Raw genomic sequence first — 487587 nt, 5'->3', positions numbered from 1 at the left:
ATGCGGGCTCAGTAGTTGTGGCTTGTGGGCTCTAGAGTGCAGGCTCAGTAGTTGTGGCGCACGGGCTTAGTTGCTCCGCGGCATGTGGGATCTTCTTGGACCAGGCTTGAACCCATGTTCCCTGCATTGGCAGGCGGATTCTTAACCACTGTGCCACCAGGAAGTCCAAATTCTTATTATTAGAGAGTACGTGCAAAGAATGCCTGAAAAAGATTCTATAAATACAATTTCATGGTGCATTATTAATTTTCCTTTGTATAAATCAATGACTCTTGCCACTAATTTATCATGATAATGATTCTTATTCATACTCTGGATAATAAGAGAAATCACAATCACACGTTCTGGTGGAATGACTCTTTTAGTTAAGTAAATCTACAGATGCTTGAAGAAGAGTTTTCTTTCTGGCTCTCAGAGATTGATGGCTGAAGTTGTCTCATTGTCACTGTGGAAAAAGTTCCTTGGCTGGTTTAGCCTCTGGGGGTGCACTCTCAACTCAAGCAAAAGCACGAAGTGGTTTCACGCTGCTGTGTGAGAAGCTCAACTCAAGTAAACTGACATTTATTGAAAGCTTCCTTTCACAGGGATTGTGCTGATGAAGGACTGTGAGGGTGATTAGAGATGAATGTGACCTTCACCCTGCCAGTTATAGGTTTGCTCTGGTGGAAGGAACATACACACACACACACACACACACACACACACACACAACTCAAGATGATCAGTGATGAATTCTAAAATGTTAGCAAAGTTTTATGCAGTGGGAAACTCAAGCAAGAAAAATAATTCTGAACTGGGGGTATCTGGGACATACATGTGGGGAAGGCACAGTTTAAACCGTCTTGAACATTTACTAGAACTTTGGCAGAGTGGAAGGGGGAGGGCCCCGCCTGTGCAAAGGCCCGGGGGAAGGAGGGATCATTGAGCGACTGGGGAAAAGCAGAGTCTAGAGTGTGGTAGAAGAGAGTTTTGGAGAAGCAGTCTAGAATATTGGACAAGTGTGGAGGACCCTTGATGCCTAGCTGAGGCTTGCTTTTATTCCACAGGCAACGGTGTCTGTGGAGGTGTTGGAGTAGATCCCATCACAGTGAGAAAAGTGAATCAGCCAGAAGCAAATGTAGAAGCGGTGCTTTTCTTTCCTGATCCACAGTGGGGTGGTTTTGGAGGAGGCAAGGCTGAGCAAAGTCTTCTGGAAGGGATCTGGTGGCCCCTCCCAGAAACCATGCCTGACCTTCTTCTGTAAATACTAAATTACCTGTTCATTTCCCCAGTTACCGAATCAGTGAAATCAAATCAATCACTGTTAATTCTAACTTTAGTAAACATTCTTCAGTTTACATATAGGATGCTCTTCCTCAAACCATTAATAACTGCATGATGCGTGTGAACTTTGCCAAGGAGGTTTAGGTGGGGGAAAAATAGCATTCAATTAACAAGCTTGTCAGAAGCTGAGTCATTATAAATGACAGGAAAGCACATTTGCAATATTAAAAAAACTAATTAGAATATACATTTTCTAGAAAGCCATTTTATATTAATGAAAGGGGAAAAGCCTATGCATCAAATCTCAGGACAAAGTAGAAAGCGCCCTTGTGGGTTACCATCCATGATCATGGGAAGCACTAGAGCATGGTGGGTAAGCGCAATGCTTGAGTGTCAGACTACCTGCGTTAAACCCTGATTGTGCTCCTGAGAGCTACTTGGCCTCAAGTATGTGCTTAATCTCACTGAGCTCACCCATCTATCACATGAGGATGGAAACAGTTGTGAAGATTGAGTCAATACAAGTAAGGCTCCTAGAACAGCGCCTGCTATATCACAAATGCTATATAGACATTACCTTCTACTGTCATTGTTGCTATTACTTTTTTTCTCTGGTCCTGTGAGGAAGGAAGGAAACCCACATGTCTGCGGACTTATTATGTGACAGACACTTCCACAGTTACTATCTCATTTAATTTAATATTGATAACTCTTTTCATTAGTTATTATTATTAACCACATTCTATTGATAAGGACAATGTGAGAAGTTACGTGTCCCTGTTGGAGTGACCCAGCCAGAACTGGCTCTGAGACTGGAACCCAGGACGATCTGGCTCCAAGTTCCCATCCATCCGAATGAAGTCCCTTTATTTGAGAATGTTCTAGGCAAGGTTGGTTAATCTAGCGTCCTCTGATCAGCTTGGCTGTGCTTCGTTATGGATTATATTAATGGTGGGAATCATTCTGCTTTCTTTTCCTGTCTAATTTGCTCTGACATCAGCCACGCAAGCAGTTCTCACAGACTGGAGATGCTGAGTAGCCTCGTGCTCCGTAGACATGTCAGTTCCACCGGAGACAGAGACAGAGAGAAAGCAGCCGGAGAAGGCAGGTGACGGCCACTTACCACATTGCGTGACCCTCAGGGGAAATGGAACAGCAGTTGAGGAGGAAGAAAACTCACCCGACAGGTTTAGTCAGTGCATGATTATGATCTCTGAAGTGTGGAGAGCATAAAGGCACAAAGCCCTTTCCCATGTGCACATACAGTATTATCTATTCTTCAGAAGGGCCTGAGAACCCTCAGCAGGGAAACCAAAAGGCCTGCCAGTGGCAGAGCGGCTTTTAACCTCGGGCCTTTTCCAAATCCAAATTTGCTGCCTCCCACAGTAAGAAGAAGAATACCAACATCAAAGACAAGAGAAATAATTTTGAAATTAAGACGAAAATAATGGGCATCCCTTAGAGAGGTGGAGAAGGGTGCCGTGGTCCTGCCCTAGGGCAGTAGTGTTCTTGCTCCCGTAGAAAGGCTCAAGCTAAACACTGTGGGGCCTTAAAAAGAGCAAATGACTTGTGCTGATTGTCAGCTGCTAGGCAGGATCCCCCTTCACTTCCAGAGGTAGTCAAGCTCTCCAGGGGATCGGAGTGTGGGCCAGGGTTCAAAGTCACTCACATCTGATGGCAGACCCCCTTCTCTTCCGGCGCTTCTTTGATTCAAGTAGGAAGTAATTCTAGGAACTTCTGACCCTGTGTCCTCGTCAGTAGTAATTTCGAAGCTTCCTTCTTGGTAGATCTGTGAGGGGCAACTTCTGCTGCAGCAGATCTCCTGGAGGAAGCAGCTGGGGGAGTTCTCATCCTGCCTTTGTTTTTCTCTTTCAAGGAAAAACTCCTTGAGAGCTGAGGGTGTCTGCCTCGGTTTGGCCTCCCCCTCCCTGTGCCTGACCCTGGACAACTGGTGAGAAACAATGTTCTCTCTGTCCATTGTCATGACCAACTAACCCTGTGGTGCCCCTCAACTTGGGCAATTCCTTCATAGCCATCTGGCACTTGGCTGCGTTTCCTTATTATTTATGTTTGGAAAAACTTAGGGGTGTAATCTTTCTGTCAGTCAAAGCTAAAGTTTCTGCTAGGGAGAGAATGTTTTTTAGCTATGTGGGGATTTTGTTTGTGTTCTTTTTCTCCCCAGTCCATTTTTTCTTTGGCTCAACATGGAGAGGGGGAATTTAGCTCTGGCTGCTTGTGTTGCTGGAAAATTGGGGTGCAAGAGGATGGTCATGTCCCAGGTCTCGGGTGAGCCCCTGGCACGGGCCACCAAGTGAGGGTCCTTGGCTTCCCGCAGGTAAGAATTCAAGAGCGATCCACTGTAATGTGAAAGCAGCTGTATTTAGAGAGATACACACTCTATCGGCAGAGTGTGGGCCATCTCAGAATGCAAGAGGTGGCCCTGAAATAAGGGGAGGTTAGTTTTTATGGGCTGGGTAATTTCATAGGCTAACGAGTGGGAGGAATAGTCTATCTTGGAGAAGGGTGGGGATTTCCAGGAATTGGGGCACCACCCACTTTTTGGCCTTTTATGGTCAGCCTTGGAACTGTCATGGCGCCTGCGGGTGTGTATTTAGCATGCTAATTATTACAATGAGCGTAGAATGAGGCTCAAGGTTTACCGGAAGTTGAATCTTCTGCCATCTTGGACCTGGTAGGTTCTAACCAGTTTATGTCGTATCCCACTCTTAATGGTTGTGTCATTCTTTAAATGGTTGTGCCCTGCCCCCTTCCTTCCTGTCTCACTAGGAGTGCGGGCTTGGACAGCCCAGGCTACATGCGCTGGTTGGAAGAACCCAGCAGAAGGAGAGACAGTCAAAAAGGTTTTCAAGTTAGAGAGGTGATTTTCCAGGATCCAAGAGCAGTGCTTCCATTTGTGCCAACGACTGAATAACAAGCAGGGTGTGCCTCCGCTGTTTCCAGCAAAGGCGCAGAAAGAGGGTTCTAGCATCCTGGAGGATTGGGGTCGCTGTCTGAGGCTCAGGCTGGGCTGCCGTGCAGGGAAAATGGAGGTACCCACTCTGGGCCGGTGCCGCCTAAGTCCACATCTTAGTCCTGATCTCCTCGTGTCTGGGGGTGGTTCCCATTAAAGGCTCTTCAGCACCTCCAACGCTGGCTGTGCCTATCAAACTCTTTTACTTCATTCCCAATCTCGTCCTCCTTTTGCTGCTTTGCAATCACTGCTCACAGTTCCATTCCCGTCAGCCAGTCTCCCAGGCAGAAACTTGAGGGTTCTTGCTGGGTTCTCCTTCTCCCGTCTCCTCACATGTTGATTCCTTTCAATCATTCTGCAGCCTTGTCTTTGATCTTTTCATTCCTACTAGGGCTGCCCTGGTCAGACCCCCATCCCTTTTCCCACGGATTACTTTAGCAGCCTTCTAATTATCTTTTTCTCTCCAGTTTCTCTTTCCACCAATCAATCCTTCAGAAAGCTTCTTGAGCCACTTTTTTAAAATAATTAATTAATTAATTAATTAATTAATTTTTTGCTGTGTTGGGTCTTCGTTTCTGTGCGAGGGCTTTCTCTAGTTGCAGCAAGCGGGGGCCACTCTTCATCGCGGTGCGCGGGCCTCTCACTATCGCGGCCTCTCTTGTTGTGGAGCACAGGCTCCTGACGCGCAGGCTCAGTAGTTGTAGCTCACGGGCCTAGTTGCTCCGCGGCATGTGGGATCTTCCCAGACCAGGGCTCGAACCCGTGTCCCCTGCATTGACAGGCAGATTCTCAACCACTGCACCACCAAGGAAGCCCCGGGCCACTTTTTTAAGTTCCAGCTCTGGTACTTTTATTTCTCTACCTCAAAAATCACTGATGGTTCCCCCTGCCATTCCTTAGTGTGTCATTTGTGGGGAAGATAGGTCTGCTCCTGGGGACAATTTCAGTCACTCTTATTATCTGCATTTTTCCCTTTCTTTGCTTCTGGTCAGGCTACTGTATCCTCCTGGAATTCTCTTCTCCTAAATCTCTCTTTGTCAGAATCTTTTTCAAGGTCCTGCTCAAATCTGGAAGTGATGTTATGACAATGAATAGGACTAAGCAGAGAGTATCAACAGGGAAATGGGTGTGTGAGGACACTGCAGCAGGAAGGAAAGAGCCTTGTCAGCCCCTAAGGTCGGAATTGACTACTCCTTCTCCTCTGTGTTCACAGAGCCCTTGGCACCTTGGTGATCACACTATTGACACCCACTCTGTATTAGAGAGAACTGCCCAGTTTTATGTCATCCACTAGACCGAGGATTCTGTTTGGGTAAGGACTGTGTGTTACTCATTTCATTCAACAATTCACTGGTCAGACGAGTATTTCTGCACACCTGGTATATAGGTACCAGAGGCAGAGGTAGGCACCAGACACACAGTGGTGAGTGAGGTATCCCAGTGCTTCTTACAGAGATCCAGTCGCTGTATCTCCAGGACTTGGCAGAGTACTGATCACACAGTACAGACTCAGGAAAAATGTGGAACTGAGTGTCCAGGAATATGTGCTTGTGTGATAACAAGATGAGTTTGACTTCCCATTGAAGCTACTTATTACAAACGCCCCTGAACAGTCTTTGCTCCTCAGGGTCATTGTGGAGACCAAGGCACCTCTCACGGAACATCCTGCAGAGAGGGCACAGGCATGCACCCAGCCCTCCATTCCAGTCTCCTGGATGCTTGGGCACAAACATCCCCCTTCGATAGCAGACCTGCTGCCAGTTTCAAGTCGTTTGACCGTGTTCTAGTTTGAGCTAATTTTGCAAGTCAAATTGCTTAAGAGTGAATATGAAATCTTTGACTGAAGCCCAAATATATAAATACCCATCACATTTCCTTCCTCCCCAATTTTGCAATCATCCCCAAAAGCTGTTCATGTTGTCCAGTGTAATTAGTTATTTATACACCCTCATGTGGTTCATTGTTCTGAATTAAATTGTCTGGTATACAGAATTTCTCTTGCAAGGCTTGTTTTTGCCATTTTACTGCTTTCTGGAAGCTGTTTGTAAATATGTCCTTGTGGAACCCTTCGGGATACTTGTGAGCATGCCTACGACTGTGGAGGGGAATAAGCCAGGGCATGAAAGCAAACACGCCCTCTGAGGTCTCACACTGTGCCCTGCTTTCGAACACAAAAGTCACCAAGAATTATTTTTCCTTTCTTTGAAGACCCAGGGGTATTAGAATGAACACAAAAATAGTCACAGAGAGGTAGAAGTGGAAATCAACTTGGAGACCTAGCCACTAGATTCTAGTGACTCCATTTTGCCCAAGAGGAAGCCAGTTCCCAGAAAGGAGAAGTGAAAGGGACCGGCCCACAGCCTCTTGTGGGTTAGTGGTAGAGCCAAGCCCACTCTCTTCAGCTGACTCACATATGCTCTTTCTACTAAACCACTGAGTGTATTAGTACAGGAGTGCCTTGGGCACCTCTGGGCCTGTTATGCTTTGGCCCTGAACTAGATGGCCCTCGACTGCTAAGCTCTGGGCCCTTGTGTCTGTATTTTATAGCTCTTTTGTCTCCTCCCAAATGGCTTGGCAGCCAGCTATTACTGATGAGCGTTGCCCATCGGGAAGCAATTCTGTTTTTCTCTTCTGTCATGCTGTGATCAGAGACTCCAGATGGTCCATCAATTTTATGTAAAATGAGACTCATTTCTGAGTGAGGGTCTGAAGGTCCCTGTTTCATGGGAGACATCCAGAAGGTTTACGACCCAGGATATAGTCCATCTTGGTGAATGTTTCATGTGCACTTGAAAAGGATGTGTATTCTGCTCTTGTTGGGCAGATTGTTCTGTAAATGTCAGTCAGATGCAGTGGTTGATGGGGGTGCTCTGTTCTTCATATCCTTGCTGGGTTTCCATCCATGAGTTCTAGTTTGTGAAGTTTGTAACATTAGCTTTGATGGTCCAGGAGTCTCTTTAGATTTTCTTTCCATATCAGAGTATAACATCTTGGTTCTTACCTTAAAATGGGACTTTCTGGCCAGCCAGATTAGGGATCAACAGCTGGGCACTTCTGGAATAGTTGGCCAGATAGTATGATTTGAAGAATCCTGAAGTCTTCCTCCTAACACACATATATGGACTGTCAGTGTGCAAACCTACCACGAACTTCTTCTATGAATCTCATTGGATTAAGACCTATTGTCTTACCTGAGAAACATCACATAAGCTAACCAACATCATAACTTTTAAAACTCATTATCTTCCTATGTTATTATTCATGAAATCCCCAGATTTTCTACAGTGATTACATATTAATACAATTTATTAGATTTTAAATACTTTTATGCTTTATATTTTGATTTTAAATTATTAACTATGTAACCGTACGGAAAAGATATAACAGATGTCGTGTACTCACCATCAGAATTAACAGATGCTAACATTTTGCCATATTTGCTTCAGATCTCTTTTTTTGTAAAAGAAATTAAATGTAACACACATAGTTAAAGCCCCCACCTGCCATTTCCTCTTCCTCCCTCCTTCTTTCCCTCCTACCCTCTACCAAGGAAAACACTATTTGAATTTGGTAGGTATCATTCCCATGAATGTTTTCGTACTTTCACTCCAAACGATGTATCCACAAATAATATCATGGTTATTTATATAACCAAGACAATTTCATGGTTATTTATTAGATTTTATAATCAGAGGGGGAATAAAAGACTCATCTGTCGTGTTCAGAAGCCCTAGGTCCATTTTATTTTTTAATTTTTAAAAATGAATTAATTTATTTTTGGCTGCGTTGGGTCTTTGTTGCTACGCGTGGGCTTTCTTTCATTGAGGTGAGCGGGCTTATTGCGGTGGCTTCTCTTGTTGCGGAGCACGGACTCCAGGCGGGAGGGCTTCAGTACTTGTGGCTCGCGGGCTCTAGAGTGCAGGCTCAGTAGTTGTGGCGCACGGGCTTAGTTGCTCCGCGGCATGTGGGATCTTCCCGGACCAGGGCTTGAACCCATGTCCCCTGCATTGGCAGGCGGATTCTTAACCACTGCGCCACCAGGGAAGCCCCCCAGGTTCATTTTAATCTCTATTGCTTCCAACTGGTTTTTGCTTTAGTCCTGGTTTTTATGTTCTTTTTCTGGTGATCTTCCTACCCAGGTTTATTTCCTCCTAGCTAACATCTTGTCTGGCTTTTGCCAGAAATGGTAACTTGGACCTTGCTCCCATGATTTGGTCTTTGAAGCCGTGGTCTGTCTGCCTTTGGCTTTGCCCATCTCAAATCCCTGTACTCTGTCCCCCAGAGTATCTGTACTTGGATACTCGGTTGCCTGGTCTGTGAATGGCTGTAGCTCTGTTGCCAGACCTGAGTTGTCTGCTCAGCATTCCAGCACCAGTAGGCGGGTTCAGGTCCCACACTGCCTTAACTGTTCTGCTTAGATCTTCCATGTTTGGAACCCAACCCCTTGAGAGAACACATCAGGGGAAAGCTGAGACCGGGAGGGGGGAGGCTAATGAGTATGGTGATGATGACTGATAGTAGCTAACATTCTTGAGTAATATACTGTAATCAAAATGGTAAGACCTCAGGTGTAACATGTATTCAAGATGTGTTGTTCAAAATAATGATAGCTGCTGTTTATAGAGCACCTACTGTATACATCAAGTACTGTTCTAGGCACTTTTAATCTCATTTATTCTTAAAAATATCCCATATTTTACAGATTAGAAATCTGAAGCATAGAGAAGCAGTGTAGTACAATGCTGCTTCTTTCAAAGCTATCTTTTTTTTTTTTCAGGGAAATACGAATGTGATATATGTTATCATATGAATGTTACTTCATTAAAGGGGGTTTCATGGAGTATGGAAAGAGCACTCAACTTGAAATTTGAAGTCTTGGGTCCTGTTCTCCATCACAGATGAGCTGGATGATCTTGGAGAATTCATTGCCTCTCTCGTTTTCTTTGGTTTTCTCATTTATAACATAAAGGAGTTGAACCAAATAACCTCTAGGTTCTGTTTGTTCCACCTCCGGCCTTCTGTGCCTCTGATCAAGAATCATAGCACCAAATTGCCATCCCAAGAGAGAGGAAGAAAGGCAATGACACTGATATTTTAAAGAAGGCTGAAATAAGAGAGTAGGCAAAGTTTCTATCAGCCAGATGCTTGTCCCAAATCCTTAACAACTGAAACCAGTTGGATTTCTTTTCTGCTTCCCAACTTGAGCTGGGAAGGGATCCAGGTCATAGAGGGGTAGAGAAGACAACAAAACCAGTTGCTCACACTCATAGCTTTCTTGGGTAGTTTCTTTTCTTCTCTCTTCCTTTTCTCCCTTCCTCTTCTTTTTTACTTTTTTAGAAAGCAAGGACTAAAAATAGAAGATGCTAATTAAGGTAACTAGGTAAGAGATGGAGAGTTACAGGAGGAATTTTATATCTGCTCCAGGTTTCTTCTTTTCCCTTTTTTCCCAGTTCTTTCTGATCTTATTTTCTAAAAATAGACCTATCTGAAGGATTGTGAAATAAGTCCGGCTCTCCTGTTTAGTGAATTTTTAACCCTGGGGACACCTGTTTGCTGAAGCAAAAGGTAGGGAAAACCTTGGAGAATCCTTTGACTGCTTTTGGACCACGTGGGTGGTGCTTTTGGCCTTGGAATCAAGGGAGCATACATTTGCTCAGTGAGTCTTTATTGAGCTCCTACTGTGTGTCAGTCACCATGGCAGACACTGGGGATAAATAAGAAAAGAAAGACTCTTACTCTCATCACTCAGGGAGCTTACACGTCAAAATAAAGAACGAAACACAAAAGTAAATATACAATTATGAAATCTGAGAGGTGCTATGAAGGAGCTATGAAACCACCCCAGTTCCTGCCGTTTCAGCTCTGGCCCTGCAAAAGCATTCCTCCATTCTGTCTGCACTTCTGCTACATGGGGTTCTTCAGTCTGACCATGAATCATCATCCCTAGACTGTCCACAGCACATTGTTCCTCCATGTCATCAGTGAGGATAGGGCCCTCTTGGGCTCCCTGGGACTCTGCTGCCTGGCCTCCTAGCTTACCTCCCCGGCCCTTCTCTGTCAGGCTCTGTTCTCTGAACACGGATGTGCTTGCAGTTCTCCAATTACCCGCTTTCTATTCCTGCTTTGGGCCTTTTCTCTTTCTGATCCCTTTACTAGGAATGTCTTTCTCTCACCTCTGTCCTCACTTGTGCAAATCCTGCTCATTCATCCAGGTTCTGTTTATGCACCTATATCCTTGCTGCAGCCATTCCTGAACTCCTCTTTCTGCCTCAGTGTATCTGCTTGCCTTCCTTCCCTGATGCCTCATGGCATTCGCTTTATTGTGCTAGTCAGAGCGCTCATCACCCTCTGCCTGGTGTGAGATAGTTATATATAGTTATACCCATCCTAGGCCTTACCTGCTTATCTGCACCTTGAACACATGGATATTATTTATCTCTGAATCTCAAATAAGAGGTGCAGGTAACACACAATATGTGTTGAATCAGTGCGCCAATAATACAGTTAATAATGAAGCATGTGAACAGTCCTATATAGTTTTACAAAGAGAGTTCATATATATTGATATTATCTAAGTTAATCCTCAGAACAATCCTGTGTGAGAGGAGCTATTACAATCTCATTTTATAGATGAGGAAATAATAATAGTTATTATGATTACTAGGTGCTGACACTCTGCAAGGCAATATGCTAGGGACTTTCCATATATTAGATACATATATTAGATCTAATTCCAATAAAAAGGACAGCCATGTGTACTGAGCACTTACTCTGTGCCAAGCACTATTTCCAGCCCTCTACATCTATCAGCTCATTTAATTCATGCAAGAGGTACTTTTATCATCCTCATCTTATACATGAGGACATTAAGGCATGTGGAGGTTAAAAAACTTACCCATAGCTGAATGTGGGTTCCAAACTAGGTAGTGATTGTAGAGACAACCATTCACATAGGATCAGCACTGCCAGTACTGCTTGGTTAGACCTCTATGAAGTATAATCATGCCCATTTTACAGATGAGAAAACTGAGAACTAGAGAGATTAAACTGAGAACTAGAGAAAACTGAGAACTAGAGCGATTAAACTGAGAACTAGAGAAGTATAATCATGCCCATTTTACAGATGAGAAAACTGAGAACTAGAGAGATTAAACTGAGAACTAGAGAAAACTGAGAACTAGAGCGATTAAACTGAGAACTAGAGAAGTATAATCATGCCCATTTTACAGATGAGAAAACTGAGAACTAGAGATTAGAGTTGTACGATATTCTCAATATCGTACAACTGATCAGGGCAGAGCCTGGTCTTGTACATGCAAAGCTCATGTTCTTGAACCACTCATCTGTGTTGTCAGAGACACATGACAATGGCCAGCCTAGGTATATACAAATTTCCTCAGCCATGTGAAAGTTTTATGATTCTTTAACATCTGTGGGTCTGCTCTGCTCAGTGCGTTGGGCTGGACCCTGTGTATGTTGGGCAGGGTGGGGACTTACAAAGACTAGGATACAGTACCTTGCTTCCAAGAGGCAAATACAAAACAATTAAAATATCCTGCACACCTATTCCCTCTCTCTTTTTTTTCAGCGTGGTACTTGTTGCTGCACCTTTATCCATCCATCTGGTGGACATCTTGAGGGCACCGGGGAGACACAGGCAAAGAGTTATGTCCAGAGTGGTCAGCAAAGGTAAGGGGCTAGGATAAGTCCCAGAGTGAGTGAGCCTGGCCTTTTTTTTGGAGTCAGGAGCAGTGAGTAGGCTTGGAGACTTCTGGCCCTAGGGAAAGCAGCAGCTGTTTGTGCCCAGTTTCATGCCATGGCCTAGGATGGAGGCAAGAATATTGGGGCAGTGACCCAAGACTATGGGGAGGGGAGGCCAGCGGTCACGCTGGAGATGCCCAGGTCACTTTGAGCGACCCCTCCCTATGACTAGGTGGATCCTTGCTCCCCCTTGCAGACCACAGCACGAGTACTGGACACACCCCAGGACAGGGGTGGGAGACCGGGGTTTGGCTCCCAACTTGTCCACTCTTCAGCAGATGACTGTGAGCAGGTCACTTCCCCCTCCGACACGTCATTTCTACAGGGACTCTGTGAAATGGACATACGACTTTCTACTGTGCTTGTGTGGCCTGGGTTAGGTCATGATGTTCGTGAGAGTGCTCGGCCCACTGTGGGTGCTAGGGGCACATGAGACACTGAGGAAGACACGTCTAGGTTTTGCCGCCTCTGGAATTCGTCGCGACGTGGTTATGCCGCGGTTATGCTGACAGAGGGCACATCAGGTTGACTCCCACAAATCTGACAGGAAGATGGGCATGGTTTCCACGTTACCCAGTTTCCAGGCCTGGAAGTATTAAACCTACCAGTGAGAATCAGCTGGCACTAGCAAGTTTTCTGTGTGGGAGCGGGTGGAGGTGCGGGGTAGGATGGGGGAGGAGCTGAACCGGGAAAGGAGGGGGAAGGATGGATGTACGTAGGAAGGATCCATGCCTGGAAATGAATGTCACTGAAGTGAACTCTGCTCAGGTTCCAACCTGGTAAGGGAAAGGGAGAGGCCGTCAGGCGACCAGGCTCTCTCGGCTCTGCACTGACTCATCCTGTGCCCTGGGTACATCCCAGCTTCTCTCCCAGCCTCAGTTTCTCCATCCGTGAAACAAGATGCTAATTTCCCACAGCTTGAAAAGGCCTAAGGTTCTTGTTATTCACGGGGAGTTTTCGAAGGAAGGGTGAAAGAGACAGGAAAAGCCCCCCCCCCCCCCCAGTCTCTGTCCTAGACCCCGGGGCCCAGGCCTCTTAAAACCAATTCTGGAAGCACTTCCTGGAGGTGGTGGGGGAGAGCCAGAGGATTTGTGCACGTCGGTGAGCGTGCGTGCGTGACAGAGGGCTTTTAAATGAATCACTGTATCTAGCGGGGCAGCACCTGCTCCTCAGCCTCCAAAGGCAGCGCGAGCAACACGATCATTCAAAAGCTGCTGCTTTCCATTCACGTCTATAATTAGCGCGCGGGCTGCGGCCACAGCTGGCGCTGCAGGGGGAAGGGCTTCGGGGCGGGGCCTATCCCCTTAGGCCCTCCCCTTATCATTCCGCTCCCCGCCCTCCCCGCCCTCCGCGCCCGGAGTCCCTGGCGGCCCCCACCCCGCCGCCGTCCCGGGTCGGGGGCTTGGCTCTCGGCCGCAGGATTCCTTCACTTATTGCCTGGATCCCGGGGCCCTCCGCACCCTCACCTTGGGGCTGCGTGTCCAGGAGAGCTATATTTAGGCTGGCATCCCCCTTACCCCCCCCCGCCTCTCCGGCGTCCCGCCCTCCCCTCTCCCGCCCGCTCCCCCGCCCTCCCCGCCGCCCCTCCCAGCCACCTCTCCCTCTTTGTCGCATTACATAGTAATCTGAGATGGATTGGATGAGCTCCAGGGAACAGAATGTACTTGGCAGAGACGCGGGGCTTGATGTCTGCAAAATGTCGGAAACGCAGCCAAGAGCTGCTAACTGGGTCATTAACCTCCAAAAGCAAAGCGAGGTCTGTAGGCCCGCTTTGCCTCCCTTCATCTCGCCAATAAAAGTGCCTCAGTGTGAGGGGAAGAAAAAGCCCAAGGTTGGCTGCTTTGATTTCTAGGCACCAAAGGCAGGCCTGGCCCCTCCTCCTGGCCCGGGCTCTCCGGCCGCCCCTGCGCCGCGTCCCAGTGTACAAGTGGCCTTTGAAAGGCCGGGCCACCCCGCGGGGCCAAGCTCGCGCCTCTGGGAAGACGTTACCCGGCAGCCCTTCCCTACCGCACGGCCTCGGGCCCATTTTATTGGGTCCAGGAAGAAAAATGGGACTGGGGTGGGAAAGGATTAAAGGAGAAGCTTTTAGGTCCATCCCATACCCCACAACTAGAGGGAAGGGTTTGCCATCCATCTTCTGCGACGCTCCCTCTTCCTCCTTCCCTCCTCCCACTCGGCCTCCTCTTCCTCTTTCCCCTCCTCTCTCGTCTCCTTTCTGAGAGCAGGCTGTGGGGTGGCCGCCTGCATACATGACCTGGCTCCAGGAGACTTGAGCTCTGTCACTTGCTGCGTGACCTTGGATGAGTCACCCATTTCTCTGCTCCTTCATTCCCTTATATGTCAATTGTTGGCCACAATAACACCTTCCTGACCTATCTCGCAAAACTGTGAGGCTCAAATGTGAATGTCACTTACAAACTGCAACGCTCTGCTTAAGTGTCACAGGTACACAGATGTTCTCTCTGTCTCTCTTGACTCTTCTGAAAGCCCCAAGGTCCAAACTTCTTCTGGACTTGTGTGTACTCCTGAAAAATAGGAATATAAGTAGTCTCACCAAGAAGCTTCAAAGGTTTGAATACTCACAAGGGGAAAGCCCTTAAAATCCACTCCCCTCAAGCTGTCTAGCCCTGTTGGATTGCCAAACAGACACTTCCCCCTAACGTCCAAACCCACTTCTCCAGCGGCTGGATGGCGAGAGAAAGTGCTTGGTACTGAAACCAGAAGAGGTCGAGCAGTTCCTCAAATGATGAGACACCCTTACGTAGTGGAGGGAAGACAGTTGGCCTGGTGACAACGGCAGCAGCCTATGCCCTGTGAGTCTGGACATCTGGGTGAGTCTCACCTCAAGTCCAAGACCGGGAAAGCTGATTTATGCAACCCCACTTAGGACAGGAGGAGAGCTCACCCCTGGTGGTGTTCACAAAATTAAAACCAAGTCCAACCGGGCATCAGCATTCTTCCTGTCCCATCCCTCACTGGGTTCACTCCGCCCTCCACTGCAGCCACAGCAGATCCACTCTGCCTCCTCACCATGTCCCACGGAGGCCCACGCTCCCCTGTCACTGGAGCTTGGCCAAAGCTTCTTTTTTACAGTCACCTGGAAGACTGTTTGACCTCTCATTACCACACACGCAGATCCTTTGCATCCCTCAAAACTCAGCTCAAATGACAACTCCTCTTTAGAAAGAGTCTAGAGATGTGATGTCTTTCTCTTTCAACTCTTCTTGGGACTTTTTAATGCTGTCTCAGTATAACCAGCCATCTTTGTGCTTATTATATCCTTCTTATGGAGTAGACATTTCTCTATGAATAGGGACCCTTTATTGTTGATCTCAACTCTGAAGGTTAAGGTGACCAAATATCCTGGTTTGCCTTCCTACTTTATGCCCGTTGCCCTAGTATAATTAATGGCTCCCTCTTTCACTCTGGAGTGCTCTGGTTTGGACGATAAATTCTGTGGTCACCTTACTTCGGGTCTCTATCCAAGTACCTGGCACATGAGTAGACTTAATAAATGTGTGAACTGTTGTGAAGAATATATAAGAGCTGTTTCTTACCCGATTCCCTGGGGGCTCTCAGCCCTACCTTTTTCTCCAGCCTGGAGGCATTTGGTTCTCTTCTTCTTCCCTCGGGAAGAACTACAGAAGGACTTAGTGCCACTTTCTTTTTGACAAGCCTTTCCAAGATTACAAATGTTCTGACCCAACTAGAAGTGGCTTACTCCAATTCTTCCCATGCTTCTCAGCCCCTCAATAGTCGGACAGCTGCCGGGTGTTGGAAATATGTATCAAACGCTAGAGAAGGGCACTCGGTCTGTGGGATGAAGCCCTCATTTCCAGCCTCAGCTGGATTTGTGGTCTTGCCCAATTTCTTTAACAGTCCCACTCTTCAGAACTACTTTCATTTATGTAGTAGCCTTAGGAGGTCACAACTTGGAAAGCTCAGAGCTGCTTTATTACAAAATATGTAGTTAACATTCTAGGTATGGCTCAGAGGGTAGGAAAGATATGGTCTCTTGCCCTTTTGCATCATAAGTTTTCTCAAAAGTCAGCCTGTTGGGCTGTTTGTTGACTTATTTTTAAAGACACCAAGCCTTTGGAAATAACAGCAGGCAAGATGCCTGGCTTTGAGAATGGAGCACCAGCGTCAGGAAGGCTGGGTCTTCTTTCTCCTTCTCCTCTGACTCACTGCTTTCTGGAGCATGAATCATATGCCCTTTCTCGGCATTGGGTCTCACTTCCTTCATCTCCCCTATAAAATGGGTGTATTTGCCACTCCTACCACACAGGAGGGGGCTGAGGCTTTAAGAGGCCTTGGTAATTATACAAAAAAGTATGATTAAAAGTAAAAATGTCCTGTCAGTGTATTTTGGACTCTCTGGAGGGGCACACATGGAGGGTATGTGAAGCCATTTTAGGATGCTGCTTTAGTTTCTGGAACACCTCAGTTCACTGAGAACGACCTCTCTGAAACTGGAAGTGGGTGGGAGAATCAGTCTCAAGATGGAGGTGGGAATGAGTCTGGGCTGTTTGAGTGGGAGTGAGAGTCATGGGAGCAATCAAGAAGGGGAACAGGGAGCTGGCAATAAAAAGCAAACAGGACTATTGTATGGAGGGCTTTAATGCTGGGTGGGGACATTTGCACTCTCTCCTGAGGGCCACGGGGGATCAGTGGAGGGGACTGAGTCGGGGCACGGCGCGATCTGCAGTGTGTTTTAGTGAGACACATCTGTCAGATGGAGGGGCAGACTCTGGAGCTGGCATCTGTCACATCCCAGTTTGGCCTTAAGCGAATGGCGGCTCCCCTCCATCTGAGCTTCTGTTTCCATCTCTGTAAAATAAATGGGTAAAATGGCCCTGAATAACTGGAACATGCTGTGATGCTACAGTAAAGACCATCAGGAAATTGTGTGTGTGTGTGTGTGTGTGTGTGTGTGTGTGTGTGTGTGTGTGTGAGGGGGGAGGTGGTAACTGCTGTGTTAGACACAAAGCTATGTCTGGCAGCCTTGGTCTTCAGGTAGGAAGCCTGAGCAGTCTTAAGAGCTTAAGCAGGTCTGGAGGACTCCCTGTGTGTCCAGAACCTGGAGATCTTTCTTCAGGTCCCAACACAGCACATCTGGATTTAAGGCCTGGTCAGCAACCTCTGTCTAGACTTGTGTGCTGCCTACTTCCTAGTCGGGCTGAGACAGCTGCTGTTTGAGAAGGCTGAACTGAGGTTCATGCTAACCGGCTGCCCCTCAAAATGCTTCGGATCTTGCCCGCTCCTGTGTTAGGTTTCCAGGAAGGCTTATACCATCCAGGACTACATCGTTCGGGGCCTCAGAACTCTGCCTTCAAAGTACGACTTGACAATATGCCTTGACATTTACCCAGGTCCATTATAAGACTGGCACCTAGAAGATTCTTTATTATGAAGGTGCTATTGGGATATCGTCTGTTAAGTTATTTAATGGTCCTTATGTAAAGACCCACATAGAAAACCCTCGGTGAACTCATATAGTAAAGAAGAATATATTAAAAGTGGGGTTCTCTGGGGTCATTTTGGGGTTTGCAATAGTTCCTTTAGGTTCAGGGATAATTGAATGTATGCTCCTGTCTTATAGATGGATTTAAAAATACGTATGCTTTTTACTGTAAGCTTCCTCAAATTGTTTTCCACATAGGTTTATGTAAATAAGTGAATAAATAAATGAGGGTTCAGCTGGATCTGAGTCATTGTGTGAAGTGGAGAAATAAGTCCACTTATGACTAGTGAACTGACTGAAGCCCTCCTAACTTTAGTTGAAGCAAAATATCCAAAATATCAGAGCATCCCTAGTGAAAACATCTTCCACTCAAACTATTTTCTTAGTGCTCCTTTGTTTGAGTTGCAGTTTTGTGTGAGAAGTTTTGAAGGGATTGTGATTTTCTGTAAGCAGTGCAAGGACCCAGTAATAATTGGAAGAAGAAAATCTAAATAATCCAGTGAGTTTATGGGATTAGCAGGTATATGGTTATATGGTGAAAGTGACATTTCACCCATAAGGACTAAATAATCCAGGTTGATTCTATCAATTACTATGTTGTCTTGAGATCTGTGTCTGAGCGTTTATCAAATGATGGGGGAGAGCAGTTAAACTTTGAGGTCCCTTTTAGTACTCATGTTCTATTTGCCTACAAGTCTCTACATGAGTTGACTGATGGAGCTCCACAATCCACCTCAGAATCTATAAACCAGCTAAGAAACTGATGTTTTCTCCCTTACCTGTAGCCCCACACCACACCCCTACTGCTGGTGAATGAAGGGCATATCTGGAGGGGAGTGGCGATGTGGCTGAAAGTTTGACACAAGTTCTTCTGTCCTGTGAAGGACATGTGTGTTCACTGAATAATGAGTGATTGAATGAATGGTCAGCTACCCTTTACCTGCCATACATGGATTCCCCCCAAATATTTTAAACTGTAATTCTAAGATGCTAGAAACCCATACTCTGAATATAAAATGTGAAACGAATCTGACAGATTGTGTGATTCAACTCCTTCAGTTGATAGACGAAGAAAATGAGGCTTAAAGAGACTTACCCCAGGGACTTGGCCCAAGACACAGAGCCAAGAAGCCTCAGAGCCAGGGCTGGACCCCAGATCTGCACTATTCCTTGGTGCTTATTTTTTGCTACTAGCTGGGTTGCAATGGATAAATCTTCTGCTAGGCGACCCAGTTGCTAAGCTTTGATTGCATCATCCTTGGGCTCAAAAACCTTTGTGGATTTCTGCTACCCATTCCTAATTTAAGGTTCATTTTGTGTCATTATTTGGGCTCTGTCCATGATATCTGGCACCACTTAAAAAAATGTAGGTATTCCCTTGTGGATGGTGAGGTAGGGAGAGGCAGACAGGTGATTTTGCTTAAGCTGCTTTGACTGTCTCTGACACATACCAAACCTGGTTAACCTTTTCCTGATTTCTCAGCTCTCAGCAGCTTTTCTGTGCAGTCACCTGGATGCCACATTTCTTAACTCATTTCCTATCTCTTAAGGATCAGTTAAGTCATTTTTTTTTCTTGGTAGTGGGACGAGAGGTAGAACTGGAAAATGGGGTCTTCAGCAGTTTAACTGGGCTATGAGCAGAATTCTATATGACAAGGCAAGAAGGACCAACGATCTGTCTTTCAGGTCAGCGCAGAAGGCTCAGATAACACCAGCCAGCCCTGTGTTGAAGGAGGTCGAGATTGTCCTCCCAGAGTTTCCCACCACTGTCCTTAATTCTGTTCCAAGAGTGCCCTCTGCTGGACCGGTGCAGGCCCCAGCAGTCTCAACCATCTTGGAAATGGGGCCAACAGGGACTCTGGAAGGATGAAAAAGGATTGGGATTTCCTTGAGAGATGGGTTCCCCTTCAGGGAAGCTCCGAACTCCCCCTATTTAAATACAAGCTCAAAATAAGATGGATCCATTTCACGAGGTTCTCTTGCCTCTCTCTTGTTTCTCATTCCCTCTATTTCAATTTCTTTCTTTTGTCTCATCTTGCTGATTAGTATTTGGGGAAAGAATCCACCGTGGTAATTCAGCCTAAAAGATCATCTTGGGGTGGAAAAATAGGATTTAAAGAGGGGAAACTGGGTCTAGTGAAATGGGCATAAAATTATGGATTCTACTTTCTTGAGGCCTAATGGCTGGGTTTCAAAGAGCAATTTCTTAAAATAACTCAATTTCTAATCTCAGATTGTATTACTCCTTAGGTTAAAAACTTTCATCAGCCATTCATTGCTCACTAAATTGAGTCAACAGTCTTTACCTTACATTCAAGGTATATTTATAAATTCATAATGCATTATTTTGTTTGCATTTCATTTATCAAGGCTAATAGCATGCTTATTTTAAACAAGAACTTTACCTTGATCTAGTTTTTAGGAAATGAAAATGTATTGAAATTTTTAAAAGTATATTTGAATGTCAAAGTCATACATTTCACATTAAAAATCAGGCTCAGCAAATACTTAATCTGCTTATAATTTTGAACAAGGCAAAAGACCTTGCTTAAATAATTAGCTTTTTAAACAGAAGCAATAATTGGTAGATTGAATCGTATCTTTAGCATTGGGTTTAGTTCTAACATGTTCTTTGGAGGGAAACAAGGTGAAAGTTACCGAACATTAAAAAGTTTTTGGGGTTGATACTCTTTGAAGTACCATGCAGACAATGGAAAGGCAGTGGCTAGGAATATACTTACTGAATAAATAGAGGCAGTAATATGGTAAACACTGAAATTATGCTGAAAAATGGAATATTGAAGCTGGATGAAACCTTAGAGAGGATTTCACCCTCTTATAACCCAGATGGTACAATGAGACCTAGAAAGAAAAAATCTCCCAAAAGTTCAAGGGCAGTTATTGGAGGAGCCCGGATTGGAATCTGGGTCATCCAATTCTCAATCCAGAGGTCTCACCACTCCCCAACACTGCCTCCCTACAAAGGCGTGAAAAAAGACCCATATGTAAGAGATCCTAACGTGCATTTGGAAACTGCTGCCTAAATCCCAATGAAATTAAAAAACATTTCCTAACTCAGGCTCTGTCCCATTTCACTATATCCGTAAGAGGCTGTGAGAAATGAGGAGTTCAGATCCTGACACTGACCCTTCATTCTGTTTACACATGGGCTGGCCAGATGGGAGAGAAATAAAACAAACATTTGCAGCTGTTATGGGGGGAAGGGGGAGGGTGGAACCCATGAGGTTTCCAAGTTTTGATCCAACACATCAGAACACATTTAATTTTTACTGCTGGCTTAGAGTTTACTGCCTTTAACTTCCTCTACAAAGCCTGAAGGTTGTCACTTCATGTCGAAGCCTGCACTGATTGATGATGAGGGTTTCTGGAGCTCACTTTAGCCATCACCACAGCGGTCCAAGTGACCAAGGCAGCTACTGTGCCATTACAACTGTGGGGACCCCTTTCTCTGCATCCTCTGCATTCCTTGATGCCAGGTCTGTGGTTCTCCCTGGCAGGCAGAGGCCAGGAGGGGCATTGTGTGAGAGACAGTGTATTCTGGTGAGCCGAACATGGGCTTTGGGGTTATGTAAGACTCAATTTTAATCCTGGCCCAGCCATTCACTGGTCATGTGATTTTGAATTAGTTGCCTTAAGTCCAAGCCTTATTATCGTGTTTTTCCTTAAAATAGGAAAACTAATATTTTTCAAAGTGAAAGGATTTAGCAACATAATGTATTTGAAGTTTATAGCAGGAGTGTCCAATATATCATAGCTATTACTATTATTTCCTGAGAGTTTTTTCTTCTTCCTGGAGCCTATATGAATGATGTAGCTACTAATTTGTGATGATCTAGAGGACAGCATTGGGCCTCTCGCCTTTATGCTATTTCTTAAGGGCTCAAAAATGTGATGACTTATTGTTATTATCAATAATAATAATCAATTATCAATAATAGTCTATTCTATTTGTATGTTTAAAAAATTTTTAAGGCACTCTTTTTTTCCATTTTATTGTGAAAAAATTTAAACCTATAGCAAAGATGAAAAAATTTCATAACACACGTATATCCACTTCTTAGATTCTACCATTAACATTTTACCAAACTTGCTTTATCATTTATCTGTTTATCCATTCCTTTATCCATCAATCCACACTTTATGTATTTCAAAGTAATTTGCAGATAACAGTACACTTCTTAAATTCTTCAGCATGAATATCATTAGCTAGAGATCAATGTTTGTTGACTTTTTTCTTTTAATATACATTTATATACAATGAAATGAACAGTCTGAATTATACATTCATTGAATTTTGACAAATAGTACATCTGTGTATCCCAAACCGCTACTAGGATATATAGCATATTAACATCACCCTGTAAGGTTCTCACATGTCCCGTCCCAGTCAATCCCTGTCTTCCCCAACTAGGGAGAAACTCTATTCTGATTTTTTTCACCATAGATTAGTTTGACCTGTTCTGGAACTTCATATAAATGGAATAATATAGTATGTACATGTCTGTATAAGTCTAATTTCATTCAATATAATGTTTTCAATTACTCATTCTTGTTACTGTATGTATTGGCAGTTTGTTCATTCCCACTAAAAAGCTATCTTTAGTAAGTGGTGCGCATACCTCCTTGAGAATTCTGAATTGGTAAAAACAAAAAGCTTGCGTGTGTGTGTACAAAAAGAAAAAATATGGAAGTAAAGTCACCAAAATGTTTATAGTCTTTACCTATGAGACATGCAATTGGAGCAAGAGGAAGAAATGGGAAATTTTATTCTTGAACGTAGACACTTTTTTATTGGTTGAAATTTTTACACATATATAGAGACTTTATAATATAGAACAAGTATTTTAAAAACAAGACAACAACTAAACTAAGCTCCTTGTGGGATGGGAAGAGGCTGAGGGTCTTGTGCTGTGTCCAGCTGAGGAGCATGTGTCTGGGCTCTCCTTCTGCCAGGGCACCCTCTGTGCTCCTGGGTGAACAGAGCCTGGAAAATGGGTGCAGATGGTAAACTCTGGGTGAGACGATTACTTAGAGAAAAGGTGCATCTGAGACATAAAATATGGACACGTTTTGAGGGGAAACAAGGCATAAAGCATCATTAAGATGGTTGAAAGAAAGAATTCTGAAAGAAGGCTACTAGGATTAGAATAGCCCAGCAAGGAGAACCATAGAATCCTACAGCCATAGACATGAAAGAGGCTGAAGGGACATTTACTGTGACTCCTCTATTTTGAAAACTGTAAAATGAGGCCCTACCTAAGAAAATGACACGTAATCTCATTTCATCACTGAACTTTAGAGCCAACACCAGAGATGTTGGAGCAAAACTCTTTGAGGGCTGGTCCATGTCTGTGTACCCTGTGAACAGTGTCACATGGTTAGGTGCTATTTATTGAAAGAGTGAGACATAAACTGATGCTTGCTCAGAAGAACATGCATCTTACCCAGAGGATAACAGCCAGGAATTACCAGTGTCCACTGAAGCACCGCAATAAGAGATTCAAATTATATTTGAGAGACCTACGTTAACTGTAAGGAGGACTTTCTTGGAAGACAAGGTTGTGGAAACCTCTGTTTCTTAGAAGCCTTAAGAATATAATAGAGTCTCCCATGTTGAAAGAGTTTAAATGTGGTGCTACTTGCCAGGCTAGAGATCTCTCATTTCCTCCCAATTAAAAAAAAAAAAAAAATCCAAGACTTGGGTTCTTTCTTGCAAGTCTGACCCCTAGTGGTCATCATCTCTGGGTTGTGCGAAAGGGAAAAAAGGCCAAGAAAAGGAGGAAAACCCAGACTTCTTTTTGGGAATTGGTAATGAATCTTAGAAATTTCCTAGTCAAACTGTCTAATGGGACTAATTAAACATGAATAGAAATGACTTCCAGCATCAGTGACTTTGTAGTAAAGCTTGAAGTGGAGCCCAGGACCTTTAGCTGGTGCTCTAGTTTCAGGATCCAATTCTTACACCTTCCAGAATCTCTCACCTCCAGTGAATCTGGAAGATGGACTCTGGCCAGACATTTAGGCTTCAAATACACCTACGGCCCTGTTCACTAGCCATTAGAGAGAAGTTATTTTCTTAAGCTAGTAGAGTACAGAAAAATAATTTATTCTGTTCTGAGCACTGTTTCGTGGACAGACGACTTCAGACAAACTGCTGCCCTTTCTGAGCCCCAATTTATTAAGACGAGGGAAACTACGTGATCTCTAAGGGCTGGTCCAGAGCTAATGTTTAAGATTTTCAAGTGTACATCGTATTTTGGCACAGAGTTCCTCCCAAATGGTGGCACTGTTACCATTACAAAAGCACTCCTCCCTTTTAGAATAGTAATCCCTATTTTGGGATCTTCAGAATCCTATAGGATCAGGCTGCACCAAGAGATCTATGAGCTTTCTGAAGTTGCATGTAGTTGTTAACGCTTCTGTGAATTTTCTTGGAGAGAGAGAAAAAAACCTCCTTAGATTTCACCAGAAGGGTCTAAGATCACCCCAAAATTCATACAAATCACCAAGTTAACCTTAGAATTAGGTTTCCAAGAAAGTGAAGGACGTAAGCTCTAACTCTTTTCATAGAGTTACACTTAGTGTCTCTTTAGCCCCTTGTTGACATGGAGACAGCAGATATACACTGCTTCTGCATTCAGGGTCCAGGAATTCAGTTCTCATTCTCTCCTTCTCTTCCATGTTGAGGAACACTCATTAGTCAGTAGATGTAACTCCCACTGAGCTGACAGAAGCCCTCCATTCCCTTTGTAAAGCATTCTGACAGATGCCCACAGCACACTAAATACTCATGGCTGTGAGACTTCTCTCTGGGGTCCTGTGCCCATCTCCTCCCATCAGTTGAACTGTATGCTTGCTTACCAAGGGTCAGCTGATTTTTTTCCCCCCAAACTTATTTATGCCAATTGTATTAGTTCATGTAATTATATAACTTAAATATTATGCAAACAAATGAAGTATGAGTGTGAAAATAAAGAGATCGTTTCAATGATAATTAATTGCTTTGGAAAGGCTTAAGGGGGATGAGTTGCCAAAAAAATACTCTACAGTTAATTTGTGGGTGAAACAACTGTAAAGGATGACAAAAATTAAAATCTAGACGAATTCTGCAAGTTTTTAAAGATTTCCTCCATTAAGACAAATAAAACAAAAGCAGACAAAATAAAAACAAAAACACTTGAAACTGGAAATAATGGAGTATATGTTATGGGAGTGGTTTAGTCAAGAAAAATGAGAAGGAACTCTGGAATTGGAAAGGGTATGCTTAAAGAAAGGACTTGGCCCACTGACTGGCAAATGAATGTCTTAAGTTAAAATATATCAGATGATTCCCAGCTTTAACCACATTTTCTGATTAGCTGTCACTGATGGCAGTGTGTTTCTTTAGTATTAAGATAAAAATATCAAAGTGAGGTCCAAGAGAACTGGTTTGCTTATGTCTCCTGAGTACTAATCACTTGAAGGTTTGGCTTTTTTAAACTTCCCATAAAATCTCATTTTACTCCTGTAAGTCTGTTTCTTGTAAGCACTTCTTACAGACCTTTTCCCCCTTGAAGCCAAACACCAAGAATTCAGCATTCAAAACCTCTATTAAATTAATGTTTGCTCACCTTAGCAAACCAGTAATACTTACTCAAAATCTGGAAACAGATTCACTGTTCATTGTCTTAAGATTTCATCAATGCAGGGCCATTTGTGGTCACTATCAACATTACACTCTGTCTTTACAGAGTGTATGAGCCACAAACATAGGTACGCCTTTTGCTTAGCCTTGCCTTCTGGGGAATGTATGCTATAGAAACAACATATCTGAGGAGAAAAATGAACTGCACAAAGAGGTTCATTGCAGCATTATATATTTAGAAAATATGCCAAAAACTGCTTAAATAATTTTGCAAAGGGCTAATCATTTTATTATGATATTTTGGTCAAATATCATCTGGTAGTTATTGCTGATTGTTGTATAGTCATGAAAATGATAATTATGAAGAATTTTAGTCATAATTATTGGAAAAATGTTTGTGATAGTAAATTAAGTGAAGAAAGAAAAATGCAAAATGGAATGAACTTCATGATTACAAATGTAATAAATGTATACATGAAATTGGTAAGCTGGGGAAGAGTTGGGTTTTTTTATTTTCTGACTATTTTTCACTTAAGTTTCATTCTTTCAATGATTAGAAAAATCCCACATTATGCAACAATTCACCAGTTTTTCAACCTTGGTGTCCTGGGAGACCTTGCGATGTCTGAGGTTTGACGTAGCATTGCTCAGAACCACAGAATTACCCCCCAGGGGAGTGAGGATTAGGCAAGAACTCCCTGAATTATGGTTGGACTAGGTGGGAAAGTACCTTTGAGGTCATAGTGGTCTAATGCCCTCATTCTACAAATAAGATTTATTATGGCACTTACTAGCAATTTGACCTGAACAGGTTACTTATTTACTCTATACCTTGGTTTCCTCACCTGAAAAATAGAATAATAAAAGTCTCTATGCCCACAGTTTGCTGTGAGGTTTAAAAGATATGAATATAGTGCATGGCACAGAGTAAGCCCTCAGTCAATGTTAATTATCAGTATGACAAAAGTTAGTGGTTGAGTCAAGGCCAGAGTTCAGGTTTCCTGACTCCTTCAGTGGAGCTATTTCTATCACACCGCATCACAGACCTTTCACCTTAGTCCAGGCTGCAATCCTTTGCTTTGCTGAGTACTGGGTAAGAAAAAGGCTATTCCAATAACACTGAGGATGCTATGACTTTACTTAACTCTTGCCTGTCAGGCAACTGACAGCATACACTGCAGTCAGGACTACATATGAAAACTATCAGGGATATCATACTGAACTGAACTGAAAATGTGCCTTAAATAAGACAGAACTGGGCTCAAGTTCATGATTATTTATGTCCTGCTTGACTTCTTGATCTGCACTTGCTTTTATGAGCCTTGGTTTTCTTATTCGCAAGATGGGGATCAATAGGGATAATCCTTCCAATGCATCTGTGATGTGAGTTGCCGTTTGTGAAAGGGCTGTGTAAAATGTAAAGTGGAATACAATTCAAAGTGATGATTTTTTAAAAGTTATTTTTATTTTAAAAACATTTATATAGTGCATTCTATGTGCCAGGCATTATTCCAAGGACTTAATTGAATAGATCTTCATAGCAGTCCTATAAAGTAGGTACAACGATTGTCCTAGCTTTACTCAGGGAGGTACAAGGAGATTAAGGAATTTACCCTACCTCACAGAGCTGATAAGTGGTGGCACTGATCACCACTTAGGAACTTAGAACTTTTAACTTAGGACTCTGTAGTCTGACGACAGAGTCCCTGCATAGTTCTCATGCTGCTTTATTATCAATGAAAGTGCCTTGGCCTAAAAGTAAAGAAACATAGGTTCTAGAGTCTGTTCTCCTTCCTTACAAGGTTCAATTCCATTAGTCCAGTCCAATGGATTGCAATCCAATGCAGGCCCATCCAATCCAATCCAATCCAATCCAATCCAATCAATCCAATTCAATCCAATCCAATCCAGTCCAATCCTATTCAGTTCAATTCATTTCAATTCAAGAAATACTCTCTTGAGTGTTTAGTTTGTGCCAGTGTTTAGTTTGTGGGTTTTGATGATAGTAAGATATAGGGTGAATAAGTCAGTCTCCAGAAAGAATGTCAAATCTGGAACCGTGAGGGTCAGAATAAAGGTGCTTTATAAAGTCTCACCTTTCCTCTGCTCATTAAATAAAAAGCGGCCCAGCCATGGGGAAATAGGTGTCTCCTGGGACCACAGAATCCAGGTTGGAAAAATAGGTACTTGGGATTCCTGAAAAGTAAATGATCTTTGGCTGGGTTTATGTCTTCAACACTGGGACCATTGCTCTGTGTCTGGTTCCAGACCTTGTGGCCAGCAGCCTTCTTTTGAGCTAAGATGAAGTCATCTCAGTGGCCTGGTACATGTAATTTCTTATTCCTCCTCCTCCACTAAGCGTTCCGAGGGAAACCTGCCTATTGATGGGATTTTCTACCTTTTGACCATAAAAGCGATAGTCCATATAAAGCATCTTGCATGGTGTCTGGCCCATAGCTGGTGCTCATAAGGTGGCAAATGTTACCACTATTATCCTAAACTTTTGTCATGTGACCACTTTTCCATCGGTCCTTTTGAGAGAGAGAGTTTGAATGGCCCCAGAGGCCGGACTGCATATGACGATCATCGTTTCTTAGGGAGTTCTGTCTTTCTGTTCCAAGATGAAAAGTGGGACAAGCCAGACTGGACATCACAGATCATGCTCCTGCTGTCCAGTGGCCACACTGCACAGAACAGGAATATTCCCCATGGGTAAACTGTTCCCTTACACAACATTTTTGACGTTACACAATTAAAAAGGCTTGCACATTAAAATGTGAGGCATGTGTAAGTACCTCATAATTAACTGCTGTCTATTTAACCAGACAGCTCCAGCAAGTTAATTTGATGTCTGTTACAAGACTTAATAATTGTCAGTGATTTTTTAAAACAATTTACTGGTATAATCATTGACTACCCCTAGATTATCTTGTCAAATTGATAATTAAATGCCTCAAAATTCATTACAGAGTCTGTGTATTAAGAGGAATGTAATTAAGTAATGTTTGCTTATGTAATCTAGAGTTTATTAGTTGTACACTTATTTATCTTTTCTACACTTATCAAATCTTCCTAAGGACCTCTTCAGAATCAATAGAAAACCAAGAATCAATAAATGTCTTAGTAGATCCAAATGAGCAATTTAATTGAGAGAATGTGAAATAAATATGGATTCTTCATATCTGCAAAGAGGGAAGAGAGATTATTCCTATTTCACAGTAGGATTATCAGTTGGGAAAACAGAGTTCCTTTCATTCCTTCTTCTGTTTCCTTCTCCCTCCTTCATTCTCCTTTCTTTCCCTCCTTTCCACCTCTCCATTCCTTTCCTTCCTCCCTGATTTCTTCCCTCTCTTTCTTCCTTTTTTCTCTTTTCTTTCTTTCATCGAACATTTAAGTGCCTGCTATGTGTCAGCCATTGTGTATGACACTGAGGATATATATATATATATATATATATATATATATATATATATATATATATATAATATGTGGTATGATATTAGTCTAATGTAGCCAAGGAGAGAGACCTATAAAAAATTACAGTGCAACAGTTTCTTCTAGCCTGGAGGTATTCACAAAGTGCTAAGGGGGCACAGAGGCAGGAAAAACTAACTGTACTGGTAGTTAGGGAAGAGTTCTCAGAGGGGGTGACATTTGAGCTTGCTGGAGATCAGGATGTAGGAGTTTTCCAGGGAGAAAAAATCTGAGAGGGGCATTCCAGGTGGAGGGAATCACATCTGCGACAAACAACATGGACCACTCTGGAGTTAGATGGAAAGGGACGAATTTTGAACTGCTGAGTACCATGATCAGAGCTAAGCTTTTTTCAAAGGATAGCTTTGGAGGATAGAGTAGCGATTTCGGTAGTCCTCAGTTACACAGTTACAATGTCTAGTGGCTTGCCCTAGTAGCCTTGAGTCCTCCAGATACGCATTCAAATTGCGGTCTGGCTGGCCCTTCCCTTCCACACCCTCTCCTCCTGGCAGTCATCATATGCCCAGGGTTTTACAGGTTGCATTGGCTTTCTGCTCTGTTGTCACTGTAAAGATAGTTATACATTTCAGATCACATATTCAAATTTTGAGTTTGATGAATAACAAAATATTTCAACCTGAGTCTCCTAAGAAAAGGATCTGTGGTTCAGCTTGGTTATCCCAGAAACTCTCCCACATGCCCAGGACCAACAGAAATCAAACTCAAGGATGTTTGGTTATATGAACAATCCTGGATAAGATTTAGAAGAGAAAGAGCCTTAAATTTACATTAATAGCTTTCAGACCTCTATATAGAACCCCCTCATTCATCACCTTCTTATCCTTCATAACTACTAAGACACATAGGAGTCAGTGGTAATAATTTTTGTCCTTACCAAGTGTTAATCACTATAAAAGTGGCAGCCTGCATGGAGTTTCCCCGGGCAAGATGGCTGTGGGTGCCTTTTGGGGAAGAAGGGAAAGAGGGAGAGAGAAACGGTGGAAATAAATAACATATTCTGGTATTTAAAACTATATTGACTATATTCAGCAATTAGAAAATGTGTTCAAAGTCTCTGAAGCCTTTTTCATGATACTTGGAAATCGATTTCATATCCTAATGCTATTCTTAAGCTCAGGCCCATGGAAAAATCTGCTTGGAGGGCTCTCCTTGCCCCAGAGGATAAGTACAGTGCATTTCGGATACTGATGTGCTCTGTGTGTGCCAGCCATCCCTAAGTGATATGTACTGTGATCAGCAATGTTTTAAAATTACTAAGATGATCACATTAGATGATCACATTAGACAAGGTCAGGGGAGATCAAAGTTAATGGCTAAGGAATCCTGGGGGTACAGAATTCTCTGAACTCTGAGGCTGAAAGTGTTTAGAAGTAACAAAAGACACTCTATAACTACAAAGTAGCTTTACCTAAAGAATTATAGGTTTATGGAAAGCAGAACTTCAAAACCCTACTCTGAGGTCTATTGTAACACATCTGCAGGTTTGACAAGAGAGGTAATTCAGTTTGTCACATCTTCTGGACCAAGATGCTAGATGGTATTAGGTGGAGCCTGGACTTGAGTCTGATGATTTAGTTTGAAGTCCCGGTCTGCTGCTTGGAATGACTCGGGACCCTTCTCTCTCAGGGCCTCCGTTTTCTTAGCTGTAAAATGGAGCTAATTGTCCCAGCCCTGGCCGTCTTACATCACTGTGGGATCAAATGAGATCATGAGTGTAAAACACCTTGTAAACAGAGGTCAGAAACATGAAGCCCTACAGAAATGTGAGGGGGTAGTATTATGATTAGATCTAAAAGGTTGTAACCATTTCAGGGGAAAATATTCTGTACTGAAAGTATCCGGTTAGAGTTAGGTGCTGCCTTCTGTCTCAGATCCTGGCCGGCAGGCATAGTGCAGCAGGCCTGCATGTTCCCCTGTCTGAGAGGGGTTGCTCTCCCCAGGTGCTCCCCATGGGGGCAATTACTGTCATTGCCCGACGACCTGTCTGCACCCTCGGTTAGTCTGCAAGTGCTGTGAGAGGAAGGGTCCTGTCTGTCCACTGCGGCACTCTAGCACGGTGGTGACCGTACAGGCTTTAGGGACAGGCAGCCTGTGGCAGTCCTAGTTCTAGCCCTGGCTTTGCCACTTACTGTGTGACTTTGGGCAAATTACTGAATGTCTTCAAATCTTAGTTTTCTCATCCATGATATGAAGTTAATAAATATGCCCAACTCCTATTGCGTTAAAAAGATTAAATGTGCGGGTACATGTCAGTTGCTTAATACAGAGCCTGGAACATAGACAATGCTCAAGGAATACTGGGTATTTGTTGTTGTTGTTATTATTATTTTTACTATTGTTATTCTTCCCTTCATATGTCCAGTGCTTAGAACACTGTTTAGCATATAATAGGTATTCAGTAAATAGGTAATGAAAGAATAAAAATGTAAGTTTTTATCTCAGCAGATACTTATACTGAGATTAATGAATCCTAAAGGTCAAAAGATAAATGGAAAAAAGATTGAGTTGTGTGGGCTTGGACTTCACACTTTGGGGCCCTTTCCACCGTTTACCTCTACTGGTAAAGAAAGCAGTTCTACCAGGCTGGAAATTTGCAGTATTGGGATAACACTTTAGAGTTTAGAAATAATTTTTAAGGCCAGTATCTTGCTGGATTCCCACACCAGCCCTGTGGGACAGCTATTATTGCACTACCCACTTCACAGGTCGAAACATCGAGGTTCAGAGCAGGGAAATGTCTTGTGTAACCACTATACCTACGGTCAGAAGAAACACTGAAATTAGGTCTTCTGGTTTACTCTTCTTTCCTCCCCCTGGGAAGAGACCCAAGGCTAATCCACCCCCAGACTGGGTCTCTGATAGTGGCCAGGGAGAGTATTCTGGAGAAGGACCTGGGTTATCTCTCTCACTGCAACAACTAAAACGAGGGGAGTCGCTCCTGTATTTCTAGATTTTTTTTTTAGTAATCCATTAAGAATTTCTCACCTATGAGTTTAACTAAACCCTGGTGAAGCTTATTATCAGTTTGGCTTGTACTTTGGTTTTGAACCCTGATATCCTTGGCATACGAAATGTGCTTCGCTATCGTTTGTGCTGGGTTTTCCCCCAAGAGAGCTAAGCTGCTACAACCCGTCTCTCTGCTCTGAAGATGGAAACAAACCGGAAGCCCCAAAGGTCTTTCACCCTAGGTCATTTAGGCAAACCAGACAGAAGTGTAATTACACCATCGCTCAACTTTATAAATCCTCCGGATTGCCTCCAGAAAAAAGCTTTTCTCTCAATAAATCTAAAAGACCTGATAATTTGTTCCAAAGAATTACCAGCAGGATGCAAAACCAGCATGGTTATCCACTGTCTGACCTTCTCTCCAGTCGGTTTTCTTGGATCTCTCGGCAGCATTGCATACTTTTGACATTCTTTCCCTCAGTGTTTCCTGAGACCAAACGTTACTCTGGTTCTACTCAAACATCTCCATCCTGACCGTCTTCAGTTCTTTCACAGCCTCCTAACTTTGGGCACGTCCCTAAACTTAAGGCTGTGTCCTCTGTTTTTTCTTCTCTCATTCTCTCACTCCTCTCATCAGCTCCGGTGCCAGCTTTTAAGCCAGGTACTGGGTATGCAAAGATAAATAAAATAGAGTATCTAACCTCAAGGAACCCACAGTCTGGTAGAGGGGAGATGGATGGGTGAATGAAGACCTCTAAGTCTAATGAAGTGTTGTGCTTTGACAGGGTTCGTTGGCGCTTGAGTGGAGGGTAGAAAAGTCTCTGTGGAAGGTGTCTTCAGGGACATCTTGGAAGATAAGAAGGTGCTCCTCATTTGGATAGAAAAGGAAGGGCATCTGTGGTAAAAGCACAGCTTGTACAAAAGAACCAAGGAAAAAACTTTTGGGTTTTGCTTTTCAAATCTGGAAAATGGGGATAATAGTACTTAACTTGCAATGTTGATAATGTACATAAATAGAGCCTGGAAGTCAGTAGATAGTCAGTGAATGACCAATAATACAATAATAATAAGACAAACCCCTTTCTCTTACCAATCCTACTATTTCCTTATTTATTTTATTATTATTTATTTATTTATTTTTTGTAAAAAGATGGGATTGGACTAGAAGATTTTTTTAGAGGCCTTTCTGAATGTGATATCCCAAGATGCCTTAAAATCCTCCAGGAAAATTTACCAGCAGTACAATCCCTTCCCCTCCATACATTCTCCTAATGCTGGCCAGTCCTCAGCGCTCTCTCCCCTATGAGGACACAGATCATTTACTCTAAGAACCATCAATGTTACTGCCAAACAAATGCTGCCTTATCTGGTATATTTTACCATCGCACGGACTGCCATGTTTTGTGTTGTTTAACGTTATACATGGGCTCACCTTGCCTCCTTTCGATTGTAACAAGGGTGGGTGACACTGGATTTAGAGCAGGAACACAAGATTTCAGTCCTGGCTCTGGTACATACTGGCTACTGGAACTTAGGTAATTTCGTTAATCTCCATTTTCTCATTTATTAAATAGGGAACATGATAATAGCCACCTTTGGGAATTTTTATGATATTTAAATGAGATAATGTATATGATGGTACTTTACAAACTATAAACATTATAAAGATAAGAATTTTATATTACATGTGTCTCTGCACCTGTACTAATCAGGACACTTTTGGTTGCAATAAACAGAAACCCAACTCAAAGTCGACTAAGTGAAAAATCATGCTTTGGCCACCTAACGAAATAATTGCAACAGATAGTCAGTGAGAAAATCAGAAAGATGTTTCTCTTTTTCCATCAGCTATGGTTTTCTCTGTGTTGGCTTCTTTATCAAGCATCTCTTTTTCTTGGTGTTTCTCAGCAGCTGCAGGTTTATATCCTATCAGTTCAAAAACAGTAACGGAAAGTTGTTTTATTTTCCCCAAGTAATTTTGGCAAAAATTCCACAATTAACTCTCCATGGAGTGAATGACACGGGCATGTGCCCATCTCTAAGTCGGTCACTGTGGCCAGCAAGTTTAGATATGCTGATTGGCCAAGCCTGGGTCTCCTCCGCAAATAGAGCCTAGAGGAGTGAGGTCAGTTCTCCATAAACCACGTGGATTGAGAGCCGGAGGGGTGGTTCTCTAAAGGAAAAGTGAAGTGCTGTTGTCAGAATAGGAGAAAGTAGGTACTGGAAAGGTCAAAACAACAGAGAGACTTTGCAGCATCCAAGCCACGAGAGCTTAAAAGGCGAACGCTATGTGGCAACACCATGCTTCGCACATTGTGGAGATACCGTGGTGAATCAGAATATCAATTCACTCAACAACAAATCTGGAAGAAGACAGGTTGTGGAAGTTCCAAAGCGGGGATATTCATAGGGCATATATTGGGAGTCCAACCAAATGTTTAACAGCTTTCATTTTGTTGATTTCAAACTGGCCTAGTTTTCTTACTCTGGCATTGGTGAGCATGAGAGCGAGAGGAACAGAGAAAGTTCTGAGACCATGTTTTTAAACAAAGTCTTTTAAAATAAAACATTCGCTCTTTTGAATATCTGTGAGAAAGCGGGAGGGCCTCTGGTGAGCTCACCCCAGGATGAGGTCAGCGCTATGGAGCCAGGAAAAGGCAGAGCCTGCAGTGACCGGACTGTATAGCCTCCTGCCAGCTGGGGCAGCCCTCTCCTCCGGCGAGCCTCCTGGCAGCGGGCGTGTGTGTGTGTGTGTGTGTGTGTGTGTGTGTGTGCCTCCTGGCCTTTGATGTCCTTTCAGGCAGGCCTGCGGGGGGGCTCACCTGGGTGCCCATGTTCAGTCCTCTGTCCTAGCTCTGGGGGCAACTGTCTACATTTGTTGGCAGCCACTGGACAGAATCTAGCAAGAGACTCAGGAAATGCCAGAAATGGCCCCACTTGGTGCTGCTGGTACTTGGTTTGGGAAAATGAACTAAGGGAATGAGCTAAGGGAATAAAGGGTCTTCCACCTCTTATTTCTCTTCTTCCCTTCCCCATCTCCTCCCTATCTTCCTTCCCCACCAACCTTTCCCCTTTTTTCCTCCTCCCTTTTGCCTCTTCTACTAGGATGAAATCCCCTTAAAGACAACACGTATGTCTTCATTATGGACAAAGCCCTGGTTGGGGGAAGATATTAAAGACAAGTCAAATGCAAATCATGTCTTTACACTTCCGTTGTAGTAGAGGGAGCAGCCTCACTGACGATAACCCAGAGGTAGGCAGTGTGCCCCCCGCCCCGCCCCAGAGGCACATCTGGTGGTTTGGGAGTTTAGAGGCAGAGGTGATTTCTGCTGGGGACTCATGGGATGTCTTCTGAAGGAGGTTTTACTTGACTTAGATCTTGAAGGCCACTCATTGAAGAACACAAGTAAACCCGGCAAATAAGAGCAAAGGACGTGGGCACAGCCACAAGAAGGGCTCACGCTTAATGCACAAATGTTTACGGTTTGCTTATGGGCTGTAGTCCTTCATTCAGAGCTTGATTACTTTTAGTTTATACAAACTGCTAATAAATTTGGTCACCTATAAATACATACGAGACCAAAACCAGCAAATTAAAAGTGAGAGAAGGAGCTACTACAGGTAGGCTCTTGAAAATGGAGAGAAATACAAGGGGGATGGCTTGATAAAAGAGGAGACAGAAGATCAAAACAAAACCCTACCACAAATCCTCAAGAATGGAAAAATCACAGCAATCTGGGTCGAGTGTGGGAGTCAAGCAGTCCTCAAAATTGGGAGAGTCCTCTAGAATGTCATCTGACGTTAGAGTTCAGTGAAGAAAATGACAGCCTCTAGTCCTTTCAGAAACGGCTAATTTATATTCTTTATGCTTTGTTTTAGAATACAGACAAATGCATAATCGATTTTAGAAAGAGTTCCTTCCCAATTGAGTTACAATAAAATTTGTATTAAAGCCAGAAAGCTTCAGCATTTGGAATGCTACCTTCTAGACAAGGAATAACGTGCTTTGACTTTTAATAAATCCAGAAGTGCTGTGAGTCATGGTATGTCACAACCCCATCTTCCAGCCTCCTTCTCATCATCTCTATGCCTCCTGCATTCTTAAAGTTTCTTTTCCTTCTTCCCTGACTGTGGCTTTCAGCAGCAGGCACCATGAGCTGTTGTTCCCTCGTCTACAACATTTCCAACTGGCGGGGAGGGGCAAGGGAGGGGCTCTGAGGCGGGGCCTCGGGACCTGGGCTGGGCTTAGCTTCCTACCTAAGAGCCAGAGATTTTAGAAAAATCACTTTCCTACTTTGTTTTATTTATTTATTTATTTATTTATTTATTTATTTATTTATTTATTTATGGCTTTGTTGGGTCTTCGTTTCTGTGCGAGGGCTTTCTCTAGTTGGGGCAAGTGGGGGCCACTCTTCATCGCGATGCGCGGGCCTCTCACTATCGCGGCCTCTCTTGTTGCGGAGCACAGGCTCCAGACGAGCAGGCTCAGCAATTGTGGCTCACGGGCCTAGTCGCTCCGTGGCATGTGGGATCTTCCCAGACCAGGGCTCGAACCTGTGTCCCCCGCATCGGCAGGCAGACTCTCAACCACTGCGCCACCAGGGAAGCCCTCCTACTTTGTTTTTTTATTGTTATTTTTTTTTTACAAGGAAGCATTGAATCTTTTTATTTATTTATTTATTTTTGGCTGTGTTGGGTCTTCGTTGCTGCGTGCGGGCTTTCTCTAGTTGTGGCAGATGGGGGCTACTCTTCATTGCGGTGTGTGGGCTTCTCATTGCAGTGGCTTCTCATTGCAGAGCACGGGCTCTAGGCACGTGGGCTTCAGTAGTTGTGGTACATGGGCTCAGTAGTTGTGGCTCGTGGGCTGTAGAGCGCAGGCTCAGTAGTTGTGGTGCATGGGCTTAGTTGCTCCGTGGCACATGGGATCTTCCCGGACCGGGGCTCGAACCCGTGTCCCCTGCATGGGCAGGCGGATTCTTAACCACTGCACCACCAGGGCAGTCCCTCACTTTCCTACTTTGAAACTCTGTTTTCCTCTTTGGAAATAAAGGGGATAATACCTCTTATTCATGGAGTTGTTGTGACAACCAAAGGCATTAATTGATGTGAGATTAGTAAACTGGACAGTGGTTTCATTCTCAGCCTATACATTGCGCTTATAACTACCCCCACCTCTAAGCATCATTTGCATCCACATCTGTTTCCCTCATTTGATTGTTAACTTATTTGAGGTTGTGTTTTTCTTGATTTTTTGTTTTTTTTGTATCTCCTTGAAGACAGACTTTCCTGAATGGCACTGCAGGTCATGTGCACTGCCCAACACTATTCATATGACCATGCAGTGAATGGGGTCCTCTATGGTTGTGTGATGCAGGAGGTCCGACTAAAGTGCCTAGCAGGCTGCTGTCTCTGTGAATAGTAAACATGAGGGATTCTGTTTTCTATTCCTGATACTTAAGCCCTGTCCTAGGGCATAAAAAATTAGTGAATACTGGACTCTGGGCCCTGAATCAAAAATTTTGCACTCTATTATTCAGTGTCAGGCTCAGCCTTCAGCCTCCCATTGCATCTTTGATTGGACTGTAGTGGTCATACTCTTAGCAGAACCCATCAGCCACAGAAGTCTTCTGGTGAAGAGGAGCTTGGGGCCATCAGGATTTCAAAGTAAAAGTTAGGAAAAAACTTGGCAAACCTGGTGTTTTGACTTTGGTGTTTTCATCTCAAAATCTTTGTAAATGATGATATCTCAGCAGCCAGTCTATTTCTTTTTTTTTGTCTTCTGGATACATTTTATTTTTTTAAATTAAATTTTTTTGGAGTATAGTCGCTTTACAATGTTGTGCTAGCTTCTACTGCACAGCATAATGAATCAGCCGTATATATACATATATCCCCTCCCTTTTGGATTTCCCTCCCATTTAGGACACCACAGTGCGTTGAGTTCCCTGTGCTGTACAGTATGTTCCCATCAGTTGTCTATTTTATACATAGAATCAATGGTGTATATGTGTCAATCCCAATTTCCCAATTCCTTCCACCCCACTCCTTTCCCCCTTGGTATCCATATGCTTGTTCTCTACGTCTGTGTCTCTATTTCTGCTTAGGAAATAAGGTCATCTACACCATTTTTCTAGATTTCACATATATGCATTAATACACAATATTTGTTTTTCTCTTTCTGACTGACTTTACTCTGTATGACACTCTCTAGGTCCATTCACGTCTCTACAAATGACCCAATTTCGTTCCTTTTTATGGCTGAGTAATATTCCCTTGTATATATGTACCACATCTTCTTTATCCATTCCTCTGTTGATGGACATTTAGGTTGCCCATGTCCTGGCTATTATAAATAGTGTCAGCAGCCAGTCTTGAAAGCAGGGTTAAAAATCACACATGGCTCTTCTACGCTCCCTTCCCCCATTCCAATTATTAGGGAGATTTTATAGCATCTGTGAAATGTTGTCATCTGACCTCTACTTGTTTCTTGATGGGCTTCAGTTTGCTCATCTGCATAATGGAACTAATCATATCCTCTTCCCCAGCTTACTAAAGAGATGTCCTGTGAATGCTTTGAGACACAGACCCCTATTATGTGCTCAAAAATGGTGGGTGAATCTGAGACAACAGTGGCAAGAAACCCACCTCTCCCACTCTCTGGTGATGCCTTTGTTGTTGGATAGCTTTGACATAGAACTGTCTACCTCACAGTGAGAGAGAGAGAAAAAAATCTATTTCTGTGTAACTTCCACCTCTGAGACCTCTGGGCAAGGCTGAAGTGTCTTCCCAGTTTCCTGGCCTCCCCCCTAGTGAGGACAGGCTGCAGAGGGCCTCTGTGGTCAGAGGGCGGAGGAGCCAGACAAGCCTTTGTGGTTACGCACTTATTTATTTCCTTATTTATTAAATTTGCAGCTAACATTTTTACCATCATGTTATTCTGTGGTTTGTTTGCAAAATGGATTGTGAGCCAAGCTCGCTTCAAATGTTCCCTGAGTTGGAAGAGGGTTGCATTGGGAACCCAGGGAGAGGTGAGGGGAGGGCAGGAAAGCAGTTACAACAACATTAGATAATTGATATATTTGTTAATGATCCTTTCTTTGTAATCAAGCTACCCAAGGCAGATGGAGAAATGAAAAATGAGAAAGCATCGTAGGCTCACAACCCAGGAGGAAGCCCCACTCCTGCTCATGGACCCCCAGGCACCAAGATGGCATCTTTTGAAAGACTTCGGGAGAGGGTAGAAGTTGGTTCCAGAGGAGTGACGAATAATGAATTAATTCATACATGTTATTATTAGGGAGCCTACTATAATTGGTTTTTGAAGATTTTAATAAAAACAAAAACCCAGTTTTCAGAGATTAGCTGAAATGGGGCTCAAGAGGTGCTCCCCCAGAGCTGGTTTTCTTTTTAACTCTATATTTTTCTTTGCTCTCCCCCCAGCCAATAGTAGATCCCTGAGAGGATGCCCTGTTGTTGCTGAATCCCATTTTGACTGTATTCAAGTTTGTTCTTGTATTATTCCATCTGGTTGCTCCCCAAACCACTTTCCTTTTTTACCCTCCTTGTAAATATTTACATAAGAAGGTTTTTGCAGGATCCTATATTGGTGGATTGGCGCAAAGCAGAGTCTTGATGTGTTTTATTCCTTTTTCGAAAAATTTGGTCAAATAGATTTCCTTCCAGCTCATTAAAAAAAAAATCCTTTCATTTTAATAACATTGTCAGACACTAAATAGCATCAGAGGGAAAAATAAGTTTGCAAGGTACAGGCTCGAGTGGCAATCTTTGAGCTGCTCTGTGGCTGTTAATTGTTAATGCAGGAACTGTTGATTGTAGTGAAGGTCTGGAATGCCGCATGCATTTAAAGACCTCCTCTCCCTAGGCAGGACAAGGACCTATGCTGTTTTCTGGGTTGGTTGGGTAGCTGAGAGATCAGATAACTGAATCAGGATATCAAGACACAGTTCCCAAGCTTCAGACACCCGCTCATCTTGCCACCCTCCCTAAGGCTCTGTCTTTGCTTTTCCTTCTCTGTCCGCCCTCTTGGACAAGTTCATCCTTGCCCACAGCTTTAACGAACAACCTCTCCACAGGTAAAATCAGACCTCTCTCTTTAGCTTTGACCTCTTTTCTGAGCCCCAGTTCTGTATTTTTAGCTCTTTTAGACATTTCAGCAAAAGCTATCACTACTCTAACTCAACAGGACCGAAGCCAACCTCCTCTCCATCTGGACCTGGTCCTACTCTGGGTCCTGAGAATGTAGCCTCCTATCATCTCCACCCAAACCTGTGGCATTTACTCAGACACAGTTCCTAAACTGTCACCTTTGACTTCTCCCTCTTTGTTCCTCAAATCAAATCAATCACCAAGTGCTATGGATTTTAACACCTCATAGAGACTTGCCTGGGTTTATCTCTGTTTCTATCGTGGCTGTCATTGCTCTGGGTTTCTTTATGCTTTATATATTCATGTATCCATATACTCATGTGTTTAACACAGACATTGATTGGATATTTCCTATGTGCTAGATATCTAGCTGGTGTTAGGGATACCGACATGGTGAAGACAAAAAAGAATCGTACCTGGGAGAAGACATACATTAAAAATTTTAAATTATAAAACTGCACATAGTGTGACCACAGGAGTAAAACAGGGGAGGTCACAGGTTTCTCTGTCTTATGACTCTCCCAAGATCCTGCAACACATTCTAGCTATATTTATTTATCTGTCTGTGTTGCTTTCCTTCTCAAATGCCATCAATGCCCTTTGCCATTACTTACTCATTTTGTGCCATTCATTCATTCATTCATAATTTATATATTCTTGTGCTTCTCCCTCATACCATGCTGTTTATTGTCTCCATACTCTTGCTGTTGTGGTTCTTTCTTCTTTTGTTACTTTTTTTCACCTCACGACACCCAGCAATTCTTCACTTGGTTAATTAAAGACACCTTCATTAATGCAGGTATCAATACTTCTAGGAAGACCTCTCCACTCCTCACAACTATAACATATTCACCACCTTCTCCCCCACCCCCGCCCCCCATTAAGTACCTGTCCTCTCTTTAGGAGAGCATGGTACCATTTGATACTGATTAATTTGGCTGTGAACTCTTGGCTCTGTGATGCTAGCCTTGACCTAAACTTGGTATTTGTAGAATGTCTTCCTTGAGTTAAAACCCCTGCTTTGAAATACGCTACCATGTGTAAAATAGATAGCTAGTGGGAACCTACGGTATAGCACAGGGAGCTCAGCTCGGTGCTGTGTGATGACCTAGGTGGGTGGGATGGGGGCAGCGGTGGGAGGGAGGTCCAAGAGGGAGGGGAAGTATGTACACATACAGCTGATTCACTTCGTTGTACAGCGGAAACTAACAGAACATTGTAAAACAGTTACACTCAAAAGAAACCAAAAAACCAAACCAAACCAAAACAAAAAAACTCCTGCTTTCCCTAACACACAGTCTGATTTGTCTGATCCCTCCCAGCCTTGGTCATTTTTGCCTGGGGTAGAGCCTGACCTCCTATAAGATGCAGTCCACAGAAGCTACTATTAACCCGGGCTCCTTGGTCAGTACTGGACTGTGCCAGATCTAGAACAGGCAGAAGAGATGATTTCCATATGACTATTTTATTATGTGACTGGGCAACAGCATCTCATAAGAAATATTACTGCTTTGTGTTCCTTTTTTCTCTTTGTCCAATTTGCAGATGGGGAAGGACAAAATTTAAAGAGCAATATCTTGTATGTTTTATAATTAATTAGAAAAGATGATAGAGATGTTAGAAATTGGTTTTACAAACTCAGATTTTGACATTTGATCTCCTGGATGTGTGGCTGCAATAAAAACTGGTTAGATGATGTGATGTTTTGTCGGTCCAGTTAGCCTACTTTGTTTTGATTCCCTTCTATTTAGTGTCTCCTCACCCTACCCCTTTTCAAAAAAAAAAAAAAAAAAAAAAAAGAGCAGGATTCCTGAGAATACAGAGCATCTGCTGTGGAGACACTGTGAAGGCAGCAGAGAAGCCCAAGGCTGTTGGGTAACACCTGCCTGCAGCTGGACCAAAGACGGGACGGGGTTCTGAGAAAGACTGCACACAGTCCGGGTTGGAAAGACGACATCATTTCGGGAAATATTCAATAAAAACTTTTTGAGAAACAGAGTCCCATTCATGATGGGAGGGATCGAAGGGAACTGTTTTCCCTCTTAAGGCTTGGCTCAGTCTGGAAAGATGGTATTTCATGTAACCCAGACTGATTATTTTGTTGATCATGTTTCAAAACCCGTGCCCTTTAAATGCGTTCCCAGAGTAAATTGAGTGCAATTGTGGGAAGTTTAACTTAAAATAAAATTCTTATTATTTTTTTGAGATTGGAGGGAGAGCTCGACAGGAGAGGGTGAATGGAAACCCACCCAAGGACCAAAAACTAAAAGGGGCTGGGGGTGCAGATGAATAGAGCAAAGAGAGATGAGGATTCTGGGTTGGAAAGTCTCGTTAAATGAGTCATCCCGCAGGATAAATAAAATCTCACTCATCACCCTGTCTTCCTTCTCTGTAGCGAGAGAAGCAAATAGTGGGGCCCTGGAAAAACATCAGCAACTTCTTGTAGCATCTGTAGGTGGGGAAGCCTTCCAAGCCACAGAGAGGGCTGTGAACACGCTTACTGGGGCTCCAGTTTTTCTCAGCCAAATAGGAAGAACCTCCAAATTGACCTTGGAAAAACATACTCACTGAAGGAAAAAAATATTCTAAACTCCCCCTCTGTATTTGTATTAAGAGATTTTTTTTTTTAAAGAAACAAATAGATTGCTTTCCAGTTTTCCATGAAAAGAGTTTGAATGCTCTCAGATTCGCAGTGGTAGAATCCTTGAAGTGGGTTTTGAAAGGCTGCAGAGAGGACTTAAGCCTTGTCCCTTGTTAATGAATACAAGGTCATCCACATAGTAAACCGTATTCATATTAAAAAGCTGAAGGGGTAAGCATTCAAGCCACTCCTTTCTGCAAAGATTGCAATTAGCATTTTTATGAAGAACATAAACTCTCTGTGTATCAAAGATGCACTTTTATTACTCTGAAACTGGCTCGAATAAGCATTCCGCAAACGTTTGGCTCTTTCCCTTCCAGGAGGAGGCCAATTAAAACAGTCTGTCTCACTGCCAGCCTCTACCCACCCCTTAATGGGGTAACAACAATACAGAGCTGGTAGCGTTGGCGCCCTCAAAAGTGGCTGTTCAGTTATTGGACACCTGGAAAGAAAATAATGATTCCTTGGCTGTCATCACACACATACATACAAAAACAAAAACCCAAGGCTTATTTTACTTTTCCCTCTTCACTCCAGCTATGAATTGCTTGGTTCAGAAGGATGAGTTAACTTGCCACTAATTTTGTCAGCTGTTTTCTCACCTCTGGAGCAGCAAGACTCAAGGGAGAATGGCGCTTGACCGTGTCTTGGTGGCGCCAGCATGCTTTTACAAATGGTATTGTTCTCTGGAAAGCAGCGTGTGCCATTGGGATGCTCCCTGGAGCAGAGACTCACAGCTGCACCGTCCCTCTGTGGCCACCAACTGACTGTATTTTCTGATAGGACCAGTGTGGATGCTCTATCATGGTGTGGGGAAGAAAGTGGAAGGAACAGTGTCTGGCTGCTTTTGGAGCCAAAGTCACCAGGCCAGGTTTTGCCTCACTCAGTTGGTTCTATTTGTCAGCCAAATGGGTCTTGCTGAAATATTTAGTCTCCATATACACAGTAAACAATCTTGAACCAGAGTCAGGAAAAAGTATAAATAAGCCCAATATCTCTTTCAATGGAAATGGCACAAACATAGTATAAGTAGACGATGCTCAGGAAATGTTTCTGGAATGAAGGAATTAATATGCCAAGACTAGGGAGGGAATACCTTCTACCAAAAGGCTTTAGATACAATTTAATGGTATTTTTTTTAGTGTACTTCTATCCATTTCCCTCCACTTTCTGAAATGTGTTGAAATTCATTCTGGTGATTGCTATACTAATATTACCTCTGAAAATGAGTCTTTCAGATTTCAGACAAAGAATGGGACTGACTTCACATGAAAACAGTTGTAGCAATGCTTACAGGTGTAACAGTTTGATGCTTTTGGCTGCAAATAGTGAGTACCTCTCAAAACCAATCCAAACAGTTCAGATTTATTAATAAAACTTACAAAATAAGACGTCCAGAGATTAGCAGTTCTCGGGTTGGATCAGCAATTCATCAGTGTCAAAAGGTTAAGACCAATGTTCCTGGAATTTTCTTTGTATTTCTTTCATGCTTTCAAGATGGCTATTACAGTTCCAAGCATCATATCTTCATAGAATAATGTCTAAAGCACAACATAAGAGTTTTTGGAAAGCTCTTAAAGACCTCCTGTTATACCTAATTTTTCATAACCAGGCCATATGCAAAATATAAATACATTTCCATGATTGACTTGGAGCCATTGTATTAGTTTCTCAAGGCTGCCATAACAGAGTGCCAGCCATAACAAAGACAGGGTGGCTCAGACAACAGAAATGAATTTTCTCATGATTCTGGAGGCTAGAAGTCCAAGGTCAAAGTGTCCACAGGGTTGTTTATTATTTATTTATTTATTTATTTATTTTTTGAGTCGTCTCTTCTTGGGTTGTATATAACTGTCTTCTACCTGTGCTTCATATGGTCATCCTTCTATGTGTGTCTGTGTCTTAATCTCCTCTTCTTATAAGGACACCAGTCATAATGGACTAAGGCCCACTCTAATGCACTAATGACTTCATTTCAACTTGATTACCTCTTTAAAGACCCTATCTCCAAATATAGTCACATTCTGAGGTAATGGGGATTCAATATAGTCTGAGTTATGGGGAGATACAATCCAGCTCATAATATCCAACATGACTGATCCTTTGGGATTTGGCATATTACTGCTCAGGCAACATTGGGGTTTGTTAACAAGAAAGAAGGAAGAATGACTGTGACAGATATCCTCACTTATTAGCATTATTATTTTTTCATGTAATGATTGTTGAAATCCTTCATTTCCCCAAACTTAACCAGTTTGGAACAGGCCAATATTAGAAATGATTCAGAGAAACCAAAGATCAGGGTATTTGATCACCTCTGTCTCTAGATAATGTCCCTGGACACATGGCTAGTCAGAATCCACTGAGAGCATACACTTTTGTACTGTGGTAAGTGAAATAAATGGGTTTCGTTAACAAATGGTACAGGAATTTCTCTTAAGGAAGAATATGTCTTGGTTTAGAAAAATCCTTGACAAGATGCTTATTGGAAAAGTGATACTCAGAGGTCATGGACTACCAGGAGTTAGAACAACAAAGGAGAAGGATAACCTTCTTTGACTAAATGATGAATAGGAATTTGGGAATGTGGGACGAAAAGTGAACGAATAAGAGGGAAAAGACAAGATGTTAGAAGGTAGCATAAGGCTGAAGACCTCAGGAGGAAGTTGGACAGTGACGATATCCAGTTGTGGGAGAATCAAAGGCTTTCTAGAGCAAAGAAGTCTGATGTTCAGTTTGAATATATTTTTGTTGGTATGATGTAGTTCTCTCTTCAGTTACCTTCCTTTGATCATTAGTAAAACATATTAAGCACACACCTATCTCAAGAGAGTAGAGTGTTAGGAAAGGGGTGGGACTGCAACAACTTGGATATGTCATGCACAGAATTGGTAGATGATCCACAAACGGAACTGATTCAACCGAAGCAGGACTTTAGAAACACAGGCATCTGTGAGCTCTAATCACTTCCTGCTCCTACCTCCAGGCAAGAATAGAAATCTGGGGAGACTGTTTCAATTTTTATAGAACACTGAAAGGGACATGGAAGTAAGGATGTACTTGACTCAATCTTATCTACCCTTTAAGGGGCAGGGTGATCCCAGATGTATGTACTGTAACCTCATTACTTTTCAGAAATAACAGTCCAACCTTATGTGTATTATGAGTGATTTAAAAATGTTTCCCCATGTATTATCCGTTATTTTCTAAGTCTTCAGCTTTGGTCATATATGATTATTGCAATCTGAGAAAAATAGCACAAACTTAAAACTAACATTTAATTTATGTATTTATGTATGTATTTAAAAATTTATTTTGAGATAACTTAAAATTGACATGCAGTTATAAAAAACAATACAGAGAGATCCCATGTACACTTTACCCTGTTTCTACCTATGGTAAGACCTTCCAAACTATAGCACAATATTATGACCAGGATTTTTGACTTTCATAGAGTCAAGATACAGAACATTCCATTCCCACAAGGATCCCACTTATTCCCCTTTTAGCCATACCCATTTCTGGCTTGCCCTCTTACCTCCTTAACCCCTGGCAGCCATTAATCTGTTCTCTATTTTTACAATTTTATAATTTTGAGAATGTTACAGAAGTGGAATCATACAGTATGTAATCTTTTGGGGTTGGCTTTTTTCACTTAGAATAATTTTCTGGGGAGTCATCCAGGTTCTTGTGTGTATCAATAGATCCCCCTCCCCCTTTTCATTGCTGAGTAATACTCCATGGTATGGACATACCACAGTTTGTTTAAATATTTGCCTATTAAAAGACATCGGGATTGTTTCCAGTAATGGAATATTACAAATAAAGGTGTTTGTTATAAATTGAATTGCATCTCCCCAGAATTCGTATGTTGATGTCTTAGCCCCAAGTACCTCAGAATATAACTGTATTTGAAAACAGCATCTATACAGAAGTAATCAAGTAAAAATGAGGTCATTAGCATGGGCCCTGATCCAGTTTGACTTTTCTTATAAAAAAGGTAAATTTGGACACAGGCATGCACACAGAGAGAGCACCATGTGAACATGAAGTCAGAGATTGGGGTTATGCTTCAACAAGTCAAGAAGCACTAAGAAAGGCCAGCAAACTGCCAGAAGCTAGGTAAGAGGCATGGAACAGAGTCTCTCTTACAACCCTCCCAAGGAAGCAACTCTGCTGACACCTTGATCTTGGATTTCTGCCTCCCAAACTGTGAGATAATAAATTTTTGTTGTTAAAGCCACCCAGTTTGTGCAACTTTGTTATGGCAGCACTAGAAACTAACACAGTGCCATAAACATTTGTGTGTAAGGTTTTGAATGAATACAAGTCTTCATTTCTTTGGGATAAATGCCCAGGAGTACAATTGCTGGTTTGTATGGTAATTACATGTTTAGTTTTGAAAGAAATAGCCAAGCTGTTTCCAAAGTAACTGTACCATTTTACATTCCCACCAGCAATGTATGAGTGATCCAGTTTCTCTGCAGCTTCACCAGCATTTGGTGTGGTCACTACTTTTTATTTAAGCAATTCTGATAGGTGTGTAGTGATAGCTCATTATGGTATTGATTTAAATTTCTTAGCAAATGATGATGGACATCTTTTATATGCTTGGTTGGTTGTTTTTACTATTGAGTTGTGAGAGTTTTTATATATCCTAGATAATAGTCCTTTGTTGTATATGAGGTTTGTGAATATTTGTTCCCAGTCTGTATCTTGTTCTACCATAGCCTAAGTCTTTCCTGGAGTAAGAGTTTAATTTTGATGAAGTCCACTTTATCATTTGTTTCCCCTTAAGGATCATGTTTTTAGTGTCAATTATAAGAATTCTTGCCTAGCCCGAGATACTGAAGACTTTTTCCTATTTTTTAAAATAAAAGTTTGTAGTTTTCTATTTTACATTTAAGTCCATAATCCATTTGAGTTAATTTCTATATAAGATGATGTGAGGATTATATTGAAGTTCTTTTTATTTATTTATTTTTGCTTGTAGATGTCCAATTACTCCAGCATCATACATTGAAAAGGGTGTCTTTCCTCCATTGAATTGTTTTTGTACCTTTGTCAAAAGTCAGCTGGGCATATTTTTGTGAATCTAATTCTTGGTTCTCTATCTTGTTCCATAGATCTATGTGTCTATTCCTCTATGAATACCAAACTGAATTGATTAATGAAAGTATATACTAAGCCTTAATATCAAGTAGCATGATTTATATCACTTTTTTCTTCTTTTCTTGTCTGTCAATCTCTGCCTTTTATTAATGTATTTAGCCTGTTTACATTTACTATAATTATTGATATCTTAGGGTTAAGATTGCCATTTTTTTTTGTTGTCTTTTTATTCCATTTTTTGTTTTTCCTAATGTCCTCTGGGTTACTTGAAAGTTTTTTAGAATTCCATTTTGATTTTTCTATAGCTTTTTTGAATGTTATCTCTTTTTTTGTTTGTTTGTTTTCAGTGCTCTAAAGACCTCTATTTCCAAACCATAAAAATATGAAATGCTAGACATCTGTTTTGCAGACTGTGTCCCTGATTTTCATCCTTCCCTGGTTTCCTTCCCCCAACCCCCTCTCCATTTTCTGGGGGTGAATATCCTGCCCTCTCATTTTTTTTTCACACACACACACACTGTATTTTATTTTTACAAGAGATAAATAGACTGACACCAAGCATTGTAAATGGATGACCACAACAAAAGCAACAATGATTGCAATTACCAAACACAAAACACACTCATACTATGTCATAATATTGACATTCAGTCCAGTAATCCTCCACTGTAACAGCTCCTTTGCAGTGAAAATTGATTTGTATATTTTTTGCCTCTGAGTCCTTGTGGGATTTTTTTAAAAATTCAAACAGAAAGTCACAAAAATTATAATCATCCTCATCAGTTCACTCAGTCCCATGTAATTAATTTTTTTTCATCTTGATCTTTTGTTAGCACTTTTATGAGTTCATCAGTTTTCCATTAGAGTTCTGAAAATGCTTATTCATTCAGTTCAGCAGTACAGTCAGTTACCAGAAACCTGTACTTGTCAGAGTCTTTTCCATGAATTCCTTGAAGATGAAACCCTTTTATAGGAACATATTTGCAAAAGCATCAGAGTACACCCAGAACTGTCTGTAAATGACAAAAGACTTAAAAATGACCACGGTTAAAGATTTGATGGAAGTTCATAATAATGCAATTGACAAGGAAATTTAGTTATTACTGAGATATACATTTTAAAGTAATAACTAGAACTATGACTTATAACTGAATGTTATCTCTTTTTATAGCTGTTTCGGTGGTTGCTCTAGGTTTTACATTATATACACATAATTTATCACTGTTTATTGGTGTCATTTTACCAGTTCAAGTGACATATGAAACCTTACCTCCCTTTATATTTCTCTGCCTTCCCCCACTTAAAATATAACTTTCTTAAACATTTTCTCTACATACCTTTAGATACTCATCACATAGTGTTATGATTTTTTGTTTCAATTGTCAAAAATAATTTAGAAAACAAGAATAATTTAGAAAAGAGGAGAGGGATAGTCTATTTTTATTTATCCATATTTTTTCTTACATGTACTTTCTCCCTTCCTGGTATTCCTTCTTTTATGATTTCTTTTCTGTTTAGAGAACTTCCATAGCCATTCTGTTATGGTAGGTCTTCTGATGACAAATTCTTTTAATTTTCCTGTTTCTGAGAATGTCTTGATTTCCCTTTCACTTCTGAAAAATATTTTCACTGAACATTGGATTCTGGATTGACAGTTCTTTTATTTATGCTGGAAAATGTTGTGCAACTTGCTCTGGCTTCCACTTGCTCTTGCTGAGAAATCCACTGTAATTTGAATGGTGTTTTTCATAGAGGTTTGCTTTTGGTTCTCTTTTGTTGCTTTCAAATATTTTTTTCTTTGTATTCAATTTTCATAACTTTGACTATGATACATCTTGTTGGGGATTTCTTTGTTTTTTTCCTTCTTTGGGTTTGCTCAGCTTCTTGAATCTGGAAATTTATGTGTTGTTTTTGTGGGGTTTTTTTTCATTTTCTTTGACAAATTTGGGAAGTTTTCAGGCTTAATTCTTCAAGTATTTTTTCAGTCCCACCCTTTTTCTCTTTCCTTCTAGAACTCCAGTTACACAAATGTTAGATCTTTTGTTATATTCCCACAGGTACTTGAGACTTTGCTCATTTTCTCTCAGTCTATTTTTCTCTTTTGTTTAGATTGGGTAATTTCTACTGTTCTTAAAGTTCACTAATTAATATATTCCCTCCATTTTGCTGTTAAACCCATCCATTGAGTTTTAAAATATCAGTTATTGTATTTTTAAGTTCTAAAATTTTAATTTTGGGGAAGGGAGGTATTTTCTGTTTCTTGCTGAGACCTATTTTTTTGCTGGCACTTCCTATTTTGTCATGTGCTTCAACTGTGTTTATAATTGTTCATTGAAGCATTTTTATGATGGCGCTTTACAATATTTGTCAGATAATTCTAACATCACTGTCATCTCAGTGTTGGGATTTATTGATTGTCTTCTTTCATTCAATTTGAGATCTTCCTTGTAGTTGGCATGAGTGGGTTTTTTTTTTTTTTAATTGAAACTTGGACATTTTGGAACTATGTTATGAGAAACTGGATCTTACTAAAACCTTCTGTTTTAGCTTTCTTTTACTGAGTCCACTTAGGCACGGGGAGGGGAGGACGCTGCATTGCTACTGCCATGTAGGGCTGGAAGCTAGGTTCCCAACTTGGTCTCCATTGACACACAATTGGTGAGCTCCTTGTTACTGCTGGGTAGAACTGGGAGTTCCAGTTTTCTTTTCTTTTCCTTTTTTTCTCTCTCTCTTTCCACCCAATTTCTTTGAACCATTTGAGAATAAGTTGCAAAACCTAACGACTTCTGTATGTATACCCTGAAAACAAAAATATTCTTTTACATAACTGTGGTACATTATCAAAATCAGGAAATTAACATTGATACAATATTATCTAATCTTACAGTTACCAGTTGTCCTACTTACATTCTTTGTAGCACAAGAAAAAAAACTTGGACATTTTATAGGTAAGTATATTCTTTCTGTCATGTTGGATCTTGAGATTTGCTGTATCATTTTACTGGGTGATCAATCCCCCGATTCTCTCTATCTTTCATTCTTTTTCTTCACCAAACTCACTCTGATTCTTGTACTTTATAGTGAACCAGCCTAGAATCTCTTTACTTGCATCTAACTGGATCTTCACCTGTACCAAACTGGATCTTCACCTGTACCAGTCTTGTTAGGACAGGAAAACAGAGTCAGTCTAAGCAATGCAGGAATACGTTTTATATTGAATATAAGTGTATATAATATTGAATTATATAAAGAATAGAGTTTTTGAATTCTATATAGAATAATATTTTAATATAGGAATTAGAGATTTTTCTGGGAAAGGGAAGATTAGGAAGGGTGCAGTTAAAATATCAGAGAAACAGCCTGAAACCCTGTAATGAGTAGTTTCAAAAATTTCACCAGGAAACTGCTGCAATTCTTGAGTCTCAGGGAAAGCTCCCAATCGAGTATTTTGGTTGGCTATGTTACTTTCCTCTGGCCCTCTGTGTGGCCACCTTGACCTCCTAAATCACTTCTGCCTTCCAAAATCTCATGTGAGTTTTACTTATTGACAAACTCTATCTAGAACTATACAACAAAGAGGATTCTGAGAAATGTAGTTAAATGGCTTCTGGTTCATCTAAATCTCCCTGATGAGTGGATAGTGCCCCATAATGGGAGAGGTAATGGATGGGAAAACATCCAGCTGGCCCAGATAATCTGTCTTTCTGGAAAATTACTCAAACAACTAGAAATACATTGCTAAATTCTGCCACTGAACCCATTATAGAGATAATTTGATCTTCCGTTCCCATCAGAATGTTGAATTTGTATTTGTTACTTTCACATTACCCAAATGATTCACCTTAAATTACTATCTAAACTGGACATCTATAGTATTTTCTAATCTATATTTTTCATTTCTTTTTTTCTTCTTCCATTCCAACTGATTGGTTTTAATTGGGGCTACCATGATTTTCTATGACCCCGATCCCATTTTTGGCCAGTTTATTGGTCCATGGATGGTATATTACTCAAATTGGGGCAGTCAGGGTGTATTCTTTTTTTCTTTTTTTTTGGCTGCGTTGGGGCTTCATTGCTGTGTGCGGGTTTTCTCTAGTTGCGGCGAGTGGGGGCTACTCTTCGCTGTGGTGCACGAGCTTCTCATTGCGGTGGCTTCTCATTGCGGTGGCTTCTCATTGCGGAGCATGGGCTCTAGGTGCGTGGGCTTCAGTAGTTGCAGCACACGGGCTCAGTAGTTGTGGCATGAGGGCCCTAGAGCACGGGGGCTTCAGTAGTTGTGGCACGTGGACTCAGTAGTTGTGGCTCACGGGCTCTAGAGTGCAGGCTCAGTAGTTGTGGTGCACAGGCTTAGTTGCTCCGTGGCATGTGGGATCTTCCCAGACCAGGGATTGAACCCATGTCCCCTGCATTGGCAGGCAATTCTTAACCACTGAGCCACCAGGGAAGTCCCAGGGTGTTTTCTTTCATTTGGAAATGATTTATTGGTCTAAGTGTGGGTCCTTGATCAGACTAGGCCATCAGAATTATTTCTAGAATTTCTTGAAATGTAATTGAGAAAGAGAGTAAGTCTTTATCTTCTAGTGGAAAATTCAAGAAATCTTTGCAGCTCTGTTTCTTGTTATCTGGAACAAGCAAGTTTGCAGTGAGAGGAAAGGAAAGTGACAAATAGAGAGGAAAAGAGCAAAAAAAAGAACAAGACATGAAAAAAGAGAGGGGTGTGGTCATGTTCAAGTCCCTGATTCTAGTTGTTTCAAAGTCCAGCTTCATCTCTCCTCTTCTGGTGGTTTGCTTACTCAAATCTTGTTTTGTTTATGTGAACCAATTACCACTCTCTTCCCACTCACCCCCCCCTTCTCTTTTTTACTAAATTAGTTTAAACCAGATTTCTGTCACTTGGAAACACATATTATCATAACATTGGAACAAGTGCAATGTAACTCACATTTGTGAAGCTTCTCAAACGACTTAGTTTGAAAGTGGTCATTTGTGATACAAACATTACCTCCACATTTTCTGAAGGGGTCTTTCAACAATCAAAGTTAACGCTTCAGGTTTGAATGCTATTGGTCTATGATATGGATACTATATATGCACTTTTATATCTCTTATTTAATTTAAATTTCCTAACAGACAGAGATGTGAAGATTTTTGTTCATATGTTAAAGATGAGAAAAAAATGAAAACTTTAGAGAATTAATTGATGTCTCATAGGACATCTAAAAGGTAAGTGAGATCGGCTTTCACATAAAGCACTTTTGTGTAAATTGGAGAAAGGTGCCCGCTCTTGGACAGAGCACTGAACCATGATGAGAAAAGCATGGATTAGATTTCAGATGTCACTTGTCCATACCAGATGGTTGTCCTTGTGCATTGTAAAACCTTGCCAACCATTATTTGGTACCGGCAGAGTTCATGTCGTAGAGTGGATTTGAACTTTTGACTTTAAGTTCAGTTATTTCCTTTTGCTTTCAGCCATGCTGCATCTATTTTTTTTCCCACAAATGGCTTAATTTTATGATACATCTAGAGCAAATGAAAACTACATCAGTCAGTATAGACTATACACTCTGTGATAACAAACAACTCCAAAATCATAGTAATTTATCATAACAAAATTTTGTCTAGTGCTCATTCAAATTCTACTAAAAGTCCAAGTGTTTCTCCAGAGCTACTGTCTCCCATGTGCTAACTCAGTATCTTAGGCTATTTAGATCTCATGGTATCGCCATATGGTTACATGCTTCTGTACTTCTCATGGCAAGGGAAGAGCTAAGCTATAGATTAAAGCATCTGCAAATAAATGTTTCCACATGAAAACCATGCTTGTCACTTCCACTCACATTTCATGGTCAAATCAAATCACATGGCCATGCCCAACTTCAAGAGGCAGATCAGTGCAATCCTCCATGGACTCAGAAGTAGAGGATACCTAGATAATAGTGAACAATAGTAGTAGTTACCATATGAACTTATGACTATTCAGCTGGAGTTAATGATTAAGGCAGCTAAGTATGACGCCCCTATAGTCTTGGATGAGAACACTATGAGTCAGTACTAAGGAAAATACTCTCTCTTCTTTTGCCATTACTTTGATCACTAAGCTTGGGAATAATACTATTGCTTTATATTTTGCCCAGCATTGTAATTGTAGATAACCTGTTTGTCTTCTATATGATGCTTCTTCAGAGTTAGAAAATCTAGTGTTCAAGCTACTGATAGAGTACTATTTATTCAGTCTACCACAAAAAGTTGTTGTAAACTTCAAATTAAATAATAATTACAAAAGGGCTGAGTAGACTTTAATATTTTAAGGTGTTATTGTTTTCCCTTTGGACTTCCATCAGGAGCATGTCTGATGACTTCTCAGTTGAAAGTTGGTTGGATGATTCTTCAGAGGGCATAAACTCACATTTCCAGATAACCTAAAGGCCTCTTGGCAACAGACCCCCATAAACATTTATTTATTCAGTGAAAGACCTAGTTAAGTGTGGCTGAGTGGAATAGGCCTGGGGTAGAATGTAAGGATGATCAGGAGAAGTTGGTGTTAAGGATGTGGCTCAGATGGAAAAATAAAGCATACTATAGTATAAATGTGAGCCCGCTGAGATCTGCTCTGTGATTCTCTTTAATAATGAAGTCGAGAGGTGTTAATGAGCATGACACAGGGCACACAGCCATCAAGTGAATTAGTCATAACTTGATCCTTTTATGTGCCTTGTCTAATGGCAAACATTACCCAGCAATCACAGCAGCAGCACTCTCAAATGGAGTGGAAGGTGTGGAAGGGAGTAATGAGGCTGCTTTAAACTGTTTCACAGAGCCCTGCAACAATTCACAACAGATAATAGAACTCAAAGCCAGACACATAATAGGAGCGACAGCCATTTATTGCTAAGAGACTGTCTGAATATTTGCGCGTCAAACAGCCCACTCCAAGTTCTTTAATCACATTTCCCGAGAAAAAGTGGCAAAAAAGGAAAGCCACGTGGCAGGCTACTTCCATCAGTGTATTCTAAGTGAGTATAAAGAAGAGGAATGAGTAGATACGAAGAAAAAGAATACTGACAGAGACTGCAGATCAGAAACAGAGCCTGGCTGTTTGAATCCAGCAAATTGGAACATGGTCTCTTGTGGGTAGGGCAGGGTGTTGGAAAAAGATCTCATCCTGGACTTCTTTGATATTCAACATTGTTAAAAGAATCCTAGTTTACAATTCTCCTTTGATTCCTGAAAGAGAGGATGGCTTACTCAGACCCCGTTCTCTTTCACTTCATGCCTAGATTTTGGCACTTTTTTAGCATTGTGGATAGTGAAAAGGGACAGATGTCTTTGGTAAAAGTCTGGGGGATGAAATGCATGGTTTTCCATAAGTTTTTGTAAAGACAAACAGTCCTATCTTTTGCCAAAAGATCTCCAAAAAGACCCCAAAAGGAAACATATTACAAGGTACCTTCTAAATATAATGTGAAATTCAGAAACTTTGTATTTCATATTTTTTCCCACTCCATCTGGCAATCATGTGTTCTGTTCTAGTGCCGTATTTTAAGAGGGACATTAACTGGATGAAGTGCATCCAAAAGAAGATGTCCAAAATGTCACTGGAATGTGAAACCATATCAAATGATTGGGCCTGGGGAAGAGTTTGACATGGGGAAGATTATGAGTGAGTAGCTTGACAATAATATTCAAATAGCTGATTGCTTTCTTGTGAAAGAGGAATTGAACATATACTATAAAACTTTATGGCACAGAAAAGTGTGACTAGAGTGAAGTAGAACTGGTTGACCTTAACCTAATTATAAGAAATGATTTGGCAGTGATTAGAGCTGTCCAGGAATTGAATAGACTGTCTGGAGGAAGAGTGAGCTCCCTGTCAGTGGATATGTTCAAGCAGAAGGCAAGTAACCATTTATCAGGGACTCTGTAGAGAAAAGTTAAGCTGGAGAGTGTCCTAACTGATGTGAAGTCCACTTGAATCCATAGGGTCTGTGATATTCCTCTTGTTACTAGTCTCCTCACAGAGGTCCTTGATTCACTGTAACCTGGAACCCAGGAGATGAGCAAGGATGGAAAAATGGGAACTTTAAAGGCTGTTTGAAATGGTTTTTCTTTTCTCCTGAAGTCAGAAAGACTTCAGTATTTACATTATCATGATTATAGAAGCAAGGTTTATTGTTGAGATAAATAGTAAATCATGATTGCTTGAGTTTTTGTATACAGTTCTTTGGTGTTCCTGGAGTTAATGATTGCCTTATTAATTTTCTTCATTTTTAAGTACATATAACTAATTAATCCCCGTGTGCTCTAACAGCTTTAGAAAATACTCTGCATTATTATTTTATATGTAGTCAAATGCACTAGGTCATCTACCAAGTCCACAGGTAACAATTTAGCACCCAAAACTGTTAGTAGTGCATCCAAAATTTATTCTCCCTTTCTCTTTTATTAATGGAAGCCTAATATTTGTTTAGGACAGCAATACATATAACTTAAAAAATTATTTTCTAGCCTCTCTTGCAGCAAATATTGCTCATGAGATACTCATAAGAAGATCCATAAGATACTTCTCCTTCCCTTTATTCTCTTTATCCTCTCTTTTCTCCCTTCCTCCCTGAATAAGCTGATTTTATGTAAGGGGTCAGACAGCCTTTATATGACTTGAAGCAACCATGAAAATAAAGTTTACAAGGAAGGGAATAATAGAAAGAGACTAGGATATTAATGACATTACAAACCCCCCTACGAGACTTTTTAATTTTCAGCTTTCTGGTTAAATATGGGGAAAAACATCTACTTGATTTAATCACTTTGATCAGGTTTCTAAGATATTCAGCTAAATGTAACCCTTCAGATCAGTGAATTTCTCAATAAATTATGTTAGGACATGTACCTAGTCATCTGGGAAAAAACAAAGTGGAACCTTTACTTCACTTTTTACACCAGAATTAGTCTCAGATGGAATAACAATGTAAATGTTAAAAAATAAATGTTTTAGAAAAAAATGTAACATTTTATGAAATACAATCTTGGATTATGGAAGGCTTGCCTCAATATTACCCAAACTTCTGAATAAAATGACAACTAAATTTAACCACATAAAATTTAAAATTTTCTATACAGATACTCAAATAAGACAAATGATTATTCAGTAGGAAAATGGTTGCCTACAATATCTTTAATATATAAAGAGTTCTTTAATAGCAACAAGAGAAATTTCTCAGACTAACAGAAAACTTGGCAAAGGAAACAGACAATTCCAAGGAAAAACAGAAACATCTGAGAAAAGTCTCTCACAAAACAGAATAAATAAATAAATAGGTAAATAAATAAATAACAAATAAAAAGGAATTTGAAACAAGCAGACTTAATAGAAAAAGCCAACTAAAATATTATAAATAGTTTCCTCAGAGAGGTAAGAGAAAATAAAACATCCTGAAAATAAGACAAAGATGTTTAATATTAATATATTTAAAGATAAAACAAACAAAAACAACCAGAGAATAAGACAGAGCTTCTGAGAAATTAAAAATATGACAATAAAAATGTCTGAAAAATAGTTGAAATATAAAATTAAGGAAATAAGCCAGTTATTAGAGTAAAAGCACAGAGACCGGGCTTCCCTGGTGGTGCAGTGGTTGAGAATCTGCCTGCCAATGCAGGGAACACGGGTTCGAGCCCTGGGCTGGGAAGATCCCACGTGCCGCGGAGCAACTGGGCCCGTGAGCCACAATTACTGAGCCTGCGCGTCTGGAGCCTGTGCTCCGCAACAAGAGAGGCCGCGATAGTGAGAGGCCCGCGCACCGCGATGAAGAGTGGCCCCCGCTTGCCACAACTAGAGAAAGCCCTCGCACAGAAACGAAGACCCAACACAGTCATAAATAAATAAATTAAAAAAAAAACAAAAAATAAAACACAGAGACCGTCAATACATGAGAAAACAAAAGAAAATTAGAAGATCAAACCATAAGCTCTAACACCCAACAACTAGGCACTCCAGAAAGACCAGAGTAAACAGTGGAGAAGAAATTATTCAAGTATCAATTTTATAAAATCTCCCCAATCTAAAACACATGACACTTGAGGTTGGAAGTGTACTTGTGGTGCCTATCATAATGAATGAAAAAGATCCAGAACAACATGGACAAACAGAAGTTTCTGAAAGCTGCTAGATGATAGAAAATGTCACATACAAAGGATCAGAAATCAAAATGGTATATCCATCTCTTCTTATTTCCGATTTTATTATAAAATTTAACCTGGAACGGATGACTGGAAGGGAAGGATTATAATGGGACACGAGGAAACTTTTAAAGGTTATAGACATGTTATCTTGACTGTGAAGATAGTTTGACAGGTATATACATGTCAAAACTTATCAAAATGTTATGTTGTGCAGTTTACTATGTGTCAATATATCTCAATAAGGCTGTTAAAAAAAAATGTCAGTATAGTGGACACTTGTGTGAGAGTGAGGGCAGTGAAGTGGGAGGAACAAGAGAGATTTCTGAAATGGTGTTAATATTCTGTTGCTTGACCTGTTTACTAGTTGTATGGGTGTGTTTACTTTGAAAACTCATGGATTTGTACACTTAGGATCTGCACACTTTTCTGTATGCATGTTATACCTTAATTTTTTAAAAGCTTATTAAAAAAATGAGATACCATCTACTCAAAAAAAAAAATTTAACCTGGAAAGAATGTTGGAATTTATCAAATACATTTTCTACTGAAATTGAATCTTAAACTCTGAGAAGGTGGTCTTGCTGGCCTCTCTTAGCTATGAGCAACTTGACCACAAGAGGGACTTGGTGTGAGAGGGCAGATTAACTGGCATAAATTTCATCTTTATTGCTGGTAAAACAACTCAAAGGAATTGAGGTTCATCAGTGCCAGATTAATATGCTTTTTATTTCCAATCATTTATGTTTTTCTCCCTCGCTCCCTCTCTCCATTCATTTTTTTCTTGGCAAAATGTCTTCAAGATTTGGCATAGGTAGGAGAATCGCTAGGCCAAGAAGCACCAATTCTGTTTCCTTATATGTCATTTTTCCCCTGGGGTTCACTCACTATAATCACACTGACACCATCAGGTGGTCCCCTTTAAACACTCTTAATTTCTGTATAGTGCAGAAAGTTGTTCCTGGGATTTTTAAATATATCAAAGTCTGAGGAAAGCTATAGGGAACTCAAGTCAAAGATAGAAAAATATAAAGTTTTGCTTACGAACGTGCAAAGTTCTGATCTTTTAGGGTGACCAATTATCCTAGTTTGCCAGGGGCTGAGGAGGTTTCTGGGACATGGGAATTTCAGTTTTAAAACTGGGACAGTTTCAGGTAAACTAGGATGTGTTGGTCACCCTATATTTTGCCCAATTAGCTCACTGTCTGAGATACTTACCCTCCAGCCTCAAAGAACTAGCACAAGCTTTCAGGTTCCTGAAAAGAGTTCTTATTTTTCTAGCTCCTGGTAATATATCCAGGGAAGGAACATCTGAATGACTACAGTTCAGGAGTGATCTGTTGCCTATTACCAACTCAAAAGAGGGAGACTTTCCCCTCTGCAGTTCATCTGCAATCTTCCTTGCCTCCTCCTGCCATCCCCAGATGCCGTCCCCTTCCTCCCCCAGTGTCTTGTTTGAGATGTATGAGTCTTCTTCTCCCTCAGTTTGGCTTTATCTTAGAGATATACCCTTTTTCTACACACCAGGATTTAACTTTACTCTTAGAGACTGTGATATAATATAAAAATATATTTGGTCTTTGTCTCAGTTCCTGAGACACACAGAGCTCCTAAAACCCATGGAATTTCCTGAATGGTAGAAATGTCTTTTGTATATTCATAACACCTGAGTTTATGCTAATGAAGAGATTTAGGATAGGGCTCCTAAACAGCTTAAGGATGGGGCTGGTCACAAGAAAGACCAAGAGAATAGAGGGTTGGAACTTTCAGCCTCACCCATGAACCTCCAGGAAGGGGTGGGGTGCCGTTGGAGATTAAGCTCTATAAACATTTTTGAACAGAGAGATTTAGAAAGCTTCCAGGTTGGTGAACACAACAGGGTGCTGTGAGGGTGGTGTTCCTGGAGAAAGCATGGAAGCTCTGTGCCTCCACATCACCCTGCAGTAGCTTGTCCTACACATCTCTTCCGCTTGGCTGTTCCTGAGTTGTAGACTTTATAACAAACTGATAATAGTAAGTAAAGCATTTTCTTGTGTTCTGTATGTTGTTCTAGCAAATATTGAAACTTGCAGGGGGGATGGGGTTTGGGGGCTGGTTATGGGAACCCTTAAACTTGTAGCCAAGTTAGACAGAAGCATGGGTAACTTGAGGATCCAATACTTAGGGCTGGCATCTGAAGTGGGGACAGTCTTGTGGAACTGAGCCCTGAAAGCTAACTTGGGGTAGTTAGTGTCAGAATTGAAATGTAAGACATCCAGTTGGTGTCAGAATTGGTTAGCATGAGGAAAAAAACACGCATTCGGTGTTGGAAGTGTTGTGAGTGAAAACAATACAGGGACAAATAAAAAAATTCATATTCATTCACATTCATTTATTCACTCATTTGTTCAACTAAAAATGTATGGAATTTTTACTATGTCCCAGACACTATTTTAGGTTCTGGGGGTTTGATGGTTTAAAGTATGTGAAACTTACGTTCTTGTGGGAGTAGACAGCCAACACACAAATGTGTGAAATACAAGAGTAACGTAATTTAGATGTAAATAAAAATAAAACTGTGGGGTGGATAAAGAGTAATGAGGTGTATTTTAAATTGGGTTTTAAGGAAAGACCTTTGTGAGGAGGTAGAATGTGAGCTGTAGCTGGAAATATGAGGAGGAGGCAGTCTTGAAAAGATTGAGAGAAAGGAAGAGTGTGTACATGAAGATTCCTAAATGCAAATGAGCTTGACTTGTATGAAAAACATCTAGAAGGTCAATATGGGTGGAACACAGGAAGCGAATATGTTATTTTATGATATTAGAAAGATAGGAGGGAACCAGAGCATGCTAGGGCTTTGAAGGCTATGGTAAAGAATTTGGGTGAAGACACTATGTGATTTTGAGTCAGAGAGTGATGTGTTCTGAATCACATTAAAAATAGATATCTTTTGATGACATGATACTATACATAGAGAATCCTAAAGATGCTACCAGAAAACTACTAGAGCTAATCAATGAATTTGGTAAAGTTGCAGGATACAAAATTAATGCACAGAAATCTCTTGCATTCTCATACAGTAATGATGAAAAATCTGAAAGAGAAATTAAGGAAACACTCCCATTTACCATTGCAACAAAAAGAATCAAATACCTAGGAATAAACCTACCTAAGCAGACAAAAGACCTGTATGCAGAAAACTATAAGACATTGATGGAAGAAATTAAAAATGATACAAACAGATGAAGAGATATACCATGTTGTTGGATTGGAAGAATCAGCATTGTGAAAATGACTATACTACCCAAAGCAATCTACAGATTCAATGCAATCCCTATCAAACTACCACTGTCATTTTTCACAGAACTAGAATAAAAAATTTCACAATTTGTTTGGAAACACCAAAGACCCCAAATAGCCAAAGCAATCTTGAGAAAGAAAAACGGAGCTAGAGGAATCAGGCTCCGGACCTCAGACTACACTACAAAGCTACAGTAGTCAAGACAGTATGGTGCTGGCACAAAAACAGAAATATAGATCAATGGAACAGGATAGAAAACCCAGAGATAAACCCACACACATATGGTCACCTTATTTTTGATAAAGGAGGCAAGAATATACAATGGAGAAAAGACAGCCTCTTCAATAAGTGGTGCTGGGAAAACTGGACAGCTACAGGTAAAAGAATGAACTTAGAACACTCCCTAACACCATACACAAAAATAAACTCCAAATGGATTAAAGACCTAAATGTAAGGCCAGACACTATCAAACTCTTAGAGGAAAACATAGGCAGAACACTCTATGACATAAATCACAGCAAGATCCTTTTTGACCCACCACCTAAGGAAATGGAAATTAAAAAATAAATAAACAAATGGGACCTAATGAAACTTCAAAGCTTTTGCACAGCAAAGGAAACCATAAACAAGACAAAAAGACAACCCTCAGAATGGGAGAAAATATTTGCAAACGAAGCAACTGACAAAGGATTAATCTCCAAAATTTACAAGCAGCTCATGCAGCTCAATATCAAAAAAACAAACAACCCAATCCAAAAATGGGCAGAAGACCTAAATAGACAGTTCTCCAAGGAAGATATACAGATTGCCAACAAACACATGAAAGGATGCTCAACATCACTAATCATTAGAGAAATTCAAATCGAAACTACAATGAGATATCATCTCACACCAGTCAGAATGGCCATCATCAAAAAATCTACAAACAATAAATGCTGGAGAGGGTGTGGAGAAAAAGGAACCCTCTTGCACTGTTGGTGGGAATGTAAATTGATACAGCCACTATGGAGAACAGTATGGAGGTTCCTTAAAAAACTAAAAATAGAACTACCATACGACCCAGCAATCCCACTACTGGGCATATACCCTGAGAAAACCACAAGTCAAAAAGAGTCATGTACCACAATGTTCGTTGCAGCTCTATTTACAATACCCAGGACATGGAAGCAACCTAGGTGTCCACTGACAGATGAATGGATAAAGAAGATGTGGCACATATATACAATGGAATATTAGCCATAAAAAGAAATGAAATTGAGTTATTTGTAGTGAGGTGGATGCACCTAGAGTCTGTCATACAGAGTGAAGTAAGTCAGAAAGAGAAAAATAAATACCATATGCTAACACATATTTATGGAATCTTAAAAAAAAAAAAAAAAGGTTCTGAAGAACCTAGGGGCAGGACAGGAATAAAGACGCAGACATAGAGAATGGACTTGAAGACATGGGGAGTGGGAAGGGTAAGCTGGGACGAAGTGAGAGAGTGGCATGGACTTATATATACTACCAAATGTAAAATAGATAGCTAGTGGGAAAACGCTGCATAGCACAGGGAGATCAGCTCGGTGCTTTGTGACCACCTAGAGGGGTGGGATAGGGAGGGTGGGAGGGAGACACAAGAGGGAGGAGATATGGGGATATATGTATATGTATAGCTGATTCACTTTGTTATAAAGCAGAAACTAACACACCATTGTAAAGCAATTATACTCCAATAAAGATGTTAAAAAAAAAAAAAAAAGACATCTTTTGGGACTTCCCTGGTGGCGCAGTGGATAAGACTCCAAGGTCCCAATGCAGGGGGCCTGGGTTCGATCCCTGGTCAGGGAACTAGATCCCACATGTATGCTGCAACTAAGAGTTCGCATGGCACAACTAAGGAGCCCACCTGCCGCAACTAAGACCTGGAGCAACCAAATAAATAAATAAATATTTTAAAAAAAGATATCTTTTTGACTGTTGTGTGGGAAAGATCATAGGAATTAAGAGTAGAGGCAGTGAGACCAAATTAGGGAGGTATTGAGATCTTTCAAATGAATGTAAAAACTGTCTTGTTGTTGGGTGGGAGCAGTGGAGGAAGGAAGTGGTCATATCTGGGACATACTTTGGAGGTATGGATAATAGGACTTGCTGTTGGACTAGATGGCATAGGGATGGGAGATTAGGAAGAATTAAGGATGCCTCCTGGATTCTTGACGTGAGCAAAAAAGTGGCTTTTGGTGTCTGAACACTCTTCATTGATCATAGCACTCATGGCATGCCTATAATAAGAGCTACTGAAAAGAGATACTATTCTGAAGGGAGCAAAGCATTTCTGCAGAGTATTAAATATTCCTTCACCACAATATGGGATTGTGCATGGTGGTTAGGAGTTGTAGCTCTTGAGCTACACTGCTCAACTTTGTACTCCATCCTGCCACTTCCTAACTGTGGATGTAAGTCAAACTAACTTCTTTGCCCGTTTCCTCACGAAGGATAATAAGTAGTATATATCTCATAGGATTTCGTAAGGATTAAATGAGTTAACACATGTAAAGCACTTAGAAAAATGTCTGGCAAGAAATGAAAGTTATTGCATTTATTAAATGATTTTAATGGCTGTATGATATCCATTATATGAATACATTATAGATTATATAATTGATCTTCCCCTTTGTCAAACATTGATTATTTCCAATAATCTCTATTAGCTATAGTTCTGTAATAAACAATTTTCACATGCATACCTATTTTTCCATATGATTATTTATTTAAGATAAATTCCTACAGTTGGATTTGCTGGCTCAAATACTCTGGAAGATGCAAGATGTAAGGCTTTTGCTACATATTGCCAAAGATTATACCAGTTTATACTTCCACTAGTTGTGTATTTCCTCACACTGTAGCCAAATTTGGACATTATCATAAAAAGAAAAACAAATTTACCAATTTGATAGAAAAAAATAACATGTCCCCACTGATTAAACTGATATTTAAAAAGTATTGAGTAGACTGAAAGTTATATATAAAAATTAGCCATTGGCCATTATTCTATTGGAGTATTTGAATTTTTTTTTTCAATTTGTAACAACTGTTTACTGCTACATATGCTTCAATCTAATTTATTTGACCAATGGATTGTTGTTGGATTCAATGTGTACATCTTTTACTATATTACAGCTGCCTTCCTTATACTGATATCATATAAATATCACTCATATTTTTAAAGGGTTAATTAAACTAAAATTTAGTTTAGTCTATGGTATAAGTTTAATATCTAAGGTTTTATTTTTCAAAATAGTTAAATTGATTAATACACTTTAACTATTGAATCTTTTATTTCTTCTCTAATTTAAAATGCTTGCCCTCTCAAATTATTGAGATATACCTACAGAAATTCCTATATAAGTATACAGATGACTGGATTTTAAAAATGCAATGCATCTACCTCGTTTTTAATGTAAATACATAATTATTATACGTGTTTGGCTCTGTTTTTTTAGCTTTCTCCTCCATTCTATTTACCCATCTCTGTGTTCCTGCTCCACTATTCAAAGAATTATAGCTCTTTAATCCCATTTTATTTCTGGGTGTGTAAGTCTTCCAAAGAACTCTCGTTTCAAAAAGACCTTCAAATTTTGACTGGAATAATAAGAAATGTAAAAATAAATTTTGGAGAATGTTAACAACATAATATATCAAATCTTCCCAACCAGGGATGTGTATTCATTCATTTAGGTGTTCCTCAGGTTCAACAAATTTGAGTTGAGATATTTAAGCTAGAAAGACAAACAGCCAAACCAAAACCAAAAATAAAACAGAGAAACCAAAAGAAGGGGAAGGAGAAGAATGTTTTCCCTTGAAGAAAATTTCTTTTCCAATGGCAAAATATCCATCACATAAAATTTACCATCTTAACCACTTTTAAGTATACAGTTTAGGGATATTAAATACATTGATGATGTTGTGCAACCATCACCACCATCCATCTCCTTAACCATTTTTCTTCTTGTAAAACCAAAAACTCTGTACCCATGAAACAACTCCTCATTCTCCCCTCTCCCCAGCCCCTAGCAACCACCAGTCTACTGTCTGTCTCTATAATTTTGACTACTCTAAGTACCTCGTATAAGTGTAATCATACAGTATTTGTCTTTCTGTCACTGGCTTATTTCTCTTAGCATAATGTTCAAGTTTCATCCCTGTTATAACATATTGAAGAATTTCCTTCCTTTTTAAGGTTGAATACCATTCCATTGTATGTATATACAACATTTTGTTTAACCATTCATCTGTTGATGGACACTTGGGTCACATCTATGTTTTGCTATTGTGAATAATGCTGCTATGAACATGGGTGTACACATATTTCTTTGAGATCCTGTTTTCAATTCTTTTGGTTATATACACAGAAGCTGAATTGCCAGATCATCCATATGTTAATTGTATTTTTAATTTTCTTGAGGAACTGCTATACTGTTTTCACAGCAGCTATACCATTATAATCACCCACGAACAGTGCACAAGGGTTCCAATTTTGCCACACCCTCACCAACACTTGTTGTTTTTGTTTTTTGATAGTAGCCATTGTAATGGGTGTGAGGTGGTATCTTATTGCAGTTTTGATTTGCATTTTTCTAATGATTAGTGATATTGAGCATCTTTTCATGTGCTTATTGGTTATCTGTATATCTTCTTTGTAGAAATGTCTACTCAAGTCCTTTGCCCATTTTTGAATTGAGTTGTCTTTTTATTGCTGAGTTTTAGGAATTCTTCATATACTCTGGAAATTAATTTCTTACCAGATATATGACTTGCAGATATTTTTTCCCTTTCTGTGGGTTGACTTTTTACTCTGTTGATATTGTCTTTTGATATACAAATTTTTAAAATATTGATGAAGTTCAATTTATCAATTTTTTTTTGTTGCCTGTGCCTATGGTGTCATATCCAATAAATCATTGTCAAATCCAATGTCATGAAGATTTTGCCCTACTTTATCTTCTAAGAGTTTTATAGTTTTAGGTCTTACATTTAGGTCTTTGATAAATTTTGAGTTAATTTTTGTATATGGTGTTAGGTAAGAATCCAACTTCATTCTTTTGCATGTGGATGTCCAGCACTATTTGTTGAATAGTTCTTTCCCCATTGAATGGTCTTGGCACCCTTGTCAAAAATTATTTGATCATATATGCAAGAGTTTATTCTTGGACTCTTTATTCTATTCCATTGGTTTATATGTCCATTTTTATTCTAATACCACATGGTTTGATTACTGTAGCTTTGTAGTAAGTTCTGAAATCAGGAGTCTTGCACCTTTGTTCTTTTTCAAGATTGTTTTGGTTATTTGGGGTCCCTTGATATTCCATATGTATTTTAGGGTGGATTTTTTATTTCTGCAAGAAAATTATTAGGAGTTTTGATAAGGATGACATTCAATCTGTAGATTGCTTTGGGTACTATTGACATTTTTTTTTTTTAATAAATTTTAATTAATTAATTAATTAATTAAAAAAATTTTTTGGCTGTGTTGGGTCTTCGTTTCTGTGTGAGGACTTTCTCTAGTTGTGGCAAGCGGTGGCCACTCTTCATCGTGATGCGCGGGCCTCTCACTATCGCGGCCTCTCTTGTTGCGGAGCACAGGCTCCAGACGCGCAGGCTCAGTAGTTGTGGCTAACGGGCCTAGTTGCTCCGCGGCATGTGGGATCTTCCCAGACCAGGGCTCGAACCCATGTCCCCTGCATTAGCAGGCAGATTCTCAACCACTGCGCCACCAGGGAAGCCCTGACATCTTAACAATATTTAATATTCCAATTCATAAACATGGGATGTGTTTCCATTTATTTATGTCTTCAATTTCTTTCACCACTATTGTGTAGTTTTTATTGTACAAATCTTTCACCTACTTGGTTAATTCCTAAGTATTTTATTCTATTGTAAATGAACTTGTCTTTGTATTTACTTTAAGATTTTTCATTGCTAGTATATAGAAATGCAATTGATTTTTGCTTGTTGACCTTGAATCCTGCTACTTTGCTGAATTCATTTATTAGTTTCAACAGGTTTTATTTTTTTTTTTTTGGTGTGTGTGTATGTGTTGAATTTCTGGAGTTTTCTACATATAAGATTATATCAGCTGAGAACAGAGATAATTTTACTTCTTCCTTTCCAATTTTATTGCATTTTGATTTTACTTTATTTAGAAATGTTTAAATTTGACATCCTGGCATTATTCCTGATCTTAGAGGAAAAACTTTTAGTGTTTCATCCTTGAGTATGATGTTCACTGTGGGTTTTCCATATATGACTTCTGTTATGTTGAGATAGTTTCCTTCCATTTCTAGTTTGTTGAGCGTTTTTATCATGACAGGGTGTTGAATTTTGTCAAATGTTTTTCTGCATCAATTGAGATAATCATATGTTTTTTTCCTTCATTCTGTTAATGAGGTGTATTTTATTGATCAATTTTCATCTCTTGAACCATCCTTGCATTCCAAGAATAAATTCCACTTGGTCATGGTGTGTAATCTTTTTAATATGCTGCTGAATTTGGTTTGCTAGTATTTTGTTGAAGATTTTTGCATCAGTGTTCATAAGGGATATTAATCTGTTTTTTTTTTTTTTTTCTTGTTGTGACTTTATCTGGGTTTGGAATCATGGTAACACTGGCCTTATAGAATGAGTTAGAAGCTATTCCCTCCTCTTTAGTATTTTGGAAAATTTTGAGAAGGATTGGTATTAGTTATTTGTTTGTTAGAATTCAACAGTAAAGCTCTCAGGACCAGGGGTTTTCTTCGCTGGGAGATTTTTGATACTGATTCTCATTACTAGTTATAGATTCAATTCAGATTTTCTATTTCTTCATGATTTAGTCTTGGTAGATTTTGTATTTCTAAAATTTGTTCATTTTTTCTAGATTAACAAATCTGTTTGCATACAATTGTTCATAGTACCCTTTTATAATTTCTATAGAGTAGATAGTAATGTCTCCACTTTCATATCTGATTTCAGTGATTAGATTCTTCTCTCTTATCTTTCAGTACAGGTGAAGGAGATTAGTTACCAGTATATTTACTAGGGAGCATCCTTGGGATCAGTGCCTGTGGGAGGGAGGGGGCCAATGCAGGAGTAGGCAGAGGGAGAAGTGGAGCTGCCATAAGGGAACACAGTTGCCTGATAGTTTCAGCTAATACCACAAGGAGTTCTGGAGCTAAAATGGTCCATCAGAGTTGTCCCACCTTGACTGCAATGGCCAGGCCTTTACAGCCCAGCCTCCATTCTTGGATATGTGCCACAACAGGAAGGGTGTCACCTTGGGTAAGGCAGCTCTTCATGGGAGGCAATCCCTGAGGGTTGACTGCTGAAGGTGACCTGTGACAGCAATCCCAGCAACTGGGGTGAAAAGACCTTCCTTGCAGGGGGATCAAAGACATGTCTTTTCACATCCATCACAAGAGCCTTGCTGCATGGGAGGATTAGAGATTGTGTCCAAGTGTTATCAACACTTGTAGCAAAATTTGGATTTGAAAGCAGGATTCTCTGGCTTCTAGTCCCTGTCTTTACCATTCTCCTTTGCTGTTAGACTACAAACTCTTTTTTAGGAGTTTGTGATTTGGAGTTATTTGTAATTCTTAGATACGAGTTGTTGAACTGTGGAGTGTTTTGCCAGTCAGGTTGGCTCAATCTATTTATCTTCATGCTCAACAACCACAACACAAACATTTAAGTCTATCCTTGAAGGTTTAGCAGCTCCAGCTATAGAACAGAATACTTCGCACCAAGCTCTCCAAATGTCTCTCCAAACTCAAGAACTTAAAAACAAACAAACAAAAGGCAAACAAAAAACCAAAAAACAAAACAAAACTCTGCTTACTCCATTCTCCCTGTAGCTACACACTGATAAATGATAACCCTAAGGAGTTTTCTGAATCTACATTTTTCATGTCTGTAGATGTCACCCTTCATCTGATGAATACTGAGCCAGAATTCTCCAGTACGAAAAAGGATTAGAGGACATTATTGGGACCTTGCTCTGAACCAACACAGGCTTCACCCAGGACCTGAATTCAGTCATTATATTCTACCTGCCCACTATATTGAATGTCAGTTTCCTTTTTTTATTTTTTAAGCACTTGCTCAAAGGCCACTTCCTCCGAGGATTAAATGACTTAAAATATAAAAAACACTTAACCACACCTAGCATATATGTTTAAGAGTTTAATAATATTAGCTGTTATTATTATTATCTTTTTAATGGCTTTTGAATCTTCCAAATAAAGTTCTGTAATGTGTTCCCCACAGCTTATCCCCTTAGTTGTGTTAAAGGTGAAACAAACACTTTTTTTTTCATATGCCATTGTCACCTGCAGCTGTGGTTTCAGAAACAGTGATTGTGTTTGTGTACTACTTACTACTTGGTCCACACCACGTCCCAGGCATAGTGTTCAAGCAGTGGCACAGAGAGGCAGAGAATGAGAGAGAGTTACAGTGCCAAAGTCACCCGCAAGGTGTTGAGTCCCCAGGCTTCAGGGTTGGCGTGGACTGAGAGACCACCTGGCCCCAGGGGCTCCTGCAACTCCTCCGGTTAGTGCAGCCCCAGGCCTCCGTGGCACTCCTTCCTCAAAATGCAAAGCAGTCCATTCCATATCTGGACAACTGTTTTTAAACTTTCTTAATTGGGGACACTTTGGAACTTTCATCTAGGCTTATACTTCTGTTGTCTGGGACCATATAGACCAAGTTTCTGCCCTCTTCTTTAAGACCGCCCTTCAAAATTTATGGAGACTTATTGTAGCTAATCACTGTGGAATGCTGTTGCAGAGCTGCGCCTAGTATATTGACTGACTTCAGAGTCATTTTGTGTTGCCTAGTCCCCTGATTCATTATTTTTTTTTTTAGCATTTGCATATTTATTTCTTTTGAAAAAAATTAAAAAAGACAATTATTGTTTGTTAACCGTTCACTATGAAGTATTAGGTACATATATCCATAATATTATAGGAACTATATAATACAGTGTGGATGAAGTAGTACACAGTGGCATGGATCTTAGCATTCTCTGAAAGACACAGAAAAGCAAATAACAGTTGCCATAGAGGGAGATGAGTGACATATTGGAGCAGCAGAGATACCCTGTGATTGGGACTAGTTATGGAATGGAGTGTGACAAGGCAGAGAAAATAATGTGGAAACAGAGATCTACAGATTGAAGAGTATTTTAATAAAGGGTTGGGGATGGAGTGCAAATGTTTGAGTCGTGCATGTGCGTGTGTGTGTGTGTGTGCGTGTGTTTTCAGACAGAAAGAGCAAGATGAGTGGCTGACAAGACAGAGAAAATGGACCTAGTTATGAAAGTCTTATAAGCTATAGTAAGATATGAAAATTTTATCTAAGAGCAGGACTGGCTCCATAATGTGTGGGGGACAGTGCAAAATGAGACAGCTTTATGTTCAAAAATTATTAAGAATTTCAAGGGCTTCCCTGGTGGCGCAGTGGTTGAGAATCTGCCTGCCAATGTAGAGGACACGGGTTCGAGCCCTGGTCTGGGAAGATCCCACATGCCGCGGAGCAACTAGGCCCGTGAGCCACAATTACTGAGCCTGCGCGTCTGGAGCCTGTGCCCCGCAACAAGAGAGGCCGCGATAGTGAGAGGCCCGCGCACCGCGATGAAGAGTGGCCCCCGCTTGCCACAACTAGAGAAAGCCCTCGCACAGAAACGAAGACCCAACAAAGCCATAAATAAATAAACAAACAAACAAAAAGAGAATAGAGTGAAATATTTAAAAAAAAAAGAATTTCAAGACGGTAGAGTGAGTACTAAACCAAGATTGTGCCCTTCTAAGAGCAGGACCCTGTGTAATCCCTGCTTCGTTTTTGGTGTCTGGGTATGGATTAGAGATTTCATTTGAGCCTTGGATGGGTTGGTTTCACAGTTTCCTCTTGTCTTGCAGGCTAGTCTGAGAAGTCCTTTCTCCTTTCCTCTACTTACCCAAATGTGACTCTTTTTTTTGGCCACACCGAATGGCTTGTGGGATCTTAGTTCTTGACCAGGGATTGAGCCTGGGTCCTGGCAGTGAAAGCGCCAAGTCCTAACCACTGGACTGTCAGGGAATTCCCCAATTGTGACTTTTTAAAAAGACCCTTCATGTATGCCAGAGAATGCCATGGCTTATTTTTTTCCTCAGAGTTGTCCTTGTTGTAATTTTTTAGGTGTACCTGTAGCTATATGTTTAGTTCTTGCCATCACTCCTCTGGGGAGCTGGAGAGAGGCTGAGGAGTAGGCTGAGGGTTTAGGAGTGAATCTTACCACCTGGTTCTTGCCCCTGATTCAATGTGCTCACATTTCTATCTGAGCAAAATTTAGGGAAAATAAACAATATCAGTGAAGCCCACAAAGAGAACTGATGCTTCCGAAGAGCTGAAGGAAGACAGGCTATTGGGAGGTATGTGAGCACCAGGTTTTCTTTATGTACATTTTAAAAGTTGCTATTTTTTGGAAATAGTAATGCATTTTTGCATAATGGTAATATTACAGTTATGTGTTTCAAAAATCCAAACAGTGTTAACAGATATAAACTGAGAATCTGGTTCCCACCCTGTCTCTATTCACTTTGTGTTCCCTTGCTCATTGTACTTATCATTCTACTGTTTATTTTTAAAATAACAAGTAAATATAAATGCATATTCTTATCTCCCCCCTTTCTTACACACTGGGTAGTTATAGCAGAAACCAGTAATGCTCACCAACATTCACCTCTCCTCTATCTAGGAAAGACTTTGTGTGTGTGTATTTGCATGAGGAACTGACAAGAAGCAAATAGATTATAAACCTATCAAATTTTCTAGTGCATTGTAATGTCAGAGAAACTATGATCCAGGATTGAAAATGCTGCTCTATTTTCTTCAGGTTCTCGTATTTATACCAGCAGGAAATTGGCTGTGAAATTTGGACTGCTCCAAAAGAGCACAAACATTCACTTCAGATATGGCCATAGGGTAGTGGACAGGGAAGAACTTCCCAGAGAGGGAGCCAGCTGTCATAGAAACAAATAGACAGGAGAGCTCTTCCCAAGGGCAGCTTCAACATCTAGTCAACTAATCTTCCCCACCCGCATAGTAGGAGGCCTTCAAAATGCCTTCCTAGAGAGATTTAGGAATTAATATGGATGCGTCACTTTTGCATGTCTCCCATTCTTCTTTTTTGTTGAATGAGTATTTCTATTTTGGTAATCCTTCTTTATTCACTATTATATATTCCATGTAGCTTGTAGGTCACTAGACCATAAGGAGATATATCCAGATTGGACAGAGAGGATAGATTCAGACATCCTGGACTTTGAGTTTGGTGCAGTGACCGGATGGGACTTTGTATTGTGTTTTCTGGGGAGGATGTAAGTGTGTTCGATATGTTGAAAAAAAGTAAACTGGAAGTTTGATGGCCAGAACAGCACACTATGGTGCAAGCTGTTACTAGCCTTTAATAGTGATTTATTCTCCTCTTCCTGAGCATGCAGACAAATTTTTCTCATCTTCCTTGTGGTTCAGGGTGACCACAGGACTGAGTTATGACCAATGGAATAAGAATAGATGTGATGTGTCCACTTCCAGGCTTGGCCCTTAAGAACCTTTCTCATTGATCCTGTCTCTCCTAGGACTCACCATCTGGCTGAATGGTGAGGAACCCAGGGAGGCAGGGGAGGGGAGAGTCACAAGATAGCATGGACCCCTCAATGATTGCATGGGGCAGAACTCTTCAGGAACCTGCTCTTCAGATGTCCTTTTGAGCCAGCTAGTAAAGCTTCTTCCTCTTCCTCTAGCCATTATCTCCTCAAATGCCTGCCCAGAGGCCTGTACTCAGTGCAAATACATGTACCACTAGAAGTCTGGAGCTGGGAATTTGCCCTTGGAAGCTTTCTCCGCCTATCCTGGCCCACCTTGCTCTGTCTGTCTGTCTGTCTCTCTGGAATTTGAAGCCAACACCCCATAGAATACTTTACAGTCCATTTCAGAATTGTACATCTGTTCTTACTCATCAGATCATAAACTGCTTGAACTCATAGATCTTTCATCACCTTGCTGTCCGGTAAAGTGTCTGATGCATAGTGGGGGATCATAGTCTTAATTAAGCAATTACTGATTTCCCAGTGGAGCAGGTGAGAGGTGACTGGGGAGCTGGAGTGAGGTATCTCCAAATCAAGCTCTGAGGCAGAACTTATGACCCTCTCCAGAGCTCTCCAGGGGTATTTTGAGGTGTGTTCCAAGAAAAATTCTAAATGAAGAGGAAATTATCATTTTTACTGATGATTCAGCCAAAGTTGAGCATCTACTCATCCAGAAAAATCCTGCTGACAGCTTTGCTTTTGTGACCTTTTAAGCATTAATGATTCTATAAGGAAGAGAAATCAGCTGGGAGTTATGGTCCCTTATTTTAAGTAGTTAACAAAAGTGTTTCTGGACGTGTGCACTTGGCTAAGGAGATTCTACTTTGAGTTGGGAAGGAAATTCCCTTTATGTGTTGTCTTTTTATAAAAAAGTCATCTAATTCTCTTCTACCCTTGGGGATATTTTTATTACTTTTAAAAGGCTTAAGAGTAGAAGGAAATTTTAAATATAGGCCTATATAAACAAATCATCAGTAAACTAATTCAATTCATTCAGCATTAACTGGGCATCTATTAAATTAAAGTCACTGTACCAAATGCAATGACACATGCAACAGCCATTGGTTAAATAAACAACTCGTTATGTTAAGTACATACATGCACATATGCGAATAGGGAGATGGGGCAGAGAGGGGAAGCTGGGGTGAAAAATGTAAGTCCATCTACTATTTCGTTCACAATCTATGGGACCTGGATGGTTGGCCATTAGTCACTAGGAGAGGCAGTACATTGTGATCAGTGGTTTGCAAGCTTGGCTGCATATCAGATTCACCTGGGGATCTTTTACAGGTCTTGATACACAGACCATACTCCACACCAATTAAATCAGAATCTCTTGGGGTGTGTCTGGACATTGATAATTATTAAAGCTTTATAGGTAATTCCAATGTGCAGCCAAGGTTGAGAATCATAAATGTGGTGACAATAACCCTGGCCTGGGTTTCTGAAATATAGCTCTAACCCAAGATCTGGCACTATTTTATTTTAACTAAATAGTGGAATGTCTCAATGAGAAATTAACTGGTATCCTATGCCTTCTTTCAAAGCAAGAATTTTTACTGTCTTCCTTGGGCTGGGAGGATGCCTGGGAGGCTCTAAAGTAATGACATTCTTATTTTGGGTTTGCTCTTTGCTGTCAGAGATTGTTCTTGCTCCACGCATGATGCATGGCAGGGTTTATGGACTCTGGAAGGCATCAAATGGGTATGGTAAAGGCAACAGTCATGGGGCGAGTCCATTTGGAATTTAAGATGTGCTAAGTAAAACAAAACAAAACAAAACAAAATCTGTTTGTTTGAATAGAGTCCTTAAGCATTATGCTATATTGTCTCCCAGCAGGGTAAGGCATAGACATCTCAATACTTTCTTTTGTCTCTCTAAGGCCTCTTGACTTTTCCAGATTGAGAGTGAGTGGATCAGCAAAGGTGGTTACGAGAAAGGTTAAGGGAATTAATTAGGGCCTTGCAATTTGGCCTGGTGCTGCAGCTGTCTGTTTGATACCACAGGACTAATGATTTACTCCGGCACAGAGAAGAGCTACTGAATAAGTGACCACATTCTGGTTAGTGATTAAAAGGCTGGTCTAGACCCACCCATACTTTCATGGACCACTGGCTAGCACTAAGGCTAGAAAGTCCAAATTTGGGGGGGTGTTTTTTGAAGGCATGATCAAAATTCAAATGTATTAATCAGGGTTGTAGAGCACTGCACCCTACTAATTCATTAGTTCCCATTAATATGGTCAATTATTTGACTCACCTGAGGGAAAGGACATTGACCTGGTGAATGTAAATGATGCTTAAGGGTGGATGCTAGACTAAGGAGCAGGGCAAGAAACGTGCTAATTAGGGAAGGAAGACCCATTGACATCCTATAAGGAAGGACGCGGGAGACTAGAGAGCTAGGAATTCTATTCAGTAAAAATTTCTTCCCTCCCCTACCCCCATGATTCTAAAAGTAATCCTTGATCACCAGAGAAAATTTGGAAATGCAGAGAGACATTAAAAAAAGAAAACTACACTAAAATCACCCCGTAATCTTTCCTTCTACTTACCAACGCTTTCTGATCCTTTGTTTCTATTCATTTATTAATGCAAAGTCCTTTGCCAAGAGAAATAAATCTAATATTTATGCCTATATTTACCTATAGTGTTATCCTGTGACTCTCAGATGGTCATTGCCCAAATGCAGTAATTCTTAACTGGTTTGCTAATGTGCTTTTCAGGAGTGCTGATGAAATGTGAACAGTGTTAAACTAAATTGTGGTCTTAGTGATTACACACACTCCAGTGATTGACATCTCACCTGAAATAAGGGTAAGAGCAGGGAGAAACTTACTGACAGTGAGAAGGAAGAGACTTGGCATAATCAAGCCTGTGCTTGCTTTCTGGAATGCTCTCTAGAATATGTAAGAATGTTGTCTTTCAAATATTTAAGAAAGTACTATCAGATCAGTCAACGTGTCTAAAATAAAAACAAATACAGTTCAGTATAATGACCCAGAAAAAGTGCAAAAAACGTGATATTTAAACATTCAAAGACACTGTTCTTTCTCAGAAGTGATCGTGTTGATTTTAATAGTGATTTTTTGAGTTGTTTTTTTTTTTTTTTTAATTTTTAGTCTGCTATTAGGGCATTACCAAAATTTAAAGGACTCAAAAACAGTCACTGAACACAAGATTGAGAATCCCTACCTTAAGGAGTAAGGGAGAGTGCATTAGTCTATTTGGGATGCCATAACAAAACACCACAGACTGGGTGGCTTAAACAATGTAAATGTATTTTTTTATACTTGAGGAGGCTGGAAGTCCGAGATCAAGGTGCCAGAGAGGTCTGGGAAGGCCTTTCTTCCTGGCTTGCAAATGACCGCTTCCTTGCTGTGTCCTCACATGGCCTTTCCTTTGCGTGTGCATCCCAGGTGTCTCTTCCTCTTCTTATAAAGACACGAGACATATTGGATTTAGACACAGCCTTATGACCTCATTTAACCTTACCTACCTTCTTAGAGGTCCTATCTCCAAATATAGTCACATTGGGGGTTAGGGCTTCAACATATGAACTTTAGGGGGATTTAATTCAGACCATGACAGAGAGCATGTGATTTTTGCACATTAGAAGGCAGGTGAGGTTTATATTAGCTTTGGTATTGGGGAGGGTTTTCCATACCCTATGGACGAGATCATGGACATAGAAAAATCAAAACTGTGTTTTGGGAATGGCAAGTAGGGTTTAAGTTTAGCTGGAACAGAATACTTGTGGAGGTAATGATACAGGAAATAGGTTGAAAAAGGAGGTTGGGACAAAGTTACAGAGCCTTGGAGTAGGAGGGTGAGGATGTATCACTTGACTTGGGAAGATGGCTGAGAGCCACTGAAGAACTTTGAGCTGGGGAACGACATGGGTCAAAGCTGCATTATAATCAGATTATGCTGGTGAAGGATGGGTTGGAAGGTGTGGGTATTAGGTGGGAAGTATGGAGGCCGGTTAGGAAGCCACTGAAATAATCAAGAATGGATAGTCCAGACACAGCTTGGTACGTACAGTATGGTTGGTAAGAGCATCGACTCTCAACCAGGCTGTCTGGTTTCAGACCTGATTTATACCACTTATATAACTGAATAACTTTAGGCAAATGGCATTACTTTTTGGGGCTTTTGTTTCTTTGTAAGAAAGGCAGGGCTGATCAAAGTGTTATGAGTTTTAGATGAGTCAGTTTATGTAAGGTGCTTAGAAAAGTACCTGGCATGTTCTATAAATGTTTGCTTATATAGTGAAGGTGGGAAAGCACTAGACAAAAATCCCAAATCAAGACTTTCTTTTTTCCCTGACCAACCAGAAAATAAAAGTTTTTCACTTAATGACGCCTGTGGTTCCACTACATTTATCTCTCAGGTCTACTTTTGTAAACAACTAGATTTCAACCTGTTCCACTCTGCCTCCACTGACCCTGCCAAGAGAAACTCAAAATATACCCCACCAGAAACCCAAAATGCCTGTAAGCAACCAGTAAATCCTTTGCATCTAAGGGATGCGGCTGTTCTAAAAGTTTACATCTGGACTAAGTAAGGTAAGTAAATAGAAAGCCAGAACTATGCTTAAAAATCTCATTTTTCTGGATTCACTTGAACAACCAGTCTGTAATGAACCAAAACACTATAAACCCTGTATAGGAATGTAAACACATGCAGGGTGTATGCAGGACAAGCTCACAGAGGCAACATTATTGTGATTAAAAATATTGTCAGGTTGCAGTTTTCACTAGGTTTTCAAAGGCATACAGAATCATTTTTTTTACATCCAATGCAATGTTCCCTGCTGCTGGTGGATGGTACTTGGACTCAGTTTGAGTTAGTCTATGTTTAGGATGAATTATGTAAAATCACCAAATCATCTGTTTTGTAAACATAAGAAAAGAAGTGATTCCAGTGAGTGGGAAAAGTTGTTTCAGATTGGAAAAATGGAAAACCAGGGCCAGATGGAAGTGTGTTGAAAGGCTTAAAAACACCAGCATTGCAAACAGTGAGCGCGCATCCTCTCTCATGCACTGAAGTGAAGGGAAACCTTATTTGTGTTTCCTAGGAACTGGAGTAAGAGCCATATTTTTGTTATTCACTCATGTACTCATTACTTTATCCAAGTATTTATTATTGAGAACTTACTGTGTACCAGTTGCTGGGTTTCTCAGGAAGCTCATATTCCCGTGGATTATAGGAAGATACAGCTATTATCTATATTATGATTATACAGTTTGATCTCATGATTTTACAGATGCAGAAACTCTGGTAAATTATAGTGTCAGGACGAGGCTTCCAGCTCCCTGATCCCCATTCCAGTGCCCTACTTGCCACGTAACCCTGGCGCTTGAGGTAGATCCTTGGGCATTCTTCATATTGCCCACTGTATAAAGGTGGGGAAAACAATGAAAGGCCAGATAATCAAGCCTTGGAAGATGACCAGTCGTGTCACTTAATGATCTCTTCTCCAGGGCCATAGCATCACTTTCTATGCATTTGCTTTTGCACTCCTTGGTACTAAGTGAAGGATGGAGAAGGATCACAGTCATGGTCTCACATCTGAGGTCTTCACCCATTATAACTAACGATTAAGCAAACAAAGAACCTCTGGTGCAAAGAGATCTAGATTTAAATTCCTGCTCTAGCATTTTCTAGTTGTTTTGAATTACCCCTCAAGCCTCAGTTTTGTTTTGTTTTTTTTAACCTGTAAGGGAGGTGTGCTAATATTTCTTACTACTCTGTATTGTTGTGATATACTTTGGATAAGATGCTGGGCACATTGCCTGAAGTGTGGTAAGCTCAATAAACGGCAGTTAGCATGGTCATTTGTCTCTGTAAACAGAGAAGTGATAAACAAATACAATAATTTATTTTTGCTGTGTGGGTTAGGGTTCAACATAGCCCATGCCCTCAGGGAGCTCCCATTCCAGCAGACAAGGCAGACACATGCATAAGTAGTTTGCCTACAGAGCAGATTATGACAAGCGTTTTAGAGAAAACAGCAAGAATCTTAGAATAGAGGAGTAAGGGAGACTAATTTAACTTTCTGCATGTCCCCAGTCATGGTCTACTTCTTATTGAAGATGGAATCGAATAAGTGTTTTCGATGGAAAAAACAAAGTGATTTAGTGGGTTGGATGTGAGAATTTATTTTAGGTGGGTTGAACAGGATTGAACAGTTGTGGAAGAAGTTCAATGAAAATTAAACCTTTTTTTTTTCTATCCTAAAGTTGTTAATATGATAATGTCCGCTAGCCTGTGCTAAGGGAGCCAGAGAAAATAATACCTCTTTATCGAAATTTAAATTTGTTCAAGGAGAAAAACAGAGAATCAGTTTATGTGCGAGGTGTGATTTCACAGTCAAAAACAGGCTCGTGGAAATGTGGTTCACTTAGAGGTGCAGTGTTTTATGATGCTGCTGCTTCTGATAAAAAGAGCAGGGAATAAACAGTACAAAATATTGATGTTATAAAACATTTCACGTGAGCTAACATCAATAGAGATGGATAGGGCTTTAACGTAATTAATGCCAAACTGCCTCTGTCTGTTGTTTATTGTAGAACAGACAAAAGCAATTCAATAAGCTTTTCCAGAGCAGGCCTACAAGATCTTAATTAATGGGTTAATGATTTTAGGAACAACAATAAGGTAGTATAGGGCTTCACAAATGACTGGGAAGCTGAATCCCAAATTTAAGATATTTTTAGATCAGAGGTAGAAACCAGAGATGTTTCTCCCCCCTCTACTTGCTTTTTAACCTCAATACTCCTGACATTTTTTGTGCTTCACTTAAGAAAAGACATAATAAGACCTGTGTTTGACTCTTGGACCCCATTTGCTAGATGGAAGAGACTTTATTTCATCATCAATGTCACAGTTTCCCCATCATAAAATGAGGGAATTGAGTAAGATGATTATTGGAGTTTCTGAACAGAGTTGTCAGATTTAGCAAAAGACGAAAACAAAAGCAAAACAAAACCAACACATAGTTAAATTTAAATTCGAATTTAACTGAGCATCCTGTATTTTATCTGGCAACACTATCTCTGAGGTGTCAATCATACCCTTTTCTCAAATGAGTTTTGAATAGTCACTGGACTCAGGAGTCAAAATACACTGGGCTCAGCTTTTTATTTTCCCTAATAAATCTGGACTGGATAATTTGGCTTTGAGTTACAACCAGTTTCCCATTCTTGCAACGATTATTCCCAATTAAAATTACTAAAAATTAAATGCAGGCAATCCCCCTGCAGGGGAAGAAGCAAAGAGAGGAGCTGGAAGGGTTACTCCAAACGTGCTCCCATGCCCCACCCCACTCTCGTCCACCCTAGGGAGTGGAGTGGACCACTCCTCTTAGAGGCATAAAGAAAGGTTAACGGGCAGATTACCGTCTATGACAATCTTTCATGGGATGGGATGGATTCCATTTCGCTGCTGCTCGTGCAAACTTCACAATAAAGTATAAGGGAAAAGCGATTTAATTTACTCATTTAAAATTGATTGAAGGCTTCATAAATGCCATTTAAAAAAATAATAGCTAGCACTTACAGAGCTTACTACTTGCAACTAGTTAAATGCTTTATGTTTATTAACTCATTTAAACCCTTCATAAATCCTATCAATTAGCTTCTATTATCACCATCATCCCACTTGACAGATGAGGAAACTAAGGCACACAAATGTTGAGTAATTTGTCTAAGGTCACATAGCTAGTAAAAGACAAACTTAGCACCTGAACCCAGACTATCTGGCTCCAGTGTCTGTGCCCTTGACCACAATATTAGAGGTCTCTTGTCATCAATGTTGACACTCCATCACCAATTGCTGGAGAAAATATTCAATACAAAATTCAAAAAAAGGCACTGATAACTATGTAAAGTTGAAAAGTGGGCAAGACAACTCCTATCTACAGGATATATGGTACACGTGTACTTGATATGTGCGTGAGTGATGTTATATATATATCTATACATTTATATCAAGCCTTTTTATATAGATGTGCATATCTCTGGAAGTCAAGGCATGCAAAATTGAGAGGTAAATGAATATTTTTTCTAGTGTCTCTCCTGCAGTATCTCTTATGTTGTTGGCTTTTCTCTTTTTGCTGTGGATGTCACATGAAAACAAATTCAGTGCTTCATGTAGCAAAATTTTACTGAGTAAGTACTGTGTTCTAGGCACTGTTTTGGGCTCTTGAAATATAAATATGCACAGACTGGGTTCTTTATTAATACTGTTGATGATTGACTTTGTGGAGGGATGGTCAAGACCAAGAGAGGAAATTTCAGGCAGCTCTTATTTAGGAAGTGGGGAGACAGAGACTGTACATGACATGTCAAAGAGAGTTTTCCAAACAACAATCTTCTGTGCAAGCACTCTTGGAAGAAGCATCTTAACAAGAAAAGAAGCAACAAAAGTAATAAAAACAAGGGATAATAAGAAGAATCTAATAGAGTTTGGGAAACAAGGGAATATTAGAATTTAGGTCTAGCTATGTGTAAAACTGATCCAAAGTTAACAGTTATTTAAATAAGGTATTATAGGTATTTTAACGGTGCCTGAAAAGATGTCCACATCCTAATCCCTGTAACATATGACTATTGTTACTACGTGGCAAAGGAGACTTTGCAGATGGGGTTATGTTGCAGATTTTAAAATAAAGAGATTACCACAGATTATGTGGATGGGCCCAGTGTAATATAAGGAGGGAGGAGGCTCAGAGTCAGAACAGGAGATCTGATGCCCGAAGGAGACATTGGAGTGATACAAAGAAGGGGCCATGACCCAAGTAATGCAAGTAACTTCTAGATGTTGAAAAAGGCAAGGAAACAGATTCTTCCTGAGGGCCACCAGAAAGGATATAGCCCTGTCTACACCATGACTTTATGACTTCTGATCTTCAAAACTGTATGATAATAAATTTATTTAAGTCACTAAGATTGTGACAGTTGGTTATGGGAGCAATAGAAAACTAATACACAAGGGATGAGTTATTTTTCTCCAAAGAAGAATCAAATGGTAGGTGGTACAGGACTCGTGGGATGGTTTTGCTCCACAGGATTGTCAAGAATCCTGGCTGCTTATAGCTTGTTAATCTTTCCTCTTAAAAATGTTGGTTACATTGATGATCAAAAATGTCTCAAAACTAAAATATGTTTCAAGCAGCTGGATGAAAGGAAAGGAAAAGAAAGGTCATGTCCCTTCTCTCTCTTTTTTTGAAGTATAGTTGACATAAAATATTATACGTTATAGGTGTACAACATAGTGATTCACAATTTGTAAAGGTTATACTCCATTTATATTTATTATAAAATATTGGCAATATTCCCTGTGTTGTACAATATATTTGTGTGGCTTACTTATTTTATACATAACACTTTGTACCTCTATCTTTGTACCGCTATCTCTATCTTGCCCCTCCCCTCTTCCCTCTCTCCACTGGTAACCACTAGTTTGTTCTCTATATCTGTGAGTCTGTTTTGTTATATTCACTAGTTTCTTTTATTTTTTATATTTGTATATCACATATAAGTGATATCATACAGTATTTGTATTTCTCTGACTTATTTCACTTAGCATAATGCCCTCCAAGTCCATCCAGAATGAAATGGCAAAATTTCATTCTCTTTTATGGCTGAGTAGTATTCCATTGTATATATATATACCGCATCTTCTTTATCCATTCATCTGTTGATGGACACTTAAGTTGCTACCATAGTTTAGCAATTGTAAATAATGCTGCTATGAACATTGGGGTGTATGTATCTTTTCAAATTAGTGTTTTTGGTTTTTTTTGGATATATACTCAGGAGTGGAATTGCTGGGTCATATGGTAGTTCTATTTTTAGTTTTTTGAGAAACCTCCATACTGTTTTCCACAGTGGCTGCAACAATTTACATTCCCACCTACAGTGTAGGATTGTTCCCTTTTCTCCTCAGCCTCACCAACATTTGTTATTTGTGTTCTTTCTGATGATAGCCATTCTGACAGGTGTGAGGTGATATCTTATTGTGGGTTTGTTTTGCATTTCCCTGATGATTAGCGATGTTGAGCATCTTTTCATGTGCCTGTTGGTCATCTGCATTTCCTCTTTGGAAAATGTCTATTCAGTTCTTCTGCCCATTTTTAAATTAGGTTGTTTTTTTTTTTGATGTTGAATTGTATGAGCTATTTATATATTTTGGATATTGACCCCTTATTGGTCATATCATTTGCAAATATTTTCTCCCACTCAGTAGGTTGTCTTTTTGTCTTGTCAGTGGTTTCCTTTGCTGTGCAAAAGCTTTTAAGTTTAATTAGGTCCCATTTGTTCATTTTTGCTTTTATTTCCTTTGCTTTAGGAGACAGATTCTTCCCTCCCCAACCCCCCAATTTCTACGATTTATGTCAAAGAGTGTTCTGCCTATGTTTTCCTCTAGGAGTTTTATGGTTTCCAGTCTTACATTTAGGTCTTTAATCCATTTTGAGTTTATATTTATATATGGTGTTAGAAAAAGTTCTAATTTCATTGTCTTAGATGTAGATGTCCAGCTTTCCCAGCACCACTTATTTAATCATGCTCCTTCTCTTGAAGTAAATGTTCCAGAAATTGCACACATAATTTCTCACATATCTTTGGCCAGAACTTTATCACATAGTCATGCTGCAAATGAGGCTAGGAAATGTAGTCTTTATTTTGAGTAGCTGTGTGCTCAATTAAAAGCCAGGGCTCTCTCACTATAGGAAAGAGGGAGAATAGATATTGGAGACAACTAAGCAAGTAACAGTAAAATTGCTATCCCTCTTAATAAAAGAAAAAAGGTGTAGAATATTCTATGTATAGATTATCAATGATACCCACAAGGTTTGGGGAGATGAAGGGGGAGACAAAATGTTCATCAGAGCACATTAAAGCATTTGTCTGGTTGAGGAAAATATACAGATATTTATTAGCTTTTAAATTGTTGGTGATTTAAATATAGGTATGTGTCCTGAACATTTAAGAATTACTTCAGGATATTAAAAATAGAATGGATAATTTCCAAACAACCAGAAGAAATTTTGACATATCCAATGACAGGTATATTGGGAGGGAAAATAGGAAACAAATAAAATTTTTATAAATAAAAAACACAAAACAATTTGGTAGAAGTAAGTTCTAACAAAGTAGTAGTTACAATAAATATAAATGATTATACTCACCCACCAAAAACAGACCTTTTCAGTTTGGATTAAAAACACCATTATGTTATCTATATAAGCTACATTTGAAGAAGAGTGTACAGGAAGATTAAAAATAAGGGATAAAAAACACTAGACAAATACAATCTGATAGTAAGTCAGAATAGCAATTTCAAACTTGAACAAATTAGAAATGGAGAAAAATTATCATCAGAAAAAAAGATAGATGTAACATACTGGTAACCCGAACAACAGATGAAGATATATAACAATCATAAACATATTTGCTAAAAAAAGATAGATGTAACATACTGGTAACCCGAACAACAGATGAAGATATATAACAATCATAAACATATTTGCTTCCAACATAACAATGTATGTTCAAATGTATAAAGCAACAACTGACAGAACTATGGTGGAATAAAGGTAAATTAATATCTGGAGTTGGGCAGTCCTTGAAAACTCTTAATTAAAACAGATGAAAGGAAGAAAAGAAATAAAAGATTGGAACAACAGCATTTAGAAGGAAATTTGGTGCTTTAAAAACATCTATAAAAATAAAAACTTATTTTCCACTGAAGAAGAAAAATAGCAACAACATAATATTATCCCATATAAGTGAGGAAGAAAGAAATAATAAAAAGAAGAAAATAAAATTAATGAAATAAGAAACAATAAAAATATATAAATGAGCATAAATAAACAAATTTTAATTCTTTGATAAGATAAATAATATATATAGGTACTTGGTAATATTGATAAAAAAAGAAGATAAAAGTTAGAAAAATACAAAATGGAAAGATATAACTATAGATGTAATGAGCAGATGTATGATTATAATTATAGGTGTAATATATAATTATACGTGTAAAGGAGATTACAAAAACAGTAAATACATGAAAGACCTATAAACTGATAAACCTAGATGGAATAATTAAATTTTTGTAAAAAATTCCACAATCAGCCAAAAAAGAAATAGAAAATTTGAAATTAAAATAATTTCAAATTCAAACATCATAGGGACTTCCCTGGTGGCACAGTGGTTAAGAATCCGCCTGCCAATGCAGGGGACACAGGTTCGAGCCCTGGTCCGGGAAGATCCCACATGCCGCAGAGCAACTAAGCCCTTGAGCCACAACTACTGAGCCTGCGCTCTAGAGCCTGCAAACCACAACTACTGAGCCTGCATGCCACAACTAGTGAAGCCCACGCGCCTAGAGCCCGTGCTCTGCAACAAGAGAAGCCACTGCAATGAGAAGCCCGCGCACCACAATGAAGAGTGGCCCCCGCTCACCGCAACTAGAGAAAGCCCGCGTGCAGCAAAGAAGAGCCAACACAGCTAAAAATAAATAAATAAATAAAACATTCAAACATCATAAAAGAAACTGAAATGGTTCTTGGAAAAGTCCCCATCCCAACCTCTATCCTCTACTAAACGGTTTGTAAGTGATTTCTTAAAATAAAAATTAAGAAACAAATAATCCTCTTTATACAGGTGTCCTAGATAATGAAAAAATAAAAAAGGCTGAAGTGTTTAAATTATCTTCTGAGGCTAGTGTAGCATTGTTTTTTTTTTTTTTTAGCATTGATTTTTGACTGTATAAAAATGTTATATGTTAAAAAAAGGCCAGTTTTATTTATAAACATAGATGTAAAAATTCCAAAGTAATCATTAGATCACAAATTACATTAATTAAAAAAAAAACACATTATGATCTTATATGGTTTAACTCAACAATGCAAGGACTTTTTCACATCAAAAAATTATCAATGTAAATAGCATATTAGTTTACTAAGTAAATAAATCATATGCTTAATTCAATAGAGGTAGAGAATTACTGAATAAAATTCAAATTTTACACACTATACAATTTTTTCTCAAAGATAGGCATAGGAAAGTACATCACTAACTAGCTAAAAGCTATATATGAAATATTTCCAGCAAACATCTTATTTAAAGAAGGAACTTTAGACATATTTCATATAAGACAAGAAAGCTTTATTTACACTACTAGTTAACTTAATGCTACAGAATATAACTGGTATAATAAAGCAAGAAACACAGTGAGATATCAATATTGGAAAGAGAAAGAGTTTCAGATGACATAACTGTTTATGGAAACTAATACAATCCTTTACGCTATTTGGTGTAGAATCATAATTTGGATAAATGATGGATACAACAACCAACAGCATTCTTCACACCAGGAATAAATAAGTAAAATGTGTTTGTTATTCACAGTATACCAATACAACTTTAAAATATGTGTATTAACCTAATAAAAATTGTATAAGATGATTCTGGAGAAATTAATGTCTCTATCTAAAGGCATACAAGAAGATCTAAATAAGTGTAGAGATAAACCATGTTCATGGATGGGATAACTTAACATTTTAAAGATGTCAAATTTTCCCAACTTAAATAAACTGCACTTGGAATTGTAAGCAAGACTTCTGCAGAGACATCTGAAATACTGGGTCTAAAATATATTTTGAAAAATAAAAGTCCACAAGTAAATGACAATTTTGGAAAAGAAAAGCAAAATGGCATATTTGTTGTACTCTGTATTACTACATAACCATAAAAGAAACAATGTGGCCTGTAACATTAACAGATAAATAGAATAATGGAAAAGATTAAAGAGCCATAAACAGTTCCATATGATATATGGTATAAAATTAAGGTGACTATTTCAATTTGACTGGCAAAGTCCTAACTTTGTGCCTGTTGGCCTACTAAAATTACAAATAATATCCCCCTTTACTCTCAAATCTCTCTCAGTTTGGATTATAAATGATTAGATGTCCTTATATGTACTAGATTGATACAATAAATCAGTGAAGGAAAGATGGATATTTTTAGCATATAGTATTGCCAAAAGTGGCTCAATAAATAGAGAAAAATAAGAATTGATAAAATTTCTAATGCATTGAACTCCTAAATATATAGATAAATTATAAGCTAGTGAGAAAATGTTGGAAGACAGCCTGGTGACTTTGGGGTGGGAAATGTTTCTTGAACAGTACCCAAAAAGTCCAAACCATAATGAGAAAAATGGATCTGACTACATTAAAAATTAAGAATTTCTGTTCAGCCAAGGACACTGTAGATAAAGGTAGCAGATGGGAGACAGACTGGGAGAAGATAATTACAGCATTTAAAACTGACAAGGGATTAATATCTAGAATAATTAAGCAATTCCTGCAAATCAACAATAAAAAGAGAGGAATTGGCAAAGACTATGAATAGGCAATTCACAGAAGGGGAAACCCAAATTACCTACATGTTCATGAAGAGATCCCCAACAACACAAGCAATGAGAGAGATATAAATTAAAACCACAATGAGACTCATTTTACACCCACCAGATTGGTAAAAATTAGAAAGTCAGATGGTACCCTTGTTGGCACAGATGTGGGGAAATGAGAATCCCCATGCACTGCTGGTGGGAGTGTAAACTGGTGAGCCATTCTGGAGAGCAATCTGTCAGGAAATTGAATATGTGTGAATCTCATGGCCAGAAATTCCTCTTCTGGATCTATACCCTAGAGAAACTTACACAGAGCCATAGATGGCATATACAAGGATAGTCAGAGCATTATAGTTTGGGTCGGGAGATGTTGCTTGGTGGAAACAACAGCGAGAAACAAAGCATAATAAAGCTAGAGCAGGCTCTCCTGAGTCTGCAGGCTTGTATTCCTTGCTAAATCTATTCGTTAAGTAGGAGTGTAATTGCCCCATTCTACCTTAGTCCTAGGACACTGTCAAGGCCCATATACTGCCCCTTCCCCGGCACTCTCCAAACTTTTCAGTGCTCTGTTGTGGAAACTATCTAGGATGTTAAATACATCAAAAGTATTAGTAATATAGTGGAGCATTTAAAAAAGTGTTGTTAGCACAGGATGAAAGCAGTTCTTAACCCAGGGGAATGGTGATGGTGGTGATAGAATATAGGTTTCAGGGACAGCCAAATAAGAGAAATCCATGACATCTCTGAGTGCAGACAGGAGGTTTAGAAGTTTGGAGACCCCCTTCTGCTCTTCCCCTTCGCATAGTGAAAGGGAAGCAACTCCATAAGTGAATATGGCTGTGAAAACATGTACCAAGAGCCACAAAGTTTTTTCAGTTTTAGCACAACTCTAGTTTTTTTTTTTTTTTTTTTTTAAGTAATGGCCTGTGATCTTTTTTTTTAATTTAATGAATGAATTTATTTTTGGCTGCGTCGGGTCTTTATTGCTGTGCGGGCTTTCTCTAGTTGCGGCGAGCGAGGGTTACTCTTCATTACAGTGCACGGGCTCTTCATTGCCATGGCTTCTCTTGTGGAGCACGGGCTCTAGGCACACGGGCTTCAGTAGTTGTGGCACACAGACTCAGTAGTTGTGGCTTGCAGGCTTAGTTGCTCTGTGGCATGTGAGGTCTTCCCAGGCCAGGGCTCGAACCCATGTCCCCTGCACTGGCAAGCAGATTCTTAATCACACTGCACCACCAGGGAAGCCCACAAATCTAGTTTTGAACACCAAGTTATTAAAAGAAAATTTTTCCTTGTTTTCCTGTCATTTCAGGAAAACCAAGAAAATAAGTGAAGTTTGTCTCAGTTCAGAGGGGACCTCAGAAAGGAGATCATTCTCAGATATCTCCCTCTCATTCCAGATTTATTTATTTTTTTAATTTTTCAAAGAACCACAGAACATTAGAGCTGGAAGTGGCTTCCATAAAGTTAACTAACACAGCTCTAGCCTGCTATGGAATTCTCTCCACAAATATCAATTCCCTAATAAGTTAATCTCAAGAATCTACTGGAATCAGGCCATTGATCCATTCCTTTAAGAGACGTTGTCCCATCCTTAAGAGAGTTTCCCTGGGACCCGGTTGTAACTCTTGGATCTCACCTCCCTCTGTGAAGTGAGATCACATTTCTTATAAATCTTATCTTCCACATGATGTGCTCATTGTGGTGAGGAATAAAATGAACCTTAATGAAGATGAATTAATATTAATGAAGACTAAATAGACTTTTCTCTCTCCCTGGAAATTCAAGAAAAGAGTGAGATATTGGATCTCTACTTCCTAACCATCCACCAATTATTTTTAAGCATCCCCAGAGGTACACCTATGGCTGCAAAAATAAGCCTCCACAGTGATGGTTGCCAAAGTGCCCGTTTCCCTGGTAGTTTCGTCACTGTCTCTGCTGCTGGTATGCCCTGTGGATGGTGCCAAGAGAGTTATGCCAAGGGTTCTCTTGGGCTTTTCTCTTGCCCTCTAAATCCCACCTCAGGCAAACTGCTTTGCTTCCTGCTGTGGCTAAGGTCCTTGGCATCCACTGATGGAATCAAAATGCCATTCTGTCCACTATTAAGAGCATTTCTGTGCCTGCCTTCTAAAGCTGGTACCACTGCTGATACTGGTGCTACTCCTGCTGATGTCTATGAGATGGAGAAAATCCCTTCCCCCTCTTTGTGCCATTGTCTCTTACACTGTTCCCATGGTGGTGTATCCCCTTACACCCAAAACTTTATGGTGACAATGGGTAAAAATGTCCTATTAAAGGTTTACTTGCAAGTCTTCTTTCCCCAGGATTTGGGCACAAGTCCCTGGGGACTGAGCTGAGGGAAGAGGCTAAGGGAAAACATTGGGTGGTCTTCAATATTATTCCTCTCTCCAGTTCAGATGCAGTTTCAGGCATCTCTGCCTGGGTTTTAGCAACATTCCTTAGACTGACTTATTTCCCAGGAGACTCCTCAGGTCTGTTCAGTCCTGAGCACCCCCTCTATATAGGTCTGGGCTTTTCCAGACTTGTCTCAATTTTAGGCTGAAAGTAGCTGCAGCTTGAACTGGGACCCCTTTGCCCTTTATCTGCATAACATCACAGCTCTAGATATGATGGACGAAAACAGAATGGGGGAGGGGTTATTGAAGTGCAGACCAGCCACAGCTATTTTAGGACAGCACCAGTCTCCCTTCCTCCCTTTTCTGCTTTCTCTCACTTGGTTAAAGAGGAGCTCACCTTCCTCTAGAAACTGGATCATTTCACAAGCTGAAGTTTCACTTAGCATGGTCATTACGTTTTCTGAACTCACTGTCGGGTCCAAGATGATGAACTAAAAACTGCTTGAGTTATCCAGGTAACAGGGAAAACACAGCATTATGGCTAAGAATTTGAACTTTGAAATCAGACAGCCTCGGTTCAAATCCTGAATCTGTCCCTTTCTAGCTGTGTGATTTGGGCAAATTATTTAACCACGCTCAGTCTCAATTTCCTTATCTGTCAAAGGACACTAGCAATACTACTTAATTCACAGGACTACTGTGAGGATTAACTAAGTAACATATGTCATGGAGCATCCAATATGTGGGAGGTACTTCCGTTATTAATTAGGGAGCAAACCAAAATCACACACAGGTCACGGGTGAGGTGCTCATGGCATCAATTGCCACCTTCAAGTGGGGAGGTGGAACTTCCTAGTCTGAGTCATTCACACAGATGTTGGCAATTTTCTGCCCTATTACCTGGTGATGGGGCTCTCTGGTGGCAGAGAGGAGTATAATTTCTTTTGGACCACCTGAGCTTACTCTCTGCTAGGCTTTCAAATGGGGGAGGAACCCAGCAGATTCTGCAACTGTCTTGCACAGAGCCCTCACCTTTACACACGGAGCCATCTTATCCTTGTTGCTTCAGGTCTGTTTATTTCCTTAGAATGCTGAATGTCAGATACAAATCCAGACATAAATCTCAAGCCTAATAATTTGGATTCTGATATAAAAATCAACACCCCTTCCCCTAAGCTTGGGATCCTTCTGAGTCATTAATGTCAACTTTAGAGGCCTGTTTCTGACGTAGTGGGGTGTTCCATAAACAACGGTTGAAGCAAATTGAGTTACCTGATGGGTATCAGGGCTGGTTATGTCCTTAAGAGGTCCCAAACATTGAAAAACTAAAATATTCTCATCTTTAGGAATTGGAAAATATCCTAGGTCATAAAATAAGTATCAGAAAGCCAAAAGAAGATGAAGTTTGGTGACATGATTGCAAATTTAATGAATTTTTAAGCTATCGAGAATAAATGTTTTTGCCAATTTCATGCTTTTTGGTTACATTTATTTTTCTACCATCTTAGCATGTATTTTATCTCCCTCTGAGTCATCCAAGTCTGCTAGACACATAAAAAGTTTTAAATTAGAGGTGAATAAAAATATTGGTAACATTTTCCATCTATAAGGTGTTTCACAATTTATAGATCATTTAGCTAGCTACATCTCAAAAACCTCACGCCAACCCTGGTCCACTGTAGATTTTCAAGAAATGGGTTTTGAATGAAGAGCAAGGAAGAAGGTGTCTGTCATCTTATGTCTGAAGATAAGCAGACAGCGTCCCAGTGAGGTTACATAATAACTGGGCTAGTAAGTGTCAGAGTTGGCTCTCATGTCCAGGGCTTCTGACTGCTCCTTTATATCTCAGCTGCTTAGGGCACACTTGATGTGCCTGGTGAAATGAACACCAGGTGTTCATCCCTGGTGAAAATGAACTCAGTCTTGCCCAAAGAAAAGTATGCCAAAAAAATAGAAAATGCAATAGTTTCTTTTGACATTTAGATAAAGCATTATATCACAACATATAATCTGCTAAGGCTGGGAGGAACCTTATTTTACAGAGGAGGAAACTGATGCCCAGAGAGGGGGAGAGTTACTTGCATGAGATGCACGGTGGCTCACCAGCAGGATGGGCACTAGAACCCTGGTCTTGGCCCAAAGACCTACATAAAGGGGACAATGGCAACTAGCCATAGTAGGCCTGGTTCCCATCACCACTTGTGACTGGTGACACTGATCACACTGACCATCCACTGTTTATTCTCCTTTGTCAGGCCACAGAGAATACTATTGCACCTACTAATTACAAGGCCTTTCTAGTTTCACCTCGCTTCTAAGGTCACAAATAAATGGGTCCTGCTCAGAAAACAGAGGCAAGAATATACAAAAACTAAATCCAAAGTAAGAGATAAGGTAAATCTGAAGCATCAAATACTGGCTTGAATATAATAGGGCCTAATGAAGTCTGAGTTTTTACAAAAATAAGATTCTTTCTTTGAGGAAAAAATATGGAGAGGGTGCAAATCAAAAGGGACACAAAAGGAGCACTGTAACGACCCCAAGACTGGGAATCAGGGGGGGTCAGGCTGTGGAGAGGCTCCCAACACTTCCCCTGGCTTTCTCTGTGACCCAGAGCCAGCCATTTCTTTCTGAGGCTCAGTTTTTCCATCCACCAACATGGCAAGTTAGAACCACATATCACGCGGGCCTTTTATGGGATTTGACCTTCTGTGACATTAAGTATTCTCTTTATTTTTCATACTTTCCCCAGGTGAAAGAACAATTTGTTGATTTACTAAGAAGCAGTCTGTCACCAAAGTCAATCCTGTGCTTAGCTTGTTGAAATTTTTTGGGCGACAACTTCCTGCAGGGTCTGGCTTGTGTATATTGAGAGCATGCCATTCACCACCTCAATTTTGGTGCTGGAATGGCCCTGGAATTCTATGACGCCCACTCTTGAATTGGAGAAGGGCACGGTGACATTGGCATTTCTGCTTGGGGCTAGCGGTTGAATTGCCCTTTAAAACTAGTAGCTGGGTTGTGATCCAAAGATGGCTACTGACTGGAGCCAAAAGTTTCCGCAAGAATGCCATTACAAGAAGTGACTTTCATTACCAGAGGAGAAAGCCGGCTCTCTTGAAATAATGAGGTCTCTGAATGATGAGTGCCATCTACAGCATTTGAGCTATACCCAGGAGAGGGAACTAACACACGGAACTGAACTTTTTTCATGTCTCATTTTCCTATTTCATGATCCAATATCAGTGTTTCACTGGTGTCTGTTTTCTATAAATAGTAGGCACAAAGCTGATATCTAGGAAATGTTGGATAAATAAATGAATCTTGATGTCTAAAATCCGTACATCTCCTCAAAGAATTAACAGGAAAGAGACAGAGGAGACATGGACATAAATTAATAAATACAAGGTAGCCTGTGACCTGTACTGTAAGAAAGAGATAAGTATCCCAGGGACTTCAGAGCTGGAGAGATTAAATGGGACATCATGAAAAAGAAGGAATTTGAGTTGAGCCTTGAAAGACAGGTATGTTTTTCATACGTAAAAAATGGTAAAGAGTAGGAGAGGAGACCCAGGTTAAGAAAGGCATAGCAAAGGCAGGAAGGAACCATTTTGGGCAGAAAAGAGCTGTGGTCTAGGATACATGAGGTGGGGAAGAAATCAAGTCAGTTGGTGGTGGTCTTGAGAAGAAACTAGAATGACAGAAGCTTTGGACTTCTGTTGAAAGTGGAGAGCCACTGGACATTTTTGAGAAGGGGCAGGCTATGATCAGAACAAAGGATTAGAGTTCATTCATTTAAACCTAAGCTAGTATACCGTAAAAGGGCCACAGTATTACATTTTAGGTCAAAGTGTGATTGATCTTTGAAAGTGTAATGCTCATCCTGGGTGAAGAAAATGAACTCTTTCAGGCAATCAGAGTATTCATTAGTATTCCTGGAAAATGACCAGATAAAACTCTGCTACCCTGGAAGATCTAATTTATCTAGCATAAGCAGAATATACCCTTAGAGAGCTTATTTAACCATGCCCTTCATTGGCTAAGGTCTATTTTTAACCAATGCTCATATATATATATTTAAAGCACTACAGTAAAGATAAATATCGTGAATGGCAAACATGATATTTCAGTTCTAAGAATACTAAAGGACTTCCCAAACAAATATGATTTTATTTTCAGCGCTAATACAATCTAATTGCCAACTGCACAGCATTCTATTGCAAGAATTACAGTAGATTCATTGATGTCTAGGTCCAGTTTTTCGTTTCATCTTCATGGGCAAATGGTTTGTATAACTGCTATTTGTCACTAGGAGAAAGAAGGGCAATAAGTCTCAAAATGTTCTAAATAATAAGATCAGAATTTATACATTTTGTGGTATAAGTGGAAAAAAGAACAGATATTGGAATTAGATGTTTAGATTCAATTTTGACTCTGTCAGTTATAACAGTAATACTGGAACAGATTTCTTGATTTCTCTAAACCTCAGTTCTTAATCTGTAAAATGGGAAAATATTTGTACAGTGCATGGAATAAGAGCCGGAAGAGAGTAATTCTCTGCTAAATGGTAGAATTTTAATCATTATCATTGTCATTAATATTAAATTCTTTTTCTTTAAAAATAATTTTTTTTTGTGGGATCTTAGTTCCCTGACTAGGGATCAAACCCATGCCCCCTGCAGTGGAAGCTTGGAGTCCTAACCACTGGACCACCAGGGAATTCCTAAAAATTATTTTTATTGAAGTATAGTTGATTTACAATGTTGTGTGAGTTTCTGGTGTACAGCATAGTGATTCAGGGTCTCAGCTAGGACACCGCTCCCAGAATGGAACTGGCTGGAGGTCAGCAGACTCCTGGGGCCTTGCAAAGAGGCAGGGTGCAGGGACCAGCAAGTTGGGGAAACTGAGGCAAAAGCCCAGTTGAGTCTTGGTTGGGGATCAGTGGTTCCTCGTGTGCACACTGAATTTCTAGGTTAGTGACAGTAAGATTTAATTTCAGGGTCCACTGATTGGCAGACAGAGATGGCTGGTAAACTCTGTTCCTCTTGGGCACTGAGTTACACACAGCCCATGTGGACTCAGAGAACATGATGTAGTCCTGTAAGAGGGATGATCAAGTCTGCTTCTCAGGGCTCTTGCAAAGATCCAATGATTAAATATGTGAGACAGAGCTAGCTGTTTCTCTTGGAAATATCTAGGAAAAATTTCCTGGCCTGAGATGTAGGGAGTAGTTATGCAGGGAATTCTTTAAGTCAAAAACCCAGCAGGGAAATACAGTGATAAGGGAATGATTCATCTCACAAACCAGGGAAAATCCAAAGATTGTATAACAGAAACATTACAACAGAGTTTTTAAAGCTTCTTGAAAAGATTTACTGGTTTCTCTAAAAAGTTTGAAGATTAAAGACATTTTCCATTCTTCTTTCCCTGTGGTGGAAGCTGTCCAGGGAAGGCAATTTTTGTTTTATGGCTATTAGTCAACACTTTCAACTGCATCCCTTAACACCACCTCAGACTACCACCAAGAAAAACTGATGCAAAAACACCTGAGTCTTCATTGAACCCAGAGGGGAAGAAAAAAAGTATTGGAACAAGTACAACCCCTGTTTAAGGCAGAGAAAGATCTTGGAATCCAGGCAGCTTTGTTTTATTTTATTCTGAAAATATAAGTATGGCTCTTTCTGTCAAGGCCAACTAGATGGAGAAGGATGCTATAAAAATTGATATCAATGTAAGAGATTTAACATGTATATTACTGAGACATGTGTATATGTGTGGTCTTTTATAAATATCCACTTGCCCTAAATTATCTTTTCCAATGAAATCTTACCTGGTATTTAGTTATGTATTCCTCTGGACCAAATTAAAAGTTCTATGTATGAACACTTAGGCCAGAAGTAGGAGGTGCTTTTCCAAGGTTACCAATTGGCTATGGGAAAGCATCTCCCAGTTCCCAGTCTAAAGTCATCAATGCCACAGCCTTTAGTGTCATCTCCTTTTCCATCTTCTTTCTAAGTAATGTTCCCTACTTGGGTTGTGGTTCCAGAAGCAGACCAAGTGGCAAAAATGCAGTTTTAAAGGAGCCAGTTTAAAGGAAGTGCTTCCAGAAGCAACCAGAAGGACATAGAGAAGTGGGACCCAGGAGGAGAGGAGGACATGCAGGGCACTTCATGCCTACTCCCATTGTTGTAATACTAGACGTATGGCTGTTTATTCTCTCTCCCTCACTTGTGTGCAACTCCATCTGGAATGGTTGAACCATTCTCTCAACGCTGACAGATGGACAGATTGAATACATAGTCCTGGACCAGGGCGGGATTTTTAGTTTTTATTCTGGTTCGTGCCGACTCCTTTGGGGACTGCACTGTCTGGGGCTACTAATCAAAATGATGGCAGAACCTCTGGGAAGTACCAACGTCATATGAATATCGAAGAAGGTATGTAATCTCAACTGCCTGAGCTTTTTACTCCCGCTAACTCTTTCTTCTTCCAACGGCACCTTGAGATTCCCCCTTCCCTCCCCACCCAGAGGGATAATTTCTGAAGTGTAAGAATTAATCACTCTCTCTTCCTCCTTGGAGCATTGCTAAATTAACAGCTTGACATCACGTCTATCATGCTTTCTGTAAGCTCTCTAAGGCCCACTAGGATTGGGGAGTTGCTGGGAGCATAGTAAATGCTGAGCAAGAAAATATTCCTCGGAAATCAGTGAGTGAATCCAAAAATGTTCTATACACAGTGGCATTAGAAGCCCTGGGCTTATTACTGTTTGTGTTGCCAGCATATGATGTATGCTTCAGCCATGAGGTGCCTGCTTGTGTGCCATATCTCTTTGGGTCTAAATCATTGAAGTGGAAAATATCCCCTCTGGGCTATACCTTGAAAATGAAGATTGTTGGACTGGAAATTATTTCATAAACCTCCAGCAGTTTTATTTTGTCTAGACACGAGGCAAGAAAAAGAGAAAATCATCAGAGATGATAATAAGACGGCATGTGCGAGAAGATGCACTTCCTACAGAGACATGATTGCTCTTTACACATTTTATGGTCTCATTTCTACAATCCTATCACCTTCTGCTGAATTCTTTAACCACCCTCCTGTGTGGCCCAAGGGAGAAAGTGTTAATAGCTATGGGCAAACCTTTCACTGAAACAAAATAAATAAATAAATAAAACACCAGAAGAAATGGACCCACTGATAGAAGACAAGAGAGAGCTATTCTCCAGACTTGTGGTTGCCAAGGGGGGAGGGAGAGTGGGGGAGGGAAGGATTGGGAGTTTGGGATTAGCAGATGCAAACTATTATATATAGGATGGATAAACAGCAAGGTCCTACTGTATAGCACAGGGAACTATATTCAATATCCTGTGATAAACCATAATGGAAAAGAATATGAAAAAGAATGTATGTATATGTGTAACTGAATCACTTTGCTGTACAGCAGAAATTAATACAACATTATAAATCAACTATATGTCAATAAAATAAATTAAAAAAACCCCAAAACAACAACAACAACTGTGCTTCTCATTTCTGAAGCACAGTTCATATCTCTATATGTGTATTAACATAAGAATATATGTATGTCAGGAACTTCTTCTGGACCTCCAAAGTGTTAATTGAAACTCATTTGGTTTGGGCTACTCTTTACCTGGATGGTGAGTTCTGCACCCACAGATTTTTGGCCAGAAAGGGGCCTTAGAGATTACCTAATACACCTTCACCTACACAACTCATACAAGAAGAATGAGGCCTTAGAGATGACAAGTAATTTAAATATTTGCTAGAGCCAAGGTTTTAACCTAGCAGCCTGGGATCTTTCTACCACCCTGTGTTTTGTTCTCCTTGAAGCCAACTCTGACCAGTTTAACAATGGACTCCTTCTGTGTGATCAAAGCATGTAATCTTGGGACATAAAAAGTCTCCACAAAGTGGTCTGGCCTCAGTTGACAGTGTAATAGGTAGAAAATGAAGAATTTAGCTGGTTATCATAACATAGTACCAAACATCCAACCTAAGTGATTAAGTTATTCTGTATGCATACATATCTGTGTATGGACCACTTTGTGGGGCTCATAAAGCATCCCACTGGATCAATGAATTTAGAAGGGTCAAGGTACTGTTAGGATTAACACAGTCTCCACAAATAAGGATCCTCAACAAAGAGGCATGCATCATGAAACTGTTTTAAGAAAAATAATCTTTAATGCTGGTTTTTTAAAGCCAATGCTTTCTTGGGAAAGCAGTAGGTTGTCTGTAAAGGTGATTTACCCAGGATGTGGCTAACTTACAACAGCTGTATTTAACACACACATTCGGTCTTTACTCCTGAGGCTGGGGAAGAGATGGATGATTTATGCTTTTGCTGCTCAGGCTGCATTGGTGAAATAGACCTCAAAATATACTAAGTAGAGGACACACTCAGAGGCTTTGAAAAAGGCCCATATGTGCAGAGACCAGTTCACGAGCAAGATGTAGCAAACACAGACTGAGGAAAGTCTTATGTAGACAATCCTCCTTCTATGAACATATCTAGTTTTGCCCCTCTGCACACTAGCACCAAGACTCCAAGATCATTAGGATGTCCCAGGGCAGATTTGTACCAGTTTTGGCTCCATCACTTGCTAGCTCTGTGATCTTGGGCAAGTTATTTAATCACTTCAAGCCTCAGTTTCTTAATATCTAAAATGTGGATAATGATATTATCTAATTCACAGGTCTGTTGTGAGGATTATATGACATAGTCCCAAGTGTTTAGCACATAAGGAGGTCTTAACAATAACAATAATATTTACAGAGCTCTTTCTATGTACTAGGCACGGTTCTAAGAACTTCACATGTATAAACTCAATTAAATCCTTACAGCAACTCTGTGAGAGAGACAATATTATTGTTTCAATTTGACAAATGAGGAAATTGAGGCATAGAGAGGTTATATAATTTCTCTAAGGTCATACAGTCCATAGCTGTGTATCTGCAATTCAAACCTTGACAGTCTGGCTCCAGAGGCTCTTACATGTTACCTGTATTGTTATTGTATTCTTAGAACAATACATAAGGACAAATTAGGACATTATGTAAATTGCATGCAGAGTAACTAATAATTTAACAAACCTGCATTGAGGAAGGGAGATTTATTTTTTCTAGCACAGGAAGGAGAGGATCAGAGGAGTTAGTAGGTGAAGACAGGTTGGGTGAGCAAAGTGTTAGTAGGTGAAGACGGGTTGGGTGAGTAGGTGTAGCATCTTTGTGGAATATGGAGAGTTTCAGTTGCCAGTATCTGAAGTCAGAGTCACAAAATACAGGCGATAAGGCTAGCAAAGTAGCAGGTCATGAAGACCTTGTGATAAGAAATCGTGGTAAGGAGCCAAGCTTATCCTACATTTGAAGAAGAGTCAAGGAGAGGTAAGAGGTGGAGAGAAAGAGAGGTAAGAGGTGGAGAGAAGGAGAGGCTGGATCCTAGTCACTTCATTTGAACTACTAGAGCCAGTTTTGTCTGCTGTTTTCCTGTAAACTTCCTAGTTATCTAAATTAATACATTTTCTTTGTATACATGTGCTAGGTTGAGTTGGATTTCTATCACTTGGAATGTAAAGAATCTTGACAAGATCAATTAGTTCAAAGACTATATTATTTTAGGGAAGAAAATGTGAAGGCAGGATTTAGGTATAGACCAAGAGAAGATTACAAATAAGAGAACTAGTTAGTGAGTGTAAGGGGCTGATGGAGCCCTGCAAAATTCTTTTAGGGAATTATCTCTCCTCCATCATGCATTGTCTTAGAAAGGCTGTTAACCAAAGAGCTCTGCTGTCTTTTGACCAAGGAATAGGTCTGTGACAAATGTAGGCAAAGGGACCCCTTTTTTCTGGTAATTTGAGTCTTAATAGTATAGCCCCAAAATAGAAGAAATGTTTCCTCTTCATTTATTTCAGTGGCGAGACTGATGAAGTTCTCAGGATGTTTGTCCTACTGAGACTTTTGGGATTACCTGTTTATGACCTATCAAGCCTGATTCTTCCACATGCTCCCCTCTTTTTTCAATTCTGCAAGTGATCCTTCTTCTTACAATAAAATCCTTTAAAAATTTTAGTTAGTCAATTTGTTTTGCTTATGCCATGGTCCTAAGGGATATAGAAATTAATCCAAGAAGTGAGATGTTACAAGTGACTGACCAAAAAAAAAACAAAAAAATGTAGAACTGGCTGAGTTGGATGAAAGGCAGAGAGAGTTCCTTTATTCTTCTGGGGACTATGCAGTACTTTTCATGATGTTAGAGTCTACTGGCTAACATGTGGCCACCAGAAAAGCTCTATAAGAAAGAGGTCAGCTAAGATTAAAGCTGGCTTATTGATGAAAAGAGAATGACATCTGGACAAGATGGCATAGATTGTGTTCCTCCTCACTAAGCACAAGTATAAACCCTCTTACATTATTTAATAAAAGGCAACCAAAAGGAGAGCTCTAAAAGGTGGTAAGAAAAAGGCAAACTCATTTAGAACCCCAGGACTGGAGGAAAAACACAGTGGCAAGTTTTCTTATACAGTCCCCCCTCCACCAAAACAGAAAAAGGAATCCCAGAATTTCCTGACCTCCAACCTAGCAATGGAAGGCAGCCCAGGTAGACTCCGTCTTTCCTAGATTAAATAGGAGTCTCTATGACAACATCAGGTGTGCCAAACATCACCAGCAAGGGTGATTGATCTGGAGCAGCTGAGGGAAGTGGGCTTCCTAACTGGACTTGAGAATTTCCTCCCCTGCCCAGAGACATCAGTGTGGGTGGGTGGAAGCAGGAAGAAAAACTTAGCCAAAAGAAGAGGCCTAGCCGGGGAATCCTCTTAGAATAAGAACCTGAGATTCCATTTCTTGCCCAGAGACACTGAGGACCTGAGGAGCATAGGTAGGGGGTCCTACCACAACAAGTGCCTGGACAGGAGACCCTTTTGGTGTCCATAGGCCTGAAACTCCCCTCTCCCACCAGGAACACACAGTGGCCCAGTCCAGAAAAATCCTTCCACCACCTCAGGCAGCACCAGCAGGGACCAGCCCCAATAACCTCACATAAACCAGACAAAAGTAACATTGAAAGTGCTGTGCAAATTACGCTATCATTAGAACCACAGCACAAAAATGTAGGCCAGGACCTACCTGCATGCTTAATCTAAACAAAGTGATAATGTAAAAAGATTTAAATAGGACCTAGATTCCCCTAACATAATAGAAACAATGTCCAGAATACAATAGAAAATTACTCATCATACTTAGAATTAAGAAAATCAAAACTTGTATGAGGAAGACAATCAACTGACACCAACCTGGAGATGAATATCATGTTGGAATTATCTGACAAAGATTTGAAAGCAGCCACACAAAAGTGATTCAACATCAGTTACAAATTCCCTTGAAACAAATGAAAAAAGAGAAAACTTCAGCAAAGAAATGGAATTTACAAAAAAGAACCAAATGGAATTTAAAGAACTGAAGAATAAAATGTCAGACATTAAAAAAAAAAAAAACTTATTGGATGGGCTGAATAGAAGCAGGGAAGTGATGGAGAACAGAATCAGTGAACTTGACGACAGATCAATAGAATTCACCCAATCTGAACAACAGAAAGAAAATAGACAGACTGAAAAAAAGAAAACAAAACAGAGCCTCAGAGACTTGTATGACAATAACAAAAATACCACCAGTCAAACATCAGAGTTCCAGAGCTGAGCAAAAGAGAATGGGGCTGAAAGAGTATTCAAAGATGTTACAACTTAAAGCAAAAACAGAAACTTACAGATTCAAGAAGCTGAGCAAATCACAAGCAGGATAAATTCCCCCAAATCCACACAAAGACACTTCATAATTAAACATCTGAAAACTAAAGACAAAATCTCTAGTTTTCAAAATGGCTTCAAAATCTTGAAAGCAGCCAGAGAGAAATGAGGCATTACTTACAGATTTCTCACATGAAGCCGTAGAGGTCGGAAGAATGAGGCACAACATTTTTTAAGTGTTAAAAGGAAGCACTGTCAACTGAATATTTTTTATCAGGTGAAACTGTCCTTTAAAAATAAATAGGAAATTAAGACATTCACTGATGAAGAAAAACTAGGAGAATTTGTTGCTAGCAGACCTACCCTTAAAGATCAGCTAATGGAATTTCTTCAATCAGAAAGGAAACAATAAAGAAAGAAAAATCTTGGAGTATTAGAGAGGAAAAAGAAATAGCAAAAAGAGCAAAAATATGAGTACATACAATAGACTACCCTTCTCCTCATGAGTTTTCTAAATCATAAATGATGATTGAACAAAAATTCTAACATCATCTAATACTCAAGACAATGATATTTAAAAGTGAGGAAGGTAAAGGAACCTAAATGGAAGAAAGGTTGTCACACCTCACTTGAAGTAGTAAAATATTGATGCCAATAGAATGTGATGTGCCATATATGATCTTTGTAATACCCAAAGAAATCCTACAAAAACCATAAAAAGGAATACTCTCAAAAACACTGTAAATAAATCAAGATGGAATCATAAAAAAGTTAATGTGACCCATAGGAAGGCAAGAAAAGAAAAACAGAGAAAGAAGAACCACAGAAAGCAAACAGAAAACAAATAATAAAATGGCAGGCTTAAGTACTAGCACATCAATAATTATCTTAAATGTAAATGGTCTAAATACACCAATCAAAGGCAAAGACTGGCAGAGCTGATTAGAAAAATAAGTACATAAGAACTCTACACTGTTTATAAGAAATACACTTCAAACTCAATGACATAGCTATATCAAAAATAAAAGTATGGGGCTTCCCTGGTGGCGCAGTGGTTGAGAATCTGCCTGCCAATGCAGGGGACATGGGTTCGAGCCCTGGTTTGGGAAGATCCCACATGCCGCGGAGCAACTAGGCCCATGAGCCACAACTACTGAGCCTGCGCGTCTGGAGCCTGTGCTCTGCAACAAAAGAGACCACAATAGTGAGAGGCCCGTGCACCACGATGAAGAGTGGCCCCTGCTTGCCGCAACTAGAGAAAGCCCTCGCACAGAAACGGAGACCCAACACAGCCAAAAAAAAAAAAAAAAAAGAAAAAGTATGGAAAAAGACATGCTATGAGAACATTAAGCAAAGCAAAGCAAAACAAAACAAAAAAGCAGGTGTGGGTATATTAATACCTGATAAAGTGGAAAAAAAGTTAAATTACATATGAAAGGATCAATCCACCAGGAAGACATAATGATTCTTACAGTGTACAGACTAAACAAAAGAACCTCAGAATACATGAAGCAAAAACTGATGGAGCTGAAAGGAGAAATAGTTAAATCTGTAATTCAGGACTTCAACACCTCCTCTCAGCAAATAATGGAATTCCTAGACAGAAAATCAGAAAGTATATAAGATACATGAATAATGCAATCAACCAACAGTATCTAATTGACATATTAAAAAAAAAAATCCTCCATTCAACAGCAGCAGGATACACATTTTTTTTTCAAGTGCCTGTGAACCATTCACCAAAACAGACCATATCTTGGACCATAAAATAGATTTCAATAAATTGACAAAGATTGACATCTAACAACATGTGTTCTTTGACCATAATGGAAATAAATATCTCTAAATATGTAGTTAAATAACATACTTCTAAATAATTCATCGGTAAAAAAGAAAATGTCAAAGGAAATTTAAAAATATATAGAACCAAATTATATTGAAAAATACAATACATCAAAATATGTAAGAGGCATCTAAAACAGTCCTGAGAGGAAAATTTATAGCACCAAAATGCTTACATTAGAAACAGGTTTGGTGATTCATTGGAAGGACTCATAGGACTCAAGTTTTTATATTCCTGGTTCCAGTTTATTACAGTGAAGGGATAAAAAGCAGAATCAGCAAAGGGAATGGTGTATGGGGCAAAGTCTGAAGGAAACCAGGCACAAGTTTCTAAGAGTCTTCTCCTAGTGGAGTCACACAGGTTGCACTTAATTCCTCCAGCAATGAACTGTGACTGCATACGTAAAACATCTGTCAAGGAAACTTGCCTGAGCCTAAAAGTTCAAAGTTTTCATTGGGTATTGCAACTCAAAAATCATTCCAAAGAAAATAAAACACTTATGTGTCTACACTTAACAAAACAGGTGTTTTTTCCCCAGTTTTATTGAGAAATAAGTGACCTATAATATTGTATAAGTTTAAGGTGTAAAACACAATGATTTGATGTATGTATATATTGTAAAATGATTACCACAATAAGTTTAGTTAACATCCATGACCTCATATAGTTACAATTTTTTTAAGAATATGAAAATTACAAAATGTTGGTGAAGGAAATCAGATAAGACCTAAATAAATGGAGAGGCATACTGTGTTCATGGATTGGATGACTCAACATCTTAAAGGTGTTAATTCTCCTAAAATGGTATTTCTTTCAATATCCCAGAACTGTCTTTTGTAGACATAGACAAGCTTATTGCAAAATTTGTATGGAAATCCAAAGACTCTAGAATAAGCAAAGGAATTTGTAAAGAAGAATAAAGTGAGAGGAATCATTCTATTAAGGCATATAGCTATAGTAATCAAGACTGTGTGGTTTTGATGGAAAGATAGACACATAGATCAATGGAACAGAATTGAGAACCTGGAAATAGACCCACACAAATACGCTGAACTAATTTTTTTAATAGACTTTATTTTTAGTGCAGGTTTAGATTCACAGCAAAACTGAGTAGAAAGTAGAGAGAAAATCCACATACTTCCTCCTCCCCCTCTCCCGCAAAAGTCTCCCCCAATATCAACATCCCATACCAGAGTGGTACATTTGTTATTGTACCAATAACAATATAATCAATGAACCTACATTGACACATTGTTATCACTCAAAGTCCATAGTTTACATTAGGGTTCACTCTTGGAGTTGTATAGTCTATGGGTTTTGACAAATATATAATGATATGTTCTCACCATTATAGTATCATACAGAATAGTTTCTCTGTCCTAAAAATCCTCTGTGCTATGCCTATTCATCCCTCTCTCCCCACAACTCCTGGCAAATTCTGATTGCTTTAAGTCTCCATAGTTTAAGCTTTTCCAAAATGTCATATAGTTGGTATCATAAAATATGTAGCCTTTCAAATTGGTTTCTTTCACTTCCTAATATGCACTTAAGTTTTCTCTATGTCTTTTCATGGCTTGATAGCTCATTTCTTTTTAGTGCTGAATAATATTCCACTGTATGGATGTACCACCATTTATTTCCCCATTTACCTATTGAAAGACAACTTGCTTGCTTCCAAGCTTTGGCAATTATGAACAAAATGCTATAAACATACGTGCTCAGGCTTTTTGTGGATATAGATTTCAACTCATTAGGGTAAATGTCAGGGATTATAATTGCTGGGTTACATGGTAAGAATGTGTTTAGTTTTGTAGGAAACTGCCAAACTGTTTTCCAAAGTGGCTATGCCATCTTGCTTTCCCACCAGTAATGAATGAGAGCCCCCATTACTTCACATTCTCACCAGCATTTGTGTTGTCAGTGTTTGGAATTTTGGTCATTCTAATAGGTGTATAGTGTTATCTCCATGTTATTTTAATTTGCAACTCCTTAATGATGTAATGTTGAGCATCTTTTCTTACACACACACACACAAAGACCACACACCACAAAAATAATCACAAGTAAAACTGGAGGAATTGGAATAAGATTGGTTTGATTATATCAAAGTCCACACACCCTGATTGTAATGTACTATAATTTTGCAAAGTGTTACCAATGGGGAAAATGGGAAAAGTGTCTGGAGGATATCTCTGTGTTTTGTCTTATAACCACATGTAAATCAACAATAATCTCAATAATAATTTAAATTATATAAACATATAGTAAAAAAAAAAAAAGAGAGAGAGAAAGAGAGAATGACAATACAGTTTTGCTCTGAAAACCCTTTCTACCTATAACTTGAAATTTAAGATATCTGAGTACCCAGGAATCCCAGAGTCTTAGTGTTGAAAAAACAGATTTCCCTCATCTTCAGTTAGTATGAGTAAATGCAGTGGCCCAAGAAATATGGCAGGAAATTAAATTAGGGCTTGAAGAAGTTTGATTCCCTGGGTGACCACTGTTTCAAACTGGCCTTTGACTGATCAAGACAGACCACAAAGCTGAGGGTGAAGGGGATGAAGAGAGGCTTGTTGCTAGGAAACAGAAATTCCCTGACCAATTTCTGGGTTCAAATATGGTGATTTGATAAGACTTCTGGATTTTTTATTTGCCCCAGGAATTCCCCAGAAGCAAAGAGACTAAAACTCAAAAAATGGAAAGTGCCTTGGGGAGAGCTCAGTGGAGGCTCCCAGATCAGCTGACCAAAAGCAAGAACTCCTGGTCAGGGAATCCTGGGCATTCCTGCTCAGCAGCACTGTGCTGAGAATTAGTCACCACTAGGTGCGATTCCCTACTTCTCCGTTTCCCAAATGGGGATTTAAAGCTAACCTTGGACAATTCAGTTAAATGTGTCAGTAAATTTCCTTTTTGCTTAAACAATTTTCAGTTTGATTTAATGTCATTTGCAATTGTGAGATCCTGAATAGTTATATTGTTTATCGACCTTATACTCAGCAGTGTGTAAGTTTTCATGTACACACAGAAATACATCAGTGCAGGGGTGTCCACATGCCTGTGCAGAGGCATGAACCTACACCCACAAACACCAGTGTGCATCTGTAAACACACACCTCCTTGTGCACACACCGCTGAAAGAGGCCATCACACAGGTATAAAAAATTTCATTCACAGTGGCATATGTGTATACATACAGAGAACTCCCTACAAGAAAAACTATTATGAATCTTTTTTTTTAAACATCTTTATTGGAGTATAATTGCTTTACAGTGGTGTGTTAGTTTCTGCTGTATAACAAAGTGAATCAGCTCTATGTATACATATATCTCCATATCTCCTCCCTCTTGCATCTCCCTCCCACCCTCCCTATCCCACCCCTCTAGGTGGTCACAAAGCACCAAGCTGATGTCCCTGTGCTATGCAGCTGCTTCCCACTAGCTATCTATTTTACATTTGGAATCTTTCTTTGCAGCATACTTTGGCATACCATTAGCCTCAGAGTATTCAAAGGCAGAGATGATGCACTTATTGCAATAAAGTAATGAACAGAGCTACATTTTTTTTTTTTTAGCTTCAAAAGATGATGTGGGATTTTTAGCATAATGAAGGTTTCTAGGGTTCAAAATCTGTTAATTAGGTTGTGTGCTCAATTCAATCCAGCTTCGGTTCCCACAAATACAATCAGGACCTGGATCTCCATGAAAGTCTCCACGGAGCTGGGTTCAGGCAGGCTGCAAACTCTAAAGCCCGGTATCATCTCTCTTCTCCTTGGCATGTGCATGAAGAATACAGCTAAGCCTCAATTAGTTGAGGAGTAGTGATCAGGGAATGTGAAATGTTGGTCCTATTGGGCTTCATCAGGCAGACTGGACAGTGATGAAGGGGGAAAATGAATATTTAATATTCTTACTAAACTTGGATTCTAAAATATATGGAGGAAGAGGCATAACAGATGGGCTTATTACTCAAGGATTTCCCTTCTTGCATCAATATGTTGAGGAAATTTAACATTGATACAATACTTTTATCTACAAATCATATTCTAGAATTGTCAACTGCCTTAATAATGTCCTTTATAACTGTTATTTTTCCCCCAGTTCAGGATCCAATCTAGAGTCATACATTGCATTTAGATGCCATGGCTCTTTATTTTCTTTTAATTGGGAATAAATCTACAGTTATTCTTTGTTTTTCATGTCATTGATAATTTTGAAAAATACTGGTCCACTGTTTCAAAGATTGTTCCCCAATGTGAATTTTTCAGATGTTCCCTCATGATAATATTCCTTTTGGTTCTATAAATGATATTGTGTCTTTCTCGGGGGCCTCACATCCGGACACACATGATGTCTTGTTTCCCATTCATTGGTAAGGTTAATTTTGATCACTTGGTTAAAGTGTTTGGTTTCTCCAGCTTTTTCCTTTCTTAATTTATAAGTAACTTGTAGTGATATACTTCTAGATTTGTAAATGTCCTGTTACTCACAAAACTACCTTCCTCTAGCCAAAATTCATTATTGCTTTTTGCCTAAATTTAATTTTTACTATAATGGTTTCAAACTGTTATTTTCTAATTTCATCATTTCTTCTATATTTACCAGTTGGCATTCATCTGTAAGGAAGCATTTCTCCTATCTAACTGTCTACCCTTCCACCCATCCATCCAACTATATCTATCTATCCACCTACCTATTTATTATTAGTATGGATTGATGGATTCTTATATTCAACTGGTTATAATCCACAACAATCCTTATTAATTTTTACACTCAAATTGTCCTAGATTTTTAAATGGTAGCGCTTTCAAGTAGACTTTTGTGTATTTGTATATGCCTCCATTTTTTAGATACTTTTTAACTTTCTGGCACAAGATGTTTCATACTTATTTTGTACTTCCCCTGTTCTAGTTCTCGAATCAGCCATCTTCCCAAGGAGTACTGGTTTCTTTAATGAGAATGATATTTAGAATCCAAGATCTGGGCGCTAGTTGTGTTCATTGCTATGGGAGTGTCATTGTTTCAAGATCTTTCAGTGGACAGGTCCAGGAAATAGACATCCATATGAAATCATGAATTTAAACTGGTTCCTCCAATTCCATTTCACCCCCACAGAGTTAATCCTCCCCTTCCCCCATTCCATATATGTATTCTCTTCCTTCCAAGTAAGAACGCTAGCTCCCCAAAATTTCAATATATTTACTCTTTTGTTCAATCCCATAACACACAAAAAATTATTTAAATATTGTTATAACACTATGAAAACAAACCAATTTAAAAAAATTCAAGATTTGCTTCCAGTTCTTTTTTTTTCTTTAGATGAAAGATATATAGACAAAGGACAGTGTCAAAAGTTACCTGAATAGCTCTTTTTCTTTCCCATTTAGTGTGATTATGTTAGTCATTTGATATACTTATGTTCATGGATTTCTGTTTGTACTAGGTTATATTGTTCCCTTTCCCATCTTTGCTGATTTAATTTTATGTTTTGAATTTGTAGGTAATTAACATGATCTCATATGTTAAACATTACAAAAAAAGGATACTCATAGAAGTGTCATTCTCCCTTGTCCCTTGTGTCCCTGGTAGGTAAGCAATTTGATTATTTTCTGGTTTATCCTTTCCATGTTTCTTTTAGGAAATGTAAGCACAAATATGTGTAATTTTTTCATTTATGCCATTAGTATAATTGTTATTTGTAGAATTTGGCCTTTCTCTTAGTCCCTGAAATTCTGCAGCTTCATGTGTTGTAGTGTAGATTCGTCGTTATTAATTCACATTGGTATTTGGAGTGTTTTTTATTTTAAGAACTTATTTTATTCTTTAAGTTGGGAAACTTCTCTGATATTTCTCTTATTTTTCTTCTCTTCTCTTCTTCTGTAACTCCTATTAGATATATGTTGGAGCATCTCAGTTTATTCTCCATGGTTCTTAACTGTTCTTTAATATTTCTATTTCTATATCTCTGTTATCTCTGTTCTCTTCTTTTTCAATTAAGTTCATATTGTCATATCTACTTATTCTTGTATTATATATCATTTGTTCATATCTTTGGTTCATTTTAATTATGTTATGCCTTCCTTTATCTCTGGCTAGGCTAACATTCTTATTTTAGTCTTTTTCACACTATCCCTTAAAATTAATTTTACAAAGAGTTAATTCATGTTCTAATCATTGATTTCATTGGTTGTCTTTCTTAGCTACAGATCTCATCATTTCATTTCAAATTTGGGCTAATGGGCCCATTTTGTGTCAGAGGGATTATTTTTGTCTCTTTTTCTTCATAGTCAGTAATTTTGTATTTTCACAGGCATTTGAAACTACCTCTCCTATAAACCCAGTCCCAAGCCTGATATTATAATGGCATTTTAAGGTTTCAGCTCTATGGGATTTTAGAGGTATTGAGATCCAATCATTTTTAATTAATTAATTAATTAATTAATTAATTAATTTTTTGGCTGCACTGGGTCTTAGTTGCTGCACTCAGGCTTTCTCTAGTTGTGGCGAGCAGGGGCTACTCTTTGTTGCGGTGCGCAGGTTTCTCATTGCAGTGGCTTCTCTTGTTGCAGAACACGGGCTCTAGGTACACGGGATTCAGTAGTTGTGGTGCGCGGTCTCAGTAGTTGTGGCACATGGGCTTAGTTGCCCTGTGGCATGTGGGATATTCCCAGACCAGGGCTCTAACCTGTGTCCCCTGCATTGGCAGGCAGATTCTTAACCACTGGACTACCAGGGGAGTCTGAGATCCAATCTTTGAGTCAGTGGGTTTCTAGCTCAGTCCCACATCAGGCTGTGTTTTTGTAGTCCTACTTCCTTGGCTCCACAGCTTTCTACAAACTATAAAACATAGCTTCAGGGATAAAATTGTCAACCTTTTTTTCCCCCTGTCCCCTTTATGCATGTGGACACCCCCTACAGCAAATCCCTAGCCTCAAGCAGTGAGCCTAGTTTTTGTCACCCATCTTACATAAAACACTTTTATCCCATTATTCTTTGCCACTCCTGACTTCTGGCTCTGGAGGCCAGCAGGTCTTCTGTTTCAACATCCCCTTCCCAATTTACACTTCTGCTCTGTTTCTCAATATAACAACATATTTATTGTCATCAACCTCAAATTTCAGTTGAGGATATTAAAGTGCAGTTAATGAGTGAAAGTGCTAGGATTCAAATCCGGGCTTCCTGGCTTCAGATTCCACATTTTTTTCAGTGACTCCAAGTAGCCTTTCTGTTGGTTTTTATTTCTCCATTTAGTATTTTTCTAAACTTCTACTGAGTTTAGACATTCTTTAATACTTTGGACTGTAAATGAGATGAGAGTACTTTTCTTCTTTAACGGCATCTTAATACGGTGAAAGGGCATTGGGCTATAAGTAAAATTACCTGGGTTCTGTTCTTGGCTGGGAAATTATTTAAGTCTCTGGGCCTCAGTCTTTTCTAGAACATTGTAGTTTGGCTGAGATGAGCTTTAAGTTCCCTTTCAGCTGTAATGGTCTTTGAATCACCTTAGTTTGCTCCTTTCTCAACAAGCCATAGGTTGTCAAATATCACTTATTTTTAAGATATGTGTATTATGTGTCACTAAGACTGTTCTTTACAAAAAACCTTCTGTAATAAAACAGAATGGGCTCATCACCAAAAGCAGATGGTTAGTAAGTGATTTAATGATTCCACATGGAAGTTTCTGTTAACCCCTGGGCTTAATGATCTCTCCTTCCCTGCTTTTAAATGCATATATATTATTACTGGAAGAGGTAAAGTAATGTAACTAAGCAAAACATGCCCAATAATTTCCAAGGATACACTAATGGGCCACCTAGGCAAATCTATCACTGTTTATTCTGGAATTGATATATGAATACCTGAACTATCAAATTAAATATTATGACGTTGAATCAGACTAGATAAGAAGTTAAAATTTTTAAATGTAGACAAATGGGCAAACACTTCACAAAAGAATATATATTAATGGCTAATAATCACATGAGAAAGTGCTTACTGCAAATTAAAACCACAGTGAGATAAGCTATAAATGGCAAAAATCAAGAAGACTAACAACAGTAAATTGTCAGTGATGATGTGGAGCAACTGGAACTCTCATACATTGCTAATGGGAGTGTAAAATGGTACATGGCTATGGAGACATGTTCTGCAATTTCTTCTAAAGTTAAATGTGTATGTACCCCATGACTGGACAATTCCATCTGTAGGTATTTACTCAAAATGTATGAAGCATAAGTCCACAAAAACTTAAACAACAATGTTTCTAGCAAACCTATTAATAAAGCTAAAATCTGGGAACAATGCAAATGTCCCTGTCAGGATAATAAGAAAACAAACTGTGGTATATTAATTCAATGGAATGCTACTTAGCAATTAAGAATAATGAATTATTCTGACACATAACAACATGGGTGGACATAAAAAAATATATTAACTGAAAAGAGCTACATGCAAAAGAAAAATACATACTATCTGATTCTATGCAAAGTCCAAGAACAGGTGAAACTAATCTATGGGGCTAGAAGTCAGAAAGTTGTTGCCTCTATGGAAAGAATTGACTGGAAAAGGATACAAGGAACTTTCTGGGATGGTGAAAATATTCAATATTTTATTTGAAGGAGTGACTAGACAGGTGTATAAAATTGTCAAAACTCATTGGACTGAACATTTAAGGTTTGTTCATTTTATTGTATGTTAATTATAGCTCAATTAAAAAGTGACTATAGAGAAACATAAATTCCAGTCGAGCTGGCCTATTGCTATTCACAACTTACACTTTTCAAGAACTCAGTATGGGTTAGTTGAAATACAAATATCTCTTACTACATGTTTTCTTGAACTTTATTTTAGTTGGAGAACTGAGAAATTGCACTGTCAGCTTTGTACCTGAACAGAACCAAACATAGTGGTTCAAATTTAATGCAATGTTCCTCAAGCAAAGCTAACAAAGTTGGTTTCTTCCCAACAAAGTTGGTCACAGAAACTTTCTCCAGCTAATCTACTCTGAAGAACACTGTCTCATTACATTTTTCCTGAAACCTTTTTCCTTAAAAATGTGTTTCTATAATTAGAATGTCCTACAAATGCATTCTTAATTTCCTACATACCTCCTACTGAATAAGGGAAGAAGAGGAAACATGAGATTAGCAATGAAAGCTCTTTCCCTTAGCTAGGTTGTAGTCTAAACTCCTTTGTAAGCTAAGTTCTATAAGCTCTTTATTGCTGTATAAATTCACGGTTGTATGAAGGAAAATGATCTGGTGGTGACAGATACCGTATGCGGCACTGTGTAATTAGTGACTCATGACTCTGAGTTTAGTCATACTTGGGTTTAAATATTTTGGCTCCAGCACACACTAGCTGTGTCCTTTAAACAAAGTTTCAATTTCTGAGTCTATGTTTTTATTTATTTATTTATTCTTGTACAATAATAATATGATATGTGCTAATAATATCTGAAAAAATGTTTGTTTTTATAATTTAAGTAAAGTAATAGTGTAATGTTTGGTACATAGCAGGTAGCCATAATCATCATTATCAGGCTATACATTATTGTTTGTTTACTTGTTTGTGTCCCATACTAGATTGTAAGCTTCTCAAGGGCAGAGACCATGACTTACATTTTTTCACCAGCACTCAGTATAGTTCAAAAATAAATGAATAAATAATTTGTTTCATTTTAAGGATCTCTTTTCATTATTAATTCAATAACAATGCAACCTAATAATAATTTTTGAAAGGATTAACTGGTGTTTGATTCTTGGCCTTAAAAATCTTTTTGAGGGACTTCCCTGGTGGTCCAGTGGCTAAGACTCCACACTCCCAATACAGGGGACCTGGGTTCGATCCCTGGTCAGGGAACTAGATCCCACATGCATGCTGCAACTAAGAGTTCGCATGCCGCAACTAAAGATCCCACGTGCTGCAACTAAGACCTGGAGCAGCCAAATAAATAAATAAATAAATAAATAAATAAATAAATAAATAAATCTTTGATTTTCTTGGTTTTGGTTGACATTCTATACTTCCCATAACCCAGTAATACCATATGCAATTTCTACAGTGAAAAAATAAACCAGTTGATATTTAATGACCTTCTGGACATAAACTTCATCCTCTAAGCACATATTTAAAACCTCATCTCTTAGGGCAAAAAGGTTAAATATGGATAGCGATCATTTTCTGTCGCATTCACCCTACCTTTATCCAAGCACTGCTATGTTGGTGCTTGACTTGTGTGTGGATACCTCTCCCTACCACCAAGATTATAAATGCTTTGTACCCAATAGTTTTTTGTGCCTGCCCTTCAATCTCCAAGACCTGATATGGTTGAATGTACATTATATATATTAATAGACATCTGCTGAATGAATGAATAAATGAGAAAAATTATTGCACAATTCCAACCCCTATATAACAAAGGGCTACATTATGTGGTAATGGACAAAGACTGTTAGAGCAAGGAAGGATGTTTAAAGTTATCTGTTCAACTTTGCTTGAGTCTGGACAGGGAAACAGAAATGCTAAATATTTAAATAGAGGGAATTTCAATGTAGGGAATTGGCCATACCTGTGATAGAAGAGCTGAGAAACCAAACAGGGGCTGTTTAGGTAACACGGAAAACAAAAACCACCCTTAACCTGGTAGGACCAAAGAAAGACATTGTTGTTTCCAGACTTAAGAAGCTGGGACTGTCCATATTAGCCAGAGCCATGGAGGAGACATAGCCATTATTGGAGACATCACAGAAAGCATAGAAGAAAGAAAAGAAAAGTGCTGCTAGTTTTCCTCTTCCCCTTTACTCTTTTTCTATGGGTTCTGGGGGCCAAAGCTACCTAGAAGCTTGAGGGCAAAGGAGCCTAGTTCCCTAGTAATGATACAGGGAGCACAAGGGAAGGGAGAGGATGGACCTGGGAGCAAACTGGCAGCTGACCAACAGAGGTTCCTAAAGAAAGAGGAGCATGGGTTAGGTCTTGAAGGATAAGTTGAATTTCAAGACTTGAAGGGTCAAGAATGAGCCACTTGTGGAAAATGGGACCTACGTGAGCAAATACAAAGTGGTGTGAGGCATATTTATGACAGAATAGGAAAGTCACTCTGGGTAGATGAGGAAGTGCATGTAGAGTAGTACTGGGATTCAGCTAGTCAACAGGATTATACCATGACATGGTATGCTTTGAAAACCTGACAAGGAGCTTCAGAATTATTTATAAAAAAAATCATTACAGATATTTGAGTAGAGGAATGACATGATGAAAATGGTGTTGAAGGAATAATTTCTCGAAGGGGTATGCAGAGTGGGTTGGAGTGAGAAGAGACCAGAGACAGGGAAGCCACAAATCTAGCCACTGCAATAATTCACATGTGGACCAGCAAGTCTTCACAAGGTAATGGCAGCAGGTATAGAGAGGAATAAATAGACTTCAGTGTTTGACAAACTTTTCTAATTATAAGAGGTGAAAATGAAGAATAAGTTAAAAATGATGCCAATTTTTCAGCCTGACTAACTGGAAGAATAACTGTAATTGAGATGAGCTGGTGAGAGAAGATGATGTGTACCCTTTGGATGAGTTGGATTTGAGATAATGGCAAAATATAAACAGAAAAATCTAGGAAAACAGACATACTACTGGCACGTAGTTGAAAGAACAGAAGTGGCAGTGTGGTTTTGGAGGTCATCAGCTGGCTAGGAGAATGAATAAAAAGGAGTTGAAAAGAGAATGCATGGGAGAGGGATTATTGTGAGAGCAAAGGACTAGTCTTGGCTAATGTCCTAAGAAACAGGAGACAAAAAGGAGTTAGTATTTGTTTTTCTCTTTCTGACATAAAGGTAACAGAGTGCAATTAAAAAGGTAGGAAGACATGTAGAATTTAAGAAGGAAAGTGAAAAGACAAGTCAGGGCATGTTGGGGAGTCAGTGTTGTACAGGGGCAGGAAATATGGTTCAACTGGTAAGGTATCCTCACACAATGAGCAAGGCAAAATTCGTGTTTGAATGAAAGAATAGAAGAAAAGAACAAAGTATGGTCATAAAGTGTTGAATGATACAGAGAATTTGATGGAAATACAGACCAAGAAGACCTCTTGCTGGATTTACTCTGTATCCTTTAGTAACAAAGATTACCTCTCTATTCTCAAGTTTTGTTAAAATGTAGTGATGTATTTCTTTCCATTAAAAAAATCCACCACACACACATACACACACTCAATATAACTATCTTCTCTTCCAGTTTCTTTCCTTGTGAAAACTGTATGCCAAAATTTACAGTGTCCTACAACATTAATGGTGTTACATGTTTTAGGTTTCCTTGGTTGTAACTCCATATAGGTGAAACTTTCTTTTTGTAGTACTATTTATCTGCCTGTAGAGGTTGAAATTTGCCTGGGAGTCATCTAGGTTCAATTAGTTTCTGTTTTGAGATCAAAAAGAGACTTAGGAGGGGGTTAAACTCATTTGTAAAGAGTTGGAGGCCATTTGATAATAAGCTATCAATATCTACTGGCCTCAGCTCAGTGGGAAGAGTAGACTGTATAACTGTCTCTCCAGGGAGGAGTCCCTTAGTGGTGAGTGACAAGACGGGGACACCCAAGGGGGAAAATAGGAGAGGGCATGTCTCATATGTGGAAAGATGGTCTGCAGGTAAGTATGTGCACAGGAAAGCCATGCTATTTCACATGAGAAGACCTGGGTCCTTGCCTGGCTCTGCCATCCCTGGGTGCATGTTTTCGGACAGATCATTAATTAACCTCTCTGGACCTTATATAGCTTTTGAGAGGATCTACCAAGGGAAGATGAATATGTGGAACTCTTTTTTTTTTTTTTAAATATACTTCATCCAGTAAGACGAAAACCTAGAAACCTGTTAGGCTTCTTGTCAGAAGGCCACACAACAGTTGGTGAATTCTCTGCCTAACTCCTCAAGGTTGCAGGAAGTCTTCTGGGCTTTACCTGTACACACCCGCATTAATGGAGTCCCTACAACTGATTCCAAGTCCAGTTCAAGACTTGCGACATCTTATAGTACTTGAGCAACAGAGACAAATACGCTCAGGTGCCCTGCCGCTCACTGCCATTTGCTCGGACTGATTCTGTGTCAAGCTTTACAATTTACTTTGAATTTCTTGAGCTCAGAGAGAGAAATTCCAGTGGTCAGAACTTTAATAAAGGCAGCTGTAGTAGCCATTAACGGTGTGACTGACACGTAAAGAGGCCAGCAAATTAGTACCAAGCATAACAGAATATTTGACTGCTTACAACATCACTGCTGCATTTATACACATTCACACACATACACACGGAGGAAATATTTATGGGTATTTGTGTCTTATCACATACATAACTGGGGGGAGAGAGAGATGAAGTTTGGGTGGGGACAGAGTCTGGGAAGAGAAAGACAAGAAAAAGAGAGAAGACAGCATGGTTCATTCTTTCAGTTTTCCATTGACTGGCTTTGAGTGCCTATAATTAGTGTGGACTGGGGTGGGCAGGGTGGGGGAAGCTGGCAGGTCTTATTTGAAAACTATTTTGTGAGATTCTTGGCACAAGCAGAACCACTGGGGCCCAGGTGACCAAGGGTGGCACTGAGCTGTGGAAGGGGCACTTCTCACGGACGCTGCCTGGAAGCCAGCACAGCCCTGGAGACAGAAGCCTGGAAACTCTGACCACTCTGGCTGGAATGTTGGGTCTGTCCAGGGCTAGAGCAGCAATGGTGAGGCTTCTTCTAGAAGGTTCGTGGGCAACAGAGGAGAACCAGCAGAACCCAGAGAAGGAGAGGGAAGGCCAAGGTGGGCACCTCATGGTCACTGTAGCTGAATGACTAGTTCATGGGCCAGGCACGTGGTCTTGTCCAAGGATCTAGGGAACAGTTGGAGCAGGGATCACGAGACTTAACTTTTCATATCAGCTTTGTCACTGACTTGCTTTGTTCCTTAGATAGGTCATCCTTCCTTTCTAAGTTTTGTGGTCTGGGAAATGAGGATTTTGGATTTTATCTGAAATATCCTCCTAGGTCTAACATTATTCATCTCCTGAATTTATTGTTCTCTTGTCAATTAATTAAACAACTATTTTCCAAGTGCCCTATGTCAAGTTACTTTTGACAAATTCTAAATGTGGAATCATAAGAATGTCGTTACCTGTGACCCTTGGCAGATCCAGCTTCAGGTCCTATTTTTGTCATTCACTGCCTCTGTGACTTTGAACAAGTTTCTTTATCTCTATCACCCTCAGCTTCTTCATCTGTATAATGAGGATAGTGACACCTCCTGTCAGGGTCATTAAAAACAAATATACAACACATCAGGGACATAGTCGGTGCCCAGAAAGTGGTATCCACTGTTAGTGTATTTTTTTTTTTTTAACATCTTTATTGGAGTATAATTGCTTTACAATGGTGTGTTAGTTTCTGCTGTATAACAAAGTGAATCAGCTCTATGTATACATATATCTTCATATCTCCACCCTCTTGCGTCTCCCTGCCACCCCTCTAGGTGGTCACAGGGCACCAAGCTGATCTCCCTGTGCTATGCGGCTGCTTCCCACTAGCTATCTATTTTACGTTTGGTAGTGTATATATGTCCATGCCACTCTCTCACTTTGTCACAGCTTACCCTTCCCCCTCCCAATATCCTCAAGTCCATTCTCTAGTAGGTCTGTGTCTTTATTCACGTCTTGCCTCTAGGTTCTTCATGACTTTTTTTTTTTTCCCCTTAGATTCCATATATATGTGTTAGCATACTGTATTTGTTTTTCTCTTTCTGACTTACTTCACTCTGTATGACAGATTCTGGGTCCATCCACCTCACTACAAATAACTCAATTTCATTTCTTTTTATGGCTGAGTAATATTCCATTGTATATATGTGCCACATCTTCTTTATCCATTCATCTGTTGATGGACACTTAGGTTGCTTCCATGTCCTGGCTATTGTAAATAGAGCTGCAATGAGCATTTTGGTATATGACTCCTTTTGAATTATGGTTTTCTCAGGGTATATGCCCAGTAGTGGGATTGCTGGGTTGTACGGTAGTTCTATTTTTAGTGTTTTAAGGAACCTCCATACTGTTCTCCATAGTGGCTGTATCAATTTACATTCCCACCAACAGTGCAAGAGGGTTCCCTTTTCTCTACACCCTCTTCAGCATTTATGGTTTGTAGATTCTTTGATGATGGCCATTCTGACGGGTGTGAGATGATATCTCATTGTAGTTTTGATTTGCATTTCTCTAATGATTAATGATGTTGAGCATTCTTTCATGTGTTTGTTGGCAACCTGTATATCTTCTTTGCAGAAATGTCTTTTTAAGTCTTCTGCCCATTTTTGGATTGGGTTGTTTGTTTTTTTGATATTGAGCTGCATGAGCTGCTTATAAATTTTGGAGATTAATCCTTTGTCAGTTGCTTCATTTGCAAATATTTTCTCCCATTCTGAGGGTTGTCTTTACGTCTTGTTTGTGGTTTCCTTTGCTGTGCAAAAGCTTTTAAGTTTCATTAGGTCCCATTTGTTTATTTTTGTTTTTACTTCCATTTCACTAGGAGGTGGGTCAAAAAGGACCTTGCTGTGATTTATGTCATAGAGTGTTCTGCCTATGTTTTCCTCTAAGAGTTTGATAGTGTCTGGCCTTACATTTAGGTCTTTAATCCATTTTGAGTTTATTTTTGTGTATGGTGTTAAGGAGTGTTCTAATTTCATACTTTTACATGTAGCTGTCCAGTTTTCCCAGCACCACTTATTGAAGAGGCTGTCTTTTCTCCACTGTATATTCTTGCCTCTTTATCAAAGATAAGGTGACCATATGTGCGTGGGTTTATCTCTGAGCTCTCTATCCTGTTCCATTGATCTATATTTTTGTTTTTGTGCCAGTACCATATTGTCTTGATTACTGTAGCTTTGTAGTATAGTCTGAAGTCAGGGAGCCTGATTCCTCCAGCTACGTTTTTCTTTCTCAAGATTGCTTTGGTTATTCGGGGTCTTTTGCGTTTCCATACAAATTGTGAAATTTTTTGTTCTAGTTCTGTGAAAAATGCCAGTGGTAGTTTGATAGGGATTGCATTGAATCTGTAGATTGCTTTGGGTAGTAGAGTCATTTTCACAATGTTGAGTCTTCCAATCCAACAACATGGTATATCTCTCCACCTATTTGTATCATCTTTAATTTCTTTCATCAGTGTCTTGTAATTTTCTGCATACAGGTCTTTTGTCTCCTTAGGTAGGTTTATTCCTAGATATTATATTCTTTTTGTTGCAATGGTAAATGGGAGTGTTTTCTTAATTTCACTTTCAGATTTTTCATCATTAGTGTATAGGAATGCTAGAGATTTCTGTGCATTAATTTTGTATCCTGCTACTTTACCAAATTCATTGATTAGCTCTAGTACTTTTCTGGTGGCATCTTTAGGATTCTCCATGTATAGTATCATGTCATCTGCAAACATGACAGCTTTACTTCTTCTTTTCCGATTTGGATTCCTTTTATTTCTTTTTCTTCTCTGATTGCTGCATCTAAAACTTCCAAAACTATGTTGAATAATGGTGGTGAGAGTGGGCAACCTTGTCTTGTTCCTGATCTTTGTGGAAATGGTTTCAATTTTTCACCTTTGAGGATGATGTTGGCTGTGGGTTTGTCATATATGGCCTTTATTATGTTGAGAAAAGTTCCCTCTATGCCTACTTTCTGGAGGGTTTTAATCATAAATGGTTGTTGAATTTTGTCAAAAGCTTTCTCTGAATCGATTGAGATGATCATATGGGTTTTCTCCTTCAATTTGTTAATATGGTGTATCACATTGATTGCATATATTGCGTATATTGAAGAATCCTTGCATTCCTGGGATAAACCCCACTTGATCATGGTGTATGATCCTTTTAATGTGCTGTTGGATTCTGTTTGCTAGTATTTTGTTGAGGATTTTTGCATCTATGTTCATCCGTGATATTGGCCTGTAGTTTTCTTTCTTTGTGACATCTTTGCCTGGTTTTGGTATCAGGGTGATGGTGGACTCGTAGAATGAGTTTGGGAGTGTTCCTCCCTCTGCTATATTTTGGAAGAGTTTGAGAAGGATAGGTGTTAACTCTTCTCTAAATGTTTGATAGAATTCGCCTGTGAAGCCATCTGGTCCTGGGCTTTTGTTTGTTGGAAGATTTTTAATCACAGTTTCAATTTCAGTGCTTGTGATTGGTCTGTTCATATTTTCTGTTTCTTCCTGGTTCTGTCTCGGAAGGTTGTGCACTTCTAAGAATTTTTCCATTCCTTCCAGGTTGCCCATTTTATTGTCATATAGTTGCTTGTAGTAATCTCTCATGATCCTTTGTATTTCTGCAGTGTCAGTTGTTACTTCTCCTTTTTCATTTCTAATTTTATTGATTTGAGTCTTCTCCCTTTTTTTCTTGATGAGTCTGGCTAATGTTTTATCAATTTTGTTTATCTTCTCAAAGAACCAGCTTTTAGTTTTATTGATCTTTGCTATTGTTTCCTTCATTTCTTTTTCATTTATTTCTGATCTGATCTTTATGATTTCTTTCCTTCTGCTAAATTTGAGTTTTTTTTGTTCTTCTTTCTCTAATTGCTTTAGATGTAAGGTTAGGTTGTTTATTTGAGATGTTTCTTGTTTCTTAAGGTAGGATTGTATTGCTATAAACTTCCCTCTTAGAACTGCTTTTGCTGCATCCCATAGGTTTTGGGTCATCGTGTTTTCATTGTCATTTGTTTCTAGGTATTTTTTGATTTCCTCTTTGATTTCTTCAGTGATCTCTTGGTTATTAAGTAGTGTATTGTTTAGCTCCATGTGTTTGTATTTTTTACAGATTTTTTCCTGTAATTGATATCTAGTCTCATAGTGTTGTGGTTGGAAAAGATACTTGATACAATTCCAATTTTCTTAAATTTACCAAGGCTTGATTTGTGACCCAAGACTTGATCTATCCTGGAGAATGTTCCATGTGCACTTGAGAAGAATGTGTATTTGTTGTTTTTGGATGGAATGTCCTATAAATATCAATTAAGTCTATCTTGTTTAATGTGTCATTTAAAGCTTGTGTTTCCTTATTTATTTTCATTTTGGATGATCTGTCCATTGGTGAAAGTGGGGTGTTAAAGTCCCCTACTATGATTGTGTTACTGTCAATTTCCCCTTTCATGGCTGTTAGCATTTGCCTTATGTATTGAGGTGCTCCTATGTTGGGTGCATAAATATTTACAATTGTTATATCTTCTTCTTGGATCGATCCCTTGATCATTATGTAGTGTCCTTCTTTGTCTCTTGTCTTTATTTTAAAGTCTATTTTGTCTGATATGAGAGTTGCCACTCCAGCTTTGTTTTGATTTCCATTTGCATGGAATATCTTTTTCCATTCCCTCACTTTCAGTCTGTATGTGTCCCTAGGTCTGAAGTGGGTCTCTTGTAGACAGCATATATATGGGTCTTGTTTTGGTATCCATTCAGCCAGTCTATGTCTTTTGGTTGGAACATTTAGTCCATTTACATTTAAGGTAATTATCGATATGTATGTTCCTATTCCCATTTTCTTAATTGTTTTGGGTTTGTTGTTATAGGTCTTTTCCTTCTCTTGTGTTTCCTGCCTAGAGAAGTTCCTTTAGCTTCTGTTGTAAAGCTGGTTTGGTGGTGCTGAATTCTCTTAGCTTTTGCTTGTCTGTAAAGGTTTTAATTTCTCCATCAAATCTGAGTGAGATCCTTGCTGGGTCGAGTAATCCTGGTTGTAGGTTTTTCTCCTTCATCACTTTAAATATGTCCTGCCACTCCCTTCTGGCTTGCAGAGTTTCTGCTGAAAGATCAGCTGTTAACCTTATGGGGATTCCCCTGTATGTTATTTGTTGTTTTTCCCTTGCTGCTTTTAATATTTTTTCTTTGTATTTAATTTTTGATAGTTTGATTAATATGTGTCTTGGCGTGTTTCTCCTTGGATTTATCCTGTGTGGGACTCTCTGTGCTTCCTGGACGTGACTAACTATTTCCTTTCCCATATTAGGGAAGTTTTCATCTATAATCTCTGCAAATATTTTCTCAGTCCCTTTCTTTTTCTCTTCTTTTTCTGGGACCCCTATAATCCGAATTTTGGTGCATTTAATGTTGTCCCAGAGGTCTCTGAGACTGTCTTCAGTTCTTTTCATTCTTTTTTCTTTATTCTGCTCTGCAGTAGTTATTTCCACTATTTTATCTTCCAGGTCACTTATCCGTTTTTCTGCCTCGGTTATTCTGCTATTGATCCCTTCTAGAGAATTTTTAGTTTCATTTATTGTGTTGTTCATCATTGTTTCTTTGCGCTTTAGTTCTTCTACGTCCTTGTTAAACATTTCTTGTATTTTCTCCATTCTACTTCCATGATTTTTGATCATCTTTACTATCATTACTCTGAATTCTTTTTCAGGTAGACTGCCTATTTCCTCTTCATTTGCTTGGTCTGGTGGGTTTTTGCCTTGCTCCTTCATCTGCTGTGTACTTCTCTGTCTTCTCATTTTGCTTAACTTACTGTGTTTGGGGTCTCCTTTTCGCAGGCTGCATGTTCGTAGTTCCCGTTGTTTCTGGTGTCTGTCCCCAGTGGCTACGGCTGGTTCAGTGGGTTTTGTAGGTTCCTGGTGGAGGGGACTAGTGCCTGTGTTCTGGAGGATGAGGCTGGATCTTGTCTTTCTGGTGGGCAGGTCCACGTCTGGTGGTGTGTTTTGGGGTGTCTGTGGCCTTATTATGATTTTAGGCAGCCTCTCTGCTAATGGGTGGGGTTGTGTTCCTGTCTTGCTCGTTGTTTGGCATAGGGTGTCCTGCACTGTAGCTTGCTGGTCGTTGAGTGAAGCTGGGTCTTGGTGTTGAGATGGAGATCTCTGGGAGATTTTAGCCATTTGATATTACGTGGAGCTGGGAGGTCTCTTGTGGACCAGTGTCCTGAACTTGGCTCTCCCACCTCATAGGCACAGCCCTGACGCCTGGCTGGAGCACTAAAAGCCTTTCATCCACACGGCTCAGAATAAAAGGGAGAAAAAATAGAAAGAAAGAAAGAAGAAGATAATATAAAATAAAGTAAAGTAAAATAAAATAAAATAGACTTATTAAAATTAAAAATAAAAAATAATTGTGAAGAAAAAAATTTTTTAAAGTAAAAATACAAAAAAAAAAAACAAAAAAAAAACCCGGATGGACAGAACCCTAGGACAAATGGTGAAAGCAAAGCTATACAGACAAACTCTCACACAAAAACGTACACATACACACTCACAAAAAGAGGAAAAGGGGAAAAAATAGTACATCCTGCTCCCAAAGTCCATCTCCTCAATTTGGGATCATTCATTGTGTATTCAGGTATTCCATAGATGCAGGTACATCAAGATGATTGTGGAGATTTAATCCGCTGCTCCTGAGGCTGCTGGGAGAAATTTCCCTTTCTCTTCTTTGTTCGCACAGCTCCCGGGGTTCAGCTTTGGATTTGGACCCACCTGTATGTGTAGGTCACCTGAGGGCATCTGTTCTTCGCTCAGACAGGACGGGGTTAAAGGAGCAGCTGCTTCGGGGGCTCTGGCTCACTCAGGCCACGGGGAGGGAAGGGTACGGATGCGGGGTGAGCCTGCAGCGGCAGAGGCCTGCGTGCCGTTGCACCAGCCTGAGGCGCCGTGCGTTCTCCCGGGGAAGTTGTCCCTGGATCACAGGACCCTGGCAGTGGCGGGCTGCACAGGCTCTTGGGAGGGCAGGTGTGGATGGTGACCTGTGCTTGCACACAGGCTTTTTGGTGGCTGCAGCAGCCTTAGCGTCCCATGCCCGTCTCTGGGGTCCGCGCTGATAGCCGCGGCTCGCGCCCGTCTCTGGAGCTCGTTTTGGCGGCGCTCTGAATCCCCTCTCCTCGCGCACCAGGAAACAAAGAGGCAAGAAAACGTCTCTTGCCTCTTCGGCAGCTCCAGACCTTTTCCCGGGCTCCCTCCCGGCTAGCTGTGGCGCACTAACCCCTTCAGGCTGTGTTCACGCCGCCAACCCCAGTCCTCTCCCTGCGATCCGACCGAAGCCCGAGCCTCAGCTCCCAGCCCCCGCCCGCCCCGGCGGCTGAGCAGACAAGCCTCTCGGGCTGGTGAGTGCTGGTCAGCACCGCTCCTCTGTGCGGGAATCTCTCCGCTTTGCTCTCCACACCCCTGTTGCTGCGCTCTCCTCCGTGGCTCCGAAGCTTCCCCCCTCCGCCACCCGCAGTCTCCGCCCGCGAAGGGGCTTCCTAGTGCATGGAAGCCTTTCCTCCTTCACAGCTCCCTCCCACTGGTGCAGGTCCTGTCCCTATTCTTTTGTCTCTGTTGTTTCTTTTTTCTTTTGCCCTACCCAGGTACGTGGGGATTTTCTTGCCTTTTGGGAGGTCTGACGTCTTCTGCCAGCGTTCAGTAGGTGTTCTATAGGAGCAGTTCCACGTGCAGGTGTATTTCTGATGTATTTGTGGGGAGGAAGGTGATCTCCGTGTCTTACTCTTCCGCCATCTTGAAGCTCCTGTTAGTGTATTTTTAATTAGATATTCTAATAACAAACCCTATCAATCCATTACTAAAAATGTAAATTTATAAAGTGTACAAATAGAGATGACCCACAAACTTGAGCTTGTCAAGAAGACTTGCTAAATCAAAAAATTTTCTCCTGAAGATACATTCTATCATAAAAATAAGGAGACATCCTTGTAAAACGCACTTAGCTCTTTATCATTATTTAAGTTTGCCTCAGAATTCCTCTCAGGTTGTCATTCCTCATAACTCTCTCAGCAAGATCTCCTCCATTTCTCTGACAAGAATCTGAACAAAGTCCAAGGGTCTTCCCCACCTTTGCAACTTATATTTTCCTCAACTTAATTAAAGTAGCATTTGCTTAATTAGGTTAACTTGTTTCATTTCTAATCAGTCTCTGGGGGAAACTTCTAAGCCAAAGGCTTCTGTCTCTTCGTGTGCGGTTCTCAGAATGGCCATCTCGCCTCACTTTTCTAGGGCCTCTCACCCCTCCCACCCTCCAGAGAGAACACTGCAGTGTTTTCTAAACAAAGGTGAGTTTTATAAAACTGTTGTTTCTCTGTGTTATTGTGATAACCTTACGCGATGCCAAGAAGACAGGGTACTTAGTAAATCTACACAGTTGCTACAAACATGATGATCTTACCCAAATGTTTCAGGAGAGACTACATCCTTAGAGGAAGGCAACCACATTTTTGTCATTTCTATCACCTCATAAATAGTAGCTGCTTAATAAAAATGTTACATTGCAGTAAGAGATAGTACAGGCCCACAAACGTTACCAAGCATGGCTGCAAGCACTTTCCTCATAGCAATTCTGTAAGGACAGTGTTATTACGCTGTTTAACAAGTGAGGACACATAGATTGAATGATTTTGTCCACAATCACATAAACCGTAAAGTAGTACAGCCTAGACTCAAAAAAACAAAAATAAAACAAAAATCCAGGAACAGGCTCTGTCAGCAAGTGGGGCATGTATAAATTATGGCCCCTGCAGGTGGAGAAGGCTAGAGGCTACGCAATGCCTGAAGGTGGGTAAGTCAGTCAGGGAGCTGCTCCAGAGTGAGCTCTTCTCACCATGCAAAGGTGTGTAAGTCCTGTCCCCATCATATCTGGGAACAAAAGGGAAAGACGGCTGCTAGTGATGGGCATGGTTTGCACGAGTGTTTTGCATATTCTCTGTGTGTGTGTGTGTGTGTGTGTGTATTTACTATGGAGTTCCAGCAACTGGATGTTGCAGCTTAGCCCAGACTAATGTTTGCTTCACTTGCAGGAGCTGGTTGTTGATTCTCTGGCTCTGGGTCATCCGCTTCCCGTCAAGTCCCAATATACAGTCCCCTCCCAATAAAGGCTAGGAACTCATTTCCTCAGCTTCTTCAAGAGCCATCTGGAAAGTGGGTTTAAATATTGACCAACAAAAGTAAACATTTATACTGAGATCACAACTTTTTATGAATTTTTTTGCTTGATTAATGACATTTTTGCAATTGTTTCTTTCACTTTACTTTATGGTTTCTCTTTACTATGAAAAAAAGTAAAGCAGAATGTTATGTGACCTGGCTTGGAAACCTAGCTCTTTCATACTAGATGTTTGACATTAGTTAAGTTCTATAAAGTCTCTGTGCCTCAGAGTCTTCAACAATAAAATGGAAATAACTATAATCATGCTAAACTTGTTGCCTTGTTATAGGCATTAGGAAATTATTATACGTAAAGTATCTAAAACTTTGCCTGTGGAAGAGTAAGTACCAAACAAATGTTAGCTATTTTTATCATTATGCATATTTATCAGATACTCCCCAGTTGTATCTGTTGAGTTAATCAAACTGCCCCCTACCCTCTTTCTTCTTCCAGTATTTTGGAAGTGATACATCTAATTTTTACTCTTCAAACAGTTACTTTGTATATGTGACACATGCATTTTTAAAAATCAACTTTATTGAAGTATCATTTACATACAATATAACATACCCATTTTAAGTGTATAGTACTTTGGTGAATTTTGACAAATTTATATACGCATTTAGTCATCACCACAATTGAGACATAGAACATTTTCATCACCCCAAAATACCTTGTACCACTTTCCATACAGTACATCTCCCACTCCATCAAACCCTCTCCAGCCCCAGGTAGCCATTGATATGCTTTCTGCCACTATGGATTAGATTTGGTTTTTTAAGAGTTAAATATAAATGAAATCATATAGCTTGCAGTCTTTCATGACATATACATTTAAACATATTTTTTTATTACTACCTAGTTACTCAATACCTTTATTCACCCCTAAATGGAACCAGAACCTAAGTAGTTTTTTCTTCTTTCCAGTCTCTTTTCCCTCTGCCCCCTTCTATTTTGAGATTATTTGGGATTTTAGTTATAAATATTTTAAAATCATGCATCAGGAGTTATTTAAACCTAATCTAGGTTTCTACTTCATTTACTCACCACTCTGTCTTGTATCTTATATATTATTTAATCTTTGATTTATTTTCTTTGTGCTTCACTCAGCTCTTTCCTTGTGCCCCCTGCCTCCCTACCCCGCCCCCAGAGTAACTTTTCTGAATCTTTGCAATCCTAAATACGTCTTGATTTTGCTCCCTTATTTCACTGGTAATTTACATACTAAGTATAAGATTCTAAGAAAAATTATCTCTTCCTTTAGTTTATCTTAATGTCTAGCTTTGCCAATGAGAGCTCAGATGCAGTACTGAAAGAAACCACCTCCACTGGAGCTTTTAACTCACTAATTTTTTTTTTTTTTAATTTTTATTTATTTATTTATTTTTGGCTGTGTTGGGTCTTTGGTTCTGTGCGAGGGCTTTCTCTAGTTGTAGCAAGCGGGGGCCACTCTTCATCGCGGTGCGCGGGCCTCTCACTATCGCGGCCTCTCTTGTTGAGGAGCACAGGCTCCAGACGTGCAGGCTCAGTAGTTGCGGCTCACGGGCCTAGTTGCTCCGCGGCATGTGGGACCTTCCCAGACCAGTGCTCGAACCCATGTCCCCTGCATTGGCAGGCGGATTCTCAACCACTGCGCCACCAGGGAAGCCCCTAACTCACTAAATTTTAATTCGGCTAAATCCGTTTCTTCTTTTCTGCCTGCCAATCATTTTCTTCCAATGATCAAACTTTCAAATGCCAAGCCCTCTATCACAGTGCTCCACGAACGGCAGTGGACATACAAATGACCTGGCAGTGGGCATACGAATCTTGTAAAAATACAGGCTTTGTTTTAGTCATTCTGGGAAGAGGCCTGAGATTTCTGTTTCTAACACGCTCTCAGGTCATAGTGATGTGGACCACACTTTGATAAGCAAGGCTCTAGCTGCTCCTTTTTCATGGCTGTGATGTCCGCTTTAATCTTTCTGAAGATCTGAATCATTAATCTTAAATGTCTGCCTCTGTATCCTCTATTTACTCTGTTTCTTGAGTGTTAATACTTGTGTTTGTGGAGTTTGTGGCTTCTCTCTTCTGGTGTTGGTTTTTCTCAAATCTTATCTTTTATTCCCCTCCCCTCCCCTTCCCTTCTCTTCCTTTCCTTTTCCTTTCCTTTCCTTTTTTTCTTCTTTTCTCCTTATTTTTAAGTTGGTTGTCAGTTACCTGTTGCTTAACTTCTGCTCAGGGGAGTGCATGGGAGCGTGTGGGGCTCTAGATCCAGCCCCCTCCCAACTTCAGAGTGGCCTTTCACTGCTTTAGCATATGAGCAAACCACTGCTACCAACTGTTTAGCACAAGCTGGGGATAGGGCTGACCAGCACAGCTAATAATTAAGATGATAGAAACAATAAATTAACATTTTTGAGTGTCTGTGGCATGAAAGGCACTAAGTGTTACATGTCTTAACTCACTTAATGGATGGAACTTGTCAAACCTTGAAAATCTAAACCACATCAATCTTCCTCTCTGTATGTTTCATCCCTCTAACTTACTTAGATTGAGGAACACAATTTGTCTTTATTCTCATCCTATACTCTTTTCTTTCTTTACTCCTCGTTGTAAATGGAAGGATGCTGAAGACATAGTTATTTGGATGAAATAGACCAAATATTCCAGGGTAATTGGATAATAACCCAAAAGCCAAACCCTGTATAATGGGAAGGGAACAGAGTAAAGCAAATAAGAAAGACAGAGAGAAAGGAAGAGAAGAGAAGAAAGAAGAAATAAAAAGGAGAAGTTGGGGAGAAAGTGTCAACAAAGGAAAGACAATGAAAGGGGAAAGAAGAACAGAGTGAAGGTGAAATTTGCACAAGAGTGGGGAATTCAGCTGCATTTGCTTGATGTTAGTTTTTGACCTTCCTTAAATGCTTTCAAATCTCTGCAAACAAGAAGATTAATTGAGTAGCCCTTGACATTCAGAGAGAGCTCTGGCTATAGTGACCTTAGAGATGTAACCCGGGAGAACGGGGGGAATAGTAATTTCGGCTTACAAAAAGGCAGATTTTCATAAGTTTATTGGAGAGACATCTTGTCCTGTGTTGTATGGATTGTTTCTGTGAGCTAAATAAAATGGTCTTTTATTTTGTGGGCTTGCAGGGATTTCATTGGTAATATTTACCTAGATGCCAAAGAGGAAGCCATTTAAATCTTGGAACCTGACTGATTTGAATCTGCAGCTTAATGTGATCTTTTATCGTAGGATTTTTTCCTATAATTTTCAGGATGTGGATGGACAATGGAAAGACAGTTGAAACCATCTGTATTTTGGGCTCAGGCCACTAATTTCCAGTATGTTGGGTTCTGGGAATTTCAAAGCTCACACACTTAAAAATGTCTCCCCTATTTTTAAAGGTATTTGTTTTACAAAGGAAACACAATCCCAATTCTCTATATTTATCAAAATCTATTTCTTTAGAGTTTGAAATTTACTGTGCCTCCAAGAGCTGTTCTAACTGTTTTTAATTAAGATCAAACAGTATTATTCTTGGTAAAGAAAGCAGCTTAACAGAAAGACATGGTCAGAGCAGCCCTTGGGACATTGGCTTTGTTTAGGTTTATCTCCACTTCTAATCAATTGTTCATTTTTCAGTTTTTCACTTGAGTCTCACTCAAAATACAGCCTCTAAATATACCGGGCTCCTACTATGGGCCCAGCCCTAGGTTCCAGCCCGGGGACACAAAGATAATGGCACCAAGTCCCTGAGTTCAGGGGCCATCAGAGTCCTATAGGGAGACAGACTTGGAAATAGAGTACTATGACACATTATGTGTGTTGTAAGAAGGTGATGCAAAGGGTGTCACATGAGATGAGCTGAGAGGAGGCCTCACTCCACCTGAGTAAGTGGGGGTCCAGGACAGGTAACCTTCTACCTGGATTCATAAGATGAATAGATATTCTTCAGTAAAATTAGTTCTTTCTTATACATCCTCAAGCACTCCATGACTGCCCCCGCTTCTCCTACTCACTCCACCATGCCTCTGAATCCCCCACTTTTAAAGCTTTGTTGATAAATAAAAAATACCTGTTGAAAGTGCTCTGAGATTCCCCTTTAAATGGTGCTTAGGAAGTCTTGGGTTGACCAGACTTCTTCAGGTCCTTGGGTTTGGAATTGGCTTGCTATTTATCCTGTTGAAAGCTCTCCGCCTCCTCACTGACTCCTGCTTACATCTTAAGTTTGTGTCATTTGTTCTGATGAACACAGCTCTGTGAGTTACGGCACCAGAGTTCACCCAGGTGTAATTAATTATCTCATGGTGTCACTTGTATTGTCAGCCAATCCCCCAAAGGGGAAGTGTTTTAAATGTGGACATTTTTGGAGATGATGGGTAGGGCTGAATCTCTACACATGTCAGTGCTGATGGGGCAGTGAGAGAAGTACACAATATCCCTTCTTTAGCGGTGCTAATCCTCTTGCTGTCTCCATCACTGAAGCCTTCCTCCTTGCTCTGGTCAAGCTGGGGAGCAGCCCATCCATCCTGGAGGAGCACAGTGCATGACCTCAGGAGATGATTGGCATCAGTTTTGCAGGTTGCTTCCCCAGTTCCAAGGCATCATATCAGTCTTGTGTCATGTGTATTGATTGTAGCATTTCTTGCGGAGATTCTGGCTCACGTCTAGGGTACAAATGCAGTTCTTGTGGTCCCTGCCTGATGAGAGAGGGAGATGAGAAAGACTGTGTGAAGGTGACACAGACTCGATCTGCAATGGCTACTGTCTCATTTGTCGTGGCTGCCTACGAAGCTCTGTCTGCAGTGAAATCAGACACCTTCTACCTTTTGAATGCCAGTCCAGGAGAGGCTGCCTGCAGTGGCAGATTTGGGTCCCAATGACTGGCAAGATTTCTAATGGTGGAGAAGGGGAGAGTGCGGAGTCAGACCAGAGCATAGATAATGTGTGGCATATTTGAAACTGAGTCTTAGGAATGGCCAAGGAGTACATGAAAGATGCTCAACATCATTAATCATTAGGGAAATGCAAATCAAAATCACAATGAGGTATCACTTCATACCTGTTAGAATGATTATTATCGAAAAGAGACAACAAGTATTGGTGAGCCTGTGGAGAAAAGGGAACCCTTGTGCACTGTTGGTGGGAATGTAAATTGGTGCAATCGTATGGAGTCTCCTCAAAAAATTAAAAATGGAATTATCATATGACCAACAATTCCACTTCTGGGTATATATCCAAAGGAAATGAAATCACTCTCTCGAAGAGGTATCTGCACCCCCATGTTCATTGCAACATTATTCATGAGAGCCAACACATGGCAACAACCTAAGTGTCCATCAAGATATGAATGCATAAACAAAATGTGGTATATATTTACAATGGAATATTATTCAGCCATAAAAAGAAGGAAATTCTGCCACTTGTAACAACATGGATGGACCTTGAGGACATTATGCTAACTGAAATAAGTCAGACAGAGGAAAACAAATACTCTATGTTCTTCATTATATGTGGAATCTAAAAAAAATCAAATTCAAAGAAATAGACACTAGAATTGTGGTTGCCAGGGGCTGGGGGGTAGGGGAAATGGGGAAATGTTGGTCAAAGGGCGCAAACTTGTAGTTATCAGAGGAGTAAGTCCTGGGCATCTAATGTATGGCACAGTAACTATAATTAACAATAATGTATTACATACTTGAAAGTTGCTAAGAGAGTAGATCTTAAAAGTTATCACTACACACACAAAAATGGTAATTATCAGAGGCAATGGAGGTGTTAACTAACCTTATCATGGTAATCATTTTGCAATATATATGTGTATCAAATCGTGTTGTACATCTTAAACTTACACATATTATACATCAAAAATATCTTCATAAAGGTGGAAAAAAATTGGGTCTCAGTAGCATATCTCTTCCTCACCCTTGCCTTCAGAGTAGCTCATCAAACATTTATGGAATGTCTCTGTTGTGATAGGCCCTATGCTGAGTGTTAGGGATCCAGAGACAAAGAAGACAGACTCACAGCCCTGCAGGGCTGTGAATGAGTGCTCTGTATCTATGTATCTAATCAGCCTTTATCCTTTAAAAGTCTCTTGAATCGCTCCCATCTTCTCCATCCCTCTTGAAAGCTTCATCATCCTTTAGACAGAGGTCTTCTCTGTGCTCTGTACTTATTCTCTCTCAGTCATGGTCAGATGGGTCTTGCTCCCCCGAATGTCTTGTTCCAGAGACTATGAGGACAAGAGCAGTGTGTTTTCATTTCTGAGTACTCACTGCTCCTATCAGGGTGTGGGTATTCTGAGGAAGTGCTTCAAATGATAAATCTCCAAGTTTTTGTCTGGCTCACCCTTATTCATTCGGAATCACTTCCAAGTTGGGCAGAGAAATTCCAGCCAGGACTTGACTTCAGAAGAAATTGACTGGTGAAGGAGACTTTGAAGACAGGATAAGGAAGTTTGATCAGGGCCCAACTCTGCCTCTGATTTTGTATGAATGATCTCACTTCTCTTGGCCTCTAGCAGCTTTATCCATAAAATTTTCTCCCTTACACTGTGGGAAGTGGGCTTGATAAGATACAGATAAGCCCATCCATGGCTTAGTCAATCATTGTTTTTATATATAGATTCATCTGACACACATTTCTGGAGCGCTAACTGTACAAGGGGCTTCTCCCATGAGGCTTTGCTTACTGCACCTCAGTTGGTCCTAATGGAATATTTACTCTCCACCCAATAAACCGTCTGCTCTTCCGTTCCCGGGTTCTTCCCCTTGCTTGGTAGGCACAAGCCCTCCCCATCCCCTCTGCCTCTTTTTGGTTTTGTTTTCTAAATGCTCAGTTTCTATTTGGGCTTCTCGACTGTTATCTCCTCTGTGAAGACTTTTCTAGACCTCTTCCCTATACCCCACGTGACGCTCTGGTGGCTCTTCATTTCTTCTCTCCAGTGGCACTCCTGTGCTCTTAGTGTAGTTATTGACCTTAATGTCTTGTCTTCTCACTGGACCGTGAGGTCTGTAAGAGCTCGATCCCCCATAGTACTTAGCACTGAGCCTTGCCCATTCTAGATGCTCACCAAATGAGTGCTGCACTGATTTATCCCTCTTTCCTCCTAGGACAGTCTATAGCAGGGGTGCTCAAACATTTTAGCCTCAGGACTCCTTTGTGTTCCTTCAAGTTATTGAGGAGTCTAGAGAGTTTTTCTTGTGTGGGTTATACCTATTCATATTTACTGTATTAGAAATTAAAACTGAGAAATTAAAAAAATTCACCAATTCACATATTTTCCAAAAGAAAGAGTGGTATTGTTTTACATTTTTGTAAATCTCTTTAAAGCCTGACTTGAAACTGGTAGATTTTTTTTATTTTCTGTTATATTCAACCTGCAATAATACGGTGTTTAGTTAAAGTAGATGAAGGAAATTCTGCCTTGTACATACATGCAGTTGGGAAAGGGTGGAATATTTTAATAACATTTTCAGAGAATTGTAGACATTTTTCTTTGCTACTACGTCAAAAATTCAATATGTGGTAGTTTCTTAAAATTTAGTTGCATTGTGGAGTCTGAAACCATATTAATGAACATTTGGTACTCAGATATAGTGAAATCTATTAATCTATCTTACATTTCAAGTGGATATTTTTCCAATGCAGGCATTGGTCATTTGGAAAACATTACTTTACTGACTTACACTGATCTTTCAAATGTTGACACATTTGATTCCAAAATTCAAGTAATCACATTTGTTACCATCTCCACTGATCTAATCAGAAAAGTTTTAAGTATTGTGAAGCCGTGAAGTTTATGATGGTGGTTACACATTTTCCAACATTCTAATTTTTGACCAAAAGCTTGAAAGTACGATTGGTAAAAAGTATTGTCAATCTGCCCTTGAAGTGACATCCTCACCCTCACTTTGTTCATTATTAAGAAAACATCTGCTAAATACACAGGTGTAAATAACCACAGTTTGTCAGTCATTCTTCCAGATAAAACTGGAAAAGGTGATCGGTATAGCTTACATCTCAGTTGCATAACTACTTTTCCTTGAGACAAATATTATGCTTCAGGAGGCAGTAGGAGTGCTTTACACCTGTTTCTCATTTTATCATGGAACAGAAAAAGATATGTACTCAAGGTTCTAAATTTAATAAAATAAATAATTTGAACCACTTCTTTAAGGGCATTCTTAAATAAAATTTACTTTTTAAAAAAAACTCTTTTCCACAGCAGTGAGGAGTACAGTGACCATGAATCCAATTTGGTTTCAATGCCTTGACACATGCTAAGGCCCCAGAAATTTTTAACCACTATGGTTTCTGTATCATCAATTCAAATGTTAACACAGTGAAAATGGCAAAGAATATCTTAGTGTTATGGTGAAAACAATTCTGACCTTGTAGACCCCCTCAAAGAGTCTCCAAGATCCCTAGGGGTCCCTGGATGATACTCTGAGAACCACTGATCTATAGGATTGATTTTGTATTTCTCCCTCTTTATGTATGCATCTTTTCTTTACTAAGGGTGAAAAGACCCATTTGTGCTAGATCTATCCTGAAGATTTGGGGAGAGAGATTTTCATCTTGATTTGACTACTTTCTGCAATTTCATTCTTTCCTAGGTTTACACATTATGTCTTTGGATTCACCAGGAACTGGTGACCTATTCAGAGGACCTCAGAGTTAAGACTGATCAATTGATTGAGTGCCTGAGGCACAGGGCAGAAAGAAAGAAAACAGAGTGGGGTCAGAGAAAGCACAGAGGAAACAAGGTTTAAAGAGGAAGAATATGAGAATGAAAGAGGGAAGAACTAAGGAGAGAAGGCAGAAAGGGGAAAAAATGAAGAAAAAGAAAGACAATAAGAGTAAAGAAAATAAGACAAAGGGAAGAGGGGCTCCAGGGGTGAGAGGGCAACATGCGATCTGTTAGAAAGATGTCAATAGGAGGTCTGGGTTCAGTAGGACCACTTATAGCCTCTATTCTTGCAAGAGTTTACATCCTCTCTGGGCCTCACATTTCCCCTTCTGCAAAATGAGAGGGCTAAGTGGGAAAGGAATGGAACTGGAGGTAGACAAGACCTTCCACAGGTGGGCTCCAGGAGTCCCTGCACTCCCCAAATTGTGAGCAAATCTTGCGTGTCCATGGGTTATTTTAGGGCAGGGAGTGAGTTGTTTTCATCAGTTACCAAAAGGTCTCTTTACCAAACTGGATGAAGAACGACCGACTTGGTTGGTTTACGATCTTTTCTTGCCCTAAAACTTTATGGTTCTTGCATGCAAGGGGCCTCTGTGAACCAATCCTAAAATTGTTTCCTGGCCTTAGAGGTTCACCTTCACTCTCTTTAAACATGAAGTCTCTGGGCTCTATAACAATTTGTTTTTTCTTATGTAGGAAAAAAAACCCAATCCCTGGGAATCCTGAACACTGTCACACTGCAGTGCCCAGCAGGTAGGACAGGTGGGGAATCAGCATCTCTGGGGGCCACGGAGCACAGCTGCTGCCCACGGTGTGCATGCAAACAGAAATGGCTTCACTCTGCATACCAGGGCTGCAGCTCCTCTGGTCTCAGCTTGCTGACTTGGTCCCAGGGAAGGAACAAAGCTATCCAAGTCCAATGAATGGCCGGCAGTGGAAAACCAGTGCTGCTGTCTGCTGGCAGCCGGGACGACAGACACCACACGTGGTCTGCTCCCCACCAAGCGGCGCTCTCCTTCCCCCGCTATGGCTGGCTTTGTCAGGGGCTGCCAGGCCCGAGAATGCAGGAAGTCTTGGGTCACGGTGACCTCTAGTTGCTGATGCCAGATGAAATATGCCCTGGAGGTTCTCCAGGGTCACATGGTGTGTGGAGCAAGAGAAGGCAGGGCTGTTCTTGCACTGAAAAAGTGGATTTTGGCTCCAAAATGGCACCCTGGGGAGTAGGAGGGCTTGTGGGTGGGAAGGGGAAGGCGGGCGGGGCAGTGGCGTGACAGTGGGTAATAGGGAGAACCAGTCTTGCTTTCTTTTACCCCCTTGAGCCTTCCAGGAAGCCACTTGCTCCTGGAGGCGGAGACACAACACAAAATCTGTGGCACAAAAATTTAGAGAAAGGTTTCTGTGTGTCTTTGTTGTTTATGTGACAGCATGGGTGAGCTCCTGGCTCTGTACATGCTGGGCCTCAGAGCTGGAAAAAACTGTATAATACGTGGGGCTGGACTGAGTGCCCCTTGGTAGCTCAGCTGCTCAAAATGGAAGGAAAGTGGACAATGGCCGTTCAGGGATCTACTCCCTCTGGCCTTGGATTGTCCTTTAGCCATTTTTTTGAAAAACAAAGTCTTTGCGGTTCCTCCCTGTTGAGTCTCTCTTCATTTTGTTCTTACACGGTAGGTTATCTAGTCCTGTTCTTCCGAGCCCCAGACTCTTAGAGAAGGCACAGCTGTACCCAAATGAGACCTCTACCAGAAGGCCAATGATGGACACCTTGGTCCCACCTAGGTCCATTGTGCCCAAATACAAACCCTTTGCCATGACCTGGGCAGAGGGAAGAAGCTTGGCTACTTTGCTTTCAAGAATCAGTAAGAGAGGCCTAAAATGGAAACAGCTGAGAAGAAAGACGCCAAGTGGAAAACAAGATCCAGCTGGAGGAGGTCAGGCCCGATAAGCAGGCTGACCACAGGCTTGAAAAAGAGGTCAGGCCACAGGAGCTGCGCTGGAGCAGCAAGAAGTGTTTTTGCCAAGGGAAGATGATGGCCTGTGAGGTAGGTGGGCCCTGCTCTCCCATCCCACACCCGGCTCCAGTGAGCAAAGGGAGGTCTTGCTGGGTTTCCCCCCTTCCCTACTGAAGGTCAGAATTCCTCAGCTTGGTTGAAATGGAGTTAGGCAAGGTATGGCTGGGAATTTAGAGGAGAGGGATCTTTGGGAAAAAGGAAACACATCATTCGAAGGCCAGCTCCAATCTCACCTCCTCCAGAAACCCTTGCCAAGTCACTCCCCATGGGTCTTGGCCTTACCTCTCTACCCCACTCTATTGCACTTCATATTTTGTTTATAGTATATACCTCAAACTGTCACACCATAAATTATTTGGTAATAGTAGTGACTAATATTTGTACGGTGTATCTCTGCTAGCAAAATTCATTGCTTTTGCAAATGTTAACTTATTTGTTCTTTCTCTATAGTGACCCTGAGAAACAGCTAGAATAGTTATTGGTAGTCTGCTTTAAATAGAGGTAAACTAATACAAAAAGCACAGAGCTTGATTCCATTAGGTAAGGGTTTGAATATAAGCTTTATTGTTGGGTGACTAGGTGAGCTGAGACACTTGGCTTGATCAGTCCAGGTAGCTGTTGGTGCCACCAAGAGAGATCTGCGCCCTCTTATTTGGTAGTGGAATCACTACAGTTTCCACCACAAGCTATGTTTTTGGTAAAAGAAAATCCTGCCCTGCACACACAGAAAAAGATTATTTTGGAGGCATTGTATTTTCACCAACATGCTTTTTGGAACTCTGAGCAAATGCTATGGTTTTCTAGCATCAGAACAGGTTTATTCCAAAGTTTCTTTTGGAAATTTGTAGGCAGTGAGCTCTGCCAGTCTTCACATCACAGCTCTCCTTGGTAACCATGCCCTTGGGTCATTATTGCTCGTCTGGGCACATCCCTGCATCCCTGCCCTGCTTTGCTTCCTCTCCCTTTCCCATTTGCACATTACCCCTCCCAGCCATTTGCGTTGCTCCGTTGAGGTTTGCCTGTCCATGCCGACAAACTCGTATTTTTAGTCTCTTTACTGAGTTCTTTCTTTATCTTCTGCATTTACTGAAAGCTGGTCTCCCCAGGGTGTACCACTTGTCTGGAAGTTCTCTTACCTGAATTTCCAACACATTTTTCTTAAGTCTTACCCTGACGTTAGAACAATGGGACTTTTTCCTATGCCCCACATTGCTGCTTCCAAATCATTATCCTTCCTCCTAGTCCCTGTTGCTCTCAGATAGCATAGTCTTTGGCTACACCACCCACAGCCTCCACATTCCACCCCCACCGCCAATCATGGCCCTCTTAATCTCTCTCCACGTTCATTGGAGACTTAGGCACACAACTGGCTGTTCTCCCTCCTTCCCTAGGTCCTACCACTGTACTGGGTGGTCACTATCTAGAGGGCTATCCAATTCCTTGATTTTCAAAAGCTTCAGCATTTCATCCTTTGACCACAAACCTCTATCTTTCCACCTCTCACCCTCTTCATCTATTCCCTGAGGTTTTGACACTCCTTGTGCTGTCCATGCTTGCCTTCCTTCACCTACCAGTTTTCTGTTTTCCTGTCCATCTGTTCATTCTGTCCAGCCTAGAGAGCCATTCTTGTTGGTATCATGCATCCCTTTTCTTGGCCACTGCACATTCTGATCAACTCCACTCTGTTTCCTATGCTCCTGCACTTAGACCGCTGAGCCAACTGGGGAAAATCATAAATTGGAGCCACTACAAATTCATGGTTTCAACCTCAGTCTGGTCATCAACGACACCTGTAAAGTCTTTTATGCATCCAGAGTTTGTCCTCCTTTTATTTCCTACAACACACATTGTAGAATTTTCTAGAGACTCAATTGCTCTATCCTATGGCTCTATCACTGTCAGCAATGTGCCATATCTGCTACTTCACAGTGATGTTGATGTTATCAGATGAGAACTGTATCTGGGATCATTCCTTATCTTGTCCACACCTGCCTCTGTCGAATAGGTATCTCTTTACCTTTCAGGTCAATTGCCCTCTGAGCTCTGGATTTCATTATGTACCTCTTCCTCCTCAAGCCCTCTGTTCTAACCGTTCTTTCCTATTCCTTGAATCTTCAACCTCTTCTTCACTACTTGCTTTTTCCCTTCAGCATAGAAAATTGCCCATCTCTCCTCCCTAAGCAACCCAGACTGATTAAGAACTACATCCCACCGGTACCTCCTTTAGGCAACAGTCCCTGCTTCCTTCACCTACAAACCATTTGAGAGTATACTTGGCTATTGTTGATTCTACCTTTTCACTACCCACTCTTTCCTCAACCAGCCAGTCTGGCTGCTGCCTCCACAACTCCACACATGACCTTGAAGCAGGTAAACCAAACAGGTCTGTTTGAGACCTGTTTTTCTTGACCTCTCTATAGTATATGATGCTTTGTGTATTTCCTGTCTCTTGAGGTTTCTCTTTCCTTAGCTTCTGGGACTGTAGCTATTCCTACTTTTCCTATTTTACCAGTCATTTCTTTTTTCTTCTTCCTTTTCAAGTTAGTAATAACCATAATAGCAACTATTTCTTGAGTATTCACTATTGCCATGCTACCTGGACAGATTTTCACATACGTCCTTTCATTTGATGCATACAACCTAGGAGTTAGGTGCTATTATTATTCTCACTTTGCAGATGAGGAAACAGGGCTGGAGGTGTCTAAATGGCTTGTTCAAATCACACAGCTGCTAATAAGCAACTGAACTGGGATTTGAGCTCAGACATTTTGGATTTAGTGTATAACCACAGTCACTACTGTCCCCATCTCCTGTAAGTTTTTGTTCCTGGGATTTTAGCCTCAGTCTTCCTCTCTTCTCATCCTACATACTCTTTCTAAATGAACTTGTCACTTGCTCCTATATTCAGTTAAGTAGTAATTCTGTAATCCAGCTGGAATGATTGTAAAAACCACTTCCCCTTGCCTCTCTTTTACCTCAGTTTCTTCATTTGCAAAATGGAAATAAGAACAGCACCTACCTCATAGGGTCATATGTAGTAAGGAGATGTATGTAAAAGCTGATCTACCTTCATAGCCCTTTGATGACTCTCCTTTTGCATCTCACCTTGAATCTCATTGGTATCTCATACTCAACATGTCCCAAACTGAACTCACCATGCCCCAAATGTTTCAATATTGATGACTATCCCCTTTTGTCTACCCAATTGCCCTATGGGTAATCTTTTTTCTCCTTCTCTTGATCTTCTATACAAGTTGTATCCTATTGATTCTAATGCTTCAACTGACTTCATTGCCTACATTCAGGCCCTTATCACATCATATCCGAACAATTGCAATGTTTTCCTATGTAAAATTCCTGCTTCTACTTTTTATAGTCCTGAAAGATTGTTAAAGAAAAAAAAAGGAATTGGGTGATGTCTGATTAATGATTTTTGGCAGATGATTTCTGCCTAAAGTTCTTCCATGGCGCCCCCAAACTTTCAGGATAAAGTTTGAATTTCCTAGCATATTAAGTCGTTTAAAAAATATTCTCTTTTCTTCTCTCCTTTTTCTTATTTTTGCTATTCTCCTAACTTTTTACTTTTTGCCCCACTAGTAGGGAACTATTGGCAGTCCCTCAAGTGCCAGGGTCTTTCAAAGCTCATTGCATTTGTAAATGCTTCTTTTCCTACCATCCTTTCTTGCTCTGGCTAACTCCACCTTGTGTTTCTTTAAAGACTCAGTTCAGATGTCATCTCTTGCAGAAATGTGTTTTCCTGATGCTCATGGCATAGTTTGTTGCTTCCTCTGAGTTTCTACAGCACTTGGTACATACGTCTGCCAATCGATTAACACTGTACATCATGGCTCTGAACTTCACTTTGCCCCAAACACCTAGAGTTAGGATTGGTAAACTATGGCCCATGGGCCCAAATCCAGCCTCTCACTTGTTTTTGTAAATAAAGTTTTATTGGAACACAGGCATGATCATTCACGTGAATATTCTCCATGGCTGCTTTTGCACTATAAGAGCAGAATTGAATAGTTGTGACAGAGTCTATATAGTCCACAAAGCCAAAATATTTATTATCTGGTCCTTTACAGAAAACGTTTGCAGGCCCCTGACCTTGCATCAATTACTGTGCATCACTATAGACAGATTCTTAGTCAGAGATGCCCATGCCTGGAAGGAGGAAGCGGATCAAGATCTTGCAGAGGATGAGTGGCTAGGAAAGGGGTAGTTGACTGATTCAGATACACAACGTAGAGGATTATGTCCCCACCCCATCCCACTGATAATGTTGTAATGGTCTATGTCCACACATGTGTCCTTATGAAACACCTCTTAAGAATGCTGTAAGGCAGGGACTGTGTGTTTTTCATCTTTGTGTCTTCCATAACGAGCTATTAGAAGTAAAAAAAAAAAAAAAAAAAAAAGACGGGATTATGTAGAAAGAATTTTTGAAGGATCCTGGGATATACTCATGGAATCTCAGGAAGAGGTGAACACCTAGAGAAATGGATCGGATAAATGACTGCCATCAGGATCTGGTCTCTGTCTCATGTCTCTGCTATTTGTTGCTATGGCAGCTTCATTTTCCCCTTTCACTATGGACTTCCTCTAGCTGGCAAAATCACGGCCCATCTCAGCTCCTCAATATTTCACCTTATAGCTTTCAGCTATTGACCAGACCTTGTTTTGATTTTCTCTTAGTCCCATATCCCAAAAGTTAATTGACCATCGCTTGTGGTCAGGGAATAGGGGTAGATGAGAAAATGGAAGTTTTAGTGATACATATAGACTGGAGAAAGAAGAAGATCCAAAAACAGAAGTGGTACTATTCAGAAGAAGAGGTGTTGAACAGATAAATCAATAGGTGTCTCCTATAGTAGCTCCTGGCAGGTTACCCCTGTAATAGCACCTGATAGATGCCCCCACCCATAGTAGCATATAAGAGGTACTTAACTAATATAAGTTGACTCAATAAATGAATGACTAAATGAAATGACTAAAGGAGCTAACCTCTTCTTCTGCTGTAAAATGAGAATAGCATTTATTTTACAGGCTTGAGTTGAGAATAAAGCACTTATACAATACTTGGTAGGTAATAGACACTCAGTAAATGCTATCTAACTTTCTAATCCCTCATTTGGGGTGGATTTGGGAGGAGAATTTAGGGACAATTTATCATAGCAGGTCACGTTTTTAAAATTTCATCAGCATGATGACCTGATAAAATCTCTATCAGTCTCTATGTCCCATCTTGTCTCATAATCATACTTAAGTCAACATAAATAAAGCCAGGACTCGCCCTTGGCTCATCCTGAGTTGCCAGATTCCTTAAGAAAAATCTCGGGCACCACAGAACAAAGCCCTCGTTTGTACCAATAAGTGATTATACTCATATGTTCAGAAGGCTAACAGAAACTCAAGGTTAAGAATCCCTGACCTACTGGGTCAACTTTTATTTATTCATGAGCAAAGCTCTAGCTTACCTGTTCACCAAACTAGCTCACACAACGTACACCCAAACTATTGATTCTTGTACTTGCCTGAACATACCTTCTCCCTCGGGTCACACTTGCTCTTTATCTCATATTGAAATGCATTCTTCTGCCCCATTACCTTCATTTGCATAGCTCTTCAACCTTCAGTATCTGTTCTGGCTCTATAACTTTCCTGACCCATCCCCATCTACCTCCAGAAATTAGAAAACAACTTTTCCCCAGACCTGGGGATTTTTGCTCAAGCCAGGTACCTGGGTCTTCCACCTCCTACCCCAATTTCCACTACCAAACTGTTTCTTCTAAACCCATACTGGGTAATGCTAAAGAAGGTCTCTGATGAATAAAAATTTCTCTCCACTGGTAAATACTTTGTTGAAACCGTTTATGGTTTACAAAGCTCTCAACAACTCTCAGATGGCCATGGTATCAAGGCCATCCCACTCCTGATCATGGTGCCACTCTTTTTTTTTTTTTTAAACGTCTTTATTGGAGTATAATTGCTTTACAATGGTGTGTTAGTTTCTGCTTTATAACAAAGTGAATCAGTTATACATATACATATATCCCCATATCTCCTCCCTCTTGCATCTCCCTCCCACCCTCCCTATCCCACCCCTCTAGGTGGTCACAAAGCACTGAGCTGATCTCCCTGTGCTATGTGGCTGCTTCCCACTAGCTATCTATTTTACATTTGGTAGTGTATAAATGTCCATGCCACTCTCTCACTTTGTCCCAGCTTACCCTTCCCACTCCCTGTGTCCTCAAGTCCATTCTCTGCATCTGCATCTTTATTCCTGTCCTGCCCCTAGGTTCTTCAAAACCTTTTGTTTTTTTTTAAGATTCCATATAGATGTGTTAGCATATGGTATTTATTTTTCTCTTTCTGACTTACTTCACTCTGTACGACAGACTCTAGGTCCATCCACCTCACTACAAATAACTCAATTTCGTTTCTTTTTAAGGCTAATATTCCATTGTATATATGTGCCACATCTTCCTTATCCATTCATCTGTTGATGGATACTTAGGTTGCTTCCATGTCCTGGCTATTGTAAATAGAGCTGCAATGAGCATTGTGGTACATGTCTCTTTTTGAATTATGGTTTTCTCAGGGTATATGCCCAGTAGTGGGATTGCTGGGTCATATGGGTCACACTATTTTTAGTGTTTTAAGGAACCTCCATACTGTTCTCCGTAGTGGCTGTATCAATTTACATTCCCACCAACAGTGCAAGAGGGTTCCTTTTTCTCCACACCCTCTCCAGCATTTATTGTTTGTAGATTTTTTGATGATGGCCATTCTGACTGGTGTGAGGTGATACCTCATTGTAGTTTTGATTTGCATTTCTCTAATGATTAGTGATGTTGAGCATCCTTTCATGTGTTTGTTGGCAATCTGTATATCTTCTTTGGAGAAATGTCTATTTAGGTCTTCTGCCCATTTTTGGATTGGGTTGTTTGTTTTTTTGATATTGAGCTGCATGAGCTGCTTGTAAATTTTGGAGATTAATCCTTTGTCAGTTGCTTCATTTGCAAATCTTTTCTCCCATTCTGAGGGTTGTCTTTTCATCTTTTTTGTGGTTTCCTTTGCTGTGCAAAAGCTTTTAAGTTTCATTAGGTCCTATTTGTTTATTTTTGTTTTTATTTCCATTTCTCTAGGAGGTGGGTCGAAAAGGATCTTGCTGTGATTTATGTCATAGAGTGTTCTGCCTATGTTTTCCTCTTAGAGTTTTATAGTGTCTGGCCTTACATTTAGGTCTTTAATCCATTTTGAGTTTATTTTTGTGTGTGGTGTTAGAGAGTGTTCTAATTTCATTCTTTTACATCACAGTCCCAGTCTTTTAAATGATTAAGGGTTTTGGGAGATGAAACTTCTCTTTTACTGAGAATAGTTTCTTAAATCTTTCTGTTAAGGTGACATTTTTCAATGGCATCTCTCAGTGCCGGAAGACACTTTAGAGGTTGTTTACTACATTGGTCTCTAAAGATACCTGAATCTTCTCTAAGTGTCCCCAAGGAGCGATGTAATCTGTACTTATATTTATGATTTATTTGTGACTTCTACAGGAATACCTATTTCTTCCCTCTGCAAAATTAGGCATCTCCCACTCTTATCCAGTTCTTTCTTATGCACTGAGGAACATTTTGCCCTCCTGCAGGCTTTAACTGTGGAATCCTCTGGTGTCCACTAAAGACAGTCAGCATCGCCTCTTCTCTACATGACAGCTTGAGGAGGTACGTGGGATCAAGACTGTTATCTCCTTTGTTTTCTCTTTTTCAGCACCACCAGCCTTAGGACCTTCAACTGTTGCTCATGTGTTATAGTTTCGGGTGCACTTAGCTCTTCTCAGGATAGATTCTGGTCTTTCAATTTTCTTTTTAAAATTTTTAATTTTAACGGGTTGACTTTCTCTTTGAAGCCTACAGAATAGAGGATATTTCAAATGTCCTTTAGCCATAATAAACACTAAAACCGTAGAGATTAGGATTTGCTTTGGATATAGAGACATCTAAATAGGAAACATTGGTTGAGGAAAGTTTAGCCTAAGTAAAAATTAGTGTGTCAATATTCATAGTTATTCCAGTCTATTCTCAAAAGTAGTATGAAATCATTATCATGGTAGCAGGAACACAAAAACCATCAGTAGCAACCCTGGCCTTCTGCTAGTGCCTTGAATGTGTCAAGCTTTTTTTACCTCAAGGCATTTGTACGTGCTTTTTGCTTTGCCTGGAATACTCCCTGCAACCTCTTCTCATCAAAAATTTGCCTGCCAACTCCTCATGCTTCCAGCCTCTGAGAAACTTTTCTTTGATTCCTTTACCCCTTATTCCCAGTCCCCATGCAAATCATGTCACCCATCATGATATATTTTCCAACTTGCCTTTACCTTTTCCTCATGGCAAACATCACAATTTTAAATATGTTTACTTGTATGATTATATAGCACCTGCCTTCTCCCCTACACTGTAAACTCCAAAAAGTTTGCAATTCTGTCTGCCTCATTTATTGTGAAAATCCCAGCACTTGGCAGAGAGCCTGGTTTATGTTGGGAATTCACATATTTGTTGTACGAATGAATGAATGATTCCTAAAGCATACTGTTTTCTTTCTTCCTTGCTTACATTTCTATGCGGCCTTGTTGTTTTCAAAGGGTTTTCAGGTTCCTGTCATTTTAGGTAGGGAAGGGTGGTCATTACTGTCCCAATTTTTGTCTAATGAAACTGAGGTCCAGAAAAAGGAACTAACACACACTCACTTAGCTGGTGACATGTGGAGCTGTTGACTCAGTTTCGTGCTTTTGTTTTAATTAAAATAATTTTTTTGATTTGAAAAAATTGTTTTGTTCTTTTATTTTTTATTTATTTTTCTAGTGCTCTTTCCATTGCTAATTTTTAAAAGTAGTTTCTTTTAGAAATGATTTAATGCCCACAATTTAATTTTTTTTTAACCTGGAAAAAAATAGTAACCACTTCCTAGAAAGATCTAGGTAAAATATAATCTCCTTAATTTTTTTTTTCCAGCGTACTTATTTTTTTAGAGCAGTTTTAGGTGCATGGCAAAATTGAGCAAAAGGTACAGAGAATTTTCCTTTGTCCCCTGCAACCCCATGACTTTTAAAACTTGATTTCTTCATGTGACGTATGCTAGAGAAAACTGTGAGGGGAGGATTTCACTGACTTGATCCCATTTCTTTGGGATTCACAGAACTTCACACAGGCCGTATGTAATATATACTGATTAAAGGCAGGAAACAATTTCTCCATCTGAATACATTTAATGTATTTTTTTATGAGAGCAATTGGTCAAAATGAAAATATTAGTTTTTATCAAGCCAGTGGCTTAAAAAATTAAAAATACTCTCAAACATATCTTTTGCTTCATAATATGTCCATTACAAATTATGCTTTTTTCCCTATTTTTTACTTCACTTTATTTGTCATTGCCTTTGCAATAATATGGAGACTTGAAAGCAATGCAAGAAATTCCTCTATAGAAATTCCATACATTAGCCTTTTTTTCCCCACTGAGTCATACTACTCTTCCATTGTTTCAAATTAGTAAGGTCTATTGTTTATTCTCCTACATTCAGAAAACCATAGAAACCTAGAACAGTCATAGAACACAAACTTAGTTCAAATGAAGAGTTATGTATATCACTACAAGTATTTCACTGAATTGATGTATATTAAAGAAATATTCTTTAATTTGTATACTATCTCTGATTTATATCTCAGGTGATATAATTCCTGAATATGGTATCATTTATTTTCATTTCTGTATGGAATCAGCCAGGCTTTGATTCATTAAGGAAGAGAAGTTTCTTATCACGTAGTATTTTTTTCTCACTTCTTTGAAAAAAGGGAAGTTCATAGAATCATAAGGTCTTACAGTGGCAGGAGATTTTGTAGGTCATTTAGATCAACTGCCTTTGAATCTCCTCTGCACTGTGTCCTCCAGAGTCATCTCTTGCCTGCTTGAGTACTTTGTGTGATGGGGAAGTCACTGCCTCACTTCTACCATATACACCCAGGGGTAAACCAGGTTGGTTGCCTACCCAACTAAATGTGGTCCCTCTAACCCTCCAGCGAGTTGCTGCCTTGTGCAGTATGGGGCTTCATTATGTCTGGACAGTAGCTTCCCTGAATCGTGGACACCTGAGGAGTGCTCTCTGCTCTCAGAGCCAGTGTGTGATTGTTTGGACTGTCTGGTAGCAAGGCAGGCTGACTTCATGTGGGGCTAGAAGCACGGGTAAGCTGACAGCACCTTTCAGAATATGGAGATTCCGGGCTGGCTGCTTGCTAGAAAAAGACTGTTTTAAGTGAGCCTAGGGTTCCAGATGTCCCCCTCTAAAGTACATGACTGCCATTGGGGAGGATTAAAAAAAGGAGAATATGTAATATGTGAATTAATTAGTCTTTTTCACTGATTAATTTTTACTTACCGTTGGGCAGCACAGTTTTAATAAATTGTAGTTTTTAGAATCTCTTTCTCTTTCTTTCTTTTTTTTTTTCTTCAGAACAACTGTCCAGAATGCTGATAGGACCACAACTTCTCTAAGTAAGATTTTATGCACATTCTTTGTCACTTGTTGGTTTACACATTATTCCTTACATTCGTTTCTGCATTCTGTAGAATAACATAATTTATAACATAATAACATAATTTTAACCATGTCAAATCAAAACCCAACATTTATGGTACCTTGTGAAATGATGTGGTTTGCTCAGATATTTCCATCTTCCTGTAGAGGAAACTGCAATAAAGGTAGCACCTTTAGATTGTTTTATCCAAGTGAGATGGAGTAATATTTTAAGATATCAGTCTGTTTTTTTTTTCCTACCAGTGTTTCTCCCTTCCCTCTCTCTGCACCTCTGTAGTTAACTCAGTACTTGATGGCTTCAGGGGAGGCAGGGAAAGGACTGAGCTCAGAAATAGCCTGCTTGTCCTTCTGACATTTGTCACGGAAAAGCTAAGCCCTCAGGGGAACTTTGAGAGTTTTGTAGAGAAGGTGAAAGGTTGGTATTTAAGGATATAGACAAAGTATTTTGGCCAGAAGCAGGCAGAGGAGAGAGCAGAGTATTCCTCTGGGCACTTTGTAAGCCTGTGAGAGTGTGTGGGTTGGGAGAGGATGGGGGAGGGAGAGAGAGGGAAAGAAAGAGAGGAAAAGGGAGAGGGGGAGAGAGAAAGGATGACTCAGAGAGCTCTGTGGTCCAGAGGGAAGAAGGACCCCTCCCCCCTACTTCCCAGCAGCACTGATGGAGCAGTAAGGAGATCCTAAAGAGGAAATGTCAGCCTCCTGCGTGGAATACAATGTGAAAATTGATATGCAGCAGCCTTGTAAGAAAAATTTCTTTTCCCCAAGAGTGACAGGGAAACAATGGAGAGTTATCAGATATAATGAGCCATGCACCATGGGACAATGGATACAGCAACTCATGTGGACTTATGACTGCAACTCTATTGTAATTGCCCTCTCACCTTGCTACTGCATATGGAGTCCTAACTATGGCATAAGCTTGGGAGAGACAAGGATAGGGGGATAAGTCTCAGGAAGCATTGGCAATAAGTTTGTCCACCAACCCAGCAGAATAGAAACTCAAGATAGAAATATTACATTGAATTATAGAAAATGAATGCTTATTGTACACCTAGGTGAGAGGACTGAGAGGCATACTTCCTGTACAATCGAGAACTGTTTTTCTCACTTAAAAAAATTAAGGTAAAATTTACAAATAGTACAATTCATTCTTTTAGTACACAGTGCTGAAAATTTTGGCAAACATTTAGTCTTTAATCATCACCCCAATCATGATATAGGACAGTTCTCTCACTCCCCCGAATTCCCCAGTGTTTCTTTGTAGTCAGTCCTTCTCCCCTGGCAACCATTGATCTATTTTTTCTCCCTGTGATTTTGGCTTTTCAAGAATGTCATTTAAATGGGATCAAAACTATTGAAGCCTTTTGAGTCTAGCTTCTTTCACATAGAATAACGCATCTGAGATTCACCTGCATTATTGCATGTATCAATAGTTTGTTCCTTTTTATTACTGAGTAGTATTTGATTGTACATATGTACCATGGTTGCTTCCAGGTTTTGGTGACTGCAAATAAAGCTGCTATAAATGTTTACACACAGGTTTTTGTGTGGACATGGGTTTTCATTTTACTTGGGTAAATACCTTGAAATAGGTTTGCTGCATTGTGTGATTTTTGCCTAACTTTATAAGATACTGCCAGATCAATTTCCAAAGTGGCTCTAACAATTCACATTCTCATCAACAATGTGTGAGAAGTTCTACCTGCTCCACTTTGTATTGTCAGTTTTTTTTTTTAATTTGTTAGTCTAATGAGTACGTAATGGTACTACATTGTGATTTTAATCTGCATGACTTACTTGCCATTTTTATATCTTTGGTAAATTATCTGTTCAAATGTTTTACCCACTTTTAAATTGTTTTTTAGTTTAGTAGCTGAATTTTGAGGGTTTTTAATATATTCTGGCTATAAATTCATAATCAGACATATGATTTGGAAATACTTTCTCCCAATCTATGCCTCGTATTATGCTCTTACCAAGTGTCATTAAAAAGCAGAAGTTCTTACATTTGATAAAGTCCTATATATCAAATTTTCTTTTATGGCTTATGCTTTATCTAATAACTCTTTGCTTATTCCAAAGATATAAAGGTTTTTTCCCCCTTTTTCTTCTAGAAGTTTTATAGTTTTTACATTTAGGTCTATGACCCATTTTAAGTTTTGTATAAGGTACAAGGATCTATGTTCTTCTAGTTTTGTTTTGTTTTGTTTTGTTTGCTTGTTTGTTTCTTTGCAAGTGGACATCCAATTGTTCCAGGACTTTTTGTTGAAAAGATGACTGTTGAAATTGCCTTTACACCTTTATTGAAACTCAGTTGACCATGTGTGGGTCTGTTTTGGAGTCTCTGCTGCATTTCATCAATCTATATGTCTAACCTTTCTCTATGTACCAAACTGGTTTGATTATTATAGTAATTGACTATATATAGTATCCTAGTTAGTCTGGAAATTAGGTAGTATAAATCTTCCAACTTTGTTTCTTCTTTTAACATTGTTGCCTTCCTTGCCTTTCTTTGTAAATTTTAGAATCAGCTTGTCAATTTCTAAAAAAAAAAAAAAAAAAAAATCCTACGGGGTTTTGACTGGAATTGTTTTAAATCTGTAGATCAATTTAGGGAAAAATTAACATCTTAATAATGTTGAGTAATCTGATCCATAAACATAGTATATACATCCATTTATGTAGGTCTTCTTTGATTTCTTTCATCAGTATTGTATAGTTTTCAGCAAATGTCTTTTAGATAATTGGAAAGATTTATACATAAGTATTTCATGCTTTTTGCTGCTATTGTAAATAAGACTTTTACATTTTAAATTTCTAATTATCTGTTGTTAGCATGCAGAAATATGATTGACCATATATCCTGCACTCTTGCTAAACTCATATATTAGTTCTGGTTGCTTTTTTGGATATATTTTGAGATTCTGTCTTTAGGCAATCATCTTACTTGTGAATAGAGACTCTTTTATTTCTTCCTTTCCATCCTATATGCCTTTTTTCCCCCTTGCCTTGTTGCACTGGCTTGTACCTGAATAGAAGTGGTGAGGACAGACATTCTTTTCTTGATCCTGGTCTTAGGGAAAAAGCATTAGGGGGAAAGTCTTTTATCATTAAGTATGATGTTAGCTTAGCTCTTTGTGAGTACTCTTTAGTAGATTATGGAAACTCACTTTTATGCCCAGTTTACTGAGAGGTTTTCCTCTTTTTAATCAGGATGGATGTCAGATTTTGCCAAAAAATTTCTCAGTAGTTATTAAGGTGATCTATTTTTTCCTTGTTTATTCTGTTGATATGATGAATTACACTGACTGATATTTAAATGTTGAACCAACCTTGCATTCTTGTGATAACTCTACTTGGTCATGATGAATACAAAAAGGATCAATTGAATCCTTTTTATATGCTATTGGATTCTATTTGATAGTACTTTGTGGAAATTTTGCATCTATATTCATAAGAGATATTGCTATATAATTATATTCTCTCCTTCCATATTTCCTTCCTCCCTTCCTTCCTTCCTTCCTTCCAATGGCACCAGCTCTAGGGCAAGCTTTGCTGCTTTTGGAGAGAAGGAAACCAATTTGTTGGGCACAGAGATTGTGCCAGACATCTAGATGCTGTGTATTCAGGTTATCTTTTTGCCTTCAAAAAAATTTCATAGGTAGAGAAACAGTACGTCATAAAATCTGGTAATTTTCTTCTTATATGAACTTGTCCAAATGATAACACTGCACTCTTTTTTTAAAAAATGCTCTAGTGTTCTTTTCTGATTTTAAAGACAATGCATGATTGTTATAGAAAATTTAAATTAGAAATAAAAATAATACATAAACTTTATCAGCTAGAGACTTCTACTATTATTTCTATATGCAGCAAAATAGTTTTTGGAGATATTAAAGTGGGAAATGTTTTTATCTCCCTTATGCTTTCCAGAGCCTTTCCCAACCATTCAGGTACTGGAGATAATTTTTCTTAATAGACAAAGATAATATTTTGAGAAAGTAAAGTACATAAAGTAGGAATTTCTGTTTTTGCAGAAGTAAAGGGAAGACAACACTTATTTTTGCTCCACGTCACCTACTGTTGGAGAGACTTGATCCCAGGACATATACACACTCTGCTTGGTGGGAGCTTGTGGTTATATTGCCCAGCTCTGCTTAAGGCAGGATGTATGTGTTCAATTCAGGAGTGGAGCATGAAACTGAGGAGGAAGAATACTACATACTTTCTATGTAGTAAAACTGATATTTTGATCTTTGATGATTCCTGAGTCATTTCTTAAATGGATCAGATCTTGAGAGGAGAAAGGAGTGTTACGTACTGTCTCCCAATGCAAACTTCAACAGATTGGTACATGGGCTGGGAACCTTGAGAAATAATCCCAAGGGCTGGTGTTTGGAAGCTGACCTCCAGGAGAAATTGAGCCTTGCACAATAGCTAGGGCAATAGGTGTAGGCTTTGATACTTTGGTAAGCCAAATTCTTGTGTGTATCTGACTTAGGTGATTGGCACTGGCTTATGTTTTATCCATGTAGTTGGACTTCCACTAGTACACACATCTACAGCTTACTTTGGACAAAAGAAGGCATAGATTTGTACAATGCAGTTGGTGTTTCATTATACAAACCTTTAAAGTATTAATAGTTGACCAGTGGTTCCCTGCTGTGTATTTTTCCAGGATTGCAGGCTGGGTTTTAAAATTATAAAAGCTAAAACTAAGTTCCACAAAGTAACAGTAGGTGAGACATGGTGTCTAAATTGTATTAGGTGTTAGCCTTTAGCATTAGATCAACGTGCCTTAATTCCCGTACTCTCTATCTTATTTGAAATTGCATTTGGTTCTGGAGCAAAGGAGAGAACAATAGAGTTCTAGCTCTCATCATCATCCCTCTCTTTCCCTGTGAGACTTTCCTTGGGCTCATTACCTGTTTGAATCTACTAACAACTGAAAAATCTCTTTTAAAAATCCCTCTCAAAGAAATGCAAATCAAAACTACACTGAGATTCCACCTCACACACATTAGGATGGCAACTATAAAATAGATAAATACAGATATAGCAAGTTTAGGCAAGGATGTGGAGAAGTTGGAACACTTGTGTACTGTTGGGAGGAATGTAAAATGGGGCAGGTACTGTGGGAAATGGTATGACAGTTCCTCAGAAAATTAAAAATAGAATTAACTTATGATCCCGCAATTCTACTTCTGGGTATATACCCAAGAGAAGTGAAAGCATGGTTTCAAAAAGATATTTGTACACCCATGTTCATAGAAACATTATTCAGAATAGCCAAAGTGTGGAAGCACACCAAGTGTCCATTGACAAGTAAATGAATAAATAATATGGCATATACATACAATGGAATATTATTCAGCCTTAAAAAGAAGAAGATTCTGAAACATGCTACAGCATGCATGAATCTTGAGGACATTTGCTAAGTGATATAAGCCAGTCACAAAAAGACAAGTACTGTATGTTTCCATTTATATGAGCTATCTAGAGTAGTCAGATTCATAGAGACAGAAAGTAGAATAGTGGTTGCCAGAGGCTGGGGGAAGGGAGGAATGGAGACCTGTTTAATGAGTGTAGCGTTTCAGTTTTACAAGATGAAAAGAGCTCTGGAGATTGGTTGCAAAACAATGTGAATGTACTTAACACTACTGAACTGTACATTTAAAAATGGTCAAGATGATAAATTTTATGTTTTACATATTTTAACACAATTTAAAATAAAATAATAAAAAAAGGCACTAAAAATATTCTTCTCAAAGAGAAGTTAGACTTGGCTGTATCCCCCTTTCCTTTCATATCAACTTGCCTGTCCTCCAAGATCTCAAACTTTCTCTTAAACAACTCTCTCTTTCTCCAGTTCAAACAGTCTTTCTTCCTTCACCTGGAGCAAAGTTTAATACAAATACTTCACTGGGAGGTACAATCTCAGGCAGAGAGAGTGAGGGAAAAGAGGGTAAAGAGGAAAAGAGGGTAAGGAAATACAAGGTGGGAGCTACTGAGCTGTCCACATCTTCATAAGCAATCAGTGGTTGTTCAATCATGTGGGTCATCTCTGGAAGGAGGAGGGAGAAGAATTAACCTGCCAGCTCCTTACAACCACCTGTTACTCAAACTTCTCATTACAGAGAGACTCCCTTGTACTTAGTCCTTGGGGAAGCCGGGTTCCATACCCTATGGGTTTGCACTGCATCCAAGTCCAGAAGTGGTAGAAGGAAGCAGCACCTTTGTGACCTGGCTGCTGGAGCTACTCTGGTTGCAGCCAGAGCAGGCACAGTGGAGGCCATGTTAGCAGATGAGGAGGTGTTGGAGATGGCAGAGCCATCCCGAGCTCTCCATGGGGAAGAGCCGAATATCCGGGAAACAAGTAAGAGAGTGTGAGACCTCAAAGGGCATTTTAACTGTGCCAAACACAGAGACATACTAAAGGAATACTAAGTCAATAGAGATGGTGTCCAGGCTTGATATAAATATTAATCTGATGGAACAACATGTTCAAAATGTGACCATGTAATGCTGGGAGATGTGGACAGACCAGATCCTGTTGAAAATAAACACAATTGGAAAACTCAGAACTCATGACTTCATCACTTTCTCTGTGGAGGAGTCCCTGTGTTAGTAAGGGTAAGTGATACCAGCTGCTGTAACAGAACCCCAAATATCAGTGTTTGGGTTCTAAGCATCTTTGCTGCAAGCATTTTTGCTGTATAACTAACTTGCTGTAGAAGAGAAAATCATGAAAAATAAAAGAGGAAATTAAAAAGAATGTAATGAAACATGAGATATGAATAACAAAATTAAAAAGACTCCGTTGTGAAATACAAAATATTTGAATACATTTAAAATGTGTGTAGGTTCATGGCAATACTGTGCAAATAAATGACTTTGTTTTGTGGGTTGTACCTAAGCATTTATCTTTCAAGTCTTTGGTTCATAGTGTTTATACATTTTTGTGTGTGTGTGTGTGTGTTGATTCGCCTCCTGGTTTGGCATCACACTTTTTCTTTTTCGCTAAAATTTCTTCCTTCATTAAGAGAGGTATCAGTTCCAAATAGTAGGATGAATGTTTGTAACTGAGCTTTGTATTGTGTTGTTTGCTCTTAGCATCTTGTCACATGTTTGTTGACAGACATTCTGGAGTTCTATGGGAAGTATGGGTTCAACTCTGCACCTATGAGGCCCTGGGCCTCTCTCCTCCGATGTAGTGTGTTTCAAAATAAGAAACCAACTCTTGGGCTAAATCATCATCATCTGTAAGCTCAAAAAAGCCATCAGTAATATCACTAACTGGAAGAAATACTAACACATTTCAACCAGTTAAAACCAAACTGTCAAACCAAAAACTGTCAACAAGTTATCTTATCTTTCACAGCAAAACTGCCTTAAGGTCAATTAGTTATGCAGTGAAAAGTTTGTGACAAAAATGTCTATAGCAAAGGTGCTTACTGTAAAAACACCAGACATGCAGTATTTGTCAGAGGCAGTGGCAATAGCCACTATGCTTACAATGCCTGCTTAAAATAGAGTGTGGAGGCTATATTAGCTCTCAATCCAGCGCTGATGTATCAGGAGCACAGGTTCAAGGTAGAGTTGGCTATTTTTAGAGGTTTAGTATGTTGGATTGAAGAAAACAAACAAACAAACTCAACAATGACTGATGCCTGGGGCTGCGACCACTGAAAATTTCTAAACTTGGAAAAAAAGCAAGAAAGTCAGTCTCTGAAGAAAAGTTGAGAGTATGCACAGGTGAATTCTCCCCACATGCAGTTAGGGTAAATATCCTTATTCTTAATTTAGTGATTTTTGTTCTTACCAAGTATAAGTTCCAAGTTTTGTTCAAAGTAGACTCTGGACAAAGAGATTGGTAAGGCTGAAAGGTGTGGATATTATTTTTTTCTCTTTACTCTCCTCTACTCAGATATCCTGGTTATCTGCTTGTGCCCTGGCAACAGCTACATGTCTTAATGTTCTATACTTGAGATCTAGGGCATCATTTTGACTGGTATCTTTGTTCTAGGGGCTGGGAATTTGCTTGTGGTTTTTATATTTTGATGGTGTGGAGCAGGCATTGTGATAACATTTGTGTCTATTAACTTTCTGGTGTTTTAAACTCGGGAGCCACGAGAAAGCCTTGATTAGATTAATTTAATTTGGAAGGCATTTAAGGAACTACCCTATTCTATTAACAGAGTTCAGGCTGAGGATGATACGGGAACGCAGACTCTGTCCAGGGTTCTGAGCCAATCGACCTTCTGGTTGAAATGAAAAAGAAATAGGGAAGATTTTGTCTCTTGGCACAAAACATACAATAAGAAAGGACATTAATCTTTGGATCTCAATTTCTCCATGAGACTTTGATAATAGGTTGAAATTCTTATTGTTCAAATCTGAAACATTTTTATATTGAATTTAAAAAAAAATAATCTTTACTTTGACATTTGATCTCATTGTCTCTCTATATATTGAATGATGCTAAAGGGAATAATTTAGAATGACAAGAGAATGTTTGGTCTACAGTATAATATGAATTCCTCTTCTTACCCATTTGAGTATTTTTTTTTTTTAAGTATTCGTTTATTTATTTATTTATGGCTGTGTTGGGTCTTCGTTTCTGTGCGAGGGCTTTCTCTAGTTGTGGCAAGCGGGGACCACTCTTCATCGCGGTGCGCGGGCCTCTCACTATCGCGCCCTATCTTGTTGCGGAGCATAGGCTCCAGATGCGCAGGCTCAGTAATTGTGGCTCACGGGCCCAGCTGCTCCGTGGCACGTGGGATCTTCCCAGACCAGGGCTCGAACCCGTGTCCCCTGCATTGGCAGGCAAACTCTCAATCACTGCGCCACCAGGGAAGCCCCCATTTGAGTATTTTATAAGCAAAAGCTAAACTGCCCACCTTGGTCCCAGAAGATATACAAAGGAACAACTTGGTAGATTAAGAGTAACTCTCATAAAGGTGGGAGCTATATTACCCCAAGAGTGTGCTGGTCTCTTCCCTCAAAGTGAACAGCTAGTCTGCCTTCAGGTGGCCCGTAATGTAAAATGGTTAAAAGACTTTCCCACACTATAAGTGTGATAATAAACAGTATCCAATTTGAGCTATATACCACCTTGTGATTTATCTAGGACAAGGTTTGCTATCCTCTACTTCCAAAGGAGAATAATAAAACACAGGGTGTAAGAATTTGCCAGAAGTCATGCAGCTACTTTATGGTCTATAAACTATTAGTCATTGATATTCCTAAACAATTATATGAAATGGGAGAGAGACTGGAAACAGAGTCTTTAAGATAAGATTTGAAACAACATAAACACACAAGAACAGATTTAAAGATGTAAAAATTTATTGTGTGTTCAGATATAAAATTCTACTGTATGTTGTATCTACACTCAATTCAACATGCATTTATAGGGTATAATATCTACAGTGTATATTTAGGAATCCTACTACACATAGGGCAGTGAACTAAGTATTGAGAAATACACTAAAACACAGTATATTCCTTGTCTCAAGAGTTCACCATCTAGTTAGAACCATAAGAAAAAGACACTATGAGACAAAATCACATATATGCAGTGCTATAAGAAAGGTCCTGTGATTATGGAGTATGACCACTTCTAAGTTGAGGTGACCAGAGCAAGTTTTGTGAAAGAAGAGATGTTCAAGTGTGCCTTGAAAGTCATCGCTCTTTTCCAGAGGTAATCCTTCTGAAACTTTCTTATTCCCATCTACATGGACTTCAGTGGTGATCACCAATTGCCAACACTGTTTGGCCTCCCTTAAATTACTCCAAAATTTATTTAGCTGCTACTTTTCCTTATTCATGCATGCATTCATTCATTCATTTATTCATTCAACAAACATGGTTTTGAGGATCTATGTGGCTTTAGGAGATGGAGACACAATGACCACCACTGCCACCACCATCACTGCCACCAGAACTCATCTTTATGTCAAAGAGCTTACAGTTTAGTGAGGAATACTGACCACCTCCCCATCGGGGGGAAAAAAAATTGATGCTTTGAACACAGAGCATGGCAAATGCTATGAGAAAAGTAAGAACAGTGTACTTCGAGTTCACATAAAAGGGACACCCAAACAGACTTTGGAGGCCAGGAAAGCCTCCCAGAGAAAAGTGATATCTAGGTTTAGACCTGAAAGATGAATGAGGGTTGGTTGGCTAAATGGGGCTGGAGAGGCAAAAATGTTAAGAGGACTCTGGAAATTTTGTCTAAATTATAGCTGAAAGGCACACCTGGTCAACCTTGATGGTGTGGATCAACTGACTTCAGGGTTTTGAAATCTAAACTTCTCCTCATTGTCAGACACCTCTGCCTGAGCCCAGGTTATGTTGAGATCTCTGCAGTTTCAAAAGAATGTGGGAAAATGGGAAAATTTAGTTGACTAGTAAAGCATTTTATTGTGTAATGGAGAAAGGATTACACTTGTGGGAAAGCTAAAGGTAAATTATTAAATTGTGCAGAGCTGTATGTGCAGAAGTCTTTTATCTCAGAATGAGATAAGTGACAATAAAGACACAGATCTGTATATTTTAATTTTCTTAGGGGATAAAACCACAAGAATTGTAGGAACAGTTTAAATAGGAGTGGATTTTGTCAGTTAGGTAGAGAACCCTGTGTGTTTGTGAATCTTAGTGCCTGATAAATTTCTTTTAATAGGATAAGATAATCTAATTTAAGTATCAGTCCTTGTGGCTCTGAGTTCACTGCACGACTTCCTTTTCCTGGATACATTAGAAGGCTACATCTCTCAGCATCCTCCATGAAGTTAGATTAGGACTGAGTGACTGATTAAGATTAAGGATTAGATTAGGATTGTGTGACTGAGTTTTAACCAATGGAATGTGAACAGAAGAGATGTAAACCACTTCTAAGCTTGGCCTGTGAAAATATCTCATATTTTGTCTCCCTTTCTACAATATACTTTTTGTAGCTAAAAAGCAGAAGCAACTGAATCCTTGAATCATGGCCTAGGGGAACCACTGAGTAGAGATAACCTACGTCAAACTGTATCATGAGCAAGAAGTAAATGTTTGCTGTGTTAAGCCACTGGTATTCCGGGGATTATTTGTTACTGATGCATAGCCTGGCGTACTCTGACAAATACACTCCTCCACTTAGAGGTATTCCCGTGCCCTTCTTTGGATTTTGTGAGGATCATTTATAAAAATAAGGCTTGATAAATCATTGGGCATAGAAGGTGAGGGAGCAGAAATCAAGAAAAACTTTTGTGTTTTTTGGTTTGCGTAGGTGAAATGGTGAATTGAAATGAGTAGGTCTGAGAATTAAAAGTATGAAATTAATTTTGGACATGTTATGTTAGAAGAATATTTAGCTTTATATCATGAATGATCTTATAAATATCACTGAGGGTATTTTGTGTATATACTTGTGGTCTTATAGGTTTAATTTCCTGTAGAATCTATGGATATAACACCTACATTTGTTGATGGGTTGGTTCCTTCACGGCTCAACTGAATTCTGGAGGAATTTTTCTGACTCCTTGGTTCAATGAATTCCCCAGAGAGCTGTGAAGATGCTTATTCTTTCTGTGCTGGAATGGCCTTGAGTTGTCCACCCACTCAAAGGAAGTAGATTGTTTAAATCATAATAGCATATTTGTGCTGCTTTCTCCTTGGCTCCCCCTCCCCCCAAATCTACATTTTCCTGAACATTTTTATGCAGCATACTCTTGCTCTTTTTAAAGATAGTTCTCCTTAGGTAGATGTTAAAAGCCAACACAAATCCAAGTTTGTTGCACAAGCAGTTTGGAAGGTCAGAATGATCTCCACAAGATATGTACCAGCAGCTAACTAAATTTTTGATTTCCCCAAATGACTTTTTTCTTGTGAAATCTGCTTTTCACATCTTCCCATGTTCTTCACTTAATGGCTGCTTTTATATTTCAAAAAGTAACCAGGAAGAAGTATTTTAGAAAAGTTATTGTTTTTGTTTTTCTTTGAAATCTCTTCCATGATTCCTTGGTGTTTTTTTCCTAGAAGAGTATTTTGCATAAAGTGGGGACTAACTAAGTATTTGCTGACTGGTTTAAAGATCTTGGTTTGGGCTGGAAAGAAATTTAGGGATCATCAGGTCCAAGCCTGTCTGTTTATAGATGAGGAAACGAAAGCCTAGAGAATGGGAATGTTTAGGCCAAGGTCACAGGAGCTGATTAGGTACAGACCCTCTGTTATTACTAATGCTGCTGATCCTTTAATTATGTGCATAACTCAACAGCTTCACAAAGCCATTATTTATCTCTTCAGATCCTTACAATAACTATGTAAGCTGGAAAACACAGACATTATCAATCCTTTTGGTTTTTCACAAACAAGGAAATTGAGGCCCAGAAAAAGCAAGTCAAATTGTTGAATTATCTTATTCATTTATTCCACAAATATTGATGAGCCCCTTTTGTGGTCCAGGCACTGTTCTTGTTTTGTTATAATTACAAATGAAACAGGCAAAGTCTCTGCCCTCCTTTTATGGAGGAGAAAGAGAGAGAAAGCACTAAAATAAATAATAGCTGAAATGAGCCAGCTTGCCTCCTGACACTAATCCAGTGGTGTTTTTCTCAATGTTTTTGTTAATTAACTAAAACAAATGAAATATCTGATTGATTGATTAGTTCTCTTTTAATAAGGAGAAATAACCCCTTCAAAAATTATTCTGTAAAGAATGCAAAGCCTTTTAGATGCAGCAATAAAAAGAGGGCTTCAGAGAGTTATATAATTTTATGTGCTCAAGAGAATACGGGGCAACATCAGTACATGTTCCCTTTCTCTCCAGCTTTTTATGATTGGTCTGTAACAATAATAATAACAACCAAATATTTGTGCAAGAAATGTATTTGATTCAGTGGGTAACGTTTGACAGCCTTAACTCATGAAATATTGAAAAGTTCTTGCAGGAAGCTCCAGCAGAATACGTAATACACAAGAAGGTATTCAGAGAACAGAAAAATAAAATCAAAGGAACCTGCTACCCAGTCTGTTTCATTAAATATGAAAATTAAAATGCCTTAACAAAATGCTTTCTCTTCCTCTCTCCTCCCAACAAACAAAAGCTTTGGTAGGCAGCCTGAAATTACTCATCAAGGAAAAAGACCAGGCTCAGATTCTAAATGGCTTCTTTTGAATTAAGCAGTTAATGCTAAAAGGAACATGTTGTCTCCTCAGCATTTGTAAGGTAAAACATTCATTGTATTTCCTGGCACGCCATCAAGGCTTTCCTTGGCCTAAGCCAGCAGAGAAATGGTTTGCTGCCTGTGCTCTTGACCTCTGGTAATCAGGAGGATTTGGCTGATTAACTTGACAGCAGCCATTCTCCTTAAGGACTAAGAATGTGCCTGAGAACTATTCTCCTGGGGTCCTCTCGCCCAGACCCTGACTTGCTGGTCTTGGCAGGTCCATCGAGGCTGGCGTCGCCTCCATTTACAAAATAGGGATGTTACCCTATGATCAGTTAGGTTTCAAAACGCGTTAGAGTGATGCCACAGAATATTGTCTTTCCCTAATTGTATTTGTTCTGATCAGATCTTTCAAGAATCTTGCCTTCCTCCTTAAAGATACTTATTGTTCATTCGCTCACTCACTAATTCAGGCTTTTATTCAGAACGCATTAATTAACGGATTCCAGAGTGTGGGAGACGGTACGGGGAAGGCTCTGGAGTGGGGACGTGAAATAAGACATGGGGCCTGTCCTCAAGGGGTGCTCAGTCTGGTGGGGTGGGGGGGAGGTCAGGCAGGAAAACTCCTTATGACGGTAAAACGCGGTGGCTTAGAAGAGAGGCAGTTGCAACGTGCACTGGGGGCTCAGAGGGGCCTGAGGGCTCTCTTGTACAGGGAATAAAGCAGCGGTTCCCTAATGGGGCTCTGGCAGGAGAAGGCTGGAGACAGGCTGACCAGGAGGGCTTGGATTACTCTTGTGCCATCCCAGCCACCTCCTCCCCTCAATTGAAGACTTCCTCTTTTTCTTGCTTTGTATGGACATATTTCTCATGAGTTTTTTAGACCAAAGGACTTTATACAAAAAATACGGACAAACAATATAAGTTGTCTTCATTAACTCCTGGAAGCACGAGTCAATGTCCTCCACATTTCACACATGAGGAAAATATTTATCTTAAATAAATATTTGTTATTTTGTAGTCATTGCTAAAAATAGTGATCCTTAGTTCTTCCTCCATGAAACCTACCTACTGAAGTATTTTTGCATTCAATTTGGGAAGGTTAGCAACTGGCTGGGAGCAAGATAAATATTTGTTGAATGGGTGAACCATTGCAGTGAATAGACCTATCTTTGTATAGAAGACCCACATTAAAGAAATCATGACATTTAGTTTGTTATCTTGAAAGTGAAATAAACTTCCTACCAAAGCAACAATAGATCTTGCAATGAGATCCTAAGTGATTCACTCTGACTCGGTTTAATAGGTGATCTTTTAGGTACCTGCCTGCACTAAGTGCTCGCTTATACTTTCTGTTTTCTAATCTTGGATGATAAAGGTAGATTTTATTCACTTAATTAATTTCTATGCAGCTACATGAAGAAGTGTGCTTATACTCAAACCATAAGTGTTATTGTTTTCAGCATTTACTTTATGATAATCATGTTGCATAGTGGGGGGAAACCTGTATTCTAGAGTCAGAGAAAGTGGTCCAAATTCTTGTTCTGTTACAAACTGGCTGTGTAACCTTGGCCAAATTTCGTTCCTTCTCTGGGTTTCAGTTTTCTCCCATATGAAATGGGGATTCTAATCCCAGCTGACTTCCCTTATTGTTTTTGAGGATCAAAAGAAATAATCTAACTGGAAGTGTACCGTGAACTATCAAGTGTTATATAAATGAAGGTGCTTATTATTTGTTGAGCCCTGGGCCTGCCAGACCATATCATATTTTCCAGGGTTGTTTGTTTATAGTTGATTAATTCCTCCCTGCTTCTCCTACTTTTTGAGGTCCACAGACGTAGGGGATTGGCAAAGAAATGAAAAGCCACGGCTTCGTGTAAACAACTTCTCTCCCACTTAATGCTTCTTTGGTCTCCCTATTCATGTGTCTTCTTAGTCACAGGCACAAAGGAAGCAGTACCTTCCAGCCCCACGTTAGGATCCTGGCAGCTCCAGGACCTCAGACCTCTGAGCAGACCATCCTCTTCTTTTGCAAGATTCTTCATGGCAGATTTTACGTTTTTTTTCAGTGAGAGATTTCATTATCTGCTCAGAAAATGGAGCTTCTGTTTTTTAGTTGTTGTTGTTATATTTTGTTTTATTTTTAAAATGTCTTTCACAATCGGCAAAGTGCCTCTGCGGGAACATCGCCCTCGTGGCTTTCCATCTTTATTGTCTCATATCAGATTAACTTTCCTGACAAAGTGCGAGGTGGATTTCTCCCTGCCAGCACAATGAGCACTGCTGATGCCTGGAACAGAGGTCGGCTCTTTCCGTTAGTTCAGAGCATCATTATAGATAATAACAATTCTGGAAGCAGGACTTTGCTGGCAGTTTAGGTTTGGGGGATGATACATGAGACAGAAAAGCCCATTTCGAGGTATGAGGTGCTGACATCGGGAAAATTCCTTGCTCCAGATGAAATAAGTCAATTTGACTCAGAAGACACATGGAGGGGAGAGCCATGCTCTTGTTAGGTGGCATGACCTTCTTCTAGTATTAAAAATATGTACCATTCTACTTTCAGACAGAGCTTGAAGGTTATGCCGTTCTCTTTTTCTTTTTCTTTTTTTTGCAATACCTTTTATTCTTTTTTTACATAAAAATTATTTATTAAAGTATAGTTGATCTACAATGTTGTGTTAGTTTCTGCTGTACAGCAAAATGATTCAGTTATGCACAGATGCAAACTATCACATATAGAATGGATAAACAACAGGGTCCTACTGTATAGCACAGGGAACTATATACCTCTTTCTTTAGTTGAGGGAATCTGGTCACGGAACCAGGCAATGAGTTTGGCTCCTAGTTTTACAACTTACTAGCTGGACAAAAATAGGTCCGATCTATGTTTATTTATAAAGTGGGGATAAAAATATCTGTGTTACCATCCCCTGGTGTGTTGTGAGGATTAAGTGACAATTCCTTCATGTGCGTGATGCCTTCTGATTTTAAAGCATTTTCACGTAAGAAGTGGGGAGCATGAGGTTAAGAGCATGGGTTTGTGGGGCAGCAATGCATCTGTATCCCATTCCAATTATTTCCTAGCTTTGTGACCTTGCACAATTTGCTTAAACTTACTGAGCATGGATTTCCTCATTGTTCAAATAAGAATTGTGGTACCAAAGTTACAAGGGCATTAGAAGGATTAAATGATACATGTGAAGTGCCCAGTACCTGGCTTGTGATGTGCACTTTCTAAGTGGTTGCTAGTTATACCTTATTTGATTTCTACCTAATACTGTGAGGAAAGAAGAGCATCTCTTTTTCACATGGTTTCCATTGTGGAACAATTGGTAACCTAAGGCCCGGAAAGATGAAATGTAATTTAAGTTACTCTACTTAAATCTAGCAGGAATATTCTGTAAAGCAACATATAAACTTAGAGCCTGTGACCACTGCTGGTTAGAATTAAACTGCATCTTCCCTTTGAGGCAGCAAACATCGTTCCTGAAGATGACCTGGGGGAAAAGACAGCGGAGATTTAATGCTGTTGATTCACGGAAAGGCTACTGCTGGCTCAATGGCATGCCTGGAGCCTGGGGCATCCCCTGCAGAAGATCCTTGCTTTTAATATTTCTGATACACCTCCAAGGTGGCGAGAAGGAATGTGGGAGTCTCAACCAAAAGGGAAGATTGTGATACGGGAAGTTGTTTTCAGTAGCCAGGCAGCGCAAGACCATTACTCAGATGCCTGCTCCATCAGACATCAGGGTCCCGGAGTGCAGGATGTCAGACCTGGAAGGATCTTAGAAACCATCTAGGAAATTATATATGTGAATAAACAGACACTATTTACCAATGTTGAAATTGTACCTGTAACAGTATGTACTGTTACCAATGGGCCAATTTCGTGGTTAATCTGAACCAGGACTTGGCCTCTCGATCCCCAATTTAGAAAGTCTCACCTTTGCTTGGAGGCACTGTAGGAAATCTTGACATGAACATAACACAGTCTTTGCCCTCAAAGCCAAAAAACAAGATCAAATGTGGACATGTGTGACTACAATCCCAGGTAAAGGTCTTAGTTCTTTTCAAAGTAATGTGGAAAGTCAGAAAAAAAACAAACCATACCTGTTTTGGAGAATCGGGTGAAAACTCACAAAAAGAGGTGGCCCTTGAGCAGAACCTTGATGACCAGATGCTATGGAAGAGTAAGAAATGTACGCAATGAAAGACCTAAAGCAAAAAGATGGTCATGTCCTTATGAGTTTAAGAGAGTCTGAGCTCTTCGTCTTCCCTCAGCCTCAGTTACTCAGGCAAGAGAGAACAGGCTTACTTTCCCATGTGATTAGGTGATGTATGTGAAAGTGTTGTGCTCAATGCTCCCTCTTTTTCTCATTCCCTCCCCAAAACCAGACCACAGGTCTCAAGAGGTGGTCTATCATCTGGGCTGTTGGTTGTTCCGATTTTTCCTTGTGGCTTAAAAACGTGCATAAGGCTATCATTGGGCTGTTGTGAGCAGTGGATCATAAAAATACCCTAACAATTTAAAAATAAGTTGTGTACAATCACAAGTCAGAGAGAAGAGATTCCTCTAAGTCACACATTCCCTGTGAACTCACTTTGCCAGAGTCTCATCCTGTTATTGCCTAACCTTTGTGGGTTATTCCTGGAGCATGGACTGCCATAGTGCATAGGTGGAATCCTTGCACTAGAGGATGCTCAGAGCCAAGAGCATCAGCATTGTATAGAGAGACTGAATGAAGGAAGGAAGGGCTGTCTTAAAGAAAGGGACAGAGTATTGGAAGTTGGGTGGAGGTACCATTGCCACATTTGGTAAATGAAAATACAGGACACCCAGTTAAATTTGAATTCCAGATAAACAAACATATGGTTTTTAAGTGTATCTCAATTATCACGTGGGATATACTTATACTAAAATCTATTATTTATCTGAAATTCAAATTTAAGTGGGCATCCTGTATTTTATCTGGCAACCCTAGGTGGATGAGACAGAAAAGTCTAAGGGGGGGTAAATGATAATAAAAATACCTTTTTAAAGAAAGAGTTTATAATTTAAAAAGTGCCCTTAGTTCCCTTATCTCATTTTGACCTCACATTAACAAATATGAAGACAGGTCTCCTAACTTTAGAGATGGTGAAAGGTGAGGGTCCCAGAGGTTAGGCGACTTACCCAAGGACATGACACGGATGGTGGCAGTGTTAGCACTCAAGTTCACTTATTTTTTTAAACTTTTATTTTGAGATGATTTCAGGCTTACCAAAAAGTTGCAGAAATAGTACAGAGCATTTATGTTTACCCTTCACCCAACTCCCGCTAACATTAATGCCTTGTATAACCATAGAACAATAATCAAAACTAAGACGTTAACCTTGGTACAGTATTATTCACTGAAGTACAGACTTTATTCAGATTTCACCAATTTTTCCACTAATATCCTTTTTCTTTCCCAGGATCCAATTCTGATTTCCACACTACTATCATTGCCACATCTCTGTCATCTGCTGCCATCTGGAACCGTGCCTCACAGTTTTTCCTTGTCTTTCATGGTCTTAACACTTTTGAAGAGTACTGATGAGTTAGTTTGTAGAATAACCTTCAATTCTGGCTTACCATGTTTTTCTGTGATTATACTGAAGGTATTGGGAAGGATAATGCAGAGGGGATGTATTTTTCTCAAGGCATATCAGATTACGTTGATAGGTACTACTGGAAACATTAACCTTGATCACTTGGTAAAAAAACGCATCTGCTGGGTTTCTCCACTGTAAATTTACTATTTTTTTTTCCTTTGTGATTACTAAATATTTTGAGAGGACATGCCTTGAGGAGATACAAATACCATGTTTCTATTTAAACTTTCACCAACTAATTTTAGCATCTATTGGTGGATCTTGCTTACTGCACGATTATTGTGGTATTCTGGCCATTTTCTATTTTTCTTGTTCCTTCTACATTTATTAATTGAAATTCTTCTGTAGGAAAGAGTTGTAGCTTCACTCTCATTTAAACTCAGTTATTGTAATTCCGAGTTTATTGCTCCTGTCACTAAAGCACAGGTGAAAGAGAAAGTAAAAGAGTTTGGGTTACTGTAAAGGTATGGTTGTTTCAAGTGTGCCTTGGAAAGGGGATGGGAATTATTTTGTTCACTTCACAAGTATTGATCAAACACTTATTTCTATACAAGGCATTGGGTGAAGCACTGTGAAGAAAAGAAAAATGTACACATATCTCAAGGAGGCTGATAAAGGTGAATACTTAAGGCACTCTATTAAAGTGATAATGAAGCTTTTCAGTTGAATACTGAACTGATAAATGACTGCTTTGGTGGTTATGGCAAGGACAGGTGTATCCATAATGCAGTTATCAAGCTCTCACTGCAAGGTCCGCTCTGTGTAGTGTACAGCAACCCCAGCCAGATGACGATATATGTGCAGATCTTGGATGCCTTCGTTCATAGAGTTATAAGCACCATAGTCTCTCTTAATTCAGAGAGAAGAACCCCAACTAAAAGATAACCATTTGACTGCCTTTGAGACCCACAATTCCTTTTCTGCCTGAGAGAAACTATGAGGCTTCAGAGAATTCAAGCATTGTTCCTCATTAGGAAATTGGAAATTCCTTGGAAAAGTTAAACTTCTGTTCTTGGTGCTTTCTTTCTTAACAGGGGACTGAAACAGACCATATAGGTATAATCCCAGTGACCCAAATATCATCAGAGGATAAAGGACTGGCATGGTCAAACGATTTCTAAACTGTAGCCTATTATTTTAACCAGCAGTCAATAAAGCTAAAGGACAGCTTTAAAGAGAACACTAATTGTCCTTTTATGTGCAGTGTAATGAGATCCATCTAGGGGCAAATGTAGCTTCTCCGTGTGTGGGTCAGTGGTTTACTATCCTATCTCCTTTTGGAGGAATCATTTGCATATTCAGGCAGAATGTGAATTGTTTAGAACACCCCATGAAGAATGCTGATGTGAGGAGAACCCAGCTCCATTGCACTAATACCGTTAAAAAAAAGAAAAAATCTTCCCAACTGTTGAGCTTATTCCAGCTACAACAGGCCTTCATTTACATTCTTACTCAAATGCAGGTAAGTTTGAGATTCAGGTAGTAGCCTGTATTTTAAAATGAAGAAACTGAAGTCCAGTGCTATTCTGTTATTTTTGCTAACAATGGTGGATCCCAATCTTGGACCCAAATGCTCTGATTCTAGAGTGTGTATTTTTTACCTTATGCAATGTTGCCTGGGGACAGTGATATTTCTAAAATTCTTTATGACTGTACGTAGAGTAGCCATATGTCCCACTTTGCCCAAAACAGTTCAGATTTATGCTTTTTGTCACAGCATAATTATCAATAGTTTGACTTGCTACTCTAAAAAAATGCCCTGTTTTGGACCAGAGAACATAGGGTCACCCTATTTATAGGACGGCTCAGAGAAATTCCAACTTGGGTTGCATGCGGTCTTTAAACTTATGTTAAGGAAATCACTAATAAACTGCTTAAATATTAAAAAATGATTGCCATTTAAATATATTATGATGCATTCTGATGGAATAGTATGCAGATATATATTATATACATATATTTAATGACCTTGGAAAAAAGTTCACAAAAAGGGCAAAATTATAATAATTTAGTCCTAGTGTAAGCATGTGGTTATAGCTGGGTAATGAGATGGTTGATTTTCTTTTTTAAAAATATGTTTCTGGATTTCCAGGTAGTCTACAACGAGCATGTGAAACATTTGTAGCAAAAAATAATCTTTAAAATCTCTCATATAGAATTAAGGGGTCTCCTTTGATAGGAGACTATGAAATCACCAAGTTGAAGAAAATAAGACCCTATAAGTAGAAGTCTAACAACATAATAAAATCCTTTCCATGAGTAGAACAGAGCTTTATATTGCCAAGAACTTTCTGACCATGTTTTCTCATTTAAACTTTATAAGAAAGCTCACAGTCAGTAAACGAATTCCCTCCCCATTTTTCAGGTGAAGCTAAAATGCAGATGTAGAGTGAATGAGGCGGCTCTGGGACCTCAGAGGTTGTCCTAGTTAAGACTCAACACCACTGACTCTTATGCTAATCCTATATTGGCTTTTTTTTTTTTTTTAACATCTTTATTGGAGTATAATTGCTTTACAATGGTGTGTTAGTTTCTGCTTTATAACAAAGTGAATCAGTTATACATATACATATGTTCCCATATCTCTTCCCTCTTGCATCTCCCTCCCACCCTCCCTATCCTACCCCTCTAGGTGATCACAAAGCACAGAGCTGATCTCCCTGTGCTATGCGGCTGCTTCCCACTAGCTATCGATTTTACGTTTGGTAGTGTATATATGTCCATGCCACTCTCTCACTTTGTCACAGCTTACCCTTCCCCCTCCCCATATCCTCAAGTCCATTCTCTAGTAGGTCTGTGTCTTTATTCCCATCTTACCACTAGGTTCTCATGACTTTTTTTTTTTCCCTTAGATTCCATATATATGTGTTAGCATACTGTATTTGTTTTTCTCTTTCTGACTTACTTCACTCTGTATGACAGACTCTAACTCCATCCACCTCACTACAAATAACTCAATTTCGTTTCTTTTTATAGCTGAGTAATATTCCATGGCTTTTAAAGGTAAAGGTGTGACACTGAGTTTATAGTTAGAGGCTAATTCCTTTGCTCGTGCTGCTAGTCTCTCACTGTCAGCACAGCTAAAGGAGAACGTAATGCTGCCACGGTATCACACAGGGGAAATTAAGAGAAGCTTTTCCTTTCTGTAAGCCACCATTTAGCCAGCTGTTAATTTCTATCTCGACCCACTCAAAAGTACACTGACTACAACGTGGAGACTTAGGCCCCAAGCCTGAGTCTGTTGTGACTTTGCCTGCCCGGTGATGAGTTATGACGACTTGCTTTTTCTCTCTGGTCCTGGGTTTCTCCATCCACAGAATGAAAACGGGTAACCGGATCATCTCTGTGGTTCTCTCTGGCTCTGAGAGGGTGTGATTCCAAGCTTCTGAGCTTCTGGGGAAAAGAGGGGATTCCAAAGCTGTATTCCAGAAGCACCCTGTCTAATTGGGGCTCTACTTTTCTTTGCATTTGGCGTGAGCCCAAAGAAAAGGTCATTTTTGCATACATCTTGAGGTTGTGCTCCAATGTCCTCATTAAATAACAGGAGCCCAGACTGGCAGGCCCAGGGGAATATTCAGTCAAGGAGAAAAAGGCCAAGCCATTACCAGAACACTATCATCAGAGCTGTAAACACAAGCATTCATTCCTTCCTGGGTTTTAGCTGAAAGCCTGTTCCATTCTGCTCACTCTCTCCTCATACAGGTTGCGTTTGTCAAATGTGTGTGACCAGTCCGATAAGTCACCATAGGCGGGAAGGGAGAAAGAGAAAGAAAGAAAATTACAACCGTAAATAGACTCTGAACATAGAAAGATCAAAATAGACAGCTCTGGCTTTACTGGATGAGTCACTGCAGCAGCTCAGACCTCAAAAACTAGCACGGCTTCTCTCCTTAGCAGTCTTCCTAACTGGAAAGGAAATGCCGCTCTGATTGGAGGTATTGGCCATTTTACAGACTTCAAAGCAACTTAGGCAACTGAACAGACAAGAGGGGGAACAGGTAAAACAGTTTTTCCAAGTGCTTGTCTGGAGAACCAACTACTCAGCTCTGATTTGAAGCTGCATGGAACTGCTTTCGTCTTTAGCCAATGATGTTTTGTTTTTGTTTTTGCTTTTGTTTTTGAGTATGGTGGTCTTCAGTTCTGGTGCAGTGTGTGTATCTTTTTTTCTCTCAAATAGTGTGTTATTTTCTGGCTAAGACTTGGTTTTCAGTCACTGAGCTGAGTGCAGTGGGGGATGGACATGAGGACCATCTAATGAGGAAGTGGGACAAGTACACACATCACGATATTATGAAAGAAAATGTGTGCTGAAAACAGGAAAAACATGAGACTATGAAGGTGCAAAGGAAACAGAGGTGGACCTTGACGAATGGCCTACCAGAGTGTGAGATTAGTGTGAAGGAAGGCCTGTGTGTATTCAGGATTCAGTGAAGAGTCCGGGTTTAGTTTGGCATGTGGGGTACAAGTAAGGGAGTAGAAGAAATGAGTCTTGAAAGACAGATTGCGACCAGATCCAAAAGGCCTTTGAATGCCAAGATGAAGTTTTGGGTCTTGCCCTGTATTCTGTGGAGTTGGGGAGGGGGAGAAGTGTGACACTATGGGAAGATAACAATGCCAACTGTGGGGAGAAAAGATGAAAGAGAAGTCAGATCCAGGAGGGTCAGTTAGGAGACACTGCCTAAATATAGTGTGACCACTGTGGCATAATAAAAAATATACACTACTCAGTTTTTGTCCCTGGTTCTTGGCATACAGGTCCTCAAACCCTCGTAATTTCTTGAGTGATAGAAGTAATAAGAGCATCTTTTGATCTTCTGACACAGAGCTCCTAAATCCCTTGGAATTTCCTGGGTGATAGGAATGTCTTTTTTTTTTTTTTTTTCAATGAGATGACTGGTGTTTGGGGGTCCCTAGATAGCTTCAGATTGGTGCTGGTTGCCAGAAAGAGAACAAGATATGATTAGAGGTTGGTACTTTCAGCCTTATCTCCCAGCCTCTGGAATGGGAAGAGGTGCTGGAGCTTGAATTAAACACCAATGGCCAAGGATTTAATCAATCACGCCAATGTAAGGAAACCTCCATAAAAGCACGTAAACAATGGGGTTTGGTGAGCTTCCACGTTGGTGAACACATTGAGGTACTGGCAGGGTAGCACACTCAGGGCAGAAAAGCTCCATGCTCCTTCCCCCATGTGTTGCCCTATGCGTGTCTTCCATTTGGCTATTCCTGACCTGTATCCTTTATAATAAATCTGTGATAGTAAATAGTGTTTTCTTGAGTCCTGTGAGTTACTGTGGCAAATTATCAAACGTGAGGAGAGGCTTGTGGGAACCCCCTGAATTGATAACTCTTTGGTCAGAAGTATACATGGTAAAACTGGCATCTGAAGTGGGGACAGTCTTGCGGAAATGAGCTCTTAACCCGTGGGGTCCACCTTAATCCTGAGTCATTAGCGTTAGATAGCTGGACAATTGGTTGGTGTAGGAAACCATCCCACACACATTTGGTGTCAGAGGACAGCTCGTTGCTCCCCACCTAGAACATTCCCTCTGGGGTTAGAGAGGAGAAGATCTACAAGAGAGGGTGAAGTTCATATGTCTAAACTTCTCATCTAGTCAGTGAAGATATCAATATAAAAATGCTCATCATCATAGAATGTGTTAGTGTATGTTGAAGTCATTGAGCTGAGGGCTCAGGGAGACTCAGCTGTGGCCAACTCAGCTTGACACAAACAAAGAAAGATTGCTCAGTTTGTAGAAATATGGGGTAAATAGTTTTTAGCTGGCCTACTCACACTGAAGGCTTGATTTGCTGGTTGGGGTTCTGAATACTGTCGGTTGGCTACTCAACCACATTTTTTTCCAGCCTGTGGTTTCTTTCCAGCCATGGTCCCAGTTCTTGGTCTTTGGAAGGCAGTGGTGCTTGGAAGGAAGAACACATACCTATATGCTGGGTTTGCTCTGCTGCCTGTCTGATTTTGGGTAAATCACCTGCCCTCCCTGGGACTTGATTTCCCATCTGCAAAATGAGCCTGTTCTGTGATTCAGTGTCCAGGGCCCCGTGAGGCTCCACTAGTTTAAGATGTATATTTAGAACAGGCGGTCTCCACTGTTAATGTTATCTTTCACAATACAAACCCATCTCTTTGAACCCTCCTGACAACCTTAGGAATAAGCAGTGAGGGTAACATTATTTTAACATATTTTACAGATGTGTAAATCGAAGCATAGAGACACATAGAAGGTAGGTAATTTTCCGAAGGATGTAAAGTGGTTTAATGATATAGTCAGGACCTCGGCTACCTGACTTTCAGCCCAGTGCTGTCTCCACTCTCCCAGGCTGCATGGATACCTAGGAAGGGTCAATGAAATACACTGAAAGGAACACACTCAATTTCCATGATGGTTCTTGCATATCCTGTATTTCCATTGTTTCTCCCCAGTGAGGCCAGGCCATAAGAAATGGAACCATTTTACAGGGTCATTACAAAGTTTTACTAGTAAAAGACATTTCTTTTAAAACCACTTCCATTCATTGGGATGTGTGCAGATGTCAAACTCCTCTGCAGTCATTACTTCCATGACCAGCTGCAAGAGGTTATGCACTTGGATGTGATCAGCAGGCAGAGGCTGGACCATCTACACTCCTCAGTGTGGGCCCCTCTGGCCATAAAATCATACTAGTTCTGGGCCAGAAGGGACCTTGGAGCTTATCCAATCCAATGCCCTGTCCAGCGCTTGATCTTTTCCATAATGGTTATAATGGTTGTCCAGCATCTTCTTGAACTACAGCAGCACTTCTGGAACCTAGGCCTGTATTGTCAGCTCTCTGTTAACATCTTCACATGGTTGCCCCGTTGTCAGCTCACATTCAACAGGACTGAAGCAAAACCTGTGCTATCTTCCTCAAATACTTCTCTTCTCAAATTGCACAATCCACCCATTCAGTCCAACAAGCTAAAACTTGGTCCTTTTAAATCCCTTCCTCTTCTGCATTTGGTAAGTCTTGATTATGCATCCTCTGAAATCTCTCTCACATACATGCCCTTTTGTCCTCACTTCCACTGCCCCTCTTCAGGCCCTGTGCCATATTTCCCTGGACTAGCTATGTAGTGTCCTAACTTATTTCTCAGAGCCTTTGATAGGCAAATAGGCATTTTAAATTTCTAAATGGGAATACAGGATGCATTTCCCATACTTACCGGCCATAGAACATTTTTCTTCCAGAGCATCTCCTGGAAAATACTAGTTTAGCCATTCCAGATGAATTGTAGCCCCCCATCATTGGCACATGTGTCCACCCCTCTTTGTCACTGCACTTGTTATTTCCTCTGCTTAGAATGCCTTTCTACCTGACTCTGGCCATCTGGGGAAGTCCTACGCATATTTCACGGCCCAGTTCAAATGTCTCCTACTCTCTGAAGCCTTCTTTGATCCCACGTCCCAGAATGATGTCTGAGCTCTCAGAGGACTCTGTACTTGTGTCTCTTATGATGTTTAAGTTATATTCTGGTTGTGTGTGTTTGTTTGTATCTCCCAACAAATTCTAAGCTCCTTAAGTGCTGGGGACTATATTTTATTCATTTCTTTGTCAAGTCTGGAATGGTGATTCTGTTCTCTTTCACTTCCTTTGACATTCATTGAGTAACTTATGGTGGATGCTTGATGAACTTCATGTAATACACAAGCTTACAGTTCTAGGACAGTGGTCTCCAGCCTCTTCACCTCCCCCACTACTACCTGGTCTAGATGGCAACCTGTGGGGGTTATGTTGGGACAGGGGAGCATTGAGAAAGGGACATGGGATGAGTCTATTGGCAATTACAGTACAAGATCTGTATGGGAGGGGACTTTGGGGAAAGGAAAGCCACTCCTGGAGAGAGGATATTGGGGAAGATTCCTGAAGCTTCAGTATCAGGTCTTATATTTACTGAGCACCTTCTCTGTGCAAGGTGTTGTGCCAGAGCTGTGGGAACATATGAACCCTCAAGGAGCACCTTGCAAGTAGTTGGGTTGGTAAAGACTCCTGGTTCCCATGAACAGAAACCCAACTCTGCTAGCCAGGTTACAAAGAGAAATTTATTTTAAGAATGTGAGGGTGGCAGAACCCAGGGGCAAGGAAGTAACTAGGTCTTGAACGGAGCTGGAACCAAGGGATGGAGAGCCATAGGGAACCCAAAAAGCGGCTCTACTTTTGCCCTTGTTCTTTCTGTGTGCCTTTTCTGTGTTTTAATCTTCCTTCTTGCTATAGGCCAATATCAGTGTTTACAGCTATTTGTGATTCAGAAAGCTGTGTTCGGAATGTGGCTAGCACTGAATATCACACCTAGCTGAGTTACCTTGGACACATCATTTTCTTAATTCTCCTCCCATCAAGGAGATGAGAGATTCGACCAGCTCAAGTGTCAGCTGGGATGGTCTATTTTGACAAGTAAGTCATTTTTCAGACTCAGTGGGATTATAAATAAATATAAAACACATTAAGAAATAATGACTCCTTGGGAAAATCCTTATCTGACTCTAGATTCCAGTGACCTTGGCCAGCCAATAAAACCTGTTCTGCTAGAACAAGTGAGTATAAGATTCCCCTCTGACATGTAACTCTTTTGCTTAGGAACATTCCAGGCCTCTCTAACACATGCTGCTTTCTCCTCTCTTCATCTTTGTTAAGACAGCGATTACCTCTCAGCCCTGTCTCCCATTTGAATTGCATCCCTGGGCCACTCCAAGGATATTATGCATATTTGAAACATATTTGCCAAAGTATCTTTCAATATCTTAAAATAGCTAAGTAACTCTCAATTTGAGGCCAGTGCATGCATTCCCCATCTGTGCAATAATAACGCTTTCCTGTGTATACCACTACAGGATTTACAAAGTTTTTTTTATGTCTATTACCTTATTTGGTCTCTACAATAGACAGTCAGTCACTGAACAATCCTTACTGAGGGCCTACAACATACCAAGCACTGGGTATGTTCAGTTTTGAACAAAATGGACATGACCCCTGCCCTGATGGAGCTTACAGTCTAGAGGGACCGAGTTCATATTTTTATTCCTAGAGACAAGGAGACGAAGGTGAAATGATTTGTCCCTGGTAGGTGATAGAGCTGGAACTCAGCTGGACTGCCCATTCCCAATCCAGGACCCTAATTTAGCCATCCTTGTGTCTCACCACTGTTGGAAAATCCCTGAACATTCCCTAGGTGTTATCTGAAAAAAATAGTTAATGCCAATGCAGATGGATGTGAGAGCAGCAAATAGAAAAGCTCAAAGTAACAAATAGAAGAAAGTAAGAAAATAAAGCAGCTCTTGAAAACCCCAAAGTGGGGGAAGGGGAATAGATCACAAATCAAAACAAGGAACAAGAGCAATAGCCACTGGAAAACAAAAAGAAGAATGGTTTGTTCCCTTAGAGCTGGAACCCAGCAGGGTGTCCTTAAGTTGTACAAAGCGGTGTTTGATGCGAGCATCTCATCCTGCTGTGGACAGAACTCTACATTTGTATCTTCCAAACATCCCTGATTGACAGGCTGAGCTGGACTCTGATGTGAAAAGGCTATAGATTTACCTCTTGCCTTTTGAAGGATGATCAATAGGGGTCCCAGTGGGGTGACAATGGGGCACGGGGTGAGCAGGGAGAGGGAGGAGGCCTCCATTCATAGGGGCATGCTTCATGCCCATGACACATTGTGTAGGCTTTTCTCAGGCCAGTACCCTCCCCCTCCTCACATCTCTGTAGGTATCAAGTGCAGGCCTCGGTTGGTGGATGCATAGAAAGAGAGACATGATCTTTCTTTCCCTCTGCTGTAGGAAGAGAGCTTGTAAAGTTAAGTGGGCATTTACATTTGCCTCTGCGCTCTTCCATCTTTAAGCTGAAGATATAGCCCCAGGGCCCCCAATCCCACAGCTAGTGGACGAAAGAAAACAGAAGCAAAATAAGAAAGATGCTTTCTCACACAGTCACTAAGGGTTTGAATGAGACAGTTTCTCTGCCTTAAGAGGAGGGAGATGTATGTCAACCATAATTCCACTATAATCCAGTAAGGGGCATGTACAAGTTCTGTGAAAACCCAGAAAAGAAAGCCATTAACTCCACCTGAGTGGGTTCTTCAGAGCTGAACCCTGGAAGTAGGAGTTTGCTCAGTAGAAAAGTATATAGTTGGGGTTGAGGGGCATGATGGAGGCAGAGGAAACGTGTGAATGTGCATGCTGTGTTGGGGGTGCGTTTGATGAGATACTCGTTGTGTTTCTGGTAACAGCACATTTTATATGGTGAGATAAAATAGATGATTGCTTGGGTTTTATGGTAGGCTACCAACTTTAACAACCAACCAATGAACCTCAGTGGATGAAGAGAGTAGACTTTCATTTCTCACTCACTTCAGAGCCTAGAGCAGGTTGGCAGGGAATTATGTTCCAGACAGTCATTCAGGGGCCCAATTTCCTTCTATCTGTGGCTCTGTCCTCCCGTAGATCCTTGAGTCTTTGCCCCTCAGCTGGTGGATGGCAACAGAGGATGAGGCAAGAAGTTTAAAGGTAAGGCCAGGAAGTTGTAGACTTTACCTCTGCTCATATTCCTGTGGCCAGAACCTAGCTACGTGGCCACACTTAGCTGCAATGGGGTTCTGGGAACTAGCGGTTAAGGGGAGAACATGTATTGCTGAGTAGAACAGTTGCTACCACAGCTTGGAGTCTGGAGTACAGGAGGGTGGAGAGAGTAAAGCATTCTGCTTCCTTGATGAGATCTGATGAAAGCCTTCTAGCTTCCCTATGGGAAAAGCACGTGATAAAGGAGTCAAGTCAGGCTCTGGGTGAGAGGTGCCCGGTAGCCAGACTCCTCAAAGAAAGAAGATGGGTGATCCTAACTGAAAAGTGCTTGTACCCAGACAAAAAAATTCTGCTCCAGCCATGAGACAATGGACAAGAAATCATTTCAGCTCAGCTCTTAAAATGGGAACAAAAAGAAACTCAGCCAAGTAGGCAAATTATAGCCCCAACATTTAGAGCACCATGTGTTTACTGTATGTTCACACACCAGCTCTCAGCTGATCTTCAAAATATTCTTGGAAAGAGGACCTGGTTGAATATTATCATCCGCATTTCAGAAATGGAGAAACCTATGCCCAGAGTGGTTAGATGACTTACCCGGGGTTGCACAGCAAGTAAAGATAGACCTGCAACTCAAACCCATATTGTGCTCTTTCTATAATTCCACAGATCCGCCTCTGCTTGGGGGAGATACTGACCATACTTTAGGAAGCTGACCCAGATCCAGTCCTGGATATGAAGCCAGGAGCCTGGGGAAATTCTCCTCCATTACCCGCCCTTCTGTCTGCTTAACTTTTGGAATTAGTGAACCAACTCCAAATTCAGAGAGCACGTACATGTTAGCTGTCAAACAGCACATGAAGCATCTGATAGCCCTAATATCACTGTTTGTATTATCAGACAATTACCAGCCGAGCTCGTATTCATAATTTGACTAACAACTCGCGACAATGATTATTTTTCCTTTCCTGGCAAAACAAATATAGCAGCATTTTCTTTTCAGCATCAGCGCTGATGCTCCTTGGCATTCTATCAGCTGAAGGATTTTTTTTTTTTCAAAAAAAAAATGTTAGTCGTACTCCCCCACATCTCACTAACTTTACAGTCCCCCATGGCATCTGTGTGCAGTGAACTGAGCTGTTGAGACTAAATGTAATTTGCAATCAAGCTTCTGTTAACATGGAAATGTACCGGCTGGTCTGCTGCAATATGGGTTCTCATTCTGTCTAGCATATGGTTGCATTAAATCCAGTCTCCAGAATGTCTCTTGTTACCACATTGTCAATCCGTGCAGAGCAGAGAACCCTAAAAAACCACTAAAGGAACATATTTTTGGAATTGGCTCTTCTATTGGATCTTGACAAGAGCTGTCCAAAGACATACTTGGTTACTTGAAATGAACTAGCCCTGTCAGATCTATACACACAGAGACACACGGGAAACTTGAAACCTGGTTAGATGCTCTGTACTCACAAGCATAGGCATTACACTGGAGGACAAAGGAAGGGAGAAGGCAGAGGACTCACTCAGCTCCATGAGTTACATTTGAGACTGGTTTATTGATTTTTTTCCTTGATATCTCTATGTTCAAAATGTCGCGGAATATTAGGTTTGCAAGGGACTTTAGCAGTCTTCGGAGCACTGGCTCTGAAGTAGGGTGAACCTGGGCATGAATCCTGATGCCATCCCTGGCTTGGTGCCATAGGGCACTTTCTGAAGCTTTGTGTAACTCAGTTTCTTCATCTGGGAAATGGAGGGTGATAAGAGTACCTTCACAACTTAGGATGTTGTGAGGATTAAATGCCTAAGCACACACCTGACTCAATCAATTATGCCCGTTAGTATTCACTACCTCTTCCCTACCATCCCCATTCCCAAATCAGATGCTTCACGTCTCTTACAGATTCACCCTTCATTGTTCTCTTGTTCTGGTCTTGCATCCCTTTGGTGTCCAGGATGTCAGTCCCTTCTAAGGCAGCCCATTCTCTTCTGTATGACTCTGTGAATCGGTTTTTCCTTATATTAATCACAAGTCTCACCCCTACCTTGAGCCCTTCTTCTGGGACACACAACAAAAGTCGAATTGGGTGGTAGCCCTTTGGTATTTGGAGAGGCTATCAGGCACCCTGCAAACATTCTGTACTCTCATTCAGCACCTCTTATACCTTCAGCTTCCTATTCTGGTGCAGCTTTTTTTTTTTTTTAATTTTTAAATTTTATTTTATTTATTTTTTTATACAGCAGGTTCTTATTAGTCATCCATTTTATACACATCAGTGTATACATGTCAATCCCAATCGCCCAATTCTTGCCCCCCACCGCCGCGGCTTTCCCCCCTTGGTGTCCATATGTTTGTTCTCTACATCTGTGTCGCAGTTTCTGCCCTGCAAACCGGTTCATCTGTTCTGGTGCAGCATTGAGCCCCCCTACTAGCCTGGCAGCTCTTCTCGGACTTGCTTGGGGTGTGTCCATGCCACATCGAGCACAGTATTTGGAGGGGGCATGTTATCGGCTGGGTCCTATCTGGTGATGAGTGATGTTTTGCCAGACTACATCAAGCTTTACAGAATAGACGTCTCCTTGGGAAATTCAAAGATAGCAATTTTCAATAAATCACATGATGCTTTAAATTCAGTGGGGGAGGGAAGCTTCATGCCTCCAGGTCTTTGCATCATTTTGTGGAGAAAAATCATTATTTCAAGGTAGTTGATGCCCTCGTTGTGCAACTATTCTGTAAATAAGAAGTTTTATAAATTTTACTGGATGGGCTCCAAGCAGGAATCACAGGCACAGAAGGTGTATGAAACACCAGAGTCCTGGGACATAATATTCTTTCAACGTTTCAAGAGTACTTTGGAAGATCAGGACAACATGGGGGAAGAAATTCTACTCATTCACTCATTGATTCATTTAGTCTCTTAAAAATTATTTGTGTGCCAGACACAGTGCTAGGCACTAGGGATGTAGTGGTAAACAATCCATTCCTGCCACAAGGAAGCTGGCAGACAGATTAAGCCACAATTTATTATTTATTACTCACTTCAAAGCTTCCATACGTGTAATGAAGGAAGAAAACAGTCTTCTAGCAGACAGTAAGATAGGGCCCTGATTTAGATGCGGTGGGGCATCAAGGAATGCTTCTCTATGCTGTATTTAAGTGGACACCTGAGAGCTGAGTAGGAACAAGAATGGGAGAGACAGGAAAGTACATGCGCAAAGTCCCACAGGCGAATGAGCACGGAGGGTTTGAGGAACTGGGAGAAACAGAGTGACCAGAAGGAGTGATGGGGAAGGGCTTCGACCATGTGGCCCCACTAAGGATGGTTCTCCAAGGCCAGAGGGAAAAACAGTGCATTTCAGGCAAAAGGGGCAGCACACACACACACAGAGGGGTCTGAAAGGGCACTCCAGGTCTGAGAGAAGCTCCATCCACGCCCCTTGTGTGTGTTGGCGAGAAATTCAGGGCGTGGCCAGAAATGGAGAGGGAGGCGGGGCCATGTCATAACTGGCTTCACAACCTATGCTGAGGGATTGCTTATATCTGGAGACACCATGGAAGCACTGAGGATGCTCTAAATTGTCTTTTAATTTTTAAAAATCATATCTATTTCCTCAACTTGTTCGAAAGCTTGTAGGAGGAGGGCAGGGGTATGCCTTTTATATCTCTGTATCCTACTCCCCATCTCCAGGCTCAATGAATGTCATTTAAATTAAATTCCATCTCCTCTTTGCCACTTTGTTCCCAGCTCTGATCCGTGATCTAGGGTAGCTTTCACTTTGTGATTCTCTGTACCTCGTCGTGACATGATGCTAAGGCCCCTTGTCATGAGGAGTCTGCAGCTTCTGAAGACCCCAGAGGATCTGACTTCAGCCCTGCATGGTGCTTGCGACTTGCTCCTGCCTTCTGATGCAAAGGTTTCACCCAAAGGTGTGAAGGATGAGTCACCCCATGACGCAGGTTATTTTCAGCTGCCAGTTGGCCATTTCTTATTGAGATCACAGAAATCTGAGGCTTGTTAGACTGTTTAGCCCAGCACTGAGGCTCAGTGGAGAAACTCATTAGCTCCATTTAATTAGGGAAACCAAACACTTCCAAACTTACTTTACTCTCAGCCTGCTTCCCACTACCTCATTAATATATTTAAAAAAAAATTTGCACTTTTAATGTAGTGATGATTTCCTTAATTCTTTCAGCATCAGAACTCTGTAGATTCAAGCTATTTAGCTAGACAACAAGTAGGACAATTAGACAAGTGGTAGTATGAATTGTTTGGGACAATATCTTTTGGTATTACTAAATAGCAGTTTTTTGGACTCAGTTTTCTGTGTACAAGCTAGACAAAGGCAGTCTTCCAGGTTTAGTCTTACACTATTGCAAATATTAAGAACATCTTTTTTTTTTTCAGAGCATTTTACAGTTTTCAAAAAGCTTTTACATTAATCACTGATTCTCATAAAAGGCTGAAATCAAGTGGGGCAGGTGGAGTCGTCTCCATTCAACAGATGAGAATAATGGGGCTCGGAGCAGAGAAAAGATGTCTCAGGATGACAGTTATCTGCATCAGTTCTCTCCATCCCTACCACTGCCATCCCCCCCCCCCCCCCGCCCTTAGGCTGGTAGAGGGTTGACAATGAAGACACAGATTTCAGGCTCAAGTGGCTTGAGATACAGTTCTATCAGTAACAGAAATAGGGATGACTGATTCTCTGTGAAAGATTCTAAATTCAGTTTAGGATGTACTGAGTTTCAGTCGACTAGAGGACCCAGAGCTGGATGGGTATGTGTATGGCTTTGTCTCTCAGCTGCTCCAATACCGCATAAGCACTGTCTTCTCAACCCGATGGGGATCAACGTTTTTCCTAAGTCAGAAACATTTCAAGTTTGCCTGAAAGCTCACAGTTAGACGGCAGTCTCTTCATCCATCCTAACTATATTCTTGTGATCCACTGCTCTTCTACTCAGGCTGACCCCAACACAGATTTGGGTGTAGGTGACACTGATTTGATACAGTGCTTTCATATTCTTTATCTCATTAGATGCTCACAGCGCTTCTGTGAGATGTGACTTCTTATTTCTGTCACATCACTTAGGATTGAGGCTCTGTTAAGGTGTGAGGTTTATTCAAGGGCAAACAGCCAACAGTGGACACTGGAGGCTTAAACCCTGGACCTCTGTCTCCAACGTTATAGCTTATTCTATGGTTTCCAGTGCAGCTCCCCAGCCCTTCTACTTTTCCCTTCCCTTTCCTCTCTCCGCAGCTTTCCCATCCTCCTTTAGGAATCTTCTGGAACTCTTCCTGCAGTCTTCCAACAAGGCCTGGTTTCTAGAAGGTCTCTCATATCAGTCACACATATTTTAGTAAGAGTTTGAAACTTTGAGTTCCCTCTACTAAAGGTATACGTACTTTGGTATTTTTATTTTTTGGTCTGCAGCTGTTGTATCTTCTCCCCACTTGCTGTAAAGAATACTTCCTGAGCACTTACTATGCTCCTGGCACTGGGGATACAATGATGAACAATCTGACCTCACCCACATCCTCCTGGATTTAACACACTTGGGGCAAGAAAGCTGTTTCCTGTTAAGTGGACTTCTGAGATCCGCATACCTCATAGGCAGCCATTTATTCCTACAATTTTAAAGAGCTTTTAGCCTTTAATTTGGGGGTTATGGAAATTTAGACAAACAAACACTCTGCCAGGTGGCAAATAGGCAATGAAAGAAAAAGGGACATGAAATACAGATGTGACATCATGCACCAAAATGAAGAAGCAGGAGGTTCTGCTGTCAAACTGAGCATTCAACGTAACTGGTGATGCTTCTCAATAGCCCTGGGAACAGATAACATTTTGACAAGTTCATAAGGGTTTCCCCTTTGAATAAAGGGGTTTACTTGGCATCCTAATACAGGACTAAACACTGAAGCCAGGAAATAATGAGTTTTATCTAGGTTCCTGCTGATATTTTGAAACAGATCATTCCACAACTGATCTGTGGGCTTTTTGAAGAAAAGGCACTGATCACTAGAAGTTCATGCAAGTGTACCACTAACGGGTCATGCTAGACACACCACATTTTCTTTTCTTATTGTGCCACTAAATTGGTGAATCAGCAGGATGAGGAAGTTTTAGCAACGGACTTCACACGGCTTCCTGTGATGTGATTTTGCATAAGATGGTGACATATGAGCAGGATCGTGTCATGTATTCACTGGTTTCACAGTTAGGTAACAAAAATGTCTCTTAAGGGTTGCTAACAGCTCCATGTTGGCTAGAAAGAGATCTCTGGTGAGGACCAAAGGCTTTTTTCAATATTTTTTATTCATGACTTGAAAGGTTCTCTAGAAGGAGAAATGTCCAAATTTGCAGATGACACCAAACTAAGATGAAAAGCAAATGCCACAGACTGGCACAAAGAGATGGCCTTGTACATACAGTGGAAGGAGGCCTGGCCTTGGAGGAAGGCTGGGTTGACCTTGTCTCTTGTCTCTGACCCTTATCAGCAAGGTAACATTGAACAGGGGTTAATCTCTGATGGTTCAGTCTCATTACCTATAAAGAAGCAATATAGTTGCTTGCCCTTTCAGTTCAATATGAGTATCTAAAAAGAAGCCTAATATGATGCTTGGCATATATTTTTAATAAATTAATGCAATATTAGTAACAATAATGAAGCTTTAGTATCTAAAATGATCTAGAACCTCTAGAACATGAGACTGAAACCAACGTGATGAAATAAATCAAAACTTAGGTATGTGTATGCTGGTGGTGTTGGAGGTATCAGGACTAAATTTACGACACTCAAAGCTTCTAAGAGCCCACAAGGACTCAGAGGCAAAAAATATACAAGTCAATTTTCACTGCAAAGTAAAGGAGCTGTTGCAGTGGAGGATTACTGGACTGAACGTCAATATTATGACATAGTATGAGTGTGTTTCGTGTTTGGTAATTGCAATCATTGTTGCTTTTGTTGTGGTCATCCATTTACAATGCTTGGTGTCAGTCTATTTATCTCTTGTAAAAATAAAATACAGTGTGTGTGTGTGAAAAAAAAATTCCAGTGGACACTCTCTGGAGATGTAATAACCGATTAATTTATTTTTCTTTGGGGAGAAGGGAGCCTCCCATTCCATTTCCTCATCTCCCCTCCAGAGGTAACCACTATCGTAAATTTGTCTACCATTCACCATTTTCTTGCTTAAGAAGAAATTGGACCAAACATGAATATATCTCTATGAAAAAAAAAAAAAAGCTTCTAAGAAGAGCTCAGCGTATGTTAGGCACTTAAATAACGTGTGTTAATGATGGCTTAATTAGCTGTGTGTGTTTGAAGAGGAAAAGCACACAGGAGGATTTTATATTGATATTGTATTTGTCTGATGTCTTCCTACATTTGAAGGGCTGCTGTGTTGAAGAGAATAGGAACGTATTTATTCTGCATTGTTCTAAAGAGAAAAACCAAGCCCAAACTGGTGGGCGTTAAAAGGAAAGAAACTTCAGATGACATTAGAAAACTTTCTGTGGCAATAGAGCGTTCCTATAATGGATCCGGGTGATTTGACGGACTGTGGACCTTCTATCCTATGAGCTGGTTTTCCCTGGACTGGCTGAAATAAGGCCAGTGCTAGTTGCAAGGGGCGGGACAGGGTGGGGAGCGTGGAAGCAGGTTTCATTTGTGCATCACCATTGCTGAATGCCAGTTGTGCACTGGCCACTGAGTCAAGTGCTGAGGGCCAAAGTAAAAGTGTGTGGGTCCCACTTTCAATGAGGTCACAGCTACTTGGGGAGAAGAAGCCCCTAAGTGTCCTTGGGGGGACTGAGGAAGACTTCTCACAGGATGCCACCTTTAGGCAGAAACTTGGAGGATTGGTAGGCGTTTTCCAAGCAGGCGGGCATTCCATTAAGAGAGCATAGTCAGTGCCAAGTTTAGATGTCTGAGATATCATAATGTATCATCAGGAAGACAGTTATTTCTGGGAGCAGACGCTGACAGGAAGGCAAGGGTTAGAGCATGAAGGATGGCAATGCCTTGCAAGGCGTGTCAGGTCTCAGGCTCCTTCCCTCTGCATCTGCTGTATCATGTGCATACTCAGGTTAGAGCACGGATCCCACTACACTGTAATTGCTTATGGGTGGGCTTCTCCATGAGCTGTGAGCTCCCTGAGGACAGAGACCATGTCTGATACAAACGGGTATCTTCATGGCCTCCCCCGAGCTTGCCCCAGCTTATAGACTCAGTTAGATCTTATTGAATGAAAGACTAAATAAATAAAAGCAAAACGGCTCTCATTTAAGGGATGGGTCCTGACATGATTTATGAAGAGCTTTTGGATTCTTTAGATGTTTCTGAAGCCGTGCTGAGTGTAACACCAAGAATTACTCCTAGGGAGCTGTGTCTTCTGCAGGGTATTTCTCTTAATGCTTGTAGTGATTGCTAGCATTTATTTAGTGCACCTTGAACTGGTACTGTGCTAAACACTTTATTTTTAAAAATTAATTAATTAATTTATTTATTTTTGGCTGTGTTGCGTCTTCGTTTCTGTGTGAGGGCTTTCTCTAGTTGTGGCAAGCGGGGACCACTCTTCATCGCGGTGCGTGGGCCTCTCGCTATCGCGGCCTCTCTTGTTGCAGAGCATAGGCTCCAGACGCGCAGGCTCAGTAGTTGTGGCTCACGGGCCTAGTTGCTCCGCGGCATGTGGGATCTTCCCAGACCAGGGCTCGAACCCGTGTCCCCTGCATTGGCAGGCAGATTCTCAACCACTGCACCACCAGGGAAATCCTGTGCTAAACACTTTACATGTCATTTAACTAGCACAACATCCCTCTGAGGTATGTAGATACTCTCCCCATTCTATAGATGAGGAAGCAAGGATTTGGAGAGGCTAAGCAATTCACCCCTGGTCACACAGTTAGGACGTGGCATAGCCAGCACTGACCCAGGTCTGCTGACTCCAAAGCTTGAGTGTTAACCACCCTGCTATCCACTGAATGAGGCATGTCGCCCAGGGCGGGGCAGAGTTAGCCAGTGAGTCCCATCTCCAGGGAAACCCCCTTAGAAGTGAGAGCCTTGCTTGGTTAAAAGGAGCTGAACTCTCCAGAATCTTCTTGACTCACATCCCATTATAAATTCTGCTCTAGCAGTGAAGAAAGGAGAAGTCTGTGAGAATAGGACGAGTTTAGAGGAGCTAGAGCATCTTAGATGATGGCAGAAACAACATAGACGCTTTCAAAGTAGCGAGAAGGGAAGGCTCCTGCCTTCCTGGACTGTAGTGAGGAGAGAGGCTCACAGAAACAGAAGGACGTGAAAAGGTGAGGCTCCTTTTGCCCCTGGGCGTTTTTAGTCTGGGACCTTCTTTGGAGATGTTTCTCATTGCTTTTCATTTGGACAGGGGATGTCTTCCATTTGGGAGCCCTTTGCTTCTGAGAAGCTCCAGAGCAGAGCACAGGGTCCCCAGGTAAAGAGGGGAGGTGCTCTATGCTCAGAGCACCTCAGGTCTCCTGAGCTGACCATCCCAGTGCTCTCAAGTGGGGAAGGCAGGAACCCCAGGAAGACACTGTCTTCAGAAGTCAGCCTGCAAGTTTGGCTGACTTTGGCTTGCTGCCTGGGTCTGGCAGACGGGGGTGGGCAGGAGGTTAAAGAACCTCAACAGATGGCAGCGATCAGTGGGTGTTGGTAGCCATTTTTCCTAAGTGCTGAAAAGATGGTCACCTTGTGCCTGTGACGATCAAACTCAACTCCAAGTTCCTCCGTCCTTCCTAGAACACAGAGGAGCATAATCCTTTCTCAGCCTCCAGGAGGAATGTTTTCAGAGAGAGGCAGTATCGAGGGAATGCAACGGCCGCCTGAGGTTCTGATTCAGCGATGTGAATTCTCCTGCCCAGTCACAAGCCCTGATGTCTGCAGAGATTTGCTTGTCGGTCTGCAAGGGCAGAGATGAAAGGCAACTTGCCCTAAACCCTTCCCCTCCCTTCTGATTGGTATCTACACACTGCCATCTGGTGGGAACTGCTGGTCACTGCAATTTGAATGAGAACGTTTACTCAACAAACGCTTAGAAGGGGCCAGGCTGTTCTCCCGTTTGTTACGAAGCAGTAATGAACAAAACATGGTTCCTGCCTTTGAAGAGTTGCCAGTCTAATGGAAGCACTTGACATGTTAGCAAGTAATTTTAACTTAAAAAGCACCATTTTAGGAGTGTAAAGTGTAAGTTGTTAGGTAGTCTGGTTGGTAAGTAAGGAACGTGGGAAAGAAGCTATAGACAAAAAGCTGGAAGAAGTTTGAGGCCAGACCACGAAGGACCTTGAATGTCTGAGCAAGGCAATGAGTCCACTCAAGTGAGTTAGCAGGAAAAGATGGGATCAGATTTCGGTGGTAAAGTAATATAGACAACAAGTGTCTGTACGTATGATTTTAAGCATCTGGACCCTCTTGTTATTTGAAATCGTCTATGGAAATCCATTACGTGAACCAGGTGAAGCCATAGATATTCAGGTTGAAGCAGAAGTGACAGTCCAGAGCCTGAAGAATTGTCTCCCATCTCCATCTCCCATCCTTGGTATATATGGATGCTCTGGGGCAATATTAAGGCCCAGCAAAACATGGTTTGATACCTACCACTGTGGAGGGTCTCTTAGCTAACACGATCATCTCTGCCTGGTTTTGGAGGTAACTACACCCTTCCCTCCTATGACATGGGTCTTCATATACTAGGTTGTAGATCTTTTCCCATCTTTTAAATTAATCAAAAAAATGTGTTACTTATTCTTGATTTTTAAAAATACTTTTTTTTTTTTTTTAGAGCAGTTTTAGCAAAATTAAGAGGAAGGTGCAGACATTTCCCATATACTCCCTGCCTCAACACATGTATAACCTCCCCCATTATCAACATCCCTCACCAGAGGGGTACGTTTGTTACAACTGATGAACCTCCACTGACACATCATAATCAACCAATGTGCACAGTTTGCATTAGTGTTTCACTGCCCTAAAAATACTCTATGCTCTGCCTATTCATCCCTTTCCCCACTCCCTGGTAACCACTGACCTTTTTACTGTCTCCGAAGTTTTGCCTTTCCAGAAAGTCATATAGCTGAAATCATGCAATGTGTACCCTTTTCAGATTGACTTCTTTCCTATGCCTTTTACTAGAGTTGCTTACAGTTCTGAAAACCCCATTTTATGGTAACCCCCATTTTATGAGTAAATTAACTTTCTTAAACACTAAACCTATATCACCCGGTCCCTGGCTCCCATTATAAGAGGGCATCTGTAGGAAGGTGACTAGAGACCAGTCATCTCTGCAGTGCCTATTAAGCATCATTTGTCTACTGCCCAATATATTAACTCACATTCAGTAGCTACAGCATATGTTCCATCCTCAGCCCACAGACCATCTATGAAGGAGTTTTGAGAAGGAATCTTTTGGCTCTCACTAATGTCATGCAACTTGTTGCTTTCATTCTAAGAACTGCACTCTGGGAAAGTATTCAAGAGCCTTTTGATGAGTGGCTGAATTATGGAGAGCTGCAGGTCTTTCTGTTCTGTAAAGATGCGTAGCCTCTGGATGTCATTTGCCACAAGGAGAGGGATTTCAGTCTAATTGATCAATAGTGACTGTTCCCTTGACGGCCAAAAGCTGCTTTGTTCCCCTGATGTGGTTATCCTTCTACCCTTTCAGATCTACACTTTCAGATTCAAAACACAAATGCCACCCACCCTACAGCACTTCCTCTCATTCCTTCTCTTGCTCCTTGTCTTTCCTCACGCCTTGCCCACTCTTTCTGCATGATGGGGTCAGTTTGCTCTCACCTTCCCACACTAGCTTCTCTGTTTCAGGCTTGTGTCCGGAACTGCCTCCTTCTTGCCATCTGGCAGCTGATATCTGCCACATCTTTCCAACTCAGGCCCCCACCTTTTCTTGGAAGCTTTCACAAAAAGATGTTAACTTCCACTCAGACTTTTCCCAGGACTTGATTATGTACACAGAATTTTCCACATGGTTGAACAGGTACTTTAGCATAGACTCTTGCCTGCATTACTTAAGTTAATTGTTATTTTCCGAGGGCACAATGGCCAGTGTCCTTTTATGCACCCAGTGCCAAGTTCAGTAAACATTAACTGACTGAATATCACACTTTGCAGTGAGTGGGTTAGGGCCGTTCTATGCTTTATTAGAGAAAGTGGAAACGTAACTTAGCCTATAGCCCTTGATGAAGAGCAGCCAGGCGAGGCCAGAGGGCCTTTGTGCACTGTGTAGATTTTGTATGAATATCCACTGCTCACTTACCTCACTCAGTTGTAACTGTTGGTTTTGATGCTTGTCTCCCTTTGCTAAACTCTGAACTCCTCGAAGGAAGGAGCCTTCAGTGCTTGGATTGGGACCTGGCTCACAGTACATGATCAATAACTACTTTTTCAATGGATTTTCAATATAAGAACCCATATGGATACAGAAGACATGTGGGCCCTCAGCAGAGTTTCCTTAAGACCAGATGTCACTTTTTTTTTTTCTGGAATAATTTCAAATGAAAATCAATAAGTAAACACAATGCAGTGCTACTCATGTGTTGGGGTTGTTCAGCTTCCTTTGTAGCTCCCTGAGGGCAGGGAGGAGTGGATGTTGATGGAGAGCGGTGGGGCTGGAGGTTCTGATGTCTGTATTAGAGCCCTGGCTCTCCCAGCTCCTGCGTACGTGACCCTGGGTAAGTCACTCACCATAGGGCCTCAGTTTTCCCACCTGTGAAATAAGGACATTGACTCTCCAGGACCTTCCATCTCTGACAGTGCCTTGGATTTCGTTGGTTTTGTCTCAGGTACCAGAAAAACCCCAATGTTTTGATGGAAACTGCTGCGTAATCTTCAATTAGTAAAAGTCCAGTGTTGGCTCCCATTCACTTCTCAAGATGCCTGGGCAAAGATCAGCGCAGATAATTCAAACGGCAAGCATGCCTCCAAAATGACTTAGTGCTGCTTGTCCTTGGGGTTCAGTAAGTCCAAGCATTCAGAAGAGCAGGTGGGTTCTGCGGTTCCTGTACTATTAGGCACCCACCCATGCTGAAGAAACCGATGTGAGCTGAGGGAGAGCTGATATCCAGTAGCAGTCTTCTCACTTTGTAACGCAGGTACGTTGGAGATGTTCTGTGGAGTCAAAACTGACCCGAAATATAGCGAAAACCACTGCATTGCAAAGGGCTTTAGAATAGGGTACTACTTCGTACTTAGTAACTGAGGGTGTTAAGTTCCCTTGGCTGTGACAAAGGGAAAGTCACTCCAGTTAGATCAAGCGATAGAGGATTAATTTTAAGGGTGCGTACATGTGAAAACAGGCCTCTGCGTTTACTGGAAGCCAGGTAAATCTTAACCATCAGGCCTCACCCAGCGCCTGGAACGAGAAGGCGATCTGGATCCAACAGACTGACTTAGACCTGCTCTAAGGACTGTGGGAAGTAAGTAAGGCACACCTGCCTTGATCCTGTGCTTCGTCTTCAGTGCAACTCGGCTGCTGTCAGCGTCTGCTTCTCTCAGAATCTATCCTTTTCTCTTCATGCTACCAAGCTTCGTCATTTAGTCCATGTTATAAAATCTGGTGAGACATGATCTGATTACTGTGGTTAATTCCCATAACCCCTGGCTGGGTAGATTGTTTTCTTCAAGTCATTCCATAGTTGCTGATTAGCTTATATTTTGGCAACCCTTAGGTCATGGGCACTTCCTGGTCTAAACAGCTTTGGCCAGAAGCAGGTTCTAGCCTATGAACATAACTACTCTAAACCCAGAGGGAGATCCCATCACTCAGTGAAGACAGTACGAGGGCAGTTTCCTTTACAAAGGACTGTGTGATGGTGGGGCAGTTGTGTCTGCTTGACTGGGAACGTTCGTTTGGTGAAGAGAACACCTTAGAAGGACTAGGATTGCTACACTGTTATTTACACAACTATCTTATGAAAGTGGTATCAGGCGTGGCTCGGATCACACTAGAGGAGAGAAATAGGACAAAGGAACAGGACATATATAGGGAAACATCTTTTAACTTAAGGAAAATATTTCTTCTGACAGTCAAAGCACAATATAGATGGAGTTGGAGGTTATATCAGATAATGAGTTTACCACTGCCAGACTTTGACAGGTATCATCATTAGCACTGATTGGGCATTTACGTGCCAGGCACTGGCTAAGGTTGTTCCAAGTAAATATTTTAGTTCTCTTCATCTGGTTATCAGTCAAGATCTGTCTTAACTCAGGTTCCTTAGAATCAGAAACTGAGAAAGGATTTGGGTGCACATGGTGAATTGAGGGTATGCTCTGCAGAAAAAAGTCGCCAAGGGAATGAAGAAAGGGAAGGATAGGGAAGGGAAGAAACAAGCAACAATGTGATCTCAGGTGACATCAAGACTTGTTCTGATTCAGGGCAGGTCTGGAGTATAATTCACACAGGAGAGTGGTTCCAACCTGAAGCAAGAGGTCTGGACTTCTTGACTCCTGGATCAGTCAGTCATTGAATATAAGGGGTGAGGGATGGGATAACCTCCCAAGTGTCTCTGGAGAGTCAGCTTCATTAGCCCAGGACAGTTCTTTGAACATCATGTGTGTAAGCTGCTAGCTGCGCTACCTTCAGGGACTGCAAGATGGGTGCACCAGTTGGCAAGTGGGATCTGGATGGGGCACCAGTAGCACCTATTCCAGATCTCCCCCCTGAGTCTACTACAGGGGCTTGGCTGCAGGCAACAAAATCTCTGACTAGCGTAGGCAAAAGAAGAACTGATTGGAAGCTGTAGAGGGCTGACTGATTTGAGGAGAAGGAGGAGGACTAGATGTGGACCATTGGCAGAAGCCAACGCAGTCTTAGAGGGCCAAGAGGATCACGTCTTAGAAGACCCTCAGTGCAGTGAGGATCTTTCAGCCATAACTGACTAGCTAAGACAGCACCATGTCTAGATGCCACTGGACTGGACCAGAGCCTCTGTGAGTAAATCCCATCATGCCTCCAAAGCCGGTCCTCTGGTTAGAAGCACCTGTTGGCCAAATCTAGATCATATGTCCATTTACCAAATGCCTGGAATTAAAGAGAGGGAAACTCTTTTGTTTTTCTTGGATGGGAAGAAGGCACTTCATCTTATCCATAACTCACATCATGGGATATGCTTCAGAAATAGGAAGAAAGGTTGGAAGCTGGACAGAAAATGGAAGGCATGTGCAAAACACCTCCTGAGAAACTTGCAAAATGGATATTGTTACTCCCATTTAATAGGTATGAAAACTGAGGCTCAGAGGAGTAACTTCATTCGCTGATTTAGAGAGGTTCAGCACCTTCAATCATTTATTCATCAAATATTTGTGGAGTGCCTACTGTGTGTTAGGTACTCTTCTAGGTGCTGGGGTTTCAGCTGTGAGCAAAATCGTCAAGAATCCCTGCCCTCATGTAGTGTACATGTCTGTGTGTGTTGGGGGTGATAGAGGCAGAAAATAATAGATAAGTAAATCCTGCAGTATATCAGATCAAGAAAAATACTAGAAAGAAATATAACTCAGGGAAGGAGAGGAGGGAAGTGGCCTTATTATGATTTTGCCATTTTAAGTTGGGCAGTCAAGGTAGGTCTCGCTAAGACAGTGACATTTCATCAAAGACCTGAAAGAGATAAGGGGGTGGGCATGTGAGGGTCTGGAGAGGAGTGTTCCCAGGCAAAGTGAACAGCAAGTGCAAACCGCTGTGAGGCATGGGTGCACCTGGCAAGCTCAAGGACCTGCATGGACGCCAGTGTGTTTGGGGCAGAGCAAGCAAGGAAGAGAGTGGCCAGAGGAGGTAACTGGGCTGGATCACAGGGGCTTTGGAGATCAGAAAATGTATGGAGCAGAGAATTGACGTGATCTGACTTACATTTCAAATAAATCACTCTGACTGCTGTTGCTAGAAGAACTCCTGTATGTAGGGCTGGGGGGTGGGGGAGGGCAGTGTTGGCAGAGGGATGGCAAAAGCAGGGAAACTGGTTAGGATGTTACTGCAATAGACCAGGTGAGTGATAATGGAGGCTAAGATTGCTGAGAAAATAATCAGAGTTGGGCTCTGCGGGAGGCTGAATAATGGTCCCCAAACATGTCCATGTCCTAATCCCTAGAGCCTTATGGCAAACAGGATGTTACAGGTATGTTTAAAGATCTTGAGGTGGGGAGATTATTCTGGGTTATTGGATGAGCCCAGTGTAATCATGAGGGTCTTTATAAGAGGGATGCAGCTGAGTAAGAAAGAGAAAAAACAATGTGAGGATAGGAGAAGCAGAGAGAGAAGATGTTACACTGCTGGCTTGGATGATGGAGGAAGGGGCCATGAGACAAGGAATAGAGCTGGCTTCCAGAAGCTTCTCTGAAAAGTCAAAGAAAAGGTTTCCCCCTAACGCTTCTAAAAAGAATGCAGCCTTGCAGACTTCTGGCGTCCAAAGCTATAAGACAAAAGAAATTGTGTTGTTTTTTTAAGCCACTACATTTGTGGTGATTTGTTATAGCAGCAACAGGGAAGAAATATAAGCTATATTATAGAGTTAGAACCAACAGTGTTTACTGATGGAATGGATGCAAAATGGGAGAAAAAGAAAGTCGGGGATAACTTTAAGAGTCTGTGATGGAGTCACTGGAAGGTTGTCCTTTATTGTGATGGGGAAGACCTGCTCTGTGACAGTGAGACCAGGTCCATCTGGCCGTGCCCTTTCTACTCTTACTATGCGAAAGAGCCGAGCCAGGATGACATTCATGGGAGATGCACCCAGCTCAGTTGGTCAGATGGGTTTCTCCACTGCCATCACCCTTCCGCTAATTTCCCGGCAGAGTTTCACACTCTGTTGCAGCTTCTCTCTATCAGCACTTCCTTGCTGTTCTCTGATGCCAGCAGGTAGCACAGAGCTGGATGAGATTAGACACATATATTTTATTTTAAGGCACAGCTGAGAAAACACTCAGGAAATAAAAGTCGTTTTGACGTACACTGTGTTATCTGGAGGCCTGTTGATGGTCTGCTGGTGGGGTTCTCAGGCTGTGGGATAGATTCCTTACACAGAGCATCACTGAAACAGCCGCTTACAACACTGCCCTTGTCTGGCTGTCCTCAGCCAGTGACGAGAGTCCTATTAGAGTAGTGAGAGGAGCGACAGGCTCCTTGACTCTGACTCTGGCTCTGCTACTCACCTGCTGTCCCTCTCTCATCTTCAGCTTCAGTTTCCTCATCTGTAAATTGAGAGTGCTGGAGCCAGTGTTTTCCCCGAGCCTCCTTGAACCTGGTTCTCTGGTTCTCACCAATATCAGCGGTGTGTCTTAGAAGCTTGAATGAGCCTTCAGCCAGCCATGGTTCTGTCGAGCAGGCACTGACCTGCTTCTCTCATCTTCTCTTCCCTGCCATCCTACTGGGCTTTATTCTGCCCCTGGAGTGATCATTTCTTAGGCTGCATTAGAGGGCTTGTTTCTGTTCCAAGTGGTCCATGATTCACATGTCCACAGGACTGAGCTGTGAGGCTCTATCTATTCAGTAGAGTCCAAGGCAGATGGCCACACTTCCTTTCCAGACTGGACATCAAATGCCAGGAACTCGGTGAGGGGCACCTTCCTTCTGGCTCGGAGCTCTCTGAGGCAGACACACAGGGCAGATTCCGGCCACCTTCTGTTCTGGTTTGCCTAATGATGCTTTTGGTGAAAGACAAGGAAGAAAAGAAAAAGCAAAGAAGGAAGAGATTCGACTGTTTAGAGAGTGTGGCAGAAATCCTTTACCTTTAGGGAGGACGTTTCCATGAAGATAAAACACAAAACAAAACACCCTCCTGCTGCATCCCAGGAGGACGGGCAGATCTGCTTCGTGAACATGCCCCCCATCTTCTTCCCTGGGCCAGGTTGATGAGTTGGAGCCTGCTGGGTCTACGTGACAGGAGTTCTCATAAATTCCACCATCCTCTCTCCTTTCTAACTGTGGGGAACCTGATCTGTCTAACAGCACCAAAGACTGAATTACTAGTGCTATGTATTGTGCAATGTGTATTATAGAGACTAATAAAAGCTTGAAGAAATAAGCAAATGGATTATAAGGGATATTGTCTATTTACTGCGGGACTTTATTAATGTTACATCACTCTTTTTGTTCTCAGGGACTACATTTATAAAACAAAGACTCTGCCCAAACCTTTTGTGATGGAAAAGATATTGAATGATGACATCATAGTCATTCACCATCACCATGGGAGGGTCCCTCAAACCATCTCATGTAAGAAATAGTAACCATCATTATTTCCTGGTTTTCAAACTGTTCTTAATAATTTGTAACACTCAGTCCATCAAACAGCCCTTGTGAACTAGGTTTCATTATTATTCTCTTTGGACAGCTGGGGAAACTGAGGCTCCCAGAAATCAAGTGGACCTAAAGCCTTTTAATACCATCAAATGGGAAGAGCAGACATCACCTTTCTTAAACCATCATTCCCACCAAAGTGGAATTACACTGGCCTCCATTTATTTAGTTCAGTTTGCTCCCATCTTGTTGGGTTCTCTCTATTTTCCTTCTTTTCACAGCTCTGTTGTCTTCTTTTCTCATTCCCTCTTCTGAGGAATAAAACCAAATTACTCTCATTTTCACTGCAGATGTTTGCCCACTTCTCTGAAGCTGTCCGCAAAAACACATTTTCTATCTCAAGAGCTTATCAAGGTATTTTTTTTTTCTTTTTGCCCTAGACAAAGGCAAATTTCTTCTTAAGAAGAATTATTGTGAAAGCTGTGAAGACAATATAGTTTATTGTCTCCAAAATTTTCTTCAGAGTAGCTGGCAGTTATAATGATAAAAATGTACTCCACTCACACCACATTTACACCCTGCTGCCCTGGGTCTGTGCCATTCTGTGCTCACAACTTTTTGCTTCGATGTTAAATCAAAGTATACTCTTTAAAAACTATTTAAAATGGTAATTAATCTGAGCAATGCACTTAAAAAAAGATAATAAAGTTTCTTTCCAGCTTTTCAGATAAAGAGATAAGCAAGGGAAGAACCAACTGTGAGAATTACAAAAGTTACCCAAGGAATAGGTCTCCGAAGGTGGCATATTTCATCAGATAAAGGAAGAGATGGAGGTGGTATTTCAGGTAGAGGAAATAGGATGGACAAAATTAGAGAAGCATACGCAAGCATGGTGTGTCAAGATCATAGAAAGGGAGAGACCAGGGGAAAGTGAGAGATGATTCTGGAGGAGGAGGCTGGGGAGATGGAAGGACAGAGTTATATCCCCAGTGCTGGTGATTTCTTAGAACTGACGAGAAGCCCAACAGAGATGAGCGATGGGAAGCTTTCATAGACTATGGAGCGCTGCACTAATATAAGGCAGCAGCGTTTGTTCATACCGATATTGTTATTTACGTGTTCTTGTCATTGTTATTACAGATGACTTGACGTCAACCATGAGTCCCACACAGGAATGATTTGATTCAGTGGCTGGTGTTTTTAAATTATCTTCTATGTTGTTCTTGGTCTTAGGAATGCAATGTGGGACGGGCAATGAGAAACAGGACTTCTGTTTTTCTCAGGTTCTGCAGGTTCATACCCGTAACCTTGGGGTAAAGTCTGTTGTGGTAAGTGATGCTTTGTTGGAAAGTTTTTTTTGTGCAGTTTGAGCTGCAAAGATTCACTGTCATCAGTCTTGTAAGCATTGCAGAAGAGTGTAGGAGGTGACCTTCTCAGACATTGCCACTCTCTGCTTCATGTCATAATAAATTCTAAAATTCAAATTCCAAAGGAACACCTCTCTGATGGTTGGGTGGGCAGATGGGTGGAGGGGTCGACATTGCTGAGAAGGAAGTGGGTGGAGTTGTCAGCCTGAACTGAGATGGGCTACAGACCTCACTGGGACTTATGGATGTCCGGGATGTCAGTTAGCACCTCTTGACAAATGATCTATGAGTTGAATTTTCTGAAAGAAAAATAAAATTGAGTGGAAGGACCCTAGGCAGTCTGTAAGTTGACTCTGGGGATTTGATTGGGCGATTTCTTCTTCACGGTGGGAAGATAATCCCACATAGGCATCAAGAGGGTGGGGACCCCATGCAAGGTGCTGGTATATTATTTACGATAATCTTTGGTTGGCTGAATACAATAGACTTTGGTGCTCAATAAACCCCTTCTTTAATTAGAAGTCTTAGGATCAGTCATCTATTTTGTACAGGTATTTTCTTTGTTTACTTTTAGGTTTTTCTCAGTGTTTGGTAAATTTTCATCTTGAATATGTCAGCCTGTCTCAGTTATGCTAAGAAAAACAAGGAGAAAGATTATGTTTACCTTGAGTGAAGAAGAAAAGAGGGAAAGTATTTCTCTCTCATCCTCCTTGCCTCCCCAGCCCTGGGAGATGGGGACTTAGCTTGGTGATGGCAACAGGAATCAAAATAAAAGAACTCCAGGGAAAGGTAAAACTCAGAGGAAGTGTTGGGATGCTGGCATTGCCCCACCCTCTTCACCTGCCAGAACTGTTTCCATGTATATTCTTCTCTGGAGGATAAAAATGTAGATCACCAAATGGAAAATTCTTGTGTCCTTCATATTCAAAACAATGATTCCTTCTAGGGTTTTTTTTTTTTTTTTTTTTTTTTTTTTTAATCCCTTATGACTAGAATCTATGGAGTTGAGGAAATGAGCTTTAACTGAAAGGGCACCTCATAGAGATCCAGGTTGGATCTTTGGCTTTGCACTGTGGCATGACCATGGACACATCACTGAACTTCAGTTTCCTTCCCTGTAATGATATTTATAATATCTACCTCATGGGATGATCAGGAAGTTTTAGGACAATGTGTGTGAAGTACCTATTCACTGAGTACATGGTAGACATGTAGGAGGTATTAGCTTTTATCATTAATTTTTTATTACATATAACTACTGACATAATCTAGTAGAAGATCAGCATGGAGGGCAAGATTAGAGGGAATAGGCACGGTCTTTCTCCCCTTTCTTTTTTTATGAGAAACCACATGCTTCGGGAAACAGCACAGGCGTTAGAATCAGACCGCCTGTGTGGCCTTGAGCAACTAATTTGTTCACTCTTTTTTTTTTTTTTAACATCTTTATTGGAGTATAATTGCTTTACAATGGTGTGTTAGTTGCTGCTGCATAACAAAGTGAATCAGCTATACGTATACATATATCCCCATATCTCCTCCCTCTTGCGTCTCCCTCGCAACCTCCCTATCCCACCCCTCTAGGTGGTCACAAAGCACCGAGCTGACCTCCTTGTGCTATGCAGCTGCTTCCCACTAGCCATCCATTTTACATTTGGTAGTGTATATATGGTAAGCTGGGACGACGTGAGAGAGTGGCATGGACATATGCATTCACTCTTGCTTCTCCTCGCTTTCTTCAGCCATTGAATGCAGGGATCTTGTGAGAGCCAAATGATACAAATATGCCAACTGCCCAACAGAGTGCTTGGCTCCTTAGCTTAATAAATAGTAAGTTCTTCCTTTTGTCCTTCTTATCCACATCTGCCTGCCTCCCCTCACCAACTACTTTTTTTTCAGGTGCCACGACTGTACAAAGTATTTCATTCTCTAGGATCAAAAGCCTGGCACTAGGTCTAAATGATTGTGCCTAGGTCTTTATCTGTTTTTTTCACCTTTTATTTGTTCCATTTTATACCATTCCTTTCCATGAAATAAATGTTAATTGAGCACCTATTACATGCCAGGGATGACAGGACTTAATGTGATTAAAGTGACAGTTCTTCTCTCAAAGAGCTCCCAGATTAGTCAGGGAATGGCAGAGTCCAGAAATAATTATATAATGAGACAGAGACTGTATGTGCTGGAAAAGAGGTGAAAGAATGTGGAGGGTAAAAGTCGAGGCAGGCGGCACCTGAGCGGTGGCAGTTTGGTGACAATTGGAGAAGCTCGGTGGAGAAGGTCAGTTGAGAAAGTCTCAGGCTGTGAAGACTTCCTCTAGGTGGAGGTGATGGGGAGGGGCTCCAGGCAGAGGGAACATCCTGAGAAAAGGCTTGGGTGTAGAAGTGCATGAGACACATTTGGGGAATGGTGACAGTTTGGTTTGGATGGAAGACATGATATGTAAAGGGACATAATGGAGAATAAAGGTGAAGTGTTACTGTTGAGTCTTTAATGACAGGATACTAATTTTGTACTCATTTTGATTTGCAATGAGGAAACACTAAGAGCTATTTTGAGAGGACGAGAAAGGTACAGTAAGTTGTATCAGAAGTGATGTTTACATCTGGCTCTAGCAATGGCCAGGTAATGGTAGTTATCTGGGTCTTTGATGGCTAGTACGGCAGCATTCCAAGTTCTAAGTCAAGCAGACAGTAAGGACACAGAGGTGGGAAAACCTTGGGAATCCTTTGAAAACAGATTAATCCAGGCTGCTGTGAATATAAGATACAAGTAGGGGAACTGCCCAGATGAATTTAAAATAAACACAATGGGATTCTGATGGTTCATATCAGTGATGCTGGTTTCTATTTTAAAAGAGATCAGAGTACGTGTAAGTCTATCAAATAAAGAACCTAAATAACTTAACTTTGACTACTGCTTCTTTGAAGTCAGTTTTCTTGGAAGGTTCGTGTGCTATTAAAGTTTTTTTTTTTAATTGCTGTAAAATTCACATAACATAAAATTACCATTTAACTATCAAATGCATTTACATGTTGTTGCAACCATCATCTATTTGCTTTCAGAACTTTTCCATCACCCCAAAAGGAAATCCATAACTATTAAGCTGCCACTCCCTACTCTCCCCTTCCCCCAGCCTCTGACAAACACAGATGGATGAATGGATAAACAAAATCTGGCATAGCCATACAGTGGAATATTATTTAGCCCTAAAAAGAAACGAAGGACTGATACATGCTACACCACGGCTGATGACCTTTGAAAGCATTATGCTGTAGAAGCTTTTATATTTTGTATTATTTCGATGTTAATGAAAATGACAAGCTGTATCAATTTTTATGCTGTGCAGTGATAATTTGCAGTTAAAAATATTTGCGTAGGTCACAGCAATTACATTTTAACATAGTGATTTTTGAATAGGGCTCTGGCGACTCAGAGATTTTTGATGTATTTCAGAGGTTCACGCCACTATTGTTTTTTTTTTTTTCCTTGTAAAACGTGTCCATACATTTCTCAAGTTTGAAAAACTCTGAGGGTCTGCCAAGGATCACTTGCCATGGGAAGCCTCCCGGAGTATCCTGCCCAGCAGCTCAAGCTTAAGTGCTTCACGGAGCCAGGCTAGAAACATAACGGCACGAAGCCAGCTGGGTGTCCGACGATGGGAAACCACGGCATCCTGGAAAGGACACGCCTCCTCTAAAGAGGGAAGCCTCTACCAACTCTGGATTTTTCATGGAAATTTCTCAATTAGTAGATTTTAGCATCTCATTCAAAAAAAACTGTAAAAACACTCTGGGCAAAACAAACAAATCTGCAGGAGTCAGTTAAAGAACTCTACTAGAACACACATCATGTCATGAGATAAATCTGCTTTTGAATTCCAACTCTACCTTTTAGGTTCCCATAATTTTTGGCCTATTTCATAACCTTTCTATGCCTCTTCCCTCAGCTGCAAAATGGGTCTAATGATGCTGTCTCCCTAATAGACTTGTCATGCATATAAGTATATTAACGCAGTGCTGGCAGACTACAAGGCCTTAATATTAGATGATATTATCAGCTGAATGTTAATAATGAAATTAATGGCACAAGTTCTAATTGGTTCTGCTTTTTGGAGGTCTTGGAGTAACTTCGGAGGAGGTTGGTGAAATAATCCTGATGGTGATATAGTACCCCTTGTGTTGAATGTGACCCAGGAGAGTGTCTCTGAGACTCGTTACTCTGAACAGCTGTGTGATCATGGTAACTAAGGGTTACTTAGTCTCTGTGAGCAGCTCTCCCACCTGTAAAATGTCAATGATATATAGTACCTTCCTCACAGCGTTTTTGTGGGGATGAAATGATTAATATTCTAAGTCGCTTACAGCAGTTTCTGGCACATAGCAAGCACTACATAGGTATTTGTTAAATAATTAGAAATAAATGAATATAGGACACACGTTGATCCAACATAAGGTTCTTATTAATACATCTTCCTCTGAGTGACTTCTTCTCACTGAGGCATTGATTCAACTTGACGGCGCCTTACTTTAGTTGCTATTTTGAATAACATTTTAGAAGGTGCTAGCTCAAGTTATCTGTGTTGTGATTCAAGACGGAGCTGTGATCAACACTGACATTATCCAGGTCATCTGGAGACCTTTGAGAATGTCAGGCTTGTTCAACAAGAAAACGTTTTGCAATTTACCTTCAGTTGATGATTATTTCTGAGCTGGGTGTTCTGGTTATTTTAATGATTGACTAGTTTCAGGCTTAAGCCCTCACTTTTCTAGGAGACAAAGAAGCTTCTTTAATCAAATTCTGTGGGGCGATAAGTTACAGTGTAAAAGGAAATACTGGACTGAAGCTAAAATATAATATATGACTTTGGGGAAGTCACTTCTCTGTGTTAGTTTCCCAAAATGTAAAATTAAGAAATTAGGCTTCTGTGTACTACTGAGACCTCCGCCCAACTTCTTAAAAATTAAATCCTATAAGTACCTCTAATATATACCCTTGGGGGAGTAGCGTCGTGCTGGGTGACTTGGGATGGTCACCCCCCAGCTCTACCCTTTTGGGCTCAGCCTATGTCTCATGGTGGCCCCCAAGGCATCTTGGTTGACCCAGGGCCCCCTGAATCTCATTCTGAAAACAACTGGGTAAGATGATGCTTTTAGCTACCAGACTCTGCTTCTAAAATATATACATTTATTTTCAAATAAGGTGAACTTCTTTTTGCGTGATAATTAACTAAATGATAAATATATACAGACATGAATAAGTTTACTTGTATTTTACCCAGAACTGGGGATTTTGCTATGTAAATGGACCCCATGCTAAAATGAAAATTCTTTTGTAGTACGAACTACTCCTGGATGTCTCTGTTTTCTAGATTCTGTGCTTTCCTCTTCTTCTTAAAGTGGGATGCTGTGGGCTTGGTACACATTTGTGAAAACTTAGGATACTAGATTTTTTGGTTCAGTTTCTAGTTTTTGAGTCACTGGCACTTGTCCTTCTTTTTACCTCTCTTCAAAATTGGGATCATCTGAAAGAAAAAAAAAGGTTCCATTTAAAAAAAAGGTATCTGAAATTTCACAAAGTATGCTGGCATCACAGCATCCCATGAATATTTAATCATCATCATCAAGACAGGAGGTTGGAGAAAAAAATCAGGTTGTGATATTTGGGAACAGCAGGTGTGGGAAGGAGGGTGTTGACACCCTCTGAAAACGGATATGGCATGTTGTGTGGCAGGTTCCCTCTGCAGTCCCACGTCACCTGGGTGCTTTACGAAAACTCTAGGGAGTGGGAGCTTGTCCTCACTGACCCCACACCCTGAACGTGGCAGAGAGCCTCTCTAGAAGCACGGATGGCCAAACTCCTTCCCTTCACAAGAGCCTTCAGGCTTTCTCTTTTGTGAACCTTCACATCATGTGGGTGGCTCTGGCCCCTGTCCCTTGTCTTTTTTTCTTGTTATCGTTGCTAAGCAAGCACCTCTCTTGTGTATAATAAGGCAGTGAGAGAACAGGAATCCAGCTATGAATTTGGGATGGAGAGTGTTGAAACTCGAAGTTCACCTAAGACCTCTAGCATCCTGCAGTCAGGAGCAAGACAGAAATAAAAGGGCTGTGGGTCATCTATGTACAAATTATTTGTCTTCTAACTTTATCACACACTCCACTCTGCCCACCGCCCAGCTGCGTGGGTTTCACCACTACCTCCTTGCAGGCGGATGGATTCAGCCTCCAAGCTCCTGCCCCTGGGTTTTTCACAGGCTGTTCCATTTTAGAATTTTCTGGTAGTAGATGGAGAAAGTCTAACACTCTACTTCTCAAGCTTTTGTGTGCAGAACAGCTCTCTGGCAGAACTTCTTAACATGGAGATTCCTGGGCCCACCCCGGAGGTTCTCACCTAGCAAATCAAGAATGGGACCCGAGAATATACATTTTTAGTGAAAAGTTCTCAAGCCAGTGGTGCAGACTGCCCACACATCAAATACCTTCAGGGTTGTCTTTCCTGGACCCAGCACTAAAGGATGCCCCGAGCTGAAGGTATGGCCTGAGACTGGGGTCCTGAAGCCCACACTGCAGTTCTGGCTTTGGTTCAGATGTCACAGAATGTTTCCAACGTGCCAGATCCCTCATGTTGCAGGAGTGTGGCTGGGTCAGGGACGAAGTCAGACAAAAGGGACACTCCCTCCCCTTCCCCATGGGATTGGGGAGGCTATCTGAGACTGTCACATCTCACAGGAACTCATCAACTGTCAAGACAATCAGGGAACATGGTCCCCAAAACATAACAAAGATGAAAATTAAGAACAAATTTCTTGGCCTAGTGTTGAAGTCCCTCAGTAACATGGCCTTGGCCTTAGAGACCACTGTTCCCTTCATCTTCACATGTCCCAACAGAACAGAATGACTGTGCAAGTGACTGTGCTTGGGCTGGGGGTGTCAGTCTAAACTGAGTCAGTTGGGAATGGGGCCTTGTTGCCCAAGGCTTGATCTGGGGGCCCAACCCACCCCGATATGCTTTTGTCACTCAGAGTTGTATTCTCTTTGGCATCAGAAGAATTCTCTAGCAGTTTCTTCTCTGGGTCACTTCCTATAGTCAGAGCTCAACTTTGTGAACTGAATTCTTTTGCTGTCTTCATTATTTTGCCACACCAACCTAGGTTCTAGAATGTAATCTTACTCTGCAGATCAGTCTTTTGGTCATGACACTGACATGGAGGTGATAACAATTGATACTTAGAACCATAGAATGCCAGCCCTCGAAGGGACTTCACTTTGAGTGTGTCTGATCTTCTTCATGTGGTTGACCAGGAAGCCAAAGGCCAGAGAGAGAAACTTTCTCAAAGATGTATTTGCCCAGGAACACCCGGAGAGAGTTAGTGAACTAGGACCCAGAAGTAACCTACACAGATGTACAATACCTTTTATGCTAACTAGTGCCCTTCCTATTTTCCTTGGAGTCTCAATGTTTCAAAAGCGTGTCTTATTTGCATTGTAGTTTACATTATGCTTTATTTACATGTTTAAGTTTTGTCAAGCTTCCCCTCCTCCTTTGATTTCTTTCCCGCTGAGACATGTGAAATGACTCAGGCTCTCAGAAGAACTTGGGATAGGAGAAGAGACCCAATGGTAATCATTTCATCTTGCTGCAGTTTTAAGTTTTCAGGATCATCTTTGATTTAATTTGACCAATATAAACTGAGGATCGGAATCTGCTGGTCTCTGCACTGGGTGTGGGACTATGTTATCTGTGTGACCGAAGAATAGTTTTTTTTTCCCCCCCTGTGGATCCCAACTACATAGAAAGGCGAAGGGATCTAAAAGAGAATTAATGACAAGAGCAGCCTGGGAAACTGACTCACAGTGTGAACTTGGGTCAGTCCATTCTCTGATCTGCTGCGGTTTGTTTCACTGATAAAGGAAGTTGTGTTGTGATGCCTGTCTGGGTTCTTCTCTGAGATCCTGCCCAGCTCTGCCATGTCAGGTGGTATCTGGATGGTTTCCACATCCACTCAAGAGCAACCCACGTTTCCACCTGAGCCCTAAGAGCAGGGAGGAGCCCAGTGCTTAGCAGGAATGGTGAGACACACCCCGGCATGAGTCAGGCCCCCAAGCCCCCCAAGAGGGAGAAGGTTGATAGAGATGAAGCTTATGGCAAGTTCCACGTCCTTGTCCTTTTTCTGGTTTTATATGCATAAGGATGGGAGGTCCATGGCAAGGCTCTGCATTGGGATGATCCCTTCAGGGTCGTTCCGGCCTGGCAAAGCTGCATCATTGTTGCCCTCTTCCTAATGATTCTTAGTTTTCTTGCTTTGGGGGGCTGGGGGCGGAAGAGGAGGGGCAGGACTGGCTACATAGTTTGTGACCCCAGTGCAAGATGAAAATGCAGGCCCCTTGTTCAAAAATTATAAAGGCTCTCAAAATGGTGACAGCAGAGCAGAACAAAACATGGGGCCCTTCCGTAAGCTGGGCTGTATACAATGTTCAGACTGCAGGCCCGTGAAGCTGCCCTGCGGCAGGGTGGCTCAGGGAGTGGGGTGGGAATCTGGGGTGGAGAGGGAGGGGCTTGACTCGGCCAGTAGACCCCAGACCATTGCCTCGAACCAAAGCCAGAAGTGATGAGAAGACTTCCCCAGCTGCACTGAATGTGGAACATGGCACAAGAGTGACTGCAGCTTGGTGCCCCGAGAGTTTCAAGCAATTGCCCTTAGATCCTGTGGCAGTCAAGAGCAGACTTCATTTTGCAAAGGAGAAGCAGGCCAAGATAGGAAAGGTGATTCGTGGAAGGTCACACTGCTGGTTAGTGACAAATGGGGACTAAATCTCAGACCTTCTAGTTTCCATGCCCTTTCTCAGCCTGAAGCTGAGCAACAACAAAATTGTGCTGTCTCATTGTGGGTTAAATTGGAACTTGAGAGTAAGAGCGAGATGCAGGAAGGGAAATGAGATAAATGATAATTGAACGGAGAAAACAAAACAGTTTAGAAAGCCAAAGCAGTTTGTCTGAATCCTATCTGATGCACAACACACAGCAAAGCAGACAAATGTCTGTGCAGCAAAACAAAACTGGAAGAAGATGATATTTTCAAATAAAATACGCATATTTCCAACCAGCCTTGAGCTCATCTGATAAGGGACAGATTGTCCAGAGTAAATAGAGAGAGGAAAAAAGATGCTTTGGGCTGAATTTAGTTCCATGTCAAAATCATGGGGGAACTTATTGCTTCTTTCTCCTGCTTGTCATCTCTCAGGCATCAAGACCTCATGGAGCCAGGAAGGGGAACAGAGTAGATCACATATTCGTGCACTTATTCATTCTTCCATCTATCAGGCATCTCGAGCACCTCTGTTTCCTTAGTGGATGGTACCTCTAGCTCCTGTACCATGCTAGATCCTGAAAAGAATGTTTAAGGTATCGCCCCTACCTTTACAGAAAGTAGACAGCTATGTATCAGGGGAGAAAACTATCCACAATAAAGAGTAATACCAGCGATGCCTGCTGTGTGCTGTTGGAACTCAGGAGAAGGAGAAAGTCATACCACTTACATTTCTCAGTTGATAATCGGCCTGCTGGTTCCTGTTTGCTTCAACAACTGCTGCCTGGATCAATTTATCATCACTGTGCTCCTTTTTCCTAAAAGACTCCTGGGGAGGGCGCATAGCTGGGGAGTAGGGATGTGGGATTCTTATAGACAGAACCTATTTATCCTCAGTGATGCATGGCTATGTACCAATCCTTCTCTGCACTGAGGGGGAAAGCTAGGGTGGAAAAGCTGGTTCTGGTTCAGATGTGGTGAGGATCCGTGCCTACTCATGCTTTCTCCTGCCCATCTGCTGCCCCCGGGACGTATGTAAGAGAATAGCCCTGCGGAGGCCAGGATGAGAGCTAGCTGAGCGCGCGTCAGGGTGTTACTCCAGCCCCATCTGAAAAATGGCAGGAGAGGAGGAGGTCTAATAAACCAGTGTTTCCTAACCCAAATACGGAACAACTTACATCCTCTCCCAGGGAGCACAGGATGGAAATAGCGGAGGAAGGGGAATCAATTGTAAAGGCTGTTGCAAAAGAGAGAGAAGGAGCAACCCTCCAAGAGAAATGATCTCTAAGTGCCTATCTAGTAAAAGCTTTCTGTGATTCTGTGCTCCTCAGCTGTTGATTATGTTCTCGTCCACCAGGAGATCTGTACATAGCTCCTGATACAACTGGAAACAGTAGACGTGAGGCAAATCCCACGTGTCATCTTATGTGCCATCATAATAGCACTGCCCATTCATGCCTAAATATTAGCATTTACAAAGCTGGCATTACCTCCAGAATCTCGCCCAGGGAGGTGGGTGGGGTCTGTATTATAATTCTTATTGCACAGAAGAGGAAACTGAGGCTTGGCGAAGACTAAGCTACTTGCTGCCGATCCCCTTGAGTGGCGGATGAGGGACCAGAGCCCATGTTTTCTGTGTGACGTTCTTTCTTCTGCCTGTTGTCCTTCCTGGATGTATATTGTTTCCTGCTCCAGTTACCACAGGCTGCAATGTGACAGGAGTGCAGCAGGAGCTGGGAGGAGGGTTCAGCAGCCCCTGGAAACCTAGTGATAATTAGATAGCTGCCACGTGGACACATGGTGTCTTTTCACAGAGCATCTTGCCCTTTAAACTAACTCAATGCAGCGATAACTTCAACAGCAATGCATTGGTTGGTCCCCCTCTTAAATGACCAAGCTGAGATCCAGCATCTCTCTGCTCCTCCCCGCCTTTTGCCCCCATCCTGAGCCATCATAAAGACACTTGGAGCTCAGCGGGAACAGTATTTGTCTCGCAATTACTTCTAATTGCCCTGTAGTTTTGTGGTGTGTAAGTGGTGTGACCTACATACCAGTTATGTGAACCTCTTTTCATCCTGGAGTCTATATTAAGGAGGACAAAAATCAGTGAGATCAGGGAACAGTGGCTCAGTCCATCTCACAGTTAACATTTATATCCAACTCCATTGTCGGCACTTGTTGACATGCCAGCTCTTCTTAACAGCCCAGAGTGAAGGCTGCCTCTTCCTCTGTGAAGCCTCCCTGGATTGCTCTTTCCTGTGACTTACCACAGTGCTTGTTCTGATCCTATCTGAGGTGTTCATCATTTTCTACATATTTCATCTTCCTGACTCCTTATGCCAGAGGCTGTGTCTAGTTCATTCTCCGATCCTTGTCTGCTCTGAGAACTGAGAATGGCCAAGGTCCTCGCTCAGTTAACTACTTGCTGAATGAAAGCATAAACTGATTACAACATAGATATTGCGGAGACTTGTAAAAAGACACGTGGACCTGTGATTCTCTTCACAGTTCATATTTTACTTTATAATGACTCTCTAAGTAGGAAACTCTTATTTGGGTTTCAAAATCTAAGATTCAATTACATTTTCTAGCCATTGTTGCCATGTCAAGTCTTATCCTACATTCATTTTCATAGGCTGCCTTTCAAATTCCATCCACATCCCTGAAGGAGGAATGATATCCTCAATTTACAGAAATTTCAGCTCAGGATGGTAAAAATATGACTTGCCATAAGTTGCAAAGCCATTAAATGGCAGATCAGGATTCACTGACTAGATACTAATTGATCACCGTTCATTCAATATGCATTTATTTGCTGCTTGCCACATACTGGGCATTGTGGGGAATCTATGGGAGAATAAGATGTGGTCCTTGTCTTCAAGGAGCTCATAGTCTAGTGAGAGGGACATCCACTTAAATGGAAAAGAGTGTCATGTGGCAAATACTCGAATAGGAATACTGACCGGAGAGTTTGTGTTTGTTCTTAGAGACATACTGCTCTGCAGGCCTCTACTCTCCTGATCTGAAAGTAATGATGCCGCTCAGAATCACAAATAGCCAAAAAACCCAACTCATCATTAATACTAATAAAAGGAGTATAGTCTTCAGGCTTAAGCTTTCTTACTGCGAATGGGAAGCATACAGATGCCAGGGAGGAATGGACAGCAGGCTGCTCCTGCCCACGCCATCATAAGAGGTCAATCAAAGAGGGAGTGGGCAGAAAAATCCAGGACTTCTTGAAGGAGTGGACAAGAGGGAGAGGTGTGTCATTGTAGAACAAGAAAGGCTCCACCCACAAACCCAGTTCCCTATCTCTGACAGGTGGAGTTCCTCCCTGTAAATATCTCCAGTCCTTTCATTTGACCCTTTGTTGGAGATTGAGCACGTCACTCTCAGCCCTCTGGGTGAGGCAAGATTCAGACCGAGTGGGGTGACAGCACGAAAACACCCTCTTGTTTGGCTTCCTCTGAGCCAACCACATCTCCACCGGCCACTGTCTGTGGTCTGGCCCCCTTTGTCCAAGAAGAGAGGAAGATCCTTGAGGACTGGCCAGAGTCTACTCAGATAAGGCCAGGTGGCTTGTCACTGGTTCTACAAAGAGATGGGGCTCCTCTCTACGAGATGATTCCTCTTGTCCCCAGCTTGTGTCTCGAGTCCCCTCCACTACTGCCTTGTAGTTGAATCTAGACTCATATTCTCCATGACCCAATGAAAAGTGCTCTATTCCTTACAGCTCAGCGTTGATGAGATTTGTAGAGCAGCATTTTTCAGCCTATAAAATCCCTTCACATACTTATCTCTCTATTGATTTTGATCTTAACTGCCCTGTAAGAACCGTGGGATAGGTATAATTTTCTCTATTCAGTGGCTTAGGAACTGAGGCTCAGTGAATAGAAGTGATTTGTTCAAGTTTGATCTGCAGACTAAGGCCAAGATTAGATCTGATGCCTCTTTTTCTCTCCCTCTCTGCTGCACCCACTGCACCCCGCGCCCCCCACCCCCAAGCAGGTCACACCTTTTCTCTAAAAGCCAAGAGAAGCGAAAGGGCTTCCTGAACTGTCAAATGGCAAACAAAAGGTGTTCTTTTCTTTCAGGCAGATTGGGAGGGATATTTTGAATTCATCTGAGAGGGATTTTCTAGTGATATCTAGGCTTCATCAAATGGACTATTTTTAGAGAACGGATGAGAATATGTACGTAAAGCGGCCTTGTTAACTGAACACTGTTATGCAAATTGGAGAAGATCACTACGAGGAGCCTGACACATGCTTTGGCTTTCATTTAGGGCTGAATGACAATTTCTTAATGTCAACAGCAGTGTTATGAGGCACCGATCACAACGGCCCTGGGGAAATATTTTAGCTTTTCTGTCTTACTGTGGTATGTGGAAAAACAAATCTCAATGGGGGGGGAAAACATCCCCAAATCCTTTCACATTGACTCCTACAATTTCCTCTCTTATGACAGCTATCATTATATCTCATTGTTCTACGGTTTTACGAAAATCTCATCTTCAGTGATTATGTAGTTTATTTTTTAAGATGCTAATTTTAGCTATCATTTTTTTTCTTCATGCGCTAAAGGTTGTATCTTTCTTAGTTGTGGAAGGAAATGTTTCCTTTGTGTGTGTGTGTGTGTGTGTGTCTGTTTGAGTTTGTTATGACAGTACTAATATTCATCCCCTTGGGCCCACCACAATGCAGTGGGTTGCAATGTTATATAATTTTTAGCAGGCTTCTATATATTCTTAAGTGTCTTTCTGGCTGTAAGGGTCTTGAAGAAATCACTTAACCAATTACCTTATTCAAAATAGAGAAACTGAGGCTCAGAAAGATGGCACGGTGTGCACAAGGCCAGGCAGCCAGTAGTCTCTGGGGCTGTAACTCTTTCACTGCCCACTACAGGTAGTGAATGGTGCTAGGCACCCCTAAGAAGAAGCATTAGCTCTGTCATTTTGGGGACTATACCTAGATGCCCTTTAAGACTCCTTTCAGTTGCAAGTTTTAGGTTCTTTGACCTCTCCTTAGCATCCAGATGATTGCTGTGGAAGCTTGGACAAGCGGGTAGTGGTGGAGGTGGTGAGAAGTGTTTCGACCTGTGTTTGATTGATTTAATGGGGAGGAATGAGACGGGAAGGAGACAAGGATGACTCCAAGACTTTTTTGAGCAACTGGTAGGAAGGAGTGGCCTTCGTTTGGGTTGGAGAAGACCATGAGAGGACTAGGGTGGAAGGAACATCAGGAGCTTACTTTTGGAAGATGATGGAAACGTACTTTATTTGTAGAGATTGTAACTTGATTGATCCACACAGATAGAGTATTTTATTTGATCTCTCCTACCCCTGTAAGTAGTCCTGGTAAGGGTTATTTCTTACTTTTTTTTTTTTTTTCAGGGAAGGAAAATAATGCTCAGGGGGTTGAAGTCACCTGCTCTAAATCACAGAGCAAATTAATACCAGATGGGATTCACACCTGGGTTCAAAAAGTCGAATTCCCCTTTCTCTTCACTGCCACTGCCTCATACTAAACAGATAATTTTGGAGGTCACTTATAGCTTTAGAACTCTCTATGAAGCTCTAGAGAACTTTCACTTTGTTATTATTTAAGGACCTTTCCTAAATCCCAGGAATTCACACTTCTCAGGTATGTCTCCTGAGCTGCATGTGCTGTTATACCAGACGCAGGATGTTTGGGACCCTAGGAGGGAACTAGAACTCAGCATCTGCATTAATGGAAACTTGCAATATTAGGAAAGAACCTTTCAAATATGGTCAACACAGGGCTTCAGGTTGAACCATCTGCCTGCTGGGGTTGGGGGGGGTGGTGAGAATGCACTTTCTTGTGCAGGTAATCTTGGACTGATTCTCACATCAGTTTCTTCCTCTAGTAGTGAATTTCTATCTGCTCACTGACATTCATGATACATTCTTAGTGCTGTCTGCTTTCTGTCCACTTGAGGTTGATACACTGGTAAATTTCTTTCTGTTTACATGGAGCTCCAACCACGTATTTCAGGGAAAGGATATTGCTAGTCCCTAAACAGGGATACAGTGAAACACATATTATTTGATCCAGCCCTGGACAATGCAGGTTGTTAACCAAAATTTCAGAAACGGAGACCTGCTTGAAATAAAGAGGCATTTACTTTGGGTTTGTTAGGACTGCTGGACGGCAAAATAGAGGAAGCTTATAAAGGCAAAAGCTGCAAGGCTATTGAGTTACACAAGTTGTTTGTCAAGAAGTAGAATCGCAGCTGGCAAGAAGTGAGAATGCTTATTAAGCAAGGATTGGTTGGGAGCTGAAATGGTTGATAGTTACAAAGCAGGACCTTGACACCATAAAGTTGCAGCTGTTGGCTGTTGTTCTGAATATGCTGGTGGTGTCCTTGGGTAAAGAAAATTCAAGTTCTCAGTGGTGCAGGGACGTGTCTGAGACCAGATCCTCAATGGCCACTCCATTCCATTTGTGTATACCTGAACTATGATTATGCCATTATAATTTCAATTTGTCATCAATGTCTAGAATAAAAAACTTGGCGTACCATTTGTCGCCTCTCCCCCTCAGCCCCCCACCCTCCTGCCTGCTGGCAGGTGTTCTCTCCCATCACTGATGGCACCAAAAGGAAACATAAAATATAGCTGTTATCTTTCAGCAGCAGGTCATACTGGGTCTTTGGTGGCTGTTTTGCTTTGTGCAAGAGCTCTTCGATCCAAATGTATCTAGACAGCTTAGTGTGATTCTTTGATGCCCCTAGAATGCTCCTACTGCACTTTGTACAGATTACTATCTAAGCTTTATCCAGCCATCTTGTAATTATCTATTTGCAGATCTAATTCTTTCACCGACAGTGTGCTCCTTAAAAAGAGAAAGAAATTATATTTGCAGGTTTTCTTCTACTTTCCACCTCTCTCTCTCTTCCCTAGCACAGTGATTGGCACAGAGAAAGTCCCCCCAAAATGTGTTTGAAATATTAAATTAAATGAAACAATTCGTACCATGTAGAGCTTCACGATGGAGGTTAACCTAAGTCATATAAGAAAAAAGTAGAGTATCCAAGTTAAGATATCCTTATAAACAGAATTAATGAATGAGGCAAATCAAATCTCTAATTTGGAAGCTAGCTGGTGTGGTTCATTTTGCTCTATAGTTAGGGATACATAAACCTGTATAATTGATGTGTCTGTTGTGAAATTTTCACATCATCATTACTCTGCCTATAACCCTCAGGAGTGCCAGTACAGTCATTAACAGCTGTTGATGTCATACACATTCGTTTGATTGTTAATGTATTTAATAAATGAAGAATTCTTGTGGATCAATAAGACAAAGGAGATGAAACTAATAAAAATGTTCAAACATACACTCCCTTAACCTTTCAATCTCACAATTAAAAAACAAAAAAAGCATTGCAAATTTAAACAAATATTGGACTATTTAAAACTATTTATTGCCAAATATATATTTTTAAATTATGAAACCCTCTCCTGACCTGCAGAAAAATGGGCTTCATATTCTTTTAAAAAATTTTTGTAATTTTTAAAATATTGAGGTAAAATTGACATCTAACATATTAGTTTCTGGTGCACAATATACTGATTTAATATTTGTATATATTGGGAATTGATCACCACAATAAGTCCAGTTACCATTCATTACCACACATAGTTACAAATATTTTTCTTGTGATGGGAACTTTTAAGATCTACTCTCTTAATAACTTTCAAATATGCAATAGAGTATTATTAACTATAGTCACCATGCTGTACATTACATCCCCAAGACTTATTCATTTTATAACTGGAAGTTTATATCTTTTGATCCCTTTTACCCATTTAGCCCACCCCTCACCCTCTACCCCCAGCAGTCACCAATCTGTTGCCTGTATCTATGAACTTTTTTTTTTTTTTTAAATGATTCCACATATAAATAGGCTTCATAGTCTGCCAAGACTTAAGCTGCTACAACACTGCTGGGAGGGGCAATTTGGCCATATATACCAAGAACCTTAAATCTACAAACTCTTTGACCCAGCATTTCCATTTCTAAGAATTTATACAGAGGAAAAAATGAAGGATTATGAAAAACTGTACCTACAAGGATCTTCAGTGCATGGTCATTATAAAAGCAAAGGGGGAAAAAAAGCAACATGAGCAAGTAACAATAAGGGATGAGTTAAATAAATATGGATGATTATATAGTGGAACCCTACACAGTCATAAATGTGCTGTTGTAGAAAATTATTCATGAACTGAGTAGTGTAGCACAGTGGTGGAAAATAGGGGCTTGAAATCTGAGAGATATTTGATCAACTTAAAGCTCTTATCACTGACTGTGCAACCCTGAGCAAATTCCTCAACCTTTCAGAGTTTCAGTAGACTAATCTGGAGAATGAGGATCATTGTAACTAATCTGGAAAATGAGGATCATTGTAATACCTGGAGCACAGGGCTATGGTGAGTGTGAAATGAGCCAATGCAATTAAAGCCCAGTGTTCGGTACAGAGTAAGTGCTTAATAAACATTGCTACCATTGTCAGTGTCAGCATCCTCGTCAATACGTTAAGTGTAAAGGACAGCTTTTGAAACGATGTTTCCAGCATAACTCAGTTTTTGAAGTAGAAAAAATAACATTATCTATCATAAATGTAGAAGTCTTGAAGGATATACATGAAAATGATTTACTTTCATTTTCTCTGCATGGTCGATTTAAGGAGAGATTTCTTTTCCTTCTTTTGCTTTTATGTATGGCCAATAATGCAATAAGAAAAGTTAAATGGGTCCAATGAATCATTAACATCCATCCCTATAAATAAATGAACATTTATCAATGCAGTAGTTCTTTGCCTGTGTTATCACCGTTTCCTCATTGTCAAGTCACCAAAATCTCTCCATACTATTGTCATGAAGGCTATATATCCAATGGTTGGTAGTGCTTGGTTGATTACCTCCAGGTCTCCCTTGCTCCTCTATCCTTGTCCTTCTGCCATACCCCATGTGGTGTACACCGTAAACATCTGTTAAGCATCTGTTCTGTTCAGAACACTCAGTGTTGACAGTGGGGTGGGATATAAAGCAGCACAGAGGGTGGTTTCTGACCTAGAGGAGTTTAGAGTGCCCTAGAGGGAAAGGACATTTACCTTAATGGTGCATGTTTCATCTTCATCTTGTTGAGATGCTTCATCCTGTTGAGAAGGTCCATCTGTCGCAAATGAGTTTTGGTAGCTAGGGAAAGCTTCTTTAAGGAGGTAGGGATGAACGATTATTAGATGGACTTTAAAAACAACTATGTTTCCAAAGCCCACAGGTATAGTCATCTTTGACTACGATGGAGTCCTTCCAAGCTCCTTGTGTCACATTACCTTTGATGAGATTTCTTGTATGACTGCTTCTTTACCCACCACTTTTTGGGGTCTTTGATTTTTATTCTATTTCAATTAATTTCTTTTGTAGCCATAGCCCTATGACTCTGACTTATATTCACTTGGTATACTTTCTTGAATATATTTTCCCTCAATCATAAGTATTATGTGTGTTCAGTGCCAAAAAAAAAAAAAAATTGGAAAATTTAGAAAGATGTAAAAAAAAAATGTAAAAATCATCCATAAGCTAGTCATGCAGAAATAATCATTTATAACATTTTGGTGCATGTGCTTCCAATGCATGTGTGGGTGATTTCTAATATTATTTTATAAGTTGCATTTCTGCTTCATAATAATATATCTTTTCATGCCAATTAATATTTGTCTACAGAATTATTCTATGAGATCTTTTACAACCTCCCTCTCCTAAAGATAAACTCCTTTTAACACTTCAATATGTTAATTTCTAGTATCTTTATTTGCCTATTTGTATATACTTGTGGTTTTGAAAATAAAACCATAGGGTATGTGTAGCTTAGGACCCTACTTTTCACTTAGCATTATTCTGTGAATTCTTTTCTGTCATTTAATTGTCTTAAAAAATACGATCTCTGAGGGTTGCATAATATTCCACTATGAGTGTGTACATATAGTGTGATACAATAAGTACCTCTAATTTTGGATTGATGCTTAAATCATGATCTCCTCTTCTAAGTTCTGAACTCCATGCAGGAAGATCTAGTTTTGATTCTTCTTTGTAGTCTTGTAGTCAATTGACAAAGATAAAATCCTTTGTTCTAAATGAGATGAACTCTAAGTGGAAGCCTTTATCATGTGCAGGGATCCAGGAAACTGTGACTGGGTTATTTCAGAGACTGGTGAAGAGGCTGTACTCACAATGTTGTAATTGGTTGGGTGGGAGCGAGAATTTTACTCTGGGTGGACCAGGTCTAGCTGGATGATGCCCCAGCCTAGGAAGGTCAGTCCTCTCTGAAGTGCCGCTCTCATAGGTTGGAAGAATCAGCTAACGAAACCAAACGAGACATTCCTACCATTCAGTGTTCCTTGCCTGTTAAATTCAAAAACAAAAACAAGCTAGTAACTTGGTCTCTTGTTCTTATTGATTTCTTTTCCAGGATGCTCTTAAAGATGCAATTTTCTTTAAACATACAGCCAAGGACTAGAAAGTTTTGATTTGTAGTGGGATAAAGGTGATACAATTAAATATATTCCAGCCTTATTATTTTTGGTATTTGACCTGCTTTGCAGATGACCTCTTAGCTCTCCACCTTGATTTAGAATGGAGATTCCCCATCAGGTCTGTGTGGAGTCCTAGACTACCAGAGCTAGAAGGAAATGTGGGAGCCAAGTGGTTCAATACCCTCTTAGTACAGGTGAAAAAATGATGCCCAGAGAGAAGAAATGACCTACATCTGAACCCAGATTTCCTGACTCCTATCACTTTAAGGCATTTTCCACCATCACTAGTTATCGTAGCATCTTCTCCCAGTTGTACAAGTTGCTCTCACATAGATTCAGTTGATTATTAGACTCCTTCTATCCATCCTTTTCCTCAAACCTTTAAAACTATGTTTTGAAACCCCACTATATTTTAAGTACTTTGCTAGGACTTTAGATCCATTAGCTCCATTCTTACACTGTCCTACAAGGTAAATATTGGATCCATTTCACGTTTGAGGAAACTGAAGCTCAAGATTTTTAAATTGCTACCCAACCTCAGGCAGCTGGTAAGTTGTGGAGTCTGGATTGAAGCCCAGGTCTGTCTGACTCCAAAGCTTTCTCTACTATGCCAGCCTACTTCCTGATACAGGAATTGATTACATGAAATGAATCAATTTATGCCTTTACTGTTCCTTTTCCATTATCTTGTGGAAAGGTTGGCTTAACTAATTCTCCAAACATTATTGTGTCTTTGAGTTGTAGGTGAGTGATCTTGACACATCGCCAACAAAGTTGTGTTTAAATAAAAAGTAAAGACATCTTTCAGGTTCCAGTGGAGGAAGCTAAACTGTGTGGCTTAGCCCCTCCTACTGATTGGCTGAGCTCCCAATGGAGCTCAGCTGAGGGTTTGTTTGGATTGGTTCAAGATGGCGGAGTAGAAGGATGTGCGTTCACTTCCTCTTACGAGAGCACCGGAATCACAACTAACTGCTGAACAATCATCGACAGGAAGACACTAGAACTCACCAAAAAAGATACCCCACATCCAACGACAAAGGAGAAGCTGCAATGACACGGTAGGAGGGGCGCAATCACAATAAAATCAAATCTCATAACAGCTGGGTGGGTGACTCACAAACTGGAGAACAATTGTACCACAGAAGTCCACCCACTGGAGTGAAGGTTCTGAGCCCCACGTCAGGCTTCCCAACCTGGGGGTCCGGCAACAGGAGGAGGAATTCCTAGAGAATCAGACTTAGAAGGCTAGCGGGATTTGATTGCAGGACTCTGACAGGACTGGGGGAAACAGAGACTCCACTCTTAGAGGGCACACACAAAGTAGTGTGCGCATCAGGACCCAGGGGGAGGGAGCAGTGACCCCATAGGAGACTGAACCAGACCTACCTGCTAGTGTTGGAGGGTCTCTTGCCGAGGCGGGGCGTGGCTGTGACTCACCGCGGGGACGAGGACAGTGGCAGCAGAAATTCTGGGAAGTAATTCTTGGCGTGAGCCCTCCCAGAGTCCGCCATTAGCCCCACCAAAGAGCCCGGCTAGGCTCCAGTGCTTGGTCGCCTCAGGCCAATGGCGCTCAGCTAAGCTTCAATTAGGATTGAAGCTTAACAATGGAAAACAAACAATAATTAAAGTTTTGCAAAAGTTGAAGAAAATAGAAGCATGAAAGGGAAAGAAAGAAAAAAAACCTTGTTCAATTTAACTAATGTCATCTCCACTAAGAGAGAGAATGTATTCAAGGAGAAGCACTGATGTCAGAAGAGTCATGGAAGAGTTAGCAGCCTTGAAAGAAATTTAGGGCTATGTTTTGGGATATGGATTCCCTTGGACAGGCATTTTTTCTTGACCTTTTTTCAAAGAAAGATGGGCTATACCATGACTTCTAATTCTTTTGATGTAACACAGGAGGAAAAAGGAAAATTATTTTCCTCTAGTTTGTTTCAGACCAATGTTTCTGAAGCTGGCCTAGGTCAAGGTTAGGGTGGTATGGAATGGCTCCCCTCCACAGCCCCCCAACTATCCCTCCCCCAGGTTACTCTTTAAAACAGGGTCACTGCCACCCCCTTCCTCTCCAACTCCACATCACTTGCTATGACTTTTTGCTGGGAAAACTAGAACTTCTGCCAAATTATTCTGTCCAGTCCCTCTGTAACTAAGGGCTTTGTTCTCAGAGGATCTGTTCACTGGAGGTGCATTGGACTTATCTCTCTAAGACAATATTTCTCCCACCTTTTTCCATTACATAATTTACATAAAGAGTTTGTAACTTCGCGGCCCACATAGCAGTTTCATAAATTCTTGTGATAAAACTTGCCCAAGAGACACTATCTTTCACCATCTCTCAAAACTTCTTTGATTTTATTTCCTGAATGCAGCTTTTGCATATTAGTGGGCAGATAAAAGTCATTGCCCAAAAATACAGTTATGTGTATAGGAAAGTCTTTATTTGGGTATGAATTTTAGTCTTCTTTTGACTTTAATGTTTGGAAAATTTCTGAGGGCTAAATTTTGGTGTATTTACTGTATGAAACTATTTTTTCCCCTTGTACTGGAGAATAGGTAATTTGTGATGAAAATGTGAATGCTTAAAAAACCTTTACGTTTTCAAATGTCCTGACTAGTGTCAAAACTTTTTTCTTATTTTATCTTCTTTATAATATTTTCATTGTAGAAAATTAGAAAATATAATTAAGTAAAAAAAAATCTATAATCTAAATTACCCAGAGAAAACCTGTGTTAACATTTTTGTGGATATTCTTGTAATGCATATATATTAGTTACGCATAATGATATTTTATTTTGATAAAAACTAAGATCATTCTATGTCCTATTTTATAACTTTCAAAAATATACTGTGGATGTTTTTCTATTGTATTTGTACAATGTTAATTATAACAGCTACATAATATTTTATCTAAACTACATTTAGGTGGTTTAGCTATTAAAAATAAATTATAAAATAGTATCGCTATTTTCAAAAGGGCATTGGCGTAAGGAATGCACTTAGATTTGCCACTGGAAGATTATGAGTTAAAAAGATAGCTAGATATATCACTTATTTTAAATGATCTCTCTACTTCATATGTTAAAATATACCAGCACAGTTTCTAATGATGTACTGATTAATCCCACTTCCTTTGTCATGAGACCTAAATCTATAGATAGGTAACATTATTAGAAAACCAAAGTGACCAGCTTAGAGATGCCTACTGGATATGATGTTGAACTATCTAAGGTCCCTCCTAAATTCAAGATTCTACATTCAGTCACTCCCAACAGGAGAGCTGGTTTTAGCTCTCTCTGTAGCATTTTTTAATAAGTTTATCCACTGGCTGGGCTTTGGTGGGAGAATTACAGAGTTTCACAGTCAAACATTGATGGTATTTGGAACCTGACATTACCTATTTTCGGTGGGTTGCAAGAGAAGAAGTAATGAATAACATTAACTAGGAATAGTACTGGATATTGTAGAATGGTCCCAACTCATTAAGAAAGGAAGATGGAACTTCCCTTACAGATAACAGGGAATGTATTTTGGAGATGTGTCAAACATTTCCTTGATCTCTTTAAATACCATGCAGTGTCACAGTTGAAGTTCTTAGATGCAGAGATACTGCCAAACAGTTATACTCTGAACTAACCTACTTTGGTGACACTTATCTCAAAAGAGAATCTTTAAGGAGTGGTCACACTTATCCATTCAGTTGAATTTCTCCATCACAAATAGGACATACATAAGCCACAGATGTTTTTTCACTGCTTTTATATTCTGAAAGGATACTCTAGAGCAGGAATTGACACAGAAAGTATGTGTACAAGTAACTTGGGCAGCATCAAATTCTGGCCCTGTGGACTTTGGTTTCCATTTGGTCCCCAGGGCTGGGTGGGAAGATGGCCTCCTGGGAAGGTTTGGCACACCGCTTGTCTAAATACATTGCCTCTCCTCACCATCACCCCTACATCTTGCCAGTAGTTTCAACTTTGTCAATATAGAATTGACCTTCCCTAAAATCTTTGGGCAGTGCCACTTTCCCTTTGGTATCTTTCAGAGACTGCCAATAGCACTGCTCAAATATTATTTTATTGCCTTCTTCTTCTATGATAATATACTAATGGCTCTTCAAAAGATGCAAGATCAAGACACTCCATCATTTACAAAGTACTTTCACAACTTTTTAATTTGATCTTTACAAAAAAATCTCAGAAAGTACGCAGGGCAGGTGTCCCCATGCACATTTTTGCAGATAAAGAAGTTTAGAGGTATTACTAGGACATATGCATACACTTAGTATATGAAGATGACATTACTGATGACACTTAATAATGGTTGTTTTCCCTGGTCCATATGCTACCCCTATCTTGATCACTCTGAGTAAATTCATACATTTACAGAAAAGCTGATCAAAACCAAACATCATCTCTCCCGAGTTAGCCAGCCTTGAGATACACATTCACAGAACCAAGGAAATCTGAATATCAAGGTAGCATTTTAATTTTCTCAGTGCATTTACTATTTATTCTGGCTAATGTTGCTCGTTGCTTTAATAGTAGTTGTAGCAGGTCACACATAAATATACATTTATCCTTACTTTCTAAAATTATGCACTTATATGTGTATATAATTCTAGTTTCTTAGACACATATTTTTGTTTTGTTTCTTGCTGAAATACAGAAACAAGAAAAGGCCTTTTTTGACGGATGTTACTGTTCTTCACCTGTGTCTCTTATCTAACTACCTTCAGCAAGCTAATATATATATACTATATATATACTCTCTATATATACTATATATGCATACTCTTTCTATATACTATATATATATATATTTAGTTTTTATTCTTTAGCATTCTGAACTGTGCACTTTTCTTAAATCATCTTATAATGAATCTGAATGTCACTCTTGAAACTGAACTGCTTTCGTTTCTCTATACTTGTATCCTCGTCTTCATTATTTTCATGAGAGCTACCCCTTTGCTCTAGTTCTCTTGCCTTTTCTCTCTCTCTGGTGGAACTCTCTAGACCTATTTAGATCTTCTTGCGCCTTGTAAAACAGACTGAATTTCAGGTGTTTACATTCTCGCCTAGTAGGAGTGAAAAAGGGTCAAAGTTGCCTTAGAATATTACTCTAACACTTTCTTATATTACTTATTTTGTCCAATTAGGTGTCTTGTTTAGCATTCAGCATTTTAGGAACTCAGTGTATACTTCATTATTAAACCACAGACTGTCCTTCAGTGATGGTGACCCACAAGATGAGAAGGTAGCGGTATTGTTTATGTGACCCTAGATGCTCTGCTTTCTGGTCTTTTCCCACCCCTTTCAAATGCCTGCTCCCCAACAAATATTGCCCTTTGGTTTTCAGATAAGCTCTCCTCTATTCCTTCCATCCAGCTCTTAGGAGAGGCTCTCATATTTGTCATTTACCCCGCAGGGTAGTTTCAGGCAGAAGAGAGTTTTTCCTTGTTCTGTGTCTCTTGTGGTATAGATATCTTCTGTGACATCCTCTGTGACTGAGCTCACTGTGCCAAACACAGGGTCTGGCATCCTGTGAGCATCCAAGAGGACAAATGAGGGCATGGTTCCTTTCCTCACGGAGCTCACGATCTGCTCATGGAGACCAATTACAGGCAATGACTAAAGAACTGGTTGATAAAAGATCATGGTGCCTGTGGAGAGCACAGGTCAAATTGCATTTCTAAATTGCCATTTATGCTAAACTTGAAGGAACTGGTGAGCTTGGAGCTTGGTCTAGAAGAAAGGGTTTCAAATCATCACTTGTCAGGTCTCGTTCCATCACATCTGAGGAGAGACACTCTCTAAGATGAATCTCCTTTGCATTTTCTGCCATGGGCGCTCCATGGAGTATGGATGTTTATTATTGATCCATTTGTTCAGTTGATACATAATGAATGCTTTCTATGTGCTCCACTCGGTGCTAAGGATACTGTAGTGAAAAATAAAAACAACAAAAACCCTGTCCCTATCATCAGGGATCTTACGTACTAGTAAGGAGGCTGTGAAAGTTAAGGCAAGTTGACAGGTACTGTATGATAAGTTCTGTTATAATGATAAATACGGTCTACAAGGCGAAACAGTGGAGAGGCATGTAAGTCATGAGATGAGATTGGCCAAGGAAGCCTATAGCTGCTTTCTAAGCTGAGACAAAAAAGGGAAATGGGAGTTAATCAGGTAAAGGAAATGAGCAGGAGGTTGGTGAATTTATGAGTCTACAGGTAGAGTAGTACAGCTGAAGCATAGGATATAAGTGCGTGGTGGAGTGAGGAAGATGGGAGAAGAAGAGGGAGAAGAAAAAGGAAGGAAAAGACTTGGTGAGACATGAACCTCTACAGGTTAGTAGGAGTTCAGATCATGAAGGTCTTGCCTACCATGCTCAGGAGTCAGATTTTATTTAGAGGGCAGTGGGGATTCATCGAAGGGTAAGTGGCTAGTGACACGATACAGTTTGTATTTTAGGAAGATGAGTCTTCCCTCTGTGTGCTGCATACATTTGAGAGAGTAATATTGGAGAGAAATCAGTTAGAAGACCTTTATGATGATCCTCAGGAGATGAACTAAGGCTGTGGCAAGGAGTGGAGCAAAGTAGAGAATTCGGTAGCTACTAAGGAATTAAAAACTGTAGGACTAAGCGGCTGATTGGTCAGTACTGGGCAAGAAGAGGGAACCAGGCAGCTCTCTGGCCTGGGCAACTGTATAGCTGTGATCTCCTTCACTGAGCTTGGAACAAAAAGGGGGAGCATGTTTATGGGGGAGGTAAGAAGATGATAAGTTCATCTTTGGACAGGAAGAATTACCTGTGGGCCAGCAAAGAGGACAGATCTAGTAGACAGTTGTGTAGATGGATTTGGGGCTTGGGAGAGAGATCTGACTGTAGATGTAGATATGGGAGTCATAGATCTACAAATTGTGTTTAAACAATGAGAACAAAGGAGATGGTTTAGTGAGAGCATCCAGAGTGATTTCTGGCAAACATCAGCATGAGAGGCATGGGGGTATAGTTTCCATGAAGGAAACTATAAGCCATGAGCAAGGAAGTAGGAAAAAAAAACTGGGAATCTGCCATGCCAAGGAACAGAAGGAAACAAGAATTTCAAGAAGCATGAGTCAGAAATCAACAGTGCAAAAGAGATCAAGGGAGATAAAGAGTGGAAAGTATTGGCTTAAGTCATGAGAGCTTTGTTGAGAATATTTCAAAGATATGCTAAAATCTGTGGATTAAGGGGTGGATGAGATAAAATGAGAGACAGCAAGAATGGACCATGTTTTTGAGAAACTTGGTCATGAAAAACAAGAGGTCCATTCATCCTTCTTGGACTTTCTAAGGTCAAATGAAATAAATGTGCTCTTTTCCTCCTGGTCAGCTTTTAGGTATCCGAAGAGAGTGATCAGAGTCCTCCACATTTCCTCTCTTCTCAACTCAGTTTCTCCAGTTCCCTCTGTTGTTCTTCCTGTGACGCAGTTAGTGGTCACTCACCATCCATGTGATAACTTCTTTAGAAAAGAGGAAGGTCATCTCACAGGCCGTGGGTCCAAATGACCAGTCTGGTAATGGAAAAAGAAGAGGGAGGATTTGAAGAGCATCTGTTGATAACAGGAAGTGTCTCTTCATTAATTCACTTAACAGTTTACCATGTGTTGGATGTATACCAGGCACTCTGACAGAGGAAAGCGATGGTTTGTGTAAGTTTCAGAGCAGTGTCTTCAGGACAGGTCATCAGAGCCTTCATGGCTTCATGGGGACAGGAGAGGGCTGACCTCAGGCTCCTGGAGAAAGGAGTCACCAAGCAAGTTACTCTTGCTTCACAGGCTAGCTAAGGCTTCCTAGGAATTGAAGGCAATGAAAACAGGAAAGAGGGCCCTGAAACCCTGGTACTTCCTCTAACTTGCTTTGTGACCTGAGGTAGTCACTCCACTGATCCCATGGGAGCATCTGGTTTCTTATTTGTAAACTGAGGGTGTTGAGTTAGATGTCAACTGTCTGGCAGTGATTCCATTAAACCAACTGAATATTCACTTTGAGAAAAATAATCCTGTCAGGGTGCCAGTAATGTGGTGTTTCTTGACCTATGTGATGGGTCCATGTGTGTGTTTATTTTTATGATACTTCATTGATCTGCACACTTATGATTTTTGGAATGCATGTCCTACTTCAATAAAAATGTTTATAATGAAAACGTCATTAATATAATAAAGGCTATAGTTTTTATTTGGGGGAGAAAAAGACTGTTGTCAGCATTTGGATGAATGTCTTTCCCTGAATTTCATGAAATCTGTATGTGAGAAGTCGCAGTTGGCCTAGCAGGAAACACAGGCTCTGGGACGACTTCCTGAAACAGAGCTCCCAGACAGGAACACCTGGTTGAGGAATGTGGGCTAGTGCCCCTCTCCCTGGCACCAGGATTAATGCTGGGTAGGTAGCAATCCCTGGTAGCATAATCCACACACTCCTCTGGGACGTCCCAATAACTGGGAAAGAGGCTGGCTCTAATTTCTAGGCATTGTCACCATCTAGTTTCTGATCAGCAGATTCAAAATCAGGGATCTTATTACTTTAGAGAGAGAAAAAATGGAGCTGCTGCAAGCTGAATTGTTGGCCTTGGTTGATTCTTTTCATTTCTTTGCTCCCTTCTTTTTCACTTGTACAGGAAAAAAATATTTGAGTGCTTACAAGACCCCCAAAGTACATTGTTGGGACCAATATCTTTAACCTGGTCAGTTCCTCACATGCTTCTTTTTTCTTTCTTTGGAGCATGTAGGGAGGCTGTCGATTTAGCCTTAATTATTCTCTTCCACAGGAGGAGAATGCCACCACTTTCCTGTCCCCTCTCTGCCCTAGGCCAGCTGCAAAGTAGATGCTTCTGCTACTGCCTGAGATAAGTCGTTACCCTTGATGTCTGGCTTATAGGTTGGATGCCTTCTACTTTTCAGACACATCTCCCTGACTCACAAATCCTTGTACAGGTTTATATTAATAACTACCTCCAGAATTCATCTTGGTGGGGGAATTCCATTTATTCTGGGATGTTGAGGGGAGAACCTGAGAGATCAGGTTATGTGGATAAAATAGATAAGTGTTTCAAATAATGAAAACACACGCAAAGCAGAAATTGTTATCTTGGACAGAGAAGAAACAAATGAATGGGGCAAATTTGGACCATACACAATGTGACTCACCTCTCCACAACTGCTCTAAATCTTTAAGGAAGTTGTTAACCTCATGAAGTTCTTGAAGCAAGTGGAATCTTACAGTGCTGAGCCCAGACACTGCATCTGGGTTGACTGTGGGGGACCTATACTAGCAGGGATGGAGGTGTGACAGCAGGGAGAAGCGAATACAGAGGACGTGTGAGGAGGATTCCAGAGTTTCATCCTGTCAGAGAGCCAAAGTTTTAACCAACTGTTACCAGCTCTTCAAGGGGTAGGGGCTGGATGCGGGCAGCTGACATCTGAGTTGCACGCACCATATTACCCACCGTCCTTTGAACACACCCTTCTCCTCACACCTCACACCTTTGCACCTTTGCCAGGAATGTCCTCACCCATCCTCTAACATGCAGTCAGCTCTGAGGCACCTTTCTCCATAGCTCTAACTTTCCACCCTCTCCAACCTCTCTCTCTCCACTCACCCCTGTTACTCCTATCTTCTGTTTCCATTGTATTTGTGCACAATCTCGTATTCCGGCTCTATCATATCGGTCTGCAGTTATCCACTTATGTTTCCATCACCTCCACTAGACTACGAGCTTCTATAGATGAAAGACTGTGGCATGTGTTTCGATGTGTGTCTGAGTGTAAGTGTATGTGTACAGAGCTATTTCCATTCCTGCCCCACAAAGGGCTTCATTACTCAGTGCACGAGCATTTACTGAGCGCTCATGGATGACGCATGAGGTAATGTGCAAACAACAACGGGTCAGACATAAGACTTGCCCTCAGATCTCAGACCTAACAGAGAAACAAGCAAGGCATCCATTCATGCATTTGAGAACTTGTTCTAAGTGCCTGTTCTGGATCATCCCATGCCAAGTGCTGTCTCTAGAGATGAGGGTAGCACAGTCCCTGCTCCAGAGTTGCTCACAGCCCAGGAGTAAAGCCAGGAGAGCAAAGTAAATGGTGACTACAGAATAGTGTGACAAACACTACAGGAGTCAGGGACTCCAGCGTCATTGTAACCTGGACTCGGTGAGTGGTGGAAATGTTCATGGAAACAGGCAAAGTTAATTTCAAGGGATCTGTAATCTCACCGAGTTCTCTAGCCAATATCCTTATCTTAATCAATTCTTTTCTGTATATTTTTGAGGAAACCCCTCTAAAAATTAATGTTTTGTGTGAGAAGCTCAGCAAACCTCTAAATTTTTCCCTTCTTAAATGCAAGAATAGTTATTGAGGATCTAGCATGTCTCTGGCCATGGTGTTGGTGGGGTGTCCAATGTTCCACTGTGGGTGTCCCTAGCATCTCTGGTCGTTGGGGATATCCACCTGCATTAGAGGTAAGTCAGAGGCCAAACACCCCAGAATTTCCATGGTGGGTGCCTGAATTCACGACTGCCATCACAATCCTCCTCCTTTGACCTCACAGCATTTGCATCACAAGGAACTAACCTGCTCAGCTGGAGAGGGGATGGGGAAACCATATTGAATGGCCTCTGTAGGCTTAGATCTGGAATCTTCTGGGCACTGGAGAAAAATTAAATCTTGTGGAGTGATTGAGCTGGAAGGAATAATTTAGTCCAACAACTTCAGACTTCAATACATTTCCCCCCGCAAATGAAAGCTTCAGAGGAAGTCCAGAAACAGACAAGTGGATCTGTTTTGATTGAAATGGGTGAGTCATTTTCAGGAGTACACATTTGCCAACCATAAAGTCTGGCTCCTCGTTTTGTAGATGAAGAACTGCTTTGCAAAAGGGGGGAAGCAATTGCCCAGGGTTACCCAGTGAGGGAGGGAGGGAGTGGGGACCCACACTTCTTTATCCCGGGCCTGTATTCTCCTCTCATCCTCCCACCCCCGTCCACTGAGTGAAAGCTCAGGTAGCAGAGCAGAGGGCCCTGCCTGGCAGAGGAGAAGCTGGGAAGGAAGAGACCCTCCATAAATTCCACTTTCCTTCAGGACACAGAGCAGCCCTGCTGGCATGTTATCACTAAAGTACAAATGTGAAATTGTGAAGAATTGTTTGCCAATTTTCTTATCTCAACTGGCACAGAGTTTCGAGGTGTTAGAGTACTGTTGTGTATCCACTGCACATCCCTCAGCTGTTCTCACAGAGAGACCCAGGAAAGGCTGCACACATAAATTCACATAAATTACCTTTACGAAATGTCAAAACTAAAAGCAGATTTTTATTTGGGGGCTGTGCCTCGAGAATGTTAACCCCTTCATGTGGGTAGAGGTGTCACCAACAGAAAAACACAGTTGACATCTTTGAATGCAACCCAAGCCACAGGAACTAAGACTCACACTTCCTCCCCAGCCCAGCACTACCTCACCTGCAAGAGGGGAGCATTTCTTGGTAACAAATCATAGACTTTTCTAAGCTCCTGGTCGGCCCACAGATATTCCTCTGGATACTATATTTTTAATCCTATGGTGGCCGTAACTTCATTCTTTATTGCCTTTAACTTTTAAAAAATTAACTAAACTGAGAGTTCAGGGAATGCATGACCCATCCAGGCCTCAGTTTCCTCATTTACAAAATGTGGAGGTTAGAATAGATGGGTGTTTTCTAACGAGGCATTCTATCTTTCCAAGGATCCAGGGAGGTGTTAATGGGGAGACTCAAGTAGCTATTAATATTGCAAAAACTTTGTGGAAATCACAGATATCTGCATTCGAGTTGCAAGGGTTAAAAAATAAATCCCAGGGAGACTTAATGGAGCTCTTAGGAGACAGACATGGAAAGTAAAGAAAGCAAGGTTGAGACCGGCTGCGCAGGCTCTCCGGAGTGGCAGAGAGAGCAGGGAGCCAGGAAGGACTTCTTAAAACTAGATGGACAAAGAGGAAAAATTGTGCTGTGGAAATGGAGGGTACATTGCCCTAAGAAGGGGTTCACCAGGAAACAGCCCCGAGTTTTACCAGTATCTCTATGTAATGTCAGTCCTGTTTTCTTGATCAGAAATATGATGCTTTTTGTTATGTCCAAACTGTTCTATATTAAACTCTTGAGAGAGGGAAAAAAAATCCCCAGACTCCACCTTTCTTTGCCTCTGGCTGGGGTTGTGGCCACTCAAGCTGATTAGTAGAAGTTCTCAGGACAGTTATTCATCTACTTCTCCGGGAAACACATATTCATTGGAGGTTGACTATGCTGGATCTCCCTTTGATTTTAAGAAAGCAAAAATTGTTATCTCAAGATTGTACAGTTTGTCTACAAGGACAGAAATCTTTCAGTGCATAGTAGAACAGAGTTTTCCAGGGTAAGTGTTACCGAACCACGTCCATATTGACAGAAGCACAGCAAGTCAAAATGCTGATGTGCCGAGTTTTGCAGCAAAGAGAAGGCTTATTCATAAGGCAGCAAAGCCAGTCTCACATCTGCCTCCCTGAAGGCAAAGGGCTCTGAGTATTTATGCGATAAAGAACAAAGAAGCAGGGTGGTCTGAGGTGTGGAGAGCGTGGGGAGTGTGGGGAAAAATGATTGGAAAAAGGTGCAGTAATTGACAGACATCCTGCTCAGATGTAACTAGCCTACAGGCCTTTCATGTTCACAAATGGAGGTGCTTAGCATGATCTGAGAGTGGAGTCCTGGCTCTCTGGCATCAAAATGTCACCAAGCAGATGGACACTTACACATGCCCAGTTGGAGGGTCAGTGGTCCTCTCCAGTCCTAAATAACTCAGCTCGAACTAACCACAACTGACTCCAAGTTCCTGGAAAACACCTCCGGCAAACATCTTCTTACTTAGGTTACATGCTGCTCAGAGGACATGCAAATCTTAAACAACCTTGATTAGTGAAGGCAGGGGAAATGGATTTGACTAATGATTACCCATGGTTTTATAAGGAGATTGGAAAGTGCTAGAATGTGGGGATGTTTCTAGCTCTGATGGTCTAGTATGGAGCCCCAGAATGGAATATTAAGCAGGGAATGTGAGTAGGATACAGATTCAAGTCAGGTCCACATTATGACTTCTATGGGCCTAAACCTCTTTTGCCTTTGTGAATGTCTCTACCAAAATAATATCACTATTAAAATTTATGTTTCTATAACTGTACATAGTTCAGTTTCTTATTAATTACTTAATTAATCTATTTTGGTTTTTAGGCAAAATGTAATAGATTTTGGGTGGCCTACAAATTTCATTTTTTCTCTGATATGAGAAAAAAATAAAAACATTTTTTTGACCATAAAATTTCATTTTTCTCTTCTGATTTTAAAATACATTAAAACATTTCCCGAGCCCCTAAAAGTTTTGTGGACCCAGACACTGTGCTTCCTGTGCCTAAGGATAAGTCAACCTGATGCCAGGTGAAGGAGGAAACTTCACCTGCAGTGCTGGATGGGGGAAAAGCTGGGGAGAAGCCCTGCTTCACGGGAGCTGTATCTTCCATCCCAAAGCAAAGCAAGGCTGACAGACTGCAGACATTTGGCAAAAGTGTCTTCAGTTTACCAGTGTGTAAGCCTGATAACTGCTTGTCTGCTTTTCTTCTAAATGCTACAACTTGAAACAGTGAACTAGAGTCCCAGAGTCTGATTCTGTGTTTTGATTCTATTTAGCTGTGTGACCCTGGTCAAGTCTTTTACATCAATGTTCCAAAATTTGCAGAATGAAGGAGTTGGACTAGACAATAGTTCTCTAGCTATCATTTATGCCCTATATGCTTCTGAAATATTCTTAGAAAAAGTCCCAGAGAGATAGATGAAAGCAGGTACAAAGGGAGGCAGGTATACTTAGACGAGGATCCAGAAATAAGTTATTTACTGCAATACAGTATTAAATTTAGCTCTGAATTTGCTGGAAGCTGAGAAATATAGAATTCTTATTATCTGACCAAAGAAAGGGTAGCACTTCTTTATGTATTTATTTGGCATTGTTGGAGGAGATCATCCAAAGGACATGGTTGCTAGCTGACCAGCAAGTGGACTGAGCAATGGGCGGCTCCTCACCCCCTGCCCTGTCCTTGCAATGTACGTGTACATTTCACCCACCATTCCCACGGCGGCAGCTCTTTTTGAGGACACAGCCTTGAGAGAGCAGTGTGGTATTGAGACCATCTGGACTGAATACATGACCGGACCCAGTTAAGGCCTCTCTATAAGCTTTTAAGATTCTGGTGGGCAGGTGTGGAGATCCACTCACCTTGAGGCCACCCAAGACAAGCCTGGTATGTAAGTTCCCTTGCTTATGAACCCTGCCACCTACCAATCTGGAATGGTCTGCTGCTTTCTTCGGTCTCTTTTGGCCTTTCTGTGCAGGGCTCAGTTTCAGATTTCACCCGGGAAGCTCCTGAGTTTGTGAATCAACACATTTATTCATATATTTTATTTTTTATTACTAAAGCAGAACTAACATGATATAAAGTTAAAAAAACCCCAAATATTCATTTATGATCAATCTATCAATAAATCCAAGTATTTCCCTTCTAATCTTTACCAATGTAAAGATTATTCAGTCATCCCAGAGAAAAATCTCTGTTTTTTGCTTTTCTTGACCCAAGAAGGTGCATCCTTTACTCCAGCTGCTGCAACACATATTTTAAATGTCTGCTCAATATCAATCGGGTAGCTTAGCAATTCCTTGGCCATTGGGTGTTTAGCTGGTTCCCAGTTTTTCATTACTGCCTAGAATATGCAATTAGTGCAGTATTGTAGGCTTTCCTTTTTTTAGGATAACTTTCACTACATGAATTCCCTCAAATGAGAAAATGAGGTCAAAAAGTATGGACATAATTCTTTTCTAAGCCTTGACCCTTTGCTTCCTTTAGAAATTATACTGCCTTTACTTTCTTGAGCACCACATGCTAAGATAAATTTACTGGGCAATCTTAGGGAACGATGATCCTTTTCAAATCTAAATGGCTCTAGATGGGTCTGCGGCAAGGCATAATTTATCCAGGTACAAGCTTTTAGTATTTCAATGTATATAGTCTGCTTAAGCAGAGATAGGAGGATGTGTTTTATTGAATTGGGAGTAAACATTGTCTGGGCAGGTGGCGCTGAGGACCGTTGGGGGCTGCTTCGACGCATGGCACTCCTCTCATATCCGGGAGGTTGTTGAAGAAGTTACGTTCATTGTCCTTGCAAAGATGTCCCCATGACTGCAACAGAGCTGGAATCATTCTGCATTGAGGTGGCTGGGCTCAGTTTTTCTACTCTTCACGGCTGTCAGAATTTAACTGGAGCTGAGAGTTTCCTTCTTCCTGGACCTCAAAATCTCAGTCTCCAAGTGCTTCACTTCCCTTCTCCAAGTGTTTCCAGAGAAGACAGCCTGAGGGAGAGGAAGTGGTGCTAATTAAATCCTCCCTCTGTTTTCCAAGCACTGGAGCCTTTCACAGATGTCTGTTGTTAGGCTCCAGTTCACAGAATTCTGCAAATACAGAAGCAGGATTTCCTTCCCCAAAGGCACAAACCTTCCTTCACAGGTTACAGGGAACTCTAGAAACACACGTCCTTCCAACAGCCACTGTAATAGAGGCGGCAGACCTACAAAAATAGAGCATGCAGTTGCCAGGGAGGCCGCAGTGCCTCAATGACCTCTCTCTCTCACACACACGCAGTAAATTTCTCCTGCTTTTCCATGCGTGCCCTTGTATTTCTCACAGGCTAATAACTTTAAAAAATTATCTGAAAACTCAGTGAAGCCCTTTCTGTTGTAAGACAGTGTGCATCATGGTGGGCTTGTTGGACTCAAATCGTGGTTGGGAGTCCTGAGTGGGAGGCTGTGTGCTGTCACTACTATCCAAGTGTACCCTGGGGCAGGGGGGTCCCACCAACTCTGGGATCCCCAGAGAGATGGAGATGAAACCATCCTTCTAGGGTTGCTGGTAGAATCAGAAGAAATAACCTGTAATATGACCTACAGAGGGTTTTTCACTCGTGAGTCCCTAACCAGCTGTGTTTTCCCTCCACTGAAGCCCCTCGGGGTGACTGTGTATGTTTACATTTTCCTGAGACAATGCTGGTTTACTCCTATCATCCTGGCATGATTGTTAATAACACTTTTTCATGCTCAAAAGTGTCCAGGGTTAGGCAATAAATTATATGCTCATACTATTTTTATCTCTCTTGAATACTTGAATTATTCCCAGTTTCAATAATGTAAACTTGCCATGGGTAGGGGCCATTTCTCACTTTCTGGTGTTTCACAAGAGCAAAGGAATGGAATTTGTCTGATTAAGAACGCTGAGGAAACCTTGACACTAAGATGGCATTTCCAGTCCCACTGTGATGCTGTGTGTGAGACCCTCCTACCTTGTAGCATTGGTGGTGTGCGTGCTGTAGCCATAATTACGTGGCCTCTGCTTGAGAATGGCCACTTGACTGAGGGCACTTTTTGCTAAGCTAGCATGTACCTTCTATTTTGTTTTGCTTTGTGTTACTTCTTTACATTTACAAAATATACATAAATCTATTGTGTTTCTATTTATTTTAAGTCAGATATAATCATTGTAAGCATCCAGAGACTTAAGAAAACAGAAAATAAAAATCACCTGTAACCCTATCACCCAGAGATAATCATTTTTTTTAATTGAGGTAGAGTTGGTGTACAATATTATATGTTTCAGGTGTACAACATAGTGATTCATAATTTTTAAAGATTATAATCCATTTATAGTTATTATAAAATATTGACCACATTCCCTGTGCTGAACAATATACCCTCATAACTTATTTATTTTATACATAGTAGCTGGTACCTCTTAATCCCCTACCCCTATCTTGCCCCTCCTTTTTTCCCTCTCCTCATTGGTAACCACTAGTTTGTCAGAGATAATCATTATTAATACTTTATTTTATTTCCTTTTAGATTGTTTCTAACCTCTGTCCTACCACACAAGTATATACATATGCAAGTCCAGGTATTATTCCTTCCTTCCCTCCCTCCCTTTCTCCCTTCCTACCTTCCTTCTTTCTTTCTGAATTATTGTAACAAATTTGAGTAACATTATTCATAATATTTTATAACATTTTTTCCATTAACAATTTTTTTTTTGGATGTCATTCCATGGTAAAAATATATCCTCACATTTGTAATGACTACATTGTATTCATTGTGCAGTATAACATGTCTTATTTAGCCAATTCTCTGCTGATGGATACTTAGTTTCACTATAGTTTTTTGGTATTAGATGCAGTGTTGTGTGAGTGTGTAATGTTGCTATCATACACGATGTTTTGCTATTAGACATAAAATTATGTACTTTTCTACTATTAGACACAGTGTTGTAATGCACAACCTTCTATATTTACGTGTTTGCATTTGTCTAAATTATTTCCTTAGCATACACTTTTATTTATTTATTTATTATTAAAATTTTTTACTGAAGTATAGTTGATGTACAATATTATATAAGTTACAGGTGTACAATGTAATGATTCACAATTTTTAAAGGTTACATTCCATTTACAGTTATAAATTATTGGCTATATTCCTCGTGTATCCTTGAAGATACATTTTTAGAATTGCCATCTTGCGGTTAAAAATATGCTCAGTTCTAAGTGCTTTCGTGCCCTATTACTACCCAAAAAGTACACAAGACGGTGCGATATCATTGCTTTTAACTCTTAAATAAGCTTGCAGGCTAGTAGGTTTTCAAGCAAAAATGCTATGAAGACTTGAAGAGAAATTGTCTGATAATGATTTTTTTTTTTTAGATTTATTTATTTTTTATCGATTGATTGATTGATTGATTGCTATGTTGGGTCTTCGTTTCTGTGCGAGGGCTTTCTCTAGTTGCGGCAAGCGGGGGCCGCTCTTCATCGCGGTGCGCGGGCCTCTCACTATCGTGACCTCTCTTGTTGCGGAGCACAGGCTCCAGACGCGCAGGCTCAGTAATTGTGGCTCACGGGCCCAGTTGCTCCGCGGCATGTGGGATCCTCCCAGACCAGGGCACAAACCCGTGTCCCCTACATTGGCAGGCAGATTCTCAACCACTGCACCACCAGGGAAGCCCTGATAATGATTTCATACTGCTGTTCCCTTGTTCAGCTTCCTGTCCCTGGGAATAAAGATGGGGAAAATGGAAACACTTGCAGCTTCCTTTTCTCTGTCCAGAGGGTCTCTGCTTCTTTCCCCTGGTAAATGTCCACAGAGGATTGTAGAGTCTGTGTTATTGAACTGCATACATCAGTGCCTCTGCTTAGTTAACGTGTGGTGGGTTTGTCAGTTTCAGGAGCATCATTTGCTCACCATATACTGTTTTGCCATAGCTAGGACACAGGCGACTTTTTTTTTTTTTTTTTTCTGAGAAGATTGTTTCTTCCTTGTTTTAAGCTGAAGAAATGTCAACAATTGGGAGTTTTGAAGGATTCCAGCCTGTGTCTCTGAAGCAAGAGGGAGATGACCAAACCTCTGAGACTGATCAGCTGTCCACGGAGGAGGGTGACCCAGGCACCGTCTCAGGGCCAAGGCAGACTTCAAGGCCTCCAAGCGTGACTGAATCAGCACTCTACCCCAGTCGCTATCACCAGCCTTATATCTCACGGAAGTACTTCGTTACACGGGTAAAATAATAAAATCATGAATTTAAATACTACATAAGACTTCTCCTTAAAAATATCCTAATATCCTTCCATATACCACGTTTTACCAACTGTTTTCATGTTCGTTATCTTGTGTAATAGTCACAATAACTGTGAAGTAGTCATCCTTATCTCCATTTTATAGGTGAAGGATCTGAATTTCGGAGAAGTTAAGGGTCTATTTTTGACCACCAGATAGTATCAAGGAGAAGCAGGTCCTCCAGCCTCCATGGGTCTTTGGTTCCTCAGTCCTGTATTCATGCTAGACCTGACCTCAATAAATTAATGCTCTATGGAGAGAGAACCAGACTGGCTAGAATATAAAGCTGGGAGCCAGAGGGAGTATTTGTTGTAAGTCTGGAAAAGACATGGGTGATGGAGTGGAAAGGGTTGCTGAGCATGGGCTAAACCTCAAGGGTCTACATGGGCATGCTGGTATAACAATGCAGGGACAAAACTTTATTCCAAACCTGTAGCTGCAGTTTGGAGCTGAGCTTCTTCCCTGTGCATCAAAGCAGTGAGCTTGTAGGCTACCATCAACTGGGGGCAACATTGCAGATTGTGCACTGTGGCAACAGAGAGATTCTTCAAGTGTACATGGAACATCTCTTTGTTGAAAAAAATTTTTTTTCAACTCAAGTCCTAAATAAGTGGTGGCCAAGAGTTTGAGACTATTTATAATGCTTTAACTAACAAACCCTGACTTGTTAGCCTTTAAAATATATCTTTGGTTAAGATAAAGTTGTAGCTAAAGAGACTCAATGTGTGTGTGTGTGTGTGTGTGTGTTTGAAGATATATACCTATATTACCTATATTCAGTGACTCTTAACCTATATTCAGTGACTCATATGTGCAGAGAGCTTGGCATGTCCTATACTATATGTGTGTTTGTGCGTTTTTGCATAGGTAAAGCAAATGGTTTATTTTCCAAAGTATGAGAACTTTATTGAATATGCAAAGTTAAGCTTAAGATATAGCTGGGAAAGAAATCAAAGCATCCCTTAAAGTGTCCTTTTCTTTGATAGTGATGATGAGAGAAGAACAGGATTTGATGAGGGAAGAACAGTGATGAATGATATAGAATAAAGACTTTATCATTGGAAGCTGGTTCAATTAAGAGAGCTGCCTGAGAAGTCTATGCAAAGCTGTTGTCTTTGCATCTGATCATGGGTCTGAAGTTGCTATAGATCAACCAATTGGCTGTTGTGAAGTAGGAATAGGAAATAGAGAAAAACCTGAACCTGAATGGACAAACTGGAATTCCTTTTGACCAAGCGGCTCCCACCATGGAAAAATGGAACCTGTGTTTGTCTCCCACCAAGTTTGAACTTGAAGATGTGAGTCACTTTCAGGAGAAGCCAGTGCTCTTCTCCACCGAGCGAGCTGCACACTTACCCAGTTCAGGGAAGGAGGATCTGAGGGAGGAGGTCTGACTGTAACAAAAGGAGCTGTAGGTCCAAGGGCTTCCCCACCCCCTCCCATGCCATCAAGTAAACAGGAGGTTGGCAGCTGTGAACGTGAGCTGCACTTGGGCCTGATTGTCCTGCCCTGATCTTCAATAAGGGATCATGACTGATGTTTCACTTCTGCCTTTCAAATCTGACACAAACGTCTCTTGTGGCCAGCACTAATTTAGAAGCAGACAGAAAAGGAAATTCTAGAAAATGTAGTTCTAGCTTAGCTAAATTGACACAGTCTAAAGCTACAACAGAGCTTTTGTTTGTTTATTTATGTATTTACATGATGCTTTTATTTGTGTGGCTCTATGTAGCTTATAAAATACAGTTCCCTGGAGAAACACTGTGAGGTAGGCAGGAAAGGGCTTATCACTCTTGTTTTAGTGGTAAACGTATTGAAGTTTCAGAGGAGTGAAGTGACCTAAGTCATGTAATATTAGTGTAAGAGCTGTAGCTAGACTCTGTATCTTCTGTCTCTAAGTCCGGTGTTCTTTCTACCATAATGTACAATTGAACATATGGCCCCCTAGTAAAGGTTTTCAGTGATTGACTACGATTCATGTGAAGAACATCTTCTCCAACAGGTGTATAGAAAATAACTTTAAGTTCTCAAGAGCTTGGGAAAGGAAAACCTTCTTCTAATCTTATCAGTGAGTCTGAAGTAGACCTGAGGACTCTTTAGGAGGTATCTGTAAAGGCTACATTCCCAAGCAGTCAGCATTAACTTTCCTTCCGACCAAGAGACAAAATATGAAGAGGTTTTTTCTTTTTTAGCATGTGAGTATAATGAATGTGCTTTAATGCATATGAGGATAATGAAAATACGATTGTTGGTTCGACTGAAACAATGATAAATATTATTTTGAATAAATAATGATGCAGTTTTACTACCTTGTAAACCACAAATCTGCTGATGTGGTGGTAGCTGAGGAAATGGGAGGAGACATATGTATGTATGTATGTATATGTGTGTGTGTATATATATATACATATATATAAATTTTCTCATCTTCAAAGTATGGATAAAATATCAGTTTTTTTTTTTTTTGAATCTATTATTTATTTTTGCTGTGTTGGGTCTTTGTTTCTGTGCGAGGGCTTTCTCCAGCTGCGGCAAGCGGGGGCCACTCTTCATCGCGGTGCGCGGGCCTCTCACTATCGCGGCCTTTCTTGTTGCGGAGCACAGGCTCCAGACGCGCAGGCTCAGTAGTTGTGGCTCACGGGCCTAGTTGCTCCACGGCATGTGGGATCTTCCCAGACCAGGGCTTGAACCCATGTCCCCTGCATTGGCAGGCAGATTCTCAACCACTGCGCCACCAGGGAAGCTGAAAATATCAGTTTTACATGGGAGTTTAAATAAGCTAATTTTTAAAGAGTTCTTAGTACAGTGTAAGACGCATCTATTAACATTTCATAAACAACATCTCTTGCTATTTTAAATGCTTTCTTTCTCTTTTTTGCTGACTTGGCGTTCACATTTCTGTTATTGGTAATAAGGAATGATATTAAGATGCCCATGACCTCACCATGACCCCTAAGGTGAGATATAAATGTAGACGTATAGGGTCTGTAGCAGGAAAGAGGTTCAAATGAAGGAAGCTAACTGATTTTCTCAAGGGATAATTAAATCAGACCAGGGCTCTGAATGACTCAGATCTATGAAACATACATCATAATGTTTTGCTTCTTAGAGCTAAGGATGATCTGGTCCAGGGCTTCTCAGTCTTTATCGTGCAAACGGATCACCTGGAGAGCTTGTTAAAATACTGGTTTGATTCAGTGGGTCTGGGATGAGGCCTTAGATTCTGCATTTATATAAACTCTCTGGCAATGCTCATGCTTTCTGTCCACAGACCACACTTTGAACACCAAGTTGCTAGTCAATTCTCTCATTTTTAGAGGCAGCTGAAGTCCAGAGAGGGGCAGTGGCTCACCCAAGGTCCTAACAGTTAGTGAGCACTGACTTGCCCAAGAGGTTAGTAAGTAGCAAAGCTAACGTTAGAACAAATGTTCCCCAATTCCCATTCATAGTTCTGTGATCCCACGCAGTGATTTAAAATAAATCAGTTTATTACAGTGTAAGAATTTTAAGAATATATCTTGCAAATTCAGAAAAGCAGTAAGTGACTGAGTGGAGAAATTCCTTGGCCATGCATTTTATTTTATTACAGGGTTTTAAAATAATTTCACAGGAGGTGATTTATTGAAAAAAATTGGAAAATGTGGACAAGCAAGATAAAAGTCACCATAATTCCACAGTTCAAAGTTAACCAAAATATATGAATGTGCTTTTATACATTTTGGTGAATAACCTTACTTTTTTCTTACATGTACATTTTATTGTGCAAAAAAATAGAATTACATGCCAAATATTTATTATGTCAATAACTGTAGTTTCATAACACCATTTTTAACACTCTATAATATCTCGCTATGGGGATGTAGTACAATTTATTTAAGTTTTGCTGGATATTTAAGTTGGTTCTTGCTCATATCTGGAAAGGAAAGTTATTCCTTGGCTTGCTGAGGCAGGATGGCACTCAGTTACTCAGCTGCCAGGAGTGGACACCCAATGCTATAATAAGGAGGATCAGTATATGAGTTTCAAGCTGGATATGCAAAGATGTGACTGATATGAAAGTATAGATCAATTTAGGACAAACAAGACATTTTAAGCATCATAATATCGTGCATTAGATCACGTCTCTGAATACCTGGTCGTAAAACAAGCCAATCTGGTCCCTTAAACCTCTTGTGTTCTTTTATAGGTCACTCTGGGTTGTTGCTTTCTTCCCTCAGGCTTCCAGCCAATTATTTATTTACTGCAAATTTGCCCTTCTGATACAGCTTAGCAACATTCTTTCTCAGAGCCAGGAGGGGCCTCAGATAATATCCAACCCCACCCCTGAGACACACAGAGAAGATGTGGCTTGTCCAAAGGCAACCAGCAACTTAGGGGTCATAGCAGGCCAGGAACCCAAGACTCCTGGAACTTTCTACCACCCATCCACTGCCTCTGGCCTTGGACAATGAATGAGGAGTCACAGTAATGAAGGTCTGAACCACTTGCTATCAGTCTGCTTGGATAACCTTTTCCTCCTATTTTTGTTCATCTGCTATTATTGCTTAGACATATCTAAAAATGGCCTACTGTCTTCTCTCAACAAAAGTACCCCTCAAGGCTGATAACTTGAGGTATATTATGATAATCACTTTAGTTGTGGAGAGTGATATTCAAAAGCAACTTCTTATGAAAGGAGCAATACTTGATCCACATGGGGAAAGATATATTTAAACTCCCTGTAGGATTCTATATTTGCAGATACCTTATCAGAAAGTTGAAAGCGATTAGAGATGGGGAATTATCTCTAAATTTATACTTGAGAATGTAAATTACATACAAACTAATGGGACTAAAACTCTTTGATCTTTTAATATTTAATTAATGGTTCCCCATGGCCTTTTTATAGCCTGTGTTCTATTGTGAGTAACAAGATTTTAATAAGCAGGTTTGGGACTTCCCATTGTGTGGCAAGATGCTGTTGCCTTCATGACACTAATTTGACTTTCATACTCTCTCCTTTTCCCTCTTCTCTTACTACACGCTTCCCCATGTCTTGCTCTTGTACTGGGAACAACTAAATATATTGTATTGTTGTATTGTAATTGTCTGTGTGAGCTTCTTTGTGATTTAGAAATTATATATCTCACTGGGCAAAATGTTTCTTGACTCCCCTCCTTACACTGAAATCCTTTGAAGATGGTAGTAAAGTTGGTGTTTCTATCTGAGGGCAGACACTTAACAATCATGAAATAAGAAGCATTTCCTTCATTTTCAGGGAGAGACAAATTTGCCTGGGCTTTACAAATCACATCCAATTCACAGCTGGTTTTCTTACCTTATGAATATACCACAAAGCAAACTCTTTCTTGGTATGACGACACCCTCAAGGGGGAGCTGATTGTGTCTAAGTCCCTAGGAGCATTCCTTTCTATCTTGTCCCCTCCTCTCACTGTCTAGCTAAGGGGTCCAGTACATGGGAAAATATTAGCAGCAGACATGAATATTGTTTGTGTGACTACTGGCCCTGGGCTATTCCAGCTCAAGGAAACACAAGGAGACAAATACATATGTCTTTGAACTTTCCTCAGTATGTTTGTTTTGATTGAAAATATTTAGTGCTAGACTATTAGAGAAAATATTGACCATTAAGCTATGTAGTGACTTATCAGTAAGGATCCCCCTAATGATTTTTTCTTAAAATTTAGAATTAGAAATGTATGTGTACTCTCTTGCCAGGCTTTCTCTGGTCGAGTGATGAGTACGTATCATTCCATTATACTTTCTTATTAGTCTTAGATTGCAAGGAGTCTCAGAGCTAATTGTTCCATTGCAGTAACCATTTGATCCCCCAAACCCAGTACAATGATTTCCCTTCTATTTAATGTTAACAAGAAGAATGATAATAAAGTCTTCTATTCTTCAGTGTTACCTAATGTTTTCACCATTTCCTAACAGCTCTGTTACAGTTAATGATATCTTATCCATCTAACAAATGCTTACACTGATGCATGGAATGACAAGGTGACTTAACATGGGTCTCACAGCCAGCAGAAAGACTGAGATTTAAAACCTTGTCCTGGACACAAGTCAAAGTGTTCACACACTTTATTTCATTTTTGACACTAAAAGGCTGAAGTTAATTTATCATAGTAACCAATAATAACAAATGGAGGAGAGTAAAATACTCTATCAGGATACAATGCATAACTGTTCCATAGAGGCATAACTGATATTTCTACTGAAGGTAAGAATTCAGGCAGTGAGGACATGGACAGAACTCCAGAGACTTCCAAACTGTTCTATAAGGAATACACTTTATTTTTAATGTTTAACTTTTGAAAATGTGTACAGCCAAACAACACCCATCCACTGGGTCCATCCACCAAGTTCCTTCCCTACCCTTAGGGAACCGCTGTTAACATTTTCTATGTATCCTTCTAGAGTGACTTTAGGCCTGTACAAACACAAATACTTATTCTTATCCATTCTCCTCCTTTTCACACAAAAAGGTGGCATATTTACCCTTTCTTCTGAACATTTTTTTCCTTTCACTTAATAACGTATTTTGAAATCAAAGATTAGTACATGTTTCTTCATTTTTTACATATTTATCATATTTCATTGCATGGATATGTCCCATGATATACCTAAAAAGTCTACTATTGATAGATATTTGCATGGTTTCCAAGTTTTTGCTATCCACAAACTAGGCTGCAAAGGACACTTTATACATATGTCATTTTGTACATATGCAAGAGTATCTATAGTATAACTTCACAGAAATGGAATGTGTGGATCGAAGATTAGATCATTTTGATAGCTTTTGCCAATTGCCTTCCATAGGGAAGACAAGTAAGGTTTTGAAAAATTCTACATTCTTTTATTCATCTTTACATGTTTTTGGCAAAGTGTCTGGCATAAAAGCATCCAACAAAATGCTTATTTTAGGATTATTTCATTATTCTCCAATTCCACTTATAATTTTTTTCTTCTGAAAAGTATTAGTTTCACTATCAAGTTATATTAGCTTGAGGCAGAAATTATGTGAATACAGGAAAAGAGACAGGAAAAATAGCCATGATGAGTCATCAAAGAAAGCATCATTTTTTAGAGAACTTTGACCAGTGGGCCTAGTAGAGTCAGGCTGTATCATGGGGAGCCGAAGATGACGGGTGATGGGAGAATTGTCACAGAATCAGGAAGTTTCCCTGCGGGGTAGTCCAGTCCTACCAGCTGGATTACTGGAAACCAGTGATGTTGACACAGTCTCCTGTGTCAGTGGGAGCTCAAGGCATATTTGACTAGTGTCCCAGAACTGACTGATTTTATGACACACAGGTTTCAGCAAGCACGGGGTACCATACTAGCTTTCTGACAATCCTTTAACCAGCACCAGAGGATGACAAAAGAGTTGGAAATCATTCAGTCCCCTGGCTGACTGTCCAATCCAACAGGAAACTTGTTAAAATTGAAAATTAGAATCTCTCAGTGTAAAAGGCTATGATCATATTTTCTTAAAGATTTCCAGGAGGTTTTGATCATCAGCTTGGCTCAGAAAGCTTTGGTTCAGTCTACTCAGTTGTCTTATAGATAAAGAAGTGGAAGCCAAGGAAAGTTAAATAATTATCTGTAGGTCACAGAATTTATTCATGACATATCTGGACTATGAACCCAGATCACTCAATTCTCTGTAGTTGTCCTATCCATTTGCTGGATGACTTGTGCTGTGTGGAATGAGTGGAAGGGAGGGGGACAGCTAAGTACGTAAAGTTCTGTACCATTTACTACCATTTCATCTGAAGCAGCTCCATTCTTTTCCTGTATTTTACATGTGGACTCATATAAGATTTTTCTTAACTGATGGACTCTGTGGCCAACGTCTTTCAAAGACTTTTATCATAGTCTGAGAAAACAAGCAAACCAAAATCCTACAATCACCTCACCTCTGGGAGAAGATATTTGAATGGGTCCTAGCCAGGCTAGTATCCCCATTTCCTTTTGGGAGAGAAAGATCTCAAGCTAAGAGGATTAAGAATGTTAATGTTTATGGAAGATTAGGTGTCTAGCATAAAGCCCTATTATACAGAGAATATATGAGAACTTGTAACATACTTGTCCCAGGGTTGGGCATGAGACCAGCACTGTGTTGTAGGCCTGGAAGTGGAATGTCTGGGTTTCCTGTCTTGTCTCTGTCACTTCTTAGCTGAGTGAACTTGACAAGTTATATACTTCCCTACACAGACCCCTGTTTTCACACTTATAAAATGGAATGACTTATAATAGATAAGCCCTTGGCTATAGTGGTTCTCAACTTTGGCTATACATTGGAGTTATCTGGGATGCTTTTACAACTCCTGATGTACTGTTATGTGAATCCCGTCCACTGAGTATCTGATATAATTGGCCTGGTGCACAGCCCTGGCATTAGGATTTTCAAAAGCTCCACCGGTGATTCTGATGGGTAACCAAGGCTGAGAGTAACTGCCTAGAGAACAATGGTGCTTATAGTAGAGTCCCACACCAATAGCATCACCCAGGAACTTGTTAGAAATGCAAATTCTCAGGCCCACCCCAGAACTACTGAATCAGAAACTCTGGGGACAGTGCCCAGAAATCTGTTTTAAGACACACTTCAGGTGATTCTGATATGTGCTGAAGTTTAAGAATCACTGAGCTAGAGGGTCTATGAATTTATTATTAAGACAGGGCTAATCCATTTTTAAGCTAGAGGCAGGCTCATAGTAGGAATTCCTTTTGGATAAAGGTAAAAAAAAGAGAGGTAAGGACACAAAAAATTCATTTCCCAGAGCCAGATAAAATTATAGTCAGAATATTGGAAGAAGCTTTCCTCCTTTGTGTTTTATGGCCATGTACTCTTTGAAGAGAGAAAGGTTAGATTTTAAAAATATATGTATTGCTAAATGCATTGAACTTCCTGATACACATTTGTTTATTAGAAAAACTGGTGCTCTGAAAATGACTATCTTCATTTCTATGAGAAAATGTGAGTTAGATTATAAAAATCTCACAGGGCTTGGATCACTTTTGTCCCACCCAAGGAGAGCAACTTAGTAATTACCAGAGTTTAAGACTAAGCTCTCCAGCAGGCAGTGCCTACAACAAACAGGCAACTCCAAGAATTATCTTTCCTGGTCAACTTTTTGGAGGAATTGCTGGGATATAGTAATTAATCATAAGCATGAAGAGGACTCAGTCTTCTCTAAACTAGGTATTCTCTTTTTCCTACTCAACCAGGGGCCATTGAGACTGCCACGGAAGTCTTGAAAGGCCACATTGCCAAGACTTCTGGAGAGAAAATTCAAGGCTTCTGGCTCTTGACAAAGTGAGTAGTTATGACTAAGTGAAGAGCAGTGGAAATCTAGCCTTTTCCTTGACAACACCATAATAGAATAGGAGATGGCCCAGTGGAAGAATTTCTCCTGGTTACAGTGAGATAATTGATTGACATATCCAGCTGGAGAGTAAAGTTTCATGGTGCCCCATGGCTGATGGTATGACCAGGTTTGACTTCTACCACTGTTTTCCAGGCTAGTTGCTTCACTCAACCATCACTGTGACTACCTTAGGTCAGGCCCTCATCAGGGCTCTCAGGGACCATTGTATTAGCTGCCTAACTGATCTCTCTGGTTCCAATCTCTGTTTCTTGTAAGCACTCTCCCTCCAACCACATCAGGCTACTAACCACCCCACTCTGGGTACAGTGGAAAGGAAGGTTGGGAAAGAGGATGAATGAGATCAACATATACAGTGTGAATTTTATCATTAGGTAAATTGGGTACAATAACATGAGCAACAAAACTAGGGAAATCATGCAGGATAAAGACAGGCCACCTTGCAGGTGGGGAGGGATAGATTGGGAGTTTGGGATTGACATGTACACACTGCTATATTTAAAATTGATAACCAACAAGGACCTACTGTATAGCACAGGGAACTCTGCTCAATATTCTGTAATAACCTAAATGGGAAAAGAATTTGAAAAAGAATAGATACATGTACATGTATAACTGAATCCCTTTGCTCTACACTTGAAACTAACACAACATTGTTAATCAACTGTACTCCAATATAAAATAAAAATTTAAAAAAACAAAACAAGCAAATAAAAAGCCCTCAAAAGAAAGGCCACCTGTCCAGAGTTAAGATAAAAAAACAAATCACACTTAAGTGCTTTTCACTTTAATGACTGCTCCATTCACCCTCAAGGCTTATCTTAGCTACAGGGGTTTTCATTGCCAAAGACACAATGAAGATGGTTAACTTTCTGTCCTACCCTGAAACTCTAGTGTCTGTGTGACCTTTTTTTCACCCACCAGGTGAACATTAGGAATGCCATGGTCCTTATAATAATACGTAAAATATGCACATAATAAGGGTAAGAGGCATCTCTTTTCTTCTGCAGAATCCATGATATTAAATGGAGAATGCAATTAGAACTCCATTTGAGATACTTAATTGGTTCAGTAAGTTTTCTTGGTAATACAATCACCAAAGGTTCCAGCTGAAAAGCTCAGTCATTTCTACACCTGAGTGAAGAATCATTTTATCTTTCACTTCTGGGAGGGACATCTTCTTTGAATAAATTTTAGGAGGACAACACTGGAATGTTTAACCTTCCAGTCGAGCAGAACAAATCCCTCAATCAAAGGAATGCAGAACCAAATAACATGTGAATCCATCTTTCTGACCACCATATCATATTTTTGTTTCAAATGGGTTCCAAAAATTGAATTAAAATGAATTTTTGAAAACCAAGTTGATAAGTTCTGAGCATTTGTGTCTTCATCTATGAATTGTAGATAATGATATATACCTGACAAGTTGTTATGAAAACCTAACAAGGTAACATTGTAAAATTCTTAGCAAAGTCCCTAGCACATAGTGGATTTTCAATGGACATCAGTGTCCTTCCTCTGTTCTCAAGTACTAACTATTGGTAAAAGGCAATAGTTTTTGACGTTGTTATTGGTAGCCTCTACCTTTATTTCTATCTTGTCCATCTCTATCTCTATCATCTTTGGGTTACCTTTAATGGAAAGTCTTTTAATTTATTCACTTTCACCAACTTACATTTCATTCTCTTCTCTCCACCTCCCATCTGCAGAATAAAATATGATTTGTGCAAATGAAAAGGCTGTCTTGATTAAGCGAGATGTCTACGTAAATTCTGAAGGTCACATCAGAAGTAAACACTTACCTATTTTGTTTCTACAATGTATCTCACTTTTTTTCTACAATATATCTCATTTCATTTCTACAATGTATCTCGTTTATAAGAAAGAATGCACAAATGTGGTCTTTCAAATCCAGTGGTGGCTATTTTTGAATTCTCAAATAATAGAATCAGTAATTTCTTTAATGGTGCATATTTTGTTTGGTTTTATTTGTATAGAAGTTTGACTTGTTTTTTTGTTTGTTTGAATGTTTCTGTTCAGTGATTACAATGGCCTGTAGATATCAGTTTTCGAAAGATAAATCTGATTGTGTGATCTGCATTGAGGTTTAACACTATAATTGTGTGCTTGATTTAACATCAACTAGGATGATTGCTAACACCAGCAGTTTTCAGGTAAATATGAACAGCTTTGCCCCAAAGACGCAAGTCTTGTACCTACCTCTGAACCTAATAGGAAGCTCAGAAAGTTGGTAAGAACTCTCTGGCAACTAGTTTTCTATTTCTCTTTTGTCTTGTGGTACCCATTTATATTAAGGACAACAATGAGGCATGTATCCTGTGCATGTAGAATTTCAAGCAATCATATTTGCTTATTTGCTATCAGACTTTCTTCCTTTGCACATTGGAACCCATTTCTCCTTTTTAAATGGTAGTGATTTTGTGCTCTTTTTTGGTCATTCTTCTCTCTCAAAATTCTTTCACTTGTCCCACAACCCTCCATCAAAATCTGCTTTCAAGAAAAGATCTGATTCCAGTCGTTTTTACCAGAGTAAGACATTGCCAGTTTCTTTTCTTTGCCTGTTACTCTTTGTAGCTGGTTCAGACTGCCTTCATGTAATGGAAGGAGGTTCCAGTTGTAAAGAAAATGTTCAGGCATCTGGACTAAATGAATGGGCTCCCATTCACTGTGACTGTTCAAGCAGAAGATAGGAAGCTGTTTGTCAAAGGAGGGGCATGCATAGGTTTTGAATGACCTTTCAGACTTAAGTCCTCTGTTTATTTGTAGTGCAGCAACAAACAGCAACAGCAAAACCAATCAAACAAAAAACAAAACCTCCAAAATAACAACAGCAAGACTGAACAAAACAAATGTATAAACACACAGGCCCAGAAAGGTGAGAGCCTGGGCTGCTCTTGTCCCCTTTCCTCCTTTTTCTAATGGAATAAGACCCATCCATTCCTGCGAGTTACAGGGGCTGTAACATAGACCAATTTCCCCAGCCTCACCAACCACACAAGACTCTTTTCAAGCATAACACTTTTTTTGTATGTGACAGAAAAGATTGGGCTTCATGTACATCAACTTTCAGTTCCTTCTGGGTAGATGAGAAATCCCTGGCTACTCATCAGTGGTTTAAAGAATATCTGCTTTCAAACCAGTATTCCAGTTTCAGAATGATGAATAGTAAAAACCCTTTTAATGTAGTATATAGCACATGCAAAAGTATCTTCATGTCCATGAACTTGCTTTACCTTCCCTATGTCCTTGTTAGTTGTATGATTCCCATTTTATAGATGAGAGGTGGAGACCAGGGAAAATGAAGTGGCCAGATGAAGATCCCATAAGTGATAGAGCAAGAAAGATGGACCACCACACCCCTGCATTAGCTGGGTTATGATTCTTTCCCCAAGGATATACAGTATAGATGTGGGGTGACTAATAAGCCCAGCTCCATCTTTAGTCATGGTTGGTCAGACTCCTAGAAGTAGTTTGATATAGGAGGGCAAGGTGGGAGCTGTTGAGAGGAAACTTGAAAAGGGCTTATGAGCCTTGTGTATCATGTTTAAGAACTTCGATTCTATCCCTCAGGTGATAGGGAGGCTCTGATGGGTGAGAACATGTGACTGTATTTATATTTTATGAAGATCACTAAAAGTCCACAATCCCTTATCCAAAACCCTTGAATCAGCTGAGAATTTTTCATATTTTGGAAATGTAAAACAATGCATATGTTGTTTATTTTATGCCCCAAGTGGAGGTCTGGGACAACCCCCCATAATCAAACATATTAATATCTTTGCAGGGAAACGTGATATTAAAAATAGAATAAATGGTCATGCTGGTTCAGATCTGGTTTTACTGCAAAGTGAGTTTGCACCACGGCTGCAATTTTCAGAGCTTTGTTGAATTTGAAATTGTGGATCAGGGTTTGTGGCCCATACATGTTTGAAATGTGGAGGATCAATGAATGGGTGGGAGGCTAGGTGACATATTAGATACTTATGCAATATCCATGAGGGTCTGATCCAGTGGCATGCTGGAGCTGGTTCACATGTGCTCATAAGAGGTGAATGGTAGGATTTCAGGAATTTTGAGTCAGTTGTTAATTCTTAAATTTAAATTATATACTTTTACAAGTTATTATTATATGTAAAATTAAATTAAATTAGTTTCACCCCCAAATAAATTTTTTTTGAATTTTATTTTATTTATTATTATTATTTTTAACATTTTATTGGAGTATAAGTGCTTTACAATGGTGTGTTAGTTTCTGCTCTATAACAAAGTGAATCAGCTATATGTATACATATATCCCCATATCCCCTCTCTCTTGTGTCTCCCTCCCAACCTCCCTATCCCACCCCTCTAGGTGGACACAAAGCACCGAGCTGATCTCCCTGTGCCATGCGGCTTCTTCCCACTAGCTATCTATTTTACATTTGGTAGTGTACATATGTCCATGCCACTCTCTCGCTTCGTCCCAGCTTACCCTTCCTCCTCCCTGTGTCCTCAAGTCCATTCTCTACATCTGTATCTTTATTCCTGTCCTGCCCCTAGCTTCTTCAGAACCTTTTTTTTTCTTTTTTCTTTTCTTTTAGATTCCATATATATGTGTTAGCGTATGGTATTTGTTTTTCTCTTTATGACTTACTTCACTCTGTATGACAGACTCTAGGTCCATCCACCTCACTACAAAATAACTCAATTTCATTTCTTTTTATGGCTGAGTAATATTCCATTGTATATATGTGCCACATCTTCTTTATCTATTCATCTGTCGATGGACACTTAGGTTACTTCCATGTCCTGGATATTGTAAATAGAGCTGCAATGAACATTGTGGTACATGACTCTTTTTGAATTATGGTTTTCTCAGGGTATATGCCCAGTAGTGGGATTGCTGGGTCGTATGGTAGTTCTATTTTTAGTTTTTTAAGGAACCTCCATACTATTCTCCATAGTGGCTGTATCAATTTACGTTCACACCAACAGTGCAAGAGGGTTCCCTTTTCTCCACACCCTCTCCAGCATTTTTTGTTTGTAGATTTTTTGATGATGGCCATTCTGACTGGTGTGACGTGATACCTCACTGTAGTTTTGATTTGCATTTCTCTAATGATTAGTGATGTTGAGCATCCTTTCATGTGTTTGTTGGCAATCTGTATATCTTCTTTGGAGAAACATCTATTTAGGTCTTCTACCCATTTTTGAATTGGGTTTTTTGTGTTTTTGATATTGAGCTGCATGAGTTGCTTGTAAATTTTGGAGATTAATCCTTTGTCAGTTGCTTCATTTGCAAAAATTTTCTCCCATTCTGAGGGTTGTCTTTTTGTCTTGTTTGTGGTTTCCTTTGCTGTGCAAAAGCTTTTAAGTTTCATTAGGTCCCATTTATTTTTGTTTTTATTTCCGTTTCTTTAGGAGGTGGGTCAAAAAGGATCTTGCTGTGATTTATGTCATTGAGCATTCTGCCTAAGTTTTCCTCTAAGAGTTTTATAGTGTCTGGCCTTACATTTAGGTCTTTAATCCATTTGGAGTTTATTTTTGTGTATGGTGTTAGGGAGTGTTCTAATTTCATTCTTTTACATGTAGCTGTCCAGTTTTCCCAGCACCACTTATTGAAGAGGCCGTCTTTTCTCCATTGTATAGTCTTGCCTCCTTTATCAAAGATAATGTGACCGTATGTGTGTGGGTTTATCTCTGGGATTTCTATCCTGTTCCATTGATCTATATTTCTGTTTTTGTGCCAGTACCATACTGTCTTGATTACTGTAACTTTGTAGTATAATCTGAAGTCCAGGAGCCTGATTCCTCCAGCCTCGTTTTTCTTCCTCAAGTTTGCTTTGTGGTCTTTTTTGTTTTCATACAAATTGTGAAATTTTTTCTTCTAGTTCTGTGAAAAATGCCATTGGTAGTTTGAAAAGGATTGCATTGAATCTGTAGATTGCTTTGGGTAGTATAGTCATTTTCACAATGTTGATTTTTCCAATCCACAAACATGCTATATCTCTCCATCTGTTTGTATCATCTTTAATTTCTTTCATCAGTGTCTTATAGTTTTCTGCATACAGGTCTTTTGTCTCCTTAGGTAGGTTTATTCCTAGGTATTTTATTCTTTTTGTTGCAATGGTAAATGGAAGTGTTTCCTTACTTTCTCTATCAGATTTTTCATCATCAGTGTATAGGAATGCAAGAGATTTCTGTGCATTAATTTTGTACCCTGCTACTTTACCAAATTCATTGATCAGCTCTACTAGTTTTCTGGTAGCATCTTTATGATTCTCCATGTATAGTATCATGTCATCTGCAAACAGTGACAGTTTTACTTCCTCTTTTCCAGTTTGGATTCCTTTTATTTCTTTTTCTTCTCTGATTGCTGTGGCTAAAACTTCCAAAACTATGTTGAATAATAGTGGCGAGACTGGGCAACCTTGTCTTGTTCCTGATCTTAGTGGAAATGCTTTCAGTTTTTCACCATTGAGAATGATGTTGGCTGTGGGTTTTGCCATATATAGCCTTTATTATGTTGAGGTAAGTTCCCTCTATGCCTACTTTCTGGAGGGTTTTTGTCATAAATGGGTGTTGAATTTTCTTGAAAGCTTTTTCTGCATCTATTGAGACGATCATATGGTTTTTCTCCTTCAATTTGTTAATATGGTTTATCACATTGATTGATTTGTGTATATTGAAGAATCCTTGCATTCCAGGAATAAACCCCACTTGATCATGGTGTATGATCCTTTTAATGTGCTGTTGGATTCTGTTTGCTAGTATTTTGTTTAGGATTTTTGCATTTATGTTCATCAGTGATATTGGCCTGTAGCTTTCTTTTTTTGTGACATCTTTGTCTGGTTTTGGTATCAGGGTGATTGTGGCCTCGTAGAATGAGTTTGGGATTGTTCCTCCCTCTGCTATATTTTGGAAGAGTTTGAGAAGGATATGTGTTAGCTCTTCTCTGAATGTTTGATAGAATTTGCCTGTGAAGCCATCTGGTCCTTGGGTTTTGTTTGTTGGAAGATTTTTTTTTTTAATTATTTATTTATTTATTTGTTTTGTTTTTGTTTATGGCTGTGTTGGGTCTTCGTTTCTGTGCGAGGGCTTTCTCTAGTTGTGGCAAGTGGGGGCCACTCTTCATCGTGGTGCGCAGGCCTCTCATTATCATGGCCTCTCTTGTTGCGGAGCACAGGCTCCAGATGCACAGGCTCAGTAATTGTGACTCACAGGCCTAGTTGCTCCGTGGCATGTGGGATCTTCCCAGACCAGGGCTCGAACCCATGTCCCCTGCATTCACAGGCAGATTCTCAACCACTGTGCCACCAGGGAAGCCCTGTTGGAAGATTTTTAATCACAGTTTCAATTTCAGTGTTTGTGACTAGCCTGTTTATATTTTCTATTTCTTCCTGGTTCAGTCTTGGAAGGTTGTGCTTTTCTAAGAATTTGTCCATTTCTTTCAGGTTGTCCATTTTATTGGCATATAGTTGCTTGTAGTAATCTCTCATGATACTTTGTGTTTCTGCAGTGTCAGTTGATAGTTCTCCTTTTTCATTTCTAATTTTATTGATTTGGGTCTTCTCCCTTTATTTCTTGATTCATCTGGCTAATGGTTTATCAATTTTGTTTATCTTCTCAAAGAACTAGCTTTTAGATTTATTGATCTTTGCTATTGTTTCCTTCATTTCTTTTTCATTTATTTCTGATCTGATCTTTATGATTTCTTTCCTTCTGCTAACTTTGGGTTTTTTTTGTTCTTCCTTCTCTAATCGCTTTAGGTGTAAGGTTAGGTTGTTTATTTGAGATTTTTCTTGTTTCTTGAGGTAGGATTGTATTGCTATAAACTTCCCTCTTAGAACTGCTTTTGCTGCGTCCCATAGGTTTTGGGTCATCGTGTTTTCATTGTCATTTGTTTCTAGGTATTTTTTGATTTCCTCTTTGATTTCTTCAGTGATCTCTTGGTTATTTAGTAGTGCATTGTTTAGCCTCCATGTATTTGTATTTTTTACAGATTTTTTCCTGTAATTGATATCTAGTCTCATAGCGTTGTGTTCAGAAAAGATACTTGATAGGATTTCAATTTTCTTAAATTTACCAAGGCTTGATGTGTGACCCAAGATATGATTTATCCTGGAGAATGTTCCATGAGCACTTGAGAAGAAAGTGTATTCTGTTGTTTTTGGATGGAATGTCCTATAAATGTCAATTAAGTCCATCTTGTTTAATGTATCATTTAAAGCTTGTATTTCCTTATTTATTTTCATTTTGGATGATCTGTCCATGGTGAAAGTGGGGTGTTAAAGTCCCCTACTATTATTGTGTTACTGTCGATTCCTCCTTTTATGGCTGTTAGCATTTGCCTTATGTATTGAGGTGCTCCTATGTTGGGTGCATAAATATTTACAATTGTTATATCTTCTTCTTGGATTGAACCCTTGATTATTACGTATTGTCCTTCTTTGTCTCTTGTAATAGTCTTCATTTTAAAGTCCATTTTGTCTGATATGAGAATTGCTACTCCAGCTTTCTTTTGATTTCCATTTGTGTGGAATATCTTTTTCCATCCCCTCACTTTCAGTCTGTATGTGTCCCTAGGTCTGAAGTGGGTCTCTTGTAGACAGCATATATACAGGTCTTGTTTTTGTATCCATTCAGCCAGTCTGTGTCTTTTGGTTGGAGCATTTAATCCATTTTCATTTAAGGTAGTTGTCGATATGTATGTTCCTATTTCCATTTTCTTAATTGTTTTGGGTTTGTTGTTATAGGTCTTTTCCTTGTCTTGTGTTTCCTGCTTAGAGAAGTCCCTTTAGCATTTGTTGTAAAGCTGGTTTGGTGGTGGTGAATTCTCTTAGCTTTTTCTTGTCTGTAAAGGTTTTAATTTCTCTGTCGAATCTGAATGAGATCCTTGCTGGGTAGAGTAATCTTGGTTGTAGATTTTTCCCTTTCATCACTTTAAATATGTCCTGCCACTCCCTTCCTGCTTGCAGAGTTTCTGCTGAAAATCAGCTGTTAACCTTATGGGGATTCCCTTTTATGTTATTTGTTGTTTTTCCCTTTCTGTTTTTAATATTTTTTCTTTGTATTTAATTTTTGATAGTTTGATTAATATGTGTCTTGGCATGTTTCTCCTTGGATTTATCCTGGATGGGACTCTCTGCACTTCCTTGACTTGATTGACTCTTTCCTTTCCCATATTAGGGAAGTTTTCAACTATAATCTCTTCAAATATATTCTCAGTCCCCTTTTTTTTTCTCTTCTTCTTCTGGGACCCCTATAATTTGAATGTTGGTGCGTTTAATGTTGTCCCAGAGGTCTCTGAGACTGTCCCCAATTTTTTTCATTCTTTTTTCTTTATTCTGCTCTGCGGTAGTTATTTTCACTATTTTTGTCTTCCAGGTCATTTATCCGTTCTTCTGCCTCAGTTATTCTGCTATCGATTCCTTCTAGAGAATTTTTAATTTCATTTATTGTGTTGTTCATCATTGTTTGTTTGCTCTTCAGTTCTTCTAGGTCCTTGTTAAACATTTCTTGAATTTTCTCCATTCTATTTCCAAGATTTTGGATCACCTTTACTATCATTACCCTGAATTCTTTTTCAGGTAGACTGCCTATTTCTTCTTCATTTGTTTGGTCTGGTGGGTTTTTACCTTTCACCCCAAATAAATTTAAAACAAAGGTAATATACTCAAAATGCCTCATCCTCTGATGATTTTACTTCACTTTGCTGTTATGTATGCTCTGGGGGTTATTTTTGCCTATTTTATTTGTGTGGTGGAAATAATACACGACAGTGTGTTCCTGCCCATCTCTACCAACTGGATGTTCAGTGATATCAGGTTGGTAGCTTGGAATTGGCCCCGGTGGCAGCGATTATCCCATGGAAATAAGCAAACTAGAGATCAGAGTTTGATCTATTGTTTTGTTTATTGTCTAAACTTAAGAAAGTAATAGAGGATATATTAACAATGCAGATTAAGTTTAAAAGTGAGTCGTGTCTGTGGCTATAATATTGTCATAGCACAAAAAAGTTGAGGAAATATACTTCCAGAATTCAAAAACTATTATCCAATTCAGCAAAAAGTCACCTTTTTCATTGGTGAATGGATGAAGTCTGGACAGGTGGCTGAGGAAAGATGAATGCCAAGCAGAGGTTGCAAGGTTGCAGAGGGTCTGTGTTCTGCCTGGGGCAGAGGACATTGGCTGTTCACGCATCAACCTGCTGACTCCCAGCCTAAGCTGGAAATTCCAAAAGGCCTCTTCTTCCTCTGTATCCCTTTAGTGCTCTCTACTGCAAAATCATAACATGGGGCACACTTGAAAGCAGAAGTGCTTAAGGGAATCTGATGTTTATCATAGAGCATATACTGAAGTGTGCATTAGGAACTGAGAAGCAATAAGCTGATAACTGACATAGCTGGGCTTTGTGGATCTTTGTGTTTAATCATCTAGGAGGAAGGAGTTCCGGGTAATGCTTGGGCTTTGGCCTGGCAAACTGATGGGCTGTCTGTGCCACAATTCTAAGTTAAGAAGGACATGGTAACTCTACCTTATTGAGAAACCACCATATGCCAAACATTGGAGGAGAAACTGTGCACACAGTCTCACTTAATCCTCCCAACAGTCTTGTCATTCACTTTTTACAGAACTTGTTGTATAAAGTTGTGGCGAAAAAAATGTGTCTGAGGCGTCCATAGAGCCTCCTCATAGTGGTATTGAATAGATGGTTCTACATATGTGTACAGATGCCATCTCCATTAGTTTTCAAAAGGGACAGTAATCCTGACATATTTATATAGGACTGCCTTCTATAGGTGCTAAGGGCATGAAATAACATTAAGTCAGTCAAAGCATTTTCCAAGGGATATCACCCAAACTAGTGCAGATTAACTCCTTTGAGATGTTCTAAATTTAGACAGATATATCATTCAGCAGATTAGAAAAATGAGTTTGAAGGCACTTGGGTAGCGAATACAAGGAGGATGGACAGAGAGACCAAAAGGAGAACTAGAGAGATGCTATCAGCTCCAGCGAGATCCCAGTTAGCTGAAACCATTAAGAATACCCTAAGGTATTCTTAAAGTGTACCATATATACTAATATGTATAAAATAGATAACTAATAAGAACCTGCTATATAAAAAATAAATAAGTAAAATAAAATTTAAAAATTCAAAAGAAAAAAAAAAGAATACCGTAAGGAGACTTCAAGTGACTCTCAGGCTTCCAGCCCAGCCCAGCCCATTTAGGAATTTTATAACTTTACAGCTGTAAAGACAGGATGATGTTTATCTCCTCCTCGTACTGTCTTTCTTGGCCCTCTGGGAAAGGACTTTTACAATAAATAGTGCATATGCTTTTAGAAGTGATCCATTAAGCCAGTACCAAGGAGAACATCTTGACACTCTATTGAGTCTCAGAAAAGTGCGATACGATGGCAATGACGTGGCTCTTCAGCCAAATGTACTCAAGATGTCTTTGTCTGCGGTGGTTAAGGAGGCGGGAGGAGATGGGATCTTCCCTCCACACACATTAGTGTGAAGTGGTGGTGAGGGTTTTTGTTCTCATCCCTCTTATTCCTGAATGAGAGGACTTGCCTCTAGTGGCTGGGATCAAGTAACTCTTGTTCTTCATCTTCATGGCAAATACTTTCAGCATGTTTCATTGCCTACCTTTCCCGAAACCCACCTAGGTTTTTATCCTCAGACTTTGGTGAAATCCGACTAACTATCTGTGTCAGACATAAAGACAGTAGAATGAAAGTGAAGTCCTGAATTTGGAATCAGAAGACCTGGGTTTGATTCCTGGCTCTGCTACTTATTATCAGTGTGATAATAAGTGAACTTGAGTGGGCTTTCCATTTTGTTTTTTTAAATTAGTGAATTTGTTTTAATACAGTCTCTAATCCATTAGAAATCCACTGCTCTTGAAAGAAGCACAGCTACTGTTAATTTTTGGTATATATAATTCCAGCTTTTCTCCATGCAATTTTCTGTCAAAGATTTTATAACATTAATAGATAACATTTATTGAGCACTTAAACTGTACCTTGCGATAAGTGCTTTCCATGCATTTCCATTATATTTGTATAATTTTATAATTTTGATGATCTCTAAATGGCATTTTTCTTAGGTTTTTTTCCTCATATTTTTCTTGGTTATCTTGCAGTTTTTGTAAAGTATTAGACAATTACTTTTAAACTGTCAGTGGCTACACAAATGTAAATGTTTATATTATCCTTTTAAAATTGAAGCACCAAGTAAGGGAGAGTTACCAGTGGGCCAGAGTAACATTTCACAATTGGAAAGAGAAATGAAAATATATAAGACATTCTCCACTTATTTTTTGATAAAAAATAGTAAGTAATATTCCTGTAGCACTTTATAGTTTAAAAATTACTCTTCTTCATTTAATTCAATCTTCATAGCAATTGTCTGAGGCAGGAAACATGAACTCCAATTTGCAGATGAGGAAATCAAAGCTCAGAAGAGTAACACGTACAAAATAGATAAACAAAAAAGACCTACTGTATAGCACAGGGAACTATACTCAATATCTTGTAATAACTTATAATGGAAGAGAATGTAAAAAAGGAATATATATGTATATATATATATATATATATATGTATGTATTGTATAACTAAATCACTTTACTGTACACCTGAAACTAACACATTATAAATCAACTATATTTCAATAAAAATTTTTGAAAAAGAAGAGTAACACAGCTCTAAAGTAGCAGAGACAGGGCTCCAATGCATTATGCTGCCCTGACTTTTGCTAAAATGGTCTTTTGCTACTGTGCCCGGATTCCATGTGTGTCCCTTATCAGATTGTAACCCAGTGGTTAAACTCAGAATTCTGTTTCTTGGGCTTGGTGGGGTAAGTGGAATTGTGCAGGGCATCTCTGCTTAATTTAGGATGATTTCCCAGAAGAAAGAACTATCCTAGATGTTTAAATAAAAAGAAAGGCATCCAGGAAGCGAAGAAACGTTGAGGCACGGGAGACCGAACGATTTCCCAGGCACAGGGTGCCACTGGAGTTCACTGATCCCCAAAGCAATGCCTGTGTTTGCTTTCACACTTGCACTCATATTTGATCCTCAAACAGACCCAGGGAAGAAGGCAAGGAGGAATGATTGGCTTTATTTTCTGGTTGAAGAAACCCAGAGATTAAACGACCTATCTAAGGGCAACCACTTATTAAGGGTCACAGGACGGCTTGACTTCTCGGGACCTCTCTCTCAGCCCAGTTGTCTTCTCACTGTACTGCTCTTGCTGCCTTTTGTGATTTTTTTCATCTCCCGACACAGCCATCACCACGGTTTAAATTGGTTAAATGATCTTTGTGCCTGTGTCTGGTTTCTTCATTGATTGTCTATTGTTTGCAGGGAGGAGGACAGTGATTCCTTGGGCAGGTTCAGAGACCTTTTCCTCTTTTCCTCTCCAGATCTTTCTGGCCTTGTGTTGTCCATTTGACTTTATTTAGTCTTTTCCCAGAATCAAGTAAAAAGTCAGATACTTGTAGGGAATGGTGGCTGCCGTTGATGGGCTAAGGTCAATCATACTTTATCTTGTCACAGTATAATTAGGAATGCTGAACTACTTTTGTAATGAAAAACACTGCTACTAATAATTTAAAAAATAAAGACACACACAAAACAAAAACCCCAAGTAAACTGAGGAATCAGGGACTGCTAAACATTTTAGTCATGAATAATAAATGTAATGTGCAAATTAACAACCTGAAATGTATCTCCTACCCAACCCCATTCATTTTTGCATACTTTCATTTATTCTAGACTTTGCTACTCAAAGCGTGGTCTTGGAATCAGCAGCAGCAGCATCACCTAGGAGCTTGTTAGCAATGCCGACCCTCAGGACCCACCCCAGTCATACTAAACCTGAGTCTGCATTTTCATAGGATCTCCAGTTGATTCCTATCATTAAAGTTTGAGAAGCACCGGTCTAGATCACTCTCATGCTCATGCTCTGAGGATATCAGTGGATTCTCACTGCCTATATACCCTTCTGTTGCATCTTTAAGACCCTACATGTCATGGACCGAATTTCCCTTTCCAACCTTATTTACCATTATGTCCTTTAACAAATTCTACCAGTCAAATTGAATTGCCTGCTGTTCCCCCAAAGTTCCTGACACAATACCTTGGCTTCATGATTGTACTCATCTAATTTGCTCTATTTGGTATGTTTTCTCTCCTTCCTGTTCATCCAGACCTTTCCTGTCCTTCAGGGACACTATACCTATAAAGCCTTTCCATATTAATTCAACCAGAATAATCTTCTCTCCCTTCTCTGTACTCACCTTATACAACATAATATAGTTCATTGTGCACATTGTGAGGAAAGCATTCCTTAAGTCAGGACCTGATTCGGAGTCACCGTTGTCCAAGCCCATCTCTGCCCACTTCCCAGGACTTAGTACAGTGTCTGGCATTTGGTAGGGGCTCAGAACTGATCATGGACTTGACTTGCATCTAATACTGACAGAGCCATCTGTTGCTTGAAGCCCTTCACTGACATTAGCAGGGTCCATCCATCGAGTCCTGCCTCTATTACCCTGGGCCTCCAAGCAGCTCAAAGCTCAACGAGACTTCCCCCATCCTTGGGTGAAAGCATTCAGGCTGAAAATGCCTCAAATCTATCAAGATGTTAATGACCTGTGGCAGGACTCTGGCAGCAACAAAGGCACCTCTGTTGCCAGAGTCCATTTATTCTGGGTGGGTGTTTTCGACAACCACTTAATTAAACATATTGCTTTTCTCTATAAATTCCTCCATGGCAACAGCCTCATCCAGATAGCTAATGGTCCCTGAGTAACCTGAATTACAGGACAGTGAGGGCATTTAGATACTGCAGTCACAAACGTACTTGGAAGTGTTTGTTTTCCCAAGACTGCTATGAGTTAAGGAGGGGTCAGGAAGAGCCAAGAGGTGAAAAAAGGTCTGATGAAGCTAAATGCCCAGCTCCATCACTTATTAGCTACGTGACCTTGGTATGTAAGTCTCTTACATCCTCTGGGCCTCAGTTTTATCATTTATAAAATGGCTATGTAAAGAGGGATATTAATTTAAGAATTAAATTATTTAAAATATATACAATGCTTATACCAATTTTTGCCACATAGTATGTGCCACCTAAGAGTTTGCTTTTATAATGATAATAGCTATTATTATTATTAATAATATTCACCCATTTATACAACCATTTATGTGTTTACTGAGCTCCTTACATAAACCAAACTCTGCCCTAAATGATGAAAATACAGAAACAAGTAAGACAAAATTTCTGTCTTCAAGGAACTCTCAGTCTTGTGGGGAAGGAGGACATGTAAAGGAAGTCACAGCACAGTATGATACTTGCTGATACACAGTCCTACAAATTATTCAGTGGGAGCTCAGAACTCAGTGTGTCTGTATTGTTGACATAGGTCAAGGGGATATCCAGGATTAAGGGAGGAAGAGAAATTTCCAAAAAAGACATGATGGGAAAGAACATCTCAGGAAGAGGGAAGAATCTGTGCAGAGTAACTGAGACAGGCTCAGGGAACCATAGACAGTTCTCTGTGGCTGGATTAGTGAGCAAGAGTCAGAGAACTAGAAAGAAGTTGGAAAGGCAGAAAGGAGCCAGAAAGGAAAGAATTTTGAACACCAGGCTAAGGAGCATGGATCAAATTTTTTTCTTGAATCACAAATTGGAGATCCATAAGCCATTTCCACCCTGCTAAGTATTTTTCAAAATTTGAATTTGAATGTTTTTAGTTAAGGTATGTGCTTCCAGTTTGCCAACACCTTGTCACTTCCCATTGTCTTACACTGGCCCCTCTTCATTCCCTGATGCAGTGTTGTGTGCTCGGCTCTCCCACTCATGACGGCCAGCTGTGTGCATCTCTTCCAATTCCAGGTCCAGTGACCTCACCTTGGGATCTTGAAATCAGTCATGACTGGAGAATTTATACCAATGAAATAAAATCAGGGCATCATCATTATCATTATTGTTACTTTAGAATGTGTTTACCATTTACAGCACACCACTGCCTTTATGTTTCCTTCATGACCACTATATAGGCATTTCTGTCTTGAGTTAAATAGGGTGTTGACGTTATTACAAAGGTAATAGATTCTGGAAATAATTGCCAAATAATTTAAACTTAGTCTTGATTATTTAGGGTACTGCCAACGTGTGGTTTATTAAAGAAAACAAATAAGACCTCAACCTTAATATTGAGGCTATCAACACATTTAGGTCACTACAGCTGTTATACAGACAACTATTATAGTCTCTTATGAATAAACGTGCTGCCTGATACACAAAGAGGAAATTGTCTCCACTGTATTGGGTCCCTAGGTTATCCCAAAATGCCCTGTTGTACGGACAGTAGGTTGGGTTTAGGAAGAGTAATCAATGTGAAGAGAAAAGAGCCTCTGCTTCCACTAGTATGTTCAATAGAAAGAACTACGAAGTTTAAGAATTGCTGTGGCCTCTGAAACGCTGTGCTATGTGAATTAGTAAAAATGTACTCTTCTGAGCAAGGAAAATTACCAGGGAAATTGAGAGGAAACTGTATAATGATGAAAGGGTCAATCCTTTCATCCAAGAAGACAGAGAAATCTTAAATGTGTAGGCACCAAATAATAGAGCTGCAAAATTTTTGAAATGAAACTGATAGAACTGAAAGGAGAAATAGACAAATCCATGATTACAGTCGGAGACTTCAAGACCATTCTTTCAATAATTGTTATAAAAAAATGGGCAAAAATTCAGCAAGGATTTAGAAGAACTTAACAACACTACGACCCAATCAGCATTTATAGAACACTCCACCAAGTAACAGCAGAATACATGTTCTTTTCAAACATCCACAGAACATATACCAAGATCCACCATATCTGGCACTACAAAGCAAACCTCACCAAATTTAAAAGAATTGAAATCATACAGGGTATGTTCTCTGATTACAGTGGAATCAAACAAGAAATCAATAATAGAAAGATAACAGAAAAATATCTAAATGTTTGGAAACAGAACAATATTATCTACCCAAAATATGGGTAGATAATCCTGAGGTCAAAGAGAGAGTTTCAAAGAAATTAAAAAGTTCATTGAATGGAATGCAAATAAAGACAAAACATATCCATAGCTGTGTGGGATACAGCTAAAGCAGTCCCGAGAAAGAAATTTATAGCATTAAAGGAAAAGTGCTCAAATCAGTTGAAGAAACATCCTAAGTCAATAGTATGAGCTTCAGCTTCAAGAAATTAGAAAAAGAAGAACAAACCCAAAGCTGAGAAGGAAAGAAGTAATAAAGATAAAAGTAAAAGTTAATAAAAAACAAAAACAATAGGAAAAATTAAAGAAGCAAAAATCTGGTTCTCTGAAAATTTCAATAAAGTTGACAAACTGCTAGCAAGGATGACCCCCCCCCCAAAAAAAGTCATAAATTACGAATATTAGGAATAAAACAGGGGGTATCACACAGACCTGACAAACACCAGCGAGATAATGAGGAATTATAGCCAACAACTCTACACACATAAATTTGACAACTTAGATGAAATGAACCCTTTCCTCAATACACACACCCAAGATGAAATAGATAATTTAAGTAGCCTTATAGCAATTAGGAAATTAAATTTGTAGTTAAAACCTTCCCCAAAAGAAATATCTAGGCCTGGATGGTTCCACTGGAGGATTCTATTGAGCGTTTAGAGAAGAATGAACACCAATTTATGTAATCTTTTCCAGAAAATAGAAGAGAAAGGAATACTTCCCAGCTCATTCTATGAAGCCAGTATTAACTTGATACTAAATCCAGACAAAGACAGTACAAAAATAAAACTACAGACCAATACCCCTCATGAATATAGATTTAAAAATTCTTAACAAAACATTGGCAAATAGAATTCAACAATATAAAAAAATAATTATATACCATGACCAAGTGGGGTTTATTCCAGGGATGCAAGGCTAGTTCAATATTAGAAAATCAATCAATGTAATCCATCATATTAACAGGCTAAAAAAGAAAAATCATATGATCAGATCAATAGATGCAGAAAAAGCATTTGACAAAATTCAACATACCCATTCATGACAAAAACCCTCAGAAAATAACAGAAAGGAACATTTTCAATTTGATAAAGAACATCTACATCAAACCTATAATTAACATCATGCTGTTGGGAAAAGACAATGTTTTCCCCCTAAAATTGGGAACAAGGCAGGTGTCCACTCTCACTACCAATATTCAACATAGTCCTGGAAGTTCTAGCCAGTGTAACAGGGCAAGAAAAGTAAATAAAATGCATACAGGTCAAACAGGAAGGAATAAAAACTGTTCCTAATTGTAGATGGCATGATAGTCTATGTGGAAAATTCCAAGGAATCTACCAAAAAGTTTCCAGAACTATTAGATGAGTTTAGCAAGTTTGCAGGGTACATGATAAACATACAAAAAATATTTTAGTAATAATTAAAAAAAAATCAAAAAATCAATTATATTTCTATACACTAGCATTGAGGAGGTAAAAACAAAAATATAATAACATTTATAATCACTCAAAAAAAATATTTAAGTGTAAATCTAACAAAATATGTATAGGACTTACACACTGAAAGCTACAAACTGTTGATGAAAGAAACAAAGATCTAAATCCCATGTTCATAGATTGGAAGAATCAATATAGTAAAGATGTCAATTTTCCACAAATTTGACATACAGGTTAAACATAATTCCTTTCAATCTCAGCAAGATTTTTGTAGGTATGGACAAAACTATTCTAAAATTTTTTTTTCAGTTTGCCTGTTTTATTTTTTTATTTTATTTTATTTTTTTAATATTTATTTATTTATTTATTTATGGTTGCATTGGGTCTTTGCTGCTGCACACGGGCTTTCTCTAGTCGCAGTGCACAGGCTTCTCACTGCGGTGGCTTCTCTTGTTGTGGAGCATGGGCTCTAGGTGCGCAGGTTTCAGTAGTTGTGGCATGCAGGCTCAGTAGTTGTGGTTCACGGGCTCTAGAGTGCAGGCTCAGTAGTTGTGGCACAAGGGCTTAGTTGCTCTGTGGCATGTGGGATCTTCCTGGACCAGGGCTCAAACCCGTGTCCCCTGCATTGGCAGGCAGACTCTTAACCACTGCGCCACCAGGGAACTCACTATTCTAAAATTTTTATGGAAAGACAAAAGAATTAGAATAGTTAAAACAATTCTAAAAAAGAAGAATAAAGTGTTTCTCACTGGCAAATCCTATGTTCTACTATATAACTTCAGCCCCTGGCCAGAGCTGATAGGACAAATGGGGGCTAATCGGTTAGCTGGTGTGAGACTCAAAAAGACAACTCAGAGGAATGATTTGGGCTAACAGAATCCCTTATCTTGAGAGTCTGAACCGGGAGACTTAGGACAACAGAGGCCAGTTAGCTACGAGAGCAGATTCTGCAAATCATGTATAGTCAGGACGAAGGAAACAATAAGGTCATAGGCAAGGTGGAATTAAAGAGGAGCAAACACGGGCAGCAAGCAGAAGGAGCGCATCAGTCAAGAGGAAACAGATGAGATGCATAGAGGGATACACAGTCATCATGAGAGAGACAGACCCTAGCGAGTACATTTCATTCCTTGTGACTTTCTAGGTTTCCTAAATCCCAACTGTGCTATGGTTCCTGTTTGTAGATTTCCGTGGGATTCCTCAGAGTATTTTTATAACACATCTCCTCTTCTTGGACTTGCCTGATGTGGGCTGTGTCTCCTGTACCCAAGGAGATGTAACTAACACAGTACAGTAAGCAAATATCTCTCCCACTTAAAAGAATAAAACAAGGGAGGTGGCAAGATGTGAGCATTTGTTGTATCCCATCCCTCTGTTCTTCCCTCTCTGTCGCCTCCTCAAAGTTAATCCTTGTTCTCCTGCCGCTTCTTTGGCTTCTGATCAAGTGAATCCCCTAAAGTGAATTTGGGGGAGGCAGGGAGGAGAGAGCCCCTCAGGGGTGGGCCTCTTGTTAGTGCCTGGTGTGCCCAGTAGCTATGCAACAGCTCTTCAGTTGTTTTGTGAGAAAGAGAGAAGGATGGGGTGTGCCCAGAGTCTTCTCTTTTGTGTAGCTTTTAAAATATCCTCTTACTGATGGTACTGTGGTAGGGAGACCACAAATGCCTGCTGCACAGGGAAGACAAGTGGGAGAAGCAGCTAGATGGAATGTATATGGCCTGGGCTGGGGGTGTCAGAAGCGCTGGATTCTCACCATGGCTCTGTCATTGGTACTAGATGCGTGTCACTTTATTAAGACTTGGTTCCTCCACCTGTGAAGTGGGGATAATAGCCATTTAATGTGAAAACATTCTCAAATTGCAAAGAAATTGTGGTTATTTCAGCACGAAATGTGGCTTCTGCTTGAATCTCCTTCCACTCTCCTCCTTGTTCCTTTTGCTTTGGTCATGCTGGCTTCCTTGCTGTTTCATAAAACATGATGGATCCCATCTTGCGGACTTTGTTTTCCACGGGGAAAATTGACCATTGTTTTTTTCTGCACTCAACTGGAGCAATATGAAATGTCATGGTAGGACTTCTCTTACTCAGGCAAAAAGTGTTCTGTGGATACAAAAGTGGATGTTTCCAGGTTCATCCTTGTCCATATTTTATGGGGACACTTTGCCCTATAGTGAGTGGTACATGTTAAAGACGTGTTGGAGAAATGAATAAATATTCCTGAGGCCTTTTTAGTGTACTTCCAGAGAATCATCCGTACTTTGCAACTTGTGCTTTTCCAACACTGAGATCTTCACCATACAGCAGGAAATGAAAAGCTGATAAGAGAGTCTTCTTTAAGGACATCAAATAGATACCTAGGGTTCCTTTTCCTCAGCCCTGTGGGCAATGGGCTGGGAATCCAGACATCTGACTCTGTGGGCTTGTGTTCTCATTATCCAGTCTCATCATACCCATTAACTCTTCCTTGGGTGAATTCACCTCACTTCTTAGAGAACTGTGTATTCCTTAAGAGTTGAATGCTTTTCTCAGTATTCCCAGTAGCTAAGCGCAGGGCCAGGTACATGGCTGGCTGCATGGGGTAGTGGGAAAACAATGAACCACAGGAAGTCAAGTCAGGGGATGGGAACAGGGAAGGTTTGTGGACATCGGGTTTTTATTAGGATACTGTGTTTACTTGGAGGGTCCCCTATACACATTGGAGAGGCCCAGGGAGAGATTAACCAAATGACTGAAAGAATTGCATGTGGGTTATTTAGCTAAAGGTTTTATAAGACTTCACTTAACTCAGGGGGAGGCAAATTGCTTTGCTTCAATGCCATGCATTTTCCATCTGTTTGTGTTTGAATTGCAAACCCAAACTGGATTCTCTTCAGGGCCTGGAACCCAGTGGGTGCGCAGGGAATATGTGTGGAATGAATGATTCAGTGTTTTCCTCCTGAGTTGCTGATTCCTGGCTAGCCAAGAAGATGCTTCCTCTTTCAAGGGCTGGTTATTCTAAGAGGCTAGAGGGGCACAGGAAAGAAGATTGATTTGTAAATCAGGTATAATCACTCTATTCAATATCAGGGCGATGTCTTAGTGGTGTGTGTGTGTGTGTGTGTGTGTGTGTGTGTGTATGTGTGTGCATGTGCATGCATGTGTGTGCATATTTGGGGGAATAATATTAGAAGAAAATATTTGGGGGAGAAAAATCATTTCCAAACCATAAACTGACTTGACACGGCCTTAAAAGAGCAACTGAGAGTATTGTTAGGAGTAGGGCTGGGGCGACTGGCAAAGCATCTGGGATGGTTTGAGTAATGGGGTGGGGGTCCTGGAAACTTGCTCAGGTGGGTCCCACCTGTCATTGCTGGTTCGCTGTTGCCCTCTGCTGGCCAAACTGTTGTAGTACCAGGAAACTGCAAATCTCCTGGAGCAACTAGGTTCCCTGTTTCCACCAGGAGGTCTAGGCCCCTTCCCCATCAAAGAGGGGAAATGCAGCTAGTGCTGAGGAACAGCAGTGGTAGGAGAATGTAGCAAATTCTCTGCCAGGAAAGACAGGCTCTCATCACTGTGGGGATGAATCTTGTGATTCTAATTTTTTATTCCATGCTCTGTTCATTTACTAATACCTTGCTCTCTCTTTGGCTCTGTGCTGGGCACAGTGAGGGGACCCAGATATGGCTCAGTCACTGTCTCTACACCATAGGGTCTTCCATCATGTGTGTGGGGAATGAAAGGACAAGTACAGAAAATTGTGACTAAGGCCACAACTGAAACCTTGATAAAGGCTGTGTGTATTTAAAGGAAAGAGAGATGATATCTACTTGGGGGCAAAGGAGGTGAGGGGAAGGTGCCATTAAACAGATAGCATTTAAGCTGGGAACCTGAAGGATAGGTGATTTTTTTTATTTAAAAAATATCTCTTTTAATATTACCCAGCCATAAAAAAGAATGAATTCATGTCATTTGCAGCAACATGGGTGGACCTAGAGATTGTCATACTAAGCAAGCAAAGACAAATATCATATGATATCACTTATATGTTGAATCTAAAAAAAATAAAAGATACAAATGAACTTATTTACATAACGGAAATACACTCACAGACATATAAAACAAACTTACGGTTATCAAAGGGGATAGTGGGAAGGGGATAAATTAGGAGTTTGAGGTTAAAATACACACACTACCATATATAAAATGAATAGCCCACAGGGACCTGCTGTATGGTGCAGGGAACTATACTCAATATCTTGTGGTAACCTATGAAGGAGGAGAATGTAAAAAAAGAATATATATATTTATATATGCATGTATGGCTGAATCACTTTGCTGTACACCTGAAACTAGCACAACATTGTAAATCAACTGTATTTCAATAAAAATTTTAAAAGATATATCTTTTATCATAAAAGTATATCATAAAAAATTAAACTTTGGCTAATAAAAGCATGAGAACAAATGAAAGTCACTTGAAATCCCACCACTCAGATACAATCAGTGTTAACATTTTGATCTATATATTTTGCTGTTGTTACAAAATTGGAAGTACACTGAAGGTACCATTTTGTATCCTGCTCTTTCTCACTCTTTTGGTATGAACATTTCCCAATGTTTCTTTTTTTTTTTTTTTTTTTTGAAAATGTACTATTTTACGGGGGAGTATTTCAATGTGTACAACTGTGGATAGGATTCTTCAAGCAGCATGAGGCAAAGCATATAGGTTGCACTGCACAAGAATTGTTAATTCTTCACCAATTCATTTCAGAAATATGTTTTGGACACCTACTACCATGGCGACACAATGCTAAGAACTGACTCTCTCTTTGTGATGTTTACAGTATAGGAGAGAAGACTGACATGAATTAGGTAATCACAGAAATAGCTATAAAATTGCATCTGGGAGAAGTGCTGTGAAGGAGAGATGTGCAGTTCTATGAAAGTATATATTAGGAAGAAGAGAAGTAGTCATGGAGGTCTGGGAAAGCTTTCCAGAGTAAGGAGTAATTGAGCTCAGCACTATAGGAGTTAATTAAGTAAAGAAGATCAGGAAGAACATGACCAGCAGAGGGAACAGCACGTGCAAAGTCCCTTCAGCAGGAGTGGGCGTAGTGAGTCCAAGAAACTGAAAGAAGATCAAAGAGAAGGGAGTGCAGAGGCCTGAAATGTCGTTGAAGAAATACGTAAGGCCTGACCCTACAGAGCCTCTTAGACCGGGTGAAAATTGTCATTTCTTGTAAGAGCTATGGGGAACTGTTGAAGTGTTTGAAGCCAGGGTTGGGAGGTAAAGGACAGACAGATTTGGTTTTATTTATTTATTTACTTTTGGCTGTGTTGGGTCTTTGTTGCTCCGTGCGGGCTTTCTCTAGTTGCAGAGAGCAGGGGCTACTCTTCGTTGCGGTGTGCAGGCTTCTCATTGTGGTGGCTTCTCTTGTTGTGGAGCACGGGCTCTAGGTGTGCGGGCTCCAGTAGTTGCGGCACGTGGGCTCAGTAGTTGTGGCTCACAGGCTCTAGAACGCAGGCTCAGTAGTTGTGGTGCATGGGCTTAGTTGCTCTGCAGCATGTGGGATCTTCCTGGACCAGGGCTCAAACCCGTGTCCCCCGCATTGGCAGGTGGATTCCTAACCACTGCACCACCAGGGAAGCCCCAGATTTGTTTTTAAAAAGGTCTACCTCATTGCAGTATGGTATGAGGCTGGGAGGGAACTAAAGTATATGCAGATAAACCAGGTCCAGGTGGCTAGTGGCCCAAGCCCAATGAGAAGGGGACTGCAAGAGTCCAGGCAGGAGATGTGGGAAGACTGGATTAGGATAGTGAAAGTCGAGATGGAGAGAAGTGGATGGTTTTGAGAGATGTCTGGGGAGTAGAATGTTTAGGACTTGGCATGTGAGGTGAGGAAATAGGATGCGTCCCAAAAGACTCCTAAGTCTCTAGTATACATAACCGGATGCAAGAAAGGTTTTCCCCCAAGATAAGAACACTGGAAGAGGTCAAAGTTTGGAAGGGATAGTCATAGATGTTTGCTTTGTTTCCCAGAGAGAACAATTTCAGGAGTGGTATAGATCATCACATCAGCTCCTTCCAGAGATAGCTCTTACCACACTTGCACACCACACTGAAGGGTCCTCTATTTGGGGGTGAGTGGTCCCATGGAGAAAGTCAACACTATGCCTGGATTTGCTGTCTCCATACTTATTTCAGGGCCTTGAACTACTGCTTGCTAGGTGTAAAGCATTGGGCAAGTCATTTTAAGGGTCTCTGGACCTTAGATTTTTATCTTTAAAATGAGGGTAATAGCTTTTAGTCCAAAAGATTGTTGGGAGGATTAAACAAAAGCATTGATATTCAAGAGCTTTGTGAATGTCTGTGGACTGCACAAACACAGTATGTTATTGTTATTCCTACTCCTATATTTGTTCTGAATATTACCGCCAAACTTATATTAATATTAGGAATATAAAATTCAATGTTTTCTCCAAGAGTTCTCTGGGAAATAAGGTGTGATTGAAGTCGAAATAAATAAGTATACCACCCAGAAGCTAGAGGTGGTGGCCCCAAACTATGTATAAGCCTGTGTGTTTACTTGGATTCAGACTTCTCCGACACGTAAATTATGCAGAGTCTGTGTCACAGCAGAGCACTCCGTTCCTAAAAAGAATTCTCTCTTTTTTTTTTTTTTTTCCTGAATCCATCCTTTACCTTTTAAAATAAAACTCATTATGGAGTGCTGACATTTTCAGTAAAACCATTAAACTAAAATCTGAGGATCTTTTAGACTAAAAACAAGTCTGGTTTATTAGGCAGCAGCTTATAACTTGCTGCTAAGTAGATACAATCTATTTAGAGAAATTTATGTAGATATCTGATAAAACATTTCAGAATCCTCGTCTCTTTCTGACTAAGACGGAGAATGTTAAACAGATTATCAAGAATTCTTTCCTTCTCTTGGTGGAGTAGAAGTTGGGTATTGCAGCATTGTTAGAGTGGATGGAAACCCTAGGACCAAGATTTAAACCAGATCTCTTGACCCTACATCACTAACACTACTACCATATTCTAGCTGAGTGACTTTCAATGTGACTTTCTTCAAAGGGTGGTGCGGAGATGTAGAGCTAATACTTGTACATGCATAATGGCCGGCATATAATAAGGCATGATCTCATCTTTCTTTCCTTCCTTCTATTTCTCCCTATTTCTTCCACCTTCATCTCCCTTTTTCTCTCCTTCATGTCTCCTCCTGTTCCTCTTCCTATTGATTAAACTTTTAATTTTGTCCTGCCTGTCTTTACACTACATTGAGGAATGGTATATATTGGGGTTACCCAAGGTCACTTAGTCACTTAGGTCCCTGACAATGATAATAACAGCTCATTTACAAACCACCGATTGATAATCATGTCCCTTAATCCTCTCCCCAAACTTAGGAGATGAGTACTGTCTCCATTTCACAGATAAGGAATGTAAGCTACAGACAGGCTCAATAGCCAATCTTACAGAGTTAGTTAGCTGGAAGTTTTCACCCCCATACTCTCCCAACGCAAAGGCCTCCAAAATGATTATGATTGGCACTCCTTTACCACTCAACAGATATTTATTTAGAGCAGGCTATTTGACAGGAACAGAGTAAATAGCCCCACAGGCACAGTCACAGCCCTCATGGAACACACACACACACAGACACAGACACACACACACACACACACATAGGGATGATCTTCAGACAACACTCACTGGCATTGCCCTACCCTCTGTACGTTGGTGTCCATTCTGATTTGTCAGTGTTCACGTGGTACCAGTTACTAAACTTTTAACATATCGTTCCTTCTTACAAACTATGAGAGGTGCTGAAAATGGAAAAGGATCAGAAAGCTTTGAGAAAATGTAATAGGGGGACAAGTTTATATAGGAGTTTAAGAAATCTTCTTTGAATGAGGCATTTGAACCATGACTTGAACAATGAGTTTTCTCAGCCTGCTATGAGATGGTGCTGGGCAGAGGCCAGACCATACAGGGACCTGTAGTCCATGTTATGTAACTTGGATTTGATTCTGAAATCAAAAAGATGTCATTTAATAGGGTGAACAGGGGAGGAACATCATTCCTTTTGTATTTGAAGAATAGCACTCTGGTTACTATGTGAGAATGGATGGGAGCAGGGTGCCCAGTCTTAATCTTTACATTAGATGGATTCTGTGTAGTGGGGATTCAGATATGAATCAGTCACAAATCATCCTTTTCTGTCTCTTCAGGAAGACAAAACATGTACTGAAACAGTTATCATACAAGTCATGCAGTGCTATATACAAAGGCTGTAGCAGACAGACAACAAAAGCGTTGAGAGTGAGAAGAATTTCAGACCATGCTCACTTTCTTTTAACCAGAAGCCATTGCTTCTGGTTCCCTCTGTTGGAGAGATTCTTAACTCTCAGAATTTTCCATGAATGCCATGAAAGCCTCTCAAATCTGACGCAAATCAATTCAGTAAACACTTACCCAGTGTCTGCTTTGTCTTTGGTTTGTAAGAATCTCACTTCACTTGTTTCACTGTATTTCTACCATAAGAAAATGATAGAATGAGCTTGAAATAGTGATGGCTTGGGTGGAGGTCACTGGACCTATATTCAAGTCTCCATTTTATCTTCAGTCAGCAATGCGACCTTTGGAGATTAGCATAAAGTAATGCCTAGTGAGTCATCCAGACTGAGTTAGAACAAAGATTATTTTTGGTGTGCTTTGAGGAAGATGTGCTCCATGAAGGTTTTCTAGAGAACTGGGAAGACATGGAGGAGCATGAATCAGTTGACTGCCAACATGATACAATCTTGCTATTCCCCTAATGGATCCTGTCAAGGCTAATCATCTCTGAGCTCTGTGGCCATAAAACCTCTCCCTGTGGACTTCCCTGGTGGCGCAGTGGTTAAGAATCCACCTGCCAATGCAGGGAACACAGGTTCGAGCCCTGGTCCGGGAAGATCCCACATGCCATGGAGCAACTAAGCCTGTGCGCCACAACTACTGAGCCTGCGTTCTAGAGCCCATGAGACACAACTACTGAGCCCGTGTGCCGCAACTACTGAAATCCGCGTGTCTAGAGCCCGTGCTCTGCAACAAGGGAAGCCACCACATTGAGAAGCCCATGCACCGCAACAAAGAGTAGCCTTGCTTGCCGCAACTAGAGAAAGCCCGCGCGCAGCAACCAAGACCAAACACAGCCAAAAAAAACAAAAAAAACAAACCCCCCCCCAAAACAAAACAAAACCTTTCCCTGTGATCCTCCACCTCCCTCCTCCCTTAGTCATGGGGCTGGAATGAGAGAGAAGGGATGGCATTCTTCAGCTTCTCTTTCTTCCGAGGTGATCAAACCTCATTATTTTCTGTGTCAGTAGATATGTTTCAGACAATTCCATTATTTTCAACTTGGAAAGATTATGCAAACGACTTTTCTTCTCTGTGGTGTTTTTTTACAGGATAGACCGCTGGAACAATGAGAAGGAGAGGATTTTGCTGGTCACAGGACTCTCTTGATCTGCAAATACGACTTCATCATGCTTAGCTGTGTGCAGTTACAATGGATTCCCCTGAGTGCTGTCTCTCGCATCTGCCTGGGCAAGTTTTCCTTCCCTACAATGTCACTGGACAAGTGAGTATGATGTCTTAGACTCGGGAAAGTGGTGCAGTGGGTGTGGGGCAGGCAGGGGAAACAATCACCAAGTTCAGTTCAGTGCTGTAAGCTGGGAGAATCCAGGGGAGAACAGTGATGCTGTAGCCAAATTCATCAAACAATCCTTGAGTTTCCACTCTACGTCAGACACCAGGGATACAATTTTAAGTACATTTGTACTTTAATATGAGTACCTGACAAGTCAGTGGTTGAATGTAAAGTGGAAAGAGCTGTGGGGACATGGAGGAAACGGTTTTAACCTAATTCCTGTGGCAGAGATCAGAGAAGCTTTCCTGGAGAAGCGCTTGAGCCAATATTTGACACGGGGTAGGAGTCAGCCAAAGAAGAACAAAAGCTTAAGTATATTGCAAGCAGAAGGAAGAGAGAGCAATCAAAGGAATGAAGGTGGGAAAAAGTTCTGTAGAGTAAACAACATACAGTACCACTCCCATCTGTGAGGTAAGCCTGAATACCCACCTGTCTCCTCGGAGTGCTGTCACCTGCAAGACACCCAGCACTTTTAATTAAGGCAGTCTGGTTCTAGACACTTTGGTGCCTTTATTCGTGAAATTTTAACCCGTGGCTTCTAACCCCAAGCAACTGACCATTTCTACCCTTCCTGGCTGTACAATGTTCCTGCAACTTTTTCTACAAAGGTAATGCCTTCCACACAGGGTCAACCAGCTCTGAAACATTCCAGGGAGAGGTGCAGCCAAATACACCAGTGTGGCTTTATAACAGCAGCCGCTGGAGGGTCTTGTTCTTGGGGTCCTGCTGCCATCCTCACCCCCAGTAGCTGTCAATTGCCTTTGGGAATTGAAATTATTCTACAAAGCTTAATGAACAGAACCCAAGATGGCTAATAAGACTTCTTGAAAGAAGTCTCTTTGGGATCTTTCCTGGAAGCTTAGTGGAGGAGGGGACATCACCTCTCTCAGAGAGGTTGACAGTTACCAAGAGACCTGGTGAGGTCTATAGAGGAGGGTTGCTGAACTGAGCAAATTCTTGTTATGGTCTCAGGAGGAACTGACTTTCTTCAACATTTTAAATCTAAGCCGGAGGACAGCTGCCTTCCTCTGAACCTCTGAATGTGAACTCTGCCCATGGAACTGTGAGCTCTTTGAGGGCAGGTACCTTTTGTTGTTGTGGTTGTCATTCTTTAAGCACCTGGCTGAAAAATCTTTCTAAAATACTGAAAAAAGTATAGGCCGATCAAGTGATTGGGTTTCCTTACATAAAGCATATCATATCAGAAACCTATTTCTTATTTGCTCTTTTCATGGATGCTAGAAATGATTGATTTAGTTCACTGACTTTTTGAACTGGTGGATTTTTCAATAATATAAGCATGTGGTAAACATCTATTTAAACATCGCAAAAAATTATTTACTGTCAGGATATCTCTCCTAACCCAGACTTTCAGTTTTCCAGAATTATTTTCATAGGTGATAGTTAGCAGTTTCATGTGTTTTATTCTTTTTTTTTTTTGAGAAATAATCTGCAAATATATAAGAATAAAAATGTCTTTGTATGTATATGTGTGGATTTACACATATTGTAATATTGATATACACATACATTTATCACAAATTATTTTACCCAGCGGGTACACATACCATAAAATGTCCTGCCTCAAGATATTTTACCCAAAAATATACCTTGGAGACTTTATTATGTAATCATGGAAAGATTAACTTCAGTCTTTTTAATAGTGCAGAATATTCCATTTCAAGTCTAATCTATTTATCCAGCCCCTCATTCATGGATATTTATTTTTATCTTTTCTACTACAAACAAAGCTGCTATAAATATTCTTGTCTACAGGACTTTGCGCATATGTGCAAATGTATCTGTAATGTAGATTTCTGCAAGTGGAATTATTAGGTCAAAAGTCATGTGAATTTCAACTGACAGCTACTGCCAAATTGCCTTGTAAACAGGTGATGTCAATTCATGCTCCCTCAATGTGTGAGTATCCTTTTTCACACACTCTCACCAATATCCTGTATTATGAAACTCTTTTTCTTTGCCAGGGAAATAAAGAAAAATGTCTTATTTTTGTTCTAATTTCCATCACTAGAATTTGAAAGAAGTTTAGGGTGTTTTTCTTAGGTTAGAAAGTAATTTTATTTCTTTTTCTGTGAACTGCCTATTTTTGATCATAGCCCATATTTTTTCTATTGAGATATTGATTTTTCTCTTACTGATTTGTAAGAGCTCCTTATATATCAAAGAACTTGGTCCTGTTTCTGCCGTATATATTGCAAATATTTTTTTTTCCCATTTGTCATATCTCTTTTAACTTTATAATGCTATGTTTTACTGTCTTTGAGTTTTAGGTTGTCAAATGTATCAATCTTTCAAGACTTCTGAGTTTATTTCTTTTTGAGAAAGGTTTTCTCCACACTGAAATTATAAAATATATTTCCACGTTTTCTTCTAAAGTTTTTACAATTTATTTTAAAAAATAGTTAAATTTATGTTTCATCTGGAATTTACCTTAAGTAAGAAAAAAGATAAGCAATCAACCTTATTTTTTTAACCAGATGGCAGGCTAGATTTCTCAACATCATTTATTCAATGCTCCCCTTCATCAATATATATTTTACCATGTGTATTTGTGTTTATTTCTGGATTATCCATTCATTTGTTTACTAGAGTACAAAATGGCTTTAATTATTATAACATTTTATTACATTTTAATATCTGGTACAGTTACTCCCTTCTTATTAATTTTTTAAAAGAATTTATTTATTTATGCATATTTATTTTTCCATCAGCTTGCCTAATTAAAAACAATCCTATTGTTAATAGGATTTTCAAATGTTAAATCAACCTTTCAGTCTTAAAATAAACACATTTAGTCATGATGTATTATCTTTTCTATACATTGTTGAATTCAGCTTACTAATGTCTTATTAAAGAGTTTTGTGTCTATGTTCATGAGGATATTAGTCTATTATTTTCATTCTTTTGTAATGTCTTTGCCAGGTATTTGTGTTATGCTGGCCTATAAAACAAGTTGGATAGTGTTCCCTTCTCTTTTATTTTCTAAAAGATTTTGTGTATAACTGGTGTTATCTCTTCCTTGAATGTTTGATAGAACTTACAAAGGAAATTTTCTGGGCCTGAGATTTCTTTGTGGGATAGTTTTAGATAATAAAGTTAATTTGTTTTATCAATATTGAGTTACTCGCATTTTTTTCTTCTGTGTTAATTTTGGTAAATTATATTTTTCAAGGAATTTGTTGTTTAAGTTGTTATATTTGAAAGCATATAGTTGTTAATATTCCATTATTATCCATTTAATGTCTTCTTTCTTGATTTTCATGATCTTCAGTCTCTCTCTTTCTTTATTTTTTCTGTTGATGAACCTATTGATTTTTTTTTTTTTTTTTTTTGGTTTTAACAAGAACATGCTTTTCACTTTGCCAATTTTCACGATTGTCTGATTCTGTATAGTTTTCTTTCTTTCTTCTACTTACTTTTTTTCTTTCTTCTACTTACTTTTTGGTTTACTTCTCTTTTTCTTTTTTTAACTTCTTAATGTGGAACCTGAGGGCATTGATTTTAGGACTTTCTTTGTTTCTAACGTGAGCATTTAAATCTATAAATTTCCTTCTACACACTGCTTTCACTACATCTCACAGATTTTGGTATATTGTGTTTATACTATCATTCAGTTAGAAAGATTTTTTAATTTTCCTTGTGATTTCTTCTTTGACGCATGGATACTTTAGAAAGTGTACTGGAAAATTTCCAAATATTTTGAGTTTTCCTAGATATTTTAACATTACTGAGTTTTAATTTAGAGAATATACTGACTTTATATATTATATTTTTCTTTGACTTTAATCCTTGTAAATGTATTGAGACTTTTTTATTGACTCAACTATATAGTACATCTTTCTGAATGTATCATGTGCATTTGAAAAGAATTTTGTGTTTAGTTTTCTATAGATATCAATTAGTTCATTGAGTTTGATAATGTTGTTTAGATTATTTATGGGTTTACTGATTTTTGTCTAGCTTTTTTTTTTATTGGTTACTGAGAGGGGAATGTTAAAATCTGCTATTATTGTGGGATTTTCTCTTGTCTCTTTAATTTTATTATTTTTTGCTTCATGTATTTTGAGAGTCTATGGATGCACACACATTCATGATTGGTATGTCGTTTTGATGAATTGAGCCTTTTTTCATTTTGAAATGTTACTTTTTATCTCTGGCAATACTCTGTCTAGAAGTCTATTTTGTATCTCATATTATTATAGCCACTCTATCATTTTTATACTTATTTTTGCATAGTATATATTTTTTCATCCATTTACTATCTCTCTTTGTATTCAAAGTGCATTTCTTGTAGAGATCACATAATTGGGTCATACTTTTAATCTGTTCTGATAATCTCTGCCTTTTAATTAGAGTGTTTAGTTCCTTTTGTAATTTAGTAATTTTGATACGATTGAAGTTAAGGATACCTATTACTTGTTTTCTCTTTCCCCCTTCTATTTTTTATTTCTTTGTACTTTTTTCAACCTTCTTTGTAAGTATATAAATATTCTTCATAATTATATATATAATTACATATATATAATTCTCCATAATTATATATTGGGTTGGCCAGAAAGTTCGTTCGGGTTTTTCCATAAGATCTTACAGAAAAACCTGAACGGACTTTTTGGCCAACCCAATACAATATATATAAGCTTTTTAGCTATAACATTTTACATAATTTTGTAGTTGCTTTAGGCAGATTTTCCCAACCTCAGCACTATTTACACTTTGATCAGGATCATTCTTTGGCGTGGGAATCTGTTCTGAGCACTGTTGGATGTTTAACAGCAACACTGGCCTCTACCCACTGGGTGCTAATAGCACCATGCCTCTGTGTTATGACAATCAAAAATATCCCCAGACATTGCGAAACGTGCTCTGGGGGTAAAATCACTCTGAATTGAGAACCACTGTTCTAGAAATTATAATATAAATACTTTTCACCATGCACTTAGAGTTAATATTATAACATTACACTTAATATTATAGCACTACACTTAAAACATAGAAACCTTGTAAATACATTGTTCTAAGAATGTAAATGTTGGAAATGGCATGATAAAGTCAGTGTAGTCACAGGAGGAAACAAGAATGAGACTTTGAAGGAAGAAGTTTATTATACTCACAAGTCCCAGAAAGGGAGTCACCATATGCCATGTAGGGCCATAAGGGAAGACACAGTGTCCATCAAGAGGCAGAGGGGCAGGAGCTGGGGGACAACTTAGGCCATGATCTTTATTAGAGTTTCCACAGGAAAGGCAAGGCAGGGCAGGGTAAACAGTTTATGATTGGCCAGTATGAATAATTTTGATAGACTTTAAGCTGCAGGTGGTTCCTGGTTGCCTGGTACCTGGTCCTTGGCTAAGGCAAAAGAATATTGCCTTATGGGAAGTATGGGCCAGATAGAGGAGGTATGCCTCTGGATTGTTTAATTTGCATATCAAAGTCCATGCGTTGGGACTTTTGCTATCTCTAAGAGTTGGCCACCCCTAAGAGAGGCAGTCTCTTCCCTGCCAGAAAGATGTCAGAACATTATAATACACAGAAAATTAAAATATATGTATACAATATACATATAGCTCCATTTACATCCCCTCCTCACTGCCTTTTACATTGCACTTGTCATGCATATTACTTTCATGTGCATTTTAAACCCCACAAGATAACATTATAAATTTTGCTTTAAGAAATCATATGTATTTCAAAGAAATTAGAAAATAAAGTTATCTTTTATATGCACGTGTTTTCATTTCTGATGCTCTTCGTTTGTTCCAGAAGATTCAAGTTTCTCTTTGAGGTCATATTCCTTACACATGAAAAATTACTTTTTTAACGTTCCTTGTAGTGTAATCTACTATGATAAAATTTCTTATTTTTTATTTTGGGAGAGGTCTTTATTTAGCCTTTATTCTTAAAGAATATTTCCTCTAGTTAGAGAATTGTGACTTGACATTTTTTTCTTTCAGCCTTCGCAAGATGTTGTTCCACTGTTTTCTGGCCTCCATAATTTCTGAAGAGAAGTCCGTAGTCATTTGAACTGCTATTCTTCTGTGTATTCTCTAGCTGCTTTCAAATGTTACCTTTATCTTAGTTTTCAGAAGTTTGACTATAATGTGCCTACTCCCTTGAGTTCTGCTATTAATTTCTAGTTTTAATATTACACTGTATTTAGAAAATGTCTTCTCTACTATTTCTACTCCTTGGGATTTACTGAATATTTTTACATTTCAATTGTTAATTTATATCAACATTTCATAAATACTTGAATGAGCAGTCTCTGCTTTCTTTGTATAGAATTCGATAAATTGTACTTAGATCCATTATCATTATGTTCTTTGTGTCTTGTTTGTCTTTGCCTATTATTCATTAATTAAGTTTTTTTTGGCTTCTTGATCTCTCATAGACTGAGAGAAGAGAATTAAATTTTCCTTAACTACTATGTTTGTTTTTTTTTTTACTTTGTGACTTAACATTATGAATGTTCGTATTCTCTTGTTTGATGTAGGAACATTTATAGATGTTGAATCCTTATTTTAGATTATAATCTTTTTCATTATAAAATTTATCTCCTTTAATGTCTTCCTTGCTTTTGGTCTTGTCTGCTGAATATTGCAAACCTTATGTCCTTTTTATTTGAATTTTCTTCATATATTTCTGCCTGTTTTTTACTGTAAACTTTTGGGGTTTCTTTATTTTTTGATGTGTTCTTGTATGCAGCATATGATTGAATTTTACTTTGTGATCCAACCTGAGGGTCTTTTCTTTTAATTGGTAAGATTAACCTATTTATACATATTAATATGACAGTTACAGTCTTAGTTCTGCCATTTTGATTTTTGTATTATTGCATTTTTCTAAATATATTACCATATTTTCTATATTTCCTTTGTTTTCTATTGAGCATATTTTTCTTTAAGCAAGAAAGTTTAGAGTCTTTTTCTACTAGTGACTATAAGTATAATTTATAGTAATCTTAATTCTATCTTTTTTGAATATTATCTATTTACTTCCTAAGATAAACTCATTTACATTAACAACTCACTTTTTCATCTTCTTTTTATAATTCTCTATCATTCATTTTTTAAAGTTGCTTATAATTATTGTTATTAGTTATATCATGGTTATTTATTTAAAGAATATGCTTCTACTTGATATGCCATCTTCAGCAGTGTGTATTAAAGCTCCATTGTGAAACATAAGAAATCTACGTATTCATACTATTCTCACATTCTCTCATCCTTCACCTCCCTTCTTTCATTAGTTTTACCAGACAAATTTCATTTTTTATGGCTTGTTTTATTTGATTTCCCATGAGGCACCCAGTTATTACCATAGAGAGTTGGTGTAATTTTGGGCCTCCTAATTAACTTGTGTGGCTTTATTCAGATTTTCATCCTGGGGTTAGAGTAAGAAAGCCTGTCCCAGCAGCTAGCATGCTGTTAAAAATTAAAATGCTTATTCTGGGCCCCCTGGGTGTAGGAACATAGTGTGATGAAGGGGTGGTTTTTAAAGTTCTGCTCAGTTTTTTTTAGCAAACCTCCATAGTAGAGTTCTGGACTAGGGATAGAGTCTTGGATTTCAGTCCTCATTTTACAACTGTTAACTTTGTTTCCTCATCTTTCAAAAGGTCATTCATACTGTCATTCTGTTTCATTAATAGCCTGATTGTACAGCTCTAATGAGATAATTTGAAAGCACTTTGTAATATGCCTTATAGATATCAGGTGTTAACAAGTTCTGATTCTCTCCCAGATAAAAGCTTTTGTTAACATGGAACTAAGTAGATTAATTTGATTTTTATCTTTATTTCCAAGTCAGTTAGCCCTTCTTGGTTGGGCATTAAGTCACCATTATAAGTCAGAGTTCAGGCAGCAGCAGGCAGGGAAAGGAGGAAGAGGCAAGGGAAAATCACCTGCTAAATAATCATAAACTGAATCCAGAGGAAAGCCTGAATGGTGAGCAAATTCCCTTGTTATAAGAAAATGCAGTGACTTAACATTAGCACCTGCTGGCTGCAGAAGGTAATGCTGACACTGTTTACCAAGAGCTCTTACCTCCCTCGTGCCATTTGACCTTCAACAGCAAGAATAAATAGCATGGACTGACTACATTTTAGAGATGAGAGAAGTGAGACCGAGAGGGGTCCAGCGATTCATGCACCATCAGATATTTAGTATTAGAGCTGGGCTTCAAAATCAATTCTTCTAACTTCCTGTCCAGTGTTCTTTTCTTTTAATAAATAATATTTTATTTCCTTTTCTTCTCCCTCCCCTCCCCTCTCCTCCCCTCCCCTCCTTGTCCCTTCCTTTCCCTTCCCTCCCCTCTTTCTCTCTCTATGATCTTGCTTCTGTTTTTTCGTCCTCTGTCCTCTCCTTTCCTCCTCTCTGTCCCTCTGGGTGAAGATAACCTCTCCTGTTAATGTAGCTTCTGCTTTTCTTAAGAAGCTGTGAAGAGGATTATTGGAACTTAGCAGAACCTGTGCCAGTGTATCCCACGTATTGGCACTTACAAAACAGAGTTGTTCTGTTTTATTCACTGTTTTGCCTTTGGCTTAATATGAAGTGAGAGTGTGATGGGAAGAGACAACTACAGGCTATGGATCATTTATCTGTGAGATGAAGGAAGATTCTCTTTGGATTAGAACATTCACCAGATACAAAACCAGGAAATGGTAAAAGGTCTGGGTTATCTTACAGAGTAACTAGCTTAACTAGTTGCTAGTACATAGCCTTTGTTATTGTTCCTTATCTGAGATGAGAACCCTATATCTTATTTCTATCATAATTGGATTCATGCCCAGATTTTAATTAAAATTTAATTTTCATAATCCTGTTGCATCTATAACCTCCCAGAAAAGTGGAGGAGGGAGAGGAAGACTCCGTTTCTATGAGATTAACCATAAGGTTAAAGCTATGACCAATTTTAACCACAGCAATTTTCTTACTGCTTGAATTTGGACAATTCATTTTAATTACTGGGCTCTCAATTTCCGATCTATAAAATGTCAATAATAAAAATCCCTGTCAGGCCTAACTCATAGGTCATTATAGATTTAAATAATGGATATAAAAGTGTTTTGTAAGTTGTAAGGTGTTAAAATAATTGTTACTTAAAGAGTTCTAAAAATCCATATTTACTTGCTAACTCTCCCATTTTTAAAAATGTGCCCACAAGAGATAATGATGAGGAAACTAAGTGGTCAAGTGACTTGTATGTAATCAAACAGATACATGATGGTGGGGTCTGGAACGTGAGATCCTCTGATTTCAAATCCTCCCTTTGTCATGCACCTAGTTCCTACTGGTCCTCAAATGCATTGTAATTTTTGAGGATAAATGGACCCCATTTCATGACCTCTGTTTCTATCTATCTATCTGTTTCTATCTGCCTGGGAGCCAATCCTAGATCTGCTTCTGGGTGACCTAGAGCAAGTCACACAGCAATCTGTGCCTCGGTCTCTTCACCTGGAAACTGGAGAGGGTAATAGTATCTATCTCAGTCCATGTTGAGGATTAAATGAGATAATACATATAAAATATTTAGAAAAATATCTGGTATGTAATAAGCACATGAAGGATGTAAGCTTCTATAATAGGTTTGGGAGAAAGACACTGATTGAGGATTCAGGGATCTGGGTCCTGATTTACTTTCTTAATCAGGAAAGTCTCCTCCCCTGGCTGAATTTCAGTTTCCTCACTTATAAAATCTCTGAATTTTTTTTTTTAAGTGTAATGTCTGGGATGCCCTCCTCTTTCATGCCTTCCTCCTGCTGATACTAAGTCAACAGGGGGCAACTCCTAGCATTTACAATGTTGTGTTAGTTTCAGCTGTGCAGCAAAGTGATTCAGTCATTCGTATATATATATATATGCACACATGTACACATACACATATATATTCTTTTTCAGATTCTTTTCCCTTATAGGTTATTACAAAATACTGAATATAGTTCCCTGTGCTATACAGTAGGTCCTTGTTGCTTACCTTTTTATACATAGTAGTGTGTATATGTTAATCTCAAATTCCTAATTTATCCCTAAATCTCTAAAAAATATTTTCCTTTTTTAATTTTTTTTTTGGTCTTGAAATTCTATGCTTTTGTGGCACTCTATTTATGTAGCAATTTTCCCAAGTCATTCATCTTAGAGGGCTGAATGATTTTACCTAATCAGTTACTCCTGTGAAAAATGTCTAAGGTTTTCTGCTAGAAAATATTGTTGCTGTCACATTGATATGCCAGCAAAAGCTGAGTGGGAAGGTCAGGCCTAGAAATGCCTTCCTGCAAGAGTAGGCATTACACATTTATCCCCCCATGCCATTTAAAATTTGCATTCTGCAAAATATAAGGGATAGCAATGCTGCAGGAGGGAAGCTCGGAAATTGCTTGAGGTGGTCACCCCTCATTCTGTCTGTAGAGACGCTGGTGAAAGCAGGGACTAGGAGCTGCCCCTGTTGACTTAGTATCAGCAGGAGGAAGGCATGAGAGAGGAGGGCATCCCAGACATTAACCCATCACCTCAACCTTGCTCCCTGAGATCCAAAGGCCAACGAGCTGCTCCGCGCCCCCAGAGTTCTAATTTGGCATATGTTTGTCAGATGAGAGCTTCAGAGGGCCTCTCCTCTGCTCTGGGTGAAACCAGCTCATGGCCCAGGCTGATTCTGCTGGCTTCGCGTCTGTCAGTGCGTCCTAATCACTGTTATAAAGTGTGGTTCTGCGGAACGCCTTGTAAAATATTTTCCTATTGCTCCAGCCACATCTCCTGTCTAGACAATCTAATTATGAGCGTGGAGCAAACAGCTGAAGTGTTTGCTGCCCCCAAGGGTTGCCTAACTCCAGGAGTGGCGGTGGTAGGAGAGGGGATAGGGTGTGGATAGCATTGGTTACTTCTTGTTGACCAGAAAATTGAGTGCTCCAAAGGAATCCAACTAATTTTTAATTAAAAAGAAATGATCTGGTGGAAGCTGGCATTTTGTTATTTTTCCAAACTCACTGGAGGATTAAAGGTAGCGATTCATTTCCCTCCAATCACATCTTTTTCTTGGCTTCAAAGGTGGTTTGTGGTCTCTTTGCTTAAAAAAAAAAAAAAAGCCACTGACTTAGTCATCTGCCCTCCCAGCAGCATTCTGAACATAAAAAGCGGCTCCCTAAATGTATGTTCTTTCAAAGTAGTAACTCGATTACATTCACTGAGTCCTTCCTGAGCTCTGGCCACGTGGCAGGCATGATGATGACAAGGTAATGAGACCTGGATTCTGTCCCCAAGATATTTACGGTCTCATGGGAAGACAGACACATATGAGCTAATGCTTTAACCAGGCTTTGATTACTGCTCCAGTGGAAAGCCAACAGTGCCATGGGCACAGGAGAGGGAGAGAGAATTTCTCCTGGGAGATATGGGAAGGTCTTAGGGAGGAGGTGGAATCTGAGCAGGTCTTTATAGGATGAGCAGAATTTGGGCAGAGAGACAGTGAGGAGTAGTTCAGGCATAAGCAGACAAATGTCCAACTAGTGTGATCATGCCAGCTCTCCTGTGGGGCTGGGTCTCAGCTGTTGAGAAGGCATGGTGGAAGCTTTTGAATGGTTTTGGATAATTATATGAGGTGTTTATTTTTATTTTTTAAAATTTTTATTGGAGTATAGTTGATTTACAATGTTGTGTTAGTTTCAGGTGTACAGCAAAATGAATCAGTTATACATATACATATATCCACTCTTTTTTTTTTTTTTTTTTAGATTCTTTTCCTGTATAGGCCATTCCGGAGTAGTGGGTGGAGTTCCCTCTGCTATACAGCATGTTCTTATTAGTTATCTATTTTATGTATAGTAGTGTGTATATTGTCAGTCCCAATCTGCCAATTTATCCCTCCCCCCCCCCATCCCCTGGTAACCATAAGTTTGTTTTCTACATCTGTGACTCTACTTCTGTTTTGTAAATAAGTTCATTTGTACTCTTTTTTAGATTCCACATATAAGCGATATCATATGATATTTGTAATATGAAGTGTTTAGGTTTTAATCATCTTAGGATCTGAGACTTTGAAGGTTTTAGGGGAGGAGCTAAAACAATTGGCATTTTTCTTTGGGAAGATAAGAGGGGGCAACAATATAAGAGATGGTTTGGAGGAAACAGATGCTGGAGAAAGGGGAAGGCTAAGGGAGAGATTCTCAGATTCTCTGAGGGTAGAGTTGGGAAATTATAATAATCTGAACTGGGTCAGTGGATGAGAAAAGGAGACCATGGATGTGAGAAGACTTGGCTGCAGTAGAAGCTCTGGCACGTCATGACCGAATCGGGTATTCTTTGTATGGGAGGGGGAGTGGGGGAAGGAGCTGTGAGCCTACAAATGTAAGACACTCATCATGCTTATTATTTGGGGGCCTGCTTGGCTAGGGGAAAAGTCGATGGTTGGAATAAACTATTCACGCCACTGACATTTACCGAACATTTGCCATTACCAGGTGCTGGGCTGGGCACTGTGATGCCATTGTGCTAAAGAGAGAGTTTCTGCCCTCACAGAGTTCACAGTCAAGGGGACAGTCAAATTATCATACCAATAAGTATAAATTTACAACAGTGAAAGTGCTTTGAAGAAGAGCTATATGCGGTATGTGAATTATAGATTGCTAAGTAACTACTTACTTCAAAACTTGGTAGCATAAAATAAAAATCATTTATTATTTCTCTGTTTCTGGGTCAGGACTGTGGGTGTGGCTTAGCTGAGTCCGGTGGTTCAGGTCACTGGGGCCGTGACATCTCAAGCTCACTCGTGTGATTGTCAGCAGGCTCAAGTCCTTGATGGCCAGAGAGATCGGTTCCTGCCGTGTGAGCCTTTCTCTAAGACTACTGACAACGTGGCTGCTGGCTTACCTCACAGGGAGCAAGGGAGGGAGTGAGAGGGAAAGAGAGAGATTAAGCAAGACAGAAGCCACAGTCTTTAGGTAACCTAATCCTGGAAGGGACAGCTTATCACCTCCGCCATGTTCTATTCACTGGAGGCAAGTCGCTAAATCCAGCTTACACTCAAGGGGTGGATGCCACACGAGGCCATGCATGTCAGGAGGTAGACACTGGAGGCTGTGGGACAGGTAGCCTACTGCATGAGGGCAATCAGCACATTTATTACACAATTTAGACCTAAATCGGAGGGTGAAGATGAAGGAAGATTTCTCTGAGGAAGGGCTTCTGGAACTCGGACTGAAAGAATGAGTAGGTGTTGACAAGGTGAAGGGAGTTATGGAGAGTGGTCCAGGGAGAGAGAAGAGTTTGTATAAAGGAGGGAGAGAGGCTGGCATCTCTGAGGAACTAAAAACAGGCCAACATGAGGGCCCAAGGGACACCGATGTGGAGATGAGTTTTATATTTAGATGTTGATGAGCTATGGCTTTTGGAAGAATTAGAGTAATTCAGCTTGTATCTGTCACTTGCATTGGCATTCCCTAGAGGGAAGGGGTTCACAGGTAAAAGTAGTTTGAAAGCCCTTGCTCTAAACTGTAGGACCGTTTCTGGAACTGCTGGAAAATGGGTCTGATTCAGTGTATAAAATGAATCAAATTGCCCACTTATCTCTTAGGATAATTACTTATTGTGTAATGCGATAATGTTCATAAATCACCCTGGGCTTCTTGGGGAAAGGTATATAAACACAAGGCTTTATCAGTGATGATGGAAACAGATTTGGGGGATTAAAATCAGATGTGCACCTTGATGCTATGGCATTTTACTCCCAACTAAGAGACCTGGGAAGTTCATGTGAGTTCTTGAGGAGGGTTTCACGTTAAGAAATCGAGGCAGCAAGGTGTTGGGAGGTGGTTGGAATGGGTGTAGGCATGGAGAGGCAGGGTGGGGGCTGAGGAGGTCTGTCTTTTTAGCTATTTGCTCTGTTATTAAAGGGCACTAGCTTTCGTCAATCCAAGTCAAATGAATGTGACTACTTAGAAATGCACCATGGAGATTCTGCTGGGCTGGGAATAAGAAAATCTGAATTTTTATCCCTATTGTGTCTTCAGTGTTCTGTGTGTCCTTGAAAGAAAGTTGTTTCCCCTCTCAGAGACTTGCTCTACCCCCATGTAACATGAAAGGGATGAAACTAGACAATCTTTAAGGTCTCTGCCATCTTGTGGACCAATGATTTTATAACCTTCTTTCCACCATTGCTCTTGTGAAATGAGAACAATAAGAACTCCTTGTCAGCAGTCAAGGAATATTGTGACCAATGACAGTTTTTGTTTTGGGAAAGTGTTTAACATTGGTGGCAGAACTTGAACTTTTGTGCATTCATTTTGCAGACCCCAGGGAAAGATGGAACCAGTAGAGAGAATATAGGCCAGAGTTGGTGTTTGATACATTTTTTTTTCCAACTTCAACTGACACATTCTTCTTCTTTCTCCTCTTTTTTACCCCCCTGCTCTTCTCTTGGTCCAAACTCCCTGGACCCAGCCATATAGTTCATATTTTGGGTTTAAGAATATCCACCATATAGAGTTGTGAGGATTAAATGAGAACACTCGAGAAGTGCCAAGCTGATGACTGTTATAGGTACTCCAAACACATTAGTTTCCTTTTGCTTTCCAATATGCTCTGCTTTTTTTTTTTTTTTTTAATTAGGAAGGTGGCACTCGACAAGTATCCTTTAAAGTATTGCAAAATGCTAATAGAGACCCACTCCCTGAAAAGTTACTGAGTCACTGATGGGACGGTTAGGACTACAGGTCTATGCTGTAAGTTTCACAGGAAAGAAATGTTAATTATTCACTCAACTCAAGGCCTGTTACTCTGCAACAAAATAATGGAGAGCTGGAGCCTGTTTTCTGATGGAAGTAGGAACTTGATGAGTTGGTTTGAGAAAGCCTAAGCCCTGTTAATGGGAGATGGGGTCTATTTCTGGGAGCAGGGAAAGTACATGTTAAAATGCTCCTCGGAACAAGATGGTAGCCCCCAGTTTAGACCAAGCAGGAGGCATGTATAAGAAGGGACGACTCTACATGGAGAAGTGGCCTTAAACCCAATACATGGCCACCTGAAACAACTAGGGTTATATTTTTTTTTACCATTTGGTGATGTGGCAGCAGGCAGAGGAAGCTGGTTCTAGCGTAAAACCTGACTTATAATGAAGAACATTAAGTAATTAATAATCTTTGATTTTTTAGTTAAAAAGTTGTTTCAGCTACTTCATATAGTTACAGTCTTTGTGTGTTGCCCTTGCATTTCTTTCTCCTTCACAGTAAATTGGATATTGCTGCACCTAGATTCTGGAAACAAGCTTTAATTGTAATAGTTTTAATGTGATGATTCGACAAATGGAAGACAGTGCCTAGTAGTCTCTGTAGGGAGAGAAAGATGAATTATATATTGGTCTTGCCCTCAAATAGTCTGAGCTGTAATTGGGAACAGGGAGAGTAAATATATAGAAAACTAATTTTCACAGAACAACACATAACATGACAAACCCTAAGTGAAAGCCAGAAGCAGTGTATTATGGGAACAATGATGAGGCAATTATTTCTTTTTAAGGTTGGGAATTTTTGCTAAAGAGACAGACTGATGAATTTTGGTAGAGAACAGTAAGGGGCCTCATAGACTAGGGGAAGAGTATTATCAAGAGGTGATGATACAAAAGTATAAAACATTGCTTCAGAAACCATGACTAGCCTCCTGGGTGGCTGGAGTGTAGGCAGAGTGGTGGGAGAGAGGAGGGGGAGAGAAAAGCCTGTTCACGGAGAACGGCAAATGGCAGAATAAGGAGATTGTATATTTTGATTGGCTAGTGGGAGTCATAAAGGTTTCATTGCAGAGAGGTTTTCTACCTCTCTTGTGTCCCTACATTAGTATGTGGCAGGCACAACACTGTGTACTCAGTGACTGGTGAGTACCTGACCACACCAGATAGTGGTGTGTGGGATGGATTGGAGCACTGAGAAAAATATGATCGGATCTTTGAGTCAGTCCTGGTGAGAGATATTGGATGCTTGACCTAGGCGTGGAAAGGAGAAGTCATAAATGAGAATCTGAGTGTCATTCTCTTGCGGGCAACACTGATGAATGGCCTCAGACTCCAATGGAGCAAAGTCATTGAGATTTGCTTGGATGACGATGAAATCTGGAAACAGAATTGCCTTGGGGTTTATGGACCTACCATCTTCAGCAAGTATCAAGTTACATGACATACTGCGATGAACTGGGCAACAGGCAAGGATTTTGTCACACATGCTCTTGACTTTGCCTTTGGAAATCTGTGCCAAGAATGCCCTGGATTTGATCTTGGGTGCGGTGCTGTCCACTCACTCATAATGCCCTGGGAGGCGTGTTGACAAGGATGGGTGGATGGTGGGGTTTTGCTGAGCTATTTTGTGGCAAACCTCTGAGAGGAGGCGTTCCCCAAATGCCACAATACTGTTATTTTTGAGTAATGGACTGAACCCAGGTGCCTGATTGGACAGGGCCATTCTTCTAGATAAATATTTGGTTGCCAGGAGGTTATATTTAAATGAGAAATACCTCCTTAGGAAGTTATTGCCTAGCAATTCCTGCAGAGGGCAGGATCCCACCCATGCTAGGAAATGTTTGAGAACCACCCTAAAATGTTTTCTGTACTCACTATACACTTAGTGTGAGGGCATCCACTTTGAGTTTCCCTGAACTTTGTTGCTCTGAATTACAAGAAAACCCAGCAGTGTTAGAGATACTGCATTTCTCTGGGGGAAATGCTTCTGGTCTTCAGTGTCATAATGGCAGGACTCTGAAGAGCAAATGGAATCCAAGTTAGGGATCTGGCTTTAAAGAGAGAAATCAGTTCTCTGAAAAAGAGCCTGGTTCTTTCTGGAGTCCAATCACAGAGTCTGGGAAGCTAGGGAATTTGGATCTTTCAGACGTAAGTCGCTCTTGCCTTTGCTCTTGCCCTTTGTAATCAATGTTTGAATGTTTGTTTTTCAGGCCCCACCAATTTAGCTTTTCTGGTCTCTCTATGGAGAGAATCCTTTTAGTTTATATATTTTCTTTCCACTTTCACTGAATGAGACTATTAGGACTCAGCAATTAAATCTTATAACTTTTTTGGGAATCATCTGTCCTTAGAGATTCCCCAGTTAGCATCCTCATTTTTTTCTTTTAAGAACTCAAAACAAAACACAAAGCAGAAAACAAGGCATAAGCAAAAACACAAGTAAAAAGATGATCACTCCAGTGTTCTGGATCAAAGTTCATTTTTCGGGTCCTCCTATCAAGATCCATCTTAAACACATATTCTCCATGACAACATGTGGCATCAAGGTCACAAGCTGTGACTCTCCCCATGATTTTGTGAATCATCACTTAATCACTAGTGATGTATTATTTATTATTATTATTTTATTTTTAAAATATATTATTTTTGTTTTTAACACTTTGGATGCCTTTCATTAAGGGATCCACTGACATAGATCATGTCAGAAAGAAGAAACCTTACCCATGTGTACCAGCTAAAATACAAGTGAGAAGAGCCTAGTTTAACAGATGGGGCTGAGCCCCCGGGCTATGTAGGGTCTGTTTTGGTGAGAATCCATCTGGAGGAATGACATGAGGACTGGGGGACACTTGGCAGAGTCAAAGTTCAAGATTTGTTTCTGATTTATTGCAGAAAAAACTGCTATTTATGATGTGTTTAAATTCTTTCAATGTGCTATTATTATAATTCAATAAATGAGAATGAGTGATAAGAAATATAGGTTTTTGGAGTTGGAAAGGAATTTAGAGTACCTGGGTCAATCTTCCTCATTTTATAGATGTAAACTGTGGTCTTAGGGGGCTGTGGTCCAGACCCCCAATGGCAAAGCTGAGAGTAGAGCTTAAAGATGGAGAAACAACCAAGGAGGTTGTTCATTGACTTAAGTCCATAAATTCCAGCATTTTAGGTTTTCTTCTCCTTATGTCATCAGAAAACAGGGAATCTGCTTTTTGGAAACATCTAGAGAATGACGCATTGGCCAGGTAGATAGAAGATGTAGAATAAGAGTTTCGACTTTCCATAAATGAGCTCCCTGACATTACATTTCAATATCTCCTCTCTTCTCTGGACTGTTTTTTAAACATCTGTAGAGCGATGAGAGCAGTCTGTGATCTCCCAGGTGTCTTTCAAAACCAAAATTCTATAATATGAAACTGTTATTGCTCTTAAAAATAATAATGAGTGATATACTAAGGTGAAAAAAAGGTCCAGGTGGTTTTATAGAAATTATACTATATGGAAGTAGTTTTAAATTTGACCTGATCCCAGCATTTAATCCCTTGTGCCTTTGTCAATTGTCATTGCTAGGAAGAGTCTTTCAAAAAAGGTTTCCCCTCATTGCTTCTTAGAATTTTCAAATAACCATCTCTTTAAATCCTAATTTTCTTAAAATCTATGCAGTTTCCCTGGGCAGTTGCTGGGTGGCAGCAGAAGTGCTGAAGTGGTGACCTATGTAAAAAGCAGAATGGCAAAATCATTCTGAGGCTCATTGAGCACCGAGTGTATGCCCTAGTCCGCATAGCAAGTGAGTGATACAGCTGGAAGGGCTAGTAGGGCTGGGATTGGCAGGTAAAGGAAGAAGCTTTCCTTTCCCATTGTTTGTCACTGGTCCTTTGAAAAGGGTGGTAAATAATTATGGTAGCCACTACAATTTACTGAACAGCTGCCATGGACCAGGCACTGCCTTAGGCTCTTTAGATATGTCATTGTGAATTCATATATCACCATTAGCAAGGTGTTATTATCCCCATTTTACAGATGAGAAAACTGAAGAAAAGAAAAATTATCTGAACCATGCTGAGGGTCACAAAGCCAGCCAAGCTCTTTACCTAGGATGAAACACAGATCCCTATGACACCAAAACCTAGACTTTTCCTACCATGGGAGTGCTGAAAAAAATAAAGCCAACAACAGAAATCTCATCTCTGTTTTTGAGGTGAGTGAATCAATGGGTCAGGCAAAATTTTGGCTAGAGAGAGAATAGTAATGTCTGTTCCCAGCATATTAGTGTCCTGGAATCTGCAAGACACCTTGCACACTCATTACTTGATTTGATTCTCCTCTCTCTCTCTCTCACACACACACATGCATGTGCGATCTCATAATAAATGCAGGAGGGTTGGTTAATTTTGAATTTTATAAGTGAATAAACTGAGACTCACTTGAAGGTGAAGTCATCTTGGCAAAGTCCTCAATAAATAGTGCAGTGCTGGGTCTCCTGATCCCTAGGCTGGGGCTTTTTCACTAAACCACAGTGCCTTGAAGAGATGGGTTATTTTCTCTACATGGGCTGTCCTCTAAGATCAATTGAACCAAAGGTAGAGGGACCGTTCACCTTTGCCTTAATGTGTAGAACTGAGATGGTCTCCATCCATTTGATGGCCCTCGTCTTTCCACACAAGCTGACTCCAGCCTGCCTTTATGATGATGCCTGTGTAAGCTGCAGCTGGTTACAGAGCTCTGCACAGAGTAGATGTCTCACTTAAGTTTGCCCATCACGCACATAAAGAAACTGAACGTGTTGCTTCTTTACTGAAGGCCCTCAGTTTGTGCCAACATTCAGACAAACTTAGCTAAATGAGTCCTAGCAGAAAATAACAAAGAAAGTAATCTAGATATCTTGGCTATTGTGCATGCTTATGTTTTACATTATTTATTTTTGGATAGAATATATATATAAGAACTTCTTTCAAATCTTGAATATCGGAGGTTGCATCAGAGAACTTCTGGAACTAGAATGGGCCTTAGAGATGATCTAAGTCCAAAAGAGGGAAAGTTAATTATTTAAATCAAACTCATTTATAGAGTCATGGGTGACTGGGGTGTCCTGATCCCTTAGGACAGGAGCTTGGGCTTGGGAACCAAATAAATATGGATTTGAATCCTGACTCTGTTATTTACTGGCAGTGTGACAAGAGGTTAAACAGTTGATGTCTCTGAGCCCCAGTCTCATCTTTAAAAATAGAGATAATTATAACTACGGGTAGCTGGTTAGTCTAAATAAGCTAGTATATTCAAAAGCCTAGTGCTTGCATACTTTGTCTTTCTTATCTAGCCTGATGACCCAATGTCTCTTATTTGGTTTGGATTCTAATGAGATCATGTGTTTTAGAGTTTACAGCACAGAGGAACTACATGATACAGGAGTACAACTCAGTCTTTGATAGGAAAAATATAGTGCAATCAATCCCTTTATAATTTATTTATGTCATAGATTAACCATGTTATAGCATGCTTTTCCCATACGTAGTTTTAGCATGTCTTATCACACTGGGATCTGCTTTGACTTGTATTTCTGAACCTGTATAATTGTGTTATATTATAGTGGGCTTCACAGCATTGGGTAATGAAAAGAATTCTGGCCTTGTAATCAGCGGAATTTTGTGCCAACTCTACCAGGCACTAGCTGTGTGATTATAAATGCCTCCTCTTGAGGACTATACATGAGCATTTTAGTTCAGGTGATCTATAAGGTTCTGATAAGTTTTCAGATTTGGTTGGTCCATATTTCTTCTACTGGTATATATTGAGACCCCTGTTTATTATGACTGTATCGTGCTCTAGTGGGATGTGAGCAAGTGTCATTCTTCTAACTCAAATCAACCTAATAGTGCAAGTTTGAGCGGCTTCCCAACCATAGACTTCTCCTGCTAAATTGGGTGGGTTTTTGGTTATTTTTGTTCTTGGTTTTTGTTTTGATATTAACTGCAGAGCCCCAATACTAAATAAGATCAGCAAGTTCACTAGTCAGCTCAGGCAAGGATAGACCTTTACAAAGTACCCCAGGTTACAGGAAGATGGCACTAGAGACTCTTGTCTCAGAAAAATGATGAGGCCTAGGATCTGGAATGGAATGGAATCATAAGAATCACTAAATTGGAGACCACCCAAAGCAGACATCTCTCCAGTAAACCTGACAGGTGGTTATCCAGCCTCTGTTTTCAGGCTTCTGGTAAAAGAGAATTCACTATTTCTCGCCTTGTCTGTCCCACTCTGGGAGGCTCTGGTTAGAATGGTCTTTCTTCTATTGAGTTGAAATAAGCTCCTCTTGAAGCTGTCACCTGTTGGTCCTAGTATTGTCCTCTGTAGCTACACAGAATCAAACGTCAGTTCATTAACTCAACAACTACTTAGTTCCTGTTATATGTCAAACACTGTGCTGAGCTCTGGAAAGGCAAAATATGACATCTTTTTTTCAGGGGCTTATAGTGTAGCTGAAGAGCTAGACAAGTACAATGTCAGCTGCAGTATGATGTAGCAATTGCTGCTTTAAAACATGGAGACACAGAGGAGTGTATCTTACTCAGAGAAGGAGGGCAGGAAAGATACCCCAAAGAGTTTGAAAACCAAACGTTTTTATGTCCTCCTTCATCTCTATCCTCTGCAGGTTAACTGTACTTCTAGGGTGTGACAGGCAGTGTAATTTTGGAAGTTACAGAAAGACTCAGGAGTCTTGAGTTCTAATCCCATTTTTGCTACCATTGTCCCTGTGAGACATGGAACACATCAGCCCATGTCCTGTAGTAAAGGATGCAGATAGCACCATTTCATGTTACTAGTCCTGGACGTTTTAAAATAAACAGTCGATGCACTCATCTGATGAATCTCCCAGTATTTCCCTCCGCTTTATTTCTGCTCCTCACTGGTCAGCCTAGAGTAGAAAATTAACACTTAATTCTCCCTGTATCTGGGCCTTATCAAGTCTCACTGAGCCCCCCTCTTCCACACTATGTGCCTGCATGGGGGTGACCCTTAGCTTGTGCCTGAACTGTTCCCAGCATTAAATTAAAAAGCATTAAATTTAAAAGCACACTTAGAGAAACCCACAGAAATTTTAAACGTGTCCAGGCAAATTGGAAGTTGCCCCTGGGATCTTTCCCTTGACCAGCACAAAAAAGATGACTAAGGCAATGTCTGCCCACTCCAATGTGGAAATAATGTTGCGTTTGTCTGAAGGACAGTGAAAAAATGAATGTTGGAGATGGCCTGATGACAAGTTATTTTGTACCCCAAATGCCTTGATATCTCAAATCCTTTATTTTTAAAATTCTTTCATTCCAATTTTTTTCACTGATCCTTGGAGGGGTTTTCAGAGAAAGAGCTAGTGGACCAGACTCAGGGGTCTGAGAAGTCTTTTAGAGCTGAGATAGGCATTACTCCCACATGCTTCAGCCAAGCTCTGATAAGCTCTTGGAACTAAAATAAAATGAAAATATTGGGTGAACGGAACATCTCACAATCACTGGAGGGAAATCTCTTAATGATGGGATATGGAATCCAGTCTCCAAGTCCCATTACATAAAATATTATTTTCTTTGGAATAGGAAAAAACAATTGCTGTTTTTTTGGCCAGTCTGGGTAAATTTCAAGGTCAATGCCAATCTTCCTTGGGAGTTTTTATTATATTATGCAGGACTTAAATCAGAACATGGACTCAAAGAGACAGTGGAGTCACTGAATTTTGGATTTTGAATGACTCTCACATGTGTGGTAGGGAGAATAGTAATTAAGGCATGAGACTTAGGTAGTAGCACTGAGAATTCTCTAAGACCATGTTGTCAGGGTACAGATTTTCTAATGCAATTTCAGTAAACTTCCACCACTGATTCAAAGTTTTGCAAAAGAATCTCCAGGATTTTCTACCTCCTCTTTTTTGATTTTTTTTTTAAAGGAAATAAGGCTTGTCCCTCAACTTGGCAATAGGTATTTCTCATTGATTTAAAAACATTTGGAGAGAGTTGACTAATTTTGATCATATTTGAGAACATATGAATAGCTATCAATTCCTACCTTACATTTAATTTCCATCTATGCTTCTTCTAAAACAAATACAAGACACTAAGTCTTCCCAAGAGCATATCTTGGGAATTTAGTGAATTTTGATATATGTATAAAAGTGAAGTTTATTATTTACTGTAATAATTGTAAGCCACAAAACCATTCATTTATCAAAAATTTACTGAGCTTAAGGCACTGCACATATTTATGCCTTTTGATTGCTCTAGGAAGAAGAAAATGGAAAATGCATCACCTACAGGGAGGCCTGAGGCCTTTTCCTTTTTGACTGATCTCCCCCAGATCAAGCTTCTACTCGATAACTTGGCTCAGACACCAAGTAGCATGAGTAAAAGTAATATTTCAAGCCAGGTTCAAACAATCTGTTCAACTAGAATAAGCATGCATTGGGTATGAATATGTGCATATCACTATATCAGGTGTTGTGGTGATATAGAGCTAAGAAACATAGTCCCTGCTATGAAGGATGCATTTTGCAATAGCTAATTTGAGTATATGGACAGCTATACTTTAAGGTGCAGTAAGCTTTGCCATTGGAACGAAGTTGGCACCAAAGAGAGAATTCATACAGCTGAGGCTGTATCTGGGGAACATAAAAGAAATACATTATGACATGACTTTGAAGGAGGGAGCTAGAATATTGGTAGTGAGCTGGGATGTAAAGAGAGGGTTAGGGGAAGAGGGTGGTCCAGGTGGAAGGTACAGCAAGAATAAAGCCATATGGTCAGGAAAGCGCAGGGAAACAAAGAGTGAGTGGATGCAGTTTTGCTGGAGTATAATGAAGGCATAGGGAATGATGAGCCTAGAGATGGGGCCAGATAAAGGAGGGAGGATTTGAATGCCAGTAAAGTGTTTGTACTTTCTTGGTGGAAATGGAGCTACTACTGAATTTTAAATGAGGAAGTGCATCCATTTAACAAAAATTTTTTGAAGTACCCTGTATAGGTCAGGCAGTATGTAAACTATTGACAATTCAAAGGAAGAAAATAGACAGTCTCAAACCTCAAAGTCTGCAGGGACAGAACAAGAGGGATATCTTGTTCACATAACTAGGGGATTATGGGAAGTTTCTTAAAGGCAATAAACCTTAAGGATTGGATGGGAGTCATCTAGGTAGAGAAAATGAGAAATTCTGCTCCAATAAGACCCTTGGAACAATTTATATGATTGTTAACACAAGGAACACTGGGAAGAGAGATTTGAGTGGGAGGGATGGGGAAAGAAGGATGGGGGAGAGAGGGAGGCCAGTTAGGAGGCTGCTGCAACAGAATAGGTAAGAGAGGATGAGCCTGGACCATTGAGATGGCTGTGAGGATGAGGAGATGGTGACTCCTATGAAAGAAGCAGCAGCAGTAGATCATGATTTGATGCTGGAAGTGGGGATGGGGGTAGGAATGGCAGAAGTGGAAGAGAAAAGGAGTTAAAAACAATGATTGGCAGTCTGAGAGGTGAGGAAGATGATGCTATTATTGTTAGGGAAAGTAGCAGTCATGAGAAGCTGGTTTCAGGGGAAATGTATGGAGTTCAGTGTTGAGTGACTACTAAAAAGCAGAAAAAGCAAATTCCGTAAAACTGGGCTATGAACAAAATTCTTGGGTTATGATGTCATAGTTTCTCTTTCTTCCTTCCTGGAAAATTTCAGGATATAGGACAAGTGGCCAAATATTGCCTCAAGTACATTTTAAAGTACTGTTGTCTAGGGCAAAAAGATTGTGTGTATTAACTGTAAAGTGTAAAAAACAGATATTATTAACAATTCCTTGGCTTGGCTTATGGATGTTCTAAATAATACCTTGGGATTATTTATGATGACAGGTTTGGCGTTCTTCTTGGAACATATACCTGCCCCCTTAAGCAAACTACTACCTGGGGGAGAAACCAACAGAGGCAGGGTTTTCTCCAAACACCTAATTTTCATTTCTTTCTCCCCTTTTCTTTTAACGTAGTGGGGAAAATTAGTGATTACTGGACCGCATATATATATTTAATGACCCCGCATGCTTTAGGGGTGAATCATGGTGGCCTCCTCTCCTTGCCTCCTTATTACTTCGTTTGCAACACCATCTCTGTCTCCACTGTAATTGCAGGGCTGGGGGAGATGCTGCTGGAGGAGGAATTAGCTACACTGTGGTGGTTTGGCAACAGAAAGGTAGAGAGGAAATAACATGGGACAGGAGGTCTGTGTGAAACATGTAGCCTTGTGGCTTTCTGCCCCCAAGGCAGCTTCCCCTACAGTTCCCAGCCCTCCGAGGGCTTTCAAGACATTGAGTGTAAGATGGGAGTGTAAGATGCTGCTTTTGTCCCCAGTATCGTTATCTTGCTCTGAAGGGGCAGCTTAAACACAGATATATGCAAACACAACACCTCCTACTCTACAATCTTAGGGGAATTTCAAAACCCCTATACATGTTGCAGAAAAAGAGTTAATTCAAAGTAAGGAGAGGAATTGATTTGGGTTGTCTGATAGTCTGGTGGAAGAAGGAATGCAGATAGAAGGATGAAGTTAAGAATAGGAATACAGCACAGTTCTGTTCTATTAGAAACAAGCTTTTTTTTAAACTTTTTATTTTATATTGGAGTATAGCTGATTAACAATATTGTGATAGTTTCAGGTACACAGCAAAGGGACTCAGCCATACATTACATGTATCCATTCTCCCCCAGACTCCCCTCCCATCCAGGCTGCCACGTAACATTGAACAGAGTTTCCTGTGCTATACGGTAGGTCCTTGTTGGTTATGCATTTTAAATATCGCAGTGTGTACATGTTGATCCCAAACGCCCTAACTATCCCTTCCCCCCATCCTTCCCCCTATTAACCATAAGTTCGTCTCTAAGTCTGTGAGTCTATTTCTGTTTTGTAAATAAGTTAATTTGGGTCATTTCATTTTAGATTCCACATATAAGGGATATCATACGATATTTCTCTTTCTTTGTCTGACTTACTTCACTCAGTATGACAATCTCTAGGTCCATCCATGTTGCTGCAAATGGCATTATTTCATTCTTTTTAATGGCTGAGTAATATTCCATTGTATATATGTACCACATCTTCTTTTTTTACTTGTAACTCAAGCCTCCCCAAATCAAAATGTGTCACTCACTAGGGCTCTGTACATGTTTTTGCTCTGCGCTTGGCACATGTTTGCCCAGTGGGGGGAATATGGAAGACTACATGAAAGTTCATGGCTTGCAGTGCTGAAAGCCAATTAATCATTCAGGGAGACCAATTGTTGGAAAACTATGTATAGGCAACCTCAAAACAAATGCACTGAGGAGCATGGGTAGCATCAATCCATGAATTAGAGTGTAGTTTCCAGCTTTCCTAGTCCAATTTCACAGTCTATGTGGGAATCGCCATTAGCTGGCAAAGGGAAATAGGTGTCTGCTCTGACATGCTCAGAAATTGGGAACTCACAACCTCTTCAGGCAGCGTGTTCCATTTTTTAATGAACTATGATTCGGAGAAACTTCTCCTATTTTGCCAAATCTGCCCCATCAGTGCTTCTTTTGCCTCTGTAGCCAAATGGAAGCCTAGTTCTTCATATCCATAAACGTGTTTCTGATTTGTGAACATGTGTTTTCTCAGGCTTTGTGTCTCCAGGCTGATTGACCCTCTTCACAGAGGGCGTTCCCTTCTGTCAAAGTCCTCCATCACTATGCCCTTCCTCGCACCCCTGCTTGCTGATTTAGGCTTGGTGCCTTTTCTTTGCATGATGTTCTGTCTTTGTAGGGTTAAAATGGTGCTGTGACACGAAGGCTCAGGAGCAGCGAAGGGCCTGGGACATCTATTGTCTGGATCATCAGAACGAGTGTTCTCAAGGCAAGCATTTGGGTAGTGGTCACCACTCCCCTGAGTGGGGAGAGCAGCAGGGGTCCAGAGGCCAGGAGGAGTCTTGGGTCTTCTGGCCCAGCAGGGGGTGTCAGAAGCTGATGCTGGGAAGTGGATTGATTTACAGCCTGAGCAAATAGTTCATCCAGATCCATAATGTCCCATCTCAGTAACGTGGTAAATGATGCTGTGAGGAATGCCTGTTTCCCTCGATCTCAATTATAGTACATGTGCTCATTCCATCAAGTTGGATATGGCATCATGGAAGGAGGAAAGTGCCAAGCACTGCTCAGTGTTCTTAGGAAGTGTGTACATAGCATAACATAACAGAATTCCACAGGTCAAACCTTTCAGGATATATCTGAGGTCAGGTGTGTTCTAGGCTGGAAGTCAGCAAACTTCCTCTTACTAAAGGAATAGATAGCAAATATGTAAGACTTTATGGGCCATACAGCATCTATCACACTACTCAGCTTTGCTGTTACAGAATGAAAGCAACCGTAGACAACATATAAATGAATGGATGTGGCCGTGTTCCAATAAAGCTTTTTAAAGTAATTACAGGCAGTGGGTCAGATTTAGCTACAGGCCCTAGTTTGTCAATCCCTACCCCAGAGTGTGGACAGTTAGTGTTGTGGAGGGTAGTCCTTGGCGGCTTATAGCAAGGCCTTGTTCTGTCCTGTTCAACATTCCTGTGCGTGATTCAGTTGAAGGCAGAGGGCACACCTGGTAAATCTGCCGATTTCAGGAAATCGAGAACGTTCTCTAATATATTATGCAACACGATTAGGGTGCAGATAGAGGAAGGTATAGTCTAGTGGCTAAGAGCACTGCCTTTGGAGTTAAGTGGACCAACATTTAAATCGTAGCTTTGCCACTTTCTATTTGGAGGAATTCTTACTAACTTGTGTAAGTTATTCAACCTCTCTGAGTTTTATTTTCCTCATCTGTGAAGTAGCCATATTTTTACCTGTCTAAAGAGCTGTTGTAAAGATTAAATTAGATGATGTATATAAAGTATTTAATGCGATATCTGGCACATAGTAAGTCCTCAATGAAAGGTAGCATGAGTAACCTCACTGAATCAATTACAGGAACAAAGGAAGCTGTCCAGTCTGGAGGAGAAAGGACATAAGCTGATTCATCACACTGAAGCAGAATCCCCCAACTGCTACTTCACATTGTGTCTAGAGACATTATCAACCTGTATATCGTGACTTTGAATGGAACAGTGCAGAAAGGTGATTCCCTCTTTAGTGAAGTGTTTACGGAAAGTTACAGAGGGGCAACTTATGAATAAAAGGATAAACTGGGTCCAGTCCTTCAAATAGGCAGAGCAATTAGAAGAAGAGGTCTCTAAACAAGGAGTTAGAATATTCTGAATATTCTATTAAACCACAGGTTTTTATCTGGAAAATCCCTGAGCTGGATCTGCAGCAACTTCCTGTGATCTCTGTGGTTGGATGGGATTCCTATTGCAGAGGACAGAAGGGAGTAGTGATATTAATAACCTTCTCTTTTGCTATTTAGGGATTTTGCTGTTAATATAAATCCTATATCAGCAGCATCAGCTGTTTACAGGACTATCAGCGTGCTAGACTTGAAGATATTCCAGGTGGTGAACTGGGTTCTACTTAGCTTTGGGCCCCTCTAGCCTAGCAGAGTATAGGAGAAAATGTTTTCTTTTTTTTACAAGTATGAGACTCATACTTGAAATGATAAATTAGTTAGGAAAAAATATGTCATAGCCTATGGGATATAGTAAATTCTTTTTTTTTTTTTTTTAAAGTAGTTGCTGTTTATTTTATTATTTTTTTAAATTTATTTATTTATTTTTGGCTGTGTTAGGTCCTCGTTTCTGTGCGAGGACCTTCTCTAGTTGTGGCGAGGGGGGCGCCACTCTTCATCGCGGTGCGTGGGCCTCTCACAGTCGCGGCCTCTCTTGTTGCAGAGCACAGGCTCCAGAGGTGCAGGCTCAGTAGTTGTGGCTCACGGGCCCAGTTGCTCCGCGGCATGTGGGATCTTCCCAGACCAGGGCTCGAACCCGTGTCCCCTGCATTGGCAGGCGGATTCTCAACCGCTACGCCACCAGGGAAGCCCGGATATAGTAAATTCTAAAAGGAAACATGGTCTAGTCAGCAAAGTTTTTCATATGTTCATTACAGAAGAGAAACTATCTAAAAATTACTTAGTTCTCATTTTTATAAAACAGAGAAAGAACATTAAAGTAAAATGAAAAGAAATGAGAAAATAGAAATTAAAAAAAAATAACAGTAGAAGTTAGCACAATAAATATACAAATCATCTAAAACCTGATTCATTTTAAGGCAAAACAAGGAAGATAAAGCTGTCGCTAATATGAAAACAGAGAATTAAGTACTAAAATCACTAATTTTAGACAGAAATAGAGAAAATTAGGAACAAGAAAAGAGTATAACCACTTCTGGAGAAAAGGTTAAAATAATCATAAGAGAATACTACAAACAATTCCATGGGAAAATATTTGACATCTGAAAGGAAACAGATGATTTCTTGGTAAAATGTAAAATACAAAAACTAATTCATGAAGAAGAAAACTCCATAAAACCTATTTCCATGGAAAATATTAGAAAAATGAGTCCAGGTCTATCAAAAGTGCATCAGAATTCATTATCATTTCTTTCTTATTTGTAAGCACTTAAGATACTTCTAATGCCTTTCAAACTTTTAGAAAAAAAAGGAGTATGAGTGTCTTGAGTGAGCTGAGACTCAAACACAGTTCATTTAATAGATGTATTAATAATAAGAACTGAAGAACTTGTGGCTCTTTTTTATGTCCTTCTTACCCACTTCCTCCATTTTTCCACTCTCCTAAGCTGTAGAATAGAGACAAGGGCATAAATCCTTTCTGCATGCAGCTCCTTAGGGCTAAGGGAAAGCTATACAAATGGAGACTTGGAGAAGCCCTGGATCTTCCATTAAAGTGGATCTGACGGTCATGATGGAGAGAACACAGGGCTTGCAAACAGCCTGGTTTAAAGTACCAAGCCTATCATTGCTATTTCCATTACCTTAGGCCAGTTAACCCCTCTGAGTCTTAGCTTCTCTGTAATATGGGAATGATGCAATTGCATTATAGGGTTGTAATAAGGATGAATGTATACAACACATGTAGCAGCCACTGTTGATTGCCTACCCAGCAACCACTTACCCCCTTCTTCCATTCTAGCCAGAACTAGTTTTATTTGTGTATCGATTTTCTTCTGAGAAGTGTGTGATTCAGAGAAGGGGCTCTCCGGGACTTGAGATGAGTGATTGGTGAGCTCCCTCTCTTGTCAGTGAAGGCTTTAGGAATAAGTGTATGACCCAATTCAGACACAACAGCTAACATGTAATAGGACTTTCTATGAACCAGATGCTATTATAAGGTCTTTACATACATTTACATATATCCTATGAGGTAAATACTGTTAATTAACCTCATTTTACGAATGAGGAAACTAATGAGCAGAGAGGTTAAGTAACGGGTCCAGTGCAACACAGTTAATAAGTGGTAGATCTGGGTTCAAACCTAGGAGTCTGGCCCCAAATTCTCTACTCCTAAACACTAAACAGTACTGCTTCTTACATAAGTAAAAGTCTGGGAGGACCATATATAACTTTATAAATATAAAGTCAAAATATATAATAATTGGCATTTTTTCATCATCCTTAATTTCTAAATACAGACTTAATGTTCATTGTAAGCCTGGGTTTCACAAGGATTGAGCGCTAGTTGAGCAGGCTAATTTTTGTCCTCCATGACTTTAGCTTTCTGATTTCACTCTTTTTCCTGCTCAGGTATCTACTAGGGTCACGTATTTTCTTCTTACCCCCCGGGTCCAAACCAGCACCCAGGAAAGATTTTGAAAGTCACCTACAAGAAGATTAGAAATGGTTGCAAGCAGGCTGAAAGAGTTCCCTAACCCAGGGCAATGTCAGTAGGCATCATAGAGCTTTCCAAAATAAATGAAGCATGAACAGTGGAATTTTAGGCATCAGCCAGTGGATGAATGGTGTTATTTTGGGCAGTGGGTCATCCAGGCGCTCCTGAAGTCACATCTTGTAGGCGTTTGTGTATTCTTTCAGCATGCCAGGCCAATTCTGTTTGCTGCTTCTGCACACCTTTATCTGCCTGGACATGCAGTTCAAAAGTCAGAGAGAGTCGGGGAGAGGGCGTTAAACACGTGGTTTCGAGCCTCATTTTGTTTTTGCCTCTTTTCTCCTTTGATTTCTTTCCTCTCTCTTATTCTTTCTCTTTAGCCCTCTCTTGTCAGTTCACTCTCCCCATCTCCCTTTCAGTCATCTCCTCTCTCCCTCCCTCCCTCCCTCCCTCTGCCTCTCTCTGTTTCAGTCTCTGTCTTCCTCTCTCCCTTTCCCCTCTTCTTCTCTGCCTTTCTCTTGTAGCTGTTCTAAAGAAATCATATTTTCTGGATTTTCTACAAAATTGCCTTGGGGCACTTCAAGGAATATCTTTCCCATCTCCTTGTTTTGATTACTTCGAATAGGTATACACAGCTGGCCCCTTTTCTTTTTGAGTGAAACCACAATCCACTCAGCAAATCACTGCTTTTCATTTTGCTGGCTGGAGGGAAAAAGGATCAGATAGGTGAGATGAGGATGTGGAGGGGGGATGGGAAGATAATGACAGATTTGATGATAATTAATATTTTCTGTGTCTAAATAGTGAAAGTCTCGTCCAAGTCCTCCAGCCAAGCTCAAGTTAAACTCTTGGTGTGTGGGTTTAAGAGCTCTGCAACTTGGCATGCTGGGGCTGGTTCAGAGGGAGTGATGCTGTATATGTGGAATTTTGTGGTTGTCTTTCATTATTATTACTGAGCAAACCATGCATATCTAAAGAGGAAACTTTAAGTAGACCCACTCGCAAGGTGAATTAGTATATTGGGTCTGAGTTACCTTGCCCATAATTTAAATTACCAGAGGTTTATGTATTAATTATTAAAGGCTTTGGCGTTCCTCAACCATTCATTTTCATTTTTATATCAAACCTCAGTTATTTGTGCCTCATGTTTGTGCCTATTTTTTAAAGTAATGGGACATCTTAGATCTTATGGACTGCTAATCATTTTCAGATCCATTAAATAGGTATTCGGCTTCCTTCAGAATTTAAGACTGGGAATGTCTCTTATGTGACTCTTAGGTTTTATTCTGGTTTTTCTTTCAAAAAGACATTTATTTTATATCAATAATGAAAATTAATAAACAAAATATGATTTTCTTATAATATGACTTGGCAATTTTAATGCTATGAAATTAGAGTGCTTTATTTTTAAAAATATATTTTACTAGAGAGTAACTGGATACAGTTAGAGTTTACTGACTATGAAATTGATGTTTTCAACAATATCCTTAAAAATAATATTGGATGGAGTCATGAAAGCCAAGAGGGAAGGTATTTTCATGATGGAGAATGGTTACCAGTGACTAGTCAGTCACTGCTTCCATAAACACCTGTTAAAACTGAGCATGGCAAGGAATTGTCACCACCCCCAGCCCAAATGTTTCATTTCAAAACAGGAAAAGTAAAGCATGGGGAGATTAAGTGACTTGTCTAGATCACAGAGCTAGAAACTAGCAGAGCCAGGATCTAAACCTGACTTTTGTGTTAAATAAATCAAACATCTGGATAGAGGGATTGACACTTTAAACTTTGCCATTTTTATGTTTTGCAATAGACAAGATGACTGGAGACTCTCTCCCTTCTCCTATGACCAGAATTGTATTAAAAGCAGGGCAGAGCAAGGACATTTAACAGAAAAAGGATACACAGATATTATTAATACAACGGCAGGTATTCAACGTGGTCCCACTCATGTTCCCAAGGTCTGGATCAATGTTGTCCCATTAACTTCAGGAAGAAAATGTTCTCCCTGTCCTCTGTCCTCATTTTTTCTTTCCCTTTCAAATTCCCCACTTTTCCTTAAGAATGGACTTTATCGTTCTTCTGTAATACTGGTTGTCACGTTGTTGGGAGAAGAAGGGGGTTACAAGTGGTCTGGAAAATGTTGGTGGACTTTGATTTGTGAATCTGTCTCTCCAATACCTGCCAGGACCCGGCAGACCTGTGGAAGGTGGGTCTGCGGTGCTGCAGGGCTCCGCTTAGTGACCCACTACAGCTTTTCTCTGTCAGAGAGGGAAGGGTCCTACCAGGACATCAGGCCTGATGTGTTCCATGGAATCACACACATAAGAGAGGTGTTCAGTGCTCCAAGTAAATGAAGACATATCAGCCTGCATAAAGTCAAGGATTTCTTCCTGATGCACATCCAGAATGTTATTAGACTAACGTTCATTGAGAATGTCTAGAAGAGAGAAGTGTTTCCCAAAGTTCTTTGATCATAGAACTCTTTCTTCATAGACTTTCTGCATGTAAATATCAGAGGCACTGTGCATAATTTAACTTATTTCATTCTCACAACAATCCTTTAAGGTGGGTATTAACTCTGTTTTACCTGAGAGTCAAAGAGGCTAATTCTCTTGTCCAAGGTCCTGCAGTTCTAGTGGTCCAGGTAGGATTTGAACTCAGGTCTTTCTGATGCTACAGCCCATGATCTACCCTTTATTCAATTCTGCCTGTACTTTCTCCATAGAGACTTCCCTGACTTTCCACACATGATGATTTATCTTTTCTAAGTGCCCTAGTCCATTTATACCAGTTTGTATTAGATATTTTGAGGGCTGTTGTCCAGTCCATATCAGTGTGGTTTGCATGGGGGCCCTGCTCTCAAAGGTGAGATTCCAGAAGTTATAGTCTGATCCCTCACTTGACTTATCTGCTACAACTTGCACCCTACCTCCCTCTGCTGAAAATATGCTGGCTTCCTTGGTGTTTCTTAAAAAATGCCAAGCAAATGCTCTGATTTCAGGGTCTTTGCATTTGCTGTTCTCTGCCAAGAACGCCATTCCCCAGATATCACGTGGATCGATCCCTTATTTTCTTTAGATCTCTGTTTAAATGTCACCTTTCCAGAACCCAGATCACCCTATAGAAAAAACTAATTTTCCCTGTTGTATTGATCTTTTGCTTTGCACTGCTTTATTTTTCTTTATACCACATATTTCCACAACATATTATATATTTGTTTGTTTCTTGCCTGTCTTCATAAGCCAGAAGGTGAGCTCCACAAGAGCTAAGACTTGTTTTTGTTCACTGCTGTATCCCCAGTGTCTAAAACAGCTCCAGTTTAGACTAGGAGCTCAATAAATAATAGCTGACAGCAACTAAGTGAATAAATATTTATTCTGTGCTACCCTACAACCAGGCCATGGGAGCAGATACCCCTCCCAATCAGGAGCAATCATATTCTCCCACCCAGGTATTTGGAGTTGGGACTCAGAGACACTAGGTGGGGATTAGGAGTTGGGGTTGTGAGTAGGATGAGAAAATACATGTAACCTTAGATTTGGAGGCCAGCCATGTGCATGGAGGCAGAGGAAACATCTGGTCTTTTTTCCAAAGAGAGAATAATGATGAAGCTGCACAGAGAAGTTTAGGCATAACAGATTATGTGGCCTGGGATAGAGGGAGATGGAATAGCTGTCTGGGTTCCTGGGCAACTTTCTACTTTCTGTTCTCTACTTCTTAGGAAGACAGGCTGCATTTCTCTACCAGGTTTGGGGAGAGATCTCTGTATCCTTATAATAAATTCTTTCTTTTCACTCAGGTGAGCTTGAGTGGTTTAGTTGTAGGGATTGTTTTGTAGCTATTAAGACTAACAGTGGCTTAAACACTTAAAAGTTCGGGGCTGGCATCCATGATGGCTCACTGAGGCCATCAAGAATTCAGCCTCCTTTCATCTTCGCATTCTGTCGTCCTTCACCTGAAGACCATGTTGTTCATGCTTGTCACCTCACGGGCAAGATGGCACTGCACCTCCTGGCCTCACTTCTGCACGTCAGACAAGAGAAAAGGGGAAGGAGGAAGAGGCAAAGAATGTTCTCCTGGTGAGGCTTTGCCTTTTCATTTTGGACAGAAAGTCTTCCTTGGGGAATTCTACCTGTATCTCATTGTCCAGAAGAGTGTCCCATTCCTAAGCAGAGAAAGCAAGTATTTTAGCTTTTAGATATTTTAGATTCAGATGGCAAAGGAAAAGGAGGTTGTAAATGACTTTTGGTTAGCTGGTCAACATAATTTGATGCAAATAGAGGCCCAAAGAACCTGCTATGTATCACAGAGTTGAGCCTTAATTGCTCTCAATTGTTTTCTCTATCCAATTTGAAAGCAAGACATTGGGAGAAGGAACACATCTAATGCTTGTTCTGTGACCTTCAGAGCATGCAGTATAGTGCTGGACATATAACATATATCCATATGAAATGTGATCATGGATTTTAATTTGTCTGAGAATCTTATTTTCCACAAGGGAAGGCTCAGCTCCAACCATACTAATTGCCATCTTCTCTGACTCCAACAGCGTTCCTTGTCTAACTTCATGTCTTAACTCTTCTACAGCTCCACTGTAATCACTTGCTGGTTGCGCTGGGCCTTAACTTTCTTTTATACACTTCTAACCAGGCTATCTTCATGGTCAGTGCTCAATGAATTTGTAAAAAGTGAATATACATGTCATTGAGTACCAGATCTTAGAACTCGCTGTGCCAGAGGGTGAATTATTTACTCATTTAAAAATTTTTTTGGTACTGTTTAATTTTTTGTATATTTTTCTAGAATTCAAATCAAAGTAATGTTTTATTTGATTTTAGTAATAAATAAATAAATAATTTTCCTATAGATACCATCAAATGCTTAAGATTCTCTAAAAAGAACAGGACTATAAACTTTGCTGAAAGTGATTAAAATGCTTGTTTTAAGTGGTCATCTGCTAGTACTGTGATGATAGACTTCAGCTATGAGCACCAGTGAGAGGGAAAGTGGAAGCCAACAGATAAGATGAGAAAAGAAACAAGAAATACTTTAGATCCACCCGCACTCCAGGCAGCTCAAAGGGCATTGTGATTGTGATTTTTCCAGGAAAGGGTTTCTAATATCTGAGCAATTTGCTCTGGGTACTGATGATTTCAAAGGGGAAGTGTTCAGAGCTTCTGGTGTTGGTTTACTGTTCTAAGTGCTATGGGCATCACAATACCTGTCAGTACCAATGTCAGTCTGGTTGAAGATGCTGAGTTAATGTCGCCCAGAAAAATCACCAGGGTTTTGTAATGAGTGTTTAATATATCAACATTTTCAATGCAAAGTCAAATCTTGAAAGCATAACTCAAATGTGTTCATCTTTGTAAAATTTTCCCCAACTTAAGGTCTAATTTTTAAAGAAAAAAATTAGGTGGGAGTATGGGGAAAGATTTAGGGAACTGAGTTCACAATGATGAAATAGGACTACATCACCTAACTCTATACTCATGGAAATTAGCACTTTGATGTTTAACAAACAGTTTATATTAAAAACAGTGACAGAGGAGAGAGAGAGAAAAAGAGAGAATGATGTGCAAAATGTGTGTGTGTACATGTCCAAAGTTCAGCTAAATAATAAAACTAGTTTCAAATTTTTTGGCTTTGGACAAATAATGTTGCTACTACACTTTTATCTTAAAAAGTGTGTAATATGTTGTGTGTAACAAGCAGATGCTGCTATCTGTGAAAAACTGAGATAGCAAAGTTTATATACTCTGTTTAGTTCTTTCTGGAATCTGTAATGAGATGGCAGTGAGAAGTGAGAACACAATTCCAAAGGTCAACATACATTGCAGGAGGAAAGCAAAGATAAGTATAGTATAAAAAAACTACTATGAAAAGTTACATACTATTTACCATATAATTTTGGGTTTATGCTTATTTTTAGGAGGGGTAAACCCAGTCTACCCCATGACCATAAATCCCTAGTAATTGACATCCAGAGCCAGCTGTGTAAAGGACCCTGGGGGTTCTGTATTTCATCTCCTCTTTTTTTCTGCCAACCTTGGACTCTTCTCCATTGTCCCCGTTTGCCTTTCTTTTCTCTTTCCACCTCAGCCAGGTCAGGGGCCCTTTTAGGTCCAACCCTGATCAGTGGAAATCATTTTGAGCCCACCTGCACTTTCAAAATTCCTAAATAGACTTCATTATCATGCAGGAGCAAATTCACCTTTACAAGGGCAGCTTGCTGCAGGGAAGGAAGGAATTACTCAGATGTCACTGCATCTATCCTCAAGCCACTGATTCGTGTGCCTAATATTTTGAGTTTGGAAAATAAGCAGCTTAAGATGGTTTTGGAAAAGACTCCAGCTTGTTATGAGGTGGTCGAGTTTCTGGGTGCCTGTGTCTGTGAGTGAGCCTTTTTTCTTGTTGTCAATTCCAAGCATTTATGGCAAATTTTATCCTGTGTCTCTCACCAAAGTGCAGGGTAAGCCTAAGACTGAAAACCTAGGCTGACAATAGCTGCTTGGACCTTCAGCAAATGTGGAGGCCCAGTGATGGGAGGCACTCCACACCTGCATTTCTTCCCCTTGGCTGTCTCCACCTGTGTGCCTCACAGGCATCTCAAGCTCAACACATCATCTCTGCCGCCCCCATCTCTTGCTCCCCCAACAAACCTGTTTCTCTTCTGCAGGCCTTTATTTATGAGGATGGCCTCATTATCTTCCCAGTTATCCAGCCTTAAAAAATCACTCATCTTTGACTTTTTCTTCTTCTTTCCTCCAATCTAATCAGGTTGTCACATACTGTCAAGTTTATCTTTGCTGCATTTCTTAAACCTAACCCTTTCCATTTCCAGTGTCGGGTCCTCTTTTGGGTCTTTATCTTTCATTTTCATTTTAATGATTATGGCTGTTTCCTGACTGTGCTTCAATGCGGCGGTTAAGAGCCTGGACTCTCCTGACTTTCTGGACTGGCTTAAGTTCATGTTCAGCCACTTACCTACTATATACTTTTCAGCATATCTTTCATATTCTCTTTCTTTTGGTTTCTTCATCCGTAAAATGGAGATGATGCTATTTTGTATTTCATAGGATTGTGAGGATTAATTGAGACTATTTAAACGTCTAATACAGCATTGAATAAATATTAAGTACTGTAAGATGATTAGATTTTCCGGCCCCCACTGTGCACTAGTCCTTAAATTCATGCAATTTAGCGCTACCAGATTATCTTCTTCAAATATCACTCTGATCAATTTATCTCTCTGCTCAAAATGCCACCAGTATTGCTCCATTTTCTCCTTATGCTTCATAAACTGGATTACAGAAAATCTCAGGTAACAGACAGTTGTGCTAGGGGTTATGAGAAGCCACAGGATAAACATGCCTTATCCTCCTGAAGTCTAAATTTTGATCAATGTTAAATGGTTTAAATGTTAGAATATTAATTCTTGTTAAAATCAATCCATGCCAATTAAATGCAGTAGGAAACATAATTACATGATTTTAATGACAAAACAAAGCAAGAGATTGCAGATAAATTTTGTGTTTGTAGTGAGTGGCTTTGACCCTACAGCACTGATGATATTCTGCTGCAAAGTGTGAGAAGTAGTAACATACAACTTCATAGCTTGACTCAAAAGATCTTTGCAATATGGTCCCAACCTACTTTTCTAGTCTGTCCATTCCTAAATTCCCTTTATATAATTCAAAACCTCATCAAATCAGACATATCAATGTTTCCCATACATGTCCCATCTTTCCTCTGCCAATAAATGGACTCACCTGGTTCCTTCCTCTTGAACTGTTCTAAACCACTCGACCACCGACACCAACACTCACACACATTGCATGTACTTTCCTTTGGTCTAAATTCATCCATGTCTTACAGCTAGAGTCTTGATGATGAATTGGTAAAGAGAGGTATGAAAGGTGACTTGAAAGTTTTTTCATTGAGCACACTTATGTAGAAAGCTATGTCTTAAGCCACGTTAGAGATAAATAAACAAATAGATATATTATTTGTCATCAGTGGAATCAGCAGTTCAGGGGGGAGCATTGATTAAAGAGAGGTTGGATCTCTTTGGAAGGAATAAGGTTTTGTGAAGAAAAGCTCTCTGAATGATTCCAGGGCAGAGAGGAATGGCTATGTTTGACTGCAGACTGCTTTAGGTAGAGAAGAAGCTGGGGAAGTGGTCATTTTGGAAAACCTTTGCAGATGTCTTTGGAGTTATATGGGCTGGAACTAAGTCAGGTAAACCCCCTCTTAAAATAGCGGGTGCAGGTACCGACCTTGGGGTATTTGGGGAGTTAACTGGATGAGGAAATTTTTGATGATTGTGTGACTGAACACTGAGGCAGTCACAATTTAGTTGAAAAAATCCTAGATAGACCCAGTTATAGACCAAGATCTGACTTCTACAAATTTTGTGACTTTAGGTAAATTGACTTTCTGAGTCATAGTTTCATCATCCAAAAAATAGAAATAATAGTAGGGATATAAGAGTCAAATTAGATGATCTGTTTATATATAAAAACACTTTGTAAATTTTAGTGGAGTTTCCCTATCTGTGAAATGGAGATAATAATAATATATCGCCACAAAGGTTATTCTGAGGATTAAATGAGAAAGCCATGCAAATCATTTACAAAGTGTTTGAAAAGATGATGCCAAGGGGAATAGGTATTAGTCATCATTATCATGAGCATTATTATTACTATTTATATTCTACACCTATGAAAAGGTATGATTTTATTATGGTAGCATTTTGATTATGGTTTTGCCACTAATTTATTGTTTAGGGTTTTAAAGGAGTAGTATCACGACTCCCTTGGCAAAATCTTCATCTCAGAAGTCAAGTCCTTAATTATTAGAGATTTTGACAATTATCTTTCATTTGCATAGTGCTTCGTTTACTTCAAAGGGCTTTCATAAATATTTATCTCATTAACTCCTGAAAACAATCCTGATCATTAAGCAGGGTGACAGTGACAAACACCAACTGGGAGATGGACCAGTTGTAGCCGGGAGCATTGTTTTATGGCCATGGTCACAAAACAAGCTTATGGAGGATACAGTGGCTCCAATCTGCTGCTGTTGCAGAGACCTCGCAGAGTCCCAGTTTATGCCTCTACTCATCCGTGGCTGCCCTCTGGGGGAGCTTCTGGAAGACAGGTACTAAAAGAACACCGATGCCTTTTAATTTTCCACATACCAAGTGGTGTTCAAGGACATCGGAGGCCTTGTTGACTACTTCTCAAATTCACTTTTTAAAAACTCTAAAGACATCTTTTTTGTTTTTGCTTGATGATTCTGAATATAGCAAAAAGATGTAATTTGTTTGTAGCATCAGTGTAGGAGCTCCTAAAAGCGAGTTAAAACTTTTGCAATTGCAGGATTTACAACAGAATATTAAGAGCGATTATCTCTGGGTGGTGGGATTAGATGTAATTTTCCTTAATTTTTGCTTTTTTGCTTCTCTGTACTTGCTACTTGTTTTTTACTCCTCATTAAATTTTATGTAAAAATAGCAATTATATTAGGTTGGCAACACTACCACACTTTGGAGTTGGTGTACGTCTCCTCTGCTTGGTACCTGGGTGACTTTGGAAAACTTCCTTCACCTCCCTGAATCTCAATTTCCTTATCTACGAAATATGATAATAATAACGCACAGCTCACAGAGTTGTGAGGGATTAAAAAAAATAACATAAAGATCATGGCATATGATAGGTGATCAATTAATATATATCTATCACCACCCTAACCTCTTCTTTCCTACTCTTCAAACTTATAGTAGTTTTAGGCTGGAAAATGATTCTATGTGGAATAAAATATACACATTTGCAAAACTAAGTGAATGTTTTAAGGTGACTAATTACCCAATCTCAGTTCTTTCCCACATGTCCTTCGGTGACAGGCTCTTACAAGATAGTCTAATTAAATGCTACGTGGCAATGAGCAGAGAAACCTGCCAGGTTATCATAGACGGGAGGCTGTGAAGCACTGGTTGCAAAGACGTCCTTAGCTGTGAGGAGACGGATGGCAGTAGCCTGTGCACTGTGGAGTGTCTCGCTGTCTCCTGGGACAGGCCAGAATTCAGGCATCCCGGGGTCCCGGGGTCCCGCGTCTGCTTGTTATGGCCCTTGTTCAGATCGCTCTGCCTAAGAGGGACCTGCGGCCTTGGTTTCAGAGCTTGGGCTCAGTGTAGGCAGCTCTCTAATTGGTTTATGTCATTCTTTAGGAATTTCTTTTCTTTAAAGTTGGTGACTTGAAGCCAGACTGTGAGAAGAGATTCCGTGCCACGCATATCTGTTTTGTTTTTCCCCAGGTTATAAATGAGGTGTTGTGGCAGCTTCTCTGGCAGTGTCCCTAGATTGGCTCCCAATTTCCACAGAGTTGGAGGCCTGGGCTGTGTGGATGGGAGGCCCCCATCTTCTATCCTCACCTTCGCAGACGGGGAAGAGCGCTGGTGGCAAAGTGCCTGCATGAACCAGCCACTTTCCTTTTTCCCTTCTGCACGTAAAACCGAGGGCCTCCAGATCTGGGACCTGGATAATTGAAGAGCTCTTTCATTCCCGGAGAGGGTTTGGCTGAGGGAAGGTGGGGAAAGATGTGGCAGGAAAAGGAGCAAAGAAATGTCAGGGGTGGGTTTGCTACAACACAGACTCTTCAAACTCAGCAGGACGGGGAATAAACCCATATTCCGCCCAGACCTGTGCTGACTCTTCTGGTTAAGGGCACAACTGTCTTCTCACTCACTGAGAATAAAAACCTCAAGGCCATCAAAAAGCTGAGAGAAGGGTGCACTAAACAATTTTTCAAGGATATTTCCAACTTGAGGTCAAGAACCTATTACCTTTGACTCTGAAGTCTACCTCTTTTTTTTTTGTATGTGTGTGTGATGATTGTTCTTTATTAATATTTAAAAATTTTTATTTCTCTTAATGTTCTTTTATTCAAATTCTATTTGACTAATATTAATATTGCTAAAATACTTTGTGCAATAATTTGCAAGGCATATATTTTTCTATCACTTTATACTCGGTCTTTATGTGTGGTTTTGTTTTAGGAGTATTTTTTATAAGCAGAACATAGTGGATTTTACTTTCTTTTTTTTTTTTAAATTGATAATCTCCATAATAGAACAGTTTTACCTATTTAACTTTTTTTTTTTTAACATCTTTATTGGAGTATAATTGCTTTACAATGGTGTGTTAGTTTCTGCTTTATAAGAAAGTGAATCAGCTATACATATACATATATCCCCATATCTCTTCCCTCTTGGGTCTCCCTCCCTCCCACTCTCCCTATCCCACCCCTCTAGGTGGTCCCAAAGCACGGAACTGATCTCCTTGTGCTATGTGGCTGCTTTCCACTAGCTATCTATTTTACATTTGGTAGTATATATTAGTCCATGCCACTCTCTCACTTCATCCCAGCTTATCCTTCCCCCACCCCATGTCCTCAAGTCCATTCTCTAGTAGGTCTGCATCTTTATTCCTGTCTTGCCCCTAGACCTTTTTTTTTTAGATTCCATATATATGTGTTAGCATACGGTATTTGTTTTTCTCTTTCTGACTTACTTCACTCTGTATGACAGGCTCTATGTCCATCCACCTCACTACAGATAACTCAATTTCGTTTCTTTTTATGGCTGAGTAATATTCCATTGTATATATGTGCCACATCTTCTTTATCCATTCCTCTGTCGATGGACACTTAGGTTGCTTCCATGTCCTGGCTATTGTAAATGGAGCTGCAATGAATATTGTGGTACATGACTCTTTTTGAATTATGGTTTTCTTAGGGTATATGCCCAGTAGTGGGATTGCTGGGTTGTACGGTAGTTCTATTTTTAGTTTTTTAAGGAACCTCCATACTGTTCTCTATAGTGGCTGTATCAATTTACATTCCCACCAACAGTGCAAGAGGGTTCCTTTTTCTCCACACCCTCTCCAGCATTTATTGTTTGTAGATTTTTTGATGATGGCCATTCTGACCGGTGTACGATGATATCTCATTGTAGTTTTGATTTACATTTCTCTAATGATTAATGATGTTGAGCATTCTTTCATGTGTTGGTTGGCAACCTGTATATGTTCTTTGGAGAAATGTTTATTTAGATCTTCTGACCATTTTTGGATTGGGTTGTTTGTTTTTTTGATATTGGGCTGCATGAGCTGCTTGTAAATTTTGGAGATCAATCCTTTGTCAGTTGCTTCATTTGCAACTATTTTCTCCCATTCTGAGGGTTGTCTTTTCGTCTTGTTTATGGTTTCCTTTGCTGTGCAAAAGCTTTTAAGTTTCATTAGGTCCCATTTGTTTATTTTTGTTTTTATTTCCATTTCTTTAGGAGGTGGGTCAAAAAGGATCTTGCTCTAATGTATGTCATAGAGTGTTCTGCCTATGTTTTCCTCTAAGAGTTTGATAGTGTCTGGCCTTACATTTAGGTCTTTAATACATTTGGAGTTTATTTTTGTGTATGGTGTTAGGGAGTGTTCTAATTTCATTCTTTTACATGTAGCTGTCCAGTTTCCTCAGCATCACTTATTGAAGAGGCTGTCTTTTCTCCATTGTATATTCTTGCCTCCTTTATCAAACGTAAGGTGACCATATGTGTGTGGGTTTATCTCTGGGCTTTCTATCCTGTTCCACTGATCTATATTTCTGTTTTTGTGCCAGTACCATACTGTCTTGATTACTGTAGTTTTGTAGTTTTTTTTTTTTTAATTTTAATATTTTTGTTACTGCCTTGATCCAGGTCTTGCGATTCCTTCTCGCAGAGGCTCCTAACTGATCTCATTTACTTTTTACTCTCCCAAATCCAACCTGCCTCTCAAGTTTTGACCACTTAATCTTCTTTAAATCAAAGCTGTGGTCAAGTTCATATCTCTACTCTTATGAAAAGCTTTCCTCAGCCCCCAGTTGTTTATAGGATCATATCTTACAGGATAGGGATAAACTCATTAGCCTAGTTTTCAATATGTTTTATTACCTGACTCCAGTCTATTTGTCCAACCTCTGGGTTGAATTCTTCTCCCATGTATACTAGGCTTAAGTCACACTGGAACACTCAACATTTTCTGTGCAATGTTTGACAATTTTTTCTGGGAATATGATGCAATATTCTAAGTACAAGGGATAGCTGGATATATGAAATATGTGAATGTCTCCCTGTCAGTTTAACCTTCCCACCAGCTGGTTCTGCCCACGGGGGACTGACTGGTGATTTTAACTGAAGTTTAAGTTTCTAGAGAAGGATAAGTGTGAAGAAGATTTGGGATCCAGTATTCAGACTGTGTTGCTTCTGCAACAGTGATATTTAAGATCCTACAGATGGGAAAAACAAAACAAACAAAAAAGAAAAAGAAAAAAACAAGCACTTTCTTGGAACTAATTCTAAATAATGTAATAATCAGATTGATGGCATAATATCACCATATGAGATAGTAAAATTTGTGCTTGGGACCCATTTTTCTTCTTGAGTGGGAGAGACTGAGCAAAGGTAGAACTAGAATGATAAACTAACATTACTGAAAGACTCTGCATCTTACACGATTTTTGGGGGGAGTTTGGCTGGGTAAAACCTACTGCCAGCCTGCTTCTACCCCCTTTGGAGAGATGAAGAGTAGGCTGTGTATCTTAGGGGGAAATACATAGGCCTTAAGGTCAAATAGACCAAAGACAATAATTCACTACTTTCAGCTAGGCTTTTTGAATAGTTTGCATTTCAATTTCCTCATAAATCTAGAAAATGATATCTGCTTTGAAAGATTGCTATAAGATGTACAGGCAATGAATGTAAACTGTTTGATTAATAAATAGCAGCCATGTTTCTTATCATACCAGGCCATGACTTACCAGAGAGAGCTCGCTACGTACACACTACATGCTGCCATGCAGAACATGAATGCTCCCCTTTTCTGTGTCATCCCCAATCACTCACCACACACACACAGACACACATACACACACACAATGGGGGCAGTGGAGAGAGAGAATTTCTCCCTTATTTTAGAGCAGGGAGCAACTGGTTCATGACTTAAGTGCAATATTAATATTGACAGTTCTCAATATTCACCTTGCCTAGGGTGAGAAGTAGAAAAACTCCAACACTTTCCCACATTCATGCCTTCGTATCATGTCTTTCTATTTGGAATAATCTTTCTCATCTATGGGTATCCACTTCTTCTTATACCTTCACGTTCCAATTGCTACTTCTTTCAGTATTCACTGGTCATTAAGTCAGTGGTGGAATCTCCCTTTTTGCTTTTCTTTTCATGGTTTTCCCCTCCTTTCTTTCTTAGACCACGTAGGTCTTTCCCAGTAGACTGTGAACAACCTAATGCAGAGGACTTCCCTGGCTTATCTGCAGTGAATGCTGCTTGGGCAGTGTTTGCACCAGTGAATGCTGCTAGGGCAGTATTTGGTCCCACTGAGCTCACATTTGCTGAATGAATATTATTGTTGCTAAGATAGAGTTCAATCCTTTACATCTTTAAAACTCCATTGTCTCTATGGCTTTAAACGGAAATTCATCTTTGTTTAGTATTCAGTACTTAGTTAACATAAACTCTATTGGGCATCACTCTGATTACAAAAAGGGCCTTGGTCTCTTTGCCCTTTAAATTATTATGAAGAAGCTACTTTGATATTCTGAGACTCATTTCTTCTCTGCTGTCTGTAGAAATATGTGGGGATATGGTAGAAGAAGGCTGTAGTTGGACCGGAAGCATCTTCAGGGGATTCATGTATATGCAGATTTTAATTTCAATGATTAGAAGTTCCCAAGGGTGCACGCTACTGTGTTAGGCGTGATGCAGGATTAATTAAAGACAATGCTCAAACTGTCTTTGTGGCTCTTACAGCATTTTAGATAATGCTCATAATACAAATGGAATTAATTTTGCCAGACACTGAAATGTTTTGCCACTTCCTGATTATGTTGTGGGAAGATGATTTATTTGGTTTCATTTTTAAACTATCTCTTTTGTTTTTAACACTTAAGCCATTTCTTAACCTTTGGCCAGGTTAGGAGATAGGAGACCTATCTATCAATCTATCTATCTATCTATCAATGTCACCTGTTTGGGGTTCTATCTCCCCTAATTCAAGAATTAGTTCTAAAATGGATGTACATTGTATGATAAGCCGGTAATTCAATGCCTGTCTTACCATGATATAGCATGTTGAATTCCTTTTGCTTTTGCCTTGAGCTTTTAGCCTACATAAGTCATCGGAAGGGCTTGTTTGTTCTGCCGTATAGTTTCTGATCAAAAACTTCTTTATGAAAGATCAGGTGCCAAAGGTGGAATTTAACTATGAGTTATATTTTCCATGTCTACTTTCTCCAAAAGTCAATTTGAAAAATCAACTTTTCACAAGATATTTTAGCAGCAGCAGGTGTGAAAAAGACTCAGGAATTAGAAACTGTACTTGATGGTAAACTCCAGGTAAGTCAGCCGTATGGTAAGTCACCAGCACAGCTCATGTTGTTGTTGGCTATATTAGCAGATATACAGCCTCTAGAAAAAAGGAGCGGGCTGTCATAGTGTATTCCACAGTGCCTGAATCACTGTTGGAGTATTGTTTTCCTTTCTTGGCCACATACTTTAATAAGGGCATTGAGAAACTGGAACATATTCAGAAGAGGGTAACTTGGCTGATCAGGGATTTTTGACCTTGTCAAGTGAGGAACGGTTGAAGGAACTAGGTGTTTGTTGTCATTGTTGTTGCTTTAAAACACACACACACACACACACACACACACACACAGAGGGAGATTCTATGATAGAAAGTTGTATCACTGTCAACATTTGAATAATCTTCAAGCAAACCTAATACAAGTCAATTTTCTTGATGAAAAATGAATTTTCTTGAGGGTTTCTGTTTGATAATTCCATTATATGGTAGGAAAACTGTCTCAATTTTAGCATTTGGATTTTGCCTTGAACTATAATAGATTACCAACAGAACCCTCTTCTCTTACATACCTGCCTTGCAATTATGTACAAACCATTGTGCCTTCCACCAGCCAACCAAGACCCCTGCCCTAGGTCCTCACTGTAGATAGCCCTCCTTTGATCCTTATCTAGCTGTGCCCATCCCTACAGGGTTAGGAGCATTTAGGACCAAAGGGCTATGCCCACCCATAACCCATGTCCCTCCGTCCCAGCAACTTGTTACTAGGACCAGTGGTATTAGGATCACCTGGGAGCTTATTAGAAGTATAGTTCAGAACCTCGGGATCCACTCCAACAACTGCATCAGAATCTGTGTTTTAACGAGGTCCCCAGATGATTCAAATATTTATTAAAGTTTGTTAAACATTGTTTTAAACCATGCTCTGGGTACCTGAGATGTTAGAATTCTTGGCCCAAATGGCCTCACGCCTGCTTTCAGGGCTCTTCAATGGGTTTGTCCTCCCAAGAGCATACCATGCTGCCAATGGACATGTACTTAGGCCTGAGCGGTGACCAAGAGATGACCATTTGGGAAGCACACCTATGGGTGGAAGTTGGAGAGATGGGCTGATTGTTCTCACTCATGTATGCAAAGCTGCCACACTGACGGAGAGAACACAAGGATTGAAATAAGAGGGAGGATCTCAGTTCTCTATCTGTATTGTTGCTCTGGGCCTGGGTGGAAATATAAAGCTCTGTGGTAGAGGTAAATCTTAAGTAAAAACAAAATCATAAAACCCCAAGCTCATATGTATGCAAAACAATACTATTTCAACATGAAGATAAATCAAAAACCTCAAGTAAACCCTACCTCACTTACCTCAAAGCAAATATACACTGTGGAATGTAGGTAAATCAGTTCTATTTCAGGAAATATCTGGAATTTCTTAACTTTGTACATAGCTTAGTATTTTACACCATGTTCCTTCTTTGTCACACACCCTCCCCCATCAAATTATGATTTGGCAGATTTTGCAAAAATGCAAAAGAAACTAGCAGGAGGGCAAGAGAATTCAGACTCTTCTTTTGATTTAATTTACAGAGCTCTGCTAAAGGAGTGCTTTAAACCTGTTTTGAGAGGTACCAGACACTCTACATATAACCCTACAATAGTTTTGCAAGGTAGGCATTCTTATCTTCATTTTGCACACCAGGTAACAGACTATGAGGATTAAAGTGACTTCCCCAGACCATGTAGTAAATGAAGACACTGAAATTTGAACACAGGTCTGTATCCTCTAAACTTCATGACTTCTTTTAGTACATCTAAGTACCTCATTAAATACCATGGGGTTTTTTTGTTGTCTGAGTTTCACTTGTGATAGGTAGAGTATATTCCCTTTGGGCAGAGATGGAAGGGGCCACTGAACACCCAATTCTTGCTGAACAGTTTAAATGGCTCACGTTGGCCGTGACCAAGAAGGAACGTGATGTTAATTGTGACTACATTTTTGTGTGGAAGTTAGAGATGGACATTTTTGCTTTGTCCACAAAATGTACTGTATTAAATACCATAAATAAACTTCCCCAAGAAGTGTTTTCATAAACTTAAAGGGAAAAATAAATAAGTATATGACATTCAATCTCTTGAAATTTATTCTGTTTCAGTTCCCCCAAAGTGGAAAAAGCAAAACATTTGCAGCCATCGGAGCATGGTCCAAGGGACAGTGTTAGGAGAGGATCTGGGTTTCTGCTCTGTCAGTCAGAGTCTTCTGCGCCCATTGCCTTTCTGGGCAGCCCCGGTTGTTTCCCAAAGGGCCATGGAGAGGTGGGCCAGGAGTTTGCAATAACTGGTCTCTCTAATTGCGCTTTTATGTATTCCAGACAATCTACTCTCAACCTCTCTTGAGAGGAAATGAAACAGATAAGATTCAAAAAATGTTTTTCTCAGAAGAAGCTGGGTTTTTTTTGTTTTTTGTTTTTTAACTTAGCTACTCTGTGCTTGTTGAAACTTGGTTATTTGGGGATGCTCAAAAGTAACTTCCTTTTAAGAAAGGAACAAAAACTTACACAAACCTGAAGCCAATGCAATTTGCCAAATATCCCAATTGATAATAGAGGGAGTTGCCTCAAAATTGTTTCCTTTATTGTGTGGCATTTTTTCTTGGTAGCTCTGTAAGAGTTAACCTCTCCTCTGTATACATGGCAGCCTCTTGGCACAGAAGGACCCCAATATGGAACTGGCCTGGCATGCCAGCCTCAGCAGCACAGTGCTTTCAGAGCAGGATCACAGATAGACTACCTGCATACAAAAGTACAACCCCTTCTGTCCTGGGCATTTCTCTAAAAATCTCATTTTATGTATACCTCAGAATGGATGGATTCCCCAATGTCCCTTAAACAAACAGAAAACAATTCAAGAGCTCATTTTTAAAACTCTGAAATTCAGAAACGTAGACTAATGAAAGGAAAAAGCAGCAGCCAGATCAATCTGGTCTGAGGGATGAATATTTCTGTTGTGTTGTGATTTGTATTTTTAACAGTAAAGACCATGGGTCTATTCATTTCAAAACTGGTTGGCCATGAATTATAAGGTGGATATTGTGAAGGCAATGGCCATGGTTTGGAAATAGACTCTATTCTTGAACAGTTCCAGTTCATCTGATGATATAGGACAAATATTCAGAATACTTTCATGTTGGTGAAATTATCACACATGCTGTAAGATAGGCTCAGCAAGTTAAATTGTTTGGTTGGAGGCTTGAGGAGTTCTGGCTTTGAGTATTGGAAATGAATGCTAGGACTCTACTGTTTGAGGGCTTGAATGTCAGGCTGGGAAAGTGTTTCGAATTTGGTAGGCATCTGGAAGTGCCTTTAAGTTTCTCAGCTGGTTGGATCAGCACTGTGGAGAAAGGCAGAGGGTGGGTTAATTTAGATGAAGAGAGAGTACAAATGAAAATGTGAGCTCCAAAATGACTGTCTTTCTCATTTTGTCCAGTTTACCCTTCCCTCTCCCCGTGTCCACCTAGAGGGGTGGGATAGGGAGGGTGGGAGGGAGGCGCAAGAGGGAGGAGATATGGGGATATATGTTTATGTATAGCTGATTCACTTTGTTATACAGCAGAAACTAACACACCATTGTAAAGCAATTATACTCCAATAGAGATGTTAAAACAATCAATCAAACAAACAAACAAACAAAATGACTGTCTTTACATTGGCTCACTGGGGGAATGAACTACTGGTTGGGATAAATGTCTCTTTTTTTTATTGATTGATTGATTGATTGAAATATAGTTGTTATATATAGTATAACATTTTTATATTGTAAAAATGTTGTGCTACTTTCTGCTGTACAGCAAAGTGATTCAGTTGTACCTATATATACAAATCTATTCTTTTTCAGAGTCTTTTCCATTGTAGGTTATTACAAGATATTGAGTATAGTTCCCTATGCTATACAGTAGGTACTTATTGTTTATCTATTTTATATATAGTAGTGTGTATCTGTTAATCCTAAACTCCTAGTTTATCCCCCACCTTTCCCCTTTGGTAACCATAAGATTGTTTTCTGTGTCTGTGAGTCTATTTCTGTTTTGTAAATGAGTTCGTTTGTATCATTTTTTTAGATTCCACATATAAGTGATATCATATGATATTTGTCTTTGTCTGACTTACTTCACTGAGTATGATAATCTCTAGGTCCATCCGTATTGCTGCAAATGGCATTATTTCATTCTTTTTCATGGCTGAATAATATTCCAGTGTGTGTGTGTGTGTGTGTGTGTGTGTGTGTGTGTGTGTGTGTGTGTGTATCTCACATCTTCTTTATCCATTCATCTGTTGATGGACACTTAGGCTGCTTCCATGTCTTGGCTGTCATAAATAGCACTGCTATGAACATTGGGGTGCATGTATCTTTTTGAATTATAATTTTCTCCAGATATATACCCAGGAGTGGGATTGCTGGATCACATGGTAACTCTATTTTTAGTTTTTTAAGTACCTCCATACTGTTCTCCATAGTGGCTGCACCAATCTACGTTCCCAACAACAGTGTAAGAGGGTTCCTTTTTTCTCCACACCCTCTCTAGCATTTATTATTTGTAGATTTTTTCATGATGGCCATTCTGACTGGTGTGAGGTGATACCTCATGGTAGTTTTGATTTGCATTTCTCTAATAATTAGTGATGTTGAACATCTTTTCATGTGGCTGTTGGCCATCTGTATGTCTTTTTTGGAGAAATGTCTATTTAGGTCTTCTGCTCATTTTTGTTTGGGCTGTTGTTATTGTTGTTGTTGTTTTTGATATTTTTTGTAGTTTTGAGTGTGGCTGTCAGGGACATATTTTCTCATTTAATTAAAACACTCCCCACTGATTCTCCAGTGGCTTCTCATTAGCTCTTTCTTCTTCTTCTTTTTTAAAAATATTTATTTATTTATTTATTTGGCTGCACTGGGTCTTTAGTTGCGGCATGTAGGATCTTCGTTGTGGCATACGGGATCCAGTTCCCTGACCAGAGATCGAACCAGGGCTCCCTGCATTGGGAGCATGGAGTCTTAACCACTGGACCACCAGGGAAGTCCCATCTTAGCTTCTATGTTAGGGATAGGCTGCTCCAGACTTTTCACTGTCCTGATCAACCACCTAACCTCAACCTCCTTACCAGTTATGTAGCCTTCTTCTGGCCTGTCTCCCACTACCCTGCTGACTCGTATGTAGTCAAACTGCAAATAGATAAGAGCATCATAAAAATACAAATCATGACACATACACTGAATTTCTCTGTTTCTCTCCCCAATCCCAACCCAAATGAGTCTTTGCTCTCATGATTTCCTCTGTCTTCAGTGCACTTAATGCTATTCTTTTTCAATCATCTTCTTGACTTATCAAAGTCCTCAAATCCATCAAACCCCAGCTAATAGACCATCTACTTTACAAAACCATTAGACTGCTCTGAGTTTCTTGAAGACTTGTTATATGTTCTTCAAGCTCTTTGCATGGTACTTGGTACAGGGTTGAAGATCATTAAACATGTGTTAAATAAATGAAACCTTCTTTGATTCAACTCTAAGGGATTGTTCCAACCTCTAAGTCTTATTTACAATTTTATCCGGAGCAATTTCTCTGGGCTTTATAGAGGAATGTTAATGGGAATTTGCTGATAATGTTGACACTCAAAGCAATTGTTAAATATTGTGGGAGTTACACTCTAAAAGGTTTGAAGGAAGGATCAGAATGTAAGGCTCCTTGTACAGAATATCATAACGCCAGTCTACCAGAGTATGTCTCTAAGGATGACAAAATTTCATGTCATCTTCATCATTGGCAAGCAGGTTATCATTTTTAATCCTGGGATCACAATTTGTTTCATTCTGACAAGCATGGAGCTCCAAATGACCTTCTAAAACATGAGCATTTAGGTGCCCAAGACTAAAAGAACCATACAGTTTCTTCTCCTTTATCTAAAACTTATTTACCCTCAACCTTATGGGATTAGCTTTCCATTTAAGTGGCATCTGTGAAACCAAAGCTTTTGCTATAAAATGGACACATTTCCCTTTAGGAAAGGGCCTGAGAAGGAGGTTTTTTTGTTTGTTTGTTTGTTTAATTATTTGCCCATGACTCCAATAGTAATGCATTCCTAGTTAACCTGTCAATAGGAGTATAGAAATAGCAAATTAGAAAGAAGAGCTCTAGAGTCAGGAGTGTTGATAGCAGCAGGAAATGACAGCCTGATGGTGAGAGAAGAGAGAGCTGATATAAGAACTAATAAAGTTAGCAGTCAAGAATGTTTTAGAACTTGAGTAATAGCCTTACTCTTCATATACAACAGTTGGCTTTCTTAAAGGAAAACATGAGAGGATAGGAAAGAAGTATGGAGGTTTAGGTATTAATCCAGGTACTCTTCTAAATTTCTGTCTCTGTTTTGGCAAAGTTAACGGGTGAAGGACATAGGACATACATGAATAATAAATCCCTTCCATGTCTTAAAGTCTGGGGTTCGTGATGATTTTTATTAAGACATAAAATAATTAATTATTTTTAATATAAACTGTTTAAGAAAGTAAGAATGTAAGTTTTAAAATGATATCCATCCAAATAATCCATTTGTACTTCTGGAAAATAAAAAATTTCTGTATGTCATTTAAATGAAACCCAAAAGTAGATAATCCTTGGCTCTTTCTGATCAGAAATGCTAGATATGTACATAGTTGAGTGTCTTCTAGAGAGTAACTAATCTAGAGCCTTTAGTATTTTATAAGAAGGGTGTCTTAGTCTTTTGGGGCTGCTGTAACAAAACATCAAAGACTGAGTAGCTTATAAACAACCAAAATTTCTCTCTCACAATTCTGGAATCTGGGAAGTCCAAGATCAAGGTGCCAGCAGATTCAGCGTCTAGTGAAGGCCTGCTTTCTGCTTCAAGTATGGTGCCTTCTCTCTGTGTCCTCAAATAGCGGAAGGGGTGAGGGACCTCTCTGGGATCTCTTTTATAAGGGCACTAATCCTATTCATGAGAACTCTGCCTTCATGACCTAATCACCTCCCAAAGCCTTCACTCCCTAATTCCATCATCTTGGGCATTAGGATTTCAACATATAAGTTTTGGGAGGACACAAACACTGCGAAAATATAGCAAAGGGAAATGAAGATCCAGAGATAGTGTGCCCAGCTCTAAGCCACACAGAAAGTTAGCATTGGTGCTAGGATTAGACCCAGGTTTTAGTGACTGCCAGTTCAGGAAACATACTGCCATAACATGTAACATTCTAAGAATGGACTCATATGGCATTCAAACTCGTAAGCATCCTAACTTGGTCTGTGAATTTATTTATTCATCCATCATCATTAAAGAAGGACTTATTAAGTGATTACTATGTACCTGGCACTATAAGTGTCCATGTTTACTTTATTCTAAGTATTTGCTGTGAGCATATACACACACACACACACACACACACAACAACAGCACTGTGAGCCATGAAATCTTAGCTCATCAAAGGTCATACCTTTGGTTTGGACCTCAGTCTTCTTCACCTCAACCCTGAATGTGACCACCTCAAGGACAAGCACATCTAAAGTTTCCCAAGCAGATCAACTTCTCTTTTAAGGACTTTCAGCCCTGGAGCTTCCATATATTTTTTCTGTTACCCTTTTTGTAATTATTCACCCTCACTTTCTCTGAGTTCTGCTTTTGTTTTCATCCTAGGTCTTTCATTCTACCATTTAAGATGATTTCTTCTTCTTCTAGGAGGAGAAAGGTCAGGTCTCAGCAGCCGTCTGAGAATTTCTCTTAGCCACTAAGTTATCCTTTGGCTTTTTGTCTAATAATATACATTATTAATACACATTATTTTGGTCTTTCTGCACAGATATTAATTTATTGGGACAGAAAAGGATCTTAGAGATGATCTAGTTCAACTACCTGGTTTCAGAGAGGACCCTTGGAGCCCAGAGAGAAGAAAATGGTTCAAGTAACTCAGCAAATTGGTGGCAGATCAATCCGTTGAAGGCAGGTTTCCTAACTGCCACACGAAGTTCCACCTCTGGCACCAAACTGCCCCTGAATTCTCTCTTTATAGACACTGCTGATCTGTTTTTAACTTTATCACTCAGCTCTTCCTCAAGGAATATAACTCACAGAGTTTCTTGGTTACCCATGCCAGTAAATGGTTAATCTCACTGAGTCCAAGGCCCTGGAAACTTCTGGGAGGGAGCCAGGTGAGCAAAGAGAGCAGATAAAGGCAGCACCTGCCTTGGGTTTGGAACAGCCTGAGGACACGGAGAGAATGTAAACACATTCTGCAAATCTTATTGTCTGACTCTGTGCCAGCGTCTTTTGGGTTCTTGTCATGGAAAATGTTTCCTCTGAGGTCATTCATTGAACAGAGGAGCACTGAATACCCTCCAGGGTGCCAACCCAGTCCCCCCTTTTGTCCAGGTTAAATAAGCAAGGGACTAATGTTTCATGGGCCTAGAAGGCCCACCTTTCAACAATACAGGCTGGGAGGTAGGGAAAAGGAGCCATTTAGAAAATACAGTGCTGTTCTGAACTGCTCCCTCCCCCTGGCTGCCCGCCCCCCTCCTTCCTCCAGTGCGGCCTCCCTCTGTTTGCTCACCCATACTTACAAGCACACGCCCTGCGTTTAGAGCAAGCGTTAATGTCTGTGCTTCCTCATAAATCTCGGGTTGCTGCCTGGAGCTATGTTTTTAATTCTGTGGTGGAGCTTTGAGATTCGAGAATGAGTAGAAAGGAGGGGCAGCGGATGGCTGTAGTAATGGAAGCCGTCATTGCTCCTTCCGGGGAGCTGGACTCCTCATTTGCTTCTTTGAACAGGAAGTTTATACCTCAGCACAGCATCTGTGAAGGCCAGCATGGAAGGAGAGGGGGGGCGTCGTGGGAAAAGATGTTGGCTATCTCACACTGTGCAAAAGGATGCATGGCTTCTCTCCGAAGAAAGAAAAATGTGTGGAATGAGCAAATGAACCCAGACTGGTGACCGGCTGGCATATTTTTCTAGTTCAGCTAAAAATGACTTCAAGGAGAGGAGTCTGACAAAAATAATTTTTGTCTCACAAAGCTTGTAATTGAAGAAAGTTTTCCCTCCATTGAACTTGAGCTCCTCTTTGTGTTGTTCAACCATATTTATTTTCCATGATTGGTCCTTTGGCACTTGTTTGATAGCTTCTTCTGTATAAGCCTCATCGCTTCAACATGCCTTTGCTTTTCTGGTGTAGGAAGCAAATCTTCTACTGGGCTGCTATGATGGTTTAAAGTAGTAATTGCTTGGGCCTTCCACCCTGCCAGCAACTGTATTTGAGTAGAATTTTGCGTATGAGTCACTGAGTAAAACGTGTAATTAACATGACTAAAGGAAGAACTCTGGTCTTTGAAAATTCTGGTCCTCAGTTTATATATCTATAAAATGAAAGAATTAGAAACACACCTCTAAGGGGCCTTCCAACTCAGACAGTCTAGGATCCTAAAAATCTCCAGCTATTATTATAAACCCTCTTCCTCTACCAAGTTCTTATGAGTCCCAATAGATCCTTTCTTTTACTTCTATACCTTTCTGTGAGGTTTTGAAATTTATCGGAAGTGAAGGGTACATTAACCTTCTTGCTTCCACTACTGTGGGAATGGAGGCCAGATCCAGCTGGTGTCTTTGAGGATAGAAAGTGCGAACAAAATAAGTTGCAGTAGGTGAACTCCTCTACTTCCGTAATGGGACGGTCAGCTTTCTATGTGTACCTGTTTAGGCCTGGGAAGCAGATAATAGTAAAATAGGCCCAGAGATCACTAGAGCATGGGCATCTGGAGTTCAGGGATTGGGCCTTATCCATTTCTCTACTCGAGGTAACACACTGCACAGAGAATGTGCTAATTAAATGGTGGAATTGAAGATAGACAACTTAGGAATGTTTCAGAGAACCAGCTCTAAGGTGATTTAAAAGATCATTTTTAACCTATTATAAAAGTTTTACAGAACTAGGCTTATTCAGTCTGAAGAACAGAGAATTGAAAGGGTGTTTTAAGGTGAATGAGAGTCTCTCTGATGGATTTAAGTTTAAGTAGGAAATTATATACATCAATACATTGATGGGAAACAGAAGCTGAACACATAAGAAATACCCTGGGACTCAGAATCAGATGAAAGAAGAGGGATTAATAGGTGAAGCAGAACATAGAAGATTCCAGCACCTCCTCTGTGCTAAAGATTTGCTCCTCTGGTTTTGTCTATGTCCAGAGATCATGGTGTTTTTCCTCCCTCTTTTTATTCTCTTCCACTAGTGGTTCTTGACTTGATGATATGATTAAACCTGGTCGTATTTTTTATCTTATGTCCTGTTAACTTCATCTATTTCTATCAAAAACATTTAAAAATTGCTTATAATTGTTGAATAAAATGAAAAAAAATATAAAGGCTCTAACAGTACCCAGTAAGCATTATGGTACATAATAGGGACTTAATATTTGCTTAGTCGGACAGAGCCTTCCAGCACACAAAACATTTTTTCTTTCATTATCCTCTTGTCCCTCATGAAATTGTTGTTACCTGAAGATGAGAAAGGTGGTGTGAAATGCCCAAAGACACAGAGCTAGCGAAAGCCAGGGTTTACACTCAGAGTATGATATTGGGAAGAGAGCTACCAAGTCTTTCTTTGCTAAATAATTTGATTTTGGCATTCTTTACCTGGGACTATACTCCCACATTGATTAATTTGACCAAAGCAGCTCAGCGAGAAAGACCCAATCTTCTCACCCTGACAACATAACATTTTTGTAATTTCCCCCATCCTTCTAGTGCTAACTTATTTTCCTATAATCTCATAATTGCTATTGTTGAGAGTATATAAAAATTTACAGTTCCTTTTGAGACAGAGATTTTCTTTCTGACCTTTAGCTAGGATCCCTGGGCAGGTTTTTTGCCCACAGATTATGGCAGGCTCCTTAGGGCAATTCTTTTAACTCTGTGTCTATTGGAAATAAAGCAGGCTATGTTGTGTAATGGCAGGAGCTTAACTTTGAATGTATTTTGTGACTATAGCCCAGGATGGTGAAAATACCCTTAACTGAAGTCTTGAGAGACCAGGGCTCTTACCAGCTCAGCCCTGTCTGCAGTGATGCTTTGGGAAAGTTTTAGTCCTTCCTGAGTCTCAATTTTCTCATCTCCAGAAAGAAGGCACTGGGCTATAGCTTCCAAAAGTCCTTCTAGCTCTGACATTCTACAGTTTATAAACCTTAAACTACTCTTCCACCACATGGTGGTTGATTTGTGCTTTTCCATGTTTGTAAAATAACGTGGTAGGTGCTAAAGTTTCCGAGGAGTGATGGGATAATACTGGGTGTAGGCTTTGCAGCAGAAGATCTGTTCCACTTAAGGAGGCTATTTTGATACCCCTAAATTACAGAAGCCATAATCCAGAGGCTTCTTATGGATCCTGTATGTCCTTGACAGGGTGAATGTTAGTAGCACCATGACCGTAACTGTCTACACCATTTACACAGAGTTACCAAGATCATAGAATATCACCACACTGAGACACTCTAAAGGACATATGGGGAAACTGAGATTCAGAAAGAGAAATGAGCTTGCCTATAGTCGCATAGTCATATAGCATTAAGTGTCAAAACCAAGACTAACACAACACTCCCTGACCTCCTGTTCATTGCATTTTTTACTCTACTCTTGTCACCTCGGATGACCACTTTCATGGTAAACACGAGTAACTGTTTAATAAAGCATTCCCAGTCATAAAGGCAACTATATTCTCTGCAGTTGCCCTAAGGAGACATTTGACAGAATATGATAGATTTTTATAGCACTCTAGTACTAAAAGTTTTGCGGAGAAATACCACCTTAGTTTTACCTTTGGAGAGACTGCGTGGTTGTAGATTTCTCTTCCCAGCTATCACCTTTGGAGCTCAGGAGAGAAGGTTGGCTGAGCTTGTATGTTTAGAAGTATACTACATCTCTGAGAAAGGGCATTGCCACACTTAAATTGATTGGTTATTTAGAAATAGGGTCCCTCTTGAATTTCATGCTTAAACTTCATTTGGGGTTTCCCTAAAGTGAAAGATATAAACTGTATTTACTAGGAAAGCTATCTTGGAAGATTTTCATTGCCTTTGAATAAAAGCTAAATTGCACCCAGCACATAAATTGACATATGAAGCAGTAAATAATTGTATCGTGCAAGTTGTTTTAAGGGACTCAAGCCAGAATGCTCCATTAACTAGCATGCATAGAATATTCATTGAGCTTAGGGCTTATTACCAGGCCAGCGGTGGGGGGGGGGGGGGAAGAATGAAGGAAAGTACAGGAGGGGAAGATAAATGTCAGTATAGCAGCTGAGAAAATGAAGGGTTAGAAAGGGAACTTTAGAGGTATTTATGATGTTTTTATTTTCCTCTCTCTTCTTTTTCTTTCTTTTTTTCCCCTTCCTTGGCAAAAGATTAAGTACAAAAAAGGTGGGTATCAGCCTTCAGATATAATCATCCAGAATCTGAGAACTGAGCAGCAGAATGAGCCAGGCTCTCTTCTTACTTCGCTTTTGAAAGAAGAAGCTGAGGAATCAGCCCGCTGGGGTGTTATATGCATACGTGTGAGATTGTGTTTATAGACATTTCTACACGGATAAACATTCAGAAACCACAATGACATTCCCAGAGGAATCCTGTCCTTAATACAGGAAGTGACAGCTTTGTGAAGGCATCACAACTGAGCTCTGGTTTTCCCTTGAGGTCTGGTTTTTCCTTCTAGATCCCAGGATTTAATTTCTAGAAGAAACGAGAGCTCTGTGATGTTCCATGGGGCTGCTTAGAATTACAGGCAACTTAGTTTTAAAGCTTATCGAACGCAAAGCACCTGAGCTAGGCTTAATCTCCAGGGACCTCTTTTGCACTCAGAGATGTCTAAAACCATAAACCATAAATTCTGATGGGTACATGCAAAAGCAGAGGCCACAGAAATTACAAATTTGTTATCCAATGTGGCCACATTCCCCTGCCACAACTTTCCTCCCATCACCACTCCCAAGCTGACTTTCTCTTGTTCTGTACTTGGGTTTACCAGATGACCAGGCTTGCGCTATAACAGATGGTTACTGCCTCCTACAAAACGTGGGTCAGGACTGTGACCAGGCATAGTCTTCCTATGAGCTCTGACGTGTTTGTTGCTGCAATTTTGGTAGATGGAATGTGTGCAGAGAATAGAGAACCATGAGGCATAGAAGCTGAGGTCACAGGGCGTTTTGAATTGGTCATCAACCCTCTTAAAGATCAGGCATACCCTCTTGGGAAGGTCCCAGTTCTTCCCAGTTCTTGGGAAGTCCCAGTTCTCTTCTCAGTCATTTCTTGCTTGGGTTTACTGCTTAGTGGATACTGTAGTTGTAGTCATCTTCCTTCTCCTCGAAACTGTCTCCCATGTTGACGATGTCTTCCATGTTTCAGCTCCTGTCCCACCACCTTGACTCTTCCTTCTTCCTTTCTCTTTTAACTTTGACCATCAGAATATTGGCATGAGTTCAGTATCCATATTTCCAGCCATGGCCTCTGTCCAGAGCACCAGAGTCACATTTCCAACCAGGCATTTACCCACAGAATTCTCAACAACATCTTGAACTCATCATGTTTGAAACCAAATCCACTCTTTTCTTCTCACCTCCTAAATGCCCTGGAGCAACTGAACTAGTTGGTCAGCCAATTATCTCAGCATCAATACAAAAGCTGACTGGGGCATTACATTCCCTTCCCACCCTTTTCTGTTTGTTTTAGTCTAATGAAAATGGCTAATCTAAAGAAAAACTCCTTTCTTGCAGGAGACAAGGAGAAGGCCTTAGGATCTACTGGGGAAATCCAGAGCAGCAGTCACTATTATCCCGTTGGAACCTGTGGTCCACTGAGGTGCCTTATGCTACCTTCACTGAACACCCTATGAAATACACCAGTGAGAAGTTTCTCAAAATCTGCAAGGTAGGAGACAGCTTGGGCATCACTCTCCAATTAGCTTTGTTGGTGAAGCTATGTGCTTTTAAAACATGCACTGTTAAAAAAAAAATAAGATACAACCTGGGGTTTATATAGATAAAAACTACAATAGGTTTATAGGACTTTTTCAGTAAACAGTAGAGCTATTTTATATTTGAAAAAATATATATATCAATATTTATAGTAACCATACCACTGCTGTTTCCTCTTTGCTAATCTCTGAGCAAAAACTGTAGTGTAATATTGTTTTAAAATTGCACTAGTATTGTTTGTCTGTGTTTATTGCTTACAGGGTACATAAAATTTTTGGTGTATAATTAAACTCGAATTATTTTATTCAGAGAAGGAATGTGGAATAGTGTGAAATATGAAGTCAGATATGGCTCGGTGGTCATGTTTAAGTCACTTTTTTTCTCTGGGCCTTGGTAGTCTCATCTCTAAAATGGACACAATGAACAACTGCCCTTCCTCTCAACCTCACTGGGCCATTGTAGGGTTAAATGTGATAAAGCATATATAAATGTTCTGTAAATCATAAAACAATTAAGAGTTATTTTTAATGCCTTTAAATTTCATCTCCCCGAGTAAATTTAAAATTCATCAGTGGCAGGGAGGTCCCCTTCTACTATTGTTTCATCTTCCCTAGGGAGACTTAAGCAGTCCTTGGACACTCTGAGTAGTCAGGAAGTAAAACAGCTGGAGCTGTAAATACAGTGAAAGAGCAACCTGTATACTTTCGACAATACCAGATGTACGCATAGGAGTGTGCTTACGGCCTAGAAATTCTTGCCTTCTCTGTTCTTTCTAAGTTTATCTTTATATGCTGTCATTCACTTCAGAATAGCATAACTTTATTTGCTATAAATTCAAAACATGACAATCTACATCTAAAGTCCTTCTGTGGTTGGATGGCATACATTACATTTCTTGCCTTATTTTAAACACATTTATTCATACAAGTGAATATGTATATGTATAAACAAATATTTTTAATTGGTAAGTTCCCTATTTTATAAAAAAGGATCTGAGGCAAAATGTATGTGGTTAGAGGCTAGATGGGACCTCCAATCCCCCTAACATGTAGGTGAAGTTGGCTTGAATCCCGTTCTGCTCTCAGCAAAGCTCAATTGTCCTCTCAAGATTTATGCAGATGTCCTCAGGGGCTTCTGGTCTCCAGGTTTGCCTCTGACACCAAGCTCTTGCAGGCACTAAATTAGTTCTTTGTATGGATCGTTTTGCTAGTCTTCCTGTTATACTCCTATTTCACAATACCTCAACCCATGCATCAACATCAGCCCCTAGCTTGACTCTTAACCACCCAAAATCAACAATAACAAAAAACCAAAATGAAAACCAGAAAGAACAACATAACACTGACACAAAGGCATTTATGTGAGAGTAGACTCACTGAGGACTTCTGGGAGATAGAGTGGGAGTTTACATCACAATAATGCCCCAAAATTCAAATGGAATATCTGTTCTCCTTATTTTTAAAAGACCTTATTAATAATAATGCTCAGATGCATCACTTCATAATCTCCTCTCCTTTCCTCTCTATCCTGCTCTTGTTCTTCCCCAAACTCCTGTTCTTTTTCTCTTTCTTATTAAAAGTGCAGAGTCATTTATCTGTTTCTTTTTTTTTTTAACACTTGTTAATCCAACTGAAATAACTTAAAAATGTATGTTTCCAAAGCCATTTCCTGCCTTTAAAGGAAAACTGGTTCTAATAATTAACTTAATATATATTTTGAAGTAGTAGTAATTCTTTTTTATTTTAAGTCAAAAATAAATGCCAACTGCCTGGGTTATTACGTCCAACACTTCCTGGGCAAAGTCTTCTCTTATTTCTCATATCTGGTGTGTTTAAGCACTTATTCTCTCAGTGTCCTTTGCTGGAAGAAATTCAGGGTAAAGGATTAAAAAAGAAATTCTATGAACTACAGAGAAATGCCACTGCATTACTCTAATACTTGATAGTGCTTTATTGTTTTTCTGCCATAGAGAAATAAAATTAAATAATTTAAAAGGAAGCTAAAAAATAAAATATCAAAAGGGGGATGGAGAAAAAGGGGGAATGGAATAACTGTTCCCCAAATGCCCATGAACACAATTAGCAGACTGGAGCATTAAGTTTTGTCCAAGACTTCCTATCAGCCAAGGCTAAAGGGGAAACTTGATGTTCATATAGCTCTCCTTGGATGGAAGAAGGAACAACAGGTGTGTGTGTGTGTATGTGTGCACCTGCATGCATGGCTATGAGCACCATGAGTGGTTGGTTAGTTAGTTGGTTGGTTTCCAGTCAATCAAACTACTTTTTGAATCTGTTAAGTGTATTTTCTTTAAAGCTTTTCTCATTAAATTATTCTTCTAAAGTCTTTATTTCGTTCCCGAAAACAATCTGGAACTTTTATTTGCCAAGCCATTTCTCAGTTAAAGGCCACCCCAAGTCCCAGCTCCCTAAGAAAACAAGTGATCTCAGTCTGGGATATGAGATGATGACTACTCTGATCCAGTTCTTTGTGTCTTGATTTCTCTTTTGTTGTTGGTTTTTATGTCACAAAGTTATTTGTGTTTAGGACATTTTCCAAAATTGGCTTTGATTAATATTCAGTTTTATTAATGTAAAAGTATAAATAAGAAGAACAGTAATTCTGGGGATATAGAATCCCTTTTGTATGAATATTTTGACATGATAAGATTTTAAAAGGGTGATATAAACTCTAGTTTTTTCATTTCCCCTATGAATGAAATAGGAAAAGGTAGAAGAACATGGGGGAAATGCATAACTAAATAAAATACTTGAAGCAATTTAATTCAATTTAGCAAACCTATTATGGCAGAGGAGAGGGAATCATGTACAGCTGAGATATCCACAGTCAAAAATTTCAAATTATTTACAATCTAATTGAATAACTTATTTTTAAAAGTACTTTTATAAAATTCATTTTTTTTGTTTTTACTCAGAGTCTTTTCTTCTACAGAACCTGGACTCTCTCTATTTAACAAATGTTTTCTGGTACTTAAAATGTGCAGCTATTCTGATTGTTGTTAAGAATACGAACATAAATGAGACAAGATTCTTGCCTTTGTGGAAGGCATTGCTTAATAGAGGAGGCAGATAAAAATGCAAAGATTTTTAAATAAGTGCTAAAGAACTGAAACAGAGTTTGGATCAGATGAAGAGACTTGGAGATAGTTGAAGGTACATGGAGTATCTTAGACACAGACAGTTTAGCTGGAGTTTAATCTTGTATATTTCCCACCATAATGGTATTGGCTCAGATGATAAGTATAAGGACCTAAACTAAGTTAGGAGTTCTAGGAATGGAGAGAAGATGAAGAGATTTTGAGATATTCGGGGTATCAATGGAAGACGGTAACTGCCATGGTATGGTTGGTGAAGGAGAGGAAGAAATCAAAGATGGCATAGTCTGGTTTGGGTAGGTGATGAGTCCATTAATTTGAATGGGGAAAACTGAAAAAAGAGTAGGTTTAAAGGTTCAGTTGAAGACATGCTGAGTTTGAAAGGTCCATGGAATGTGGGGTTGAGTTGGTGACCAGGCAGTGAGAAATTTGGGTCTTTCTGAAGCTCAGGAGAGAAAGTTGAGCTGTTTATATAGGTTTCAGACCATACAACACTGGGTCGAAGCTGAGTGATGGGGTTGATTGGTCAGAAAAGTACCTGAGGAAGAAGAATTAATGGAAAAAATTGCATTCAAATTCAAATTTATACTATCTCTAAGTCCTTCAGCACTGATATAAAAAAATCACCATCAAATTTATGAAATACTAGGTCAAAATACATTACTTCTTTTACCCATCTCACTAACTCTATATCACTTCTACTTCCGGTAAATGTGATGGTCAAATGGCTTCTTTCCAGACATTCTTGCTTATCTCCAAGCCTTACCAACTTTTTTCAACTTGTGCACGCACATACTTTGCATTACTCATATAAAACAGTTGTGAAAATAGGAAATAATATTTTTGGTATTGATTTTATATTACAAGACATAAAAATAATCTCATCAGTTATGTAATTACACTTTATATTTATTGATTACAGTTTGTATGTATTCATGTAATTCAAGTAACAAAAACCCTTTGAGGGCAGGATGCTATCTCCACTTTAAAGTGAAGGTACTTAGAGTGACTAAGTGAATTGACTGAGGTATTATAATAATAACTGTATTTTCACACCCAAACAATTTGCAAATGCTCAGGGAAATAGTTAAAAACCAGAAAGAACTCTGTGTGTGTGTGTGTGTTCATAATCATTGCTATGATATAATATGATATGATACTTTACAACCAAGGTTAATTATTCTCAATTGTTTCATCCACTTTATATTTGCAACTTTTAGCATTATCTTTCCTCTTTTAACCATTTGTAACAGAATCAGATTTGTTTGCCCAATGGGCAGCAAGCCAAACGCTTAGATGCCGAGGTTTTCAGCAGAGAAAGGGTTTACTCACGAGGCAGCCAAGCAAGGAGATGGATGAAAAGATCTCAAGTCAGCCTCCCCAAAGACAAGGGCCTTGGGATATTTATGGGATAAAGAAACAGGGTGGTCTGAGGCATGGGGAAACGTGATTGGAGGCAAGAAAAAACTGAGGTAATCTGTGTTCTGTGCAGGCGTATCGGAGTTACATTCTTCTTCTTAGGGTGCTTATTCAGAAAATGATGGTGTTGGTATAATCTGAGGGTGGAGTTTTTGGCCTTCTGACATCAAAAGGTCATCCTCTGGACACTTACACAGTTGAACGGTCGGTGGTCTCGACCAATTTGAACTGGACAAGACTAGCTCCATGTTCCTGAAAAACAACTTAAGCCACCATTTCTATGGCCACCCATAAGTTAGAGGCGTTATTTATAGGGGGCAGTTAAATGAATCTTGTGATATATTCTCTAACCTACATGAAGCTTGGAGGGCATGCAATTTGCAGGAACAATTAAAGAGAGCTTAGTCAATGAAGACAGGTTACAGAATAGTATTTATTAAGCAAGTTATAGTTCAAGGGATCTAATTGATGACTGCCCTTGGTTTCACGTTGTCTTGCTGAGTTCTTGGACTGTGTGGAGTCTTGCTGAGAGGAACTAGTGATTGAGCCCAGAGCTGTAGAATAATAGTGAATGGATTATGGATGCTCTACAGCTTAATCAAAGTGATTTACAGACCAACCCTTTTTACTTTTGTCTGGCATCTTTCTCCTTATTTTCAAGGGAATTATGAAAGTGAACCAATGTTTTAGCAATCAAATGTAACTTTATACTCTTAACCCCTTGGTTTCCTGCCACATTAATTCAACAAATATTTATTTAATTATTTATATATTTTTTATTTTAATTTTTTTTTGGCCACGCGGCTTTTGGAATCTTAGTTCCCTGACCAGGGAGTGAACCCGGGCCCTGGCAGTGAAAGCGCTGAGTCCTAACCACCGGACTGCCAGGGAATTCCCTAACAAATATTTACTGAATACCTACCTGGCATTGAATACTACATGCTGAGCAATGCTGTAGATAATTGTTGGGATAGCAAGAAGAATAAAACAGATTTTGCCCCCAGACATTTATAGTGTAGAGGAAGAAGGCAAAAAAGGTAATGAACAAATTATAATTTAATGTGCAAATACTGTTGATAGAGAGATTCAAAGTTTTTATCAGAGCCCAGCAGAGAGAACAGATAAGTCCAAAAGTTAACAAATGTGATAACATTTGATGTGAAACTCAAGGTAAGAGTGATTTAAGCATCAAAGCAGGTGGGGAAAGACATTTTAAATAAAAGAAACATGATTAGAAGCTGCAAATTACAGAGGTGTATAAAATGTTCTTGGACAAAGAGTCGTGCACTTAAGCTAGAGTTTAAAGTGTGTGTGTGCGCGCGCGCGTGCGCGTGTGCACGGGGAGGGCTGGGAAAATTGAATAGGATGAGGATGGAAATTAGGATTTGTAGAAACAACCCTTTTGTAGGAAAAAAAGCTTTTGCCGCATCTTCCTTTTTCCGTCTATATGCCTGAACATACCCACAGTCATGGTGTCTCTATAAAGATAATTCCAAGTAATACGTGCAAGGATGATATAAACATCTGTTTATCTTCTGTTCAGCTGTGTGGTTTCCCAAGGGGTTTCCATTGCTGGGTATTGGATGGACTTTTTACTGCAACATGCTTCACTTGCTGCATGGTGTGGCTGGAACCTGTAGCCTGAAGGCTTGGAAAACCTGCTCAGCTAAAGAATGTGGGCCTGCAGGCATGAAACCTGGTCTCTTTACCCAGTGTAAACAGGAAGCAAGTGATGGCTGTAATAAGGAAAACTGAGACTCTGGGCAGTGAACTGCTGGCAGACAGCATCTGAAGCAAACCAGGGGCCCAGTCACTCAGCTGGTAAATAATCGCTGTAAAGTCAAGAAGAACATTACACACTCACACACACACACACACACACACACACACACAGACCTATACTTTACCCTAACCAGCACATAGGCCCTATGTAACCGGAGTTGTTAAAACTTGACCCTCTGTTTTTGAGACTGGAATAAAAGAGAGAGCCAAGGGTGGGTGTATAAAAGCTTTTAGAGAAAAGTATGTGGCTGGTGGCATTCATATCAAATGACACCGCGTTCCTGTCACACAGATTGAGTTCAGGTGCTTGAAATGCTCAAGAGCCAGCTTGGGGACTTGGCCTTTTGTCTGCCTCCTTCAATGCACAGCTTGTCCCTCTGTCTTCACGGCCCCTCCTCTTTTTAAAGGGCTCACAGAAATGACTAGAAATGAAGTGCATCTGACTCGAATGAAATGCCAAGTTCACTGAGTATGAAATAGTGTCAGCTTTTTCTTTCTAGCACTTTGATTCTGAGGCCACAGAGAATTCTCATGAAATAAAGCTTATGATGAGGACTGGGGAGGCATCCAGTAACCCAAACTGATATATATTGATCTGTGAAAAGGCATCCTGACAATCCAGAGAGTGTTGACCATGGAAATGTTGAGGTGAATTGATGAATTGCACTTTGGACTTCTGGAAATCATAGTTCAGTGATGACAGTGATGATGTAGTTAATGATTTATTGACAATATTCATTATTGACAATAGGCTTCCTTTAATGCTTTTGCAATATGACTCCAAATTCCAGCCTCATCTTATTCACCTTCCCCAACCCTTCCTGAAAGACATTAACATGTGGGCACACACACATAGAGCTTATTACAAACCCTTTGTTTATTAAAGTTAGTTTAATCTATGCAACCAACCTATGAGTTTGATGGTATTAATAACCTTATTTTATAGAAAGGAAACTATAAAATTCAGAGAGGTTAGATAACTTGCCCAAGGTCACACAGCTAGTGAGGGCCCTATTTGCAATGTAAGAGCAGATCTGTTTGATCTTAATACTCATGTTACATCATGCTATATACTTCCTTTAGTTCAGTGGTTCTCAACAGGAGACGATTTTACCCCTGGGGCACATTGGCAATATCTGGGCAACACTATTGGTTGCCATACCCGGGGGTGTGGTGCCACTGGTATCTGGTGGGTAAAGCTAGGGATGCTGCTTAACTTCCTAAAATACAGAGGACATACTCCCCTGCAGCAGAGAATTATTTGGTCCAAAACAACAGTAGTTCCAAGGTAGAGAAATCTTGGGTTAGTTGTATAGATGGACAGCCATACTTCTGACTTTAATTCTTAGAAAATTGGATGAAATATTTGAGATGCCTACATGAAATGCAACATAATAAAAAATAATTTTTGCCTTGAGTATTTGGCGGGGCATTGTGGAAGAGATAGGATTTGAGCTTGGTTTTGAAAAATGAGTAAGAGCGTGAGCACTATAGATCTTTGTGGATTGAACAGACTGTCAGAGCTAGAGGTTCTTAGGCAAGCTTAATACAGTGGGGTTTTTGTTTTTGTTTTTTAAATTCTTATTTATTTATTTATTTATTTATTTTTGGCTGTGTTGGGTCTTCGTTTCTGTGCGAGGGCTTTCTCTAGTTGCGGCAAGCGGGGGCCACTCTTCATCGCGGTGCGCGGGCCTCTCACTATCGCGGCCTCTCTTGTTGCGGAGCACAGGCTCCAGACGTGCAGGCTCAGTCGTTGTGGCTCGTGGGCCCAGTTGCTCCGCGGCATGTGGGATCCTCCCAGACCAGGGCTCGAACCCCTGTCCCCTACATTGGCAGGCGGACTCTCAACCACTGGGCCACCAGGGAAGCCCAATACAGTGGGTTTTTTAAAAAAATTTTTTAGAGGAAAAGACTTTTAAAAATAAGATCTTACTTAGAACCCCAATACATAAAACCTATAAAAATAGAGCAGCTCAGATTGATGTGATTATAAGGACTGAAGCTTACCTTTTACCTTTTCTTCCATATCTTCTCCCCAGATCCTCAGGTATCTGTTGTTTTAACACTATTAATAATGGCACTTTCTTCCTTTTCAAAAGAATCCTGGTTTGGATGATAAATTATATGGTCACCCAACCTATGAAGAAATCTAGTGTTCTAAGGAACAAGTTATGAAAATTATTGAGCCTGATTTTTTCTCTATCCCTTTTGAAAATGAGGAACATAAATTCTTTCCTAAATATTAGGATTTCATTCAAATGCTTCTAGCAACTTACATAACTATAATATAGATATCAAAACCTGGAAATTAAACATTGGTACAATACTATTAACTAAACTACAGACCTTATTTAAATTTCATCAATTTTTTGTTTTGTTTTTCCTAATGTCCTCTGTCTGCTCCAGGATCCAATCCAGGATCCCATATTACATTTAATTATCCTGTCTCTTTATTCTGTTTCACAGTCTTTCCTTTATTTTCATGACCTTGGTGCTTTTGAAGAATACTGGTCGGTTATTTTGTAGAATGTTCTCACTGTGGGTTTGCCTGATGCTTTCTCATGATTAGATTGAAGTCTGCTTTTTTGGGGGCACAGGTACTGCAGAAATGATGTTGTGTCCTTTCACTACCTCATATTGCAGGCTCACGATGCCTGTATGTCTTATTACCAATGATGTTAACCTTGATCAGTTGTCTAAGATGGGGTATGCTATATTGCTCCTTTGTAAAGTTAGTATTTTTCCCTTTATAATTGATAAATATTTTGGAAGAGGTACTTTGATGCTCAACCCATGTTTTCTGAAGTCATGGTTTCTGAGTAGAATTTAATATAGCCTTTGGCATCTAGGGAACTTTTATTATTTTAAAATAGTGCATATCACAGGTTTTTACAAAAGTGCTTTCTGGAGTCTATCATGCGTATTAAAGAAATGGCATTCAAAGTCTGAAACTGAAGGGAATAGGACTAAGGAAGCTAAAATCGTTCTTGCTTGTAAGTGATAATATTTATGTCTATAAATAGTATGCTTTAAAAATATTTTTGAGCAATGCACTTGGATCTGATGAGATTGGTATTTAACATCATTATCATTTTTATTATTTTCCCATTTTCAGATGTGTAAACTAAGGCTCAGGGAGATTAAATGATTTGTCCAAAGTCTAATCATCAGTAACAGATAGGGCAAGGGAACATACATTTTTCCCACTATACGCAGTGATGGAATGGACATGGTTAGATTGCAGTGAGTTCCATATCACTGGATATGTCCATGTAGAGGGGTGTGGCTTCTTGGAGAGGATGAGTCTAGGCAAATTAAACAATAGATGAGTGGCTGGAATCTATAAACCTAAGATCGCTTCTGACCTTGATTATTATTCCATGTTATTAGTTTATTCTTCCGATTTTGCTTTTCTCTCTTGGAAACTTAAGAAAGAACACTTCTTTCTGACTTTCTTTCTTTTTTTAAAGATACTGGTGATGTATTTTCTTTTCTTGTTTTTTATAAATTTTATTTATTTATTTATTTGTTTATTTTTGGCTGCATTGGGTCTTTTGTTGCTGCGCGTGGGCTTTCTCTAGTTGCAGTGAGCAGGGGTCACCCTACATTGCAGTGTGCGGGCTTCTCATTGTGGTGGCTTATCTTGTTGTGGAGCACAGGCTTTAGGCACGCAGGCTTCAGTAGTTGTGGCATGCAGGCTCAGTAGTTGTGGCTCGCAGGCTCTAGAGTGCAGGCTCAGTAGTTGTGGCACACGGGCTTAGTTGCTCCGCGGCATGTGGGATCTTCCCGGACCAGGGCTCGAACCCGTGTCCCCTGCATTGGCAGGTGGATTCTTAACCACTGCACCACTAGGGAAGTCCCCTTTCTGGCTTTCTTATCCAATCAACTAAAGAACTGGTGGAGTTTGCTGTAAGGGACGATGTCCTCCTTTCCAGAATCCTCAGACTACATGACTATAGTTTGTTTCATTCAATGATACTAATATTTAGATCCATTCTAAGGTCTTAAAGAGGATGCTAGGACTGGGAACTAGTAATAAGAGGTAACTTCTGTCTGTCTTTGTCACTATAGACTCATGGAAAACAAGCAAAATCCTACTTGTCTGTTGGATTCTTTAGTCAGTGATCTTTAGAAGTGAGTCTGTTTTTTAAATTAAGGTTTGACATTATCTAATTTGGTAAATATTTCTTGAACTAAAGTAGAGGGACAAGTACCTTAGTTTATTTTGAAAACCCACAGATATTGAGGTACTCTAGCAAACTCTATGTTGTTTATCATAAAGTCACTATTTTTTTAACTTCTGATATCATCCCACAACCATAGATTTAAATGCATCTTTTCAAAAGAGCAAACTGAGGCTCGAAAAGCAGAAGAGAATTTACAATGTCACAGAGCAAGTAAATCAGCAGTATTATTTGCATGGCTTTTCTTTCTTTCTTTTTTTTTTCTTATAGGTTAGGTCAAATAGTAGTGATGTATATATTCTAAATTTTAGATTCTTTTTCTTACCAACAGGGAAACTAAGCCTACAATGGAGAAGTGGTTGCCCAAGGGCAATTTGGTATAAAATTAAGAATCCAGGATAAAACCTATATTGAAAATGGGATTATGGGGAAAGACTACAGGCTCCTCTTTCTTCATTGAATCGTCATTCTGTATTAGTCCCTCAAAGCCAAGATTGGCCTCCTCACGGAGAAAAGGAAAAACAATGGTCACTTTATTGAACATGCTTAATAATTTAGATTGATATTGGAATATACTCTAAAAGTTTTAATTTAGACTTGTAAGCCAGTTGCCTAGGAAATATATTTGGATCTCACTGTGAGTAGGCCCTTATTCCTAATGTTCCTTTTTGCCATGGTGCAGAAAGTGGAGTAATTCTGGACAAATCATTTACCTTCTATGAGTCTTGATTTCCAACACGGGAATATCATACCTTCTTTTACTTACCTGATAGGCTTATACTGGAATGAGAAATGGATATACAAGAGCTTATTGGAAATACAAAGATATGAGCTTTCCTAATTCATTTCCTTCTTTATATCTCTGTTTGCAGTGCTCCCTGAATTACCCTCCTCTTAACCCAATTCAACTTGATTTGACCAAAAGAAGGAATTTTTTTTCACTCATTTAACTTAAAGTTCAGGATAGGCTGATCCAGTAACCCAAATGGCTTTGTGAAGAATTTCTCTCTCTCCATGTCTTAGTTCTTTCACTTTTGTTGGTTTCAGTCTCAGTCAGGTTCTCACTGTATGGCCAAAATGACCATGAATACCTCCGGGCTTGGATGCTATCAGTTTCACAACCACATTTGTCATGTGCCCATACCTGAATCAATCTCCTCGACCAGAAGAATGGATTCCTCTGATTGGTTAGGACTGAGTCATGTGCTAAAGTCAGCTCCACTTAAGCTATTTGGACTAAATGGAAGAATGTGGTTCTCCAAAGGAAAATCGAGGTACTCTTATTGGAAGAAGAGTCTCAAATGGAGGAAAGGATGCTGGCTTGGAAAGAACAGCAGCTGTCAGATAGGCCCTCTCTAACTTCATTTCACCCACTGAAACCCTATTAACCCTTAAAGGATTGTCTCAAGAGTTTCCTTTTGAAGTCACTCCTAATCCTCTAACCACGTATGATTTCTCCCTCTTTTGTGTTTCTTTAGCATCATGTGCCTCTTTTTGCTGTTTATTTTCGTGGACTTTGTACGATCATCACAAGTTCATTTTTTATGTTATTATAGTGTCACTTCTGTGAGGGCAGAGGCTATATCTCCCTTGTCTTTGAGTCTTCAGCAGTACCCAACTGGTGTCTGATCCATAATAGACTATCAGCAAATATTTATTAAACTGACTTCTTAATGTTGTACAAGTTATGAATAATGAAAAATAAACAAGGTGTGGCAGCTAATTTTATTATGTACATGATTTATTAACTGATTAATTTATTAAAAGACTAACAGAAGCAATGTTAACAATTCTGAGATACGATTTCTGTTTAAGAAGTAAGAATAACTGCAGCTCCAGGAGAGTGGTCAACTTTTGTGAGCACTGGCTGAGGAGGGGGTGTCTCTGGACCTACTCTGCATTCACTAACTCTGTGCCTTCTTTTCCTCTTCAGTCGTCTGGGTTTATGTCTAAGCTTGTTCCAGCTATCCAGAATGCCCACAGGAATTCCACTGGATCTGGAAGAGAAAAGGGATTGATGGTGTTAACTGAACCCGTTTAGACTGAGACCTACATGGGTCTGATGTCATTCATTGGAAACTGCAACAAACTTGGCTATTCCCTTGCCCGGGGGAGTGTTGGTTTTTGACACTCTTTTGGGGGGATAAGTACATCATCCATAGCTACAACATTACTGAAGATTCTGTTTCAGCCCACCATATTTTTGGACGGAAACAATTAGTTACTGTTAAATAGTATTACATGATTTTGAAGATTCAGTATCTCAGGGGACCTAAAAGCTTGATTAGACTGATAAATGCACACTTCAGACCTTATATAAGGTTAATCAAATTTCTTAAAACCAGAAAATAAATCCTCCTGAGCCCATCAAATAATGTTGGCAAATGAGTGACAAATGAACACCTGATCATAAACTTGGGGAGGACCCTCTGGGTTCTTGTTTCTCTGTCCTCTAAATGTAGACATGTTCTGGGTCTTTATTTCAGCCCTCTGATCCCGATCTTCTCTCTTACTGGGATCTCAATCTATATAATTTTAGCTACCTTTTTTTATGAGGATGACTTCCAAATCCATATTCTCATCCCTGGTGTTTAAGACTCAGTTTTGCATTTCTGTCTGCTGATCATCTATATCAGTGTTCCAATGGCCACTTATATTCAGCATCTTCAAAATCTTGGATTTCTGTATGGGATTTTAATGGTCCCAGTCATCATCCCTGAAATCTATCAGTTTTGATGTCTTTAAACTTCTTGCCAGATACATTCCATATAGTATCTGTCTTTGTCTGGGCTGCTATAACAAAAATACTACATACTGGGTGGTTTATAAACAACATATATTTATTTCTTACAGTTCTGGAGGCTGCAATTCTGAGATTAGGGTGCCAGCCTGGTCAGGTGAGGGCCCTCTTCTGGGGTTCAGATTTCCTGTTATATTCTTACAGGTAAAGGGGCAAGAGTGTTCTCTTGTGCTTCTTTTATAAGGGCATTAATCTCATTCATGAGGACTCTGCCCTCATAAGCTAAGGTCCCCTGTTTAATACCATCACAATGGGCTTTAGGATTTAAACATATAAATTTTGGGGGGACATAAACGTTCAGACCATAGAAGTACCACATCTGTATGTGACTTAGATTGTGACCAATGCCCAGATGTCAAACTTAAAGTTCATTCTTCTTTCAAAGCTCTTCATATACTCCTTCTCCTTTCCATTCTCACAGGTATGTTATTAGATCATGTTTTAAATTCTGTTTACCTAGATATTTGTTATAGACTTTTAATTGGTATCCCTGCTCCAAGGCTGACCCTCTTCTAATCCATTTTATACTTGGTTGCCAGACTCCTAAAGCACAATTTGATCATATCATTCCCTGTTCAAGAACTTTCAATGGCTCATTTCCTTTTGCAGGTTTTTTTTTTTGTTTGCTCATATGTTTTTTTTTTTGTTTGCTCAATTGTTTTTTTAACAGCAGACCTTCCCTTCTAATGAAATCTGTTTCAGATGCCCCATATGTAAAACAGATAGAAGTAGGACCACTATGATTGAAATAGAGATGAGAGTGCCACTGATCTCCTCTTTTTTGGGTCTCAGAAGTGCCCTCTGTGGAATGTCTATGGATCCCACAGGAGTTTAAGAAGAATGTTTCCAAAAATACTGTTCTAGCTCATTCTGTTTCTATTTTTCTTTTCTCTCATATTTCCTCTTTGTCTCTCCTTGACTTAGGTCTAATTGTGAACAACTCAGGAGGTCATCTCATCTGTTTTCATCTCTAAAATTTTTTTCAATTTTATTGTATTTTTAATTTATTTTGAAAAGAAACTTTTAATGTTGAGCACTATAAACATTATTATAATCAGCTCTTTGCCTCCAAAGAACCAAAGTTGAGACACCTTGGCTGGTATTCAAGTTAAAAATTCCAGCTGTTTTTTGGGGGGTGGGAAGGGGGAAGTGGGTGCTTATGTGAAGTCTAAAGTCTTTTCTTCAAAATGCTCACTTCCTCAATTTCAAAGATTCCCTCTGATATTTCACAAACATCAATTTGATGGAGGCATTCAAAATCCAAACCTTGAATAACCCTCATTTTATTTTGTCTTTATCTTTGTTTACTTCCATTAGTATTTCTCTCCCTCTCTTTCCACTTCCCAGCACCCACTTTTTTTTCCCTCATGATGGCAAATATTGGTATAGTCCCCAAGGCAGGGAACTTCTCTTCAGATTGTAAAAGGAAATGTTGAAATCCTTAGCTGTCCTGTCAACAGTAGTGGAATGAAAAGTCGTTGGATTGTTTTGGCAGTGGTTCTGAAGCAGGCACAATTGGCAAATTATTATAACACCACTGCCCGAAAATCCCCATTTGCCTCAAGATAGTGGCATTTGTTGACAGAAGCCTCTGAAATGTCCAGCACATTCTCTTGAGTTACCATTTAAGGATCAGTCTGACAAGTGACTTCTTTCTGCATATTTATTCCCCTTGTAACCTAGGCTGGACTGTTCCCAAATGACCTTCGAAAGGACACAATGCAGCATCATCAATGGAGCAAATCAGAAAAAATGAGAGGAGGGAAATATCTCTTAGTCCTGAGGTCAATCTGTACCAATAGGGTACCAAGGCTGTTTAGAGTGGAGAAGAATGATCTCAGAGATGACATGAGAATTGTCTTCACATTTCACACAGATTGTCCTGTGGGATATTCCAGAAACTGATAAATGGGATCTAGAAAGCAGGATTATGACCAGAGGATGAGAGGATTCAGGGATTTGGATGGCAGTTTAAGACAAAAAAGAACTTCTTATAGTTAAAAATGTCCAAAGATGGGAAGCTTTGCTCCTTGAAAGAATCTCCCATCACTTGATGTGTACTAGTAGGGACTAGATAAAGTGGATATTGTGAAAGGGATTGTTAATGGGATGATTGATAAAATCATTTAAAACCAGAGACCTTATGATTCTTCAAATAATTGTTGTCGATGATTAGGTAATACATCCTTTTTTTTGGAGAGTTGAATCAATCATGTGAGACCCTGGAAAATTACCTGAATTTTCCTAAGGTTTAATTTCCTCATCTGTAAAATGGAGACAATGCTATCTCTTTTGTCTACTTCATAAAGATCTTGTGAGGATTCAATGAAATGAGGTTAAATTATTTTATTAAATAAAAATCATTGAGTATCTGCCTGTAGTGCAATGTCACTTTGGCAGCAGAAACTGGGACACCATCCAAGGAAACTAAATTCAGTTCTCCTGGGGATTGTTTTTTGGTCACCATGGACCTGCCGACCATCTCTTTCCCATTTGACACATGGTATTCTCACTTGAGTTCCTTGTCCATAAGCTTGACAAGTAACCACAACCCACAAACCAGGAGACCTATATGTATACCTGGGCTTTTCCTTCAGGCTATCATCTGAACTATACCAATAATGTTTCTCAAAGGGGCATCCTAGGTCTGATTGGGAATAAGATTTGATACAAGAGGCATTAAGTACAAAGCATATCATCATAAAAATGTCATGGTTGGCCATTTTCTCTATCTATCTGATCTTTGTCCATTCAAGAAATCCCACTAGAAAATCTCCAATAAATCTCTGTTCAGAAACTATTTGAACAATTCTATTGACAGATTGCTCATAGTCTTCTGATACATCTTGGGCAGCTCTGATGGTTAGAAAGTTCTCCTGTTGATTTAGATTCTGGAACATCCATCCGCCATCTCTTTTATTTAAAAACAAGATTCCCATGCTGGAGTAGGTTCAGCTTGTGTTTCAGTACCTGGATGTGGGGCATTGGGGTTACAGAACCAAGGTTGATGGATTCTCTAACACTTACAAGAAGGGGAGCTGCCATGAATCACCACGCCTGGCCTCCCAGTGGGCAGTCGGACCTTCTTGGAGGCTGACATTTGGCCAGCCTCTAAGGCAGAAAAGAGAAGCCAATTTATGAGGATCTTTTGCCTTGCGCCCCCTTCTCATTGTCCCTTTGCTGAAGCATTACTAAGGTAGCCTATTCATAGAGCCCTGGGGCTAAGGAAGCAAAGAAACCATCTAATCTAATGCTTTCATTTCACAGAACACAGAGCAAAGGCCTAGAAACTGGAAAGAAATTGCTCAAAAAGCAGATGGCGAATTTTTGGCAATATGGGGATTAAACTCTAAAGCTTCCAATCTCCAATTCCAGCTCCACTGTTCTTTCCATATACCTCCATTCCCAGGAAAAGGCACATCATCTAAATCAGCATATCATAGTTCCTGTGTTCATCCTGACGTGAGAAAACAATAGGTCACCGTTGTTTAGGGGGAATTTCCAGAAATTACCTGTATTTTCTTAAAGGCTAAGGTCACTCATGGAGCTCTCTGATGTCCTATCTGATTTAAAAGCCCAAACAAAGCTGCGGAAGCCAGCAGATATTTTGTAAGGCAGCTTTACCTCTGCCTGGCATTTTGTGGGGCAAAAGAGGGGAGGGCAAAAGTATTAAATTCAGGCTTAAAAGCTCCTCAGAAATTCTTTACACACAGGAGACCAAGTTGGAGAAAAGAAGATGACTCCTGCCAAGGGGAAGAAAGAGAGAGATGAATGCCTGTGGTTTTCAAAAGTTAACAACAACAACAAAGCCCAAGTATTTGCACAGGGATGAATGTTCATTGGCTTTTGGCCAACAACTGTACGAGGGCTTGTGCCCACATCCTGTAGCTGTGGTTTAGGGACGCTGCTCATGAGTGACTTCTTATGCTTAGTGGCAGGAAACTTTAGTCACTGATGTGTAAACTCACCTTTGGTCTGCACCTCCCACAATGTGCTCTGAAGGCAGTTCGGGGACCAGGCCTCCTGATTTTCTTACAGATACCAGTTCCTCAGAGACTAAGGAAGAACTCAGTCTAAGGCCTTGGGAGGGACTGAGACTTGATCAGTACTTACCTTACTCCACTCGGTTGTAGCAACCCCTTAGGATAATTCTATAGCCACAGGGAGGAATTATGATATCCTCTGCGAAATCCTCCCTTTAACCTCAAAACCCGAGACAAAAAAAGGCGAGCTCTGTTTCATTTCAGGGCTGCAATATGAATATGAGAGGCGAAGTCAGGAGGTCACTTCTGAGCCTAGATCTTGTATCTGATGAGCTATTTTACACTCAATTTTTAAAAGGTCATAGTAAACTCAAAGTCTCCTTTTCAGTGAAGCTAAATGGAATTTGCAAGAAATTGCTCAAAAAGCAGATGGTGAGTTTTGGGCAATACTGGGATGAAACTCTAAAGCTTCCATTTTCCTACTCCTAGCCACTGCTCTTTCCATATATCCCCATTCCCAGGGAAAGGCATATCATCTAAATCAGTGTTTCACAGTTGTCATCTAAATCGGTGTACCATAAGTTACTTTGAGGTGAGAAAACAATAGGTCCAGTTTAATTAACTCTCATGTTTTTAGGTAGATATGAGAGATTGTGATGTTACATTATGGGTAGAGAGTAGGTTGAGATCAGTTTCTGTGAATGACCACCTCGTCTGTCACATCCTGTCCACAATGCCTACCTCATGCATCTCAGGAACTACTTTTCCTTCCTTTTATATTCCCTGCTCACTCTTTATGGAACTATTGAAACAGATTGGAAGGGACCCTAAAGGTCATCTAGTTTAACCTCCTACCTATTGCAGGAATGCCCTCAACCAAAACACACAGCAGATGCAGGCTCAGCTTATGCAAAAGCATTGCCAGGGCAGAGAATCCCTTGCTTTCTACAGCAGCTAATTCTACTGCCAAGCAACTGCAGTGAGTTAAAGGTTTTTCTAAATATTACATCCAAACCTTCCTTCCTGGAAATTTACCTATTTGGTCCTTGATCTTCCTTTGAAGTTACCCCAGGTAAATCAATTTCCTCTTTCATATGGCCACACTTCAAATAAAGGCAGTTAACTTGTGCTCTCCCAACAAAGTAGTTTTATTTTTGCTTTTTGACACAAACCCCCAGTTACCACAACCGTTCTTCATGTGCTGGATTATCCATAGCCCCTATTGTACTCCTCCTTGTTCGAGGACTATTCTGTTTGGTTAACATTTCTTTTAAAATATTGTATTCAACACTGGCATGGCAATTCAAATATAGGCTGACCAGTGCAGGTTAGAATGTAGTTGTTCTTCACTTGCCAATGTACTGTTATTAATGAAATCCAGGTTTTCTTTATTATACTATTTGTTCACATGAAGCTTATGGTCAACTTCATACTATATATAATACATAACATTATTTTTCTGATTTAATAATCTCATTTAAGGAACCAGTGAGGCCACTTTAGTATGGATTAATTGTAATGAACCTGGATTAGCTCCTAGTAACCACTGCTTTTCTCTTTTGACTTTTAAATTTGTTAAATTTTTTCTAAAGTATGTATTTAATATTTTATCCTGAATCAGTGTCAGACTTATTTTTCTACAGTATCTGGCAACCAACATTATTTTTAAGTGGGATTTTTTTCTGTCTTAAGTCTAGAGGACAAAGTGGGAATTGTTGCCATGATGGGCAGCTGAGCCAAGAGATCTTTGGTGTTGGTTAGCTGATCATTTTGTCCTCAGAGCAAAAATAGATGGGCAGTCCACTCAAGTTTTATTTGGTCTGTGTAAGCAAGAGTAAACAGAAGGCTGACTTAAATCAGCATCTACCACCCCACTGTTACTGAAAGTGGGGTCCAGCTGCTTGCCACTCTAAAGCCAATAAAAAGACAAGGTTGGTGGAAAGGAAATTTGCTTTATTTCAGGGGCTAGCAATGGGGTTGGAGGGGAGTGTGGACTCATGTCCAAAGGCCAACTCCCCCACACTGACAACCAGTGGGCAAGACCTTTAAAGGGGAGATTCAGGGGTGTATAGGCAGAGGGAGGGGGCTACATGCAGCAATAGCACAGCTAGCTCTGACAGTCATCTTGAAATTGATCATGTGGAGGTCTGACCAGCATCATCTTGATTGTTCAAAGTACAGTTAGTCTTCAGTTCCAGAGTCAGTTTGTTCCCATTTCCTTGAGGCCAGTTCTCGGAACTGTGGCAGCTTATGTCATGGCTACAGTCTGGTCATTATGTAGTTAACTTCTTCCAGCTGGTAGGGGTTTCAGTATCTACAAAACAGCTCAAAGGATATGGCTCAGAGTATTATCTATAGCCCTTGAGGAGGAACTAAAGGTCCTTGACTTTGCTTAATGACTAAACTATTATTATATTGTCCTGCTTGACTGTCTTCCTTTGCTTCTGCATTTTCTCACTTCTCTGATTAAAGTTACTCTTTGGCTAAAGTTTTTCTACAGACAAAAGGCAGGCAGAAGACATGAGGGAGAAGGCCATAGGATCCTGCTCCGTTTCACCACAATACTATTATCTTCATTGAATGCAGATTGCCCAATTCAGTGGCGATAATTCCCACTGTCATTTTTGGCCTATGGAGACTAGCCACAATGAAGCTGTTTAAGAATGTTGGGTTTCCCCTCACGAATGTATTTCTCTTGGCCTTGGTGAAAGAAGTGTCTCTGAATCTTCTGAGGGGATATAGTTAGAGTGAAACTGAGACGCTCTTACATAATAAATATACTTGAGCATCACAATCTCCCTAAGCCTTTGGATAACTTCTAGCATTTCAACTTCATTCAGAATACACTTCCTCTGGGTCCATCTTTCAGTCAATTAACCAAGCAAATTATTGGAGCCATTTTTTCTCCCACCAAGCCTTTTTATTGTTTCCAAAAAAGCAATTTTGTCCACAGAAAATCCCAGTGCCCCACATTTGTTACAAAATCATTCCCTAGGTCTGAGGCCAGGAGAAAACAGTGAGATCTGGAATTCCTCCCACCAGCAGCATTTTCTGAAATGTAGACAGTTTATCAATTATAATTTATTCAGAAAAAATACAGTGTTTTAAGAACTTAATTCCAAAAGAAGACTGAAAAAGCCCAAAGGCTGAGCAGAAAACAGCCTCTGCAAGCAGCACCAGGTCAGGTGAGGCTGAGAACAGCCAGCAGGGTCAGGCTCTGAGGGAAAGTCCACCGGTCCTCCCAGGAGAGGACGGTAGGCACAAGAGCCCCTCCCCTCCCACCATGAATTGATGGTGGTGGCCATTCTTCTTCCCAGGCTGCCCACCCACCCCACCCCACTGGGGGGGTTCCTGGTCTCAACCAGGACAGTCACTCCCCCAAGAAGCCACAACTCTTTAACACTGTGCTACCTCCTCCCAAGCAACCCCGCCCCTCCTTCTTCCGCTTCAGCCATCGCTCCAGGAGTCCTGCCCCGCCTCTCTTGGGGGGGGGGCGGGGCGGGGGGGGGCGGGGCGGGGGAGGCTCTTCCGCAGGAACCAGCTGGACCACTGGGGCACATCTGACTCTACCTTTTGGAGTGTTTTGGGGTCTTCCTTTTTGGGTGACTTTGTGGCCAGCCATTGCAGTATCTTCTGGCTGCTGCTCCTTTTTGACCAGTAAGTCCACAGGAAGCAGACACTCAGGAGTGCTGTTTCGGGAGTCGTTCACCAAGGGAGAGACTGGATGGAAGGTGATGTTCTCTGTGGGGTGGCTAAACCTCAGAGCTTCTGACCTAAGACCTCACCAAAGTCCAGCCACTTAGAGACTGCCTCCTCTCCATCTAATATGGCAGGCCGCCTGGGGTGGATGGCGTTCAAGCCTTTGCAGGAATCCGCTGTGATGATGGTGTAAAAATACAAGAACCCCCTCCAACCCCAGCCCCCAGCAGTCAAAGATCCCAGCCATTGTCAGCAGCCTCCAGCTGTCCCAGACTTTCTCCCAGTCCTCAGGTCCCTATGCAGCACCCACGCTCTCTGACCTTTGTTTTGATTTGGGGGAAGTAGATGAAGTAGGTTGCCTCTGCCTTCTTGCCTGACATGGCTGCCGTTCACAGAATCCATCTGCTAAAACAACACAGCGTCTTCCTTTTCCCAGAGGCACCTTGAAGGACCGTTTCTCCGTTATGGTGTCACTACAACAGCTGGGAGTGTTGAACTGCAGCTTGGGAGGATCAGCTCCTTTGAACCAAGACGGGACCAAGCCCCATCGCATGGCAGCAACCATACGCTCAGATGAGTCTGCGCCCTTCTCCAAGTGCAGCCGGGACAGGAGCCCTGGGCTGCTGGACTGCCGGCTCTTGTACGAGGGGCAGTACCGGTCCGGGTCCCTGGCGGTCCCTGTAGGCGCAGGCCCTGGCGAGGGCCTCCCTGGGCAGGTGGCAGTCCAGCCGCCTGCACGGCCTCCGCGCCGCCTTCACACTGCGGGTCCCTCCGCATCAGGCCCCGCGCCCACGTGACTCTCTGCGCGCCCGCGCTCCCCGCGCCAGGCCCCCCTGTTGGAGCCATTCTTAGTGACTCAAACACATTGAATTCAAAATCTTATCCTGGTGCCCTCTAATCAATGACATTTTGTTTGTCCCAACATTATATTGCTGCCACCTAGATCTAATACGCTTCGAATCAGTTCCCATACATGTTTTCTGTTAGTATGAATTGGCAAAACCTCAAAATTATTTAGGGGCACTTTACACCTTCTCATTAATAGTATTTTTTTTTTGCTTATTTGTTAGAAGCTGAATTTGGTTATAAGTCTAGAAACAATGCAGAATGAGAATAGATTATTGTACATTTAATCACGTGCTGACTCTGACTACAATTGTTGATCCAGATGTGTTTTTTTTTTTTCACTTGAGTGAAACAATAAATTCCCTGGCACCTGGTATTGCCAGTTATTGATCTGGCAAGTTTTTTTTTACTTGATATTAAAAATCATCAGTGGCAGTTTACTGCCAGGTGTTAGGACCAGCAATGTACCTCAACCTTCTAAACCTATGTCATATTCTAGTCAATAGGAAACTTGATCACCTCTCTGTTCTGTAAAACATGGCATTGGTCTGTTTTCCTGATGCTATCATGTGATGACCTAACCAGGTGAACAGGAAGTAGAAACTATTCCAAAACTTGTGTGACACAAATCTCTCCAAATTCTGAGGCTTATATCACCAAAAGTCACATTGGTGATTTTTCCAGGGTGTCAGTGGTCTGGGACATGTTCAGATATGCCTCCTAAGGGAAATGGCAAATTTCTGCCTTCTTATCACTGAGAAAAAGCCACCGTGCTTAATGGGGTTCCTCAGATTATAGAGGCAACATTTATCTCCTTTAGGTCTGCTATTTGAACCTATTGATCAAATAATCCCAAAGGCTGCTAGTTTTGAGTAGGGGACAGAAAAGGAAAAGGCTCTGCAACTGGTCCAGTCTGCTGTGAAAGCTACTTTGTCACTTGGGCTATATCCCCAGTAGATCCAATGGTGCTTAAAATCTCTGTGGCAGATAGAAATGCTGCAGGGAACCTTTGGCCAGCACCTCCAGATGAATCACTGGATAGACCTTAGGATATTAAGCAAAGATATCCCATTCTTTTAGATAACAGTTTTCCTTTTGGATTGCTACTGGGCCCTCGTAGAGACTGAACACTTGACCACACACCATCAAGTTGCAGTGCAGCCTAAGCTGCCCATAATGAACTGGATGTAGTCTGACCCACCAAGTCTTAAGTTTAGGCATGCACAGCAGCCCTCTCTTATCAGTTGGAGGTGACATATACCTGATAAGGCTCAAGTAGGTCCAGAGGGCCAAGCAAGCTGCATGAGTAAGTGAACAATGGTACCTATTCCTACTACATTTTCTTCTCTCTCAACCTACACCTATGGCTTCATGGAGAGTTCCCTACAATCAATAGACTGAGGCAAGAAAAATGAGCCTGATTCATAGATGGCTCTGCATGATTTGCTGCATCACCTGGAAGTGGACAGCTGTGACATCTTCTCCATGGTGGTCCTGAAAGGCGATGCTGAAGAAAATGCCTCCTAGTGGGCAGAGTAAATGGAATTCCATTTCCATGTTCTGCTTCAAGACTACTTTCTAGTTTATAACTGAGGAAACATATCTGGAGTAGGGGTGTGATCCAGTTACTCTCACACATTGTCTCACAGAGCCACCACTGCTTCCTAGTGGTAGAGACATGATGCCGTCTTCCATTTTGCCTATATCAGGTTGGGTACCATTCCACGTAATAGAAACCATTTCACAATTTTAAACACAAAGTGTTTTAATATATGGAATTAAGTATTTACAACATTGTTACAAAGGCTGGAGGCACAGGCTGGGACTCAGGAAGTGATTCCCAGAACAACACTGCAAAACTGGCGCACCCAAGGATTAGTTATCTCTGCCATACACGAGAAGCTAGGCAATCAGGAGGCTGCTATCACAATAGCAGGTACCAGGAACACAGCCCCTTAGCTACAATTCAATAACCAGGAGTTTTTTCCTGGAACTGTTGGCTTCAGAGCCTCTTTACATCTGCTAGATCTGTACCAGCAAAATGAATACGACAACTTCTGCCCCCTTCCTCCTTACTTACTCTGAAGTAGGACATGGGAAGAGCATTCCATTTATTCCTCTTAATAGTGATTGCAAGAATTTATTGAGTATCTATAGGTACCAAGCAGGGTGCTAATGTCTTTGTATTCATTACATCAATGAATCCTCGAATAAATCTCTCAATATAATATTAATGTCAAACCTCCATCTTGAAATGAGGAAAGTAAAAGTACAAAGAGGCTAAGAAACTTGGTCAAGATTCTGTACTCATTGGTAGAAGACCTGGATTAACCTAGAACTTAATAATATCCAGAATCTAGCTACAAAGGAATCCGAGAATTGTAATGTTTAGCTTTCTAACGTCAGCAGTAAAAAAAAAAAAAAAAAAAAAAAAAGCCTACTAAAACAAGGTTGGAAGAGATGTTGAGCTGGCCATTTTACTGAATCCCTAACCTGACATATTTAAGATAACTGTTGAACTATTTTTCAGCCTGATTATAAACTCCTTGAAGTTATCCACATTTCTCCTCCACCATACACATTTACCTAGGTAATTGGTAAATGTGTTTTATGATGCTGATCTCATAGGCATTTGGGTTTCAATCCATGTCAGTAGCACTTGTTTAAGCTTCCAGGAAAACACTGCCTTTTTGTAGTCTGGTTTTATAGAGCAGCATACCCACTTAGGCCTTCTCCCTGACTTTAGAAAGAAATAGTATTTTGATTTTACCAAAAGTCTTTTTATTCCCAGACTTTTTTGTGGTTAAATCAAAAACACACAGCAACACTCAGAATGTGTCATCATTACAGAAAGTGAGGAATGGCATTATCCTGGGGTAAAAAAAAAATCATAAAGAAGACTAGCTGAGTGATGCCCAGAGCACCAGCCAGGAGCTTGACAGCTTTAGAGTGTAGCTAGTTTACCAGAAGTGTAGGCCACACCTAGAATAAGCAGAACATGATGACCTGGTAGGTATTCTGGCCAGAAGGAGTGTATCAGGAAGAAGAGATGAGCTGAGGCTCTCCCAGGCTGCCATCAGCTTCAGGGAAAGTGAGCTGCAAGCAGTAGACACCAGCCAACTGATTCTAGTGACTTTTCAGATGATGATTCCAACAGGAGAAGTGGAGAATGTAGGAAGTAAAAATGACTTCCACAGGAAATACAACATGTTCAGATTTGGATAAGTTGAGTATGAAGGGCTGTGGGACATAAGTGAAAATATTCCTGTCTCATCAACAGGTACATGTGAAGGTACGTTGCTCAGGAGACAAGATCTTTGGCTTGAGATAAAGGCCAGGGAGTCATCCAAGAATGAGTGGTAGCTGAAACCTTTAGTGTGGATGAAATTGCTTAGAGTGAGGGTATAGAACTTTCTGCAGTAATGGAAAATTCCAGAATTCTATGCTGTCCAACACAGTAGCCATTTGTCGTGAAATATGGCAGATGAAACTTAGGAACTGAAATTTTGTTTTATTTTAACGAATTTAACTTCATGTGGCCACAAGTGTCTAGTGGCTATCCTATTGAATAGCACAGGTATAAGAATAAAGAAAAAGATGCTGAAAATGAAATAATAATAGCACTATTGAATATCTGAGCTTATATTGATGCCACCAAAGATAAAAAAGAACACATGCTTTTTTGAGTTTTTTTTTCCCTCTCATATTTTATCAAATGGTAAAGAAAATCCAATGATACCAAAGAGTTGTGTTGGAAACCAACAGCTTCCCAACTCACCTCTTCCCACTTCCAGCTTAGTGGTAACTTATCTTAAGAGCCTTTCTTTCTGGTTCTGCTGGTAGTGACCTTCATAACTTTGAAAAATATGTTTCTATTTCTCTATATTGATTCATCAATATCAGATATTATCTGTTGACTGTCTTCTATGAAAGGACCAGACTTAGTTCACATACACTATCCTTCACACTTCTCTTTCCTCTCTACCTGTTTATTTTCACTTTTCTGTTGATAAAATTTGTTACTTAAATAATACATTTTCACTTCTATTTCTCTGTCAATTTTAGTTTCTATTTCATCTCCCCTCTGTGAAAATAAAGATGTTGATGAGATAACTCTAGATTTCTCCAGCAACTCTTATTTTTTGCCTTTTGTCAAATATGCATTTACTTCTACCTTATCCAGGTTATAAACATTTACATTCTGTTCTGGAATCATATGAAGTGTGTCACACTTGTCTGCACTTAGTAATTCTGAGGGAAAAAGTGATGGGGCTTGTGAAAGGAGGAACGTGAGACAAATTATCTGTGCTTTGCTTTAGTTCTCCGTTTTACTTTGATGGTGCAAAAAATAATAACTCATTGTCTATATGTCTCCAAATTTACCATATAGTATCTTATGATTTTCTTACAGGCTTATAGGTTATTAATATCCTTGTTTTGCAGGTAAAGAAATCAAAATAGAAATAAATAGAATGACTTGACCAAGGTCTTGCAGTTAGGAAGTAGGGAAGTTGACAGTCAAGTTAGGTTTTCTGATGACATATCACCTTGCAAATCTTTCTCAGTAAAGTTCCCTGACCACTCAAGTTTGCAAAAAAGTAATGAGTTGGGTTTCTTGCTTTAGGCTTAAAATCCATTGTTCATTTTGGAGCAGAGAGATCTGAAGCTTGTGTACGATGGCCACATTTTCTTTCAAGGAACTGCAGAAATACCTCCAAGCATCTGGGTACGTCATGAACCCAAGTTGGCTAATGCTTACCTATAGGTAAAGAATCATCCAACATTAAACTAACATTTACTGGGCACTCATGTGCCAGTGTCTGGGTTAGGATATTTCATACTCATTATTTTATTTGCCCCTCACAGCAACTCTTTGAGTAGAGAACATATCAGAGATGGAATTGAGTAATTTGAATGTCAATAACTCACCCCTATCATTGAGTCTTCTCCTTCTTTAAAATGGGGTAGAATAACCTGTCCCCCAGACATATTTTGCAAGTGTGCATATTTGGAAGATGAATTGAATGTGGTAAAAGGAAATGAGATTAAGTGGTTTGGTTACTTGGGAGATAGGTGTAGACAAACATAACACTGATGAGTAATAGTGAAGTCTTATGAGGCCTTTGCTTCCGTTACCGGCAGTGAAACTGACCCCAATGAATTGGCATTGGGAACTGCTCTCGTGCACAACGCAAATGACTCCAAACACTCTTCTAAATTGCTAAATTCCAGTGAGGATCATGCTAGCATGATTGTGCAGTAGTAATGGGTTCCTGATCCACAAAACCCACCCAGGATATTTCCTATCATTTTCAGTAATACTGTGATTAATGCAAACTCATTAAAGAGGTATCTCAGGCAGGAGACAGATCCAGATTTTATGCAGTTTATATGACAAGGGGGCTCTCTTTGAGAAAAAAAGACTGTAATACTATAAATACAAAATTAGGCACAAAAATGAATGTTTTTGAATGGCAAAATACATCCCAATCAAATACCCCAATCAATATTAAAAGATATAGGGCTTCCTTGGTGGTGCAGTGGTTGAGAATCTGCCTGCTAATGCAGGGGACACGGGTTCGAGCCCTGGTCTGGGAAGATCCCACGTGCCGCGGAGCAGCTAGGCCCGTGAGCCACAACTACTGAGCCTGCGCATCTGGAGCCTATGCTCCCCAACAAGAGAGGCCGCGATAGTGAGAGGCTCACGCACCGCGATGAAGAGTGGCCCCCGCTTGCCACAACTGGAGAAAGCCCTCGCACAGAAACGAAGACCCAACACAGCCAAAAATAAAAATAAAATAAATAAATTAAAAAAAAAAAGCATCAGCCTCAAATCCAACACATTCCTTTCTTAAAAAAAAAAAAGAAAAAATATTAAAAAATATAGATATTACAAACCTGAAATTTACTACAAAATTAAAAATTCAGAAAATAACATAATACCTTTGTTAATTAGCACACTTATATAATACTTCGTTCATACTCATTGTGACTGCATATTATTTGACTACCTCTTCCTACGACAAGGGGAGCAGATGGCCTTGGGTCCTAAGCCAGAAGTCAACAGTGTGGGCTGCAACAGCAGAATAAAATGATAATGCCGAGATTTTGGTACCTATTTCACTTATACAGATTGTTTTTTAAGAAAGTTAAAAAAAAAAAAAAAAAAGGGAATTCCCTGGAGATCTAGTGGTTAGGACTCCATGCTTCCACTGTGGGCAACTAAGATCCTGCATGCCGAGCGGCCCGGCCAAAAAAAAAGAAAGTAAAAAAAAGATCTGTGTCTCCTTCTGCATTTGATCCTCAAAGGCTGTTCCACCTGAGGAGGTCTGGGGTCCAGGAGTGAGGTTCCCTCAAACCATCCACCTTGGTCTCTCCAAGGATAACCAAGGAAGATGGTCTTGAGTAATCTACACCGTGGAGTATTATTTAGCCATAAAAAGGAATGAAACACTGATGCAAATTACACCATGAATGAACCTTGAAAACATGATGCTGAGTGGGAGGAGCCAGTCATAAAAGACCACATGTTGTATGATTCCATGTGCATGAATGTTCAGAAGAGGTAAATCCACAGAGACAGAAAGTAGATCAGTGGTTGCCCAGGGCTGGGGGGTGGGGAGGGTGGGAGTGACAGCTAAAGGGTACAAGGTTTCTTTCTGGGATGAAGAAAATATTCTAAAATCATTGATGGCTATGGATGCACAACTCTGTGAATATACTAAAAGCAATAAATTGTGCTTTTTAAACAGGAAAAAGAAAATATTTTCCATAAGGAGAATAGTTAATTCATTTTTTCTTCAGTTTATTGAAGTGTATTTTCATAAAATTATTATTAATAGTTTTGAAAAGTTTCATTCAGCTTTACAATTCATTGTTGATAATGGAAAATATTCATCAAGTTTCTTCCACATATGAGATATGAGATTTGGAAGAATTTTCACGGACTACCTCCTGACTCTACATATTTTAACCGTTGTTCTTCTCCAATACCCTCATGTTTCCTGTGCCAGATGCTTGAGGGACCATTTGTATCTTCATAGGAGCTGAACTTTGGTCTTGCCCTTTCTTTGATTCTTGTTGCTAGTTGGTTACGGAAGTGGAGGCAGTCTTAAATCAAGATAAGGGATAACTTAACTCTTCGTGAAAGTGAGTGGGAACCATATAATTTTATCCTACCTGCTTAACCACAGCTAAATGCTAACCTACCTCAACGTCCCTTTAACCATATCTCACAAATGCCCGTGGTCATTCTGACACCCAACTTGAGGGGACGAGTGATAAAGGGAGAGACAAAATGGAAAGGAACAGCACTTTAAGCCAATTTCAGTTAAATAAAATTTACTTTTGAAAATTAAGGAAAAAAAGGAAAGAAAAATGGCCATGGGAGTACATTGCTAGGGCCCCTCTCACAGCCTCAGAATGGACCCATTAAGGGATGTATTTTGAAATTGAATCTTTATTAGCTTCACAAAAAATCCACTCTGACCCTAGGATTGTGGAAGGAGTAACAGATCTGGAGTGCAAAATCTTGATTCTAGTCCTGGCTTTCCCACTGATTCATAATATGGACCTTGGACATGTTATTCACCCCCTGGCCCCTCAGTTATTCCTTTAAAAAATAAGAGTTTGACTAGGTAACACCCAGAGTTCTCTTCTCCCTCTGACATTGAATTGTGTCAAATAGAACTGGCTGCAGTAGCAAAATCCACACAAATGGGGACCTTCCTGCCTTCACAGTCTCAGGGCACATAGCATCTATGCCTAAATTCAGGAGGCAGAAGCAACCCTGGCTATTTTCACTCCGTTTTAGAAGCAGCTGCCTTGGTTTTCAAGAATGCAGTCATCTCTTCTCAAGGAAAAAGGTGTAGTCTTTCCAGGGACTCTAGTCCCCTGTGCATCCCAGTGATCTTGTGAGTCACTACAAGATTGATGAGGGGCTTCTTTCCGTGGTGACCACTTCTGCTCTTCCCAGCAGCTGGAGGGCTTAACCCAGCCCTGACACAGCTTCCTCAGCTGGGTTGGGCATCCACTTAACCAAAGCATTCAGGGCAAGACTTGACAGCTCGGCACTTTGGGCCCTGGAAGGGATTCCAGAGGGGAGAAGGGTGGGAGCATGGTGAAACGACTCAACTGTGCTCTCATTTTTTCCATGGGTTAAGGTCTCAAGAGGTGTGTCTTAGCTAGAAAGGAACGTTAATGGCTAAGGAGGCTTAAGGGGCTCTCAAATGCTGAATGAAACATTTCTTGGTGGGTGGGGCTGTCCAGCGAGACTTCCCCATCCCATTTGCTTCTGACCTTCACAGAACAATCTTCTCTCTACCCTGGTCCATTGGGCTAAGCTGACTACATCTCAATCTCAATAAATACACCTCTTTCACTACCAATCAATTCTCTGACAGTTTCCAGGTCTGCCGTCCTCTAGCTGCTTTTCCCCAGGTCTGGCAATGTAAGACCAAGAGCCATTTGCTTGAATGGAGAACCATGCCTAAAATTTAACAGACAGTCACAGCTGTGTTAAGAGGATTCAAGCTCGAGTACATTCTAAAATAGAACTCGGCCACAGAGGGCATGGAGACACGCCGTGCTCAACACTGCCAGAGAATGCGGCCCTGAAGCTTGGGGTTTCACGCCTCAAACTCATTAACCCCCAGCCTGCATTTCACACATCATGTCCCTCCAGAATCTCTGGCTTCCTTTCTTCAGACAGAACACCCTTTTCTTCCTCAGTGGCTTTGACTGGTCCTTGACTTTGTTATTGATACTACTACTCAACCAGAATGTTCCGGATGCCAAGGCTACAGTAGGAAACAGAATGTCCCTGTGGGGGAAGACTTGCTCTAATTATTAGAATTATTGGATTATAGGCATGTAGAGTTGGAGGGGATCCTAGAAATCATGTAATTCTACCACCATCATCCTACAGTTTGGGCAAAAAGAGGGCCAAAGTTTACGCAGTGAGTTTGGGTCATTACCGAGAAAGTGGAAACTAACTCCTTGCCCTGTATTTATTTCTATTAGACCATTTAATAATCATTATTCTTAACTCTAAGTAATTTTGCAAAGATACTTTAGACAAGTTTTATAGACTTAGGTACCTACTACAAACATTGAGCCAATTGCCTTAATCGTTTGCTTCAGTTTGGGAGAAAAACCGAGCCTAGAAGTGCCAAAGAAATTATCCTCTGACATACACAAACATCCTAGATATTGTTTTCCTTACCCGAATCTCCATGTACAAACATCATAGTTCATAACTAAACACACTGATGTATACATATATTCATTCAAGAGGCTGTCAAACTACGGGCTGTGTGCAGGTGCTGTCTCTTGTCCTGTGAACTACTGAGAGAGGAAATAAGATAATGCTGAGGTGGAGTCCCTAACACAACAAGAGAGCCAGGCATGGCCCTCTCCCACCCTTGCACACTGTGACTTTAGAATAAGGCAGATTGGGATACCTATTTTTAAAAGGTTTAAGATGGCTAAGGGAAAGAAGACGAGAGAAGGATTAATTTAAACTAAGTCCAAGGAAGGCTTTTGGGGATCGTAGTATATGACCAGGTCTTAAAGGATGGGTAAGAATTTTACATGCACACAATGGCAGGGGAGTGATCATCAAAGAGGGGAAGTAGGGTGGACACAGCATGGAGATGGGGAGGGCATTGAGGGTGTTGGTGCCAACTTGTGGCCCGCTGATGCTATATCCCATGGCTGAGTCAGAAGGAGGAGGAAGCACAAAACTCTACTCAGAAAGAGGGAATTCTCAAAGAGTTATATCTAATTTTCTAGGTGTGAATTCCCACATCCAGAAAAAAACACCAAGTAGGTAAGACTTTCAGATTTTGAGACTCCCTCATTTTAGCTATTTCTCTATAAAGAAGTCCCAAGATCTTCCTCCTTGCCTCGGTTCAAATCTTAGCTTTATACTTGCTAACACTAAGATCTTAGGCAACTGATCCAATCCTCTCGGATCCTTTGTTTTCTTATCCATATACCTCCTCTAGGGTGCTTGTGAGAATTTAAATAACATAAAGCCTCAAAACTGCTCATAAGAGTACTTGGCACCTATGAATATTTAAGTTCTTCCCTGTGAGTTCAGCCTCACAAGGCTTGAAGACAGATATGGCAACCAGACTAACTGGATCATTTTTTGAGGTTTGGGTTGAATCGTTGACAAACCACAGAGTCAGTATAGTTATGCGTAGGGTGATCAACTGTCCCAGTTTGTCCAGGACTGACAGGTTTCCTGGGATATGGGACTTTGATTGCTAAAATGGGGACAGTCCCAGGAAATCAGGATGGTTTGTCACCCTACTCTTGTGGTTAAGAGTGGGGCCTCTGGAGCCAGTCCATCTAGGTTCCAATCTTAGTTTTGCCATTACCATATGCATAAACATGAACAAGGTACCCAACCCTCCATACTTCAGTTTCTTCATCTGTAAAATAAAGGCTAAAATAATAGTATTAACCTCGTAAAGTTGTTATGAAGATTAAATAAGTTAGTATACATAATTTAGCTCTTTTTAGTAGTAGAAGATACCAAACTTTCTTTGTCTTGACCCACCTAACTCTAAGTTCCTTAGATAATCCTTAAAAAAATAACTTGTTGAAAGGAATCAAATTAATTGCTACTTGTGTACTTACACACTCTCTGTCTTCACAATGGATTTGAGGTGGAGTGAATCTCTTCTCTCGGTGACCCTGGCACCGTGGGCTTGCCCTGTCCTCGTATCGTGGCACTGTGTTGCTTGGTCTTTTGCATCATTGGGTATTTGGGTTAGAATGTGGCTTGTGACTCAGAACCTTTCTACTCCCCCTGAAGGGAGCAGGGCTCAGCATTGGGAGTCAGGACACTGGGCTCATGGGTTCGACCTTGGCCACAGCCTTCCCTCTCTGGATCTCAGCTTCCTAATCCTCTAAATAAGGGGGTTGAATGGCATGACTCCCAAAGTCCTTTGGTTTTGAGTGAAAACATTGCAGGGATACATTTTCTTCTTTTTCCTTTCTTTCTCTAGCTCAGGAAACAGAGAAGGGAGAAGCAGACAACAGCAGTCTCCTTGCATGTCCCAAGATGTCTCCCCATCCTAAGGAGGGGAATTCTGAAGCCTTACACAAAGGCTAGTGTAGGCTCTGCCCCTCTAATTATGGCCCATTAAGGCCCCAGATCCCTCCTGTCTGCAGAATGTTCTATTTAACATTCTCCCTGGCGGTGCCGTCGCCAAGGACGCAAGCCATTGCACTCACTTCTGTTGATGTTTATGTTGAGAAAGTAGATAATCCTCACTGCAGTGACAAGTTGATTGAAGCAAGTAAAAACCGAATAGGGTTTAGAATTCTAATTGCTGACAGATTCATAATGGTGTGTGAGCCTGGTGTCTGCCTGGCTGCCCTGCTGTTCAGAACAAAGTGTGAAGTTAAAGAGTATATTGTTTCTGGTATGAGATTTCTCAACCCCAGAATTGTTTCTTTTCTGAAGGGAGGTATGGGAGGGAAATGTGGCTTTCTGAAAATGATGAAGAAAAACATCCAGAGGACTTAAGGGGAAAGAGACAATCAGGTGGGGTTTTCTAGTGAAAAGATAAGTGGAGATGGGTGTAGGGGGAAAACATCTGAGTTCTAGTTGGATGGTGACATTGTGTCACTTGGGGCAAGTCACTTAACCTCTCTGACCTGTTAAATGGGTCTATTAGATTGAAACGGTTTACAATTTTGTTGTCTTACAGTAGTTTTCTATTAAATATTTCTAGGAAGAATAACATACAATCAAACAAAATCAGAATAGTTTTGATTTAATATCCCTAATCCCCTGGCACTAGCTGGGAATATACATTGCCCATTGATATCTATATGTGTATGTTAAATTATACAAAGTAGATCGCAAGGATTCACAAATTTCTAATATTGGCTGTCCTTAGGTTGATAAGGATGTCAGTAAGACTAGGGGTTGGGAAAAATATATTTCAACTGTATCTGCATAGCTTTATTTCTTATATAAAATATTTGAAAGAAATATAGCAAAATATGAAGAATTATTAATTATAGGTAGTGAGAAATACAGGTGTTATAATAGTTAAGTACTTCTATTTCTCTAAATTAAAAAAAAGTTGACTAAATATTGTTGCTTCTTCAAATTCGAATATTTTGTGATTTGGTAAGGTATCCTTTTTGAACCTCAGCTTTCTCATTTATAAGATAAGAAAGTAAGTCTAGGTGATCTCCAAGATCCTTTGAATCATTAAATTCTATCTCTGGTAAGAAAATAAAAACAAGATGGCTAATTGACAGGGAAGGAAGAACTAATTTTAAGCAAGTATGCTGGAAGATTGTGTTGGGACCCTATTAAAAGTAAAGGTGATGATTTTGTATTCCTTCCAACTTCCAGTAATTCTATGTAGATATATAGTTCCCAAATGCTAATTTAAACATCTAACGTTTGAGAATCACCCACAGTATTTCTCTGCCTTTGCAGAAATTACCACTATGATGAAGAGGAAAGTAGTAATTATTTCAGAGGAAGAATGGGCTCTTGCAATGAAGTGTGGTTTGGGAATTAGAAGATTCAGGATTTTAGTCCTGTCTATGGTATTCTCCATCTAGGTGACTGAGCAATTCACTTTAACCTCTCGGGGTCCTGGTTTCCTCATTTGTAAAGTGAATGAATTGGACTAGGTAATTGTAAAGGTCTCTTCTGTAAGGAAAAAGAAAGAAGCAAACATTTTACTTGATAATAAAACCACTCTGGGAGAAAGATGGAAGACAGCAACAGATCAGGAATGTCATAGGTAGAGTTCATAGTGATTATAGCTATTAGACTAGCTGTGATCAGTCTTTAGGTCATCTGGAAGCCAAGTATTCCACAGTTTTATTTCAAGGTGGAGTCACTCTTTCAAGTCCCTTCTTTCTGGACTCTTTTTTTCCATCTTCTCTATAACATGTGCACTCTATGCTGCTTTGCTGGGCTATGCTGGGCTCCTTACTTATCTTTGTATCCTGAACATTATTTTTCTTGATGCTCTGATTATTCTCCATGAAAACACACACACACACACACACACACACGTATATACACACATATTTGAGATTTTTCAACCTCAGAAATATATATATATATACATATATATATATACACACATATATATATATGTATATATATATATTTGTAGCTCATGGTCTTTAATTTCTTAACCACTTTCATTTTCAGGAGTATCCCTCCAGTGTGCATTCTGGGTAACTTCCTAAAACTTTGGTGCTGAAAATCCTTTGTAATGGATAATTTCATGTTTATAATAAATAATTCTTTTACTCACTCATCAGTTATTACTAGGTGGAGTTAAAAATGGTTTTACTCCTCTTGAAACAAAATATAGAATGCTTTTCTTTCAGAGCTAAACTTTAGTTCTGTACTCTAATTGCTATATTATTTTGTCTCTTCATATCCTTATCTCATATCAATCTGACTTTTTTAGAATCATCTCCTGCATTTATACAAGTCTTTCTCCAGTAAGATGGTGAAAAGCTTCAGGCACATTATGAGCTAATAAATTGACAGTTTCTAGATTAAAGCAAATGCAGAGACAATGATTAAAGAGCTTCTACACTAGTAAAGTGAATAATAAGCACTCAGAGATTGTCTGTGGATAAAGGATCCCTGTGGGCATATTTCAAAGTCCATTCAGTGGCCAGGGGTTGGAGCGCTCTTCTAGAAGAAGAAATACCATAAATCACTTGCTCTTCAGATTTTTTTCTAAGGAGACAGAGACTGAAGCCATGACTCAGGCTTGCCAAGATTTTAGACCTGTGGTTCCACAAAGTCTAAGAATTCTGAAGCTGAGACCACTGAGTTATATTTCCAGTATCAAAAGCCAACTGAGCATGGATAGTCCCCTGGCATTCTGAAGACACTAAAATAGGACGGTCCTCTACCTTTCTCTAACCATTTTTTTTGCCAGTCACGGCTTCCATTCTATATTATGGATGGTGGTGCAAATTCAGGAAAAGGCACCTGTTGGCCATGCCAAATCCAACAAATACAATTTAACCATTATGAATATTCAATCCTTTTGTTAACTTTTAACACCTGCTTTTTCAGAGCTGTTGATTTTTCTTTAATGATAAGTCTCACCCTGACCCGCTTAAAGTGTAATTGACAGAGAGAAAACAGAGCCTGGGTTATTGTCACTGTCAATGGACCACAAAGAAGACAAAACCTGATGACAGTGACATGTGGGGGGGAAGTTCCAGTGATATTCTATTTTCTGATCCACTGACAATCAACACGTGTTTATGGAAATCACTCTGTCACTGGATTTCCATCACAAACCTTGGGAAAGAAGACTGAGAGAGTGAGGGGAGAGGAAGAAATATTTGGAATTATCCCCGGGAGAGATCATAAATCTTCTACAGGGGTTGATTTCTTGTAACTATTTCTTGCCTTAAGAACAATAAGAGTCAAATGACTACCCTGAACTACTGCTTTTCTGCTGACATCTAAGAGAAATACAATATCTTGATATTAGACTAGAGAAAGAGGATTGAAAGTTATGTAGCTCATTCTTCTTATTTAAAGACAAGGAAACCAGAGAGTGAAAGCCCATGATCACACTGAGAATCAGAGTTGGAAGTTGTATTTGATTTTTTCACTCACAGGCCCATGTTTAGTCTGAGCTTTGGAGGTAGACTGCATTTGATTTCAATTCCAGCTCCTCACCTTAAGAATTGTACACTCTTGGGCATGCTACTAAATCTCTGTGCCTCAGTTTCCTCATTTGTCAGTTACAGATAGTAGTAATATCTATTTCATAGGATTGTTGTAAGGAGTAAATCATATAATTCAGGTAAAGTGCTTAACACAATCCAGGCACATATTAACACAACATGTATTAGCTATTCTTCTTCTTCTTCTTATTGTTACACCATACAACTGAGGGCATAGTGAGTCAGATATATAATCCCTGGACAGCGAGGTATGGTTAAGAAGATAATGGCAAATCTGATCCCATCACCCACTGTCATTAAAACACTTTTGAGACTCTGCATTGCCTTCCGAAATGCCTGCCTTCCTTATCCTCAGGATAAGGCTCACAAGACCCTTCCTGGTTGGCATCAGCTGACATTCCCAGCCCCATCCTTGGTCATCTTCCCTCCTTATCCACGTGTCTGCTGTTCCCCTCCCCAAGGTTTGATCAGTCCCACCCTAGTTTTCTCAACAATCCATGACCTCTCTCATTTGTAGGGCTTCACATTTGTCCCCTCCACCTGACAGATGCCCCCTCTAAGCTCTTTTCCTGGTTAATTCCATGTACTCTTAGAATTGATTTGCTCTACCCAGGCAACCCCTGAACAATCTGGACTTACTTTTTTCATATCCTTCATGACACACATTTGATTTTCCTATTTCCTTGTCTATCTATCTGGCTTGACTAGATATAGACCCATAAGGTCAGGGATTATATTTTTTCCCCTGTTTTATCCCAGCTTTTAGAGTAATGTCTGCTTTGTGGTTGCTGCCCAATAAATATTTGTTGAATTGAGCAAATGATACACAGGGTTCTTTTCTCCCTACGTAAAGAATCTTGCAGCCTGAACATAATGCAAGCTTTTGTTCTATTCCCAGTTGCTGGTAAGTGGGAGCTTACAGGTCGGAATCAAAATCACCGAGGTAGTAGTTTCCCAAGAGGGACCCATCCGAACCTTTGACTACACATGAGCAGGGTTTAGGAAAGAACATTGCTGTGCCCTGAGAGAGGCCTGGAATATAAACAATTCAGCCATGGGAAAGAGAGGAGAATGGTGATTAGGTCTCTGTGCTAAGCGAGGGACTTGAAGATGTATAATTTGCATTGTCTCTCTGGGTAATCCTCCCTTACATTTTCTCATGATTGCCTGCAATAAGATTTCTTAATCGTTTGGGGGGTTTAGAGTGTGATCCCTTGAATGTATAATTATCTCCATTATTCAAAACAAAGAAGACGCATGCCAGTCGGAAAAAAATAAAAATAAAAATGTAGCCTCCAGCAGAAAACCAAGCTCAACTCTCTCCCTCACTCCCAGATTCTCTTTTTTGTTTATTCCCAGTGCCCTCCCTCACATGAAGCATTCCACATCCCTGTTTCTGAGGACTCTTAAATGGAAGCAGCAAAGTAAGAGTAAGTACAAGCAGTGGATGGGTACTGGCACCGAAAGACATGCGGCATTCAGTTCAGACCAGGTTAGATGGCCAGATCTCACAGTAGAGCATGTGCTGGACCAAAATGAATTTGCCGCACACCTTCATAATTAGTTTCAGTGTTGTTTTGTCTTGTTTTTTCTTCTCTTCTCCTTAGGAAACACATTATTCACGTATGCTCCTGAACTCTTGAAACCATGGCTCTGGTTCCTACAGCCTGTTCAGTCACAGGCTTGCTGTCTGTAATCCTGGGGACAGCCCCCCTCACCTCCACCCCAGGCCACTTGGTATAATGAGAAAGGATCCCACATGGAGTTTAGATGAGTGGGTTCTAGAGATGTCTCTGTTGAATACCAGGTGGGTGACCTTGAGATCTTTCTTCTCCTTCGGTTTTAATTTTCTCATCTTTAAAAGGAAGCATTGGTTTACAAAGGCTAGACAATTTTTTTTTTTTTTCTGTAAAGGGCCAGATAGTGGATATTTCAGGACTTGGGGGCCACATGATCTTTTTTGCACACACTCTGCTCTGCTGCCATAGCACAAAAGCAAGCCACGGCCAATAAGGGTGAGTGTGGCTGGACTCCAGTGACACTTCATCTATGGACACTGAAATTTGAATTTCATATAATTTCTACATGTCATGAAGTATTATTCTTCTTTTGATTTTTTTTTACCACCATTTAAAAATGTAAAAACCATTCTTAACTCATGGACCATATAAAAGCAGGCTGCAGGTCATAGTCTACCAATAACTGACCTATATCTTAGTTCTCCAAGGAGGGTCTGTAAAAGTTCAAGGGAGACGTGTGCCATGAATACACAGCAGCACACTTTGTTCCATTGATTTGATTTGCCTTTTTGTCACAATACTTAATTTACCTTGAATTTTAAATGCAATTAAATGTGGGCGTGTGATTTATTTTGTTTATCAAAGGGAGCTTGAAAAGACTGAGGAAGTCTTTTAATTTTGATTTTGATTATCTCCAAGGCCTTCACATTCATACTCTAAGAGCTCCTGGAATGGGTTGCAGCTGATCTTCAGCTTCTAGGATGATTCTGGGCCACTGTGGACCAAACAACATTTGTTAAATTTCATTTATTCATGGCCATGACAGGGAGCTGAGGCATGAATAATACAAAAGAGTGGATACAAAATCATTTATACTGCATTCGACTTTAAAATACATCATGGATATTTTCTCCCTCTGAAGATTTACCTTCTTAATCCCTTTTGCTGATATGAAAATGAGTTTGCATTACCTGAGCTCACAGTGGATTATAGTAGAATTGGGATACAAAGGAAAGATGTGCTAGAAATGCAATAAAAATGACACCCCGGGTTAAATCTTCCTTCTCAAAGCCTCTTGACTCTCCTAGCCACTGAGCTTTTTCTTTTTCGCCAGTTTCTTCATTGCTCCCTCTCATCGGAGCCATAATATTGTCTTTCCCGTTCTGACCATTCACCTTAGCCTGACTCTGGTCCAGGGACTTCCCTGATGTTTCCTGTGTGGCAACAAACTCCCTCACTCACCTGGTTTTGAGACTAGGACCTAGAAAACATTGCATAATTTGAATAGTTGATTGACCTATAAGGAACTGATTAAGAATGATGTATCAACTTCAATTAAAAATTTTTTTAAAGGTACTCTGACGGTGGAGATCTGCCTTGGCTTGCACGTGAGTAGAGGTGGAATAGCCCTCCATTCTGGTGATCATTTTTTCATAGTGTCCTCCTTTTTCACCCAGGAAGATGTCACCACTTTCCAGGTTAGCAGACCAACATATGGATGCCTTCTGAACCTTCTCAGCCACCCCCTTCCTCCCCATCCTGGGCCTGCCTGTATCCCCTCCTAGGCCATCCTTAGGATGACCTCCTGTCGATTTGCTGACATGATTCTGCACTCTAATAACTACCTGAGATTCTAAGGGCCAAAAGGAATTCTTGTGACTTACATGCATTTTAACTGGACAGGAGATAAATCAGGTAGGGATACCTTCTGTGATTTCACTTGGATAGGAGATTAATAAAGTAGGAGGAATAAGGTACCCTGCAGGGTCATCTGAGCCTGTCTCTTAAGACCCTGCAGCAGGAGCACCCGGATGATTGAAAGGTTGGGGATATGGGAATTCTGGATTATAAGTGCTTTTTAACCCTTCCTTCCTGGCAAGGAATCCCAAACATTCTGTTTTCTGGAAAGCTGAATAAGATTTTTAAATATTAATTGATATTTTTACCTCCTTCCAATTTCTTGGATCCTGGGACTATTCTCTTTAGCCTCATGCTGTCAAGGTGAATTGTTACTACAGAAGGACAGAAACAAGATAGGAGGAAAGGCTTGATTTTTTAGTTTCAAAATAGGCTTTTCAAAGCCCATGACAGAAATGAAAACTTTCAGAGAAAATGCGGTAGAACTTTTAAGAGTCTGGCTCTTTTAGAAATTCATAATGAAGGTTTTGACATGGATTGGTTTTGGCCTAGAAGCAAGCATAGAATGGTTTTCATATTGATGGTGGCTAGATAAAAATCTGGAGATGGGGAAGAGAGAATGAACAAACTAGTGAGAAGCTGAGGAAAGTTCCTGAGAAAGTGACTCCCCCTACTCAGTGATCAGGAGCTTACTTCCTGTCTGGATTCTAGCAGGTTCTAGAATACTTTGTCTAGCACAGAGGAGCAGCACTGAACAAGGATTGGTGTTGCATCATGTCTGGGCAAAAAAGAACAAAGACGTACCTCAGAAGGGTCAGCAGCCTCAGAGTGACATGGAAGGTATGGGAAATGCTCCATGCATCAACTTGGAGGGTTCAGAGATAGAAGCCTGTGGATCTGGAAAAATCTCATGGTCAGGAAAAAGCAAAGTCAAATAACAAACTAACAATTTTTGCCACCAGACAGAACTGGGATTTCAATTATATAAGATTATATAATCTTTATATCTATATATAAAGATAATATACAAATGTATTGTATTACAGTTTTCTTTGTGTATCTGTGTTTTCTGTATTGGAAATACCATATGTGCTACACTTTTTAATAGCATGGGTAAAGGAAAGACAATATAATGAGTGTACGAGCTTCATGAAAGAATAAACTGAAAGGGAAATTTGAAAGCAGAATGGAAAATATAAGATGAAGAAAAGGGCTGTGGGGATCACGTAAACCGATGACGGAGGTAGTCAATGGTCCTGCTCTCTGTGTTTCATCAGAACTCATGTGGGTGGCAGGTCCTAGATCTAGGGACCAGACCTTTGAGTGACAGGAATCTTTAGGGAGAATGACTCAAACCACTTCCTATGAGGGAGTCACTTGCAGAAGATTTAATGGAATTATCTTTATCATTTTCATACATCTGAAGAGCTGGCATGGAGGAGGCATTTTACTTGTGCTCTAAGGGTTAGAGTAGGACTAAATTTCTGGAAACTCAGGAAAAATGATTTCACAAGGTGAAATAGCCAGTGTTGTTCAAAGATGGGATGAACTGCTCCTAGGAGTTCGTGAGTTCTTTGTAGAGGGAGTTTTCAAACAGAAATTCCAGAGCCATTTGGCAGAGAACTGTACAGAAAGGATCAAACAACAAGTTCCAGTCCAAACCTGAGATTCTATTAGCTAATGATGGCACTGTGAAAACATCGACAGAGACAAATGTGATCTCAAAGGCTCAGCAGGATATGGGGAAGACCAAAAATGAGGACCTAACTCATGAAGTCATTTTCTGCTTGTATGCATTTGGCAAAGTATAATGACTGGCCACATCTTCTAGCATAGACTTTCATTAGCCGATTGGATAGGAAGATTTTAGGTTTATTCTAAATACAGAGACTTGAATATTGCCTAAATACATACTGGATAATTTGGCAGCTAAGAGTAGTTTGAGAAGAGAGTTGTTATTCTCATTTTTTTAATAAATATACACAAGAAGAGAAATAAAGTGTTTCTAAAGGCTGTTTTAAAGGATCAGAAGCTGGGATTGAAGAAGAGGCCACAAAGCTCCATTTTACTGTGGGGTGTCATTTTTCAAATGGCTCCTAATCACATTCCCGAGCCTGTCTGGAAAGGCCAAAATATTAGTGTTCTTAGGTGCAAGGCAGTTAAGTGATTGCTGTCTCATGCCAACACACCTTGGTTTCAGCTGAGATCGACACAGCGAAATTACAGTCTCTGTGTCCTTAAGTTGGCCTCAGACTTTTCTGACAAACAAAAAGACTATAGTCATGCCACTAAGGCATGTGTAGAACTCAGGGTAGAACTCAGAATCAGGATCTTGTCTCCTCCTTTGAGTTTGCAATTCAGACTTTAGACATTGGACAGTCATCTTTTTGTCCAGAAATTTCATGTCACATTCATTCATTCAGCAAATGCTTTTTTAGTACTTCTTATGTGTCAGTCGTTATGTTAGTCACTGTGGGGCTAGAAGATAAAGTAGACAATGTCCTGGCCTTCAGAAGCTCACAATGGGAGTGGAAATCCAGGAAACCAACAATAAGAATGCTCTGCTTTCCTTTACAATAGAGTCCTGGGAGCAGTTAGTGGTGGACTTCAGAGGGTTGATACAGGCCAACTTTTAGAGGTAATTAGGTTTTAGGCAAGAAGGCAAAGATGGAAGATTGTGATTGGCAGAAAGAGTAACATGTATTAATGTCTAGGGGCATGGAAGGATAGGAAGCCTTAGTGTCTCAGGCTGGCTGGAGGAAAAGGTGGATGGATGTAGGGGATTGCGGGTTAGAGATGAGGGAAGCGAGGTAAGATGGAACCAGATGCTAAAGGACTTTGTGAGCTAACCCGAAGAGTGGGAATTACATCCTGAAAGTGACGGGAGACGTTCATATTTTACAGGGTTGCTGAAGAACCAATGAGATAAGACATGTGAAAATGTTTTGTAGGAACATGTGTATCTAGAAATCTGTTTACATTTTCTGTCATTTCAATTTTGTGGGGAAAATCCTTGGACCATAAGAGAATATAATCAAAAGATCGTAAGAAGAGATAAGTGCAAAGCTTTCCGTGGGGGGAAAGGGCTCAGTGAGACTCAAAGCCAAGGTAAGCACATGATAGTGAGGCAGGAAGGCACCCTAATGCCTTCCAGTAGCCCAGGGATGGTATGGATGTCTCAGGGAAGCAAGCGCTTGTATACATACAGAACGTGACTCCTTTAAATTTACACTGGATGTAAAAGACTGCAGACCAAGTGAATTTACTTGCTTGGCAGCCCTGGAAGAGTCTAAGAGTGCCCTGGTGATTGAGATTTCAACTTTTAGAGGAGCATAAAGTGAAAATAAAATATTCTAAAAGAAGATGTTGTGACAGAGAAAAAACACTAGAATCCAGGGTCAGATACAATCTGAACCACATTTGAATCCTGGGGACCACACCCTCCCTCTTTTTGTCTTATTCTTTTAAATTTTAATGGAATTTATTGAGATATACTTAGCATTTTGACCAATATATTCACCCATGTTACCACCAACCCAGTCAGATATAGAATATTTCCATCCACCTAAAATGTTTCCTCTTGCCACTTCGTAGGCAATCCACTCTCCTTTCCAGCCTTGGGTTCCTGTCACTATGAATAGTTTTGTTTTTTCTAGGATTTCAAACAAATGGAATCTTATGTATTATTTTTGTATGACTTCTTTCATTTAGTATATTCTTTTGAGATTTATCATGATGCTGTGTACATCAGTGACTTTTTTCCCCTTTTTATTGTGCAGTAGTTGTCCATCACAGGGTTATACCAAAATTGTTGATCCATTAACTGTTGATGGATTGACGGATTGTTTCCAATTTTCAGCTTATTCTTTTTTCAGTAGACTCTATTGGCCAGGATGTCAGAGACAGGTCCCCCAGGCACAAAAGTATAACTTGCTACAATAGTTTGAAAGGAGAATTTGACAGCACCTATTAGTGTTAAAATTTCCATCCTTTTTTTATTTAGCAAGTCTACCCTTTAGGATCTATTGTACAGAAATACCAATATTCACACAAGTCTGCAAGGCCATGGGTATGAAGCATATTTTTAAAATTCTCTACATTTATTCCTCTAGAATCTCCAGCCATTCCACAGTGGTTTTTGTTGTTGTTGTTTTGTTGTTGCATCCTTACCCTTTACTCCTCCCTATTGCTAAACTTTTTTAGCTGACCTGAAGGTAATTTAGGAAGGAATGCGTTTTTTTTAATGCACCCAATTCCTCGTCCAAAAGAACTAGATATCTGTATATTCTATGTATTGATATACGTACCCTTTTTTAGCATCGGAAAGTTTTTATTACCCCGTAGCTGCTAACTTTGGTTTTACTTTTTCATCCTTAATTCTGAATTTGTTCAGAATGTAAGAAAGTACCCGAGGAGTTTGTTAAAGTGGCTTGTTTAAAATGGTATTGTTCTTGCAATTCTCTCTGGCATCCTGGGACACCTCATTATCTGGCTAGGTTTTAGCCAAATGCCTTTTCAAAGAGTTTTTTTTGAGTCATCTAATGAGTTTGCCCTACTCAGTGGTCACTGTAATAATTTTTATTTTACAATTGATGGAATTTAGTCACAAACCAAGTAAATATCCTTCAGAGAGAAAGACCAGGTAATGGCAGAGCACTGGGTCCAAGGAATTCCCTACTTATGTCTTGGCATCTTTCTAGCTGTCCACCCTAGTGCACATCACCACACCCAGAATATCTACTAGCATCTATAAAACAGTAAAGTTTAAGATAGTGTATAGCTCAATGACGTGAGCCAAAGTCAAATCCTGGTGATAGGAAAGTCTAGATCTGAAATTTGATCTTCCGCTTATTATACATGAATTCAATCATTCATTCATATATTTAAGTGTTTATAGAAGTCCTCTTTTTTGTGCAAAACATTAGTCTAAATTCTGGGCCAAGAATAGGAATGGATCTTTCTTGGTTTTTAAGTATACCTATCTAATAAGAGAACTAAAATAGGCAAGTAGCAACAAAAACAGTAACACTGAATCCTAACTATGTGCCAGGCACTGTGCCAAGAATTTTACATCACTTTTATATTTAAATCTCACAGCAGGTAATGTTATTATTCCCATTTTATAGAAGAAGAACCTGATGTCCAGAGAAGTCAGCCAACCAGATCAAAGTAACACAATGGTAAGTGACAGAGCTAGCATTAAAACAAGGCAGTTGGACCCCCGGGCCTGTGTTTTTAACTTCCTCACTATGCTGCTCTGGAAAAGAATTTTTCCACTTCATAGGTGCCATAAAGAACAGTTTGAAAGCAGGAGTCCTTCTGGAAGGACGGGAGGGTGTAGTCAACAACCCATTATGGCCTCCCTAATCGCTCACTGCTTTCCATATGTATCACTCATAGTTTCACACTTTTTTGCTTTTGCTGCTGCTTTGACTTCAGCATGAAATGAGCTCTCCCCCATATTCTCTGAGATTCAGGTCAAGTGGTACTGATTTCATGATGGCCTTCTTGACATCCACAGCCAGAGTTAATTGTGTTTTCTCTGCATTCCGTAGCCATAACTTTTCACTTTGCCTGATACTAGAGTTGATTTTCTTTTTACCTATTTATTCTCTCTGTACCTTTCTTGAGTGAAAAATGTGAGTATTGTTCATCTTTTATGCCTAAAACTGGACATGGTAGGTATACCAGAAGTAGGTACACTTTGACCTGCCAGAATGCTAAGGGTTAAATGTAACCAAGAAAGAGTTGGATATGAAGTAGTTACATTTTTCTTAAACAATTATCATTTAGTCATCTGTCTTGAGGTCTAGTGCTTCTCCATCTTGGCTTGTCCAGAAGAAGATTTATCTTGAATCCAGCTTTCTTCCTTCTCTCCATCACAGGAAAGAAGAATCAAGTTGAAGCAGTTTGTGCAAAAGCAGTTGAAGTGATGAGACTCGATCATAAATATTAGAAACCAATGGGTCCCTACTGTAACTTCCAAAAAGCTCGGGAACCTCCTCATGGTCTGGTGTATAAAGATTCCTTTTTCAACAACAATCTGCTCCCATTTCTTTAAATAATAAAACCACCGAGATTTTTCTGAGTTCTATGCTCTCTGCCAGGGAGATTCAGAGATCCCTGTCGCCTGAACTAGCAAAGCTCATGCAACCTCTCCATTTCATGGGCCTGAATATAAACTCTTGTCACTGTCTCAGAGAGGTTAACTGATTCATCCAAGATCACAGAGATACTTATTATGACTTTTAAAAATGAATTTCCCGAATCACATGGAGCTAAGATGAAGTTACCAGGCATTGACTATCATTTTGGAATTTGAATCATGATCAGTTTCTCCTTTCTGTCATATAAGAGATCTAAGAGAATATATCTGAACTTCTGAAAACACAGATGCTGTAGAAGGAAGGTTGATTTTTATAAACTAAGGGGTTAAGACTATAAAAAAAAAGGCATAGTTTCTAGTTTCCCTGTCGCCTAAAATCCTGTTGGATCAGGCTGTGTCCCTTCCCAGCCAGAGTATTAAATTAACTGCAAGTTGCTCAGAAAGCTGTATCTATTTCAAGGTCTCAGCCCTGGCTGTGCCTTTTTTTTTTTTCATCTGAACTGTTGGGTGGGAGAGGGGTCCCAGAGGGTGGGGAGATAGAAGGTAGAAGAGAAAGGGGGTTATTTCAGGCCTTGCTTCTCTAAGCCTTCAACGTCTGAGCCCCAGGACAGACCTTCCTGTTGTGAAATACTGGACCAGTTGTTGCGGGTTGAAGATAAACAACATTCCAGTAGTTCCCCTAGAGGCTACCCGAGGCCTTGTGCTTTTTAACATTTCCCTGGCCCTGCGATGATCCAGGAGCTGAGGATTACTGCATTACCCGCTTCAGCACACACAGCAATTTTGTGGTCTCTGTGCTCTTAAACTGGGTTATAGTAATGAGCTCAGGGTGAGATCTGGATGACTCCACTGGCTCGGTAAACCCCTGAAACACTAGCATCTCTTGTGTACCTTTGGACGCTCAAGCTGTGCTGATTGGAGGTTTGTAAGAATAAGGGTTCTTCGCCCTGATGTGCGAGGTTTCTGTCTTCATTAAAGTTTGAGGCTGAGTTAGGACTCACTGGGGTTACGTAAGGGCAAGTTTGGAAACCAGATGCAAGCCGTTAACTAAATCAACCTGGGTTCATCATGAAAGGGTTGGGCCCCACTTTGCTGTACCCAATAGAACAAACGTTTCAAATGAATTTCTCATAAGTTCTTGATTCTTATATAGGTAGGCGTGGCTTTAAAGGGCATAAAACCACAACAAATCAAAGGATAGCTTAGACTTGCCTTTCACTTTATGACTGAGGGTTTGAGTGATGATTCATGGACTGTGAATGTCGACCCTGGTCCCTGGCTTAGCTCTACCTGCGAACATCATCAGGGCCAACAAATTCGAGAAACACATTCTCTCTGCTCTGGTCACTTTCTACAGTTTATCAATTTCACTCATAACCATTGTTATAACTGTTCCCCACAACTACCTATAAGACCTATAAAGGGAGTATTACTAACCTCATTTTAATGATAAGAAACTGAGACTCAGAGAAATGAAGACTTTTCCCAAAATCTTACAGCTGCCACCATTGTATAAGTAAAACAATTTAAGTTTTGTTGCCTTTTGTGCGTGTATATGTATGTATAATTGCTAATTCAGTAGATTTAAGATGGCTGTGACAGGCAGACACCTAAAGTGTCCCACAGTGATTTCTGACTCTTTTACTCCTTACAAAAAGAAAAAAAATATTTCTTTGATGTAGCAACAACTTTACTATTAGGTTCTGGGTGTTGCAGTATGGGATAGCTTGTACAAATATTCAGATTAAAATATCGAATGTGATATTTCCAATAAAAAAACAAAAGCATCATAAAACAATAGAAAAATGAATGAAAAGAAACATGACTATTTTAATCATTAACAAATAAATACAATATTATAGCTTGCATCTTCTTAATAAGACTTGGCACCTGACATGCCCAAGTTTTGAAACAATGACATAACAGTAACAAATTACAGGTAACTAAGAAAATAAATAATGAAAAGATTTATATGATCATCAAGCTAAATGGTCATATATTCCTAGGATATAAAAACAGCTAAAGAGAATAACATCTGTAATATGATAGCAGATTCACATTGTATGGAGTAGCACTTGAGGAAGAGGTTAAAAAAGAGAAATAAATATAATCACAGTAAAAATGCCTCACAGGTACAATGTCATATAGTTTTCCAAATTGTTTAATATAAATGATTTCTTTTAATCTTTGTACAAATTCTGTGATGTAATGAAGGAGGCAAGGTGGAGATTATTATTTCCAGTTTACAGACATGGAGACAGAGGACCAGAGATATTAAAAGTCTTGCCTAAGGTCAAAGAAGAGAAAAGGTTAATAATCAACTCTTGCTCTTAGAACTTTTCATTAGTGCTTATGCATTTATAGCTTATCATTTTGTAATAGCATGCACGTCAAAATCTCTGTGTGTTTACAAATGTATAATACAGAGTTTTGATGGCCAATAAATAGGGACATACGGGGAAAAAGGTAAGACTCCGCATATTTTAAAGCAGCAATGGAGTAATTGCAAAATAATTTTACATGCCATTAAAAATCAATGAAAACTTTCCAATTAAACCAGCATTTGAATAATTCAAGAACTGTGTCACATAAACACTTCTTTTCTTTTTTTTTTTAATATATATATGTTTTGTTTGTTTTGTTTTTAGGGGCGAGAAATCCAGCATCTGTAAAATTTGCTTATAAAAAAGGGACTTTTCTCTTTGTATAAAAATCATTGTCAGTTAAAGATTAAACTGAATAGGATTATTTATATTCTGTTTTTGAAATGTACTTTAATGTGTGATGTGGACTCATCAGACCACAAGGCACATTTTGCCAAAAAGTGTGATGAGAACGCATTCAGCAGAGATAGCCAGAAGGAGGGAGTGGCACTTGGAGGTGGGGAACCAACAGGAATGGCAGCCATGACCCTGTAACATAGGGGAAAGCAGAGTATTCCTAACTCCCACTCAAAGCTGACTGCCCAGGGCCAGTGGAATCAGCAGATATCAGAGCTTCAAGATCCTCTGGTCCATTTACAGACAGAAAAATAAGAGGACAAAGAAGGAGAGAGGCTTGCTGGTTATCAGGAAGAACAGCCATCTTCCATGATTTCTGCTCTTATTTCCCCCCTCATATTTAGAGGAATAACCTGGGATTTGGTGGTGAGAAGAACAAGCACTGAGTGCATATTACATCACTGCCATGACCCCTGGGCTCTTCTGCAACCTTTCCTGCCTTCCCCAGGGGCAAGTGGGATTGACCTTTAGCCCACTAGGCAATGCCTTGGACTGAAGCTTGGTCATACATCTCCACGATCCCCTTCTTGGTTAGCTAGGGTCTGTCATTATGACATGAGGGAAAATGCAATGTGCTACGACTCAGAAGTTCTGTTTCTGCACTTTCCACCGGTAAAATCTGAGACCAGTTCCTTAACTTTACAGGGCTTCCGTGTTTTCATCCCTTCCATGGAGTTGAATAGTTCCCACCATGACACCTTCCCACATTTTCATGAGGATTTAATAAGATGGAGGGTATTAACAATAAGGATTTAATAAGATGGAGGGTGTTAACATTAATTAACAACATAGGTGTTAATTAACACCATCTATTCCCAAGTGTAGAATAGTGGTTAGAAGCTCAGGATCTACAATTAAACAAAGTTTGTTCAAATGTTGCTGTTGCCTCTGAGAAGCTGTTTAAATTCAGACATGTTGTGTCTCTTTGCTAGATCTCAGTTTCCTCATTCTGAAAAGGCAATGACAGTTCCCACCTCCCCTCAGTGGATGACTCTGAGGGTTAAATTAGGTAATGCCACGGTGACTGACACACAGTAAGTAATAGGCACATGTTTCTTTTACTACGACACTGCATCTGCAAACTGTGGCTGCTGTGATTCCCAAACTCTGCAAGAGAAAGTCTTTCTGGAAATCCACACTAGAATTCCTTACACTGAAGCAATTGCCCGGGTGCTCTTTTGAGCTAGTCCTTAACTATCCTTGGGAATTTCATTGTTCCCAAGTTTTAAAAGGCAGCTATTTTTATAGTGGGCAGTAGGAGTGAAAAAAATCAAAAGGATTTTTTCTTTCCCATGTTTTCTTACTTCTGTATTACCTCTAAATTTTTCTGGGAGGATAGTGAAGCTTGGTGGTGGGGGAGGGGGTGGTGGCAGTATATGAGGAAAGGGAACAAAAAACAGATTAAGGAGTTACCAGACTGGTCATCTAGTCCTAGGTCTGCTCTTAAGTCATAGTGTGAGCTATCACCTCAGGTGTCTTTTCTAAGAATTCCAGTTTCCCAGTGGTGAAATGGGGAGGGTAAGATTAGAGTTCCTTAATGTGGTAAATAGTCATGGTAAAGCATCTAACACAGTTTCTGGTACAGGATTAGTACTAAATACATAGGCATTTTCTCCCACTTTCCTTTTTAAGGAATTTCTAGTTCTGATATTCTATAATTTTAGAAGTGTGTCTTTTGGCATAGTGAGACCCCTCGGTCTTAGATATGTTGAGGTATTTAACATAAGGCAGAATGTAGTGGAAAAAGTCCCAGGAAATCAGGAGATGGTTTCCTGGTCTGAGAAACTCTTCCCTAGCCTACCTCTAAGACTGTTTCTTTAATGACAATTTTGTGATGTCCTTATAGTTGACACTATTGGGTACAAAGCAGTACGTACTTTGAGTCATTCTCTCCAAAGTGGCGATCAGTCTCTTGGTGCCAATCCATACACAGTGAACCACCAAAGTCCTTTAGAAACCAATGTTTATTAAAGGAGGATAGACTGTACTGAGCCAAGCCCTGCAGACCACACAGAGAACTGAACTTAGAAGCCTCACCTAATTAATTGCTCTCATTGGCTCTAGTAACCAGCCAGCTTCACTACAAAGATATTATCTAAGAGAGCTGAAAAAGGATCTTAAGTATGCTCTCTAATCAAGCTCCTCATTTTAGAGGAGGGGGAAAGAGGGATGAGAGAGTACAAGTGACTGTTCAGGGATCAGAGATCAGTAGAAGAGGTAACACTGAAAGCTAGATCTCTTGATCCCCAGCTACAACATCACCAATGCCCGAAAATAATGTCAAGGGATAGAGAATATGTTTTTCTTTATGTTAAACTGAACTTCCTTCCCCCAAAATTTCCAAATTTCCTCTAGACACTCAAGTTCAGTAACTTAATGGACAATGTTTTGTATTCTTTAAACGGAAGACACTGCAGAGGCTATTTAAAATGGCCTGGAGACTGAGCCTGCTGCCCTTGCATGGGGCCAATTTCTGGTCAGATATCACTTACTAAATGGAATCTCAATGCACGGATTTTAGGGTTTTGTCCTGTGGGTTTAGTTGGTCTGTTGGCCCAGCTGTTGGAGGTTCAGGCTGTGTGGTCTCTTGCCTCTGTTGACCCTCTGGGGAGACTTGTGCTTGCTCATGTCAGGGCATGGGTCCTGCAGAACCCAGAGAGACAACATGTGAGGTCACAGGGAGGCCTGTTGCCTGGGGAGAAGGGTTTACGGAGAATCCTGAGGAAGCTGAGCAGTATCAGGCAAATAGAGCAGAGGTTGTCCATCTTGAGCATCGGAATCATCCAGAAGGTTGGTTAAAACACAGATTTGGGACCCTACCCCTCAATTTTCTGATTCAATACATCTGAATGGGTCCCCAAAATTGCATTTCTATCCATTTCTTTAGTGATGCTGACACTACTGGTCTGGAGACCACACTGAGATCCACTGGCCTACAGCAGAATGAGTTAATGCACACAGTTGATATCCAGCCACACACAGCTGATGTCCAGTAATTTGAATGGCATATAAAGAATTCTAGAAGCTCTCTCTGTAATGGGCTCCCTGGGTAAGGACTTCAGCTTTTTCCTTTGGGTCAACTTGGGTCTTTAATGATCTGGCTAGCATTTAGGAAGGCATTTGATATTCTGGTTTTAATGTAAACACTTCCCACCTGTCCCAAGTATGTGTATCCCTTTCCAAAAGCTCCAACATTTCTGACATTGGCGGAACCCTAATCTCCCGTCTCCTCCCTTCTTGCGCTCTCCCTCTCTCCCGGCCAGCATCTGTTCTTTTCCCAGCTGTGGCTGCTTCATTCTGTCTGCCTCTTTCTCCTCTTGTCCCCAACTTCTCACTGGCCCCTCCTCCACACTCGGATCAAAATACTCTGTTTTTATTTATTTACTCTACAGCTGTCAGTGTTGTGTCTGGGTCACTGCAGTGCAACTTGCAGGGAAATGCGATCCTGAAGAGTCCTTAAAACTTCAGCTACTTGTAGTCACTAATGTACCCACACTCAATAACACAGATACCTTCCTTGGTCCCTGGATTGCTCTGAAAATGGCTGGCTTAGGCCTGTGTGTCAGGGTGACCCCAGGAGGAATGAAGCTAATAGTCCTTGGAATTTACACTCGACCATTTAAAGGTATTGAACAATTCTGAGTATTTAAAACTTTAGCACTAGAAAAGGAGATGGAATTGTTCAGTGGAAAGAGCTCTAAATTAGGAGTCTGGAAACTACAATCCTAATTCCAGCTCTCCTACTACTAAGCTGAGTGACCTTGAACAATGAGCCCTCCCTCTCTCTTTCTCTCTCTTTTCTCTCTCTCTCTCTCTCTTTCTCATCCTTACATTGAAAATAGTACACTTGATAATTTCCTGCCCTCAGTGAGTCTAAGTAAGAAAAATGTGAAGACTCCTTTGAATGTTGGATTTCTCTATGGTGATTCCACATACTGTGCATAGCGATCCCAGGTCGGGTTCTAGGGGGTTTCCAATCTTTCACTGGGGTAACTGCAAAACGAGAAAGTTGTGGGTTTTGAGGCAAAGAGACTAGGACAATGAGAGCAAAATAAGTTAATAAATCAATCAGTGAGGATTTATTCAGCAAGTAATATGTCTAAAGGAGATTTGAGAGAGGCAACCTGACAGGCATTTATTTCACTAGTGGTTGAAAAGGCACTGAACTGGACCAGATATAGGAAAGGTAATAGATATGAAAGAAAAATCAATGTGATGCAGAATGAAAATGACCAGATTCTATGAGTCTGTGCTGTCTTCTGTCTTTCATATCCATGCTCTGAGCTAAACCAACCTGAAGGGTGAAAAGCACAGGGTCATGCCGATAGCAGTGGGGAAATGACCTAATGGATGAAATGAATAATAAAGACTGCCTGGTAACATTTTTAATTCAGTTGCACTGATTTCTCGCATTAGTAGGTAACCTTTCTGGGAAGTGGTTACTGTCATATAGTTTAAAGAAAAAAAATCCTTCTTAATGCCCAAAGTGCAACACTGTGTGAACTTAATTTATTTTCTCTTCTTTAGTGCCTTAATTTTTTGTTTTTTTTTGTTACTAAGTGATGACCACCAAAAAACATGAAAAATTGCATTAAATAATAATTCATCTGTTAGAGCCAATTACAATTACAGCACACAATCACACCCTTTTTTCTGTTTGGCTGATACAATCCCCCTATAAGGTGGCCAAGTAATCACTGTTATTCTCCTTCAAATTTGGGATCTGGGATCAGAAAGGATCATGGACTTTGTTCACATGGATAGTGAGTGTGGTAATGTCACCAAAACACAGAACTTAATTTTCATTAATTAATTTAAGAACATTTAATATGTCTTAGAAATAGGACTTACCTGGGCTTATGAAGGTAGGCATGTTTCCTATCCTCAAAGACGATTCAGGGGGGAAGGTCAAGTGTGTGAAAGAGTGGGTGCAACCATGAGTTTCCGGTGATGTGATGACAGTACTATGTCAAGGAGGGGCATAAAGCTGGAAGCTTCAGGAAAGGAAGTCACATGGTTTACTCTCAATCTCTAAGTTATAAAAGGTTCCTGTCTGACAAACATTTAGACTTCGTTTTATTATAACTCTATTCCTTAACATCAAACAATTCAATATGTAGAGTGCATACGAATAAGAATTTATGTAGAATAAATGCCTTCTAGAAATATTGACTGTGATGCCCATTTCTGTAAAACAAATAAAATGGATCACTTCACTTAAATTATAAATCAAACATATTTTCATGATGATAAACATCTCAGAATATGATTTTGAAGATATTTTGCTGAAAAAAGAGTAAGGAAGTGGCCAGTTCCAGGCAATCTGTGCAATGTTAAGCTATTGGTCCATGGCAAGCCGGTCACCTTTCCTTCATAGGACTTGTGCTACATTGCAGAAACTTTTTAATTTAAGAATTTCCCCGACATTTTAGTCTTTCTCCTGCCTTCACTTCTTACCCTTCATTTTATATTTTCCATGTTGGTAAATTCTCAGCCTAAAAACTCCTCTGTGAATAGAGGCCATTGCAATAGAGGGATTACTTATTTTTTATATTATTTTTCAAGTCTTTGACTCCTTTCAGAACTAAACATGTATATTTATTATTATAGAGCACTAGGGCATAACCTCACAAAGACTATATAGAGTACAGTTGTTTGTAAAATAAATCAATATGCCTGGTTAACATTTCCTCATTAATTTTTTCCAATGTAAGACATGCTCTGAACTTTACACGATGAAAGAATCTTTCACTGAACATATGCGCTAAATTCTTTTAATAAATACTTATTGAGCAAGAACAGCTATGCTGGGTGAACGAGTGGAGCTCTCAGAGGAGCTTTAGGAATGATTTAATTAAATACCTTTATTTTAGAGAAGTTCAGTAAATACCATAACTCACCCAACAATTCAGAGGCAGAGATGGCACTAAAATATCGCAGTGTTGATTTCTGTCCTAAGAGGCTACTTTCTGTAACTGAGTTAAGGTCAATGGTATTTTCAAGCAGGTAATTTTCCGAGGCCCAACCATTTCACCACAACCTTAATTTAATCATAAGTTCTTGAGAGACTTCTAGTGCACCAGATGTTGTACCAAATTTTGCTGAAGCTATTTGGGACCAGTGATACTTGGAAACTTCAATCGGATATTTGCAGAGTTCCTAAGCAATTAATTGACAGTAGTATTCTATGGTGCAAAGATCCCTGGTCTGTTAATCAGTGAAGAATCCTACCAATAATTTTTTGGGGGCCCTTAAGCAAGTCCCTTGATTTCTCTAGGTCCTCATTTTTCTTTAGTAAAATTATGAGACTGGTTTAAAGATCTCATTTTTTTCTTACATTCTGACTCTATAACCCAAATTTGGCTATTGTATAGACACTCAGGATGATAATGACTAGATGAGTCCCATTATCTTAAAGAGTATGTCATGTCTTGCAAATTTTAATTGGTGTCTCATTGTTCATTAAGTACTTTAAGTATTTTATGTAGAATTTTAGTTTTGTTTAATTTTTAACAGGTATATATATATATGCATCAGCGTATGGGGATTTTGGATTTTGTTTATCCAAAGGTAACTATCCTGTGAAAGAAAATGGCTATAGAAACATAGTCTCTTTCATGGGAAGCCAGTCCACTTAAAACTAACTGTAAATAGACCATTAACACCTCTATACTTTTATTTATAAAACTGACAGAAGTTTAGCCTTGGGTAAAATCAGCTCAGCACACAGTGAGAGGAATGTAGTGGCCTGCACCTCATTGGAGAACAGACTAAAAATTCTTCTTAAGCGGCCCTCAGTTGGAATGAACTGCTTCATGAATTCTTTCCATATCTAATTCTCATGATTCTGCAATAACTCTACTTCCTGAACATAAAAATAGGCTGTCAGCACAGCAGTGAAATGGTAACTCCCTTCCACCCTAGGAAGGAAGGGTCTCTGTTAGGTGAGTAACCACAAAGGTGGACAGGTCCAATTCCCAACCAAATTCACATTTTTTTCAACTCAAGTGAAATACCACTATCTGTTTTTTTATTTTTAAACCATCTAAATTTTGAGGACCTGATATGACTGAGAATACTGAGCTATAGTGGACACATTCTTGGAAGTGAAAGGTACTCTAAAAATACAGATATCATTGACCTGGCATCAATAGGCTCTCACTACGTCCCTTCATTCCCCTCCCCCCACCCCTGCAGCCTATCTTCAGTAAAAGTGCATCCAAATATAAAGTACATGGGTCGTGTCCCATTCCATGGGATCTTGAAATGTCTGGACTTAAAACGGGATAAAGCTAAAGCTGTGTTTGAAGTGTCCTAAACTAGGGTACCAAGAGCAGCTGCTCTTATTTCCAGCTGGATCCCTCAGCCTGACAGGGAAGAAGAGCAACAGCTACCTTGACAAATTCTCATTTCCAGGCATTTGGAGATTCAGCTGTGAAGATTGCTCAAGGCAAAAAGCTGACAAGTCCAAAGCAAAACAAAACAAAACAGGAAACAAGAATCAGAATAAAAACAACAAAAATTATTCCATCATTTTTAAAGGAAATAGTCCATTTAAAATGTGAATCAAACACATACACTATTCAGATTGACAAATTTTTATAGCGTTCTGTAACTCTGCTGCTTCTGATGTTTGTAGTTGTTCATATTCATGATGAGGAGACAGGCATTCAAAACTTTTCAGGTAGATTTTGAAGACTACATTCAGAAAATGAGATGTACCTGTGTAGAGGCTTGATCTATAGAACCAGGCTTAAAGTAATGAGGAATGACTTATAGTTACAGAAAAATTAATCATTTGCTTTATTATTACTACTTGCCATTTATTGAGCTTCTACCTTATATCAGGCATTGTATTAAAATCTTTGTTTATGCTCTTTCATTTTTACCACAAGCCTATGAAATAAGGAATGGTAAGTGTCATTTTATAAATGTGGGAAGCGAAGCTCAGAGGAATTAAATTGACCAAGTTTACACAACTAGATAGGGGTAGATCAAGGATCCAAACTCAGTCAAACCCTACCACAAGCCTGTCTTTAAAAATACTATGTTGAGTGGCAGGAAAAAAAAATTGAAATTATAACCGATATTTTTCTTCCTTAACCCTGGTACTCCCTTTAATGCCATGATGCTATCCAGCCAAACTAGGTAAATCTAAATGCATTAATTGAGGAAAGAGGTGGCAGAGCAGGATGAGTAAAAAAGACTGTTATTTTGGCTTTTGAGCTTTAAAAGTATAGCTCTTGAGGAGGGGCAGAGACCAGCTGATTTTATACTCACCCCCATATCCTCTTCCTCCTATAGCACACAGCTCATTGTTACTTTCCAGCCTCCTTTGCAGTTAGGTGTTGCCATGGAATATGAATGGAAGTGATGTGCACCATATCCAAGCTGGGAGCATTAAAAAACCAAACACCTCTACATGGGATAATCCATGTTCCTCTTCTTTCCTTGTTGGCTGGTTGACTGGAATGAGAGGACATGCTTGGCAAACTCAAAAGTGTTGTGTTAGACACGATGGAGCCCTGTATCATTGCATGGAGGAGAGCCACTGTTTGGAGGATCAGCAACACCTGTTTAAACTTGAAGAAATATACTTCTATTGTGTCAAGCCACTCCAATTTGGGGTTTAGGTATCATGCACTAATACAGGGAAAAAAGCTTGAAAAATAGATTGAAGAAGGATATCTGATGAATATGTATATGTAAGGGGAAGGGGTGGTGCAGGGGCTGGAGTTTCCCCATCTGGAGTGCAGATAAAGATTTCTTGAAAATATATAGGACAAAGACCTGTTATTTTTTCAAGAAAAAAAAACAGGTTTTTTGTTTGTTTGCTTTTTGGGAAGGGATGTGTGTGAAGATTGATGGAGCCATACCTATTAGATAAAAATAGATTTATAAGATGTATCAATCAATAGCAATAAACCCTTCTTGTCTGGATCTCAAATTGTTTAAAAAGAAAAATATTTATTAGACACTTTAAGTGTGAAATATATGAATACTAAGTAGATATTTGATGATACTAGGGAATTATTTTCTGCGTGCTAATAGGATTATATCTTTCTTTTTAAAAGAATTCTTATCATTTAGGGATTGCCTAAATGTTTACAAATGAAATAATATGATGTCTGGGATTTTCTTCAAAATAACCTTGGTGGGGAATGGGTGGGAATATAGGTAAGACAGGATTGGTTTGGGGTAGATGATTGCTAAATCTGGGTAATGGATACATGGGGTTCATGATATTTTCTCTATTTTTGTATATATTTGCAACCTTTTATTATTAAAAAGTCTAAAAAAAGAAGAAAATATTTCCTAGGTTGGGGAGAGAACTGGGTTACAAAGCAATGAACATGTAGATATTATGAGATCCTGAAAAAGTTATTCTGCCACTTTTTTTTTATCCCAGATTAAAACCTTGAGAAGGATACGCAAATCCTCATATAGATTTGTAGAATTAGAGAGCTGAGAGGCCTGTGCCTTACTTCCCAGAAAAGCCTGGGCAAGAAGCAAAATCCAGTGTGGAACTGAGTGTATGGTGTGTGCAAATAGACCCTTGGCCTCACAGAGTTTCCTATGGCCGAATGTGGCCCAGAAGCAGAAGAAGGTGACCAAGGAAACACAGGAAGAGAACCAGACCTCTTGGCCATGAGAATGAGGGATGACTGAGCAGTGACCTGTGCGGACCTAGGGACATGAATCAAATTCATGGTGGATATCTCAGTGAATGGTTAGATGGCAGTAGAGGACCAGATGTCTCCTGGTGCCTCAGCATAAAATAAATCCTTTGGAACTGAACAGAAAACCTGGGACAAAGAGAGGATCCCTTAAGTGACCAAGATTAAGTTTCTACCTCCTGGTAAAACGGGAATACAGCATATACAGTATGTTCAATTACACACAAATAAAGAAAATGAAAATTTTTCCCACCTGCATGTTTGAACTACAATTCATATACACTACTATTACAGTGCCTTTCAGAAACCCAGTGATTAATTCCTCCACATTTTTGTACCCCGGATGAAGCTCTAAACATATCCTTGTTTCTCTATTTTTCTTCTTCATTACCTTTATCTCAGCCCTTTACATCAGTTAAATATTTAAATTCTAAATTCCTATAGGAAAAGCTCTTCCAGGGAGGTAAGAACTCTGGGCTGAAGCCTGTGCTCTGCTCATAACTATTTGTGTGACAAGTGAAAATAATTTACCTTCCTGGAGCTGAGATTCTTCTTTAGTGAAATGAGGCTTTGCCTCTAAATCTACATTCAAATTCTCTTTAAGAGTGGTTTTTTTTTAGGGTTTTGTTTTGTTTCTTGTCCTCCAGGTGGCCAAGAATGTCAGGGAATGTCAAACTATACCATGTAGACTCACTAGTTGACCCCATATGATGTAGTTTCACGGATCATAGTCCAAAATAAAATTTCTCAAACTGGATTAGGGGTTAGGATAGAAGTAGTCAGTGTTTTGTGTGTATAATATTACTGGGGAAATCATAAAATGTCAAATTCCAAATACTAGAAGGGATTTTAGAAATTATCTAATGCATTCTTCTTTGGCCCAGAGAGAGTTACTTGTCTGATATTACTAATGATAGTGGTAGAGCCCTGCTTTGAACACGAGTTTTTTTGGTTTATGGTTTTTTCACTACTCCTTCCAGCTTCAACTATAAAGCTGCAGATTTCAACATGTCTGTCTTTGTTGTTCATCCCAACTACTATTACTGAGCATCTGTTGTATACAGAATGCTATGAAAGCTATGTGAGTCATCGTCGTCGGGGGTGGTGCTCATATTTGGGGGAGAGAGAAGCACCCATATTTTAAAATTATATCAGATAACACAATTCCAAGTGGGCTTTGTTGAGAGCTTTCTTAGGAGCCTTAAATAAATGTTTTGGATGTAAAATTGAAGAAGAGCACAGTTCTGGGAGACGAATAGTATTTGACCTGGGCCTTGAGATTTGGGTAAATTTTTCTGAAACGTGGAGTAGGAAGAATTGGGAAAGATATTTCGGAGTGGAAAAAAAGCATCAATAAAGTTTTAAAGAAAGAGAATGTAGAAAATTGGGGGGAAAATCTCTGTTTTACTGATGTACCCAGAATCATGGCAAGGCTGGAAGTTAGTCCCGGGGTTTGGGCCTTGCCATGGAAGAGGGAGTCATTGAGTTTAAAGGAAATGAACAATGGTATGAGCTCAGTGGACTCAAGAGTCTCTTAAAGTTAAGTTTCGCAAGGTTAACCAGATCCCTGTTTGGAAAAATACATTGTTTGCATGTTTCAGAAGTACATCTAAGCATGGGAAATTAATAGGGAGGAGCTTTGTCTGAATCCCTAAGGAGGTAAATGAAATTAGGGTTAGCTTCACTGGGAACATTAAGTTTAAAATTTGAATTCAACTAGGTACCAAATTAGGACTGGGAAGATGCTGGCTTTAGGCCAGAACACAGAAATACAATGGTAAATTAACTTAAAGTGTTTTAAATTGTTTTAAAATAAAACCATTTGCCCATAAGAACTTTAGGGCTGTGTAAGGGCCTGAAATAATTCACAAGTTTGCATTTTCAGAGTGACAGGAGCAGCTGACAATGCCTACTATGATTTTCCTCCTGAGGGCTTGTTTTAACACTGTCTTACCTTCACACATTATAAGGTTTAGCTTTTGGTAATGAAAACAAATAATTCTAAAAAATGATATTAGGTTTGCCAGGCTCTAGGGTTTTTGTCAGTTTATATCTGCTTTGCCTCTGCCTTTATATCTGGATGGTACTTACAAATAACTATTGTCCCAGGGGAATCATTTATGCCACGGAAATAGAAAAATAAATGAAATCTGTATGCTTTTTTATGATAGCAGCTGATCTTGCAAAAATTCCCTCCATGTGTAGTTACTTAAAATAATGTATAAAATAATATGAACTCTGGCTCTGGAGACCAATACCTGGATTTTAATTCCACTCCTACTACTTTCTTGCTCTGAGACCTTGGCAAAGGTAACTTCTCTGTACTTAGTTCCTTCATCCGTAATATGGAGATAATAATAGTAGCTATCTCATAGAGTTGTTCTGAGCCTTAAATGAATTATCATATGTAAAGAACTTAGAATGCAGCTTGGCAGACAGTAGCATCGTAAAAGTATCAGATATAATAGTAATAATTTTAATTAATTAATTTATTCAGTTGCATTAACCACTGTTCTCACGCTGCTCCTCATACCCCAACTATGCCAGACTACCTGTTCTTCCCAATCAAGCCAGGCATGTTTCCATCTCTTCCCTTAGTCTTGAGTCATTCATTCTGATGAAATGAACTTCCCTCACTTAACCTCTTGATGAAATGTTCTCATTCTTTAGCTTTTGGATCCTGTGACATTGCATTTTGAAGTCTTCTCACACCATGCCCTTCTGTAGCAACCCTTAGCAGAATTCATTACAACCTCTTCTGTGCTCCCATAACATTTTTCATATAATACCATTGTTATATATTTATCCTTGTTACTAAAGTATGTCTACAAAATGTTGCCCTTTAGTCTTTTTCTCTCCAGAGCGTTAGACAGGGTCCTGTTCCAAATGAACACTGTATGGATAGTCATCAAATTAATTAATTAGATGGCACTGTGCATATTGATATCAGAAAAAGTAAAATCATTAGAAATCATGAGACTCCAACAAAGATAACACTAAAGTTTGTTGAACTGTCTAGAAATAAGAATTTAAGTAAATTAATACCACATGCAGGATTACAATGGATTAAAAAGGGGCTTTTCAAGAGTGTTTTCTATGACAACTCATGCCAATTAATTTTTATTGAGTGTGAAAACAATTATGCTGTGGTTTCCCGCTACAACAGTAACAACAAATTTTTTCTAAAATTGTGAAGATTTATAGCATGACATGTCACCATACTTCAAGAGCTTTTATGTCCACCAGGTTTTATTTATCTAGTCACAAACACTAAGTTGTATTCATACACACATGCACGTGTATACACACACCACCAGCACCACTGTTACCATCCCCTAATCCAAGGCAATCTCTCATGGATCTCCTCAGTTAATTAATTATTAGCATGATTTTGAATTGCTGAGCAATATGAAATCCTTTCTTATCACCTTTGGGAATTCATGAAGAAAGAGTACTCCTAACAAACACTGATGAGTCTGCAAGCTAAAATATGTCAGATAATTCAGTAGATATTTCCTAAAAGACAAAAATGCAAATTAATTATTTTAGTTCAGTGGAATTAAGAAAGGCGCAATAACAAAAACAGCATAATGATAATAACGATAATGATAATAATAAATGCTACAATCTACCAGGAACAGAGGACAATCATAAACTTGTAGTTGATAAAGAATATTGTCTCAAAATACAAAGTTCACAAAATGAATTGGACAAATTCATAATCACTGAAAATTTTTAACACACGTGTCGGCAACCGATCTACCAATCTAATAAAATTTAGCACTGAATATGGAAGATTTGAAGACAAAATTAACTAGCTGATCTAAATATCCAAGCAATTGGTCACAAAGGGAGTTTCACCAAGTTTCAAAGAATCAATACCATGTTCTTGAACCAAAGCGGATTTAAATTAGACATTAGCTACATAAAAGAATGCTCACACCGACACTCAACAATAACACGTTTGCAAATAAACACACTCTAAAATAAGTCATGAGTTAGTGAGCAACTCATATTCAACTCAAGAAACTACAGAAGAGGAACTGTGTAAAAGTAAAGAAATTTGGAGGAAAAAAATGCAAATGGTAAGAGCCAAAAATAATTTTTAAAAAAGTAAACAACAAAATCAAAGGCCAATTCTTTTTTTTTTTAAATTAATTAATTAATTAATTTTTTATTTTTGGCTGTGTTGGGTCTTCGTTTCTGTGCGAGGGCTTTCTCTAGTTGCAGCAAGTGGGGGCCACTCTTCATCGCGGTGTGTGGGCCTGTCACTAATGCGGCCTCTCTTGTTGTGGAGCACAAGCTCCAGATGCGCAGGCTCAGTAGTTGTGGCTCACGGGCCTAGTTGCTCCACGGCATGTGGGATCTTCCCAGACCAGGGTTAGAACCCGCGTCCCCTGCATTGGCAGGCAGATTCTCAACCACTGTGCCACCAGGGAAGTCCCAAAGGCCAATTCTTTAAACAAACAAAAATTAACTAATTTTAATTGCATGAACCTCTATCCAAACTAATCAACAAAAAGAGAGAAAAGACAATGGATTGGATAAATGTACTAAATATTCACTAATTCGTATTAAATTTTAATAAATAATTTTAAATTGTCAATAAATCTTAGGAATAAAAAGAAGAGATGACTGTTTTCTAGAAAAATATTAATTTTAAATTTGACTTAACAAAAAATAATAAATGCATTAAATGAATAGTAATTATAAAAATTGGTTTGATAATCAAATATTCCCTTCAGAATATACAGAGGTCATGTTTTTAATGTTGATTTTTACCACACATTCAAGGAATATGTTTTATATATATATATATATACATACACATAAATACATATATAAAATAGAGAATATATAGAAGAAGCAACTCAATTCATATTATGAAGTAGATATTATCTCAATCTCAATAACAGTAAAACTTATGTGGTACTTTACCATTGTAACCGAGCAGGACCCTATGGAGCCTTCCTGGGACAGAATCCCCTGTCTCTTCTTCCTGCCTCTTGTTTGTAGAAAAACTTTAGCTTCCTAGGCCTTCTCCGAGTTTCAAAGAATAAATTTAATCAGAGAAGTGAGAAAATGCAGCAACAAAGGAAAACAATCAAGACAAAATAATAATAGTTTAGCCATTAAACAAAGTCAAGGACTTTTAGTTCCTCCTCAAGGTCTATAGATAATATCCTGAGCCATATCCTTTGAGCTGTTTGACAGCTAGTAAAACCCCCACCAGGTGGAAGAAGTTAACTATATGCTGCCCACAAGCACCTAGAACCCAGACCAGTTGAAACCAGAAGGTTGATGATGTTGACTCCTGATTATCTCACCATCACCAACCAGAAGAAAGTCCAGGAGCTGATCACACACCCTAAAACCCTTTCCCTCATTTTGTCTTTAAAAACCTTTCCCTGAAAGTCACTGGGGAGCTCAGGCCTTTTAAGCAATAGCTGCCTGGCCTCCTTGCTTGGTGCCCTGCAATAAACTCTGAACTTTCATTTACTGCAACCCAGTGTCAGTAGATTGGCTTTACTGCACATGGGCCAGTGGACCCAAGTTTGGTTTGGTAACACCATGTGTTACATACTATTTTAAGAGTAAGTGGTAAGATTGAAATTCTTCTGCACTGCTGGTGGAAAAATAAGATTATACAACAATTTTAGAGATATCTAATAAAGCTGAAGATATATTCTTTGACCCCTCAATTTCTCCCCAAGAATTGCTCTTGTGTTCATGCCCTGAGAGACGTGTTTTAGGATGTTCATTGCATTGCAGTGCTGCATTAGTGACGAGTTAGAAACAATTCAATATCCAGCAAAAACTGTGTAGTTAATATTGATAAACAAAAGCCATGTATATTAGTACGGATATATTTCAAAAACATAATATGGAATTTGGACAGTAAAAGTAGAGCAGCCTACAGAGATTTGACAAAACACAAAGTCAAAATAGAGGTTCTGTGGAGATAGGGGGTGGGATTCGAATCAGGAAGGAAATTATAAGTAGCTAAATTATATCTGTAATATTTTATCTCTCTGAAAGGGAAAGAAAACAGAAAAAAAATCTGAAGAAAAATAATAAAGGAATTGTTCCAGCATCCAATTAGAGAAAACAAATCTACAAGATATAAAAATCCAGGCCAAAATCAGACATTACTCCAGTAACATTCAATTCTGTATTACAACAGAGCAGTGTCTTCAGGTATCTAAGGAAAGAAACTGTGACTAAAGGATATTTTACTAGTCAAGATTCATTCATTGTGTAAAGACAGTTACAGGTCGACATTCTCTCACATGAAAGAATCCAGGGAGTATAAGTATGCATGAGCCCTTTGGGAAAACATTTCTTAACAATAATATCTAGTCAATTAAAGGATGACTCAAAGAATACAGAAATGAAAAATGCATGATTTAAAAAAATAATAAAGATGACTAAGTAAGTAAGTGACTCCACTTAAAAACAGAAAAATATGCAAAACAATTTTGCTAATTATGATAACAGAAGTATATTTTACAAACATTAGCAGTGTAAACCTAATAGAAACCACAAGCTGAGAGGAGGGATTTGATTCAGTAATTGTCAGAGTTCTCATATGCTCATCTTTTTAGCCAAAGGATTCACAATCCTGTCTACATTCAAAGTGCGTAGTTAAAACATAATGACTTCACCTGTTTTTCTATACTAATTTTTTTAAATCTAGAAGAATTTTTTACAAAATAATATTTCTTGTAGCAAAGAAACACACAAAAAGTCAGCAACTTCAGATTAATTTCACTTTCTATTGCTTCTGCTAAATTTAAGTAAAGCACTTATAATAAATGTTAGCACTTATATTATTGCATACTATTATATTAAACGATTATTATACTACTAATTATTATACTAATATATACTACTAATTACTCAATAACATTACTCATGTTATTGGTTTTCCTCAAATACTGATGATTCTAATTTGTCTCTTCATCTTTGTATTTAAGAATGTTTCATGTTCTGAGAATATGATTTCTGTGTTTTCCAGCCTGTCTTCAAAATTGTAAAAGAGGGAGAAACGTGCTCTTTGTCAGGTTATACCAATAGCTGGCATTGAAAATATGAGAATTTCCTCTTCCTTTTAAATGTAACCAGTCATCCAAGGTCCTACCCTGTGTCTCAGGTCTAAGCATTCATAATTACTGCTTTTGCTTAGAGCGAAAGCACATTTTCCTCTATTGTCTATTGCCTGGGGAGTGAGAGATGTGAAGAGTAGATCTCTCTGAATATTATCCTGAAGTTTGCCCCAAGACTTCCTTTCTTAAGGATCTATTACCTTTAAACTTGGCAAACAAACATCCAAAGCCATTTCTACCTTTTATAGCAGTGCTCTCTTTTAAGTATATTGAACTGTGATTTTCTCAGGAATCAAATCCTATGTGTGTGTGTGTGAGATGTATACATACATATATATATATATATATATATATATATATATATATATATATATATATATATATATATATAAAACAATGATCTAGTATACTTTCTGTTAAATGGAGGTGAATCTTCCTTGTTTTCAGCACTGTAATTCATTTATATTGATTCAAAATTCATATATATAATAGATACAAGTACTTAATATATAATTCTATATTTATAATTTTCACATATATACTCACATGTGTACATACATTTAGTGATTTCTAAGGGTGTAAAAGATCAGAAGGAGGTAGGTACATGTTCACATTTGATTCACTTTTACTCAATAGCTCTTTTAAGTTCGGAACATAATCACTTTCCTTGTTTAAGAAAAAGTTACACTTAACAGAAATTCCAGGAATTCAAAATAACACAGGTCAAGCTGTGTGTGTATGTGGGTAGGGATTTAAAATAATCCTTACATAAATAAATATCACTAATTAATACTCTTTTTATAAAAAATAAAGTTCTGAAGTATACCTCTCATATCCTTTTTATCAATATTAAGATAACTGACATCAGACTTTTAAAATTTGTTAGAAGTCAAATTTTTAATTTCAGAAATCTAATGAGTTATTGGAATTTCATAAATATTTTAGGACATGCACATTAATAAAGATATAAATAAATCATTTAATGTCTTATCATCATGATGTCTTACAATTTAAAATATTAAATTACCTGTAATAAGCCATATTATTGACCATTTTTAAAAAAAATTTTATTAGAGTATAGTTGATTTACAATGTTGTGTTAGTTTCAGGTGTACAGCAAAATGAATCAGTTATACATACACATATATCCACTCTTTTTTTAGATTCTTTTCCCACATAGGTCATTACAGAGTACTGAGTAGAGTTCCCTGTGCTGTAACAGTAGGTCCTTAATAGTTATCTATTTTACATACAGTAGTGTGTATATGTCAATCCAAATCTCCCAATTTATCCCTCCCTGCCCTTACCCTCTGATAACCATAAGTTTATTTTCTACATCTGCAACTCTATTTCTCTTTTGTAGATAAGTTAATTTGTACCTTTTTTTAGACTTCTCATGTAAGCAATATCATATGATATTTGTCTTTCTCTGACTTCCTTCACTCAGTATGACAATCTCTAGATCCATCCACGTTGCTGCAAATGGCATTATTTTGTTCTTTTTTATGGCTGAGTAATATTCCATTGACCATTTTTTATTACATTCATTTCTGGCTCTCTTTAATGGCAACGATGTTAGTGGTGTGAGATTATCATGATTTTACCCCATAGAACTGCTAGGTTTCACTGGAACTACTGACCTCAGGATTTATACGAGGTAGAAAACCCCTTATTGTTTAAATTACTTTTGACTGGTTTTCTGTTATTGCAAATAAAAACACCCTAACAAGAAAAATAACTAATTTTTTAAAAGTTACTGATAAAAATACAATTTTTCTTTTAGGAGATATGTTTTTAAACTTATAAGTTGATTTTGTTTTAAAAGTTAAATTTCATTTGTAAATATTGTTTGCTTTGTCTTTTGCTGCTGTCTGATGATGGTTAAAATGAGTTCTGAGTGCTATTCTGGCTTCCATGATTCTGAGAGCAGTTCCAGAATGAAGTTAAATTTTAACCTTCACAAAACAACCTAGCCTAGTTCTCAGTCACAATGGTTGAAATGAACTACAATATTCAGCATTGGTAAGGTACTTTTTCAGGCTATATAACAATGAATTGCTATCAGATTCATCATGTGGATCCAGGAAGATAAAACTGTTCTGATTGTGAACTGTTATCTATTGCATATACTTACCCAGAGATATATGTGCTCAGGCAACTGAGAATAAATCTACCTGCTTGGAACCAAAGGAAAAAAAATCATTTTCTGCACTAAATTAGTACGAACTTAATTAAACAAATAAAATTTAACAAAACTTTACATTGACAAAGTGAAAGGGAATTAAACAAGAAAAAGATTAAAAAAGGGACACTAAAATACTCAAAGTTTTAAAGAAAAATTTTTCATCATTTCTCCTTTTTTATGTTCATTGTTCAGAGGAATATACAGTATAAAAATTTATACACTTTAGTTTTTCATTAATTCATATGTAAACCTGAGGAACAGATTGAAAATTAAACATTTAACTGGAAACCTATATTTGGTAGGTGAGTACGTATGAATATATCTTGAAAACCAACATTTACTAGTAGTGTTTATAGCAAAAACCTTCACATAATGATCCATTGGTCTCAAATTTATAGGTCACTATTTACCTAGAAACAAACTGACATTTAAATATACAAGTACTATTCAGGACTGTGGGTGCCCAAATATGTTTCTCCATGAGACTAAAGCAAATACAACAAGAAATGGTTTGAAATGTGCCAAAATTAATGTTTAACCTACTGGATTTAGAAACAGAAAACCTAGGTTTATGCTTTCATTTATTACCTTTGAGATTGTGAGCTTCAGTTTCTCATCTACAAAGAGGAGATAATAATGATAATAATAACAATAACAATGGCAGCAATTTGTTCTAGGGAAAGGTCAAACCAAACGAGTTAAGGTATGAGAGAATTTTCTTTAAATGAAAAATTTATAGAAATCCTAAATTTTAGAGTGTTCTGAATTGCTATGTGATGGGCCATGTAAAATATTACCTAAAAAAAAAAAAAAAGCAGATGGTTCATTTAACATTCATTCTGAGAAGAGTTCTGTTTACAGTTTTGATTTCGGGGCTTTTTTATTTTGCTATCTGGGATTACCCAAAAGCAATCATTTATTTTTAAGTTCTTAACCTATTCCACCGGTCAAATGTTTCTAGGGGAATCCCACAAGGCCATCTTTATGGAGTCTTATAAGCACTGGAATTGGAATCTAAGAAATCTGGGGTCTGTTTACAGCTGTCACATTAGCTGTGTGGATTTAGGCAAATCGCTTTAACCAAACTGATTTGGGGGCAAACCCAGAGTTTCGTGAATAACAAATGAGATAACGGATATGAAACTGCCCAGTTTTAACTGCATATGCCTCTGGTCTCCTTTGTGAACCTGAACAAATTGAGTTCTCTCTGTGTGCCTTGGTTTCCTCATGTGTAGAATGAATAAGTTGGACAAGATCATCTCTGAATTCCTTCCAGTATTTATATTAACTCAGTCCATAATTCACATTTAAAGAACTGTATCTTAATATTTTAAAGTATTTAGACATTTTTGGGAAACGCTAAAGCATAAGGTAAATATTTGTTTTGTCATTGTTAGAGTGGGAAGACAAAACTGGTAAAAGGACAATAATATCAGGGGCTGCCATGTTTTTTATTCTGTTTTCTCCACCCTGCCCCTTTTTCTCTTCCTGAGCATGCAGGACTATAGTGACAGGATGGCTGGGGAGTCCAGACACAGAGAAGCACCCACATGCTGACTTTCCCTCCCTCTGTTTTTTGTTTTCAGTAAGTTCAAAGTAAAGATGAAATAAAATCTACCAAGGACTTGTGTACTGGACACTAAACTTAGACTGGCCCAAGATCCCTAGCCAAAGAATTATTCCTAACCTCTTTACAATGAAGGTGGGTTTGATTATACACTTTTGATTTTCTCCAAAGGATCTACTTGAAAAAAGTATAAAGGACATTGGAGGGTTTTTTATTCCTCAGTTTCCCATAGTTTCTTGCAAAAAATGCCATTCATGAAACCTCTAAATTTTTAGTGCTTATTTCAGGAGGGAAGGAAAGTATCTACGGGACATCAGAGAGGAGAAAAACATGATCTTACACCTCAGGTGCTATCATGGAAGTGTTTCCTGAAGAAGAGGAACAGGATGATTATGAAGACTGCAGGACTGAGAGATGTCTATGGGGAATTTGTTCTGGAAAAGACACTCTGTCCCACATTTTCCAGGTCCCTAGTGTCCTGTGGTCATATTCTCCCTTTGCATTCTCACTCCCTGTCCTCTTGGACCCAGCTAGTATGATCTTGAAGTCTCCATCTCCCACTTCAGGAAGGTAGTGGTGAGAGTTTCCAAGCATTCTAAATTAAAGTCCACTTTCCCACACACACTTGGTTGCATTTCATAGTCAGTTACTGTAACTGTTCTGTACAGTGTTATAAGTGCATCATAGACGAAGTAGCTTTTTGTGAGATAAACCTGGGTCCCTAACCAACATTTATGCCATGGCTTCCATAGGACATTTGGATCTCAGTTCCAAACTACTGCTCAGTCTCTATGTTAAGGAAGACTTGAAGATAATTTTTTCAAGTATGACCTTCTAAGTTGAGGATAAGAGGCACATGAGAAAGGAAGGTCCAGTCTAATCGTGGCTTGGTGCTTGACGTCTGCTAAGTCTTGGGAGAATGGCTTGGTCTCCCTGAGCTTCCATTTGCTTGATGGCAAAGTGAGATGGGACATTTCTACAGCGAGTTGATAGTTACATGCCAAGCATCTTCACAGACATAGAGAACAGACTTGTGGTTGCCAAGGGGGAGGAGGGTGGGGGAGGGGTGGACTGGGTGTTTGGGATTAGCAGATGCAAACTAGTAGATATATAATGGGTAAACAACAAGGTCCTAACGTACAATACAGGGAACTATATTCAATATCCAGTGGTAAAACATAATGGAAAAGAATGTGAAAAAGAATATACATATGTATAATTTCTGGCCATACAACAGAAATCAACACAACATTGTAAATCAACTATACTTGAATAAAATAAATTTTAAAAAAAAGCATCTTCTAATAAGCCTTGTGTTTGATTCTGTACTTTGGCGATAGGGAATTACTAATTCCCTAGAACAGCTACGTTGTCTCACACTCTGACGCTATACTCCTTCTGTATCCTTAAAGATTCAGCTCAAGCATCACTTCCAGGGAAATCTTTCTGAGCACCGCACACATGCACAACACAAACACACACAAGACAGTCCTCCCTGGAGCTTCCACACGCCTTGTGCTTACCACTGTTACAGCATATATCTCGCTGTATCAACTTTAGCTCTTGACCTGCCATCTCTCACTTTCTGAGAACAGGAATCATGTAACTTGCCATTGAATACCTGAATATTTGCACATCTCCTGGCGTGTGGTAGGTAATCAATAAATATCTTTTGCACAAATGGATGAATGCATGAAAAAATGATAATGATTTTCCCTGAAAAAGCAAATCTCTTTATTTGTTTTATGCTGAGTGATGCCCCTCTAATTCATGGCTCAGTTTACCTGGGCTAAGCATATCTTAAGTTGGGTGAGTAATCGAAGATGCTCCATGTCCCAGAACACTTTAGAAGGAGCCCTGCAGGGTGAATCCACTCTCCTCCCCTCTCATTCACCCAGTCACACTGACACACCCTTCCTTTAGACTGTACCTTGGCCCCTAAGGCACAAAGTGTTCTGAAGTCTGAGTCAGCCACTTCTGCCCATCCACATGCTTGGCTGCTGTCCAAGACTCGGATAAGAAACCATCCAGGTGCTCAACCTCAGAAAACCAACAACAAGGTGGTCGGGACCAACAGAGACCAAGTCAACTGAGTGTGGAATAAAAGAGGAAGAAAGCCCTAGCCAAGAGTCAGGAGACTTGGTCTGGTTTCTTCACTGGTAACGTATACAGCCTTCAGCAAGTCGCTTCTCTCTGGGCCTAGTCTCATCATCTGGGAAGTAAGTGGGTCAAGCTCAATGATCTCTGTGGTATTGTCCAATTCTCAAATTCTAGGAGCTGAAATAAAGGGCAAGCCAAGAATTTTCCATACCTGAAAGGATAATGATATTTGCCTGTAGCAACTCTATCCACGGGGGAAGGACCAGGAGCTCAAGTTCACTGTCAGTGGTGATCCAAAATGCACACAACATACTCTCTTGGCCCTCATTCCATGAATCATTCCAGAATCATTCCATGATTCTAAGAAAATTTAGTCTCACAGCCCCTATTTATTAGCAGTGGTAATGCTGTACTAGTACCAAGCAAGGGCCACGGTCTAGTCTGCATCTGCCACTTAAACAAGCAGCTCACGGGACTTCCCTGGTGGTCCAGTGGTTAAGACTCGCAATGCAGGGGGCACAGGTTAGATCTCTGGTCAGGGAACTAAAATCCCGCATGGCACGGCCAAAAAAAAAAAAAAAAACAAAAACACCAAGCAACTCACTCACCATTCCCTCTGCACCATCTATCTGCAGATTCCCCACCGAGTACTGCATTTGTGCCCTGTAAATAGGCTGGGGTCAAACACTGATTTCTTTGGAACAGATCAATAGGAGTAATGGTAATAATAGCAGTACTACTACCAAGGGTACTACTTTTTATTCAGTGTGTAGTGCTTCCAAGACTTGTGCCATATGCTCCACATGTTTACTCATTTTGTTCCTATAACCACTCTGTTAAGGCAGTATATTTATCCTCCTAATACAAAAGAAGATACCCAAGTTCATTGTTCATGTAATTCAGACAAAATGTATAAACTAGCTGAGAAAGGCTATATGACAATTATAATCTCCCACATGTGTATAGCATTTTAAGCTTACGAAGGCCGTTTTACAGCATCATTTGATTTGGCTTTTACTATGATGTAGTGGCTGAGTCATGATTGTTTTCACTTTACAGAATGGAAACGAAGTGAGTTGAGATAGTAGTTCAGATCTCTTGATCCTCAGTCCTGGGTCTTCCCAAGAAACCACAAATCTGTGTTGGGATTCCTCAGAGGTAAAAAGGGGCCCAGGGCCAGCGGGTTTCCTGGAGAACCGACCTGAGGTCAGACATAGGGGGTGAGGCTGGATTTCCAGAGCTTAGATTGAGATGGTGGATGAGATCAGGCTATGAACAAATGTAGAGATGGAAGAAGGACAAGTGGAGGAGATTCATTTTGTTCATCGCATCCTGGACCATATGCACATAACACCAACAGTACACAGTCATATCTGTGCTTAGCTCACTTTCAGCAGCACAGAGAAAGGTCCCAGAGTGTGGTAAGAAGAGAGATCATTCTGGGTGGAGATATTTCTGTTTCCGCAGGGGCTTTTGGTGCTTATTCAACTTGAAACTTCTAAAATAACTCATTATGTGTGGAATAGCAGGTGTTCACATTCAATATATTTGCGTGGTCTCACGTTATTTGTTGTTCTGTGGCAATTTCTCTTCTTTTTTTCTTTTACCTACTGTCAGGTCATTAGTCAGACAGAGTGAATCATACACAATGTTTAGAAAGGAATTACATATCTGAATCCTTAGGACAAGGAAATTTGACATCTCAGGTTCTGGGTAGAATTAGGCTTGCCAAAGTTGGTAGCGGTCATTCTGTCATTTGGTGAAAGTCAAAGCTTAGAAAATTCAGGATTGCTCTTATTTTATGAAAACTTAATTCACAAAAGAAGGGTGGGTGAAATTCACTTTAAGAAACTGGGGTTCTACTTATCTTATGCTTTGGCCGCCCCGATTTAGCTCTAGAAGTCTATAGTTGGAAGGACGACCAAATCAAAGGCGGCATCCTTTAGCACTGCTCATGTTCATCCAGCTACGTGTGCCTCCAGCCCCTGAGTCAGCCTGGAGTGACTCCTCTCCTTCTGCTTTCCTTGTTCATTTCCATTGATCCTGTCTCCTAAATGTCCTCAAATTCATCTTTTGATCTCATTTCTATGTCTTTAGATTTGTCCCTGTGAACTACTGCAATAGCGTTTTAATCATCATCCAGGCTGCAACCAGGGCCAGATTACTGATAGACGATAAATAGATTACCCCAATGTGTAAAACCTTCCATGGTTCTATAACCTCAGGGTAAAATTCAAAATCCTGCACATTCTGCCCCCTGAGCCTCACTGATTGCCCATCTACCACACATTTATTTAACCATATTGACTTTCTTGCAGTTTCCAGAACACTCTATAGGCCACCATGTCTCTGATTACAGCGATACCTTGTCCAGAATGTATTTACTATCCTTGCCCCACAAGTGATTTATCACACTTTCTTCATAAATTTCTTCTCGTTGCATCCATCCCTGACTGCTCCCTTCCCCAGGCCTCCACTATCCATTTATCCTTTGGCAATTTACACAATCTTCTCAGTTCAGATTTCACTATAGTTTCAGTTAATGGCCCATACATTTGTTTACTCACTAAAATGAATTTCTCAAACACAATAGCTGTGTTTTTATATCTCTTTCCCCATAGGAAAACTCGACAAATATTATTAGGATAAATATTTAATAACATATTTAAAAAATGTTTCCCAGTGCAAACAGGGAAGTTACTCATATTCTTTTTTTTTTCTAATGAATGATACAGGGAAAGCCTTGTATCATCATGTTGATTTCTTTTATTTTCTGAGAATGACCCTTGGTTAGTAGTAAAGGTTTGTTCCTTCAAAACTGTTTAATTCAGGTGTCCATACTTGTAGCATAAATGGACTTCTGAGAATGTCCATGTTTATCCTCTTTACTGTATAACTTCTGGGAATAATTGCTTGGGATCCAGCCCCACCCTATCATCTCTTAATATTATTCCTACTTTCAAGTCATCATCAAATCTTTACATCAACATATTGTTCATTCAACCATTTTGAAAAATTTTGGAAAGAAATATTTTTAGTTTACACCATGAAGAGCAAGTTGTCACTTTATAGTGAAACATCATTCTTATTTAGAGATACTAATAATATATTGGAAACCTTAGAATGTTTCATCTTGTTTATATTAGATATGAAATGTAAATGCCATTTTTGTCTGTTCCTTTTCATTCATGGATAGTATTGTAATCTGAAAACCCTTACTTTGTATACTGGCTCCACCACCTGCTTCATCTATAAAGTAGAGGTCCTAATTATACCTGCCTCATAGGGTTATTGTGAGGATTAAAATATATAATACATATGAAGTCCTAATAATGCCTGGAACACAGTAAGTAGATAGCTATTAATCTTTATTTTTGAGTTCCTCTTCTTGGCCTCCCTTACCTTAGGTCACTCTGTCATTGTGAGAACTGTCACTTTCTGATTCTGGATCTTATAAATGTTACAGTGTACAAATGTGAAATTGTTTTGGTCATCTTAGATCGTTTACATTCTCATATAAATTTTAGAATCATCTTACTTTCTTCAAAAAGCCTGCTGAAATTTTCATTGGGATTGCAGTGAATTTAGAGATTAGTTTTGACAGGGAGGATATAAACAATATTCAGTCTTCCAATTCATAAATATTGTATATCTCTCCAATATCTTCAGGTTTTATTTGTTTTTATTTTTTTATTTCAGCAATATTTTGTAGTTTTCAGCATTGATACCTTGTTATACTTATAACTATATATTTGATGGATTTGATGATATACTAAATGGTATTTTAAAAATTTCAGTTTCCAATTATTTGTTGCTTATTTATAGAAAGACAATTGATTTTTGACTAGTAACTTTGTTTCCTGTGAACTTGGTATATACATTTATTCTAAAAGTATTTTTTGTGAAGTTTATTGGGCTCTTAATATTAACATTATTTCACCTATGAATAACAATACTTTTACTTTCTTTTTTCAGTTTTTATCCTTTCTTTTATTTTCCTTGCCTTATTGCACTGTTTAAGACTCTCACTAAAAAGCTGAAGGCAAAGGTTGAGGAGGAACAGGGCACCCTTTCCTTATTCCCACTCTTAAGAAAGAAAGCATTTTAAGTCCCTCACAATTAAGAATAATGCTAATTATAGGTTATTTTTAGATGCCCATAGTCAGATTGAAGAAGTTTTCTTCTATTCCTGGATATTGAGAGTTTTATCATAACTGCTTTTTTGCACCTATTGAGTGCAAAAGAGTATGATTTTTCCCCTTTGTCCTATTTATGTGATAAATTACATTGATTGATTTTTATTAAACCAGGCTTTTATTCCTGAGTTTAAAATCACTTAGTCACGATGTATTTATTGTCTTTAAAAAATATTGTTAGGTTTAACTTGCTAATATTTTGTTAGAAATTTTTGAATTTTTGGTCATAAGTTATATTGTTCTATAATTTTATTTTCTTGTGATATCTTTGTCAGGTTTTGGCATTAGGATTATGCATATAATTTGGAAAGCGTTTCCTCCTTCTATATATTCTACAGGATTAATATTAGTTCTCCCTTAGTTGTTTGTTAGAATTCATCTTGAAGCCGTTTTTGACCAGGATTCTCTTTGTGGGAAGGTTTTTGATCAAGAATTCAATGACCTTAATAAGTATATGAGCAGTCAGATTTCTTATTTCTTCTATGTTCATCTTGGTAAGTTGTATTTATCAAGGAATTTGTCCTTTATATCCAAGTTGTCAAAGTTATTGATATAATGTCATCCATGATATCACCTAATTATCTTTTGATACCTGTAGTGTCTCCTCTTTTGTTACTGATATTGTTAGTTTTCTCTCCCTTATTTTTTTGAGCAGTCTTGCTAAAGTGTTTGCAAATAATCAGCTTTGCCTTTGTTGTTTTTTCCTATTAGTCCAGTTTCTATTTTATTGATTTCCACAATTATTTAAAAAATTTTTTCAGTATTTCTAAAATTTGTTATTTTTCTAGATTTTTTTTAAATGGTGGAAAGTTTGCCCATTGATTTTGCTTCTCTTTTCTTTCTAACATAGGTATTTAAAATAATAATTTTCTTATTCTTCTTTCTATTCCCGTTTCTTCCTGAAAAATTCAGCCCAAAGAAAGTTTGGTATCAAAATTGAGAAGAGGGGAAAAACTATGGTGGCCCAGAGTGTGATTTTAGAGCTCAACTAGTGTGAAAGAGGTGTCCAAGTGCAGATTTTGGAGCCCAGCACAGGGCATTGGAGCCCAACAGGGGTGAGGAAAGTTTCTGTGTGTGGGGAGAGGGACAGTTCAACATGGAACATTGGAGTTCTGACAGTGGAAGGTAGGAGCATGTGTCAGCAGTGAGGAAGATTTTTAACATATAAGTGGTTAATCAAATAAGCAAAACTATTAAATATCATGGGAGCCAAGTGCCTCAGTGTTAGAGAAGGGCATTGCAAATATGGAAAGGGAAAAACAAAATGAAACTGTTGGTGTTAGGTTAGAATTGAAGATATCAATGTGAACTCATGGTTTTCAGTTTAGATAGATAAATAGATACAGAGATAGATAAATTAATTAATAGATATATAAATAAGCATAGGCATAAATGAATGTGTGTGTGCATTCCCTAGCTCTATTCACTAAGAGGACTTGGGAGCAGAGGTATGCTTATATAAATGAGCATAATATCACTTAAGTCTTGGTTTTGAAATATAATTCTCCACTAAAAGAAACCAGGGATCTTTGAAGGAATGGCTATTTCCAGAGCTTGGGCAGGGAAAGCACGAGATGAGCCTGGAACATTCTATAATGCTGAAAGGGTAAAGAGATACTCTTAGAATGATGAGTACATGTCAAAAGGACAGAGAAGCTAGCTTGAAGGGACCCCCACTGGCCAATTCTGGGTCAACTTAAGCACACAAATAAATAATAAGATTGGATTATAGCCATTAGAATAAAACAAACATCTATGAATCCATAAAAATATAAATAAATGATAAATGCAAAGTTTAGTAAGTCACATAAAGTGTAAATTTTAAAACATGGTAAAATGTGCTAAGGTACCTATACTAATAAAACTTGTGGTAAAAAAATATGTATCAGTAAATTCTTGAATTCCACTTCAGTTACACTTTAAATATCTTAGACTTACCTTCCATTGTATTCAAGTAGTATTATATTTAGTACTCTTTATAAGAAATTATGATGTAATATAATTTTAAATATCTTCTACCCTTCTGTCTACCTACATATTTATTTATTTTGATTATCTATCTATCTATCTAGAAAGATCTGAAATAATGTATAAATCATGTATAAACAATGGTTATTTTGAGTGGTGAGAATTATTTTTAACCCTACTCTTTCAACTTTTCTCTATTAAAAAATAATGATGTTTCTTTGTAAACATCTATGCGTTTTCCCAGGCAACTTTAACACGTTTGTGCTTCCCCTCTTAGAGAGTATCCAAGCTGGAATTTTCTGTGCTTCTCTGCATCCATTGTCCATCATCTTCCACCCTGCACTGTGACCTAGGAGGCTGACCTCTGGATCTTACTGTCTAGGCTCCCCTTCCCTGAGTCTTCCAAATGGGTTTGGCCAATGGGAGGCATCATCTTGAGATCAAAGGGAGGGTATTTGTCTTGCTGGCTAGCTTTCCATCAGGTGATGGTTGGGAAGTGGCTCCCATCTATGGCTACAACTCCTGTCAGCCACAGCTCCTGTGAGGGACCCTCCCTTACAGCTATAGGTCACGCCAGGTATTGGCAATTGCTTCTTGCACCTGCCCCTTGATGTAATCTGGGTACTTTATCATCCCTGATTGTTTTACCTAAACATGGTCCATAGTTTTGTAAATTGCTGTTCATTAAACTCTCTTCAACAACAGTGTGCCATCTGTTTTCTACTCAGACTCCAACTGACACAGTATTTAATGACTCTCTCCTATGAAAATTATACTTCCTCTCACCATTGACTCACTAATTTATAGATCTTAATTTTCTATTACCCAGCTAGATACCTTTCTAATTCTAAATAATAGACTGCAATTTCTGTTTCTTTATTTATACATTTTAGACTTCCCAATAGAAAAGATGAATAATTTAGCTTCCCTACAGTTGCTAAAGGAAGGGATTTGTCAGACAGGAGGAGCTGTGCATTCTTAAAATAATTAATAGAAAAATATCATGTTAAAATTACCTTTGACCTTGGTCCCTCAATCACTATATCCTCCATTTCAGCTGCAATTTTATCTTCCGATTATGTCTAAAAGTGTATGACATTTTTATTCTAGATATGATATCTAATATATCCCAAATGTTTTTTTCCCACTAATATAAAATGTATTAAACAATAAAATAATCAGGATATGCAAGTATCTCATGAAATAGAGTATATAATCTGGATAACTGGGACCCACCTTTCTGCAGGTAACCTCATTAGGAAGTAAAGATCTTTTTTAGAAAGAGGCTTTTTTCATATTGAAATATCTGAGCAGCCAATTGTAGGAATCTGTTGCCATAGAATCCAACAAAGCATAGAACAGGTGTGCTAGGCCTGGGCTAAATAATGGATTGTACAGAACTCTGATTCCTTCAAATTTCTTGACTTCTGTGATCAGTGAGCTGGGGTAACGTCTGTTGGAGAAGTGTGGTATCTCAGACGCTCTCTCCAAAGGCTTCCCTAATTCAAATGATGGCCACAGCATCCTTCCAGACCCTCAGACTAAATACCTTAAAGTTATTCTTGACAACTCTCTTTCTCTCACAATTACATTCGATCTGTCAAAAAATTCTGTGAGGTTTTCTTCACAATTTACACTAAATGACAGGTGAGGTAGATTATTGTTTTAATTTTGTTTTGAGACTGGAGACTCAAGGAGGTTAAGTGTGATAAGACTAAAGTCACATAGCAAAAATATATTATGAAAAATTAGAAGACGTAAACAGGAAAATAGCCTCACAGATCCCTCCCTTACCTACAAATCCTATTCTTTAGTGTCACACCAAAAACATTTGTTATAATGATGTTTGACTATGCTTTATGCTGATGAAGACATTTTTCTTATTTATAAAAGCATCCCTTTTTCTTAACTGTGGGATACAACTCTTAGAGTCTCGAGAACTGAGTCTATGATGTTTGAACTTGTTCCTGAGTTTCACTGTTGGCATTTTCACTTGTTCTTTTACTGCACTTTGACCAAGAAACTGATGCTAAGAATTTTGTGTTTTGTTTTTAAGTCTGTTTATATGGATTATAAATGGGTGAGGTTTAATTTAAAAACAGTAAAAACACTGTAACAACAGCTTACATTAACTATTATTAAATTGAACATGACTGGTTTGAGAACATATTTCAGGTGTGTCTATGATAAAGGCAGTTCTCACTGTCCTTCGTATGTTTTGTGTGTTTAACTAGTATTTTTGTGTCTTTGTGATTGGAATTGTTTAGATAAAATTCCTTTATTATCCCTGAATCACTCCTGCATTTGTTTATTTTTATCTTTTCAACTTGTTTAAGTAAAGGGAGTAATCAGAAAATTAGTCTATCTCCTTTATTTTAGGACTAGATTGAAACTCTGGTAAAGCAACCAGTTTTTGTGTTTTACTTTCTCTCTCTTAATTGAGTATCTGGACAAATAAAAATGAGAAAATACCAAAGAAATAGAATTGTGGGAATTTAATAAAGCAAGAAAAGTGGCTTTAAAAAGGTTTTAAAATAATATATCAATAACAGGTAATTTTAAAAAGCATTATAAATAAGAGAAAATAGTTTATGGAAATAAGGAATCCATTGATAAGAAGTTTGGGGCAGTCATATCTGTCTCATAACCTGTGCTTTACTGGTTGGAGTGAATCTTAAGAGTTACATAAGGCAATTTATAGTACCTCTGATAGTTGATGTAAGGTGTAGTATGAAGGCAGAGGAAGAGTCTGGATTACTTCTAGGTTTGAGGTTTATGTTTCCAAACTCTTAAATTACAAATGGGACAGAGGGGGTAATGTGACCTAGTTTAGATATCTGGATTTGGAGATTCTAAGCTTGGCTCTATAAGGACTAGCTCTGCCACCTTGGGGAAGTCATTTCCCTTCTGTAGGACTCAGTTTCTTGTGTGAAAAAAATATACTATTCCTTTAATCTAGCTTTCTTATCCTACATCTTTTGACTGACCAGTATTCAGATTGGCTGAACTGTCTGAACTAAAAAGTCAGAAAATCCTATTTGTAAATGCTTCAGTGTTTCTAATTGAATGCATACTTTTGGAAGTGAATAATAAAGGTTCAAAAGTACTTTGGTTTAGCCTTGCCTGTTAAGGGATATTATAGCCTCAATATAGCACATTATTTTGCTAAAAAAAAGCATAAATAATATTTATTTATTTAAACATCTAACTAGCATCTTTCATCTACAAGTTCATATGATAATCTACTACAAATATGAAATTTAGAGTATAGCATCATACTTCATACCATAGCTATGAATTATTGAGCATCTAGTATATGCCAAAAATTTGGATACTTTACCTACAGTTTGATTATAACAAGTCTACAGAGTATAATATTAGCCCCACTTACAGATAATCCTTGGAGATGTTTAATGGTTGCCAAAGATCACACATGCTAATAAATGACAGAATTTATTTCATATACTAATTAAAAATCTTTTTCAGATATGAATTAAAATATGGATTTGACTAACATTAAAGTATGTATTTTTTTCTGTAAACTAAATTGATAAGAAATGGGTCAAAAATCCCATTTTTTCCCAATAACTTATACTGTCACATTGAGCAAAGCATTTCCTTCCTCTGGACCTTGGTTCTACCCACTATAAATGGAAGGATTAAACAAGGTGATCTCTATTTGTCTCCATAGTCTTAAAATAACAAACTATGAATGCATTTCTCTGGGCTTGTATCCCTTTTTTCTCTCTCTGTGCATGTACAAGTTATTGTGAGATCATATTTTTAAAGCATTATGATGTGATTTTTACTCCTAATGTTTCCTCCATTCATCCAGGTAGGCATTCTTTGTATTGCCTCAAAGAAGAGATGACATAGCAGAAATAAAAGAGAAAAATAGTTAACCCTTGGCTATTTTTTTTTTTTTAAACATCTTTATTGGAGTATAATTGCTTTACAATGGTGTGTTAGTTTCTGCTTTATAACAAAATGAATCAGTTATACATATACATATGTTCCCATTTCTCTTCCCTCTTGCATCTCCCTCCCTCCCACCCTCCCTATCCCGCCCCTCTAGGTGGTCACAAAGCACCGAGCTCATCTCCCTGTGCTATGCGGCTGCTTCCCACTAGCTATCTATTTTACATTTGGTAGTGTATATATGTCTATGCCACTGTCTCACCCTGTCACATCTTACCCCTCCCCCTCCCCATATCCTCAAGTCCATTCTCCAGTGGGTCTGTGTCTTTATTCCCGTCTTGCCACTAGGTTCTTCATGACCTTTATTTTCTCTTAGATTCCATATATATGTGTTAGCATACTGTATTTGTTTTTCTCTTTCTGACTTACTTCACTCTGTATGACAGACTCTAACTCCATCCACCTCACTACAAATACCTGCATTTCATTTCTTTTTATGGCTGAGTAATATTCCATTGTATATATGTGCCACATCTTCTTTATCCATTCATCCGATGATGGACACCTAGGTTGCTTCCATGTCCTGGTTATTGTAAATAGAGCTGCAATGAACATTTTGGTACATGACTCTTTTTGAATTGTGGTTTTCTCAGGGTATATGCCCAGTAGTGGGATTGCTGGGTCGTATGGTAGTTCTATTTTTAGTTTTTTAAGGAACCTCCATACTGTTCTCCATAGTGGCTCTATCAATTTACATTCCCACCAACAGTGCAAGAGTGTTCCCTTTTCTCCACACCCTCTCCAGCATTTATTTTTTCTAGATTTTTTGATGATGGCCATTCTGACCGGTGTGAGATGATATCTCATTGTAGTTTTGATTTGCATTTCTCTAATGATTAATGATGTTGAGCATTCTTTCATGTGTCTGTTGGCAATCTGTATATCTTCTTTGGAGAAATGTCTATTTAGGTCTTCTGCCCATTTTTGGATTGGGTTGTTTGTTTTTTTGTTATTGAGCTGCATGAGCTGCTTGTAAATCTTAGAGATTAATCCTTTGTCAGTTGCTTCATTTGCAAATATTTTCTCCCATTCTGAGGGTTGTCTTGTGGTCTTGTTTATGGTTTCTTTTGCTGTGCAAAAGCTTTGAAGTTTCATTAGGTCCCATCTGTTTATTTGTGTTTTTATTTCCATTTCTCTAGGAGCTGGGTCAAAAAGGATCTTGCTGTGATTTATGTCATAGAGTGTTCTGCCTATGTTTTCCTCTAAGAGTTTGATAGTGTCTGGCCTTACACTTAGGTCTTTAATCCATTTTGAGTTTATTTTTGTGTATGGTGTCAGGGAGTGTTCTAGTTTCATACTTTTACATGTACCTGTCCAATTTTCCCAGCACCACTTATTGAAGAGGCTGTCTTTTCTCCACTGTATATGCTTGCCTCCTTTATCAAAGATAAGGTGACCATATGTGCGTGGGTTTATCTCTGGGCTTTCTATCCTGTTCCATTGATCTATATTTCTGTTTTTGTGCCAGTACCAAACTGTCTTGATTACTGTAGCTTTGTAATATAGTCTGAAGTCAGGGAGCCTGATTCCTCCAGCTCCATTTTTCGTCCTCAAGATTGCTTTGGCTATTCGGGGTCTTTTGTGTTTCCATACAAATTGTGACATTTTTTGTTCTAGTTCTGTGAAAAATGCCAGTGGTAGTTTAATAGGGATTGCATTGAATCTGTAGATTGCTTTGGGTAGTCTTAAGTTCAGGGGTCTGGGTAGGATTCACATGCTTCAAATCAGATTATAGAGAATACTACAGGGTGTGAGGGAGAAGAGAGATGCTTCCCATTCTGGAGACTTCAATAGATCCCTTCGGTTGTCAGGGGGAAGGAGATTCTGTGCTAATGTGGTAAGTGGGGAACTCGGTAAGCCTAAACTGATCTTGAGTGGCACAGACGGTAGCAGCATCAGCAGCTGAAGACCTCCGAATCTCACCATTGCACTCACTTAAGATAGAGCCTTTGCTGGCTGGGGCTTAGGAGCCACATGGAAGTAGAATCAGAGCCACAGCCACTCACTCAATTTTCACTGGAATGAGAAATGTACATTGCCTGGCTTGAGGGATTTTTTCACCTATCTTTCATGTTGACATCCAGCGAACATGACAGCAGCCAGCAAGCTGTCCAACAGAAGTGTTATCCTGCCTGACACTTTGTTTATCTCCATCCGACTTGCTCCATGTACAGACACTCATTTTAATGTGCCAGAATATTTATAAAGAAATATTATAAACTCGTCCACTCTAGGTGGAGATTTAGGTCAGGAGCAGTAGAAGGACAGAATAGTATGGAAGACAAAGTTCCTTCCCTCGCCAACCAAACATTCTTATTTGTATATGGGTGGGACTGAATGCAACCAGCTCTTGGTCACTTCCACAAACTGATTCAGTGATAAAACACACTTTGTAAAAAATAAGTCCTGCGTGTTCAACTAGAATATATTAAGAATCCCAAATAGGGACGATTCCCCTTAAGGAATGAAACATAATATTTCAAGCACATTCCTCTATAAAGAAAAATTATTTTGGATTGTGGGAAAATGCCCAAGGCACTATTGATGACCCTAGTAGTTACGCCCAAGTTTAAAGTTATTTTTTATACATCTAATTAAGCTTCATGGAATCTCAGAACCCTGAAGTTTATTTACCACAAATATTAATTCACTTCTACTCTACCCAGGACAATGTGTGGTAAAAGGGAAGGTTCTTTAACTCTCATTTCTAAAAGGAAATGGAATCAGATGAAAATATGCACCTGAGCCTCAGCATTTAACTGTGGATTTAAAAAGGGACAACCTTGGGTAGATAGGTGTCACTGGTTTTGCCCAAGTGCATTTATTACACAGCCTTTGATTACTTATGTGTGTGTATAGTTTTTTTTCCAGAAAATATCCCATTGTGCATTATTCCCAAGCATAATATATGTAATTCCAAACACCGATCACAACCAGCACTAAGTATTAGAGAACTTACAGTAGTCATATATGTACTCTTTCTTTAATGTACTGCTGGCAATGTGTACACACTGCATTGAAGGAGCAAGATGAGATCTTTGCAAAAGAGAAAAATCTGTCTTTGAAACACTCTGGGATGAGGATATTGGCAGCTAAAGACATTTAGATGTCAGCTTATGGTACAATCTATTGTCTTTGCCATGCTTTTTCATCCAAGGTCACAATTCAAAGGGGCCAGTTAAGGGTTAGAACTTTGGCAATAGCTCAAGTTAACTTTTGTGTTCCAACCAAGAAATATTACCATTACATTCTTGTTGCAGCAACCTAGAAACAATGGGTCTCCACCTTCATCCAAATTCCCACCTGCTGCCCCATTATTCATTAAACATGTATTGATTATCTATGCGAGTTCTTTTTCTGTGCGAGAATTGGCAGTGGTGCTGTGAGATGCTGGGGTGAATAAGACACGGTTTCCGCCCTCAAATGACTCTAGCCCTGCAGGGGAGAGACAGGGACTCTGAATCATATGATGCAGAGTATCCATCCAACCACTGATTTTATGATTTCATGATCTTTTTCTTTGTGATATTGGATATTTCTAATAATTAAACATTTTATCAAATGATAAACAGTGATGAGCTACAGTGTACCAATTATATGCTAAGTGCTGGAGATACAGGCAAAACTGAAGACAGGGTGCTTAATGAGCTAACAGACTGTTAGCTAAGGAAATCATTGATATTGTGCCATAGACTAGGTGTAATGCCCTAAGATGAATTCTAAATACGTTTTGCATAAAAGTACCATTGTTTAACTATCCATAAACTTCTTAAAAGACTATTTTGAATGGGCAAAAATAAATCTATGTTTATTTGGAAATGTGATCTCTGGTCTGTTTTGAAAAAAAAAACAAAACAGTATGGCAAGATGCAAAAGACTCAGTCCTTGGAATCCTGAGATCTGGCTTCTAGTCTTACTCTTTCTGTGTGATTTTGGGAAGTCTTATCCACTCTAGGCCTTAGTTTTCTGTGCTGTAAACTTAAGAAGTCTGACCGATTAGTTTCTGACATCTGGGTCAATTCAGTGACTACAACTGTGTAGAAATCACGGACTTGACTTCCTCGGTTGTCCATCCGCAAGGTCAATGGTGAAAAAAACTGACCATGTTGGTCTAAAATTACAGGACCAGCTGTATAAAGAGCTTCGTAAAATGAACTGAGAGGTGGAACTTAGAAACCAGAGGGACTTCCCAGGGAGCTGGTGAAAATCCCTTCTTCCCCAGAGCCCAGTTCTTAGCTTCCATTGCAGATATAACAGTTTCAATGAAAAGAAGGCTCCTGAAATGAATCTGTTTGTGATGGCAAATTCTTAAAGATCCAGGACATCCTAATCCCTTGACCTGAAGTTGTACTGAATAGAGGGATTAGGGTACTTGATGTGAAAGGTGAGACATCCTGAGGTTAGAGTCGAGGTGATGTCACTGGTTTGGCCCCTTGCTTATGAGACCACAAGCAAGTTCTTTGCCAATGCAGGGGAGATTTTCTCCTTATTTGGTCTGTGATAAGCACTGGACAATCACAACAGCACTTATCACAAACAACATACAGAGAAAACAAAATAGCTGTTTGTTTGCCTAAGATTTTCTCTTGAATCACAATGGACTATTGCTGAAGGGATAGTGCAAATACACAAGAGGCCATTTCTACCAGCTTTCTTATGAGAAATCATGTCCCAAAAGATGAACTGCCTTCTGTCGGGTCTATCTCATTTCTCCAACTATTGATTTTGAGTTAACCTTGGCTAACTATTATTATTAATTTCTCTTATGAATGTATATTATTAGGTTGAAAATTTGTATTCCTGATATTTTTAGTTCCTTAGTATAAAAAATTATTCTATGGCTGTTTCAACCAAAACCAGTTTTGTGGACCACTATACATAGAATGAATAGAAGAGAGATTATTTTTGTGTATATTTGCACTGGAGATTATCTTATTATATGTTTATAAGAGACTTTGATGGTTGGTCTGGAGCATTATATTAATGGGGCAGACTCCTGACTATTTGGTTCTCAGACATGCAAAAAAAAAAAAAAAAAAAAAAAAAAAGCCTGCTGACTATTAGTTCTCTCAATGCAAAGCGAAATATATGATGAACTTTGCTCCTCTCACAGAGCAACAGTGAGAAAATGTTCCTCAAATTATCAAAGGACCAATATATTCTCTTTTCATTTATATTTTTCTAGCCAAATGTTCTTTCTCATGTGCCACAGGAGACTTTGCACTATGCAAAGGTTTTAGTCACTAGAGGGAGATGTAATCACAAACTCCCTTTAGTAGGTTGGACTCCATGGGACAGATGGAAAGGCAAACGAGCCAGGAAATGACATGGCCCTATATCCTGCCAGAAATCTCAGTGGTAACAGAGCTCCAATGGGTATCTTACGTTAAGCTCACTCTCTGGTATTCCGACGGCTACTTACCAGAAAACATCTCTACTGAAAAATTGGCACCCTTAAGGGACCACAATTTCCATCTGTGTTTAAGTAAACACATGTTACTGTTAGATGTCATAGGTTGTTGAAAGCCTGGGCTACTTAATAGTATCATGAAATATAAATTTTTAAAGAATATTTATGGGCCCTGTAACTGAATGCTTCCCTTTTTTTTTTTTTTAATTTTTATTTACTTATTTATTTATTTTTCGCTGTGCTGGGTCTTCGTTTCTGTGCGAGGGCTTTCTCTAGTTGCGGCAAGCGGGGACCACTCTTCATCGCGGTGCGCGGGCCTCTCACTATCGCGGCCTCTCTTGTTGCGGAGCACAGGCTCCAGACGCACAGGCTCAGTAGTTGTGGCTCACGGGCCTAGTTGCTCCGTGGCATGTGGGATCTTCCCAGACCAGGGCTCGAACCCGTGTCCCCTGCATTGGCAGGCAGATTCTCAACCACTGTGCCACCAGGGAAGCCCCAATGCTTCCCTTTTTAAGGAAACAAGAGAGTCTGGAATGTCAGAAGAGATGGGAAACTTAAAGGTGATCTAATCCCCTCCCCTCAATTTACAGATGAAGAGACTGGGTTTCAGAAGAAATTTGTTTAAGACGCTTCTTGGTAGCTACTTACTGAACTAGAATCTAGGTCTCTTCATTCCTAATTCAATGTTCACTTTACCTCCTACCTTTCCATATGTCTTGAGCACCTAATATTTGCTGGGTCCAATTAATCATACAAAGATGAGTGAGAGCTGTCTCTGACCTAAAGGAGTGTATGATTTAATGGAGGAAGCAGAATATGAGTAACAATCACTAGAAGACTATGTAAGTTTCTACAGTAGGGGGACACATAGAGGCTACGTAAAAACAAAAAAAGCTAATTAGTGTACATGGTTTGGGCTGTTTGTATCCCACATGCACACTGTAAAGGAAAATTTTCACTCAGGTTCCCTCTCCAAACCTTGCATCTCTGAGTACTCCAGCCTCAACCTCTCCTTCTGTGAATTATTATACATTTAAAAATATTAGTAAGTGTTGTTCAATGAAAAAGAGCATATAAAAATATAGGTAATGTGTCATCTTACTTATATAACAAAGGACATGTGTACAGAAATGAAATTGGAAGTATGTGGTATAAATGTTAACAGCACTTGGTTTCTGAGGGCTAAAATTATGGATGAATTTTACTTTTGTATCTTTTTATTAATTATTATAGAAGTAATAGATGAATATATTTTTATTATAAAAATCAAAATATGAAACTTGAAACTTTAAAAATTTTTAAAGAAATTATAGAATATGTTAGGGATATTGGAATTAGAAAGGACTTTATAAACAAGTCCCAGAAGGCACAAACCATAAAAGAAAAATATTGATAGTTTTGACTACATTAAAATTTAAAACTTTTTTTTTATGACAGGACACTGTGAATAAGAGCAAGTCAAAGACGGGAAAAAAATTCTTGCAACTCAAATAAATGATAATGTATGATGAAAACTGTGTCCAGAATTTATAAAGAACTTCTAAAATTAATGAGAAAATGTCAAATAAGCCAATAGAAATATGACCAGATGTTAAATATAGGAATTTTGAAGAAAGAGAAAACTGAGAGGCCAATAAGTGTCTGAAACTCCTCTAACAATCAGAGAAATGTTCATTAAAATCACAATGAAATTCACATCCCTCAGACTAGCAAATTGAAAACTTGGAAAATATCAAAGATTGATGAGGGTGTGGTAAAAGGAAGCTCATATACTGCTGGGGAAGAACAAATTGGGAAAATCACTAGCAGCACAAATTGACAATAGCAAATAAATTTGAAAATACCATACTCTATGACTGAGAAACCCATTTCTAGGAATATTACTTAGAGAAACACTCACATATCCACATGAAGAAATATGTTCAAGAATAATCATTATGATAGAATTTGCAAGACTGAACTTGGGGTAATGTAAACATTCATCAATGAGAGAATGAATATATAAACACAGTGAAATTCTAGGCAGCAATTAAAATAAATGACCTTAGTGTATCAAGATGGATAAATATTAGAAACATAATGTTGAGGGTAAAAAGATATCATTGGATACATACAATATAGTACCATTTAAATTTTTTTAAATTAGTAAAAGATATTATTTGTATGTGCTTATGTATGTATTAAACTTATAAAGCATATGATGGGAAGGATATATATTAACAATAGAACAGATATGATCTCTGGGGAGAAAGAAGCGGGAAATAGAATTTTAGGGAAGCATAGGATAAATTTGTATCATGAACTTTTTATTCCTCAGCATTTTTATGTCTTTGAAAACATGTTGTATTTCTTAAAGAATGATTGTATTTTTTCTCCCCAAAATATATTTCTATTTCTTGAAAATTCTGAAGCCAAAATGGTAAAATATAACAACATATAAATCTGGTTGGTATTGATGTGCATGCCTGTTAATTATTTTCCATATTTTTGTTTTTTAAATATTTCATGACACAAATTAAAACTTTAAAAAATCAAGCATAATGACTTTAACAAATTGTAAAAAAGTGCACTTATGAATCTTTCGGAATATTGAGCATGATATTTGATGACATGAAATGATTAATTTTTAAAATCTGGAAAATTATCTTGTAACATGAAAATATTTACAGGTAATATTATGTCTGAGATTTTCTTCAAAATTATCTATAAAGGGTGAAAACGGGTAGGAGTAGAGATAAGATTGGCTTTAAGTTGATAATTATTAAAACTGAAAGATGCATACATGGGGGTTCATTATACTAGTCTCTCTACTTTCCCACAATGAAAAGTAGAAAAATGTGCAGAGTTTAAAAAAAGAATGAAAGTCATAGGGGAAAAGAAAACAAAACAAAACTATGTAGAGCTTAAGTTCCCCTTATAATTCACACCACACTACTGTCAGTTCCAGACCTATTCCCTGAAATCCTTTATGCATTTGTATCTGTAGAAATGGAACCATATGCTTCTGATACGTGTTATCACACTGAACATATTCTGTAGCTTCCTTCCTCTCACCAACAACATTTGTTAGAAATCCACCCATGGCAGTACAGTTGTCCCCACGTAATTACTCTTAATACTGCATTAAACTCCATATTAAACTCCATACCATATTCTCTTATTGATCTATTGGTTTTTAAACCCAATTTGAAACTTTATGAACATACTGCAACTAACATTCTTTTGTAAATGTTATGGACATATTTTTAAAGATTTTTAATTTAAAAAGTTCTGCAATTGACATATATTTATAATATTTAAAAATTATATGCACATCATGAAAAATAAAATACACAAAGGCTCCCAGTGACGATCGCAAGTCCTCTGTCTTAGCATTTAACACTGTCCAGGACATTTCCCCTTTTATGGGTTAAGTTCATCTGCTGGTTACTTCCAAAACACTGAATGATGTGTTTATACCTCTATTATTTTTATCTGAAAATGTTATGTGACATCTTTTGACTCTCTAATTTTACAAGATGAGAATTTAACATTATTACACCATTTCTCATTTCTTCCCAATATTTAAACTGTTTTCATATCATTTTTAGTTCTTCTATTGATTGTAACTTTAAATGTAAGTTAAACTACTTATCTTATAAATATAGTATTTACGCCTCTGTTTCTCATTTCAGCAACTTCAAACGGTGCTGTTTAGCTGCTCACTATGGAAAGTAAGGAAATTAGTATTCCTGTCCTTATTTTTACACAACCTTCGCCTTCTAGCTCTCAATTCCTGTTGACCAAACCTTTCAAGGTTAGCATTTGCATTATCTTCTGAAGTTAAAGATAATGAGTGTTTTACTTTGTATATACATTGACTCTAAAAGGTGACTACAATAAGCAGATAGCACTATTACGATTTGATAAATCTTGGTCATTTCAGAGTGAAATATGCTAAAGTGTTTTAGGATGAATTTCCTTTTCTAAAAATCGAATGTAATGATCCCTTTGTGTTACTTGGTGTATAATTTTCTTAGAATCTGTGTTAACTGGATTTGCTTTTTTATACCCCATCAATTGCTCAAAACCATAGTCCATTTTAATTTATTTTATGTTTGTACCATGACTCTGTATAGCTTTTTTTAAAAATTAACATCCCTTTATTTTTAAAAATCAATAGCATGGCTTCACCATATCCTCACATTTTTCAGGCTCTTAATCACACAGTCAATTAAATGGAATTCCCTTTTTCTTCCTTTTTTTATCCCTTGAAATCCCCTCTCCCAGACCCTCTGACACCCCACTACAATCAGGACTGCTTGTCCTCTGTGCCTACTTGCAAGGGTGTTATCCTGGAGGTTCACTGTCCTCCCAGATCAGAACCTCTCTTTCTTAGATTCCATATTTTCTTCTCTTGTCAATATTTCCTTGTTTTGTTGGAGTATGTTATCTGTTGACTTGCTTAGATAAGATGTATAAGAAACAAATTTCGGTGTTATTGCACGTCTGAAAAGCTCTTTATTTTGTAGCAAAAACTTGGACTAACAATTTGTCAGGATAGAGAATTCTATGTTAAAATAATCTTCCCTCACTGTTTTGGAGCTATTTTTCCACTACTTTCTAGTTTATAAAGCTAGATGATGTGAAGTCTGGGACCAGTTTCATGCGCATTCTTCCGTAGGTGTACTTTTCTTTCTTTTCCCTCTGTCTACTTTTGGGATTTTAAGATTTTCTCTTATCCTTGATATTCTCAAATTCTGAAGATGTAGGTAGTAGGTATATTATTTCATTCATCCCTGCTCTCTCTATACTTTGAGCCCTCGAAGTATGAAGACTGGTGTCCACTTTTACTTCTGTGAAACATTATTCTGTTATTTCTTTGATAATATGTTCCCATCATTTCTCTTATTTCTCTTTCTGAAACTTCTTTGATGGGTACCATGCTTCCTGATTGCTTTGCCCTGCCACTTGTATGTTTTTCATATTTTCTATCCCTATCTCTTTACCTTTGTATTCTAAGATTTTTTTTTCCTCAAACTACTCTTCAAATACTTTTCTAAGCTTCTATTCCTATGAATTTTTAATCTCCAACAGTTCTTTTTGATTCTTTGATTGCTGATATATTTTTTTGCCTTCATTCTTATTTAATAGGTGAACTATCTTCTCAAATCTCTCTAACAATATAATTACAAATATAAACATTATTCCTATTTCCTGTGTCGTTCTTGTGTCTTTGGGGTCAGTTTTTCTTTGTTCATCTTTGTTTTTTATTGATGGCATTTCCCACAGGTCTTGTGCTACTTTGTTTCTATTCTAGATAAATGTGAACAATTTAATTAGGATTCAACTGGTTATTTGGGTTGATGAACCTAGAAATTCCTAAATGCAATGTGATATCCTTGATTCAATCTTGGAACAGAACAAAGACATTAGTGTAAAAACTAGTGAAATCCAAGAAAAATCTCAAATTTAAGTGATACTAAGGTATTAATGTTAACTTCTTGGTTTGGGCAGATATGTAAGATATTAACATTAGGAGAAACTGGGTGAGAGGTATATGGGAACTCTTTACTATATTTTCAACTTCTCTTTAAATCTAAAATTACTTCAAAATAAAGTTTACTACACATACTCACACACAGAGCTCTATTCCCTTTGTTTCTTTTCTTGACTCGGCCATTTTATAGGAATTGTCAAGACTTAAACTTCTTTAATAAATATTTATGAAGCACCTACTATGTGCCAGAAAAGGTGGTAGATACTTGGAGTATATAAAGATAAATGAGATGTTTCAACTTATATTTATAAACAGTCACATTTTAAGAAAGACATGAATGTTATTTATAATTTCCCACTTATATCTGCTAAGCGGGTATCTTTGCCTTTGTAGAATGGAATCAAAGGGCCCAACTTCTAGGTGAAGAACTAAAACTTATGTCTTACCTTTAAAATTTTAACTACCTGAGCAGTTTCTTGCTTACAGTAGATGCACACAAAAGATGAAAATATTTGTGATGCTATATTTGTGAAGGTAGGGATAGCCTGTGATTCTGCCTTAGTGCCTAACGCAATGTCATATGTATAGTAGGAATTTGAAGATGTTGAATAAAAAAAAAAGAGTTTGTTTATTCAATAAGTACATAATGCATGCTTACTGTGTGCTAGGCATAGAGTTTACATTTGAAGAAAATACATGAGTGTCAGAGAGGTGATCTCTCCAAGGTAAATGTTGAAGGTAAATGGGTGACAGATGTAATAGTATGGAGAATGCCTGGGGTCCTGAGTCAGTAAACTTAGGTTTGAAACTGGGTCTGTCACTTACTGTCTACTGTGTCTGTCCTCAGATTTATCTTGTGTCCAGTGGGATTTATAATATTCACTTTACAGGTGTTTAAATAAAACAACATATCCTAAAGCATTTTGGAAATAAGAAAATGTTAATCAAAGTAGTCATTTTAGTATACAAAGATCCAAAATGAAGTAAAACCAATTTGCCTATTTATTCTCTTTAAACGATTTCATTTAGAAAAACATTAATAAACACCTTTAGAACATATTTTAAAATATTTTTAACAAACTGGAAGTCAATTTTTGAAACTTTTTGGCACTGTCTATAATAGTGAGTCTAAAAATTTCCAATTTTATATTTTAAGAAAACTGTTGACAAATAATGACTTCATTTCAAGGTAAAAGCAGGTTCAGGTATTTCAATTGCTATCAAATCTGTCATGCATCAGCTTCATAGCCGCTCTTCTTCATGACTTAGAGTATAGTTTACATTGCTACGTGACCTCAAAGTGTGGTAGCCTTTGACAGCTCCCTGGTCATAAAAGGTTGGGAAGCAAAGTGACCAAAAGCCTTTTCTAGCTTAGAAGGTTCAATGCTGAAAAAGTCAATATTCCTAAGTGAGTCATTCTTGAGTGACTCGCTACCATCCTTGAGCAAGTTATTTCACCCTTCGTGAGACACGTCTCTTCCCTGTAGGGTCCTGGGACATAATAAAGTAAGACTGTATCAAAATCATTTCACAAATATTTGTTGAGAACCTTCTATTTCAAGGGCCCAAATAAACATTTATATAATGCTTTATAATGCAGTTTAACAAACAGTATCTCAATGAATTCTCAGAAAAATCCTGAATTTGTGGTGCTAATAGGTAGACGTTATCAGCATTTCATGGAAGTGGAAACTGATGTTCAGCATCTCATATGTTTTAGGTCATAAAATCAGGATTTGAACTCAAAACTCTTGAGGGCAAATCCTAATTTCTGTGAACTATACCACAAGTGATTCCCAAGAGAGTTTCTGTGGGGAAGCAGAGATAATGAGACACAGATCCTATACTCAAGATGTGTGCAGTCTCTAGGATATAAGATCTTTACCTAAAGTGTGCTCACATAAAGTAGAAATTGAGAGCTGTAGGAAGACAAGTACAATTAAAAAATAGAAAAAGCAATCAAAAGGGAGGGAAAATATCAGTCAAGTCAGGAGAGACTCCACATAACAGGAAATGTTTGATTTTGGCTTTGAAAGAAAAGATTGTTTCAGGGAGGTGTATTTCATCCCATTTTTGTGCACTTTATTTTTTCAATCAAAATATTATGTATACAAAGACTATATACATTATATTTATATGGCTTAAAGAATAATAGCACTGTTATTTCTCATATATCCATTACATTCCCAATATCTTTGAAATTCCCCCAGTGGTCTTCATCTATTAAGAATCTTGTTTCCCCTCTTACAGAGGTTGCCACTATCCTGAATGTTAATTATTCTTTATTCCCTTGCTTCTTTTGTAGTTTAACCACAGATACATGTGTCCCTAATTATATGTTGTTTAGCTTTTTGATCTTTATATAAATGAAACCATATTATACATGGTCTTCTGTGATTTATTTTTTATTCGACATTATGTTTTTGAAATTCATTACTATTGATTCATGCAGCTGTAGTTCATTCACATGTATATTTGAGTTGTTTATAGTTTATTCCTTTCTATTACAATGCTGCTATGTACAGGCTTGCACATGAATGCTAGGTGCACACATGCAATATTTGCATCTGTTCAAGAACATTTAGGTGTGGAAATGCTGGGTCCTAAAACATAAAATCACACCTTGAAGTGTAACAACTAATCAAACTGCTTTTCCAAAATGGGTGTGCCAATTTATTCTCCCACCAGCAATATGTGACAATTTCCATTACTTCATATCCTTGAAAATAGAAGCCATCATTTTCATTTATGTGTCCTAATCTCCTAGCACAACACCTGGACCATGGTGGGCACAGTGTAATGGTTGTTGGTCAAATGAATGAATGAAGAGAGCTGATGCTTAAGCAAAGCCAGAGAAAGAAGATGCAGATTCTTTTTGGGATTGTTATAGAACATACACTTTTTTTCCAGTGGGAAGAGACAGAAAACTTTATTGCTGAAGAAGGTATTTGTAAGCAAAATTTTATTTTTTGTACCTACCATGGTAAGTGCTGGGTCACTTTCCAGCTTGTGCTCTGCTTCTTGCTAACATTATTCCTTCCTTTCTTCCTGACTTGGACAACACTCTCTCTTTTATCATTTTTAGTGCATAAGGAATGCATGTTCATGAGAGATGAATAAAAAACTAGAGTTAAAGACATTTTTTTACATTATCATCTGAAATTGCATCATTATGAAATAACCACTATTAACATTGTATGGATGCATCATTCTCTATTTGTTACTGAGGTCATTTTGATGTTAGTGACTTCAAGGCTAGAGGAACTAGCTTTAGGGAATGTGCTTATTCACACAGAATGCATATGGAATGACACAACCTTTTGGTTTTAAATGTAATCAGATATTCAAAGCAGTAGTATGGACTTTCAGAACATTAGAGCAAGGAGAGAATTACAGAACATTTAAATCATTCCCCAAGACTATTAACTCCAACAATAATGATTACACTTCCTTGCTCTGAAACTTCAGCGCTCTTAAAGAGTTGAAGAGAGGTCAAGGTCCTCAGCTGGGCATGCAAGAACTTAGTATAGTGCTCTTTCCAGTATGAAAGATTCAGTCAATAAAAAATGTTTACTACCTACTACATACCAAGCTCTGTCAGAGACATTTTTATTCATGCCTAATGAAAACAGTGATACAGTTGTTTATTGCTACCACCAAAAACCATCTGATTTTACAAATGAAGAAGCTGAGGCTGAACATTCAGCACTTTTTGCTTAAAGTCTCAGAATAAATCACCACAGTGCCTGGATAAGCCAAGTGCCCTGATCCCCAGCACACTACACTGAGATAATTCTATTCTAGGGAGTATCAATCGCTTAACACATTCTACTTTCATTGAACCAAGGGCAAGTGACACCTAGATTTTCCACCTGGCATTATTCTTACCCATTAGGCCTGTCTCTCTTCTTTAGTCACTCATGGGTGGCTTTGATTTCTTACCTTCAACTTGTCTCCAGCCTGACATGTGGCTGTGACACATGAAGCAAAGAAGAGTGGGGAGCAGAGGTGGGTAGTGTGGGGTGGAGCTGGGGCAATGAAAAGTAGTTGACTGGGTACTGTTTTTGCTCTGATATTATTGTCTAGTTAAGATCCAAGATGCTGTCCCTCTGTTGTTGCTGTGTACTCTTTGCTTTGTAACTCAGAAGTGTTTATCGTGACAGGCTGTTAGCAGATGGACTGGAGAGAGGAGAGAAATTTGACCCAAGAAAGATGTCACTTAAATAGCTGAGGCTAGTATTTCACCAGATGTCCAAACATTTAACCCACTAAGGGCTTTACGAAGATCAGTAGCAATGCTTTCGCTAGCTGAATTATTAAGCAACTTTTTTTCTACTTAGTTAATGGTGGTAAGTATCTGCCTGTTATAAAGCATATTTTGTATTTAAAGGCATTTGTATTTAACATCCTCTCAGATTCATTCATCAACCCAGAGAGATGATCATGATAAATATCATGACTCCTGGTTTACAAAATAGGCAGTTGAGGCCCAACATGTCCACAGTCACATGGAAAGCCAGAAAGAGCTAAAGCCACCGAAGGAATTGGGAAGTTGGGAGGGATCTAAGCAGTTACCTGGGCCAAAACCCATACTCAACCGATGAAAGAAATGAGACCTAAAGGGGTAAGTGATTTGCTGAGGCTTCCCTAGTGCATGGTGAGTTCATATGGGACTTGAACTCAGGCCTCTCCCTGCAGCCCCAGGGTTTCCTCTACCAATATTTCTGTTTCTGCCTTTACGCTGTCCCAACATGCCTGCCTTACTAGCTGGCAAAAAAGCAATTCAATGTGCTGGCTGAAGATGAAGGGGAAAAGCGACTGCCATGTTCTACCCAGTCATCCTGTACAATTGTATCAAGCTTCAAAAGCCCTCCTGACTCTTAATAAGTAAATGGGTTACCTGAAAAGATTGAAATCAAACATTCCTAGTAATTTTGAGAATTGCTTAAGTTTCTGGGTTTAAAAAAAAAAAGTCCATCTCTTTGATTTAATCACTGTGCCAACATAGGAGGGAATGGAAAAAAAAAAAATTCTGATTTTAAATTCTCCCTAAGGGAAAATAGAGAATTGAGAAAACTAATGTGGAGTGGAGAAAAAAAATAATAGATCTGTAGTCAAATAACCAGGATCTGAATTTCAGATATGTGTTCTTCTGAACGTTTCTTTGATTTTCTGAACCTCAATTTTTTCTTATGGAAAATGAGAATTAATAATAGTCTTATCTACTTCCTGGGATGACGGTGAGAATCTGTGGCTAATCACTGTAACTGCTTTATGTAAATTTAAAATTATGCTACACTAATATAAAGTAGTATTAAAAATAGCATTAATGGCCACCTCTCCTTTGGTATAATGAGAAAGGCAGGAGAGCTTAGCAACTCAGACAAAAGACTAGGGAGTTGTACTGTCTGGGTTTGAATTACAGATTTATTATTTATGATTTTTGTGACCTTAGGCAAGTTACCTAAGCTCATCAGTAAAATATGGGTAATAACAGAATATCTCCCACTGCTTTGCTATGAAGATTAAAAAATGGGTTAATGTATGTGGCATTCTTAGATTAATGCCTTTTGCATACTAAGTGCTATATAAGTGGTTGTTAAATAAATAATTTAAAAAAAGATATTGGTTACTTCAAGGCAAATGTACGTTCAGGACAATAGGGGTATTTTCTTGTGGTTTCCTTTAGCTGTCTTCCTATCTCAATTCTAGCCACAGACCTTTACTTATATAAATAACATCTCACCTCCAGAGACCTTACATGAATTCTCACCCAAATTCCCTAGAAACCTGCAACCAGATGACCCTTGTTTTGGTTCCCTGAAGGAGGCTAGGGTGACTGGTCTTCCCAGGTCCATGGTGACCAGATGGCCTTGAGAGGGTCTGCTGGATCGAAACACAGATTCCTCGCCACTGGGAACACTGCCTAATGATCTCAACACTGCTGTCCTGACTTTTCAGGAGAAGGGAGGGTGTACCCTGGGTAGTCTGAGTCTCCTTCAGTTTGAGACCCATGGCCCATTCCCTATGGACCAAGGCAGACAACATCTGCTCTGGGCTGACACTTTATATTGACATTCTTGATGCATTTGGTAATGCTTTTACTTCTCTGAACTGCTGGTCTCCTGACACTGGTCTAAGAATTTAGTATGTATTAACTTATTTTTAATGCTTAACCCTATGAGGTAGCCACTATTATAAAACACATTTTACAGATGAGGAGACTGAGGCACAAAGTGTTAGTCACCAGGAAATCTAAGCTTGGAACCTAGAAAGTCTGGACAGTAATGGGAGTAGCTTAGATTAATTCTACCCCCATTTTGTTCACTGGAACTTAGCCATATGGCTCATCTAAATGCAAAACGGCTGGGAACTCACTTTCTAGTGACAACTCCACCCTATGGAAAGGAAACATGAATATTGGGTGCACAGCTAGGTTTCCCTTCATAAATCCACATTTATTATTAAATTATTTAGGATGATTTTCCCAAAATATAAAGAACTATGAATGGATATTTTTATACGTCATTGAAATTTAGTTTCCAAAGAGTTCAAACCGTAATTGTGCCAATTTCACTGCACACTGGATGATTTTATGAATTGTCATAAAAATGTTTTATAATTTGGTAGTTCAAAATTGTCTCATTTTAAATTGCCTTTTCTCATTACTAGTGAGAGGAACCTATTTTCATGTTTGAGAGCTAACTTTGTTTCCCCTTTTGTTATAAGTTTATTTTCCCTCCATTTAGTTTAAGGCACCTTTATTTTTTGTATTAATTTTTTATATATCCTACTTTGAATACAAGAAAGAAAATGCTTTCTGAATGAAGTCTTTAAGGATCATTTATAATAATATTAATAATAATATTTTAAAAGAGAAACTGCATTATGTTAAACAAATATAAAATGATAGCGTGTAGAAATTATAGAAGTCTTTAATGTAATTAAATATTGGCTAAAGGAAAAAGAAGCAATTTATTTTTAAAAAAGTCTACGTAACAATATATGTGATGTAGACAGAGATATAGAGATACACCACATGCTTGTGTGTGTGTGTGTGTGTGTGTGTGTGTTCCAAATCCTCACAACATGGCCACTTTTTCTCTTTTGCTGCAGAATACATTCATACTTTCCAAGTTAATTTATGTTTCTATTTGCCTGAAAATGAAGAGAAATCTCCATAATTCCTATGCAGGCAAAAAATTAGTATGATCTGAGTTTATTATAGGTATCAATAATTGGTCAGTTGATTTCTGAATTAATTACATGAATAATAATAAATTATAAAACACCTGTGAAGCACCCTGAATGCAGAAATTAAAGAGTTTTATAATTCTCTCTCCCTACTTGCCACCCCCAATCTTTCACCTGACAGGCAACTAACTTGACATTTTTTTTAAAGCGACCCTCCATATGAGGTATTTCCAAAATATGCTACTTAGCGTTCGGAGAAAAACAGAACTCTTTTATTTATATTTGTATTTCATTATTTACCTAATATTTAATTAAAGCATGTCAAAAAGAAGAGAATCATAAAGAGATTTGGAAGCAAACATATCTGATCCTTGATAACCCATTTGGAGGGAGCTTGCTGTACTAGTGCCATAGAAGAGTGGATCTCAAAGTGTGGTCCACGGACCAAGAGCCTCAGCTTCACTCGAGAACTTGTTAGAGCTGCAAATTATAGAGCCCGCGAGGGCTCGTTGTTTGTAGAAGGAAGATGGTGTGGTTTCAAAGGCAACAGTACTAGACCTTTTGCTTGCTCTTCCCAGGTTCTACCACTACATAGGGAGTAAAGGGATCGGACTCCATCCACCCTGACTCTGTTCTCATATTCTCTTCTCAGGTGAATAAAGCTTTGCTAATCTGAAATGGAGACTCTTCTCTCCTTCCTATTGCTGAGCCATTCGAATGCCACCAACAGACAGGTGAAAGAGAGCCTTGAACCCACGTCTCTGCTCTCTTCACTAGGTCAGTGTGAAGAACACTGTGCAGTGAAACCTGATGCCCGTTTTATTCTGCACTTGTTCCCTGTGTGTGGCTGGGATGGCCTGCTTGAAGGTAGTGGTTGTCCGCTATATTGTATGTTTGAATCACTTGAGGAGTTTTTGAAAAATACTAATGCCCTGGTCCATTAAAGCAGAATCTCTGAAGATGGGACCCTGTCAAAGGTCTTTTCAAAAAGCTTCTCAAGTGATGCTAATGTCTGGCTTGCGTTGAGAATCATTTGTCAAAGGAACTCAGTAAGAACATTCCATCAGGGGCCTCGTGTCTCCAATTCACAGGTGGGCAAACTGAGCCCCAGAGAGGTTTCTTTGCCTTGGGCCACTAGCAAGTGACAGGATTGGAATTCAAAGTCCCTCCGACTAAAATTCCATGCTTCCTGCAATCCGCAGTCTTATTGACTAGTGTGTTTACAATCCTGCGAGTTGAGACAGATGAAAAGATTGGTTGTGAAAAAGTGCTACACGAATGCCAAGAAAGGGCCAATTAGTGATAAATATAAAAAGTCCAAAGGGAGGCTGGCCCACACAGAGGAGCATATATTCCATGGAACAAGGTTTCTAACGCATCGGGGATTTAACTTTGAAACCCCGAAGGCAATGAGAAAGTATTCTCCATGAGCGAGATGGTCTTTAATGGCTCCCCAAATGGAGTCAGTTTTAACTGAGGGCCAATTAGCAAGTGCATTCTAGTGATCTGATTAATTAATTTATTTATTTCCTGAGAGTAATCTCTTAGCAAAATGTTGTTCTTGATGTAACTAATTTGTGACTCTTTGCAAAACTAAAAACACAGTGTTCCAGCTCAGGAGGAATTTTCTTGTAGCTTTTCTTGTCCTTTTTTCTTAATGGAAATCCTAGTTCCTAAAACAACTCATTACTGAAGTAATTATGCCCTCTGCCTCTGTAATCAGGGCCTGATTATCCAAAAATCTGAAGTAATCTCTTCCCCCCTCCAAAAAGTAAAAAAACACACTCACTCTCAAAAGGGCAGTTTTCTCTCTTCTCTCTTCCTCTCCTCTCTCTCTCTCTCAAAAGAACAGTTGGTTCTGAACTTGGAGTACTACACTGGAATTTCTCCAGAAGTTCATAAATCTTTTGAAGATATGGGTTCCTTGTCAAAGGGAGGGTTTTTGTTTTCTGAGTGGGATGAGGACAAGGTATGCGTGAATGGGTGATCTCAGTTCAGTTTGCTCAGTGCACAGGGAACCACCTCCTTCTCCTGACTAAAACCCTTTGATGACATCCTATTACCCCCAGGCACCTTTGGCATTAAAGGCTTCTGCTTTGACTTCTGTCTTCCTCTGCAGCTTAACCTTCTGGCACATTCCTTTCCCTTTCAAACTCTGTTCCACTTACTGGAAATGGAAATCTGTATATCTCCTTGTCCTCAGGTAAGTTTCTCTGTTATTTGCCCGTATGACTCTCATCTTCACATCTACATGATTAACTGCCTTTTCTTTCTGCACAATCCAATTCAATCATTACCTCTCCCTGGAAGTCTTTTCTGCCTTTTCTAATTCTCTTTCAATCCCTACCTCATCCTTGCCCACCAATATATATATTTGACTTAGAATCCTCTTCTCTGTGTTTTCATAATAACCTGTACTATTATATTATCAATATTTTAATTTCCCTCTCTCTCTCAATCACTGTAAACTGTGAGAGATGGTATCTTCTTTGTCTACCACTTCTTTCAGATAACCCCTTGCCTGACACTAAAGAGGATCTTTAGACTTAGAAAGATTAATGTTGCAGAGACATAAAGCATGAATTCCTCAGGTGTGTCACTGGCAATGAGCACACTCTTATTTTCACCCCATGGTTCCTATACTCCTGTATTCTACCTACTAGAGACAGTACCATGTAATAGCCGTTCATACATGTACACACTTCCTGAAGGATGCCAGTGCAATCTCACAGGTATCACCTCTAAGCTGGTGTATGAGCCATGTCCTCAAAAGAACATGTCATTGTTTCATCATGCCAGCAGTGTCTGGGTGGTGCAGTATTCATAGGACCACTGATTGTGTACCCATTACTGCACCACACTTGCTGCAAATATGGATCCTTGGTTCCTTCATGGGTTGTTGCTTCATAAGATCATGTATCAGTATATTGGATGCTCTGTAAACCCTTGTTTATGATGTCGATGAGGCCCCTACAGGCAGGAAAAGAAAATATATTCCTGCACATTTGTCAGTTCCAACCAATATGAAATGCTGCCTTTTCCAAGTTGGAATTACTTATGACCAAGTGACGATTTGGTCTCCTCAAGAGATGCAGTTATATTTGGAGTTCAGCTTTGATCTTCTCTTCTGGAATGTTGGGTACTAGGCAGTGGCAGTAGTTAGATCAGACTTGGTAAGGGAGAGCTCATACTATTGGGTCCATCCATTGCTTCCAAACTTACTTCCACAGCCCTTTTATTTCCCCCATGAACCCATGGTGTCACTGAGCAGAGCAGGGAGAGGACAATGAATGCCTCTGGCTGATATCCTCTGGTCAGGTGATTTGGTCTACTTGGTTGTTTATTGACTCTTCTATGACAGGTGCTCTCTGGTGGGCATTAACATGCAATGCAAAGTTCTTTACACTTGTTGTCCTTTCTCATATGTCCATCCACAAGCTTCTTCCCCAGACTTCCTGGTCTTGATTTTCCAATCTTTCTCTATCCAAGGTTCTGATCAGTCAACCAGACCATTTACCACTGACTGTGAATCTGTATATATTCTTTCTGCAGACTACTTGTTTTCCACACAATGCTGATGACTAGGTATAGTAGCCCCAAGCTCTGTCCATTAGAAAGATTTCTACTTACAGCTATCTTTCAGGGTTACTCTGGAGTGGAGCTTTAGTGCAGCTGCTTTCCATTTTCAGGTGGCATCCACATATGGAACCTATCCATAAACCAAGCTCAGATTTTCCCCTTTTCTATCAGATGGTCGGAAAAATTCCCATGCAACCAGAGGTGTCAATGGAAGAAGAAGTGTTGGTGCAACCGTGGTAAATAGCATGGGCTTCTGAGCTACTTGCTCATGTGACTTAGTCATGTCCTCCAGTCCTGCTTGTGTCTAATCACAAGTGTACAATCTCCATGTTATGATGGACCATTATTAGGTCTACCTGACCATATGATTTGTGAGTCTGATGAAACCCAGCTTATGACGGACAGCTCTGGCTGCATGATCACATGATGCCCTATAGTCAGACATTTCATCTTTGCCAGAGTGCAGAAGAATTGCAACAGTGAGATCTAGGGAAATAAATTATCATGGAGTTAAATAAAAGACAATTAACATACACTAAAACAGTAGCATGTAAGTCTGGGGTATGGTAAAGAAAGTTATAAGGTCCTAGACTATTTAGAAAAAGGGTAAGGGTATTAATTAAATGTACACTTTGATATGTTAATTATGTTTTAATTTTTCTCAATAGCCACTGAAAAATAGAAATAGAATGCATGACTTCCAAACAAGTCAATAGCGAAAGATAATTAGAAAAAAATCCAACGGAAAGTCAAAAAGAAGAGAGAAAGTATATAACGGAAAGGATGAAGGAAGATAGTAAAGTGTATTAGTAAAACACTGAAATTTAAATGGATTAAATTATATAATTAAACATAAAGGCATATTATATTAGAAAAATATATAATTAATACTCTTTAAAAAGTATGTATGTAACATAAAGACACAGAAAGTTTGAAACTAAAAGAATGGAAAAAGGTATACTATGAAATTACTAACTGAAAGAAAATTATATTAATATCAGACAATAAGTATAAGGAAAAAACATTATTAAAGTAAAAGAGAGTCATTTTATAATGATAAGGCATTTTAATTCAGTAGGAAGTTACAATTTTTAATTTATATTCAGCTAATAACACAGCTTCAAGATGTGGAAAGCAAAAAATCAACAGAGTTGTAAGAGCAATAAAAGAATTCCACAATCACAGTGGGAGATTTTAACAAATTTCTCTGAGTAATTGGTAGATCAAGCAAATCAGATCAAAACTCAGTAAGGATAGAGTATAGTTAAGCACTATTGTCACAAACTAGACCTAAAGGACATGTAGAACATTGTATCCAATGACTGCAGAACACTCACTCTTTCTGAGTACCTATTCTTATAGCTGCTTATAAAAATTGACCTTAATTTGGGTAGTAGGTTTTAACAATTATTTGAGGATTAAATATATACAGAATATGCTATCTGAAGACAATATAATTAAGCTAGAAATACATACTTTAAAGATAACTTGAAAATATCCATGTTTGAAATGAAAAGTATATTTCTATATTAGACATTAAAGAAGAAATTAAATGGAAATTAGAACATATTTTGAACTAAGCAAATGATAATACTACATTACATACTAAAACTTGTGGAATGTGGCTAAAGCAGTATTTACAAAGACACTTTTAGCCTTAAAAATGCATATTTTAGAAAGGAAGAAAGACTGAAATTAATAAACTAAATGTATGTAATTAAGGCAATGCTTTCTAGTTCATATACCAGATAAAATCCAAAAGCTAAGTAACTTAATAAAATTCAGTCCTCACTATCTGACAGTGCAGCATGAGTATCCTGATTAGGTGACAATCTATATGGTATTCAAGTACCTAGGTTCCTTTCATCTTGTAGCTTGCTGTCCTGTAGGTTCTCAGAGCCTTCTCCCTCTAGCAAATAGAAAAAGAGAGGGGGAAATTGAAATATTACATGTAATTATTTGATGGATAAATCCTGGAAGTAGCATGCCACATTCTTTCCCCAAATTCCATTGATAAAGATTCAGTCATATGTCCACCTGTAATTACAAAAAGAAGCTTGGAAATGTAGTCTAAAATGTGGCCAGGGCAATTCTGGCTCTCGCAACTTCTACTCTACATTGTACCAGAGGTCTCAGCCAGTGAAGCAAAAGACAAGATAAAAGTTAAAAGAATGGGAAAGGAAGAAACAGAACTGGTTACATTATTGTGTACATGGCAAATCTCCCCAAATCTATTGATAAATAATGAAAATAAGTAAGAAAAGTTAACAATATTGCTAGTTACAAAATCAATGTACACAAATCAATTGCAAAACACTATCTACCAGAAACAAGCAGTTAAGAAATAAATATGCCATTCACTGCACTATGAAATAATAGGATGTACCTGCTAATAAAGCTAGCAAAAGATGCACAAGATGAAGAAAACCTAAACATTTTTGAGTGACGTGAAGGAAGATATCAACAAATGAAAAAAAATACACCATATCCTTGGATTAGAAGAGCCAGTAATGTAGAGATGTCAGTTTTCTACAACTGATCTGGAGTTTCAATAGAATAAAAGCAACATCACAAATTTGTGTGTGTATAATTTTAAAAAGCATTTTCTATAATTTATACATAAGTAAAATAGACAATACTCAAGGCACTCTTGAAGAAGCAAAGAATGAAGTGGGAGAACTTGTGGTACCAGATATTGAGACTCATCTAAATTTAAAGTAATTAACACAGTGTTATATTGGTACTTGGTTAGACAAATAGAACAAAGGAACTGATGTTTTAAAAAGTTTCCACGAAGGAAAAGGCTGATTATTCTGTAGCCATAACAAGAACCAATTCCAAGCTTGTCCAAATAAACAACAAAAACTTGCCTAGTGAGCACACTTTTGTAAGAGAACCAATTTGATATCATCCTTCTCATTTGAAAGTCAGCCAATCAGTGATGTACATACTCTAATAAACCCACCTCTGAGTGCCAATCTGTCAATAGCAGTCTTACCTGAGTTAAGCACACATTTCCAAATTATGTCAACGTGCTTACATTTCTGAAGGTCCACACTTTCCAAAGTGTGAGCTGCCTGTTCTTTCAGAGACTATTCTCTGAGAACAGATGTCTCCCTTACTCTAGTAAATAAAAACACAGCTTTGTCTTTTTATGTTGAGCGATGATCTCATCATCTTTTGGATGAACTGTGTGAGGAATTTAGAAATGGATCTCTACGTAAATGGACACTTGATTTATAACAGAGATAGCATCACAGGTAAGTGAATAATAAATGGTGCTGAGACAAAGGCTTTTATTACACAACATGCACAAAGTGAATTTCATGCAAATTAAAACCTTAAGTGTAGATGTCAAAGTTTTAAGCTTTTCCATGAGAATATAGAATGTGTTTGTGACCTCACGAAGATTTAAGATTTCTTAAACCAGTTCCCTGAAAGTAGTAATCATAGAGGAAAAAGTGATGAATCTGTATTAAAAATTTGAACTTATATCATTCAAACAGCATAAAGAAATAAAAGGAAGCCACAGATGTTGGAAGAAAATATTGCACCACAGTGTCTGAAATCAGTACCCAGAATATGTAAAGAGCTCCTACAAATAAACTTGAAAAAGCAGACAATGCAATAAAGAAATGGGCAAAACATTTGAACACGCAAATCACAACAGAATACAGCCAAATGGCCTATAAAGATATACCAAGATCTTTAACTTCCTTCATAATCAGAAAAATGCAAATTAAAAACAACAGGATTACCGTCTCAATTGTTTAGGAAAAACTCAAAAGTTTAACAACACCAAGTGTTTCAAGAATATATTGTAATGGACAATCTCATATACTTTAAGTGGGAGGATACATTGGTATGGTGTTAAAAAAAAAGTTTGCCACTATATAGTAAAATAGAAAATATACACATTTTATGATCCAGAAATTCCCCTCTATGTATATAACCTAGAAAGTGTCTTGGAGATAGGTATTAAGATATCTTTACAAGAATGTAGATGTCAGAATTTTTATTCTCTGCCCCAAATAAAAACAACTTAAATGCCAACCATAGCATAGATAAATAAATAGTGGCATACTCATGAAATGGAATGCTAAGCAACAATGCAAGCAAAAAACGAATGGAAGCTTTACACAACAAATTGTGTCACATAGAAATGGACAAAGAAGCTAGACAAAAAATAATATGTAGAGTACGATTCCATTTATATAAAGTTCAAAAACAGGCAAAGCTAAATTAATTGATTAAGGATGCATTTGTACAGGGTGAAACTATAGAGAAAAGCAGAAAAATGTTTATGAGAAAATTTTGAAGAGTGGTCATCCCTAGGGGGACAGAGAGGGATTGTGATTGTGAAGAGGTCCCTGTGTCAGCTTTTGTCAGTATTTTATTACCCAACATGGGTGACGGTTTGGGTTTGCTTTATTTTTAATTTTTAAATTGTACTTATAAGTTTTATGTTCTCTTCTGTGTGTATATCATAACAAAAATTAAAACAGAATAAAGTAATTGGAGATCTATGTCAGCATAGGGGTGGGAGCAGAAGTCTCATTTTAGTGGGTCAAAGAGGAAATGTACTGTGATTCAGTACTGTGAATTATTGCTCATGGACTGCCATATTAGCAGAGGGCATCTGCTTAAGAGTAAACAGAAGAACCTGAAGCAAAGTACCTTAAACAATAAGAAAATATATTCTCCAACATAGTAGCAGTTAGGTGACTTGACTTCAGCTCCTTAAGTCAGGGATGGTTCCTTATCTCTGCGATTTTGTGTCCGCATTTTTCCACGTGTGGTTTTTGTCATTCCCAGGGTTGAAGTAAGATTGCTGAAATGTTTACAAGGATCACGTTTGGCTTTCTCTCTCAAAGACTTCTCCCATAGTTCCCCACACATTGCCTCGGCTAGTTTGGCATCACGTGCATATTTGTGAACCCATTTTTATCAAAGAGGAATGGGATTCAATTAATTCTTTCTGATGGAAGGCATGTTCATGAATAAGTCACCATAACTACTATTGAGAACTGGGAAGGGTCTGAGATTTTACTTGCAAGCTATTAAGTTAGCCTGCCCCAGTTTATGGGTGCTGGTAGAAGACATAAATCTATTTGGTCAGCAACAAAGGACAGTTTCTTACTCATGGCAAGAGAAGCAGCCTGAGTATCAGCAGTTTTGTACAGGTTCCCTGAGGCCCACCTCCTAAAGGACAGCCAAAAGAGTGGAGGTAATACCCGTACATACTTAGGTACATTATAGGAGAAGAATCCTGAGTTTAGGGAACTTGAATATTTCATAATGACCTACAAACCTACCTTCCCCTTTTTGAAAAAGAGGCACTCTCACTCTCTTCCAAGGCTCTTCACCACATGAGCATCCTTGAAGATATATTCTGGAATAGAGTTGTTAGTGTCTCTGCTCAGAGGAAGTACAGAAATGTGGAAAGACCCAGGGATAATTGTCTCCTAACAACCGCTGCAACTTTTCTATCTTGAAATTGTCTATGAATGAATAGAGTGAATAAAAGCAGGTTGGAAATGCCTGATTTGGTGTAGAGGCAGACTCTTTCCCTAAACAAAGCCAAGATATCACTCTTCCAAGAGCAAACACTTAAAGTCATCAGAATTCAGAAGCCTAGATATTTCCAAAACACTATTTACAGATTTGAAGTTTAAAAAAAAATTAATGCCTCATTGCCCTGAGAGATAGTTTGTCTTGAGAGAGTATACTTTTAAAGCAGAAACTCAATCTAGAAAGGAATAGCCCAGTGAATTAGTAGAATACAAAAGTACTCACTGTAGAAATATCAAAACACAAAACAAAAATTATTGAAAACAGTCAATGCCCTAAACATTCCTGAACTCATGAAATATCTGTATGATTAATTGTTACTTCTAATTCTTAGTACTTGCCTGGAATATGTACAAGTAGAATACGTACAAGTCTCACTTCCTCGAAAGGGCTCTTGTTCTTCATCTGCAAGATGAGAACACGGACCAAGTTATCTCCAAGGCTCTGATAGCTCTGAACAGATATGGATACGTTATTTATTGAAACTTCCCATTCCCAACACTCACCACTCTTTCCCATTTTATCTCACAAAATATATAGCCTCATCTAACATTTGTGAACCTCTTTAAAGACTGCAAGCATTTTGAATGTCCCAATCCTCCTATGAGGTAGACAAAAGTGGTCACCATTTTTCAATTACAAAAGAAAAAGTGCCAAGATGGATCAATTGACTTGTCTATGGTCATTTTTTAGACCAGACATGTATTTAGTAAGTAGCAGACACAGTACTCAGATGTTCTGAGTTTGAGTCCTGGGACTTGATACCCTCCTATATGATTGTTGTCAGAGAATCCTCAAATTTCCTTCCTGCATATCAGGAAACCAATCACCAAGGAAAGTCATGTCCTGGGTTGCTTTGATGGTGGAAGACATTCCAGAGCATAAGAATCCAGGTGACTTCAGGAATGACTTAATAATTATGAAGCTAAGTGGACACATTTTTTCACTCTGGTTACTCAATTTCATCCAGCCTTCTATGAACCTCCCACAGATTGCCTCATTCCATATGGAAAAGTAACTGTAAATAAAATCCAATGAGTAGGGCTTCCCTGGTGGCGCAGTGGTTGAGAATCTACCTGTCAATGCAGGGAACACGGGTTCGAGCCCTGGTCTGGGAAGATCCCACATGCCGCGGAGCGACTAAGCCTGTGCGCCACAACTACTGAGCCTGCGCGTCTGGAGCCTGTGCTCCGCAACGGGAGAGGCCGCGACGGTGAGAGGCCAGCGCACCGATGAAGAGTGGCCCCCGCTCGCCACAACTGGAGAAAGCCCTCGCACAGAAACGAAGACCCAACACAGCCATAAATAAATAAATAAATACTTAATTAATTAAAAAAAGGAATTCCTTTAAAAAAAAAAAGAAGCCATTTTTGCTAAATCAGCAAGCCTCAGGGACAGAGTTTGGCATCACAGCCATACCCCACTTGCTACAATGTATGTTGAAAAAATACATGCTCAATATCCCATTTATCTCAGTTCCAATTTCAAGTCTCATGTGATTACATCTGGTATGGAACCTGAATCAAACTTGGGTCACCAATTGAAAATGAATTAGGAAATTTTTTTTTTTTTTTTAAACATCTTTATTGAAGTATAATTGCTTTACAATGGTGTGTTAGCTTCTGCTTTATAACAAAGTGAATCAGTTATACATATACATATGTTGCCATATCTCTTCCCTCTTGCATCTCACTCCCTCCCACCCTCCCTATCCCACCCCTCTAGGTGATCACAAAGCACCGAGCTGATCTCCCTGTGCTATGCGGCTGCTTCCCACTAGCTATCTATTTTACATTTGGTAGTGTATATATTTTTTATTAGCTTTCTGTTCTCCACAGGAAAGGGAAATCACACAAGAAGAAAATTGGAATAGATATTCTGAACCAAACCTCCATAAATGCATTAGACTTCACTCTTCTCCATGTTCATCTTAATTTCAAACTTTTTTTTATTATATAGAGCATTATATATTTGGTCCATCGTTGAGCATAGTTCCAAAGCCTAAAACTTTCCTACTGTAAATAGGTACTTAATAAATACCTATTCATTTTTTTTTTAAAGGAGAGATGCATTAGACAGACTGACAAAACCTAGTATTTCTGTACTGCTTTATATTTTGTGGAAAGTATTCTCACTTCCATCTGTTAACTCCTTTGAGGTCCTCAAACAGCCTGTAGAGTAGACAGGACAGCTATTACCCACCCTCCTTTAAAGGGGAGGAACTTGAAATTTGGAAAAATTAAGCAATAGCCTTGCCTTAAGTTCTTACAAAAAATAAGTGGTTACCTAACTTTAGGATCAGACATTGCGTGGCTCTACCACTAACTAGTTGTACGACTTTGGGGCAGTTACTTTTCAGCTCAAATTCAGTTTTCTTTCTTTGTCTGTTTGGTGATACCCAGCTGTGACAATTAAAAGAGAATTGCCTGAAATGCATAGTGTATGCTTAATAAATGGTAGCTATCACTTCCTCTAGTGTCATGTCATAAGTATTGTGTGAGGATTGTTATCAATAATGTTTGCAAGAATCCCTTATGTTCATCAGAAGAAAGTTGTCATTTTTTTAATTAAAAAAATTTATTGAAGTATAATTGATTTACAGTGTTGTGTTAGTTTCAGGTTTACAGGAAAGTGATTCAGTTATGTATTCTTTTTCAGATTCTTTTTCATTACAAGTTATTACAAGTTGTTATTTTTTCAAGCAGCAATATTATTTACAATGGAATTCTCACAAGTACCTTCTGTTAGGGCAATTGTTTTTATTGAAGATGAGTACATTGTGGGCGTGGAAATTGTGAAGGTGAGAGGACATTACTGGTGGCCCAGATGATGAAGCTACACATTTGCATGAGAAAAGTCACAAAGTTAAAGCAAATCAGTTGCAGAGTTAAAGCAAATCCATAAGGAAGAAAAATGAAGTTTGTTACAGTAGCTATGGACTTACTGTTTTTTCCATAATGCAGTTCCACAACTGAGTTCTATTAGCAAATAAGCTAATAGATGGGATTTGCTAACATTTCATTCCTAGTGTTCGACTGGTCATGGTGACCAACTTGAGCAGTAAAAGAAAATAATGTCTTGGATGCCTTCTTTTCCCACTTCCCAGTCCTTGGATAAAAGTCATTCATTTGGACATATCCTGGTTCCTTCACTTGTCAGATATGTGATCTTGGCTGAGCTTACAAATAATGTTTCTGAGAGCATATTCTCATTCGTAAAATAGGGACTAGTACTTCAAACTTAGAGGCTAGTTTTGAGAATTAAATGCAACAAGGTGTACAAAAGCACCGAGCACGATACCTGGTGCACAATTGTTTCTCCAAAATCATTTCCTAAAAGTTGTGTGGCTGTCTGTCCCTAAATTTTATAGCAATTGCCAGATATTTGGATATCATAGATCTTGTTCACTTTTTAATATAGATATGGAAAATACATTTATAGTCATTTGCTTTCTATCAGACATTAATAAAAATGTATTTTTAAAAGAAAATTACTCACATTATACCTTACAACAAACATTAGGATATTATAATAATCTCTTTATATATTGTATTATTAATAATTTATTAAAGTATATAATATATAGTAAATAAAATATATCAATATATTTTAATATCAAAATAGTAGGAGATTAAAACTTCTTTAAAGTTATAAAATCTTGAAAAAATAAATTTAAATGAATGTTTCAATACAAAATTTAATGAAAATACATGGAAAATTTTGCAAAGATGACTAATGAGCTAAACCAACTCCTCGACTTTTAGTAAATGTCATAGAAAGCAGACAATTTATTCTCAGATGCTAAGATCTCTGTTATCTAATTTCTGGAATAATGAATTTCTAAAGTAAGGAAAAGACAAATATCTAAGGAATAAACTGTTAAAATGATAAGTGCAGTTACTAAGCTGAATGACTAATCATGGTTGATCAAAGACCAAAGTTTATTTTGTTTATACAAGACATTCTGCAGCAATAGCTATAGTATAGGATAAATAAAATTATTTGGAGCCCTGTGTAATCTAGAGCAAGTGACAAACCCTGACTTCATTTTATTGTTTGTTTATTTGGTCTTGAGGGTTTTTTTGATGTGGTATGTTTTGTTTTCATGGGTAAGATAGAGACAGTGATACCAACTGTACAACATTTTTATTGAGCGTGGATATGATTTGTAAACTGTAAAATAGACTACAAAAACAGTTGTCTTTCCCTCACAGTAACTTGAATAGTTTCATGTCTATGAATCATCATATCACTAGAATTTGACCTATTTTCTCACTCATCTTAGATACTTACCAAACATATGTGAAATAAGAAAACCAAATGGAGTCCAAGTTCATTTTATGGAGTAATGTTACCTCAAGATAATCTTGGCAACTCCAATTCTATATCCCCTAGCAACTCTACTTAAACAACAAAGAAGGAAAAAAATTTCAAAGTCCAGTTTCCTACCATTTCCCTTCCTGAAACCCTCCCTGACCAACCCCACAAGAAATGTTATCTTTCTATTTTAAAAGATGTTGACACTTGCTGCTTATATAATTCCCTTAATAACTGCTTATTCATCATTTTATGTGTAAGTCTATCATTTATCTAACTAGATTATAAATTCCTGGAGGTTAGTCAAGTGTGTTTGCACCCTCCATAGGGCTTTCCTTGCCTACATTTATTAAATAAAATGAAGTTTATGACATTAAAGATCTGGGGTGTGTCCCCCCCCCACCCAATTTGAATCAACAGAGACAAGGCACCAAAACTCAATAATCCTTGTCTTTCTGTAATGGAGGACCAATCCTCTTGTCAGATAGTTCACTATTTGAATGTGAACTGAATGTAAATGAATGTTCACTAACATTCATTTCTTCACCCTAGTCCACCAAATAGAATCCTCTACTCCCCTTTCCCATTTTACTCTCTTTTAATGAGGAAAGATTCTTCTACTGAGAAGGAGATTAAGTTGATCTATGCAATAAAAGGCCTAAGAGAATGGTATTATAGTAGTTGCAAGATTAAGGAAAGTGGCTAAAATTGTGTTGAGCTTTGCTCTGGATTGGTTATTTGGGGCCCTGCCAAAGTCCATATGTGGATAAAAGTAAAGAATGGAATGCCTTTAATTGCCTTCACCTGTTGAACTATGCTGGCTGAACTTGACAGGGCTCATGTACTGATCCACATGGGTCTCTGTGTGCTCTAGGACTGTAATTAAAGGGATGAGTGAAACTGCGGATCAATTAAAGTCTGAGAGAGTCTCGGGGTAGTTTGTTTAATAAGCAGCAATTTTGGCAGCAGTAGACTGTGGGCTGTAATGAGCCCAGAGAGCTGGCAGTTGTAGTTTCAGTTCTTTCTTTTTTCGCTCTTCCTGAGCTTCTCAACCCTCTCATGGTCCAATCTTGGATCTGTTGGCTAAATGTGAAAATCCAGATTCAGTGTCATAACTCACAAAGTGGAAAGAGAACACATTCTAAGAAAATCAACATGAATACACATGACAGAAGAAGATAGTGTACTAGGTATTTATCCCTGTGCTGTATGTAGCAACCAAGAAATAGAACCTATGGAGTAGAACCATAAATTTTGTTGTAGCTCTACAATGTAGTACTATGTGACCAAGTAATTATGCTGTGAAGGAGAATTTACTAGCATAAAAATATTTTAAATATATATTTAATTAAAAATTTATAAATTGTTTCTATCAAATGATCCATTAAATGTTATGTATATATATACATATACACGCATATATGTATATGTATACTTGTATGTATACATAAACAGGTATGTTTATATATGTACACATACACATGTATATTTATATCTGTATACGTATACATGCATATATAATAAAATTTCCAAAATTTGTACAGCTTGCACATTACTTTTGTGTCCAGGAAAAAAAATTCTTAAAAGGGAGGAGAACGCATTGCATACTTATTTCTAAAGATCTACTGTTGAGCACTCGGTATTGAAGAAAAGTACACGTTAATTGAAATTAAATCCATAGACTCTGTTTGTTAACATCTGATTTACCCCCGCCTACCCCCCCCCAATAGAAAAAAACACTTGCCTAGGGCCAGGAGAAAGAAGAGAGGTGAAAGAGGGGAGGAGGAGGCTGAAGAGCGCTCATGTGTCCTGGTAAATGGAATCTGCCTGAGCATGCACTGCCTTAGCTGCCAAACATCTTCTCGCAAAGAAATATTGAGGAGTTGCTGCTACGGCTGATGAAATCCACCTGACCCGTTCTTTTTGTCTGCTTGCCTCCTCCGCCTCCAGTGCATTGTGCAAGAGAAAGCTTAAACCATCTTCCTGTCAGGTGGAACGAGAGGATAAGCACCAGGTGGCCATGCTCCTGGTCCTGGGGCTTGGGGTGCAGCTGCTGGGTAGAGGGTCAGGCCCTGCCCCAGAGCACGCGCTGTCCCTGCAGTGAAGGCTGGCTAGACACAGTGTGCTCACTTCCTGTTCCAAAGCCAGACTTTTAGGTTTGAGGAGCCAGATTCTTATGTTGCGGGGTTGAATGACTATTAGGAATGCAGGGAACAAATTAATCATTTTGCAAGAGGAATTCTACCCGGCCAGCACAAGTCAGAGACTCTTTAGTGACTACAGTGAAAGCTGGGACCTGGGGAAGAGCTATGGAACAGTAGAAGGTTACATCAATTCAGTTGACCATTGTTGGGTATTTAATATGGCAAAGCACCTTCTAGGTATTATGAGACAAACAGGGACTCTGTCCTCCAGGACTTTCCAGTTCCTGCCTGGGAGACAGACATATAAACAGCTCATACGATTTGACAACGGTTAAGGGAGACCTTGGGGTGAGTTTTGGAGATCCGGTTGGTCACCCATTTCTCTAAGATCAATACTACTTAAATGTAGACACTTGGCCTTCTGCCTTCTTGTGCAGTTAGGTTGGTAAAAAGATACTTAAAAGAATTATAGTAGATATAGGATACACTAGATACTGGGTAAGTTGTCCTAATCCAGGTTTAGCAGCTGACTGAAATTTGTGGTTTGGGGTGAGTTACTCCCTTGCACCAAATTTCATTTTTTCTTCAGCTCCACCCAGTTCTAGCATTTTCTTATTGTCATACAAACAGCATATCTGTGAGAGTCAGTGAAGTGTAGCCATGTTATAACTGTATCCTCCCAGCTGAAATCATAGAATTAATCAGAGATAAAAGACCATGATGGTCCTTGATTTCTTTCTTCTCTTTCTTGTTCCTTATCTTTTTGATTGCTCACTGTAACCCTATTCAAATCTAAGCTCTATTGAGCTCTTTTGTGTGTCATGTTCTCCAATAATGTCCACTGACATGCAGCCTGGAATAATAAAAACAATTCTGGAAGTGTGCTCCCACAGGTAAACCAGGAACTCAGAAGCTGGCTTGACAAAGCCATCTGTCCCTTTATCTTCTATCCAGTTTCTTTCTGCTTGACTATGTGCTACCCATGTCAGTCTGCTTCTAGTCTAGCCCAATTGCCTCTCGCTCACCATAGAGCATGCTGATGAGTGAAGTATAAACCTTGCTTTCTGATTATTGAGAGTCTAGCAGAAGAGCAATGACAAATAAGTACACAAATGACCAAATAATAAAGCAGAATAAGATGAGTGCCCTTTCTTTCCAGGAAAAAGGCAGAAAGACGGTGGCCTTCAGAAGATGAAGAACACACATTCAGCCTAAGAAAGGTATAATGGGAGAGGGGCCATTCAAGCTGCACCTTGGAGGATGGCATTGTGTTTTAATAAGAATGGTGAGGAGAAATAAGGCAGGGCACGCTGAACTTAACAATGTTACAAAGGTATATGCATGGGGGAGGCATGCATGGAGAACGGTGCACCGTTGACTTACTGGACTAGCTAATGGTGCTAGATCATGGAAGACTATGGACACCAGGGTTAAAACTATGGCCTATGTGGTAGGCAATAGAAGGCCCCTGAATGTTTCTGATTAGAAACGTGGCAAGATTAGAAAATAAACAAACAAAAAACAAAACAAAAACAAAAAACATGTGCATGGTGAAATAGCTCAGAAGACTACTTTAAAAAATTAAGTATTTCTCTAAGTAAGAAATGATGATACCTAAATATTACAGGGTAGATATTGCAAGGGGAAAATATGCCAGACTCAGCCAGTGATTAGCAATAGAAGTCCAAGAAAAGAAATCAGAGCTTAACGGTAAGTTTTGAGCCAACTTAACGAGGCAGATGCTGGAAGAGCCAGGGAGGTTGGGAAGAGGCACTGCTATGATGGAAGGGAGTAAAGGCAGAGTGGATCACCTTGAGCTTCAACGATGCATTGCAGATGTTGGTTAGTTACTTACGAAAGGGGGTTGAAGCTGAAACCCCAGCTCAGGTTAGAGTACCCGAGCTGGTTACCATCATTATTAGGTGGTGATTGAAGCCATAAGTGTGTGTGAGAGGTGAGAAGTGATAACTGAGTAAAGAAGAAAGAGAAGAAATGGCTTCTGCCTGAAGCTTCCCTTGAACTCTGGTGAGCGGATCTGGCCAGCACACATACAAGCACAGATCTGTGGGTTTCTTGGCTACATTTACACCAATGACTAGTCCATCCCAAAGCCCCAACAGTTGGTTTGGATCAGAGTGTGACCACAAGAATCTGATCTCAGCCAGAGTAAGCTCTACAGGTCAACTCTGCTTCAGAGAGGTCATGGAGAGGAAGATTCCTCAGCTCACCTTGCTCTCTCTTCAATATGGTCAAGTCCCAATTATAGAATTGCAAAGTTGAAAGCACAGTTTCATATATATATATACATACATATATATATATGTATGTATACATATATATGAATAATGCATCTATAAATGATTTGTAAATTATAAATTTATAAATTATAAATTATACCATTATTACTTTTGTTGCAGATAGTATAAAGAAGAACCATATTAAAATGTTAAGTCATTCGAAAAAAACAAACTCTTAGCAATAAGCCTGTTGGGCCCTCATTTGTCAGTTGAGGAGACCAGGAGGGGAACAGCTTGCCCGAGGTCCAACAGTGCCAGGGGTAGCGCTCAAACCATCAGGCTTTCAGTCAGGTCCTCTTTCCTTTTTTCAGCCAAGTGAACTCCTCTCCCCATCCTTGCTGTTTTGCAATCTATTTAACACAACATCCTATTTAGTAGAGAAAGGTGTCATTTTATTTCTCTTTCATGTTCAATTCTAAGTTTGAGGGCATTTTGGAAAAGTTGCCAACAGGTTGGAAAATGGGAAAGAGTCGAAGGAATAGCGGAAGACTGAATTTCATTCCACTGACCTGGATTGAGAATTTAATACAGTTATGCATTTGCTAGGTGCTGTGGGACACAAGGAGAGTCAGAGGGGCTCTGTATTCCAGCTCCTCACAGGCCCCGTCGGGGAGACGGATGTGCAAACAGTTAAGGCAAAGCTGGATGAAATAATTGTCAAATAAGAAAAAAACAATATTTTTGGTTTTGTTCACTTCCTGAATGGATAGAAGCCTGGAAGGTCTGATGTTTGGCACCTCCTATGACATGCTAGGGGAGAAAAAGGTCACCTTTGAGCAGGCCATTTTTCCATAATGCCAGGCATTCTAGGATCATTTAGGCGGTGGAAGCATCCTATGACCCAGTACACCCAGGACAAGAAGCTACAGGGTTTTTGGATCACTGCCAAGCTGCAAGATGAACCCGATAGGCTTCCTAAGTAACAGCATGGTCTTAGACTCGGGCCTGACTTCATGCTATTCCAGTCGTGTGACCTGTCTCCTCCACTGATGTAAGATAACACTTATCAGTCTGCCTTGGAATCAGGTTACGTGTGTGTGTGCCTTCTTCCGCCACTGGAGGAGAAAGCAGTGACCGTGCCTTTCTCAACTGTCTCCCCCAGAGCCCTGGAGCTCAGTAATGCCCAGTAAGTATGCAAGATTGGCTGGAATTTTGGCAGGCCTCTTCATTTTTCATTGGTAAAACCTAGGGCTCTTCTAGCCCTGTTGGAGAAGGAGAAAACGCACATCGTGTTGAAAGCCTTGGATAATTTCAGAGACCAGGGCTTTAAAAGAAATGCAGATGTGCAATTTACTCCCTGTGGCACTCTGTGCCAGTCCTATTCCCTGCCACTCCTGTGTTTCTGTAGGTGGTTAGAGGGGTTAATACGTATTATTCTTTTAGTTCTTGCTTTCTGTGATTCTGTTATTTTGTTATATCCCTTTTAGTTCAATTTCTCATAACAATTTCTCTTTCTTTATCTCTACTGATCCTTGACATAACAAGATGTAAATTAGTCAGACATTGTTATAAATGTGAAAAGATTTATTTTTTAAAAAAGGAGTGGAATAGAAGAGAAAGAGCACTGCACTGTTATTGAATGAGAGTGATCATTCATTAACAGGTTCTTACCTTTCAAACTCTGGACCAAAAGTCCTTTACGAGCATGGAGATATTTGTCCCTTGTTACAACCCTGACGTAAACTTTGTTAATTTTGATTGGCAGGTAAGGAAGCAGCTTGGGGATGCTAAGAAATTCTCCAAGGTAACAGAACCAGTCAGTGGTAGAAGCAGAATCCCAGTTCAGACTGACCTCCTATTATACCTCACTTCTCCTTCCATCCATTCTGAGCAAAGCACTTAAGATCTCTGGGTCTCAGTTTGGCTGTAAAAGGGAATTAATAATACTTCATAGCATTCATAGAATATTAAAATCATATATGTAAAACAGCCACAACTTTGGAAACCTGAAAGAGCTAAGCAAATCTAAGAGATTATCGTATCATTAAATAGCCAGTGTAGTAGCCCAGGTTACCAAATCCTGCTTTCAAATCAAAGTGAAATTTGAAAGCTGTTGGTCTCTCAGTAACAAAAATCTCTCAATCCTGGTTTTCCTCAGTGCCCTGCCATTTTACATCCCTAGATCAAGCTATTGCCTCTCTCATGAGTTCAAGTTTACTTGCCTATAGAATTAGAGAAGTTAGAATAAAACTAAGAAAATCTAAAGATTAGCCCTTGATTTATTTTTATTTAATTATTAAGTTAATTATTATTAATTTTAATTATTATTATTATTATTATTATTATTATTATTATTATTAATATTAATTATTAATTTAATTATTAAGTTAGTAAAATTTTTCAAAATGATAATCCTTACAAGGATACAGTGAAACTAGTGCTCTCATATATAGCTGTAGCAATAGGAAATCTTCTGTAATTCAACCCATCAATATTATCAGATGACAGTGTTCTTGTACATATATTTTTGACCCACTAATTGTTTCTTTAGTAATGAAGTAGTTTCTTTAGTAAGAAAGGGTGATCATTTTGGAAATATATGAATATGCTTGTCTCTTTTGCCTTTTCATATACCTGAGTTTAACCCAAGTCAGCCTGAAGCACTCTTTTACTTTTTATGGGGATGCAGACTGGGGAAGTACAGAGAGTAATTAGGGTTGGTATAACAGGAATGCAAAGAAAGAGAGAGAGAAAGTTAATATTCACTTTCTGGCAACTAAAATAGGAATTAAATGTCCACAGAAAGGTAATGAAATTTAAAGCAAGGCTTATTAAGAGAGAGAAGGGTTTCCTGAATTCCCCCATCTTCTACTTTAAGTCTTGAAAGACTTGGTCTTGCTTTTTAAGGAAGATACTAGTCATATAAGGAAGAGAAAGAGGGGGCAGCCCATTCATTCTAGTTTGAGTGATTGTAAGAGAAAGAAGAGAAACCAAGATCAGGCATCATGTTTCTCTTCCCCATCCAAAGGACCACCTATATTGACGTATGCAAAGAGATCTAGGGGTTCCTTTAGAAATACCCAACTAAACAGGGAGAAACCCAAAGACAATTGAGATAGTGGCCTGCTTTCATATTCAGAGCATGATGGAGCTTAAAGCACTAAAGAACTCCAGCCTTCTGACTAGTGCCACCTCCAAGATTGTGCAAGCAATGAGGATGAGATGGTCCAGGAAGGTCAATGTGCCAAAGGTGACACAGACATGTCCATTACTATACTGCTTACAATGGCAAAAAGGTCCACATAGACTCCATGTCTAATAACGAAGAAAGGTTTAAATAAACTGAGGTACCCTTCTTTTGACAGAGAGTTTTGTGAGGAAGCTGACTTCGAATATAAAAAATACAATAGCATGGAAATCTGAGCTTTTTCTCCTTGCTCTGCTTGTCATCCATTGATTTTTGAAATATTTTAATATTTAAGATCTATTTTGCAGATAAACCTATTTTGCAATGGAATTGAACTTTTTGTAAATGAAGACTATACACTTTGTTTGCACTTCATTCAAAATCAGTTGGAAATTTTTGATCTAAGTATTCAGTGAATGAAGCAATGCAAAACTTCAGCTTTGAAATTTTAGATAAATAAAATTATTGAAAATAAAGTTTACAAACAGGAAGATGTTGAAATTTATCCCTATAAAAGCAAGAGAGAAACAAAACAAATTAAATGATGAAAATTCAAACTGTGTAAAAAATTTAATTTTGAAATTATTTGTGTTTTAAAACATGTAAACTTGTAGAAAGAGAATTTTAATGAAGCTCCTGTTTATATTAGATGAATTTGTATTCTGTTTTAGGACAGAATAAAATAGAGAAGTTCTTTTATTTTGTAGTATCGAGGTTTGGTGAAATTTTCAAATGAATGAAAAAAGAGACAACTTATTTAATGAGTTTTGACTTGTAAAAATATTTATCAAAGAAAGGTATTCTAAACAGAGGCAAAAGACAGGATCTTTGAAGATATTTGGGCTGAAATATTTTTATATAAACTATATTAGAAAATATCTTCCATTTTACAAACTTTGCACTGAGTATATCAAATATTTCAGCTGCTATGAAGAGAGTATTTTCTCAATTAAAAATATGTCTATAGAGAAGATTCAGTTGAAAATGACATAATTTCAAATATGTCAAATTATTGTCATAAATTTTGAGGGAAAATTCCTGCCCTCAAAGAATCCACAATCAGATGATGAAATTTAACTGAGCTAAATGAGTGTAATGTCTCTCATTTCATGCAAAATTCTAGCTGCACTAGTATGTATTTTCTGGTATGTATGTTCAAAGGAGTTAAAAAATTGTAAATTGTGACTTTAAAGAAATATTTGTCAAATGTCTGAGAAAATAATATCTATTGAAAAAATGTATTCTTCAAAAAACATCAGTGTCATGGTATTAGAAACAGATGTAACTAAGAAAATTAGTAAAGTTTGTGAACATATACAAACAATGGTCATTCAGTTAGATTGTTGAGTTCAGATAATTAATATGAAGACTTTTTTTCCAGTCTTAATGTACATGGATATATGTTACTTAAATTTTTTAGTGAAAAAAATTTTCAGTTTTATTTTTGAATATAGGTTTTGAATAGTACTATTTTTAGGTACATTGCTATCATATAACATTTTATGGATCAATAAATAAAGATTTCAAAAATGTTCATAATTAATTTTAACTCCCCTTTTATTCTCAAAATTACCCTGGATTGATCACATTTTATAATTACCCTAGATATAGCAGAGGGATTTCTCCATATTGCTGCTTTATATCCAGAACAAAGACTAGATACAAAACACAATTCCATTTTTAAAAGCATAGGGAAAAGACTAAAGATTTTTTTTTAAGTGCTAAAATGATCATGCTAGGTGGTGGCGATTATGTTCCTTTTTCTTCTCTAATTTCCATTTTAAAAATTGACATCATGTTCTTTTTACAAGGAGCAATTATGCTAGAGAGAAAAATAAGAACAGAAAGTGTTTAGAACTTCCTGGAGAAAGAGGCCACTTGAGTCGGTATGGCTTCATCTGCCAATAGGACGCTGAGGGCAGCAAAGGTAAAGATGCAGGCACACCATGCCAGCTTCCTCCACATCTCGAAAACACATGCCTTTTCTGCATCTGTCAAAGCATCAGCTGGTCAAGATATTCTTCTTTCCTTTGCCCTCCAGACACAGCCAAGGTAGCACTGACAAATAAGGTCAGATTTGGGGGCCGAGGTGAGTGAAGCATTTTATATTTAGATCCATAGACACACACTCCTGTGTATGTCCCGGTGACTTCAGGGGACTTTCCACAGCCATGGGTGTCCTGTGTCTAGTGTGAGGTAACTTCCTGGCCCACTTAATTCTCTAGACTCAAATCACTGGGTGAAGGGGTGAATTCCAGGGCTTATGAATTTAGGTGTAAATGGTATCTTAATAACATTTATTTCTCTTCTGTACTATCTATTCACTATGACGGTAATTTATACATAAGATATTTTGGTAGGGTGCTCTGTTTTCCTCTGTCTGTGATTGCTAGTTCCAAGATTAAGGTTGCATGGAATATGTGACTTCATGACTTTCAGCTTGGATATAGCTGGAGATTTTCTGAGTGATTATTCTGATTAATTTAACTAGGGGACTATACATACTACAAATAAAATAGAATAGTTCTTGGCACAAAATCAATACTAGATAAGTATTGGTTATTACTTTTCACATTTTATGGAGGAACAAAGTGTCTAGAGGGGAGAGTTTCAGTGGAGACAAGAAGATGATGAGAAACGGTGTGACATAACAAGATTTAACAACTTAGAATACAAGTTGAGCACATATTATGTAGAAGGCACTGGCTAAGACTCTGGGAACAAAATGGTGAAGAAAATTCCTGCCCTCAAAGAATTCACAATCAGATGATGAAATTTAACTGAGCTAAATGAGTGTAATGTCTCTCATTTCATGCAAAATTCTAGCTGCACTAGCATGTATTTTCTGGTATGTATGTTCAAAGGAGCTAAAAAAAGTTGACCAAAATTTAAACAGTTGAGGGAACGGTGGACATCTTCTCCTCATCAACATATTCAGAGAACAGCATTTGCCTCATGGACTCTTTTTTCTACCTGACATTATCTAGCACAAAGGAATGGTTTAAATGAAATAACAGTACAGTATGGTTGCTGTGGAAGACAGTGTTAGATTGCCCATATAGCAGGTTTTTTCTATTTCTTTTCTGTTAACAAAACTTGCTTCTTGCTTCTTGGGGATTGCAGTAGCAATATACTCAAGAAACGTGGCTCCCAATCTTCAATAATAATCAAAGGGTGAACCTTTATTAGTTTAAGGCTAAGGCTTTTGCTAGTGTCTTTCCCTTTTGCTAGTAATTGGTTTGGAGTGGCATACAACCCTGCTCTGGCTACTAAAAGTAAGGGAAAATGTATTGGAAAATTTCAAATGCAGGAGCTTTAGAATTAAGGTTAATATGAAAAATCCATTTGACATAGACATGGAGAAAATAACTTGCTATGTGTCCTTGAGCGGAACACTTTGTCCTTCTCGGTCTCAGTTTCCCTATCAAATTTATCATTCTTGACCTGTGTAATTAACAGGGTTATTGTTAACATTACAGAAAATAATGGATGTTAACATGATTTCCAAATTGTAAATGTCTGTAATATGTACATAACTACTATTAATTATAAATTGCTTTGAAATGTTTATTTTTTTATTTTTTAACATCTTTATTGGAGTACAATTGCTCTACAATGGTGTGTTATTTTCTGCTTTATAACAAAGTGAATCAGCCATAAATATACATATATCCCCATATCTCCTCCCTCTTGCGTCTCCCTCCCACCCTCCCTATCCCACCCCTCTAAGTGGTCACAAAGCACTGAGCTGATCTCCCTGTGCTATGTGGCTGCTTCCCACTAGCTATCTATTTCATATTTGGTAGTGTATATGTCCATGCCACTCTCTCACTTCGTCCCAGATTACCCTTCCCCCCCCAACCTGGTATCCTCAAGTCCATTCTCTACATCCACGTCTTTATTCCTGTCCTACCCCTAGGTTCTTCAGAAGCATTTTTTTTTTTTTTTAGATTCCATATATATGGGTTAGCATACAGTATTTGTTTTTCTCTTTCTGACTTACTTCACTCTGTGTGACAGACTCTAGGTCCATCCACCTCACTACAAATAACTCAGTTTTGTTTCTTTTTTATGGCTAAGTAATATTCCATTGTATATATGTGCCACATCTTCTTTATCCATTCATCTGTCGATGGACACTTACGTTGCTTTCATGTCCTGGATATTGTAAATAGTGCTGCAATGAACATTGTGGTACATGATTCTTTTTGAATTATGGTTTTCTCAGAGTATATGCCCAGTAGTGGGATTGCTGGGTCATATGGTGGTTCTATTTTTAGTTTTTTAAGGAACCTCCATGCTGTTCTCCATAGTGGCTGTATCAGTTTACATTCCCACCAACAGTGCAAGAGGGTTCCCTTTTCTCCACACCCTCTCCAGCATTTACTGTTTGTAGACTTTTTGATGATGGCCATTTTGACCGGTGTGAGGTGATAACTCCTTGTAGTTTTAATTTGCATTTCTCTAATGATTAGTGATGTGGAGCATCCTTTCATGTATTTGTTGGCAATCTGTATATCTTCTTTGGAGAAATGTCTATTTAGGTCTTCTGCCCATTTTTGGATTGGGTTGTTTGTTTTTTTGATATTAAGCTGCATGAGCTGCTTGTATATTTTGGAGATTAATCCTTTGTCAGTAGCTTCATCTGCAAATATTTTCTCCCATTCTGAGTGTTGTCTTTTCGTTTTGTATATGGTTTCCTTTGTTGTGCAAAAGCTTTTAAGTTTCATTAGGTTCCATTTGTTTATTTTTGTTCTTATTTCCATTTCTCTAGGAGGTGAGTCAAAAAGGATCTTGCTGTGATTTATCTCATAGAGTGTTCTGCCTATGTTTTCCTCTAAGAGTTTTATAGTGTCTGGCTTTACATTTAGGTCTTTAATCCATTTTGAGTTTATTTTTGTGTATGGTATTAGGGAGTGTTCTAATTTCATTCTTTTACATGTAGCTGTCCAGTTTTCCCAGCACCACTTATTGAAGAGGCTGTCTTTTCTCTGTTGTATATTCTTGCCTCCTTTATCAAAAATAAGGTGACCGTATGTGCATGGGTTTATCTCTGGGGTTTCTATCCTGTTCCATTGATCTATATTTCATTTTTTGTGCTAGTACCATACTGTCTTGATTACTGTACCTTTATAATATAGTCTGAGGTCTGGAGCCTGATTCCTCCAGCTCTGTTTTTCTTTCTCAAGATTGCTTTGGCTATTAGGGTCTTTTGTGTTTCCATACAAATTGTGAATTTTTTTGTTCTAGTTCTGTGAAAACTGCCAGTGGTAGTTTGATAGGGATTGCACTGAATCTGTAGATTGCTTTGGGTAGTGTAGTCATTTTCACAATGTTGATTCTTCCAATCCAAGAGCACAGTATATCTCTCCATCTGTTTGTATCATCTTTAATTTCTTTCATCAGTGTCTTATAGTTTTCTGCATATAGGGCTTTTTTCTCCTTAGGTAGGTTTATTCCTAGGTATTTTATTCTTTTTGTTGCAGTGGTAAATGAGAGTGTTTCCTTAATTTCTCTTTCAGGTTTTTCATCATTAGTGTATAGGAATGCAAAAGATTTCTGTGCATTAATTTTGTATCCTGCTACTTTACCAAATTCATTGATTAGTTCTAGTAGTTTTCTGGTAGCATCTTTCGGATTCTCTATGTATAGTATCATGTCATCTGCAAACAGTGACAGCTTTACTTCTTCTTTTCTGATTTGGGTTCCTTTTTTTTCTTTTTCTTCTCTGATTTCCGTGGCTAAAACTTCCAAAACTATGTTGAATAATAATGGTGAGCGTGGACAACCTTGTCTTGTTCCTAATCTTAGAGGAAATGGTTTCAGGTTTTCACCATTGAGAATGATGTTGGCTGTGGGTTGGTCACATATGGCCTTTATTATGTGGAGGTAAGTTCCCTCTATGCCTACTTTCTGGAGGGTTTTTATCTTAAATGGGTGTTGAATTTTGTCAAAAGCTTTTTCTGCATCTATTGAGATGATCATATGGTTTTTATTCTTCAATTTGTTAATATGGTGTATCACATTGATTGATTTGCGTATATTGAAGAAGCCTTGCATTCCTGGCATAAACCTCCTTGATCATGGTGTATGATCCTTTTAATGTGCTGTTGGATTCTGTTTGCTAGTATTTTTTTGAGGATTTTTGCATCTATGTTCATCAGTGATATTGGCCTGTAGCTTTCTTTCTTTGTGACATCTTTGTCTGGTTTTGATATCAGGGTGATGGTGCCCTCATAGAATGAGTTAGGGAGTGTTCCTCCCTCTGCTATATTTTGGAAGAGTTTGAGAAGGACAGGTGTTAGATCGTCTCTAAATGTTTGATAGAATTCACCTCTGAAGCCATCTTGTCCTGGGCTTTTGTTTGTCTGAAGATTTTTAATCACAGTCTCAATTTCAGGGCTTGTGATTGGTCTGTTTATATTTTCTATTTCTTCCTGGTTCAGTCTCGGAAGGTTGTGCTTTCCTAAGAATTTTTCCATTCCTTCCAAGTTGTCCATTTTATTGTCATATAGTTGCTTGTAGTAATCTCTCATGATCCTTTGTATTTCTGCAGTGTCAGTTGTTACTTCTCCTTTTTCATTTCTAATTCTATTGATTTGAGTCTTCTCCCTTTTTTTCTTGATTCTGGCTAATGGTTTATCAATTTTGTTTATCTTCTCAAAGAACCAGCTTTTAGTTTTATTGATCTTTGTTACTGTTTCCTTCATTTCTTTTTCATTTATTTCTGATCTGATCTTTATGATTTCTTTCCTTCTGCTAAATTTGGGTTTTTTTTTTCTTTTTTCTCTAGTTGCTTTAGGTGTAATGTTAGGATGTTTATTTGAGATGTTTCTTGTTTCTTGAGGTAGGATGGTATTGCTATATACTTCCCTCTTCGAACTGCTTTTGCTGCATCCCATAGGTTTTGGGTCATCGTGTTTTCATTGTCATTTTTTCCAGGTATTTTTTGATTTCCTCTTTGATTTCTTCAGTGATCCTTGGTTATTTAGTAGTGTATTGTTCAGCCTCCATGCGTTTGTATTTTTTACAGATTTTTTCCCTGTAATTGATATCTAGTCTCATAGCGTTGTGGTCGGAAAAGATACTTGATACGATTTCAATTTTCTTAAATTTACCAAGGCTTGATTTGTGACCCAAGATATGATTTATCCTGGAGAATGTTCCATGAGCACTTGAGAAGAAAGTGTATTCTGTTGTTTTTGGATGGAATGTCCTATAAATATCAATTAAGTCCATCTTGTTTAATGTATCATTTAAAGCTTGTGTTTCCTTATTTATTTTCATTTTGGATGATCTGTCCATTGGTGTAAGTGAGGTGTTAAAGTCCCTACTATGATTGTGTTACTGTCGATTTCCCCTTTTATGGCTGTTAGCATTTGCCTTATGTATTGTGGTGTTCCTATATTGGGTGCGTAAATATTCATCATTGTTATATCATCTTCTTGGATTGATCCCTTGATCATTATGCAGTGTCCTTATTTGTCTCTTGTAATAGTCTTTATTTTAAAGTCTATTTTGTCTGATACGAGAATTGCTACTCCAGCTTTGTTTTGATTTCCATTTGCATGGAATATCTTTTTCCATCCCCTCACCCTCAGTCTGTATGTGTCCCTAGGTCTGAAGTGGGTCTTTTGTAGACAGCATATATACGGGTCTTATTTTTGTATTCATTCAGCCAGTCTATGTCTTTTGGTTAGAGCATTTAATCCATTTACATGTAAGGTAGTTATCGATATGTATGTTCCTATTGCCATTTTCTTAATTGTTTTGGGTTTGTTATTGTAGGTCTTTTTCTTCTCTTGTGTTTCCTGCCTAGAGCAGTTCCTTTAGCATTTGTTTTAAAGCCTGTTTGGTGGTGCTGAATTCTCTTATCTTTTGCTTGTCTGTAAAGTTTTTAATTTCTCCATCGAATCTGAATGAGATCCTTGCTGGGTAGAGTAATCTTGGTTGTAGGTTCTTCCCTTTCATCACTTTAAATATGTCCTGTCACTCCCTTCTGGCTTACAGAGTTTCTGCTGAAAGATCAGCTGTTAACCTCATGGGGATTCCCTTGTATGTTACTTGTTGTTTTTCTCTTGCTGCTTTTAATATTTTTTCTTTGTATTTAATTTTTGATAGTTTGATTAATATGTGTCTTGGCATGTTTTCACTTGGGCTTATCCTTTATGGGACTCTCTGCACTTCCTGGACTTGATTGACTATTTCCTTTCCCATATTAGGGAAGTTTTCAACTATAATCTCTTCAATATTTTCTCAGTCCCTTTCTTTTTCTCATCTTCTTCTGGGACCCCTATAATTCGAATGTTGGTGCATTTAATGTTGTCCCAGAGGTCTCTGAGACTTTCCTCAATTCTTTTCATTGTTTTTTTCTTTATTCTGCTCTGTGGTATTTATTTCCATTATTTTATCTTCCAGGTCACTTATCCGTTCTTCTGCCTCATTTATTCTGCTATTGATTCCTTCTAGAGAATTTTTAATTTCATTTATTGTGTTGTTCATCATTGTTTGTTTGTTCTTAAGTTCTTCTAGGTCCTTGTTACACATTTCTTGTATTTTCTCTATTCTATTCCTAAGATTTTAGATCATCTTTACTATTATTACTCTGAGGTTTTTTTCTGGTAGACTGCCTATTTCTTCTTCATTTATTTGGTCTGGTGGGTTTTTGCCTTGCTCCTTCATCTGCTGTGTGTTTCTCTGTCTTCTCATTTTGCTTAACTTCCTGTATTTGGGGTCTCCTTTTCGCAGGCTACTGATTTTTGGTGTCTTCCCCCAGTGGCTAAGTTTGGTTCAGTGGGTCTTGTAGGCTTCCTGGTGGAGGGGACTGGTGCCTGTGTTCTGGTGGATGAGGCTGGATCTTGTCTTTCTGGTGGGCTGGACCACATCTGGTGGTGTGTTTTCGGGTGTCTGTGACCTTATTATGATTTTAGGCGGCTTCTCTGCCAATGGATGGGGCTGTGTTCCTGACTTGCTATTTATTTGGCATAGGGTGTCCAGAACTGTAGCTTGCTGGTCGTTGAGTTGAGCTGGGTCTTAGCTTTGAGATGGAGATCTCTGGGAGAGCTTTCACCATTTGATATTATGTGGAGCTGGGAGGTCTCTGGTGGACAAATGTCCTGAACTCGATTCTCCCACCTCAGAGGCACAGGCCTGACACGTGGCCAGAGCACCAAGACCCTGTCAGCCACACAACTCAGAAGAAAAGGGAGACAATAGAAAGAAAGAAATAAAAAAATAATATAAAATAAAATAAAGTTATTAAAATAAAAATTAAAAAGAATATATTAAAAATTAAAAAGTAATAAAAGAAAGAGAGAGCAACCAAACCAAAAAAACAAATCCACCAATGATAACAGGTGCTAAAGACTATACTAAAAAAAAACCAAAAGCGGGCAGACAGAACCCTAGGACAAATGGTAAAAGCAAAGCTATACAGACAATCTCCCACAGAGAAGCATACACCTACACACTCACAAAAAGAAAAAGGAAAATATATTTATATATCTATATATAAAAATATAAAAGAAGAGAGCAACCAAATCAACAGACAAATCTACCAATGATAATAGACTCTAAATGCTAAACTAAGATAAACATAAAACCAGAAACAAATTAGATGCAGAAAGCAAACCCCAAGTCTACAGTTGCTTCCAAAGTCCACTGCCTCAGTTTTGGAATGATTCATTGTCTATTCAGGTATTCCACAGATTCAGGGTACATCAAGTTGATTGTGCAGATTTAATCCACTGCTCCTGAGGCTGCTGGGAGAAATTTCCCTTCCTTTTCTTTGTGCACACAGCTCCTGGGGTTCAGTTTTGGATTTGGCCCCGTCTCTGCATGTAGGTCACATGAGGGTGTCTGTTCTTCACTCAGGCAGGACGGGGTTAAAGTAGCAGCTGATTAGGGGGCTCTGGCTCATTCAGGCCAGGGAGAGGGAGGGGTACGGAATGCTGGGCAAGCCTGTGGCGGCAGAGGCCAGCTTGACGTTGCAACAGCCTGAGGCGTGCCCTGCCTTGTGTTCTCCCGGGGAATTTGTCCCTGGGTCATGGGACCCTGTCAGTGGCGGGCTGCACAGGATCCCGGGAGAAGAGGTGTGGATAGTGACCTGTGCTTGCACACAGGCTTCTTGGTGGTTGCAGCAGCAGCCTTAGCATTTCATGCCTGTTTCCTTTGTCCACGCTGATAGCTGCAGCTCGTGCCAGTCTCTGGAGCTCGTTTAGGTGGTGCTCTGAACCCCCTCTCCTCGTGCACCCTGAAACAATGGTCTCTTGCCTCTTAGGCAGTTCCAGACTTTTTCCCGGACTCCCTCCCAGCTAGCTGTGGTGCACTAGCCCCCTTCATGCTGTGTTCACGCAGCCAACCCCAGTCCTCTCCCTGGGATCTGACCTCCGAAACCCAAGCCTCAGCTCCCAGCCCCCACCCGCCCCGGCGGGTGAGCAGACAAGCCTCTTGGGCTGGTGAGTGCTGGTCAGTACCAATCTTCTGTGTGGGAATCTCTCCACTTTGCCCTCTGCACCCCTGTTGCTGCACTCTCCTTCGTGAGAGCTTCCCCCCCCACTGCCCAACCCCCCCGTCTCCACCAGCGAAGGGGCTTCCTGATGTGTGGAAACTTTTCCTCCTTCACAGCTCCCTCCCAGAGGTGCAGGTCCCGTCTCTATTCTTTTGTCTCTGATTTTTCTTTTTTCTTTTGCCTTACCCAGGTACATGGGTAGTTTCTTGTCTTTTGGGAGGTCTGAGGTCTTCTGTCAGCGTTCAGTAGGTGTTCTGTAGGAGTTGTTCCACATGTAGATGTATTTCTGACGTATTTGTGGGGAGGAAGATGATCTCCACGTCTTACTCTTCTGCCATCTTGAAGGCCTCCCTTTGAAATCTTTAGATTAAAATGGATATACAAATAAATCAGTGATACCATGAAAGTACATGTTAACATACCCACACTAGGAAAATGTGCTTTTTACTTAAAGAAACTTAAGGTAAATATAATAGTGTGTAAAAGACTTCCCATGCATTTATTTATGTGTACATATTTCATTTTCATTGTCTTAATTAATTTCTCTCAAAATCCATGTGATTGGTTGATATATATATATAATACATTACATTACATTATATTATATTGGTTTCCAATTATTCACTCTTAAGAGCCATGCTGCAATAAACATATTTTTCATATTTCCTTGCATAGATATGAGAATGATTCTCTAAAGAAGTGAAGATTAACTTCTGTGTTGTAGCATATACATGACTCTAAACTTTATTAAATGCTGTCACATTGTTCTCCAAAGTGATTGTGTCAATTTGCAAACCCACTTACAAAACATGAGAATCCCTTTATCCTTTCTACTTCACCCTTTGGCATTATTGAACTTGTTAATTTTGTCAATATGATGGTAGGGGAATGAAAGTTACTGTTGTATAATTTGCAGTTCTCTTTTTAGAAATTAGAATAGCTGGAAATAGGTATGGTGGTAATCAAAAGAATTCATGATAACAGTGATTACATAATTGAGGTTTATTTGTCTCATATAAGAAGTTGCTAGCATTGCTTTTGCAGATCATTAATGTAATCGAGAAAATTAGGCTCAGCCATCTAAGTATGTTGTCTTTTCTTTTTCATGCTTATCATCCTGTGGTTGCAAGATGATTGCTACTGTATCACTTCAATGTTCAAGAGAAAAACAGGGAGGCAGAGAGATGGCTCATACACTCTCTTCTTGAATCTGTTCCCATTTATCGGGAAAGAAAAAGTCCCTAATCCTCACTCCAGCAGACTTCTTACGTAGTTTTTGCTCAGAACTGTGTGAATTAGCCAACACTAACACATTGTTCTTGTAGCTTTACAGATGCTAAAAAGAGATGACTATATCCCTCACATTTTTTTCTTATCCCAAACTGTCTTAGCTTTTCAAGGATCTCTATTCTTTATATGACTTTTAGAATCAACTTGTCACATTTAATTTTAAAAATTCCTATGGGATTTTTATTAGAATTGCAATAATTTTTTTCATTTGGGATAAATTTAAAACTTTATAATGTTGTAAATAGCAAACAGTGGAGCCTACATTTTAAAATCAATCTGACAATCTGCTTTTTAATTGAAGTAGTTAGTGCCTTTACATTAATATAATTATTGATATAATTGTGTTTTAAGTCTACTATCTTGGTAATCTGTTCTTGATTTTCTCTTAATACTTTCATGCTTTCTTTTGGGTAAATAAATTATATGCTATAAATGCATTATCATTATTTTGGAGCTATAAGAAATGATAAAGATAAATTCTATGGGAGAAAAGAAAATTAAACCAGATGGAAGCACAGATCTTCAGGAAAGAATGAAAAGTATCATAAAGGTAAATATCTAGAAAAATATGAAAGATCTCTGTTATTTTGTATTATATAAGCATTTAAGCATTTATCTTTAAATTTGTTTAGAGGACTATTAACTGTTTAAGGTAAAAATAATAATAAAATATTGTAGTTTTACAGCATATATATAAATAAATCATAAAAAGCACAAAGGGTGCTTACCCTCATTTATGGAAGAATCCTCCACCTCCAGCTACTCTAAGTGGCATGGAAATAGGGGCAGCTCTTTTTTATCCTAGAAAAGATTTGAGTTTATTTTAGTATTTTTATACCTTCAAACTTCTGGTAGGTTTCAAAAACTGATTTATTTTTTCTGTTATTATTATTATTTATTTATTTTTATTTGGCCACACTGCACAGCTTACAGGATCTTAGTTCTCCGACCAGGACCCTGGCAGTGAAAGCGTTGAGTCCTAACCACTGGACCGCCAGGGAATTCCCTCAGAAACTGATTTTGTAGCTTATATGGCTTGTTTTACTTGTTAGGGAGCTTTGAATTTCTATATTCATCTTAACCAGAAGCAGAAGTATATTATTCCCTTTCAATAAGTATGAAGTTACAAACTGATCCATAATTTATTTTGAAGTGTGTTTTTTAGTTTACTAATAGATGAGGAATTTGATGTCTCTGGTATTGATTTATACTTTTATTGCATTGTGTATTATATTAATTTTTGGACTTTTAAAAGTGTTATTCTGTGGTTGGCATTACTGAAAAGTAGTATATAGATGTGGAGTTGCTGCCTATCATTTTTTTCCAAAAGGATAGAATCTCCCTAAGAATGAAGCCAATATAGAACTGAGAAATAGAGAAAGAGCAAGGTCTAATTATATTAGCCCATAAATCAAGTTGCTTCTAATGTTTTACTTGGATTTTCCAGTTACATAAGTCTATTATTTCCCTTCTTGTCTCAGGCCATTTTGGGTTGATTTTGTTGTTGTTGTGTGTAAATTGATTAATAGAGAAAACATGATGAATTCATTTTTAGGAATATTGAGCTTGTGTTGTGATGGAACATAACACGTCTTAGTATGAAGATGTGAATTCAGAATAAAATATCCAGAAAGAGTTTAGGGTCGTAATGCCCTGGGGCTTGTCAGCCATGATCATGTGTAGTGAATTAATGCTACAATAAAGGTCTTTATCATCTGAAGTCATAAATCTCCTGTGATGGTTGATTGTATGTGTCAACTTGACTGGCTCACCTGGTGCCCAGATATCTGGCTAAACATTACATCTGGGTATTTCTATGAGGGTATTTATAATGATGTCAGCACTTGAATCTGTAGAATCAGTAAAGCAGATTTCCCTCTCCAGTGTGAGTAGGCATCATCCAATCCATTGAGAGCCTGGATAGAACAAAAGGTGGTAAAAGGGAGAATTTGCCCCTTTTTCTGCTTGAGTGGTTAAGCTGAGACATGGGTTTTCTCCTACCCTCAGACTAGGACTTATACCGTTGTCTCTCCTAGTTCTCAGACCTTCAGACTTGAACTAACACACTCTCTCTCTCTCTCTCTCTCTATATATATATATATATATGTATATATATACACACCTCCTTTTATTGTGCTTTGTTTTATTGCACTTTGCAGGTACTGCAATTTAAAAAGCTGAAGGTTTGTGGCAACCCTGAATCAAGCAACTCTATCAATGCCATTTTTTTCAACAGCATTTTCTTACTTTGTGTCACTGTGTCACATTTTGGTAATGCACACTATTTCAAACTTATTCATTAATATGATATTTGTTATGGTGATCTGTGATCAGTGATCGTTGATGTTACTACTATGACTCGCTGAAGGCTCAGATGGTGGTTAGCAGTTTTTAGCAATAAAGTATCTTTTGATTAAGGTGTGTACATATCTTTAGACATAATGCTGTTGCACACTTAATAGACTGAACTATAGTGTAAACATAACTTTTATACCCATTGGGAAACCAAAAAATTTGTGAGGCCCACTTTATTGAGGTGATCTGGAACTGAACCTGCAACATCTCTATATATACATATATATCCTCTTGGTTCTGGTTCTCTTTCTCTGAAAAACCTTGACTAATACACGTCCCTTTTGCTATTTTATAGAACTGGAAATTATGTACTATTCTATCACTTTCATTACTCAAGACCTTTTGTTTCAAGCAACATTCTTTCTTAAAATATCTCTCTTGGCCACTTTTTTAGGTTCCTGGACCAAATTCCAATGTGTGTGTGTGTGTGTGTGTGTGTGTGTGTGTTGGGGTGAGGGTGTTCCCACACAATACCAAGCAGTTCTCAGGCACCAGCAGGTGACATTACTGGTGATTAAATGCAATCTTCAGCCCCTCTCCCCTCCTTGGAGGTCAGGGGGTATGATGGGAAGTTTCAACCTTCTCATCACGCATTTGGCTGTCCTGGCAACCAGCCCCCATCCTTAGTTGCTTTCTAAAATTCACCTCATTAACATAACAGAAGACAACTTGATTGCTCCTAAAGGTTTTAAAAGCTCTGTGTCAGAAACTGGGATGAAAACCAAATATATATATTTTTATTATAAATCACAATAACAGCCACAATTCACATTCTGAGGGCAATGCTACATTGTTTGCAGCTTGGTGTCACCAAAGAGAAGAGACAGTACTCTGGATTTGGTGACTGTTCTCATTCATTTTCCTGGCCATTGCCAATATTTAGCAAACAAAATTGGCTTTGCCATAGTTACCAGGAAATCAGTGCCTGTGCCCATCTATCTAAAGCTGTGGTGAGTATATCTGGGCATGCATACGCCAAAAGATGCCGTGGTGCTTGCAACCTACAGAATTTCTTGGAACAGCCTTATCATGTAAGATCATTTTTAATTATTCCCTACATTTCTTCAAGAGAAAGCCAGAGAAACAAAGGCTTTCTTCCAGAACACTTTTTTTTTTTTTTTAATAGGAATTTAAGCAGAATGAATCCTTAAGCAAGTCACTTCAGGGTAGTTTAAATTGGCCAACCGGCCTCCGCAGAGGGTTTTCTGGGCACCACCTCCTAATGGTTCCCTGGATTGCTGCACTGTCTGTAGCCAATCTTTCCATAATTCCTTAAGGTTTGCATAAAATTCTATCAATTAGTTTTTTCAATAACCTTCTAGCATAGGTGATATTTCCCCTTTTTGCCAATGATAAAGCTAAAGATAAGAAAGATTAAGCTATTTCCCCTAGGTTATATTGTTCATTGGTTTCAGAACTCAGACTTTCCATTATTACACTTGATACGATTACGGTTACACACTATTTTGACTCTGATGCCACTGTTTGCATTTGGCTGAATTAGTCCTTATAGGTAAACTACTGCAACAACAACCCCCAAATCTCAAGGATTAACAGAATAGAAGGTTATATCTCCTTATATAAAAATTCAAGGCTGGTAGCCTTCTATGTAGTAGTCATTTAGGAAGCTAGCCTTCTTCTATCTTGTGCCTCTCCCAGTCTCTGTGGCCTCAAAGTCCTCTCGTTTCAGCCGAAATAGGGAAAAAAGAGGGAGCATGGAATTATCTGTTGGAAGTTTATAGGCCATCCTGGGAGTGGTACACATCACTTCTGCCCACTTTCCATTGGTCAGACTCAATCATACGGCCACACTAACTGCAAGGGAGGCTGAAAAATATGGTTTTGAGCTATGTGGTTAGGAAAGGGAATGTTTCAAACACTTAACATTTGCCATGGTCACTTTGAGTTACCTACTTTGATGCAGAGATATTTAGCTTAAAAATATTAAACATTTAAAAAATTGGCAAGTATATTTTATAACAGATACCCCTGGCCTATATATGATTCCCAATCCGTCTCTGAGTTTTATGTTAAATCAGTTAGAAGTAGATTCAACTATAAACAACAACCACCACAAAGTAACAGTGGTATCTCCTCCATCATTAGGAATCCAGATTCTATTGGCATGACGTCTATCCTCAAGGCAATCTCATGTACCAATAAGCTCAGGAGAGTTCCCGCCTTCCATCCATGTTGCAGGCTGAAATAAGAAAAGAAAAAAATACAGTCTTCTTCCAGATGTCTGTCCTTCCCCCTTTATGGAAACGTTCAAGAAGTGGCAAGACGGGAATAAAGACACAGATCTACTAGAGAATGGACTTGAGGATATGGGGAGGGGGAAGGGTAAACTGGGACAAAGTTAGAGAGTGGCATGGACATATATACACTACCAAATGTAAAATAGATAGCTAGTGGGAAGCAACCGTATAGCACAGGGAGATCAGCTCGGTGCTTTGTGACCACCTGGAGGGGTGGGATGGGGAGGGTGGGAGGGAAGGAGATGCAAGAGGGAAGAGATATGGGAACATATGTATATGTATAACTGATTCACTTTGTTATAAAGCAGAAACTAACACACCATTGTAAAACAATTATACTCCAATAAAGATGGTAAAATAAATAAATAAATAAATAAATAAATAAAAATAAAAAAATAAAAGAAATCTTTCTTGACAACTTTGACATATCTCATTGGCTAAAACTTATTGACATAGCCACTCTAGCTGTTAAGGAAATTGGAAAACTTGTTTTTTTGGCTGGGTATATTATTGGTCTTAATGATATAGGGATTCTATTAGTAAGCAAGAAAAAAAGATGTAACTCAGATATGAGCTAGCCTCCTCCATTATCCCTTGCCCCCATATTTCAGACTTACTCCCTTTCTGATCATTTTACATATCAGAGGGGTACATATCAGAGAAAGGATGAAGTTCAGGGCAAAAGTATGCACTGGTCTAGAGTAAAGTAAGAAATCATGCATGTTATTTGCTAATCAAAACTAGGATTTTAGATTTTGGTGAATTTTGCTTCCCAAGATTTGTCAAAAGACCTATATCAATATGTCCTACTGGACAACTCATATATAGCTACAGATAGCTCCTACCTTCCCTTCTTCTCCTTATTTATTTCCTCTCCTTATTCTTTTAATATATATTTATTGAAAGTTTTTATATACCACACACTGCACCTAGAAGTCAGTGGTAAGCAAAACCTTCATTGTTTCTTCCCTTGTGGAGCTCATAGTCCTTATCTTCCACATATGCAATGCCTTTTTGACACATTTTCAGGACTAATCATCCTAAAGAGTTATTTGCATGATTCTCTCTCACTAACAAAAGATAATATTTAGAGATTCTGTGTGCACAGTGGTTGAGAATAGACAGACTTGGATTTGGCTTCCAACTCCATCATTTACTAACTGAATAACCTTGCAAAAATTAACTTCTTTTGATCTCAATTTTCTCAGTATTAAAATAAAGGTAATAATATCTAATTGATGAAGGTATTGTGATAAATGTTAAGAACAATAATTTTTAAACTATTAATAATAAGAAAGTTTAAAATTCTTAGTATGGCATTTAAGACTATTCCACCTAACTCTGATATATTTTAATAGATTCATTTTCCAACACCCTGAGCTTTAAACATACTGGATTATTTGCTATTCCTGAAACATTTTAATATTGTCTGACTTTACTTGTGGTTTTTTTACTTACTTGAAATGCCTCACTCTCTTTTTCTTTACTTGAAATCATTCTCAATTTTTTAAGGCCCATTTTAGGCACTATCCACTTCATGGAGTTTTTCCAAGTGTACTGGCTAGGATTAATATGTATTTCTCCTGTGTTTCCCCAGCATTTATTTTTCACTGTTACCAAAACTCTTATCACATTGTCATATCACTAATTATAATACTTTTACTATATTTATTTATATTAACTATTTTAAAAATAAAATATTATTTCAATTCCAATCATATAATTTTAGGCAGACTTAATAACTTAAGCATTCTTTCTAGATAACTCAGTCTCTTACTGAAGGACTAAAGACCATGCTGAGTTCTTCAGATTTCTAGTCTGCCACTCCCATCCGGGTTTCTCTTCAAAATGACATGGATATATGACTGGGGAAAAGTAGCTTAAGAAGCTTCATGACTGTAAGAGTGATACAACTCAATGTGGTATCTTCTATATTCTTGCTGATATGGTCAGTGAAGTCAGATGGTTTGTGCTGCTCCTTGAACTGCTATAACAAAGTACACGAATAAGTATGGCTTAAAACAACAGAAATTTATTCTTTCATAGCTCTGGTGCCTAAAAGTCTGAAACAAAAGGGGCCAGTAGGGCCATCCTCACTCTGAAACCTATAGGGGAGAATCCTTCCTTGCCTTGTCTTAGCTTCTAGTGGTGCTCATTGATCCTTGGTATTCCTTGGCTTGTGGCTGCATTGCTCCAATCTCTGCCTCTGTCATTACATGGCATTCTCTCTGTATGAGGATACCAATCATAGTAGATTAAGACCCACCCTAATGATTTCGTCTGACTTGATTAAATCTTCAAAGACCCTTTTTTTCCAAATAAGGCCATATTTACAGATACTGGAGGTTAGGAATTCAATATATCTTTTTAGGGGGAACAAAATTCAACCCATAACAGTAATCATTATGAAATATACCCAGAACCTTCAAGACAAAGGTCTACTATTCAAGAGAAAGGATTTTTCTAGAGCCTTATCACAACTGAGGTGAGAGAATTCCTCCCACTGCAGGCCCTTCCAGCCTTCTGCCTCACCTAAGAAAAAAAATAAAATAAAACATGCTCAAAAGGAGTAATGGCTTTCAAAGAATAGATTGGAAATCCTGTAGCCAGGAAGAGCAGTAGGGGACAGAGGGGATAAAAGCTGTTCTACTGGAGAAACATTTGTGAAGGTCACCGTCCCAAGAGAGAAGCCCACTAAAAGACTGAGATTTTAATCAGAGGATTAAAGAACAGTCCCCCTCTCACACATTTTATCACCACACCAGTAGGGCTCCAGTAAAATAACAGTGGATTACAGCTTACAAAGCTGCAAGACATAGACTCCCTCTTAAGAGGAATATTTAAGGAAGCCCAAAGTCAAGAGAGGAGACAAAAACAAGGACACTAAAGGAATTTAAATCTTCTGGCACATACAGTTACAGCAAACATTAAATACAGCCCAACTCCTAGCCAGATTAATATAAATCCTCACACTAAAGGCCTATTTATCTCAGTGTCTATTACTCAATAAACATATCCAGCTTTTAGAGCATGCCAAAGGGTAAGAAAAAACACAGTCTGAAGAGACAAATCTTCCTCAGAGCCATCCTCAGAATGCAAATATTGAATTTAGTATGTAAGAAAAATAAAATAACCATGGTTAATATGTTAAGGGCTCTAAGGAAAAAGTAAACAAAATGCAAGGACAAATGAGTAACGTAAGCAGAGAGATGAACACACTAAGGATCAAAAGGAATTTCTAGAAATAAAAAACCCTGTAACCAGAAATGAAGAATGCCTTTGGATGGCTCATCAATAAACTTGACCTTGCTCAGGAATAAGTGAGCTTCAAGATAGACAAACAGAAACTTTCCAAAATGAAATTCAAAGGTAAACAGGAATACAAAGGATGAAAGAAAGAAGGAAAGAGAAAAAGAAAGAAAAGAAAGGGAGGAAGGAAGGAAGGGAGAAGGAAAGAAAGAAAGAGAGAAAAAGGAAAGAAGAAAGGAAGAAAGAAAGAAAATAGCAGAACAACCAAGAACTGTGGGACACTATCTTGAATACCAGGAGGAAAAGAAACAGAGAATAGAAAAGAAAAAAAAAAATGTGAAGTAATAATGACTGAGAATTTACCAAAATTAATGACAGGTACACCAAACCACAGATGCAAGAACTTCAGAGAATGCCTAACAAGATAAATAATAAACAGACAAACAACTTATGTTCATACATACCTCTAAATATATCATATTCAAACTCAGAAAACCAAAGAAAAAAATAAAATCTTGAAAGAAAGCAGAGCAAAAAAATACACCCCAAAACAAAAAAACTTCATCTATAGAGGAAAAAGGGTAAGAATTACAGCAGACTTGTCATCAGAAACCAAGCAAACTAGAAGAAAGTGGCATGATATTTTTAGTGTTGAAAGGAAAAGCAAAACAAAACAACTAACCTAGAATTCTATATCTGGAGAAATTACACTTCAAATGTGAGGGAGAAATAAAGATTTTTCAGACAAACAAAAATAGAGGCAATTCATTGCCAGCAGATGTCCCCTGCAAGGAATGTTAAAAGAAATTCTTTAGGCAAGGGGAAAATGATGCAGGTCAGAAACATGAATCTACATAGATACAGGAACCAAATTTCCAAGGCAAATTGCTAATTCTAGGCCAAGCACAGGAAAACGTAAAATTAACCTAGAACATCTTGCAGTGCCAGAAAGTAAGGAAGTGCTCAAAAAAACCGAAAGGATGGGGCATGTCAAAGGAACAGAGAAGTCAATCTGAATGTGCTCCCAATGGACAAAGCTGGGATCATTTGAGCAACAAAACAAATAATGCAGTATTGGATTACAACTGAAAGACTCTGCACTTTATAATTCCATTTATATGAAATTCTATAAAAGACAAATTTATAGTGACAGAATGCAAATCAGTAGTTGCTTGATGCTAGGTTGTGGACTTGGCACAAGGGAACTTTCTGTTATGTTGAAAATATTCTATCCCTTAAAGATGCTGGTGGCTATATGAACATATGCCTCTGTCAAAACCCACTGAACTATATAGTGAAATGCATGTATTTTCTTGTCATCAGAATGTACCTCAATAAAGTTGGTTTAAACCATTCTATTTTAGAAGTCAGAATCAGGGGAAAAACAAACAAACAAACAACACTTTCCTTGTCTTCCTCTTCTAGTAGCTCTATGAGGCAAATGAATACCTCCAGCATCATAGGTAAAAGGATCAGTGTATTAAAAGAATGAATGAATCAATGAATAAGAACCATACAGAAGAGAAAAGCACATTAGTATATTGGAAAAATATTTTCCCCAATACAATCTCTTACATTTTCATTTCTACAATAAACTTCTTTCTATACCTATCACCGATTCAGAATAAACAGTCATTATATGTTTATAAAATTCCAGTATCGTGCAGACAGCTTAACATGAAAGCATTTAGAGGGCTAGGAAGAATGTGTAGCCCAAGTCCTGCTCCCAGCACTGGGACTAGAAATCACAAGCCACTCCCATCATGTAGGTTACAATTTCCTCATTTGCACAATGCGGGATGGAACCTGATAACATCTTCGATTCCTTTTAGATCTAAGTTTCTGAGAAATCACAACATCAGTGTTCCTATCAAAAACAGGAGAGAAGAAACAACCCTCAACAAAGTAGCTGAATATAAATTAATACTCAGATTTGAGAGATGACTAAAGGCAATTAAAACAAGCAAGAGCTGAAATAAACTATCAAACCTATATGTGATACGTTTCTTTAAAAGGAGTTTTTACCTTATATTAAGTTTGTGATTTTTTGTTTTGTTTGGTTGAAGGGATTCATACCATTTCAAAATCAATCCTGGTATGTATGCCCTCCTGGTTTTTCTGAAAACTTGGGCTACTACAACAAAGGCATCAGGAAAGAAGACTATTTTCAAAGGAATTCACTATGCATATAGTTCTGGGAGTTTCTGTTTTTGTTATTTCTTTTACTCAATATTTTAATTGTTTCTTTAGTGTCAGGGATGAGGGTTCAAGGGACCTGGCATAACATCAACATGCATTTCTAATCGAGTTTCAGAAATCTTGGGTAATAGAACCATTGGTGAAGATTACTTTGGAAGATTCATTTCTTCACATATCAAAGTTAATGGTGGCCACGTAACACGTGATGTACCTCACGGTACCCTCCTGCCACCTTTCAGAATCTAAGTACTCTTTCCCACAGGTGCTGAGAGTGTTAGTTGCTGAGTGCTCTCAGCTCAGACCCTTTCCTGGAACTGTCCATTGGCTAAAGAGAGCTGCCTCATGCAAGGTCCTCACTTCTCCTTCCTAGAAGGAGCCCTCATTGAAAGACTGCTCAAAGTGGAGGTATAAATGTCTAGCCCTTCACTCTAACTGGGACACCTCTGAAGGGTCAACCCAACTCCAAAGCTTTCTGTAGGTCTTACTGAAGCCTTCGATGTGACTAGATTGCAATTCAACTTCCCTTCTGCCCAATCCTGCTTTCTTTGCTCCCCTACAGGTGTATCTCTCCAAAGCACTCCCCAGTTAGCTTTCTGCTATAAATCTATGAAAGAAAAGAAATCTCTATTTAAAAAAATAACAAAACACAACAACAACAAAAAAACTCCATCTCATACGCTACTTCCTGGGGAACGCAAATTGTGAAAAAGGCCCAAACGTGTTTCTTTACATTGTTCTTGTTTAGTTGGAGGACTCTCATAAGGAACTAACATGCCTGAAGTCCTCCATCCTGCCCCATCAAGATTCTAGCCTCATCTGTGGTTACAGATCTCCTACATATGGTACTTAATTTCTGGGCAAAGTACCTGTTAAAGTTAAACATATACATATACTTCAGGGATATACTCAATTGAAATCCACCTATATGTCTATGACACGTAGTAGAATGTTCACAGGTGCACTATTTGTAATTGTCAATTGCTGAAAACTGAAAATACCTCTCAGCAGTAGACTAGATAAATAAATTGTGGTACAGTCCCACAATGGAATATTATATACGTCAATGAGAAAGAATAGTCTAAAATTACAACGAAAAATATGGATGAATCTCACAACCAAGATGTTAAGTGAAAGAAGCCAGACACAGAGTGCATATGCATTATTTAATTTAAGTAGAGGACAAAGCAGAGAATATTTATCCCTACTGTCAGGATGGTGGTTATCCTTGCGGTAAGGAGAAAGTCACTAGAAGGAAGCATAATGAGATGTCTGAAATTCTGGCAATATTCTGTGTCTTATTCTGGATGCTGAGTGTTCATTTTGTTATAGTCGTTGAGCAGTTATGACACATATACTTACCTGCCGACAGGCATGTTCTATCTGCCAGCGCAATAATATATTCTATACAGTACGCCAATAGTATAGTTCCCAAAAGTGCTTCCAAACATAGGATTTTATTTGAGCTTCTTGGAACTGGTGATGCAGAGACCATTATCATCATTTTAGAGGTGAAGAAAATGAGGCTTTGAAAATTCAGTTTTAATTCAATTCAGCTAATACTTTGTAAACCCCTAATGTGTGCCAGGAAGAGAGGACACACTGAATAGTAAGATATAAATAGTCTTTGCAGTTTAAAAAAAATGAAATAATTTACTCCCAGAGCATATGACTAAATAGGATTATAGAACTGTGGAAACCAAAGGGACCCCAGACATCACCACAACTCTCCTTTTCTAGATGAGGGTGAGGCCAAGGGCATGGACTTTATAGTGGCCCTGATTTGGGTTAAATTTCTAGTTCCAACACAATCACTGGGTGACCCTGGGGGCAAGTTACCTACCCTCTTTCTGCCTCAGTTCCTGCCTCTGAAATGCAGTGCTTAAAATATCTACCCCAAAGCATGGCTCTGAGGGTAAATTTTTGAAATCTGAGATCACATCTAACATACCACCCAGCAACTAGTAGTTCCAAGGTAGGTTACTCTCCCTTCCCTCAAGGTGATCTGAGGTGAGTGGCTCAAAGTCCAATACCCTTTCTAGCATGCTTTTCTGCTTCTCTAAATATGTACAAACAAGATGTAAAGTGTTAGGTACACTGGGGGTGTGAGGGACATGCCACATAAGCCCTGTCCGCTTTCCAGGGAATCTGCCTGGGGAGCTTCTGTGTTTCATAACCTGCGGGTCTGGAGAGCCTCTGGCCCAGCAGGGAGCCAGGGGCTGTCCCTGGTGTTGACGGCATGGCCATGAGAGTACAGATGAGTAATCCTTTCTGGGAGGAAAGCAGATACAGCAGCCTGAAAAGCACACGTTCGGGGAGGCTGAGTAGGAGAAAGAGCTTAGATGAGCAAAGACCACCATCCTTGGTGTGTGATGCAAAGCCTGGGGAATGTGGCTGAAACCAGTCCAGCCGCCATCCTCATCATGCTCCGGAGCCCTCTGAGCCCTGGCAGCTGTTAACGGTGACTGATGCGTGACACCCTGACCTTTGCCGACACTGTCCTTCCTTCTTGTTTTTCATCCCCTGCTGTCCCTGTTTCCCACATGCATGTGGATGGCACATAGGTCTACGGAACTGCTTGGGGAAAAATCTCAGTCTCCCCGATGCTTGCCCTAGGACTGCAATGAACCACTTGTTCAGGAAATTGATAGAAACTCTCATTCCAGTAAAACACTGCCTGCTTCTCTGCAAAAGTTCCTCCCCTGCCCCAGCCACTCTCCTTATGCCTTTAAAGGAGGGCCAGACTTTTCAAAGTCTCTTTCTCACCCACGAGGAAGCTCCCTCATATTTTAGAAAGCACCTTCATATCTGGTACTTCATTTGCTCCTCATGACAGCCCTTTGGGGGAGGCGGTCCAAGTTATTTCCCTTTCACTGCAGAATAAAGTGAGGTTCAGAGTGGTCTCCTGAATTGCCCAAGGTTACACAGCAAAGTAGGTGGCTGTCAAAATTAGAACTTGAATCTACTGAAAACCAGCCCATTGCCTTACTCTGTGCCGGGTGTCGAGTCCACAGGTATCTCTCTATGGCTTCTACTGCTTAGCAATCTGTTCTTTCCTAATTTGTACTTGTGCCAGAAAGCCTACCAACAAGAAGAATTCCCTCCTATACTCACCATATTCCATTAAATTGAATTGAAGAAAGGGAGCACATGAGCCAAACGGACCACGTGAGGTAGCTTTAAGAATCGGCTTGACCCTCATATCTAGGAAGCTGTATCTAATGTCCTCAATCTGGGATTGCATCTCTCCCCTCCTTATGTTCTCATAGCACCCGGTGCACACATTTACACTGTATTTAAAGCACCTACTTATGCATTCTCTCTCTACCTTACATATAAGATCCTTGAGTTCAGGGACCATATCTTATTCATCTTTTTATTTTCTGGCACCTGAACATGGTAAACAAATATGTTTGATTGAATGATTGATTGAATATAAAATAATGCAGTCAATGGAATTCAGAGTCAAAAGGTATCTAAAGGGTAATGTATCTTGACCCTCATTTTACCAAGGAGGATACTGAAGCTTAGAGAGTGAAGAGGACATATTTAAGGTCAGAAAGAATAAGATGCAGGAACAGGACCACTTCTCCAAAGGCTCGTCTGTGCTGCTCAGTTCTGGGTTTCTACTGTAATGCTCAAGTTCTCTCTCCTTTCAAATCACCCTGTTTGATCATAACTGAAGATAGTAAAAAATACTCTAATCTACATTGCTGGAGAAGTCTCCCCCTCCAGAAGTACCTCTGAGAATTCCTCAGAAATATTTACATGTTCTAGTCATCCAGACTGTGGCTAAAGCCAGCTCTTTGGTTTGCCCTCTGCAGTCTCACAGCCACTTTTTGGGGCTACTCATCCTCTGCCCTTGCTGATTCCCCTAACCATGGACATGTTCTTCTGCCATTCCCCAAGCATTGAGCAGGAGGTGCAAAACATTTACCAAAGACATGCAGCTAGCAAAAGGGAATTGCAAAGCCAGAATGAGAAAACTGGATATTGGCTATTAGACAACAATGCTTCCTGGAGTCTGCCTGCCAAATCATATCAGAAGGGGGTTATGGCTCCTGTGTTTGTCCTCAGCTCCCAGCTGGCCTTCCACCACACTGTGAAGGTCTCTACCAGATCCTTTCCCTGAGTATCAGTACCTTGGCCCAAATTCTCATCTTTAGTCTGCAAGAGGAAATCTAAAATGAACTTTTAATAAAGAAAGGAAAAATCTTCAAGAAAAGCATCTCACCCCCCCAACTTCCACGATGCGTTAGGCAAAATCTGTCAAGGCAGGTCTGAGGAATTTGCATTTGTAATCCTTCACCAGTATTGGCTTCCCAAAGACCAAAGAGTAGGTACTTACGTGTACAACCAAAACTTTCTCAGAAGAGAGAGTAGTGTACCTCAAAGAAAAACTCTTACTTCTTTCTTGAACCACAGTAAGAAAATTCACAGTAAGCTTAGAATACTTATTTTGTTCCATTTTCCGTCAATCAAACATTCAGGTGTCTAGATCCAGAGCACTTTTCTCAAAACTTGAAAGCTATCTGATCAGGTACAGATAGCCAATGGCAAATATTTGGAATCCGTGTGTATTATTAACAATAATTAACATTTACTGAGTGGGTACTATATGCCAGGGACTGTGCTTAGCACATTACACACATTTTTCTTTTTTAATCCTCCCAAAATCCTATGAAAAAGGCACAATGATGCATTCTGGGTGTGGTTTAGGGTGCGGCTGTTTTCGTGCCCAAATCCTACCATTCATCTCTCCTCTTCTCCAGAGTTCCCAGCCAAAGAGCATATTCACCAAAGAATCAGCCAAATAGGAAAGAAACTGCTGATATTAATAATGTCTGGGAAAACACACAAAGAAAAACTCTTATGAAACAGAATTGGAGAAAACAGCTGAGGCCTGAGGCTTAGGAGCAGCAGACCTAGTGTCTACTCATTCAGCCTTCAGCGTGAATAAAGCCTAGAACAAAGTACAGAGTGTGGTCAGCTTCTTAAACAGATGCCAAGAGTAGAAAAGAAGGGTCATGAAATTTGACTTTAAGACATTGCCGTTCTTCCCAATGATCCTCTTAAGTTCTGATCAATTACATGAACAATCCCTGCCCCTAGGAAAATTCCAATGAGGTCAGACAAAAGACTGTGATGTAAGAGAAGTAGTAGAGGTGCTCCCACCATAAATCAAGGCAAATTAGTGAATACAAAGATTAGAGAGCCATCCATGGGTCCCCTTTCCGTATTTTACAGAGGAGGAAACCACAGCTTAGTGAGGTTAAATATCTTGTTCACTATCAAATGGATAGACAGTGGTCTTCAAAGACAGGTTCTTTGGCTCCAAATCCTTCACTTTTCACAGCTGCTTAATAATACCACCTGTTGACTCTTGCTATCTTCTAATATATAGGGCCTAATCTCTTTGAAAGTTCTCCCCTATTACATCTAGGAACCCCTAAGGACTAGCTCTCATTTGTGTTTATGAATTTGGCTTTCCTTCATCACATCACACCTATCACTTCTTGTTTTCTCTTGCTCTGGAATCATTGAAGGTGTTACTATATGTGAAGCTGCCAACTTATTCTTTTTCATGGTGTTTGGAGACCTACTACTGGGTTTCCCTGGGATCCATCTGTACCTTTGCTGACACCTATACACTATAAGTTTCAAGGGGCCCAAGGGGTCTGGAGTCCTCTTGTACTAAATGCATTTTGGCTTCTATGCAAAAGTAGGGACAATTCCCTCCTTAGTATTTCTTTGACACAGGCTCTGAGGAAGTGCCACAGTGTGCCTGAGAGTTTTGGAGAAATCTGTCTTTAGAGTTTCTGTTTGCAGAGTCAGACAGTGCCTATGAGACAGGTCAGGATGACCATGACCAAGGCAGTGTGCTGCTCGGCCACCCTTTTCCATTTTTGTGTCTGATATTTTGAATCAAATGCCCTTGTAATTTATTTCTTGTTCCCATCCGCAAGATGTCAAGATTTTGTAAGGCATATCTTAATCCAAGAACAGACCCCCTTTAATTCAATTGGGGAAGCTTATTAAGTCTTGAAACTATTCCACTAATCTTTAGAGATAGCTACATGTCTCTCATTATTAATATGCAAGAAAGGAGAAAATAAATGTGAAGGGACCATGTTGTTACTGGCCCTATAAATGCTACTAACTCTCCTACACATCACATCTTGGGAGCATGTGAAAGGCAGCCATGGACAATAGTGCTTCTTTAGGATGGTTGCTGAGGACTGGACTTCTGACTTACCAGAGTTTCCCCTACTGCTTATTCACTCTGTCTCTATCACCTGGCTCTTCTGTCCTTATAATGATGACTTGCTCAGGGTACCTCACTGGATAGATACACACTTCCCCCAAACACACAACTCTCACCTATGTAATCACCCATACTTCTGAATTAGAGACTTTTCTATCATTTTCTTTTTGAGATGGACGCAACATCTCATAGCCCTAAAGCAGGGAAAGGGTTATTACCTACTTCTGATATTTGAATGCTCACGTTTTTAACCGTTTGCTGGTCTGTAAACAAAAATAGAAAATGAAATTAATAACCCAGATTTCTGGTATATCACATCAGCATGACTTAGGAAAGAAAAGGGTTACTTAATAAGTTCCTTCAATCCTCTCTTGCTAAGCACCTACTCTAAGGAAGCTTTTGCCATGGAATGGTAGTAGTGAGCCCGGAGAGCTGGGTAAGACACAGGACTTCAAAGAGTACTAATAGAGAAATAGACAGGTACTGAATTCTATTCAAAATCATGTATATAGATACTTAATATGTGCCTATAACAGGAATGACTACAGCTGAAGGCAGTATGATGTAAGGGCCATTACAATACATAAGAAATTGCTTATTCCATTAGAGGCGATCAGGAAGGATCTGTGAAATTTTGATTACATTTTGACACATGACGACTGGGGAAGGGTGTTATTCAAAAAAATCGTATTATTCTTTCAAGAACTCAAGTATTTACAAGTGAAGAGCTGAATTTGGTGTTCAGTTTGACTTGAATGTAGAATTTGTTTAGGAAAAAAAAAAGTGAATATAAGCATAGACACACACTCTGGGGATAGAAATGGAAAGCTTGGTTTCTGATGCCCAAAATTTCAAACTCCATCTCATAGGCAGTGAAACAATCTTTGAAGGGTTCCAATCAAGGGAGCCCTGTGATTAGAAAGTGATTTTAAAGAACCTATAGGCAGTGTGGAAAATAAAATGGGAGACGGACAAGAAAAGAGGCAAGGAGAGTAGTTGGAATTCTCTTTGAACAGCAGCCTAGTGGTCATGCAGGAATGTACAAAAAAAAAAAAAGAATCCTTGTGGGGTAAGCCTTTATTACGCATAACATCTACTTCTTGTTATCTTCTTATGGAATCCATTTTATCTCATTGCAAAATGTTGGAAAAATACTGAAGAAAAGAAAATTAATCCACAACTCCCCAATGAAAGGAACACAATAGTTTATATTTGTGTTTATTTACTTCTAATATTTTTGTCTGTGGAATTGAATTTTCCAGGGTTAAGATTATAACACACATTTAATAGTGTTTTTAAACTTATTATTATAAGCATTTTCCATACATGTTAATTATTGTCTTAATCATCTTTTAGAAAAATGACAGAAAATTGAATAGAAAAATTTTCTTAAGTGATTATAACTGTTAATCATATTTTTTAAAAATTGAAAGGTATAAAGGCACAAGGAAGACAACAAAATTCAACTATAAAACCATCATTTAAAGATAAGCAACACTGAGTATCATTGAAGTACATTTTAAGCATAAAAATACATTAAAAATTGGAATAATACTGTATAAAATAGATTAGAACTTTTTTTGATTGTGATAAAAAGCATTTAGAAGTGGTTTAAGTGTTGTATAATATTACATCTTAGAGGTATATCATTATTTATTCATATCTGACAATAACGATAATAATTTATTCATGATTCAGAGCCAAAACTACACTCAAAGGCAGACTATTTCTTAATGCTTTCGTTACAAATCAAAAAAGAAAGTAACCAAGTATAAAAGATAATAAGTTAGACAGACAATAATAAAACAAACTTGAAAAAAATATTAGGAAGGATTAAACGGAGATAAAGTCAAATACCAATGGATTGAGAAACAGAAAAACAATACACTTAATAAATAAATAGAGTTGGCAACACTGCTCTTTGAAACTAACACCTTTTGGTTTTTCAGTCTTGGATTCTTATTCCAGCTCCACTGACAACTGTCTCTGGAGAATATCCTTAGTCAGGCCTAATTCCTGGCTTCCCTTACTCCACTCCATACTAGTGACTTTAAAAAAAAAATCCATAAATATGCAATTCATTTGATGGAGATCAAATAAATATATCGAGCTTTTGCAAAATTAGGATGTTGTTATTTCAATTTAAAAAATAATTTAGCCTAATTTTAAATATATCTTGGTAAAGCCAGATCTCATATATGAAAGTTATATCTCAAAATCCCAAGAATACATTCTGGAGTTACAGGCCCTTGCACAGGCTGTAAATTTGGGGAAAGGTCTTAAACTTTCTTCTTAGATGATTTCTGTGAGGAACAAAGTAAACAGATGAATGTGTTGTTTCACAGAGGAGGCAACTGAAAGGGTAGCTTAGTCAAGGCATCATAACATGAGTCCACTGTCAAAATCCTGCATTCGTATTGTTTCTCCATCATTTACTGCCCCATGGACTTGGGTGAACTAATCTCTCTGCACCTGTTTCTTCAACTGTAACATGAAACACTGAGGATGCTCTGCTTCCAGAAGACTCTGAAAGGCAGGAAGAGAAAATACCATTTTGAAAAGCATTTACCAGCAATAACTTTTAATGATTTTACTACCCAAGACATTCATCTTTTCTTCATATCCTGGTTTTAAAAAAAAAAATCTTTACAAGCCTAGCCTGCTGAATTTATAAAATTAGATTTGGACAAGACACCAAGAACCAGCATAGTACAAAAGCACATTTGGAATTATGAAGGTGGTCCACGGGTATGATGTGACTTTTTTTTTTTAAACTTTTTATTTTATATTGGAATATAGTTGATTAACAATGTTGTGATAGTTTCAGTTGTACAGCAAAGTGGTTCAGTATACGTATACATGTATCTATTCTTTTTGATGTGACTTCTTGCCTCAGTGTTTACAGCTTCATATTTCTCCACAACCTGACTCGAATCTTCCTTATTGAGATTAAACTTTGAGATCAAGAATTTTTCCTATGAGAAAAAGGCAGTCATGCCTAAATCCTCCTTATGTTTAACTGCAAGAAACTCTTTTGCTTATTAGTCATTCATTCAGTAAACATAAAAATTTGCCTGATTATCCACTTCATTAATGCTTTGCAAGATACAAAAATAAACAAGACATGGTTTCTGACCTTGGGGCTTTTACAACTTAAAAGCAAGGAACTCAATACAAAGCCCAGAAGAAAATAGATATGACTATTCAGAGAAAGGTTTCATCTGAATTGAAGCTGAGCTGCTTCTTTGGGAAAGTGATAATTGAACTATAACTTGAAGAATGTAGGAGTGTAGGAGTTTTATGGGATGGCGGAGGGTATCCATGCTTGAAGTGAGATAGGCCATGAAAGCCTTGTTCCTTGTTCTAGGTGATAAGAGTGTTTTAGATTACTGTGAAAATTTGTAACATGACACAACCTGTGTTTTAAGAATATTATTTTGGCCCCCATGTGAGAGAGAAGAGGCAGGAAGGTGACGGTGGCATAGATCCCTCCCTACTAGGACAGAGATGGGAGGGCCTGGAGAGAAGTGATGCCCTAGAGGGAAGTGAGGGGCCTGTGAGTCTCTGCTTGTTTAGCAATTACTACCAGCAGAAAGCTTTCTCTTTCATTTATGCCATCTCAGAGATGTGAAACTCAGTTTGCTGGCATGGATATGCCTTTATTTACCTTCTCTAAAACAGCTAGCAGGTTCCATACAAATGATGTCTCCTCGGCATGTTAGATTGCTGAGATATTTTCTTTCCTCAGTGGGTAGATAGCCATGTCTGACTAAATCTGGGTAGTCTTGTTGCCTGACTGCAGTAATGCTTTCCACAAAAGCCTTAGATTCGGCCATGTGCTCGTCTTTGTAATTGTCATCGCTGTTGTAATAAACTCAAAATGTGTCACTCGCTCTGGGACACACCTAACCCTCTGCCTAGCAGTTGAGCTCATGCGAGAAAACATCAGCACCTAACCCCACGGAAAGACCGGGAGTTTATTTGGCTCCAAGTTTGGAGGCCAACTAATGTTTGAGCAATTTAGACAAAATGGCTATTTTTGACCATGGTATCAGTAGAACCATTTCTTTTTAAGTCATTTACAGGGAAATGGTTGCAGTTTATTTTAGGAGTAATTGGTTTTATCGTGAGTAGTATAATGTTCCTGAATACAGATTCGTTATTTTTGAAGTTTGAGCCTTATTCTTTTCTAAGTTTTCTTTCTGCGTCAGCCGCTAGCTAATACTGTGTAGTGTTTAGTGATTGATTTTGCTATATTTCTGTCTGATCTAAATTTAGAAATGAGCATAAGAAAGATAAAATAGAAATATTTAATTTATTTATTTGTGTATTCATTCATTCCAAAAGACAATTAATGATTCCCTACCGAGTTCCAGGCATTGTACTAAATGCCAGATGTGGAGTTAACATGGCCTTTACCCTCCAGAGCTTACATTTTCATAGGAGTCTAAGGCACGTACACAAACATCTCTGCTATAATTCCTAATGTTATGTGGGTCTATGAGCAAACTACTGGGGCACAGAGAAGAGAGTATTTATTCCATTAGAAGAATGTAAAAAATATTCACAAAGGATATGACATTTTAGATGGGTCTAAGACATGAGTGGGGTTTGAACAGGAAGAAATGGCAAGAACATTTCAGAATGAAGAAAGAGCATGAAAAAGTGAAAGTGAAAGGTGTCTTTAGGAAGGCAGCATGGGCAAGTAGGCAGAGCACAGAGATACAGATCTGTATCTGAGTCCTACTCACCCCTCTGAGATTTGGGGGTGCTTGAACAAGTTGCCCAACCTCTCTTGAAAACTGAGATAGTACCTATCTGGAAATGTATTCTTTGATTAAATGAGAAAATATATGTAAAGCACCGGGCACCCTGGGACTATTAGGTAAATGTAGTCTGATGCTATTCCAGAGGGAATAGCATATGATGCTATAGGATGTGTGGATGAGAGTGGAGAGGTACCCAAGATTGGAAGCATTGGTTGGGACCAAATCAAGTAAAGGGGAGTAGTTTAGATTTTATTCTGAAGGCAATCAGCAGTCGTCTATTTTTGAATCAGGTCTTGGCCAAGGTCAGATTTTTATCCTGCAGAGATCAAACTGGGACAGGGAGGAGAATAGATTGAGGGAGAGTGAAGCTAAGCTTCGACTGGAAGACTATTGAAATGATCCAGGTCAGAGAAGCTGGGATATAAACTCTGCACTGGCTGTGTGTTACAAGGTGTGGGGAATGGACCCACAAGAAATGTCATGCACACCCACAGACCAGATTGGCAGGGTTTAGCGACTACTGAGCCTGGAAGTAAAAAATCCCAAATTATCTCTCAAGGAAACTCTGAGAAGTGTAGGCAACGTTGTATTTTCTTTTGCAGAAGCACCAATACATCTGCTTACTTGTCTAGCTGCTTGGAATTGGAAGAAGCTAAATCCACATCGAGAGGAACATGGCTATTTTCTGCTGCTAAGTCATTCCTAGGCACTTGGGAGTGTAGAAAGAATTTAACTGTGCCCTCTCCTAAACCTTTGGTATTTATTGACAGGTTCTTGACTTATTGGGAGAGGGAGTTGAATCATCTAGTAGAAGCCTCTCTTACTTTAAGATCAAGAAACTGAACTCAGAAATAAGAAGTGACATAGCTGAGAATCAGAATATACAAAGCACCAAAGCCAGAACTCAAACCCAGGTTTTTTATTCTTAGCCCGTCACACTCTTCTTTTTTTTTTTTAACTCCCTTGATATGACAAATTGCTGAGAATGCAAGCAGACATCTCTAATAGCTGAGGGGTGAGTGTTAACTTTGTCCACCTCCATCTACACAGAGGTGAACTGTTTAGCTTCTGAAGCTTAAAAGCTGGTTGAAGGTCAATCAAATGGAGCCAAAACACCTTGTAGTTTATATGTAAATTAATAGTAAAAATTAGTTGATTTATGAAAAAAATACAAACCTACAGGGGCATATTGCTGGAGTCAAGTCACGCAAAACGTTTCTTTAGTTTTCTTAGTTTTGATAACAAATTCATGGGGACTTTGTTACAAAATAAACTACAGGTTCCAATTAGAATTAGCTCAAGGATTGTTCTCCATGAATGGAAAATGTTGATTCCTCCAAATTTGAGGTATATTAGCAACAGAACTATTATTAAAATACATTTAAAGCTAAAGTCCTCTGTCCTTTACAGTAACTCATCATTTATCCTTTTTGCTTGGGAACAAAATATTATATAAAACATAATTCTAAATTATTGATAATTATCTTTTCAAGGGTCATTTAAACAAACATTTTGGATGTTAACTATTTTACCTATTTCTTACACAGTATATTTGGGAACCATTCCAGAATGGTTGGTTGGAATCATCATTATGAATATAGATTCACCAAATTTTAGATCTGAAAGCGTCCTTAGATATGACCTACTACTTGTGATCCCCTATGTGATGAACTATATGTAGTGTGGTCATGTGATCTTCCAGTGGGAGAGGTAGAATGAATACAGACATAATGGGGGCCTCTAGTCCAAAGGTGGAGCTATTTATTGTATCCTCAGGGAGCTAAGAGTATTTAATGTAGAAGAAAATTTTAAAAGTTGGCCAAATGCAAAGTGCAATAAAAAAAAAACATTGCTGTCTTGGGCAGAGAAGAAGCAATGGACTTGAGAAAAAAGAGATCTGGGTTCTAATTCCAGTTCTGTCACTGACTTGGGTTAAGTTTCTCTGTCTGGGGTTGTTGTTGTTTTTCTTTGTTTGCTTCAGTTATCTCATTTGTAACCAGATGATCACTATGAATGTCCCTTTCAGGTCTGACCTATGATTGTGTGATTCTTCTGTTGAGGGTGGGTTACTTTAAACAGAGCTCAGGATAGACTGAGTGATGAGTAGCCCAATTTAACTCAGAAAATCAAATATTCAAATTCACTATCATTTCAACCTGTTTTTTTATTTTAAAGTGACATTTAGTGAGCACTTACTAAGTGCCAGAGTATGTGCAAAGCACATTAAATGTGTCCACTCATTAAATCTTTCAGCTCTATATGAAGTAGGTACTATTTGGTCTTAGTGACTTCTTAACATCATAGGATATT

The 487587-nt window shown here is 39.3% G+C and overlaps 1 protein-coding gene and 1 pseudogene across 1 annotated transcript; one reads left to right on the top strand and one right to left on the bottom strand.

Annotated features, from left to right (window-relative positions):
* Positions 1-11828: 11828 nt before the first annotated feature.
* TPRG1 (tumor protein p63 regulated 1) lies at positions 11829-344309 on the top strand. Its single transcript, XM_061193285.1, is given in 7 exon segments — positions 11829-11923; positions 233875-234088; positions 243374-243487; positions 271506-271549; positions 271552-271678; positions 331484-331637; positions 344115-344309. Coding segments are annotated over 7 exon segments (870 nt in total). The 5' UTR covers positions 11829-11901.
* An 8025-nt stretch (positions 344310-352334) lies between these two features.
* Positions 352335-362744, bottom strand: LOC133092992 (abasic site processing protein HMCES-like; annotated as a pseudogene).
* Positions 362745-487587: the final 124843 nt, after the last annotated feature.

Source organism: Eubalaena glacialis, chromosome 6 (assembly GCF_028564815.1).
Source record: "Eubalaena glacialis isolate mEubGla1 chromosome 6, mEubGla1.1.hap2.+ XY, whole genome shotgun sequence".
Taxonomy (NCBI): domain Eukaryota; kingdom Metazoa; phylum Chordata; class Mammalia; order Artiodactyla; family Balaenidae; genus Eubalaena; species Eubalaena glacialis.
This window is presented reverse-complemented; position numbering and strand designations above follow the sequence as displayed.